Source organism: Ictidomys tridecemlineatus, chromosome 1, assembly GCF_052094955.1.
Source record: "Ictidomys tridecemlineatus isolate mIctTri1 chromosome 1, mIctTri1.hap1, whole genome shotgun sequence".
Lineage (NCBI taxonomy): Eukaryota > Metazoa > Chordata > Mammalia > Rodentia > Sciuridae > Ictidomys > Ictidomys tridecemlineatus.
Window position 1 is genome coordinate 68,906,615 of NC_135477.1, and position 509,851 is coordinate 69,416,465.

Sequence of the window (509,851 nt, forward strand, 5' to 3'; positions counted from 1 at the left end):
GCTCTGAACTAGGCATACCAACTCCAGAGTGACTACTTTGATGGACTATGCTTAATTGGGTATAAAAACTGGCATGCTAATTTTCTGTTTCTCTAATCGAGCTCATACACTTATGTAAGGTTACATAATATTTTTAAATGCAATTGGAGGAAAGGTCTTATAACCTTATTCTAATCTTAAATCGAAAAAAAAAATCTCATTTTTTTCCATCCATAAAAGGAAGGCTTAATCTAGAGGATTTTTGCAGAGTCTTCCAGAAAACTCTCACTAACATTTCAGAGGCTTTGTATCGAAGGGAACTGTCCCTTAAATAATCGCAAAGCCTTCAGGGAAATCATGCTTTAGGTTGTGAACTGCTAGGTGCTTGGCCACTGTAGTAAGATGATGGGACACACCTCTCTTTCCCTCCCTGCCCTCTCTCCTCTCTCCCTCTCCCTCCCTCCATCCCTCCCTCCCTCTCCCTCTCTCTCTCCCTTTCCCTCTCTCTCTCTCTCTCTCTCTCTCTCTCTCTCTCTCTCTCTCTCTCTCTCTCTCTCTCTCTCTCTCACACACACACACACACACACACACACACACACACACACACACGCCTCTGTCCCATTAGCAGTAAACTATCTGTCCCCAAACAGGGGCGATCATAGAAGTCCAAATGGTAGTTCACATTCATGTGCAGTCAGTACATACAGAGTAAAGCTGGTCTTTAAAATAAATAACAGCTTTTTCACTAAGTAGTTACAACTTCAAAAATGGAGGAAATGCCTTCAAATGGAAGTATGACCGCGGGCTTCAGGATCTCCATCTTGCGATTATGTCCAAAATATCTTATTCTGTAAATTCCTGGCTGGACTGTGTCTGGAATATGCCATTCTATGGTTGCATTGCTCCGACCCAGAAATCCCTTGTGCCAATAAAATCTGTTGGTAGAAAACAAATAAGCAAAACACCATTTTACTCTTTGACACATTTGACTGCACATATGGTACAGCACTATATTGTGTACAACCAGAGAAATGAAAAGTTGTGCTGCAATTGTGTACAATGAATCAAAATGCATTTTGCTGTCATATATACCTAATAAATAAATTAATTAATTTTAAAAAGTATGATTAGTAAAAGGGCTGGGAATGTAGTAACTCAGTGGTAAAGCACCCCTGAGTTAAGTCCCCAGTACCAAAAAAAAAATTTTGTGATTATTCATTCAATGAATATTCAAGCAGGGCCTACATTGAGCAAGGCTCTATTCTAGACATTGAGGATATAACACTGAACAGAATAGACATAAATGCCTATTTTCTAGAAGAGAACAGCTATTTGTAGAAATATCTTTACTTCTATCCTTCTAACTACCTAAACTCTGTCCACCCCAGGAAGCCTTCCATGATAGTCAGAACATAGATGTCCCCTGTTTTAAATTTCTATAGCATCCTTTTTGTCCTTATCAGACTCTGATACTTCTTTTCATATCAATTTAGTTGTTTAAAATGTATATTTTGAGACACAAGAGCTAAAGATACAGTGGTGAGCAAGATAAAGATGGTTTAAAGATTGTTTAAAGTTTCATGAACCTAACATTTTATTGGTGTAGGTATGGGAATAAAGGTAATAAACCCATACATTTTAGAATTTCGAGAGTAAGAAGTGCAACAAAGACAATAAGACTAAGACCCTTCTCTAAGGAGTCCTCATTTACACTGAGTCCACACATGCCTGGAGGAGGAAAAGCAAAGTGAATACAGAGAATACAAAGTGCCCAAAGAAGAAAATAATTTGCAGTGGCCAAGGAACAGAAAAGAGGTCAGCAGGAACAGTGAACTGGGCAAGAGTGGTGAGATGAGAGAAACATGGGCTCAGATCACACAGAGACCAGACCCTTTGTAAGAAACACAATGGCATAACTAGCCAATCCCTCAGCTGTGCAGAAAGTAAATACCTTGGGCAAAGAGGGTATGATCAACGTTCTGTGTGTCTCAGTGACTGCCTCAGTGCTCCCCATAAATATTTGACCAAACTACCCTGATGAACAAGACAGAGGTCTGAACATATCCTCAGTGCTGACAGGTATTCTGGTTTAGCTTTTGAAAATAAATCATCCTTTCTTGTTATCACTATAACCATTTTCTAACAATAAATATGTATTGTTTAAAAACTGCCTATATTTTAGATTCCTACACACCAAAGAAAACCCATGCCTGTATTTGTATGTCATGGTTTAGATACGAAGGGTCCCCCAAAAGCTCATTTTTGAGACCATGCAAGAAAGTTTAGAGGTAGAATGATTAGATTATGAGGTATGTAACCTAATCAGTGGATTAATCTACTGACGTAGATTAACTGGATGGTAATTGTAACAGGTAGGGTGTGGCTGGAGGAAGTATGTCTCTGGGGATATGCCTTTTGAATTAATATTCTGTCTCTGGTAAATGGAACTCTTTCTGCTTCTTCTCTCTGTTTCCTGGATGTTCTGAGCAGATTTCCTCCAAGCCCGTATTCCATGATGCTCTCCCTTACCTCAGGCCCAAAGCTATGCAGCTGGCCAACCATGAACTGAACATCTGAAACTATCAGCCAAAATAAATTTTTCCAACTCTAAGTTGCTCATATCAGGTCTTTCAGTCACGGGTGACACACAAAGCTAACTAAAACATTATATATAGCTATCAAAAATACCACAATATGATAAATCCTTATTTTTAGTTAACCATGTGAACCAAACCAGCATGCAGAGAATTACTTGGTTTAAAACAATCTGAATCAGACACAAATTGCCAAATGCCACATTTTATGGTGTGAGAGTTATAGACTTTAGAATAAAAATATTTTCTTATTTCAGACACATTGTCAAAATCTTAAAATTATCTATTCAGCTCAAGAATCTGGTAATAAAAGACACTGAGATGTATGTATTTCTCTGAAGGAATGCCATGAGCTTATTACCTCTTTTCTTGCATCTATAAGAATTAAATGTGATTAATTAAATTAAATGTAACTTCTTAAGTTTCAATAGTTCAAATAAAGAATCACTGGCCATATACAAACAAGCATTACAAGTTGAAAATAGACTTGTTCTTTACCCAATAGGAACATTGAGCTCTGTAGATACATCCCCGCTCCCTCAACCAAGATCCCTTTCAACCAATCTGCAAGAAGGTTAGTCAATTTTTTAAGGGTAATACCTATAATCATGGAAAGAAAAAAACTGCCAAGATGTCTATAAGACAGGAGCCATAACCTCATTAGCACCTAACATTGTAAAGGCACACACCACACCGTTTTGTCTAAAAAAAATCAATTAAATAAAGCCAGAGAATCCTGGGGACTTTGATACCATAAATACCATATAGAGTCAGTCTTCTCATTTTCCTTTCCTGCATTACTAACCAACTCTTTTCGAGGCTTTACACATATACAAAGACAAAATATTCCATAGTCATGCTCACCGAGTCTCCCAGGAGGCATCATTATACATTATCTGCCACGATGCTGTAGTGTTCTCATATTTCTCCACAGTGAGGAAGGTCTGGTGGGTCTGAAATGCAATTAACATAACTCATCAGGCACTGCACAGTCACAAAAAGGATCCTTTCTGTACTAAGACCTTTTGATGACCACGTGTCAACCTTGTATGAAAATGTATTTGAATTTCATCTGAATTCTTAGGCGTTCCGCTTAACCTATGCCATAGTCTCATAATGTTAACTTATCCAGTCTATTAAAAACCAAGACATTTTTAGAAATTTGAAGGAAGTGTAATTATGGAGCTCAAAGCAAATTTTGGAGGTTAGAGCTGAAAAGAAACTCGAAATAAAACTTGAGACTTTAAAAAAGGCATAAGTCAAGGCTTCTCATGATGTGTCTCTTGATCTATATTCTAAAGCTTTCTCTAGTTGCCTAGTGATTTAGGAGGGAAAATGGAAAAGTTTCTTCATCTCTCCATCTCCAAGTGAATGAATTATTAGTTACAGCACCTCCCTGAGTGAAAGCACTGAAAAGAATATATTAAACCTTCCCTGTCCTGTGGTGCTAAAGGCAGTCCCTCTATTTTGTCATAATGGATTCCCATAAACCATATCATAAGCAGATTTTATTTCCCTATTGGAAGATCACTGTAACACAGCAATTTGTTTCAGACCAAGAATTCAGCTTCAAATAAAGTACAGATTTGAATAATATGACAAGCTATTCAATGCAAAGGCCATAAATCTTCAATTTCCCTCAAAATCCTTTGGACTGTGACTCTTAAAGATAAGACTTGTGCTTAATTCAGCTTTATCCATCATAGTCTTTACACCTGTCATTTACCAGAGCTCAAATAACCCTTTATTGAATATACCGCTTACTTACACTGAGCCATGTAATTATATAAAATTCTTCTCTAATTATTCAACTGATGGATTGCATTCAATAAAGAAGTTTTCATAACCATAGTAATTTGTAAAGAGAACTGTTTCTGTCCAGTTAGGACCTGTTAACTATTTCTTTTTTTAATGTTTATTTTTTAGTTTTAGGTAGACACAATATCTTTATTTTACATTTATGTGGTTCTGAGAATCGAACTCAGTGCCTCATGCATGCTAGGCGAGCACGCTACTACTGAGCCACAACCCTAGCCCAGGACCTGTTCACTTTTTCTGTTAGTTGGGAAGGCCTTAGATGAAGAAGGAGATACCATGGATCCTAGTTACTACATCTAGAATACCAACTGGAAAACTAGTAGAAGCCACCAAACATTGGGGACAAAACATGGGTATCAGAAACTATTAACAGTTTCTGTTAGTTGGGAAGGCCTTAGATGGAGTAGGAGATACCATGGATCCTATATGAAAGTCTATATCCTATAAGAAAGTCTAAAATGCTATGTTATGACCTCTTAATAGTATACTTCCTCTGAAAAGCAGATTTATAAGAAGAAGGGTACTTTCACTTTCTATTTTATATACTTATAGTGTTCGTTTTTGCATTGTACAAGTGTTTCTGATGCCATTTTGCAAGATTAATAAATAAGCACCCTGTTAGTGCCAGCAGTCAAGAGTAGGGAATAGTCAATAAAAAGTAAAGTAAAGCCCGTGGGTCAGAACCCACACCCACAAGGCATCCACCCAGGGATCTGTAACCATCCCCCAGCAAAGGAGGTGGGACCAGGGGCAGCAATACTAGAGAAGAAGGAGGGGCCCACAGAGGAGGGAGACAGAACTAAGGACACAGTTCACTTGCTTGGCCCTTTAATTATTTTGACGAATTATTGGAGTTCTAAATATGAGTACATAAATGAGATTGTGTTCAAACATCATCTAAAAAGACAACACAGTCCTATATGAACTGTGCCATATGTGTCCTAAATAGAGCCAGGTTAGATATCTCCTGTGTACTATTTTTCCAGACTCCATTTCACATTAACTTTATCTCCTGCATATTTTCCCACATCAAAAAATAAGATGCAAAACAAGTTTGCACGTTTTTTCTTTATGTTGTGAACCTCTAAAAGAATTTAAATTTGCAAAGACAATTGATGCTTACCCGGTTTTCTGCTGAATTCTTTGGGTTAGCACCTACAAATGTAACTTCAGCAACTTCTCCCTAGAAATAAAAATTTCATTTAGTGAGCTCTAATAAAAGAATTTTTGCCGTACTCATATTCAAGTCATTATCTACTATATGTTCTGGATGCCTATATAGATTCTTTTCTGTTTAATCACATGATTACTTTCTAAGAAAAGGAGAAGAAGAAATACCCTTGCAACAATAAACATGGGGTCAATGAATTTTCTTCTGGTAGATTCAAATGTAGATGAAATTTTCTCATGCCTCCCTCCCACACACACACCCAGGAGATAGACTGAATCAAATAAGAGGCATTAAAACTCTCCATGGATGACTTATATTTCTATAAGATGGAGTCTCTGGTGTGCAGTACTCTACCACCTGAAATAATTTAAAAACTGAACAACAATCTCTGAGTGGTAGAAAACAAGGATTATAAGCTCTACAGTTATGTAGGGATTCTGACTGTGGAAATATATAGGAAAGCGTGCCCCTGGTGAGCAAACTCCTAGAGGGTAACAAGCACCCTGTTTCTTACCCTTCGAATGCCCTGCATTCTTTCTTAGGATCTAGTAATATAGCTAACATATGTGCAATGTCTATCTGGTATGTCAATGCCCTGAGATGCTTCTGTGTTAGAGCCTCATCAAGCCTCGACCTTGATTGCAGGCACATAGCTCCTGGGAATAGAAGAAATTATTTGCTAGATAATTGCAGCATTTCACCAAGCTCTGGACTCCGGGAGCTGCCCGCCTGACAGTAACTTCACACAATGGACTTTCTTGAGAACTGCACAAAGCTCCTAACATTGCATATTGTAACTGTGAAATGTAAGTGCCCAATAAGCAACCTTATTGATACTCTAAACAATAATGTGGTTATGGTACTAATGACCTAATGTAACCTATTGGTATAAATAAGTGTGGCCGCTTGGACACCACTCTGCCAACTTCCCTGCCTCTGTGCCTCATCTCTTCTTTATTATTATTATTCTTTAAACAATTGCTCCAAGTTAGTGCCTTCAGAGTTTAAAAGCCATGACACAAAAAGAAATTCAAGTCAAGCCAGGGAGTCTACCTATGTTGAAGGTATGGAGGAGGGAATTCAGGAAGGCTGAATAAGTTCACAGCATAGAGTACCAGAGAGCAGAGTACCATAGAAAGGAGAGTTAATGGGGCAGGGAAGGGTGACAACTCAAAATTTGCAGAAGACATAGTTTAAGTGCACAAGCATGCAAGGGAGCTACCTGAAGCCAGAAAAGATTCACCTGAAAGAATTAGGTGGAAGAATCCCCAGGTTCACATGGAGTTGTATGTAAAAAGTTCTGTTTCCATCAACCAGATTAGAAAACTTTATAATTAAGAAGAGTTTTACCTCAGTGGGATAGGGTGAGGGGTAGGGGAGAATGGATTTGCCCTAGACTAAAAGTTTTTCTGGCCCTTCCTAAAAAGCTTAGTAAAAAGTAAAACCATAGATAAAAGCAATACAACTAAAATCTAGTTCTTTGAAGACACAAATTACTGAAATCAGGAAGAAATAGGAGGCAACATTATCAACCCTAGAAAAATTAAAAGGATTATAAGGGAATATTATGAACAACAAATTTTATATTGTAGCAACAACTTAAACAACATAAACAAAGTGGGAAAGTTTCTAGACAAATGGAAATTGCTAGAAAGATAAAGATTACTAAAAAGAAAGTTAAATTCTAGGGAAGACCTATAATAGACTCAAAGGAAAAAACATAAAATATTTGAGTAGGCTTATAACAAGTAAAAAAATTAAATAAGTAATTAAAATTATTGCCATAAATAAAAGCCCAATTCCATAGACTCTTGCAGATAAATATAATCAAATATTCACACAAGAAATGATATAAATAATCTTCTTCATGCTTTTCCAGAAAATATAAGAGGACATGCTATCCAATTTGTTCTTTGCAACCTCTGCAGACAAAGACAATGCACAAAAGAAAACTACAAATATCCCTCATGGGTAAAGATATAAAACTCCTTAGCAAAATATCAGCAAGTTAGTATCAGCAACAGGAAAAAGCATGAATATGCCATATGAAAGAGTATTTAATATCTGAAAATCAGTTAGTGCAATATACCATTTTAATAGAGTAGGAAGCAAAAACAAAACAAAACATGATCACCACAGTAGCATCAGCAAAAATCCAAAACCCACCACAAGTAAAATTTGAACAAGTAAAGCATCAAAGAGAACTATCTCAACCTGATAAGGTCATCTACAAAAATCCTAAAGAAAGTGTCATATTAAATGAGGGAAACACTGAATATTTTTCACCTAAGATCAGAAACAAAGCAAGGATGTTCATTCTCACAACTTTATTCAACCTTGTATTTCAAGGTTTTAGACCATTCAACAACAACAACAAAAAAAAACAAACAAACAAAAAAAGTGAAGACATCCAGAAAACATACACAGAGCTATTTTTTAAAAAAATTGACATGTTACTATATGTTGAAATTCCTAAGGAATCCACACCAAAAACAAACAAACAAACAAGAAAACCCACCTATTAGAAATGATTTAGCAAGACTCTGTAGAGCACACAATCAACATAAAACGCACAGGCAAAGATCCTGCTTCATTTCCATACGCTTGATTTAAAAGACATATTCTCTCAGCGCCTGCGAATGGTTCTTTCACCATCCATTTAAGAAAAAAATAATATTTATAGTATAGAAATCTAATTTTACATAATTACCCCCAGAAAATAAAAACTTTCCCATTCTCTTTACTTACATTATTTACTTACAGAGTCTCTACAGAAAATAACTCTCAAAATGATCACTGGTAAAGCTGCCCTATGGTATGATTAGTAGCAGGTGGTAATATTAAACTATATCCTTCCCTTCACCTCCAAAAACATGTCTCTTAAATATTTTAAAACATCTCTCTGAGTCTTACCACTCTGTATTTAGGTTTCACTGGCTCTAGGACATCCCCAAAATTTCTGCCTATTGGTGGTTTATCCTCAATATTAGGAATCAGTGGGATCATCAGTTGTTTGAAAAATGGAGGCTCTGGGCCACTGCTCATGTTGGCGACTGTATCCTGAAACAGAGAGCATTTGCTTAAGGAACACAATGTGGAATCAAAGATCCTTTTAGACATCTATCTCCAGAAATAATGCTTTCATTAAAGGAAGTGCGTGCGTACACACACACACACACACACACACACACACACACACACACACACACACACCTAATGACCTTTAACAAAATGTGAGCCTGGATGACCATCATTTGTATTTTGCCATTAGAAGAAAGTTTTGGTCAGAGGTTTCTGTTTTATTCCCCTGAGAAGTGTAGTACAGGGATCAGAGAGGAAGCTTGTAAGCACAATACTCAAGTTTAGATTCTGGGGCAGCCATTTTTAAATTGTGTGGCCTTAGGACAAGAGCTTCACACATGATAAGCCTTCATAACATGACACTGGAATTGTTCTCTGAATCTACAAAACGTGTTGAAACTCTCCTAGAGTCAGTACCAATTTTCCTTCTGAATTTTTGTCTATAACAATTAAAGAAAATAATAAACACATTTTAATTTCAAAATTTAAGATCAGTTGACATCCTCACTGGTTTAACCTCTTTTCCACAAAATTTACCATTTCTAATAGTTTCCTCAGAATGTGAATCTCAAACTTAATAGCTCTTGGTATATATTTAATGTTATTTAACCTTCACAATGTGTATTTATCTTTACAACAGCAATATGGGACAGGTATGTATTACCATTCTCATTTTGAAAGTGAGAAAATAGACTTGCAGACAGTCATTTTTTCAAGATCACATAGGTATTCTTAAATGTGCTACTGTAAAGGAGATCAAATTTTCACAGACTGAACTAGTTTTCTTCACTAAATAATCTCCATAATTGAAGAATTTGTTTCTGTGAGAAGAACTAGAAATCTCTGGCTACAACCAAAGTTACCCAATAGTTCTTTCTAAGGATAGGTTATAGGTTTATATTTTTATATAATTTAAATACTCCACAAGTAGTTTCAGCTTTTATAATAAAAAGTGAAAGTACAAATAATTTTACATCAGTAACACAATTCAACTGAGAAACTATGATAAAATAAAAATCAAATAATTTTTTAGGGGTGGAGTACCAGGGATTGAACTCAGGGCACTCAACCACTGAGCCACATCCCCAGCCCTAATTTGCATTTTATTTAGAGACAAGGTCTCACTGAGTTGCTTATTGCCTCACCATTGCTGTGGCTGGCTTTGAACTTGCAACCCTCCTGTCTCAGCTTCCCAAGCTGCTGGGATTACAGATGTATGCCACTAAAGACATGCAAAGTAAACACAACATGCAGAAATTTTTATACACAATGAGAAACAAATGGCAGAGGCATATGAAAGTACCAATATTCGACCAATTGTACCTACAGGACAGCAATGTCATCTATTCCTATATCATATATCCAAGCTCTTTCTTTCAAAAGGCTTTATTGTCTGTGCTTCACCACAATCATTTCACAGCTTTTATAGAGGCTTGTATGTTATTATATAAGGGTCTAATGATCATTTAAAATCTTTACCCTACTTGTTGACTAATCTGGTATACCACAGGTGCAGCTTCACAATTAACTGTATCCCAAAAGAACAATTTCCACAATTAAAGTTTCTTTAAATTTAAGTAAACTTGCTCAGTTGTATGTATTTCAGGTAGATGCACTTCCAAGGTAGTGTGCATCCCAAGGTGATACTGTATTTCATAAAATCTAAGCATCCACTCACAATAATGACCTATATTATGTTTTTAATCACCAAGATAGTAAAAAACAAGTGCTATTAATTATAATGGTAAGATTTCTCTGATTGGAAGATACACCCCAGTTTTAGAGATGTTATAATGTGGAAAATTGGCATCCTACAATTGATGTACTACTCAACTCTTGAAGTGAGTCAGAGAATCTGGCAAGGATAACAGAGCACTGGTCCAACATCCAAATATAATTATAGTAGGCCTGAGACTTATGAGCCTTTTTGCTCATCTGAAAAATGAAAGCAAACAATATCTTCTTCTCATGATAATTGTGAGAATGAAAAAATTAAATATAAGAAAAAGCTGCCGCCACTAAAGATGTTAACTGAATTTGAATTTTACTATCAGTAAAATGTTGGGTTTTTTCTTAAGAAATATCACAAAGCTATGTTTCTTGTAGGGAACCCTGTATGTATTTCAGGTAGATGCACTTTTTGTTTAATATAAAGGTTGTCAAAGAAACTGAACATGTGAAGGTAATATTTTCTCTTTCCTCCCTCTATACCTCCTCCCCATGAGGCAAACATGCACACATACACACACACACACACACACACACACACACACACACACACACACGGAGGGGGGGCATTTAATTACAGTTGCAATGGCTTTGGCAAGGCCTCTGAAGAGCTGGATATAAGCAGACAGAGTATGTGGTCCATAAATTGTAGATGCTGCTTCATACCGCTGAGCCTGCAGAAGCAAGCAGAGGTGTAGACAGTTCTGCACATTTCAAACAAACCATTCACAGAGGTGTAACATTTTAGGTTGAATATCCACATTATTCAAAACCAGCCTCATCTTTAATATTATTTAGAAAAAAAAGAATGTGGGCATTTCCATTTACCAGCCCAAGTAAATGGGTCTCATAAACTACTCATTAAAGACCAAGGCAGAGGGGTAGGAGGGGAAGGGAGAGGTCAGGGGGTCATAAATGATGGTGGAATGTGTTGAACATCATTATCCAAAGTACATGTGTGAAAACACAAATTGGTGTGAATATACTTTGTATACAACCAGAGATATGAAAAATTGTGCTCTATATGGGTAATATGAATTGTAATCCATTCCACTGTCATATATAAAAAAATTAATTAAAAAGGCCATTAATGACCATTAATATCTCTGCTTATACCATTGATATTACCACTCCATTCAATCTGAAAGAGGGTGCCAGCTCTTGAGCTTGTGTCTGTGAAGTGATTTTCCCAAGGGCACACATCAGGAGAAAAAAAAATAGGGTTAAAATAGTTATAGTAACTCCTGGATCAATTAGGTATTAACAGTCCTCTCTGGAGAAGGAATTTTAACCCAAGCAGCACTAAGAATGAGAGTCAAAAGGCCCTCTCTCTACCTGAGCACCAGACCTTTGGTTGTTCCACAGACCCTCAATGTCATCAAATCCAAAAGGGCACACAGCGTTCCAGACCCACCAGTCTTCCTGGCAACATTCTGCATCCCAATGAATGCCATCCTTCCAGATTCTCACACAAGGATCCTCTGATAGTCAACTTACACTCTTCTTTCTCCTTCATCCTACATCCTCTAAGACTCCAAATCATGTCATTCTCCCTCTTTTAAAACTTCTTGAGTCTGTCCATTTTCCTGTGCCTTCAATTCTTGTACAAAACCCACATCTCTTTCCAGATCTTAGCTACAACTTCATAATCAGTTGTGTCTCTATACGTGGCCTTCACATTCATTCTCCATATTGTTATCCTGCGTCCTTTCTAAATCACAGAATAGACTGAAGCATTCCTTTGCTTGAATCCTACTGCATTTCCCCAGAACCTTCCTTACTGAGCCAAAGCTCTGTTGTGCTGCACTAACCAGATGACTCTCCATCAACTAACCCCTGCCCCCGTCCTAGCCCTTGTCTCACCACCACCCTCAACATACTTACTCCAAGACACTCACTAATTATGGTCCACTAATGTTCTAAGTCTGTCCCTCTGGTTCTCTGCGTGTTCACTACCTTCAATATAGAACACTTTCCTAATTTTATTTGTTTGGCGAACACTCACTTTTTCTCAATAATTCAGACAAAATGTTACATCTTCCAGTCTCTGTCCTCAAATACACACACTAGACTAGTGCTCTTTCTCCTTGTTTTCGTATCACCTGTGCAAACCTTTCACAGAAATGGGATCATCTGTTCTCTTTCTACTAGATATTAGTTTCCAGTGGTCTTGAAGGCAGGAACGGAGTCTTTTCATTGTTATATCCCAGAAAGTGACTAGTACAGCCTCTGTTACCAGTACTTATCTGTTTGATTATTTAATGACTTCATAGTAATCCTTGCAGGTCCACATCTCCTGGACCAGGAGACAAGCTAGTAGGGGTTCCCAACTTTGTGCCATAGACTCCTTTGGCAGACTGTTGGATCTATGGGCCACTCTTAGAATAGTGATTTTAAAATAAAATAACATGAGATTGACAAAGGAAATGAATTAGATTAAAATGCATTTATCTAACTATAATGACCAATTTTGTAACCCAGTATGCTTTGTTATGCTATTGAAACACAAGATCTAATAGCTACCACTCTGCTTTTACAATAGAGAAAGGAATAAAAGATATTTCCAGATCTGCAATCATTTTATGTCATATTAAAAGATCTGTGATTACTATTGGTAACAAAAACAGAGGTATTTGCTAATATTATTGTTGTTTATTATATGCAGTCTTAATAATGGTGAAAAAAAGAATGTAATCATCCCTCTCCTAGTTTGCCTAGTTAAGAACCCATATTCAACAATGCCATAGTTTGGATCTGGAATGTCCTCCAAAGCTCCATGTGGTTAAGCAATGGTCTCTATCAAGGTGCTCTTGGGAGATGGTAGAACCTTTCAGAGGCTAGACCTAGTAGGAGGTCTTGTGGTCATTGCAAGCATGCCCTGGAAGTGGACAGTGGGACCCCAGCTTTTCCTCTCTCATTTTTGCTTCCTGGCCATGAGGTGAATGACTTTGCTCCACCACACACTCTTGCCATTGCCCTTCAGCACCCCTACCAAAGATATAAAAGCAGGGGATCCACCCAGTCACAGGCTATGAGTTGTCATAAACCTTCCTCTTTAGAAGTTGATTATCTCAGGTGTTTTATAGTTTCAGAAAGGTGAAAGGCATAAACAGGATTTTTACAAGTCAGGGACCTTCAGCAAAGCCAACGGAGGGCCACAGAGTAGATTTCACTTCTGGTATCACCATGTGCATCTGTGTGGTTTACCATGATATAAGCAGCAGGTATGTATTAGAAATCATCGGTTGTAGAACTCTTGACTGTTTTAATGTGTTTACTATAACTAAAAAGTACTTGGGCTGCTTTCTGGACTATGTGTAAACCAAGAAGCAACACTAGAGACCAGCTCCCCTAAACTCTCTGGGACCTTGCTTCTTAATCTTCATTGCAGATATAATAATACCTTACTTTAGGACATACTGCACAGATTACTTAGATTACATTTGCAAAGTGCCTAACTAGTAACTAAATAGCTGTTGTCAGAGTTTTCCCAGGTTCTGCAGAGGCTTACAGCACAAAATGCACTATGGATAGCTATTTTTAAGCTTATTACCAGTACCCCTGACAAAGTCATTTTTTTTCTAGGTAAGGTGTAAGTCAGTGAGATTAGAATTCTGACCTGAACTTGAAAATGATGAACCTGAAACTCCAAAATACAACCTCTGGCTGATCATTAGCTTATATTCCCCACCTAAAACAAAATCATCCCTCAGAAACATGATAGCAGAAGTTTAGGAAGTGTACATAGGACACAACAGTCTTGGCCAGAATGTAATTCATGTAAATGATGAGAACTTTTTACTTTACCTGGTATTCTTCATAAGTGGTAATATAATGTGAATAAACATTGCACAGTCCCGAAATAATAATAGTCATATTCTTCATTCCATAAGATGCAAATTCCTAGGAGGAAAAAGTAGAGTCCAGTAAAATTATTCTCCATCTTAAAGTTATTATCATCTCAGACTAATGGCTCACAGAATGGTGATCATTATGGTGACAAGGGTAAGTGGTGCCAGTGTGGGTGCTGGTGTGGATGTGATTGATGATGGTAGTGGTATCATGGGTAAAGACTATTTTATATAGAACTGAATGTGAGATCACTTATGTGAATTTCTATCGTAAGGTGTGTCTCTTAACAACACTCTTCTCAGAAATGAGCAAAACTGCCAAGGAATGCAGATGTATCAGAGTCCTTGATGAAAAATTAGCAACATAACTCTGCACTACAGTTGGGTATGTCAGTGAACCTCTGGACATCTTAACGATCACATTTGCAGACGTAAAGTCTAGTTATTACTAAAATAAATCAATATCCTAAATTTTTTTTAAAAAAATCAATATCCTAAAAGATATAATGAATGGATGGGATGTATGGCTAACCTGATAGTTATTTAAAGTTCCAAGTAACAACACATCTGTTTCTATGTCATTTTATATGCTATTTATAATAGTTTCCAAATATAAAGGAAACCACAAATATAGATTAAAAACAAAATGCCCAAAATGTAATAAATTTTATTTATACCATTTATAAAGTTTAAAATAGTAAGTTTAGGGATTATTTACTATTTAACCCATATAACTATTATCAACGTTTACATTATTTAAACATAAATACATATAAAATATGTATTTAACTGGATAATAATTCCCTTATATTTTTAAAGTCTCGTTCTTATACCACCCATATTAATCTCTAGCCATTAATTTCAAGAAGTATAACATTCTAGCCATCAGAAAATAATATAATTTAAAAGACATAGGGAATTCTTTCCTCTTCACCAAATATGAACGTCTGGAATTTTATTTTATATTTAACTTACTGCTTGAACTGCCTCTCGAAATCTTCTTCCAGACATGGTCCTAAGTCAAGAAAACAGAATTATGTAAACGTTCTCCTATTCAGAATGTGTACAAAGTGTACAGAGAGACTTCTAGTAAAAATTTGAAAATGCCCTGGCTCAGATCATATAACAGTAAAGTATGCAGGAACTCAATGATGCTACGAAGCCAAATTTGAGGGAGTTTTCCTGTACTGTCCTATCTTCAACAGAAATTCAAACTGACAACAATCAGTTTGACACCAGGGGAGTACATAATCGGTGAATATCAACAGCAAAAGATCTTCATCATTTTCTACTCATTGATTCAACAAAATACACCAAATGTAATCCATGTAAATAAAAACAAAAGCAGGGAGAAAGGGTACTACTACTATTCCTGCCTACAAAGAACTTGCCATTTGATTCAGATGGTGAATTCTTCAATGAAACATTGAGTACCTACCACAAATACAGCCCACTTCTTGGTGCTAATATTTCAGGAGTACAATGTTTACATTCCCCGGAGGAGAGAAGGTCAATAAGTAAATAAAAATGTGAGGTGACATAAGTGCTCCAGATAATAAAGCAGGGTAAAAATGAAAAGGAAGCTTGGTGGTCATGTGGGGACAATGGCAGTGATGCTGGTGTTGATGCAGGAGTTGAGGTGACAGTGGTGGCAGTAACTGTGGATAAAGACTATTTCATGTAGTTTGACTGACATCCCTGTTAGAGATTTAAGCAAAGGCTTGAAAGAATAAAGGATCAGGCCATGAAGATAACTGGAGGGAATGTGCTGTAGGCAGAAGAAACCATAAGTTTAAAGGCTTGAATCAAGACCATCTTTAGTGAGTCAAGGAAGTGCTTGTATAGGACCCTCCATACAGAACACTTTGCCAATGCAGACACACAAGGTGGCTGAAGCAGGGGTGAGCAAGGAAACAGTGGTAAGAAATCCCATCAAAGAGCCTGCAGAGGAACTTGGGGAATATTATAAAGGTTTGATGATTTGTCTGGAATGAAACAGGAAGCTATTGGAAGGTTCTTATGTCCTGAAGAGAATATAGAGGAGTAAGGGAATTGAGCAGAACAAATAGGGGGTTATTGACATAGTCTGAGTGGGAGATAGTAGTAGCCCAGAGGGAAATGATAGAAAGGGTTGTATAGAATGCACAGAATTTATTGAAGGATTCAAAGAGAAAAAGAAAATTCAGAGATGGGCTCTGAGACATAAGGTCTGAGCAACTGGGTTTGCAAAAAGTGCCACTTACTGAGATAGGAAAGATTATATAGGAAGTAGGTCTAAAGCATTCTTACATGTTTTTAACACCTACATTGATTGTTTCAAGTACTGTATTTTCATATTATTTCAAGGTTACTTTACTTTAAAATGATAAGTTCATACATTTTTATGATTATTTCAGGTGAACCACCACTAATAGGCACAGATTTATTCTAAAGAGGCCCCACCAAAAGCAGGTAGAAATATTTGTCACTGTTGCCAAACACAGTCAAGAGTGACATCAAGAGATTAATACAGAACTGTCTTCCCATAGGAATTAATTCCAACAGAAACACACAATAAACACATTTCTAACTAAATGAAAACACTTACGTAAACTCCCCAGGGATAGCAGTTATAGCCAAGGACCCAAGAGTAATAATCTGAACATCAACAATATCTGGATGCCAAGGATGAGGTTTTGATAGCTGAGAATCCAAAACAAACAAACAACAAAAAAAACATGTTCGGTATATTATTCTTTCTATGGTCAAAAGATGGGTGGTCAGAAAATTTCCTTTACTATAGTGTTTCAAGTGAGTTTTGGATTTTTATCCCATCAAAGAATTATTTTCAATTTATGATGTAGTACCAGATATATTACATGGATATTTATGTCCTGATCATAATTCTTTGATGGGATAAAAATCCAAAACTCACTTAAAACATTGAAACACTATAGTAAAGGAAATTTTCTGACCACCCATCTTTTGACCATAGAAAGTAAGAATCTCAAATGCTAACGCTACAGTTACCTGGACTTAACAATGAAGTTTTTGGTAGATGTGTCATGAAATCATAGTGTCCCACAAATATACTAGGGTATTGTGAGTGACTGTCCTAAACCCATGAATGGAGAATGCCATTTGTTGGTAGTTGGATGTGACAATTTGTCTTCACTGTAACAGCACTTCAAGTTTACAGTTCCTAAGTCTTGCGTCTTATTTTCTAAGATTTTGACAAGAGAAGCTACCCTTTTTTCAAATACATATTAGCGTATAGTCTATCATTCCATTTCCACCTTTCCTCCCTCCTCTCTAAGAATTTTAATTGATTAGAAAAAAAATCTGTTTTAAAGAATATTTCCACCTTGATAATCCATGTTTCTATGAATACTAGAACAGTCTTTTCATATTTAGAATGTAAAAAATATATGTTCCAAAAGAGTGTTAAAAGATACTTGCTTTTAGTTAATAGTGTTGTCTGAAGTGTGAAATAACTGGGATGTGGACATGTCCTTTTGTTTGACCTAGATACTTTCCTCTACCGAGAATTCTGTGCAGACTGGCTTCCTGGAGCCAACATAAATGAATAAGATAAGTGTTAATCTTATTCTTCCTGTCCACTGTCTTTTTTCATTTATTTATCATGAGTGCAATAAGGTAACTCAGTATATTTAATATCATGACCTGAGGTCCTCAGACTTACAGCATTCATATTTTAATATCAAAATTTTATGTGTGAAATCTAAATGTTATCTCCTATGTCAGCAGATATTTGTTATTTGTTATCTGACAATTCATAAATCTAAAAATAACAAAATATGAATTTCACTATTATAATCAAAAAGTATTACCTCTCCAGTGTGAAGAAGGACTGGCTTTGGTTTATGGCATTCTTTAATTTCTTCCGATGGCTTGCCGAAGAGCTGGTCCCGAATGGTATCCCAAAACGGATCCCCTTCTGTTTTTCCTATTATAAATATTCTGATTAATATGATCCCTTAACTAACCCTCTGAAAAAAAAAGCCATTATATAGATTTGGTTATTCAATTATTTCTGGCAGTCTGAGTATCAGAAAAGTCAAACCCCCTGTCCATCATATAATGAGCCGTTAGTTAGATCCTGAATTTAAACTAGAGAATAAAGGAATATATTTTGTTAAAAACCCTCAAATTTTTGAGTATATTAACCTTGCTTATTTGTGTTGTAAATAAAAACAATTTGATACAATCAATGGTAGAGCAGTGAACTAAATCATCTCTTTCCTATTTTAAAAAATAAAAATGACTACCCAACTTACAATACCAGTTGTCTGATGTATGGTCTCTGAAAGAATCTCTCTTGAATCCCCAAACATCTAACACACATACACACACACACATACACACACACCATAAAACTTAAAAATGAGAAAAAAATTAATAAACATTTCTCCAAGGAAGATGTAAAAATGAGCAAGTACATGAGCAAGTACAAATCAAAAGCACAATGAGATAACATCCCATACCCACTAAACAAGGTGAAATCAGTAAGTCAGAAAACAAGTACTGGCCAAGATGTAGAAAAGTTAGAATTCTATACACTGCTAGAATAAATGTAAAACAATATACTGGCTCAAATAAAATCAGAAATAAATGTAAAACAATGCAACCAATTTAGATGTAATCTAGCAGCTTCTCATATATTAAATATAAAGTTATTGTATAATTCAGAAATTTCACTCCTACATATGTATCCAAGAAGGAAAAATGAAAACATATACCCACACAAAACTTGTATGTGAATTTTCATTGAAGCATTATTCATAATAGCCAAAAATTGGAACAACCCAATTTTCCATCAACTGATCAATGTACAAATATCTGGCACATTGACATAGTGGAGTATCATTTAGCCATAAAAAGGAATGAAGTACATGCTACAACATAGATGAAACTTGAAAACACAATGCTACATGAAAGAAGTCATGAAAAAGTGTTGTATTATGTAATCCCATTTATATGAAATAGGAAAATACAGAGACAGAAAGATCAGTGGTTGTTTAGGTATGGGGGAAGATGGGGGTGAGAGAGTAGGATCGCTGAAGTGTGCAGTTTGTTCTGAGGTGATGAAAATGTTCTAAAATTGGGTGAGGATGTGGCTTGGTGGGAGAAAGCTTATCTAGCAAATACAAGGCCCTGGTTTTAACCCCTAGTACCACAAACAAACTAAAGAAAATATTCTAAAATCGACTATGGTGATGGGTGTATATATTTGTGAATATATTAAAAATCATTGAATTGTATACTTTAAATGGATGAATTGTATGGCATGTGAATCACCTCTCAATAAGTCTGTTATTTAAAAACTAATTTTAGTAAAATATTAAATCAAACTGGATGAATGATTTCCAGGAAATAAGATGTCAAGAATGTCAAGTCTAAACTATATTAACTAATTTTTTTAAATTAATGGAGATATATGTATATATATATATATGATGTATGTGTGTCTGTGTATTAAGAGAAAAATGAAATAAGCCACAATGTTGTGTGTACGTAATACACTACAATATTTTCCATTTTATTGCCTTTACGATGCATATTATTATACTGATAGCCTAGATAAAATTGGAAGAGCTAAAATAATATTTCATAAATTTTTGGAACTCAAAGGTAGATCAGTAGAGTAGCAGAAAGAGACCAGAGGGAGGGAGGAAGATAAGGAGATGGGGAAACACTGGAGAATGATATTAACCAAATCATAATGTTATATTTTGTCCATTGTACAAATATGTAACAATGAATCCCACTATTATGTACAACCATAATGCACCAATAAAAATAGAGAATAAAAAAATAAAGACCTGAAAAAAACAAATTTAAATATTTTAATCTAGGAAGAGGACCTGAGACCATATGCTTTGGGCTTCTAAAAGGCCTCTGTTGTGAGGCATACTGGTTACAATAAAATCAGGGAAACACTAAAATAAAATATGGAAGAACCAATTCACATTGTGGAAAGTTCACATTGTTGAATGACAATTCCCCTCCAGACTCTCTTACTTCTTTCCCAGCCTCGCCCCAATTAAAAATTTTTCCTGTGCACTCACTCCCAGGTTTATTGCAGCACTATTCATAATAGCAAAGATACAGAATCAAACAAGAGTCCACCAAGAGACGAATGAATAAAGAATGTGATACATATACACAATGGAGTACTCTTCAGCAATACAAAAGAATGAAATCCTGTCATTTGCAGCAACATGGATAGACCTGGACATAATAATGTTAAGCCAGGCACAGAAAGATAAACACCACATGATTTCACTCATCTGTGGGATTTTAAAAAGCTGAGCTTAGAGGTTACTGGAGGTTGCAGTGGTTACTGGAGGCCATGGCAGGAGGGAGGTATGGAGATATGGAAAGACCGCCTCACAGGTCCAAGGTCACAGCCTGATAGGAGAAAATACTCCTAATGCACTATTACACAGAAGAGTGATCACAACATCGTAGTGTATAATTCAAATAACTAGAAAACCACAAGACTGGGATCCCAATTAGAATAAGATATGTTCCATGTTTGTATAAATATGTCAAAATATACTGACTCTACTGTCCTGTATATCTAAAAAGAACAAATAAAAAATAAAACTAAAAGAATAACTAAAAGATCTTGAATGTTGCCATCCCAAAGAAATGACATTTGTTTGAGATGGTGGATGACCTAAGTATCCTGAACTGATGAATATACAATATATCAATGTACTAAAACAAAAAAAGTAGCATATGTACTGGCTCCTATTAAACCTTATTAGCAAAGATACAGAATCAAACAAGATAGCAAAGCTGTGTGGTTTATCCCAAGCCCCACACAGAAGCTTCAGAACCTGGGACACAGATTTTTGTCCACCTTCACCTCACCCTGTGTAATATTGAGGCCTCCAACTCCATCAATTGTGCCGGCCGCAAAACTGTAGCCCAATGCTGGTTTACACGTTTTTGCCTAAAGGAAAGTTTTCAAAAAAGAAAGAAAGAAAGAAATTGAAGTTAAGCTGCAAGTAAATAATTAGATCACCCTAGCCTTTTGCCCTTGGGGCATCGTCAGTGTGAGTCAGCGATACTTACAGTGTGTGTGGAATTGAGCCAGACGGTCACATCTGTCATATTCACCCACTGGTGAGCCGAAGCCAGTGGCCCAGTCACCTCCTGGGAGGCAGAGGCATACAGTTCCTAGAAGAACCACATAGCTTACTGCCCCAAGCCAAACAGCAAAGGCGAATGGTTCCAACAGAACCCAGTAAGCACCAAATTGGAGAAGCAACTCTTACCCATGAGTTACTTTTGTTTAGCTGTATGCTTAGAAATAGCCACTACCCGGGTGGTTCTGTCAAACTGAATTGCTTCCTAGAAGCTTAAAAGCTCCAAGATGGTGGACCTGTGTGTACTCCTCACAAATACAAAATTCTAGTGATACAGGCCTGGGCACTAAGGGCCACATTTGAAAGACAGTCAAGAAAATTTAAGATTAGGACTAGATGGGCCTAAATACTTTCTTTGCTGGAATGAGAAATGTATCCTCCTCAGGCTGTATCCTTGTGGGTTCATCCTTCTCAGGATCCTCAGGTCCTCCAGGAGTTCAGGTGCCGAGTGGTGGCTTGAAAGACCCCCAAGTCCCACTTCATTTGCATCAATTCTGCCACCCACATTCTATCCTCTGGTGATTTTGTTTTGTTTTGTTTTGTTTTAATATGGTCAATGCAGCATGCTTTTACAGTCATGGGAAGTATAAGTCAAAATGTATTTGGAAATGCTTGTGTTTGTTCATTTGTATTATAAAATACAAGCAAATCCTGCTTCAGCACAAGTTCCCTGTTCTTGGACCTAGACATTTCCACTCTGTCCCACCCCTTTCCAACAGCCACAGGTGAACTTTCAGGTAAGTGCTTGGGAGCTCTGCTGCAGCCTGCCTCTCCTAATTAAGAGGCAAGTTGTGCCTTGCGGAGAAGAGAATCTGGAATGTGGGCCAAATCTCTATGGCTCCCAGGCCCAGGATGGTAACAAAATTTCTGACACCAAAGTGTGTCGGGGCACACCCCCTAAATAGAATATGTTAATTTAGAATAATCCACTGATAATTCCACAGTGATTAAAAAGAAACGGCAGCAATTAAGCTGGCTGCTGCTACCAATTTTGTGTGTGATGTTTTTTTAAAGATGCTTTTGTTCTTTCTTAATTGCTCCTGAAACTTTTTAGAACTCTGGGAATGAAAAATTTACACATACCAACATGTGCACCTGCAGGAGCATGCACACACCCAAAAGTATGAATAAGCTATAAAAACAAATGGCCTTCATTCTCTCTATTGGGTCCATGTCAGTTGAGGGGTTATCCTTTCTTCTTTCCTCAGAAAGCTGTCTCCATAGAAACTGATTCAAAACATGGGGACCAAAAGGACGATAAAATTCAGGAGAGGGAGGAGGATAAAATAATGCATAGTGATCTCACTTCAGACCAGATTCTGTTCTTCATCATGAAGCGTTTAAAATATAAAGAAAGAAAAAAAATAAAGATGGCATGCCTTTGCTCTATCAAGGAAAAGGAGGAACTAATTGGAATCCAAACTGTAAGAGCTGTGCCACTCAGCTTTGTCACCAAAGGACAAGTTCAGAAATGGTACGATGACTTTGGGCAGGCAAAGACTTGAAAGAATTCCGAGAATTTAAATGGGGCTGGTCCTAGGTGAATTCAGAGTAATTGAACAGCTTACAATCAATCTATCTCCTCTGTCTGAGGCAAGCACTCTGGCTTTCGAAATATTCTGAAATAAAATGTTTTCCTGATTAATTGGTTTTAGATGTACTTCCTATAAAACATCTGACCCAATCAGGCAGAGACAGTTCCTGTGTGGTGCACGAAGACAACCTTCCAAACTGACATCTTCCAGACTTCCTGGCGCAGCCAGAGTTCTTGCTGTCTTCCTTGTGATTATCGACCTCCTAATAAATAATGTCAGTGGACTTAAAAGAACAATTCTAAATGCAGACACAAGGAGCTGGGCCCATGGCTTACCTTTGCTCTCTGGTAAATAGTCCGCCCAATAATTTGTGTGCTGTCAATCATATCTCGTCCGGGTCCCTTAGCAATGCACATTCCGGGCTGGAACAACATGAGAAATGATGCATCCTTAATGAAATGAGTGATTATTCTAAGGAATGGAAAATTATCACTGAATCTAAGCAAAATAGATTGTTTAAGCTATATTCTAGCTTTTCTTTTTAGGTAGTCTCTCAAATTATAGACTTAGAAAAAAACAGAATCAAACATGGAATTGGAGCAGTGAATATTTTTAGGAAGTATCTATTCCAGCAACTTAGTTTTAAAAATTAGGAAATTGAGGTTTATGTGGATTGAAAGACTTGTTGCAGATTATTCAGATAGCTAATACTTAGGCTAAGGCGGGAAATCACATCTTTCCCTTTGTTGCACAAGTTTCTCTTTGTTCATTGTTTCCTAGGACTCTTGTCTATGATCATCTTAAACATCAGCTAAAATCATATTTTAGAAAACCTATTGGCCTTCTGGATAAAAAATAACTAAATCTAACTCTATACCCTATATTTTTAAAAATTTTCCTACATTTTTATTGGTGTATTATAATTGTACATAATAATGAGACTTGTTTTTACGTGTTTGTACACGCACAAAATGTAACAATATAATTTGGCCAATTTCATTCCCCAGCATTTACCCCTCCCTTCCCACCTCCCACCTCTTGGTTTCTTTCCTCTACTGATCTTTCTTTGATTTCCATGAGATCTGCCCCCAACTTTCTTTTCCTTTTTCCTCTGTAGTTCCCACAAATGAGAGAAAACGTACATCCCTAGACCTTCTGACTTTGACTCATTTTGCTTAACATAATGGTTTCTACTTCCATCCATTTTCCTGCAAATGGCATGTTTTTGTTTTTCTTTGTAGCTGAATAAAACTCCATTGTGTATATATACCATGTTTTCTTGTCCATTCATCTGTTGTTGGACACCGAGGTTGGTTTCATAGTTTGGCTACTGAGAACTATGGGTATGTATGTATCACTATAGTACAATGCTTTTAATTCTTCAGGAGAAATTCTGAGAAGTGGTATAGCTGCGTCATATAGTGGATCCATTCCTAGCCTTTGAGGAGCCTCCAGACTGATTACCCGTAGTGGTGGTACTAATTTGCAATCCCATCAATAGTGCAAAAGTGTTCCTTTGTCTCCACATCCTCTCCAGCATTTATTATTACTTGTCTTCTTGATGACTAACATTCTTACTGGCAGGAGATGAAATTTTAGTGTAGTTTTGATTTTCATTTCCCTAATTGCTAATGATGTTGAACATTTTTTCATATTTTTGTTAGCCATTTGTATTTCTTCTTTTAAGAAGTATTGTTTTAATTTATTTGTGCATTTATTAATTGGGTTATCTCATTTTTGGTGTAAAGTTTTTTGAGTTCTTTATATATTCTAACTATTAATCATCTGTCAGAAGAGTAGCTAGCCAAGATTTTCTCCCATTCTGTAGGTTCTCTCTTCATTTTCCTAATGGTTTCCTTTGCTGTGCAGAAAGTTTTAAATTTATTTCCATCTCTAAGAAACTCATTGCTTGTGCCTAAATACTGAAGCGTTGATCCTACGTTTTATTCTAGGAGTTGGGTAGTTTCTGATCTAATTCCTAAGTCTTTGATCCATTTTAAGTTGATTTTTCTTCAGGATGAGAGATAAAGTTTATACCCTATTTCTTATATCAGAAAATTTTGAGATTGAGCAGATACTTAAATAAAAATAAAATCTAGAAAATACTAAAATATATGTTATAAGGAAAATGTGGTATATATACAATGGAATATTAGTCAGAAAATAATCAAGTCATATATATATATATATATATATATATATATATATATATATATATTTGTGTATATACTCTGAGAATATGGAAGAACCTTCAAAAACTAATAAATAAAAGGTTTAGTAAATTTGATGACTTAAAAAATTATAAATGTTGTTTTGGAATGGGGGAATATAAGCAAAGCTAAAACACAACTGATAAACTGAAGAGAAAATTTATGCTGTTTGTGACAAATATATTAAGACTTTAGTATATTAGAAGCTTTAAAATATCAGTAAAAACAAAATGCTCCTCATAAATCTAAAGGGATAAAATCATCATACTAGATTCTTGCACTCCCATATTTACGCAGCACTATTCACAATAGGTAAGGTATGGAATCAACCACGATGTCCATCAATGGATGAATGGAAAAGGAAAATGTGGTATATACACAATGGAATATTAGTCATAAAATAATCAAATCCTATAATTTGCAGGAATGTGGAGGAAACTGGAGGTCATTCATTATGTTAAGTGAAATAATCCAACAAAGAAAGACAAAGACCACATGTTCTCACTCGTTTGTGGCAACTAAAAAGTCAGTCTCATAGAATGGAGACCAGGAAGGTTGGGGAGTAGGATAAGGGGCAGCAAAACACAGGTAGATTGAAGGAATTAGCTATTTTTTCCCAAACACAGAGGGGTAAGTATTGGTCTAAACAATTTATGATATATTTCAAGTAACTATAAGAATACAAAATTCCCAACACATAAAAACGATGAATGTTTGAGGAAATGGAAGTGCTTATTACCCTGATGGATTATTGCACATTTTATACATGTACTGACATTATAATATACCCTATGAAAATGTAAAAATATTATGTCTTGCTGGGCATGGTGATTCACACCTGTAATCCCAGCAGCTGGGGAGGCTGAGGCAGGAGGATTGCAAGTTCAAAGCCAGCCCCAGCAAAAGTAAGGTGCCAAGCAACTCAGTGAGACTCTGTCTCTAAATAAAATACAAAATAGGGCTGGAGATGTGGCTCAGTGGTCGAGTGCCCCTGAGTTTTATCCCCAGTTGAAAAAAAATATATGTCTCAATTTTTAGAAAAAGGAAAAGAAAATATACCCTTATAAATACCTTTTCATTCATCCATATTGAGTTGATTTCTCTTACTTGAAGTAAAAAAATATCCTAGTGAATACACCATGGAATACATATGAAATAAGTAATTCCCATACACACACAGAAATATGAATGGCCCTTAAATATTAAAATATGTTTAACCTCATAAATAATGAAATGGAAATGGAAACTACAAAGAGATAACTCTGCATACTATATTGCCAAAGATTACAAGACCTTTGGTGAGGGTTTGGGGACTCAGCACTCATACATGGTTGGTGGAAAATCATGGAGGGAGCAGTTGGACAATATGGAGCATGTGGTAGGTATACTGTTTCTTTGACAGCAAACTCACTTTTAAGAATTTGTCCTAAGCTGAGATTCATGTACCTGTGAAAACAAGTATGAAAAGGAGGGTGATGTTTATATGAAGAGAAAAAAAAAAGAAGAAAGCATCTGTGCAGGAAGGGAAGAGGGAAGGAAAAAACCCATCCGTAAAGGGAGAGTGAACTATATTCTAGAACTCAAAGCTATAAAGTCAGCCTAGCAGTGTTACTTAGAGCATATCATTTACAGAATATTTATTGAAAATAAAGAGGCTGGTCATAGAATATTATTAGAGCATGATTCCATGTATGTAAAAATCACACATGCATTTGTCATGGAGAGATAAAAGGCTGTCTAGAAATTATTCCTGGATGTGAGGGAAGCCAATCCAACACTTGATCAGACAGAAAAAGAATTCAAGGGCGGGAGTGAGGGGCATAAAAGGTCCTGTAAGTTTTTTAGATTACAGAAGTAAAATATGCTCCTTTTAGAAAAAAGTATAAACATGCATAAGTTGGAGAAGAACCACCCTAATAGTGCCAAAAAGAAAACCACTGTTAATGATTCAGAATGTTTCATTTTGTCTTTTTTCTACAACACATTCGTTTTGAAAAACTGCAATTATACTAAATATGCACTATTAAATCCTGATTTTCTTACTCAACATTGAGTAGTCTTTTCCCACATTATTCAATATTTCAACAGATGACATTAAATTGATGCACAATAGTCTATAGCAAGCAAGTAGAACTTATTTAACTATTTTACTTACAAATTTTGGAATTTAACAAGTAATCTTAAAACTTATTATAAATTAATAATGTGTGAAAATTTTGCAAATGAAGAGTAGCAAAAAAAAGTTTCTATATGAAAACAGTAGTACATAGTACAATTGCTAAAACGATATTGCTTATTGGGTATGGCTGACTAAAATAGAATAAATAGCCCCAAAATAGTGTATAAAACAAAGATAGTATCACAGGTGAAATGTTTTGCAACATAAAGAATAAGAACCCAGAAATGAGCAACTGATGCTCTTGTCAAACATACAAGCAGATCTAAATGAACTCTGGAGGGAAGCAGTTAAATAAATGATGATATATAACTTTGTGGTCTTTCAAATTTTTCACACAGATCAGGATGCAGATGTAAAAAAGATTTCTAAAGCAAATTATGTTAAAAATTCAAGTCCTAGATCAATAAAAAAAATCCATAAATAAGTGAAAAATCTTTGTTTATGAATGCTTAGATAAACACATAAGGGAGAGTTGTAAGAATAATAAATTCTCAGAAGGAAAGGGGGTAAATAGAGACTTTCAATTTTTACTACTCTCTGTGTGTTCACGTTATTTGAATTTTTATGGCAAGTTTTTTATTGTGATATTAAAAGAAATAGATACATTTTGATATTATATTTTTTAAAAACTATAGATTTATAATTAGTGAAAAATGTCACAGGAGGCAACTTTTGGTACAAACTTAAAACTTCAGAAATGCCAAAGCAAAACGTTTTAGACAGCCCAAATTTGAGGAAGGACACTTAATCTCTGACAGTTAACTTAACAGTCAATCAAATGGATTCTGTAACTTTATCCACTAAAACTTTAGTGAGTTTGGACAGGTGCTTTAAAAAAAAGAGTAAGCACTTGAGTTAAACAGGCCAGTGCACCCCTAAGAACAACATATTTGTAAATTAATGATGAATGTTTAAATATGAAGTGCACATGAAATGTAGAAACAAAGATTTCATGAGCCCTAATTACTTACCCCACCAATAGGACAGGTACTATAAGCATTTTCACAAGACTCTCCTGTATTGAGGCAATGCGGGCCAAGAATGTTGGAGGACACATCTCCTAGGTTTGATGAAGCAAAGGCTGCTACAAATGGTCCCTGCAGAAAAAATTACTCCATTATCTTTTATTCTTTCTTACTTCCTATAATGACTTCCATTAAAGATGCATTCAATCTACTCTAGTAAACTATTCAAAATCATTTGCTGACAATAAAAAGAGAATGTACAATATTGTGAGGTCATTTTTCACTTCTGAAAATATTCACATTGCAGTCAGTATACATATTGCTACTGAAAATATTCCAGTTATCACAGAGTCATTGCAAGGAGGATTGAGTTTCAAATTTATGCCTCAAATAGAAATATTGAGACAAGAAAACACAGTAACAACAATGAAATGTGGACCTATCAATCCAGTGTCTAGTGTTTCCTCTGGAGCTCAGGGATACATTTACCCTTTTTAAAAATGTTGTATTGGCAAAAAAGCAAAGAGCAACTGCAGATTTCTCTATTGTAAAACTGAACCAAAACATACCATCCAGCATCCAGACTTGCCCTCTGTGAATCCTGCCTCTAATCAGCCTTAACCCAACTGGTCTACCATTCCATGTCCTTAAATGTTAATTTTTTCTTAGAGAAAGTAATAACTAAGCATCGGAAATCACATGTCTTTTTTGATACTCAAAGGACAATTTATGTCCAAGTGCCTAACACTCAGGCAATGATTATAAATGGGAACCTCTTTTCGTTTCTCTAAAACGGATGCTAAAATAAGAAAAGAGTTTTCCAATAAATGAGATAAAACATCAGACTGAATGCTAGTGGGGTTACTATATTTATAACAGAACATTCATTCTACCTGAAGTCCCAGGAATCTATTCCATTCTATATTCCTCTACATTTGGTGTTTGTATGCCGTGGTAAGGTAGAACAGGGTCTCTCCTCCCACTTTGTAGTTACTAATTTGCCCACAGATGAAGAGTTCCTGTAGTACATGGATTGGCTTCATGGCGCCTCCAAGTCTGATCTGCTCACTCAGTGAGTTCCAAAGCTACCAAACAAGTCTGACGGATTACAGTTGTCTCTACCCTGTCTCTAGGCCTTCTTTTAGGAAAATGAAAGGAATACCATTCCGAGGAAAGTCTGGACCAGTGAAAAGGACTTATCACCTACCCTTTTTCAGGATTCTTTCACCATTAATAAGGTGCTTAATACTTTTATGGCTCTGAAAACAAAGTTAACATCAACATAGCTTATCATGTTTCCACCTAGGTCAAAAACTATTACGCAGGGGCTGGGGTTGTGGCTCAATGGTAGAGCACTCACCTAGCAAGGGTGAGGCACTGGGTTCAATCCTCAACACTCATAAAAAAATGAAGGTATTGTGTCCATCTGCAACTTTAAAAAAATTCTTTAAAAAAGCTATTATGTATTATAAAAATGACTTATTCTTCATTATGCAACTGATTGTAACTTTATAAGTAATATCTAGCCACAAAGACCAAATAGTTTATTCATCATTTTAAATTTTTCTTTCCCTCTTAAGGAGAACTGCAAATTCTTTCTATCCAATCTTATGTGTGATCCATGATGACACTTTATCCTAGAAATATGAATCAGCTATTCTAACCATTGCATGAATGACAACACCTGACAAATGTAGGAGAAATTTTCAATGACATAAATTCTCACCTGTCCAGGGAGATATCCTTTGTTCTTCTCTTGCTCAAAAAGGTAAGATGCATACCCCATATTGTCACTATTTACAAGATGGTTGCTGTTGTTCATGCTGACAGGGTGAATGGCAAACCAGCTGGAAGAGAACAAGAAGCCCCGAGTTAATCAAGAAAACCCAAGAACTGAAACCAAAACTGAGGACTGAGACCTTCAGTTTTCTCCAGAAAGAAAATGTATTTTAAATGTGAAGCTTTTCACGGTTAGATTGGACTGGGATTGTGGCTCAGTGGTAGGGCTCTTGCCTGGCATGTATGAGGCCCTGGGTTTGATCCTCACATCTAGATAAAGAATAAAGTAAAAATTCCATTGGCAAACTAAAAAATAATTTTAAAAAAAATAGATTGAAAATGAACCTAATTACAAATAATGTGCTTGATAAATCTGATCATTTACTTAAATTAAAAATACAGAATGTTATTTTTGTGCACTATCATCATCATCATCATCATTATCATCATCAACAACATCATCAGCTGTACCAGGGCTGGCCAGTTACCAGATGGCATTTCTAAACAATTATAGAGGTGTAGACTTTGTCCTTCAGGACAGGCACAAAGATGATAACTATTCAAATCAATCCTGTCCAATTCAATAGACTTGTCCTGAGGGACAGCTGTATGTCAAACACAGAATAAATGGTGGTGTGCTCTCAGAAGCTCACAGAAGACAGAGATGTGAATGAATGGCCTTAATACAGTGTGACAAATGGTAAAAATAAAATAGACATAAAGTATTCAGAGACCACAGATGACTAGCAATTAATTCTTAAGGGCATTACAGAGAGAAGAATCAGCAATGTAAATCCATGGAGGCGTGAAAGAGGATGTTATGCATAATTCAGCATATCCTTATGCATAGTAATAGCTTGAGTGCAGAGATATATAGTTTACAAATTAATTTCACATCTGTTAGTTTCTTTAAGCTCCCCAGCTACCCTGATAGGCTGTTTTACCTCCATCTGCATGGTTGACTCAGAGATACAAAATGATGATCCCCTTTTCATGGAGGGAATATGACTCAAATCAGGGTCTATAAGCCTTTGTCCAATAGCTTTTGTAAGATCAAACCACCACATAGGTGAAAAAAATATTTACAGAAGAGAAGACAATAAAACAGATGAACTAGAATGCTTAAGATGAGAAAGATTCCAAATCATGAAGTTTTGGGTTAATTTAGAATTTTTTTCTATATAAGGTCTCACTCTGTTGCCCTGTCTGACTTCAAATACCTGGGCTCAAGTGATCCTCCTGCCTCAGCCTCTTGAGTAGCCGAGACAAGATTTTAAATTTTTAAATTATTCAACAAGTAAACAGCATGGAAACAAGAAAAAAATTGAGAATTGCTGCGTATTAGAAAACTTAATATACATACCAAAAAAATGTAGGTTTGAATTCAGATTAAAAAAAAAAACACTTGATATAATCAGGAATAACTGAATGCAAACAGGGTATTAGATCCTTTTAAGAAGTTATTTTTAATTTTGTTGGTTGTGATAATGATTTGTAGTTATACATTTTTTTCTAAAAAATAAATCTTTATCTGAAAGAGATATTTACTAAAATATTTGAATGAAATAAATATATGATATTTGATATTTTTTAAATAGCAAAATGAACAAAAAGGGAGAGGAGGAATGGAACAGAATGGCAGAGCACTGTCAAGTTATATCCAAGCGTTGATAGCTACATGGAGAATCATTACCCTAATTCGATCTAAATTGGTACATATTGAAATTTTCCATAACAGTTTTTTATTTCATGTTGGCATCCATCCCAAAAGCACAATGTCAGGCCGAATCACCAGTCCATAAGCTGAATTAGGTCTCTGTATTGACTATTTGCCACTGTACAAAGAGAAGTTTAGGCTGGAGATCATCTAAGCTCATCCTCTAGAAGTTAATTGCAAGGTTTTTTTGTATTTCAGAAAACCCCTCTCTTTGTTTTCTTTGTGTGGGGGGAGGGTGTCTCTTTCTCTTAAAACTGTAATGTCAAAATAAAATTCTAATAAACTCTTTACCAGTTAGTGGACTTTGGTTTTTGTTGTTGTTTGTTTGTTTTTAATTTTGCTCTGTTTAGTTTGGAAAGAAAAATGTGGTAATGGCCTTGGCAGTTTAATGCTCCCTGACTGAAATATTTCAATCTGATCTGATCACATTGAAGTCAGCCAAATTCAGCCCATTACAATCAAAGGACACTGCAAAACAATTCTTCCAACATTGGCTATTATTTAGCGCATATTAGGCAAAGACTTTTAAATAAAAGTCTCATTTTATTCTCACAAGAAGCTTTTGAAGCAACTTAGGAGGAGAAGGCAGAAGAATCTCAAGTTCAAAGTCAGCCTTGGCAACTTGGTGAGACCCTGTCTCAAAATTTTAAAAAATGGCTGGGATGTGGCTTAGTGGTAGAGTATCACTGGGTTCAATGACCAGTACCACAAGGAAAAAAAGAACCTCTTGAATCAGGTACTTTCATTATTCTCATTTTATAATGAAGGAAACTTAGTCTCAGAGTAGGGAAGTAACCTGACCAAGGCCACAGGGTCATTAAGTTGAGAAACAGGGCTATGAATCCAGGTTTGTCAGACTATACATAAGGTCTTATTCACTATGGGATACTGGTTCTGTTCCTTCCCTTTATTCACTTGTTCATTCTATACAAGTTAACCTTGACTCTGTGCCAGGCACTAGGAATGTAAGGATGAATGAGACATCATCTTGCCTTTGAGAAATGCTTGACAAAGGATGTGACATTCCAGTCAGTCTGAAAGCATGAATAGGAACTTGTCAAAGGACTCATTACAGATGTATTCCTAACAAAGTAAATAAAGTCTGCAAAGGCACAGAGCTGGGAAAAGTGTGGTGTGTTCAGAGATTGAGTAGATAGGGTGGCCAGAGCAGAATGGATACCATCAAGGAACCGTGGCAGTTGTATTGTCATTCAGCCAGCATGAACTTATTGAAAGCCGGGAGTGGAACAGGCATTGTGTTAAACCCCAAGGAACTCAGAATCAGTGCTGTTCTCTATCAGCAAGAAAGTTAAAACTGTCCACGAAGTATCTGTGGAGGAAGCAAATGCTAAGTAAATTTTAGTCTAGTAGTTAGATTACAAATGACTTCCTATTTATTTCAGGACTGAGAAAGTCGACTGAAGGTTCTCTCTACAGAAATGCAAAAACATGTATCCCCTCCCCCCCAAAAAAAGTTATTCTTATTGCAGGAAAGGAAAATGTTGTATATTTTTCTCCTCTTTCTTTTGAAATATGTTGTTTAAATATCAGGCATGCCACTGCAATGAAGTACTATGGTAACTGATGAATATTTATTTGAAAAACACAAAGAGGGGGTCATTTAATTTTAAAAGGACACACTTACAATTTATTTTATCTGCTAAAAAAAATACTCTTCAAAGCAAAGTTCAAAGGAAAGGAAGAAAGGCTTAGTTAGTTTCAGAAGGTGTTTGAATACAGATCTAAGAGGATGAACATGTCCCAAATAATAAACATTTTTAAATTATGATGATGTCACACCTAGGTGGAAAATGGGATACAGGCCTCTATCTCAACCAACATAATACAATCAAGAGTACTGAGGAAAGTCAAAGGATTGGAGATTTTATCTTAGTTTGTAGCAAAATCAGTTAAAATTCTTGGATCTTTATTCTTAAGACTGAAAAATAACAAATTTCAACCATATTTTATGAATCAGTAAGCAGCCTATTAATATATGTTTTGGTTGTACATGCCCGCAATTTCAGCATCTCAGGAGGCTAAGGAAGAACAACCACAAGTTCAAGACCAGTCTCGGTAATTTAGTAAGGCCCTAAGAAACTTAATGAGACCCTGTTTAAAATTTGGGGCTGGGGCTGGGGCTGGGGCTCAGTGGTAGAGCATTTGCCTAACAATGAGGCACTAGGGTCAATCCTCAGCACCACATAAATAAATAAAATAAAGGTTAAAATATATATAATATGTATATGTAACATATATAAATATACACATATTTATATTATATATAATATATATTTTTCAATATATAAATATATTATGATCTGGCTCTGAAATGTGCCCAAAGCTCATAGGTTGAAGGCTTGGCCCACATTGCAGCAGTATTCAGAACTGGTGCCTTTGGGAGATGACTGAATTCTGAGGGCTCTGACCTTATCCTTGGACTCACTCATTGATAGATTCATAACTTAATGGGTTCTTGGGAGATGGTGGACATTTGAGGAGGTGGAGCCTGCTTGGAGGAAGTAGATCCTTGAGGGCATGTCCATGAGTATACCTTTCTCTTTTGCTTCCTAACCACCATGAGGTGAGCATCTTATTCCAGTACATGCGTCTTGCCAAGTTGTTCTGTCTTCCCACAGGCCCAGAAAAAAAAACAGAGCCAAGTGACCACAGACTAAACCCTCTGGAATCCTAAGTGAATCTTTTCTCCTTTAAGTTGATTTTCTGAGGCATTTTGACACAGCAATTAAACGCCAACTAGCACAATATAGAATAATGATGTTTTTCTCTTGTGTGAATGAGGCATTTAGAGAAAAAGATCTCTAGAACCTCTTTCAATTCAGACATTGTATGTTTTCTACTGTAGAACAGAAAATAAAAGTACCATAAAAATTCATAAACTGATAGAACCTCAGTGGAAGTCAAGTTTCAGTCTCTCAGACTTGGACCCCCAGGTCCAGTATGTAGGTTGCACTGTATAAAAAGGTGGTTGGCAGGAAGGCGGAGCAGGGGTTAAATCCAGCCCCTGCACAGCTCACCAAGCCAGGAACCTCTGTCAGCCCAGAAAAGAATATGACTGTAAGATGTACACCCAGGGGCCTAAGTGGTGTTATCTGTGACCTTCTGTAAACTAAATAGGAAAACAGAATTTTGTGCAACCATTCAAAGGTTGCGTTCATGACAATTCATGGTAATATACAAGCTCTTTGGGTAAATACAATATAGGAGGCCATAGTGGGTAGAACAGTTCCCCCCAAAATTTATATTTACTTAGAACTTCAGAGTGTGGCTTATTTTGGAAGATCTTTATAGATATAATCAAGGTCTTAGTCTTAGATTGACTAAGTCCATACTGACTTAGTACAGTCTCTAATCCGATGACTGATAGTCTTATAACAAGAAGGAAAAAACCCAGGCACCCAAAGAAGAAAGTGATATGACAATAAACGCAGAGATTGAAGTAATGTATCTATAAGGCGAGGAAGCCAAGAATTGATGGTAACCACTAGAAGTGGAGAGAGAGAGACAAGGGACAAGTTGTTCCTCAGAACCTCTGGAAGGAACCAACTCTGTGAATGCCTTAATTTTGGACTTTGGGCCTCCAGATCTGTGAGACAATACATTCCTGTTGTTTTGAGTCACCCAGTCTGTCATAACATGTGGCTTCCCTTGGAAACTGATACAGAGGTCATGTACTACAGTTCCCAGGCAGACCAGTTCTGGAGTCAGGTACAAACTACTTAACTTAATGGAATTTCCAATGTTCCTGTCTGTAACATAATGATAATAGTAGTAGCCACTTCACAATATTCGATACTTAAAAGAAGTAGCATAAGTAAAGCGCTTAGCACAAATACGGTCTTATACTAAGAATGAAATAAACGTTCATGATGATGATGTTGACAATGCTGATACTGCTACTGCTGTGCTACAAATGATGATGATGATAAGGAAGGGCACAAAACTCTGAGCATAAATACATACAGCATTCATAAGACTGAGAAAATCCTCCAATATATGGTATATGGGTGTGTGTGCATTTCACACATACTATAGAGCATGAACATGAATAATTATACGAGGACACTCTGCCCTCTTGTGGCAAATACTTGGGTGCTCATGAAACACCCATACGCTCTTCTAGGTCCCAGCCCCACTAGCAGGGTGGGAGCCTGTGAATAGTTCTGGCCAATCCCACATGTGCTGTGCAGAACTACCCCACCTACAGGAGACTTTGCAGGAGCAGAAAATAGGTCTTCATATGTGGGAGTCACTGGAATGAATGAAGACTAAACCTTCTATCTGTCCTGGTTGTTGGCATTCATTGCTTTGATGAACACGCCTCTCTGTCACCTCCCTCACAATCCTCCTCACCCCACCCCACTATAAACTGTTGTGAGGAAAGAGAGGAAAGGGTGTTTCATTGATAATGTTAAACTGTAAGGACTTTGTGGCCCAGCATTCTACCTAAGGGGTAACCTGAATTTTAAACCAGCAGAAGCGATGAATAAAGATTAAACTCTTAGAGAAAGGCAAAGGGGTTCTTCTGCAATTACAGGTAAACCTGGTGGCAGCATCCTGGGCAGATGTCTGCCAGTTCTGTGCCAGAGAAGTGATATACTTTCTCAATTCACACTATTCTTATCTTTCAGAAACACTGAATGAAAAGAGGCCCCTCAAAAATAAAAAATAAATTTTAAAAATGCCCTCTCCGATAAGGATTTTGGAGAAAGATCTTGTTTGGGTGGATTTCATTAAGTTATGTAAATCAAATTTCTTGAGCCCTAACTGGTATGATTAAGTGATCAACAAAACCAAACCAGGAAATAGCTGAGAAGATTTTTTTTTAATTCAAACCAACTAAGAACTGAGGAAATTCAAAGGAAAACATCCTAATTTGGCTTTGTTGAGTCTGTTGCTTGGCAATTATTATAATGTATGATAATACACATGATTGGCAAGAGCCCAGGACATTCTGCTCCTGTTTGCAGTAGGAGTGTAAACCAGAAAAACCTTTCCAGAGGGCTGTTTGGCAGTTTATAGGAAGAGTTTTACAATTTAAACATTCCGTTTGGCTCAGCAATCCCACTTCTAGGAATTTAGCTTAAGGAATCATTGGCAAATATTATTTATTTAAGAATTCTTATCACAATGTATTTTATGATGGAAAAACCTGTAAACAACCTAAATACCCAATGACTGTTGATTGGGCTGAGTATTTTCTAATATCTATGATGAACTACTATATAGAAATTTTTAAATGGTGATTTAAAAAAATACTAACTAGCACTTAAATATATTCATAAGGCGCTAATGAAAAAAATCATCAAACTATATATGCACTAAAATCTCATCTTTTAAATAAAAATTTTGTAAATGTTTAGAAAAAAGTCTAAGGCTATGTAAGAAAATATTAATAGAATAACAAAGAATGGGGAGATAAAGAAAAGTCCAGACATATAAAAATCACAATTTCTGAAAATAGACTCAACTCACTCATTGAAAGATAGCAGAATACAAAATGAATAAATAGAGCTATATGGTATTCATAATTGATAGTCTTAAAACATAAGAACAAAGAAAGGTTGAATGAAAATGACGGGAAAAAAAATAGACATGGCAAATCTAACCTACAAAAAGTTGAGTTAACGATATTTATCTTTCAAATTAAAAAAAATAATTTTTAGATATTCAGAGAGTCACTACAAAACTGAGCAAGCAACTTAAAAACCACACGATTGTCTTAATACATGAAAATAACATTGTTAATATTTTCATAGTATTTTGAAGTTCCAGTGCCCAAAGTGAGTAAAACCAAATAAGCTTCCAATTCTGCAGCAGGACCTTGCAGGCATGCTTAGTTCTTCTTATGAGCTCCACATAGGAAAGAGAACAGATGCAAATTACCTGAATATTAACCACGGATAGTTTGGGGTATAATTTTGGTGTATAATTTTGATTTAATTTTTTTTCCTTTCTACTTTCTATATTTTTTCAAGTTTTTTTTTCAAATGGTGAATACATCTTATTTAAATACCAATAATAATAATAATAATAATAATAATAATAATAATTGGAAAAAATATAACCTTAAAAAAAATAACCTTCAAAATTTCTTCAGGTTAAAACTTTCCAACAGTCAAGTCCAATGTCTTCTGCCAACTGGTTTTTATGGCTTTATTTTCTAAACTTGGGACAATCTAACAAGCCTGATTTATCTCTGTTGTCAGCCAACTGTCATCAACCTTGTCATGAAAAAAGTCCTGACCCAGTACCTCTCCTTACGTGAAAATAGATCAGACATGGGGTGAGAGCTCACTACACACCCGTGGCCTGTGCTCTCCCGGTGAAGCACGTGGGCATGCGGATAAGAGAGGCAGAGCAGGAAGAAGGCGTTAAGCTTCAGATCAACTTACAGGGAAAAAAATATATCAGCGATACAGTGGCAGACAGCAGGGCTTTATAAACCACATTTAATGCAAATAGAGGCATTTATGAAGACAAAGATCAGGTGAGACGGATTTTTAAAGAGGTCAAAAATAGTACTGTGAATGGCAGTCACTAAGTTTTTGACATCTGCAATTTGAATAGGATCAAGTGAACTAAGGGGAGAGTAGACAGGGTAGAGTGGAAGAAGCAGTATAGATGAACATTGTAATTCAAAAAGTCATAGTTATAAAGGGTAGAGGAGATTTAAACACACAGGCACGTCTGAGTTCTGTAAGTCAATATGATTCAAATAAATTAGTGTAATTCCACAAATTTGATTTTTCTGTTTGTACACAAATTATTCAAATAGCTTATACAAACCACTGCCCTGTTATTTTTTTAAATGTCTTGGAAGCGTGCCCTTACAGGATCCCTTTCTTTTTTTATTAATTAATATTTTTATTTATATGTGATGGTGGAATGCATTACAATTCTTATTACACATATAAAGCACAATTTTTCACATCTCTGTTTGAATATAAAGTATGTTCACACCAATTCATGTCCTCATGCATGTACTTTGAATAATGACGTCCATCACATTCCACCATCATTTCTAACCCCATGCCCCCTACCTTCCCTTCCCACCTGGCTGCACTATCTAGAGTTCATCTATTCTTCCTCCCATGCTCCCTCTCACTACTTCACTATAAATCAGCCTCTTTATATCAGAGAAAACATTTGGCATATGATTTTTGGGGATTGGATAACTTCACTTAGCATTATCTTCTCTAACGCCATCCATTTACCTGCAAATGCCATGATTTTATTCTATTTTTTTGCTGAGTGAATATTCCATTGTGTATATATGCCACATTTTCTTCTTCCATTCATCTATTGAAGGGCATCTAGGTTGGTTCCACAGTTTAGCTATTGTGAATTGTGCTGCTATAAACATTGATGTGGCTGTGTCCCTGTAGTATGCTATTTTTAAGTCCTTTGGGTATAGACCAAGGAGAGGGAGAGCTGGGTCAAATGGTGGTTCCCTTTCTGTAAGAATTCAAGGATTAGCAATAAATAAAATAGAAGGCAATTAAGCAATCATTCAAAGACCTGCTGAGACCTTCCCTCTGACTCCAATAAATAGGAACCACATCATACTGATTCTTAGAGAGCTGGCAGAAAGCAAAGAAAGGGAAGAAAAAGAGGAATTCATGCCACTCCCGCAAACTCAAGGGAAGTAAAGCAGGATGCTGGCTGTTCTGTTGCAGCCCAAGCCCATCTTCCCGGCCGCTCAGGCTATCCACTAACCAGAGCTGCCATTTGGGTTCCTTTCTTGGTGACTTCTCTTTCTTTCTTTCTTCCTTTTTTAAACCTCTGTTTTGTTCTCCTCCTTCATACTTTCTTCATACATGTGCTGACTTAATGTATCAGGATTTCTCAAGGCTCTGATTTGTCTCCTCTGGATGACAGACTCTGGGGTGCCTTCCAAAGTTTCCCAAAGTAGATTTTGTATATATTTTTTTCTTATATTTATATTTGGCTTATATTTTAATTCAGAATTCAGAACATTCTCAACATGTTCTCTATGTCCAAAAAGGTACAGATATTTTCCTGACATAGGTCAAGTCAGGGACTGACAATTGTAGAGGGTTTTGTGACCTATGAAAGAGATTTGCCCACATAGATTTATTTCATTCCTCAAGTCTCTGTTGTTCCTAACCTTTCAATAGTCCCTACCCCGATCCCAGCTTAAAATACTATAATGATTTTCCATTTCTCTTAGTATAAAAAACAAAGTCTTTATTGTGACATCTAATCTCTTTCTGTATCTCACAACACTCTGACCCTTTGTCCTTTATGCTCCAGACAAACAGACCTCCCATCAGTCAAAAGGATCCCAGAGCTTTTACACATCTTTCTCCCACTGTGCTAAGTGTTTTTTTCTATACCCCATTTTGCCATTCTTCCTTCAGCTTTGGTCTCTTCCTCAGGGAAACATTTTCAAATCTTCTGACATGATCAAAATCCTTCAAGATAATTCTACCTTCCTTCCTACTTAATCTCATTATAATTCAGTATATAACATAGTTATTATTATTATTATTATTATTATTATTATTATAAAATTTGTTAAATTAGCACTTAAGCCAACTGTAATTTTATTTGTATTTTGTGTCTATTTATATGCCTTCTGTCTCTATCAGTAGACTATAAAGGGCAGCAACTATGTCTGATTTTGCTCATGATTGTATTCCTAGGACTAACTCAGTTCATGACATACACACTCCACAGAGATTTAATAAATGAATGAGTGAACAAATAATAATCTCTTTGTAAAAAGAAGATAGGATACCCATATTGAGAAATGTGAGAAAAGTCTCAGAGAGTTTAAGGGATTCATTCAAGGAGCACAAACATAGGTATTTGATTGCAAGGTATTTGGTTCTGGATTCCAAGGCCAGGGAATGCATCATTCCAAGGACTAAAAGCATAGGTGGCACATATTAGGTGTCTCATGCAGACTTGTTGACTGAAGAAAGGAAAACAAAAATAAAAGTAGGAAGGAATTATGAACTTTGGTAGAGTTTCAGTGTGAAGAGGAGTCTTTGCTGTGACACTGGGCAGGCCACATGACTTTTGCTCCCCAGGTGAAGGTTGAACTAGATGATCTCTATGCTCTAGAATTCTGATTCTGTGTTTCCAAACTCCTTACACCTTGGGAATCTGTCTAACAGCAGATACCTACATGTTGTGGCTTAGTTACCTAACAGCCCAGATTTCACTTTATGTTTTAGATCATTTTTAATGTATTCAAAGAGTAATTATCACTATGAAACCAGAGGCAATTGCAGGAGCAATTACACCAAGGATAACATATGGCAGCTATAGAAACAATGGAAAATTACTGCAGGATGTTAAGCACAGCAGATGGAAAACCTTTACTATCACCTTGATCATTGACCCTGAGACTTCCAGATATGTAATACAGTCATATACAAAAGGGCGAAGAACATCTGGACAAAAAGCTAGCTTTTTAAAATTTTCTTTTCCCATTGATAAATGATTTAGAAACTAATAAGAGGGAATCATGATGCACCATAGGACCCAGCTATCTTCTTGGTATTTATCCAAAAGATAAATCAGAATATTATAGTGATATGGCCATTTTATAGCAGCAGAATTCACATTAGCCAAACTATGGAATCAACCAGATGCTAGTCAATAGATGAATGGATTAAAAATGTGGCATCTATTCACAATGGAGTTTCACTGAGTCATAAAGAAGAATGAAATAATGGCATTTTCTGGTGAATGGATGGAAATGGAGAAAATTATGCAAAGTGAAATAAGCCAGACTCAGAAAATCAAGGATTGAATGTTTTTTTCTCACATGTGGAAACTAGAGCAAAATAAGGGAAAGAAGACAGTTGGCGAAGATAAGGAAAATCCAGGGAAGATCAGTGGAGTAGAAGAAGGGGAACCAGAGTGAGGGAGGAAGGAACGGAAAGGGGAAGATAAATGGATGAATCAATAAAATCTTGTTAACTTCAGATATAAAGGTATCAAAAGGAATTTCACCTTTATATATGTGTAGAAGAGAGGATGTTTAGTAGAGAGGAGAGAGAATAGGGAAGAAGGAGGGGGAGAAAAGTGGGGAGAGAATGGGGATTGAAATCAAATTCCTTGCATGTATGATTCTGTCAAAATGAATCCAAGTACCATGTATAATTATAATACTCGAATTTACAAAAAGAGATTGAAGAAGATACACTCAATTCTTAACCCTCTTGGACTGCTGAGGGCCATTGTCAAGTAGGAATGACGCATCGAAATTTCCTTGCCAGTGTACCCCATGTTAAATGGACTTGCCTTGGAAATTCGCTGTGACATTGCATGTGTGTTTGAGAAAGGTGACCCTGCTCAAGGACAAGGGTGGATCCAGGTTTAGGGTGTATTCTGCAGGTTTTAGGAAGCATCCCGGTTTAGGATAATTTGGGTTTAAGGCATTCCCGGTTTAAGACAATCTGGGTTTGGGGGCAGTTCCAGGTTTAAGATTATTCCTGCTGGGAATAGGGCGTATCCTGCTGCCGGAGTTCCCGTTGAGTTCTCATGGAGTTCAGAAGGTATTTGGGATTAAAAGCCTGGTGGAGTATGTGTATTGCGGCAGAACTTGGATTTCCCGAGAACGTGTTTGTAGAGGGCCGGTGTGAGTTTGGGAATAAAGAATTGCTGTTTGAATCGACTGCGGCATTAATGACAAGCATTATATATAGAAGTGACATGCATTATATCAGCTCCTACTCTGTGACTGAGGTCTAGTCCCACTACCCCACAGAGATGTGAGGGAAGGAGGTTGGAGAAATGTAATGCCCAGTTGGGCAAGTACTTACAGTGCTGGCCCAATACATGGAAAGGCAAGCAAGTACAAATTGAATTTTGGTGTATAAATATTACCAAAAAAGAAAAAAAAAGGCTAAAATGTACCTGGTTTGGCCAGTGATCTCTAAATGAAGCTATATTTTTTGTTTGTGTGTGTGTGGTTCCCAGGGATTGAACCCAGGAGCACTGAACTACTGAGCCACATCATCCCCAGTCCTTTTATTTTTTATTTTGAGACGGAGTCTGCTAGTTTGCTTAGGTTCTTGCTAAATTGCCGAGGCTGGCTTTGAACTTGGGATCATCCTACCCCAACCTCCTGAGGAGTAGCTGGGATTAAAGCATGTGCCACCTTCCCTGTCTAGAAACTAATGCTCTTCTTTGTGGGTTCTACTTTCATTTAGGTTTTGATTTTCAGAATTAATCTCTTTCTAGCTTACCAATGTACTGTAAAAGGTATTTTAGTTCTATTTTATGAAGCATTTTTAGTGGGAGAGTCAGTTAGGGTAGTTAGTCCACCATACTGCTAGAAATGGGAGTTGTCTAAAACTTTAAAATCTAGATTTTAAGAACATGCATCTTTAAAAAATTATTTCAGTGGGTTAGAATCATCTTAGGTAGTACTGAATTTGCATTATTTTTTGGTCATATTTAGTTAAGTACTTGTTCACTACTGACTTCTAATCAATTAAAAGTTTTATGTAGGTACAAGTTAGTATCAAGTATATTGGAAGTTAAAGTATTATTTTCATTTTCAATGTAGTGATTAGTTGTAACTATTCCAAATATGCTCTCTAAATGTAAATATTTAATTTTAAGTTATAAATAATACCTGTATGTAATAGAAAATATTGAATTGTTAAGGGGGGTCAAATACAAAAACCAATGAAATGTCAGCATTTTTTATTTTTAAAAGTGGGCAAGAGTAGAGGGAGGATAGGACATGTTTTGTGGTGATGAAAATGTTGCATTTTGGTCACGTTAGTAGCTTCTGTGGGGGCACATATTTGTCAAAACTCATTGAGCTATATATACATTTTAAATGGACATGTTTCATTACATGTAATGGTACCTCAATAAAGTTGATCTTAAAAAATAGGGAATCATGAATAAAATCAACCATCAGTCCAAGAGGTTAAATAGAAACTATAAGGAAGTTATGGCTTAGAGATGAGGTATCCCCCAAAAGCTCATGTGTAAGACAATGCAAGAAAGCTTACAGGTGAAATGATTGAGTTACAACAGCCTTAACTTAATCAGTGCATTAATACTCTGATAGGGATTAACTGGATGATAACTGTAGGCAGTAAGGAGGTGAGTCATTGGGGGATATGTCTTTGGGGTATATATTTTGTCTGTGGTGAGGGGATTCTATCTCTCTCTGCTTCTTGCTAAGTCCTGAGATGCTTTCCTCCACCACACATCCTGCCATGATGTTCTGCCTCACCTCAGGTCCTGAAGAATGGAGTCAGCCATCTATGGACTGAGACCTCTGAAATCATGAGCCAAATAAACTTTCCTTTCTCTAAAATTGTTCTTGTCAGGTCTTTTGGTCACAGCAGTGAAAAAGCTGACAAAACAAAGCAAAAACCACCTTCTCCCAACAAACATGGCTTACTCAACATAACTTTTCAGAGATTTATGTCCTAATCAAATTCCATACCAACATGAACCACAATCTAGATCTTCCTTCCCTATTCAGTACACTTCCCACCCACTCTGACCTAGCATTCACTCTCGCCTCAGAACTCACTGTCTCCATGATGCCTTGAGAAATCCCATGACTCCTTCAAGGTCCAGCTCCAATGTCATTTTCTCTTGGAAATCTTTCACAGTGCACCCAAGTACTCATGGCTACATCATCCAAAGTCTTTTATTTATGCCTTCATAAATTTATGCCTGCATAACAGCACTTTTGGCCATCTGATTTATGTTATGATGACCTATCTATTTATCTTGTCACCCACCCCAGACACCCCACTAACCTGTAAGACTCGTGAAGAGAGGAACTGTGTCTTATTCATCATAACATACCCAAAGCAACACAGTTGCATGACTGACATTTAGAAATTCTGAGTTAAATGCTAGGCAGCAATTAATCAGTAGATGAATTTATTGTAATGGAAGAATAAATCTTACCATGTTAGCCCACCTAGCAAAGTTTATCAGGGAGTTTTTAGTCACCTCATTTTATACCCAAAAAAGTAATTCCAATGCTAAAAGTTTCAAGCACTTTTATATGCCAATAATGGAATTATTTAGCAGAGGTCAAATTATATTCTATTCCTTGTCTTTTAGCTAAAAGGATTTTGTTGCCTATGCCATTAGAATTTTGCATGCATTATCTCATTTAATCCCCAAACCATCCTATATGATATTATTATTCCCACTTTCAAATAGAATAACTGAAGTCTAAGTAGGTATTATTTTCCCCAGGCAATAAGGCCAGTAAGTGACCAGCAGGGCTTGGATGTAAACTCAAGTCAACTTTACCCTGAAACTTCAACTCTTTATCACCATGAAACTACTCCACCTAGTTTTAGAGCCAAACTGGGTATGTGCTAAGCTATGTATCATAGTCTATTTTTCTTCAGTACTTGGTTACTTTTAATTTACTTTAATTTTTAAAATTTGCTTTTAGTTTTTACTCACATAGAATCTTTCATTTAGATATTTCATGGTTCTACTTGGCCAACCCTTTGCCATCACTCTAATACTTAACCAATGTTTTAACAAAGCAAAAACCACCTTCCTCCCATAGAATGCTCAAAATGGTCTAGGGATAAGAAAACTGGGAGATAGAGTAGTCACATAACTTGTCTAAAGTCACACAGTTAATAAAAATGAGAGTCCAGAGTAAATCCAAGCCATTTGACTTTAGCACCCAAGCACTATTAAACATTTCTCTGAGGGCATTTTTGTATCTTTTGTAAGTCCACAGGTCAAGGTGTCTAGAACAACATTACCCACCCAGTCAATTCCTGAGTCGGTCCAATTTCAATGACCAAAATCACATAGGAATGTAAATTTCTACTTTTTGAAGAATCCGTTTTCCTATATACTGTCACTGCCATATAACAGTTAACATATGTTAAAACGTGTGCTGAGTTCTTCCTATTCCTAATTGGCACTGCCTTGCATTAGATTTGATCCTCTTAGGAAAATATAAAAAGTGCTAAACCCGTAGTCACTTGCCTGATTGGTCAGGTTATTTTCTTATTTTATCAAGAAATAACTGTCCACATCTTAGAAGCTTTCCATCTGAACACCAACATTTACTGAGTATTTATGTCATGTGCCAGAAGCTATGCTGAGCGCCTCACCAGGACTCCTCACTGGGTCATCCTTATATCAGCCCTAATTTACAGGCCACACACTAAGCCCTGAGAGACTGAGAACCTTGCCCAAAGCCCCATGACTGGGCCCCAGTTGTATATGACTCCAAGCCTGAACTCTTAGCCACATATTTTTTTTTTCGGCATTATGGGTACTACTCTAGTCTCTTTTTTCTCCCTGTAATTAATGAAAGATCTCCAGACACATTAAAAAAGAAGAAGAAGAAAAAGAAAATAGATTACCTGATAAGGCCCATGTCATCTCCATTCAAATCCACTATTTTCAAGAGTAGCATTTCCTTGTCTGTATTTGAAGAATACCTAGTCAGTGAAATAAAGATACTTAGTTCTATGTTAAAGACTGGCCCTCATGTATGGCAAATAATAAAAGCTGAAAAAAAAAATGCCTCCGTGAGATTCCTTGAAAAGCAACAGTTCTGTGAACCCCATCCAATACCTCATTCTTCAGTAAGGAGATGGTTCATAATCATGATTGACCTTAGGAGGACTAAGTAAACTGACGGGAGTTGAACTATATATTTTTATATAATCGATGTAATATTATATAACATATAGAAAATGATTTGTCTTTGACATTTCTACTTATATCAACTTTTAATGGAATCTCTTGGAATGTGCAGGAGTATACAAAACCCAAATCATTCAATACCTGCAACTTAAGTGTTCTTTTATGTCTTTTCAAGGAAAATCAGATTTTAGTTTCTAAAAATCAATACCTCTGAAAGCCATTGAAAAATATGCAGACAAATATAAAATGTCAAAGTCAAGTTGAAACAGATGTTGTACAATGCCATAGCAGCCAAGTACTTCTCTTCTGTTACAACCTTGTAACCAACTATTTAAAAAAAAAAAATCATCTCCTTTAAATGTTTGATTTAGTTATGTTGGTTTTATTTCTTGCTTTTCCTTCCAGATTCTCTTTTTTATTTTTATGTTTTAATCTTCTCTCCCTTGCCCCACTCTGATGCATTTAGATGATTCCTTCTACATAACACATAATAAAACAGCTATTTTTTAATTTAACAAAGATGTGTTATGCACATTTTCGTCTCCATTTTACAGATGACAAAGCTAAGAGTCAATAAATTAAGTAAATTCTTAAAGGTCACACAATTAGGAAGTGATAAAGCTAAGTTGAAACAATACTTGTGCCTGATTTCACAGCCCAGAGTACTTTAGACATCTACCATGGCTCCCTACGCCAACAAAGGACAGAAATATATGAAAAGAAAATATTGGGAGTTCATTATTATATTCACTCTTTGTTTCTGCTTGCCCTAGATGAACGTGTTCTAAAATTATTTTAGCTTTCATACTCTCCTAGGGTCGGTCCTACCATGGCCACCAATAACAATTTTTGGATTTTGTGGCTTTTCTCAAGGGAAATGCAATGATGCTGTTTTGATCATTTCCCTCACCTTGCTCTCTCTGACTGTGGATTCCTAAGGTAAGATGTAGGACTTCGATTGATCTGCACACCCTCGATATCTCCTTTATTGATGAAGATTTTGGCTGGTTTCATATTTTCATGTGCTATCTCGATGCTCTGAAAGTTAAAAGAAGGAAGAAGAGGGAGTTGTAAGCTTCGACATCCTGGTGGAGATGATGACTTAGTCCATGTAAAAGAAGAGCCCTATAAACAATTTCCTTTGTAAGATGTCCCCACTATAGGTTAAAAGCTGAAGAGCCACATGGCTGTTGTCATCTGTAGGTAAACAGATAGGACCTTCAAGGCTGAGACAGAGAAAGTGCTGTGCGTAGGTAAGAAGAGTATCCATTAGCTCCTGTGACCTCTGCCCTCAGGACTGCCATTTACCTGGCCAATATGGCAGACTTGACTCCCAAGACACTGGGGCAAGATTTGTTAACATACAAGTGTTCCACCCTCTCTGCCCTCTCCATCCCACCATCCTCTAAGGCAGTTTCTCAAAATTGTTTTTCCTTTTTTTTTTTTTTTAACTGAAACCACAGTGAGAGATACATTTTTCATCGGAACTTATTGCAAACCAACATATGCATTCTAAGGCAAAAGTACATAAGACAGACTCTACCCTCACTGTGGGTCATGTACTGCAATATTTTCCCATCTATTCTATTGAAGTGCTTCTGCATGTAACACCTATTGCCACCTACAATAAGCTTATTTTATAAGCTATGAACACACTGCTAGCCACAGTGTGAAAAACACTGTTGTAAAGAAAATTCTGCCTTTGCCAGATGAAACTTGGGGCAACTTTGCGAGGAAAAGTAGAGACTGAACCTGGAAGGCCGAGGGAGGAAGAACAACATACACAAGATCTCTGTGCAGAAACAGCCGGCGCACAGGGGAGAGGGGAGGACAGGCATTTGAGCTAGGAATGGTGAGGAACTTAAGGGTGTTGGTGAGAAGTCCCCAAGGGAGTTAGTTCTGCTGAAGAAGACTTGAGAATGAGGATGTGTTTTTACCAATTGTATCTTCTTCATTCTTTGAGACATATAAAGAAATATTAGAGTTATTTGCAATTGTAGTTCCTTGATAAGTTCCTCTTCCAGTGACTCTGTGCAGGGAACAGATCATGTGAGGCCTTATAATTTATAAGAGTCACCAACGAAGTATTTTCTGTCTTGGGGCTTACTGCCATAGAAGCCTCCTGTTCCTATCAATCAGTGCCTCTTGCCTAACAGTCTGTGGCTCAGAACCAGAAGCCAAAGAGAGTCAGGAAGGAGAAAGATAGAAAAGCCCTAACACTGTGTCAGACCTGGATCCTAGAGGGAGTCTCTGTGTCACGCCAAATCACTCCTAAAACCTAGGGAAGAAGGGTCAGGAACAGCTGCCTTGGGGACTCTTTGCCTACCTTCACGATACCAGTGACCATGTACTCAAAGGTTCGATTGCTAAATCCTTCACTGGCAATGACAAATATAGTGTACTGGAAATATCCTGCTGGACCCGAGTGTGTGTGAATGCCACTCAGGATAACATTGTCTCTTCTGTACAGGGAGCCGTATTTACTCTGCAGTCTGTTCAGGACCTTTAGGAAAAAAAGAAAAATGAACCAACAAAGGGAATAACATACAAACTAAGCATGAGAAAAGCGTCTCCTGAGTTTAATCACTGATCCATCCCTTTGCTACCCCTTTCATGTGGCCCTTCACTCTGTTTACTATTATAGTAACAATAACGAAAACAACAGTAACAGCTATAGCAATAGCTAACATTTTATAGATTGCTAAGTGCAAGCACAATCCTAGGTATTTTATATATATTTATATATATATTATGTCATTTGAAAATATTTATAACAATCCCAAGAAGTAGGTATTGTGAACCTCTTTTTTTTTTTTAACTCAGAACATTGAAGGGTACAGAAGTTAAATAATTTGTTGGTAGGAGAGTGGTGAGCAGAGGCACCTTCCAGAAATTAATTTGCTGACCCATCTAAAATGTAGCAGAATCAGACTCCAGATCTAAGTCTGGCTATTGAGCCAGTATTCTTAAACCATTCATCATTCAACACATAGCATTAACATTCAGGCACCTGCTCTGAGCACATGGAATGTGGCAAATTCCTACCTTGAAGATGTTTTTACTCTAATGAAGGAGAAAGATAATAAACAAGAAAATAAATACGTGACAGTATGCCATACAGTGACACATGCTATAAAAAGAAACATTGATGAATAAGAAAAAAGAAAGTGGCAGGAGTTAGTGAGGAAAGACCTTTCTGAGGAGAGGTGCTCTTTAGCAGAGGCTTACCTGGGGAGAGAAGCTAGCCATGTAGTATCTGGCATGAAGCCTTACAGGCACAGTGAAGAGACTTGGCTAGGCCTCTTAGCTACTTTACTGCATCACTTTGCAAGATGAAGAATTCACTATCCCTGAATTACATCTACTGGTCTAAGGTAAGTCATCCAGTGTGATGTTAAGGACACCCCAGTAATCTCATGAAAGGTCCACGTGAAGAAGAACCATCTTACCAGCATGACTTGCTAGAAGAAGATTTCCTCAACCTCAGGCAAGTCTCCAAACAACTGCAGCCCCAGTCAACATCTGTGTGCCACCCCACAACACAGAAAAAAATAATGTGTGACTTCTGATCTAACATAAGTCAGAGGTGCCCGACTCAGCCACTCTGGGATTTCCAACCCACAGAAACCTTCTGTGGTAATACATGACTATTACTGCTTTAAGCCACTATGGTTTTGGATGATCTGTTTTTTAGCAATAGACAATTAAAGTAAAGATGCTTGGTAAATGTTAACTGAATTAGTCAATTAATATGCAAGTGCATGACTCGTGTCTTTGTACGGTGCACATGCAACAAGAAAACAGAAAATTGATGATGTTGCTGAGTACCTACTTCTGACTGTGCTTTAATCAGCTGCAATCCGAAGTCTGGTGTTATTGTGGCTCCTTTGTGAAAAATATGAAAATGATCCAGCAAAAGTGTCAAACTCAAAGCAACCATTAGCAATATTTACCTTGAATATGGCATAGAGTATCTGATAAACCGTCTCTCTAGGGAAGTGGGGAAGCCCTCATACATGGTTGCCAATTTCTGTGGTGTCAATGCTCCCACCATGGTCAATTTTAAAACTGCCAAAAGTTTAACAACCAAACCACAACATTCCTTAACAATTAACAACAATCTCTCATGAGCTGGTGCAATCCACTTCCAGAACACCACTAGTCCACAGGGAAGTAGCAGCTTCTGCACTGCATAGTTAGCAGAGATGAAGGTAGCCATGCAACTACTTCTGTCTCAGCTGAAGAGTGATGCTACTCATTCTAGCCATGTGGTCATTAAAGCATAAAGAATATTTTGCACACCATCTTGCCTCATTAACTTCTCCATACCCCAAAGAACAATTGTTTGGTTACCATGTCCACATAAGCAACACTGAAGCATGAAGCAGCAATGATGGGAAGGAAATATGAAAGAGCGCAACTAACATCCCTCTCACCAAGCAGCCCTCATCCTCCATCCCAGTGAGTTTGTATTCCTTCTGTTTCACCCTAAGTCCAACCTCAACTCCTATTGCTTCCACAAATGCTTCTGCACAGTAACTACCACACCATGCAGAAGGAAAGAAAAATGTCTGGGAGAAGAGGAAATAATTGATGAAGGGACACCATCAAGCTGAACTAAAGTCAAAGGCTGAAATTCTTGAAATTCTGCACCAAGACAGGAAGGTAATAGAAAAGTAGAACTGCACGTCAACTTTAAAACTCCCTAACCCCACTCAATTTATTCCTAAGACTACAACATTGGGATTTTAGAATTAAATGTATTAATTCATTTCTGTTCAAGAATCAAGTTCTTAAAAAGATAGTAATAATGAGGTATGGGGATGTGGCTCAGTGGTGGCACACCTGCCTCGCATGTCTGAAGCCCAGGGTTCTATTCCCAGCTTCACACACACACACACACACACACACACACACACACACACACACACACAATCTTGAACAAAAAAAGCTACAAATAGCACACCCACAACTGCAGGTACCTTTTCCTAAACCATAATCTCTGGTAAGAAACCAGACCCATAGGACTTTGAGGGAAAATGAAATATATGAAATAATAATAGAATAATCATGCATGCAAATAACCATTATTACAAGCACATTTGCCCTTTCTTGAAAGAAAGGGTATTTTAACATAGAACAATGCAGTTATGTTAATGTATGTAGCTGACTTCTCTGTCTTCTATTCCCATTTCATTTCCTATCCCAGATACTCTTGAGAGAATGATATAGACTATTAGAAAGTCATTCCGTTTTCCTGCCTTGCCTCACTGCTCAGAGATCCTTTCTAATCTTCATTCCATGCTGGAAATGTCATTAGTCTTGAAGCTGAGATGGAGAACCTACCTCAAACCAGGTGTTAAAGACAAGCTTAATGGCACTTATATAGCTACTTTTATTTTTCACACCTCCCTTTGAGATAACATGGAATAACTAAGTTGGTTTATTTAAGGGCCTTCCCACTGGGTCTCAGATTGCATGGAAAAATAAAAATAGGAAGATATGTTGCATGGTACCCACTATGACATGACCTCATCTATAAACCAACACATTAAGCCCCTCTCCCCTCACCATTCCAGCCCCAAAGTCTACCTTTGACTCTTCTGTTTTCTTTAGTTCCTTAGAAAAGTAGTATATTATAATAAAAACTCTGGTACCAAAATGCCTAAAGATCAAATCCCAGCTCTGACAGTTCCTCACTGTGTAACTCTGGATAAGTTACTTGATGGTCTACAACTTAGCTTCACAGTCTGTCTAAAGACATAACATCAGTACTCTCTCATAGAGTTGCTTAGAGGATTAAGCAAGTTTATATATACAAACTTTGTATATATAAAATACAAAAATGTTTTATATATTGTTCTTCATATATATATACATACATATATATAATGCTCTTCATAAATATATATAATGCTATATATATATAATATCTATATATCACACACACATATATATGAATTCATATATAAAAATATAAGGCTGGCACTTAGAACAGTACCTGGCTCATTATGTGTTAGTTTTTATGTCTATTCATCCCCAAATCTCATAAGCATTTAATTTCATCCCTTACCCACATGAAATCTCACTGTCACCTCACTGGTTTAAGATCTTTGTGCCAACCTCAAATGACATAGGAAAAATTGTCAGGCAATGTTAAAAACCCTTCTGTCACCTTAATTTCTCTTTCTATCTCTTTCAATCCTCCAACACCTTGTAAAATTCCCCTGTATTAAATGTCCTCTGTTTTAAATAGCTAGTATGATACTGTTTTCCTAACTGGACTCTTACAAATAAAATCTCAATATCAAAAATCTGATGGGCTGGGGCTGAAGCTCAGTGGTGGAGTACTTGCCTAGCTGGGCAAGGCCTTGGGTTCAATCTTCAGCATCACATAAAAATAAATAGATAAAATAAAGGTATTGTGTCCATCTACAACTTTAAAAAGCACCTTAAAGTCTGCTGATTTATGTCTTTATCTCTAGCTCCACTTTATTCCAATCCATATCAAACATCACTGTCTGATTAATCATCTTAAACCAAAATAGTGTTTATATTACCATTCAAAAGTTTTATAAAATTCCACATCACTCCCAGAATTAAAAAAAAAACAACAACCTGGCATTCCAGGCCTTCCACATTAGAGCCAACACACCATCCAGATACATCTTAAGACCTGACTCCATGTGTCCTAACAGAATCCTTCTGCTCCCTCAGAAGAGAGTCTCTGTCTCTCCCTTTCGAATCTCCCTTCTATATGGTATATCATCTCCCATTGTAAACATTTAAAATTCTGCACACTCAAATGTCATTTCCACAATGAAAATGTCTTCATAATTACCATTTCCTGAATCCCTTTGTGCTGATCTTAAAATACTATATATATTCTAAAAATTCTTCAGTATTTCCTACAAGAGTTAAAGCTTAATTTTCCCACCTGTAAGTATGAACTAGATTTAGTGACTTGCTTAGTAGAATAGGGTGAAAGTAACAGTAACTTATAAGACATGGTTGTAGAAGGCACTGTGGATTCCTCCTCGTTCTTTCTCTTGGGATACTCCCTCCAAAGGAATCCATCAGAATATGGAGAGAGTAATCGAGGTTTGCTGCCAACAACCACAGGAGTGAACCATCTTGCAATGAGAATTCAAATCCCAAATTGATCCTGAAATTTAAGGTTTATTCTTTTTTTTTTTTTTTAGTTGTACACGATACCTTTATTTTGTTTATTTTTACGTAGTGCTGAGGATCGAACCCAGGACCCCGTGCATGCTAGGCATCCTTTACTACTAAGCCACAACTCCAGCCCAAGGCTCATTCTTAAATGTCTGCATTCTTTGCCCTCATCTTGATTGCAAGAAAACTGAGGCCAAAACCACAGAGCCAAGCCAGTTCGGAACTCCTAACCAACAGACCAAGTGAAATAATAATGTTTGTTGTTTTAAATCACTGTCCTTTGGGATAAGTTATTACACAGTAATCAATAAATAATATACCAGTATACTTTACTCCAGAGAATAATGTGTGTTACTGAAAATACTCTTCCTTTTATGCCCCAACTAGATGGTGAACACATAAGGGACATGGAGTATGACTCACTTAGCTGTGTGACCCCTGTAGTGGCCAGCAAAGTGCTTACAAAAAGCAGGTGGTCAGCATATTTCACCCTCTAAAATAATAATGTCTTTCAAGAACAAGGGTTCTTGGATGAATAGATGATGGATGAATGGGTGGATGGATCCATCAGTCTATCGATGGAATATGGTGGACGGATGGTAGATAAATGGATGGATGAGGGATGAATGGGTGGTTGGGTGGATAAATGGATGGATGGTGATTGAATGGATAGATGGAGAGGCTGGCAGTTGTTAGGTTGGTGAATGGGTGGATGTGAATGGGTTGGCACGGTCTGTAGGAGCTGTTGGCACTCAGGCAGGTAGCCTCTTACCTGAGAAACTGGGAGAGGGATCTCAGGCAAGAGCTCCTTGCCCCAGGTTCCCTGTTGAGTCACAAGCCAGACCTCTCTTGAAATCAGGATAGTCAATTCTCCAAGTCCCTCCTCTCTCCTAACTTAAATTGAGCTGATTTCTCTTTAGGAAAGACCCAGGTGATCAGCATCCCTTATCCCTCTTCCCCGAAGAGTTTCCACCTCCATTCAGGTACAGGAGGCAACTTCTCAGGTGGATTTGGGAGACACGGGCTCTGGGATGAGGCGCACAGGTGTTCAGAACCCAGATCCCACATTTGCTAACTGTCTGAATTTTGGAAAGTTACTTACCTCCTTTGAGACTCAGTTGCCTGATCCATGATATGGGGACAACAGCAGAGCCACCTCTGAGTTCTGTTGTTAAATATAGGAGGGAGGAAAACACTCAATGCCTCCTCCTGTTTCCAGAGATGGGAGAGGCTCCCACCCTCCACCCCGGGGAGGGAGGTATTGGAACAGTGCCTTTAGACCATCTCACCACCCCTTGTCTGGCCTCTTCACACAGCCAGAGCAGCACAGGGGAGACTCACAGAACATGGCACTGCATGCCCGGCACTTACAGTCATGGTTCTGGCCAGGGCTCCAGCCTCTCCTCTTTCTCACATTCATGACTATGTGAACAGACCTGAACAGAGCATTCACTCATTGTGACCTAATCTTATGAAGAAAAAACTTCACTGGGTCAAAAGCTTGAAAGTTTGCTTCAAGAGATAGAACTGGAATTCATCCATCATTTTATTCTGCCCCATTTTTCCTTCCTTCCCTATCTCCCTCTCTGCTCCCTCTCTCCTTTTCTTTCTCTAATCTTTATATGTTTCAGGCAGCCCAGGACACCATGTAACTTTTTGCTAAGCTCAATTATCCCCCACAGGCAGGTAACAAGTTCTAAATTGGGGAGGAAAAAAAAATCACAGAAAAGTCTGCCATATTCTTCAATACAGTTTAAAGATTAATAGAGCTGATGTTATATTCTTTTATAATGTTTGTCATATGAATTTTCAAACTCATACAAAAATGACCAGAATAATATAATGAACCCCCTGTGCCTATCACCCAGTTTCTACAGTTACCAACTCATAGCTAACCTCATTTCAATGTTGCCTTTTAATTCTCATTTGACTCCTTGCATCTCTTCTCAATTGTCTGAGAACTTGAGAGATGAGTGATGAATTGATGCTCTCAAACTTCTAACGAGGAATGATTTAGTGAAAGAATATATGTGAAGGTCACCTGGAATATAATAAGCTTTCAAAAATATTAACATTCTTAATGACAAGACATCTGCAGAACTGAGAGTGAGTTTTGATCAAGATTACTTAGACTCAATAATGGGGCTCATTCTTGTGCGATTGTCTGCTGGATGAGAGCTTCTATTGATGGTAGAGGCTCACTGTGAGAAACCAGGAGTGCTTAGGCCATCATGTTTTGTTCACTCAGACTTCCTTTAAATCACATCATTTCATCCGGACCTCAATTACCTACCTCCAGCCTGAGTCTCTGGGATATCATGCCTATGTCAACGCTGACAAACACTATTCGTCGGTTTGGCCCAGTGGGTTCCGCCATGATGAATGCACGACTGTACAGCCTTGTGAGGATGCCCCGAGCGTTCTGGCCAGATTTGCCATAGCCCATCTAAAGAGAAAGGGAGAATGAGAGCCATGCTAGCCCACTCACCTACTAATGGAAAGAAGGCACAAGCATAGGAGAATAAATTCTTTCAGAAAGACAAAAAATAAAAACCACATGAACCCATAGCTCTGAGTGAGATAACTAATATGTTTTCAAGAATAATTTATGTTAATAATAAAGCCAAATAATAAAAAAAGTTAAATAATAAAGCCAAGATCATAATAGTGACTTTAATCTTCTACTCCAATGTAAAGGCAATGTATTAATAAGGCAGAAAACATTCACTGGTGTATGTCAAGGAAAGAGCTAGTGTGGCTCAAGAATTCCATTTCTACACTGGAAACCCTTTGATAGCCATTCTGTTCTTGAAAATGAAAGCTTTTCGTCTGTCTGCTTAAGGTACTAAAGAAGGAAATATTTTCTGTACCTCTACCCGACATTGTTCAGGAACATCCTGAAGATTGGAGCCTGCCTGTCTCACAATCGTTGTTCGGTGTGTGATTTTTTTTTTCCTCTGAAGATAATGGTATCTTTATGATTAAGTTATCTTGACTGAGGTACTTCACCCTGGCTTTTACCATGTTATCTCTCCCTAAGCAAAGCCAAGTCAGATCACAGGCATCTATCCCAAGCTCCTTTTGTCACTATTCATAAAACCCACCTATAAAGACTACACCCATACCTTCAGAATGCCCCTTCTACCATTAACTTTATCTCTCATTAGAGTGTTCACTTAGGGTTCCCATTCTAAGTCACTTTTTAGAAGAGACAGCTGGGAATAATTCTTAGAATATAAAAATTACTTGGTAACAGGAAGCAAGTCCCATCTGGACATTCATGTTCCGGTTTCTTAGGCACAAGCATAGGAGAATAAATTCTTTCAGAAAAACAAAAAATAAAAACCATAAATAGGTACTTCCACCACCATAGCCAAGAAGTTGCATGCTAGCAGTCAATAGGCCCCTCCTGACCTATAGAAGTATTTTATTCGGCTTACCCTGGTGTTAGCTCCTACTAAGTTTACAGTTCCAACTACAGTTGCCTATGTTTTTCGAGTGAGAGACTGAAAGCCTCAAATCTTCAATTCAGAGATATTTTGGCTTCTTTTGACAAAATCACTAAATTAGATAGCTCTGAGCTCACAGTTACTTCGTAAAACTGGTAATTGACTTTACAAAGGCATTGTGACTGAACAAAAATTTCCCTCTTTCTTACAGGATCATCCTTCCAATGCTAAACAATACCAAAGGGGGTAGGGTCGTGGCTCAGTGGTAGAATGTTCGCCTCGCATGTGCACAATCCTGGGTTCAATCCTCAGCACCACATAAAGATAAATAAGTGAAATAAAGGTATAGTGTCCAACTACAACTAAAAAACAAATATTAAAAAAATACCAAAGTCAATAGGAAGACTAGAAGAAGATAATAATGACATAATAAACACAAATGAATGTAGAATGCAAAATAATAAAATTACTTGTTTCACAGCCTCCCTAAAAAGCCCATCATTAATTAACCTACCAAATTGATATCTGCTACTTGTCCTGTGCAGTCAGCTCGCCCAACACCAATATGGTAGCCACTGAAGTTCTGAAATAAAGGAGGCTCTGAGGTGCAAGTAACTGGAGAGGCTTGGGTGGCTATGGTATCCTGCGAAACCGGAGAGGTTTGGGTGGTAGGAAAACCATGGTTTCCTGAGTCTAAAATAGATAAAATATTTGAGAAACAACATTTCATCCACTTTTTTTTGTCTGTATCCATTAGAATACATAAGTTCAGGTATCCAAGGAAAAAAAAATATTTTTTTATATATATAAGATACACCATGAGAAAAAAACAGAAGAAATAGATATCATAATTCTAAGCAGCATCTCTTTTGGGGGATGGGGGAGGGGTTGGCAATGCTTCAGACTAACAAATAGAGCCTCTGTGAAATGTCCTTCAGATCCTCATTATGAGCTTTTCCTTGTCACAGTTGTCTGCTGCCCTCACTGTCCCTGCTTTTATGTTCCAGCCAAACAAAATAGGAACCAGGTTCCTCTCACATGATTCGCTAAATCCAACTTCTGGGGATTTTTTTTCTTCCATTCTCTCCATTCAGACCTCTCACTCCTTTCCTCTCTGCCAACTGGTCTCCATCACTTGCTTCAGCACAGATCCATTTCCATCACACCTAGATCTAGCTCAGCTCCTCCAGGATGCCACCCAGATGTCTCTACCCTGCCCTGGTCCTCCTTGGCCTTTCAAAGCCCAGATCCTGTATGCTTGTTGACATAGTTCCACCTTTTTGTAATTATGTCCACACCTATTTATCCACATGCATTAATATACCATATTAATGCATGCATGCATGTATTTCTAATACACAAACACATATGAATTATCAAAGGAGCCAGAATGACACAGAGATTAGATCAAAAACTAACTGCCTGGTTTTGAAACCTGACTCTACCTATTACTAATGCAACACCTTGCTTAACTTATTTCACTTCGATTTTCTCAACTACATAATGTAGACAATAATAGTATCCCCTTCCTACGGTTGTTTGGAACAACAACAGTATTATCACATTCTTAAAATTTAGAGCAATGGCTGGTAGATAGCTTTGGTCTTCCTTACATATTTAGACATTTTTATATACATTTTCTTTTTTGTTTCAACCCCCAGACAATAGCCAAGGAATAGACAAGGTGGCAAATATTGGTGTCACAAAGTATTAGTGGTCAGAAAGTTCTTGGGCTAGAGATTTATAGCTGACATCTTTTGGGATTCCAGAATTTTTGAACCAAAAACAGTCATAGATCACCAAGTTCAACCTCTTCAGGTTTACAGATAGGAAAACTGAACCTCAGAGCAGTGACTTCACCAAGATTTCACAGTGAACATGCGGTAGATTCCAGGTCCAATTTAGATTTTCAAACTCAGAATCAGATGCTCTTGTGGCCAAATCCTAGGTGGAGTTAGAATCTATGGTTTTAAATAAATCCCAAGGATCCTGTCATTTCTAGCAGAGCAAGACCCCACGCTGGCCACTGCTACAATAGAGGATATCTGTTTCTCTGAATCCACAGGGAACTCAAGGCCACAGGACATGATAGAGAAAACTCTAGAAAAGAGGCCACGAAAGGAAAAGTGGAAGTGAACCATGCATCTGCTTTTCCATTCTGCCAGGAGACAGACCTCTTAAAGACAGGGTCAAAGCATGGAATCGCTCCTCCCCACACTCTCTATCGCCTAACAGGCATGTTACCAAACATGGAAGCAGAGACTCCACCAAAACCTGGATGGAACACAGTGCTAAGATTGCTGATAAATGTAGCCTATATAGTTTTTTATAGTTTTCAAAAACTCAATTTGTTTCCAATATCAAATACAAAAAAACAAATCAGAGACACCTTAAAAAAAAAATCTCAATTTCCAGCTTTTCTTGAAAACTCTGGAGATCTGAGACCATGCCATATCATGACAAAGAGCACAACAAGCTATGGATCCCCTTCATCAGAATTGAGCCTGCCCCCACTCTGTTCTGTCTCTCCACTCAAACCTGGTGGAAGAATTTGATCGGCCTGTAGGATTTGAATTGGAGGCTCCCTTTCTTAAGGCTTTTCATAGACTGACATTCAGGGGTCTTTCTTTCTTTTTTTGTTTTGTCTCCAGGAGAAAACAGACACTGCCTACAAGGAGACAGAAAGATTAGAAGCTTGGGGTAAAAGCTGACATTACCAGGCTTTGAAGAATCTTGAACTGGGCATAGATTAATGGGAAAGCTAAAGGCAAATATGTGCACCTGTCTCTTAACTGTATCTTTAGGGACAAAGGTAAATTTGATAAAAACTGCTATCGATGCAGAAAGAATAATTAATGTAAATGAAAGGACCATCCCATCTCCCTGAAGCACACATTGAACTATCAGCAGATACAGTTTCTCACCTTGGTATCCCTCAATAATTAAGACTGAGGAAGAGCATCTAAGAGGGCCCATGACACTTGCCTTTGTGGTTTTCGATGGTCCCACTGGTAATGAACAAGAGGCTGAGAAGGGCCACTGTGATGGCAGTCATCATTACAAGGAGAAAAATCAGGAATGTCTCCAATGTGGAGAAAGTACGCTTGGCCATTTCTCTTGAGGCAAAGCAGAAATGGGAGAAGAAACATGGAGAGGAATAAAAAGACAGAATCATGGGTGAAAATTCATACACATTGAGCTTCTCAAGGCTAAAACATCTTAGCTTTCATCTTGACCATGGCAAGGATGGCAAACAGAACATATTTACCACGGCTTCCATATCCCAGACCGCAACAGACAAGACCAATTACAATAGTGTTTCTGAAAAGCTTAGATGTGTTATCCAAATGCTTCACAACACAATCTATTTGCTTTCCACTGTTGGTACCTATCTCATAGAATTTCTATGAAAATAAGATCACGCATACAAGGGATACTTCTTCTGAGTATTTATTGTTAGGTTGATAAAACAGAGACCACCATACTCCTCCCTGTCTTTAAAGGGGGTTTACAGAAGCTAGTGCTAAAGGTCTATTAGAATGCCAGGTGGGAACTTCAGAACCCATTTTCTTAACCCATGCTTGAAGAAACCTGATCAGTGATATGAGACTCCCAGGACTGGTCCTTAAAAGGAGCAATTTGTGGCTAAGATGCTGCCACTCTATGTATTGAGAAATGGCAAGAAATTAATGCATTCCGTGTGGCCCGGACAATGTTTGGTTTCAATTTGAGTGAGATGGCAAAAAAAAAAAAATGCATTTATAGTTTATCTGTAAAGATAGAGCTTACATTTATAAATCTGATATTTCACATTTTCTTTTAAAGTAGTTCATAAAATACAGCAGTTGCTGGTGTTCCTGCAGCTGGGACATGCACTCTCTAGCCTGCTAAACCTGTATAGGATACAGAATAAAAGGAAACAATTATGTAATCTGGAACCATTTAAGACGTAATCATGGGCTCTGCTCCTCAAGGTATATTTGCATTCTGAAGGCAGATGAGGCATCTGCCTTAATGTTCAAATTCAGATTTTAATCATCAATGAGAAATAAATAGTGCTCACTCAAATGTTAATTTCCCTAAAGATGGTGGTAAAGTCAGTTAAAGTGGTTTAGCAAGAATGTTAATGTGTTGGCAGTGATTCTGGCAGCTAAACAGAGTGGTGAAACACATGAGGTAGACAGGTCATTCAAGTCCAACTAAAAGGCGAAAATTAAAATGCAAAATCAAGTGCCATTGTTGTCTGATATACAAGGTCAGCAGTGGTAATCAGTTCAACAGAGCAAAAATGGCCAAACAAAACGTGTGTGTGTGTGTGTATGTGTGTGTGTGTGTGTGTGTGTGTGTGTGTGTGCGTGTGTGTGTGTATGATGTGTTAATGTGTTATGTAGCACCTCTGTTTGGTACACAGGCTCTTATCACATGACTACACTTAACATAGACAATCTGTGTGTTGTCAGTCATCTTGGCTTATAGAAGGCTCAGAGCCTGTGGTTCATTTAAAGTGATTATTTTAAAAATGGCATACAATAAGGGTTAAGATTTTTTTGTTTTAATTTGCTTTTTTCTTTCTTCTTAAAAATTGTTCTATCATATTAATATCTTGGGAACTTCGCTAAAAAAAAATCAATTTACCATATACATGGATACCTATTTCTGGACCCACTACCATATACATTTGTCTTTATTGCCTATTCCAGAGCTTTTTAATTGAAGTAGTGGTAAATAAGTTTTAAAATTAGGTAGTGAAATCATCTTTATTCCTTTAAAAATTGTTTGGCTGTTCTGTCTCCTGAGAATTTAGAAATAAATTTTTAGAATAAATAATAACTTCTCTTTAAAAAAAAAAAAGAAAGAAAACACAAAGCCTTGAACATGAACTAGGCATAATCAATCTTACTCAAATTGAAACCAAAGGTTGTATGGGCCACACTGAATGCATTAATTTCTTGCCATTTCTCACTGCATGGGGTGTCAGCATCTTAGTCACAAATTGCTCCTTTTGAGGATCAGTCCTGGGAGTCTCATACCACTGCTCAGGTTTCTTCAAGCATGGGTTAAGAAAATGGGTTCTGAAGTTCTCATATGGCTCTCTAACAGGTGTTCAGCACTAGCTTCCTATAAACTTCCTTTAAAGACAGGGAGGAGTACAGTGTTCTCTGTTTTGAAACCTAATGATAAATGCTACCATTCTGAACACTTCCTATACCCCAAGGATCAGAAAAAGTATCCCTGGTACATATGATCTTATTTTTATAGAAATTCTACGAGATAGGTACCAACATTGTCATCATATCCCTATTTGTAGAGTAGGAAACTGAGGCTCAGTAGTAGGAGAAGAATTTCCCAAGGTCTCAACCCAAGAAGAGGCAGAAATGAGATTTTTTTTCAACTCTGCAATCAGGCTTCAGAACCCAGTTTCTAGCCACCATATTGTATTTCTTCTCATTACATTCTCTAGGTTTTTAGGTTCTACAGTCACTCTGACTGATGATGGATTCTTCTAAACCATCTTAAGGAATCTGTGAAGAAATACTTTGATAGAACACAGGGTTTGCAAAATGTGTGGGATAGTTCTGATCACTGAAAGGGAAATTTTACTAATGCCTGTCTTGAGACCAGACATGCCAATCCCTTTTCAGTAAGAAGTAACAATTTGGCACAATGGGTTCTCAAAGTTATGAAAATGAGATACAAACTTTAGGATTTTTTCAAGATCTCTAAAACAATTAGACAATTCGTGATTCTTTTTCCCCCTCCCTCTCCAGGATGAAAGCAGTCATTCTTACCTGATTTTACTACTCAAAAGAGTGCTTGCATCTCAGTAGATCAAATGACCACTCAGAATCTTGATCCTCTTCCCCTTGTAGGTTGCTGGGCTTAGACGTCCCAAACCTGCTGAGGAAAGTTGTTCATCTGTGAAGAGCAGGAACGTAAAGCGCTCATTTGCATAACCTTGTGGACTTAGTACAAGGACCAGATTAACATAAATTGATAAAAAAAAATGCTCGTAGGCAAACTCTCCTAGGACAGCCTGTTATTGGAGGTAGAGTTTACAGAAGGCCCTGTTGCTAAGGTCATTTTGGCCTTTATACAACTCTTCTAGTGTGACAAGTTCTTCAGTATTCCTGCAACCACAATTCAATCATAAAAGACGGCACTTGCTCTATTTATCACTGAAGAGTCAACCATCAATCAGGAGTGGTTGTGAATATTGGACATTAGCATGAACTATGGGTATATTTACCTATAAATATATGACAATATTTATACCAATTTCAGAAGAGAAAAGTGATCTTAATTTTAGATGCTTCTAAAGAAAATGCAAAGTATTAACTAAGAATACAAATAATAAATAATAGGGTTAGAATAGTATGTAGCCGGTAAAATTATACTCAAAAAATTTAATGAAATAAAATACACAATGTTTAGTTAAATTTACAGTATGATCCCATTTTTGTGAATTGTGCTCGTAAAGACCACACATATATAAGAAAGCATAGCAAAATATTATAAAGTAATTATCTGGTGATTATGGTGGCTTTGTTTTCATCTTTTTGCATCTTCGTGTTTTCCACAAAGGAGAATGTGTTCTATAAAGCAACATGAAGTTAAACAATGGCCCACATGAGACGCAGAGAACAAGAAATAGGTAACACCACCATCCCATTTTGTTTGTTTGGGTTTAGTTTGAGGATTTTCCCCCTTAAGTCCACATTGTTCAGGAATTAGCTGGTAGGCCCCTTAATTCTTTGCAAAGTTAAAAGAAAAAATAGCCTGGCCTCCAAAGTTCCAAAGGAAATATTTGAGGTATAAATGCCTTCAGACAGGTCATTTAGTCCTGTATCTGAGATTTCTGCTCCTGTGGAAGGGAACAGTCTAAATCATGGTAGTAAACAAGGTTTGTTTGTTCTTTTTATTAGTGCATTTATGCTGGGATTTTTGGTTACAAACAACAGAAAACAAATCAAGCCATCTTAAGGTGAGTGCAGAGAAGGATCGAGAGAAGGACATCCACTTGAAGGCAGCAAGAAAAGCTGAAGAGTGGACTCAGTAAGGGCAAGAATGAGGCAGCTCTACAGTGGTAGAGAACAGGAGCTCTGTGACCCTCTCTCTGAATCTCCACCACTGAGATGGAGGCTTTCCAGCTAGTTGGGTCTCGGTTGCTCCCCTCAGGGTTTAATTCCTGAAAGATAACATCTGACTAGCCTAGCTCAGATCATATAGTGACCCCTTTTCTTTTGTGGAGACATTTAAATGGAAATCTTTTTTTTTTTTTTTTTGGAAGGGTGGGGGACTGGGGATGGAACTCAGGGGCACTCGACCACTGAGCTACATCCCCAGCCCTACCATTTTGTGTTTTATTTAGAGACAGACACTGAGTTGTTTAGTGCCTCACTTTTGCTGAGGCTAGCTTTAAACTCAAAATCCTCCTGAGCCACTGGGATTACAGGCGTATGCCATGAGGCTGGCCTTAGATGGAAATCTAAATAAGACCATGCTCAAAAAAGAGAAAGGTAGTTCTCAAAAACAGAAACAAAAAAATCTCATCGAGGTCAAATAGATGTTAGATAAAAATAACAGATAGCCCTGATGACCTGCCATTGGATTTCCTTCTCCTGCCCATCTCCATGGCAGTGGAAGATCTCCAGACTGGCCCCAGGGTCTCTTCCAGGCCCCTTCAGCCCTCCTCCTCTTCATAAAAAGGAGCCATGCTGTGGCCCACTCACAGAGTCACTTAGTGACCAACAATGAAGTCAGATAAGATCATTTTGACCAGGGTTCGGTAGATGATCATGGCCTAACATAACTTCTCTAGACAACATTTCAAGATCTATACCTGATCAATAAAGGAGTGAGAATCAAGGAGATTCCAACTATAACAGAGGAGGAAGATGCTGGGCCCAGAGAACTCATGGTGACCATCAAAATAGCTGGCTCCCATAGCCTGGAACAAGCTCCCACACCCTGGGATGAGATGAAGATGCAGTCACTGTAAATATTTTTAATTTGTGCATATATTTTATTTCTATCTGAGTGACTCTCACATTAACCTTGTTAGCAAAGATAAGTTAACTGTCTTTCTCTACCCTCTGCCTCAACACATTGATTCATGTACACAGGGTCTACCCATTTTACAGATGAGGAAGACAGAAAGATCAAGGAGTCTATAGAACAAAACAGTTAAAAATGAGCATGAATCAGGCATGTTTATTCTAGGATATGAGTCTAAATAGTCAGACTACTAGACAAGACCTAATACCCTTCACCAAACTCTCATTATCTGTATATCACCTTGACCCAGTCATGGCACCCAGCCTCTGGGGATATGAAAGTCCACATGTCCACTCCTCATTAGATAGGATGAAACGAGCTATGTTCTTGTTCTCTTAACACCCTAGCACGGAGGAAGGAACTATCTAATACAAAGTAAAGGCAACTGGGGAAAATCTGCATTCAAGCTAGAATAATATTTCTCCAAAACCTTAACTTCTAGACAATAATAATCACTAGCATCACAAATTTTCTTAGTATTCTTTTTATGCCTAGCAAATTGGAGTTTTAAACATGATGTTAATTTCATATACTCCACATTAATGTTCACATCCTTTCAATTTTTAACTCTTCTAATATTGAAAATTGAATTACTTCTAGTAAACACTATTTCATATAGAATCCAGATTGTCATCTCTAAATATCATTTCTTGCTCAAAGAACCAGAGATCCTTGGAGAAATAGCTGGTTTGGGGATCTAGAGCAGGAATTACATGAACTGAACCTGGAATATTTTGTTATACCGGAAATCTTTAAGACTATTAGAACTGTTTAAAGAGCTAAAGATATTTCTAACAACAGAAGACTGATTAAATACAGTATTTGTATAAAGAAATATTTGCAATGAGTTGAAGAAATTAGATATGTTTAAATCCATGATATCATGATGATACCTTTTATTATTATTAATTATATATATATATTAACTGTACACATTTATGACATAACACAGTGATAATTCAAAATATATGTACAATGTATAATGGTCTAATCAGTGTAGTTAGGATCTCTATCTCCTTAAATATTTTTTAGATGTTTGACTAACACATGATAATTGTATATACTTATGATACACAATGTGTTATTTCAATTCATGTATACAGTGTACACAAATGAAATCAGAATAATAAATATTTCCATCTCCTTATCATTAGTTTGTATTTGGAGCCTCAAAGCTCCTGTCTTCTAGTTACTTATAAAATATATAATAGACTATTGTGAGCTATCATCCCTTCACTATGATATAAATCCCTAGAACTTGTTCTTCCAAAAGTAATTCTTACTGTTCAAAACATTTCTACCAATTCTGAAAATTGGTAGAGAAAAAGCAAGAAAGGATTGAAATTAAGAAATCAAGACTATAGCTGGGTGCAGTGGCACACACCTGTAATCCCAGTAGCTCAGGAAGTAGGAGGATCACAAGTTCAAGGCCAGCCCCAGCAAATTACTGAGACCCTAAGCAATTTAGTGAGACCCCTTTCAAAATAAAAAATAAAAATATGTCTGGGGATGTGGTTCAATGGTTAAGTATCCCTGAGTTCAGTTCCTGGTACCAAAAAAGAAAAGAAGAGAAATCAAGAATGTACTCAGCTTTTCCTGTAAAAAAAAAAAAAATGTACTTTTGGAAAGCCAAACCATTGTTGAGGGACAGTTTCTTAACTACCAAAGTGTTCCAGCTATAAATGAGGAAGGAATGACAGACTTGACAAGGAGGTAAAGTGTTTGAATAAAGTACAAAACCTTACCTCTCAAGAATTCTTAGCAGGAAGCTAAACCTAGATCAGATCAGCCTCTACATATAAGTTCCTGTGTGTAGGAAATGTACAAGAAGAACTGACCATGTCAGAGGACAATATGGTGATACAGTAAGCCAAATTAAGATGATGAAACTCCCTAAGATAAATGACCTCATTTCGTTAATAAATTGGAAGTGGAAAGGAAGAGAAAGGAGGAGGAGTTGGAGCAGAAGAAAGTAGTGGGGGTATGAGAGAGGAGAACAGCAAGAATAAGAATGTGTAGTGAAAGGGAAAGGAGAGGGGAGGGGAGACTTAAGAGAAGGATCAACCAACTGAGTGTTGTAAGCCCCAAACCAACATTATTTGGAACCCAATTCAAAAGTAGCATTTTGTTTTGAGTTGTGAAGCAATTGGGGAAATTTTAATACTGTCTAGATATTTGACAGTATTAAGAGATTATTGTTAAAAATGTGAGCACAATAATGGAATTGTGATGATATTCTTTAAAGAGATTTTTATTGTTCAGAAAGGCATTCTAAAACAGATTTTTAGAAAAGAAACAGTATAAAAACTGCAAGGGTTGGATAGAAGGTGGGGGAGTGAATGGATGAATGGATGGATGAACGGACAAATGGTTAGAACAGATGAAAAGACAAATAGATAAGGAATAATGTGCTGCTTGACCGAAGAGAGGATGGTTAAAAGCACTATGGCTAATACCATGCAGTGCTTTACCCCCCACACATTTTGAATCCTAGTGTGCAGAAGGTGGGCTAGACTTCCTGACATGGTTTAGGTTCTGCCTTCCGGATGTACCGCATGAGTCTTCAAATCAGAACCGAAGCACTTGGAGAGAAAGGTAGGACATGGGACAGCCATCTCATTGGCTTGGATCTTGGCAGCATAGTTTTCTGCCAACTGCCTGCTGTCTGCCTCTGGACACTGCATTCAGCTTCTTTACTCCATACTGATGGAGGCAGCTATGCCTGAGCAGCTCAGTTCTGCAATTTAAAATAGGGAGCTGTTCCTGGGAGCTCAGCCTCAGTCCTGACTTCGGCATTCCCAATGATTCTGAGAGTTCTCTCTCTTACTAAATTATTTCCCAACCCCCCCCCCTCCCATTTCTACGGAATGGATTCTGTTATTTTTAACTGAGAACCTGTCTATACTAAATCTCACAAAAGTAAGCATTGGACCTCACTTTAGAAAATGAATGCATTCTAAGTATTGGACTATGTAATTGTTTCTGGAAACATTTTAAAGTAAAAAAATGATGAGCAGTATGGTGTAATAGATTTTTCATTAGGCCCAAGAAAAAAAAATAGTTTTAAGTATATAGGCTGGAATAGTAGTACACTATCATCTCATGGATTTTGCAGAGGATGGAAAGATCTTTTTGAATTCCTTAGCAGTCCCAAGACCAGCTAACTATAAGTTCACCTTTTAATTTGTCTCAGTTTAACTGTGATCTCAACCCACAAGCAAAAGATAGGTCCCTTCTGTGTCAAGCTGCAGCGTTTGATTCTTATTTTAGCCTTATGTGCCTATGATATGCTAAGACTGTAACTAGGAATGTGCCACAGTGAACTGAGGAGCCCAAGTCCCTGAAAGCAGTCCCAGCTCCAACCACAGCACCAGGACCCAGAAGAAGATGGAGCGTGATGGAAGAGCACACTGCTCTTCCTCTCCCAGGAAGCTCACAAAGCCCAGCAAAGGATACAAGTAGATGCTGACAATCTTTCTATGGTTTTATCAGAGCAAACTACACCAGGATTAAACCGTTTCTCTCCCCCCAATTTACCTCTGTCTTACCCTCGATGCAAAGTAAAATGGTAAGGAGAGACCCTGAGGGTACGGGAAGATTGGGATTTGAATCTAAAGATTGGGATTTATTTTCTTAGTCCCTCTGATTTTTATTTTCCTTATTAGAAAAATAGGGACTAGCAAGAGATTTGTCTTTGTTAAAAGATCCAATAGATAATAAAGGTCTTAAAAGTTCTTTGCTAATTCTACAACGAGATGCCAATTAGTTACATTAACAAGGCTGAAGGTAAATACCCAACAGTGTTAAATTCGTGCATTTAAAATCCTATACTGCAATTATATTTCCTTGGCGTGTTCCTTATGCTTGGTTCCAAAGATCTCCCTATCAGAGTTTGATAAGCTCTGCCTTGGGAGAGTAATGTCTTTTGTTATTTTCAACTCATCCAAAGGGTTTTAAATCTAGATAAAATTGGAATTGCGAAACCTCCCTATTTCTCCACTTTTAGACAAACAGTGCAGGGCTTTGTCAGAGCATTTGGAAATTATTCTCTGATGATTGATCTTTTTCCAGAACCATAGATAAAAAATTATTTCATTTGGCACTGACAAATTTGACCGGTTTGCCATACAAGATTAAAAAGGGAGATTGGGAGAAAGCAGGCTACAGCTGCATTTATCATCATTTCAGGGACAGGGTGACAATATCTTTTGATGTAACTCTTGCCCTCCACATAAATTTCAGATGCTTAGCATTTCCCACCTGTATTGTGCACCTGTTAGAAATGTACCACGTTATCCTTTGATAAAACTTGAAAAAAGAAAGACCAAGAGAAGCAGAAAGCAAACCGGTTGTATCAAAGTTCATCCTGACTTAATCCCTGTTCTTTCTGGGCAATACAGGGAAGGAGGAAAGAGGCTGAACTGAACTTGGAACAAAGGCATATAGTTTATTATGTGTTGGGAACCCGAGGGGGAAACCTGTCTGGTAAGAATTGCCCACTTCTTTGTATGGAAGAAATTCATTGGCAACCATGCACAGATTACATTAGTCAAGAAGCAAAAGGGGAAGGGAACCACAGATCCTATGCCAGAGAGCAAATGTACACCATTTCTCACATTCTCTTTCTGCTGCAATCCTCTAACTCCTCCCAAAGACAATTCACTTAAGATCCATGGGGTTAGGGGAGAATCCCGTAGGGTCTGGGGACGAAAATGTAATTTCTTATGTATCTGTCTATCTGGAAGGATAGTCCCTGCAGGAGAACTTAACATCCTAGATTTGTCATTGATTTGGGATAGTGATAAGGCCAGGTGACATCTGAAATAGCCAGGCTCAAAAAGTAGAGCTAATAAATTCAGGGTGTCTGTGTGATGTCCCCTCCACTTTGCGGAGGCCAAGACCAATCTGCAATTTGAACTGAAGGCAGAGGCAGAGCCAAGTCCTGAAGAGTTGAGGCTAGGGCTGGAAGTCCCCTCCTGAGGTAAGAAGGCTCCCCAGGAGACCAAGGGTCCAGCCAAGGAGTCTGTAAGGGAAAGACAGAGCTGGGAAATCAAGCAGACATACTGAGCTTGGAGGAGTCAAAGGCAGGATGCAACTCAGGTGTTAGAACCAAAATGGGTGCAGGCAAGGATGGTATCTAAGCTAAAGTTGATAAAACACAAGTGTGAAGGGGCTAAAGGTTTGGCCCCAGGTCACCTATAGGTGGTGTGAGCCCATTTTATAGGTCAGTAAATTAGAGAGATATGTGTGGGCTGGGCTGGCTTATCTAGCCAGGATAAGAACAATAATTAAAACAAGCACAACTTATTAAGCTCTTACGTGTAGATAATATCAAGCCAGGGCAAGAAGAACAGATTTTAAAAATGATTTTTGAAATAAAATGAAATAAACTTATTGAACTCTTAGTATGTTCTAGACACTATTCTAAGAATATGAAATGAATTGCTTCATTCAGTTGTCACAGTAACCCTGTGGGGATGGCACTATGCCTATCCTCAATTTACCTTTGAATTAGAAACAACAAAAGAAAAAAACTGAGTCATAGAGAAGTTAAACAAACAGCTGAAAGTCACGTAGCCAAGCTATATTCAAACCAGATCAGTTGCCCTCTGTGTCCTCTAGCTTAACTTGATACACTATGCAACATACTCAATCAAGGGCCTTTTACTAGTTTTTATATAACTGATGGCCTCTGATTAACGATAAGATAATGCATGCAAAGTGATCAAAACCAAAAATCTATGACAAGAAGAAGCCATTTAGATTCAAAGATTGTAAGAGAGGTAAGAATTCTGAAGTCATCTAGTCCAATCCCCTCATCATAGAGATAAAGTTAAGTTACTTGCCCAAGGTCACTGTGGGGAAAACTTGCAGCACTCATTCATATCAGCTTCTCCATTCCTCCATGGGCATATGGCAAAGTGGTGCCTTCCACTCTGGTTGTTACTGGCCAATGGGCTGTGGGTGGCAGGGACATGTGTCACGTCTGAATTGAAGTTATCATGCTAAGGTATGTGAGAGGAGGTGTAAGTTCCACATGGTCTCTCTTCTTCCACTGTGGTAACCCTAATTGCATGTGTCCCAGATGCCAGGTTACAAGATTCCTGAGTCACCACATGAAAGAAACTGATCTCTAGATCAGGAGTAGGCTTTGCACAATAAATGCAAAGAAATGAATGCTTACATGTTAAGCAACTAAGATTTGGTAGAAGGGGCTATATTTATTACCACAATAAACCTCCTGCCCTCCTAATATAATGCCAGTTAACAAAGTAGCCTCCGTAGTTGAATTATAAATCTTTTAAAATTTCTTTCAGTACAATAAATACCTCAAATCAAATGGTTTCATTTCTACTTTTCAAAAAATAATAAAATCTCTCTAAATCAATACCGCATTTCATGCAATCTCAACCCTAAGACATTGTCAAAAATGGGAAGCAAATATAAAAGGCCTCTTGGTTACAAGACATACATGGCATAATGTTCATGCATTTATATGATAGGAGAGACTCAGGCTCATTCAGATCACAGAGGCTTTTAATTTACATACAGCTCCAACCAATTGTTCTTTTCCTTCTGACCATAAAAAAATTAGAATTGGAAAAAAATCCAGGTTTTTAGAAACAAACACACAGGTAGCAAAAGTGAAAGCTAAGAGACTCACTTGAAAATTACTCATTCCAGGACAATAATCAGTGGTTAAAGGGACAATTTGGGTCATTTTAACAACCTCTAAGACAGTAGTGTGTATAACATATTTGAAAATACTTTCACCTAATAGGTTGGTTGGTTGATTGGTTGGTTGGTTGGTTGGTTGATTGGTTGGTTGGTTGGTTGGTTGATTGGTTGGTTGGTTGGTTGATTTCCACTTAGGGCTTTAAAAGAAAGAGCCATGAGTTTTAAAGCTACTGAAAATATAAAGAAGAAGAGAAAGTCAAAGAGATAACTAGAGCAATGTTATATGACATCCACTTCAAAAGGCTCAAGTGTTTTGTCAGTGCGAGCTGAGGAGCTTCTCTCATATTTCACTTAACCATATTTTTAAATTTTGAATTTTTCTGCAATGATCATGTATTACTTTCATAATACAAAGATAATATTTTTAAGGGATTAATTCAGGTGTGTGCAAAAATCAGAGAGAGTAAAGACTTTAATTCTTCAAGCAGATTATGCTTAGTGAAGCTAGTCAATCCCTAAAAAACAAATACCAAATGTCTTCTTTGATATAATGAGAACAACTATGAACAGAGCAAGGAGGAAGAGCAGGAAGAAAAGATTAACATTAAACAGAGACATGAGATGGGAGGGAAAGGGAGAGAAAAGGGAAATTGCATGGAAATGAAGGGAGACCCTCATTGCTATACAAAATTACATATAAGAGGTTGTGAGGGGAATGGGAAAATAACAAGGAGAGAAATGAATTATGGTAGATGAGGTAGAGAGAGAAGATGGGAGGGAAGGGGAGGGGGATAGTAGGGGATAGGAAAGGTAGCAGAATACAACAATTACTAATAGGGCATTATGTAAAATTGTGGATGTGTAACTGACGTGATTCTGCAATCTGCATTTGGGGTAAAATTGGGAGTTCAAAACCCACTTCAGTCTGATGTATGAAATATGATATGTCAAGAGCTTTGTAATGTTGTGAACAACCAATAAAAAAAAAAGAAAAAAATAGATCACTGGAAAAAAAAATTCTTCAACTTGGCCAAAAAAACAAAGATGTCAATTCTACTACCTTACCCTTTTAAAAAATTATTTATATATGACAACAGAATGCATTACAGTTCTTTTTACACCTATAAAGCATAATTCTTCATATCTCTGGTTGTATACAAAATATATTCATACCCATTCATGTATTCATACATGTACTTTGGATAATAATGATCATCACAATCTCTTATGCATCATCAAATTCAGAATAACCACCATCGAAAGCAGAGTTTTTCTTTCTTAAAGTATGAAGAGGACAGTCCTCACCTCAGACTCCATCTTGGTTGAACTCCTAAATCAGTGGTCTGAGTGCCTGGGGCTCTGGAAGTAATGAGGCATCAGCTAATTTAGCCAGGACTAATGGAAGAGAGCAAGTTCTACCTGTCTATTCACTCCACGAGCTTCTCAGGTGAGCTAATCCTTAGATACACCATGATAGATAAAGGTTTTTCTGAATTGGTTCATGATATTGGTATTTACATAGAGATTTGATAACACAGGTTGCTTAGAGCTGCGACCTATTGTCTTGCAAATGCATACAAGGAGCTGAGGACACAATTGGAAACTAGCATTTTTTTCATTCCTACGTGTGAGTACTAAGATGGCTATATTCAAAATATTCAACTACCGATTCAGCTTGGGCACTGTCCAATCAGAGCAGATGCCAAGGTAAATGACAGGTAGACCTGCATTCCTACTGAATATCAACCAGCCTGGGTGAGTTTCTTTTTCAAAAGAAATTATGAAATTTGCATGGGCTGAGCAGTTTATTCCTTCAAAGACCCCACCATTATGAGTAGAGGGAATAGTCAAAAAAACAACACAGAACAAAAACCCTTCCATACTCAAATTACGCTGCTGAAAAATCACTTTGATCCATCATGAGGGAGACAGACAACCAGTAGTAGTTTCAACCAAGAGTCTAAAGAGCACATTTAAAGGGGAAACATCAGGAAACTGGCATCATTTCCCTGTCTGGCCAGCCAACACTACTGGGTGAGGATGTCTCCAGCCAAACCACAGAAACTGCCAATGCAAAGTTAAATTATTCAATGAAAGAAAACATTTTGCTCCAGTTTAGGCAGATTTGTAAGTTGAATTACCCTTGAAAATCCTTTGGATGGAGAGAAAACAAACCCAGTGTGTGGAGGAGAAAAATGAGACCATAAGGAAAGTTCTGCTGCCCTTTAAGGAGAGGGCTGTGTACATCAACTCATATTTAAGGCACAGGTTAAAAAGTGGACATATTTATCCACAGCTCTCCTAAGAATTGAGTGCTTTAGAGAAGGTAAGTATGTGATGGAAACCTGTAGATTCTGTCTGCAGGGGTACAGCACTAAATAACAATGGGTGTTAAGGAAACAATGGGGATGAGAGACAAGTGTCACAGTCAAATGTGTGCCCTATCTAAAGGGTACAGCTACCTTACATTGATGGCATGAGGAAATTCAGGCCCAAAGCTAATGGATCTTCCCTTTTTTAATGAAAAGTCAGCATTAATGATGCTTATCTCAAATTTCTTAATTTTCAAATGTAGGCAAAGAATTTCAGGAGAAACAAAACGAAATAGTTTCATCACTCTTCAGTCAATGCAGGACAACCTGACCATCCGCAAGTCCAAAAGTAGGAAGATCCATTCCTTCCTTCATTCAAAAACATTTTCTGAGCATCTGTAGAGTACCAGATACTGTGGTAGGACTAAGAGATACAATTTGTAAGACAAAGTTCCTGCCCTCAAAAACCTTGCCATCTGAGCTGGGGATGTAGCTCAGGGATACAGTACTTATCTAACATACATGAAGCCCTGGGTTTGATCCCCCAGTGCTTCAAAAACCAAACAAAAATCTCATAATCTAACATATAGAGATGATGCCCAGGTAATTCTAATACTGGAATATTAGTACTCTTGAGGTAGATAAGAAGGAGCCTAGAAATAAAGTTCAGAAGAAGAAATGTCTAAGTGGAGATCTAAAAGGTGGCTGTGAACATAGTGTTATCAGTTATCTTTAGCTATATAAAAAAAAAAAAAAAACACCCCAAGAGCTTAAAATAACAGTTGGTTTAGCTTGTGATTCTGAGCAACTGGGGCTGGGCCCAGCTGAACAGCTCTGATCTGAGACTTGTTAATACATAAAATGACCCGAGAATGGGTTGGTTGGAGGGCTGACTGGGAGCAGTCAATCTAGGGTGGCCTCCCCTTGGTATCTTAGTATCTGCTCTAACCTGTAGCAGACTAGCCTGGCAGCTGGGCAAGCTTCCAAGAGAACAAACAGAACTTGCAAGCCTTCTGAAAGCTTAGGCTCAGCACTGGCGCAGTGGAACTTCCTCTGCACTGTGCTGACCAAAGCAAGTTCTCAGGTCAGCTCAGATTCCAGGGGAGGGGAAATAGTCTGCACCTCTGGGTGGGCAGTCACACAGCAAAAGGCGAGGCTACAGGGAGGACTAAAGAACTGTGGCCATTTTGACAATCTTTTTCACCTGGTAAGAAGGCATGGCTTGTGCACAGACCTAAAGATAACTGCAAGAGAAAATGGAGTTTGGGAAACTCAAGGGATTTGGTATGACAGGAGCAAAGCCATTCTGCAAGAAAGCATGGCAATATGACACCAAGAAGCCAGATCAAGGACCTCCCAGGAGGGCAGCCCAGTGAAATCAATTTTTTTTAAAAGGGACTTTCTCTCTTCCAATTATCTATATGTTAAATACAAACAGTCACAAAATGAATACTATGCAAGATTAAACATAAGTATCCTAAATAAAGTGCTCTGGGAATTTACATCTAGTCTGAAAACTTAGGGCAGGTGTCATGACAGAGGTAGAATTCAAGCTGAACTTGGGGGAAAAAAATGATTTTTCCAGCTAGAGATAAAGAAGTGAGCCAAAAGGTGAGCATGGCTCAAGTGGAGGAGCTGGAAAAAGTCAAAATATAGAATAGCAAACAGTGTGATTTGTCTAAGCAGAGGACAACGTTCCTTATTCTCTGTACACCGTAAGATCCAGAAAGACATTCTTCACATTCCAACCCTGATTATACTGCAGTAAGATGGGACATGGGGTTAGTGTAAAAGGCAGCCCTTTGACTGTAAATCCCACCCTCATCTTACCCATTAGTTCTTTTTTTATTATTATTATTGGTTGTTCAAAACATTACAAAGCTCTTGACATATCATATTTCATACATTAGATTCAAGTGGGTTATGAACTCCCATTTTTACCCCAAATACAGATTGCAGAATCACTTCGGTTACACATCCACATTTTTACATACTGCCATACTAGTGACTGTTGTATTCTGCTACCTTTCCTATCCTCTACTATCCCCCCTCCCCTCCTCTCCCATCTTCTCTCTCTATCCCATCTACTATAATTCATTTCTCTCCCTTGTTTTTTTTTCTTTTCCCTCACATCCTCTTATATGTAATTTTATGTAACAATGAGGGTCTCCTTCCATTTCCATGCAATTTCCCTTTTCTCTCCCTTTCCCTCCCACCTCTCATCCCTGTTTAATGTTAATCTTTTTCTCATGCTCTTCCTCCCTGCTCTGTTCTTGGTTGCTCTCCTTATATCAAAGAAGACATTTGGCATTTGTTTTTTAGGGATTGGCTAGCTTCACTTAGCATAATCTGCTCTAATGCCATCCATTTCCCTGCAAATGCCATGATTTTGTCATTTTTTTAGTGCTAAGTAATACTCTATTGTGTATAAATGCCACATTTTTTTATCCATTCATCTATTGAAGGGCATTTAGGTTGGTTCCACAGTCTAGCTATTGTTCACAGTCTAGCTATGAACATCGCGATGTAGCAGTATCCCTATAGTACACTCTTTTAGTTCTTCAGGGAATAATCTGAGAAGGGCAATAGCTGGGTCAAATGGTGGTTCCATTCCCAGCTTTCCCAGGAATCTCCATACTGATTTCCAAATTGGCCGCACCAATTTGCAGTCCCACCAGCAATGTACAAGTGTACCCTTTTCTCCACATCCTCGCCAGCATTTGTTGTTGTTTGACTTCATAATGGCTGCCAATCTTACTGGAGTGAGATGGTATCTTAGAGTGGTTTTGATTTGCATTTCTCTGACTGCTAGAGATGGTGAGCACTTTTTCATGTGCTTGTTGATTGATTGTCTGTCCTCCTGAGAAGTGTCTGTTCAGGTCCTTGGCCCATTTGTTGATTGGGCTATTTGTTTTCTTATTGTTTAATTTTTTGAGTTCTTTGTATACTCTGGATATTAGGGCTCTATCTGAAGTGTGAGGAGTAAAGATTTGTTCCCAGAATGTAGGCTTCCTATTTACCTCTCTTATTGTTTCTCTTGCTGAGAAAAAACTTTTTAGTTTGAGTAAGTCCCATTTGTTGATTCTTGTTTTTAACTCTTGTGCTATGGGTGTCCTATTGAGGAATTTGGAGCCGACCCCACAGTATGTAGGTCGTAGCCAACTTTTTCTTCTATCAGATGCCATATCTCTGATTCGATATCAAGCTCCTTGATCCATTTTGAGTTAACTTTTGTGCATGGCGTGAGAAAGGGATTCAGTTTCATTTTGTTGCATGTGGATTTCCAGTTTTCCCAGCACCATTTGTTGAAGATGCTATCCTTCCTCCATTGCATTAGTTGTTTGTGACACTCAATCTAAGATCCACTACTATGTGCTTCTTTAGAAGAGAAAGGAAAGATGTAGCTGAGAAAAGTTCCAGAAAGAGCTCGGAGATGCTCTAATGCCAGGCTCAGGAGTCGAAAGTTAGGGAGGGCTGTAAAAAGTGCCCATTTTTGTATAAGACTGACAAATAGAACTGCATTTTCTAAAAATTTGCCTGGCAGAAGTGGGTAAAATAAAGCAGGGAGGGGCTAAGAGAAGACACTTTTTCCCCATCTCCTTCTATGGTAGCATTACTAATCAATCAAGGGACTTTATCCTAAGAAGCCCAAACAGAGCCTCCAAATTCTTCCCATCATGGTGCTCTAATGGTACTGAAAGGCAGATTGAAACCTAGGCTTGTGCTGGAGAGTGGCAGCTATTTAAGAGGTAAGACACCATTTAGGAGGAAAAGAGAGCCAAGTTAGGATGTAGAAGTGGTAGTAGAAAAGGAAGAGAATATGTTAGGACATGTTTGTGATGTGTATCAGTAGGACTTGGAATTTGTTTAATGTGGAGAGATGGAACCAAAATGGCACTCCAACTTTTTGACGTTTTGAAAGAACTGTGGTGCCCTTAGCCAAAGCAAAAACACTCAAACAAGAACCAGCAGAAGCAGTGAGGGGGAGGAGGGAAAGAAAGAGAGGAAAGGGGAGAGGATTGAAGTGTGTGGGGGGGGTGGAACTTGGGCAAACAAACGGATTATAAAGGGGAGAAGAAAATGAAATCTGAATATTTGGTATAAATAGCAGGTCTAGAACAAGGGCTAAAGCTAAAGTTTGTAGGACCAACCATCCAAACAAGAATCTCAGGAATATAACATTTCTCCAAAGATTCTCAGCAGCATTAAAAGAATGCATATGGGAGAGAAGCCCATTTCTATCTCCCATAAAAATATGACATCGTTCAAGAGTCCTGGCAGAACTAAGAATAGGAAGAAAGGTAAAATTGAATGCAAAAGAGTTTTGTTTTTCAAAACCGCATGGTACTAGCATAAAAATAGATATATAGATCAGTGATACAGAATAGAAGACACAGAGACAAGCCCACACACATACAGTCATCTGATCTTTGACAAAGGTGCCAAAAACATACATCAGAGAGAAGATTTTTTTTTTTTTAACAAATGGTGCTGGGGAAACTGGTTATCTGTATGGAGAAAAATGAAACTAGCCTCAGAATTAGACCAGAAACTAAGCAATTCATAGGAGAAAATGGAGAGTCAACACTCTAGTTTTCAAGCACAGCAATGACTTTCTCAATAGGACCCCTAGATCTCAGAAAATAATGCCAAGAGTTAAGAAAAAGCTTCTGCACAACATAGGAAATGATTAGAAACATGAAAAAAAAATCTTTGCTAGCTACTCTTCTGACAGAGGATTAGTATCTAGAATACATAAAGACTTAAAAAACATTACACCAAAACCTCAAATAACCCAACTAATAATTAAGTGGACAAATAAATTAAATAGACACTTCTCAAAAGAAAAAAATACAAATGGCCAACAAATATATTAACAAGTTTACAACATCCATTAGCAACTAGGAAAATGCAAAACAAAACTACACTAAAATTTCATAAATTTTAAATGCATATGGGAGAGAAGCCCATTTCTATTTCCCATAAAAATATTACATTGTTCAAGAGTCACTAGTTAGAACGGCAGCCATCAAGAACACAAATGATAATAAATGCTGGAAGAGGATGTGAAGAAAAAGGAACACTTTTGGACTGTTGGTGGGATTGCAAATTAGTATCACCACTATGAAAATCAGTATGGAGGTTCCTTAAGACTAGGCATGGAACCACCATTTGTCCCAGTTATACCACTCCTAGGTATTTATCCTGAAGAATTAAAGTCATCTTACTACAGTGATATATGCATACCCATGTTTATAGCAGCAGAGTTCACAGTAGCCAAATTATAGAACTAGACTAGGTGTCCATCAGTGGATAAATGGATAAAGAAAATGTGTAATATGTACACAACATAGTTTTATTCAGCCATAAAGAAAAATGAAATTACATCATTTGCAGGAAAATGTATGGAACTTGAGACCATGTTAAGCAAAATAGGTCCAATTCAGGTTAGGAGTCACGTTTTCTCTCATGGAGAAGATAGAGATGAAAAAAAGAAAAGAAAGGTGGGGTGCCCCTCATGGAAATCAAAGGGAAATTAGTAGAGGAAAGGGCCAGGGGGTGAGAGGTGGAAAGGGAAGGGGCAAGGGCTGGAGAGTGATATTGGCCAAATTATATTGGTGTATTTTATACTGTGTGCATTTATGAATATGTAACAACAAATCCCACCAATATTTGCAACTATAATGTTCCAATAAAAATTATGGAAGAGAGAGTTATGTTTTGCTTTTCTTTCTTTCTTTCTTTCCTTCTTTCTTTCTTTCTTTCCTTCTTTCTTTCTTTCTTTCTTTCTTTCTTTCTTTCAACTTTTTAAAATTTGATGCTGAGGATTGAACCCAGGACTTGCACATGCTAAACATATACCCTATCTCTGAGCCATACCTTAGCCCCAATTAAATATTTCTTTTGTATGAGAAACAACGTGGGTGATGACCCCTGCATGCATGTTAGGCCATGACCGCAGGAGTGGAGACCAACATGTCCTGCTCCATCTTTCAATCTTCGCTCTCTCTGAAGTTCTGACTTCATGAATATGTGAAAGACTTGATCAAATGATAAAATTCATCATTATGTCACTTTTAGCTCAAGATAGTTTTTGTGCAATAAAAATGGGTGTTCATGTTCCCAGCTTCAGGGGAGCTAAATTTTAAGTCATTCCCGTCTTAGAAAGGCAACAAAGAATTGCAGTTTAGACTGTCTGGGTACTGAATTGAAATTTGGTGAGTTCAAATCCAATCACTGCTCTAATCTGAGGAAGCTGCTTAACTTCTCTGTATGTTTATTTCTACATCTGTAAAACAGGGATAATATTATCTACTTCTTAAGGTTGTTGTGAGGATTAAATGAGAAGCACATGTTGTATGAACTCAATTGTTAACTATGATTGCTTCACAATTATGCATTTTTCTAGAGATATTCTTACCAAGTGCTAATAAATAATTCTTCTTGGACACAAATATGATCCATAGGGAGTTCCCACATTCTCTAAGAAGAAAATTCCTTTTGGTTTAGAATGACTGACAAGCAACTTCAAGGGCCTGTAGATGAATGAATGCCTGCCAAAATGGAAATTATTAGTGGCTTCCCCAATCTCTAAAGTGATTCTGGCTACATAGCTAACCTGCTTTGGGTGCCAATCTTTCCATGTATATGAGGTTTAGAAGACGGACCTTAAAAAATGACCTTCCACATTAGACACCATTAGAGACTGATTCCCCGCCCCTCCCCAATCCTACACACACACACACACACACACACACACACACACACACACACACACACACTGGGGATGAGCCTGAAGCTAAGCCCTTGTCTCAGAGCTGCAAAGAGGTAGCCCAGCTGGGCTGGAGTGCAGGTGGCAAGCACAAGTCACAGGTGATGGAGATACCCACTCCACATAGCACTGCTGTCAGGAGCTCCCGGCAACTATGATTTGATGATTTCAACTTCCAAAGGGAAGAAAACAGAAATGGGGGCAGACCTGAATGGAAGTTCAGACTCAAGGATTAACCAATCACATTAGTGCTTTTCCAATCCCTGATTAGCATAAATTTGGACCAATAGCTTTGAGCCAAGTGCTATATAAACCCTAGACTAGCACAGTCAGATGGCAACCTGCTATAGGGTTCCCTTTTGCTTCTGCGAGGATTCTGTTTCTGTTCTTTACACTTTAATAAATTCTACCCCTTTTATTCTTGCCTTCTATTGTCCCATGAATTTCTTCTTCAGATTTGCTAGGCAAGAACCTGGAAAGAAATTGGCAATAAGCCACTGGCGTCTGCTCCAACACTGGAGGGCACAGCCCACCATTTAGAGCTTCAACATGCCACTCCATAGCAGTGAAGAAGAATCCACTTGCTAACTGTGACCCTTGGAGTTAACACCGCTAACACTGAAACAGGCTTTCTCAGCTGCAGAGGCCTGCAGCTTGCACAGGCCCTACCTACCAGAAGAAGCGAGCATCAAGTTTTGTCTCAAACCCAGGGCCTTGTTGTATTTGCAGAGCCCACTCTCCACCTCTGTACTGTATACCACCTGCCCAACTTGACAAATTTCTTGTTCCTACTTCTATTAACTCAGAACCGTAAAGGACCTAGAAAAGGATTAGAATGTTCTTTACTTTGACCTCAAAGATCTCTTTATAAGTTTCTTCCTCTTATTAATAACAGTATCATAAATATGAAGTAATATGAATCCATTAGCAGAATCCACAAGTCCGAGCATTTAGTAAAGTAGTACTCTGCCCTGGAAAGGTAGCCTGGCCAGAATATTCCCTGTCGGCAAACTCTTAGATATCCTCCAGGGCAAAAATGAATCTTGGGCTTATCATTATGTTCTAGCCACAATACAAAGGTCATTTTCCTCCTAATGTCTTAAAATAGCACTTCATTTCTTTATTGAAGAATTTCTTCAATAAGTACCGTCAGTGGAGTCCTGCTAAATGTCAAAAACTGACTCTCCAGGAATTAAAAGCCTTGGAGAGTAACATTTGCCAATTTCTGTGATATAAATAATCCTACCATTGCTGATTTCAAGCAACCAAGGATGATGCTTCTGAAAGTGAAGCTGGGAAGATCTGTGTACAATGGGCTCTGATGAGCCAGCCTGAGCTATCTCCAGCACACCAGTGTCACTGTGCAAAGCACCCCTTAAGCCACACATGGGGAATTTCCCAAGTATTGTTGGAGATAACCACACTGCCCTTAGAGCAAGAATGGAGACTGGATCCTTCAGGAGGCTATTGAAGCCACTGCTGTCTGATTTGTGTCATAAATATGCTTGGAGACTTTTCTTTATGTCAGCTATTCAATCTGGAAGCACAATTAGGAAATGTGGGTAACAATAAAAATAATATTGAAAACAGTTCTAGAAGATTCCCCCCCCCCCCCAGGCCCTCAGGGGCCTCATTTCTGGGCAGTCTCGACCAGTGGCATGATTTGCTCTGCCCCCTTGTGGCTTCAATGACTGCTTTAACCTGGTGATGACTCACCCCTGACCTATTCCTTCTTTGCTCTTCAAATGTCTTATTGTGACTGAAGCTGTTCTTAGTAAGGTGGGAGGAGAATCCTTGCTGAGTCATAGATACAACTGGCCTGGGGCCTCACCTTTCTGGAGGGATTTGGGACAAATTCCCTCATGCTGAGTGGGAAGAGAGCTGAGTAGCACTCTTAGAGGCAGACAAAAGTGTTCCTTGTGGCAGGGACCTAGCGTATCCCTTCTCTCTAGGATGATCCCTCACAGTCAAATCCAGTTTCAAAATCTTAATTCTAGGACTGGATAACCACTTGAGTCAGAGTTCTATATCATTTTTTTAAGGATGCACATTTTACTCTGATGCTAGTAAAACTCGATGCCTTCCCTGAGGGATGGCCCAGATTAGCTTGTTTCCCATTCTCCCTTTCTGCACGCATTTGCCCTAGAGATCTGACGCGTCCTCCACTTCTGTCACTTACTGTTGACTTGACCTTGTCTGTCAGCAAAGAAGTGGGTTGTTCTTTGAGAGGGAAACGAACTGACGAAGGCTCAATGCAGAAAGGCCTTGGAAAGGGGCTGTTTTTGAAGAACTTTCAGAACCAGCTCCTGGTATCTTTGCTTTAATCCAAGGGGTAAGGTTTCCAGGTGTCACTTAACATCTCAGCTGTTTTCCTTTGGCAGCAGGGATAGCATGGGCCATGCCTCTCTGCATCCTCCTACCAAGAAACTATTTCACAAAACTGTGAAAAGAAAATGGAGAGAAGTGCATAATACTGCCATGTGACCTACATAGGGTTTGAAATGTGTTATCTATTAGAATGGTGACCCCCCCTGAGAATGAATTGCTTAATCCATGTCTTCCTCTTCAATGTATACACTTTCCTAATCTGGTTCCCTTTGAGGAGTGTGTGTCTCTGTGAGACAATTTGGCATTTCAGTCTCATCATGTTCCTTTCTCTTCTAGCACTATCCCAGAGACTGGCACCCAGGATCCCAATGCTACAAATACAGCAACTGAAGCGCAAGGAGGTTCCAAGAGCTAATAATTTGTAGGCATAGGATTTGAATTTGCATCTTTTGACTCCAACTGCAGGGATCATGCCACACTGACCCAAATAGGGGCCCAAAATATTTCTGAGGAATACACTAGTAAATAAGCCAATTTCTGTGATGTAAATAATTCTACCATTGCTGATTTCATGCAACCAAGGATGATGCTTCTGAAAGTGAAGCTGGGAAGATCTGTGTACAATGGCCTCTGACGAACTCTTGTCTTAGGAGAGCCTGCTTCTGCATTGAACATCCTGTCTTCAAAGCACTGGACAACTACAACATGGATCAAAGAAATCAACCAGCAGATCCATGTAAGACGTGTATAGATTCTGAAAAGGAACTCTGGAGTTGTGGGGAATAAGAAAAGTACCTCAGAGGCAAAAGATTAGGAGCCAACTACAGCAGTCTGAGGTCAGAGGCACAGCCTATTGAACAAGGTTCATCTCACCTCAAGGATTATGTGCACCACTAGTCTTTTGCAAGCTTTTGCCCTTAAGAGAATATTTATATCATCTACTCCCTTGCAAATTCTAAAAGATGACACCTAAAACTTATTTATATTCTTTAGCCCCACTCACGGCTCTAAAAGCCATCTTTGCATTGTTCCAAGGTCCAGCTCCCTGATGCCAGTTGGCCACAAGCACCTCTGTCGGACTCTAGCAGCTTTATCACCAGAGCCCTGAACTCTAGTTTTCTTTTTAACCCACTGCATGGGATCACGGGTGTACCTACTTCACCACGTCAGATGCTGCCGTGGGCACTCACTCCAACATCACCACCAAGGATGTGAAGAAGGAAGTTGAGGAGGCAGAGAAAGGAAGGTCCCTGATAATGGGAGTGCTAATGAGGAAAATGGGGAGCAGGACAGGGAGGAAGAGGGAAAGGAGGAAGAGGAAGGGGAAGGAGAAGAGAGAGAGAGAGGGAGGAGGTGATGGTGAGGAAGAGGATGAAAATTAAACTTAAAATAAAAGTCCATCATGACCTGATCACCCTCCACATCCCATGTCAAAATCTACATGTGATCACCTTTATAGCAGACAGCCCCCCACCCCCACCCCATAGACAGTGCCACCCACAGATGACATGCTCACAACCCAACCAAAATCACATGTGCAATAGGGGAAGGGGGAAGAACTCAAATTTCCAAAGCCCTGTTGGTTTTCTGAAGAGCACTTTTTAAAAGGGAATCTTGTATTTTTTATTTACATTTTATGTTTTTGTACATGTTGTTAGGGGTCAGCCATTCTTAATGATCTCTGATAACCAAACCTGCCTTCAAAGTATTCTTGGTCCTACTTCTGACTTTACTTGTGGTGTATCATGTTTCTTATAATCTCAAAGGAGAAAAAAAAATTGTAAAAAAAAAAAAGCAAAAACAACAAAACTAATTTTATTCCCAGTAGTATAGTACTTTTGCTGTACTATAAGTAGTTGGTTTGTATGAGATGGTTAAAAATACCACAAACAGAAAGTTTTCTCTCTCTTTTTTCTTTCTTTCTTTTTTCTTTTGTCTATGAAGCTACTGTTAATTTTTTGGTCTGTCTGATGTTTTTGTGAAACAATGTCATCCAACAATAAACCAGAATTTGGGGCTGGGGCTGGGGCTCAGTGGTAGAGTGCTTGCTTAGCATATGTGAGGCAGTGGGTTTGATCCTCAGCACCACATAAAAAAAATAAACAAATAAAATAAAGTTATTTTAAAAATAATGTAAACACCCACAATTTTATGTTGCTTAGTTGTTCTAAGAAAAGTTAAAAATAAAACATATGTTTTAATAGTGGCAAAAGTTTTATCTTATTTTCTATATATTGGAAAAATGATTTATATGTTTGTTGTCCCAAACCTTGAATAGCAGAACCAACATTACATTTACAGAAATATCTGCCACAGAACCTAACCAACTTCATTATCAAATCAGGCAGCCAGATCAGCATGCTATTAGGAAATATCTGACTTCATTTTTTTATTTCCTGAACATGTGTCCATACATGCACCCTGTCCCCAGGACAATCTTTTTAATTGTATTTCTAAAACAGTGGGAAAAGTGAGTTCCAGAGCCTTTGGCCTGAACATGAGATGAGATCAGGTTTGCTTCTGGCCTGGCTTATAGTAGACTCTTCTTCAGGAGCAATCAATGTGTTCTGAAATTATTCCTTTGTGTGATGCAAAGAGAATTTTATATACCTGGTACTTTTTTTTTTTTAGGCTATTGGATAGAGCAAAGGGGAGGGAGGTGAAAGGAGGGGGCTTGGGGGTAGGAAAAATGGAGACTGAGATGGACATCATCACCCTAAGTAGGTGTATAAAGACATGAATGGTGTGACTCTACTTTGTGTATGACCAGAGCAAGTAAAAATTGTGCTCTATATGTGTACTATAAATTGAGATGCATTCTGCTGACATGTATAACAAATTAGAATAAATAAACACATTTTTAAAATAATAAATAAATGAAAAGAGATTTACCTGGATGCGAAGTTTGTCTTTATAAAAATTTTGTAAAGGAGTTTAAATGGAAATTGAGGACCTGGAAATTGATTCCCTGGGATGCTAACTGTTCCATGTGCCCCTGGAAGTCTTCAAGCACCTTCACCTTCACCACTGTGTGCCCTGTTCTACGGACTCTGTCCTCCCTTCCCAGTTGCCCTCTTCAGTATTCTTAAAATGGCTTCACTGGCCACTATCAAACTTTCATGTCCTCAGAGAGAGTGATTTTAAAGATGCATTCAATTAATTTATGTGAAGGTGTTCATGATTGATAGCCACTCAAGTTTCAAGGCAGTATTTGCATTTTTCAAAGAGAAATTTGCTTATCAAAAGACTCTCCCATCGGTTGGAAATCCAGACTAAAAATCTTTGGGTACTGATGAGGAAATATTTTGGATGATGCCAAAACATTTATTCCAGTTTAGATCTCTGCATTGGGAAACAGCAACTTGTTAAGTAGGGTCAAAGTCTGACAAGCAACATCCCATATCTTAAATCTGCAGAGTGGACCAACTGGGGAAAAAAGTCATCAATATCCTATAGATAGTCAGTAACTGATACTGTAATGCCAGAATGGAGGTAGGAAGAGATCAAAACCAACTTTACTTAAGTCCCTTTATCTTTGAAAATTCCAGCAAATCCAAATCTCTGAGTAGTTCTAGTCTATTCTGAGTCTCAGATATTTTCTTTTTAAATGACAAAATAGAGAAAGATATCCAACATGACAGGAAGGCCCAGGTGAGCCAATTTAGAAGACTCATTAGAAGAGCTAGTATTCTGAAGGTTATTTCAAGTCACACTGCATACACCCAAGACTAAAGTAGTCAGCTCCTAAGGGGGAAAAACAAAAGGCCATATCCAAGATGATGCTCTTCTCACTCAGGCATATGTTACATTTGGAGAAGTTTGCTTTCTAAGTCTAAGGATCTGAATCTCACTTTCCAAAATGGGGCAGGAAAATATAGATTTCTGCCACTTGGCTCCACCAATTCAACAAATAACTCTTCACACCAAATCCATATCTCTGAATGTAGATATGAAGACTTTTAGAAAGAATTGCAAAAGGTTATCTTTTTAATTCCACTATAACTGTGACATTCAAATGACCTGATTATACCCCACTAGAATCCAGATAGAATTAAAGAAAATCTGTCATTGCAATAAGAAACAGAAATGAGAATGAGGATCTGTTCCCCCCACTCCCCTGCTTCTCTATTACTTATTTTCATGATAAACAGCAGGCTAATAAACATCTGTTCTTTCTCAATGTCCAAGGGATCTTGTTTGCAAACATGAACAACCATCGCTTTGTTCTCTCTGGAGAAAACAAAACACTATCAATCAAAGCAAAGCTACATACCCAGACCTGCTGCGGCAGCTGCTTGTTCAAAACCGCATGTCATTCTCCTGCAAGCCAGAGCGCCAGGGATGCTTGTATATCCTCTGCCCCTGCTCTTCTGAGCAGTGCTGCAGGTTAACTCTTGGAGGCTGAATGCTCTAACCAGGAAAGCCAAGGCTCCCCAACTTAACCATTTGCATGCTGACTCATGCAGCAGTCAGGACGCACCCCTGCTGAGCCGGCTGAGGTAGAAACCCTTGCACCATCCTTGGAAGGTCACACCTAGAGTTTGACATTTTGCACCCTGCAAGAACACGGCCTGGGAAGCAGTTATTCTTTTTCTCAGACTGACCTGCTTGTCCTCTTGCATTTGGAAGACATTCAATTCACTACAAGGAGACTTGACAGAACAAATCAGCAGGGAGATGTAAGTTAAGATTTTGGATGAAGGAGTTAAGCTCTGGGAAAGGAGGAGCCCCCACTTTTCTACAGAGACTGCAACTAGACGGAGGAAACTCATGGCATGTAATCACCTTCTTAGTTTGGGAAAGCAAATAAAACGGTGTTTACGTGTCCCCTGGTGCCCTTCCCAGGCAAAACCAAAAATCAACTTCCTGCAGTTTTGCCTCAGTTTTAATCTATATCAACACTATAGGGTTCAAAAGCCTAGATAGAATTCCTAAAGAAAAGTGGTGCCTCTTCTGCAGTTATTGGTGGATCACTTTGAAAAGCAGCTTAAGAGGCCAAAACTTAATTCTAGGGCAAGTGCCTGGTTTTCTGCAGGCCATAACAGAGCCTGCCATGGGATTTGCAAGGAAGTCAAAGCAGGCAGGTGCAGCACAAATGTTAGGTAAAAATTGAACTCTCGAAGGCAGGAATGAAATAGACATGCAATCCTGTGGGAACTGGGTCTGGTTCTCTCTGCTTCCTGCTGACTAGAGCCACAGAGCCGCCTGCTGAAGTTATTAGCTACTAATTGGGCTCCTAGGCTCTGGAGTCTCCTTTGCCTTAAGTACATCTACCTAGGGGGCCGAAAAGCTCCAGAAAAGGGAGTGCAAATTCATCGACATGTAGAACAGCACACAGGCTGGGTGTATCATAGTAAAGGTGCTAAAAACAGCAGCAGCTACTATGCTGAAGGCTTACTGTATTCCAGTAAGTGTGCCGAGTGCTTTATATGTGTTCTATAACAAGGACCACTAGCTCTTCAATAAAAATCTGTGTTCCTTCTTCCTTCCCAGTCCCCTGCAGTCAGAGTAGCCAGGTAACTGAAATCTGGACAATGAAAAGTGAGCAGAAGTGATGTGCTACAGCTCTATTTCTGGCCTAAACAGCCTTTCCGGTGTATGATTCTCCAGGTTTTACGCACAGATGGAGGAAGAGATTCACAGTGACCTTGGAAGCACTGGGAGGAAGAAAGTGAAAAGTTTCCATCAAAGCAAAGGGCCGCATGGAGGAGAGCTGCTGAGCTTTGTAATCACTTTTAATTATGGGGGAGGAGGGAGGGATTGTACATCAACCTGAAAATGCGTTTTAGAAATTTTGTTTAAGGACCAGGCACGGTGGGGCTTGCCTGTAATCCCAGTGGCTCAGGAGGCTGAGGCAGAAGGATGGTGAGTTCAAAGCCAGCCTCAGTGAGACCCTGCCTCTAAATAAAATACAAAATAGGACTGGGGATATGGCTCAGTGGTCGAGTGCCTCTGAGTTCAATCCCCAGTAGCCCCCACCCCCCAAAAATAATTCCTTTAGGGATATGTAAACACGACAGCTTGAAGACCACTTGTCTACAGAACAAAGGTCAGACTCCTTAACCCGGTGTTCATACTTGTCCCAGCCTAAGCCCTTTCTCTGCCATCTCTCCCGGTCATTCTCTCACTCCAGGTACTTTGGACTCCTTACAATTCCTGAATTATCTTTCCTACCCCATTCCAATAGAGAATGAAAAGGTAACGTAACTCTATGTGACTTTTGAGACTGGATCACATGAGGCCTTGAAGCCTCCATCATGTATCTTGGGGAATTAGCTCTTAGAGTCCTGAGTTACCTCCTAAAAAGTCTGAGAATCCCAAAGTTCCCATACTGGAAATACCATATATAGATGGTTTGGTCATCATCTCAACTAAATACATCCTTCCACCCCTTCCACTCATCCCCACTAAAGTAGCAGACATGCAAATGAAACCATCTTAGATCATCCCAACCAACCCGTCCACCAGCTAAATACCACAAGTGCTCCCCATCAGTGCCCCATGGAACAAAAGTCTCACCCAGCCAAGCTCGCTGCTCAACCTGCTGGTCCACAAAGCCATAGACTGTAAAGAAAACAAAAATCATCGTTTTAAGCTACGGTGTTTGGGTAGTTTGTGACATAGCAAGAGATAAGAGGAACACCCTCCTTCAGGACCCAAGAGAGGGTCCATGTTTTGCAAGAAGCATCCTCTGACCACTCCACCTCATCTCTGAGTTTTCTGATCCTTTTACATTCTGGTCTTGACTTTTTTTTTTAAATAAGAAGTTGTCCTTTTCCACCTGGGCTCTTTATACGGACCTTATATAATAACTTTTGTTGAATGTTCATTGACTGAGACAAATCCGTAAAGTGGAAGGCAGTTATTGGGGTTTACTTTAGTGGTGCTGCTTTTTTTTTTTTTTTTTTTTTTTTTTTTTTTGTACACGAGGCTATTGACTGCAATGGTCAAGTAGTATGTAGTCAATCTAGTATTTATTCATGTATTTGCTAAATGCCGGCTACTTCGCAAGGCACTTTTTTAGACCCTGGTGATAGAGTAATGAATGAAACGGTCTTTTCACAATGCTTGCATTCCAAATGGAGGAAGACAAACAAAAAATGCAATTAATCATAATCTGTTAGGTTATGAGTGCTCAGAAGGAGAAGAATGCAAGATAAGAGGCAGGAAGTTTTTTATTATTTATTTTTTTATAGCATAACAGAGTGGTTCTCTCTAATAAGGAGATCTCAATACACACCTGAGGGGAGAGGGAAGAAAAATTGTCATATTTACACCTGGAGAGGAAGCATTTCAGGAAAAAGGAATAGGAAGCACAAGAGCCCCTAGACAAGACCATGCATGATGAGTTGAAGAAAAAGAAGGTGGCCAGGATGACTTGAGCAGAGAGAGCATGAAAAGTGGTCAAGATGGGCAAGGGGGGCTAGGGATGTGGCTCAAGCGGTAGCACGCTCGCCTGGCATGTGCTTGGCTCTGGGTTTGATCCTTAGCACCACATACAAATAAAATAAAGATGTTGTGTCTGCTGAAAACTAAAAAATAAATATTAAAAAAATTCTCTCTCTCTCTCAAAAAAAAAGATGGGCAAGGGCGGGTGCAAGGGATGGAGGCCAGGAAGTATTAAGTTCAAAGTAAGGACTTCAGATTTTTCTCCAAAGGTGATGGGAAGTCATTAGAGATTTTTAAGCTGAACAGTGGCATGATCGGGCTACTAGAAGGCTTTGTCTATTATCTACCTAGATTCTATGCAGAACTTGTACTATACAGAGGCGAGCTGCAAAGCAGCAAAACTAATCTTGAGCCTTTTGCAATATTCAAGAAAGAAACTTAAGACTGGAGGACTGGACATAAAGATGATGTGAAGTGATCACAGTGTTTGAAGGCATAGACAAGAGGATTTCCTGCTGGGCTTAGGGTAGGAAAGTGAAACAGGGGTCAATTTCTTTTTTTTTTTTTTTTTTTTTGCTTATTTCTAAGTAAAACTTAGTTCAATATTTTATTTTATTTTTTATTTTTTTTATTTTTTAAATTTTTTATTTTTTTATTGGTTGCTCACAACATTACAAAGCTCTTGACATATCATATTTCATACACTAGATTGAAGTGGATTATGAACTCCCAATTTTACCCCAAATGCAGATTGCAGAATCACGTCGGTTACACATCCACAATTTTACATAATGCCCAATTAGTAATTGTTGTATTCTGCTACCTTTCCTATCCCCTACTATCCCCCCTCCCCTCCCCTCCCATCTTCTCTCTCTACCCCATCTACTGTAATTCATTTCTCTCCTTGTTTATTTTCCCATTCCCCTCACAACCTCTTATATGTAATTTTGTATAGCAATGAGGGTCTCCCTTCATTTCCATGCAATTTCCCTTTACTCTTCCTTTCCCTCCCATCTCATGACTCTGTTTAATGTTAGTCTTTTCTTCCTGCTCTTCCTCCTTGCTCTGTTCATAGCTGCTCTCATTATATCAAAGAAGACATTTGGTATTTGTTTTTTAGGGATTGACTAGCTTCACTAAGCATAATCTGCTCTAGTGCCATCCATTTCCCTGCAAATTCTATGATTTTGTCATTTTTTATTGCTGCATAGTACTCCATTGTGTATAGATGCCACATTTTTTTTTATCCATTCATCTATTGAAGGGCATCTGGGTTGGTTCCACAGTTTAGCTATTGTGAATTGTGCTGCTATGAACATCAATATGGCAGCATCCCTGAAACAGGGGTCAATTTCAAAGCTTTTGGGACTCAAGAACTGACAGAATGAAGAGAAGTAGGTTTATATAAAGAAAATCAAAACTTGGGTAGCTCTGCAAACAGTCCTGGAGGGATTTTTAAACTCAAGATCTTAGAAAAATAGCTGAGTTTGGTTGAGAATGATCTATTATATTAAAGATAGAGGTATTTCCTGAAAGATGAAAACAATTTTAGATGGTACAGAGTAGACACCTTTGTTTGTTATACTTTTTTTTTTTTTTGGCAGGGGGTGTTACCAGAGATTGAAGCCAGAGGTGCTTAATCACTGAGCCACATCCCCAGCCCTTTTTATTTTTTATTTGGAGACAGGGTCTTGCTTAATTGCTTAGGGCCTTGCTAAGTTGCTGAGGCTGATTTTGAACTTGTGATCCTTCTTCTTCAGCCTCCCAAGCTGCTGGGATTATAGGTATGTGTCATTGTGCCCGGCTTGTTATTGATTTTGATGTGAATTAGAAATACAAAATATATAGAGGAATTTTTAATGTCATTTAAAAGATTAATTAAATCAATAAAAATGATAAATAATTATGGAGTAAAAATCATGTATGTATGTGAGACATGTGCTAAGGGATGAGCTTTGTTTGGGTAATAGTGCTACGCAATTTAATTTAGCTATCTTTAAATCTCTGCCAATGCATCTCTTCTGATCTACTGTTCATAAGTATGCTGGATGGCTTCTATAATGCCCATCACTCCATGTTTTTCCGCATGAGTTCAGCTCAGGGCCAGTTTCCTCTGTACCAAAACCCAAAAATGGCATTTGTAGACTATTCTCACTTTATATTCCCATATAATTGTTCAAAGTTTGAGCCCTTATGTGTTGATGGATTTATAAAGAATTTGCTTTCCTCCAATAAGCTCTGCATGAAACCAGTTAGTGCCTTAACTCCTCCATCCCCAGATAGCTAAAGGAGGCAGGCAGCTTGGCCTTCAAACCCCACAAAGTGGCCCATCTGCATCTGCATGTTGCTCCTGAACCACCGTGATTTTCATCATTCAGCCAACAGTGTTTGAGGAAAGAATATCTTCCCACTTTGACAGAAAAATGGAAAGAAGCTATTCCATGAACCCCAGAACATGCCTTACTACCTAGAACCTCTGTGATATGCATAAGCCCTTTTCATTCAGGAACCCCCCCCCAAAAAAAAAAACCTTATGCAGTAGCTCCAATTACTTTTCCCACTTTACAAATAAAATAATATTGGAGGATCAGCTAGCCAGTGTGCAAAGTCACCTGGCCCACAGGTGACATAACTTGTAACCCTGAGTTTTCCAACTAGTTTGATGAGGACACTATTAACATATCTCAGGGTGACTTCACTGTAGCTGTGTCTCCTCCCTCACTTCCTGCCTCCAGGACAATATGATGAAAATTCAGTGATGACTGTTTTGGCTAATTACAGGGCTTTTGTTCCCCTTGCTGAATGTGTGTGCAGACTGAGAGGATTTGGAAAGAAAAATGGAGAAAGAAATCTGTATCAAGAAGTGGCCACCAGAGGAGATCTGGAGAAGCCAGAGTGAGGCATGTTTAATTTAAGTTTTGTGAAGATTTGGTAAAATTTCTTCTTTAAATGCTTGGTAGAATTTACCAGTGAGCCTACCTGGATCTTTAGTTTCATTTTATTACTTTTATGTTTTGGTGTATAATACTGTCACATTTCCTCGGGGCCACCATAGGCAGATAGTGCTTTAAGCCTTGGGTCAGATACTCAGGTAAAATCAGCTTGTAAAAATAATCTGTATTACTTTTCTGTATATGTGTAAAACTTTAATAAAGTTATAAAAATATTTTACTCTGATAAATAAAAAGATAGTATCTCTCTGACTCAAATAACTATAAATAATAAAGAAAGTTACTAACTCACATTACAAAAAATCCAAGGGTGACAGGCCCAGAGTTGGTCATTTCAGCACTCAATGATGTTTCCCTCTGCCAGTCCTGTCTCCAAAGTTGTAGAAGCTCTTGCCCAGAGGAATAGAGTGTTTTTATTTATGGATCTCTTTTTAAGAGCAAGAAGAGTTTCCTAGAAGCAGGTCTGGTGATTTCTTATAAACCTAAACATACATCTGCCATCTGGCCCATCAATCCACCACCTGGGTATTAATCCATGAGAAATGAAAGCATATATACCTACAGATACACATGTGAGCACACACATGTACACATATACACAATGCATGCAAGAATGTTCTTTGCTTTATTCGTAACATGCAAACCTTGGAAAGGGTAGAGATATTGATCTGTAGAAAAATAAACTGTAGTACATTCTTTTAATGGAATACTGCTTCCTGACAAAAAAAGAATGAATTGGTAATATATGTGATATTGGCCAATCTAAAAATATTGTGCAGAGTGAAATAAGCCAGATACAAAGAGTATATATTTAATAGATGGTAGGAAAAAAAAAATCCATGGCAGACAGTTGGGGATGTAGCTCAGTAGGTGAGCACTTATCAAGGATGTGTAGGGCCTTGGGCTCAATCCCCAGGACTGGCAACAAAAAAAAAAAGAAAGAAAGAAAGAAAAGAAAAAAATCCATATGATTAGAAACAAAAAGTAGATACAGTGGTATTTATATCTCGGAGGAACAGAATGGAGTGTTGACCACGATTGACTGGGAAAAGCAGTAGGACACTTTCTCTGGACTTACTATTGTGGTGTATGTTGACAAATGTTTTGGTTACATAAATGCATGCATTTGTCAAACAATGTATGCTTAAAATTTGTGCATTTCATTGTTGATTAATTTTACCTTAAAAGAAAAAACCCTGTCTGCCAAAGGCCAATGTCTCGGCTTGGCACCAGAATCACGAGGCACTCACAGCTTTGTAGGTTCAAACAGCAATTCTTTATTCCAGCTCTCACACCGCCTCCACACAGGTCCAGGGGCAAACCCGTTCTGCCGTCTCCCGCACAATTCACCTACTCCACGAGGCTATCTCCAAATCCCCTTTTAATCTCACGAGAACTCAACGGGAACAAGCAGCAGGAACACCCTAATCCCAGCAATAATCTTCAATCTCCAACTTCCCTAAAACCCATTATCTTAAACTGGCAACGCCTTAAACTCAAGGAGCGGGTTACTTCCTCAAACCTGATCAGCTCTAAACCCGGATCCGCCTTGGTCCTTGAGCAAGGTCACCTTATTAAAGCATGCATGCAATGTCCCATCGAATGTCCTCTAAGCAGCATGGGGTACGCTTGGCAAGGAAATTTCGATGCGTCATTCCTACTTGGTAATGGCCCTCAGCACCTGTCAACAAATTTTGAATTTTAGCTCATGACATGTGTGCTGAAATATTGAGGGGGAAATGAATTGGTATCTTCAATTTACTTTGAAATGTAGGCAAAAATAAGACAATTGATAGATGGAGAGAGAGAGAGAGACAAAGGAATTAGTATGTGATAAAGCAAGTAAACGAGGTATAGTATAACTAAGTGGATTTTCATTTATGAAAAATTATGCATGAATGGTAGAGGGGCAGAGGATTTATACAGAAAGTTTCTTCAAAGTCAAATAAATGTAGTAAATAATAGGTGATCAAAGTGTAAGCAAGTTTCTTTAAGGAATGATTTATCAGTGTTAAATATACTGATATGCATGCTGATTTTATATGTGTGTGTATTCCTTAACAGATTTTTGTTTGCCATTAAAACCAAACTGCAAGGGGGGAAAAACAGAGAATTTCATGTTCTCTATGTCCCCAAATTCACAGATCACCCCCAGTGGCCACCATCCGATGATCCCTGGATTTCTGCTTCAATCCTTCTAGCTCTTTTCCCTGGGTCCTGGGCTATGAGTCAAGTTTCTCTAAATCAGAACAGAAACCAGCAGGTCTTACTAGCGAGCCTGGCTTCCTTCCCTGCTCTGACCTCCCTTGAGCAGTAGGAAGATTGCCATCAATTCCTCGTTATTTTTGTCAAAGGAGAAAGATCTGGATTTGGGCCTCCTTTGTTTCTAAAAAGAAAAATGGATTTCCTGAGCCCTGGGAAAATTCATTGTCGTTGCTGATTTTCATCGGTGATTCAGCCCTGAACATCTTGAGATTTTAAGCCAGTTTTGATAGCCCCGATCTACAGGAAGCCAAATTGTCACAGTTTTCTATACTTGCCATGTGTTAAAGTGACATTTCAGATACCTTCCCATCTAATTTTGGTGACTTTTTGTTTGAATTTGCACTTGGTGAATGTTAATAGTCTGTGGGGGTTACATGTGCTGAATACATTGACATTTTGTCTCCTGGAAGAAGATCATTTTCTCCCCTCCCCCACACCCCAACCACTTTGGCTGTGTTTTGGGTGCAATGGATTCAGAGCATCCTGGAACATGACCTTCTTGCTATATTCCTTCCTTTAATCTCTCTGTGAACAGGAGCCCCAGGGAAACCTCATTAGGCTGCCACTTGCGGGGGTGGGGAGGGGTGGGGAGAGGGGGTTAGGGGGTGTTTCAGAGCATCTACTGCAAACTGCTTTGGAAAGGAGATGGAGTTCTTTTGAGTCATCTGGTGTCAGCTCAGGAGCATAGGAATGTGCACCAGGACCCGGTGCCAGTGACGCCTTCAAAGGGGACATGTGCCAGCAGTACTAATTGGACACAATTCCTTTTCAAGTCATTTGCTGTGCATGTTCATCTCTGGAGCCTGTGGAGAAACAGAATTGGGAAACGCCTGCAAATTCATGTGCTGGCCTCTGGTTTGGAGCCTACTGGTGCATTTAAGCAGTTGCAATGTGGCCTACTAATGTTACCTGCTATGAAGAGGAGGTTTGTTTTGGGACACATAATATCCTCACTTCTAAGCCCCTGCCACAACTGAACACCAGCCAGAGGTCAGAAATCTGCCTTGGCCAATAAGGTCTGTAATGAACACACTTCTCATGGACCTGGCAATGATGGAATGGTGGTCTTTTGCAGCTCAATTTAACAGTCAGAATATGCTTGCTTGTTCCAAGTGATTTTTATTTTGTTTTTGTTAAAACATCCTAAAATATCAGAGGATACTGCTAAACACCTCTAAAGGGAAACCAGATACCCGCATAGCTGCGGTCAAAAGTTCTTTGTTTAAAACGAAAAATGCACAAGCAACTGCTTGGCTGAAACCTTTTTGGCTCCTCCCTCTTACCACTGATAAATACTGTCAGCAGAAACCAATTCAAACAATACAAGCTCCTTCATCCAATGCACACAGCTAGAGCAGACTCAAGATGCCAGGGAATCATGGTGGCCACATGAGTTTCTCCTTCATTGCTTCCCTGGCTCATTTCCAAGATTCTGCATCATGCTAGTTCAGAGTTCATCAGTACCCGGACAACCATTGCCATGCACACCAGATTTTCAGAATGCAAGAGTAATGATTCTACCAGAGGAGTTAAGATGTAAATATGTTTGGACAACTGATATATATACTTAGAAGTTTAAATAAAGGCAGAGTCCAGGCTTGTACTGGTTTCTCACTGAGTTCAGCCAGACTTCTTTCTCCGCTCCACAGGGGCCTCCTTTGCGTATCTCTCTCCCATTCTCCTCTTTTTAATAATAGTGGCCAATTACTGAGCACTTAACCCACTCACAGGCCATGTCTGGCCCACTTTACGCCATAAAACAGCTCAGTTGATCTTTATTTTCAAAGTTAGGACACTCAGGCTCAGAGAAGATTGTTATTTTCCAGGGAGCATGGTGCCTGTAAACGGCAGAGTTAGGAATTTGGATCCACAGCTGAGTTCCTAGCCCATGTTTTCATGGAAACATGGACTCAACTCCTTCAGGAGTTTCTCTTTCCCCCTGCAAAATTACTCTCATTCTTCATAAAACAATAAAGCCATTAATTCATTGATCCTTTCAACTATCAAAACTTTATTCAGTGCCTAATACACAAGTTAAACAGAAAGATTAGCTAACTTCCCAGACAAAAATTTTTTCCTTAGAAGCTGTTATTTCCCCCCGCCTTTAACTGCTCTCCCAAAGAGTTTTGGCTTCCACAAAGAATCATGTACCCACACAATCCACTATGAACTGCAGAGTTCAAAAACAGCACAATGCCAGATGGCAACAAAAATAATAGGAATTGAGCTATTTAAAGGAATAACAACCATTGCTATTGCTATTTTATATACTGGAAGAGTCACTGAAGCCAAGAAAAAGATGTGTGTGTGTGGAGTCATCAAAAAGAATAAGCAAAGCAATTGACTTTCTAAACAATTAGAAAAAACTATAGACTGACCAAGCACTCTACACCACAGCACAGGTCAAATGTTCTAGACAAAAGACACCTGGCATTTTCTCTTAGTCTTCTAAAATTCCTTCTAAGGTATTACATATGATACAAACCAAAGTCCCTGGCAATTCTTTCCCAGACAGCTTGGGATATACCACCCTATTTAATGGTAATCAGTGAGGGCCCCTATCTACCTGGAGTTCAGAATTGTTGGTGAGAAATCCCTGACCTCATTCCCTTCGTCTAAAATTTTCCAATATACTGGACGCCTTGAGAGTTATGAGGTTTCACAGAAGGAATTGTCCATCAAGATAGAGAGATGGCATTTTGGCTATTCTTAGAGTGACGGCACACACCTCAGTTATTGGTTTATACATCAAAAGAAAATGAAACTTCAAGAGCCCTAAGAAGAAGGATACCAAAAGATTGAAAAAGTGGACTAATTCATGGAGAAGGAGGCATCTGTAGAAAGTGAAAAGAAGGTGAATGGTAGCTTAAACTTCTAGGTATCAACACCTCCTTTCCAGGAAGACTTTTCTGCAGTCTGGTAAAGGAAAAGTAAGAACTTGCGACTGGTGCTCAAAGCTCTCCAAAAGCAAATTCATTCAACACACCAGAGTCTGCGCTTTGAGCACCACACCAGGCACTGCAGGGAAATAACTGGCCACTATCGCTTCCTTCTCCTGATAGGGCTTCATCAGAAGTTTCTCTCAGGTTATTTCATAAAGTTTCAATTAACAAATTGGATTATAGAACATTTTGGTTAATCTCAATTTTTATTTTAATTTAGGGCTTACTTGGAAATCTTTTTTAAACAGAAGTCTTTCTAAAATATATATTTTCTGCTTTTGAGAACAGAGAGAAAGTATTTCTGTGGTGATCAGAAGCTATTCTAATGTCTATCAGTTCTCTTTGTCCAAAGCAAAGGGTGAATGTATGGGTATAGAGGTTCAAGAGAGCGCCCAGACCACTCCTGGAAGAAACTGTGTTTTGGAGGAAGCAATATTTTCCATAAAAGTCAGATTTTTTCCTTGTTTATTTCTGTTCCTAAAATTGAAAGAATCTATTTCAGTAGAGTCCTCCTTGAGATCCACTTTACTGTCCTTTGCAGAACAGATTATAAATGTTCATGAGGACAGTCACCCTTATCTGCTTTGTTTACCTCCACCAAGTATCTGCTAACCCCCAAAACCCATCTGTTGAATGAATACAGGGTGGGAGCAGAAAGGGAGGAAACGTGAGGAGTGTATGAGGGCTTGAATGAACGAACGATTAGCCTTGAAATCATAGGGTCCCGTGGGCAACTTCAAACTTGGGCATTCTTTAATGTCACATCATTTTTATTCCTTTATTGTTCAAATTTAGGAATAGAGCTGATGATAATGTCGCAAAATTCTAAGGGCCTCTAAAACAAACTAACACAAGGGTTAAGATGCAAAAATCAAGGATTTTTTTCCACCCTCCAAAAGAATCCATAACACCAAAACCCAGCCAGCAGCTGTTCACAAGTGCTGAACGCAATTGGCAACAGAGGCTGTTGGTGAGTGCCGCAGTGGAGCTGGGCAGTACTCAGGGTTCCATTATGTCAATTCAAAGGATTTAAAAAAAAAATCCTAATAAGATTTTAAATTTATGACCCTAAAAGAAAACCCACAAACCACAAAATATATTCTACTTCTCATTATCAATCAACCTTGCAAGAAAAAGCTTAGTGTTCCCATCCATCTTCACAGGAGAGACCTTTATCACCCAAGCAGGGACAATCCATAGAGGCCCAGGGAGAGTGGATATCTGACCTACCAAAATGCTTGTCAGCTTCTGAGAAAGGAGTTATACATCAATTTAGAGTTGGCCTAAACTTATTTTCATGATAGCTTGTCACAAGCGGTTCATGGGTTACATGTGGGTCACGGAATGTGGAAGCCTTGTGGATAGAGACATCTGGTGTCTGGGAATAACCAGTGGACATTCTCTCTGGTCAATTGCCCGGGAACAATGTGACTCTCTTTCCCATTCTGCTGTGGCCCACACAGCTCCTGAGATGGGTGTGACCTGCCAAGGTGTCAATCAACCTGCCAACTGCAAAATATTGTGAAGCAAGACTCCACCCTTGAAACCCTATCCCTGCCTTTAATGTACCCCCTTAATAAACCACCGGAGCCATCTTGTCTTTTTCTAGTTCCAGACCCATGTGGACTAGCTCTATCAGGGGCTTCATTTCCTGTAAATGCATTTCTGAGTATCTATGCTTTGTTATTTGCTAATTATCTGTGAGTGTAAGTTTTAGAGTGGCTTGGATTCCTGGGCAGAAACAAGGACCCCTTATTGAGACACTGGCCATCAACATTGGCCATCGTTCCCCGCTAAAATAGCTTCTGTTAAACAAAGGCTAATAGGAAAAAATTAAATAAATAAACCGGGACAAAAGAAAAATAGGGAGATGGAGGTGCAAGAGAAGTGGTGTGGGGAGGAAATGAATCAAGGGTACAAATATATAACCTAAAATTGTGTATATTTGTTAGGGACATACAATAAATTAAAATCTTCCTAAAAGCAAAAAGAAAACTGACAGTATAAAAGTTTATGCCATGAGAGATCCAACTGCCCACAAATGTAATCTTCAGATAGAAATGACATTGCCAGAGGCAGCCCCTGATATCAGGGTATTTGCAGAGCTAATAGGACTGAATCCCATTATACAGGAGGCTCCCTCAGAGGATAAAACCCACCTTTGAAACACCATCATATGTAGACATATGATGGTGTACTTCAGCATATATTCATGACTCCCATCATGAGATTTTGGGGTTTCCATCATCCACTTGGGTTCTTGAGAGGAATTATTTTTTTTTTTCCTGATGAAGTTATTTCAGGAACATAAAAAAATTTTCATAGATCAGTACATCCCCGAGTGCAGATTTTCACTAGACACTTGGTCTTGCATACAACTGCATATAGGAGTAAAAGGCACATTAGCATATTAAAGGTTCTGACAGGTCTCACAGGAAACTTAGAGAGTGATCTCTAAGTTCCCAGAGCATGCAAGTTAAAAAGTACATGAATATGTCCCGTTTTCAACTCCAGTATTATTTTCTCATGTTCTTCTGGATACCTTCTCTGTTGAGAGTTCAAAGTCATTAAACAAGACTGTGAATGCCACTAGTTCTTCAACTGTTGTTAGGACACAAATGTGTAAACTCAATCTTTAAGAACATTCTATAGATAACTGTTTATTGTTTCCCACATTTGTTTAATTTATATGAAAACTATCACCAAGGGCTTCTGGCTTTGGCTTCTATATGCAGAGCTTGGGAGTCATTGTTCCTGACTGTAAGAAAAAGCTGGATCAACTGAAAAGCAACTTTCCTTCGATCTATTACAGAACGGAGGTCACAGGTGCAACTACCATCCCAAAATATGGAGACAAGTGCATCCAGAGTCAGGGCCAAGATCTGCTGACCTGGAACAGAAGCCAACAGAGCTGTAAGCTGGTAGGAAGAGCTACATGGTATCTGATGAGTTTTCTGGAGGCAGAATATGAATTAGTGTTGGAGTAAGAACTTCCTAGTGGCCCCTTCTCCTCATCCAGTTCCTTCCAGCTTTCCCATCTGACTTAAGGGAGAAAGTATAGTAGATAGGAATCAAGGCTCCAAGGAAATAGATTAGGGATTGCAGTCAGGAAATGGGTAGGGGATGGAAGAGGTGGGGTTAAAATACACTTGTGAAGGTCAAGCCTGAAAATGGCAAAGGTCATTGAAACATTGAGATTTCACTGGATTTGAGAACACTCCCTTACACAATATCTTTCCACCACTACCAACACAACAGTCCAGTATGAAAAGCAATGGAGTAACTACTCAGAGCTGGAAGATACAGACTTTCTCTGGGGAGGATGTCATAAAGAAGCCCAAAGTCAGGAGGGGAGGCCAAAATAGCACATTAAAGGAAGGTAGAGATACTGGTACTTAGAGCTACAGCAAGCATTAAATATCCGCTATTCCCAAACTGGATAATGAATATACCGAAGTCCTATTTACCTCAATAGTTATTTACCAATATGTCCATCTTTCAACAACAGCAACAACAAAATACAAGCCAAGACAAAAGGCATAAAAAAACACTCTTAAGATACAAAGAAAGAATGAAACTTAGATACGATACAGATGTTGGAAATATCAAAGAATTTAAAATAAATATAATTTATGTTAGGGATCTAAGGACAAAGTGGAGACCATACAAGAATACATGAGTAATTTAGGCAGAGAGAATAAAATTTTAAGAGCCAAAAGGAATGCTAGAGATTATAAATATTATAACAGAAATGAAGAATGCCCTGGATGGATCATCAGTAGTTTAGACATGGCTAAAGAGATAGATATGCCAGTAGAACCTCCCAAATTGAAATATAAAAAGAAAAAGAAGAATGGAAAAACAGAATACCCAAGAACTATAAGATGGAGGATCCAAGATGGCGGACTAGAGGGAGGCTGCATTCCTTGTCATTCTGTGACCTGGGATTCAAACAGTGGGAATACTGTTTCACTGTGAGTTATTAGAGGAGCCCTGGCATCAGTGCCTGCACAGGACACTCAGCCCTTGCTCCTGTGTGGACCTCCATCTACCAGCATGTGGCTACCCAGTTGCCTCCATCTTGGGACACTTCAGCCGCTGCCATAGTTGCCTGCATCTGGGGACACTAGACAGGGTTTGGAGATAGCCACCAGCCACAACACTGCAAGCCACAGAGCTGCATCTCTGAACACGTCATGCAATACCACTGCCCGGCCAGAACTGACACCCCATCCCTGAAAGCAGCTGCCTCCATATTGGGACACCTTTGTTGCCACCACCATTGCCATTTTTAGTTGGGGCAACTCCCAGCTTGGGACACTGGTTGGGGCCTAGAAGCAGTATCCAGGTACCTATAGTCTCCAAGTCCCTTCTTTCTCCCACAGTCACTAACCAGGCACAGTGCCTGCCTCCATGTGGCCAGTCCATAGTTCACAAAGCCTGATCATGATCTGCCTGAGACAAAACAGCTCTCTGCAACAGGTGCACAGGTCCCAAAGTGCAGCCCACATGACCTCTGGAGAGGTTCCTGCCTGGGAAGTAGAAAGGGAGGGGGTGAGTGAGATACAGTTAGAGACTAATTTATAGACCAGGAATTGTGAGGTCTACAGCTGATATAAGGAGATAAGACCCAGAGCCCACACCACACACACAGGCCCCAAAGGAGATCCTTGGGGTACAGTCTCCCCACTGACGGGGACCAGTAAGTGCTATGCCCACTTCCAGGAGCTCTTCCCCCAAGACCAACCTACTACCCTAGTGACTTTCACCCTGAGGGTGGAAATACCAGCAAACAACACCCCCCCCCCCACCTATTGGATGAGAAGGGAAGCAGGAAAGATACTGAACTCCAACAGAAACAATCCTTTAATTTTCCTCTGAAATTTTTGTTTCTTTTTTCTCTCTCTTCTCCCACCCTCCCATCCCCAACATTTGTGAAACCAAGCACTTTTCATGGATTAGTCTACTGGGGAGTGGGATGTCTGAATAGTATATTATAGTCGTCTTCTATATTCTCTTACCTCCTATTTTTACAATTTTCTTAATTTCTCTTTCAGAGGATTCATCACTGATGTATAGAAATGCATTTGACTTATAGGTATTGATTTTATATCCTGCTACTTTGTGTCAGATTAGGCCCTGACTTCTTTAACAAGACTTCTAAAGCGCAAGAAATAAAATCAAGAATTAATAAATGGGATGGACTCAAACTGAAAAGCTTCTTCTCAGCAAAAGAATCAATCAACAAGGTAAATAGAGAGCCTATAATTTTGGGAGCAAATTTTTGCCACACATATGCCAGAGAGAGCACTAATCCCCAGGATACATAAAGAATTCAAAGAACTACACACACACACACACACACACACACACACACACACACACACACACACAATCAATCAATAAATGGGCCAAGGAAATGAACAGATACTTTTCAGAAGATGATATATAATTGGTCAACAAAATGTTCATCCTAGAAATGCAAACCAAAACTACTCTTAAGATTTCATTTCACTCCAGTCAGAACGGCAGCTATTAAGAACACAAACAATAATAAGTGTTGGCAAGGATGTGGGGAGAGGCACATTTATACATTGCTGGTGGTACTTCAAATTGGTGCAGCCAATCTGGAAAGCAGTATGGAGGTTCCTTGGAAAACTTGGGATGGAACTATCATTTCACCCAGCTATCCCACTCCTCGGACTATACCCAAAGGACTTTAAAACAGCATACAGTGATGCAGCGACATCAATGCTTATAGCAGCACAATGCACAATAGCTAAATTGTGGAACCAACCTAGATGTCTTTCAACACATGAATGAATAAAGAAACTGGGGTATATATACACCATGAAATATTATTCAGCATTAAAAGAGAATAAAATCATGGAATTTGCAGGTAAATGGATGGAGTTGGAGAATATCATGCTAAGTGAAGTAAGCAAATCCCCCCAAACCAAAGGCCAAATGATTTCTCTGACATGTGGGTGCTGATCCATATGGGGGGTAGGGAGAGGAGCATGGGAGGAATGGAGGAATTTTGGATAGGGCAAAGGGGAGGGAGTGAGAGGGACATGGGGGTAGGAAATATGGACAGTGAGATGGACATTATTATCCTAGGTACATGTACAAAGAACAAATGGTATGACTCTATTTTGTGTACGACCAGAGAAATGAAAATTTGTGCTCCATATGTGTACTATGAATTGAAAAGCATTCTGTCATATATAACAAATCATAATAAATAAATTACAAAATAAAACTATAAGACAAATTTAAAAGGTGGAAGGAAACAGAAAACAAGAGAAATATTTAAAATAACAATGGCTGATAATTTCCCCAAATTAATAACACCAAACTATCAATTAAGGAAGCTCAGAGGACACCAAACACCAAAAACTAAATAAATAAACAAACAAACAAACAAATAAATTGACACATCATATTTGAACTGTAGAAAACAATAAGAAAAAATTTTTTTGAAAGAATGTAGTGAAAGAGCACTTATTATTTGCAGGGGTATAAGGATAAAATTTAAAAAAGATTTCTTAGGAGAAACCAGGTAAACAAAATGTGGAGTGAAACACTTACAGCACTGGGGCGGGGAATCCAGTAACCTAGATTCAGCAGTTATCCTTTAAAAGTGAAGGAGAAATTTTTCTTAAACAAAATCTGAAGGAATTCATCACCAGCAAACCTGCTCTGTGAGGAGTGGGAATTTCTTCAGGTAGAATGAAAATGACGTAGGTTAGAAGTTTGACTCTACATAAAGAAAGGCGTAAGAGAATAAACAAAGATCAACAGAATCTTTCATTTTCCTTAACTGACCCAAAAGACAACGGATTGTTAAAGTAGTGACATCAGCAATGTATTCGGTGCTGACGGCATTTGGTAAGGGAGGTGACATCAATGTTATGAATCAACATGATCACCTGCACCACACTCAAAGACAGGCTTTGGCTAGGTAAAAAATATCAACTCTAGAGCAACCATCATTTTCTGTTCATTTGCTTGTTTGCTTGTTTTTTGAGATTGGGTCTTGCTGTTGCCCAACTGGTCTTGAACCCTGTGGGCTCAAGTGATCCTCCCTCTTCAGCCTCCCAAGTAATGAACCTTAGGCAACGCAGGTAAGCAAGTCCACTTTACGCATTTTTTAAAAAGTATAACTGGTAAACTAAGACATAAAACGGAATCATATGATGTCCATAGAGGAAGGCAGGAAAAAAGAGAGGCGGAAATAGAACAAATGGAAAAGAATTATAATTGGTAGATATTCATTGAGTTATGTCAACTGTCATTTTAATTTGAAAGGTCCCTCTGATGAAGGGATCACTTAATTTCCTTCTAACTTATTCTTTTAGGAGATAGGAAAGTATTTGAAAGTACTGGTAAGCAGAATATCAAATCAACAGTTTTGATTTGATCAAAGTAAGGTTTCTGACCATAGGGAGAAAAAGATAAGGATATCAATACGAAATAATTTAAGAATCATGTTTCCTAGTTCATTCAAAATCTGGTTGACAGGGCTGGGGATGTAGTTCAATGATAGAGCTCTTGCCTAGTATGTGCTACTTGCCTGGATTTGCTACTTAGCACTGCAAAAAGAAAAAAAAAATATACACACACAACAAGAACAAACCTAGTTGACCTTTCATATAATGGTGATCAACTTAAGGATGGCATGTATTCTCATTTTATACATTTATGATGTTTTTAAAAAAAACTATCAAACATCAATTTTGGTATGTGCTTGGGAGAAAAAAAATTAGGAAACTGGCAAAATTTTCTCACATTATATAGTGTGGATTTTCCGCTACTCAGTCCATCAGTAAGTCATTCTGCTTCAATGTGCCACCACTGGCAGAAATTTCTCCTAAAGACTCCTATTGCAGAATTTATGAAAGCTCAAAAGTATTGGTAGGGGAGGATGGAAACCTGAACTCTAATTGGATTTTCACCACTTTATCAGCTGCATGTTCCCGGGCACAAATTATTTCATGTATCTGTGTCATTTTTGTGGGCTCATCTGTAAAATGGGGAAAACCTACACCTTGTGGTTGTATGATGCTAATATATGTTAAGTATCTAAATTGTAAAATTAATAAAATGATGGAAGCTATTGTCTAGGGCTTTAGCTTAGCAAATATAGGACAAAAGAGTACTTGTGCTTATTCAGGCAGTCATTATCAAGTGCACCACAATTTTCCAGAATATAAAGAAGTTTCTCCTAGTCTTTCCTGGGATTTGCAGAGTAGAAGAACCACATGGTACATCAACTCATGCATCAGAGCAATTAGGCAATCAGCAAATGAATGTCCTGGTAAATATATGATATGCAAAGTTATGAATTTTTAATATAATTATTTCAATAGTCTTTGGAAAAACATTCTCTTCTTAGCATGTGCCAATAGTTCATTTTTATTTACTCAACTTATTTTCCCTCTCAATATGGAGCACCTGGTCAGCAGAGTTAAACACAGTCCTATCTTAGAGTTTTGCTGTTTGCCGTGAGAGCACATCATATTTCCTCTGTCTGGCACACATGCTCAAAGTCCCATGCAAGAACCTTCTACTGGTTTCACATCTCTAGCTTCCCAGAACACATCCTTCAACCAAGATAATTTTCCACTGTTAACACCTTCCTCCTTCACATCAGAAATAATCATCATTGGCTTTTTCTCTTTTTAAAGAGTTCTTTTCTATTACCATGGTTATCAATACTATCGCTGTTTTTCACTTCAGATTTTCTTTTGCTTTCCATTTAAACTGGAAAAGCTGTATTAGTTCTAAGCTATAAGAAAAAATAAGTGAGTGGCTTAGTTGAGAATTAGAAAATTCAAAACTGTCAGAAAACAAAGGTGTACAGTGTGAATTCAACTTATCTGCAAGGTTTTTAAATATACTTTTTATAAACCAATCTGTAGTGTAACTAAAGAATACATTTTAAGGAATCACAAAGAAACCGATGATTACTAAAGGCCCTGGGTTAAACTCAGTAAAGAAACCCCACCTTAATATAATGACTTCGTTGTGATTTTGTGAAGAATGTGAAAACATTAGCAATAATAGACATTTATTTTAAGTATCAGTTTTTATTAAAAAGTGCATTTTGATTATGTACGATCTAGATAAGCTGTAAGATATCAGTATACTCTCTGGAATAATAACTTTACAAAAATTTAAAACAAACAAAATTTTAAAAGCCTTTTTATTTCCTTCACCATTATTGTTTTACAATACAAATATCACCTTGTGAATACACAAAAAAACCCTACAGAAGATAATTCTGTTGCACGTAAAATACAGAATGGATATAATATACTTCTTCATTCTTAAAAAACTATTTTGTTCTCCACATTGGCAAGTATAGAATAGAATACTTCCCCAAACATACATATGTTAGGAGTAAAACTTAGAGTTACATGCAGTTTCTGCACAAATATATTTTAAAGAAATAGATCTCTTTTTTGTTGTTCACCAACAAAATTGTCATGAGAGTATGGATAACTAATTTGTAGCTTTCAAGTTTTAGATAAGTGATCATTTTCAAAACTCTCTTTAAAAAAAGATATTCATGGCTGTTTTCATTGAATAGTTAAAATTGAACTACCAAAAAGACAATAAAATAATTTAAGTGGTACATGTCATTGTCACCTGCTCACAATGTGTGAACAGGCTTCGACTCTCTAATTAACACCCCCATTCTTTAATTCAAAGCAATTTTAAAACCATAAGCAGTCTTCTGATTTAATTTAGCTATAAATGCAAAATTTAGTAGTGTATACATACATTTATATTTTCATGGAATACTTTATTTTAAATAAAAACATTTAAGATCGCCTACTGACCATACAATCAAGACAAGAAAGGCACTAGAAACATAGACAAATTTCTCTCCCAAGAAGCATTAAATTTTAACTCTCTTCTCTCTGACATGTAAAAATCTTTAAATTTGGTTTTCATAACATCATTTTGAAAAATAAAGTTAGGAAATACTTAGAAAATCACTTATAACAGAATCTTTTTTTTTTTTTGCACTTTTTGACACACCGTCTCTGCTGATTTTACAAAACCCAAAGTTACCAAACCTCTCTGTGTCTGTCATTTTTATTTGAATATCGGTGCAACAGGTAGAAAGATTTCAGAATCGAACCCCATTCAGGTACTTAGAAACCTTCATAGAGACATTTGCTAGAAAATGGCTTACAGCCCAATCTTTGGGGCAAGAGATATGAAAAGTATGTTTTCCCAAGAAAATAATACACTTTATTTCCAGATGTGACTGGAAAGACCAGAACTTATGATATAAAAGCTTACATTTATGCTGTTGCATCATATACAAAGGAACGTGGTGGCTGCGGGTTATGTAAATCCCAAACTCATGAACAGGAAATGTGGACAGTGCATGATAGGTGAGATTTTCTTTATTGTTGTCCAACGCAGGTCCTTTGGAGAGAAAAAAAGATCACAGTGCTGACCAGGTAACTCAATAGGTTAAGTCAAGGTAACTCTTGAAAGATAACAGGGTCAGGGAGGTGTTTATTTTATGGCATCTTCTCTCATGGAGTTCTTAGCACTTCGGACAGTTCCTGTTTCCCCACTCAGCACAGCTGTTATGTGTCGTTCACCAACCGGCTGTATTTCACTTGCCTGCCGAGGTGCACTACTGGCCAGGGGAAGGGCCAATGGTAAGATCGAGGTACAATTCCTTGGACATTCTTTTCAAAGTACTGAAATGGCCTGTACCACCACACCCTGGCCAGGAGGTTCATCTGGGAAGCTTCCTTTAGCACCTAAGATAACAAAGAAACACATTTTCACAATCTTTTACTTTAAGTTCAAATGTTTCCTGTGTTCAAGTTCATGAAGAATCTTGGACCTGCCCATGGCCACTCACACAACCCAGCTTCATCCTCTGATCACCATCTTATACTCCTCACACACCTGCCCATGGGCCCCCAATACTAACAGGGCAAGGAAAACATGGGCTTGTTTGTTTCTTGGCCATTAATAAATACCTCAGTTAGCTTTTCTATGTTAAAAATGGAAAAACTTAATGAAATGTTAAGTATTAAACTGGTGATGGGCCCACAGTAATGAGAAGAGGGTAAGAGTGCAAATCTAGCAATGAGTGGACACAGACTTAGAAAATCTTTTTCATAGACAATGAGGGTATGATACTTGTTTTAGAAGACATATTCTCCTGTGTCCTTATATTAAATACTTTTTCATCTTGGTTCTCAAGAGAATCAATGTCACAAAAGACAGCACAATATTAGCTGACTACACTTTAAGAAACATTTTGCTGGCCTGGGGTTATAGCTCAACTGAGTAGAGCACTCGCCTAGTGTGTGAGGCACTAGGTTCGATCCTCAACACCCCATAAAAGTGAAATAAAGGTATTGTATCCATCTACTATAAAAAAATACTTTTTTTTAAAAAAAGAAACATTTTGCTGGGTATGGTGTCACACTATCCCCAGCTACTTGGTAGGCTGAGGCTGAGGCTTGAGCCCAGGAGTTCAAGACCAGCTTGGGCAACACAGCAAGACCCTGCCTAAAATAAAACCAAACCAGACCCAAACAAAAACAAAACAAGAAAAAAGGAAAGGATGCGTATACATCTGTGGATTCTTTGCATTTCCTGCCTAAGCCAGCAGCACCTATCCAGGAACAACAAGAGTTAACATCCAACAGGGGCAGGGAGGACTCACTTGCTGATTGGCCATAGTGTGATACCACCAGAAGAGTCTTGTGGTGATGTAATATGCTACCACCACGTCCACAGTGTAGTGGTCATGCGCTAAGAGAATACAGAAGATTCCAACGACGCTGAGAAGCCAGCAAATCCAGTGGTACCACCAGAGTCGTCGAGGGGAATCTGAAAAAAGGAGAAATGTACAATAGTCCCATCATCCAAATAACACTCAAGAAGATACCCACCATGCCTCTGCTACAGTGCTTCTGAGTCTAATTACCTTAGGTCTTCCCTTCTGAAAACAGATCTCTTAGGCTAGTAAATCTAAAGGCTTTCATTTTCATCTGTAACCAGGGTTAGAATGGAAATAACTTTTTACACAGTGATTTTACTACCAGCAATAGTAATTCAGATTTGATTATTACTTGACTGATATAATCAATGCAGTTTAAAAGAGTAGTTTAATCAAGGATGGGTTAATGCATTATGCTTCTCCATTTAAAATATTGCTCACTGACATTTTAGCCCAATTTACCTGTAGCTAATTTGGGGGTAATGCTCTTTACAAAAATCAGTATTTATTGATCCATACATCTCCATACATGAACTAAGCGATCATAACCAATACAACTGTCTTATTCCACCTATCTCCCTCAGATGGAAGTTCAAGTTCCACAATTGTACAACTCATCTGAAAGTCTCTGAGATTTCCATTTCTCAACACAAACAGAAGAAGAACTAAATGCCTGGGAACTCTCATCCAAAAGCCTCTGAAAGGTAGGAATGTGTCAGAAAAATGCTTTTCTCTACCTTCATTTGGGGAGTCACCTGAGGGAAACATTGAAGTCTCTACTAGTACAGGCCTACCTCTCTATCTTGCATTTTCAATGAGTAGGGATTCAGAGGCTCTGGAATTTTAGGCAAAAATTTCGAATGTAGCTTCCCCACACCAGAGGAGAAGTACAGGCTTTTATTGGATTCTTAAGAGGTCCAGGAAGTAGTCATTCATGTCATTAATTCAACCAATATACATGTGGCATCTGCCAGATGTCAGGGACAGGCACTGCTCTAGTTACCAGGATCAATGGGCAGAGACCGGAAAGGGCCTGCCCTCATGAGGAGACACTTCCTAGGAGGAAAGAGAGACCAGAGGCTATGATTATAATAACTAAATTCCATACTATATCAGAAGATATTAAAGGCTCTGGAGAAATTTAAAGGTGAGCAAGATAAGGGGTCAGAAGAAGGTGGAGTGAAGGGCAGATTACAACTTTAAAGTGGGAGTTATGGCAGGGATATATTTCAGTAATACTTGTACTTGGTACCTTAACAATACAACAACAAATAATAGCTATAATTTATTCTCTGTGTAACTCTATTAGTATTAGTATCCAAGTACATCATCTATTTAAATTTTAATAACCCGTTCCTCACCCATGAAGTAGATTTCAAAATCATTCTTGGATGAGGAAACTAAGACTCAGAGAAGTTGCAGATTTTTTACAGGGTCACAGAGCTGGCACATGGTAACACCAGGATTCAAAATCAAGAGGTCTATGACCCAAGGCCTCTGCACTTCCTAGAATGGCACAATGCTTTATTGCTGAAATAAGCCTTGACAGCATTAAAAGATTTCAGGATTAGCCAGCAGAGGGCAGGAATCCCTTCCCCAGGGCTGTCAGCATCTGGCCTCTAAGGTTCCCATTTTCCACACCTCGTTATTACCCAATACCAAAGGCTGCTTCACGTCCATTGAATTCTCGATAGAACTGCTAGAATTCACTATTTGTGATTGCATACTAAATACAAGTATAGGAACATCAATTCTCCCTTTCTTTCTCCAGTACTCCTTTACCTTAGTTTTCAAAACCAGAACAAAACTTTAACCAAGCTCACCACCTCTCTCCTCTGCACTCATAATCTATACTGTCATGTGTTATCTGTTGACTCTTTTTATTAATGTCTCTCAGTACCTTCTGCTTCTTACCATCCCAAAAGCCATCATGGTAGTTCAAGGTACTGCCATCTTTTTCCTTGATTCTAACAACAATCACCCAACTTTTCTCCTGGTCTCCATTCTAATCCCTCTCTAGTCCATCTTACAACCTGCTGCCAAGAGTGGTTTCTCCTTCTCTGAGGGACACAGGAGATGGTACTGCTCCATTGTTCCACCCCTTGATAGGCACCTATCTCCCTCAGATGGAAGTTCAGATTCCTTATTGTGGCTTAGGGCACCCTCCACAATCTGTTTACTACTTACCTATCCCTCCTCATTTCTCATTATTGCTCTCACTGAAAACTCCAGTCACATTAATTCCCAGAGAGGACAACAGTGCTCCCAATATACCTCCAGATCGCAGTGTACATCCCACCTCTGTGAAACCATGGCAGTTTGATTTTATTTTTTGCCTTTCATGGAAACGCCTGCATAATGCTCATTAGATTGCTTTTAACAGTAAAATTCTGAGTATCACTGAATTTCCCCCACACCCCCATTCTGTTACTAGGGATTAAACCCAGGGGCATGTACCACTGAACTGTATTTCCAGTCCTTTATTTAATTTTTTTTTAATTGTGCAACAGGGTTTTTGTAAGTTGCCGTGGTGGGCCTCAAAATAGTGATTTTTCTGCCTCGGCCTCCTGAGTCATGGAAATTACAGGCATGAGCCACTATGCCAAGCTAAGTACCACTAAATTTCCTCTAAGTAATAAAGGGTTCATTTATAGTACTGAAATACTAATAGCAATTAAAATGAATGAACCAAGTCTCATGTCTCAAAAACAAAATTTGAGAGTAAAAGATGGTAGAGGAATATATATATATATATATATATATATATATATATATAGCATGGAACCATTTATATAAAATTTTAAAACCATGAAACCCAATTCTCAAATACAAAAATAAGCTTAGAAATGATGCAGGAAAATGAGATAAGGAAAGGATTTAATCACATATTATCATTTTATTTCTTCTGAAAAAGGTAATCTGAAGCAAATAAGGCAAAATTCTAGATGCTAAATTTGAGCAGCATATGGGGTTATCTATAATGTTAATTTGTTAGTTTTACAAGTACTAATATTATTAATATTTATTTATGGCAGTACCGGGGATTGAATCCAGGGCTTTGCACATGCTAGGCAAGAGCTCTACCATTGAGCTATACCCAGCACTTTATATTTTATTTTGAAACAGAATCTTGCTTCTTGGCTGAGGCCAGCCTTGAACTTGTAATCTTCCTGCCTCTGCCCCTAAGTAACTGGGATTACATGTATGTGCCACCATGTCTGGCTTTGATTCACAATAGAAAATATTTTAAGTATGTTTCTTAAAGGAAATGTCCCATTTAGTGTCCCGCCTCATCCCTAAGCCCATGGCCTGAGGGCAGAGAATCCTCTTACCCATCACTGTACCCTCAGCACGTGGCACAGTGTCAAATGCTTAAAAACATAACTACAGAGTCAATACATGAGCTTCTATCATCTAACCAGGCCCGATGCTGGATTTCTGTGTCTTTATGAGATTTCCATCTGGTTCCTTTCAGAGCTGTACCACTGATCATAACACACCCTGTACACTGTGCTGGAAACTGCCTCTACCCCATAACTACACTGATATGCGGAAAACAAGACATCTTGCAAGAAGCACATTTATGTCCTTCCACATATTCCCTTTGGGTGCCAGCTGCATTCCAGGCATGGTGATGAGATGAAGCCACTACCCTCCTAAAGCCTCCAGTCTTCCTTCAGCAGCCCTTCCACACAACATGATTTTTCAAAGGACCAGAGACCTTGGAAAATGGCAGGTAAGGAAACTGTGATGGATGGTTGTGTTAGACTTACACTCTTTGATAAATAAGTAGGTGAGTGTTAGCATGACCGTGTGGCCGCTGTACAGATAGTCCCCACACATGTTGTGAGAGCCAGTGATGGACAAACCACCTCCAGCAATGAGCTTCATTATTCTCCGCAATTGGGCTTCCCAGTCTCCAAAAAGCTGGCAGGAGAGAAGAAAACAAAATTATTAGTCACATAAAAGTGTGCTATGTTTACTATCTATATCCAGAGTTAGGGTTTGGGCTGGGAATATAGCTCAGTTGGCAGGGTACTTGCCTCTCATGCACAAGGCCATGGGGTTCAAGCACCACCAAACAAACAAATCACAGAATTAGGGTTTATTAAGACACACAAAATCCACACCATGAAATTTAGCCTCTCAATATTCACCATTCCATAGGCAGCACCCGAAGAAAGTTCAGTTCTATAGATGAACCATTTGGCTTTGAAACTTTTGGATGTTTTACAGCACATTTCAATAAATGTTTACCAAATTTAAATAATTTTATCAGAGAAAAATCAGTGGACCTACTTACCAAAACTGCTGTTTTGGAAGAAGAAAATCTTAGAGATGTATTTTTGCCATGCATGGCCTGGGAGGACAACTATTCTACTAACTTAGAAAAAGGAGCAGGAGGCTGGAATAGTCAATGCATCAAACAAGAGACTCGTCAGAATGTGCCTTCAATCTTCTGAAAGTATGTGGGTAGCACTAGATGCCTTTACTTTTAATAGGAGTGAAAAAGTTTATAAATTAATCTACCTGCGTATGATGCAAGACTGGGCTGGATAGTAAAGTAATTAAACGGACTTAACAACTCACTTGTTGCAACTTGGATTTGTTCCTTCAAACAAGATGTTCAACTGTCTATTTAAGCTTGTCAGCACCTGTTTAAATTCTTGTTGGCCAATTTGATCACCAAGGTCTTTTTTCAACAATTAACTGATGATATTCCAGGCTTTGAGAGACACTTTTCATTATAATTTTCCTTTATAAAAAAAGTCTTCAATATTTCTAGTTAAAGATGGCAGGCTGCACAGATCACATGAAGGATAAGTGTTTCCCATTTCAGAGACCCTTGAAGGCTCCACACAACAGAAGACAGACCTGCATCACAAGATGGCATCACAGAACTTCAAGAACAGGGATGAAGAGAGATGCTAAAGTCTCCAGAGATTAAAAACAAGTCTTATATGAAGGATCACTAGAATCAGACTTTTAAAAGCAACAATGGAAAACAGAAGGCTTTTGAAAAAATGCCTTCAGATTCTTATGAAAAGTGATTTCTAACTTAGAATTCTACATCGGTACATATTACAATCAAGCATAAACCAAAGGATAAACAAAAGCCTTTTTTTATATACGTAAGACTTTAAAATATTGCCCACCTAAAAACTCTTTTCCAGGAATTACAGAGGGTATGCTCCACAAAGTGAGTAACATGGAGGAAAGGAAGAAACAGGTCTGGCCAGGTTGCCAGCAAAGGGAAAAGAGAACCTTGCTGTAGCTCCCTAGAAAGGGACCAGCCGAGGGGCTCTGGAGAGACAACTTCAAGGAGATGAGACTAACAGAACACTCCAATGCCTCTGACCAAACTAAGGAGAGTCAATTTCGAGATGAATAAACACAAGGAAAAACCATGAAAGCAGAACAGCAATTACTTACTCTACAGGGAAAAGAAAATTGTGCAGAAAAAGAAAACTATTGGAAACCACATGGCTTAGCTGTGAGTAGCACTTCCAGAACTCTGATAATAGAGGCCCTGAATATTGAGCTAAACAGACGATAGAGAACTGCAGAGGGAAGGCAGGACAAGAAGCTTGAAGGTGTGAGGTGGGTATGGGCAGAGATAGAGGAAGTAAGGACAAGGCACAGGACAGGAAGCTTGGCCTTCCACAGCAGGAAGTCAGTAAAAGGGAAAGTCTGCATCCAAAAGTCATAGAGCAGAATGTTCCCTCAACACTTAGAGACCCAGGAGTAGACATATTTAAAAATCTGTAAAAAGAGTTAAAGATGGGGCAGTAAATACCACAAAATTCAGACCAAAGAGCTAAAATGAAGGGGAAAAGTAGCCAGAATTGGGTTAGGGCCAAGTCATCATTGTGTCTCAGAACAAATTTGATAGAACATTTTTAAAATTGCATAATTATACAAACATGATACAGTTTTCTAAAATCTCAAATTAAAAGTTTGGTTTAGTTCTGTCATAACAATGGATAATATGTAGAAGAAAGTTACATCAAAAAAAAAATTGGACATATCTCCTCATTTTAGACTATTTCAAATGATCCTTCCTAACTCCATCTGTGTTATAAAACCTACAATCACATTACCAAGGTGGCTTCTCCTGATAATGTACCCCCTCATTTTAGCAAGCAAATCTTCACAGGAGACTGATGTGTTGGGGGAGAGGAAGAGAAGTAACGAAGTTAACGTGGCACGGAGGAAAACAGGAAAAATAAATAAATCAATGTTGTACTTCTTACAGGTGTCCTTAAAATCCCTAAGCCTTCTTTTTAAAATATTTTCCCATGTTAGCCAAACATGGAAAGCCTCTTCAAGTCTAGTGGGGAAAGGGAAAAGAGGACGGATGTTTATAATGATCTAAAATACTTAATTATGTTTAAAAAAGCAAAGTACAAGACAAATTACAAAACTGCAGCAGAGACAAGTTAATGTTTTTTATCATGTACACAGCACATAGAAATTAAGTAAAATAAGACCAACTCGGCAAACAGAATTTATTCAAGGACAAAAGGATGTGACCAGATAGAGGCACAAACTGTCAAACAAATAGAAATAAAAATTAACCTGACGGGAGCTCATGTCTTCCCAGGTCAAGTTAGCACAGCTTTAAGCTAAGGAACGTGCTGGTGTTGGGGAGGAGTTGAGAGAGCAGTCTTCACATGGCCAAGTATGCAAGAGCAGGCCAAATCACTCTGTGTTAACATCACGACTCTCCCAATGACCTACTCTGTGACCCTGGGTGGCTGAACCATCCTGAGCCTTAATGATATCATCTAGTTTATGACCACTGGCAAAAACCCTCTGTAAAGATCACCATAGTTTACCAGCAATTTCCATGGCCATAACCTCTGAGCCCATTTTGCTTCTGGGAGTCTACCTTAAAGAAATGACCCCAAATATGAAGAAAAGCTTTTTGGACAAACATCTCATTGTAACAAGCTGCAAAATGGAAATAACATTTGTGAGGACTGTCAAATAGCTCCCTTGCGGTCCAAGGTTTGGTTCAGGGGCAGTATTGGCCAAGATGGGGAGTCTAACTTGAGTAAGTAAACTGTTAGAGCTGGACCTACTGACCCAAAAGCTGAGGTGATGCAGATGTGCATGAAAGTATGAGAAGCACTGAACCAGGCTGACTGCTTAATAACTTATTAAAAAATAAGTTTCCAATAACTGTGTAGGACAGTAATGGTATAAGCATTGTCCTATATTAAGAGGGGAAAACATAATAAAATGGTAAAATTCTATGTGTTCAAATAACTATGTCCAGACAAAGTCTAGACATGCCACATTCTCAATGTTCACAGGTCACAAGGAAATGGGGAGGGTTTCTCCCAGTCTCTGTCCCAGAATGGCTTTCCTTCTTTTCCCTGGGCCAGAGAGAAAGGGATTCTCTTGAAGCTCTGCCTTCAGGGATTTGTGTTTGAAGTCCAGGCAGGACAGTACATGGAGAGACAAACAGGAAACAGGAAACCTGGATTCCCCATCCTTTACATTTTGGTTTCCCTCCCCAATCTGCCAGCTAACATTTACTTTTGAGTCTCAAGTAGCTGCTACAAACATTCCACAGTATTTTTTGACTGCATCCAGTGGGAAAGAGGATGGGATATGCTTATTATTCAACAGTAACTAGAACTGGAGCCTCCCTATCAGTGGGCTTCTGAATGTGTACTGTTGAAAGCAGAGATTATCTGGAGGATGCTCACATAAAAACCTACAGTGGACACTATAAAATTTTATCATGAAAGCCTCATATCTGTGAAATATGGTCTCTCAGGGTCATAGAAAATCAGTTTTCAGTAAAAATAAAGCCACTTTCTTCAAATTCTAATGAATAACCAAGAAATGAAATGAAGTGGGCAAATCACTTAATACCAAAATACAGAAACTGAGAGCAGGAGGAGGAGGGAAAGGTCTCCAAATGAGGCAAGGCATCAAGTACACTGAAGCCCAACAAGCCTTTGGTTATTAAAAAATGAGTCTCCCAGGCATTGTTTTCAATCGATGAAAAAAAAAAAATGGTGATCGTCTGTTCTCATTCAGTCTGCAGGTGGCACAGGGCAATGGCTTTTTCTGACTCATCTAAAGAGCAGGAGCAGTCACTGAGCTTCAGTGCCCTAAATGGGAGGAAGAGGAGAGCCTGCCACTAAAATCATCAAACGATGCTGCACGAATCTTCAGTTTTAACATAACTGACGAAGAGCTGGAAGTGAGGGCTAAAGAGCAGAAATGCTATTAAAATAATCCTTGACCTTTTACTAATGCTTCGTCTTGGAGCAGCCCAGAAGAGGCACTTAGAGATATATCTGGGACTGGAATCCAAGTTCTCTGACTCCTTATGTGCACGCCACATACATTATACTAATATTTCAGTCAACAACAGATTGAATAGACGACAGCGGTCCCATAAGACTACACTGGAGCTGAAGAGTTCCTATTGCCTAGTGACACTGCAGCCATTGTAATGTCAGGGTGCAGCTTGTTACTTCTTTACTGTTTGTGGTGATGCTTTTGAAAACCTACTGTCCACCAGCTATGTAACAGCACAGCACATACAATCATATACACCGTGTAACACTTGTTAACTATAAGTAACAACTGTTATCACTTTGTTATTTTAGAGTGCAATCCTTCTATTTTACAAAAAAAAAAATTTTTTTTTACTGTAAAACAGACTCAGGCAGGTCCTTCAGGGACAAAGGAACTATTATCACAGAAGATGACAGCTCCATGTGTGTTATTGGCCCTGAAGACCTTCTAATGGGACAAGATGTGGAGGTGGGAGACAGTGTTACTGATCCTGACCCTGTATAGCCACAGTTATGGCATGTTTTTGACTTAGTTTTCAACAAAAAAGTTCAAAAAGTTAACCAAATAAAAATTTAAAATAGAAAATGGCTTACAGAATAAGAATATGCAGAAAGAAAATATTTTTGTATAGCTGTATAGTGTTTGCATTTTAAGCTAAGTGTTATTACAAAGAGTTCCAAATGGTAAAAATAATTAAAAACTTTATAAAGTTAAAAGAGTTACATTAAGTTAAGGTTGATTTATTATTGAAGAAGAAAAAATGTTTTGGATAAGCCTGGTGTAGCCTTAGTGTCTCTAGTGAGTTCCAGGTCTGCTTGTCTACTTACCACTCGCTCACCCAGAGCCATGTGAGGTCTTGCAAGATCCACTTATGATAAGTGTCCTACACAGGTGTGCCATTTTTCTTTTATACCACACATTTTTACCTTTTTAATTTTACATATGCAAATACTCATAATTGTGTTATAGTTGCCCATATTATTTGGAAGTAACACAGTCTAGGAGCAACAAAAGGCTATACCATATAGCCCAGCTGTGTAGCAGGCTACCCCATTTAGGATTGTGTAACACACTTCATGATATTTGCACAATGATGGAATTGCCTAACCACTCATATTTCAGAACATATCCTGTCATTAAGTAACTACATTATTCACAAAATTGTATGTTACCGTGTGTATTTACAGTCTTTCACAAACTTAGATACACAGGAAATAGAAACACAGTGACTTTTCTTTTGCAGCCTAGATATAGTATAGAAATATGCTATCCATACCACAGTGCAATGGCCAGGAACTGCCAAGCCTTCCTCAAAGTATTCATTCATCCAATCATTTGCTCAAGGAATCTACCTATCAGGGGAAATTATTTTATACTATACCTGAAGGATAGTCTTCCCCACAAACAGAAAATGCATTATTATATATGAAACATACAAAAAAAGCTACTTCTTAGATACTCAGGCAAGGCATTAAAACAGCAGGTCCTGAAAGAGGATAGGTAAAATTCTTGCCAATCCATATCCACAGCAGCCTGCAACAGAGACTGGGCAAGATGTATTGCTGTCTCTTTCAGCACCAACTCCCAAAGAACTACCTAAAACAACCAAATACGCCCTTTCCAAATTTCAACTGGCATAAAGCCTTCCTAACCAGTGACAGGTACTTAAGAATCAATGTAAGTTATGGAAATGCCCTTGAACATGACCTTAAAGCTGTCACTGGGAAGACAGTGTGCTTGAAATTGTGATAAATATTTTAGATTTTACAGCAGCAGGGTGAGACTCAAAGCTGCCCCTCATTTCCCCTGCCTTGTTTTACTATTATCTAGTTGCACAGTTTAAAAAAAAAGATATATAGTAGGGTGTTTTTATAAAATAAAAATTTTATTTGTAGACAGATTCCAAATTTCTACCACAGTTTTCCTATCAATTATCTCACTAACCCCTCCCAGTCAGATGTTAGTGCAGATGTTATGATGTTCATCTTACAGATGAGAAAGTATATGGAGAGGCTTCTGATCAGTATGTGAGGACACAGTGTCTCACTTCTGATCAAACAATGTCATTTTTAGGTCCCTGGAAAGAGCTAGCTAGTGCTACAAACACCTTGAGAAATGACAAGGACAATGTCCAAGGCTGCACAGTGTTTCTCAGTTCACTTTTTTGTTGCTGCTGTTCAATAAAATTGAAGCATCTTACCTTTGTTTGCTTTCTTAAAAAAGGTGTTCTCAATTTGATTTAAACGTTCCTTGCTTTATTTATATCATGCTATATTGGTCTCCAAGTTCACTTTCATAGGAACACTACCAAGCATGAATGCAACTTCAAACTCTATTGTTAGGCTAACCACATAGGTGACTCTGGACAAAACATTTTCCTCATTCTGGCCTCAGTTTTCTCATTTGCAGAATGGCAAAACAACATATTCTCATCCTTAAGTCCTACCTGTCAAAGTAAGATTAATATCTGTCTGCAAAAATAATCTCTGAAATATTGCCATATAGATTGAAGGTAACATCACTATTACCAAGTTAGGTCAATCTTCTAGGGGGGTTCTTAAGTGAGAACCCAATGCCTGACAACCAGCAAGTCAAACTGGGATGAGTCTCCTTAAACATGCAGCCCTGCAGGATACCTCTCAGTTATCAGCTCTTGAACACTCAAGAGACTTTCCTGAATTCTTCTTTCCTATGGTAACTGTTCCATTTCCTGGAAAGATGTGGTTTCATCCACAAATGTTATGCCTGCCACAACTGTCGGGCAGTAGCGATTTCACTGTGTACTCCTCTTTCAACTCATGTACACATGACAACTTTTTAGAAGACTTCTTCCTCCACTCAGCTATGAAGAATTTGGCTCACTGTACTTTTCCATCCTGAAATGTACTCATCAATTCCTATTTTAGGCAGGCATTTTGGTGGGACAGGAATCTCTAAGTAATTATGAGCAAAAGAACACAAATACTCAACTAGTCTCTCTTTTATCAAAAATTCTTAAAATATTTTATGGCCTCTAATAAAGAAACTTATCAAAAGCTTTATAAAATCTTCAGTAAAAATCAACTATGAATTTCCATTACCTATTTACTATATTCTATTCCATTACCTATTTACTAATTTCTATTTCTTGTTTACTATAGGAAAGGTTCTCTATAAATGTTTGTTCAGGAAATAAGCAATTTGTTTGTTTATCAAAGGAAATCATACCAACCATCTGCTTGCCTTGCAATCTAGGAGAATGTTATCTTTCCTTCAGTCAAAAAACCATCATGTTGGGCTGGGGCTGTCGCTCAGTGGCAGAGCCCTTGCCTAGCACATGTGAGGCACTGGGTTCGATCCTTAGCACCACATAAAAATAAACAAATAAAATAAAGGCATGCTGTCTATCCATAACTACAAAAAATTTTAAAAAACCATAATGTAAAAATGCATATATTAAATGCTAAACACAAGGGGCAGAATTGTAAATATATAGACAGCATAGTCAGAATTATGAGAGAAAATATGCATATGCATAAATAAAAGACTAATGTACTGAAATTTTAATAGTCAATAAGGCTATGAATGCTTTTTTAGAAGTTCCCTATTTTTTGCATTGTTTCAATGTGTCTACAATGAAAGAACAACTTATTTAAGGTAATATAATTTTTACAAGAGAGAGAGATAGATATGATTTGGTACACTGCCATCTTTCTTATTTCTAAAAAAAGAACAGTAGCACCGAGAGAAAAGGGAGAGTAAAGAACATTTGGGGGATGGGACAGTTACTGAAAATTATATGCAAGAAACTGGGAAAAATGAGAACAAAAAGGAAAATTATACTGACAAGAAACTGGGAGGATAAGGAGACTATTAGATAAAATCCAATATAGTGTTTAAGTTCCACATAATTCAACAGGAAGTCAAAGTAATTTTGGTCATGAAACCAACCATATTCTGAAGTCCTGATTAAGATCTGCAGGCAGGGGCTGAGGTTGTAGCCCAGTGGTAGAGTGTTTGCCTGCTATGTGTGAGACACTGGGTTCAATCCTCAGTACCACATAAAAATACAAAAAAATAAAGGTATTGTGTTCACCTACAACTAAAAAATACATATTAAAAAAAAGATCAGCAGGAAGCTTATCAGATTATCAAAGTTGTCAGCATGAAGGGCACTCGGAATACTCTGCTATCTGAGAAAGCAAGAAAGACCTAAAGAAGGTCCTAAAATTCCAGAGAACAGAAGGTACTGGGGAACAAGAAACTGACCAAATTATGTTGTTCTATTGTGTGCATGAATAAATAAGTAATAACAAACCCTGCTATTATGTAAAAGTATAACATATCAATAAAAATAAAAATAAACTAAAAAATATATATATCTCAAACAGCAGAAAGTCTACTACTTTGTGAGACTAAACTGGTGCCAGATAAGGGTCCACTAGGCTAGTGATGACTTCTTTGCAGCTTAAGTCCCAGCTCAGCAGCAAGTTGAAGGAGGAGCTCTGATCTTTCTCATCTGTGCACCGAGACAAGCTGACAATGCAGAGAAAAAAACGAAGGTATTTTTGCTATTTCATTTGCTCCAGTTGGCAATCAGCCTCAGATGCCATCCAAACATGACCCTTGTCCAAAAGTGGGCTCTGTGCTGGGGACGGGACTAAAAAGCATGTCTTTCAAGTTTAAAAGAATCATTTCACTGAAAATTCCATGCCACATTAATGCATCAGCCAGCTAAGTGCCTTTGCTGTAATCTTTCTTTTCAAAGTTTTTCAAATCTAAGGCCACCACAGAAGTCACAAGACACACCTTACCTTAATTCTTAGACACTATTAGATTAGACACAACCCATACACACCTTACCTTAATGCTTAGACACTATTAAATTAGACACAACCCAAACACACCTTACCTTAATGCTTAGACACTATTGCATTAACTCATCTAATAACTAAACAAGAGTGGAAAGCGGTGTCAGTATTTCTTCTCTTCCATTAGCATTAGGTTGTCTCTGGATCTGGGGACCAAGGTACAGCTTTTTCTTTTAAGATTGCTAAACTGTGGGTTGTGATGGTGCATGCCTATAATCCCAGCAGCTTGGGAGGCCGAGGCAGGAGGATCACAAAGTTCAAAGCCAGTCTCAGCTATTCAGAGAGAACCTATCTCAAAATCAAACATTTTAAAAAGGGCTGGGGATGTGGCTCAATAGTTCAGTGCTCCTGGGTTCAATTCCTGGTGTGTGTGTGTGTGTGTGTGAATTTGATAAACTAGTATAAAAACTTACCTACAGGGAGTTTAGAAAATCAAAGAATTCTCAAATGTTTCTGCCTTTTAAAAACAATGAATCATGAATGATTACAAGGAGATGGAAAAAACCATGATGAGGTTAACATGGGGTCAAGGTCTCAAGCACTTGGTAGGCTCCAGCATAAGCCTATCCTGCATGTACTCCAGGATATGGGACAGGCGCTTCCCTCACACTCATAATCCCAGAACTGAACACACTATTTCCCTTTCCATGTTTCGTTGTGGTTTGCCCTTGCTGCAGCAGCATCTGATAGGAGGCCTGCTCTTCATCCTAATCTCCTGGTATCACGCAATGATTATTTCTCAAGCTGCTATGTTTTGTGAAGTGAGGAGTACACTGCTATCAAACGAAAAAAGAGATTAATTTCCTAGTGACTAGCACTGGTGCTAAGGAAGCACTGAGTGTGTTAACATGGGCGATGAGGGCAGAGCCTCATGCAAGTTTACAGGACTAGAGTAAATACAAAGTCATAATCTGTAGCTCAGCTCTCTCCTTAAAAATTTAGTGATTTAAAAATAAGAGTATCCACCCAATGGATCAGCCTGAAATGGTGTTTCAAATTATGGAATATCTAATTCTTAAAGCACTGTATTTTCTACATCCTGTCTCTGGGCCTTTTCATCCATACTCACAGCTTTAACCATCATCCAGAACAGGATAAATCATGAATATTTGTTTATAAGCCTTGATTTTTTTCTTAACTTCCCTATACAAATAAATGTCATAGTCATCACCACTTAGCTATCTCTCAAGTACCTCACACTCCGTGTTTCATCTGAAGTCATTAACTGCCTTTTCCTCCTGCTCTTATAATTATCCTAGTGGTAAAACCCAGTCTTTGAAATCTTTCCCTTTTATCTTCATTCCATATAATCAATCTATAAACATTTGACCTCTTAAATACTGCTCAAATCTGCCTCTTCTTTCCATCCTTAGGGCAAACGGCTTAACTTGAGGATTTTTTATAATATTTAAAAAATTTACTATATAAGGTACAAGTCTCAACCAGGTGAATTTTAAGGTTCTTTTCCACAAAGACTGTATCTGCTTTGCTCACCCCTTGTACTCCAGCACCTAAAGACACTTGAAGCAAGTTGTAGCACCACTTTTGACTGGATGAATGAGTCTAGAGTTGAAGCATGATAATACCAAGTCCTCCTCTTATTTCTGTATAATACCTTACAGTGACAGAGCCCCTATACACTATCTCCACTCACACCTACAACTTCCTAAGACAGATGCCAATAGCATCCTTAGGTCTGCTTTGTCACTAAGGAACTGAGACTCTAAGAAGTTAAATGACCTGCCACTCAGCTAACAAACTGATGTGCAAAACCACCTTTACCCCTGACCTCAGTGGTCCCTCTACTGCTGGGTAAACTTGTGCTACTGGGGTGAGAGGATCCCACTCTGGGCAGAGAGAGGCTGAGGAGAATTTGGCAGCGATGATGATGTTCTGACATCAAGAAGAACACTGGACCCAAGTGACTTCCTGTAAGTTTCTTTCAATTACAGAGCCTTTAGGCTTGGTATCACTCTAAAGTAGGCAAAGCTGGTCTCCTCTCCCTAATGACACTGGTCCCCAGAGCAGAACCCTGGCCTTTCAGTGACCATTGAATTTCTTAAGCTCAACCTGCCATCCAAGGGGCAGCATCAAGCCTTCAAGGACTTTTCTAACACTTCTGTCTAGTTTCAGAAATCTCTCTGTTGTACCCGTGAAGTGTTCTGAACAAAAAAGTTAAAACTGAATACATATAAGTCTCCCAAGTCAACTTTCTATTCAGAGGAAATATGGAGTTTGAAAACAAATTTCCCAACACCAGAAAGAAACAGATAGACTAATCCAGAACATGATTGTGGGCTGTTCTACAGAACCAATGATCTAATCTCGACAAGTCACTGGCAGGAGGAAAAAAAGAGAAAGAACTGCTAAAAGACAGAGCAAGAAAAGGTAAAGACTCTGGATCCTAATGGAAGCAGACCAACTAGGAAGAAAAGAAGGCCTTCAAGGCCATCAGGAAATTCCATAGACTTACAACTGCCAATACCAAATAATTAGCAGCAGCATTGTGGTTATGCAGTAAAATGTCCACAGATTTTAGATGCATCCTAAAATATGCAGTGATAAACTGACACTGTCTGAGTTTGCTTTAAAATGCTTCAAAAAGAAAAAAAAAGGAACAAAGTGATGAACCAAATACAGTACATCTTATTAACGAAACTGGGTGCTGGGTGTATGGAACTTTCTTAGACCAGTCTCTCTACTTTAGAGACATCTGAAAGTGTAAGTGTCTTATTCTATAGAAGTAGTAATTAGATTTAATTGTTTTAATTACTACTACTTTTTGCTGAGGGGTATGCTATTATTTCACCTTTCCTGTTTATTTTTGAATTCCAGTTTCCGGAAGACTGTCACAGAATCATGGCCCTGTTTGGGATTTCTGGCAACATGACAAATGAGTGACATATTTGAGTTTGGTGAGTGTGCAGCAGTTCCTGCTGTTATCTCTGTCTTTACCAGGAAAACCCACAAACTATTGTTGGCCACAGGACCGTGGTTAGATAGGCTGGGGACTCAACTGGCCTCTGAGTGGCCATACAACTCCCTAGTGTGGGTCTGCTAGCAACTGGGTAGAACTGCAGAGGTCCTGAAGACACAGGCTAGACCCAGAGGAGAGACATCACAGCCTCTTAGAGCTGAATCCACCTTCGATATGGGCTTACTCGGAATCTACCTACCCCTTTGCAGCAAACTGTTCCAATGCACAGACTCTCTTCAGGAGCTGGTCAATGGCCTAAATTGTTAGTTTATACTGAGAACATGCTGCTTATCCAGCCCCAGCAAGAGTCCATACCCTCTCACTGATAACAAGATACTTCCTGTACCCTGCCTGGACGTTGCAAGTCACTGCTTTCAGAGAGGATAAAAAAGGTGCAAGGCTGGCTTCCTGGGAAGGCTGAGGAAAGAGCACAAGGGGAGCACAGGGAGGAAGAGCTGCCCTATGGAGAAGAAGCAATGTTGACAACATTCATCTCCAGGACAGTGTCTCCAGAATTCAGGAAGTACTATGTAGCAAAAAAAGTGTAAAAAGAAAGAAACAGAGTGCTACCTCTATAGGCATATATGTGAGTCTAGAAATAAAGGTGGACCACAGGGCTCGAACTAACTAAAACACTCCAAAATTTCACACAACAAAGATGCCTCTTTAAAAAATCCAGAGTGAAACGGCTATCCCCCTTTCAAGACAAGGTCTCTTTTAGAAGGAACAGAAGTAGAAAGGGACCAAAAGCACCTGGCTGTTTCTCCAGACCAGGTGCAATGCAAAGAAATGACCTCAAACACAGTAGAGTAGCCCGTGGTTTCTTTCACCAAAAATCAAGAGAGAAATTAGCTTCTTCCTTTTCTCACTACAATAAAGAGCTTTAATGGAGGTAAACATTTTTAAAAATCAAATCTCTTTATCTCATAAAGTTCTAATGATCTCCCTAGTTAAAAATTCTTCCAAGACCAAATTGTATAAAGAGTATTACGTGCACCCAGCAGAAAGGCAGAGATGATATAAGTGGAGAAAAATTCTTAAAAACTTTTATGTTACCAGAGAGGTTGGAGATACAAGGCCATATGTACTTCCAGAGAACAGCGACCTTATGTGAAGCAGAAGGCTTCTAGGGGATAGGAATAATTCTCTTGCTTGCTCTGCGGTAGGGATTAATAGAAAGAAGCAGAAAAGAATATCATTTGGAACTGAGCTTTCAATCTAAGAGAGGGAGGAAGTATACAAAAGCCTCTGGATCTGTGTCAAAGGAGTGAATGATATTTTAAAAGTGTGGCAGGAAACCAAAGAGCTACACCCACACGCAAAGCTCAACTGCTTCCAGCGCACTAACTACACCACAAACTTCCCCAGCTGGGAGGCACTGGCGGGACTAGAAGTGCTGAGAAGGGTGTGGCTGCCTGGCCCTATGGCTTAGTGACTTTCCCAGATGAGGGTGGAGGGACTTGACTGTATTCTGAAGAAATGCTCACATTCAGCCTTAGGCAGAGGGGCCCCTGGCAAGACCAGAAACAAACAAAAAGGGAAATTACAGTGAGGAATAGTTTACCTTCGGAGAACAGTTGAAATGCATACCGGGTACTGGGAGTGTAGTTACATACATTGTAATACACCGATACAGGTACAGCGTGCCAACTATGCAGAAAAATCTTCTGCTAATTATAGACCTAGAAAAAGGGAAAAACAGGGCAGATTCTCAGTCAAGAAATTCTGCAGGTTCATTTAAAGTTTTTAATGACCCAATAAAACAAACCCAAAAAAAGTACTTGAGAACTTGATAACAGAATGTTGTAACTTGAGGATTTGGAGCGTAATGTGTTGTGTTAAAAAAAAAAAATTAACTGGTGCTAAGGGCACAGCTCAGTACTTGCCTAGCATGCATGAGGTTCCACCCCAATACACACACACACACACACACACACACACACACAAGTTGGTCAAAAAGAATTCAAACTGCGCTATGCTGCTATTAATTAGGATTCATGAAGCTTTAAACCTGAGTTGTCATTCAAATGATGGGTGAGCTGAGTCTACTCGGTACCTCTGGTTAAACATAAAGTATCTTCTCTGTCAAAAAAGGGATGATGCCCAGAAAATCAGAATGACATTAGAATGAGAATTTAAAACTTTTATGCCATTCAATGAGTTAAAAGACATTAAGCAATTATACATGTACATACAAGAAACCAATTTTCTTAGGCAACACAGTGTCAAGTTGAAGAACCCATGTGGAAGACAGAATCCAACCCCCACTCCACTTTCCAATCACTGTGGGGCCTCAGAATAGACTATTTACTTCTTTCAGTCTCAATTTTCTCATCAGTAAAGTAGGGATAATAGCCTTAAAAGTAAGGCATGGAAAATTCCTACTACTTAGTAAGTATAAATAGTAGCTACCAAACAAATAGCCATATTGATGAATAAAACTCTAAGCAAGAATTTGAAAAAGTTTTTATCAGTGGCTCTAATGAAATTATTTGATGTACACATGTGAACATGTATACTGAATGTGATAACTTCTCCTAATATCAAATTCCACTTAAGTTTGTACGACCTAACCTCAGCAGAATAATCTTAAGTGTCTCCTTGGACAAGAATATTCCTGCTCTACCTTCCTCCCATTCTACCACAGGTCAGAACCATGTCCTCTGAATCTCCTCTTCCTCAACCCTGGGGATTCAAGTTTTCCTTGGCCTAGAGCAACCTGAGTCAAATAACATGAAACACTTAGAAACAGTGGATAGGCTTTCCTCTTAGAACTGAACACTGAGTCATTCTATAGTTATGCAGTGTAGCGGTTTTTATGCAGGATGACATGACTACCAAAGTGTGGTAGCTACAGAATTATCTCATTCATACTTTTTGTTTTAACAAGAGGAATGAAATGATAAAGTTATTTGTATGGTTAAAAATTAATTTTAAAAAATATGCAACCGTGGTAGCATTTCATTTACACACACTGAGTCAATTGGGTTTTATCACTATAATCTGGATGTTTTGTCTCTTTATCTACATTTTATAAACTCGGTCAGAAACATCTGCCACAGAAGATGTCTTTGCTTATTTCTCTTGGTGAAGAAGACAAGAACTTATTCAGCATACAGTTGTCTTGGAAAGGCATGTGCTTCTAATTTCAAGTATAAAGAAAAGCACAAACATAATTGAATAGTGAGACAAAACTAAAGAAAAATGCCTGTCTATAAATGATGTCCAGAATACCATAGAAGAAAAACGAAAGTGAATTGTGCTGTGGTGAACTCTAACAGCTGTCTTTCTTAAAAAGAAAATGCTCTCTCAAACATAAATTATTTGCAATTTCACCTGATCTATATGAGAGAAAATATCAAAACTAGACCTGTTGGAAGTCTTTAGAGGAAGAGAAATAAAATTACTGCTTTTGGTAAACAACACTATCTTAAAATCATTTTGCCCGATTATTTCACTGCACACAAAAGATAACCGCACTCACTTCAACATCTATTTCCAAATCTCAAACTTGAGTCATATGAGTAGCCTGAAGTGATTTCAGTTATCTTGACAATGAGGCAAGTGATAAAAGTGAAAAAAGTGATAAAGGACTAGAAAAGGCAACTCATTTTAAAAAAAAAAAAAATTAACTAAAAACAATGCATGTTCAGTTACATTTACTATTTGACTCGAAGTTTAAGAAAATAGAATGAAGTTATTCATGTGAATTTATCAATGTTAATAATAAGGTGACAAGTTCAAAGTGGTTGTTAAGAATTTTTTGATCTTTGGTATTTACTTAATCTTTTTGAAATTAAGCTTAGAATGTCTTCAATTTGTAATGTTAAACAAGGATCTCCTACCACCAAACTTAAAAAGCAGAGCACAACAGTGTTTCAAAGAACTGTATACACTTCTGGGCATTTGCTTCCTTAATCAAAGAATTTCACACATTTGAATTTCTTAGTTACTTAAAGGTTTAAAAGCTCACAAGATGTTACAAAAAAGAAAAGAAAAAGAACCACAAAAGAAACGTTAATTAGATATTAAGAGATTAATGCAATACCAATAAGAAGATGCATGGTATCATCCTCAAAATCCCCTGGTTCTCTCTTCCCAGATGGGATGTACCTCTCCTGCCACGTGTCCTGTGTACTCACACTCAGCAATAATTAGCATCTCAAAAAGCTGTATTTGGACATAATTATCTATTTTTTCTTAAATATTTAAGCATAAGGTTCACTATTATTTTTTTCTGAGAAAAGAAAAACATACCTGTTAAATTTGATTATAAGGAAATATGAATGAAAGTTGTTCATATTCTGTAGATTATTTTTAAGACTTGCTAGAACAGTGGGTTATACAGGTGACTTATTATTAAACCTTTTTTTTTGAGGTGCTGGCAATTGAGCTCAGGGCCTACTGAATGCTTGGCAAGTGCTCTACTACTGAGCTTCACCCACTAGCTCCCTTTTATGCTTTTTAATACCCCTTATCTAGAAAAGAAAAACATGCTCAAAGTAGATTACATTTGCCAAACCTAGGCTTAAAACAGCATGACTATAACATTTTTGGCATTTGCTATGATAGTCTAAAATTTTTAAAAAATAGTTAATGAAAGAAATTAATAGACTATAAAGTACAATTAAAATACTGGAAAGTTCTTTTATTTCCCACAATGTCTCTTTCAACTAATCCACAATAGGAAGACATACACAACTCTGGGCGTATTGGAGAGATCTGACTATTTGTTAATAATATGACCCCTGAAGAAATACCTCAATTGAAAAAAGTTTTGATAGTGTCATAATTGACTTTAAATAAAATCATTTCATTTACTCAAATTCTTATATTTTCTAATAAGAAAAAAACCTTTTAAAGAAATTATAGGTAATGAGTATAATGGTACCATTCCTGGTCCTATTTCATAGACTTTCCATTATTTCTAATCCATTTCTCCAATTAGACATTTTTTTCTGGCTCTTTATGAAGTTATTGGCTTTCAGAAACAGGACCTGGCACACAGCAGTGGAGCTAAGAGGCAAATAAACAAGGGAGAGCACAGGAACCCTGATACAGAGTCAAGAAGACACCTGTCTGCGGTGCAGTCCTCAAGGCCAGTGTGTAACTCAGGTCCCTGCTGAGTGACTCCAGCTTGTGAAACACAACGGCACAAGCTGAGCAGTACCTTTCGTTGGAGGCTAGTTCATTTGGTGACCTTGACCATCTCAATGAAGTTCCTTGAAAACTAGTTTCCTCATCAGCAAAAGGAGAAAAAGGACACCGCAAGAGAAGTGGGTTAGAAATAAATGGAAAGGCTATGAAAAACAACCGAGAGTGGTCATCAGAGTACTCATCAACTGTGATTTCTTTAACATTTTTTCTTAAAAAGTTGGCTCTGAATAAAATAATTTCATTTTTCTAACTACCACACTACCAAATAAAATTAGTAAGATATCAGGGGTGATAGGAACAGTACCAACTGTTTTGCCAAATTGCTCTTACATGTCTAGCTCTGTGCCATTTACTTCCTACAACACCCAGCAACGTGTGGCTATGGCCCTTATTTTACAGATGGGAAAACTGAGGTTTAGAGTCTGAAGTGTACATAACACAATAACATTTAGACAAAATTGTTTCGTATTAGGTAACAAATCCTGGTGTTGAGTACTAACAGGCAAGTTAACATACTACCACATTTTGTTTACATTTCAAAAGTTACTTAACTCCGGTGAATGTTTTTGGTGTTTTTTTCTGGTATGAGATAACTGTACTTATGTGGGTTTGTTTCTGTGTCTTCTATTTTGTATCACTGGTCTACCAGAGTCTGTTTGGGTGACAATTACCATGTCTATGAGTCTGTTTTGGTGACAATTACCATGCTGTTTTTGTTACTATGGCTCTGTAGTATAGTTTAAAATCTGATATAGTGATGCTTCCTGCTTCCCTTTTCTTGCTAAGGATTGCTTTAGCTATTGGGGTCTCTTATTTTTCCAAATAAATTTTATGATTGCTTTTTCTACTTAAATGAAAAATGTCATTGGGATTTTAATTGGAATTGCATTAAATCTGTATAGTGCTTTTGACAGTATGGCCATTTTGACTATTAATTCTCCCTTTATAGGAGCATGAGAGGTCTTTCCATCTTCTAAGGTCTTCTTCAATTTCTTTCTTTAGTGTACTATAGTTTTAATTGTAGAGGTCTTTCACTTCTTTTGTTAAATTGATTCCCATGTATTTTTTTTTTTTGAAGCTACTGTGAATGGGGTTGTTTTCCTAATTTCTCTTTTAGTAGATTTGTCACTAATATATAGGAACATTTTTGATTTATAGGTGTTGATTTTATAACCTGCTATTTGGCTGAATTCATTTATGAGTTCTAGAAGTTTCTGGTAAAATTTTTTGGCTGTTCTAAATATAGAATCATGTCACTGGCAAATAGTGACAGTTTTGAGTTATTTTCCTATTCGTATCCCTTTAGTTTCTTTTTCCTGCCTAATTGTTCTGGCTAGAGTTTTAAATAGAAGTGGTGAAAGAGGGCATCCCTGTCTTGTTCCAGTTTTTAGAGGGAATGCTTCCAATTTTTCTCCATTTAGAATGATGTTGACCTTGGGCTTAGCATATATACCTTTTATGATATTGAGGTATGTTCCTACTATCCCTAGTTTTTCTAGTGTTTTGAACATGAAGGGGTGCTATGTTTTGTCAAGTACTTTTTCTGCATCTATTGAGATGATCAAAACATTCACTGGAGAACAGACAGCCTGTTCAACAAATGATGTTGGGAAAATTGGAAATCTACATGCAACAAAATGAAATTAAACCCCTATTTCTCACCCTACATAAAAATAACTCAAAGTAGATCAAAGATTTAGACACTAGAACAGAGACCTTGGGTGTACTAGAAGAAAAAGTAGGCCCAAATATTCACCAGGTCAGCCTAGGATCTGAATTATTTAAAGCACAAGACCCCTAAAGCACAAGAAGTAAAATCATCATTAAATGAAATGGATTCAAACTAAAAAGCTTCTTCTCAGAAAAGGAAACAATAATGTAAGAGAGAGCCTACAGAATGGGAGAAAATCTTTACCACATGCATCTCAGATATAGCATTAATCTCCAGGATATATAAAGATATCAAAAAACACAAACAAATAAACAAAAAATAACCCAATCAACAAATGGGCTAAGGAACTGAACAGACACTTCACAGAAGAAATACAATCTATCAACACATATATGAAAAAATGTTCAACATCTTTAACAATTAGAGAGATGCAACTCAACTCTAAACTACTCTTAGATTTCATCACACCCCAGGCAGAATGGCAATTATCAAGAATACAAAGAATAATAAATGTTGGCAAGGATGTGGGGGAAAAGGTACACTCATACACTGCTGGTAGAAATGCAAATTGGTGCAACCATTATGGAAAGTGATACAGAAATTCCTCAGAAAACTTGGAATGGAATCACCATTTGACCCAGCTGTCCCATTTCTTGGTTTATAACCAAAAGACTTAAAATCAGCATATTACAGTGATACAGCCACATCAATATTCATAGCAGCTCAACTGACAATAGCTAAACTATGACCAATCTAGGTGCCCTTGAACAGATGAATGGATTTAAAAAATGTGATATGTTTATATATATATACACACACACACACACACACTGGAATATTACTTAGCCTTAAAGAAGAATAAAATTATGGCATTTGCTAGTAAATAGATGGAGCTGGAGACTATCACGCTAAAATAAGCCAATCCCCCCAAACCAAAGGCCAATTGTTTTCTCTGATATGTGGATGTTAATTCACAATGGGGGTGGCTAGGGAAGAACAGAGTTACTTTAGATTAGGTAGAGGGAGATGGGGAGGGGAGGAGCAGGTATGTGGGTAGGAAAAATAGTTGAATGAATCAGACATTATTACCCTATGTACATATATAACTATATGACCAGTGGGATTCTACATCATGTATAATCAGAGGAATAAGAAATTATACTCCATTATATATGATGTATTGAAGTGCAGTCTACTTTCATGTATACTAATTAAAACAAATAATAAAAAATAAAAAAGTTCCTCAACTCAAATTTTTAATAAGTTTTATGTCATATTTCATACTGCCCAGAACTCTACAAAATAAATGTTTTCATAATAATTTAATAATATATTGGTTATTAAAGCACTGGAAAAATTCTAATAGGTCACACAGATATGCAAAATTTCAGGTGTCCACTTTTCATTACAGTTTACAGCCCGTGGCCACACCTCATGTGTTTAATCTGTCTTTCAGATGTCATCCGGTTTCCAACCTTCTATCTCACCAGAACTTCCACACATGGCACTTCTTTCCACCCATTGTCCTGAATGCCATTCTCACCTCCGGGCTATGGTCTGAATATCCATGGACCCCACAAATTCCTATATTAAAATCTGATCACCAAGGCAGAGCCTCAGAATGGGATTAGTGCCCTTATGAAGGACACTGCAGAGAGCTAGCTAATCCCCTTCCACTATGCATGGACACAGTGGGAAGGAGCCGTCAGTAGCCAGGAATGGGACTCTCCTCACACACTAAGCAGCCTATGCCTTGACCTTAGACTCCCACTCTCTAGAAGTGTGAGAAATAAACTGAAGTTGTATTTGCCACCCAGACTACTGTGTTTTGTTACAGCAGCCTGAACAGACACCTCCCCAAAGTCTACTTTGCATAGAGCATTCATAATCATCTTTTTAAAAATATTCTACAGAGTTTGTCCTCTAAGCTCCCCAAAGGTTATCAATGATACCTTGAATAAACTCCTAATCCTTCACAAGGCCCTGGATCTGCTTGGCCTCTCTCCACCTCTGCCTCCCTCTGCTCTTCCCATCATTCTCCAGACTTCTGCTTTCGCCCTTGATACCCTCTGATCACACCTTGCAAATTCCCTCTGCCTTGGAGAGGATCTCCGGCCTGGTAGTTCTCTGTCTGGACTCCATCTCTGCCTTCTTTCTGGAACACAGTCTCTCACTCTGCCTCGTGTGGACATTTCGTCCACAGACTGCCTACTCTCATGCAGTCCCCTGCTTCCTCTATCTCATTTTTCTGTTTTCATTTCTTCACAGTCCAAATTTAATAATCATATTGGTTATTAAATTTGGGTCACATATAGAATATAACAGAGTGTAGAGAAAAACCTTTCCCCACTCCTCAATTCCCACATTCTGAAACCTGAGCTAACTCCAAAGAGGTTTTTAAATCTGTTTTCTTCCCTTTAATTCTTTGCTACTAACCTCCTTGTTTCCCTGGATTATGACAACTGCTATCAACTCCCAGGTTTTAGCTCTCCCAAACTCCTCTCACAGTGCCCTTCAACTCCCTTCAACGACTCTTGAGCCACTTCCTCTGTCTTATCTTTCAGACAGAAATCCTCCTGCCTGGGCAAGAAAAGGCATGTCTCTTTCCCTGGCCTCTCCCACTAGTCTGTTTATTACTATCTGTTCACCTCAAGCATGCCAGAGTCCCCATCTGGACAGAGCCACACCACCTCTACCAACCACTTCAGAACTTCCTTTCTATTTTATGGTACAGCTGCCCTGTGGCACACCTGAGAGGAGGCCCCAGGATGCCCCTGGGATACCAAAACCCAGGATGCTCAAGTCCCTTACACACACACATCCTCTCCTCTATTTTAAATCATCTTGATGGCTTACACTACCCAATACAACGTAAATGCTATGTAAGTCGCTGCTCTGCCACATTGTTTAGGTAATAAGGACAAGAAAAAACAGGTCTCTGCTTGTTCAGTACAAATGTAATTTTTTTTCCCCAGAGTATTTTTTTGATCCAAGGTTGGCAGAATCCATGAATTTGGAGGGTTGGCTGTATTTTTAATAGTGAGACGGCCATCACCTCTCCTGACAGAGACCATGTCTCACTCCCCTATTAGAGGAAGGCCTCAGGGAGAGCTGGCCCTTACTCATCTTTTATTCCCAATGAGACTGTTACTGGAATCTGTGAAACCAGCACAACAGTATCCTTCTGTGCTTTGGAGTTACTTCTGACTCCCTCTGAAAGTCCTTTTTTTTCTACAAATGTTTGTCCTACGAAGTCTTCCAGTGAGCTGTCAGAATTCCTCGTCCTTGATGCTCACTATCCCTTTACCCCACATCCTTGACTTAATTTACAACATTTGTTAAGATGGCTCCATTCATCCAACGAGGCCGGTCAACCCCTGGGGACCATGCATCCTGCCATCTTTCTCCCTTACACTCCTGCATCCTGAATGCCCCATGTGGGCACTCCACCATCATAGCTTGGGCACTCCCCACAGCCCCAGAGGGAAGAGCATAGATCCCCAGTGCTTAGACCTCAGTACTTTGGCAGGGGAAAGGCTAGTCAAACAAATGAAAGGGCAAGGCTGAATGCTGAAGAACAAACAAGAAAAATAAATGCTCTCCTGGGAGATTTAGAACTCATTTAATATTTCTCAGGAACTTACAGGGCCATGACCATTTATGCCTAAGGAAAAGAGACACACCCAAGCTTCTAGACAAGAATGTGCCTGTACATGCACAGTGCTCTTTTGCCTTTAAAACACCCAACTCAAAGCAATTTTACATCTTTGATATTATCCTAATCATATTCCTGTTTAGCATGTATTATTATCCCATTTTACAGAAGAGGATATTAAAGTATTACGAGTTTAAGTACTAACCTGGCCATAGGCAGTCAATGAAAGAGTAACCAGAAAACCCAGGTCTCTAGACTTTCCATCAACTGCTCAAAAAGGAGGTTAGCAGCTAAGAGTTTTTGCTCCTATGCACTCTATACAATATCTGCAACATAATTCAAGGGCTAACTAAGCTCGGGTAATAATCCATACTGATGTGGGTAATTTGCAAAAAAAGGATCATATTATAAAATTGGCCCTGCTCTATCTGGCTTTACAAAAATATTATGTCCAGGGTCACATATAGAATATAAAAGAATGTAAAGAAAAATATTATAAGATGAAATAAAAGATCAAGATGATCTACTTGAGACAGGTGAGAAGTATCATCCAGAAACTCCTATATAAAACCATACGAAATGAAAAAGTCACATTCCTTTGTTGGTATTTTAGGTTATCAACAAAATATCTATGTACGCGTATATACATGTACGCATAAATGTAGGTATTATAAATTCAAAATGTAAATATGTAGATTCATATGTAAATGATGCAATGTATATGTATACTCAGATCTTTCCTCATTTCTTTCTTTCACCAAAACTTACTCACCCTGAATTGCTACCTTAGGGGCTTGTCCAGTCACAGCTAGTGGAACTGAACGATTACTGTTTGTTCTTGGTCTGGAGCAATGAGTAACATGCTATCATAACAAACTTCTAAAGATATAATAACTACAAACATCACCAGCAGTAGCTAACATTGATTGAATTCTAGGCACAGTTACTAGCATATGCAACATGTGATAAATGCTACCAGCTATCCCTATTTATTCATTCCTATGGTGAATATGCCTGTACTGGCTTGTGTTCTAGGCACTGGGAATCCAGCAGTAAACAGAGTGGAAAAACCTGCCTCACAGTGCTTTGTTACAGTAGCAGGGTAGACAATAAGCAAGTAAATATGTAAAATGCAGAGCATGTTAGATATGTGCTAAATGGTAAAAATAAGTGACAGGGTCACTGGAAAGGAAGGTAACAATTTGGGATTAAGTTAGTCAGAGAAGGTCTCCTTCTGTTGGAGTTAACCATGAAGATATCTGTGGGAAAAGATTCCAGAGTCTAGCAGATATAAGTGTTTGCTGACCAGCAAGAGGTTGGAGGGGCAAAGACCAAGAGGAGACAGAGTAGAGAAGAAACCACTGGGTCTGGTGGAACTGGACCCACTGGGTCACTATGAGGACAAAGGCTTTAAAACTATATGAGGTGGTAGAAAGCAGTATGGAGATTCCTTAGAAAACTTGGAATGGAACCACCATTTGACCCAGTTATCCCTCTCCTCGGTGTATACCCAAAGGACTTAAACACAGCATATTACAATGATGCAGCCACATCCATGTTTATAGCAGCTCAATTAACAATAAGCTAAGCTATGACAACAACTTAGCTGTCATTCAATAGATGAACGGAGAAATAAAATGTGGTATATATACACACAATGAACTATTACTCAGCCATAAAGAAGAATGAAACTATGGCATTTGCTAGTAAGTGGATGGAACTGGAGAATATCATGCTAAGTGAAATAAACCAATCCCAAAAAACCAAAGGCCGAATGGTCTCCCTGATTTGTGGATGCTAACCCACAACAAGGGAGGGTGGGGAAGAGAAGAATAGAAGTGGATTAGACAAAGAGAAACCAAGGGAAGGGTGTGGGAGGGGTCTAGGAAATTAATTGGTCATAACTTTCTTAGCTTTGTATTTGTATACACGACCAGGGTAACTCACATCATGTACGACCACAAGAGTGGCGACTTAAATAGAATAGGTTATACTCTATGTATGTATATTCTGCCAAAACACATTCCACTGTCATGTGTAACTAAAATAAAAAAAAATTACATGAGGTAAGAAAAGAGTCCCATGAGTTAGTCTTAGAGTAACACACTCTGTTGGCCAAGTTGCAAAGTGACTTAAGAGTAATAAAGACCAGTAAGAGGCTCCATGACAGACAAGGGTCAGAGAGATGGTTAGATCTACGGCAGGAACAGAACTGGTGAGACAGACCAGATGTGGTGGAAGAGATTATCCAGAAAAGAAGACAAAATAGGACACTGAACTGAGAACCAGGGAGAACAGCGAGGCTCTTTACCAAGAAGGGGATAGGGCAGGCCTGGGCACCAAGAGGACGCCAAGTACTTTGTGAAATGCTCTCTACATACTTTATATTCAGTCCTCATGAAAGGGTTGAGGCAGAAACCATTACTGTCATTTCCAGGTGGTAGGTGAGGAAACAATGCTACTACAGCAGGTAAGAAGCTTGACCAATGTCACCCAGCAGGTAGGTGACAGGATCTAAATCAAGGATGAGCCTCCATAACCACCCTGTCATGGTCTGAAGAGAGGGGTGGGAGACAGATGTAGTGATTTCTAAATCAGATCATCACCGGGCACAGTGGCACACACCTATAACCCCAGCTACTCAGGAGATCAAGGCAGAGGATCCTTAAGTTCAAGTCCAGCCTCTGCAACTTAGTGAGATCCCATTTCAAAATAAAAAATATAAAGGGCTGTGGATGTAGCTCAGTGGTAAAGTGTCCCTGGGGAGGGATAAAGAAAAAAAAAATCAGATTATGATTAGACATCGCTGATGGTAAAAGAGAACACTTAGGCATGGTATAAAACACAAGGCAAAAATAAAACCACTCAAAAATACACATTTAAGAGCACATAGAGAAAAAGATTAATAAAGAGGATATGAACCCCCAAATTAGCATTATTTATCTCTGGTAAGATTATGACTTTTTTCTATATATTTATTGTCTTAGTTCATTTTTTTTATTGTGGATATAAAACAAACAATATATACCTGAGATCAGGTAATTCGTAGGGAAATGAAGTTCATTGGCACATGGTTCTGGAGGCTGGGAATTTTGCAAGAGTAAGGTGCTGGCCTCGGGTGAGGGCTTTCTTGCTGCACCATAACATGGTGAAGGCACCACAGGGTGGAACAGCAAGTGTGCTAGCTTGTGCGTCTCTTCCTCTTCTTATGAAGATGCTAAAGATGATGGGGGCCTCCTGCTCATGATCGCATCGAATCCTAATTAATCCCCAAAGGCACCAACTCCCAATACCATTAACATGTATTTGGGCATTGAGCTCCCAACATGTGAGCTTTTGGAGGACACATTTGAACAGTACCATTTACCATTATCTTCTAACCTACCTACAAGCAAGATGCATTACTTCAGTTTTCTTTAGTACTATAAATAAAAATTAACTCATGAAAGCTGTCACTTCTTGTATCTCTCTCTCTCTACGTTGTTTTACTCTCCATTTTATCCTGTTAAAAAGCCTCTTAAAATGCTTAAGGTATCTTAAAAGCCAAATTGCTGGGATTAATAAACTTAGAGACTGTCCAGGATGAATCCAATTTCCCTCCAATTTCTAGGGCTTAGACTAGTATTTAGGTCATGTGACCTAAAATGGAAAAAAAAAAAAAAACCAGAAAAAGTGGCAGCGGATGAGACCACCAGTCACCCAAGGTGAGAGCGAGAAGCAAGGAACAACCTGGTACTAAATGGGCCATCCAGCCCCTAGGGAATTCCTCCCCCAAATGTCCCTCAGAAAAGAAGGGAGAAGAGAGGAGACTATGAAAGGCCTCCAGGAAAGGATCTTAGCCTAGACTCAGAACCCAGAGGGAGGATGGGCCAGAATAAAAGGAAGGAGAGAAAACTTGATAGAAAAAGAAAGAATGAATGGTACATAACACATAAACCTTATAACCAAGACACTGAGCTGCTCTGTTTTATTCTATTTGTCCTATGCACATAAAATCTGTGTCACTGTATCCGCTAAGAAAACACACTTTCAGAGGACAAAGATTGTTATGCCAGGATTATTATACATTAATATAACAGCTTACTATGCCAGGATTTCCAGACTGGGTTCAGACTGAGGTCTTCATTCTCCAATGTAGGCTGCTGTGAGATGGGGGCAAGCCAACAGCTTCTCCTTGGTTACTTTCTCTGAGAGGTGAGCGTAACACTACTAATTTTAAGGATTGACTGAACCAAATGTCACAATGAATGTAAAAAAAATATTGTTACTACAACATCAGCTACATTGGAACTTGTCTCTTGAATAGGATGAAAATGTTTTTTGACAACACAGATGAAAAGGAACAGAATAAAAGAGACTGAGTGAGCAGAGGAGGTACAGCAACACGTGTAGGGGCAGAGACAATGCTTGAGTTCCTCCTTGCTTTCTTGCTAGAGAAGAATATGACAGCCAATTAAATAATGGCAGTTATCCAAAAAAGCTACAGTAACATGAGAAAATTTTGTTCTCATCCGTTTTATACTTGGAGACAGCATGAACCACACACTTGGAAAAGCTGAGATGTTACTGTGAGAGCAAACAAAATTGCCCAGGACATAACCTTGATGCAAATATGCAAATGTTCTGCTTGATGCTGCCTCCCTAGCACATAGTGTCTAATAATTCTTGGTAACTAAATGTGAAGATGCCCCAAAGTTCCATTACAGACTAGCCTTCTGGTCAACAACAGCATAATTTATAAGAAAGTGAAATGACGTTAAGAAAAGGTTCTCCTGAAAGTTACAAAACAAACTATTGAACAGGAACCTGAAAAGACCTGCTTCACATCAAATGCTCTACATCAGTAAGTGCTTTTAAGAACTTTACTTAATCATAACCATCAAGATATAAAACAATGGAAAAATGTTGACAGTATCTGGGCTCATAAAGTTCCTTGGGGATTAGAAGAAGAATGAGTAAGTACTTTGATTCAATCAACTTAATGTGAAAAGAAGCACTGATGGAATTAAAATAGGGTAGAATGAAAGATAAATGTTAGTGGAGAGTCTAGTCTGTTAAATAAAACACAACCCAAAACAATCAAATTAGCATCTGACAGAAGCAGTTGCAATCAACTCAAAGATTCTGTCCTTGGGAATTAGATTCCAGTCACAGAAGAGAGGAAAATGCTATACGGTTTTTTATGTTGGCAGAAACCCACCTAACAGATAAGGCCCTCCAAACCAGATCCTTTATCAGAGGTTAAAATATGGTTTTATGTTGTCAGAAATCTACCTAACAGACAAGGCCTCTAAAACCAAGCCTTCACGGGAAATAAAAATATTAAATAAGGTTGGGGGTACAGCTCAGTGGTAAAGTACATGGTTAGCATATGCAAGGCCCTGGGCTCAATCCTTAGCACCAAATAAAAAAATTAATTAAATAAAACTTTAAAATGACAACAAAATGGGCTGGAGTTATGGCTCAGTGATAGAATACTTGCCTGGCATGTGTGAGGCCCTGTGTTCAATCCTCAGTATAATAAACAACCAACCAAATAAATAAAATACAAGATTAATTGACAATTAAAAAATTTCTTAAATGACAAAAAAAAAAATAAGTTCTTACCCAAGGAATCTCTGAACATAGAATATACAAGGCCAGTAAACATCTAAAAATCCATTCCAGTACTATCAGAATATAATCTCAGAAAAACCATACAGAAGACTATACTTGTTCCTTCCTGCCAGATCAGGAAGGAACAGTCCTAAATACAGACACATGGAAGGCCTTAAGCCGGATCTGCCCACCCTTCCCTTGTCTAGTCCCTTCCCTTTGGCATGGGCTCAGTTTTCAAAGAATCCACTCAGTGACCATTTCCACATCACCAGCCTCACTATGTCTCTGTCAAGTGTTTATAACAGAATGTTCTACCCTATCCTCCAAACAACTCTACCACCAAGCTCTTTCAACTCCACCCCACAACCCAACTGACCAAGGCTCCTTTTCTTTTTTCTAAAACAATTTCCACCACTAATGGACCAACATATCCTGCAATATTTAATGAATTTTATACAATCTGTTCCCCAATCCCCAAATGACTTACACTACTCCTTTCAGGAAAATGTTGTACCCCAACAAAAGATGGGCAGCTCTAAATGCAACAGAAGCCAGGGCTTCCCATCACCCACCCAAAATTCATTCACTGAACAAACATTACATGAATCAATTCAACCACCTGGACTTCCAAAGTGGCAACCCATTCAGTCCTCCTGCTTCAAATCCTGCTTCCCTGCTCTCTAGACTGCAGCCACAGTCATGAATCTTTCAAGATATAAATCTGCTCACATCCTCCACCTCAAATGACTTACCACACAGGAAACAAAATCCCAACTCTTCACCCACAAATGCCCTGCATGAGCCACCACCCACATCTCAACAGACCTCTTGAGTCCCTACTCCACCAGCTCAGGGGCCCCAGAGACCCTTGGGTGCTCCTCAGGAGTTCTGCACCTGCTGGGTCTCCTGCCTGCACTGCTCTTCCCCTGAAAGCCCCCATGCCACTCTCCTTCATGTGCTCAACTGTCACCTCATTACTAGCTCCATCCCTCCTCACCATCTCCAACACTCGCCCTTTATGCTGCTTTTTCTCCATTTCCCTTCAATTAGCTATTATCATCTATCCATTTGTTTACTGCCACCTTACCCCAGCCAGAAGATAAGCTTCATGAGAATCCCAGGTCCTCTGTTCAATGTAGCATCCCCAGGGTCTACAAGTACCCGACACATACTAAGTTGCTCAGAGAATACAGGTTGAATGAACGAATGCATTTTTAAAAGAGCATTTTCTGGGTATTTCTATGTGCTAGACTCTGTACCAGGCAGAAAGATATAAAGATGAATGATGAATGGGATCTAGTTTTTGAGAAACTTAAAATCTAGTAGTGAAGGAGACACACACACAAGTAATAGAATGAAATGTGCTACGAGCTAGTTCAAGGAGAAGCATGGAATGGAGTAGCTAGAGGTTAGGCAGGCTAGCCAGGGACTGGAATAGGAAGAACCCTGAGCATCAGGCTGAGGAACTGGTTCTCCATGTGAGTCTCGACTGAGAACTCCAACTTGGGGTGTAAAGAGGAGATGTATCTGAAATTAGAACTGACATAGCTGGAACTGACTCAACTCAGTGACAATGAAGGGAGGAGCCCTCTTAGGTTTCTGATAAATGCCACTGGTCAGAGAGGAAGGAAAAAAAATGGAAGTTTTCAAAGCTAGCATATTTGACGCCAGACAAGTTGAGTTTGATTACCACACTCAGTCATAATTATTCCTCTAGTGACTAGTAAACCTTTGACTTGGAAATTCTACAGTATGCTCCCTGGCCTGTCAGGGGGTTACAATGTCCTGACAGAGTGGAGGCACACACATCACACATCGGTGCCACCGTGTTAACTACGACTTAGCCATGCAAAGTCTTTAAGTCTTCAGGCTTTATCAAATCTGTATGTTTAATATATTTTTTATCATGCTTTCTTAAAACAAGGGATACCTGTTTTGCAGTGAAGTCTGACACAAATGCAGATTCCCAGGAATTTTTCCTAGTCAGTGGCTTGAAAGTCCAATTCTAAATGGGGAGACAACATTTATTTACAATTTTAAAAACCAAAGAATTTCTCAAGGACAGGTATTATTGTTGCTTTCCCCTTCTCAATGCCATGGAAATCCCACGAGGATATGTGCTTATGTAAACATATATACATCCAGACGTGACGGGAAGATGTGAAGAATGAAATGAGGGGAAGTGCAACAAAAGTGCAATAAAACAGAACCTATGTTCCACAGGAAAGAACAACTGTATACAACATAAGGAGAGAGCCAAATGTCACAATTTAAGCTCTAAGGTTTTCCAGCATCTCCAAGCTCAAGTTACAGGGTGTTCCACTGGGAGATGCTAGCTAAATTCCAGTGGTCTCACTCCTCAATTGTAAGTCATCCTCTACAGCTTCATCCTATTTCTTCTCTGAAAAGTAGAGGACAAAAAAGAAAGATGGAATATGCTATTTTTTTAAGGGCTCTAGGGCTCTTAAAATCAAAGTCAAGGGCCCTATTGGGAATTAATAGCCACACAGGTTTAATTCCAAGGAGCTGAATAAAGTGTGCTGTTAAAGTGATAAACTTCCTGGTGGATGGTGGGGAGACAGGTCGAAACTCAGGAGAGTCAAACACAAAAAGAGGGAGAGGTTAACACTCTGTTAAACAAAACATTCCATACCAGAAGGATCTATTTCCTGAAAATGCTGCATGAATAAAACTGCTATACTATAATATGTAATTTACTAGCAACAAGGAAACTATGACACTACAAAATTTAAAATTTTAATTAAGATCTTTTTAACCTTCTTTATGAGAGCCAGGGAAATGCAGTTCACTACCTACTGCGTGATATGTCAGTCTGTATCTTCTTACCTCTTATACGTCTGGTGGGCCACATACACTCACAAGAGATCACAAGGAAGGAGATGGACAGCAGTGGTGTGGCCCAGTAGAAGGACAGGGGCAGGGATGTTTAGGACAACATTCGCTTCCCACATCCCTATCTTTCCAGAGATGAAAACCAGAGGGAGGACTCCATCTCCCTGTCCCCCACTGGGGATTGAACCGAGGACCTCAAAAAGGCTAAGCTAGCATTTTGCCACTAAGTCCTCTTCTAAAATTTTTAGGTCTCACTAAGTTGCCAAGGCTGGCCTCTAACTTGTGACCCTCCTGCCTCAGCCTCCTCGAGCAGCTGGGATCACAGGCATGCACCACCACACATGGTTCAAAGAAGACTTTAAAGAATCCTTAGCTGGATGCATTCTAGACAGAAATACTCTGAACCTGAGTGGCATGTCCAGTAATGTTAAATTCAAAGAACACATGGTTGCCTAGGACAACAGAAGTTTATATTTGAGGGGACCTTATTATCTGAGAAAAATATTTAGGGATCCACCCAAACCACTCATCACATTAGGCCCTGGCTGGGCTGGAATACAGGCTGCCTGCATCCCAGTCCTGGATTAATTCTGTAAAAGAAACAAATTGGCTAGTTTATTGCTGAACAATTTAAATATATAAGTGTCAGCAGTACTGGCAATGAGTACCAGGAAAACATAAAATAAAAAAGTTTGCAGATTTCAGGAAAATCTCTTGCTGAGAAAAAAATAAACATTTTAAAGAAAATAGTCCTATATCAAAGACAGTTCCTTTGAACAAGAATAAACTCATTTAAAAGCCACAGTTCTGTGAGAATCATGTGTGATTTATTCCAAGCTAGATTCCAAAGTAGTAAATTATATGCCTGCATGGAAGAATTTTGATAAAAATTTAGGAAACAAACACACAAAAACAAAACACCAAACATCAGGGAAAAAAAAACAGGAAGCATAATTCAAGTTAAACTTTCCTTTGTAGAGAAGAACTAACATTTTTTTCCCCCATTGGGCTTTTAGGGAAAAAAGTTGAGAAGTCAAAAAGTTTATAATTCAAAAAGCAGGACTGAAGTTTGGCAACCAAAGGAATGCATTTAAGGAATTCTGAACATCCATATTTCTAAACATATCCTTCATCCTCTTAAAACTAAGCAACAGAAACAGCTCTTCAACCAAATCAAATGTAGCCCAGACCACTAGTTTTATTTCAGTTTCTGTTTAAACTTTAGGATTGCCAAACCAGCCCTAAATAAACACTGACTACTTCAATGACTTTTATCTAGATTAAGATAGTCCTTCCCTGGCCAAGAGTGAGCAACTGCTCTCATCATTTCCATTCACAGATATAATTTATAAGATAAAACAAGACTCAAATAATTTAATAAACTACCAGGAAAAAATCCCATCATTTCTGTCAGAGACAGTTCAGAATGAACTCTATTTCCACAATTTATTTTCTTGAGTTAAGGTGATTTCTTTGATACTTAGCTGCACTGTGGGTCATGAAACAGTTCACCAAGAGGAACTGAACTTACTCAATGAATGGCTGCCAGAACCCCACACAAGGGCGTCATAAAGATGTTTCACTCAGAGGAAAGTCAGACACCAAAGACAAGGGCATTAATTAACAAGAACAAGTCGTTACCCAGGTAAGTGGTTTTGGAAATCTATGTTTGAGTTTAGAGCTTGAGACCTGAAAACCACTTGCACCCACACAAAACTAAACGGAGGTGCCTATTTATAGCCCTGAGAGACTTGAATGGAATAGTCACAGTCTGCTTTAATTGCCACAAAACAAATAAGACAAAATCACCAAGGTTCCTCCACATTCCACCTACCCAAGTCGTATGCTAAGGATATCATTTTCCCAACAACCCAAGCCACTGTGGAATACTTATTCTGAACTCATCTTTCAATATGTATCTGTGAGGTTCCAGGTCTGACTATGTGGGGAAAATTATCCCCACCATACGCAATACTTAGGCCAGCTGCCAATCATTTACTTCCTGAGTTAATAACACCAAGACTAGGTGGTTTACCTGCTGTTTATCAGCCAGTACTTTCTGAAAGATGTCTGAGAGTTTTCCTTCTCATTAAGTGAAAACAGAACATCATCTCTCACAGTCCTAGTTGTCATGCTATATGAATATTGAACAAACCAGGGAACTAACAGCATTTTCTTAAAGCTCCCAGAATTTTAGTTAGCTCAACAGAGTATGCAGTTAAAAAAATGAAAGAAAAAGCAGTTAATATGCTTTGATTCCAACTGCTTGATGAATTTCACTTTCTGGAGTATAAACCCCTCTTTCACCGCATCTTAGAGCTTTGACTTTACTTACTTGTATTTTAAGAGCAGCCATTGAATTAACCAGAGTCCTACAAGGATCATGCCGTTAATTTCACAAATAGAAAAGGCCCACTGCACCCGGTTAAAATGGTCAAAAAACGTGTCCGGTAGTGGAGGCTGCACCTCCTTAGGAGGCACTCGTTCATGGACGACCGAGATCATCACTGTGGTGAGAACAAAACAGGAAAGTGCGTAAAGGAAGGCCAGAAACGTCTTGCCCCACTCCATGGGGTACTGGGAGCGCTCTAGTTCTGGCATGGGGATCTTTATCATCTCTTTCCTATACCCATTTGGCATCCCATTGGGCTTAATCTTGATGCTAAAGCTGCCGTCAGGGGTGGGGACATCTACGCCAATGTTGAGGTGTCCGTTGGCATGGCCATTCTTGTGTGCTTCCATGTGGTGCTCCATTTTCAGGGTCTCTATCATGTCCAAGAGCCGCTGCCCGTTGTCAGAGGAGACTCGGCACAAAGGGGGTTTTTTGAAATCCTCTCGGGTTAGGTTGATCAAATCCTGGCCTGTGAAATGTTCTAGAGGTTCACAGTATTCTGGCATAGCATTCTCCAACAGCCAGTCTGCCACCTTCTTGGGTGACCAATAAACCACTTCCTTCATTGTACTGGCAGACGACATGCAGTCCCCAGCTTGTTCTCAGAGGTCAGCAGTCACTGTTCCTACAGGGCAGGACACTGTCCCTCCTTGGCTGGTTCATCTTATTGGGCCTCATGAGTGGAGACTTGTTTGGCAAGATGGTCAGGGCAGTTGTTAAATACCTCATGAAGCTGTCCAGGGTTTCTGAGTGCATGAGCATTCATTCACCTCATTTTTGAACAGAATTCTTCCTTCTGTGGAAGCAAAAGAAAAGGTTAGGTTACTGGGACTTCCATATCAACTCCCCCAAAACACTTGCACACAAAAATGGAAAGTCAGTTGTGAACTCCATAGTTTTGAAACATGTAATAGTTTCAGGGAGCACCATTTCTCTGGTTATTTGTCTTCTCTGACAGCACTAAGTTGGATCTGAAAAAGAATAAGGTCAGAACACACATGTATTCTAGGATCTCCAGTGGTGTACCTACTAAGGATAATTCAATAGTGCTTTGAACACGGCTCTACACAAACCATTGATTCTCTTTGTACTTAATAATGTGAAAGAATATGGCAATTTTTAAAATCCATTATTCTTGATTCTCTTTGTACTTAATAATGTGAAAGAATATGGCAATTTTTAAAATCCATTATTCTATCTGGTGAAGAATGTTTAAAAATGCATATGCTGTATTCAACTTAAATAGACATCAGAGAAAACTACAGAAATGCAGATCATCTGGCCCAATAATTTTACAGTTTTACCAAAAAGTCAGTTAATTCCTTTTTCCAAATGTGCTTGAGCCCCATCAGAAGTTACCTATCTGGCTGCCTGGGCTGAAATGGAGGGGAGGGAGACAGCTCTGCCTGCTTTGTTGATCTTTCCACTCCCAGCCCCTGGGGGATTCTGTGGAATTCACCATGGTTTGAAAATGAAGGATTTGATCCAACTCCCTCATTTATAAATGAAAAATCTTACTTCTATAAATGTCAAGGAACTTGCCTTCAGTCAAGGGGTAGCCTGTCTAGAAGAGTTACAGGTTAAATTTAAATACACTAAACTAGTGTATTTATTCATTAAAAATACTTAACCAGCTAAGTCACAATAATCAAAAGGCATACCTGTAGAGAAAATTCAAAAGAAAGATTCAAAAATTTATAAATTTATATAACTATATAATCTGCCTTTAGCAGAAAAGAGACCACAGTTTGTCTCCCAGCATTTTCCTTCCACCCATTATGTGAGCTTCAGTTCATTCATCTGTAAAATGGGGATGAGGATAATCAAAAATATTTCCTTCACAGGATTTTATTGTCAATGATTAAAAAATGAAAATTGGTGAAACATAACCTAGCTCGAAAAGTAATGATTTTCAAAAGGGTCTGTTGGTATCCAGGCCCTCTTTTAACTTTTCCCATACTATCGATCATGTCCACCAGCCACTGTCCACTTTATATCACTATGAAAAAATTCTACCAGGGCTGGGGATGTGGCTCAGGGCCAGCACACAAGGGGTCTTGGGTTCAGCCCCGGCACTGAAACAAAACAAAACAAAACAAAACAACCTATAGGCTAACTGTTTCCTTATATGGTCAATGTGTCAACTGCAAAAAAGCTTGCACAGATCTGGAAGTTTAAGAGCTGAAAATTAATGATGACATCATTTCCTTAACATGTTTTTATGGAATGATAATCTGAAAAAAATTTTCTATGTTAAAAAAAAAATCCGTAACCAACAAACATAGGAATTGTGTACTATAATCTCTCCCAGGTATAACAGTATACATTAGGATGTTAAAAGCATGAGGAAATTCTCCAGATTAAAAAAATAATTAGCAGGACTTCTCAAATTGACTTCATCAAAGCTGTCCAATCTCTGCACCACTTTTTCTCTTCAATTCATCTCCAATGAACTCCCAATCTAATTCTGGCATGAGGATGGAGAGCATGTCTACTTTCAATTTCCCAGTCCAAATAACAACCAATCAATGACAATAAAAACCTTAAAAGATATTCTAGGCCCTGCAAGAATATCGGGTATTCCCTTTTCTAGGAATCTGCAGTGCTCTGCACCTTTCTTATCACACCCTCCCCTCATTAAGTGTCTGTCTAGACTCCCCCAGGAGGCTTAGAACAACTTAGAACACCTTCAGCAGCCATGTATCTCCCATGCCCAGGACTCAGTAAGTACTCAATCAACCACTGCTCATTATTCTTAAAAATAGCCCTCAGACCCTGCACCACATTGATGGTTAATGGAAAATGAATCTATTGAAAATGACACTGATAATGAAAACTGCTTTAAACCAATTTGGATGTTCCAGGAAAATAAGATAAGCATTTTCCAGAGAGAAACAAAACCAAAGTGGATCTCAGACTCCCTGTCACCACCACAGAACTTCCTCTGTGATGAGGACTGACCACAGAGTGGCAAGGAAACATGCACACCAGACAGAAGGTTGCACAGGCCAGGATCTCCTCAGCACAGGGCCCAAGGCCTTTCCTTAAATCCCCCTCAGCAGAATTTTCCTTAAATACTCCTCTGCAGAATTACAGGAACCATCAAGAGAGCCCTTCAATATCCTGAAGTGACTGTAAGACTCTAAAGAAAATCCTCAGTGGAGTGTCTTGGCCTAAGGGAAACAAACACAGGCTTCTCCCCCAAGTTCTTCATGCTTCTCCTTGCCCAACACAGGAAGTTGGCCAGGATGGGAAACCCCCTTAGAACCACGGAGACCACAGCCAGGCCAAGGTGCTGTTTCACTTCTCACTGAGGGAGAAGGAGGCACATATCTCTTAAGAGATAATCAACTTAAAAAAAAAATGGTGGGAGGTAATTCAATACAGGGCTATCAAACATTCATCTGGTATGGCCAGCACTGTAAAATCCATCCAAATGAAGAAACACTAATCTTGAAAAAGAAGACCTTCCAGCAGTTTCTGATAGCCAGAGAAACTCTTCAGAGATAGCAAGATAAATTAATGACTTCCATTCCATAGTTAACTAGGATAACAAAAACATTCCCAGAGAAAGCCCCTGTGGGTACTCAACCACTGCTCATTATCTTCAAAAATATCCCTCAGACCCTGCACCACATTGATGGTTAATGGAAAACAAATGTATTGAAAATGACACTGATAGTAAAGATTGTTTAAAACCAGTTTGGATGTTGGACGATATATGGTCAGCTGGGCTAGGAAAACAACTACCACTAACACCCAGAAGAGCCACCTTGAATCCATTATTGGGAGACCAACAAGGAATACCAAATTGGTAGACTTCCCTCAGAACTGGGAAAAATTAATATAAGAATAAAAACACTGTAAATAAACTCATCCTCCCAAAAATATCATAGAATTTGGGAGACAGAAGTAGTATAGCAACTCTTGTTCATATGTAATTTTTAGAGATAAATACCACAGCCCAGTGAGTTATGGTTTGTCTAAAATTTCATACATAACAAAGAGGTAGTCCTGGGGCTGAGACCCAAGATGCTCTTCAGCGCTGTCCCGCTGTGAGGTCTTCAACCATCTCCCAGATCTGAGCATGTGGGCAGAAAGTCTAGAAAGTTCTAAAAAGTGGTGGTGTCCCAGACAATAAAAGGTGAATGACAGCATATGGTTACCACAGGTCCTAAGCTCAGGAAGACCTTTTATCTGGTCTCAACTAAGTAAAAAATATGCTAAATTCAATTTGGCTCTAATTTTTAAAATAGATATTTTAGTCTTAGAAGCTATAAAAGCCTTTAGATAATATGCTATGCTGTGGTATAAACTATTTATAGTTAATTATCAAGGCCAGATTTCTAAAACAGTAAAATAAGTTAAAGCAATTACTCTAGTAATAGAAGAGAATTTAACCAAGAAAAATTACTAAATATCATTAATTACCCTGTGACCCCTCCTTTCCCCTCCAACCGCTCTGCCCTATCTAGAGTTGTCTATTCCTCCTATGTTCCAGCTCCCTATCCCACTATGAGCCAGTCTCCTTATATCAGAGAAAACATTTAGCATTTGGTTTTTTGGGATTGGCTAACTTCACTTGGCATTATCTTCTCTAACTCGATCCATTTACCTGCAAATGCCATGATTTTATTCTCTTTTATTGCTGAGTAATATCCCATTGTGTATATATGCCACATTTTTTTTTTATCCATTCATCTGTTGAAGGGCATCTAGGTTGGTTTCACAGTTTACCTATTATGAATTGTGCTGCATAAACATTGATGTGACTGTGTCCCTGTAGTATGCTATTTTTAAGTCCTTTGGGTATAGACTGAGGAGAGCTGGGTCAAATGGTGTGAATAAACTATGTTTACAACCAGAGATATGAAAAATTGTGCTCTATATATGTAATAAGAAATGGAATACATTCTGCTATCATATATAAATTTTAAAAATTTACATTAAAAAATCTGGAAATTACAAAATAAATAAATAAAGGGTAATGTTTTAGATTAAATAAAACAATTATATTTTAAAACTCTTTTTATACCTTAAGTTCATGCTATTTTGCCTAAAAGGCAGAAATTTTAATAAATAAAACTGAGGAAATTATATTGTTCTGTTGTGTGCATGTACAAAATATATAATAATGAATCCCACTGTTATATATAATTACAATGCACCAATAAAAACTCATCTGAAATGGGAAAAAAAAAGTTACTAAACAAATCACTTAGGAATGTCTGTTTACAGGTCCCCAAAAGAATTCATTATGTTATGGTTGGGCGTGGTGGCCTAGGCCTATAATCCCAGTTACTTGGGAGGCTGAGGTGGGAGGATTGAAGTTTGAAGCCTGCCTGGGCAATTTAGTAAGACCCTATCACAAAATAAAAATAAAGCAACAAATTATAAGATCAGGGGATATAGCTCAGTGGTAGAGCACTTGCCTAGCATACTAGGGTTTGAACTCATGGTAGGCCCTGAGTTCAAACCCTAGTACCACAAAAACAAAAATCAAACAAATATATTATATTGTGTTATTATTTGGCTTGTCTAGAAATTAAGCAGTGTTGTGCTAACAAAAACCTACCATCACAATTACAGACTGAACACATGGGTTTTTAAGAATGAAAATGTACAGTTATTGATGGAAAATCTCTAGTTCCAATGCTTGCTCTACCATTAACTTGTCCTCTAACTCCAGAACTTCAGTTTCCTGAAATGCAACAGTTTATTCCATCCACTTATTCCATTAGTAAAAGGAATTTACATACACCTGACAGTGCTTTGAAAAGTAAAGTAATACATAAAAATACAAGAAAATAATAAACTGAGTTCAATTTATTCTTTCCTTGAAGATTAAATGGCTTTGTAAAATAACTGCCCTGAAATTGAGAATTGAGTTTTCATGATTTTTTTAAGGCACAATGGACCCAAGATTGAACAAACACAGCTGGCAAGTCAATGAAGAAACTGCAGGGAAAAGAGGGTTCCCGAGGTTTCCAGATGCTGATAATGAAAAGTGATAGTAGGAAGTTGCACATAAAAATCTTACATAGAGTAAGTTAAACTTCCTGCGTCATGGATCAAAGCTCTAAAACAAAAACAAAAGCAACATGGAGACGACACATGATTTTATTTTAATAGCTTATCATCAAGTTCATCCAAGATCAAATTGTGGACGGGCATATGACACTTAGCTCACACTTTATTAAAAGAAAACAAAAACAAAAACTCCCTATGAGTACTTTGTTGAAAAAGCAATACAAATAAAGAATTTATACTGTTTTTCACAAAACACTTGACTTTTTGTAAAACTTCCTGTTCATGTAAAAGTCTTCATATCTACTAGAACTTTATCTAAAAAGTCACTTTTAAGGTGATGCAGCCCACTGGAACACTCTTAGGTTATTAAATTCTCAGGATAGCTTTCCAGTGCTCTTCTTCAAATCAGTCTACATAAAGCTGTACATTTTCCTATTCAGCACTTGAAGAGTTAATTCAAATAAGCAGAGCTCATAAAATGATACATATTTGAAGAACAAAAATTTTATTAAGAGTAACAACCACATTGGTTTACCTGAAAGACTTAAATATTTGTTTCACTCTACAGTTTTGGAAGTTTTAGATTATTTTTGATGCCTTAACCTTTAAACGGCTCTTTATTTTATTTTAAACAGCTATTACCTGCCGTGTTCACAGTTCCTCAGTCCAACTCTGGTTGGCAAATAAAAATCATCCCTTACAAAACAGATTCCTTAAACTAAGTGTCTGGTGACCTACTTTGCTTAGATGTGAGAAGGGCTTGCTGCAGCGTACTTATTTGCCTTTCAGTCCACTCAGGCTGTTAATACTGTGGGCTGTGAGAAGAGCCTTGTCTGAAGACATCTTTCTCTCCTCCAAACCTTGTCTATTTAATGTACTTAATACTTAGATTTCACAATATCTGAAATGCATTCCTTCTCAGTGGCTGCCCTGTAACTCACCCAAAGGTTAATCCCATTTCTTATGCCCCCTTCTCAAAATGTAGGAACTATATTGGAATGTGGTAGCCCTCAATGTGCCAGGGGAAAACAGATGATTTTTGGTTGCTTATAAATTAACAGTTATGATATATGAAAAGAAATCAGCCATACCAACTGTATACCATATATTATGGTTCTAGCTGTTTCCCTGAGGGTATGAAATATATAACTGTTCCATGCATATCACAGAGTCCTATCACCAGTGAATTCTATGTCCCAGACTCCAAGACCCCATTTGATTCATTTCTTGACAAGATGTATATATAAATATTTAGTAACCAGAAAATCCAAAGAATCATTACAGAAAAAATAAAATAAAAAACTAAAAATTCTACAATAGCAATTGATAATCATCATGCAGCAGAATACTAAGCCTCTACTACAGATTATACCACATTTCTATATTAAAGTGATATACACTTACACTTCTGTCAACTGAATAAACAGGTTACCAAACAGAATAACATTCTTGAAAGAACATGTACTGTAAATATCATAAGACGAAAGTCCAGAAGCTGTTTATCATTTTCTTAACTGTTAACTTGGGGTAGCAATTATGAAATAATTTTCAGGGTTTTTTTCAATATTTTAAAAATTTCTCTGATAAACTCATTACTTGTGTTTGGAAGGAGAAAATGACTGCTCTTCTTTCAAGCATATTCTGTTTTTAAACATGCAAGCTGCATTGTAAAACTAAAAATAGATGCTGCCTACACTAGCTTTCTTTAAAAATATGAAATGAGCTTGTAGGTTTCTCTAAAAACCCAGAACCTTTGCCCTCTGTATAATAGGTTCCAAAACCCTTCAAATTCCCAAAACGTAATGGTGCTGAGGTGAGCCAAACTACCAACAAAAAAAGTTGAAATGCAAACCTAAGGGCATGAAGAAATTCTAGTCTCAGGCATTTCCTATCATGCCAGAGAGAAAAACAACAAACCATCATCCTTCAATACCCAGGCTGCTACAAATGTTCGGAAAGGCCATTTGAAAACTCTGTTGTGATTATGATCAGGAAAACAGCATAGCTCTTTTGACAACTAATCACTATAGTTTTCTCATTGGATTTCCATCTTAGAACTCAATTACCACAACCTTTGAAGATGATCTATTCCCACTAAACTGATCAGCTGCCTCTCTGTCTGAAGCCAGCAGGGCTATTTTCATATGTGTCTGGTTAATCAGCAGTACGTGGACTTGGCTTCACTCCAGCAGCACTTGAGAATGTCAGGATACAAGCAGCATTTCCAGATCCCACCCCTCTCGCAGGGGCTGAAGTGCACAGTGCTGATTTCATCCACCCAGAGAAGCCTGGGAAAGACGAACACAGACTCTATTTCTATCACACAACACTCTGTTCCTTTCTCTTCTTCCCATTCTTCTCTTCAAAAATGAGAACTATATCCTTCTAATTCACTGCTGGTTTAGCTGGAATTAAAAAAGCTGTCTTCTGAATCCATCATAAATGCCAATCAAGAGTGTGACAAAAAATCAGATAACTTAGGAAAAGGATACAAGGCCAGGTTCCTCGTTTCTAAGAACTTCGATGCAGTACCCTAGGGAACCTGGCTCACTTAAACTGCCCTAGGTTTATCCATTTCTAAAGCAAAAATAATTCTGTTATCTTGTAGAACTGTAAAAAAAAAAAAAAAATCTGACATGGAGTTTAATAGATGCCTAAGAACAGGAGCTATTTGGAGACATCTAAGGGAGATAAAGGTTCAGATCCTTCCTTTTTTCCTCCTTTTTCTACAGAAAATCCAACAGTGGTCAGTTGGGCAGCTGGGGCTAGTGGCAAAGCCATTGTCAGAGCCAGTGTCAGAGGAGAGGAATGAAGTCACTCTGCCCACCATTCCTTTGTCCCTTCTTATCTCAGTCTCTTTTCAACTCAAGAGAAGCAGACATAAATTTAACAGGCTACCAGGAAACTCAATCTGCCAGGCTTTCAACTGTTTCAGAAATATCTCCAAGGACCAGGCACACTTGGTCAATGGGTCACAGAGAACAGGGAATGGCGAGGACTGTGGCAGGCAAGAGATTTTAACTGTACTGGTATGGCCTGCCCTATCTTCTGAACTGCAAAAATAAGCAAAACACCTGAATCTGTGCAAAGAGATTGCTCCTCCTCAACTTCACTTTCCCCTCACTCACTCTAGCTAATCAGCTGTGACTTCCTAGAGACCCTCCCTTGAAGGCTGTCCCCATCTGTTCCCCTTTCCTATTGCCATTTGCTGTGCTCTGGTTTCTACCTCCAGTGTGACTCAACAGCAACCCGATGCCATACTGCTCTCTGATGGGCCTTAGTTCTGCACATAATGTGAGCCCATCCTCATTTGCCTTGAAGTCTCTAGAGCTTAAAACACTTAAGAGAAGTGGGTTAAATTTAAGAATCCCAGAGCATGAACCCAGTGATATAAATCTCCTTTGTACACCAAACATATAAAAACCAACATAAAATATAACTGCTGAAATTTTCACACCATAATCAGTTTCAAATTAAAGAAAAGAAATTTCCCATGTACTAAAAAAAGAATAATCACATAGCCACAGTGGAAAAGTTACAGGCTAACACCTGTGGCTCAGGAGGAAACCAGACTTGAACCCGAGAAGCTAGAGGTAGGGACCTTTCAGATTCCAGCAACGCCCTTGATCAAAGAAAGGATCCTTTTAAGACAGAAAAATTGGACCTATGAAATTGGCATACAATAATATAGAGTCCAAACTGACTCCACCTACATGGTATGAGATTTCCAGGCCAAGAAATTAATGTAAACACTAAAGAGAAATAAATGAAAAAACAGCTCCTTAGAGACCTCTCAATAAGCAAGTGTTCACAACTCTCTCATGGGAAAAAAAAAGGCCTTACTGAGGATGATAAATAATTGAAAATTATGAATCACATGAGGAAATGATCCACCAGGAGGGAAATTTGGCAGGTACAAAAATAGGAAGTATGTCAAACCATGAATTTGAGAAAACAAGACAGGTTTTAAGAGACTGAGAAATGGATACAGTAAAGAGATAAAACAAAGAAATGAACCTTAAACCTTAAACTTGCCTAATGTGGGAGACCCTGGGTTCAATCAATCTCCAATAAAACACACACACACACACACACACACACACACACACACACACACACACACACATCACACACACATCATCTGACCAACTAAACATTTGGAAAAAACATGATACAATTTTTTTTAAAAGGTGTGTTTTGTGTTCAAAGAAGGTACAGGTCAACTGTAGGTTCTCTCCTCTGGCTTGTACCTTATACCTCAGGAGAAAAGACATGAGAACAAAAGGGCAAAGGGAGGTCAAAAGAGGAAGAGATATTAGCAAAAGTATATAATACAAACTATATCAATATAAAAGCCCAAAGATCTCAATTTAGCACCCATATCCCCTTTGGGGGATGGGGGAGGCAGGGGATAGAACCCCTTCTGATTGTCTGAACTCAATCAAAAATCACCACAAACAATTTAAAAAGGGTTTTAAGAAAATAAGAAAGGCAAAGAGAACAGAGGTGAAAATAGCAATACCATGTGACGTTGGGAAGCAGATGGCCTAGGGGTGGCAATCTGATTTATCAAACAGACAATTCAAAAGTATATGGTGACATCAGGTAACTGTGGAACAAGCAGTGAAGCTGGAGTTAATCATAGAGGACTGGCTGAAAGATCAGTTCTGAAGTGACCTTTCAACTCTCACTTTGCTCAATGGAGCAACCACTCCTTCCCCATATCAGGAAGACTGATGTCTATTCTCTTTCAAAAGAGGAGGAAACACCAAACAGGTGGGAGCTGGTACCTTACTAAAAACAAGAGAACAAGTAAAAGATGCAAACAGACGGTCATGAGTGGAATCTGCCCCTTACTTCACTAGACACCAACTTCCAAGTAAATGATCAGATAATTTTTTCTGTAAAGGTCTAAAAAATGTTTAAGAGAAAAGACCTAAGCTCATTGATCATCTTGCACTGACTTTCATAATAAACAAAGTAACCTCACACAAAAAGCTTCCAGATAGCTTTATTACTGACTACTTTAAAACAGAAAACTAAACGAAACAAAACCAAAAACACCCCAGGCCAAAAGACATTTGAAGAAACTCTTTAAATAAATATAAAAGCCAAAGAATGAAACAAGAATAAATAAATACATAAGTAAACAAAACAGCAAAAGAACTTAGACAAAGGAGAGATATAATAATGTTAAAAAAAACCCTTAACATTCTCAAAGAGAGAAGGTATAGAACAAGAACAAGATGGTACTTAAAAAGAAAAGGACAGATTATTTTAAAAGGAATCTCCCAGAAACTCATGGTATATATGAAATATTCAATAGAAACAAAAGAAAGTAAAGTTGAAAAATCTTTCAGAAAACAGAACAAAACAAAAGATGGAAAATCAAGAGAAAATACTAAAAAAGTAATCTAGGTAGTTCAATATTGGAATAGTGGGAACTGAAGGAAAAAGGGAAAGTGATTTTAAATCTTCTTAATTTAAACAATACCAAATAAATTATTAAAAAATATTTCTCAGAACTAGAGGGGACATAATTTGTCAGACTGAAAAACTTCATCCAGGTGTCCAAAAAAGTGCCTGAAAATTTTAAAAAAAGTTTCTATTATTATTATTCCATGTTGACAAATTATTCTCAAGGAAAAAAGGGAGAGAGAAAAAAGATCTTGACAAAAGCTCCATCCTGCTTTTTGTTATCTTGGCTTTGTTTCCTCCATTTCATCCAAGTCACAACTCTCAATCCTCACCCTGACCTTCCTCACTGAGGATCACTGGGGATGTAATGCAGGACAGTGCTCTTGATATCCAAAGGAAGAATTCTCATTGTACTTTCCACCATAGCCTTATAAAAGGCAATGGTGCCTTTTAAACGTTATATAATGACTGACAAGAAGAGTAACGAAATCTATCTGTATTTTATAACCATTAACCATTTCCTCCAGGTTTCTAAGGCTATTCAAATTTCAAATACATTTTCCCTTGTCTCATGCACCATCACAACATCCTTGAAGATTTACTATTTTAGTTTCTAAGTTACTTCTCTCTTACAATGATTTTGCTAACTTAGAAGCAGTCAGAAATTCTTAGATAATTTTTGATTATTTTAACTTAGGAGAATGGCCATGTTTAGTAACCTATGAACTTTGGAAGACTGATAATTGGAGCACCACTCCCTAAGCCTAACAGATAATAAAAAGCAACTCTTTTAAAGCACACTTTCAGTTTTTAAATTGGGGACTGCCTTGTGTTGGTAACATATAATCTGTTGATTAGTATAAAAAATTATTTTTAAAATTCCATCTAGGGCTAGGGATGTGGCTCAAGCGGTAGCGTGCTCGCCTGGCATGCGTGCGGCCCGGGTTTGATTCTCAGCACCACATACAAACAAAGATGTTGTGTCTGCCGATAAATAATAAATATTAAAAAAATTCTCTCTCTCTCTCTCCCTCTCTCACTTTCTCTTTAAAAAAAAATAAAAAATAAAATAAAATAAAATTCCATCTATACTTAAATAAATTTTTATTATAGTCAACTGGGGATTAGAAATACCCCTTAGCTGGGTAACCAAAGGTTTTCCATTTCCTTGGGAAAAGGCTTACTAAACTACATGTATAAATTTGACTCAATAGAGTAAAAAGGGAAAGCTGATTTGAGGAACATGACTCTGGGAACTAACACCATGTTTCAAAATTAGCAACAACTCACAGGTCCAAATAGAAGAAATCAAGTTCAAGTTTCTATCCCAAAATAAATTTCTAATCCCTATTTGATAACTAGGAAATTCAAACTATTTTTGGACCAGAGAATATTAAAAGGGTAAGCTCTAAATTGATGATGCTTCAAGATACATCTTGTGGACATTTCTGACCACAGAAGGTGTATGGCTTTGTTTCTTTATGTCCCTGTTCCTACTATGCTTTATTCTCCACCATCTCCTTCTCTTGCTCTCCTGGAAGCAAACAGGATCAAATATTTCAAGAAAAGCAAGAGTACGTCTCCTTGACCTTACCTCTACACTCAAATAAGCCCTCTGCCCCAGCAACTATACCAAATCTTAAAAGTAAACAATCATCAATTCACCAGCTTTGCTCCAGTCACCATTAACTGTGACTTCTTGGTTCTAACTGGAATCTGGCAAATCCCCAAACTTCTGGGACTCATCTTGACTGATCTTCTTTATCCCTGACCAACAGTTCAGAGCCCCAAAGCTCAGCTGACTAGAAAGGAACCTTAGCCAGGAAGTAGGCTTATGCACAGAATCAGTCCAACCACTACAGCTCTGGTTTGGACTAAGGTGTAACACCACCAGGGGGCAGCATAACGTCAATGAAATTATTACCCCAGCATCTTTCTCAAGTTATAAAAGGATCTGGAGAAACTCTCAACAAGGGAGGTCTGGGTAAAAGTGACATCTGAAGGTATTAGAATTGCAAGAACTACAAGTCGTCTTCTAAGCCATCAATTGATGCTATCTCCATGATACTCATGTAATTTTACTGTGCATGTGGAGAGTTCATAATTAGCAATATGGATATTTTTATATTTTTTATGCAAGCATACTGCATATCTGAGCTTTTCTATAATCTTACAAGACCATGACTAGGACCCCAAAGTAGTAAAAACAACAGTGAATGGCACAAAGTTTACCAGAAAGACTACACTTATTTGTGCTTTACACATTTTTATTGTTTTATTCTGTGGCTTCCATAATTCTAAGTACAACAAAATTAGAATTTTAAAACTAATCAGTGTCACCACTGAATTATAAATAAATTATATAAAACTATACAAGTTGTAAAATTAGTTAACAGAAAGCATGAAAAGATAATTTTCAAAATAGATACAAGATTTGAACAAGCACACTTAGGGCTATTCTGCATTAGGTCAAATAGTTCTTTACTCACAAAACAGTCTTAAATATATATCAGTGTAACATGTTACACTGGAAGAGCTAAAGTTCAAAATGAGTCATGCATAAAGTGTTCTCTCAAGTTCACAAGCATTTACAGTCTCTAACATTAATATATAAAGTATATAAACCATAGCTTTAACTAACCATTAAAAATGTACAGTCAAAATATTCCAAAAATAAAATTGAAAGATAAGCAACAACATAGGACAAAATATTTTTCAACCTATCATAGACTGTAACTATGAAAGGCTCTTGAAAATCTGATGAGAAGAATGATTGATTGATTGATTGATTGATTGATTGTAGTACTGGGGATTGAACCCAGGGGGCACTCTACAACTGAGCTACATTCCCATCTCCCCACATTTTACATTTTTTAAATTTTTAGACAGGTCTCACTAAGCTGCCAAGGCTTTCCTGGAACTTGTGATTTGCCTGCCTCAGCCTCCCTAGTCATTGGGATTACAGATGTGCACTATCACATCCAGTTTAAAAAAAAAAAAAGATTTTAATCAGAGATTAGAAATAGGGCAATCAATACACAAGCAAAAAAAAATTTAAAAATACTAGCATTCATGAAGTCCTGGGTGTGATCTTTAGCATTTCAATAGTAAAGTAAAAATTAAATAAAAGACCAACAAACATGGAGAATAAAATTCAATCTCACCAATTTTAAAAAAGAGAAGAAAATTAAAACAATAGCAAGATGCTACATTCTTTATTTAGCTACTGAGTTGGCAAAGATGAAGAACCACATTAAAAACAAAACAAAAAACAGTGTGCATGCCTATAATCCCAACACCTTGGGAGGCTGAGACAGGAGGATCTTGAGTTTAAAACCAGCCTCAGAAATTTAGCAAGGCCCTAAGCAACTCATCAAGACACTGTCTCTAAAATACAAAAAAAAAGGGGGGGGGGCTGGGGATGTGACTCAGTGGTCAAGGGCACCTGAGTTCAATCCCCAGTACCAAAAAAAAAAAAAAAAGCCAGTGTCACCAAAGTGTGAGTTCTGCCAAATCCGCCCCTCAAGCATACTGTGAATCCACCTACTTCACCTTCATTATAACCACTATGAGGGCAACACCACATTTCACTGGAATTACTGCCACGGCCTCTTCAGTGCTGCTCCTGTGCAAATGTCATCCCATCCAAACTTCAACTACAGAAGACAGCAAGAATCACAGTAAACTGTGATTTCCATCTTTAAAATTCTGCAATGACTTCTCACTGCTCTTAGAATAAAATCTGTTCTTAACTGTTACATGTCACATAAGCCCCTTCTTACCAATTATCCTACTCTATTTTTAATCTCTAACAGCATCAGGGCCTTTGAACATGTTCTTACCTATACTTGGAACATAATCACTCTTGTTATTCATATGAATGGCTTCCACTCAATTTTCAGGCCTTCAATCCTATGTTGTTTCTTCAAACAAGCCTTCTCAGGTCAACCTGTTTGTCTTAGTGTATTTTGTGCTGCTCTAACAAAACACTAGGGACTAGGTAATTAATAAAGAACAGAAGTTTATTTCCTCACAGTCCTAGAGGCTGGGAAATCCAAGATCAAAGTATCAACATCTGGTGGGGACCTTTTTGCTGCATCATCCCATGGTGAAAGGGAGAAGGGCAAATAAAGAGCAAGGGAAGAGAGAGTCAAACTTGGCCTTTTCTAAGGAACCCACTCCCATAATAACAAACAGCATTAATCATCTCTCAAAAGTCCCACCTCACAAAGCTCAGTGGTGTATGCCTGTAATCTCAGTGACTCAGGAGGCTGGAGCAAGAGGATTCCAAGTTTGAGGCCAGCTTCATCATCTTAGTGAGGCCCTTAGCATGACTGTTTCAAAATAAAAAGGGATGGGCATGTAGCTCAGTGGTTAAGTACTCTTGGGTTAAATCCACAGTACCATAAATAAATAAATAAACTAATTTAAAGGTAAGTCCCTCCTCTTGACTCTATTGTATTATGTTTCTAACACTTAATGTTTGTTGGTACACACTAACATAACTACCTTCTTATCTTGTTAAATGTGGTTAACAGAATAGAAGTTCCGTGAGGGAAGATCCCTTGGTTAGAATTTTCATATCTCTACAAGACAACCAGTGCTTGGCATACACTTGGCACTCATTACAAATGATCTGTTCCATGAATGAGAAAATGACTACTAGAGAAAGAAGGTGGTCAGATCTTAAGAACATACTTCTTAATTCCAAAGTCTTCTAGTATCAATTTGATCCAACCACCCTCTTTAGAATTCACTTTTCCACACCTACAAAAAAAGAGTAAACTCATAAATTAGTTCATCAGAAGAAAAGTAACTTTTTAAATAAATAATCTAAAAAATACTATTTTCAGATGGGACAGTATACTTCCTGTAATCATACCGCTTCTTCCTTTAAATGTGCTTTAGTAGAAGAGGAAAATAGCAGTGAGTTCTACAGACCTCTGATATAAACTTAGTTTCCTAAATATATAAAAGTAATCAGCCATCCAGTTGTTATGCCCAAAGAGGAGGTGCATGGAGGTTCCCCAATTTTTAACATAAAAACTAAAAATACTAAAACAAAATTTATAACTTATTCAGTGATGAATCAAAAAAAAAACTTGAATTTTTTTTCCAATTGTACACACAGTCATCTTCTGTCTAAATTTAGGGCCTCGTTCTTTTCAATGCTATCAAAATCCTCTTTTAGCAGTACAAATCAGCTTTTTAAGAGTTTCATAGCAGGAATACAGCCCCAATATAGGACCTTAAAGATGTTTTCCAACAGCTTCTGAAAGTATCAAGATGTCTATATCCTTTATTGAGTGAGTAGCTAATTAATATGCAGTAACAGAGAACTCTGGGAGAAAGAAGAGAATACAGGTATACAGAAACAAAAAGTATCAAGATGGCATGTTGCTACTTATTCCTTACTTAGTGGGGTCCTAGATATTAAAATAGAACTGCAGGCATCACTGTCCATAGTTGCATTTTAATGTCCAGATCATATAATGCTTGATTTTTCAAAACTCTGCATGCAATGATATATAAACCACTGGACAAAAAGTCAGCTTCATATGCAAGGGCATTATGCTATCATAACCTGAGAAGGGGCCTGGCACATTGAAAGCATTTCAGAATCTTGTCAAGTGATCTAAAGATGTACACTTGGAGATCAAACAGGTTAGCTTTCAAATGTCACAGGTTATTTCAGAATAAAAGAGAAACAAGCAGTAGGGGAAAATATGGATTCAATTTGTAAAAGAACAAAATGTCAGTTATGAAGATCAAAACTGGAAAAATGACTAAGAAGAGCAATTATGCACTATACCTGGAGAAAAAGAATTTCTTGGTAAGTGAAGGTAGAATTTAGCACTCAAATTATTTCTAGAAACTATTTGGTACCATAAAATAATAATGGCAATCTCATGGGTGTCATCTATCCATATCCAGTTCCATGACAGGAATCACACTATACACCTAATAAGAGTCGCATGGCCTCAAATAAGTTCTGTTTTTGTAGAGCTCAGTATATATTTTTTAAGGATTTTTTTTTTTTAGGGCGGCGGGAGGGGGGGTGTGATTCTGGAGATCAAATCTATCAGTGTATACATTACAGAGAGGTCCTATTCATTAAAGAAACTCAGCAATCATCATTCAGAGAGGAGATTATCAAACGTGCTATGGCAAGGCTGAAGCCACATCCATTTCACTAAAGACACAGCTCAAATTTATCTTCTATTTATAAACTTAATGAGCTTTTCTCCTTGGTATAAAGAGAGCCAACACTAAGGAGCTAAGGAATGAAAATTACATATATTTACAAAAGCCAAATCACTGGATCAAAATAAAACCAAACATTTATTAAGCAACAGTGTGCATGAAGCATTGTCCTGGGCATTCCGTGAGCCCAGGGAAGCACACACTATGGGTTTAGCCAAATAGCTTAAATGGCCAAAACCAAATTCCTGTTCTTAACCTCCAAACTTATTCCTCTGGCATGCCTTCAGCTTAGTAAACTGCAATTTCAGCCTGCCCTCTATTCCAGCCAAGACTCTAAGCTGATGAATATGTGTACACAATTATTCACCCCCACCCCCACCCCCGTCTCTGTACCTGCTTCTTCCCTCCCCCATCCCCCATTCCAGTCTCATGGGCCCTACCTTCTAAATACAACTACCTCTAATGCCCTTCCTGTCTGGGCTTCCTGCTGTCATCTTTAGACCCTAAAATCACTTCAATGAGCAAAGCCCTTTGTGTTGGATGTGACTCCAAGCAAAAAAAAAAAAAAAAAAATCAAAGCTCTTATTTTCTAGGCCCCACAAAGTCCCACATGATCTTGTTCCTGCTCCTACCTGACCTCATTCTCTTGCCTCTTCTCATCCTCTTTCCTCCCACTTGTCCCTTCCCACATCAATCACACTAGTCCCCTTGGTATTTCTCAAATATTCCAAGTACGCTCCTACCTCTAAAGGCCTTTGCACTTGGGGCCCTTTCTGGAATGTTCTTCCCCAGAAAGCCTCAGAACGCACTTCCTTATCTCCTTCAAAGTCTGTTTACATATATCCTTTATGTCAACTGAACCTCCCCAAACCACCACCTTTTGTACCATATAATTTATGTATTTTATTTGTTTAATGTCTTTGTAACCTGAGGCAGGTGACTGAGCTAACCTAGGGTTAAGGGTCCAGATAAGACAATTTGCAGAACTCAGATCCTAGGCTGTGATCGAGACAGTATTAAAAACCACAGCCAGGAGTGGTGGCACATGGCTGTAATACCAGTGGCTGGGAGGCTGAGGCAGGAAGATCAAAAGTTTAAGGTCAGCCTCAGTAACTAAGGACACCCTAAGCAACTTAGTGAGACCCTGTTTCAAAATTAAATAATAAAAGGTGGTGTGGCGGGGAGGGGGAGGGGAGGTGGTCAGTGGTTAAGCAGCTCTGGATTCAATCCCCAGTACAAACAAGACAACTCCATAATGGTACCCAGATACTATGCATGCCTATTGTCCCAGCCTACTTGGGAGGTGAAGTAGGAAGATCTTTGAGCCCAGGAATTTTGAGACCAGCCCAGGCAATACAGCAAGACCCCATCTCAAAACAACAACAAACTGTGACCACAGTGTGGGTTAGGAGACCAGAGCAACCGAGCAGGAAGAAATTAGTATTAGGTAACTAATATTAAGTGATTAGTATCAGGAAACTCCCTAAAGCTTAGAGAGAGAGCAGGTTGAGTGGTAGTCCTCAGGAAGTGGTACAGATAACTCTTATCAGAAGAGGAACAGAGATAAACCAAGGCACAGATTTCTAGTCTAGAACAATCTAAAAGAGAAAAAAGATTTTAGGGTGTAACTGGTGTTTATCAGCCTAGTCACAGAGCACCAAGCTCTAGGATTTATAAAATGGGTCACGGTTAAAGATACTAAGGGCATCAAAGATGATGTAAGACTAAGAGTCAGGCCCTACCTTGAGGCAATTGTGGCCCAAGATGATGCATCAGCTAGAACAGATTTAAATGAAATGCGGGGGAGGAGGGGTGAATTAATAGTTGGGCAAAATACAAAATTTGAGAAAGGAGCCCAGCTTCCTCCCAGTTATGGAGGAAAGAGTAAAGACGACATGGAAGAAATGAGCTGGGAACAAGATGCCTTGCTGAGCGGCACGGGTCTCAAGACAGAATGGAAGAAGGGGAAGTCAGGTGGTGTAAGATGGAGAAAGGCCCACTCCCATGCACAGCCACTGCCATGCTTAAGTGAGAGATAGATAGGACCTCCCCCACCCCTAACAAGGATACCTGTGATTGCATAAAGGACTTACCTGGATCATCCAGGAGAAACACCTGTTCTCAAAAGCTTTAATCACTTCTTTTGCCTGAAAATATTCACTCTTCTACCAAGATATCCAAATACCAGTTCTTGATTTTGCTTTTATATGTATTTTTTGGGGGGGGGCTACAATTTCAAGAACAATTTAACTACTTATAAAGCCTTAAATTTGTATTTATACATTTCATTTGCAGTTTTTACACTAGCCTCTTTTCTGGAAAAGTCTTTCGTGTGATTAATGGAATCATTTACTTCTTTCTATTGATTCCTCCTCATTCTTCTTCTTTAGGATAAAACAACCCAAACAAAACAACTCTTTTCAAAATAAGGGCACACCACAGAGAGCTGGGAGGAGGGAAAGAAATGAAAAGGCTATAATTCACTCATGTTTCATTAAATTTTAGAACATAAAAAAAGAATTTTAGCTTTAGTTATATTCCTTGAAGCATTTAGCTTGAAAAATGAACATTATTCCACACAAGCATGTAGATCATAAGCAAAGAGGGGCTTACAAAAATGTTGTCTGATAGTGTGACCTGGGCAGTTATTTCCTGAACAGCCAACCACAACAGTAGTATCTGAAATGTTTTAATAGCCACTCAAATGCATATTCATATACTAATCTGAAACTTTTATTCAGAAGTACTCTATCCTTGCATAAAATTACATACTGACCCAAAACTTTCCCAGACTAATATAGCACTTAGCCCAGAAAAGGCTCTTAGTAGATATCTGTTGAATGGATGAATATGTGAAATTATTATTAATAGTGTCTAGCAAATCTGAGCACTTCCTCTTAATGCCTTGGTTTCTACCTAATGGCTATTATGCCACTTAAAGATATATCAAACCAGCATCCACAAAAATGACAGAATAACAAATTGAACCAGGAGTTACTATATTATTCAATATTGTATTAAACATAACATTCGATCCCTATGTATCTCTAACAATGAGCAAATGCATGGTTCCAACAAGAAAGCCATGTGCTAATGGGTCAATCCAAGCACAGTAGCACATGCCTGTAATCCCAGTTACTTGGGAGGCTGAGACAGGAGGATCACAAGTTCTAGACAAGCCTTAGCAACTTAATAAGACCCAGTCTCAAAAAAGAGTGGGGAGCTGGGGATGTGGCTTATGGTAGAGCACTTACCACATGTGCTTGAGGCCCTCAGTTCAATCCCCAGCACCAAACAAAAGGTGCTAATGTTTGAAATAGAAGAGAAGTATATGTTAAGAATAAATAAAAGCAAAACTTTCGACTCTTATGTAAGGATGGAAATGTGACACTGTTAGCCAAAATCTTGAATGTACTTTAGGTTGCAGAAATTCCATTTCTTGCTTTCAGAAAATATCAAAAAGTGAGTCAAGATGCATGTTCAAAAATGTTCATGGCAGCCTTGTTTATATGGCAGAATTTTCAAAAGCACCTAAATATCCCTCACTGTGCTTTGGGTAAATAAATTTGGTGTCTCTTCACAACAATACCAGGCAGTCATTTCAAAGAACAAGGTATATCTGTACATAGCAACATGTCTGTGATGCAGAAGTAAATAGTTTTCATTTTAAAATTTATTTATCACAGATATGTGAACATGTGCATTTGTATGTATGTATATATGTATATGTGTATATGTGTGTATGTATACATAAGCATAAAGAGTCTAGAAACACACCTATACAAAGGCCGAGGGGGAATAGGAATAGAGAACTGGAGGCAGTAAGGAAATTTTACTTTTTTATGTATGATTTATATATCAGATTATCATTCTATTCTTGAGAGAGAGAGAGAGAGAGAGAGAGAGAGAGAGAGAGAGAGAGAGAGAAGGGTGGGGGAGGGAAAGAGAAGAGGGAGCTCACACACAGGAGGAAAAAAAAAGAAAGAAGAAAAGAAGAGTACCTAAGAACTCTTGGGTCCAGAGTGACATTCCTTCTTAAATATAATGACCACCTGGGAAAAGCTGCCAAGGTCAGGCAGTCATGTTTTCTTGCAGCCATGTCTTCTTGGAATTTCTATCCCCTCCCTATTTGGAAACATAGGTTACTTGGGATCTGCCCCATCCTTTCTTGGCAGTGGCAATCCTGGCAAGAGCAACAGGAAAAAAAAACCAAGAGAGGCAGGACCTGAAGAGTAACTCCCCCCTCTCTCCCTAAGGGCCCTGCAGGCATCCCAGTCCCAGGATTGAGCTCATCCACCCCTCCCTACCCATGATGGTTGCATAAGTGATAACACTCCCAGGAGAGTCTGAGCACTCAGAAAGGCCTACCATGACCTACCATGGCCAACTAAGACCTACCATGCCACCAAAACAGACCTGTATCCTTCTATCACATGCATTTTTTTAATCAAAAAAGAGACAGGCTTCTATAAGATAGACTTTCCTATCTTTTCTTCCTTCTAAAATGCAAACAATAAAACCATCACCGGTAGTAGAATGCAATAACAGAGATGAGCTTCCTGGGTAGGGAGCAAGTCCCTGAGAATGTAGACCAGAGAGACCTGGTGTTCTCAGTTTATACAAAGTCCTTGAGCTCCTCTGCAGCCTGGGACAATCAGCAGAGAGGCTGCAGTGGAAGGTGGGCTCAACGACCACTCAGACCTGGTTCCCCAAAAGTGTTTATTTGTATTCCAATGTGCCACCTCAGTAGCACCAATACTGTAATTTATCAATTAATGTTCCTTTAATTGAATCACATACTCTCTTTCTTAAACTAAGCCTTGTTCTAGGTGACAATATATATGAAAACAGGTGTTGCGTGTATTGGCTATTTTTTAAAAATTAAGAAACATTAGAACAAATACATAACTGAGAATTTTAAAAGTGGCTGAGTCCTGCAGTATATGAAACAGTGTCTGAGAATAGTGTCTCCCAGAAACTCTAGGAAAATGTTCTCAAGTGCAAATGAGAGTACTACAAATAAACTCGGGGAGCACTTCCTATGCCCAAGTGGGATGCTGCCCTCAGTAGTCACCAAATCTCTTTGTTTAACTGAGAGTAAACATAAATGGAGCAAAAAGGGGCAATGGGGGAAATCCCTTTCTAAGTGAAGGAGTAGGTTTTCAATTTACTGTAGATCAAACTGTTTTTGGCCTTGGGGACTCATTTTTGTTCTGAATCTAAACATTTCAAAGATGTTCAGTTTGAAATAATGGAAAATTCTGGAGATAGCAATGAACAACAATATAATTTGATTTAATGCCACTAAACTGTGCACTTAAAAATGGCTCAAGTGGTAAATTTTATGAATAGTTTGACACAACAAGAAAATGGTTTTTTTTAAGTTAATTACATTTATTAAATGAGCTGAAAGAATTTCATACAATTATAAATTATCTTCTTAAAAAATGTTCAAGGATATGGGGAAAAATGCATGTGATGATTTAATTTTAGCAAGTTTATATTAAGTAAATGTATGGCATGATCATGCTTTTGGAATAACTATCATACACACATACACACACACAAAATTAACAATTTAGATCTATGGTATCAAATTCATAAAAGTTACCCATGGTAAGTTCATTCTGCATATATTTTTATAGTTCAAAATATATTATAATCAATATATTACTTTTATAATCAATAAAAGTCTACAAAAATAGTTGTTTTAAAGGTGGATGCCCTCCTCCAACACACACATACATACGTACTCACACAGTCTCCCTTTCCATCCTCCCACCTCTATTATAAACAGAAACTGAGAGGAAAGACCTGGTGAGCTGACCAACTAAATTTAGCAGACAAGATCTAAGTTACAGTTCCTCTTGAAAACAGCCCCTGAAATAGTTCTGGTCTTATGAAACTAAACTTCATAGGCCTTGTCATTCTGGGCTTCATTTTATGAGCGTCTAGTTTTATCAACTGGTCACAGGAATTATGTATTATTAATCTAGCACCGTGGCATATTCTCTGATGTAATGTTTTGGTTACAGCAACTTGGTTTTTTGTACTTCTATGAAAAAATTACTACATATATCAATATAAAGGTCAAAGTCTTTAGGAGCAGGTTATAAGCTTCATGAATCATAAGCAAACATATAAGGATATTTTAAAAAGAATAAAAAAGTTTTCTTAAAGGAAAGAAATATATGTTGGAATCTTTATTTGAAAGCACTTTGTAGAATTATCCAATTCAGCAAAAATTCTGGGTAAATGTACTGTACCTATGATATAGAGGAGGGCTTCTGTGGTATATGAAAATTAGTGATTTAAAATTAGATCTTTGTACTAGAATTATCCAGAATTTATCACTAAATTGTTTAGAGATGAACAGAATCAAAAGATGCATTTCTCCTTTTTTGTTTAAAATTTAAAAGATTTCTGTTGTAATCAAATATTATCAGGATTTTTATGACTTTATTTATTTATTTTTTTAATGTGGTGCTTAGGGTTGAACCCAGCACCTCACATGTGCTAGGGAAGTGCTCTACTTCTGAGCCACAACTCCAGTCCTATAATCAGGATTTTATTACTTTTTTTCTTCCAAAACTTTCATTCTTCTTTTTAGCCTGAGTCTCAAAACATTTTCTTCATAATATGGATCCTTTAACAAAAGAAGTTTCTTCTTATATGTTTTTAATTAAACAGTGTGTTTCATTTGAATAACTTGTACCAACCATAACTGTAGGAAAAAATTGGGAAAAGTTGGGCAGCAAGAAGAGAAGTAAACACAACATTTATAACTGTGAGACTCAGGATGTAGGAACCATTTGAAGAAATTACAATTGTTCATAATGATTAGTTTTCACTTCCCTTGGTAAAAATATATGTAAATCTGATTTGCACAGCTTCATGAGGTTTTCAAAATTTCTCATGTACAAATTCTCTACTAATATATTACTTACAAACAAAAAATACAGTCTATATATTACATATGATTATGGAAATGTATTCATTACTTTTTTTTTCTAGGCACAAAAATACCATATGTTTTCAATATAAAATAAAAACTATTTAATGGGAATGGGGTTTGGATCAAGGCTCATGTTTTAAACATGCATATATCAGCATGAGGTAGCCTTAAAGCAGACTGGTCAACATGGTGCAATAGACCGAATACAGCAACATCTCCCATTTATATCTTACCCCATATAGATGGTATCAGGAGGCCAGGTCTTTGGGAAGTGATTATGCCATGATGGCAGAACCCTCACAAATGGGATTAGTGCCCTTATACAAGAGATCCCAGAGAATTCCCTTATCTCATCCATCATGAAAGCGTACAATAAGAAGATGACTAGGGGCAAGATATGAACTTTGCATTGATCTTGGACTTCCTTCCTATCCTCCAATCTATGAGAAAAAAATTTTCTGTTGTTAATAAGACATTGTGTCTATGATATTAAACAGATGAAGTTTTATGCATGGGCTTTGGAATCACCAAGACTAGATTAAAATTTTTCCTCCTTCCTTCACCAATGACCAACATTTGTATAATCTTTGGAAAACTGCCTAACATTTGAACCTCTTGTTTCCTTATCCTAAAGTGAGAATAACTAATATAAACCTCAGAACGTTTAAAACTTTTTAAAAACTTTTCATTTTGAAATAATTTTAGATTCACATAAGTTTTAAGAAGAGTACAGAAAACTAAAACATTCCCTTCACTCAGCTTCATCTGTATTAATCACAGTATATACCATCAAAACCAGGATATTAGCAGTTATAATATTAACTAAATGACGTATCTTCTTTCAATTTCACCAGTCCTCTCCCTCCATATATCCTTTTTTTTTTTCCACAATCAATTAGTTTTGGGTCTTCTTTAGTCCTCAAGTATGTGGCAGTTTCTCAGTCTTTCCTTGCCTTTCATGACCTTGACAGTGTTGAAGAGTACCAGTTATTCTGCAGAACCTTAGCTGGTTTTCTCATTATTAGATTGGGGTTGTTATGCATTTTGGGCAAGAATACCCCAGAAGTAATGTTCTGTCCTACTAGGCGATGCTATCAATCTGCTTCATCACCAGCAATGCTAACCCTGATCTCTTGTTTAAGATGGTAATTTGGAAGAGCTGTTTTTGTAAGCATGATCCTGGGACACAGTAAGTCTTCAACAAATGGCAATTATTGTTATGTAAAATTAGGAGTAATAATAGAAGTTTCAGAATCAGGTAGACTTGGGTTCCATATCTACTCTACCAGTTCCTGGCAACTTACCATGGTGAGGTTTTTAACTTCTGAGTCCTTTTTCCTTCGGAGTACAATAAAAGCAAAGCTGCCTGTGGAGTTGTTATAAAGACTAAATGAAAGAAGTAAAGCGCTCCAAGCCTTGAATTTATAAGTGTTCCATGAAATCAATCATCATTATTACATTTTAAGTAAAGCTATTATTTTTCTGCAAAATGATTACTACAAACTAAGATAAAGGAATGTAAGATCTGAGAAGAAAGGTAATTTAGGGACATTCTGGGGATAGGACAGAAGGAGGTGAGATGAGCAGGGAAAGTCTGGGAGAATCTGAGCTGTAGGACTGCCAATGGCACAACTCTTAACTTACCCCAACTCATCTTTCCCTTGGATAAACAGGTTTTGTAATTAGAGCCTGGGAACATGTAAGGCACTCATGCTTGATTTCTAGCACTGTGATCATGTGATACAGGAGCCAAACCCCTCCTACCTCGCGGAGGGCTCTGTCTCATTTATTATCTCTTGTAAAATCACTAATCTCTTCTGGACTCTCTTGCAAGGATTTATAAGTTTATAACATCAAACTTTTTTCTTCTGCAGCTGCCTCTGCTGTAATACTTGAGTTTAAATTATACAAGAGCGTATCTAATATAAGATCATTAAAACCTATTATGAAACAATCCTCCTTTAAAAATATAAATCATATGCTGAAGAAATCAGAAAGATGAACTTAAAACTAATCCTGAGGGTCTGCAGAGTCAGACTGAGATTTCAAACACTTCTCTATTTGACCACATGAAAAATTATACTACTAATTACTGTGCTATAGCCTTTGTGGATTTAACCTCAACTTTGGAAACCTACACCATTATTTATAAAACAACAGTGTAATAAGATTTACTGCACTGCAGGTTGGATCATATTACTTTATACAGCTTAGAGAGAAACGACAAAAGCATTATAGGATCATTATGAGTTAAAGTAATTAGAAAATCAATCTCATTATGGTAAAGTTAGGACACGAACAGAAGTTTCACAATCAGGCTGGCTTGGGCTCAATGTCCATTCTACAAGTTCCTGCCAAGTGTTCATAAACAAGTTTTTTGCTGTTGTTGTTTTTTAATCTCCCCAGTACCCTTTCCTTCAGTATTCCATAAAAACAAACTGTCATTACTAACCAAGCTTTGCATCCACACCTGAAAGACCAAGAAGGTTAATAGCCACCTATGTTTTCTCAACCCTAAACCTGGATGCTGCTAAGAAAAAATGCAGGTGTGGTCCTGCACAAACCAATGTGACAGGGATCCTGATGTCCCCAGCCAGGATGAGAACCACAGACCCTGGCAATTCAAAGTTACTTGGAAGAGTACTGAACTTTCAAAGCAGAGAACTGAGAGCAACCAAAGGTCCCAGAGCTTTTTTTCTGCACTTCTGGAAGATCCACCACTTGTTTGCTTTCCCAGCTCCTGTTCTTCCTCCTAGCAGAAAGAAGATGATAACATCTAACATACACTGAGAGCCTACTGTGACCTAAGTGTTTTATTAACCGAAGCTATCAAATGCAAGGCAATCCTACAAAAAGGGGTAAGAATTGACCTATGGAGGAACCTGGGCACTGACAAGTAAGATAGTAAAGTGAGATACTTAACGTCAACACTGGAGCAAAGCTCCTACAGGAGGCTTCAAAGTTTATGTTCTGTACCGCTGAGAGGGGTACCTCCAACTGTGGTGCACCTTCAAACCCTGAAGGGATGCAGATATGCTTTCATTTCCTCAAAGTGAGATGCACTGTAGCACTGATATGGTAGTTGTTATTGTTAACAGATTCTTCTCCCTCCCATTCTTCTGGAGGCTTTCAGATATACACACTGGTGGTCAAACATTACATCACCCAGAAGGCTCCCAACAAAGCCTCCCCTAGACTCTTTCTCTTTTCTGAAGCAAACTGTCTACTCTCCCCGCCCTCTTCCATTAGCTGGGAGATAAGAGCAGTTTTCCTGCAAAGCCAGAGCTGGGGCAGAGCCTTCCTCTGGGCTCTGGAGTGCTTTTCTCACCCTTGGGCCTCTTTCCACATCTATCACATGGAGCTTTTCTGAGTACAAGTCATATCTGGGAAGGTGTGGGCACATGTGGGACAAACCCTGCCCAGAGGAGAAAATTCTCTGTACTTTCACTTTCCTAAACCACTGAGGCCAAGGTGAAAAAGCATTACTAAGGGATTTCTTCAGAGGTTTCCCTTGACAGATGGGGGCAGTTAGCCCTCCACAAACACACCAGTGGGTCCTCAGCCTGGAGGGACCCCTTGGAAGAATGTGAATGTATAGTTTTTTTGTAAATTTGTTTATCTCACACACTTGAAGTCCTTCATTACCATAAAAGAAATATATATTCTTATAAAAAAGATTTAAACAATATAAAAATACATAGAGTTAAACAGTTGGGAAGACAGAAACACCAAGCTACCTCCTCAACCTTATCCTTCCGACATAACCAGTGCTAATGGACTGGTATACTGTCTTCAGGATGAATTCAATCCTTATAGTAAAAAAGAAGGAAGATGATTCTAATGCATGGTATACTAAAATCGGTGTAAGTGGGGGGGCAATCTACATTATTTGCTAATGTATAAATAAAATATAGCTTAAAGGCTTGAATTAGCCAACATTCAGTGCCTCCAGGGAGTGGACCTGGGTGGCAAGGAGGTAGGTATACTTGTTACTTTTTTTTTCCCATACAGTTTGAATTTTGAACCATGTAAATGTATTATCTATTCAAAATATTAACTACTTATGTTAAATTTAAAATAAAGAAAATGTGTTTGTCAAAAAGTTCAAAACAGTGCCTAACATATTGCAGGCACTGGATAAATACTGAAGAATAAATGAGGGGAAAATGAGTGTATATATTATACTATTCAGAAAGTACATAATGTTTTATATAAAAGAAAAACAAAACCAAAATACTTTAATATAGCTATGGGATGGTATCCATCATTAGTTCTCACAGAAGAATGATATAAACTAAAAGTGAAGGAAACTTTTAGATATCACCTAGCAACTGGCAAAAATATCAACTCTCATTCTGAACATTTTCTGTGAGGACGTTCATGGGCTGAGGGCCAATGCAGCCACCTGAAAGTCTAGGTGCACAGCCCTAAGAGGCTCTGCAATAAGAGGGGCAAGATTTTACATTGACAGTTCACCTTTAAACTACATGTAAATTTTATTTTTGCTCTATAACACAGACACTTTACTAAAACCAAAATCACTGCCTTTGCCCAAATCCTTAAATATATGCTGTGCTTGGCATGTTATTTGATACCTCCTACCTGGGGGAGTTCAAGTACCCTGATTTGAAAGTCACAAATGTGGTCAAATCCTCACATTTTATACCAACAGCGATCATCAGAACACAATGCTTTCCCCAAGGTCCTGAGGCCAACACTGGCAAAGCCAAGAGCAGCGAAATGGAAGAGATTCAATTTCTACTCTTTCTTCCCCACCCTCCCCTCTCAGCCACTACCACCCCCCCACCACCCCCACCCCCGCAAAATAAAAGCCCTCTGGTGTCCTGTCCAGTTCCAGAAGCCCATGCCCATGAGACATAAATTCCTGAATAAGCCCCACATCCCATTAGACTTCCTATGAAGCGTTTTGTTTTTTTTACAAACAATACTGTATCTAAGTATGTCAGTAATCATGTTGGCTGTACTATTTGCATATTATTAACGTACTAATTGCAGATCTGCTTTATCTATTTGTTAAAACCAGAACCTTAGTTTGACAATATTTGGTTAACCCACCATTTTGACTACTTTATGTGTTTGCAAATGACATTGTCTGTTTAAAACACCCCATGGTACATACTTCTGTTAATTTTATCTTTCCCTCACTTTTTCCAAAGCAACTTAATGTGAAAAACTGTATTAAACTATTTTATATGAGGAACTCCATGAATAATATGCAATGGTTAAGAGATCCATACTAAAATTATGTTCCATTCTTAAACCATTGGTGGTATAAATAATGAGTAATGCCCCTAAATCAAATGCATAAATCATATTTTATGAACTATACCTGCAGCAGGCAAGACACTTCAGCAGGAAACCAATTTTAACTAATAAAAGAAAATAAAGTATCTTTGGGAAAAATAAAGTGCACAGATTTTTAGATTATTACTATAGTAATTTCCTGAATAAAGCATAAACCCTGAAGAATCATTCTATTCCTTCAGGCAACTTAAGCCAATAGACTGTTCCTACCTAGGTATTTTAAAAATCTTTTCTGGAATTACTCATTTTGAAAGGAATTGGGCAATTTGGTGCTGGCAACAAAATTTCCAAGAGGGTAGAAAAATTTCAATACCACTTCTCTACTGAATCAAAATACTTCTGGTCCCCAGGGAAAATATCAGGCATTATAGACATTAATGAATTCCACTCTGTCACAACAATAATGAGTACACCCAGCTCAATGTCCCCAGAAGGGGTCACAGCCTGGATCTGGGGTAGCAGCAAAGTATAGCAGAAACCAATGTCATGGAGGAGAGAGTTGGTGGCATCAGCAATCAAAGGGCTCCCAGAGAGGTTGTGCTTGTTACCCTGGTCCTGCCACAGAACGAGTCTCAACAAGCGTGGAGCCTTCCCCAGGCAACTCTAGGACCTTTTTAGAAGGGCTGTGAATTTCCCAAACATCATACGCAAGCATAAAGAAACAAGAAAAAGGCATGTTCCGATTTCAAAACACATTCCAAAGCAACTCAAAACACATCCCAAAGAGACAGATTTCTAGGCTAGGGGACAGAGGACCCATAATGAGACGCTGACCTCTGTCCTCCCAGTTTTTTCTGTTCTCTCAACTCACCTGGGAGAAGCATGTTTTCTTCCTCACAATTCTGCTGTGAGACACATGTAACTTATATAGAAGCCTTTAGAAACTGAAATGTTGCCCAAATTATTACTGTACTCCAAGAATAGCAAATTTATAAATGGTTGATTTGTAAAGTCAACAATTTCTGGTCTAGGTAATTAGAAAACCAAAATGGGATCTAGCTACATCCCCATGGAGTCGTCTTATTTAAACCCATGCTTTATGAATTTAATAAGTAATACAAATCATTATGACTTAGATTTGAGCCTCCCGCTTCTAATCACAGTCATACAGTAAGTACCCTGCTTTTCTCCTAACTCTAAGGTAGGAAGGTAGCAGTGATACTGCCAAGTTCTACTAGTGACTGAGACACAGACACCATACCAGGAAGGTGGTCTTACTCAGGATCTCTGAGACCAGCCCATCCAACTTCATGCAAAGGACAAGGCCACCAAAAGGTGCATCTTTACCACATCACCAGGGCAGAGTCCAGGTGTGACTTCAGGAACAAGAGAAAGAAAAGTCAACAGACAAGAGTAAACAATCAAATAACAAACAAAGAACAAAGTAATGAAGTAAAAGGGTATGATGTCTGAGGTTTACTTAGAAATACTGGTCCTTTCTCCCCAGAAACAAACCAGGGGGAATGAATGGGAGGAAGAAAACAAAGAAAGTTGATAGTTAATACTGCAAGATAAGAATATGGAGTTCATTATCCTATTCACTTTAAATTTTTTAAACTACCACTCTAAAATATTTTTTAAACTGAAATTTAATTTGGTATGGAGTTGATTTGTTTAAAAAATAAGACATATTCACGAACATAAATCACCCAGAAAAAAATAAGAAAAATTGAACCATGGAACTTATGCTGAGTGGTGGGATGAAACCAAAGAATTAGTGAACTGACTTCACATGACCACTATGTAGAGGAGTCGCTACTCAAGCAAGCCAAAGCTCTTTCCTCCAAGCCTCTTGCACTCACTGATACTGTTTGGCCACCACCTTATTAATAACCTCCTCATTCACACAATATTCCTCAAGCCAAGTGGGATCTGATCCTGAAAGTATACCCAAATATTATCCTCTCATTATAGTTAGTAGGGCTTTTACCCTCTAGCCCACATCCAAACATCTAGTTCCTCAGACTGAAGAGACCAGATTAAGTCAACAGAGGGAAACAAATAAAGATCACACCCAGAGATGCCTCACATTAGATTGATGGAAAAAGTGAAGAAGTCTAAGCCACATTTAATGGGAAGATAATAGAAATACTTCCCTCAGTGTTATCTTATCCTGTGTTTCCTCATTCTGTATTTCCTTCCTAGCTCCAGATGCAAACCAGACAACAAGGAAATAGCTGAGCAACACCACTATGGCGGCTAAGGCGGCAGGTCAGGAAAGAGAAACTATTCTTAGAAATTCCATTTTTTTTAAGTCACTGATCTGTCACCCCACTGATTGCCAGGATTGATCATGGCACTCAATTCAGTTAGTAGGAATACCTACAGACAGTGGGTATCTGCACCTCTAAAAGGCAAAAGATTATCTTGGCAAATATCTTTGTATTGGCATGGACAACCAAGATTTAGCTAACAGCAGCTGAGGCCAACCAGAAGACCTTAAATGGTCTCAAAGGTGAGCTGACAAAGGTCCAGTTCTCAAAATCAAGGGGATGCCTTTGGTCTCATAGATCCTAGGGACACTGTGCTCAGTTCCTTGACTACAGCAAGATACGCATTACCCAAACATTTGGACTCCTGACCTCTGCCACCCGAGTCATACATCTTTGTGGATACTACAAAAGGAGAATAAAAAGTGCCACACAAGCCAATCTTCTGGGCTGAAGGAGAAGATAATGTGAATCTTTTGATGTTTTTCATTTTGCTTTGGAAAATCTCTGGGCCAAATTATCAGCCAAATCTAGCAAATGGATTGAACCTAAAGATTCAGTACTGATACCCGAAGAATCATTAGCTAATGTGTCTTACACCAAAACTTCCAGTACCAGCCACATGAATTCCTACTTTCAGAAACAGGGAACTCGGGGACAGCAACACAGGTATGGCATAAATAATGGCCTTCCCCTGAAACTACAGATGCATTCTTTACCATGAACACCATAAAGCAAATTTCTTCACATTGTTCAAAAATCACATCCAGTTGGAATCTCCAATTGCTAATTAATTTGGCCCACAACTGTCAAATTGTAGGTTTTCTCAGAAGCTACCATCTTTGAACAGGTCTGCACACATTCTGGTTCCAGGCACCAAAAATAAATCAAAATAAATTTGAGGTTATGTTAAGTAAATATCCAACAACAAAAACACTCTTTTTAACAGCTGCCTTTACATTTATGTTTTATCTCAGAATCTAACAATTTCAGGGACAGGAAAACAATTCAACTTTGACCCCAACTTTCAAACTGTTAGACCCACTCTTAATGGCGTTCCCCTCAACAGGTTTTTGCTTTTCATTCAACATCAAACTGTTTAGCAATTTATAATTGGTATGAATCTTTTCTGCCTAACAAAAATGTAAAAAACACTTAATGCTAATGACTGTGACTGCCTCATAATGTAAGTCAAATAATGAACCAAATTAATAAACAACTATACCATTTATGGTATATTATCACATATAGAATAACTCTGTAATTCATCTGCATAGGCTCCTGTTAACTTTTATATAACATGAAGAGCTTGGTAGAAGCTCTCTAGAGGCACTAAGTGAGCTCACAGCTAATAAACTTGTCCCTTTATCCGGAGATATCAAGCTCTGGGGTGAGGGCAATTTTTGAAAAACGGTTAGACCCCCCAACAAGCTATGGTTTGGATGTGGTCTGTCCCACAAGGTTCACGTGTCAAAAGCTTGCCCTGAGCACGGTCTTATTGGGAGAAGGTACAGAACTTGAAGACGGTGGCCTAGAGGGAGGGCTTAGGACACTGAGGACACTCCCCTCAAAAGGATTAAGACTAATTTCCTGGAGAACCCTGAGTTAGTCCTCGAGACATGAGTTTTTTATAAGTCTGGGCTTCACCCCTGAATCTTGCTCAGCTTCCTGTCTGGCCTTGTGATCTCTTCAGGGTGCACATGTTCCTGGCTTCCTGATGCCATTCAACACTACGCCCTTTCCTGGGCCAAAATGATGCGGCTGCCTGATCTTGAACTTTCAGTATCCAAAACTGTGAGCTAAATATACCTCTTTTCTTTATAAAGCAGCCTGTCCCAGTTATTTTAACACAGTAATAAAAACAGACTGATCAATGGGTTATTGTTATGATTGGCATATTGCACATTTATAATTCAAGATACAATTCACAGTAAGTTGTTGGAATACCTGAGACACTGTAATACACAGCTTCGTTAGACCACTAAGGAGTAGGTGTACAACTGCACTACAGCTAAAGTTTTCCTAATCAATTGATTCAAGTTAACCCTCGGACTAGATTATTCCTCCTTACTTGCTAAGTCATCCTGATGCATGCAGATGACTAAGCAACAATTCACCGTCCTTAGACACAGCTAAGCCTGGCAACTCCTTTGCCACTAGCCAACGTGTAATGTTTACAAAGACCTGGTTGTAATGATTTCTCAACCTGTTTATGCAGGCTGTACTTGTTTCTGTTATTACATAATTTAATTAAATATTAAGTACCCAATAAGATCCAAATCTGAAAAGAAAATGAGCTGTGATTTCATTAAAACTAAGTTGAATGCTTTAGAAGGACTTGAAAACACAAATAGCTAAAAAGAAAAAAAAAAGATGGCTACAAAATTAGTATTTGAGGCAACTTAAATATTATGAGCAGAAAAAGTGACAAAAATCCAGAAGGATCTGTAATGGGCTGCTTTAAAAGTGCTGATGTTCTGTTTAAAGAAATAAAGACTGGACACTGTAGATGACGAATGAATCACACATGTGTGGTTGTGTGGACACATAACAGCACAAATTAGAGGTTCTGTGTTCAAAAAAAAAATTCCTTGACTCTACCTAAAAGACAGAAAAATGCTAAATGTTTACATTTCTAAATTTAATAAAATATTCATGGTCAGTGTATAATTCTTTGTTATTTCCACCTTAAATGACTGAAAACCCAACTATGGATTCCAATTATACCAAAAAGAGGACCTAAACCAAGGTCTGCAGTTCCCACTGCATTTTCTCCAATTCCTTGATGAAAAGCTCTAATGAAAGTAGATGGGGCAAAGTTTGCCCTGGGTGAAACCTGTCTGTCAGTAGCCATCTCCACAGAAGTCTATGTGTCCCTGTGTCCCTTTGGGTGGTGCTCCCAGACCCAAATCCCTGACAGCCCAAGCTTAAATGGCCTCTGATCCTCTTTCCTTCCCAAACCCACAGCCTCCATTGAGTCTACTTCTTCTCAGCCAGGACCTGAGCAGAGCAAGGCAGAGGTCCATTCTCACTGCCAAGTGAGTTTCTCTTCCCTAGGATTTTGCATTTCAGAAGATCTATATCCCCATTTCTATGGGATAACAGTTTCAGAGTATACAAAGGGAAATGAAATTTCAGGACTGTGGAAGAGGACATTATTTTGGAAGTAGGGAAAGCAAAGATCAGGTTAGTCTTAAGGCAAGACACAAAGTAGAATGGAACCAGATTTAGACTCCACCTGTAACTTTGGGAAAGTCATAGCCTTTCCAAGTCAGTTTCCTTAGCTATAAAAATACAAAAACCTATCTACACCTCACTGGATTGAGAGAGACATAGTTTCAAAGCACCAGGTACAGAATAAGTACACAGCAGGTGCTCAACAAATTATGACTGCATATAGTACTCCACCTGCTCACAATCATGGCTATGTACTCTTTTACCTTCTACATCCAACAGCACCTAACACCCCAAATGGCTGTATTTACACAACTTCTTTCCTCCTCCAAGTTCAGTACCAAAAGATTTTCTTAAGAAAAGGATAACAGCAGCTTGTAAATAGCTTTCTTAGCTGGGTTCCCGCCCTTCAACAGCTCCCAGTACTCAAAGCAGTAGCCTCAAGGGCTGTTACAGAGAAAGTCATAGGGGACAATGGCATTACTTCCTGATGATTTGCACTCCACTCCTCAGCATGCTTTTGGGGGCTCAGAAAATATGAGGCACTCAAAATGTGAACATCAGTTATTGATTGATACTATCAAATTGAATGTAATTAAAATTAATGTAAGTAAAATCAAAAGCAGAAAGTTCATTTATTACATGAACACTACCAATCCTCACTGCACTGACTCATAATCCAACATCTCTGATGTGGTTACTAAATTGACACATCCAAGTTGTGCCTTCTTTGCAAATAGCACATCACTCTTGAGTAGATGGCCTGCTGCACCCCTAGACCGACAGAGAGCTCCATCAGTGCAGGCCTGCTGCAGATACCAAGGAGGACACATGCCTATACTGTCATTCAACAGGGTCTCACTAAGTTGCCCAGGCTGGCCTCAAACTTTTGAACCTCCTACATCAGCCTCCTGAGTAGCCACAGTTCCTGGCCCATTACTACATATTATTTTGCTTTTTTCTTTAGAAGACAAACCCAAGTTGAGGAGGCTACCTTCTCCACTTGCCAAAAATGATAAAATGCAATAGCTGTTACCTAAGTAACCATGCAGGTTCCAACAGCATTCAAGACAAATCTGTTATTTCTTCTAAAGAAAAGCTCTTTTCCCTAGGTGTTAATTACTGATTCACAAAGAAGCCACAATGAATTAGGGGGTCCATGAGAGGCTGATGGTGACACAATCTGCCTCAAAGGGGTGGAGTGGCACCTGAGAACTGCACTGATGTCTCCCTTCACTCCTTTTCAGAACATGACTTGGAGACGCCTTCTGCTTTCTAGATGCATTTCAAAGTGCTACCCACACAAACTTCAATCCTCAGACTTTGTACTCTGGTGTGCTAACATATTAGAATACAGTAACAGCATCCTTCATATTTTTCTCCTCTCAGTAATAAAAGAGGCAGGCAGATTTGTTTGGTTATTTTTCCAACTCTCCCTGAGCTTTTGAAAATGTAGAGGCATTGGAAAGTAGAAATTATCCACTTGAAATGGCAATTAATAATAATTATGTATGTATTTAATGTGGAAATCCCAAAGTAGAGCATCTAAATTCAGACTCTTAGCAGAACTACAAATGAATAGGCATCCAAATACTTTCAGGAGTCAGGGTGTAGCAGAGGATTGAAATCCCAGCTACTTGGAAGGCCAAATCAGGAGGAAGACAAGTGAGAGGATCACCTTGGGCAATTTAGAGAAATGCTGTTGCAAAATAAAATTAAAAAGGCTGGGGATCTAGCTTAATGGTAGAGTGCCCCTGGGTTCAATCCTCAGTACCATAAAGACTAAGGAAAGGAAAGGGGGAGCTATAAATACGGGAACTATCAGATGACAACCTGATCATATCATCTGATATTGAAATATTAAATATTGAAATAAAATTATCCACAATTTTTAAAAAATATTAGCTTTTAATTTTAAATGATTTATAATGGCAAAATAATTTTGAAAAATTAAGAGGAAGGGAAGAGGTGAGGGAAAGAGGAAGCACCAGGGACTGAAACAGAACAAATTATATTCCATGCATGTATGATTATGCCAAAATGAATCCTACTATATGCATAACTACAATGTACTAATAAGCATTATTAACTAAGAAAAAATTTAATTATTTTAACACTACAGTTCTTTAGTTCAATCAAGTTAATCAACTTTTCTAAGCAATCTGACGTTAACACTTAGTATCCAAAGGAGGAGGAAGAGGCAATGAAATTGACCGAATTATAAAAGTGAATCTCACTATTTTGTATAATTATAATTCACCAATGAAAAAAGAAAAAAAGAAAAACAGGTTTTGGATGTCATGATCAAGAATGCTTTAGTATTACTTTTCAAAGGGCAAGATTCTGCCAAGTTCTTGATGTTTTGGTAGCATGTCATCAGTGAAACCAACTCACATTCAGTTCTCAAACTAAGTCGAGCTAACAATTACCTTAAAGTCACCACATAAAGAAAGCAACTAACACTAAAAAATCATTCAAGAGTTCACTTCTGATATGGCAAGTATTATGAGAAAGCTTCCCAGTCTTAGAGGTAATTTGTCTCTGTGGAATGAAAGAAAAATTCTTCGTGGAATGGAAGAAATGTAAATATTAATATTCAAGACAGTCCTGAGCCCTAATATAATGAACAATTCTAGCCAGGAGTTTTATATGGGCCAAATTATTCAAAAAGAATAAGAAAAGAAATATTACTCATGGATATTAAATTTTTTAAGGTGACACAGGCTATATGAAATGTTGAGGAGAAGCAAATCTACAGAGACAGAAAGCACATGAGTGGTTGCCTGAGGCTGGAATGGGAGTGCGGATTAAATGTAAAAGAGTAAGAATAACCTTACTGGAGGGGGTGGAAATGTTCTCAAACTGGGTTATGGTGCTGGTGGTATAGTTCAGTAAATTTACTTAAAATAAATAAACAAATCACTGAATTGTGTACTTAATCATACACTTAATTAATGAAGTATGTGTGTGTGTGTGTGTGTGTGTGTGTGTTTAAACGGACAGGGTGATTATTTGGACTTAGCATTTTAAAAGAGACTGGAAAGTAAGTAAGGATGTGCTCAAATTCCAAGTTTTGAGAACGTACATCCTTGAACCTTTTAATATTCTGAATTTCAAGAGAGGGGATTAATTATAGTTCTTTCATGCAATAAAATATGTGCAGTTATGGGAAATGATGTAGGGAAAATGACTGTGTACCACTAGTAATGAAAGTGGTACAGTGAAAGAAATTATAGTACAGTCATCCTGCAAAAGTGTGATATAGTCCACACACAGTAGTCAATAAAAAAATAATAATAATGTTAGATTATATCCAATGATACACAAGAAGCTTGTCCAGGATATACTAAGTGAAAAAGAGCACCCAACGGGTCAATATAACATACATACAGTAGCAGAATATATGAAAAAAATGTGTATGGATCATCTATATCTGTATAATGTGCATAAATGCACAAACAGCTGGAAAGATAATTACCAAATTGTTCATTATGCTTAGTGCTTGGAAACAGAAGAGGGCAGAGAGATAGGATTTTCCCTCAGAGTTCAAGGAAGGAATCTAAAAGTGTATGCACCAAGGTGCTAAGATAATTATCACTAGTTCAATGGGATTTATATTGTTGTTGATATTGTTTTTACCGACATTCAGTATAACTGTGCATACTCTTCCTGGAAAGGACAGTTAGTATATAGGTCAAGGTTGTGCTGCAGCTTTTTGCCTTTACTAAGTGAAGTACATAATACAAGGCAACTAGAACAGCCGAACACGCAGTAAGTACTCTCTCAGTTTCCAGCCTGGACACTCTTACTAGTGAGAAGAAAATACAAAAAGAATCTAGAAAAAAAAAACAGAAGAAAAGAAATATGAAAACATGGCCCTCATCCCTCCATTACTGCAAATACATTCAGTATCAGTTTATGATACTGAATGCATTGGGCAATAACAAAAGTCCGGACAGTCCTCAGATCCCAATGGCCAACAGTGATGTCACCAAACTCCCTATGGGCCACACCAAGGCCAGGGGGGTACCTGGGCAGAAGGCCCCCAGGTGGAGCAGCTCAATGTGTTTTGACCAACTTCCCCTGGTGCTGCCCAGCAACTGCGCTGCCTCACAGTGGCAATAATTAATGTGTGACCAGACCAATGGCAGAGGGCTCCTGAAACATTAACACTCTGATATAAACACTTATGCCTAATAATTGACCTCAATGGGACTTGTGGCCTCATCTTGTGATACACAACATAAGCCAGGGTCAATTATCTGACATATGTGACAGCTGTAGGAAAAAAAAAATGTCACTAGTGATTACATACTAATAACAGAGAAACTCTCTGCCTCACTGAGAAATAGCACCTTCTACACTAGCCCCATTCCTCAGACTTTATATCTTAAGCAACACTTAACACTAGTGAGTGGAAATTCTTAGAACCTAAAGGGAAAGGTGTGTTTACAAAGACTCTGCTTTTCCTCTAAAGAGTCCCTTCACTTTGATTCTCAAATGGTTCATACTCTATTTCAACTGCAAAGCATTCCTCCAAAAGGTCTACATGCCACCAAAAATGTATACCACCTAACCAGAGATACCTCACAAAAGTGCCTGAAATCGTCTTAATACATGCATTTTATATTTGTCATAATTGCTATCAGAATTTATTTATTTATTATTTATACATACGTACATAATACATACATACCAGGGATTGAACTCAGGGTGCTTAACCACTGAACAATATCCCCAGCCCTTTTTATTTTTTATGTTGAGACGGGGTATTGCTAAATTGCTTATGACCTCAATTAGTTGCTGAGGCTGATCTTGGACTCACAATCCTCCTGCGTTAGCCTCCCAATTCATGAGGATTACAGGTGTGCACCACCATGCCTGGCACAGAATTTTTATTTTCATTTGCTCTGTTTCTCCAAAGCCAACTGGTTTTCAACAAAGCACCATGGTCTCACCCAAAGTTCTGTCCTCACCGAAACTACTTTCAGAAACTCATTTTTCAAAATAGATTCCATTATCATATTCATTTATCCTCCTGTACAAAATGTCAATGACAAATACACAAATGAATTTCCATCAGCCTTATTCCGTCAACTTGATTTATAAGCAAAAACTCAAGATGCAAGTTGAACCACAGTGGTATAAAACTGTGGGGCCCAAGAAATCATTCATGAGCTTCCCTTTGACAATTAAAACATCTCCATTTAGCTTTCATTTCAATATTCTGTTTAGAAAAGAAAACTGCCATTACCAAACTACAATAAACTTGTCTCATCGATGGTGTCATCATTCATCAATTACTTCATCAGTCTGCACTGGAACGGATGCCTGATAAGCACCAGGATCATTCAGAACAACAGGGTTTGGTTTTCTCATGTTCTGGCGCCCAATTATCTTTACACTGAATGCTGCTGAACAGCAACAGAAGTCAAAGTTTAGCATTAGCTTTCTCAAAAGTAAATCTATTTTTCCTATTGTAGGCTTTTATTTCAGTAAATTCAAGTTAATTGAGTCAATTGCCTTCATAAAACTCCAGAGAGTAAACAAAGCCATTATGCATCCCATCTCAGGCCAAATGGAAAGAAAGAGGCCATAATCCTACTAGAAATTAAGATTTATTGACATTTTCAAGGAGTAATACTATATGCCAAACCAACTAAATACTGTAACACAATATTGTTACCCTTTATAGGATACTATAAAAAGGATTCCCATATATATGAATAAGTATATAAATATAGATTATTTGAATTGTTAGGAAATCCTTAAAATCTTCTCTGGAGATATTTCATTAAATAAGTAATTAGCCCACTGTTTTTCTGGGATTTAGGCTGAGCCTTCGTTTACACAGTATGTAACAAGTATGGACATTTATATAATCAATTTTTGTCTCTTAAATGTTCAAATAAGTTTGCTCTTTGAAGAAATTTGAAGAGAAATCTACTCTTGGTCTATTATTTTAACATCAGATTTTTTTTTTTAAATGGGAGATACACATTGTTTCTCTAACACCATTTGCAAGAGAACAGTCGTTGATTCTCTCTCACTGTCCAGTCTAGACAGATAATTATGTGAGCACAAAGAGAGAAGAGGTTCAAACAAACAACATTTGGCACAAGTGCACTGTTTGCATGTTCAATGTCCTAGAAAATTTATGAGATAAATATACTACTATCTTAGAACCCATACCAATTGTTTAGAAGCTAACTGAGTGGGAATTACAAAGCTGGGAAACAGAAATGTTGCAGACTCCAAAAGGATATCTGTCAGGCACGCACAGATCTGGTTGACTTAAGTGTTCCACACAGTCAACTTTTGATTCTTGCTCCTTCTCCCCCAGCGCCTCTTGTTCTTCCTGCTCTTCATTCATTCAACACAGTGTGTTTCATGATCTAGGTAACTATTCTAGGTGCTCAGGATAGAGGGGAACATTACTTACACTTCTGGCTACCAGGAATGAACTCTCCAGATGGCTCAGTTCTGATACTAATAGACAAGGCTGTTCATAAACTCAACTGTCCTTAAAGGGAAGATGGACTGATGAGGACCTATGCAGCAGAGGGCAAGGACATCCATGCCTAGGCCTCTTGAAGAGTGTCTTCATGACAGAGGGTCTACGGAGCTGGGACACATTAGGATCAATGGGGATAACCTGTAGCCCCCAACTACACAAAACAGCAGAAAGTAAGCCAACTTTTCCCAGTCTATACCCTTCTTTCCTTTCTTTTTCAAAGGATAATGTTCAATATTAAAAAACAATGTTTTTAATGACAATCAAAAGCCCCCATGATGACATGGGGGAAACACTTACATGCATATGAAATATACTACTTTTGCACACTTAAATAAGCTCATACAAGTCAATAAGACAAAAATAAGAACTTACAGGGAAACAAAGAAGGCAAAAGAGGGAAAGAGGAAGGCAAAAGCAAATAGCCAAGCGAAAAACAGAGAGAAATTCCAACACATAAGAGCCTAGGAGAAGATCCTGAACTTTACCCACAATTAAAATAAGAAAACAAAGACATAACATTTTTAACTTATCAGATAGGGGGGTATGGAAAAGATACCACTTTAATTAACAATGTCATTCTGAATAATTCAAAATAACTACAAAAGAGGATTTTGAATGTTTTTATACAAAGAAAAAATAAATGCATGATGACTATGTTAAATCCCATGATTAGATTATTACAAATACATGATGTATGCAGGTATCAACCTCACTGTTCCACATAAATGTGTACAAATATGTGCAAACTCTAAACAAAATCTTTTACATGATATAACTTTGGTCCAAAATAAAAATTGGTCACCTTTATGGAGTATAATTTGGCAATATTCATCTAGAAAGTTCAAAAGTCCTGTGACCTAGCAATTCCAAAATTAGAAATTTAACCTCTATTTATATGAGCAAAATTCATACAAAGGTATTAATTTAAGGCAGAAGGTAATTAGTCCAACAGCATAAACATATAACCTAGCAACAACTAAAATATCTAGAAACAAGCCAAGGTAACTGTTATTGTAGATTCATTTAATGAAATACTGCATCATCATTAAAGTGAAGATTTATTACATGCGAATGAAAAAGACCTCTAAATTATATTAGGAAAAGTTACAAAATAATGCATATAATTTAATCTTTTCATTAAAAATAAAAAAGTAGAGAGTCAAGTAGATATGGCAATGTGCCCAAAACATTTTTTTTTCCCGGAAGAAATCACAAGAAATTAACAGTTACATATGAGGTGCGAGGTCTTTACATGGTCCTGTATCTTTTGATACCATCTATATGCTAATCACACACATGTATGGTTTTTATTTATTATTGATGTTATTCTGGTTACCTGAATGCATGATTTACAGATAATTCTTTATCTTCATACCATTTTCCAACAAAATCTAATTAAAAAATAAAACCAAAATCTTTAAAAGATTTATACTCCTTAACATCTGAATCTTCCAAAATATGCTTAATGACTATAAGGCTTTTGGGGGAGAGTTCTGAGGAAGGTAAACACAAAAACAAAACATAAATGAAGAAATGAAGTGGAGAAAAAGAAGTGGTGCCGACAAGAGGCAGACTGATTGTCAACTTGGGTTCAAGGACAAGGCTAAGAATTTCTCCCTTTCTAATGTTTTAAACAAAATGATAAATTATGCATTACACTGTGTTATAAAGCAAGAAGCCACACAGAAATCTATCAGCTCAAAGTCATGGAATGTGGAAAACTACCCGGGAGAAAAAAATCTTTAAAAACTCTCCTGGAAGAACTATTATCTCATTCATGAGGAAGCCATAAAGAAATATACTCACCAAGTAAATTAGAAACCTACCTTATACAAACAAAATCATAACCTTAGCATGTATTATAAAATCCTTTGACAAATATTTGTAAAATCTAAGAGATAAATTCCCAAGTTGAACTATTTCACAGGCAATTCTTAACTTTCAGTTGTGTTATATACCTTCAGAGGCATTAAACCAGAAGCCCAGAATGTCATCTAGCTACACAGAAATTCATAAATGTTGCTCCAATTCCTGATTACCCATGGTTTTGCTTAGGCCTTGACTATAACTATATATATATATATATATATATATATATATATATATATATATATCCTTAACTATAACTCCATTATATTAGAATGGTTACATATGTGGGTGCTGAGATTCACTGTGTCTATTTTGAAAAACCATCATGTCCTGCCAAGATCCAAAGTATAAACCTGAGAAATGCTATGAACAGTAGCACATGCCTGTAATCCCAGTGGCTCAAGAGGCTGAGGTGGGAGGCTGAGGCTGAGGAAGGAGGATTGTGAGTTCAAAGCTAGCCTCAGCAAATCAGCAAGGCCATAAACAACTCAGCAAGCAACTCTAAATAAAATATTTTTAAACAGCACTGGGGATGTGGCTCAGTGATTAAGTGCCCCTGGGTTCAATTCAAAAAATAAAACAAAAACAAATAAAAACCCAGAGGAACCATAAAATAATATACCTTTGTGTAGTCTAAAAATGCCACAGCTAAGAAGTGTTTTAAGTCATGTAGGAACTTCTTGAAAATGGATCTTCTACCTGATACCTATTTTCTTTAAGGATGAACTTTTGGCTGAATCATCTTTGCCCAATTCTTAACTACATATGAAAAAGTCATTTAAAAAAGGAAGCTCCTGTTGGGTGTGGTGGTACACATCTGGAATCTCAGCAACTTGGGAAGGCTAAAGCAGGAGGATCGCAAGTTCAAGGCCATCCTAGGCAACTTAGCAAGACCTTGTCTCAAAATAAAAAATAAAATGGGCAGAATAGTAGAAAGCCCCTGGTTTCATCCCAGTACCATATTTTAAAAAAGAAGAAGAAAAAGAAATTGTCCAAAAGTTCAAAAATCATTTAGGATTAACAAGAGAAAATTGCAAAAAAATTCCCACTGCAAGAGACCCAGCAGTGGGAATATAAGATGAATTTTAAAAGTATGACAGCTTCTGGGACTAAAATGCCCAAGAAACTTCTTGCTATATGAGAATCAAATAAAAGTATAGTTTATAAATCTAATATCAGCATTATGAGATTTAAATTGTAGCATTATAAAACTATAATGAAAAATTCTGTGACGTTTTGGCTATGAACTGCTTTGATTGGGGATTTCTTTAGTTGTTTGGTAATTTGTGCAATTTAGCTAAGTAGGAATTAGTGTACCTTGTAATTGTAACTATAACAATGTACTCTAGTTTGCTTTACTCATGTTTACATGAGTCACTCACAGAACACCACATTTCCAGCATGCATAAGCACTCGGTAATATTCATTTTTTTCCCCAACATTTTCTAAACTGACAAAAAAGATAATAGTGTTTCAATGGTCATCACACTCCTGTGTCACAAGTCAGACAGAAAAGAAACTCACAGGGGGACAAGCAGCCCTAGGCAAGCCGGCTGGTCCCTGGGGTGCCATACTATCTTGGTGGGCTCACCACAAGCCAAGGCTGGCCCCTAATCTTGCCAATTCATAAATATAATAATTAGGAGAGGGTTTGTGTTAACCACACTCTAGGTGAAATTAAAGTAAAAATGCTAATTGAATACCTTTTTGTGGAAAATATAAACCATAATTTGGATTGAATGTTGATATATGCTGATCAGTGTGTCTCCTAAAAAATCACTATATGAGGAAATCAAGTTGCAGTCAAAAGGATGCACAGTGACTACTGAACAGAAATATGCCTTATGGCTTCCTGTGTGGCGTGACACTGCACTGTGAGGCTAAGGTAAGCTCAGGGTATTCACTGGTTAGAGCAAGACCATACTCTAAGCCAAGTTTAGATCTTAGGCAGTCTGACTGCAAAAGCCCAAACAGCAGGCTAAAGATCTGTACACAGACGTGTTAACACTGCACTCTGGCAAAATCCCTTCTCTGTAGAAAGCCTCAGCCTCTCAAACGTGGTATAACCCACCCCAGACTCCAAGCACTACTTCTCTAAATTCCTTCTTCATACAAATTCCCTTTCAGAGGAACACATTGGTACCTTCAGCTAAGTTATAACACTACCCTAGAAGCCATTCCATCTCTTTATTTGCTTTGAATATCTTTACTATAACCCATTCACTACAGGTATGTTCTACAGTTTCTTTCGAGTCTAATCTTTTTTTCCAAGGTAGAGAGGCAGAGATCTGCCTGCTTGTGCTCATGGATGGCACACATACCACACCTGTAGTAGAAGCCATCATTTCAAAGTGAAATGAAGGCTTTTAGAGTTTCAGAGAAGACGGAGCTCTTTTTAAAAAGAGAAAACTTCACACACACACACACACACCCTGAAAAATTCATAAAATGCCAAGCTGAAACTCTCAAAAATGAAAAGAAATCTTTACATCTGTTGACTTAGGACACTTGAACCTGCGGGTTTGGAACCAAATATTGTAGAAGTTGATGACTAGGTGCCCTGAAATACATGAGCAGTCTTCAAGCACTTTCGGCAGCACGTGGTACTCCATCCACATCTGAAAAATTAAAGTGACGGAAAATACCTGACATGGAAAAAATCATCTTACCATGTCTCAAGAATTGTGGTCATTGGTACTATCTAAAATTATAACTAATCTAGTCTTTCCTTTAGCTTATTTATTATTAACCCATTTTCAGCTTGGCTTGAATATCAAACTCTTGGCTTCTGAGCCCACAAAGGTAGGCAATATTGTGTAACCAGTTCAGGATTCTCTATTAAAATCACTAAGTTTTTTTGCAAATACTGCTTACCTAACAACTCCAGGGTGGCTCAAGGCCACGGGAGAGGAACATCACCCTCTATTTCTGTGCAATCAGGAGTTAAGTGAGCTTGAAGGTTACCTTCAGAAAGCCTCCATGGACTCACAGGGCTCTGTCAGTATTATAAATGTCTCAGAAGTGTGTTCCAATCCCCAACCCTTCCCATTCTGCAAGCCACTCACGCTGCGGCTGCTATGCTTCCCCCCGGGCTGCCACCACTCCAGAGGGGTGAGCCAGCCCTCACTGATCCAAGAGGTAAAGATGTCCAGATGCAAGCTGCTGAGGGGAGTGGGTGCTAACACTTGCTCCATTTGAGGGTTCAAGTTATGTGAGGGTCACACCATTTAGTTCAAATGCAGCAGGGATCTGCAGAAAGAAAATTTAAAATCAAACCCTTTTTTTCAAAATCACTAACTTCAATTCTCCAACATGAATTAAGAGCCATTTCCTAAGCCACAGAATGTGTGCATCCTCACTGGGTCTCCTATTGCCACCTCCTGAGAAAATGACCAGAACCAAAGATGTTTACAAGGCAGACTGCGGGTGGACTGTGATCACTTTGAAAGTTTTTCACCCAACTCCATCACACACACAAAAATCAAACTGAGCCAGGCTCAGTGGCTCACACCTGTAATCCCAGAAGCTCTGGAAGCTGAGGCAGGAGGATCACAAGTTCAAAGCCAGCCTCAGCAATGGCAAGGCGCTAAGCAATTCAGTGAGACCCTGCCTCTAAATAAAATACCAAAAAGGGCTGGGGATGTGGCTCAGTCATTGAGTGCCCCTGAGCTCAATCTTTGGGTGGGTGTGGGTGTGGGTGTGTGTGGGGGTGTGTGTGTGTGTGTGTGTGTGTGTGTGTGTGTGCGCGCCTCACAATGAGTCAAACACACACACTGCTGCCAACTGGTCTTCCACATAAATGACATGGTGCTACAGATTGCTAAAGAGGGGAAAAACAATGGGGCTCATGAAGTGACAGTTTAGGTGCCTAAACCCATGTGTGATACAAAAGTGGAGGTGGAAGGAAGAGTGACCACAGGAAATCTCTGCTCTCCTGTAACAGAGAGACTGAGGAGAAGGAAATGACTAAGACAAAACTGACACATTTGTACATACACTGACTGGGTACATTGCTTACATCACTGGGTCTCCTATTGTACTGCAAAATATATTAAGAAACCATAATATCAAGAGTAGGATGAAAAACAACACAAGTACACTGCTTGCAGACAAATATTACAAGTTTTTATAGTGCAGCAATTCCCAAGCACAAAAATTACCTTCTTGATGAATTTCAGACTAATTTATAGTAGAGATGATGCTTGGTCTTTGGTACAACTTAATCCCCTCCCTTTCTCCCTGTCACAGGTACTTCCCTTAGTGCTTATTCTTTCCCTTCTCCAGAAGACCAAAGCAACATCTCCTATGCCATTTACCTCTCTAAAATTACATTCCCTTCTGAAAGACAATTCATTTTTCATCTTTTAACTATCAAAAAGCCAATTTCCTCATTCATCCTTTTTTCAAATCTTACATTTTAATGAGCACAACTCAATTTCATTACCCTTTCCCATACATGTAAAAAACAACAAATAGTTATTACCACTGTGCCCAAGGATACGCTACATAATTTAGGTACATATCCTGTTCATTCCTCTAAACCTGATGAAAACAGGGATCTACTTTTCAAAGATAAAGAAACTGGCCTCGAATCATGCAGTAGGTTAAGATGGGAAGGCAGACGGTGGAACACAGGTTCATCTGACTCCCAAACCAGCTTGGCACAGTCCTCCAGGGAATGGAGCAAATGTACTTTATCACGCTACCAATGATAAAACACACATGCTATACACTGCTACAGATTTCAGAAAACATTCACTCTCAGAGCCTCTTTCATAAACATAACTCTTAAAGCTACTCGGTGATGCACATTTCACAAACACAAATGCAGACACTGAATGGGGAAGCCAGGGGTTTTCAGTCTTAACATGACTGACACAACGGGTAATTCTTCCTTGTGGAGGCTGTCCTGCACACTGTAGGATGGGTAGCAGCATCCCTGGTCTGCACCCACTAAATGCCAGCAGCACACCTTCCCGTCCCAATTATAACAATCAAAAAATATGTCCAGATATTGCCAAATGTCCCCTCGAGGGTAAAACTGCACTCTGCGGAGGACCATTGAATTAAGCTAACTGTATAAGACCACACAAGTGAAAAACATACTAATTCCAGGAAGGAACTCTCTTAAATTCTGACTTAGTGGAAATTTCTCTCACACCACAGCTCCTTAAGAGAAATCACTTATTAAACTGGACAAAATGTACAGGACACAGAATGAGAACATCTATTTTACTGAATCGGTAGTGCTAATACTGCCTCAGCTTTTACGCTAAGGTGAACATGCCCAGTGTCTTTGAACCACCCTTCAAAGAGTTCCAGATGCTCTCCAGAATCTCATTACCCAGTTCTGGGCCTAAGTTAAAACATAAACTCAAAAATGTGTACAGCACTGCCTCAAGTAATAATAGGAATAGTAAAAGCCATAGCAACAATAAAAGACACAGAGCTAAGATACTCAACGCACTATCTGACTCTGTTTTAAGCATTTCATATGGATTATTTAACTTAAACCTGCAACACCTTCAACAGCTCTATGAGGTAGGTATTCTTATTCTTATCTACATTTTATGAATGAAGAAACTGAGACAAACAGAACTCCAATAAATTGTACAAGATCTGGCTCTAGAATCCTCGTTCTTAATCCCTACTTACGTGCTTCAAAAAACTGTTGGACTATCACCTCCTTGGTTCTAACTACTGCCCAATCCACGTTTTCCATCTCGAGGAAAGAATACACATAGGCTGTTAAATGTCTCATGGAAGCTGATGTGTCGTAACTATGGCAATGCCCTCATACACTTGTCTAAAGAGGTTATGGACACGAGTGATCCTTAGCAAACATATGCTGGATATTGATCCTCATACCTTTTTTTCTAAGTGATCCTGAGCCATCTGTTCAAAAATGAGTTTTACAATTCTGCTAGACAACAATATAAGCTTTAAAGCTTAGAATTTTCGAATTTACCATCTCCCCATTTTTGAAAATTGAATCTTCTGGCATATGTGTCTCCCCACCAGGATTTTTCCAAGATTACTTACTCCCAAGTTCGAGCATCACCATGGCATGTTCTTTCAGTATCCTCAAGAAATGAACTCATCTGAAGCAGTTGGGATTTAGAGAAACCTAAGGAGGTGGCCAGGGTACCACTGACTAAACTGGAAAAGTGGAAGGTAAGAAGACGGTAAGGGTGAAGAGGTGGAAGAGATACTGGAGTTCATGGTCGCTATGGAGGCCGCACTATTCTCTTATACCAGGACATGCTAACAAATGCTCCAACAGAGACTCTCAGAATTGACACACCGACTTTCCACCTCCTTCTAATAAGTTTCAGCACTTGCATAGCGCCTTTCATGACCTCATGATTCTCAACTAACAGGTTGAACACTAACCTCAATGCTAACATGAATTTAAAAACATTTTTCATAACACATAAAATACTGCAGGTATGCTTCACAGAGGTCGCAAGTGTAGGACGGTCCGGATCCAGCTCCTGGTTTTACACTGAGAGAAAGCCTCAGTTATACTTTGTGAGGAGCAGAAAGGATGCATTCAAAACTGAAAGGGCTTCAGAAATAAAAGAGAAAGTCAACAAGGATCAGCAACTTCAAGGCAGCCATGTGTATGACTGGCCCGTCAAGAGCAGGGCTTGCTCAATTAATATTTGAAAATCACATGCTTCCAGAGTAAATACATCATTCCTTGAACTTTGAGATTTTTGGCATTGGGGCAATACGGACATTTTAAATAACTCAATAATCTGCTTTGGACCAAGAAACTCCTTTGGATCATCTTACACAGAAAAATCAACACTATTTTAAGAGCAATTGGAGCCACATGGGAAAAATAACAAATGCTGCCTTCTAACATAAGCTAACTTAACTTGCTGTGAAATTTGAAGCAGGTTATATAACCTTGCTTGGGCTATTTCTTCAACTATAAAGCAAGGCTAATACCACCTCCACCTGTTGGCACTACTGTGAAAATTAAATGAAGTCATGTATGCAAAATATCTCAGCACCTGATGAAAGAGATCCATACACGTTCAGTCTTGTTAATAACCATTAAGGGCCCAATACAAATCTAAATTTAATTATTCCTTTAAGGGATTAGACATTTGAGATATAATAAAATATTTTCTCATTCTCACAACCCGAGGGGGCTTTTCTAACTGCCCCACAGGTCTTAAAGCCATTTTCCTCCAAACATCATTGGCAGTTTCCTTAAAAAAAAAAAAAAAAAAAAAAGGAATCCAAGTTGTTACCTTTCACAGAGGCACTTGCAGTTAAAAATCAAAACAACTGAGTTTAACAATTAACCTACTAGCTTAAAAGAGTATAAGGAGGAGCTCAGCTCATAGGGTAACTAAAGTTTCCCAAGTTTTAATTGAGCAATTTAGAAGTGACTTCTTTTTAGAGAAGTTTCTCTGATGGACCTAAATAAAAGTCAACTGCAAAGAATTTTCTTCCACACTTCCATTTCTCTTGTCTACTGAGTGAATTAGTCCAGATTTTCATAAATGCAGAAATGTAATGGTACTATTCATAACTTAATTCATATTCATAACAATTCAGTTAAAATTTTCCTATTATACTTTATGCTACCAAAACATCTTCAGCCTGGCTCTCTATCTAGTACAGTGTTTCTGATTACAAGATCAGAAGTAATCACAAGATTCTACTTTCCCTGTCCTCCACCTCTCCCACCTCTTGCAACTGTATGTGCTCCATACAAATGCACTTGCTGACTAATATCTTTCATAGAAAAGCAGATTTTAAGAAGCACGTCAAGTTTATCTCTATGTACACTTAAAAGCTGTAATAAACGCATCTGGGTTAAAAACGGAATGCTAAACATTTGTACCATTCAGGAAAACAGAACTGAGATCCCCAAATTCCTATTTTGGCACAACATAAGTAAAAACTACACACATCAAAAACAAATTTAAAAATAAAGGTAAATGGTCTTTCTTTTCTATGTATTTATTTCTACAAATTCTGCAAGAGCATTACCTGGCCACACTAAATAGCATAACTACAGAGTAAACAGGCTCACTCCAAAACACAGAGAGCACATGCTTTCTTCTGGCACCTGGCACAGAGCTCCCTGACCAGCAAGCTTCTAACAGCCAAGGGAGTTGGCTGAAAGATCATTTTGTACAGGGGCTGGAGTCTGAGAAGGCCAATACTTGAAGAAAACTTAGTAACCAAAATGCAAATGCATTCCCGCTCTTTGGAAAACCTCTGTTAGGAAAACTTGATAACCGCACACTGAAACCACGCTGGATCCTGGGCTCTAAAACTACAGCGGTTGGCATCACACAATGACACATTTGTTGATTCTGCCTACCTCTATCCTGACCATGGGTTCCGCCACTAAAGTGAGCGTTCTCAGGTGTAACTGGCTAATGCCAGGTTTAGCATCAAAGCTAGATCCGGTAAAAATGATAACTCCCTTTATAGTGCAGAAAACTGCACGTTAATTGCCAAACTATATGTTTTCTGGAATGCAAGAAGGGTTTGTTTCTTCCTTACTTTGATCAGGTCACAGTCTGCGACCGCTAACCTCCCCAGAGAGCATTTTCACGAACCACAGCATCCTAGAAGGGACAACACTTACGCTCTCCTCCCTGAGGCAGAATCCGCTGGAAAGTTCCTGGAGCGCCAAGTTTGCGCGGTACCGGCGCGCTCGAGTGCGCGCTGCCCGCCCGGGCGCAGGCGGGAAGGCGAAGGCGAAGGCGAAGGCTGCGCGCGGACCCGGCCGGGCGGGTCCACACCACCGCTCTCCCGGTCCTGACGGGCTTAGCGGGAGGACCACGGTGGCGCCCCAGCTCCGGGCGGGAGACGCACGGATCCTCTCCTGGAAGGCAGCTGCGAGCCTGGACGCCGAGCCCAGCACAGAGGCTCCAGCAGCCAGGCCAGCGGGTGTGGCCGGCCGGCAGAGGGGTTTTGGAATGCCGGGTGTGGCCCTCTGCCACGGCAAAAAAGAAATGAGTCAGCCCGTTCAATCCTAACCAATAAGCATGTTCACAGTCAGTTAAGGCGGAACTTTCCTTTCTTGATTTATATCAGGCTTAGCAGCCTTTCACAGTCTTTTTACTTTAAGCCTTTAACAACTTCGGCACAACTTCTAAAAAGTGACAGGTTGCCCTTTAAAAACTCTTATGAAACAAGGATTAATGTTTTTATGATACTTAATCAGTGGATGTCCGTTCGTTTCTATAGTAAAAGTTCTTGAGTTAGGCAGGACGTTGGACCAGGTGTCAAAGCAGGTTAGGATGGTACCACTGGCACTGCATGACCTTGAGCAAGTTAATTATCTGCAATGAGGGGGATAAAATGCCAACCTAATAGTTTGCCAAGCGATCCATCGGCAATAACACATGCAAAGCATTTGGTATCTAATTGACAGAATAGACACTCAAAAAACGCTATGTCTTGTCACTCTACGTCCTGAATGAAATTCCAAAATTTTGTAGTCATACTGACCCATGATTTTAAACACTTTTTTAAAAATCTAAAATAGCCAAAGAATTTTATAGCTGAAATAAGTTTTTGGGGGGATTTCCTGGTCTGATTTGCTTATTTAAGTGGTGAGAAACTTAAGGCACTTTTGGTTTAGGATGGACTTGGTATTCTTATTATACAAGAGAAGTTTTATTAGTAGCAAAAAAAAAAAAAAGAAAAGAAAAGAAGGCGGGCATGCTTAGGTTGGAACAACTTCATTTAGGCCATTATTAAATTAACTTTTAAAAATGCAAGAATAATTTTGGGAATATTTTATCTTGGTCACTTGTCCCTAAATATTGTTTTGGAATCAAAATATTTAAAAGAAACTTTTAGTACTTGGAAATAGGCAAAGTATAAGAGACTACAGAACTACTAATTCTGAGGACCTGTTAAGAAGTGAGTTGATTGCTAATGCTAGTAAAGAGTTTCTACGGGGGAAGAAAAGATTTTTTAAGCTACAAATTAAACTTCTGGGCTTTGGAGATCTCTTTGAGTTTACCTTCCTCATATCTGTTTAGACCTAGTCATTTCCACAGGCAGCGGTTTCTTCAAAATAGTCTTTAGCCAAAGATAAGCCAAAGATAAGATCTACAGTGAGATCAAGAGACTTCCTAAAATGCTATTCTTCTCTCCAAAGCAAACCAGAGAGTGGAAAGAAAACTGCACCAGGAACTATGAGCTAGCTCCCTTCCTAGTCCCAGCCCTGCCAGTTAGTGTCCAGAGAATTCCTTCATCTCTCTTCAAAGATCAAACTGTAGCCTAAAGAGGCGGAAGCAAGGTAGGTCTACAGCCTAACACTGATCTTTAGCTAGAGACACCCAATATACAAAATGGTGCCTTTCTCCTCCATGATGAAGTTGATCTACCTCTAACCGCCCCCCACCCCCCTCATATTCCTCATAATGGTACTCTTAGTTTCCTAGACATTTTAAGTTTAATTCTGGAATCATCTGAGCTCCCTCCCTCTCTCTTGCCAATTCATTATCAGCAGGTGTAATATAAAGGCTTCATTCACATTTTTTCCATTCCTGCTTGAGACGTTTGTGCCTTCATGCCAGGGTCACTGAAGTTGAATGTCTGTCTCCTAATTGCTCTTCCAGCTGGCAAGTCCCTCCCTCTGTGCTTCCTGATACTTCATCACCATCACACCATAAATGTTAAAGTTCAGAGTGTCATAAACCTTTCCTTTTTCAATCTAATAACTATAATTTTATAGTAAAGATCAGAATTTATTTTATAGGCAACTTTTCTCAAATGTTCACACAAGTTAATGTGTGTATTTCTAAGCACTGATTTCCTATTTATAAAACTATTGTAATTAATCATGCTAGGTGAGCTGTAGTGTGTTGGGTGTTACTGCCTGAACAGCAGCTCTTTTATATAAGAAGACAACATAAAACCCATGTGTTTATGAACACAGTAAGTTTCAATAACATTACTGTCTGAAAAATAACAAGCATTGTTTGTATATGTAGAAAAGTGTAGATACTTATAGATACATGATGGAGGAGAGAAGGCAGCACATATAAGAAAGAGAATTGATCTATGTAGTTCATTTCTATTGTTTCGAATCCAGTCAAGCTTGAAATTCAGAGTAGGTGCTCCAATCAGGAAGAAGGAGGCTTAAAAAACAATACAAGCAGCTGCAACCCGAACTCAAAACACTTACAAGATGTTTCCATACTCCTTACACTTTAGAAACAAGGAGACCATTAACAATGTAGTTAAAACAATCTCACAAGAGAAAAGGGATAATTATTTCTAGGATGCCTTTGGTGCCTAACATTAAAACACAAAGCACAAGGGTTTTCAATAAAGAGTTATGGGGGGCGGTGGGGGGGCGGGGGAGAGTGACAATTAACCCAAAGGACCAATGCCATATGTTCAGGTCTTTCAGAAGCAGGTTTCTATCTCGGCCACCCCTTTTAAAAACTCTCACCAAATGGCCCACTGATCTATTCGTGGCACACTTACCTAGGTGGGCACCATACCTTGGTGTGGTGACCTCAACTCTCTCCATTACTTATTCCATTCTGGACCTACTCAAGCGCTCCTTCTCCTGGAACTCCCTCCCTGGGCCAATCCTTGGGGATCTCTCCTCTTCTCCAAGTGCCTACAGACCTTTTCTTTTTCTTTTCTTTTTTTTTTTAAGTTTTTTTTTTAAGTTATTACATGACAATAGAATGGATTTTGACCAGGCCTTTTTCTTTATAACACTCTTTCACAATCAATATATAGAATCTCAGCACCAAAAGGAAATCCCTGATATTTATCGCTGCCAGATAATAAGACTCCATCAGAGGTAGAGTGCCTTTCAGAGGCTTTGTATCCCCCAAGGACTTAGCAGATTCTGAATAAATAGTCATTGTTGATCTAATAATGTTTAAGTTATATAACAACCACAATGGAGAAAGGAAAACTTTGACTGCTGACACATCAAGAATAAACAAACATTATAGTTGTTCAAACCAGCTGGCAAGCAGAACCCAAGCAGCAGATGCATCTCTTTGCTCTTTAGACATGTTCCAACAATACAGAATGCTATTGAGAAAGCAAATCCAATACTTCCTAAAAGGAAGGGGCGTTTACAAAACAGTGTTGTCACATGGAATCTCAGTTCCCCAAATACTAGTCCACTGACGAGAACAGAGGCAATACGTCATTCTATCTTCCTTTCAAGTATGGAACATCTATATACAAATTTGACAGTGCCAGAGTACCAATTCCTCCTTCCATATAAACATCTCTCTCAATGTATGTGTTATTGCCACAAAAATCTGTTTATCTTCTATGGTTAGTTCTCCTAACTATAAAAGGAAGCAAAGGTCAGCTAGTTCTTCAAGACTAAATATAACTACTAGAACTATCATAGTTCTATATTTGTTTAAATGGCCTAAAGTCAAAAGTCAGGTGATGTGTGCATTAGAGGAAACTTGATTATCAAGAGTCATTACCACACACATACCTAGACCTACCTACCCACCCCCACATCACCAGTATTCTTTGATTAATGTTAATCAAATATTCTCCTCTTACGACAGGTGGGAATAAACACTACCATTGTTCTCTAAAAGCTGTGTCATAAATCAGCTGCCCTATTATACAATTAAATACTTTATTATAATTGCTCACAACAAAGCCACTAATAAATATGCCATGTATAAACAACCAAATGAATTAGTCAGTATTCTTTAATATGCAAGTAATAGAAATGGCACTTGAAGCAGCACCAGCTAAAGCAAGGTAAGATGTAATGACTCAAGGTAACCCAGCAACAGAAGACCAACAGAGGAAGCTTAGCTGACTTGAAGATCAGCTCAAAATGAACTCCACCAGGACAAGTCAGCATCTTTGCTTATACAAACTGCCTTTGTCCTCCCTTCCTGAAGGCTGCCTTTTCCACTTAACTCTGCCGCTTAGCTCTGCCACTAAGAGGGACTATTCTTCTACTCATAGTTGCAATTTTTTAAATTGTCAAGAAAGTCTCACACTGGTTCAGCTTAAGGCCATGCACCCACGACAGGCTCATCTATACCAGGATCACTTAGTTGACTTGGTGGGAACAGTTAAGTTTTAGAAGGTGAGTTTAATTCCCGTAAGCTAAAGGAAGGGTTGGTTCCTTTGTTTACCAAAAAAACACAACTGCCTATCAAGAAGTTCCATTACATGCCCAATATGAAAGCTTAGTCAAGCAGTCCTTGACCTGGTGAGACATGACATTCTAACAGGTGACTTCTATATCTCAAGTCAATGAACTCTTATAAGGCACTTGGAGACACCACACTGGAGACAGTATGTCTCTAGTATAAAGGCAGCTCCCTCGCCAGTCTGTAAAAGCCTACTTAACTCATAATTGATATAAAATTTAACATCAACGATGTTTTTAAAACTGTACTCAAAACGCCATTCATAACATTGTTCCTAAAGAAAAATTTAGTTGAAATTCTACCTAGAACAAGGAAAACAAGCTCATTTTAATTCATTTACTGTGTAGTTAGTAATGACAGTGGCTTCAGCTTTACACACATTATTTTACATTTAAGCCACATACAATATTGCAAGAAACTGGAGTCAAGACACTATTTATGTCCAAGCTCAATGGCCTGCTTCAAAGCAATTCATGTCTAGCTGGGCACAGTAGTATGCACACCTGTAATCCCAGTGACTTGGGAGGTTGAGGCAAGAGGATGGAAAGTTTGAGGCCAGCCTCAGCCACTTAGTAAAATCCTGTCTTAAAATAAAATGTAAAGGGCTGGGTAGTAAAGCACCCCTGGGTCTATTCCACAATACCAAGAAAAGAAAGAAAAAAGTCATCTATATATGATCCCAAAGCTGAAAATACTATGTCTAACACTCAGAGGAGCCTGACAGAGTGAGCTTACAGAGGAGTTGACCAAAACTGAATGTCTCACAATCTGTAAATACCCAAAGAGAGAAAAGTGTTTCTGAGCAGTCACAGTCACTAGCTAGACTTTTACTTTCTATTTACTAAAAGAAGGTACTTCTCTACAGCTTAATAAAATACTTCTTTTAGTAAGCTTTAAACTATTCTGACCTGTACTTAAATAAAGATCATCCAAAAATCAAGAATCTATCAACAGCACATCCATAAAAACATTCTTTTGCCATTTCTTTAAAAAGGTACTCCATACATTAAAATCCCTGTCTAAACTGTTTTTAAGAGAAAATTTAAATTAGGGGGAAAAAAGGCCCTTGTTATTGGTAGATTATCAGGTCTACTAAAATAAATGCAAAGGATGCAGTTAGCAGTATTAACTATGTTTCAAACTTTAAAAAAATCAGTCATATAACATTTAATGCATAACATAATATTAAAATCAATACCCAGGAAGCCACTGTCATAATCAAGAAGCAGGCCATTACCAATAAATCTGGCAATCTCAAGGTGCACCTTCTCTGCCAAAGGCAGATAACCATTTGTTTCCATGAGTGTTGGACAAAAAGCTTAAAAGATCCTGGTTTAAGAGGTGGTTTTAAGAATAAATTACTCTGTGCCTTCTGAAATCAAAGTAGAAGGTGGTCAGAAGCAATGAGATGGAAAATAGCCAAATTCAGTCATGAAGGAAGGAGAACGGAGGGAGGGGGGAAAGAAGGAGGGGAAGGAGGAAGAGAGGAAAAGAAAGTTAGAGCTCCTGAATGGACACACTCCAGGTCATCTGACATGTGACCTGAAATCGTAAGAGGTCAAGTCCAAAGTATCCACATCAAGATAAGATTTGATCACTAAGCCAAGACACACTGACTCTCCCATAACTGAGTTTTAAACACATTAGACCCCTAAAAAGACAAAGGAAAGGAGCACCCCAATTAACAACAATGAACTCAAGTTCATACATCATGGAAAAGAGAACCAGGAACTTGAGGAGGGAAAAACAAAACAATCAGTTGTCTAAGGGTTTAATTTTGTTGTAACAATGTGTTAAGCAATTTATAGGATGGAAAACAAAATTTAGCACATCATCTGTGAAATTAAACAACTCATGATATGTCAAAGAAAGGACATACAAAACCAGCTAGTGAGTGAGTCAGTACAAATTGTCTCACTGAAAACTACAAATTGAGAACAGGGCAGTTTAACATGCAGTACAAATTAAATGCTCCAGTAAACATGCTAAGCAAGACAGGGAAAGGAAAGTGAAGCTGAACTATCAAAAAGCATGACACAAAGAATACGGCAGGCAGGCACACACACGACAAAGTGGCACCTGCACGAGGGCAGTTGGTGGCTCATCAGTGAGCTCCCCTCATGCCACCCTCCCACCACCTGCCTTGTTTCATAGCTACTTAGATGCACAGCACCCCAACATGCTCCAATTCTTCAAGGCTGGGTCCAGGGCTTGGATTACCCCAACCTTTCGGAAGTCCAAACCTCAACATGAAATAATACGTCCAATAAATAGTTGAAGAAGAAAAAAGGGTTACCTTAGTCAAATCTAAATACCTTATTTGCATGCCTTAACTGAAATGGTGACCTCTGACAAGGTCCAGTGCAAGGAAAGATCACAGCATGACAGTTGACAAAGCATACTATTTCTCAAGATAAAGAGGAAGGAAGCTCTTCATAGTACAAATGTGTAGGGTGGGGGAACCTGAAAGAAAGAAGGCACTCCTTAGGCTAAATTTATGCTGCAGGAACTAACTGCTCCAACAATTGCAGACTCATATCCTCTTCACTCTGGCCCCAAAGCAGAAGGAGCACCCTAACTGGGACACGCAAACATGAGGCAGAGATGGCAGAACCAGGCCATGTCCATTAAAGTCTCTGCTCAGAAATGGCACATATTCTTGTCACTCACATTTCATCAGCCAAAATAGATCTTATGGCCAAGCCAGCCATGAGGAGTCTGCCTTCGGTAGGTTAGAAATGTTTATTCCTTTCACAGAACAAAGGGAGGGGAGAAAGAAGAACAAATGTTTGCACAATGGCTCAAGCTACCACAAAGGGAATGGAAAAGGACTGGAACACAGTTTTCGTCCTTCCAGTCATGATGAAGATGTCCTGTTCTAAAAAGCAGTCCCTCCGTAATTTTTTCTACCCACGCATATACTTTTCCCATGACTTCTATTTCTTGCTGATTCTCTGATTGGTGAGTTTCTTAAGACCCTCAAGTTTTAAAGGCCTAGTCTTTCTTGAACATTTGAAATGCAGAACAATTAATAAATATATCTTCCCCAAATAAGGGAAATCAAGAACAAATGAAGATATTAAGTCATTCACTTAAATGTGACAGAGAATCCAGCCAGGTGCAGTGGCACATGCTCATAATTTCAGCAGCCCAGGAGTCTGAGACAGGAGGATCCTAAGTTCGAGTCTAGTCTTAGTAATTTAGCAAGGCCCTAAGCAATGTAGTGAGACCCCATCTTAAAATAAAAAACAAAAAGGGCTGGGGATGTGGTTAGTGGTAAAGTGTCCCAGGTTAAATCCCAGGACAGAAGGACAGACAGGTGAAAAAAAGAAGGAAGAGAAGGAGGGAGGGAAAGAATCCTAAATGGCTTTTAATGAGAACAAAAGAAGGGTTTCACATCAAATCTTTCCTCTATCTTCCATCTCCAGTCCTAATTAGCACTATTCCCCTTCTCTTTTTCCATCTACTAAGTCATAATTCCAGCCTTTCCCCCAGAAGGGGATCTTCCTATAATTTCTGCCTTTCCCTGTTTCTTCTAGGAAGAAGCTCTGGTCCATCTCTGTTCAAGTATCCTATCCAGACAGTACGGTGAGTGGGCCATGATGGGTGTACAGAGATGTTCATTATGGTGTGTGATAGTAAAGGCAAAAGTGACTCCATTTTGTTTTGTGACTCCATTTTGTAAAACAACCATGCCAAGTAGAAGGGTCATGACTGGGGCAAGATGTTCTTTCCCTTTTGCTATAGAAACCTTTAAGAACAGGGAACTACCTAATGGGGCATTATTTCTGTAACTAGGGTAACGCGGGCTCTGTATCTGTAACTGGGGTGATGGGATAACTGTGATTGGCTAAGCGTCCCACCGCTTGATTGCACTATCCTGCTTCTGTAACCTGGCTTGCTTGCATTGGCTAGACCCTCCAAATACCTCTTTTGTGGTTTTCAGGCTCATAGGGAGCACCCTTGCAATTGTTCGGGGCTGATCAGGGGGACAGCTTAATGTTCTGGTAAGCCAATACCGGTGTACTTCAATAAAGGCTTGATTTGATTATACGTGAGTGGTCTGGAAGTCAGTTTATGAAACCCCAGGACGTTGCTTTAACTATAACAGGTGTACTCTACACAAATGAAAAGTGGAAAACAACCAAAATGTCCAGTATTAAGGAATACACCACAGACTCAAGAAATGCTACATGAGGTTTATATATATATATATCATAGATATTAACTGATGGCATCATCTCAATAACTATCAATAGAAACAAATTTCAAAATAATAGTTATAACTTGACCCACACTGGGCAGGAAAAGACAGTGTTTCTAACACAGGCCTAGAAAGTATGGCAGAATACAAAAACACAATGTTAATAATGGTTATCTCTTGGTAATGATAAATTGATTTTTGATCTAATAATTTCCACATTTTTATAGTTCTTTCCAATCAGCAATATTAACTTTTATAATTTAATAAAAAGACATTAGTTGTGGACTAGGGTTATGGCTCAGTAGTAGAGTGCTCACCTAGCACGTGCGAGGCCCTGGGTTCAATCCTTAGTGCCACATAAAAATAAATAAAAATAAAGGTATTGTGTTCAACTATAACTAAAAATATTTTTTTAAAAAAAAAGACATTAGTTGTCAAACATCCAATCCAAACATCTTCTGCTCCTAGAACCCTATCTGATCTGGCCCATTCCTCTTGCCACCCCTTAATAGCAGCTACCAAATTCAGTCTGAGATTGCATTTTTTTTTAAGGCTTGATTACTGATTCTGGAAGTAGAATAAGCCTGTTTGATTTATACTGGAATCCATCCCCAACCCATGACTCCCAAGTCTCCATAAACTACTGACTGTAGGTCTCAAGATATTGCAAGTATGCCAAAAGGTATACATACGAAGAGTGTACACCTAACAGTCTCTGATCAAAAATTCAGTTCTGTCTGGGATGTTCAGAAACTACACAAAATGAGAGATGACAATGTAAATCAGAATGTTTTATCTGTGGTAAAATTTTTCTATTAATTCCTATTGCCATGTTTGCTTTCAAAGTAAGGTAGCCACAGCCGATCTGATTAAGCTACAGGGAAGTATTTCCTAATTCAGGCCATTCTCTCAGATTTTAACTATGAGCTTCTGCATGAAATGAACAAGGATTAGTTTTGCAATAATCCAATAATCCTTTGGCTTAGTGGGAACTATAAATAACCTTTTAAGAGGAAATAAGAGAAATGAATATTTTAAGATTATGTAAGCTTGATTCAGGGAATTGACACAATGAATGTTTTGAAATAGCCAAGGCATTTTTTTTTAAGGTTTAATAAAGAAAGTGTTTTTGAGAACTAGGTGGGTGAGATTTAAAATAAAAACAACCACCACATTCTTAGCTGTTACTTAGCAATTTCAGGCTTCAATTATTTCCTTCTAAAGGGCAAGTTAGAAAAACTGAAGAAGAAAATGCTTCTTGATGAAACACTGAGCTATCTGATCCAGTTTCCTTTCTTTCCTTCAGTTTACTCCCTAAGATTTCAATCAAGCCAAGGTTTACGCTGCCCAGGTTTTGTTTTGTTTTTCTCTCTGGAGGCAAATTACTTTTCATTAAACTTAATTTTTGAGTCAAAAGCACAGCTACATGGAGTGCCTGGTCTGGAGGAACCCTGGCCACTTGTCCCTGCAATGGCACTACTTGAAGGAATTTAGATTTGAGAGAATATGGGGAAGGGAGAGAAGGCAGCTCAACAGGTAGTGGGCATTGTGACCAGTCTCCAGGTCTTATCACTCAGCAGCCAGAATGGGGAAGGCAGTGCCAGGGGTCAACGACAATGCTGAGTCCACAACTCAAGAACTCCACTCATACTCTTTACAAGGAGGCTGAAACTTCTAAATTGCCTTTACCTACAATCCCAGAAGCTGTTGTGAGCATAACTTGGGTTACACCAAGCACTGATTCAAAAACCAAACCTTGCTTTTATCAACCAAACCAAACTCTTTCCGCCAGGGCTGAAACAGATAACTCAGAGAACTGTGGCTTCACAGAGAGTCCATAGAGCCCAGTGTGAATTTCTCAAGATTATCGGCAAGTTGGTTGTTAAACACAGCCACTGTTAAAAGTTAAATTATTTTTACTCAAATTTGTAAAAAAAAAAAAAAAAAAAATACTAAAGACAATTGTAATAAGTGTCCTCCAAACTTTATTATTTCCTAATTGTTTTACTATTACCATGCTATTGATGCTATTTACAGCTACAAATACCTGTTCAGTAGGAACTATCCCATGGTGTGCTACTGCACATCCCTCCCAGCCCTGCTTTCAGTGACTTTCGCTGGGAATGTGAAATCAGCTGCTGCAGTGGGCAGGGGTACACCAGAAATCTCCAACCCAGTGAACCCTCCTGGAAGGGCCATTTTCCTCACACTTTTTACCTGTATACAATACCTACAGTGTTAACCAGCACTACTTCACAATAGCTATGGAATTTGAGCTGGCCGATATTTTTAGTCAAAATAAAGGCTTGTAGATTATAAATCTTGATATGACTACAAGGACAGAAAGTAACTCCATTTATGGTAGCCCTGTGATGTACCATTTATGACACAATGTACTCTAACAATCCTTCATGCCAAGAGAGACAATATCAAGTCCAATATATAGATGAGTCAAGAGAGGTTTTAAGAGGTGAAGTAACCACTAAAAGGCGAAAGAGTAAGTCAGACATCTGGAGATGACTGAGTCAAAAATATATGGTTTTTCCCCTAAGCTACCACACGTACTACCATAATCATTTTCATAATGAAACCAAAATCAACCACATGTAACTGTAGATAATTAACAACCATTAATGCAGATAGGGAGAAGGTACAAAGAACAAATTTTATTCATATTCAACAAGTTTGTTTATATTTATTATAATGAACCCACAAAAGCTATCTGAGTAAGAAACAGGCCACAAGGAACCAATGGAACCAAGAACATCTACATTCAGATGGGACATTCAAAGTTTAATTTAAATGTTGACCTGGTGCAAGAAATTCTCATTTAATTCTTCAAATACGTTTGTTCTGTTCACTAAATCTATATACCCAATAAAAAATGGCATACCATACCAAGACAGAATTTTACAAAAATAAAATTCTTCAAATGTTAGCATTAATATTCTGAAGTGTTTGATAATGACTATTTAAGACATTTTCTCCTTTACACTTGTAAGTTATTTGATTGTGCATCCTTTTAACAGTATGTCTTAAAAACAATTCACCTGTTAGTTAAAAGAATTTCAAATTGCTCATAAAAATTTACTCACGGATTATTTGAAAAAATTCTTGTCATCTTGGCTTCCTATATGCTACCAGTTTCTCGCACTGTTCCAGTACATTTCCATCACCTGTTACAAGAAGAAAGAATCTGATTGGTTATGTCGTACAATGGTCACTATTCAGTTTCCACTGCATTAGTCTTTTCTTTCTGTTACAGGCAGAATACATTTTAAAACGTAGTCATCTCTTCCCTTTTTTTCCTAAAAAAAAAAAAAGAAAAAAGAAAAAAGAAGAAGAAGAAAAAGAAGAAGAGCAAGACTAATAACAAAATTACCCCACGAGGGGAAAAAAAATAAAAAGCACATGTAGGGGTTGGGGTGGAAAAATTTTAGGATACCCTCCACTGTATTTTCAGGAAGAGGTCTGCAGTCCATCTCCTAGGAAGGAGAAGCATCTTCTCTTCCTTTCCCCACCCCACCCACTTCTAAGTTCTCCAAGTGAGTGACTAATTGCCTGGGAGCACAGCAGAGGGCTTCGCCTCTGCTCTGAGACAGAGCAAGTTGGTTGTTAAACACAGCCACTGTTCTCTATGGCATATGCCAAGCAAAGTGCCTTCCTTTTCCTAATCGAAATCATTCAGAACAATATTTTACTTTTTTTTATTGTTGTAACATTTTAGGGTCAACAAACTAAGGATAGGACTTTCTGCTTTCTTTTCTTCAAAAAAGGGCTCCAAGTAAAAACACCCTCCTGGTACCCAGAACCATTGCTCATTTTACGTGAAGAACTCACGGCTCCAAGTAGACAACACTGATAAAATCGGAACCTAAGTTAATTTTCATCTTTTCAAGCCCTAATGGTGATTCAGAGAGAAGAGATCAATTGTAACATGGCTCCGTCTATACACAGGGGTACCACAGTGTCACCTCAGGTACCCAAAGAAAAGGCAGAAACTTTGAGTTACTTAAACCATAATAGGATAAGGGGACAGGGAGTGGATTAAGAAGGGAGGGAACAGAACAAACACCACATAAATCCAGAGCACTTCCCTAGTAACAAAGGAAAAACTTGCCAGAATCAATAAAAATACCAGGGAAGGACCAAAGAGTTACAGACTTGTAGATTACACCCAACACTGAGGGGGGTGTGCTCATTGGCTAGCTATGGCTTTATAAGCCTGGTTACTTTATATGGAAGCCTTTTAAATTATGAAAAATGCAGTAAAGTTTGATACAGGTTCAAATAAATAGGACTGAACCACACCTGTGCTATTTAACAACAGTGTGATCTTTGCAGAAAAATCTCTTCCATCTAAAACTCAGTTTTCAGGCCTTTAAAATAAGAACAATGATACCTACCTTGATGAATGGTTATACAATTTAGAGATAATGTATGTACAGAGCCCATCATACAATATGTTCTCAAAATAAAACTACAATTATAGTGCTCACTAATGTGATTATGGTAGAGTCTATTAACATGGCTACAACTGCAATTATGGTATGCAGTCCATTAAGGTCTTATATTCCTCATATGAACTCTTTGAATAGAGGTTCCAATCACAGTTTTGACAACAACTTAAAACTTTTCTAAGTCAATTGAGAAGGAGTGTTAGATAAAAATGCTCACCTTAGCGGACAGTCTTTAATAACATGAGCAAACAGAAAGTTCTAGCTATGCATTTGTTGGCATTCCTCATGTGAGGGAGCTGGGTTGTAACTCAATGGTGGAGCACTTGCCTACCCTGCGGGAGGCCCTGGGTTTAACCCCCAGTATTGCAAAACAAAGTAAGAGGAAACAATGGCCAAAGAGGACTGAGTTTCTTTCTTTCTTTCTTTCTTTTTTTTTTTTTTTTTGAATGACAAATTCTCTAAAGGAAGAAATGAATCATCTCCACCAGTGCTATTCCTCCTGGTGCACAATGTAATACTGTGCACTCCATGGGCATCTCTGCAAGATAAAAGCCATCCTGGCAGCCTATCATGAAGGTTATCTTCACACTACATTACTGCTGCACTGGTGACAGCATGGTTCTGTAAGCTTTGCTTAAAAAAACAAAAAATCTTCTAGGTGAGGTCATATCAACTTTTAAACATAAGTGTTGGAACTGTACATCTAAAAAAGGTTCTCCTGGACCCCTTCCAAGTAATCCTCTTTGGGACTCACTATAATGGTGCTGGCTCCTCGAGATCAGTTGAATACTCCTTTTTACCTTCAGTCAGCGCACTATATTCACAAGAAAATCTGTCTCATTGAGTACAGTTTTCTCCTGATATTTGAAAAAGACGACTTTATATGCTATCATGGAAAATATTTTAACACATTAGTTCAAAGAGTCAAAATCATCACCAAATGGTAATCTGTCACCACTGTGGTTGATTATTCAAAAGAATTATCAGTGACTTCAACACACAACTTCGATGAACTCTCCATTCACAGCAGAAGACTCTGTGCTAAGCACTGGGGCTGGGGATGATTAAAATAAAATTCATTTGAAAGAATACAGAGCAATGGCAGTAGTGATGGTAGAGAAGCAATTAACTCAGTTGATGGAATTAGAAAGAATATTGTGGCCATATAAATCCTATCTGTGATTTTTTTTTTTAAAACCCAGTACTTCCTAATCATTCTTCATATAAAACTGCATGAGATCCGGCATGTGAAAACAAACTAGTTTTGGAATCTAGTGCTTGCAGGAGGATAAGTTCCAGGCCAGCTTCAGCAACTTATTTTTATTTCTCAAAATAAAAATAAAAAGGAATGGGGATGTAGCTCAGCATCACTGGGCTCAATCTCCAGTACCACATACACACATACACACACACACACACACACACACACACACACACACACACACACAAGCAAGTGATCAGAAACACAAAAGCTGAGAAGAGCTCACTTGGGGCCTTTTTCTATATAAGCCACACTATGACTTAGAAACACCTGGTAGAGAACATGTCACATACCCAAAGGGAGCACCCCCAAGAGTACAAGAATTATTTCCTCAGGCAGTTTCCTGTTATCTTTTCATTGCATTTTTATATCAGGAAAGAGGAGAAAAAAATTACTCAAGGTTGCTAAATTCTCTGTAGATCAGAATAAAGGATTAAAACAGAAGGGATAAGAAACATGTTCCTGGTCACATAGGAGAATGCATAGAGGAAAGAATAAAGAGAATCCATACTCTCTGCCAGCCTCAGATATGGCAGACTCTGAAGTGGCCCCTTGATCTCAGTCTCTTATCCATGCATTGGGTAATCCCCTCTCATGACATTCTTATAACCGATAAATTAATGCAAAAATGACAGCACATACGTAGTTATATTACATAAGATTACAATGTCTATAATAATACTATAATTCTGCGGCAACTCTTTCTCCCTTGCTGGCTTTGAAAAGCACATTGCATGTTTTGAGCTGCCTTATGAGAGAGCCACATGAGGGCAACCTCCAGCTGACAGCAAGAAACTGAAATGTTCAGTCCAAGAACCCACAAAGAGGGCTGGGGATATAGCTCAGTTGATAGAGTGCTTGCCTTGCATGCTCAAGGCCCTAGGTTCAATTCCAGAAAAAAAAAAAAAAAAAAGAACCCACAAGAAACTGACATCTGACAACCACCTAAACACAGAAGCAAATTCTTCCTCAACCAAGCCTCAAAAAAACAGAATGGCGACCACAGCTGACACATTGACCACAGTCTTGCCTAGGCCCCAGCTGTCATGCCCAGGCTCCTAACTCAGAGGCATGGTGGGGTAACCACTGAATTGATCATGCTTCCAAGTGTGTGCCACTTTTGACTGTTTGGTAGCTACAGATAACTAGTACAGAAGGGAAGTGCATGTCCCTGATGCCTTCCCATGTCCTTCTGACAGAGGACAGGAAAAGATTGGGCAGGACCCTGCCTTGGCATCAGCATGCGTCCCCCTTTCCCATGGTCTCTGGCTGCCCTACACAGGCTCTCTAGACTGAGTCTTGCCATTGGGAGGATATCATCCCTAATATTTAACAACAAAGTAACAATCTTCTATTGGTGATCAGGCTGTAGCCAGCTTCAAAAGCCAAACCCTGACACATTTAGAAGAGCAAGAGAATTTTGAACATTACATGAACTATATACCCTACCCATCATAAAATAATTTCAACAAGAATATGTACATGTGATATGTCAGACTTGAACAGTACTTAAAACACATGTTTGAAAGGATAAGTGAGAGTCAGGCACAGGGGTACACTCCTCTAACCCCAGCAACCTAGGAATGTCAGGCAAGTGATCACAAGTTTGAGGTCAAAACAGGCCATTTAATGAAACCTTGTCATAAAATTAGAAGAGCTGGAGATACAGCTCAGTGGGAGAGTGACTAGTACACATACACACAAAAAGATAACTTGGATATTTTATCTATTAGTCATTCTGAGACTTTATAAAAATTAAAACACACTAAATTTTCTTAATATGGGCTCTTTAAAAACCAAACATATAGGGGCTGGGGTTGTGGCTCAGTGGTAGAGCACTTGCCTAGCATGTGTGAGGCACTGGGTTCAATTCTCAGCACCACATATAAATAAATGAATAAAATAAAGGTCCATCAACATCTAATATATATATATATGTAAACTTTCTGAACAAGAACCTATAGCTTCTACAAATCACCTTAATTAATACCAATTCCTGGCCAGCGTGTACAGGTAAGACTACCTCACTGACCCAGAGACTTCTTATCATAGGCAGACACTACTGGGGAAATCCTCCGTTCACCCTCTGAAAGCCGGGAAAACCTCCTCCACCCTCTAGTCCCGGTCTCTATTGGACAGATGATGACACATAGACCCAGACTTCAAGTGGCCCATCCAGGGCCCATCAACAGCAGCATATTTTAGGTCTTCTGTTTCCCAGGCCTCTCAATACTGAGCTCTACTAGACTTGAGGTTTCTTTTTTTTTAGACAGAGAATTTTTTTAATATTTATTTATTTTTTTTAGTTTTTCGGTGGACACAACATCTTTATTTTTTTTTTTTAATTTTTATGTGGTGCTGAGGATCGAACCCAGGGCCCCGCGCCTGCCAAGCAAGTGCACTACCGCTTGAGCCACATCCCCAGCCCTAGACTTGAGTTTTAATGCTAGAAATAATGATATCAGCAGTATCAAATATTCTGAGGGGCAAAAATAGGAACTAACTTTTTATGACACTACAAAGCTCCTACTTCTAAAATCTAAGCTTGGTGACAAGAGGAAAAATAACACTGCATAAAACATTCATATTAAATGTTCAATCCATTTTCAAAAGCAATGCACAGTACTTTCTAAGTAAGCTGAGATGTTCCTAAAATAGGTTGCCTTTTCTTATGAATGATTTGCTTCTTTTTTTTTTTTTTAAATGAAATGTTAAGCAGGGAAGAAGAAGGGCTGGCACAGAAACTTGTACAAGCAGGTCTCTCCCGCTGCTTTATATCTATTCCTAATTCATCAATCCATTCAACAGACATATAAGGGTATCTATATTCCAAAGTGATGTGGTAGGTGCTGTATAGAGGAAACACATCTGGATATAAACAAACTATTCTTTCTAGTGTTTTCAGCCAGAGTAACCACAGCTAAACAAGCAACCAAGGCAGACAGAACTATTCCCAGTTTAAACTGGAATAGTTTTGGTAGGCTATTAAGGATGTAGACCAGAACTCTCTTTTCTCCTAGAAAATTCTATATTTAAAATAAATAGCAACCTGTTTTTCTGTGTAATGTTTCCAGTAAGGTAGCATCCAAAGTTTTCCAAACAAAGGCTTAAAACACCCCCAGGTCCTGTTATGAACTCTCCCAGCCTAAAAGAAAATTTAATAATAATAATAATAATAATAGCCTTCCACTCCTTCCTAACAGTTTCCTTCCTAATCCTTTCCTCAGTACCATGAATAAATGAATATGTTTGAAACAAACAAAAAAATGAATAATGGATTATCTTCTCTCAGGTAGACAGCAGTTTTCTCTCAATATAAACTTGGACCTCTACATGTACTATATGACCATCACTTAGACATCATTAACTCTTCCATGTTTTAAATGCATTTGAATGTTTTGACATAATATTGCTATATAACATTAATATTACTAAAGGTAAAAATAGCACAAACTTCTTAGTGCATGCTACATTTCCTTCTACATGCTTCACATGTGCGAATTCACTTAATCTTGATAACAGCACTATGAGGTATCTTACTATCACTATGCTAGTTTTATAGATGAGGAAGCTGAGAAAGTTGCTGAGAAAGCAGCACAAACTCTTCAGAAAACAAATCGTGTGAAGAGCATGCAATGCGTCCATTCAGCAAAGTGTAAGTGAGAAACCTCCATTTCCCCAGCTTCCTGTTTTCATTTGGAGGACTTTCCAGGAGTCTACTGTTTCATCTTCTCCCACACCTCACCCTAAGGAATGGGGGGATTTGGGTGCCTGCCCACAGTTGGGGTGGATTGCAGGTTGCTCCCTCCATCCTGTGAGGGGGAAATTGGCCTTACTCAAGCATGAAACACCTGAAAACCCACTGGGCCACAGTCCTCCAATCAGCTTTACTCCTAAATCTCCTTTATCGCTAACTCTCATTGGTCTACCCATTGGTCTGAAAATAAGGTGAAAAAGAAGGGTGTGTAACTTCCACCCGTCCAAACTATAACCCAATAACACTTAAGTTTCAATTGTAACTCTGGAATTAGAGGTATTAGAGTTACTACCTAAATGGGTGAAAGATCTTTGTGAAAGAAAGATTTAAAAATATAGATATTTAAAATATTTTAAATGTTTTTATATGTTAAAAACTATATATATTTATATGTAAATTTTTTAAAGAAAAAAGGGAAACCAAAACTCAAAGGGATATGACAGCATAACTAACCCAGACCAGCAAGGTGCTGCCTCTAACTAGCAAGTGGCATCTAAAACACAAGAGATTCCTCTATTTCTTCATCTTGTGTGACCTGAAAACACTATCTCCTTTCCAATGAAATAAAATGGACACAGGCAATCTTTTCTGTTGTACTCAATTTAAAGTAGTGGGATTTCCCTAAGATGCATTCTGTTTTCACAACAGGCAAATGCCTTTAGTAGAGAAAAGACTGTTTTTGTTTTGAGAAAGGGTCTCCCAAAGTTGCTCAGGCTGGCCTCGAACTGGTCATCCTTCTACTTTAGCCTCCCAAGTAGCTGCGATTCCAAGTGTATGGCATGGCACCCAGAATGCAAAGTCTGTACTTTTACCTTCTACCATAGAAACTGTAGTAACAAAAATATTACTCATAAACTCAGTCATTTAGGAATCCAAATGTCTGTAATTTGTAAATTTAGCACTACATCCATCCCATCTACCTTAAAATGCACTGTTTCTAGCTTAAAAATACATTTAAAGGGGCTTTCATTCAATAATATTGATGTTTTTAATTCAGAAAATTTGAGATTTATGATTTCCTAAACTAATGGTATATAATAAAAATAGTTTCCTTATTGTTATCTGAGCAGAATTTTCAAAATAAAACATAAGCCATATTTTTTGAAATAAATTTAGAAGTAAAATTTTCACAAACATATAGATAAAAGAAATCTCATCTAGCACCATTAGCTGCACAGAAAAGAACAAATGAAGATACATTAACATTTAGATGTTTTAATCCCTGCAACAATCCTGAAGCAGACAGGCATCCGCATTTTTTGAAGAAGAACTTGAAATTCAGAAAAGCAAAACGATATGCCTGACATACATACTTCCTGATGACAGAATTCAACATTAAACACAATTCTTCTATTGGAGCCTAAGTTTGTCCTTTTTCTCTTCCAGGCCACAGTGAACCAAGAAATAATGGGAAAATCCTCTGAGAGTGAGCAAGGATCAAAATTTAAGTGAAGGAGAGTCAATACCAAGACTGACAGAGATGCAATGTGATATACGGATCCCTTCTACTTATTAGCACAACCTGTAATAAGAAAGGAGAGAAGAAAGAAAAAAATGAGACCAATGAGATGACAAACTACAGACTGGCTCTGGAGAAAACAAGAGAAAACAGCAATGAAAGAAAGAAGAAGCACCAAACAGAACAAAGAAATTATGTGGGGCAGTTGGTTATGGATTATGCCTAGACCAAAGGTCAGCAAATGTTTTCTGTAAAGGACCAGAGAGCAAATATTTTAAGCTTTGCTAGGCGTATAGTATCTTTGCAAATGCTCAACTCTGCCACCAACAAGTGAAAATTGCCAGAGATAATGCTCAAGTGAATGGATACGCCGGTGTTGCAGTAAAATGGCACTGACAAAAACAGATCCAGGCCAGACACAGCCTGCGGGCTATAGTTTTCTGACCTTTGGTATCCACAGGAAACACATGACATACCAAAAAGATAAAGAGAAAGATGATAGCATCTAAATAAAAAAGTCTGCCCACAGCACAGCCATTCCGCTGGCAAGGGCTCCAGGCGTACTGCCACAGACATCTATGTGTGGTGCTCAGCACTGCCCTGTGACTAGGAGGTGAAGTGATACATGGGCTCAGTACTAATGTATCCAAAGTCATCTCCAAGTGGAGCCAATCTGTAAAATATTTTTTTTTTTAAAGATAGAGTGAGAGAGAGGAGAGAGAGATAGAGAGAATTTTTAATATTTATTTTTTAGTTCTCGGTGGACACAACATCTTTGTTGGTATGTGGTGCTGAGGATCGAACCCGGGCCGCACGCATGCCAGGCGAGCGCGCTACCGCTTGAGCCACATCCCCAGGCCCTCTGTAAAATATTTTGTCGACTATGATTCACAGAACCGTTAAACCCCGTCTTAGCACATTTTACATGGATGGTTATGGGGGGCAAATTACTAATGTTCCAAAAGGAATGAACAAAAGAAAACTGTCACGAACAGAGACAATTCAACAGATCCTCATATCTGTTTCTGACAGATCCTCTGCCTTGAAGACTCTCCTTGGCTTTTCCTGTCCCCCTTTTCTTTTGTAACCTAACTCCTCACTTTGGTACCAAGTTTTTTCTCCAAGAAACTACTCCAAAATATCCTGGATAAGGTCCATGCTCCTACCATACATTTCTAGGACAATGAACTTCTCCTTGACTCTTGGTATCCATGTTATTCTTGTTCAATATCTGCTTTCCTGCTAGATGACAGACTTCTAGAACACTGCCCTGTCCAACAGGAACAAACTAGCAGGGAATGAAGAAATAAATGGAAGGCTTTGGTGTTTCCAAATGGCACTGTGTAGTGACCACATAGGTGGTAGAAACTGGCAAAGTATGATCTTACATAGATTTTTACTGATGCCACGATGGGCAAGGAACTAAAGCCATCGGAAGAAGTGAAGTCCAGTTGCCAGGAAGCAGCAAACTACTCCTGGACTTGGACAGTAGGATCAAGCCACCCATTCTCAGGGGGATCCAAATAGAAGCCCTTGGGGAAAAAATGCAGTTCTAGTTAATGATGAAACTTATACTTTCCCAGGCCCTAGAATATTCAAAAATATTTGGCTACAGAGACTTCAAACAAGATCTGCACAATTTCTTGGCGGGGGGCGGGGGAGTACCAGGGATTGAACTCAGGGGCATTTGACCACTGAGCCACATCCCCAGCCCTATTTTGTATTTTATTTAGAGACAGGGTCTCACTGAGTTGCTTAGCACCTCGCTTTTGCTGAGGCTGGCTTTGGACTCAGATTCTCTTGCCTCAGCCTCTTGAGCCGCTGGGATTGTAGGTATGCACCATTATGCCTAGCTAAGATCTGCACAATTTCTTATTGCTAAAAAAGGACACTTTTTTCCTAGCCTTAATCAAATTCCAAAATTATGCAGTGCTTAAATAAATATACACAGTATATACAAATGCACAATCATTCACACACATAAACTATTTGAACAAGAAAGGAAAATGGGCTTATAAAATATACTGTGGACCAGTTTTGCACATTAAAACAGAAAAGAGCTAAAAAAGATACATTCTCCCCACTGGTAGTTGTCCCTGGAAGAGAGATTAAGGTTGCAGTAATTTAGCTTCCTTCCTTTTTATTTATCAATATTTTCTTCATTTTATGTAATAAATACATTTTGATAACAGTTTTAAGTTATTTTAAACAAAAAACTGCTGTTTAGACAATACTTCAAAGGTATTTAAAAGAAACATCACATACAGAGAAAATAAAATAAGGCAATTCTGTTACTATTCAACATAGCTTTGCTGACAGATTGAAAAAAAAACATGTTTCAACATCCTTAAATGTTTATTTAAATAAATAAATAAAATAAATGTATAGGGAAAAAAAGAAGAAATTCTTTAGGGAAAAAAAAGAACCTATAACTAATCATAATAGCTAAAACTATAAAACATTTACACGAAGATGTAGGAATGTGTGTTTGTGACCATGAAGTAGGCAACACACTACAGATAAAAGAATAACTGATAAGTTAGACATCATCAAATTTAAAACTTCTGTTTTTTGGAAAGACACAGAAAAGAAAATGAAAGTTAACCATCAACTGCAAAATATTCACCAATTTTGCAAAGGCCTTGTATATATAAAGAGCTATTATGATTTAATAAGAAAGTCACACAACTCAATTTTTAAAATAGCAAAAGATTTGACTTGATGCTCCATACAGAATGACTGGCACATGAATGCATTTTCAACATCATTAGTTGAGGAAATCACAGGACAGAAGATACCATTTTACACCCACTAGAATGCAAATATTAAAAACAATGACAAAAGCAAGAGTGAGCGAAAATTTGGATTATATTGGAGCATCTCACAAATTGCTAATGGGCATGTAAATTTTATAACCCCTTTGGGGGAAAGCCTTGGCAATTTATGAGGAAATTAAATATACATTTCCTCACTGATATACTCCCAATTATTTTTACAAAAGAAATGAAAACATGTTCACAAGACTTATATAAAAAATGTTTACAATAAATACCATATTCATAATGACAAAAAAAACGATAGCCTACCCAAATGTTCATCAACAGGGGAATAAATAAATTCATACAATGGAATACTACTCAGAAACATCAAGGAACAACTTATTTGTACATGCAACAGCCAGTATGAATCTCAAAAACACGAGGTGGAGCAGAAGTAGCCAGACATTTAAGAGTACACTCAGTAGAAGGCTATACATCTGATGTGCTCCAAGAGGCAACATCTGTGATAGAATCACATTAATTAGCATTTGTGTCTGGGAGGGACAACTGGCTGGAAATGAGCATATAAAAACTTTCTGAGGCCACAGACACGTTCTATCTTGAGAGAGAAGTGTTCAGTTCCAATTGGTACAATGTTTAGCATATAAATGAAACCAAGATTTAAAATCAGATCACAGAAAAAGGTCTTTGAATTCTGGAAAAGATGTAGCCTCTCACAGGTCAAATTTGGTTTTCTTGTCACCTTGGGGTAGAATTTCTAAAACCTCAAACAGAGAGGGTATGTGCTTAATTGGCTCATTTTATTGGTGAAATACACATACAATCAAAGCAAATGAAAAAAGTATCATCTGATTTCTGTCAAAATTCTCTTTAAACAGAGAAATTAAGAGATCTGTCCTGTAGATTTTAATTTTGCTTATCCCATTAACAAAAGGTCATTTTTTACAATACAATAGCAAAGAAACTCAAGAAGAAGAAAAAGTATAAAATGTAAATCCAAATGTTTAGTATTATTTTCATTCTACAATATTTATAAATTTCTATTGCATGCCAGATAACACAATGATCACTAGAGAAATAAAAAAGAGAAAGTTAGAAATGGCTGTTGAGGAGCTCATAGTCTAGTAAGAGACACACACACACGTATATACATACATGCATACACATATACATATATACTTACGTATACATACATACACACAATTACCTTAAGGTGTAAATAAGGACTGGGGGTGTAGCTCAGTGGTAAAGTACTTACTCAGCATGCAAAGGCCCTGAGTTCTATTCCCAGCACCACACACACACACACACACACAAAAAAAAAGTCTAAACAAATGTTCTTGAAAATAAATTTAAGACCTCACTAGGAAAAACGTATCACTTTTCTTCTCTCCAAAATCACACATTCAATATTGATGAATAACAGGTAAAAAGCAAACATAATGAATTTAGCTATTCTTTTTCTAAAGGCACAAACATTTTAAAAAAGAAAAATTTATTTTAGTAATTATTTCCATATTCCCATGCTCTCAGCTTCAGGGAGAAGAACTTATATTCCTTTTTCTTCTTCTTAATTATTTTTCATTGACAACTAAAAAGTACACATAATTATCATGCACAAAGCCTTGTTTTGACATACCTAGCTGAGCACCATGGAACGGGTGCATTGAGCTAATAAACATATGCATTATTCACACAATTATTTTGTTGTAAGAATACTTAAAATCTATTCTCTTAGCAGTTTTCAGGAAACTGTATATTATTAACTACAGTCGCCATGCTGTACTGCCCATAATACTTTTTAAAGAACATCATTCTTCCCACAGAAAAGGATCTCAGGCAACTGTGTCTTATACCACTTTTCCACACCTTGCACACCATCCCAGAGCTGGTTCCGTAGGCTCCTGTGCACAGTTAATCTGAAGGCTGCTCAGGGAACTGTAGTGTGGGGCTCAAAATGAAGAAAGAAGATGGGTTGATTCTCACTCAGGGAATCTCAACTGTACTTTCCTCTTCCATCCTTTCCTGAGTCCACTTTTGCCCCACTATTCTACTTAAAAACCACTCATTTGAATATCAACAATGACCTTCAAATCTGCTGGAGCTGATGGTCAGTTCTCACTCAACATCCCTGACGAGCAACACTTCTCTTGGCTTTCAGAACACCACATACTTTGTCCTTTCTTTTTCAGCACTTCCTTCTTACTTTCTTGGGGGTCTTTCTTATCTCCACAATTGCCCCCCAATCTCAGCTATGTATAATATCATTATAAATTCATAGAATGCTCAACACCAAGAGTGAACTCTAACATAAACAAAAGATTTTTGGAGATACAGATGAATCAGTGTAAGTTCATCAGTTCTAACAAATGTACCACCATAGTAGGGGATAGTAAGAAATATCTGGGGGCAAGGGTAGATGAAAATCTCTGAGCTTTCTATTCATTTTTGCATGAACATAAAACTGCTCTAAAGAATGGAGTCTATTTAAAAATACACCTCCTCTCCAAATAAAGGCTGTGAAAGAAAGGACCCAAACAACTGCTGTTTTACAGTACCACTACAAAAGTCAGGGAACTAAATGATTACCAAATATTTATTTCTAATGTCAGTATTTAAACCTCATTCAAAATATACAAACATTGTTGGGAGTGATTCTCATGAAGGTCACCTCAGTAAGTTTAGTACAATCTGACACTGTTACTGAAATCATTTTTCACACGTACACAACAACAACAACAAGAAGAAACAAACCATTCAAAGGAAATGGTTTCATCTAGGATGAACTTTCAGCCTTCACACTAACTTTTCAGTCATTCTCAGAAACTAGTTCCTAGAGATACTCTCTAGGAACTGAGATTTATATTTAACCAGATTCTTACTCCTGCTGAAATTCAGTGAGCATGCCTAGAAAACCCACACAGCACAATGTACTTTGGTCAGGATTATTAGTATGAACATCAGGGTCAGTTAATGGTGATCAAGATCAAAATCACAACACCAAGAACAGCAAATTCAATAGCAATTATTTTATCTAAAAATAATTTAAAATCATTTTTTCTTCATTCTGGCTGAGAAAGAAAAGAGGCATACATGGACTCAATTCACCAGAAACACCCACATTCAGCCAATGGTCATTAGTCACAGGTCAAGCACTGTCCCACCTGGAGGGAATGTGAGAAGTGAGGAAGAGACACTCAGTACAAGGCCCTAACCAGGAAGTACTGGGTTCATAGCCCATGTGAAACCTTCACTCAATACATTACTAATTTACTGTTTCATTATTCAGACTTTAAAGTGACCCGCTGTCACGACCCTAGTGAGTCACCCTCTTGTAGGCTCCACCTGCGCAACAATAACAAAGAGGCCCTTGCCTCTAGAGGGGAAATACCCCATCTTTTGCTGTCATATACTGTTCCTTCTACTACTGTAGTAGTTCCTGCAAAGTTGAGTTTTTTAAAGTCATATAAATAAAACAAGAACAGAGTTTGTGTGTGACACAATAACACCCACTGTTCTGTATGATTAACATGCCCCAATTAAAAAAAAAAAAGTTTCATATATAAAACAAGAACACAGGAATTTTTTAAGTAAAACATTATAATTTTAAGAGAGAAAAAAGAAAAGCAGGAAGGGTAGTTCCTATAAGTTACTTTTTAACTTCGAGTCTTGGAGAAGTGGTCATAATTTTGAGGTTTCAGTATCTGAGCAGAGAAAACCAATCTACCTACCTACCTACCTACCCATCTACCATTTTTCTTGAGAGAAGACACAGTTAAATCTGCAGTGCCCATGATGATGGGCATGACACATTTTGCTAGGAGCTCGAAAGCTTCCCAGATGAACAAAAGTTTCCTTCCAGAGTAGCCAAGGTAGTAAAGAGAGTGCAGGCTTTGTCTGTGACAGATCTAGTTTTGAAATAGCTCATCCAAAGTGTAGCTTGTACAAATAGCTTGGAGTAGGCTGAGCTCAGATTTCTTGCAAAGTAACAAAAGCAACAAGGCCTCGGTACTTAACTGTCCTCCTGCCTAGGATGCTCCAACCTGATATAGCAGCCTCATCTCTCCAACTCTGCCATACCCTCACTTAGATAATCGCTTCTCTCTGAGGCCTTCCCTAGCCTCCCTACTTTGCATCAAAGTGTCTGTGAGCATGTGTGTAATGTGTATGTGTGTGTATGTATGCAACATTCATACTCACATACTGTCCATCTACTTCCCCCACACACACCTCCGCCCCACAGAATCCTGATCAGGACATTTAGTACATAGGTATGACCTGTCTAGTTTACCATCTTTCTCCCACTAGACTGGTAAGCTCCACAGTGCATGATGTAGTTGGTCTTTATTTTTCTTGTCAATTTTGTTCACTGCCTAGTGTCTAAAGGAGGCCTAGGAGTATAAATGTCACCAAAAAGTTCTTGAATAAAGGAATATGATCTTTCAGGGTTTTCACTAGAGACCTTGTAAGTAAAGACCTCAGGAAGCAAAAAAGGCACTTAGTTAATGGTGAAGAAGAGACTGTACAAAGGCTTTAAAAGCATTTTTAAAAATAATAACAATGTCAAAGGTGACACAACACAGCTGATTAAATACTAAAAAATTGAAAGAAGAAAAAATTGCTATAAATCCTCAGAAATGAGATTATACTGGGTTATTCTACATGATAAGACATAGAAAAGTGCATTTTTTGATTTAAATTTTTGTAATTTTTATTATGATGGTTTCTTTGTTGACTCATAAGTTATTTTTTTTTACATTTATTTTATTTATTTATTTTATGTGGTGCTGAGGATCGAACCCAGCGCCTCACGTATGCTAGGCAAGCACTCTACCACTAAGCCACAGCTCCAGCCCCTGCACTTCTCTTTTACAGGTCAAAGTTTGGGAGTAGAGTGAGTTTGAAAACAGATTATGGGCTACAAGTGTAAATTCTTATGTGCTTCACCACTTGCTACATCCCTGATCAGGCCAATAACTAAAACAGACAACAAAACTGAACAAGGTAACCCAGTTTTATTTTACTTTGATTCATTTACTTTTGACAGAAGGGAAAAACAATAGAATGTATTGTTTATCAGAGCAATAATCATGTCATCAAAATTTTTCTTAATTACTATTTTTCTGACTGGAAGTTTATAAATGAATGCACTAATAATTAACACTTTTACAACAAACATTTTGGAAGACTAAGATTGCAAAAAATAAGCTACTCAATCTTTGTTTCTATTATCGTTTCTTTCCCAAACAAATACAGGAAAAAATACATATATAAAGTCAAAGCAAATATCTGATCCATTTTTCATGTAATATAAAAATTATGAGGAGTATCCCCAAGATTTTAAATCCATGAATAAAAAATAAAGACTTATCCACATCTCCTTTGAATAAGTGAACTTTCCTTATCAACTAAAATTTATTAAATATAATCAATATATTAAAGACATAATTGATATAATTTTCAGAAATATGCTCATTGTATAAAAATACAAGTAATTGCATAAGAAAAAGAAAACTCTGGAAAAAGATATGTTCTCAAATTTTGAGCAAAAATTATTAGTAATGCTTTGAGCAAAATAATTTTAAAACTTAGAGATATTTATAACAATGGATACAAACAGTTTTTCTCCAGAGTCAAAGTAAACATGACAATTATTTTTAAAGTAATCATTTTTTCCTGATTAAACTAGAGTGCTCAGAAGACCCTGAGCAAGACCCTGTCTCAAAATAAAAAAATAAAAAGGAGTGGGAATGTGGCTCGGTGGGTAAGCGCCCCCGAGTTCAATTTTCTGGGTACCAAAAAATTAAAAAATAAAAAACAAAACACTAGAGAGCTGTTGTGCTGACATATTTTACAAAATTAAAACTTCTAAATACAGCTACTCAAAAAACATGATAACAAATAAAACTTCCCTAAGCCTTTCAAATATTACTTTAAAATTTCCATTCATAATTTGGCCTTATGTAAGTGTACAGCTGACAATTCATTCTTTTTGTCCAGTTGATGTGTTACCCTGTTATGTTTCTGTTTCCCTTCATGGTGAATACTGAAAAGAGACTACTCATTTTCAGAATCTCAAAACACATAACTGTGCTAGGCAACTATTCTCATTATTCTGATTACCTTAATTCCACCAATTTAAATCAACATTTAGTCCATTTAATATTTGCTTAATATTGAATATTTTAAAACACAAAATATTATACAATATAATTCCAAGAAGGTGTGTTCTAATGCAGTAATGCTGACTGAGGGGCAGGCCAGGGAGCTACTTGCAGTGGATTAGTAACAGGTAGAAGATCCCTCTGCAAAATAAATCTAGTGAGATTTTGAGAAAAATAAAATTAAAATTCAAAACAGCATGTATGATCCTTTGGGTTAGTGAGACTCGCAGGTATGTGTTACATATTTCTGTCAAATATCAATGTTTCTCACTTTATTTAGTGCTCAATTTTCAAATTGTTAAACTTATTCTGCAGATCTGCACAATATGCATTTAAACTAAGACTTTAAAAGTTATGTTCTCAAAAATGATTTTGCTTTGTTTGTAATTATAGTCTACTAATCGCAACTATTTTCACTTACAAACAATATTCCTCTAATTCAGAATCAAATGAAATAACAACATGGAATGAGTAGACAGAGGTACATCAGTGTCTCTCTCAGGACATCATTATATGGAGGCATGGCAGAAGTGATGGAAAAAATAATTTTCTCTTATATTGGGTATCACTCAAGAATCTATTTCAACTTATAAGAATAAAACTATATGACACAGTAAAATATCAGATAATCAATCAATTAATCAAATAAATCTCATTTCAATAAATAATATCCCCAAGGCATCAAGATCTCAGTTGACTCAGCAAACAATGATAAAGGATTAGTATCTACTTCATAATATACTGTATGTATGTGTGTGTGTATATATATATATATATATTATAGAAGACCATCAATTCAAAAGAAGAGGCTGGGTTGTATCCAAGTTTTTAATAAACCTCTCTAGCTCTGCCCTAAATGTCTTTCTACTTCATCTCTGAGAAACACCTATGGAAAGCACAGTATAAAAAATCAGGTCTTCCATTTTTACAGAACACCATGTAGATATATGATTGCTCTCTTAATGAAAATAAAAAAAGGAATATAATATAAAATCTTTTTAATGTACCAGCAAGGCAACAATGAAGTAAGGAACGTCAAAACAAAGTAAAAATGAGAATGCTGGAGGTAGGAACGCATGGAAACCAGACCTTGATCGACTCGAACATGCATTATAACAATCTCTCAGGGGCCTAGAGATTGAACCAGGGCTACCCAAGTAGAAGCATCAACAAACCCTTGCACAGAATCAGTCCCCCCAGCACCACACCTTCAGTATAGGAGTGCATTAGAAATACTCCTGCTGCATCAAAAGAGGCACTACTGTTTAACACCAGCATTCTTCAGGAGTGGAAAATCTCCCCTGAGAATTCATGCCAACCACTGGTAACTCATGTAGTTTTGTGGGCCAAATTTACACTGTGTGCTTCAGATACCTCAAGCAGAGAATTTAAAGATGTCCCAGATTGTCAATGGCTATCAGAACCCAGAAGAAGCAAATATAAATACTCTCTGGGAAAATCTACTGTCATAAACTCTTCAAAGTACTCATACAGATAAAACTTACAAGGAGTGTAAGCTCATGGTAAAAAAAAAAAGTCATAAAAACATAAGGAAATAAGACACCATGAGCGAGAGTTTCTTTCTCGTGAGAAAAGGGCAGATGAGTCAGATCAAAAAGACTTTAAATACTGGAATTATCAGCATAAAATAAGCATATTTAATATGTCTCAAAAATAAGAGGTTTGGAAAGGAATAAAATGCCATCTAAAAAAACACCATACTAATATGAAGAAGGATCCAAAAATAATGGTGAAAAATTAAAAATAAAAAAACTTCACACTAATTCTTTTTACTTATTGAGCAACACGTACTAGGTATTAGACCTTCACAGGGGCTCTGGGGATAAAACAGTAGGATAAAAAAAATTTTTTTAATATAAAAATCCTATGGCATACACTATAATCCTAGAGGCTTGGGAGGCTGAGGCAGGAGGATCAAGAGTTCAAAGCCACTCTCAGCAATCAAGTCAGTGAGACCCTGTCTCTAAATAAAATACAAAATAGGGTTGGGGGTGTGGCTCAGTGGTTGAATGCCCCTAAGTTTAATCCCTGGTACCCTGCCCCCCCCAAAAAAAAATCCCCTTCAACAAGGGCAATTTTTAAAAGCAAAATATATTGTGTATTATGTGCATGTACAAATATTTAGCAGCAAATCCCATCAGTATGTACAACTATAATGTACCAATAAAAAATGTGGGGAAAAAATAAATAAATAGCAAGCAGAATATATAAGTAACTGAACAAAGAAAAAGTGAACCTAAAGACAAATAAAAAAAAAACTGTCCAGAATTGTTTACAAATACAGACAGATATCAAAAATATGAAAGAGAAGAAAAAGGAAGGAAGAAATCTAACATACATTTTATTCAATTTTCAGAAGGAAATAAGATGTGGAAGAGGCATTATTTTAAGAAATTAAAATAGCTGGGTGCTTTGACATACACCTGTAATCCCAACAGCTTGGGAGGCTGAGGCAGGAGGATCACAAATTCAAGGTCAGCTTCAGCAACTTAGCAAGGCCTAAGTAACTTAGACCCTGTCACAAAATAAAAAGGGGTAGCGACAAGGCTCACTGGTTAAGTGCCCCCTGGGTTCAATACCTGGTACACACATAACACAAGAGAGCAAGAGCAAGGGAGAAAGAAAGAAAGAAAATTTTACTAACATCAGTTCACACTTATTATTATTTTAAAATTCTATTTGTCAACAAACTACTTAAGAAAACAAGTTCTCTCTGTGTTCACCACTGAATGCCAAATCTTGAGAAATTTCTCTTAGTTTCTACAGGAAACATTTTTTAATAGAGGAAATCTCATCTCTTCCTAGAACTATTTTATAGAGTTGATGAATATAAAAATGTATGCAATGCAAGAAGGAAACAGTCAAACCAAAATACAAGTTGTACGATTTAGACACAATCTAAAATAATGTCTGGTACCACCAAAACATTGTTTCCCCAATTTATTTTCTTTTTAGCATCATATGTGAAATGTTGTTTGCCTCTTTTCTACTCATCCCTTGCACCATCCTGCCCTACACCCATTGAGTATAAGTTCCACCAGATTAGGGATCTTGTTTGCCTTCCTCAGTATTGTAGTCTAGCACCTAGAATAGTGCCCAAAGTAGAGATGCTCAATGGACATGTGACAGATGAATGAATGACAGAGTGAATGAGCAGTCTTGGGGTTGAAGCACTGTGCCATTCCAGGGCTGTCATTCTTCACATCTTGTTCAAGGTGAATGTCACTCTGGCAGTTGTGCCAGTCCACATAGTATGGCAAGAAATAGGCCAGAAACCATATGCAGCCAGCATATACACACAGCTCAGGCCTTATGTGTCTCTAACACATCCTGTTATATTTGTGAGCTGGCCATAATTTGCCTCTCTCCTAATATAGAAAACAGGGGAAAATTGTTTACACCTCATGATTAAGCTCATTCTTCGAATAACTGAGTATATATTCACATTAAGAACTTCATATATTGATACTACTGTGTCAAGTATTCTATAAATAAAGTTTATATTTTTAACAATGATTAAGGATTCGGATTTCCAACTATAAATTAGTCCACTGTAAATTCTTTGGTCATTCCTCAGTCTTTGCTAGTTAAAAATATCTCTAGAGAAATTCTTTAGTCAGTCAACTGAACTATAAAACAAATAACTCAAGTTGCTGACTCGGGAGTGGTCAGTTCTGTGATTTGCCAATTTCAATCTGCAGTTTAATAGAGCCAAAGTATTTTAAGAGTCTGGATGTAGACTTCAGTAAGATTGCATAGAATGCTACACTGACCTTCATACATATCACTCTGATGAAAAGTACACCTTCCCATTTGGTAATCCCCATCAACTGGAATACAGAAACCCAACTCTTTGGAACAGGTTATACTTCCACCATTAACTGACATGAACATTAAAAGCCTATTTTATATTTCTGATTTATTCTATGGTAATCACCATCAGCAGGGCAACCAATGAAATTCTAACTGAAGGCCTATGGTGAACACCAAACCCAAGAAGCAACTGTGCCACTGCGGAGAATTACAGGGATAATGGAAACCTGAAGTAAAACCACGCCAATATCCATCTTCCATCTTGTTTTCATCCTCCCTAAGCATCTACATGCCACAGTGATTGTCAGACTTCACTTGCTTAAGCAGCAGACTGCCTCCATTCAACAAAAATTTGTAAGAACTAAATAAATAAAATATATAAAAGCTGAACTGTTGACTGGCAGAAGGAGTAAGAACAGTAAGTACCTCTTCTGTGGTACTCGGGAATTTCAAGGTTTCAATAAGAAATCAACTCTGAAAAGCAATGGTCTAAGTGAGGAAGAAGATGATTTAATAATGAAGAAAAAATAACAATATATCATGGAGCAAGCTTCATAAGACTTTTCTAAGTAAAACATTTCTGATAAATGTTTACCTGTCTCATTTGGCTTAACCACTGAGCCCACCCTCAGCTCTTTTTATTTTTATTTGCGATATCTCTCAAAAGTTGCTCAGGACCTCAATAAATTGCTAAGGCTGGTGGCCTCACTAAATTGCTGAGGCTGGCTTTGAACTTGTGATCCCCCTGCCTCAGCCTCCTAAATAGCTGGGATTACAGGTGTGTGCTATGGCACTCAATGAGGCTTATTTGTTGAAGCCTCAATGTTCAGAGCAGGGCTTAAGGAACATGAATGGGTCATGAGGGCTCTAACTTCATGAGTGGATTAATCTATTGATGGATTCATAGCTGAATAGACTATTGGAAAGATATAGAAACTCTAGGAGGTGGAACCTAGTACCTAGTTAAAGGAAGTTGAATTGGGGATTATATTCTGTGCGCACCTTTATGTAGCCAAGAAAGAGGAGGGAAAAAAGTTTAACTAACTTGTATAGTGAACTAGGAGGGTAAATCACCTGCAAATAAGGATTTGAAAGACTATATCTAACTACATAAAAGCTTAAGTTACTTGTCACAGATGGGCCACCTTGAAGAAAGAGAAAGGAGGTCCCAAGATTACCCATTCAAAACAGAATTTCCAATGCATCATGCACAGTCATGCACAGTATTTGGATTGGAAAATTTACAAGCCAAGTTCATCATTTGATATAATACAGAAAGTGAATGAAACTGGATTTTCTCATCCATCAATGATAACCATCATTTGTTATTTTATAAGATACATGAAAGTGGCAATTACAGAGTTCTTGTTTATTTGAATATATCTATCCTACTGTTGATTACTCTGGTGAGATTGCAATGGAGCTAAATAAGGATTAGGCCCACCTAACAGCAGGATGGACTCACTTATGCTATTGCCTATATGGAATATTTTGTAGCCACTGAAAGTACATAATAATATTTAAGACCTGGGAGAAAAACTGTATTTATACTAAGTAAAAATGAATATAGAAGACTATGATTTTAATTTTGTTATTTTATTTTAAATGAAATACATATTCATAGGAATAAAACTGGAAATATCTATCCCAAAATATTACCCGTGGCTGAGTGGTGGTTGGTTCTATTATGTTTACACTTTTCAACATTTGTCAAATTTTCTATGTAAAATCAGAAAAAAAAATTAACACAAAATAAAATCTTACACAGAGAAAAGATGCGATATACCTAAAATTCTGTGATTTGTATGTAAATGTCAGAGCTGTTCTTAACTGTATGACTGTGTGGCCAAATTCCAGTCCCAACTTGTGGATGGAACAGCTGCTCAATGCAACTGCTAAGGTGAGTCAGCCTAATTGCTACAAGCATCTGGGAAAGCCCCATGTGGGAAATGACACAGCCACACCTTCCAGTTCTCAAGAGCCACTCAGTCTCTCATAAACCAGAATTACTACTTCTATGATGAAGCCTCACCAGTGCACAGCTCCAGTCCCATCTAGAAGCCTCCACTTAAGCAGATGAGGCTTATTCAACTGTTTAAGACTGCTTTCATAAGAATGCAAAATATAAGAAAATTTAGACGGTTTGCCACCTAAATGTCACAGCTGTGTACTGTCAATGAGGCTCTGGAATCATCAGAGACACAGCCTATGAAATCAACAGATCCAGGTTCAAGCTGGCTCCCCCATTTTTTAACTGTGTGAATGTGACACAAGCCTCAGTTTATTCAGCTTTCAATGAAATTGACCACACCAATTTCCAGAATTTTAGTGAATATTTAAAATATAACAGTAAGTACGGCATCTGCTAACCTAATAATGCTTCAGAAGTCTAAACACATAGAATTTTAAAATCATGTAGCCCCTTATCAGGGAGAAAAATGGATGCCATACAGTCTTTTTAAAAAATTTTTATATTTTTTATAGTAGATGGGCATAATACCTTTATTTTATTTTTATGTGGTGCTGAGGATCAAACCCAATGCCTCACACATGCTAGGCGAGGCACTCTACCAACTGAGATATAACTCCAGCCCTGGATGCCATATATTCTTAAAATCTAAATCATCCAGGACAACTTGTCAGCCCTATACACTTAAAGTGGTCAATGAGCCAATGCAAAGCACTTGAACAGGAGGTCCATTTTTTATTCTACTAATTTATTTATTTTTTCAGTGCTGGAGATGAAACCCAGGACTTTACACATGCTAGGCAAGTGCTCTACCACTAAGCCTCATCCCATCTCTGGGTGGTCTATATTTTAAAGGATATAAGCTCTGAAACAAGTTTGTGAACTGGATAGATTTCTGGAAAAATCATATCATTCTTCTCTGTATCATCTTCTCTAAGCCTACACTGAATAAAACAGGGCAATGGTGAAAATGGCACCACAAACCCATAGGAAATGTAGAAGCTGGAAATGTAGAAGCACTGCCTTCTATGCGATCAAACAGGATCAGTAAAGACAGCAGAGCCTACGTTAGAAAGAGGATATATTTCAATAATACCTCATAATACTAATATATCCTCACAGAAATTATGAAAATAATAAATACTGAAAATATTTAATCCTAATATCCTAAACAGAATATTGTAACTATAATTATAAACCAAATAAGATACCATGAAATGGAAGGCAAAGAAACAATGATAAAAAACTAGAGTCAATGATTAAAAATTCTAAATGATTGAAATATTCTAAAGAATTAGAATATTTTTAAAACACTGCTTCAAAAAAGGAGACAGCACAGTGTATTACTTTCATAGTACATAATTTGAGACAGACTTAGTGCTGAATCCTATTTCTGCCAATTACTCTATGAGAAATAGTAGGTCAGTTATTTAACCACTTAGAACATCCATTTCTTTATCCACAAAAAGGGACTTTCTAATGCTTCCACAATGGCATAACAACCAAAGATATGTAAACTTCTTGGCACAGGATACATTTCTAATGTTCTACATTGGCAGAAAAGAAAAATAAAAAAAAACTCTATAGGACCAAGGTAACATACAGCCTGACAGGCTACACCAAAAGAAAAGAGATAATGCATCAAAAGCTGGATGTCCACTGAAAGATATAGGACATAAAATAATGGTGACCTGACCTAGGTGATAAACACTGTTGAAGAGATAAAAATTGAAGGCTGTTTAAGCCAGAAAATGAAGTGGGCACTTATCACTGTAACCTGAAGGAGTCAAGGAGACAAGCAGGTTAAAGTAAATGACTATAGGAAACAAGTCAATCTGATGCAATCCTTGCCCAATCAGAAATGGCTTTCATGACGCTCAGGATAAGAGAAAAGCCAATAATGAAAGCCAGTTCAAGGGGCACACATTTGCTCCTAGGAAAGAAGGCAATGAGACCTAGGCTAGAAATTTCCTATCACTTTCATTTGGACAGAGTCAAAGGTTATCACTACCTTCTTCACTGTCCTTCAGACAACAGGAAGGACCCTGAAGGTGCTGAGAAAGAGCTGTGAAGAATGACATCCCAGTACACCATCAAGGGTAAGAAACAACAGACACTGGTGACTAAGCAGTCTCCATTCCCAGAGAACAGCTCACCTTGACTCAGTACAGCACAGTGGGCCACACTGAGTTCAGTCCACGCTCTCCATTACTACATACCTTGGACAGCTATTGTTTTGCATCTACCAAAAGGTTCCTTTAAAATTATTCTCATGTACGCTTCCTGAGGCAGGGTCTTGTCTTGTATATCATAAGTTTCTCAACCGGACACTTTTGTGCATCCCCAAGAACTCACTGGTGTGCCTAGAACAGAGGAACATTCAAGCTTAACAACTCCAAAGTGGAATCATAAAATTCATAAACTAAAAGAACCTTAGAATTCAGTATAGTTCACTGTAAATAAAAGCATTAAAGTATTCATTAGCTTGGAAACAAAAAATTCACAATGAGCCCTCTCCACCTCTCATCCTCCATTTTTCTTATTTTCTATTTTTAGCCTTTTATTTTTTATTCGCATAAAATATATAAAACATAAAAGACAGCACTTCAAACTGAAAACAAAGGTAAACTACTGAGTTAACCTCTTTATAAGTTGACTTATAAAAAGATGGTCATCTCTCTGAGGCCAAAATGTTACCCTCACAAATGATATCTTTTATATTCACGTGTATATGAAAGGCTATGTGCAAAAACCAGGAAGCTGGCACCTAATAAAGAACAAAGACCATTGTTCATTTAGTCCCTCATTCATAATTTGTATTTACATGTAAAAGAATATGAAATGTGATTCTAACTAGGAAGTAGTGTTTTTATTTTGATCATGTCAGTAACACCTCTTTTTACGCTGTGTTAATCTATATAAACGTGGATTTTTAATCCTTTCAGGTTCACAAAAGTGCTATATCATTGAGTGTCTGAGGAAAAGACTGTCCCATTCTCCCCACTTAAATTTCAAGACACTAATAAGCTCCTTTGAAGTTATCTTGGTGGGGAGGGGATCATAGGGGGTCCCCTGTAAAAACTGAAATAAGTGATATCTTGAGCAAAGTAAGAGGTTTAATTCTAAAAAACAATTCTTAGAGCCAAAAAAATACCATTCTCCCCTCACCCCTTCTGCCTCACCCCCAGGGCTGAAGGCCAAACTCAGGGCCTTGCACGTGGTAGGCAGGCACTCTCTCTGCCACTGAGCTAAAATCTCCAACCCCTAAACCGCTCTCTTGATAGTTCTTCAGAACCTCGTTATACTTGGCAATCTCCCACATTTAATCATTCTGTAAAAAATCAGGCTACACCTGCAAATAATTAAGTACAATCACAAAAAGCAGGTGCCACAACTAATATAAAACAAAACTAGGATACTCCTGCCATTAACTTAAAAGTATTCGATTAAATCTTCAAAGTAATATATAATGTATTCACATCACACAAAGATCATGCTCTCCTGAGGACACCAAAATATAGTGTAAAAGCACAAAGAAAAGCCAAGAGTTTTATCTCTTTAAAAAAAAAAAAAAAAAGGAGACAGATGTTGCCTGAAATTTGAAACCTTATCAAGTCTCATATTGTTTCACGTGACAATAATCTCAGTTTATTTTGAATAAGAAAATAATATTGGAAAGTAAAAATGTCATTTGGGGATGCTTGTGGGTCACTTAACAAACTATCAAAAAGAAAGCAAAGAAATAGATTTAAAAAATTATTTTGAGAGGTTGAACCTAACAGAAGGAAATATGAGATAACTTTTTTAAAAAGTCTCTAAAATATAATTTTCAAAAGCAATATAAATTTTAGGGTTATAGATAGCCAATAGAATAGGCCTGTTTATCTCTGCTTCTCTCCTAATCCCCATTATAATGATAGTAAAGAGAAAAAGACAGAATCCACAAAGACAAAAGGATAGGACAGACAACAGACATCAAAGGGACAGCAGACACCTCTGGGACAGCAGAGGTGACTACAGAGTCTGAAGAGCAAAGAAAAGCCAGCTAACTGCCCCTGAAAGGCCAAGGAAGGCAGCTTCCTATTCCTCAGAAGAAAAGAGTCGGAAGGGGACTGAAAAGAGCAGGCTGTCTATATAAAACACACACGTACCCTTCTATCATATTTTAAAATTAACTCAAAATGGCTTAAAGCTCTAGAATTAAGATCTGAAACAACTTTCTGAAGAGTGACCATGAAAATAGCACAAACACACACACAAAAAGATCTGAAACAATAAAATCCATAGAAGAAAACCCAGGGAAAGCTTTATAAGACATGGGGCCATTGGATTTGGCAATGGATTTCTTGTACATAGCACCCAAAGTATAGGCAGTAAAACAAAATAAACAATGGGACTACATAAAATGTGAAGATTTTCATACAACAAAGGGACTAATAAACAGAGTGAAGAGGCAACCTACGGAATGGGAAAAAAGATCTTTTGTGTTGGTAAATCTTACAGGATGTTAAAAAAAAAAAAAAAGAACTCCTACAACTGAACAACAAAAACTCCAATAAACCTATTAAGAAATGGACAGAGGACTTGGAACAGACATTTCTCAAAACATGATGTACAATGGTCAACAAGCACATAAAAAGTTGCTTAGCAGCACTAATCATGGGGAAACTGGAAATTAAAACCACATTGAGATATTACTTCCCACCCATTCGAATGGAATACAGAAAACAGTGTTGGCAAGGATGTGGAGAAACTGGAATCCTTGTATACTCTTGGAGAAATGTAAAGTGGTATAGTCACCAGGGAAAACAAACAGGCAGTTCCTCAAAATATTAAAAATGAAATTGCTGATTCAGCAATTCTACTGCTGGTATTCATATGAAAGAATGGAAAGCACTGACTTGAAGACATATTTACACACCCATGTTCACTGCAGCACTGTTCAAGAACAGTGCACCATTTAGGTGGTAAATGGACATTGACAGATGAATACATGAATAAAATATTATATATGCACACAATGGAAATAGTATTCACCTACAAAAAAAGAAGAAACTTCCATCATTTGCTATAACATGGATGAGCTTTGAAGTCATTATGCTAAGCGAAACAGCCAGTCACAAAAAGACAAATACTGCCTTCATTCCACTTTTATAACTTAAAGAAACAAAAAGTAGATGATGATTGCCCAGAGTAGAGGAAGGAGAGAAACAGTAGCCATTTAGTGGGTAGGGAGCTTTAGTTTTACAAGATGAAAAAAAAAATTCTAGAGCTATTTTGCACAATAATGTGCATGTGGTTAACACTACTGCACTATACAAATTTTATATTGTGCTTTTTTACCACAATGAAGAAAAATTGGGGACATTTTCCTGGACTATCTGAATAGGTCCAGTGTAATCACAGGGTTCTTAGAAGTAGAAAGGATAGGTAGAAAATCAATTAGAAAAATGCAATGTGAGCTATATTTGGCCTACTATTGCTGACTTTAGTGATGGAAGAGGGTCATGGGACAAGGCAACTTCCAAAAGCTGGGAAAGTAAGAAACTGAGTTTTCTCCTGAGCCTCCAGAAAGGCAAGAGGATCTCCAAGTTCAAAGCCAGTTGCAGCAATTTAGCAAGGCCCTAAGCAACTTAGTGGGGCCTAGTTTCAAAATGAAAAATAACAAACAACTGGGGGTATGGCTCAGTGGTTAAGCACCCCTGGGTGCAGGGAGGGAGGGAAGGAGGAAGGGAGGGAGGGAGGAAGGGAGGGAGGGAGGGAGGGAGGGAAGGAGGAAGGGAGGGAGGGAGGGAGGGAGGGAAGGAAGGAGGAAGGGAGGGAGGAAGGAAGGAAGGAAAGGGGAGGGAGGGGGGAGGGGAGGGAGGGGGGGAGGGGAGGGAGGGGGGAGGGGAGGGGGGGAGGGGAGGGAGGGGGGAGGGGAGGGGGGGAGGGGAGGGAGGGGGGAGGGGAGGGAGGGGGGGAGGGGAGGGAGGGGAGGGAGGGGGGGAAGGGAGGGAGGGGAGGGAAGGGGGGAAGGAAGGGAGGGAGAGAAGGAAAAGAAAAAGAAAGGAATGCAGCCCATGCACACTTTCATTCCAGCCTAGAGACACCTGCATGAGCTGAGCTTCCTGAATTACCAAACTGTTATAACAAAGTTGTGCTGCTTTAAGCAAAAAGAAGAAGGAAAAGCAGTCAGAACCCAATATCCTCTCTCCCATCAGTTAGAGCCACATAACCCATCCTAATCCTGTAACAGATGGAAGTTTACTTTGGAAAAAAGGGCACAGAAAGACTTCAGATTCAGGGACTCCAGAAAAAGCTGAACAGGCATTTAGATCTAACCATTACAGGTGTGGATGGTGAGACCGTGGCTTTCCCTGCTTGGTTCCCCCAAATCCTCTCAGGCAGGCTTAACCCTTACAAAAAGGTAAATAGAGGAACGTTTTTTGGAGAAAGTAAAATATCCAAGGGGAAAAAAAATGTCCAGATTCTGATGAATAGGAGTCACCCACTGATATAAACAAGTCCCTGCCCAAGAACTACAGGGAAGCCCTCCAGGTAACGAAGTTTCCAGTCTATTTTCTATTGTCTCCTTAAATATGAACAGAAAACTCAATTCTCACCATTTATTTCAGAAAAAAATCTTTGACATTAAAGGCAGGGATCAAACAATCAGATAAAAAAGGGGGACATACAGAAAAATGTGTAAAGAGCAGAGAAAACCAGCAAAATAATACAATTCATATTCTCAAAGGAAAGGAGGAAACATGTAAACTATAAAACAAAAACTCTATTCTACTTTTAAAAAGGAAATATTCAGAGGCCCTCAAAAATTAAATTCAAAATTACAAGCATGCTAGCTGAAATTAAAAACTCAATAGATACCAAGAAAACCTCTCAGAAAATAGAATAACACAGAGAGATGGAAAATAACAAAGAAAAAGACAAAAGAAAATTAAAGGATCAATCAATACATTAGTCTAAAATTTAACAGAAATCAATAAATGACAATTAAAACATGCTACGTTGTTTAGAAATAGGTAAGTGACTATCAGAAAATACTAAACTCTAACTCTAATAATGAAGATTCCAATGTCAAATATGTATATCAAAAAATTGAAAGAAAATTATTCTAGGGTAGGAAAGCATTAGTTACAATATTTTGTTTTTTTAAAAAAAACACATGATTGTTTAATATACATATATAATTAATTAAATGGCAGAAATATATGCTTGACCATTTCAGTTTTATCCCCCAACTATTTCTCATATTTTCAAATTGGTCACAAACAACTGTTTGTTTAGATCTTCTCAATGTAAATATACAGAGAATATTAAACTATGCATAAAGATACATAAAGAAATCTAAAACTCTATTTACCTGAATCACGTTGTTACTTTTCTTCATCAGTCTTCCTTATGATCTAGGAGGAAATTAAGTATATTAAAGTTCATTCTTCAGATAATGAACTGCTCATAAGAAAAAAAACCCAGTCAAGATAATTATTATTCACTTCTTATTATCCATCCGTAGGGGGAAAATGTCCTTTCCCACTTCCCAGCTTACTTTTGGTTGCATTGAAATTCAAAGTAACCTGCAATTAGGCAAAACCAAGCAGAAGAGGAATGTAAATCCAACACCAATAAAACATCATACACCAATAGGACAGTGTGAATTTTTAAATCATGTGCCTTCATAAATTAACCCTTCTCTATTTAGGCAAATGAGCACTAATATACTATAAGGAGAACAATAAACTAGGAAGCATATTATTCAAACTATAAGAATTACAACTCTGGGGGCTGGGGTTGTGGCTCAGTGGTAGAGTGCTCGCCTAGCATGCATGAGGCACTGAGTTCAATCCTCAGCACCACATAAAAAAATTAAATAAAGATACTGTATCCACCTAAAATTAAAAAATAAATACTTAAATTAAAAAAAAAAAAAAAGAATTACAACTCTGGCCAAGAGCAGTGGCACATGCTTGTAATCCCAGCAGCTCTGGAGGCTGAAGGAAGAGGATTACAAATTCAAGGCCAGGCTCAGCAATTTAGTGAGCCCTAAGCAATGTAGCAAACCCTGTCTCAAAAAATAAAAAGGGCTAGGGATGTAGCTGAGTGGTAAAGCGCATCTGGGTTCAATTCCAAATACCCAAAAAAGAACTACAACTCTGAAATAGAAAGGGGTAACAAAATGTCTAAATTTTCATTTCTACAAAAATGCAATCAATAGCAAGCTAAGTGGAACGACTCAGACTGTGTCCATAGGTGTATGGTCGAAAAATTTATACACAGACTTCAGTCCTTCAATCACACTAAAGGATTAAAACTGCCTCTTCATTTCATTTCATGAAAGACTTTCACATGTGAATTACAGTACTATATAAAAGGGGAAAGATACCTTTTTAATAAACATTTTTATTAGACTACATTCATAAAGAAAATCCAAAATTCTGCTAAAGTGAACTGTTGTGGTTTGGATGTGAGGTCTCCCCCAAAAGCTCCCATGTGAGACAATGCAAGAAGGTTCAGAGGAGAAATCATTGGGTTGTGAGAGTCTTAACCTAATCAGTGAATTAATCTCTTGATAGGGATTAACTGGGTGGTAACTGAAGTCGCAGGGTGTGGTTGGAGGAAGTGGTTCTTTGGGGGCGTATATTTCCATCTGGCAAGTATCGACCTTTCCCTCTGCTTGCTGATCATCACATGGGCTGCTTCCCTCTGCCACACTTTCACCATGATGTTCTGCCTCACCCCAAGTAAGAGCCTGCTGTCTGTGGACTGAGACCTCTGAAATTATGAGTCCTTAAATAAACTTTTCCTCCTCTACAATTGTTCTGGTTGGATCCTTTTAGTCACAGCAGCAAAAAAAAAAAAAAAGCTGACTAAAATATGAACATACAATAGCCACTACTCTTCCAAAAGGTCAATACTGCCCTGACTTCAAACACCACACAGTAGTCTTGCCTGCTGTTGAGGTTATTAGGGATCATTATTATTCAGGGATCTATCTAGCAATCTAAGAATCTCTGTACCTGGATCAAAATAAAATGCTTTAGGGAGAGAAAAGTAGGATAGCTCCAAGGTGATATTATTTCAGAAAAATGCTCCCATGTCTAAGGAAGGTGTTTTGGCAGGTCGGTTGCTTGTTTGAGGTCAACCTGCAAGTTCTCCAGAGACTGCTTTTATGGGAGAAATAGAAGGAAAAGGGTCTTCCTGATGTCCAGAATGAATGTTCTGCTGTGCCCAAGACTTGATAAGGCAAGGATGGAGGGGATAAAGGAAAGGGCCAGAAGGGGTTTGGCATTCTTTCTACAGATGCAAAAACAACTATCAAGTAGAGATAATAACCTATCTTGTATGTGTCAGAAGCTAGACCAAGATACTAATGTAGCAACCTGCTTGACCTTCCAATTCCTTTGAAAACTGTTTCACTCCCTGATGGGTGTGTGGGAGACCTTGCCTTTTGGTTTTATTTCCCCCATCAGGTTTCTCCCCACGGAAGTACATCACATAATCCCTTACCCCTCCCCCTCCTCTCTGAAGGGCGTCAAAGTCAAAAGTTTTCTCTCAACTAATCCCAAGGGACACAGTGTGTGTTCGATTGCCAGTCACCCTGCCAATCAGCACCCGCCACATGGCCAAAGCAACCCTTCTTAAACTGAAGCTTACAGGCTCACACTGCTGCTCTCTTCCTCTCTTTTCTTCCCTTTCAGGCAGCCCCCCAATAAAATCTCTTGGTTGAATTTCCGTCTCAGGTGAGTCACTCACCTTTCAGTCCCCCAGTCTACAGGTAACAACAGTCTCAAAACTGCAGTACAAGGGCTGGGGTTGTGGCTCAAGTGGTAGAGTGTTCGCCTAGCACGTATGAGGCACTGGGTTTGATCCCCGGCACCACATAAAAATAAAATAAAGATATTGCGTCCACCTAACAGTAAAAAATAAACTTTTTTAAAAAGCAGGACTGTGTATGAACTAAAAATGTCAGTAGGTAAGGCAAAGCTATTCCTCTTTCAAGATTTTATGCAGGGCTAGAGTCTACATAAACAGAAAGGGAAGTGTTCTCAGAAACAAAGCCACATGATTAGATACAGAACATGTTGTCTTGGTCTTGCCCATGAATCATTTAAAGAAAAAGAATCAGTTATGCAGGATCCAAAACTTCATCTGAATTCCAAAAACCAAATGGTTTTTGTCACCCATAGAGTAAGTCCAGTTATCTTTCTGTACCTCCAAGAAGGGTTTCCACAGGAACCCATACACTCCCAAGGTGTAATCTTCTGAAACATTAACTGGTTTTATTGCACTATACATTTTCCCTCTGCAACAGGAGACACCAAAAGAACATGATGGCCCTCAGAGACAGTCACAAATGCAGAGAGGCAAATTTCCACCAACATGCCAAACCCACAGGGCTATTTAATTTCCATCATAAGTACTTTCAAAAAGCAGGGCCAAAATGGGAACGCAATTCAAAAAGGGAACTTTCCATTCTTCCACTTGACAGACAGAGAGAGAGAGAGAGAGAGAGAGAGAGAGAGAGAGAGAGTAAAATAAGACAAATATATCATATTTTAAGACAACAGGACACATCAAAGACATTTAGCTGTCAATAAGGTCTTCCTGTATCCTCACTGGTAAATACAAAATAGTATCTCAGTGACAACAATTATGATTGTCAGAAGTCATCAAATGCCTCTACATGTAGTCCTACAAGAACACTGGGGGAGGGAGTGAAAAGGTGAAACCCCAACTCAATCAGACATACACACAAGGCTCAAACATGATATAACATGTCTAAGATCAAAAACCAAGGTTGCACGTTGAGAAGGTGGGACAGGAGTTCCAAATCAAGTCTGACAAACTCCTTCAGGGTACAGTGTTGTGCAAGTAAGTCAGTTCTGACTTAATGATGAATGAACTGGAATATTCTCCTCAATTTCAAAGCATTTAGTGGTCCTTTCACTATTTTCTAGTTCCAAATTGTTTTTTTTTTTTTTTGATCATCACAAGTAAAGGATATTGACATCCCTTCCTTCTGTGAAATGGGAGAAGTATCTTCTTAGCAAGTGGCTTGAGGACAGGGAACAAAAATAGGCCTTATAGATTAGATAACTGCTAAAGCAGCTGAGAGCACTCTGGTGATCTTCCTTATATGGGATCTAGCACAGGGAATGCATAGTGAAAGCTGTGGGCTTGCTTTTCAATGGATACATTTCTTGAAGATAAAAGAAGTTTTTTTAAGGTCTGTATGAATGAGCAAGTTAACTATGCATACCATGCATGATAGAGCTTCTGGGGAAAAAACATCCTAAATTAGAAGGCCATAGCTCTAAAGTTTCAATCAGGACTGAGTAAAAAGTGAGGTGAAAATCTTTGTAGACATAAATGCAATGACATTCAGAAGAATACTGATGGAGGGACAGGACACAATCTGGTGCCCTTCTCCTAATCTGAAAAAATCTGGTGTAGCAATATTTAAACTTCTATGTGTTTATTACTGGTGACTTGCTTTCAAGAAAAACACACTGAAATAGAAGTTTGCAAGGGTAAAAATGAATGGGCTTAAGCACCAAGGCTGAGGAGAGAAAAGATTAAAGTTCCCAACATTCTATAAAGCACTGGCAAATTCCCATTTTACAAGTTTGCATCTGGAGGACCAGCCCTTTCTATGCTGATTCTGTCCTCTTAAATGATGGAGGGCAAAAGTTTCATCTTAGAGGTCAACATGACTGACTGATGGATTGACTGATTGATTGAGACTGATTGATTGGCGGTGGCTGCCCAGAAGCAACACTGAAAGTGCTCAAATCAGCTGCCATTGTGTTGCCACTGTGTGCCATGGATGTGTGACATGGAAATCGCAGCAGGCATGCTTCATTTTGGCAGCCATGTCCTGACCTAGTTATTATTATAGTTCAGTTACTTCTTCTCAGGGGAAGATGGCATGTAATTAGACATGAATAATGCCGAGAGACCAGTAACAGCACAAGATCAATTTAATAATATTTTTCCATTAAAATTGTACTTTATTGGAATAATAAAACACACTGAAAACCTTCGTTCTTACTTATAAACAGAGTGTTATGGAAATTAGAGCCTGGCTAAAAAGAATATAAAATCCAAGGTACAAAGCTGGTGTTTTCTTCTTTTATACAAAGCTTGCATTTTCTTCCTTTAATGTCTAACTCTCAATAAAGACAGTTTCATTGATTCCCTCCCTTCCTTTCCTCTGCTTGGAGAAGAACATTGACTATCTCGCGAGTCACTGGAAAGCCTTGGGCATGGTCTCAGCTTTGGGGACTGAGTCACCCAGGAGGCTTCCTCTTGCTGGCAGCTGGTTCCAACTCTCCTCACAAGGGAGAATGACTTTCCATTACCCTCAAGGAAAGCCTAAATCTGTCCATCACTCTGCTGCATTCTTACTTTTTCCAGATTAAAAGAATCATACAAGGAAAAAGTTGAATGTCTTCTCCCAGCCCTTCCTCAAGCAACTTAAGAGCCAATCAGGATTCTGTTAGGTGACTCACAGAGCTCTTTTCTCTGAGGGGCTTGGCCAAAACATAAAACAAAATACAAAACATAAAAGGTCATCTATTAACTACCCTGGGAGCTTATCAAGTTCTCAGCTGGCCTCTGAAGCAGCTTTTCCTTTTCCTTTTCCTCTGTAAGGGTATTTGAGTAGAGGAGTTTGGGACAGGCTGCCCAGCAGGAAAGGACAGATTTTACAAATTGCCATCTACTAAATGTGGGGGATGAATGAGAGAATCTGGGAGAATTAATTCCAGAGAAAGACGCCACACACTTAAGGAGGTAGTTACTCTAAATACTGTCAACTATGCTTCAGGAAATGGGAAATTGAAATTTATGGGAACAAAGTAGAACTGGTAAAAGGGTGGAAATAAATCCAGTTTTGACTGTGACCTCAAAGCAAACAATGGGTCCTCTCTCTTCCCACCCAAAGTGACCAAGTGCTGAGGAAAGATAAGGGACTTTATGCCCTCATTCCACCAACATTTATTGGGCATCAAGGTAGAAGTGCAGCTTTCCTGAAGGAACTCAAGGTTTAGCACAGAAAAAAAAAAACAGCACACCCAGTATTCACATTTCCATTCGCTGTGGAATAACAACATCAACTAACACATCCCCTCCATGTTAGGGGACAGAAAAAATCTCTACATATTTTGTGCATCTCATTTGAACCCATCACACGAGCCTGTGAGACTGCCAAATACCTTTCCCAGTTGGTTCACTGGTGATAACTGAAGCATATGGGACACAGAACAGAATACTTCAAACAAAAAGTGTTTTTTAAATTCAAACTAATTTTCAAATTACACCTTCCCCTCCAGAGACAAATCTCAAACCCTATTTTACCTTTCACAAGCTGCCCCACAAGCGACTGAGGTTCCTAGAACTTTTACTGAGAAATTTACAAGTTGAAGAAGTAGTTTTCTTCAAACATCACAGGCCTTGTTAATGAGGGCCACTCGGGCAATGCCCTGCCTCCAATTTAATGACAGCATTTTGGGCTGTTTTTAAATCCCTACCATAGTTGTGCCAAAATGATCTTCCTCATGTTATCAACCATAGCTTCTTAAGGGAAAAAGCACCTAGTAAAAACATATGCATTTGTCCATTACCGGTTATATCAAATCAAGATTCTCAGTTAACCACAAAACCATCTTTACTTGCCACATTCAGTTATTCTTTTCAACACTTCATTACTACCCATCTCAAGAGACAAATTGTGTTACTAGATGTTTGCTCCTACAGTTCCTTGTAATGTCCTCCCACGATTTGTCCCCACACTGTTAATCCATGCCCATCACCTGGCCTACAGCAAGCCATAGAAATATGTTTGCAATAATGGAGAAATTGTCCACACAATCTTTTCTGACATAATAAAACTTTATTCTCAAAATATTACATGTGCACCAATAAACTTTGGATCGGTAATTAAGTAATTAGTTTCATATTACATTTGAAAATGTACCGTCCATTTTACAGTATTTGTTTGTTTGTTTTAATAAAAGATTGAACTCAGGGGTGCTTAACCACTGAGCCAATCTCCAGCCCTTTTGTTTTATATTTTATTTTGAGACAGGGTCTTGCCAATTTGCTTAGGAACTCACTAAATTACTGAGGCTGGCTTTGAACTGGTGATTCTCCTGCCTCAGCCTCTCAAGCCTTTGGGATTACAGGCATGTGCCACCATGCCCAGCCCATTTTACAATCTTATTCCTCTACCAAAAATAATTTTTTAACCTAAGAAGGATTAATCACCATTAATTTTTTAAAAATAATTCTCTACACTGTGTTTAATCTACCATAATCTAAGTAGCCTCACAAGCACAAGTCACAACACATCCCAAACATACCGCATATAGTGCAGCGATTTAATAACTTGAAAGCTAAGTACCTTGCCTTTTGAGTCTGGATTATTTTTAAATATGGAGAAGAATAGGTATTTACTGGAAATTAACGGAACTCATTGAACAATGAGAACTTTGCAATTTCAAATACTTGTACAATACTTTGAAGTAACCTTACAACTTCAAAAGAAAATTCAAAACAAGTCACCATAATAAACTTTGAAAGTCACAAAAACTGCCTTTTGTATTTCTAAAAGAGGCAAAATTTAGCAAGCAAATAATAAGATGGACCCATAAGAAATTCCAAGTATAGCCCAATATAAAAACAAACTAAAATACAAAATCTGAGGGCTGGGGAAGTAGTTCAGAGGTAGAACCCATGTTTAGCATGTACAAGGTCCTGAGTTCAATTCCTAGCACCGGCAAAAAATAAAGTTCTATGGGTGTGCATAAACATAATTCCAAGGTAGATTAATGAAAATGTTTTTAAGCAAGAATCAACTAACTTATTCAAACTGGATTTGTACCAGACACACATTTCAGGTATCTCTTCAACTACTCCCTTTTCTGGGGATTCTGCCACAACCTCCAGTCAAGTTATCTTTTAACTGCCATTTCTGTATCACTTGACACACACACACACACACACACACACACACACACACACACACACACACACACACAGTTGATTGGATGTGAAGGAAAGTCCAACCCAAAGAAAGTTATTGAAACTGGCCAGGAGCCTATGGCTAAAATGATAGACTCAGCCAATTTAATTATTTGCCTCAAGAATGGAAATCAAGAAACTCTAAAGGAAGTCACCAGTCAGATGTCTCTGCCACAGACAGCAGGATCTAGAATTGGAGCCCAGTGGGTTCCTAACCAGGGAGTTTTTGGACATCCTTACCTCCTACCTTTTCTCAAGTGAAACTCAGCTGACTTGTAACAATAACAACCACCACCGAAGTTTATGACAGTAACCTACGTTAAATTTTTATAGAAAGACATGTTTACTTAGTTAAGAAATAATTACCTTCTTTTAGACAAACGGGAGGAAATCCCTTATTTCACTTAGTAAGACATCAGAGGCATAGCTTTTAAAGAAATGCATTTATCACTTTTCAATTTCTTTCCTCAGGGTTCTCACTGATAGTAAGAAGTCAATTTTTGAGAAGGTCTCTAAATTCTCATTTCTGGTTTATAATCCCAGTATAGACAGCATCCGATGTATCAATTCCTTCACAAAGTAAATGACAGTTTGAGGGGCAGTACTAGAAAATATTTGTTACTATATGGGCTGTCATATGACAAGAAACAATATTTCATCCTATTAAATATTAAATTCATAATTAAAACTAACAAATTTTCCCACTAAAAATTTTTTGGTGTGGGGGGAGGTGTGCATGTGTGGTACTGGCTATTAAACCAGTAGCACTATCCCACTGAGCTATATCCCCAACCCCCTTGTTTTTCATTCTGAGACAGCATGTTGCTATGTCACCCAGTCTATCCTGTAACTTGGGATCAAGCCACTCAAGTTGCTGGGATTTTTACAATGGGCATTGCACATAAATATTCTTAAATAAATTAGTTCCCAGGCTGTCTCATTTCAGTTATATGTACACAGAATGTTAGAATTTCTCATACTGTTTTATTTCTACATTTTTTTCATTAAAAATACATACTTATACTGAATGCCCTGCCTCTCCCTTAGTTTAAAGAAACTAAACAGCAGAGAGTGTTATTCAATTAGTCATTAGAGGAAATATTTAGAGGAGAAGAAATAGTGCCTACAATCTTAACTATAATATTTTCAGTACTCCACTTTGGGGGTGAAGGCCATGGTAGCAATACAAGACACCAGAACTCCAAATACCTATCTGGAATATTCTTGATATTTTTAACATAAATAAAAAGATCATTTATGTCAGAGTCTAAAACTGTAACCATTCAGTGAATAAAACTGCTCAAGAAATAGTTTTTAAAGAATATCAGGAAAAACTGTCCGGGACTTGGAAATGAGCAAGAGACTCCAAAGTGTCCTTTCAGTGGTGTGCTAGACATTATCTGGAGGGGCCTGTGGGGATCATCTGAGTCACTAAGGCTCTGCACCTCTAACTGACTCTGTCACTGACAGAAGTTCAAAGCAATTGTCCACAGCACTGGAAATAAACGTTGTCCAGTAGAGATGCCTGGAATAAAAGATAACCCCAAACACTACATTTTATTATTCTCTGGACTTCAATTAATTTTGTTATCTACTGATAATTTCAGGGTTCTTGGATTTTCTTTGCCCAGTTCCTCAAATTCTCCTTTAATTTCCTCCAGACCTTTAAACTTCTCAAAATAAGGGCTTATGATTTTCTACTCAGACCTTGATAAGATTTCTTTGAAAGGAAATAGTACAAACATTAAAAAGAAATAGATTTCTCTTTACAGAAACAAATAGTAGGAGGTTAATTATATCATTAGTTTTTTCTAAATAAGAAAACCCATCAACTAAAAATTCAACAGAGGAGTTTCTTGATATAAGTAAACATAATACATGAAATACATTTACACAACGGATTTACACAGTTGAAATCACAAATATTCTTGCAAGTAACAATCTCCTACTGAGACTTGAAAGAGATCTATTTGTGTAATTTAGAAAAAGTGTGATTTTAAACACAACTTTTCAAAGTTACAAAAATTCATCCCAACAGAAGCAATGTCAACCTTCATGAATATGTAAAACTGACCCTGTTGCAACCACATAGTTAGTTTGGAGAAGTGAAGGTTTCACAAACTCTTAGAACTGGCTGGGAGTCACCTTGGTCACTCCTTCCCCCTCTTCAATTGCCATTCTCTCCTCCCTGCCCATCCCTTCCTAGATGTCAGTCATATCCCATTGAAACCCCTCCTTTGGCTGTAATTACTTTTTTTTCTTTGTCCAAAAATGTCTCAAAGCCTTGAATATGCTAATGGCTACTATGAATCTCCAACAACTCACAAGCCCTTATTTCTCAGAACTTAAGCAAATTAATGTCCTAAAGAAACTGATGCACTTAACTAGGCTCTTGGGTTCCCTCCACTGCATGTATTTCTCCGCTAAAAAATAAGTGTCCATATAGGTCAGCCAGGGACCAAAAAAAAGGCTTCACCTGACTCTCTGAATCTGCACAAGAATCATTCTTACATTCACTCACTGCCATGATGAACTAAATCCATATGGTTAAAGCAGCAGCGCCAAGGTTTACAAAGCATTGTGCCCCTCAGGAGGCCCGGGTTAAGACAGAAATCCTCAAGTGGTTCAGTTATTTAACAATATATTGGACTTATATAAGTGAAAAAAAAGGTAACTTTCTGGCCTGGATATTTTATTTTCTCTTTTGGTAAGTGAAAATCTTTCTAGAACATATTATATATACATTCCCCACCTTACTTCACCCCTGTTTGCAAAACTAAAAGTTCTTGGAACAATATTTAGAAATAAAAACATTCCTGGGAAAAAAAATTACTAATAACCTTATCCTTGGTAAGAAACACCTACCATTTTGAATAATTTCTCTCTAGTCTTTGAGACTAGCACCAGAAGTGGCTCTTTGATTCCCTAATGTGTATCTTAAAGAACTGTACCCAACACATATTGTTAAATAAATGCTTGATTACATTCTGTATAATTTCTATTTATTTGCTTGCATACTTTGCTATATTCTATATACTAATCTTCTATATCCTTCAGGACTATATTTACTGTTTTATATTGTCCATGTCACAACATTTGAACATATTTCTAGGGTATAAAACTATTAACTATTATTCTACATTTTGGGGTGAGGAGTACTGGGGATTGAATTCAGGGGCACTTGACCACTGAGCCACATCCCCAGTCCTGTTTTGTATTCAAAGACAGGGTCTCACCGAGTTGTTTTATGCTGAAACTGGCTTTGAACTCTCGATCCTCCTATCTCAAACCCCCCCAGCCACTGGGATTACAGGTGTGCGCCACTGTGCCCAGCCCTATTCTACATTTTTGTCACTGTCTTTATCTCCCTCCCCCCCCCCTTTTTTTTTGGTGGGGGGAAGATGGCCGATTTACTGTTTTATGGAGTGATTTTTCTGAAAAATTCTGGGAAACATATTTGGGTTTTACTAAATTAAGTGCACATATGTATAAAATTTCACAAGTTATTTACACTAATGGTGTATCCTAAAAGTTTTCCCATCTCCTTAAATATATTTTGCCATACATTCTGATTTTTTAAACAAGAACCCCTGAACCCAATTTACATATGGTCTTCATGAATCAAGATTATCATTAAAATTATCAATTACTCAGTGATGGAGTACTTGCCTGGGATGCACAAGACCCTGGGTTCAATACCTAATATCACACATACAAAAAAAAGTTTTTATGATTACAAATTACTGTAATGGACTACAGTTATGAGTAAAGATGATATATACAGAAATCAGAATGAACAACCCCAGGAGATATCCTAAATCTATTATTTGCTTTATTTAAGAAATTCCCAACATCAGGACTTTAAATCAGTGTCTCTCCCTCATGAACTTAAAAGAGAGATAAGATAACTCTTGATCTAGATGTTTACAAAGTGAGTTAACTATTCAAACAATTCTCCCAAGTTACATTTCCATCCCCTATACAAGAATAAAAAAGACAATTATTTTGAATTAGGTGGTTTCAAAACATCTCTGATTTTTGATCACTTCTGAAAATGTATTACAGTTTTAGTGAACTAGTCTTTCCCACTGTCAGTAAGAAACACATATCCCGCCAACACCCCCAAATCTGTATTTGGGGGCTTGGAGGTGGTTTACTCCAAAGCCTGCAAAATGCTCTCCTATTGTTCATCACAAGACATTTCTTCATTGGTCACAGTTTCCCTATACTGCAGTTTAACTGATTCACTACTACCCAATTTCATGCCCCACCAACTCCATGAGATTAAAGATCCTTCTTAGAAAGATTATAATTGTTTGGTGACCTTCCCTCAATAATGATTCAACTTCTTCATTAATCTGTTACAAAATACATTTCATATTTGATAGGCACACTATTAAACAAGTAGGACTGATGTTGTGAGGAAGAGGGTATTTTACCAGAACTAGCCAATAACCCTGAAAGTGGACAAAGAGTGTTCTAGTTACCTAAGTGGATGTAAGAAAGTCATCTTTTATAATTATCTTTCACTGACAATCAGAAAGGGTATGAAAACCAACAACACCAGAAACAACTGGCAAATATCTACATCCATTCATCCACAACTTGTAAGTCTATCTTCCACACAGCAAAAACATTCAACAAATTCTCTAGAACAAGTGGGTGCTCTTATAAATAATAACATTTTTTCATTCACCAAAAATTCTTTCTTCTATGGGAACCTTCAGAATTTGGATATATAAGATTATTCAATATATTTCCATCTACTAAATTCTGGGGAAGCCTGCTTCCCAAATACATGCTAAGGTACCAGTGACAAGTCCTATGTAGGCAATCAGGTTTGTCAGTATGATAGAACTGCTTAAGGAAAAGACCATGTTTGAAATACCTTTTCCAAAATAGCCACAAACAGGTTCTGAAGTTTCATGGTGTGCTGTTTCAACTCAATTACATCAATCCTTCAAACTTCTCCCTCTGAAAGGCCAAAATCACTCATCAGAAAACAAATATGGCACCAGGCCCAATGGTGCACACCTATAAATCCCAGTGATTCAGAAGGCTGAGTGAGGCAGAGGATAGCCAAGTTGGAGACCAACCTGGGCAACTTAGAAAGATCCTTTCTCAGGGAGTGGGGTTGCAGCTCAGTGGTAGAGCACTTGCCTAGTATGTGTGAGGCACTGGGTTCAATTCTCAGCACCACATATAAATAAATTAATTAAATAAAAGTCCATCAACAACTAAAAAAAAAAAAAAGAAGAAGAAGAAGAAGGAAAGATCCTGTCTCAAAATTGTTTAAGCAGGGTACCTTTTTAATAAAGGTAGGTCAGTGGTACAGTGCCCCTGGGTTAGATACCCAGTCCGCAAAAGAGAGAGTGAGGAAGAGATGGGGAGAGAGAAGGAAAGAAACAAACAAACATGGCTCAGTCAAACACATTAAACTGAAGTCAACCAGTAATTTAAAAAAAAAAAAAAAAAAAAGGGCCCCAATCTTGAGTTCAGGGATGTGGGCTGAATCCAGTCAGTTAACAATCTGCCTTCTACTTTGAGAATGTCTTTGTTTTCTCAGGGACTTGGAGAGAGAACAAAGGAGTTGGTTAAATCTGTAAATCAGGGAATCCGGTGAGATGCTATCTCTCATCTCTGATTCTGGATTAAAATGATTTACAATTATTCCACTTATTCTAAGTATTTCAAATTATGATCAAGAGTTGAGTTTGATTACTGTTGATTTAAAAATTGCTATGGGAGGCAATATAGTGTAATGTTAAGAAATAAGCTTTGAAATTAAGAAATGTAAATATGACACCTCGTAAAAGACATTCAAACTAAGAGAGGGCATTTCTAGGTGGTACAATCATTGAGGTCCCTACTGACATTTAGAGGGTAAAGTCCAGGGAAGTTAAATATCCTCAAATGTGTGGGACAAGCCCACCCACGGGTCTGCCTCAAGTAACACCTGTGAGGAATCTAAGCTTCAGACCACATGGTTTTTAATTTGCTGTGAAACCTATCATTTAATTCTGAGCCTTGAGTTCCTGAAAGGTAAAATGGGAATAAAATTACTGACCTCAAAGAATTCTTGTGGAGACTAAGGTACGAGGACATGGTTTGGGCTTTGGAGCAAGTCCTGGTTCGACTTCCTAATAACTGTGGGCCCTTATGTACTCTGTTTAACCTCTCCAGCTTCCTCATCCAGGAAGAACTCAGGCAAGCTGCAGCAATTTGATAAACAGTGGCTCAGTACAACTTAGATGATGTTAATATTGGTGCAGGCCTAATTATTAATGAATGATTCCGCTCCATGGCCTCTCCAGACTGAGTTATGAAACCCAGGCATGCATTTTCAAAAGCCTAGTAACTACACCCATATCAGATCACTTTGACAAAAATAATTAGTTAAAAGAAGTAGGTTTCATTTATTAGTGATATTAATTGACATTTTAACAAACTGTCTTTCAAGATAATCTGAAAACTGATGTTAAAAAAAATATTAATAGCAATATACATAGAGGTTTCCAGATGTTTCCCACAGGTGTTTCCTACATTATGTTTTCCATAATGGATCAATACAATATGCCAATAGTCCAGAGGATTAAGTGGCAAAAAAGCCCAGGTTCCAAACTCCAGGTGATATGCTGGAATATCTAAGCCGGAAACAACAACAAAATCCAGTACCAGTTTTTCAAATACCCTCACACGTTCCCCACTAAGATAAACTTTGGAAAGACAGTCAAAACTAGCAAACAACGTTTGCATAAATCTATTGAAACTAGTAATAAGTTTAAGACCTCAATAGCAGATTGGTAAACATGCATGAAGCTGAAACAAAAATGTCTCATGAACTGATGACCCACTGTGCAGGTGAAAAATAGAGCAATGTGCACACGCCTGTAACCCCAGGGCTTAAGAGGCTGAGATAGGAAGATCAGGAAATCAAAGCCAGCTTCAGCAACAGCGAGGCGCTAAGCAACTCAGTGAGACCCTGTCTCTAAATAAAATACAAAATAGGGTGGGGCTGGGGCTCAGTGATTGAGTGCTCCTGAGTTCAATCCCCAGTACCCACCACTAGATTTCCATAGGCTGATATAGAATTATCTCCAAGAAGAATTATGAAAGAATTACACAAAAAAAATAAATAGATAGATAGATAAAAAGAAATAATAGAGCAATGCAATCCTTTACCCACAATCAGCTGCAGGTCCTCCGAAGCTCAGAACTTTCCACTAACAGATACTCAGCACAGTTCTCAAGAATTACAAAGCTCCTCATCCAGCAAAGTGAATGGTCCCCATGCTCACTGTGGTTAGCTAGTAGTTCTTAGATTGTAATGGGGTATTCAGGGGTCAGAATCAAGACTGTGAAGTCTCTGTGAGGGGGTGACTTATCAATGATTAAATTGTACTGCCCTGAAATAAAATTGGGTTAAAATACCTTGATTTTGTGGGAAAATGTTGTCAATAGAATGTGATATATTTAATCAGCATATTTTCACAAATGTAAGAGGAATGGAAACCACATTAATCAAGCTAACTTCTAAAAGATGACTGGTGGTTCACACAGTATATGTTTAAAATCTAGTTTTACAAAGCCCAAGAGTAAACCTCTCTAAATATATGTCTACCTAGACATAGAAGTTATTCTGCAGATATATGGAGGCAGATGGAAAATAAGGCACATAAATATATTCCCCTCACTGTTGTTTATTATAAAAGCTTTAAGGTCCAAATAGGGACCTGTCAAATAAATTCTGGTCTTTCCATAGATTGAAATTATATAGCTATTAAGACAATTAGATTTCCATGGGCTGAAGTAGAATTATTTCCAAGAAGAATTATGAAAGGAAAAGAGCAAAATTTAGAACAGTATGCATTTTACACACAGAAGATACTTAGATCTGCACAGAACATTCACGGAAAAATACAAATCAGAAAATTGAAACTTTCATGCTGGGCCTGGTGGCACATGCCTGTAATCTCAAGCAGCTCTAAAGGCTTAGGTAGGAGGATTGCAAGTTCAAAATCAGCCTAAGCAACTTAGCAATGCCATAAGCAATTTAGTGAGACCCTGTCTCAAAATAAAAAATGAAAACAAGAGCTGGAGATATGGCTCAGTGGTTAAGCACCCGTGGGTTCAATCCCCAGTGAAGGGGGGCAGGGAACAGAAAGAAAGAAAAAAAGAAAATTGAAACTTTCTCTAGGAAAGAAGGAAGAATTGGGGCAAAAAGGAAGATTTTCACTTTCCTTATACTTCTATGTTGCTTTGCCAACTTTTTAAAGTTATATTATATATTTCATTTTTTTTAAATTTAGAAACAAGAAGCAATTTCTCTTTAATAAAAGAGCCAGTGTTCCTTACCTGTCAGTTTTCCTTTATTTTGATCCCAACGTATGAAACGACAAGAGGACCAAGGCAGGCAGATGTTGCAGCTGCGTACTCCTCTACATAACTGCCAACCACCTTTCCTAACTGTGAGTGCATCAGGCAAATGTTTGGCAGCAGCCTGCAGGAAACAGGCCCACAACGCATCCAAAAAGTCCATTTTTGTACTCTGGCATAAACGATTCTCTAATGGCTCTAAATGTCTTATTGCCTTTATTGTCAAACTGGTTGTAGTGCCAAGCACATTCACTGCACATGATATAAAAAGCACTCTGCTGGTTGCGGGCTGTTCTTTATACCCCAGCCAAATGCCTGAGGAATTGCCTAAACCTGTTCACATCAGTAAATATCCACACACAGCTATTCTAAACAGAGTCACATGATGTACTCTATCACCACCCCATCCCATGCCACCACACCCCACTATCACCCACCCAGAAAAGCAATGACACACACAGCACTTGTAAATGTCCCCAAATGACCCATTCCTCAACAAAACTTAGGCCAGCACAGATAGATGATAATGTGCAGTGGCTGTCATATATCCCAAGTAGGGATAGCCAGCCAGGCATAGCTGCCACGTGCCCCCATCCCCATTTAAAGAGCATTTTTCAACCTTCCTACACCATATTCCAGGAGATAATATGATACTGGGAGAATAAAAACCCTTCCTACTTACCAGCACCTAGTCCCGGACCATTCCAGATCCATTCAGCATGAGCTATGCAAACGTAGACAAACTGTTTAGCCTGATCCTGGAGGTCCCCATTTACAAAATGGCACCAGGAACACCACTCAACTCCAGCTCATAGAGCTACAGTGAGGATAAGGCACATAAAGCTGTTGGTATGCAGGTAGCCCTCCACAGGCAGGTCAACTAGAATAGTTGCCATCATTGTCGGGCATGAACCTGGGATGGCCTCTCTTTTGTCTTCCAAATTCCACTCTAGTTTCCACCCATTAGTAAAAGTGACCTTAAAGGGGCAATAAGGAGAAGTGATTCTAGTTCCCTCCCCACCTCCCACAGAAAAGTTACAAATCCCCACTATCATTAGAACTAGGTCCAGAGTCCTCCAAGCAGACCTCTCCAAGTCTCTCTTTAATCATCATCACTAGAAGAACTCTGGATCCGCTCCTGACTTCCCCCAAAATGAGGGCAGTCTCTGCCACATGCTCCCAGTGCTCCTCTGCTGAACTTCCAGCACTTACAAGTAGCAAGCTCTGAAAAAGGACCCTTCCACACTGGATGTGTGGGCTTCATCACCACCACACTGCTGGTACCTCACCCACTGACAACTCAAACAGCTGTGGACTAACGGGTCCATCTTCACAAGTACAACACCAACGAACCATAGCAGTGGTAAAGCTGGGAGACAGGACAACGGGCTCCCGGGCTATCACACTGAGTATTTCCCTGTGGAAAGGAATGGACCCCGTGAGCTTCTATAAGGTAGGTTAAGAGCCAAGTGGGCACTGGCTAGATTCCACATCCTTCAGCTGACCCACACAGACCAGATGATCCACCCACCTACCCCTAACAATGCACGTACCTGAAGCACAGGACTCCTGGTTACAGGTTTCACTCTGGAAATATCCACTTAACCTATCTGCATGTGAGCCCCAAGTTATTTCTGGTTTTGCTTTTCCTCTCAGGCTGCTAAAAACACTCAGAGTGAAAGTATGCTGATATCACCCTCCAGAGAATTCAGTTCCTAAGAAAAGTGTACTTGTTTTGAATTGGACATGATAAAGAAAATTCAGACTTGGAGCAAGTTGAGGGTTAGCAAAATCAAACCCAAGGTCTGGATCTCTTCCTACCCCTTGCTTCTCCAACCAATCTGTGAGGGTGTTGGAATATCTTCATTTGTGAAATATGTCACAGGAGGGAATTCTTCAGAAGGAAAAGTTCACAGCCAATCAATTCAAGTTTTTCCTCCTTTTTAAATGTATTTTTTAATGGCAACATATACATAACATGGTTAAGATGATAGATTTTATTAAGTATATTATTCTGGGCATTAAGAACATTCACATTGCTGTGCAGCCATCACCACCAGTTGTCTCCAGAACTTTTTCATCATCCCATCTGAAATTCTGTACCCATTAAACAACAGCACCTCATTCCCCCTTCTTCCAGCCCCTGAAAACTATCATGACTAGCCTATGTACCTCCTGTAGGTATTTGTCCTTTTGTAACAGGCTTATTTTACTTAGCATAATGTCTTCAAGTTCACCTGTGTTGTAACATGTGTCAAATTTTTCTTCCTTTTTAAGGCTGCATAATATTCCATTGTGCGTCTATAGCATATTTCATGTAGCCATTCATTTGTCAATTAACTTGGGGGTTGCTTCCACCTCTTAGCTATTATGAATAATGCTGGTATGAATACAGATGTGCAAATATCTCTCTTTAAGACCCTGCTTTCAATTCTTTGGAGGTTAATATACCCAGAAGTGACACTGTGGGATTAATTCTACTTTTAATTTTTTTGAGGAACTGTCACACTGTTTTCCATAACAGCTATAGCATTTTACAGACCCACCAACTGCATATAGGGTTCCAATTTCTCCACTTCCCCATCAACTCTTGCTATTTTCTGGTTTTACAATAATAGCCGTCCTAATGCCAATTCTCTATTTTTTTAAACCTTAGAACTGGTTAATTGAATTAAGCTTTCATATCTATGCACCTGGATAAGAATGTCAGAAAACCCGATTTTCATAAACCTCAGTTTCTTTACTTGTGAAATGAGACTTTAAATACCTAGATCTTAAAGGTTTGGAAAATTATATTTCAAAATGGTAGAAAGCACTGAGCTGGGGTGCCCAGCAACAAAAAAGCACTAAAAGAATGACAGAAGATGAGAGGAGGAGGAAGTTTCATCATTACTGACAACCACTAAAGTTTAAGTCATAGCAAACCTAATATACAGGACTTAAACCAATCAATCTCCACCCCACCACCACCGAATAGGCAGGATGTCAGCAAATAAGCAGTGGTAGCAAAGCACAAAATTACACCTTTTTTCACAGTCTGAAAAAGTGGTAACAAGAGCTTGTCACATATTTTAAATTATCCTAAAACTAGTTGTAGAGCAAAAGGGTAGAGGCCATTTGTAAGACACAATTGTTTTTCCCTCTTGGTTAATTAATTTAAAAGTTAGGGCCAAATGGAGAGCTTTTAAACGTATGGCTTGGGCTAAATTCATATAGTCTATTAAAAAAATAACTTGATCTGTTGAAAACCATCTACATGTCTTTTACTTTATCTGTTTCTCACTTAAATTCACAGTATTTGTGGGAAAGTCTAACAATCATGTGTCTCAAACTCTCCAAATAACTTCTATTAGTTCTGTGTCTAGAAATTTACTAATAAATTATAAGAAAATATAAAATATTTTGGAAGCCAAAGCAATTATAAAAGAAGATGTATAAACACTTCACATTTTAAACAAATTAAATAAATAGAAATAGATTTTAAAATAAAAGCCAAATCAAAAGGACGCTAATTCATCATCAAAACACTTCAAGCCTCTTGGCATGTATGTCCGGGTCCTCTCCTGCCATCAGACATTTTTCTAAACATTTTACATTTATTAACACTTTTAATCTACATAAGGCTTCTGGTTTGGGTTCCATTAATATTATAATGCATTTTAAACTACCCTTTAAAATTCTGACACATTATTTATATACTCCACTGAGAAACAGTCAAGTAAAATAACACTTTATTAGCTCAGGTTTCTAATCTTCATCTTTCCACCTCACCTACAGAAGTACTTCCAGCCAAACAAAGAAATGGTTCAAAAATCGGGATACCCTGATAATGACGTTAGTTCAGGTTTATTAGTTTGGGTTTAATCAGGAAACTCTTTTTTCTTCAGTAAATGTTCTTTGAAAATGCTTCAAAATTACTTTCCAATTTCCATAAAATTAAGGTATATGGGTATGTAATTCTAAAGCTTCCTCTAGTGGTTCAAGATTTAATGAGGCATCTCAGCTGGTTTTTCTTTTTTTTTTTTTTTTTAAAGAGAGAGTGAGAGAGGAGAGAGAGAGAGAGAGAGAGAGAGAGAGAGAGAGAGAATTTTTAATATTTATTTTTTAGTTCTCGGCAGACACAACATCTTTGTTGGTATGTGGTGCTGAGGATCGAACCCGGGCCGCACACAAGCCAGGCGAGCACGCTACCAATTGAGCCACATCCCCAGCCCTCAGCTGGTTTTTCAAAGAATTGTTTAGCCAGTCCCAGGAAGGCTCAGAGTCCCTTCATGAGTGTCCATCATCACTGAATCTCCTTGATTACCAGGGTCAGCCCAAAGAACCGGGCTGAAGTTCCACCAACAACACAACAGACCCTCTCTGATTCCAGAAACTGACCTGTTCATCTGTTTGGTGAGTAAATATTAGCTGAGCACCTGCTACTTGCCAACTATTATGATGGCACTGGAGATGCTACAGTGGAAAAATAGAAAGCTAAAATAGAAAGCCTGCACTCCCTCCCTGAAACTATCCTTTGAGTACTTGGTATTTTATTCTTCCTCCTTTCCATCTGAGTTTTCACTATAATTTGACCACCAAGAAGAAACCATCAATAATGTCAATTCAAGAAACAAGGTACCTGCCAGGCATGGAGGTGCGCAAGATGCCTATAATCCCAGAGGCTCTGGAGGCTGAGGCAGGCAGATCACAATTTCAAATCCAGCCTCAGCAATTTAGGGAGGCCCTAAGCAACTTAGCAAGACCCTATCTCTAAATAAAATATTAAAAAGGGCTGGGGATATGCCTCAGTATTTAAGTGCCCCTTCATTGAATTCCCAGTACAGAGAGAAAGAGATCACCTTACCAGTCAGTCTTTACCTTGTCCCCTTTATTAGTTTTTTTGAAATATGAATCCCACCCCCAGAGGCAACCTAAGTATATCCTTCTCCCTAGTATTGACATTCAGACTAGGGTGCTCTTCAGAGTTACATAACAGCCAGAGAGTCTCTGGCAAGAGACCATGGCCACACAGCTTTGGTCACCTCTTGACTCCCACTGTTTTCACCCTTGTAGACTGTTCTGTGCTGCCTTGTGTTACAAGACATGGTTCAAGCCACCATGACAGGCTTGTGAGTTCTGACAACTTACCCAGAGCCGCTACGTTAGACACCCTCACCCTCTGTCTCCTCCTTGGCTTTCTAACTTTATCAATTGTCTCAATGTCCTTTAGAGAATCAGCTTCTTCCCTGCACAGGAAAACGGACTACACTTAGCTCCTTTCATGACTCTTTGCCTCCTTCAGACTGAAACAGCTCTTGGGCATTTCTTTCATACTATTAATATTTTTGAAGAAGACATGCCAGTTGTTTTGGAGGATATCTTTCAATTTGGACATTAATTATATCTACTTCAATCTGTTTTCTCATAATTAGATTTAGGTGACTCAGATGCAGGGTGACATAAGAGCATCCAGAAGCACAGGATGCCTGCTGTCCCTTATTGGTGATGTTAATTTCGATTCTTATTTAGGGTGTTTTCAGTTTCCCCACTAAACTGTTACTTTTTTTTTTAACCATTACTGTTACATTTGTATGGAGAACAATGACTCTCTCTGATTCCAGGAACTGACCTGTTCATCTGTTTGGTGAGTAAATATTAGCTGAGCACCTGCTACTTGCCAACTAATATGATGGTACTGGAGATGCTACAGTGGAAAAAAAGAAAATCCTTGCCCGGAGGGAGTTTACAGCCTAGCTGGGAAAGGCAGGTGTAGAGCTAGTAAAACATAAAGCATATACTGTGTGCTCTGGTGACAAGGGCTTCCGAGAGGATAATGCAGGAGCAGATGGCACAAGGAGGGTGAGGGAGGAGAAATCACATCAGCAACTGCCGTTGTGCCCTTCAGTCGACTGCCCAAAACAGTGCAAACGAGGTCTTCCTACAGTGGGAATCCTGTCTCCTCACTTCCTGTTTCAAATCCAAGGCTAGACTCCTCTGTGAATGTTCAGGACCCCCACAGAGTGCCCCAGCCGCCTTGTGCTTGAGTCTCATAATTTATACCATGGCAATAACACCTATTCTTCCTCTAAATGTGTGCTGCTGTGGCCCCCACACCTTGAGGCAGGAGGATAGAGTCAAGTTTAAGTTGGTGACTGCTGAGAGATAAGGATAACACATTCCAGGCATAAGAAAAATGTCAGGAGGACATTCCTCAGTCAAATTCACTGTTCAGGACAAACAATGGGAGAGCACTGAACTGGGGCAGGCAGATCTGACCTCTGGTGCTTTCTGGAAAGTAACTGAGACCCTCATTTGCCTGGTAAGGCAGAGGCACAATGCTAAGGATAGTTTAAACTATGTGCAAACAGTTTTGGCTGAGTGCAAAAGGGTGTACTTCAACCTATGAATGTAGTAATTTCTAGCCCCAGAACATATATATACTGTCCCCCCACCCCCGCCCGCTTGATTTCTTTGCTACTCCACCTATGGAGTAGCCACCTTGATACGTGAATGGATATAATAAATAATTCTTACTAACCTCCTCTTTGCTAGCTGTGTTTGATTTCTATCCTGTATGAGTTAAAGGACCCACTGAGCTGATGATTCATGTTCCCTCATCCCACACAAGGGACTTCTTTCTCTTGTCATTCATAGCACCTCCTCCAGGAGATCCTTCAAGGCCGAGAAATGCAGAGATTGTGGGAATGTCTAGCTCACAAACTTTATCATTCAAACAGTAAATAAAAGGGGCTCATAGTTATCTAAATTTAAGAAGCAAGTATTTATATTATCAATGTGATGGGTTGTATACAAAATTTTGTATTATATGAAAACCACATCTATCACATTTTTTAATTAGGTAGGGTACTTGGTGAAGTATGTTATTTTTCCTTTATCCAAAGTTCATTAAGGACATTAATTTGCAGAGATAATTCTATATGGTTAATGCACAGACCAAGAAAAATCAGCAGATAATTCTTGAGCTAAAATAACTTATAAACAAATCACAAGTATGGACAAAACATGAACACCCCCAAGGCAAGTAGTGCAGAATTCCCACCTACATCCACCTACTGAGTCACACTTCAATTTGATTCAACAAGTCATTTCTACGTCCTTATAAGGCACTCTGCACTGCCCCAGTGCCGGTGCCACAGGAATTTCCAAAAAGTGTGAGACAGGAGCTCCACTTTCAAGGAGGTCAGAAAACGTGGTGAGATGTTAAAACGCACGGTATCATTAAAACCCTCAAGAAAAAAAAAATCTTCGGATTACTTTCTGGATAATTAGACATAATTATATAAACAATTACAGTTTTAAGTATGGGTATTTAACAAAATTGCCCCTCTTGCTTCACAGTCCATTTTTGTTGTGTACATGCATGTTTGGGGGGAAGGGAGGTGTTGGGGGTTTTATGTTTATTTCTTTAACAGAGGCCTTGATGTGTCTTTACTGCCTAAGATAACTGCAATTTAGAAATGTCTGCAGTGGGCCTTGCTTCCTCTCTGCCAAGAGAATCTGAGTGCCCAGGCCCCTGTCTGTTCTTCCATGAATTCCCTCCTACTCAGACAAGCTATCAGTCTGTAGCTAAGAGTGGTCAAAACCACTTACCTGCTAATCCTCAATACTGTCTGTAAAGTGATGACTTGAATTATCATTTCTATCTAGTATCTCCCCACACAAAGAAGATTTACAAATGAAGAAAGAAAAACAGCAAGAGATGTTAGTAGAGAAAGCTGCAGACCTGGGCTCATCCCACAGCTGAGCTTCTGAGGGACACCAAGGGAGAAGGGGGCACAATCCCATTGAGCACCTAGTTCCTCCCATCTGTGCACATGAGAGAAGAACCACACTGCAGGCTCATGTGCCCTTCCTTCTCCCTACCTTGGAAGTTTTATCTTTCAGGATTGCCCACTAAGTAACAATTATCTGTCCACTTTTCACATTTTCCTAATCAGCTATTCTAAAATTTGCCACAATTTTAGAAGTTCCCTATTTAAACTGTGCAGATATAGCCAAGAGTAGTGGCATACACCTGTTACCCCAGCAGCTTGGGAGGCTGAGGCAGGAGGATCATGAATTCAAAGCCAGCCTCAGCAATGGTGAGGCACTAATCAACTCATTGAGACCCTGTCTCTAAATAAAATACAAGATAAGGCTGGGGATGTGGTTCAATGGTTGATTGCCCCTGAGTTCATTCCCTGGTACTCTCCCCTCACTGCCAAAAAAAAACAACAACAGCAACCAAAAAAAACTATGCAGATACAAAATTCTGTCACAGTAAAGTATTATCAGGGGGAAAGGGAAGAAATACCTTCCCTTTCAGTTTCCAGATTCTTAATTTCAAGTGTTTTAAAATGAATGTCCTCAAGACCTCACAGACTTTTTCTAAATGGTGTAAAAATGTGCAATTTAGAAAAACACATCAACTTTTGATTTTAAAAATAGCACCAAAAAGTGGACTGATGTGTCATGGGTTGGAAAATGAACTCAAAGCTCAAATAAGATTCTCAACACAAACCATCTTCTCCTAGGATAATGCAAAGAGAAAGATAGTCAAGCTCCACCTGAAATACAGCTAAGTAACATACCAACAAGAAACCATGATCTACACTAAACACAGCTGCTAGAGAAAACGCAACTTTCACAGAACCATGGGAGAGAACAACTGATGAGCTCCACCTGGTACACAGAGTACCAACTTACCGAAAATGAGAATCCCACATCCCACAAGGAGCTATGAGCACCATGTGTAATGTCTCCACAAAGCTCCGCCCTGGGAGTAAAATTTTATATGTTCATCTTTCTTTTGCTACAGGAAATGATTAGTTACTGCCTGGGCAGGAGAGGGGAAATGAACTTGCTGGCCGTGTGAAAACAACAAAATGCTGTTTTTCTAGAACAGCTGACTAAGAACACACTGTCCTAAGTGCAGAGCAGTGGAGCATAGCTTCCTGGTTCCCAGCTCCCAGCCGCGGGAAGAACAGTGCTGCAGGCCTGGCCTGGTCACCCACATGCAGGCACGACTTCCACAGTCACTGACTGTCACTCCGACAGCCTCAGGGACTGAGTCCTCAGAGACATGGCAGGACTGAGGGCCTGTTTGCCATGTTGCCATGTATATCTAACAGACCATAGAGGTTTTATCAAGGGAAAGAAAGAAGGCCAGGCCAGCTGAGTAACTTGTCTTTGCACTGTGCTACCCTGAAGCTCCAAATCCTGCCATGTCCCTGGGAGCCCAGGAACATGCTACACCTGCCCTGAGAGGAGAGAAGATTCTGAATGAGAGGGCTACAAGAACAATGACCATACTTCCTTGCCTGAAAACTGGGACTCAATCTGACAAATACAGTCACATTTCTGGAATTCATCCTGTAAAATATCTGAAACCAGGACCAGTTACAAACCTTATTGAAGTAGGGTGTGTCTGTCATTCCCCACCTACCTAGCAGGGTTCCCAGGCCCCTCCCCAGCAGATCTGATTCAGTGAGTCTCTGGGTGGTGCCTGAGAACCTTGGTTTCTAACAAGCAGCCAAAGAGATCTTTAAGCTCAGACAAGTCTGGGGAACACGGGACTGGACAATTGTGCCGTAATAACATCAGTATGTTAGCTTGTAAATGATAACACTAATGAATATCAGTCTTCTTTTAATCCTCCAGATAAAACCACTGTTTTGATAATATCCATTTTAAAGACAGAGGAAATGTGTACAAGGTTACACAACTAGTAAGGACAGAGAGGGAACTCAAATAGAGACCCAACTCCAACAGCTGTACTCTCTCCACTATCTGTATAGTGGGTTAGGTATATTAAATGCATTTTCAACTTATGACATCTTCAATATATGATGGACTTAGGAGGATGTAACTCTATCATAAGTCAAGGAGCATACTCAAACATTATTCTAGCTTCTTTTTTCTATCATATCTAACTTGATTTAAAAAAAAAAGAAGAAAAAAAATCAATGTTTTCTATTTGTTCTGCTTTTAAAAAAAAAAAAAAAAGATTTGATCTGCCATATGAATTGTACCCCTATACCCACTCCCTTCCCAACTTCAGGTTAACTTAAAAACTCACTGTGGCTTAAAAGAACACAAAACCCAGAACCCAATATGCTTCATCCAACAAGTTCTTACTGAGCCCCTCCCTGTGAATACAGCAGGGAAGAGACCAGACCCCTGCCCTCCAGGAGCTCACACTTTACTAAGAGGACACACACTATTGGCCAGGAAGAAAAGAAGGCCAAAGGTCTATCAGCTGATGCTGGAAAGTAAGAGGAGAGAAATGGGGGCTGGGATTCAAGTTGCCAGGGAGTCTCCCTAATAAGGGGCCACTTGAACAGAGGTCTAAGGGTGCTGGGAAGCAAGGCTATCTTGGGGGAGAGCATCCCACAGAGAAAGAAGAGGGCCCAGCTCATTCACTGGCCCAAACCACAATCCTCCAAAACTCTCTGTCAGCATAGATAACTCCACACTTGCTCAGGTTTGGGATCCTCCTCCACTCCCCATCTCTGCTGGGCTGAGACACTCTTCCTCTCCTCCTGCAGACCTCAAGCTAAAAACCATGTCCTCAGGTAACTTTTCTGATCTCCCCATCACATGCAGAGCCGACACTGTACACATCATACACTGCTCTTCTCCCAGCACTAATCACAGCCATAATTAAACCATTATTTCTGTAATTTAATGTCTGCCTCATCCCAATAAGCTAATCTCCATGAGGGCAAGGACTGTATAGGTTGCATTCTTTGACCTAGTGCCTGAGAAATGGTCAAGTTCACCATTGGGAAAGATGTGAAGAAATGCTTCTGAGTTTTCTCAGGATAATACAGAGTTACAGTTTTCCACTGTATTGTGCACAACACACTGATTTCCTTCCTGATAAGAAAAGTTAGGAACAAGGAAACAGCTGTACTCAAAAAATAAAGTCCCAAAGTGGGCCCTTCAGACTGTGTTTGGGTTCAGTGTCACTTCATCTTACTATAACCTAAAAGGAAACAATCAAAGCCAGAAGACTGTCCCTCCTAAGACCACATGAGGTCAATCATAAACACCCATTCAGAAGCAAATTAAAGTAATGTGCTGCATGTCCACAATAATTAGAATTTTTTAAATATATGAAAATAACACCTATTCTGTGACAGGAAGTAAAAGGGCAGCACTGCTAGAATCTCACATACCACAGGATTTAAATGTTAGCAGCCACCATTAGATACTCACCCCTCGCTAGATACACTGCTAAGTGTTATCCACACATTGATCTCACATAACTGAGCTGCTCTAAGTGAAGCAATTCTGCAGAGCTCCAAACCTTTGCAAAGCATGCCAGTTAGGACCCAATGTCCCAGTACCAAACGTACCAGCATCCAAAGTGCTGATACCAACCAAGTATGGGGCATTTAGCTGCTCTAGTTCAAGCTGCCCCAGCTCATAGAAACAGGCAGGGGAAGTGACTGGCACAAGATGGCACAGCCTGTTAGTAGCTAAGTCCAGCCAACAACTTGATCGCTGACAGGTCATCCATCCTTCTGAAAGTCTAAACCACCACTTTTTGAGGTCTCAACCCTCAGAGAAAGTGATCAAGTCAAGCTTCCTAAGGAACATTGCAATATTACCAAAATGCTACAGTGCTGCTCAGAGCAGAGCAAAAACAAAACAGGACTCTTTCTTTCTTCTTTGCAGCTGCCACTAATCTGAGTCGCACAACAAGCCTCTTGTCTCTCCACTCCCAAGCAGCTCTTCTGAGCAACAGAAGCCCAGGAACACCGAGGCCCTGGGTGTAGGCCAGAGCTAAACAGGCTAAAAAGCAGGCTGCTGTGACACTACTTTATCAAACACTCTGCAGGGCCAAAACCACAATTTTGCATGCATGATCACACTTCTGTAGAAGAGCAGAATGCATGAAAGAAGGCTGAGCTGTGTGATTCATCCTGCACCCTGATAAGCACCCTGATTTTGATGATTTTCTGCATCTCATTTATACTGAAATGAAGTTTCTGTGGAATCCAGTCACCTCACCCCTTCCCCCAAATTAGCCAGCTAAAAGCAACAGCCTGTTATAACATACCGCCAACCAGCTACCGTGGGGCCTACCAGGCCAGACCAAGCCAGCAATTATATGTTCTTGGTGACATGAAGTTCTTCTGAAAAATTAATCCTAAATGGTCTTACGCCATCCTTCAGGGACTTTAAGCCCCAACATGCTAATGCCCTGGAGCAGCAACACTCAAGAGAACTTCAGCTTTGACCCAGGGCTCCAAAACATTGCTCCTCTGCTTACCATAAACCCAGTTCAGCCTGCAGCAGGTGGAGGCCTACTTAATCCCCCACCACAGAACACCTCAAGGACGACTCACAGAGAGCGACTGCTGAAGGTGGACTCCCACTGGCCCCAGCCACTCAGCCAGAGCTCCCAGCCACCTCAGGTTTAGGCAATGCCTGGATCCTCCAACGGTGGTGTGTGACAACTCCAATGGTGGTGTGTGACACTAATGCTCTATTTAATATGATAGAGACTCATTTTGAGAGGGTTGCTTTTTGTTTTTGTAAGTAAAAATCAAATGAGAAGGTACCCAAGAGCACCTTAAAAACTTGAGGAGCTAAATATTCTAAGGGTATCATTTTGGGATACTGTCCACTCTGAGCACTGAGATGTAGGAATATAATTTTACATTCCAGCACCCTTGCAGTAGGACTCAAGATACAGTAGAAAAGAAGCTAGTCTGACCTGCACTGAGTCCTAGAGCTGTGACCTGGGCAAGTGGCTCAAGCATCTACTGCTCTCATTCATGCACATTCTGAGGTAAACATCCTTCATGGCATCAAAAGTAATGTGAGAAAATGAAGTCACTCCTCTAGCGTAATGGATAACACAGAATCAATAAAGAACTTCCTTTCTTCAGTTTCAAGCACGCCTTTTCTCTTCCCTGTTTATTTATTTATTTATTTATTTATTTATTTATTTATTTATTTTTAGTCATACATGACAGCAGAATGAATTTTGACATATAATACATACATGGAATGTACATACATCAATCATATTGTCAATTCTATTCTGCTGCCCTTCCTATCCTCCTTATTCTCTTCCCTTTTATTAATTTTCCAAATTCTTCTTCTGAAATCAACAATCCACATATCCTCTTACTCTAGGAATTCAGTCTGTTCCCCCTAAGGACCTGTCAGGGAAATTATGCCAAGATATTGTTGGCCCTATGCATGCATGGGTTCCACATGCATAGATTTAATCAAACTCAGAAAATACCCAAGGGGAAAAAAAACCTGTGTCTGTACTAAACACACAGATTTTTTTCTTATCATTACTCTCTAAACAACACAGTGCAATAACTCTTCACATAGCATTGACACTGCATTAATTGTTATAAGTGGTCTAGAGATGGCAAAGTACACAGGGGTATGTGCATGGGTTCTACTTTTATAACAAGGGATTTTAACATCCTCACAACTTGTTATTCATGGGGATTCTACACCAATTTTCCAGGCACACTAAAGAGACAATTGTATGGTCAATCATGGTTACTCCAGCATTGTTTGTGACCTTCAGTGCAAAAATAACACCCACTAATAACAATACTATTATGGCACTTAAAATGAGAAAGTTTGGGAGCTGGAGGTGTAGCTCCTTAGTAGGAAGCTTCCCTAGCACATATGAGGCCCTGGGGTTCGATCCCCATCACTGCAAGGAAAATAATAATAATAAATAATGTCCTAAAACTTTTTATAGTATGATCAAATACAGATTAAGTTTTGTTTTGTTTTGTTTTGTTTTCCAAAAAAACATGTGCTAGACTAGTTGTCCAAGTAGTTTATCAGTGATGAGAAAAAAAGGGGATCAAGGGCACAAGAATGTGATAGACAAAATAATCACCCCATGTCCACATCCTAACCCAGAATCTGTGAATACAGGACCTTAGGCAAAGGGGGCTTTGCAGATATAATAAGGATGTTGAGACAGGAGACTATCCCAGGTCCAGCTGGACCCAATCCAATCATGTAGGTCCTTAAAAGTCAAAAATCTTTTCTGGGTTTGACTATAGAAAGATGGTCAGAAAGAAGATAAAGATGGAAAAGAGGGCCATCAACCAATAAATACTGGAAGCCTCTAGAAGCTGGAAAGCACAAGAAAACAGACTCTCCCTTAAAACTTGTGACTCATTGATTTTAACCCAGTGTGACCCATGTTGGGCTTCTGACCTACAGAAGCATGAGAGAATAAACTTGTGTTGTTTTGTGCTGCTAACTCTGTGGTAGTTATAGCAGCAATAGAAATGATTACAGAAGAGAGGATGGATGAATTACACAGAATCAATAAAGAACTTATAATTCTTTATAATTTTATTTATAATTTTATATATTAGATCCTTTACTTACAATTTTAAATAATTTTAAATAAATCTTTAACATATATATGTTAGCCAGAGCTCCCAGCCATATATATATATATATATATATATATATATAACTTATTTTAATTGGGAAAAGAAATAAATTCTTTGTCATTCCTTATATGTCATGACTCCCCAACCACAAGAGCTTTCACATAACACTCTGACTTCTTCTGCCTGAAATACCTACGATTCTCTCTTCCATACCAGAAACCCACTTACATCTCTGGTCCAACTCAGTGGTCCTCTCCTGCATGAGGGCTCCCTCCTCGGTGTTCTCTCCTGTACTGAATTTAAGTGGTGTCCTGTGGTTGGGTCCACCTTGTTGGACGAATACTTTAAAAACAGGTCTTGAGGCTCATTTTTCAATGTGAACCCAACACCTCCTAATGGGCATGGCATATAGTTAATGATTAGTAAGTGTTCACTCAACTGGGTTGACTTCTGGATGTCACTAAACCCAAACCAATTTAGTAAATCCTAGTTGTAAATCAATAAGGCAGCTCCTATCGGAGAAAAACTCTGTAATTTTGTTTTTATTTTATAATCCATTCTAAGGGGGAGTATCACTGCAGAGTTGTCATATCTGAGTGTTGAAACTATTGAAAATTCAACTCCACTTTCAATAGCAAAGAAACCAGGAGAGGGGACAGAGTGAAATTTGAGTCCATGTTTACATACAAAAGGCTGCATCCACCAAGACTTGAGCCAGCAGCTTGTTTTAATCTCCTAGCAGCACTCTGCTTAGCCATGATCATTAGCACAGCCACCTCTACAGAAATAGTTATTTCCACGGCTCAGAGGTCAGAGTACTAAAGGAGCTACACCCCTTGTTTGAGTGGCATCTTGAATAACTAAAGACTTAACAAATCCCTAATCCAACCATAGACAAGTGGCAAAGTGGCAGACACAATGAATGTTTCACGGTTACTTAAACCAGCCACAGCAAACATTATATTTTGTTGGTGGTGTTGATTCTCATTTTAAAGTCTTATTTATTGAGGTATAGTTTGTATACAATAACCCATCCTATCTAGTGTTCAGTTCTATGAGTTCTGACAAACATGAAGTAATCACCAGAATTGAGATATAGAACACTTCATTCGCCCCCAATGTTCTCTACCTCCTTTATAATCAACCTTCTCACCCATCACCTGTTCCTTATAGGCATGATCTGTTTTCTGAACCTACACTTTTTCCTTTTCCAGAATGTTATTTAAATGGAAGCTTAATCTTCCTACTCTAAGTTCAGCTTTTACATATAACACGTTTGTTGTTCTCTGTTGTACTCTGGTGAGTAGTATTCCATTGATAGACATGTTAGCTTATCCATTTACTAATTGATGGACATTTGGGGGGTTTTACTGTTTGGAAAAAAGCTGTTAGAAATATTAGCCTAGAGGCTTTTGTGGAACTTATTGTTTCTCTTGTATAAGTATTTAGGAGTGGAATTGCTGCTGGCTATGTGCTAAGTGTATGTTTAACTATCTAAGAAACTACCTAACTCTTCCCCAAAATGGCTGTGCTAGTGAAAGTTTCCACCAGACCTGCTTGCCTGCATATTTGCCAATACTTGGTATTAACCATTTTTTTTTCTGTTTTTCTGAGTTTTAGCCATTTTAGTGGATATACAGTGGTACCTCATTGTGTTTCTTTTTTTAACTTTTGATTCTGAAATAATTCTAGACTCACAAAGAAGTTACAAAAATTATAAAGAAAGATGAGATGCAGCCTAATAAGACTAGGAGAAAGGTTCCTGTAAGTGAGCCCCTTTCTCAGACTCATATCCAAAGCCCTCCACAGAAACAAGGCACTAGAGTATCTGAACCACTGAGTAGTAAACATGTAAGCAACATGTTCTCAAAGCAGATTCAAGGAAGACCTTTAAGGGTTATGAATTTCACCAAAAACCACTCATCTTTTCCTTAAGTCAAAGCTTGACCCAAAAGAAGCACAGATTTGACAATTACCCCTGTGATGTTACCTCCAGAACACACCTAGGCTCAAAAGTTCTTTCCAACAACCTGCTGTGAAAAGCTAAACTTCACCACTAGAGATCCCTTAGGAATAGGGGTCTCCCTGTGCTGTAGACTAGTCACAAGGAAATCCCAACACAAGGCAGGGACATAGGAACCATTTCTGGCTTTTGGCTAATGTCTGGCATGACCCTCTCTGCTTGTCTGAGGATCCATATCTACAAGTTGTTTGAAGGCAGAATTGCTCTCTCTCCCCTTTCAGCTAATCATATTTCTTACTAATATCTACTGTTATTTATTCTGATGCCTCTCCCCATTCTATATCAATAGCCCCAATAGTCGGATTCATTTCTGCACCTCAAGTTCCCATGCATACAGCTGTAACAAATGTTCTGTGAATATACAAGGTGTGACGATCAGATTATTATAGTGTCCCCGGTAGGGCATTAAGGGAGTGAACACTGAGACAGATAAATCTTAGAAGGAAAGATATCCATCAGTATGGTGTGGGAGGCCTAGTTTAAGAAGCACACCATAGTAGCTAAATTTAACAGGAGGACGCTTGGTAATGAGAGAGGACAGGGGCAGGACCAAAGAAGATGGTATGAGGAAGCAGGAAAGAAGACCTGCCCACACTCAGATGAAGCTCAGGACCAGACCAGCTTGGCACCTGCTGGGGGGAAGACAGATTCTGATGGTAAGAGGAAGGAGGGAGGGAAAGGGCAGCTTTGTCAATATGACTCTGTTTCCAAGAGCATGTGCCAAGAGCTGGGGTGGGGAGACCAGGGGCTCAAGAAGCAATGAGTGTTTCCAACAGCTGCTATGGGAGTACCTGGGAATCAGTACGAACTGAGGGGGGGGAAGGACCTGTAGAAAACAGCTCGTCTCTTTCCAGAGAGACATTAGACTTTCCTAAATCACTTCCAAACCCTTCTGGAAGCCCTCTGTGCACAAGATGGTGACACAGGCTTGCCCACCTACAAGGCTAGCTCCCACCCTGCAATACCTGCAAGGCCAGCTATGGGAGATCTCACAGGCCACCATGGAACTGCTGGGAAAACCACTGTTTCCAGCCCTGCGCTCTAGTTGAGCCTCTATACATAGACACCATTTACAATTAATGATTCATTAAACACAAGAGTTCCCAGAGATGCTAACTGTTCTACAATATAAACTTTGAAGTATCAGAAAACTTTCTAACCCATGTTTCGTTGGAAAACGAAAACTTGCTCGTGCAATTAATCACATGGCTTTTCAGGCAGGACTTCTTCTGAACAGACATTGGGCCCCTTCATCTTTGCCACTCTGCAGCAGCCCAGGGTGATATGTGGCTATCTGGAAAGAAGAGGGGAAGGCACTACAGCCAGCCACACTTCTCCCCTACTGGAACACTTAGCAGATCTCATGGACAGAGAGCGCTAAGGGAGCTCCCAGGTAATAATCTGAAATGTACCCCAAAATGAAATAGGGACACTCACCAGCTCTGTATTTTGACCATATATGGTAATAAATGCTACCATTATGATCCTATTTGCAAAAACCCTAGCTGCTCAGATGCAAAGTGTTATGTAGTACAGGATAGCAGTCAGACAAGTTCAAGTTACACCAGTTGCTTCCTGTCGGTAGTAACTAAGATTTTAACTGAGAAAGATTTCGCTTTCTGGTTACACAATGAATGCACCACAAGGTAAAACAGAAACTGGCAACTGCTGATAGATATCAGGCCTTTGGGAAAGTCACCAAAGCTAGCCAATCTGCCTGCTCAGCTCCGGTTTTAAAAGTTCATTGACACTGATGTGGCCCTCTGTCCACCCAAAGACCCCAACTGGGCCTCCTAAAGCTTTCTATTAAGCTCAAAATTAAGCCACATAGGCCAAACTGTTTTATTATATTTACATGCTTTTCTAAAAAAGATACTTTGGCACAAATATTCCTAAGTGATTTTTTTCACATCAGAAATTGGAATTGGGTTATTCTTCAATGACAGGATGCTGCCAAAGAGCAGCAGGGGCTATTTACAAAATGATCCCAGAAGAAGGTCACACTCTATCTATTTCCAAACCCATGATGAATAACTAAGAATCAAAGCTGAATCTAAAAATCTCATTTTAACTTTCCTCCTACCCAAAGAAAGGAAGCTTATTGTTAAGTTCAAAAGACCCAAACAAGTTATCAAAAAGCTGCCTGTGAACACCAAACAAAAGATATTTTATATAATTTATCAACAAATGCTAAAAATGCAATTCACTGCAATTATGCCTCTGCCTACATGCCACTGTGTTTTGTCATAGGTATTTCAAAATAATGCAGTCTAAGCAAAATGTTTACTTTCCCCCAGCTAATACAAGGTCAAGGAGAAGGGAAACTAACATTTTAGTGATCCTCTACTGCTATGACTTGAATGTGCCCCCTCAAAAAATTTCAGGTGCTGAAAACAGTCTCCAAATTCATATGTTCATAGATTTTGAAGGTAAACCTTTGGGGGGTAATTAGGATTAGAAAAGGTGATAAAGATGAGACCCACATGATGCATTAGTGGCTTAATAAGGAAGAGAGACATGAGCTACTACTACACATGCTGTATTGCCATGTGATACTCTCAACCATGTGATGGTGTAGCAAGAAGGCCCTCACCAATGCAGTACCATGCTCTTGGGCTTCTCAGCCTCCAAAACTGTGAGCCAAACATTTATTTGTTTGTTTGTTTGTTTGTTTACTGGCAGTCGTGGAGAGTGAACCTTATGTATGCTCAGCAAGCGTTCTACCACTGAGCTTCATCCTCGACCCTTTTTATTTTGAGACAAGGTCTACTAAGTTGCCTAGGCTGGCCTCGAACTTGCAATCCTCCTGCCTTGGCCTCCCAAGGAGCAGGGATTACAGGCATATGCCACCTTACCTGGCCAAAGTTTTATTATTTCTAAATCACTTAGTCTCAGGTATTTTGTTATAGCATCAGAAAATAGACTAAGACATCTACTTACCATGTACATCAAATCTTGATATAACATATCTTTGAGTTTGCTGTCCCCTAATATTCATTCTTCCTTTCTTCCTTAACAACAGAACCCCATGCAATCTGCTGTTGTTATTGTTTTGGTTTTCTGTTTTGCAGTATTGGTTGAACTTAGTTCAACCCAGACTGAACTCCACCACTTAGCTACATCCCCAACCCTATTTACTCATTTGTTTATTTATTTTTGAGACAGGACAATGTTAAGTTGCCCAAGCTGGCCAACTTGCAATCCTCTTGCCTCACCCTCCCAAACTATGCCAGGCTGAAACCCCGAGTCTTTTTAACTGATACCCAGAATAAGAATGGCAGACTCCTATATTCTTTTACAGCCAGGTGTTTGGCTATGTGACTGTACTCTAACCTAGTCATTCTCTAAGTGTGGTCTAGGGATCGCTGGAGTTCCCAAAACACTTTTAGGGAGTCCATGAGACCAAAACTATTTTCACAATCATACTAAAGCATTACTTGTCTTTTTAATGCTCAATGTCTCATAAGTCTATCATGGGGAGTTTGGGAAGTGACATGCCACATGATACCACAACAAACGGAATGCATAGCAGATCCGAGAACCCAGCTATTTTCAATCCAGTCAGACATGAGATTGATTTACAAAATTATAAAGCAGTGGCTGTCTTCTCAATAGTCATTGAAAAATAGTTCTTTTTCACATAAAAAAGTAATTTGTGCTAACCTATAATGTTTATTATTTTTAACTAAATCAATAAACATCTTTTATATTCTCATTTTCAATTTTTTTCTCATATTTATTTTTTAGTTATAGGTGAACACAATGATTTTATTTTACTTTATATGGTGCCGAGGATTGAACACAGTGCCTCACGCATACTAGGTGAGTGCTCTATCTCTGAGCCACAACCCCAGCCCCTCATTTTAAATTTCTAATGCCCAAAATATCTGAAATAGTTGCCAAGTACTGCTGTGAGAATTACTAAAAATTTAGTGATTTTTAAAATAAAACATTTATTATAGTTGTGGAGGCCAAAAGTCCAAAATTAGAGTCTTATAAGGCTAATAAACTTAAGATGCTGGTAAGGCTGGATACTTCCTAGAGGCTCTATGAGAACATGCCCCTCATAGGGCTCCTTGGCTGTAGTCCACCTACTAGTAACAGCGTCACTTCAACCTTTGCTTCACCTGCCTTCCTCTTATAAGAGCTTACATGACTTTACTTTACTTGCTTCTAAACTCTTATTTAGAAATATACCAAATATTTCAAAATACTCTCCCCATCTCAAGATCCTTAACTTAATCACATCTGTAATGTCTTTTGCTATGTAAGGTACCATATGAACAGGTTCCAGGGACTGGCTCATGGATAGCAGCTTTAGGGGCCATGATTCTGCTATCATGATATGCTAGACATAACCCAGATAAGCCAAGCTCTTTGGGATCCTCAATAACTTTTAAGAATGTAAAAATGTCTTAAAAACTAAAATATTTGTGAGCCACTACTGTAGCTTATGAACAGATTAAGTCATTAGTAGGCAGGAAAAGTAAAACTCAGAAAAGCTAAGTGGTTAACCAGAGTCACACAGACTAAAGAGACCTTCAACTTGAAACCCAGTGGTCTGCTACCAATGAACTTAACATGGCTCCCTCTGCACGATGCTGCCAACCCCTGAACACCCTGACTATACCAGAGGAAAATGGAAATCAATTCATGGGCATTTTTGCACACATCAAATAAAGAGTACAACAATAAGCATTCAGAGGTGAATTTGCTGGGCAGGAAGGAGGACAAGGTGGAGAGGTAGGTGTTTAAAATTTACCAATTTATTACCATGTGAGAGAGATGAGGACAATGTTACAAATGGTGACGTGTTCCAGAACCAAGGCAGAGAGATAAGAACCCCATCTCACTCTACAGCAACGTGACAAGGACTGAAGCTCTGACACACAGGAAGCACACACAGCAAAGTACTGCTCTGGGTAGATGACAGGGCCTGGTGGCCAAAGGTAGATTCATGACCACTCATTTTAACAAGGATATCTGAAAGAACGCATTCCTGGGCTGTCTCTCTGACCAGAATCACAACTTCATGGTAGCAAAGAAATTGCACTCAGGTGAACTCCATTAAAATCAGGCATCTAAGGATCCAAATCACAATCTTCAAAGAGACACATTGAAAAAAAGAGGAGAATGGGAAGATTCTCAGAGGGCCAGCTCCTACTCTGCCTAATAAACTGCCTGGCCAAGGCCGAAAAAACCAGAGCAGAGGTGATCAGACTCTCCCCTCCTATCCAAGCAGTGCACACTAGTGAATGATGGCTCCCCCGGCACAGGGGCTGACCCGGCTCCCTGGAAAAGCTGCTCCAGTTCTGTGCCTTGCTTTCCCAGCTCCCTGCTTGGAGCCTCTGGAGTGCTCAGCTAACACAACCATTTTGAAAGCAAAACCCAGCAGGAATGCCTGATCTGACAGCCAACAAAAACCCAGGAATAAAAGGACACAGATGCAAGGAACCACCATCAGTAGAATTTGCTCTCTAAAAGAGGAAAAGTCACAGAACTTTCTGGTATTTTATTTTTTTCAATGTGAAAGCCTAGGGCCAATACCAGACCATCTTCAGAACACCTCTAGTCACAGAGCTCAGCATTTCCTAGAAATGTTTATAGCACTTGCTTTCCTAATATTACACTAGTATTATAAACTTCATACCTATAACCTACAAAGCATAAAGACTTTGCAAATTAGAGACATGACTAATGTATCTCTTTCATCAAGGAATCCACACACACCTGTGTGGTTGCCTTTATGTGATTATTCTGCTGCGGAATAAATTTTAAAACTACTAAATCAGCAATCTCACCTGTCAATCATTTTGAAATTTTTCTTTCATATGCCAGAGCCCAGGGCAATTTAACATTCTATAGACCAAAACTTTCACACTGTGCCTATTAAAGGGATACATAATGTGAAAACATGTTGCTCGGAGATAATGCCTAATTCACAAAAGTAAACTTCTATTTTCTACATTCCATGTGAAGAAGAAAAGATCCACAGGCAGAGAGCCACAACTGAATCTTTTATATCTAGGATTTTGGAGAGAACAAAAAATGACACTTTGACAGAAAATAGATTGGGAGACATAATAAATTTGTGCTGAATAAGTACTCTGTTATAATGAGTTATTCCAAGTTATTCCAAGAGTGGTAATTCCAATTTCCAAGGGAGTAAATATTAAATAGAGTAACTAGAAAAAAAAAACCTGAGCAAAAGTTTAAGGACACAGTGTATGAATACAAATGTTGTTTAGGAAGCTTTCAAAGAGATTGCTATTTCAATATTTTCTTATACTTGGGTGACATAAAGGAAAATAATTTATTATTAAAAGTATAAAATGTTTAAAGTAAACTAACAAAAAGCATGTAGAAAATACTGATTTTTTTAAAATCACTTGGACACTCCTAATTCAGTAATTATGGTAGATTAGATATTTGCAGGTCTTTCTGCTATCCTATAATTAGATTCTGGATAAATTAATTTTAGAAACTTTCGATGCAATCATTAGTTCCAGGCAGAGAAACAAATCCCACAAGAATATGGCAAGAGCAGTGCACTAAAACCTGAGCAAAGAGCACTCAGGAGTGAGCACAGAAGCTGTAGCTGCTCTAGAGGCCACTCTGAACACACCAATGACAGGGACATCTAGATCTCTAGCATTTAGCAAGGTGAGAAAAGTCCAACCTGAAACCAGGATTCCATAGGAAACAAAAGTGGTCCTCAGTCCATAGCATCCTCCTGGTCCTGGTACAAATCAATACATAGCCCAAGTAATACCTCAAGATTCTCAAAATATTAGCAATTAATCTAAACTCAACATGCACAGTAGAAAAGAAGCACAGACACAGATTTAGACCACCAGGGATTTAGATACCAGTATTATAAAAATTTAGGATATGGGGGCTGGGGTTGTGGCTCAGTGGTAGAGCACTTGCCTAGCATATGTGAAGCACTGGGTTCGATTCTCAGCACCACATATAAATAAATAAAATAAAGGTCCATTGACGATTAAAAAAAATTTAGGATATGATACAATTCCAACTCTATTGTTATTCAAATATATGAAACATGGAATAAAAAAATGGACCAAGAGAGACCACCATCAAAAATAAAGATTTAAAAAAGAAATAGAGCCTTTAGAAATGAGATAACATAATCATTAAAATTTAAAATTTAATATATGGGCCAAATAGAAAATCCAATACAGTTGAAGAGAGAATTCTTGAATTAGAAGCCAAATCTTAAATATTACCCAGAACAAAGCAGAAATAAAACATCAAATAGGAAGACATGAAGAGTAAAAAGTTCTAACATCCATTTAATCAAAACCAGAAGGAGGAAATTGAGAGAGAATGGAGAAAATATAGAATACTCAAAGACTAATAGCATGAGAAATTTTCAGAACTGATAAATGATACGAATCTGCAGATACACAAAACAGAGCAAATATAAAACAGGATGAAAAACAGAAAACTATACATAAACATAATGTAATAAAACCACAAACTACCAAGACAAATAAACAATATTAGAATAAGATAAATCATCTACTAAAGAATGACAAAAAGAAAACTAACAGATGCCCTAAGAGTAAAAATAAAAACCTTATTAACACAATGGAACAGGATGTTCGAAATGCCAGGAAGAAGTAACTGTCAACTAGAAACTGTAAGAGTGAAATAAAGACATTACAGAAACCAAAACTGAGAAATATTACCACCAAGAGATTCCCAGGAAAAGAAATTCTGAAAAAGGCATATCTAATCAGAATAAAGGTACAGATAGGAAAAGGGAAAAGAAGCAATAAATGATAAACACATAAACAAATACCAACTTGAAACAATACCACTGTCTAATTTGCATGGTGAACAATAGATCTGAAGTACTGAAGGAGTGAGTCTTTGTTAGTTGTCCTATGAGTTCTGTATTATCCTAGAAAGGAAACAGAATACCACATACTGAGGGACTTCTAAACTGTCAAATGTGCACACAGTACTTTCAGGATAACCATTAGAAGAACAGAAATAAAATGTATCATTTCAAAGCCAGAAGAGAAAAAAGAAAATTGAATGAGAATGCAAATACACAAATCATCAAAAACCTCAATCCAAAAAAGATTAGCAATAAAAAACAGACCATATGCATGTAATTAAAACAAATTGTTAAACTATATTTTTTAAAAAAAGCAAAACAAACTGCATTCATTGTACATACAAGAAAAAATTTATCTACCTTAAAAATCCTGAACTTTGTTCTTCAAAAGAATACTTAAGAAAGATGCTCAGTCTATTAATCAAGAAAAGCAAATTAAGAGACAATGATATACTGTCTACACCCACCAGGCTGGCAACAAAATATCAAATGTTGCAGGGAAGTGGGACATCAGATAAACTGTGATAGAGTCTCTCCAAACCAAACTTTAACAAAAAAAAAAATTTAATTAATTTATTACTATTGCAGGCAACAAGTAAATCTCACAACACAACTGAATGAAAAATGCAAGTTGCAAAACATATATGCAAAAGATCAGTCTCACATTAAAAAAATATATAAGAAATAGATTTTTTGGAGATACACACACACACACACACACACACACACACACACACACACAGTAATCATGCTAGTATGGAAATCGGCGATGACACTATAAACACTACTTAGTTCAGCTGGCTCTTACATTCTAGGTCAAGCTCTTTATCTAATTCCAATTGGCACCCTGAGCAGCACCAGACTAGAATGGCCTTAGACTGCTCAGGCGCAAAGAAGGCAGCAGACTTGGTAAGTGCAAGCTTCCAGGTAAAACCTCAATCAAAAGCAATTCCATATAAAGGAATAGGACTTGCCCCAAATGATTAAAGGAACAGAACCAGCCTTTCAGTAACCTTTCCTTGGGGACTGAAACAGTCTCCTCTGCCCTTTGTTTATGTGTTCCTCCCACTCTAGCTGCATTTCTCCTGTCCTCCAATGGGAGAGCTAGCTTCTGTATTTCTTTTCCCTACCTTCCCACAAATACTGCCATTCCCTAGGCAGACTCTGCCCTAGGGCACCACAAAGGTCTAGAAGTTCCCTCTGTCCCTTCAGAGCCTTACATACAATCTCAGAAAAAAAAAAAAAAGAGAGAGAGAGAGAGAGAAGCGATTACAGACCCATGAGTATTTCTAGAATGAGTGAAATGCAGAATATAACTTACCTGCATCGTCTTTCATACATCCTCTGGTAGCTACAACTTCACTGTTCTTGATACTCAAAATCCACAACCTCCTCAGGCACTGAAGCTTTGCCTAGAAAAATAAAGGCAGGAAATGAGAAAGGAGGCAACCAACAGGAACCAAAGTATCCATGGGGAAAAGAAACTCATTTAATCAACCAAGTAAAAACTTGACCTTTAAGAGGAGAGAAATCCACCCAAATTAAGGAAAATCTCTAGCTTAGTCTAAGACATTTTCCATCTTTAACCAAAAATATTCACAGTAAATTAATATTTATAGAAGTCATGATTATTTACAAAGGGCCTTCACGTGCATTTTCTTATTGGAGGCTGAAGATCTTGAGAATACACAAGTATTATCTTCAAATGCAGAAGCTAAAGTTCCCAAAGGTCAAGGAATTGTCCCCCCACTACTCAGCTAATAAGTTAACAAAGAGGAAATCTAAGCTCAGCTCATGATTCATCCTTCTCAAATTCTTCCACTACATGAATGGCATGACGGTTTCAACCTTCTTGCACTAGATATTCTTTCTTAGCCAACAGATACAGAAATGGTTTCACTTGCTAAGTGACAGAGACACTACCATAAAACTATTTATTTGCCATAGGCAAGGTCTTGTGACCACACAAGAAAAGTCACACTGAGGTAGTAAAGCAACCCTTGTATCATTTCTACATACCTTCTTTTTTCCTCTTTAAGTCATAGTTACATTTTTTAATTTGGAAATAATTTTAAGCTCAGAAAAACTGTAAAATAATAATAGGACAAAGAATATCCATGTACTTTTTATCTGGATTCACCTACGAATCATTGAACCCATTTACTTAATCATTCACTTCTCTCTCCACACCCATGTGAGTTTCTCCCCTGAGCCATATGACCATTAGTTTCAAACTTCATGGCCCTTTACCTCTACATACTTCAGAAATGATTTCCTAAGAATAATTATGCTCTTACATAACCACAAGGTAGTGATCAACCTTGGTAAATTTAATATCGGTTAATATTTTAATCTACTGCCATGTTCAATTAACCTAAGAATGACCTTTATAATATTTACTTCCCTCCAATCCAGGACCCAGTCCAGAGTCAGATATTGCACTATTTGCCATTTTTCTTTATCTTCCTTAAGTCTATAACACACAATGTTCCTGTGTCTTTTATAACATTGACACTTTAGAAGAATATAGTCTCTCTGCCTTTTATATTAATAGAACATTTCCATTTTGACTTGTCTGATGTTTCCTCAGGTGATTCCTGATGATTCAGTTCAGGTTATACTTTCTCAGCCAGAAAAACTAAAGAAGTGATATAATTCTCTGAATATCTCATCTGAATACAAAAAAAAAAGTCTACTTTGATCCCAAAGTATAGTCCAATTTCTCCAATTAAAAATTGTGGGAGATCAACCTTGCACATGACTGAGTCACACTCCCCAGCTGGATGCTGAGGTGTTCAGTCACAGAAATGTGGCAGAGCTTTCCCCACCCTTCTTGGGTTCGAGGGTTGGTGTCTCGTGCATGGGTGTGTCTTGCTACAGCCCCATAAGCGGAGCTATGCTCACCTGTTCCTTTGTAATATAACCCCTGACCCTCTTTAGGATAGAATCTTCCATGGAAGTGCCTTGTGTGTGTCCCCTTCTCTTACTGTGTCCTTGGGTGTGGTCTACTCAGGTGTCAGTCAACCTGCTGACAGGGGACATCATGAAGATAGACTCAGCCCCCTGAAACCTGACCCCTTGCCTCATTTGAATAGCTTCTCCTCAATAAAAGGGGTCAGCATGTGTTCCCTCCCTCCCTCCCTCCCCCCCCCCTCTCTCTCTCTCTCTCTCTCTCTCTCTCTCTCTCTCTCTCTTTCTTCCTGCGGACCCTTAAGGTCAGAGGAGCCAGCACAGCAACCCCAAAGAAAAAGGCATTTGTGTCTCTTGTGTGGTTATTTCATGCAGCCCAGTCAGCCCAGATCAACTGGAGTGACCCCTGAGCCTTTTAGTCGCGAGAACAGAAACCCGGCAAAAAAATTACTACATTTTCTCTTGCAACTAATAAGTAATCTGTAGGGAAACACTTCAAGATCATGCAAATACTTGGTCCCAAATCAAAATCTCCCCCTAGATTAGCATCCATTGGTGATGTTTGCCTGACTTAAACTTTATAGTGTGATGGCTCCAACATGCTAATTCCAACATCCCCAATGTCCTTAGTTATTTGGGAACTCAAACTGTCTCAGATTTAGCCAGTGGGAGCCCCTGCAAGCTGGCTTCTGTATATTTGTGAGATGTTCCACTTTTTTTTTTCTCTTACTCTTAAATTTTCTTACTTTCTCACATTTAAAAATAAAAGTTTTGCATTCACCTTTTACCTATCCTGTCTCTGCCCTGCATGTAGTCACTTCTCCAAAAAGCCCTGGGAACTTTCAGGGAAGAATGGTGCAAGAGACCAAGATCTGCTTTAACACTGTCCTACAGTCACTATTTCTACTGATTACATTTTGAATATGAATCATGTTTCTCTGCTTCTTTTCAATTTTAAGACAGTCAATTAAGAGGATTTCCATTTGAATCTGGCAGCAGTTCAATTATTGGTGGATCCTCTGAATGCTGTCAGGCTTGGTTCTCTACTTGGTTAGATGGATCTGTTCCAGGGACGTCCTTGGTCCTTGCATACGGCCTTCCTCTAAGGTATGGTCCTTACTCCTAGGTTGTGGACTTTCTGATGTCTCAACAGAATGGGTAAGGTACTCAGCAAGACCTCTCCACATTGGGTTAACCAAAACGCCAATCTCTCCCAGTTAACACAAGACCTCTTGCATCACCCATCTGTTTTCTACCTTGTACCAGCTGCTCTGTGCCAGGCACCACTCTGTGTAGGTCTCACCCCTCAGGTAGCTCCCTTCTTTCCACTACCCCGCTATACAAATTCCAGCCTCAACAGCACAGCTGAACTCTGAGATCCACCTTCTCAATTCCAGGAGACCACATGTTCTGCTAGGTCTCACCTCCCTGTATCTTGGCAGGGAACATGCACAAGTAGAAACCCTGGGCAGGCTTGAGTCCCGTCATGGGGTGCTCTTCTTTCAAAGATCACAGTCCTGGCTGCCTGTTGTCTACTGCCAGTGGCCTCCTAGATGGATGGCCTGTCTTTGAGGTGTTTAGGGCAGGAAGGCAGGACCAACACCAGTTACCTTCTTTCTTCTCTTCAAGTCTTCAACATCAAGGCTATATTTGGGAAGGGTGAAGAATCAAACCCTTTCAGCATATAATAAACGCTCTCTGCTTAAGCATTTCAGAGAAACTCACTTTCTAACAATCTGTTCTTAGAAACATACAAGTTTCCTTTTACTACAGCACTGCAACATCAAAAACTCTCTCTAGCAGTGAGGCAGTGCCAGACAAGGTGACCAGGAAATGTCTCTTCCTTCCAGAAAGCCAACACTCACTTCGGACAGTTGGCTATCACCAGGACATGCATTTACACTTCCAAACAGCACAGCAAAACACTCTATCCCAAGCACAGCAAGTTCATTACTCTTCTTCATTTTTCTTGTTTATATGCATGTATTCAAGATGAGGAGAAGACTCCTTTTCATGTATATCGTTTTCTGGTATATTTCCATTTCTATTGCTAACCACCATTGAGAAAAATGATCAGAAAACAATAGTCAAAAAGAAAACGTGCAATTCCAGACACAAAGTTAATCAAAAGAAAACTGCTCAAAAAAGAATCATAGTTGTATCATATGCTATGAGAAAAGAAGATTTTCGATCACAGGGTGCTGGGGAACAGGTCTTTCCCTGCACAGGCCAGCAGATCTGCACCACGGAGGGCATACAGGTTCCCACAGGGAATACTTCTTCAGCAGATTTTTCTCCATATTAGAAATTTACACAGCAGACTATCTACTTCACCTTCTCAAAAGGAGTCACTGCACAACAGACCTTTCTTTAGTTTTATTTCATGTGCCCTTGAACTTAAAAGAAAGCATCCAATAGAAACACAGAGCTGGCCTGTCCTTTTGCCCTCCTCTGTCCACCCTAACTTTCTCTATCCTCTGGGAACTCTTGGGACATGGACTCATAGGTGTCCATGTCTCTTGTGGACCCTGTAGAATTCATTTCCACAAGTCAGTATGTGTCCAGTGACATAATTTCTGATTCTTTTGTGGGTCGCCATTTCCCCAGAATTCAATGGGAGTCCCTGAGCCTGGTAAAACAAGACTTCTCTGATCTGTGCCCCACCCCCTCTTCCATCTTGTCTCCCATATTTCATGTCCTACGACTTGTGATAGGCCACAGCCTTCCTCGAGAAGCAACCTCTTCCCTTTTTCCTCTTAGCTAACTCCTGGCCTGGTAACCACTTGGGAGTTTTTTGTGATCTGAGCAGTTAGTCCTGACCTTAACATTCTCATAGCCTGTGCTCACCTTTATTATAACAAACTGTACTGAGGACTTGCAGTGTGCTAAGCATGAATTATCTCATTTAGTCTCCCATGAACTCTGTAAAGTAGGTGCCATGATTCCACTTTTCAGATAAGCTCAGGCAGGAAGTTTCCCAATGTCACACATCTGGGAAGTGGTACAGCCAAAGAGCTGATAGGCTTTTGATGATCAACAGCATGAAATATATTTAGATGAAAAATACCAGAGAAATAGAGGAGTCAGGAAAAAGACTCAGAACTTCAGTGATAACCCCATGACAACACTAAAGGGTAAAAATAAAATGTTGCTCTCCAGAATCCTTTAGAAACAGATACCAAGAAGATACCTATAAACTAACATCAACTATAATGCTCACAATAAAGTATCAGCAAATTCTAAGAATCCGCTAATATACACATGGTTCAAACAAACAAAAAAAAAGTGTTTAGAAATAGGGAAGGATGTTCTTATTAGAACATGTGAGCATGCACATACACCAATGTACCAAAGATGAAGAAGAGTTCTTAGAGGAAAGAAACTGAAAAATGTATGTAACTAAAATCAATTCCACTCTCAATAAGTTCTTATATGACACATAAGGGTAACATGTCAACTCCTACACAAATTGGAAGTGTTAGTGAACAAGCAAAATCCTGTTGCAGCCCCTCAGAGCCCTGTAGGTGACTAGATCAGAAAGCCCATTCCTGTCTCCAAACTGTGGAACTTAGGAGCTAAAGAAGGGGGTGTACAGGAATGAAAATGGCCAGGTCCCTCCCAAACATCACCCTGATTAGTCTCATGAAGAATAAGATAGAGAGGATGATTTTCCTCAAATGGGCATCCTCACAAGGATTACTTTTCCTCATGTTGCAGACCCTGACCATGAAGGAGGACAGACAGTCTCACTCCATAATAAGTATCAATCAGGGTCAAAGACACCAATGCTAGGCTCTATACTTCTGGAGAAAACCAGAGAAAAAATAGAAAAGCATCAAAAGCAGTAAATGCAAAGATCATTGATACATAACCCTAGATATGAAATTCACAAGAGAAGTTTAACCTGGGCGGGGTGGGGGGACAAGGAAAACACTATCATTTAACATTTAAAGCACTGCTCTGCTCTCTTCTTAGCAACGGATAGCATTTTTCTACTTACGTCAAAGGTAGAACAAAGAGGGGAAAAAAGTTTTAACCTCATGCATGAGGATTTTAGCTCTAATGTAAAGACTTTCCCAAAGCAAGAATTTTTAACTCAGGAATGTGTTGTTTGTATATCCATGCCAAGATTGCTATGTTAATTACTAATTGTAAAACTCCCATATCAATATTCAAATCAGCACATGATTCTGCCTCACAGAAGTTACAGAAATAACAGATGATACCACCAAGTATTGAGAGCTTTACCATGGGCCACTAGAAAGAGACCTGAGGGGAAGCCCAGTTCTGCGACTGCTATGGTATAAAATTCATTAACCATGAAACAGGAAAAAATCTGCCTTTTGAGATTTAGTAAGCTAAACACAAAATATTTAGTCTGTGCCTATCATATTGCAAGTACTTAAAAAAATGTTAGCCATTATTGTTGACAAATAATTTTAGCATTGCTTGGTCAACTTCTTCCAGTTATTCAATCCCTGATCCAATTAAAATTGAGAGAATCGAGGTCACTGAAACCAATGTGACTGCACAATGAAAAAGAACTGGCCACATGTTCAACTGTGCAACTTGTCTATACTCATCCACTCCCTCATCAAACTTCCACAAAGGATCCATCATCTGTAGAGCCCTGGGGTAGGGAAAGTGAAGACAGAAGTGTACAGCCCATGCCTATGCTCAAAGAACAAAACAGTTTTTATTAACCATAAACGTTATTCCAGCTTGTGACTGGCAGTGCTGGGATTCAACTCAGGGCTGTCTGGTTCCAGAGTCAGAGATCTTAGCCCCTTGACACAGTGTCTCTCCCCAGACTTGCCTACTAAGAACTTCTGTGAGGCCACACTACAGTAAGGGCCAGCCCAGCAGGAACATAAATAAAGGGCAGTGCTCATGGGGGATCCATGCTAGCTTGACACATAACAGGAAAAGCACAAGTCCTTGAACTGCAATGTATGATTAAGACATCACAGTAACCCAGATTGAAACTCATCCAAAATACACTCGTTTCTGTCACTCTGAAGGGCCATCTTCTGGGTTACTTAACACATGCTGAGAGGGGAAAAGGTAGACTAAGAAGCTGGTCTTGGAGTCAGATGTGCCTGAGTTGCAGTGGCAGGTTCTCCAATGTCAGGCAGCTCTACGGCCTTGAGCAAGACTTGACCTTTCTCTGTGCTTCAGGATCCTCACTATAAGGATTACAAGAGCTATAACTTACACGCTGTGCTTATGTATAATACCTGGCACTAGGCATCACATGACTAAAATAGAAATAATAAGCAAATAGCTGCTACTACTATTTTGCTTCAAGACTTATCCTAAGTCATATGGGAAAACAGCAAGTAGAGAGCATTAGTCTATAAACCAAGAGAAAGATGATCTGTAGCATTTGAAATATAACATGGATTCATTGAAATTTCAACATGGACTATTATAACTCAAAAAGTATGATAAACCTGTCTTTCAAGATGCTGGAGAATAAGAAGTCCTTCATTTCAAGAGATACGAGCAGCCATATATGGAGGGCCTCTGTCCTCAGTCCTGTAATAGGCACTTAACAGATGTCACTCACTCTTCAAAACCACTCAGGGGAGCATCAAGTGATCTTGATTTTTCAGATGAGGATTCCGAGCCTCTCAAGGTGTAAGAAACTGGCTCCAGGTCACGCCACCAACAAACATCAGAGACTGCTACTTAAAACTGAAAGACTCATACCTGAGGCCCCCAGGGACATGATCCCAGGGGCAGACACGGCCACTCCACAGGCATTTTTTTGGCACCAATCAGAATTCCACTGGACAACATTTGACATCATCCACCTCTACATTCCCACGAAGTATACTGTGCTTTGAAGTCCAAATCACTGAGAGGTCTTAATATGTCACCAAAGTGATATTCGACTGTAGACCTCATTCTACCATCATTTGATCATAATGTTCTGCAGAAGATCCTTAACACAAGTGGCCAAACTAATGACTCCCACCCTTGTTAGCTATGGTTTTCTATGTGCCACCCAGTCCTCAAGAAAAAAGACAGCTGGAAGGTTCACTGTGCAAATTCTAGGACTTGTGTCTACTTCTAGAACTTCCAGGATATAAATGTCATCACTGAGGGAAGAGTCCGTGTTTTGGTCACCACTGTGTCCTTGGCACAATACACTGCCAGGAATACTGTAGGCCTTCAATGAATGTGGGTGGATGCACATGCCCAGCCACAGTGCCAAGAGGCAGAGAGAAAGGGCTCCCAAGCAAGTGTTATTACTTGTCCCATTCAGAGAGGCCTCAGCACCTAATTGCTCTTTGAAATTTAACAGTCATAGAAACACAGGAGGTTAGATTTTCTGAATTATGATTATTTTGTAGAATGTGCATATATTACATTCTGGGGTAAAATGTAGTTTTTATCAGTCCTCTTCGACAAAATATTTGCCAATATTTTAAAATACATACTGTCCTTAAAAATTCCTTCTAATCTATTCCAGAAACAGGAATCATACATGTAAAAATCTTATTACTAGCGTTGTTCTTGATACAGCAGGCCCAAGAAGAACAAAGTTGGGCCCACTACAGTTTAATAGAGAAACCATAAACAAATAATTACAATACCTTACAATTAGTGTTCTGGGCAAAGCTGAACCAAGTGGGGGAGGGCACACTGCAGAGAGTGACTAATCCTGCCCACATTTCAACTCTGCTTAGAGAGAAAGGAGTTTTCTTTTCCTCTGCAATTTCCTTGTCTAATCCTTATATTCTTTAAAACAAAAAAGCATCACAGTTTATCTCTAAACTAAATACTCATGTTCCTTCATCATCATCACAAACTGCATGCTGTCTTAACAAAAAGTTTCTAAATCAATGATAGTCCATGCTGTAACACATAACTTGAATATTTAGCTAAGATTTATCAGAATTTCTTGACCCTATTGTTTCCTCTAAAATTCCTGGTCTTCTAACAGCAAGTTGAAAACTGTGTGTGATTTTCTACCCCAAAATCCTAAAGATACAGCCAAATGGTTGGTTTATCCAAAATCATGATATCATTAAAGAGTTCATGCTATCACACTATTTTAAACTATAGTTAGCTTTTTCACTGCTGTGACCAAAAAACTTGATAAGAACAATTTTAGCCAAGTGAAAGTTTATTTGGCACTCAGGTTTCAGAAGTCTCAGTCCATAGAAGGCCAACTCCATCTGAGCCCGAGGTAAGGCAGAGCATCATGGCAGAGGAAAGCAGCTCAGGACACCACAATCAGGAAGCAGAGAAACTCTACTCACCAGGAACAAAATATATACCCCAAAGGCTCGTCCCCCAATGACCCACCTCCTCCAGCCACATCCTACCTACCTACAGTTACCACCCAGTTAATCCATTCAAGCGGATTAATGTACTGATTAGGTTAAGGCTTTCATAACCCAATCGTTTCACATCTAAACTTCTTTGTATTGTCTCACACATGAGCTTTTGAGAGACACCTCAAATCTAAACCATGATGTAGATTAATAATAATTTTCATTTCCAAGAAAGATTTAAGATAACATGCAAAATAGAATACATATATACTTGGAACAGTCAAAATAAACTAATCACAAAGTGAAGAAAAAAAAAAACTAATTTTCCAACCACGAGAGAATACTGTTGGTACGATTTTAACATTACTACTAAATTTCTGATTAGGACAGAGAGGGAAATGAGGCAGGCCACATAATTATTATCAAAGAGAGAATATAAAAGGGCTTAAGTAGTAAGAAATTTTAAAAAGGAAATCCTTTCTATATGCAATAGTTTCTAAAATACATGTGAAAGCAATTGTCATGCAGTTCTTCATACTTTTACTAAAAGGCTAGAGGCATAATACTAAGCCCATCTCTGGGAAAGGAATACTAGAAGGATGGTGAAAGTAATTTTAGAAAGCTTTCTAAAATTTCCACACCACTCAGAAAACATCACCTCACTTGGCGAGGAGCAGGCACTATTTACAAGTCAACTATAGATTGAGCTTTCACCCACTCAACCAGCAAGGTAAGAGCCACCCTAAAATGTGCTCATGGGTTCATTTCATATTTTTAAAGGAACACACAGAGACTATCTTTTTGTATCTCTTTCTCTTTGCTCAATTTTTAATTTTTCTTAATAGTTATTCTTTTGTTTGGGGAAGAACCATACTTTGTATATTTGTTTTTCATTCTAAATTCCCTTATCCTCGTATTTCAAGTGGATCCTATTCATTTCAAGGTGACTTAGAGCTTACTGCTCAAAACAAAAAAACAAAAAACAGTGCCAACTATAGACAAACATCCCCAAGTGGGGGTACTCCATAGGTCTGTTATCATGGTTAATGCTGACCCACTCTAAGAGCCAGCCACTCACTAATGTGACAAATGTCATTCAAATTGGGGCTTGCCTAATTCCCAAGCTCTTCACCTCACTACAAAGAGGCTGCTGGGATTACCCTTCCTACCCAATGGTCTTCCTTCTTTCTCAAGTCTCTGGCTGCCAAGAACTTCCATAGTTACCTACTGCTTAAAGGTATATTTTGGGGTTGTCTTACCTATAATAACTTCATCATCTCCAACTATTGAGTTCTTGGGATATTCCAGATAGGTTAATCTTAACAAGAGCATGATACTAGGGTTGTGTTCTCCTCCTCTCACAAATTAACACAGCGAAGCTCAGTAACCACTTTCCAAGTGAAAAGGTAGGAATGTAACCCAAATTCTGAGACAAAATTTGGGCTTAGGACTAAATTAATGACTTCACATATATAGTTAAACCTTGCACCAACTCAAAATTATTTTTTAAAACTGTAAAAATGCCAAAGGACTTTTATTTTGGTTTTGGTTTTTGAGTCTACAGTCTTCCCCAAATTTAAGGCTTGGAAGCAGTCTTTCTGTGTTTGCCCCTAGGTAAGGCAGTCCACGTAGTCTACTACTACACGGATCTGGTTTGCACTTCTTGGACTTATTATGACAGTAGGGTATACCATGACTGATTTCTTGAATGTGTGAGTCACTGATTATTTTGATTAAGCACTGAGTGTGGTTGGTTACTAGGCACCAAGCACTGAATTGGGTAGTGAGAATACATTTGGTAAACGGCTGAAACTCCACATCCGGGGCAATACATAACCCACCCACAAGTAAAAGGAGGGAACTCAGAAAGCCAAAAGATGAGACTCTGATCTTCATGAAAGGAGATACTAAGCTGATGTATAGGGGAAAAAGGATATTTGTACATACTCTTCTGGTTTGAGAGGACTCCTTCCATATGAGTTTCCTTTCTTTTAAAATGTTTTTTTTTTTTAGTTATTGATGGAATATTCTTTTAATTATTTATATGCAGTGCTGAGAATCGAACCCAGTGCCTCACACATCCTAGGCAAGTGCTCTACCACTGAGCTACACCCCCAGCCCATATAAGTTCTCTAAAAACAGAAACACTATAAAGGAGGTCTTAGACATAGATGGTTTATCCAAGAAATTCCTTCATTTATATCTACTTTTTAAAAAACTTTGATAGAACTAATACAAGTCAGGATTAGTTTTTTCCTCTTAATTCAAATTTTTTTGTGTAGTTGGTATAGCTCAGTAGTAGATTATTTACCTAGCATATCTGAGGTCCTATGTATATATTTCACCACACACACACACACACACACACACACACACACACACACACATACACACACGAAAATTTTTTTTTCTTTTTTTTACTGTAATAAATAACAGTGCTTCCTTTGCTTTGGTTTTCAGCCAGTGACTGAAAGGTACTTGTGAATATCATGAATATTAGTCAGTTGAAAAGCACAGTTTTTCAAAACTCTCTGAAAGGTCAGTAAACAAATGTTTATAATTTTATCAGTTTTAACATACAAATTTTAAAATTAAAAAATAGAAATCCTCAGACTTTTGTTCTTATTTGAATCAATTGTTAACATAATATTTTGTGCTCTCTTCATAACCTTTTTAAAGTTTATTATTTATAAATATATACACACATTTCCACTATTTTAATTATGTATAAATAATAATAAATATTAATTCATTATTATGAAAGAATATAAATCTAAAGAAAATATGAAGCTTGAATAGAGAAAAGATAACATATATGACATATAAAACATATACACATATATGTACATATGTATAAATTAAATAAAAAATAGAAATGGCTAACAAATGCCTGAATAAATGAGCCATGCTATATATAATATGATATCCTATGCACATGGTAAAAACAACATAGAAGGACTGGGGGTATAGCTCAAGAGTCCAGTGCTTGCCTAGCAAGTGTGAGGCCCTGGATTCACTCTCTCAAACAACATATACACAAAAGAAAAAAAATTAAAATGAGAGTTATATGTATTAAAGACTTCCGTTATAAATTTTTAAAAAATTAAGCCACAAGTTTGGTTTATGCATACATTTGTATATATGTGCATATATTAAGTGTATTTTTTAAACCCCATAAGTCTATGTATATATCGCCACATGTACAAACATAAGTACGGTAAAAAGGTCTACAAAGACATACCACTGATAAAAGTGGTACCTGTAAGGATGGAAAGAGAATGAAGAAAAAGAGAACCAGAATTAATTTTATCTGCCATGTTTAAATCATTTATAAGAGGTACTCATCTATCATTTGCATAAATACAAAGAAGTTGAAATACAGTACTTGACATATTAAAATGGCCTGATAAATGAACATGGAGTCAATGTCACCTAGTGTTCAAAGAAATGTAAATTGAGTCAATGCAATTTTTCCTATTAAACAGCACTTAAAATTATATTCAATGCTAATGACAATGAAAAGAGACAAATACTTCTCTACAAGGGTAAGGTATTTGTCATTTGTACCAATAACCTTAAAAATGTCCATGCTTTTTGACCCAGTTTCAGTTTGAATCTATCTTAAGGAAATAACCAGAAATGAGGCCAAAATTTTATACATCAATGTTTATCACTATTGCACCACTAAAATACAAAATTACCTAATTGTTCAAAAACACAGAAATGGCTTAAGAAATTGTGAGATATTCACATGGTAAAATAATATGTAGCCATTAAAATGATTAAGATATAATAATATATAATATAATATTAAAGTGAAAAAAGATATAATATTAAAGTGAAGAAAGTCAGATACAAAAATATTCTTAGAAGTATAAAATATACAAATATGTACAGAGGGGGGAAAACAGGCAAAAGATACCAAGCAAGTTGGCAAAATGACAGTCATGTTTTCCTGTCTGTCTTGTTCACTTTTGTATCCACGGCAACTAGTATAGTTTCCAGCTCTTTGCAGGCAAGCAGACATTGCTGAATGAATAATGTTCTCCATCAAAAACAACAAATGTCATCTTAAAAAGAGTCTAGTCTTTTTATTTGTGGCCTGGCTATTCATAAACAATAGTCAAACATTTGTGCAACATAGGTTGAAGACAACTGTTAGGAAGAAAAGGTTTTGTCCTGTTTGTTGTTGTTTTTTTTTTTTTTTAAAGGTCACTTGGCAGAATAAGATTCATGCTCTTTCTATTTCTTCATCATTGTGAGTGTGGATATGACTGAAAAGTTAGCTTCTTTTAAATTATGAGTGTTCTTGGTATCTATAATCTTTGCTCAGACGTTCAACAAAAAGATTTGGAGCCTTGTATTCTGTGGATAATCATGTGTGGGCTCTAAAGGTATTTTCCCTTGCTAAGCCATGATTGCTGCATCTGCAAAAGGAGATGTTTAGACAACTTGATCGCAAAGGTTCATCCTGGCTGTAAAATTAAATGAGCCTACAGCTTCATCAAACAGAAAATGGAAGGGTGCTAATCACCTGTGTTTCATTTATCTTATAGACTCACTCTTGTGATGGGAACCAAACCAGTATATAATTATTAAAGGCCTGAAACAACATCTTTTAAGGTTTAATTTCTTATCTGGAATTACCTTGTGAGTGATATATTAAGGTTTGTTTTATTGGATCTTTGGATGGGGTGGGAAGTGTTTGTTAAAACTTTACTTTTCATGTATATTTTTCTTTTAATTCCTTTTCTAGATGGGTCTCATTTCATGAAAACAGAACAACTATTTTGCTCCTACTGAACTCAATATTAAGTTTAATTTTTTACCCTTGGGTAAAAGCCTGTTCTTGGTCTACTTCCTTTGACTAAGTGCCAAGGAGGACTAGACTGAGCTTTTAGGCATGAAGGTGGCAGAGCAGGGAGAAGGGAGCCTACAGTTTCAGGATGAGCCTCAGAGGTGGCCGGGCCTCCTGTCCCCCTCTCAGAGCCTAGTTGTGCTTGAGCTGTGTTGCCAATGCTATTGTTTAAGTCAACAAAAGATGCTGTGTCTTCAGAGTTATCCTCATGCCACATTTCTGTGGATTTTTCACATTTATCATAGGCTGGCCATGAGATAAAAGTTTAAGGATTCAGGAAAAATAATGCTGAGTCCCAAAAGGGAAAATCCATGAACCACTGGTATGCAGAATAAGAACTGGTGAACAGCCCACCTATGTCCTTGCACCCAAGTCCTTGTCCACCGCTTGCTGACTGGCTAACTAAGCAACAAAACCACAAGATAATCATTAAGAATCTGAGGGAATCGCTCCTTTGGGGAATATATGCATTTAAGAGTTTTGTGACTGAAAATGACCTTAGCCTCATTACAATAGTAAAATGCACACTCACGGGGAGACCCCTCAGTAGAGATATAAGAAGCTAATAAGACATAAGCTGTAGAAGTAGCATGATCAGAACATTCCCTGTGCGGCGCTAGGAAAACTGGCATGAAACTGCACATCCTGTTCTGACTCCACCTCAGGTTCAGCCCCCTGCTACTATAAATATTGGAACCACAGACTGAGACAGGGACTATGTGATCATGTGCACTCCCATCCTCTAGTGTGTACTTTCCCTTTATAATAAATCTCCTTCTCTGCTTCTCTTACCTGACCTGTCCTTAAATTCTTTTTTGCAACAAGTCAAGAACTGGGAAAGCGTTGTAGAGGTCTCCTCTGCTTCTGGAGATCTCCTCAGACCCTGTGCAGTGATAATTAGCAAACTCTTTAAAGGATTGGTTTGTTAGTTGGTTGGTTTAAATCAGAAGCCCAAAGTATTTTTACTGAAAACATCTCTTTTGAACATTATCTTTCTCCATGTGTAATCTCCAAGTTTGGGGCCCTGAAATGGAGTTTAAAAAATCAAAAGCCTTATCTTATCTCAGAATTATCTCCCCCCAACTTAAAAAAAAAAAGTCACTTCTGTGTGGCAACCACAAAGCGGGCTGCTACAGGCATCAACTCCAGGCCTGAACCCGCTTCTCTCACCTTTGGAGCAGGTCCAGGTGCACTCATAATGCAATGTGTCTAGGCCCAGAGGTGGTGAGGAATCATGGCTGGCTCACAAGCCACACTGTCCTTCATTCTCCTCCCTCTGGCATGTGAAAACAGAGAGCCAACTGCCAGAGGTCACGGCAGGAGCCCTTCAGGTACAGAGTGTGAAGCTGGCTGCCCTGCCTTGTTCTTTCAAGAGGAAATGGGTTGGAAATCCTGTACACTCATTGTTTTATTAATAAAACTTTTGGAGGAGGAACACTTTATACAGCAATATATAGGAAGAGGGAGGATAAGACACTGACATTTTTATATATTTCTTGCCAAATTTTATAATTCAAGATTTTTTTAACAATGAAAAAAAAAAAGGAATCCTAGAACATACCAGTTTTCATAGGATGCTGATTGCCAAGCCAGACAGGCATGTCTTATTATATATACACCGAGGCCTACTTTATAGCATTGCCAGTGAATATATACCATAGTGAGTATATTCTGTAAGGGCAGAGAAGATATGGTATCTCGTATTTCCTTGAGGGCCCCACCCTTACAGGGTGCCTCCCCTATCCTCACATGGTTTGAAAGTGCCATTATCACCTAAAGAGTAAAAATCCTTTTTTTTTTTTTTTTTTCCCCATAGCTGACTACATTTAGTAGACTTAAGAGTTAACCAAAATTCAAAAGAGACTTCTGGAGCCTTAGTGTACTGTGGGATGCAAGTGGGGGCATGGAAGCAGGTACACATGCCTACCTTCTTAGTCCACAAATCTATTGTTCCTCCTACCCACCCCCAACTGATTTTCCCCCTGAAGCTGTCTCTTAAGAACAATGTCCCACAGTGTAAATTCTGAGCAAAGTAGTTGAGCAAGACCTGCATTCTTAATGGGCTGATTCACTGATGCAGCTCTGTGGCTTCATGGAGCAGGCCTTGGATTGGAAACCCAACTTTTGTTGGTTCTAGCACCTGTGACATTCTCACACCTCTGATTCAGCCTCTTTTTGGATCAGGAAGCCAAGCCTCAGATAAGTAGCTGTTTCCCAGTCACACAGACATGAGTGAGTGATGTTTCAATAGGAATTTCCTGAACAGGGTTTCAAACTAACAAATGTAGTTAGTATTACTGTGTTAGACACAGTTGACTACACTGAGATCTCTTTTAATTCAACCAAGTTGTCCTCACACCTACACTCATCCTAGTAAATAAAGCCCTCATTTCCCTATGCTAATGATCAACTAATTCAGATTAGGATGTGGGGAACTACTAGAACTGCTTAAATTTAAAATGATTGACTGTTTCATTGTTTTGATTTAAAAGGATTAGATTAAGCAGGAATATTTGGAATAAAAGGTTGACAAGGAACCTTTTACTACATTGAATTATGTTTTTATTTACTGCATTGAACTGTTTGTTATAGTTACAAAAATAATTACGTATGACCATGGAAACCACTGTAAGTACTAAATCCCTAAGGAGGAAAACACTACCTGGAATTCTACCACTCAAAGATAATCCAAGTAACCATTTTGATTAATGCCCTAAAAGCCCCTTCTCATGTTTACATAGTTTCTTTATTGAAATATTAATCCTAAATGTTTTATTATAACTTACTTTTCATATATCTTGTCCCATACCAATACTTTTGTGCAACATCATTTTCATAGTTACATAATATTCCATTACATAGCTGATGTATAGCATATTTGGAGAGCCATCTGGGTTGCTTTCAGTATTCAACTCAAAACAATGCTCACCACGTGTCCTTAAAGGTAAACCACTGAAAACATCTCTAATCATTTCTTTAGAATTACTCCTAGAAGCTGGGCACAGTGGCTCAAGCCAATAATCCCAGTGATGTAGAAGGCTGAGAAAGGAGGATAGTAAGTTTGGAGTCAGCCTGAGCAGCTTAGCAAGACCCTGTCTCAAAATAAAAAGGGGCCAGGGGGATGTAGCTGAGTAATAGAGCACTCCCAGAGCCAAAGGAGGAGGTGGAGGAGGAGAAGACAGACAGGAAGAAAGGAAAATAGGAGAGAGCAAAGGAAAAGAACTTACTCCTAGAAATATGCCACAAAGCTTACATAACATCTAAGCCCTGTGAAATAAAATCCAAAGTCATCTGTTTGTCCTTTTCTTGTTTCTCAATTTTTTATCCAACTGTGAGATATCTAACTGAATGACTGATAAGAATCAATACACAACCCAGAACCCTCTACCGATCTTGTTGAATCAATCTTGTTAGTAAAACCTCGTTTTCCCCTACAGTCGTTTCCAGTCCATGGGAAAAGTTACCTTTCCTCCAGAAGGTCTGGGAGTTAGGAAGATGTGTCTCAAATTGCGAACCCTTCTTCTGCTAAGAGTAATCACCTTGGGTAGTGACAAAGACAAAAACGTTGGGATTCCCCCAGTCCCCACCCCTTTCTTGAAGCTAAGACTTAAATTACTAAGCATCAACCTGTTTATTTTTATAGAATCATATCAGTGGAACAACATGCAGCATTTTTTAAAATTTTTTAAACAGTAATATTTTCTGTGTGAAATACCAAGAACTCAGGATTAGTCCCTGGGATGTAACTCTGTGTACATTCTACTACCAGGAAGGTGGAAACTGCAAAGCAGAATCCAAGAGGAGTCACACCATCACTATCAGAGCACAGAAGCCATCCAGGAAGGTGACTGCAACCATCTGTTTATTTTCCCTGCACATAGTTAAGACCACATTGTATCTAACAAGCCACACAGAGTCATTATACAGTAAATACCCGGTCTGTTATAAAGGAGGCACTGGACAAGACACAGACAAACCCAAAAAGCTCCAGAGTTTCTCAATGGGGGTGCCATAAACATACTGGACAAGACAACGCTCGACTGTGTGGGACTTTCCCAAGTACTAGGCTGCATCTAGTATCCCACACCCTTAAGACCCTGAATGCTGCACACCCTGTCCTCGTCAGGATCACCCACATATTTCCAAACACCCAAGGAGAGGGGTGACAGCACCCCCACACTCATTGAGAACCTCTGTTTCTATTTGGTGATATGAAATTAACCTCCAGGAATGACAGAAAACACTATGAATCTAGAGAAGCGATAGTGAGGTGCAAGCTTTAAGAACCATGAAGAAGTCAAAGGAGATCTGAAGAAACAGAGCAAGCTTTGATATGAATGGAAGACAGAGCGATCTCTAAGCTCCCTCAGGAGTCCAGTCCAGAGTTAAAGTCGCTAGTGAAATGCTTTCTCACCAACACTCTGCATCTCCCCTGCTTTGAACTGATTTCATAAGCTAAGATAAGCAATCGACTGAACTTGGCCCTCTGTGAACACTGTTATTGGTCCTGCTCTCCTGGTCAGGGTGAGTTTTCTCCTTGAGTCCTGGGCATCCAGGGAGGGCAGGAGAACAGGGAGAGTCCTGGTAGATGAAGGTGAAAGGCACCACCAGCCTGCCCAGTAGGGCTCCTCCAGACCCCTACACCCAGCACGCCCAGTGGCGGCCAGCCATGCAGATCAGACCTTGCCTAGTTCCTTTCTGCCCCATCAGCCATAGTCAAAAGGCTATTGTTAACAGAGGGTCAGTGTGCTTAGGCCCTCTGGGAACAATGCTCTTTTTTGATCTCTACTCTAGTTGAAAAGGTCATTGACTGTTTTCAACCTTAGCCAATCAATGTCATCACCTTTTATTGTACAATGTTGGCAGTGATATGTTTTCTGATGACATCTGTATACTCAAGTGAAGACTGAAATGATCAGTGAATGAAGCAACTTTTCTGGTCCAGCTCAAAATTTATTAATGATGCACCATACTAGGTAGTATATTGGCCCTGGTTCTCAAAGTTTTGGAGCCCATTTAAAATAAAAAGCATTAATTATACAATGTGAATTTCCAGGCCTCAGAAAGTCTAATTTCAGTAAGTTGTAGAGAGAGGAATCTACCATTTAACTGGTGCCGCCTGTTTCTGATACAGGTAATCAAAGAATGATAGGAAACTGAATTTTTTTAAAAAAAAACTGGCATCATGTTCTTGACATTGTATATTTCATCATCTTCAAATGAATTTCTCATTAGAAAAATACAGATGAGATAGGTAAAAGTCAAATAGAAAAAAGAAATCAAAACTTAATCCTGATACAAAATGAGAGCCCCTATTTTAAGACTCAGATATAGATATGGAAAGCCTACACAATTAAAATTTACTTTTCAGCCTCCATAAAAAAAGAATGGCTGAACACAAGATGGTTATTTATGTCAAAGCAGGTCATATAATACAACCTTATGTTTGGATAACCTTTACTTATTTTTCCATTTATCCTCATGAAAGATTATGTTACCTTACCACCTTAGCATCTGATGACTTGCATAAGATTGGCATAAAAACGAAGGCATGAAGAGTTTATAAAGCATGTCTAAAGGGCAAGAATTAAACATCCAGAAGTCCATGCCTTTTTCTGCTATATTTGGAAGGGCAAATATAGTTCATGCCCCATGCCAATTCAGACAATTCAGTAGACCAGAAAGCCCAGGGAAGGGTGTGGTGGTAGATGAACTGTGCTATCTATCTGTGCCACACATATGATAGATATGCCATTTCTCAAGGTATTTAGCAGCATTCAAAAAGTATGATTATATGCCCACTACACACCAGGCACTAGGAACACACCCGTCGACTGCAAGTGCTATGCAGAGGGTGGGTATGATGCAACAGGGTGGTTTCTCACCTAAAGCCTTACTTGACAAAATGAGATTTAAAGGGGTATTGAAGAAAGAACATTAGTCAACAAAATCTGAAAAAGGAGGGAGAAAGGAGAAGTGAATACTTTTTTGAAGGAACTGAAACCAATTCACTGTGGCTAGATCAAAGAGAGGGAGAAGGGGCTCAGGGAGGGAAGAGTGAGTGGGCAACCACCAGGCCATACGAGACTCTTGAGGCTGTGAAATTATGATTTCAATTTAAGATGGTAGGAAGCTGGATTTCAGCCAGAAAAGATTAGATATTAGAGGTTTATTTGTTTTCTATGTGGGATTTTAGGGGAAATAAGAGGAAATTACCAGATTTGCATTTCATAAAGAGGGTAGGAAAATTCATAGGGAACGTAAGAGCAAGTGACTACAGTCACCTAGGTGACCAGACCAGAAGGGTGGCAAGGGGCTAGTGAGAACTAGGAAAATACTTTTTTGGAGGCAGAATCGGCAAAGACTAGATTCAGGAAAGAATGAAGGAGATGATGCAATTGGAGGAGACCAAGATGCAGGTCAGATTTAAATGTTTAAAACATATTCAACTGGAAACTACAAGGCAATCAGTGTCGGGGACCTTAGCAAAGAACTGATTTGAAAATCTGGGAATTTCAGGCACAGAAAAGGATAAGAACAAAACCCCCAATTCTTTCAGTTTTATAATAGCTACATAACAGTGGCCATTTCTTTGTGACTTGTTCTTTGCAAAGTTACTTCCCCACCCTTTACCTAGCATTCTACATCTAAAGAAAAACACAACTCAATGATTAAGATATTAACCGCTAAATATTTTTTCTTTAGACTTACAGAACCCAGAACATCTGCCAACCTTCAGATAATATCACAACATGTGAAGCCTTATTTTTCAATCCTATGCATCAAATAATACAAGGCATATAAATTGCTGTGAGGTTTAAATTGCAAAAGAGTTTAAATTTAAAGTTTAAAATTGCCTAAAAGAATTATTTTTTTAAAAAACCTATATTTCAATTAAGGTCAATATTTCAATTGACCTTCACCTAACTCCAGTAGGTTAATGTCAATTGAAATATTCCTGGCAGAGAAAAAATAATAAAAGAGACACACGCCCTCCATACAAGAGCTCTTTCACATCCCTGAGTTTCCTAAGATGGTCTTTTGGAAGGGTAAAATAGCCAGCATTTCTCAGGATACCAGCTCTTGAATAAACCTGATCTCCTTTCTACTGATTCTTATTTCTTAAATATTGGCTTTCCAGCAGCAAGCAGACTCACTCAGTTCCAGCAACAGTATGCCACACACATGGGAAGACTCAAACCAGCAATCTCTGATTTCCTAAATTTCACTACTTATTGCAATTGTTTACCTCTCACAATAACTTAATTTAGGCAACCATAAAACTCCTACTATTGAAAATATTTCTGAAAGACTACTACAGCTTCCTGCCTTGTGAAGTATGGCATACCATCATAACTTCATCTTTCTTTGAAGGATGTTAAGTATATAAAATATAAATTAAGTATATTTTATAGACTTGACATCCTCATGGCAGGCAATCTGGCTAAATGATGACCTTGAGCCCCTCCCAACAGGGGCTTTGATTGCCTGAAGGCCTTGCTCACCTTGCTGTGTTATTTTGCCATCCCCTAGTACACAGACAGGTGTCATTGAAGACAAGACCAGAAATAGGGCCAAGATCCTAAAAACTGAAATAAAGATGCTGACCCTTGGCTAAGCCACTCATTGTGGGAGATGCTTGAGGGAAGAAAAGGGCTGTTTCAAACTCAATCAGGAGAACAAGGGTTGAGTCTTCAGAACTCATGACTAGAACTTTTTTTTTTTTTTTTTTTTAAAAAAAAAGGACTTTTACTCGTGGAGCTGAAATTTTCTTTAGTGATAAAACACAAATCTCCTAGAAATCAGGCAGGTACTTCTACTTGGATGAGAGTGTCTGTTTGTTTCCTGACAATAGGTTTTAGTGGGAAAAGAGCAAGATCCTGAAATCCAGTGGTAAAGAGGCTGAGTGTCCCAAACTTTGTTTAATATTACCCAGGTGGAACCTACCTTTTCTTCTAAAAATTCCCCCACCATTACTACCATCACCCCTGACATCAGATTCTCAACACACAGCTTTGAAGTTTCAGCAACCAAATTAGACCTTCTTGTGAGAAAGAAAACTGACTTCCACTTTTCATTCTTCAAAGACTCATATGGCATAAAAGGGAAGTTTATAAACAAAAACTTCCAGATTCTATGTTTCTTAAAATGGCCGGAAACAAGTTTATTATTCTCCTTATTATAATTTTTAAGAATTCAAAAAAGATCTGACGCACGTGTATATTTACAAGTCACTGTTTTGAAGTGTTGCCACTCATGTAATTCTAGACATGTGTTTAAGAATAGATTATAAGATACCTGAAAAATACAAACAAAGAAGAAAAACTAATATCTATGATGCCACCAATCTTGGGATAGAGCAGAAAATATGCATACTTGCCCATAAAAGAAACAGCAATTAAGAATGATATGAGCCAGAATAAAATCAATAAAAACAAAAAGCAGAACTTTTCTGTCTCTTCCCAGCTTGTGTTGTCTTTCACATGCACCACCCTGCTTCTCAGACCCACAGCACGCTATCACTGTTTAGCTTGAATCTTCCTCCCACTCACACTGTGTCGATGTGATTGCTCTTAGGTCAGTTTTAACAAGTGACATTAGGCAGCCACATCTGAGCTTTTCAAATCCAGTTAGTGCATGGAGATAAAGTTAGCACCCAAATTATCTGTAGACCAAGTGTTGACTTTTCGCAGAGCAGTGAATGTGTCAAGACAAACTTAGATTTTCCATTACAATGTGCTCAACTGGAAAAAATGAGTCTGCAGCTGGCAACTGCTCTTATGAATGACTCTGAAACATGTGGCTGCTTTTCCCATGGCTTGGAATTGGGGAAGGGGAAGAGGCTGGAAGGATGAGAGGCAGGGCGCCTCGACAAGTGTACACTGCAGGTCTGAAGGCTGGCTCTTAATCAAATTATTTCCAAAGTCAAGGTGAATAGATAATATGCTTAGATTATCTCTACCATGTAAAAATATATCCATAATAATCACAGGTTAGTATATGCACATATTTAGTTGTAAAACATTATTAACCACCAGAATAAGGGTTTAGGGTTAAAAAAAAAATCCATGAGACAGAAAATAATCATATGAATCCTATGGCAAAGGGTTTTCTGCAGAAATTGTGGTCTGCTCACTAAGGGAACCTCTGAAGCAAAGTGTAGTTCATGTCCCACTTATAGAGAAGAGGGTTTAGAGGCCAAAATAGCCAGTTTGAGAGCAAGTGCTTCAAGACCTCAAATAATCTATTTGTTATTTTTTTAAAAAATCAGCACCATTTGGCCTCTGACCATGCTTATGAATAAACTTTAAACTCTAAGTCTTTTTTGTGTGTGTATGTATGGTGCTGGGAATTGAACCCAGGGCCTTGTGCATGAAAGGCAAGCCATTCTACCAAATGAGCTATATCCCCAGTCCCTAAGAGTAACTTTTTAAACTAAAATACGTTTTCACTTACATTCATGCCAAGTGTCAGGGGGAAAAAAGAAAGAAAGGAAAAGTTCAAATTCACATTCTCTCACAAGACAAAAAAAAAAAAAAAAGAGCCATTTAAAGGTGTAATGTATTCAATGGAATAATACTTAGCCATTAAAAAAAGGACTTTGACATTTGCCATTAAATGGAGACTATCATGCTAAGCAAAATAAGCCAATCCCCCCAAAAAAGCAAAGAGCAAATGTCTACATCCAAATGTTGCTGCAAACACACTATTGGGGGGGGGATAGAAGTTCAGTGGATTAGGCAAAGGGGAATGAGGAGAAAGGAGGAGGGATAGGAATAGGAAAGGCAGTGAAATGAGTCTGACACACTTTCCTATGTTCATATATGAATACATGACCAGTGAAACTCCACATCACGTACAACAAGAAAACTGGAATCATAATTAGAATAAGGTAGATTCAATGTTTATATAAATATACTCTTCAGTCATAGTTATCTTCAAAGAACATATAAAATTTTTTAAAAAGAGAGAGAAAATGCAGTATATAACACCTCTAAAGTCATTCCTAGGAGAAGTATTCCCAAAACATCCTATATGGGCAGCATTACAAAAATCAGAACTTTATTTTCCAAGAGATCATTCTTAGGAAGAAAAACTCCCTAGGCTGTGTAGATTCTGATATATTTTTTCTTAAATGTTGTTCTACTCACATGTGCTGACACAGCTGGCAGAAATGTGGTAACAACATCAGGGAACAGTTATCGACTGCCTGAACTGCCTGAATTAATGAATCATGAATTAACCCATTTTAATCTTCCCAATAACTCTGAAGTAGTTATTTTTATTGTCTCCATTTCACACATGAGAAAACTGAGGCCCAGAAAGGAAAGGAAAGCACCCAAGTCACAGAAGGAGGCGAGGATGCTATGAATCAGTCAGAGAGCTGTAAAGGTATTTCTACACACTTATATCTAAATGCTATAGTTAACCACAAACCAATCTTGCCTCAATGAAGGCCAACATATTTAAGACCCTTTCTGCTGCAGATACATGTGTTTCCCTAAGAGAGAGATTTTTCAGCTATAGCTAAGAGTTTACTTTTTGCTCACATTCCATTTTTTTCCTTAACAGAAAATTTAAATCAAAAGCTTTTACCAAAAGCAAATCAGACAATATATCAACTCTAACTACAAATATCAAGAAAGGTAAACTGAAATAGACTTGTTGTAGAAGAGTAACCTAAAATACAACCTTGAAGCCAAGTGCAGTGGCTTAAGCCTATAACTGCAGCTACTCAGGAGGCTGAGGGAAAAGGATCCCAAGTTTGAGGCCAGCTTGGACAACTTAAGGAGAATCTACCTAAAAAAAAACCTTAAGGGATAGGGTATAACTCTGCAGTAGAGCACTTGCTTCATATGTGCTAGGCCCTAGGTTCTATTCTCAGTACTGCTAAATAAGTAAATAAAACTTTTTTAAAAGGGCTAGAGATGTGGCTCAGTGATAGAGCACTTGCATAGCATGTGTGAAGTCCTGGGTTCAATCTTCAGTACTGCCTTCCACCAAAAAAAAAAAAAAAAAAATTATAAATAAAATGCCGCCCTGGAAGATTTTTTGTTGTTGTTATTGTTGAGGGTTTTGCTGTTGTTGTTTTGGTACCAGGGACTGAACACACTGAACCACATCCCTAGCCCTTTTTCATTGTTTTATTTTGAGACAGGGTCTGGCTAAGTTGCTTAAGGCCTCGCTAAGTTGCTAAGACTAGCTTTGAACTTGCTATCCTCCAGCCTCAGCCTCCCAAGACACTAGGATTACAGGCATGTGCCACTGTGCCCAGCTAAGTCTTACAGTTTTAAGAGACAAAATAATTTGAAGATATAAAGTAAGGGAAATGCAAAGAATATAAATAGGGGTGAGTCAGTGATAGGAAGTACTTGCAACACATAGCACCTGTGCTACAAACTCAGTCCCAGCATTCCACCAGGATCAATACAATGACTATAACCATCCCTTTTCCTTTGCCCCAAGAAGGAACACATTCATTTGACATTCATTTCCATTTATGTATTCCATCGATGGACACTATTTCTCCTTTAACTTCAGCAGGTTTATTATTTGGTTAAGTATTATTTGGTCACGGCTTCTCTTTGAAAGAACAAGAGAAACAAAATGAATACAGCCCTGGTGATCCTCATGGCTCCAAGGAGAAAACAGCAGCAATATGAATAAAAGCAAGAGAGATGGTGTTGAGGGTGACAAGGTGGCTGTTTCACAGAAGTACACGAAGAACACCAGTGACCCACCTCACCAAGAAAAGCTTCAAGGTGAATAGAGATGGAATGGCAGGGTCCCTCCACCGTGGCATACTTGACACAGCACCCCCAAGGAACCCAATCATCCTCCAGAGTCAAATGTCTTCTCCTCCCAGGTTTCCACATTTAGTGAATTCAAAAAGAGCTGCTGGAGGGTCCCCTGGCTGGAGATTCTGTTGGATGGACCACGGGGGAAAAGCCCAAATGATCTCCTTTCTCTTGGTTCTGCTTCAGAAAGTTCTCCAGCTGGGCTGGGGTCGTGGCTCAGTGGTAGAGCACTTGCCTACTCTATGAGGCACTGGGTTCAATTCTCAACACGGCATTTAAATAAATAAAATAAAGGTCCATTGACTACCAAAAAAAAAAAAAGAAAGTTCTCCTGCTAAATAAAGCAGTACCCCACAGCATCAAGCACAAGGCACACAGCTACTGCAGGGAAATCTATAGAAATGGGTAAGTAGAGACTATGCTTAAAATACATGACACTTTTATCCTTTCTACCTATTAGGAAACCTCTTGAAGTACGTATTTTTATCTTCATTTTACATATTTAAAAAAAATAACTTGAAATTTCTCTTAATTTAATGAAATATTGTTTTCACTTCAAAATGGATACTGCTGTTAAGAAATAAGCCAAACAAAGATTCCTGGCTTACAGGAGTGTGCCAGCACACACACAAAAGAAGCTGCCCCATTTTACTAAAATTCATTCATTCTCACTTAAAGAACAAATGAAGGTATGAAAAACAGAATTAATGTGGAAACCAGGTCCAGGCAAGTTATGAACTCCAAGAACAAAATGGGAATCTATGTTAGAATCAGTGGTTTGGTCCAAAATAGCTTTAAGAGTAAAAGGGTGATTTTATTTTATTTTTCATATATTTATTGGTGCATTAGAGTTGTACATAATGGTAGGATGTGTTGTTACATAGTCATATGCACATGATATAACAACATAATTTGGCGAATATCATTCCCTAATATTTCCCTTTTCCCTACCCTCCTCCCACCCTCTCAAGTTCCGTTCATTTTCTTGCAAATGACACAATTTCATTCTTCTTTATGGCTGAATAAAACTCCATTATGTATATATACATTTTCTTTACCCATTCATCCATCAATAGACACCTAGACTGGTTCCATGGTTTGGCTATTGTGACCTGTACTGCTATGTGTATGCACGTATCACTGTAGTATGCTACTTTAATTCTTTAGGATAAATACGAGGAGTGGTAAAGCTGGATCATATGGTGGTTTCATGCCTAGTCTAAAAGGATAATTATAAAACTTCCCTTCATACCACTAATTTGGCAACTATCCTTCCATTTTTACAAAATGTAGATTAAAGTAGTGTCTTTCCAGTTATATGCAAAACAAATGATAAGTTTAAAACATTTTCAACCAACCAAAAACAAATAAGAATTCCCAAGATAATTCATTCCACACAATCAAGGCTCAGTTAGAAGTACCACAACTGTTAAGTCACATACACACACACACACACACACACACACACACACACACACACCTAAAAGGGAAAAAGCAATAAGTTTGATAGAAAATAATTGTAAAATTGATTGGAGAGACCCTACAAAAATCAAATTAAAAACTCAGACTTCATGTATTTAGACTGTGTAACTTTCCCAGCTCTGCAAAGTTCAAGCACACCTTTCAATCTTCTTCAAGAAAAGGAGACCATGCAAATTAGTAATTACAATAAGTCAGTGTGGATATTTTAAGACAAGCTACTTTGTTAAATTTGTTTGTAAGCAAACAGATTGCTTAGTCACTAATTCCTCTCTTTTGTTCCCTATGAAAGAACCTAATATATGCAGAAATCCTTGGTGGGCAAATAATGGTGCCTTATGTTCTGCCTTTCTTTCATTCTTCCAGGCATTCATGTCTAAATCTCCCAGGGAAGCAACTGCAAGTTCTGCTTCCATTTAATAGTGATATATAGATACAACTGAATAAATAAATAAATGGAAATCCCTCTTCTAATCAGTGCAAAACTAACCATCCTAAAGTACTGCATTCATCAGCCCTACACATACCTCTCCTGCCAAACAGTCGGAATGCCTTGGCCTGGTTCTGAAAGCCAACATGTCTGACCCCCTCCTCATCTCCTAGTCCCCTTTCCCATTCCTCTGTTCAAGACTGTATCCGACCTCCCTGAACATTGACTTTAAAAGGCACAATTGCCATCCTCCCACCTTGAAATGCATATCACCCTGGGATGTCAGAATACTGAACTACTTGGGTTGGCTACCTGCTTCTCTGACTCCTCCTCAATTTTCTTTGACAACTTTCACCTCTGCCCAACCCCTTGGAGCTCCCTAGAGAATGGGTGATTTAAGGGCTGAAGCATGCAATAGAAAAGTTGAGCCTGAAGCTTCCTGTGATGCCAGAAAGTAAGGAAGTGCTGAAACACACAGGCACAAACTTAACAGTGGGGTTTGTCAAAGGGCACAGGTATATAAATGAACTTTCAATGGCCAAAATTGGAACAATTTGAGCAATACAGTAAATGATGTACTGGATTATAACAAAGCATAAGTTAAATATCTATGCATCCGTACTGATACATATATATGACTGAATAAATAAGAAAATGGGAGAGAATATACAAAATTCCTATGCAGAAAATTTCAACATAAGTAGACACTCCCAGTCCTTAGTGTGGGCTGCAATAGTGACTCCGTCCAAGAGGAAAGAGAAAATGATATCACTCACTATCTTAACTTGATCAGGTGATCCAGTCACTATCAACAGTGTCAAGTCATGTTGCTACTATGCCTCTAGCTATAATAAGATGAAACTGGCATTCCATTTCTGTGATCTTGGCAATAATCCTAACCTCAATCTAATCAGGAGAAAAACATTGGGCCAATTCCAACTTAGAGACATTCTACAAAATATCTGGCTAGTTACTCAAAATTGTCAAGGTGATCAAAAACTAAGAGTGTCTAGATCACAGTCTAGAAATCTAGAGAGACAAGGCACCTAGTTGTAATCTGACATACTCAATGGAGTACAGGAGCAGAAAGGGGACATTCGGTAAAAACTAGGAAAATATGAATAAAACATTTGAGACAATAATAATATATTAATATTGGATCACTGGAATGACGAATGTTCCATATATACATAAGATGATAACAATAGGAGAACGAGATGTGGGGAATATAGGAACTCTGTACTATTCAGAACATTTCTATTATAATCTATAACTATTCCAACATTAAAAGCTTATGTTTTAAAAATCACCTTTGGTTTCTCCTTCTCCTTTACCCCATACCCAAGCATAGCAGAGTCTATATCCAAAAAACCTCTTTGTTCCCTTCCCTCTCATTCCTGCTTCCAGTGCCCTAATCTTTGTAGTCTCTAATCTACTCTCCACACAGTTGCCATAATAAGCTTTCTAACACACAAACTCAAGGATAACACCACTCTGATAATAAAAACCCTTTGAAAGGTCCCAATACCTAGACCAGAGTTAGTTAACCTCTTTATAAAGTCCCAGAGCAAATATATAAAGCTCTGTAAGACAACCCCCCTTTGTCATTATGGTACCAGAGAAGTCACATGTAATATGCAAATAAACTGATGTAGCTATATTCCAATAAAATTTTATAAAAACAGATGAAGAACTGCTTTTGGCCTACAGCCATGGTATGCCAATCTCTGGCCTAGAGAATGAAGCCCAAACTCCTTGGAGTGACATTCAAGGCATGATCCACATCATCAGGAACCTTCTCTTGAAATGAGCCCTCCTTTCTCTGGCCAATTCATTTGCTCTCACATGGATGCTCTACACTTAGAGGAGGACCCCGTCTCCATGAAGTTCCTTTAGCTTATTCCATGTCAGAATAATTTCAACCCTATGGTAACTCATAATATATTTTAACCAGGACAACTCATCTGGTACAACATCCATTCTTAAAAATCATCATATATTATCATTTAATTTTGCATACTTGTCTATTTTTAAGTTATTAAATAACACAGTCAATTAACATATTCCATGCCTTCAAAATACTGAGGGTGACAACTCAACTAGTGCTTCCTAAAATATGTTTGTAGCAGTTTAAGAGATGTAAATAAGTGTACCCTTTAACACAAATCATTCTGTAATCCAAGTCTAAGGAACTCTGGGCTCCACAAGCTTAAGCAGCTTTCTCTGTCACAGGAATTCTCAGTCTTCATTGTGCATTGTCAATCTCCGTAAGAATGGATACATTACACAATAATTCTCAGATCTGTTTGACCATGGAATTTTTTCACATTTTTACCATCTGTGACCCACAAAACAGTCAGAGAATTGTTGAAATTAAGCATACTCCTACACGGCAGATCAAAAGTTCTAATTCTATTTGCCACTGCAGGAGGATGAATAATGGCCTCTGAAAAGATATCCACATCCCAGTCCCTGGAATCTATGAACGTTAATTTATATGGCAAAAAGGATTTATAGTGTGATTAGGTTAAAGAACTTGAGCCTGGGACAGACTATCATGGTAGATACTAAATGCAATCAAAGGTATCTTTATAAAAGGTTGGCAGAGAGTGGCCTGACACCAAACAGACGAGGGGGAGACACCAAACAGACAAGGGGGAGACAATGTGGGCAGCCAAAATAACTGAAGAGGAAAGAACATTCTCTTCTCCAACCTGCAGAGGGAGTCTTAATCTGGCAACACCTTGATTTTGGCTCAATGAAACTGATCTCCTGGACTCCAGAATTGTCAGAAAATAAATTTTTGTAGCTAAAGTCACCAAGTTTGTGGTAATGTGTTACAAAAGCCACAGAAACAAATATAACCACAGTGCCAATCAGAGCCACAGTGATATGATTTATGCCAACATTAAATTATTCATAAATGAAGTTAAACTGGCCTTGTCCACAATAGGTTCACAATTACCCTGGTTAGTGAGGTTTCATCCTCCACTTAAGAGAAACGTGTAAGTGATGATCAACACTTGACTAGATGGAACCACTTGCACTCAAATCGCATACCTTTAACATGCACAGATTAATTACATGGTCTTGGTCAAGGTATTCATTCTCTTGTGATTCACTTAACTCATCCATAAGATGGAATGGTATTTATAAAGTTGCTTTGAGTATTAGATGAAATTGAGTACAAAAAAAGCACTTAGTACAGCTCCTGACACATTATAAATGAAAATTCAACGAGCGCAAACTACTAATACATTTTTGTATTACTGATATGGTGGGGGGTGGGGGTATACTTTTACCCCGAGCTAAATCTCAAGTTCTTTCATTTGCAGTTTGATAGACGGCAAATCTTTACCCATAAATTTCTAGTTTATGCTATTTAAAATGACATCAGCAAGGTAAGGCAGGTAGAAACTTCATGCTTGCCTCTCTGGACCACTGCTTCTGGATATATGACTTGATAAATTATGACATAAATTATGTCTTAAGCTCCAAGACATGTGCTTAATGTTACATGTTAAATTCTTGTCACTCATTAAAAAGCCTAAGGTTACTCTTCTCGTGTTGTCTGTATTAGTTAAAACAAAATGCCAACAAAGTCACATTTTCTTAATTATTAGCTGCTGATTCTGCACTGGATAGTCCTTATCTTAATGTTTAGCTGTGCTCAGAGCAACAAATGAAATTATTCTGATATTCCCCAATAAAGGAACAGCACAAGGCACCAGAATGTGGGAAGAGAGACAATGGTCGTGCATGGACAAAAGTCTCCCAGCATGTCACCCATCTCTTGGTCTCTCTTCATGCCTACCACCATCTGCATCAACACCTACATATCACCTGCTGCCACAACTGGCAGCATCATCAGCCTACACAGGTGATTTAGAAGCCATCACACACATGCCTAATCAAAACTATTGGGTCACTATTGGTCAAGAAGCACTGGGGACCCAGGTTTGATGCCTAAAGCCTTTAATAATTTTACATTAAAATGGAAGTATCCCTAGCAAAATTAGCAATTTTTTTCTTTATTAGTACATATTTCAGTACTCATTAGTGTAAAGGAACCAAAAGTAGGTTTAAGAAAGCAGTTTTTGGCCAGGCATGGTGGGTACATGCCTGAAATCCAGCAGCTCAGGAAGCTGGGCAAAAGGAGGATTGCGATTTCAAAGCCAGCCTCAGCAAAAAAGCGAGGCACTAAGCACTCAGTAAGACCCTGTCTCTAAACTAAATAAAATACAAAATAGGGCTGGGGATGTGGCTCGGTGGCCGAGTGTCCCCAAATTCAATCCCTAGTACCTACACACACAAAAAAAATTGTCAGATTCTGGACACAGGGGGAAAAAAATCATACCATCTTCTGGGAGCCATGATCAAGAATTCTTAAGAAAATTATGGGAGCTCCCCTATAGCTCCAGTGACCAAATCCATATTTTCTCTAGAATTCTGGTAAAGCAGGATGGGCCATGAAGTCTTGTATTTGCAAGAGATAACAATAGATATCACAAGAAAGTAAATACTACACAGAACACTGGAACTAAGAACTTCCAACAAATGGGAGCCAAAATAAAGGAAAGAGGAGAAAAAGATATCAAAAAGATACTGGGAAGATCAGTAGTATACAAGAAGGAGATCAGAGTGGAGGGATGGGCAAGGGGAGGTAACGCAGAATGAATTCTTTAAAAATCATGTCATGTGCATATATAAATATACCACAGGGAATTTCACCTTTATGTATAAGTAAAAAGAACTAATCAAATATAAATAAATAGATGCGTGAAAGAAAGTCTAGCAGAGTATAAGAACAGGAGAGGATAGGGAGAACAGGAGATGTTATAATTTAGATGTGAGGTGTCCCCCAAAACTCACGTGTGAGACAATGCAAGAAGGTTTGGAGGAGAAATGATTAGGTTATAGCCTCAACCTAATAAGTGAATTGATCCCTGATGGGATTAGCTGGATGGTGACTGGAGGCAGGAGGGGTGTGGCTGGAGGCAGTGGTTCATTGGGGCGTGGCTATGTGGTATATATTTGGTATGTGGAGAGTGGACTCTCTCTGCTTTCTGATCGCCATGTCAGCTTCTTCCCTCCCCTATACTCTTCTGCCTTGATGTTCAGCCTTACCTTGAGCCCCAAGAAATGGACTATGCCGTCTACAGACTGAGATTTCTGAAACCATGAGCCCCCAAATAAACTTTTCCTCCTCTACAAATATTCTGGTTGAGTCTTTGAGTCATAGCAGTGAAAAAGCTGACTAAAACAGGAAAGAAAAGCAGTTGGGATCATGAACTGAAATTAAATTCTATGTATGATTTGTCAGGATCAACCCAACTACTATATGTATAACTATAAAGCTCTAATAAAAATATAGAAAAAAAAGTTGAGTGAAGGCCACCCCAATTCCTTGGGGGTCTCCGAGTAAACAGGGCACCCACTAACAGAACATAAGAGAACAGATGGACAGTCATCTCCCTCACTTCTATAACAGTCCCTCTACAAGCATGGCCAGGTCACAAAAGATGAGAATAAAAAAGGGACATCAATGTAACTGACAAATTTCCCACGTCATTCCACCCTTAAATGCTGGTCAAAGTGAGACTGTACTAACAGGAGTGACACAGAAACAAAGGCCAAGGCCAAGAGGAGGCCAGGCAGCTCTAGGCCTGAAAGAACTTGAAAGGTTTTAAGTCATCCCTGCAGTCTGCAGAGAAAACCAGAGACTCAGCAAGAAGCACTGAGAGCAGGGGTCCCAGATGATAGCTGGTAAGAACTTATATTCTCTACACTGATGGCTACACCCCCAGCTGTCCTCTCTCCCAGGCAACTAAGGAGGCAGAGACACAAGCCACTCTAATAAGTTATGGTAGAAACAAGTTCAATTAAGGGGCCGTGGAAGAGAACAAAAATAAGTTACACCTGTGGCCACATTCAAGAACTAGATAACAACACTCCCTTAGCAGTGACAAACAGATGGAAATGCATACGGCATGCCCGTCACTAAACACACACAGAAAGCCATTCCACAGCTGACTAGAGTTACCTCAGCCTAATCTCTGTACCAGAAAGCTCCATCAGATACATACTAGAATGAAACCCATTTTACTGTCAAGGAAATTGAAGTTCAATAACTTAGTCAAGGTCACATAGTCTGAATGTAAACTGCTACTCCTGTACTCACTGTCTATTGTCAGTCAGAGAAAGGACATCCTGAGACACACCAAATTTTCATTAAGGCTTCCTAATGCAGAAAATTCTCAATCCCAAGATTAAAAAAAAAAAAGTTAAAATGTTAAAGATTTTTAAGAAACACCTTCCTTTGATTTTCTTTTATTATTATTTTTAAATCGAGGTAGCAAATCCAAATGCGAACAGAGATTCAGGCATGGAGAGCCAATGGCTGCAGCTGGTAGGTATGCGAAACTGGAAGGGAATACAGTCAGTCCAAGGACCTAGCCATCTCTGAGCCAACTTCTGCCATGGGGAATGCTGGGTACAGAAACAGCCTGCAGCTGCCCTATGTGGCATCTGAGATAGGATCACAGAATCCTTGACTATCTGGCTTTTCTCTTAAAAATTATAAACGTCATATGACTAAATAAAATTTAGTTCCAAGGAATGTAAGTCTTTCCCTTCTACTCCCCCAATTGCTAACAGATTAGATCCTACATATTCTTCTTTTTGTAGATACACAAAATGTTCTACAAGTTGCTTTTTTCATTCAACAATATGTCATGGACATCCTTCCACATCAGTACATTCAGATCTACTGCATTCTCTTTTACTAAACACAGAGTTAGAACACAGAATTTCAATGCTGGAAGATAACCAAGAGTCTCTAGGCCAACTCCTTCCACTTAACAGATGGGGTCCCCAGAGGTCCTGGACACCTCTAACTACACAGAAAAGAAGCCAGAGCCTCCCAACATGGGGCCAGGCCAGCAGGTATTACCAACATCATGCCATCATCTTTACCTTCCAAAAGAGCCTAAGCCACCCACATGGCAGGCAAGAGCAAGAAGAGAGAGAAAATTATCTTAGAGCAAAGTAAAGAATTGTAATTAGCAAGGAACCTCACATACATCAACTTTGGTTTTTTTTTAATTAGAGTGATCGTAGATATTTGCTAAATTCATCCAAGTTACTAAATTAGAATTCACTGAGTCATATTCTACCTATTTGTAAAACACATTTGAAATGAAGTCAACTCAGAATCTAAGGAAGTTCATCATCTTCCTATTTCCAGTCCTTAAAGATACAGAGCAGGACCTGGCTCATAAATAAGCAGCTTATCCAAGGTAGCAAGAGGATGCCAATTACAGGACCTCGTGAGTAAATTCAGACAGCAGTAGCGGAATACGAGACATGATTAAGGCCTTTGCTTCAAAGACCTTCCTTATATAAGGAAATATTTATTAAAAGAAAGAACTGTAAACTTCATGCTTAAAATATTAATTCTATGAGTGATTCAAGGTCCTGAAAAGCTAATTAAGTATTCAGACCTTCAGTAACTCCAGTTTAGTTCCCAGATATAGAAAAATCTCTCTATCTAAAGATATAAACTCCCTGGAGGCCAAAGCCTGCCTGCATGGCTAGCTTTTAAAACATTTTAGGAAACTTGACCTCAAACTAAAATCAGAACTTCAGCCAAGTGTTACTTAGAGCCTTTGAGAAACTATATTTCAGATAAACACAAATTTCAGAAATAAGCTATTCTCTTACTAATACACAAATAAGCTTTATAAAACAAATGCTTAATCTTTTTCCAGAATTCTTTCTTAGCTGAATGTAAAGACCATCTATCTCACTGACAATCTAGAGCCAAGGAATATTCCAGACTGCTTTCTTCTCCATTCCCAAATGAAATCTGTCACCATACCTAGACACCTCCTGTCTTGATTCCCTCTCTCTTCTTCAAACCCTTGGTTCAGACTTTCACCAAATCCAAGGGGGTACATGGCAACAGCCTCCTAACATATCTCTCAGTCACCAAACTGGACCCCTCCCATCTATTCTTGCAAACCTGCCTTGGTAGCCTGGATTCGTTATTCAACAAATACTTACAGAGTTCCTACTTTGCAATAGGCACTTTTCTAGGCAAGAAGATAGAGCAGTGTGCATAATCTCTTCCTCAAAGCACCCCACAGTGTTACCAGGATGCCATGAGGAAAAAGAGAGCCGGGAGAGGCCAGGGAGTGCCTAGGACCTGGGTTACTTTATCTAGAACAGTCAGCAAAGGTCTCATTCCAGAGGGTGCATGTGAGCAAGTCCTGAAGGAGGGCAGAAGACAAATATGGCAGGGGAAGAGTGTACCCAGGCAGAGAGGACTCATGTGCCCACAGAAGCACCTGCCTGGAGTTTCTCAGAATAACCAAGAAGCCTGTGTGGCTAGAGCACAGGGGGCCAGGAGACAGCCACCAGAGACATGAACAGAGAGACCACGTGGTGCTGCACAGACAAGGCCACCATGGGAGGCTCCCTGCAGTGAACAGAACAGTGTTTCTATGTAGTAAATTATTTCAGAAATTTCCCGGGAAATGTATGGGTTTTTCAGAATGCTGAGAAAAATCAAAAAAATAGTGGGAAAGTATTACAACTCCCCTGTTGGCTTGGCAATCAACACAGAATCCATTGACTTCAAGTTCAAATCAAGAGTGGGAAAGGCTGGCATGCAGAGTGATGGTTGAGGCCAACATTTCCAAGAACTGGGACAAGAGCACAAAGAAGAGAAGCAGCCTCGATTCAGTTCAATACCCTAGTCTTGCCTGCAGCTGTTACCATGTTCTAAGTGTGTGTTCTTGGTCCCATCAGCTGCCAATGGTGAGTCAGTGCTGCAAATAAAGTTAATAACTATGTATGGTATGCTTCATATAAACACTGATTCTACGCAACGCTGTTAGTCTTGCTACAAGATTCAAATGTGAGCATTATTCAAACACTACCACATAATGTCCGGAGCATTTTCCAGTGTTTCAATATTCACTATAGGGTATTGCTCTTTGTAAATACTTTTGAATTTAATATTCCTTATTTATTAAACAAGTTTAGATGTGTAATATATGTTATATATAATAATGAGTATATGTAAATATATATTACATATTAATAAATAAGAGGAATGTTAGAAGTATTTTAGGAAAGATAAAATTAACTTTTTGGTAGATATGTTTTAAATCACAAAATTATAAAGCATTGTTATTAGTTATTTAGAAAACAGAATTATTGAGCAATATGCTTTTATAAGATTTCAGCAATAAATTGCTTTAAAACAGGAAAAAAGATCTAGTAACCTTCATTAAATATTTAAGCAATATTCGTTGCTTATATGAGGTAGTAAAAACCAACCATTTTGCTTTGGTAAACAAGAATAGTGTGACTACTAAATTTTTTAAAAAACAGATTTTTAAAAGAAAAATGTGCTTTAACAGAAGAGATGCAAGAAAATATGTATATTTCATCATAGAAATAGGGAACCTGATCTGAAGTCTGAACTGGCAATACAAAAAAAAAAATCAACAGCAAAACCAATTCTCAGAAACCAGAAAAAATATATATTTTTATTACAGAAAAAGGAAATGTGTTTATATGGGCTGAGGGAACCCAAATCTTTTATAATAAGCACTAAGAATGCCTGCCCTTTGATCCAGAGAAGACTCTACTTTCTGTCTCTATCTTCCAAGTCTATTCACCATGCAACAAGAGAAATACCTGGGGACTCATTTCCCAAAAGTGGGTGGACTGACAACAGGGAAAGACAGAGGAGGGGACCCTTGGTAGATTTCAAAGTGGCAGAGGTAATTTACAAAGGCATGGAGTACTATGCCTAATCCAGACAGTTTATATTTATGTATAAGTCTATCCACAGGGCTCACCCTAAGAGACAGGTACTATTATTACCACCTCTCATATTAAAAATGAAGAGAGTGAGGTACAGGGAAGTTAAGCCACTTGTCACACAGCTTTCCAGAGGAAAACCGGATTGTAGCTCCAGCTCCATGCTAGTAATCATGATGCTTCCTGCCCCTATGCTTCTTCAACTGGACCTGAGGATTTCAGAGTATGACTGGCAGTTAGATACAGGCTAATGAATTCTCACTAACCTAATTATTATTATTACTTTTAATCTGCTGATATTTTTAAATTACAAAGGTATTTCATTTAAAAGTGCCATATGAGCTTTCACCCCATGTTCTGAATTGAATCCATCCCTTTCATAAAAATGAACTAGTTACTCCTGATTGCTTAAATTTCATGCCTGAAATACCCCTGAAAGGCAACTTGGAATGAGCCAAGCACTGTATTCCAAAAATGGTATGTGACATCTTTTCCTGATTAATGGGGAGCTGGATTCTGTCAGCATATGATGATGTGAAATTTAAAGGCTTTGGATTTGAAATTCACTCTTTTTCTATAAGTACATATTGGTCTGGAAGGTATGCAAGACTGTCCCCCAGAGACCATTCAGACAACACCTGGAAAGGAGAAAACAATGCTAAGGGAAACTGGTAAACACCCAGTCAGGTACACAGCACGTATCAAGACTTGTTACTAACTACACAGGCTGAGCAAGGAAGACCTCTAGAATGTTTTACTTGCCATAATGTTTAACTTAAACTTACTTTTGTTGTCACTGTTTTAAGCAACATCACTATCCCAGTCACCAACCATACAACCACCCAGCCCACCTCTGGTTGTCGGAACCACATCTGAGCTGTCATTTCAAGTCACTGTCCATCACTTACCTGTGTGCACTTTCACATTTCTTCTGATAGCCATGAAAGTAGTCCCATATAGCAGATACCCAGGCCACTTAGGAACTGACTACAAGAAAGAATTAATTATAGCTATCTTGGTGTGACCTCTGAACTGGGAAGATCCAACAGATAGATACTAGAATTAAACCCATTTTACTGGTAAGGAATCTGAACTCTAAATTTAAATAACTTCACTAAGGTCATACAGGTCTAAATGTGAGCTGCTAACCTGTACTCACTGCCTGTTATGAGGAGGGTTTTTAGTAGGTTTTCTTTTTTGCTGATCCTGTCCACAGGGCTCAGGAAATATTTTTACCAACAGAGAGAAATTAACAGTTTCACATGGTGAGCTCCAAGGAGATGCCCACCACTTGGAGTGGGTGTTTATTAGGCATGCAGGGACAAAAATGTATACAGTCTACACCCCATCACAAGATTTAAAAACAAAATCCATTCCTTCCTATGTAAAACTTTAAGGAATTTCAATTCAATTATGTAAGCAGGAGGAAACATCTGACACCTCCTCCTTAAACACAGGAAAGGAAAGTTTGTTAGACAGGAGAAAGGAAACAAAGCAGGTATAAACAGTCCAGGAGGAATGTGGTTCTTAATAGACACTTTCACTATTTTCCCTTCAACTTGTTATATACACACAAATTCTTACCTGCAAATACATACAAATGTGTGCACATGTATTATGGGGGGTTTGCTTACTGATTCTAACAATACCCAAGTGCCAGGTGTGAATGACAGGCACTGAGGAAAGAATATTACCAAGTCAAATCAATGAAATGAAAGAAGACTTCTCCAGGGGTTACTGGTGGCCCACCTTGTTGATAAAAAAACTGATGCAACAATCCCAACAGTACCCCCTCGTGCCCTAGTAACCCCACTCCCCTAGTACACTATGATCACTCTAGTGAATCCTCTTCCATTCTTCACATTGCATTTTCATTCAGCTATGGTCATGGTCACCTAGGGTTTCAGCATCCTGCTACAGTTTCTCTAATAGTCATCGTTAAAGGTTGCACTACTGGGCAAAAAAAACACAATCAATAGAAGAGTCCTACTGTGCGTGTAAATCTTTTTATGTTCAAGTCATACTTTGTTGTTCAAAAATAGAGTCTGAGCACTGAGGTTACGCAGAACTTCAAAATAGATGTTCATATTGGACAGATATAAATTTTTAAGTCCATAGTTTAGAAGAAGCTAAACTGGTACAGTTGATAGAAACAAAATAAGACCAAGAGTTAAATGGCCTGACTTCTAAACCTTGAACTAGTTGTAAGACCACAGGGATATCAAAATTCCTTCAGGTCTGTTTTTTCCATTACATAGCACATGAAGGTTTACTATGTTTGGGGCACTCGTCCAAGATTCTGCATATATCAACTCATCATGGTTCTGTAACAATATTATGTGATAGGCAAACCACATTCATTTGAAAACTGAGGAGGCTGAGGCACAGGTGGCACATCTGGTATCAACTGCAGAGCCTGAATGGAACACAGGCCATCTGGGTCCAGAGCCCAATCTCTTAGCCATTGGCACTACATGGTTAGAGGGTTTCTGGGATTTTTTCCAGCTCAAACCTTCTACAATTCTGAAATTCTAAGAATGAGCTGTGCTTAGTTGATCACATTTATGATGACATCTTCAAATTGCTCAATGCCCTTCACAGTAACAAATTTTTAACCTTTAAGTACTGAAAAAAATTAAAGCAGCTACAAAAGACACTGACTAGAGACGCACACTTTAATGAAAGGTCAATCTAAAACAAATTAGAAATCCATATGGTACTTCAAATGCTGCTTGTTTATTCAACTCTCATTAAGAAAGAACTAAGTTAACTGAAATGAAAGCTAGAAGGATTGCTTTTGCAATAACAGAGAGTAGAAATGAACCACAACCCACTTCACAGCTCACAAATATTTCAGGTAGACCTCTCCCTATCAAGGACTCCAGGAGTTTGCCCACCACCCCACTCCCAGACCAGGGAAAGGCTGCAGTGACATCTCCAAGCCACCAGAGAGCACATCTTCATCTGGGTTCAGAATGTTTACAAAAAAGGCGAGTTAAAATTTGAGACTCTTCCAAGACAATGGGAAAACTCCACCCCAGTTCACATGTACTACATTTTTTCCCCAAAATCAACAAATAAGTATGAGACCCATCCTTTATTACTCTTCTCTTTTCAAAGTTCCGGCCTCTGCAGTCCAATTCATTCCTCACACAAATGAATGAAGGAAACTGTTACTTTCTAGATTGGGGATTCTAGGACTCTGCTATGCCAAAAATCAAGCTTCTGATTAAAATACAGATTCCCAGTCTCTACACTCAGAAATAATGCTTTGATGCATCTGGCATGAGGCTTAGGGATCTATATTTCTGGATAACATTCTCTGTATTTGTATGCACCCAGAACATGAGCCCCCCCCACACACACACACACACACAAGTACATGCACACGCCAACTACCACCACCTTTCCCCCGGGCCATCCTACTGGTTGAAACAAGGGTTGGTAGACTGTACTTTGAAAAAAAATAAATTGTTGCAGCAAAGCAAGAGTAAAGTTGTGTGTAACTTAAATCATAGTCTAAACACTGTCTCCAAGCTCTTTAGGAAGGGGAAGGTTTTCTGTATCTCCTGATACCAAAGGTGCCATCTTCGAAACAGACTCCCCTGCTCTGATCTGCTCACTGCTTTGGCCCTTACCAGGTGAGCCCCTCCTATAAAAAGAAAACCTTAGGAGTGAAGTTCCTGGCAACCTAGCAACTCATTCCCAGCATCAATCGTCTGCTTTGAGAGCCACAGAGCAATCATTCCCCTCATAAACTAGTAAGCAGCTCCCAGGGGCTGGCTTTCTGTTAGGCACCCGAGCACCTAGAACATGTAGTTGTAGATGGTGGGCCACCTGGGCTTTGTGGTCAGCCCTTGATTTTCACTGCCTTTGAACCCTTCATTTTCAATCCAGACAGAAGCATGGACTTGCAATACTCCGAGATCACATTGTACAGGAAAGGCATTCTGTGCACACAGGGCAAGCAGTTTTGCGTTACTGAAATCAAACAATGTTGATGAGTTGCTGCTACTTCAGTTAAACAGGTGTATTACACCATAGTGAAAAATGAACCTCTCTACAACCCTATGATACTGAAAACCATGTGAAATATTCTTACATAAGAACCTCTTCTTATGGAACCTATTTCCTATGCAATCAGTCCAACAGTGACTAGGGTTTAAGTTACAGGAATCCACAGCCCCGGAGTTTCTTATTACACTTGTGTCTGCTTTGGAATGAAGTTACTGACAACCTATCTCAAGTGACACAGGCAGTCTGGTTGCCTGCTCCCAGGGCTCCCATGCCAGTCCTCACACCAGAACCTGCCAGGGGAAGTACTATAGGAGGCTAGAGGGCCTCAACCTGAAAGAAAAGCAGGCACCACCCAGGAACTGAAGGACTCAGGGCCAAATGCAATAACAGGTCATCCAACATGATGTTAAAATACAGACTCAATAGCCTTGCACCCAAACATATTCCTAGTCCAGCCACCTAAACAAGAATTTTAACCACAACTAAAACTCAGGAGACCAAATGTCAGAACACTAGCTTTCCTGAATCCACTACATCTGACACACAGGTAGAAAGGATTTGAGATAGAAAAGATTTGCTGAAGGAAGGGACTTGAACAAATAGGACTGTGCTTACCTTTGTGGGGTAGGTCATGATTGGGAAGAGTGGAGATGGGGAGTTTTTAGACAAGCAAGCCCTTCTAGTAGGGGGCAAATGTCTGTCTCAGCCTGGGTGTTAGTAACTTATTTTCACTTTGTGATCATGAGCTTTTGTTTTATACACTTTTTTTTCTTTAGTTGTAGATGGACACAATGACTTTATTTTATCTGTTTATTTTTATGGGTGCTAATGATCGAACCTGTTGTCTCACACACACCAGGTGAGCACTCCACCACTAAGCCACAACCCCAGCCCATTGTTTTATAATAAAAGTACAACATTTATAAAAGGTACTTGCAATAAGATTTCATCATGAGACCAGTACACTAGCTTTTACACTGGGGATCACATGTCCCTGATGGCCACTGGGCCAACCAGACCAAAAACACATGGAACAATCAGAACTCAGCAATGTACCCACTGGAAGTGACTTACCCCATAGCAGAGTCATTTGTTTAGAGAACTCTCCAAATTCTACAACTCAAATGTAAAGTAGCCAACATGGCACTTCATAGCAAGAGAGAACATATGAGAATTAGAATTACTAAATGTTAATTGATTGCAATAAAATAATGTTTCACCCATTGTAAAAAAAAAATGTCATAAAGTGCTGAGAATGAGACAAGGGCAAATAAGTAGAGTATTTTAAAAAGCTAGGTTCATGTAGGTTGGACTAGTCCTTAGTGCCTCTGGGCCTCTCCTCATGCTTAGCAGGCTGTACTTTTTGCCCCCTTCCTGACACTCCCTTTTCCACCCCTTATCACAGTAATATGCAAATTGGGGAAAGGGTTAGCATAAGTTATTTCCTTCTTTTCCGACATGGACTTTAACAATCTTTTACCCTCCAAAACTTTTCACTTGTCAGTTTTTTACTGAATAAACAAGTTGCATATATATATATGTTACCTATTCTTTCCTTCTCTCTAAGTAAGTACTGAAGGGGCAGAAACTGACTTGAGAACATAGTACCCAGCACCTAGCAGGCACACGCTAGGTATTCAGAGGATGGACCCTGAAAGAAGTCATTTCCAAAAACTATGCTGTCAAAAGGTGCTTACACAGAACCACTGTGTCAAAACCATCTGTATTGACCCTGAGGAATTTCCTGCTGTGCAAGGCAGATGACAATGTAATGCACGTCAGGGCAGCACTGAGTTGGAACATCTCTTGGAATAGAAAGTAAACAGCAACCTTCAGGTCAGGGAAAGGATTTGTGATGCTGCCATTCATGTTACAAGGAAGATCAGCTGAATGGGAAATGGGTAAGGGCATAGATTTGGGAGCCAGGCAGTAAGGAATTAAAATTTCAACTCCAGCAGGTCTTGGGAATGGCACAGCCTCTGACTTCTTTGCCTCTAATAGGCTTTGAACGTCTCCATTCTCTTACTTGAGGAGTGATTTAAAATTTAACAGAATGGGGTCCAGCATCTGAGTCGTCTGTGTTAGAGATGATCACTAGTGAGAGAATGGCCTCCCACTAGTGGGAGTGGTTCATTCAGAGATGCTGACAAGCCCATTCCTTCTATCCCTGCCAGCCGGTGTGTGCCCACGACAATCACATGCTCCCTCCCAGGACTCCCAGTCTGAAGTAAGCAACACAAAGAGACAAGACAGAGAAGGCACTGGCATGGCATGAAAAAAACTATACATGCAGCATCTGACAGTGCCATCAGGGGTGTCCAGGGCACAGTGGTGGCTCAGTTTTCCTGTGGTACGATTTTTGCAAAGGTTCTGGCAACCTAGGCTCCTCTGGTAACTGCTGGATATTCCTGCAATGAATGCTTTTTCTGCCTATATTCTTATCTGCAACCAAGAACACATGGACAGGGTGGGAAAATTTTGTCAACCTTTGGCTCTCAGAAGTGCAAGAGGTTGACAAAAATAAAATATAAAAAGAAGTCAAGCTAGAAAAATGATAGCTTAGAAAATGAGACTGAGCAAAGATTTTTACTATAAAAATAGTATTCACAGAGCCTACTTCTCTCTGTTTTCACTTTAACCCTATGATTAGTTCCTTTGTCTTTGAAAGCAGATGCTTTCTCTATTTACTTGACAAAGTGGACGACTCTACAACCAGAAAACATATTGTTTTTCTTTGTTTTATTCTGTCAACAGCTTCTGTGTTCAAATTTCTCTATGATTCTTAAACACTGGAATGCTATGGATTATTAAACCCCTTAGCATCAAATACAGTTTAACAAATGTTTATTAAAGGGCCAAGTCTCTGTGGTATATATTTATAGCTAAACTCACAACAAATGGGGAGATGTCAATCCAAATGCAACTGAAAAATTTGTAATTAATGTTTAGAAATTTTTATTTTTAAATAAAAAACTGTAATAATTTTGTGAGTACTCCAAATCATATTAATACATTCTAATGGTATAAAACAAAAGGTTCTAAATGGTGACCCATGAGTGAAATGCAGAGCACAAACAAGGTTTCTCTGTCCCATACAGCGTCAGTGTTAAAGATTTAAATCACTTACTTAAAAATTTGGATTTCCATGAAAGTTGGAAGATCTCCCCTCACACACACCTCCACCTGGGCTGCCACCTGGCAACCAGGAAAAGGTTCCAAGCAGCAGCTGCTCCTATTACAAGGGGCAAGGGGCTCCCTAGTGTGTCACAGTGCCCAACCTCCGCTTATCTAACATCCAACCCACTTGGGCAATTCACATGACCCAGCTGGCCCTGAGAGACATTTCCTTTGGGATTCTTGTCTTAGATACATAATAAAGTGGACTGAAGAAAATATACAAAGATACACACATATTTCAAATGCTTCAACATTTCCTTTTCACAGGGAAAAATTAGAGAAAATATCCTTTCCTACTTCAATTAAATGTTCCCTGGACTTCCCAGAAATAATAAATTTCCAAATCACTACGTAAACAAATTAAACACTACTTTTCTTATTTAAATGTTTTTAAGATCTGAAAAAAAAATGTTATTATGCTTCCTCACTTTATTCATATCACCTCCTTTTTTTTTTCTGCGGGAAAGAGTTTGAGGACAATGTGTAGTGCGTTAGGGGAAAAAAAAACAGTTGGGATAAGAATCTCAAAGTTTTTCAAACACATTGGCCTTGACCATCACATTTCTCAAATATACAAACATCCCAATTTTAGTTACATGCATATATGCTTATTCTTTAAAATTTTCTTTTCCTCCTATCCAAAGATGGCAAATAAATGTTCTCACTCTTTTTGTTCTTACATAGCACTGAATTAGAGCTTGAAGAGAGGAGCCACTCACTGATGCTTGGTAACTGTATGGATGCTTGAAGGAAGAAAGGAGGGAGAGAAGGAATAAACACTCAAAAAGCACAGAATAACATTATTTCCCAGCCAAAGGGAGCCGGCGGGATCCCTTGCTACCTCCTCTCCAGTTCCTCCAGCTGTGTGAACTGCTCTCCTTTACTGTATGGAGACCACACCATGGTAATCCCCATCACTCCCATTCAGTTCGACTTCCTAAAACCCTACTAAAAAAAATTTTAAATAGCACTTACAAACACATGTTTATAGTCCTTCGATCACTTTTCCCCCAAGAGAGAACAGGCTACACACTGAGGTGGTGTTTCTTTGTCCAAAAGAGGTGAGGGCTTTAAGTGCTGGATGGGTCTCCTGCAGACACAGTAAATGGTATGCACTGAAGTTTGTTTTTTCAAAAGGGATGAACAGTAAGGATGAATTGAGGAGCCTGATATAACACAGAGAACACAGATTCAGAGCCAGTAAAAGGTTTTTTTCTACCAGGGAGGGAAGCAACAGCACATGCTCATAAAAAGCATGGAATCAGTGCTTCGGCCACTCCTATGCACCCTGGACTGGTGGCTCTCCCTCCCAGACTCTTCATGTTCCCTCCTAAGGGCCCCAAAGTGGGATCCAGCACCCAGTGTGCCACAGTGGCAGCAACGGTGCTTCCTCTTCTGCCTGGCTCTTTTACATGGCTGCCTGGTGACCTTCTAGGAATATATGGTTACATTTATTAAAACAAGTTTCATCAACAAAGCACTGCTAAGTGTGGGCTCTCCAGGGAAAAGAGACCATGAAAGCTAATGAAAAGCTCTTCTAGGATTCCTGGGTTCTTACTCCCAGGGGGAAGCTCTAGAACAAGAAAAATATTAGCCTCATAGTCATTTATATTGGAAACAGCTTTCCTCACTTGCAAAAAAAATTCACACAACAAACATCGCACAGTCTTGGTCCCTCAATACTGAAGGTGGTAAAGGACTGGGGCTCAATTATGTCAAATCACTTAGCACAGCAGAAACTCTTTTCCAATACATCTATTATTAAGCCTCAGGCCTATCCTTACATTGTCAATGTTTCAAAGAAATGAATTGTGTGGACTTCAGCTATTCTGGACACTTTTTTTAATTATCCTGAAAAATAATCCGTCGGCCTTTGTTTTGGTAGTACTGGGGAGTGAACCCAGGGTTTCACACATGGAAGGCAAATGCTCTACCACTAAAGTATGTACCCAGGCCTCTTTTAATTTGAGACATGGTCTCACTAAATTGCCCAAGATGGCCTCAAACTTGCAATCCTCCTGCCTTCACCTCCTAAGGAGCTACAATTACAGGCATGCACCACTGTGCCCAGCTACACATGGAATTCTTTTAAAAAGTGAAAATAAAAACCCAGTGAGGAAAGGAGAAACACCATCAAGGTTCTGCATGCTACTGCTCCAAGTTCATGGTTCCAAGTTAGGCTCCTCATAGTTGGATCCTTTAATTCTCTGCTATTTTAAATGAAGGGTAGGGGAAACTGATTCTACCTGTGATCCTTCTGGACAAGCTCAGTGCCAAGACAGCTGACAGTATTTGCCACTGGCCAGATTTTAACTAAGTCTAACATCAAACACCAGTTGTCCCTTGTGGACCAATGCTATGGTCAAGTTACTAACAAAAAGAAAAACTAATGACTGCCTAATAAATTCAGTTTGTTTTACAAATATTTTCTCCCTGAGTGTCCATGAGGGAAAGTAAACCTGAAAAAGTAAAAATATTAAGACATGTGTCTTGGTGAAATGACTTTGCCAATGCCAGGCCCATCACAGTCCCTGTCCCAGAAAAGCATCATGAACAAGTCAGTAGCAATTTTAATAGGTAAGATTTTAGGAGAACAGAGTGGACCTTAAGTAAAGCCAAAGGCTTAAAAGCCAAAAGAACTAAGAGAAGCAATTGAAACCTGGATGCAATTCAAACAGCCTGGCAGCTTTTCCACTTCCCTGCAAGGAGCACTATGGCATAAGGGAGGGTGGCACAAGGAGAGCAGCACCAGTACCCAGCACATCCCAGAACCGGGGCACAATTATAGCATAACATACAAGAGAACAATAATAACATCTGCTATTTAGCACTACCATGTGTGCAACCCTGTACTACCCACTACATTTATATATATATATATATATATATATATATATATACATATATATATATATATATATATACGCACACACACACACACATATATAGTGTATGTGCGTGCATATATGTACATACATAACAGATAGATAGATAGATAGATATAGATATAGATATAGATATATGCACCATATTTACATAAAGTCTTACAAATAAATAAACACACACATACAATGTCTTTTAATCCTTAAAATAACCAAGGCAAATGATATAAACCACTCTACAGATGAGTTAAGAAGGTTAAGTAACCTACCTGCAGTCACAGTCAAGAAGCTTCAATTTGCACCCAGATCTGTCTGTCTGTGCTTTTATATACCAAGTCACTCTTCAACTAGAAAAGAATTAAGAATTCCCTAGCCAACCAATCACACTACCTCCCCTGTTCAATTCAGGTTTCAGGGCAAAGACCTCCAAAGCTTGGGATGCTGTTCCTGGGAAAAAATGAAGGAGTTCCTGAGACCACCACCATGGAATAACTTTATAAGAAAGCATACTGGGTTGCTACAGTATGCAAGATAACTCACCCACCCACCACAGGTTTCCCAAACAATTTGAGCCCAAGTCTATGCAGCGCTGGAGGCGAAAGGGGACTCATCTGTGGTTTGTTCCTCAACATTCTCATTGTCAACAGTATGAAACCCCCAATTCCCTGCTGGTGAAGTGACATCATTGACCCTGTCACATGAGGTCTGAAGTGTTCAAAAGGTCTCTTCAGGCTTGGGGAGGGGGCCTCCCACCAGATGCTACTCAATCATGTCTAAAGAAAAGGTTCTGAATGATAGTATGTTTGAGGAACAGTTTCTACTGTTGAAAATAGGACTCTACACCTTGCCATAATTAATAGGAAACACAGGACTGCAAAGAAGCCTGGTTGGTTGTTTCTTGCCCTATACTTCCACTCTCTTTTACTGTTATTATATGTAATAGTAAAATAAACTTAGGACCCATCTCCATTATTTAAAACAGAACACAGACCAGGGTTTTCAACTCGAAGAGAGACCCCTCCAGAAGACCCAGACCAGGCTAGCTCTCCTCTGCGAACTCTGCCTGCCATCACAGCTGCAAGTAGCACCATGTTGGGGGTCCCAGGGAACACCTTCTACTGGGAAGCTTGGACCCTAACCACATGATCATCTCAGTGGACACAGAAAAGGTACCTGACAAACTTCAACACCCTTTTATGATGAAAATAGCCAACAAATTAAGTACAAAAGGAACTTACCTCAACACAGTGTCAGCCATGATCAAAAAGCCCACAGATAACCTCACACTCAATGGGAACACCGGAAAGCTTCTCTAAGATCCAGAATGGATAAAAATGCCCACTCATACCACTTGCAGTCAATATAGTACAGGAAGTCCTAGCCTACACAGGTAGAAAGGAAGAAGAAATAAAAGCCATCCAAATTGGAAAGAAAGAAGAAAAATCACCTGCTTATATGTAGAAAATGTTGAAGATTCCACCAAAAAACTATAGAAGTAATAAGCAAATTGATTAAAGCTTCAGGATACAAAGAATTAACATCCCAAAAAATAAGTTGTGTTTCTATAAACCAACAGTGAATGATCCAAAAAGAAAATTAAGAAAACAATCCCATTTACAATAGCACCAAACAATGAAATTCACAGAAATAAACCTAACCAGCTAGGCATGGTGGTACATGTCTGTAATCCCAGAAACTCGGGAGGTTGAGGCAGGAGAATTACAATTGAAGCCAGCCTCAGCAACTTAGCAAGATCCTTTATCAAAATGAAAAATGAAAATGTTAGGGATATAGCTCAATAGTACAGTGCCTCTTGGTTCAATCCCAGGGAAAGAAGGAAGGAAGGAAGGAAGGAAGGGTGGGAAGGAGAGAGTGAAGAAGGAAGGGAAGAACTTAACCAAGGAATGAGTCTTAGACACAGAAAACTAAAAACATTGTTGAAAAAAAAAATCAAAGACACAAATAAAGACACCCTATTAAGGGATAGGGTTGTGGCTCAGTAGTAAAGTGCTTACCTCGCACATGCAAGACCCTAGGTTCGATCCTCAGCACCACATAAAAATAAACAAGTGAAATAAAAGTATTGTGTCCAACTACAGCTAAAAAATAAATATTAAAAAGGTACACCCCATTAATGGATTAGAAGAATTGATATTGTTAAAATGTCCATTCTACCCCAAGCAACCTATAGACTCAATGCAATCCCTACCAAAATCCCAAAGATATTTTTCATAGCAATAGGAAAAAAAATTCTAAAATTAGTATAAAACCACAAAAGACCCCACATAGTGAAAGCAATCTTGAGCAAGAAAAACAAAGAACAAAGCTGGAAGCATCACATTTACTGATTTCAGAATATACTACAAAACTACAAAAATCAAAACAGAATAGTACAGGCATAAACACAGACATATAGAGCAACTGAGCAAAACAGAGAGCCCAGGAAACAAACCCATACACACAGTCAGCTTATTTTTAACAAGGGTGCCAAGAATACAAAAGGGAGAGAAGTTAGTCTCTTCAATAAGTGGTTCTGGGAAAACTGAATATCCACATCTCAAAGAACAAAATTGGACTCGTATCTTACACCATACACAAAAATTTTCTTAAAGTGGGTTAGAGATTTGAACACAAGATCTGAAACCTACAATTCCTAGGGGGAAAAAAAATAGGGAAATGCTCTTGACCTTGGATTTGATTATGATTACTTTGGTATGACATCAAAAGCACAGGCAAGAAAACAAACATAAGTGAGATTCCATCATATTAAAAAACTTCTGCGCAGCAAGCTGGGCATGGTGATGCACACCTCTTATCCCAGCAACTCAGAAGGATGAGACTGGAGGATCACAAGTTCAAGGCCAGCCTGAGCAATTTAGCAAGACCCTGTCACAAAACAAAAAATAAAAAGGGCTGAACTCAGTGATAAAGTTCCCCCTGGTTCATTTTCAGTAGTGAAAAAAAAAAGAAAGGAAGAAAGAAAAGAAAACACAGCTTTTACCCAGCAAAGGAAACAATCAACAGAGTACCTAAAAAATAGGAGAAAATCTTTACATCCCGTGTAAGAGATAAGGAGTTAATATCCAGAATACATAGAGAACTCCTAAAGCTCAATATCAAAAATAAATAACCAAATTTTAAAACAGACATTTCTCCAAAAAAGACCTACAAATGAACAATAGGTATATGAAAAAATGCTTAACATCAGGGAAATGAAAATTAAAACCAAGAGAAATCACTTCACATCTGTTAAAATTACTATCATTAACAAATGTTTGTGGGGTTCTTGGGAAGGCACAGCCCTTTGCTCACTGCTGATGGAGATGTCCAATGGTGCAGCAGCTCTGGAAAGCAGTTCAGAGGTTCCTCAAAAATTAAAACCATAACCGCCATATGATAACACAGCAATCTCACTTCTGGGTATAGATCTCTCCAGAAGAACTGAAAGTAGTATCTCAAAGACATAGCTGCATTCTGTGTTTACAACAGCATTATTCACAATAGCCAAGATATAAAAAGAACCCAAATGCCCACCAACTATGAATAATGAAAATGTGATACATACACACATTGGAACATTATTCGGCCCTAAAAAAGAAAATTCTACCACTTATGACAACATGAATGGACCTAGGAAACATTATGCTAGTGAAAAAAGTCACAGAGGGACAAATACTACACGATTCCTCTTATGAGGCACTAAAAATAGTAAACAAAGGAGTGGTGGCTACCCAGAGATGAGAGGAGGGTGATACGGAGAGCTGCACAAAGGGACATTGAAACAAATGAGTAGGCTCTACACACCTGCTGTACAACAGGGCCTAAAGTCAACAACATGGTATTGTGCACCTAAAATTTAAACACTAACTTCATGGTTAGTGTTCTCAGTCCCCATCTTGCCCAAAAAAGGGGGTTGGCAGATGGACCCAAGGAAACGTTTTAAAGTGGTAGATTACCTGGGTTGTGGTGATGATGCTAATACAAGTGTATACATGTGTCCAAACTCAACAAATTGTAGGCAATAATTTTCTGTGTTTTTGTACACAAATTAAACCTCAATAAGGCTTGGGGAGGGGAGGACAAGAAAGCTATGGCCCAAGTTTAAACAAAAAGCATTTGTAATCCCTCCTAAATTCAACAGAAAATCAAAAGAAATCTAAAGCACATTAGTATAACTGTTCATCTCAAGTTTCTGGTCCTCCCAGAGCTGTTCTATTCCAGGGCCCCAGCCCCAGTCTACATCCCGAGGAGCACCACCTTCACAGGCCTGGCTTACCCCTGCCTTTCCTTCTGGAACTCCATTTCCATGTTAGTGAAGTGTAACTTTCTCCTTTCCTTTCCCAACAAAAGCCACGTGAAAGACGAAAACTTCACCAGCCACCTAACTAAGGCTCATTCAGTCCAAGAGATGCCCCACTGTGAAGGTGGGTGATGGGCTCACCTTGGAGGTGAGACCCAACTTCTTTAAATATGTTGACCTGCATCATGAACCAACAGGAAATCTCCCCAGGGTGTTGTAACTGTGGCCCCCACACAAGGCACGACCTGCTGGGGGGGGGGCAGGGGGTCTCCTGTGAAATGTCAGCAACCTCTGAAACCCCTCACCAAGTGCGCTGACCTCAGAGCCTCTACAGAGTCACCTTTGTCCCTGCTGTGCTCCCACCTGCCACCCCAGCTGCAGCTGGAAGAGCACACCCCTTTTGGCAGAATGGCCAAATTCCATAAATGCCACTCCTTCTTCTCATCCCCCTCCAGAAGCTGAAGGAGTTCTACAATAGATAGAATATTTCATTCACACTGCTGAAGAACAATTTTTCCCATACAGAAACTGAGTGGGTAAATTCTCAACCAGATGAGGGGCCTTATTCATGACAATCTCAAATGACAACTCTGTTATCTGTCTCATAATAGTTCACATATTTTTTGAATCACAAGTTCATCTATACCACAAATTTAACACTTCATTTCTTGACAGCATTTCTGACATCAGCCCTTTTCACTATCATGTATATAAACGATAAGCTTCTGCTAATATAAATTCACTAAAGAATAATTATCACACAGCAAGTGCCAACACCATGTTGGCAACAGAATTTTATACCATTGTTGTCTGGGGGCATATAATCTGAACCCACTTGGAAACTCTTGAGTGTTTGGTTCTTTTTTGGCTCCTCTACCCAGGAATCCATAAAGACTGCACAGAGCTGAGACAAGCTCTGGGAGTGAACTAGTTCTAACAAGCTCAGAAACTGGTGGCTTCTGCAAATAGTACTTTCCCTTTGCTGGTTCTCAGGATTTAAAAGAGTCTTCTGAAAGACTCGGGCTGCTTCAGTTAAGCTGAGGGGAACCAAGGAGATACTGTGCTCATGCTTGGGCTACCGCTTTCAAAGTGGAAGTGTGGCACAGGCAGCAACTGTGATAATCAACAGGGATGACAAAATGCAGGAAACCCAAGCTGAGCATTGGTCAGCTAACCTATCATCATCTGTAGGGTTCCCTCTTAGCAATAAAAACCCTAGCCCATGTCTGCTAAGGAAAGGACACAGCTCCTGCAGTTCAGGGCACTAACATCTAAGGAAGCAAGGAGACAGGAGGCTGGAGATATAGCTCAATGGTAGAATGCCTGACTTGCATGCATGAGGCCCTGGGTTTGATCCCCAGCACACCTCCCTCCTCCCCTCACCTCAAAAAAGAGCAAGGAGACAGGTTTGGAGTGCATGAGGAAGAGACTGAAGAAGTATAAACAAAAGGAGGAGCTAGTTGCTAATTAAACAAACAAAAACAGGTCCCTTTCTTAACATGCAGCAATTCATAACTTTACAACCAGGCATTTTTGTAGCATTGTGCTTCCTCTCAATTATAATTCAACCTCAAGACAATAACTAAACTATAGCTAGATGGTTGATGGCTTCAATAAACAAGAGTAAGTGACTTCCTAAAAGTAGGAAACCTATGAGTCTGATTTCCACCAATGTTCAGAGTAGGAATAGGCCAATGTGTGTAAGTGGAAAGACGTTTCTCCGCACACAGCCCTGTAATCCCTGTGTCCAAGAAGCACCTTGGGCAAGCTTCCATGGCCATCAGCATAAAAACAGAGGTTTTCCTTTCCAGGTGGTAAAGTCAGAGCTATTAAAGAGCCGCTCCTGTGCAGAGCTGCAAGGGGTTGAACAGGACTTCTGTTATGTAATCATTGCCAAGGCCAGGAACGACCATCTTGGTTACTACACAGTGGCTAAAGCATTCCTCCAACAAGCTGCGCTCTGGTGAGCTGGAAGGAAGCAAGGATATTTGAGAGGATCTTCCAACATACGGTGAGAAAGGGAAGCAACGGAACTCAGCACTACAAGGGACAGATGATGAAATAATCCAAGGTCAGTAAGCCTACACTAAAAAGAACCACTTTGCCCTCCTAATGCTGCTTAATTTTTCCAGTGACCTGCTATCAGAATTAAGGCTAATAATAGTTTTTTTTTTTTTTACCTACTCTCTGCTGGTCTGAGTTTCAATGCTTTATTAGAGCATTTACTAAGGATCAAACTCACAAATTCAGCCCCGCTGCCTATGCCTTGTTTATGTCCAATCTCTCTGGCTTGCAGGAATGCCCTTTTTGTGGGTGGTCAAGGACAAACGGCATTAAAGCCTATTGTTTGGCTTTTTATGTAAGAAGGCTTAATGTGTCAGCTGCATTTTAATCTAAGGATTATATGCTTAACTGTCAGAAAATACCTTTTAGAAACATCAATAACGATTGTTTTTACTATTTGCTACCACAAGGCCCAATTATTATTTATAAATTTATTGGTACTTTAGCACCTGAAATAAAAACCTTCAGCTGAGAAAAAGAGGCAGCTGCTGCAGAGTTAACAAGAAAGCCAAGATCTCTGCTGAGACCATCTAAATATATATCAGGCCTTAAAATAAAAGAACACAAGCTAATGCTCACCACTGCAGGTATGCGTTTGATCAAATGCTGCTGCTACAAATCCTGACCTGGATTTTGTGTGTCTGCAGTTGGTCTATTTTGCTTGTTTTAGACTTTCATATTAACTGCAAGTCCCATGAACACACATTTAGTTCCTCTTCAAACCTCAACACAACAATTTTCTTTTTTTTATACCTTTTTTTTTTATTTATTTTTATGTGGTGCTGAGGATTGAACCCAGTGCCTCACACATGCAAGGCAAGCGCTCTACCATTGAGCTACAACCCCAGCCCCCAGTTATTTCTTTTTAAAGGCATATAAGCCCACAAGGACAAAGATAACAGGAGCAGATATTAAAACGTTCACACACAGGATGGCAACTGATGACAGACCCAAACAAGCCAAATCTTCCAGCTTGAAAGCCTCATTCTTCATCATGAACAGACACTTCAGGATCTTCAGACACAGAAAGAAAAATGTCTAGCATGAAAGACATAAGGGGTGGAAGCAACCTGACAGAAATTGAAACTATGCAGAAAAGAAAATTTCAAAAAGAAAAATATTAATCTGCTTATCAAGCTAAGAAACTATACTGGCAAAATAAAAGCATTCGGCAAACAATAACAGAAAAGTGTCAGAAATTAAAAACATGGTATCAAACATGAAAAAACTTAATAGAAGGATTGTTAGATAAACTCCAAAAAATACCCTAAGAAAGTAGCTTATAAGGAGAGATGGACAAACAAAAGGAAAGATGTATAGTCACGGGATAACTCAACACTTAACAGGAATTCCAGAAAATAAAGGGAGGGAATGAATAATAAAATACTGTACTTCCAGAAATTTTCTAAAAATTAAGGATGAGTTTTCAGATTGAAAATACCCATTTGGATCTCAGCACAAGAAATGAAAGTGTACCCTTACCAAGGAATATTATTGTGAAATTTTAGAACTGATGATAAAAAGAATTATGAACACCAGAAAAAGATAAGAAAAAGAAGACACCTACAAAGGACCAAGAATCAGTAGGCTTGGGCCTTCCTACTGTCAACATTAGATGGACAAATGGTAGAAAAATGTGCAGTGCCTTCATTATTCCACAGCTTGGTGATTTCCAACCTGGAATGACATTCTCAGGTAATATAACAACTAAAAAGTCTTACCTCCCATTTGTAATTTGTTAGGAAGTTTCAGAAGGTGTGCTCTGTCAAAGTAAGTGAATAAAATAAGAAAAATGAGAATATGGGATGAGGGAAAGATGGAAGCCAATACAAAAGCAGATTTCTTTTAGAAATCCTCAGCATGGTACCAAAGGCGATTCTTGAGATGTGCCACGCAGCAAGCCTACAGAGCAAGGCTCTAGGTGAGAATTCTCCAAGATGAAATTGAAAACATCTATGTGTGTCAAGGCACTGAGAGGAAATCCACATGGAAGGCTGCTCGAGGTTCAATTAGTGATCCGTGCAAGGAAAACTTATTTTTTAAAAAACAAAATAATTATTAAATCCAAGGAGAACTAAATGTGTATACAGGACAGTTAAGATATATAGAACATCTGTGCATCCTATTTACACAGTAAGGTAAACACTAGATAAGAAATGGGCTAGTGGGGCTGGGGTTGTGGCTCAGCAGTAGCGTGCTTGCCTAGCATGCATGAGGCACTGGGTTCAATTCTCAGCACCACATACAAATAAATAAAATAAAGATCCATCAATAACTAAAAAAATTTAAAAAAAAAAGAAATGGGCTGGTGAACAGCAGAAACAGATAAGATTTTTCCTAAGCAGCCTTGTAGAACTGCATAACCTTTTTTAAAAATCTAAATTTTAAAAAGAAATGAATATTGCAATCCACACTTTTTTTATTTCAGTGCTTAGAAATCAAACCTAGAATCTCATTGTTATGCTTTAGAAATGAATGTCCCCCAAATGTTCCTGTTCATGCAGGAATAGTCAGAGGTGAGATGATTAGATTATGAGAGAGTTGTAACCTGATCACTCCATTCTAGTTACTTGGTGGTAACTGAAGGCAGGTGGGCATACATAGCAGGAGGAGATGGGTCACTGAGGGCATGCACACGTTTCTTTCTTTCTCCCTCTCTCTCTCTCTCCCTCTACCAGGCAACCCCTCCCCCCTCTCTCCTGACACTGTTATGAGATGAGTAGCCTTCCTCTGCAATGTCCTTCCACCATGATGCTCTGCTTTACCTTGGACCCAGAAAGTACAGTAAGCCATCTATGGATTGATACCTCCAAAACCATGAGCCTCAAATAAATTTTCCCCCTCTAAGTCCTCTAAATTGTCCTTGTCAGGTATTTTGGCCACAGTACTACAATGCTAACTAAAATCCTTATGCATGCTAGAAAAGAATCCTATCACTGAACTATATCCTTGGCCCTAAAATTGTTCTCTGCTACACAACCTGACAACTTAACAAAATACATCCACATGTCCAGTCATTCAAACTCAGCACAACTCTACAAGTCATGTTATACACTTTACACAGAAGAGAAAACCATCTCAGGGAAGTTAAGCAACCTCCCAACATGACATAGAAAAACAATGGGGCAGAGAAAGGACTAGAAAGAGCACAGCATGCACAAAGGTTAAGTCTGAGGCTTACAATGGCTGATATTAATATTGTGGGTAGGAATCTAGAGAGAAATGAGCTGAATCAAGTTTGGAGTTCAGTGGTTCTCAATCTTGAGAGTACATACAAATCACATGATCTTCTATTTAGAAGAGTTATCTAAAGTAGTCAAATTCATGAAAACGAAGTAGAATGGTGGTCACCAGAGGTTAGGGGGAGGGAGGACAGAGGAGTTTTCAATGAGTTTAGAGTTTCAGATTAACAAAATAAAAAAATTCTAAGATCTGCTGCACTATCCTTTGAATAGACTTAGGACTACTAATGATAAACTTTAAGTTGTTTTTCAGTTCCACTCCCAGTTTCAACTTGGGCCATCTGGATAGAGCCTAAGAATTTTCTCTTGTTAACAAGTTTCCAATTGATACAATGCTACCATTCCAGGGACCAAATTTTCAAAACCATGGCTGTCCAAAGGTTCTAAATACTGAATGCACAGGAACTTTACCTGAGACCCTAGATCAAGTAAAAAATGTACAGGGTGGGGATTGGGGCATATGAATGGATGTGGAATGCTTTTAAATACCTAGGGTGATTCTAGTGTTCAGCCAGTCTGAGCTCTGCCCAGTTGGCAGCACAGGGCATGTCACTGCTAAGACCTGTCACTACTTAGCCACATTCTGGCCGTGCCTCCATTTCCTCATCTGTAGAATAAGGACCACAGAGTTATTGAGAATATTAGATAGGATAACCAACAAAAAAAACATAAGTTGGTGTCCATCACATAAGTAATAGTAACTTCATTACTCTTATTGCTGACATTACAGAAAATAAGGTTGACCCTGTTTTCTCCACGATAAAATGGGGTCAGGTTAAAGGCAATGAAGAAACTATTTATGTTCAATCACAGACTACTCAGCAAGGCAAAAGGCCCCAGAAGGGCTAAGAACAAAGTAAGCAGAATTAAATCTGAGAATCTGTTATGATTCCCACCTGCATTTGGCAAATTTAGGGTCTTACTACAGAATTAGTAGCTAATCCCTTCACTCTCTGTTATTTGGAATGTAAATATCATTGTAAAAACAGCTGCTACAATCAATACTCAAACACTGCCACCTTCATCTAAAGAGTGAATAAAAACAATGTGGTGTGTTCAGCAAAAGTTAGCCGAAATTCTCAGACATCCACGTGGTAAACAAGTCTTTGTCAAAAGAAACTGAAAAGGAAGGAAAAGACATAGTTCAGATAGGTTTATTCATTCAAGAAATATCTGAGCAGCCCCCAGAGCCCGAGCACAGTCACACTGGAGAAGAAAACTGCATCTGCAGGGCAGTTTGTCAGGCCATGAAGCGGGTGGGTCTGGACAAGAAGCAAGCTTTGTGAATACTGAATAGCCCCATTTTTCCTCAAAAGCACAGTAGGGAGAGCCAAATTTGTGTTTTCTGCTAAATTTTTCCTTGCTTTATAGCTGCATATTTCCGAGGTGCATCATGGATTACTCACACTGATACTTCGAGCCACCAATATCTTAAGTCCACAGTAAATACAAAGAAATTATTGTCATAGTCCTCAGAAAGCAACATGACCCTCCCTAGATGTCTGGGTCATATCAACATCTGAGTCCCAAGCCTCCTTCATTAAGCTTTTCTGTTTCGTTTGGGGGGGGGGGGGGTGTTGGGGAGAGGGTACCAGGAATTCAACTCAGAAGAGTTCTACCACTGAGCTACTCCCCAAGCCTGAGACAGAGTCTCACTAAGTTATCCAACTGAAACTCAAACTTGTGATTCTCCTGCCTTAGCCCTCCAAGTCAGTGGGATTCCAGGAGTGCAGCATCATCTCCAGTAGGAAAATACTCTTAAAAGGGATGGTAGTATCTACTTCTAGACAGAACTGGCTAAAGGCCTTGGAAACAGAATTGTGCAACAATACAAACTTCTGAGTCAGTGATTACATCCTCTCACCACACTGACAGGTTCAAATCACCTCCCACCACAAAAATCTTTGTGTTTTTTAAAGCTCGGAATACTGAATGTGATTAAACCAGCAAACACTTCCCAAGTGAGTGAGTGCCAACCAAGATATGCCTGAATGTCCCACCCAGGCATATTTCCACCAGGGTAGAACAATGGCAGTGTGAATTTTGGCCTAATAATGTTCCCCTAAATATACCAGGGGGCATTCTTCACATGGGAAGCCAAAGATCAACTTACTGATAGAATGTAGGTGTGTTCAGGTACTTTTATGAAGCAGGTCTACTTTCTGTGGGTCTTTTCATCTCTGGTTCCTTGACATTATTAACCCATATGCCCTACTGTCATAACACAGAGGGGTCGGGGCAGAAGTCAGGACCTAACAGTGTTGACCCTTACAGCCCACATGACCCAGCTGTCAATGCAGAGGTCAGTACACTCACTCCTCTGCTGGCAAAGCTGTTTTAAAGGTCAAACACAATAACAAGGGAGAGTGAGATTAGTATGTATGAGGCACGATCTGAAGTGCCTCACAAATATCCATTAAGTTGATCTTTCCCAGAACCTATAAGATAAATGTGTTTGTCCCCATAGCACAGTTGAGGAAACTGGGGCACAGAAAGGTTAAGCAATTAGTCAAAAGTTCATACCACTAATAGTGGAACCCAGTCTGATTCCAGAATCCATGTTCCTTATCATTTCTTTATTCTTCCTACCTAATAAATCTTTCAGGTTAAATAAAGAAGATATCTGAAAGTGCTTACAGATCATAAAAAGATACATTAACGATAACTGTTACAATTACTATTTCACCTTTCAGGACCCACTGGCCTTCCTGCTAACTACCTGGATTTACCTCTGGAGGGAACCATTCCACAGGCTTCCTCTCCTGCTGACCTCAGGCTCTAGGGGTAAACAATATAAACCAGGCAATCCAAATCAGAACAAGCCAAAGGCACAATGACTGATCCAGCATTAGGTGCATGACAAATTATGTCCAGGAATGTGGTATCTTGGATGAGCACTTGATGTGGACCTGAAGCTGGTGGAGGTTTTCATTTGCCGCCCATGAACACACAGTCAAGTCAGATTCTCATGACATCAATTAGAGCCCCAGGCAAGCCCCACCTGAAGGCAGTTCCATCCCTAGACTTTCAATATGCTGGTAAGTTTTTTCACTAAAGATGGTAAGAACGGAGTTTTCTGTCACTTGCAACCAAGCAAATCATCCTGATCTCTTTCTAAAACATATTTTTTCTATTAAGCTATATGTATCAGTGCTTCAGTACTTTTCCCTTCCTGAAAATAAAACTTGAAAGACTGATAAATTTCAATCAGATGCCTTTGACAAATCAAGACTTCTGAGTTCTTGACAAGATAACTGCATATTATGGACAACAAAAGATCCACATTTTCTAATAACACAGGACAAGTGATCTGGTTTGTCATCAAATTTGTTTCAGAAAACTTTATTTTTAACCAATGGGTAAAGTTTGCAGTTTCCAGCTTGGTAAAGTAACTGTAATTCTTATTTTCTTTTGGTCTTTTCAATTATTATCTCTTTTCTTTTTTTTAAGAGAGAGAAAATTTTTTAATATTTATTTTTTATATTTTAATATTTATTTAATATTTATTTTTTTAGTTCTCGGCAGACACAACATCTTTATTTGTATGTGGTACGGAAAATCGAACCCAGGGGGGTGCGCATGCCAGGCAAACACACTACGGCTTGAGCCACATCCCCAGCCCTATTATCTCTTTTTTAAACCTAAACCATTATAAAGAAGAATTACTCAAAAAGGTCTAGATGTAGTTTGCAGTGAAATGCTTGTCTAACATGTATAAGGACCCGCGTTTGATCTCCAACACAACAAACAAAAAAAAAGAAAAAAAATTTAAAATAGGATCAAATTTTATAAAATAAAAGAATATGTAAATGGATACTGTATTAGTCCATTTGTCATTACTATAACAAAATACCTGATACTGGATGGTTGGTAAAGAAAAAGAGTCTGAAGGATCAAAAGCATGAAACTGATATCTGCCCATCTGTGGCAATGGCCTCATAGAAGATGGCATCACAATGTCAAGAGCACATGCAAGAGAGATGAGGAGCGCATCCAGGAGAGGGATCCAGCAAAGGTGCCAGGCTCCCTTTCAACAACCCATTCTCAAAGGAACCAACCACTGCATCAATTCTTTCCGAGAATTGATGACCTTAAAAGTCCCAACATTGTCCTTCACACTAAGGACCAAGTTTCTGTCACATGAATCTTTCAGGAACAAACCTTATCCAAACCATAGAAAATATAAATAATTTCTTCTTCTTCAAGCAAATCAACCATATCTAAACTTCATTTATCAAAATTCAGCCACAAAACAAACCAGTTTGGAGTCTGAATCATTGATTGACTGCACTAGCTAATAATCCCTCTCTGTGGTTCCTTCAGGAGTCTGAGACTTCAGAGGAAAGCACCCTCATACAGATCACTGCCTCAAATGGTGGCAAAGAGCATTCCATTTGACGTCTGACAGCCGGGGATGCATTTTACACCTTTGAATTATTACACACAGCTAAGTAACTGCAACTACAACTTCCAAATAAATGTCCAACCTCATTTCCTATAAGACCTCTTGAGCTAAAAGGTCATGCAGCCTTCATGGCTTATGATGGCTCATCGGTATGATTTGACTATTTCCTTTGGGCTGGTCTGAAGACAATCTTGGGGTGAAGAACAGGCAAGTCACCCAAAGCTTAGTGTCTACCCATGAACACATATGAGCACATATGAAAATGCTAAATGGGTTAAAAAGATGCTAAAAGCACATTTCTGCAGGGCATGGTGGCATACCTCTGTAATCCCAGTGGCTCAGGAGGCTGAGGCAGGAGGAAAGCAAAGTGCTAAACAACTCAGTGAGACCCTGTCTCTAAATAAAATACAAACTAGGGCTGGGGATGTGGCTCAGTGGTTGAGTGCCCCTGAATTCAGTCCCCAGTAACCCCCTCCAAAAAAAGCACATTACTTAGAAAAATGTAATAAATGTTTCTGTATTTTCTGTGTTCATTACAATGCCTCCTATAGACTTCTCTGAAGCAGAAATAATCTTTTATGACCTTGAGTACACAAACAGATAAGCATTCCAATAGAGATAAATTTGTTACAGTACATTCCAAACTTTCTTTTCTTGGTTTACTGTTCTTTCTGATGAGGTTATTATTTATTATTAAAGTAGCATACAATTAGAGGTCTATTTGGCCTGCTTTGGATAAGCACTTCAAATGCTCTTCAGCCCTTCTCATACAAGGCTGCTCTCAGGCAGGTCAGAGTTACCACATGTAAATAATCAGGACCCTCAGAACTGTAGTAGTTGGTATGTATGTAACACTATGTAACTCATCACTGAAGTACCCATTAAATTATAGGGAATAAGTGTTTAATCAAATTTATAAAACTAATGAAGACAATGGACATATCAGTTTAAAATTGAGGATCTGGTATTTCTATTTCCATATTATTCTTTCATTTCAATTAATAGAAAACACAATCCTAGAATGGAACTTCAAATTCATAAGTCAAAATTTTTACATAAATTTCATAAGGTAAGAAATTTATCTAGTTATCACCATTTTATACATATAATTTAATGGGCACTCTAAATATCTGTTGAATATATGGATGGATAGATAAATGGATAAATGAATGAATAAAGACATTAACATAAATTTAATGGGCTCAATCTATTACGTGACCACAGAGGTTATGATTACTATGTTCTTCTTTTATGAAGTAAAGCAGGAGCTGGCAAAGTTTTTTGTAAAGGGCCATATGGTAAATATTTTAGGCTTTGTGGGCCATATGGTCACTGTTCCAACAACTCAATCCTGGTCTCTTTCGCAACTATTCAACTCTACTGTTATAGCACAATACGTAAACAAATGAGCACAATTGTATTTGAATAAGACCTTATTTATAAAAACAGAATTTGACCACAGAAACATCCAAATCTCATGAGGAACACTTTCTATAATAACCCTTTATTTCCTAAAGATTAGAAATTGCTAAAGTCTCCTGAGAATATACTTTGTATACGACCAGAGATATGAAAAATTGTGCTCTATATTAGTGTAATATGAATTGTAATGCATTCTGCTGTCACATATAACAAAATAGAATAAAAAAATAAAAAGAGAAAGAAATTGGTAAACTCACTAAATTCTGCCCAACATGCTTTGTTGGGTCAAAATTTGGCTGAGGAATATATATCCAGATTCCACAGCTAACATCACTCCCTACTAATCTCAGTCCTGTTATCAGACAGGTCCAGTTAAGTCTGTGCATTTACATCCCTGAATTCTACAGCACAGCTGGTTTCCAGGAGTGTGGCCCACGTCCATAACTATGAAGCCACAACCACAAAATGGGCTCCTCAAGTGCAAGCCCACAACCTTCTACTCTTTGCCCTCCTCTAGCACGTAAAATTGAGCTTTAAATATTCCTTGATGGCACAGTCTCCCCAGAAGAGCTACAGAGAGTAAGAATGGCAGATGAGAATACAGAAGACTAGTGCCTGCAGGGAATAAAGTGAAAGGGACATGGTGAGTCATAGCAAGAGCAGCAGAAATCATGACAGGACTGAAGAAACCATACACATCTCTTGCACATGTGTCTTGCTCTCTTATCAGAAGTTAGAACCTCTCCTTCTTATCCAGCAGAAGCTGGGCAGGGGTTGGAAACCTAAGATCACCTCCACTGTAACTACAATGAGGACAAAATCTTGTTTAATCTCCATTTCTGGTAGAGGGTGCCCCATATACTTACCAGATATCTAGCAGAATAAATAAACTATACTATTCTCTTACAATAGAACACTCTACAGCAATGAAAATCAACAATCCAAAACTATATGCAACAATAGGGAGTAACCTTTTTAATACATTATTGATTTAAAAAAAACAGATGCAAAAAAGTACAATTTGCATTATGTATTACTTACACACTTACACACACACACACACACACACACACACACACGTGGGCAAAAGAAACGCAAGCAAAACTAATGTATACTCTCAAAGTCAAAGCAGTGGTTTTCCTTGGAGGAAGCAGGGTAGTGTCTAGAAGGAGGAATGAGGTTGTGTTGGTAATGTTCTTAACCTGGGTGCTGGTCTGGTCACACAGGTGTGTTCAATTTGTGCAATGAGATTGAGCTACATACTTGTGTGTATTTTCTGTAGGTATGTTATACTTCAAAAAAAAGTTGTTGTTTTTTTTAAATATCCCCTACCTAAATGACCCAGGCAATACTGGACTCCATAAACCCTCATTCATCCATCATTTTTCCGGCTCACTCATCTTTTCAAAGCATAACCATAAAGAGGCCAAAGAATGAGAAAGCAACCTAGATCATTCCAAGCTACCTATGATTCATTCTAAGCATAACCATATAGAGGCCAAAGAATGAGAAAGCAACCTAGATCATTCCAAGCTCCTTCTGAATGTTTCCTTTGAATAACCTTTATTGATATCACTAACCTTTTTTTTTAAAGAGAGAGAATTTTTTAATATTTATTTTTTAGTTTATCGGTGGACACAACATCTTTATTTTATTTTTATGTGGTGCTGAGGATCGAACCCAGCACCCCATGCATGCCAGGCGAGCGCACTACTGCTTGAGCCACATCCCCAGCCCCATCATTAACCTTTTAGTCAAATTGAAAAAGGACAGTAGAAGAAGCCACTGTTGCCCTAAATGGTTTGTTTAGACTTCTTTTAAAATATGCTAAAGATGGGCAACTTCAGTTCATAAATGTCTATAAAGAATGCTTGAAAATATAGAAAGAAACAAAACAATGTTTCAACACACAGGGAACACTTGAGAGAGGTATCATAAATAAACTATCACGGGAACACTTGAGAGAGGTATCATAAATAAACTATCACTGAGATTGGAATGTACAGCCGTCAACAGCCACCCTGCAAGAATCGCAGCTAACTGGTCATGTAATTGGCCGTAATGTGTAATGATTGGGAACTGCAATCATTGCAGAACACATCTTTTAGATTCTATATAAAATTTCAATTCAGGTAGTCAAATTGGGAATCATTTTTACTCTCTCTAATGTTTTAATTTTTATTCTCTCTAATTTTGCTCTAATTTTACTCTCTCTAATGTTGGTTTAAATATATAAATCTCAATTTCATATTATCACTCATAATTTTCCCACATTCTCCTACAAGTTTAGATTTTTTTTAAAAAATCATTTAAGACCTTTGTTCACATTAGATCACAGGCACTGGTGTACTTAAGAATGCTGATCAGAATGGGGTAAAGGCAGTGATCGAATCCACTGACGCAACCATAAAACATCATCCATAGGGGGCGGATAGGCAGATTTCAGGGAATGAAAAAAGTATGGAATCCTTCTCTCTCAGGAAAATTTCACACCTTCATGTTCATGTTTCTTATATCAAACAAATTCATACTGCTTTATCTGTCCATTAATTAAAGCTGTTTAAATTTTTTAGTCTGACTTTATTTTTATCAACTATGAAGGGAACATAAAGTTAGACCCTTTACTAGAAGCTATTTAAATAATTCTGTACCACAGAGTTTATGAATATCCTAAAATATCTCTCAAGGGAGAACATTATTATTTTTAGGAATTATGGCCCCAAGCATTTAGGAGAAATTCATATGTCTGTAAATTACTTTCACACATTTCAGCCAAAAAAAAAAAAAGTATAAAACATACACACACACACACAGAAAAGGTAGCAAAAATACTAATAGCTATTAAATCTAATGGTAGTAGGTACATAGGAGTTTGCTGTACATTTTTTTAACTCTTTAGTATGTTTGAAAGTTCTAATAGTAAAAAGCTGCTACAAATTTTTTTTTTTTTTACCTTTCACAGGGATGGCCGTCTTCTTTCTCCTACTCAAAACCAAATGGTTAAATATGCCCAAATGCACATTCAGGGGTCGCTCATGCTGCCTTCTTCGCCCTGCAAGAAGAAGCAAAACAACATGCTATCACCAAGGATTTTTATTGTTAGTGCTATTTCAGTTGATAAAACGTACTTAATATATGGCAAGCATCTAGATTAAAATACTGCTGTAACGTTTTTTAAAATAGAGAGAGAAGTGAAAAGAAAAAAAACTGACCATATATTGAATGTGATAAATCAGCCCCACCTAATCAGGATATTCTAGAACAAAAGAATATCTCAGGAACTTTATTTTTAATATTTATTAAAATATGATTGATAAATAAAAGTTGCATGTATTTAGGGTACAGAATGTGATGTTTATATATATTTTTTCACTGTGAAATGATTGCCATAATAAAGCTAATTAACACATCCATTTTTTTGTGGAAAGTACATTCTACAAATGTGTAATGAAATCTACTCTCAGCAAATTTCAAACATGTGATACATTGCTATTGGCTTTAGTTATTGTGCCACATTTCAGGTCTTCTATGCGTTAGAGCTGCAAGTTTGTTGCAGAGAATTTCTTTTAATTCACATAACTTCAGGGCAGTGACACAGCCCAAATATTCCCTCAAACAAAAACTGGCACAGTAAGAACCTGAGCTTCCCTCTGATTTTGGATATGAGACCATACTTAGAAGGCATCCACTTGACCCTCTTAGAACCATATTGAAATGGCTAAACCACCCCAAATCCTTTCAGGCAAAAGTGTTTAGATCTAGCACGCTGTACACTCAAGCACATGCTCTAGAGCAAGGAGGCATCATGGCCTGAAATTTGTAATCAGACTGCTACCACCATAGCTCCTGCTTTGGTACCGTCTAGTACATTCGATCCTCCCCACAGCCCTAAGCAGAGTTTACTGATCCTATGATACAGAAAAGGGAGCCCAGTGTCAAAGATAATGTATGAGCAGAAAGGAAACTCCTGCTTACCCAGGCTCAGGATCTGACTCACTATATGGAATGTCTCCACCCCACCAATGTGAAAACCAACCCCAGCACCAAATAGCCAAACAACACATTCACATAAGAGAAATGGGGGTATGGGCTACAGTTTATTTTCTGAGAGTATATATTCATAATCATCTTAATAGTACCACTAATTCTATCATCATTGCCAATTACAATACTTATTACCAGTGAGTATACTTCCTTTGTAGATCACAATAACCTTAATGTAATTTTGGCATTGTATATATATACATATGCACTTCATTTTTCTCCCTTCTTTCTCATAAAAGCACCATTGCCCAACTGAAGTGAAAAGCAAGCATCACATCATACGCCTATTGATTTTTATCTTTGCCATAACCACAGGCAGTTCTCTCTTGCTATTGAGGACTTTCATTTTTTATAATGCAAAATACAGTACAATTTAAAAAGCAGAGAAACATCACCACAAATAAAGACAAAAACAGCACCAGCACTGTAGGGGAGGATGCAGTGTCACTACACGATGGCCTGAAGAGGCACTTTGCTAATCACCAAAAGTCTGCACTCACAAGGTCTGGGAGATATCTGTATCTCTATGTTTAACATGTTCGAGGGAGGGGGGGACAAAAGCCTGAGGAAAGCCAGTCAGGGAGCCCCTGCACCGGGTTTTTGGTCCTGTTATCTCAGCTTGTTAGCATGATTAAAAAGCCAGAGACCCTCATCAGGCTGCTCCCTCACCTGAAGGTTGGAACACCTGTTCCAAGGACATGGAGATCTACAAAGGAGAGACAATGTGACTTACCACCTCACAAACTGGGCACACTGGACCCCCCAGGAATACCTTACCATGCAGCTAATGCCTTCAGCTGCACAAAATAAAGGGGAAATGCATGAAGTACTTTCCAGAAACATCACTCTTACTCAAGATTTTGGTGGGGGAAGTTTAAACAAATAAAGAATTTAAAGTTTGTTACTATTAAAACAAATTTATGTTGTGGAGTAAAATGCAATAGCTGCATGAATTAAGCTAAACACCTATCCTCAGGTGCCTAGATCATTTCCAGCTTGGCTGTAGAAGTGGGGAAAGAAGATGGATTCTCCATTCTTATGAAAGAAGGTCTTGGGAGAAAGCAGGGATCTGAATATCACAATGGCCCCTGTTCTGGAGAATTCTCTTCAAAATTAGTTGTCCCAGACTCACCAGATGTAGGCACAGGCAAAATGAAGTCTAGGCACACAGAATCCCATTTCTATATCACATTTCCTGGTACAAGTATTACTGAGGTTTGTTTCCTGATGTCCCGCAACAGGTATATTTCTGTCACACAGACTCATGCCACTCTGGTTTTATATCACTGACATTTCTTCTACCCCATTCACTTCTGGCACATTCACTATTAGCAGTAACTCTCATCTAACTGAACGTCTATAACATAACTATCAAAAAAATGAACTTGGGCTGCAGATGTGGCTCAAGCAGTAGCGTGCGGCCCGGGTTCGATCCTCAGTACCACATATATATAAAGATGTTGTTTCCGCCGAAAACTGAAAAATAAATATTGAAATTCTCTCTCTCTCTCTCTCTCTCTCTCTCTCTCTCTCTCTCTCTCTCTCTCTCTCTCTCTTTCTCTTTCTCTCTCTCTCTCTCTCTTAAAAAAAAATGAACTTGGGGATGTGGTTGTAGCTCAGCAGCAGAGCCTAGCAGGTACGAGGCACTGGATTTGATCCTCAGCACCACATAAAAATAAATAAATAAAGGTATTATGTCCAACTACAACTAAAAAAAATTTTTAATAAAGAAATAAACTTACCAATTTAGTTTATCTATAAGATGGCCCCCAGTGATCCCCACCTCCAGTATTCCTGTATTCACCTAGCCAGTCCCCTTCCACACTGAATAGCTCTGGCATGTGTAAAAACCATCATATTTTGAAATGGTGAAGTGAGACCTCAAAGGCTAGGTTGAAAGACTCTGCAGTGTCCATCTTATTCTGTCTTGGGAGGGAAGCTGACTGTGGTGACATGAGGACAGGTAAGCTGGTATCTCAGGCATCTTCCCAAGAACCAGCAAGGAACCCAGCCCTCTGAAGCAGCCTTATAAATCATCTTGGAGGCAGAGCCCCACTCATTGCTGACCACAGCCTCATGAGAGACCCTAAATCAGACTACCTGACCAAACTGCTCCCGGACTCCTGACCTACACACAGACATGCATGAAGTGTGTACAAAGACTCCAGATAATCTGTTATGCAAGGATAACTAATATAATAATATGTTAGCTTAAAGAACAATAGAATAAATCCTCAAAATCCAGTTGGCATTTGATTTTGGTTTGTTTTTGGAAGCCCTGTGTGTGTCCTACCTGACTGCATTTCCCCCACTCATTCTTCACCACCACCCCACCACTAAGATTCACCATTGATCTGAATTTTGAGGCAATTATTCTTTTGCTCCTCATTAGGTTTTACCACATATGTGTTCTCAGTATGTTGTTATGTTTTGCCTAATTTAAATCTAATAAAAATAATCCTATACTGGAAATAAGCTTAGAAGCCCATACTCTTCCCTTGCAATGTTGATCTTGAGATTCACTCCTATTGACTCATGTGGCTGTAGTTCACTCATTTTTTTCACCACCACCTAGCTCTCCTTGTGTAAACATACCTGCAATCTCCAGCTCTTTTCTACCACTGAGGATCCTCTGGAGATTTTTCCATTTTTTACTATTCTGAATAATACTGCTATTTATATTCTAGTGCTTATTCCCTGGTGCACACAGGCAAGAGTTTCTGCAGGGTATATACCTAGGAGAGGAAAGCAGGGCTTGGGATTATACATGTTCAACTCTACCAAGTATTGCCAAATTGTTTTTCAAAGTGGTTGTGTACAATTGACTCTTTAGCCGCCTTTCCAGTCTCTCTCCAAATAAGAGGCATGCTTGTTTTACTAATTACAAGGAAAGCTTTCAACCAACAAAAGGGAAAGCCTTTCCTCTCTGCAGCATCACTACTACAAATAAACAGTACTCCAAAGCAGTGACCCAGACAACTGGAACATATTAGTCACAGAACATCAGTACAAACTTCAGAACAATGATACAGACCCAGCCGACACCACACACTGCCCACGGGTATAAGTCAGATTTGATTTCGAGACCTAGGGTAAATTCAGAGACTATTTTCTTCCTGTGGATTAACATACGATCATTTCACCTTATTGCTATCATATTGAAGGGAAAGAAAATAAACTCACATGCAGCCCAGGCAAATTCAAGACTCAAGCAGGAGAATAAATCATCTCCAGGAAATAATTGTTGCTTCTTTTTTACAGAGAGCTAGTTCTGGTTTGGTGTTTTTTTTTTTTAACTATAAGATGAAATTGTTATTTACTTATACATAGTAAGTTATACTATTTATATACAGTAAATTGTTATTTACTATAACTGGTTTTATTTGTAGTAATTCTATAAAAAATTCTTCTGTATTTTCTTTACAAAACGATGTCCTTTGTAGATTTAAAGTTAATCCAATTTCTTAGGTATCAATAGTAATCTTTATAATTTAATCAGGATTTCTAGTAAAAAGATGATAGCAAATGTCATTAAATACAAATAATGAGAAATTCTGTCATTTAGGGCAAAAAGGAAAGAGAACATTATAAATTTCAAGGTAGCTCATGTATCAAAAAAAGAACAGTGGCACAAAAAGGCACCTAATGAGGCCATTTCAACTCAACTGCTCAACAATTATTTGTCTCTTCAAAATCATTTAGCCTTTTGAGGTAGGAACTATTATTATGCCCATTTTGCAGACAGAGGCAGAGGAAGCAATGAAATTGTGCATAATCACATAGCTGATAGGCCACCCCAGGATTTGAACCCAAGCAGTTTATTCCAGAGTCCACATTCCTATTTTTTTTCTTAATACTTCTTTAGTTGTAGACGGACACAATATCTTTATTTTGTTTATTTGGTTTTATGTGGTGCTGAGGATCCAACCCTTACCCGTGCGAGACCAGCTCTCTACCACTGAACCACAACCCCAGCCCAGAGTCCACATTCTTAACCATTATTCAGGGAAACTTCTCAGTTCCCCCAAAAGTCCTGCTATGGTGACAACAATAGCAGCCTTCAATTACTAACCATCTACAATATGCTAAGCATTTGTCAAGTGTTCTATTACAGTATTTCTAATTCTCCCCATATCTATATCAGGAATGTAGTATTCCCATTTTTCAGCTGAAGAAACTTAGACTCTAAGAGTTACAGAAATTTGGCCAAAATCACATAGGCAGTAAAAATTAAGTGGTGGAGACCACTTGAAACACATCCCTAAAGTTCATATTCTTTCTACAATGGGCCTTTTGGGGGTATCTAGGCTACATACTAGTACCTAATCTCAGGGCATGTGGCACTTAAGTGTTGACCTTAGGCCCTGGAAACAGACTCCTGTGGGAAGCAGAGGCTACACTTGGGGAAGGTGTACTGGCCACTGAGCAGCAGCAGTAGCCACCAGGTCTCCATCCTAAGCCCAAAGAAATGGAGTGGGAGCTGAAAAGTGCACAGGACTCCCAAGACGTGGGCTTGACAGCACGGCCTTCTGGAGTTACAATGGGCAGATCCCTAGAGCACAAGATTTCCTTCTATCAAATGGGGATATCCTTCGTTTCCAAGGGGTGCTGTGAGGATTAAAAAGACAAAACACATAAAAACACCTGGCACACAGAAGGCATCAGATACCTGCTTCACAATGGAAACATTAAGTGAAGCTACCAAGCAGGAATAAGCAGAGAGTTGATTTTAAGAACTTGTTTCCAAATATAAAGTCTCACATATTTAATAATGAATAATTTCACAAATTTTAAAGGACCATACTTGTATCATGTTTTTTTTACTAATATTATGACTTCCTCATTCCACCCTCCCCTAAATGAAATAACCATGCCAACTAGATCAACCCTTTATGATATTAGTAAAAGTCAGACATTTTTTTTTCATGTAAACATTGGAGCTGGAATGAACTCAAAATAAAACATTTGGCTCATTTAACTTTTCTATTATTGAATTTAAAAAATCTTAAGCATTTATTCCAAATAGCAGCATCTTTTCAAAGTATTTCTAGTTTCCTGGAAATCATCTCAAGTTCTCTGGCCAATAAAAAAATTGATTAAATGACTAATATATGAAAAAAGAATTCCAGCAACACTACATATACTACTGCTGTGAGAGAAAAGGTTCCTCAATAGTAGCCCTTTACCATACCTAGAATTAGGTATGATGTGCATTTAGGAACAGAACACCCAGGTTAGAACCAGAAATCACAGTAACCCATCCTTTTGCATTTAGGGAGAAATGAGAGAGCAGCAACAACTGCTGCATTTTAAGTCTGCTTTGCAAATCTGGTTCAATCCCATCTTTATTGATCAACTGATGTAAGCCATTAGTGAGCTACACAGGAAAAGAGAAAGGCTGGATCCCATGTCTCTGGTACTTGATCCAGAGTAGAACAAAAGCCCATCAGGGACAATTTTTCAGAGAGAAAAAACTACAAGGAGCAGAAACCACCTCAGAACAGTTATTAAGAACCCAGTGGTATACACTCAGAGCTAGACCTTTTGCTCAGCACACTTTCTGAACTCTACCGTTGAACTATAACCTTAAAAACCCTCACTCAACCTTAAAAACCCTTCCTTAAAAACCCTCATTCAACCCCCTTAGGTATATATTTATTACAGATCCCCATTTAGAAGATAAGGAAACTGACTCTCTGAGATTAAATGACTCGCCCAAAGTCACAGAACTAGTACCTGGCCCATAGAACATGGCAGGCACTTAAGTAACTTTTGAACATGGGATCTTTATTTCTCTACCATGAAAAGAAAAAAATGACTAATCCCCCTAGGATTTTGTAGGGATAAAAAAAAAAAAAAGTGTCTAGATCGGTGCCTTGACCTTTGGAATATGCTGTGGTAGGTAGACAACAATGTTGATAAAAAAAAAAATGCCAAGATGGGTCAAAATAATAACAACAAGCATAACAAATATAATGAACAGAGGATACACAAATGGCAAACAAGCATGTTAATCGTTGGGAAAATGCAAATCAAAACCACAGTGAGATTCCAGAACATACCTATCAGAACAGTTAAACTTTAAAAACCAGTGACATCAAATGCTGACAAAGTTGCAGATCAAGTAGGACTCTCACACTTTGCAGGTGTGAATGCAGTGTGTGAGAGGGTAAGCAAACTGTGGTAGGTCCACACGATGGAATACCACTTCGTAATAATAAAGAACAAATCACTGATAACACACAGCACCATGGTTGAATCTCAAGTGTGTTACACTAAGAAGCCTAATCTAAGAAAGAGTCTCTATGATCCCATTTATATGCTATAAAGTCAGAGAACAGATCAGTGTTTCTAGGAATTCAGGGAAAAAGAGAGTTTGCCTACACATAGAAAATATGGAAGATGACAGGACTATCCCATATGCTGTTTATGGTGATGGTAACATGAATCAATGCACGTACTGAAATTCACAAAACTTGCTATGGACTGAATGTCCAAAATGTGTTATGTTGAAACCCTAATCTTCAATGTAATGATATTTGGAAATCAGGCCTTTAGGTCATAATGGGATTAGTACCCTTTAAGAAAACACAGGACAAGAGAGATGATATCTATCTCTCTCTCTCTCTCTCTCTCTCTCTCTCTCTCTCTCTCTCTCTCTCTTTCTGTGTGTGTGTGAGTGTGTGCGCACACACCGTGTAAGCAGAAAATTAGACATCAGTCTGTGAACCAGAAAGAAAACCCTCCCCTAAAATCAACCATGCTGGCCAGCACCTTGATCTCAGACTTCTAGCCTACAGAACTGTGGGAAATAAATGACTGGTTTTTCAGCCAACCAGTCTCTGGTATTCTTATTACAGCTAATACATAAATGTGAAATTTGCTATGGCATATTAGTTTACATACACAGCGTATTAGCATATGCCCAAACTGAGAACTATATACCCTCCAAAAATTCATTTTACTGTTGGTAATTTTTTTTAATTACTAAAAAATAGCATTTAAAACTTATAAAGAATGGTTTGCCTTGATGAAATGACTAGATATCTGACATATGTGGAGAAGGGTAGAAAGGTGAGGGCAAATAGCTTGGAAGCTCCTTGCAGAGGGAACAATGATGGGAGAGGAGACCCTCAGGAGTCAGTGGAAGGAGCAGCCACAGAGACCTTGACAGCTGCTCACCAAGTGCAAGACTCTGGAATAATGCAAGTCACATCATCTCCCTGAGCCTTAGTTTATTTATCTCTAAAATGAGGCAGCAAAGAAAATGATTCTGAAGGTCTTTTCCTGCCTTAGGTCAATTTTGTTTTAAGATACTGAATCTAAAAATACAACAGGACGAATAAGTAGAAATACCCAGTGATGGACAAAATAAAATACATCTTCACAAATGCCCAGGAAGACAAAATAAAGTGAAAAGTACCCACATATATGAATGGTAAGGTGATGGTGACAGAAGTAGCCAAGACAGAGAAAAGATAGGCAACCAAGAACACCCCTCTATTGTACATTGGTAGCCAAGAGAGATTTCACAGAGGTACAGGCAAGGTCCTCAAAATAACTCAAGGACTCAAATGCTAAAAGAGCCAAGAAAAATGAGAACCAATAAAACAAAATTTTCAAGACTATTCAAGAGACTGACTGAGTGACTGCCAAAAAAATGTAACAAAAAGGCTACCATCCAAAATGTGCATGCATCCCAATATCTTGGCTGTGTCCTGATTGGTTTTTTCCTGGCATTTTCAACCTCACTCTGCCTTCATCTTCACTGGTAGGAGCACAGAATTTAATAAAACATGCAGGAATAGTTTCCCTGCAATAGCCCACTTCAAAAGTTGCAATTTTCAAAATTTAGAAATTCCTGGAAATTACCATCATTGGATGCTGGTGAGCCATTTTCTTGTCCTATATAAGTTTAGACTGAATTCTAGAATGGAAGAAACCATGTCATTTTTAAAATAGTTAACAAAATAAAACTATACAGTCACACAATGTCAGAAGTACTGAGATTTTTTTTTCTTATCACTTTATTAGTTTGTGAAGCAGGAAAATAGCTTGAAGTTAGTAATATTCCCAGGTTAACCAATTGAAATGTGATAAATCCTTCCCCTCTCTCCAGAGTGGGTCTCAAAACACTGTTTAATGGGCACAGCTATTCCAGCCAAATGAACCCAGGAGGACAGACCACTTAATCAGAACAGAGGAAGGATTAGGGAAATTAACAGTTGAAAAGGAATATCCAAAAGCAAAGCTAACACACTAAAAGAAAACTCTTGCAACACAACTGCTTTTACAAATTTTCACCTGGATGATGAAATGTGAAAACATCAATTTGGTGTAACCTGGTTCTGTAGGTTAAGAAAGAAGAAAAAAGGCTGGTGACTTCACCTAGAATCTAGCCTCTTCCACCACTAAACAACTCACTAACTTCAGGCAGATTTCTTTACCTTATTTGTATCTCCCTTTCTGCATCTATAAAATGGGGATAATCTTGTCCTTCATCTACTACTCAGGGTAGATGGTGACATGAGCCAGGTGAGATCATGTCTGCAGAAGCACTTCAAGAGAATACAAATATAAATAGAAGGTGTTATTTATGCTATTCTGCATGGGGAGAAAGGGGAGGCTGAATACAGTTTAATCACGTCCCAACTGCCCCTTTCAAGCCAAATATACTTCTCTTCCATTACAGCTGTACTTTGGAGCAGGTGCTGGAATTGATGGAGATAGAAGGTGGTGAGGGAGGATGAATCTGTTACCCAGCTTCAGTCCTCCTAACTGCAAGAAGAGAAAAGGGTTGTTTCTTACCCATTAATATTCTACTCATCTTTTCAAGAACTTTCTATATGTCAGACACCAAGCTAGGCACAAAGAGAGGGGCTTTTTTTTGTTTTGTTTTGTTTTGTTTTTCATTTTTTTATTAGTGCATTATAGTTATGCATAATATTGGGGTTCATTTGGATATAATCATACAAGTAGGAAATACAATTTGCTCTATTTCAGTCCCCATTACTTCCTTTCCCTTTCCTTCCCCTTCTCCCTTCCACTCTGCCCCTCCTCTACTCCACTGTCTTCCTTCTATTTATATGTATTTTTAAATTAGTGCTTTATAGATATACATAAATGTGAAATTTGCTGTGGCATATTAGTATATGTACATTGGTCAATTTCAATCTATCCTTTTGCTGTCCCTCCTCCCTTTCCTCAATTAAGAGAGAGACTTTTTTTTTTTTAACAGAAGCAAGTTCACTCTGGAAACAGCTAAGCATCCAAACAGCTAAGTAGAAACAGCAAAGAGCAAAGTCTAGAGAAAGAGAAGCAACTACAACAGTGAAGGGGGGCATCCTAAGTGACTGTAAGACAGGCAGCAAGACATCCACAAGGACAGGAAGGGTGGATGAGAGGGCACAACAAGGGACAGTAGAGACTCTAAGATGCCCAGGATTTCCCCTACGGGCCACAGGAACCACAAACACATTTAAGTGAGGACTACCATGTTCACCCACACAGCTAGCTCAGAAAGAGGACTATGACAGCAGATGGGTGGACAGAATGAAGAGAGAGCAGCAGGCAGATGGCTACAGTAGAAATCCAGGCAGGAGGTGATAAGGCTTGAGAGCATGAGAGAACAATGGAGATAAGGGGTAAATGGACTTGACTTGCTGACAGGAAGGATACAGGGGCAAGAGGAATGGTGGGTGACTCCCTGGTTCTGCCCAGATGACTGAGAGGATGGTGGGCTTTTTCACAAGACACTGGAAGAAGTAGAGTTGGTGGGCAGGGTGGGTTTGCTGTGTACTAGTGGCACTTTATTTATATACAACCTGATGGGATTAACTGAAGTGATAGTTAACTGAAGTGACAGGGTGTAGCTGGAGGATTTGGGAATTGGGGCACAGCTTTGGGTATATATTTGTATTTGGAGAATGGAGTCTCTTTCGCTGTCTCTTGGTCACCATGTGAACTGCTTTCCTCTACCACCCTCATCCGCCATGATGTTAAGCCTCACCTTGAGACCTGAGGAATGATGCCAGCCCTTTATGGACTAAAACCTCTGAAACTGTGACCCTCACATAAACTTTTCCTCCCCTCTGTTTTGTGTTGGTCAGATTCTTTAGTCACAGCAGCAAAAAAAAAAAAAACTGACTAAAACAGGTGCTTAGGGTAAGGCATGAGGGTAAGGCACGGAGTTTCCATGCCTCTATGGGGACACCACCCTCCATTCAGCCATCTGGAAGCTCTCCAAACCCTGTCATTTCAAGTCTTTATGGCAGCTTCCATACATAGGTGTGATTGATTACATCACTGGCCATTAGTGATCAAGATGAACTTTCAACCCCTTTCCCTCTCTGGAAGTTGGTGTAGAGGTGGACATGCTGAAAACCCTAATGTTTAATCCTGTGTTTTTCTTTCTGGTGACCAGCTTCCCTCCTGAAACTACCCAGGGACCCCAGTCACCAATTACCTCATTAGCATACAAAAGGTATTCATCACTAGAGATTCCAAGGGTTTTAGGAGCTACAACAAGGAGCAGAGGCCAAATATATATTTCTTACTGTATCACAATATCACAGTCTCCTTCCAGAAGGGAAGTTTTTCATGTTGTATTTTATTCTACATCATTAATTAAGAGCCTGTGTTTCCCTTGAAATGTAGTAAAAGTTCCTGTTTCTGGCCACTGTGTTCTTCTTTTGATTCTCCCCTCTGAAGAGTCTTCAGGAGGCCCTAAACTGGGGGAAGAAAGCTGTTTGGCAAGGCTGGAGATGGAACCCAGGGCCTTCCACATGCTAGTAAAGTGCTCTAACCACTGAGTTACATCCCTGCCCCATTAACTATCTAGTTTTAATCAAACTCTATTTAGTTTTAATCAAACTCCACTACTGAGCTGTTCAACTGTCCTGTCAGCCTAGAAAGTCCCGCACCAACTCTGCTCCTTAAATTTCATTCCAATTAGTACTTCAGATAACCAGCCACTCTGTGGCTCTACAATTGCAAAGAGAATGCTCTGGTCTCTGTAGGAGTTATTTCTGAATTCAATTGTCCTACCTTGTGTCAGGTACTAAAAGTTCCTTGCAAGCCTAGTACTTACTAAGTGACATTTGCATCACTAGTTGAACCTAGCCTGAAACTTTTCCCTGCTCCATAGCTGTCTCTCTGCTACATCTGGGCAAAGAGTGAGACGGCAGCTGAAGGAGATGCCTGACAGTCCAGGCACTGTCCTAGGCAAGAGAGTAGTGACCAGACAGCAAGGTTTCTTGAGCTTAGTCACACAAAAAAAATGTGAAAAAAAAAAATATATATATATATATAAATGTACATATATGTATATAAAGCAAACACATCAAAATGTTAATATCTGATAAAACTAATATTCTCCATATTTTTCTGGACATTTAAAATAGTTAATGAGAAAAAGAAATCTCTCATAAGAAACAAAGTAAAGCCTATGCTCTCTGGGGGAGAAAACTGACTTTTCAAACTAACTCACTTCCAAAGATTTTTTTTATCCAAAGATTTTGGATTCAAAAAAAATTACTATAATCTATTTTGTTTTTAACATCATGTTTCAGTAGCTGAAAAAGTAATCAGGAAGAAAATGGAAATGAACGAGTTCAGAAATTTAGATTCAACTAAACAATAAAAAGAGGTTCTCAGTCTAGACTGTCCATATTTCTACTTTCATATGCCCTGGAACAGCAAATGATAAACGAAAATAACAGAAAATCTTAACCGCTTCCTAATACATTTGTAACCCAGGAGAGGAAGCCCTGGTAAGATCACATTTACTTTTCACCTACAATGTGCTGGGGATTCACAGATATGATCCCCTAATGAACCTGCAAGATGATCATTATTATCCCCATTTAACAGATGGGGAAATTAGCACTCAAACAACACAAGTATTTTGCTCAACATCTGCTGGCCCCATTGCTGGTGATTGGTGGAACTTGCATCCAGCTCTGACAAGTCAGGAACCTTGGTTTTGTTTTCATTACACCATGACACATGCTTCTCACTGTTTGATACTCCTTCTCTCATTTCTCCTATGCTTCAGGGCTCCACAACTGCATGAATCTTATAAAGAAATCTCTAACAGGCAGTTCAGGAAATATTTTCTAAAATTTAAGAAATCACAATGTTGAGATATACAGTATCATAAACATTATCTTCGAGTGTTAACTCAAGGCAATAAAAAAGTTGATGGGTAAAGAAAACTAAACAATATAATACCTTGAAGGCAAAGAAAACACTACTTTTCTTCTTGGCAATATCAGGGATCAAACCCAGGACCTCAAGCACGCTAAGTCCCGAGTCCATAATTTTTTTTTTTAATTGAAAAGCCATAACACTTGAAGGGAACTTAAAGACACAATTAGCAACAAATGTGTGAGAGGAAAAAAAATGGATTCTTAAAGTCATTTTCTAATGATATATATCTTTAAACACTTGTCACTATGAAAGTGCACATCATTTGTCTTCTACATGTAGACAGGCAGGACAAACTAGAGTATGTATCAGCAAATTGAGATTTTAGTATTACTACATTTTCAAAAATTAAGAGCATAAAGTTTAAAATATATGCTATCATTTATTCCAGTAGGAGTTGCATTTGGGAACTTAAATACAGAACCAAAAAAATGAGAAGTCAGATTTAATCTACACATTGACATTTCTAAATGCTGGAGTTTATTCCTAAAAAATAGGCCTATGCACAAAAAGGTGTGTGTGTGTGTGTGTGTGTGTGTGTGTGTGTGTGTGTGTGTGTACTTTTTCCTAAACTTTCCCATATAGTCTTAAGTTTTAAGAGCATTATTGCTCAAAACATACACTGGTGGACAGGAAGGAAACTTTTTAATCAAAACCACATAATAAGGGGCTGGTATTGTGGCTCAGTGGTAGAGTGCTCGCACAGCATGCATGAGGCACTGGGTTTGATCCTCAGCACCACACAAATGTAAAATAAAGATATTGTGTCCACCTAAAAATTTAAAAAAAAACTTAAGAATAAATATTTTTTAAAACACACACATAATCAGAACCTTCTACCAGTTGGATCTTCATAATCCTGCCACCCCAACTATGTGAGCCTGTACACCACCCCCTACACATACCAGCCCTGCATATACCAGGGCTGAGAGCCAAACCATGGGGAACATTACAGGTGCAATTCAGGCAGAAGTGCCAGGGAGATAGTTCCTTTTAAGGAACTATCTGGAAGACCAGAAAACTGGAAATGCAGAGAGTCACAAAGGGAACAAGAAACAAAAGGAGGGTGTTTGTCCCATGATAGTCAGAAAGGGATGAAGTGCCAACACAGGCTGAAAAGTAATGTCAAATGGCACTCTCAATGGAGGGGTCAGGAGAGAGTCAGATGAAAACAGGCTCAGGAAAGGTTGGAAGAGAGGCCTGTAAACACAAATGTTCTCAAGACATTTGCTCATATTCCACTTTGGATCATAAGCTCAAGAATGGAGCCTACTTCCCCTCCCACAGTCATGAGCAGTGAAAATACAGGTCACTTAATGTCAGTCCACAAGAAGCACATTGCCACTTCAACAGCCCAAGGAGACCCAACTATGACTTACCTAAGTCCCACAAGGTTTGATTCCACATACCCAAAATCACACCTCTAGTCTGTCACCAAAAGCATAACATAAAACAGACTTCAACCATAAGCAGGCAATTATTTGCCTAGATATCTGATGTGGTGCAAGGTTAGTTCACTACAATTGATGTTTCAGTAAGTTCACTACAATCAATATTACAAAAAGGCCCCAATTATCTTTTTTCCCAGAAACACATTTCTCCAATTACGTACTGCATGCCGAAACAAAAAAATTATTCAGATCGTAATTACAATTATCCTTTGAAATAAAATATTTGACTGATTGCCAAAAGTAACTTAATGTATAAATGCATGACTGCATATTAAACATACATGTCATTTTGCTCCAGAGATAATCTATTTAAGTCAAGACTTTTTAAAATCCAGTCCACAAAAAAGAAGAAAGATCATTTAGCTCTACGAATCTAAACAAACAGCAATCAGTCAAGAGCCAAACCCAGGGGTGAGTGTGTAGCTTATTAGTTGAAAGTACAAGCTTGGAATGTATGAGGACCCTGGATACAATGCCCAGCACCAAAAAAAAAAAAAGATCAAACAACTAGAAAATAAAGGTTTATTATAATAATACAATCCACAATGCTGTCAGTACACTCATGGATAAACTCCCCCACCTTCAGATGTGCCTTTAGAAAATGTGGAGAGCCTAGGCAAACAGACTTGACTGGTATTGCTTAAAACCACAATCATATTTGATTTTTATCAGGCTATCAAAGTACAAAACATTTCACTTCGATTTCTACAAAATAGGCAGCCAACCTCAATGTCCTACATCTCCACAAAAAAGTAGCTATGAACATGTCGCTGCAGGATGGCAGGCACCACAAAGCCACTGGTCCCTACATGGAGCCAGGAGAGAATCTGCTGCTCTATATTCTCGACCAGGCCTCCCCGACCACACAAGTTTGGGGGGAAAAAATACAAATTAAAGTCAAGAGTGCTTGCTGTGCAAACACAGCTTGTAGCTCAGAACCTTGGCCCCTGTCCCAAACTGATTATCATCCCTTAACAGAAAGTCCGGAGCTGCCACAGCCGGACGGGCTCCCAGAAAAGCAAGCCACTTAAATTCATATCTGCATACTCAGAAAGGGCTGATGAGAATTTAACCAGCTAAGACTGCACTGAGGACCAAACACTACTGCCAGGTTTTTCTCTCTTGAGGTACTGACAGGCAAGAGCTATCAGAGCAGAAGATTTGAAAACACCAGGCTGTTTTCCAAGAACCCTGACTGGCCTCACTCAAGGCTGCTGCCAAGTTTGCTGGTGAGTCTGCCCTGAAATACTGTAAAACTGCTCTCTTGACCTCAGACAATACTAAAGCCTTCAGCTAAAAACTGTGGGAAGTATTCATGTGTTTTGATGTTTGTGAGGCAGGCACAGCCTTGACCAAACCTGACTAATCACAACAAGGCACATATTTTTTAAAGCACCTTACCTTTAAAAAATATATTTTTAAGACTATTGAAAGATGTTTGACTCAAACAGCTATTTGTACACTTAAGTTCATAGCAGCATTCTTCACAACAGCCAAAAGGTACAAACAACCCAAGTGTCCATCATTAACAATGAATGAATACATAATGTGATATATACATAAAATAAACATACATGTATGTACATATAGAAACAAAATGTGATATATACAAAGTGGTATATGCATATAATGGAATATTATTCAACCTTAAAAAGGAAATTCTGATACAAGCTATAATGTGTAATGACCTTGAAAACTAAGTGAAACAAGCTAAGTGAAACAAGTCAGACACAAAAGGCCAAATACTGTATAATTAATTTATATGAGTACACAGAGTAGCCAAATTCACAAAGAGGATGGACTAGTAGTTGCCAGGAACTGTAGGAAAAAAAATGGGAATTACTGTTTAATAGGTTGGAGTTTCAGCTTAGAATGACATGAAAGTTCTAGATAGTGGTAATAGTTGCATAACAAATAAATGTACTAAATACCACTGAATTGCACACTTAAAAATGGTTAAAATTTTATGTTTGTGTATTTTACTGTAATTTTTAAAAATAAAAGATATTGTCCTTTTAAAAACAAATTATAGATTAGGAATTTTCTTAGTCACGTCTTAGAAATATTTTACAATTATACATACGTTCCTGTGTACAGTATATTTAAGAATCCACCCAAATTGTCTTCAGTTTCCATACTTGGCCAAAATCTGTATCCAGTTTCAGTGTGGCATGCTGAACAGCTGAAAGTTTCCTTCAAATGTCACTTCTGGCATCCTTCAGTTGGTATATAATCAACGACTGCATTCACATGTAGTAAACACCATATTCGCATGACATCAGTGATATGTACAAGGTGCGTCATTAGGATATGGACTGTTAATGTCCCAAAGACTCATTTTATAATGAGTGAACATTCCAGAAATACCCTAGAATAAAAATCTCCTGTTTCTAGGGCTAGGCATGTGGCTCAGCAGTACAGTGCAAGCCTAGCATGGGCAAGGCCCTGGGTTCAATCCCCAGTACCACCAAAAAAAAAAAAAAAATCATGGCAAACAACATGAGCTCATCCCAAGGAATTTTGTCATATACTGTTCGCATGCAATGTTCAAAGATGGAATGGCTGGTTACTATGCATTTTAAAAGACTGCTTAAATAAAGGAAGCTCTAACTCTGTACTTCATAGATAACAGCACTGAGGTAGCATGCACCCTAACAATATCAAAGAGCATGCTTATTAACAACCAACAGCTTCTTGCAGGGAAAGTAGTCCATCATGGGAACCACAGATGCCTTGAGAGAGCAAACATTTCTCACATATTACCTCTGTAAAGATTCTCTGTCATTCTTCGCCGGGAAAGATGCTGAAATTAGTGTGCAGACACTGAAAGCCGAGATGCAGATGGAGATTCAGGAAACAGCTCTGTTATCTTGAAAGCCATTATATCGCTCCACTGTCACACTTCTAGAGCCAAGGCTGAAGGACGCATTTTTTCTCCCAACTGGTTGTGTAAAGCAGCAAGTAGGAGCAAAAATATCAGGGAAAAATTTGTGCAGAGCAACAATCTCACTTCTGCTTCTGCGATTATCTAGATATATTCTCTTCTAAGCAGTACACAAAGCCAGGGAGCAGGATTACTAAAATGAAACTGCATCATCATCACAAGGAAATCTTCAGGTCCAGGAGCTGGACAAAAGACAGGTATTTGACAAAATTCTAATAAGCTGGAGACAAATTACCACTCACAGTGTATTATATTGACAGAGCTAGCCAAAATAATAACACAAAAATAAACCAAACATAGTCAAGAGTGGTGGCATGTGCCTGTAGTCCCAGCAGGAGGATTACTTGAACCCTGGAGTTCTAGACCAGCCTGGGCAAGATTGTGAGATGCCATCTCAAAAAAAAAAATTAATTATAAAAGCTTTGCCTGTCTCCTCCAGCTCTACTCAAAGTCAACATCTGTCCAATGTCATGAACATTCCCCACACTGATCACAGGTGCTGTGAAGTAAGTTCTATTACCACAACACCAAACTTTCACTATAATTTTAATAATATACTATAAAACTGCTAGAAAAACTTCAGACTTGTAGCCCAGAAGTCCATCTGAAGACAAGAAGATTTAACTTTGGCAGTAATATTTCTTTTAGCATTTCGTTTGCAACACTTGGTCAAAATGTTCATTTGGTGCATATCCAACATTTACAGAAAAAAAGATCAGAGGGATTTGTATACACTAAAATGATAATAGTGGTTATCTATGGGTGATAGGATTACAAATAATTGTTATTCTTTCTACTTATACAGTCTTTAAATGAGCAGGAGAAAGAAAAAGAATGGGGGGGGGAGAGTAAAAAGAAGGTCAGAAGGAAAGAAGTTTAAACTTAGATTAAAAGGTAACTGCAGAGCAGCCTTGAACAGTCCACACAGGCTGCAGGGCTCCAGGGGGTACCATTCACACAAGACCCTAAAACAGGCCCTGCCACCACCCGCTTACACAGAGCTTGCTGGTGCTGGCGGAGAAAAGATCACTGCAAGGAAGACAGCCTAGCAGTAGAGCACTGATCTACAAGCAGGGTATGACATCTTAACCACTTAAAGCTCTCTAGAAAATCAAGAATTTCAGAACAGACAAATAGTTCCAAACAAGTACAGAGACACACCTGACATGAATGCACAGAAAACAGAAATATCTGTTAGGGAGTAGCTCTTCAGTAGTCCTTCTATGAGTATTTTCAAACATTGTTTATGACAAAGTCAAGATGGCCTCTTTTCCTAGTATACCAAAGCTCCCCGAGGACAGGAACTGTACCTGCCTAGTTCATCACTGTGTCACCACAGCCAAGTTGGGTTTCTGGATCATATGATCATATAAGCAGCCAGCCAGTACTTTCTCAGTAGGTTTTGTTTTGTTTTGTTTTTTGTTTTTTACAGATACAGTACATAACTAGCCATGATGACACAGGCCTACAGGAGGCTGAGGCAGGAAGATTACAAGTTGAGCTGGGCATCTTAGGTGTCTCAAAACACAAATAAGGGGGAGGGGCAGGTGGGGGTGAGGATATAGCTCATCAGTAGAGCATCCCTGAGTTCAATGCCCAGTACTACAAAAGAAAAAGAAACAAATACAGCACATACTTCTTTGCCCATAATAATGTTTTTAGAACACTTTTATGATTATTCTTATAGATATTATTTTAAGGGCTGCCCAGCATTCCAGTGTGTGGATGTACATAATTTGCTTTACCAGTCCCCTATCATTGGGTATTTAAGTTTCCAACTTTTCACTATGATAAAGTGCTCTAGGATAAATAATGTGCTTGATTATTTTTTAATCTCAACCCCTAAAGGTAGACTATGGGGTCGAAGAGTGTGTAAGTATCTAGCCATCACTCTTAAATGCTACCCTCCACAGCCCTGTCTTGTGAGCAGTGGTCATGACCTTTCCAATTTAAGTCAGCTACTGTGGACTGCTCAAGCAGAAGAATCTCCTAAAACAGGTGCCTTGGACATCAGCAGCCAAAACTCTAAACTGTCCTCTCCAGTCCTGTTTTTGGTGCCATCAGACTCAGCAATGTGAGAAGCAGTATCTGCTCCAAGAGGTCCTCTGTTTCTCCTCCTAGTCACTCCACCTCTCTTCTTGCTAGTGGAGGACAAAACTACACGAGCACAGTCAACATGCCATGAGTCAGGTCAGCTATGTCATTTTGCTTCTTCTGTTTCCACAGAGGAAAACCTGACCCTGTTCCATCTGCACAACACAGAAATGTCAAGTCTCAGATCACTGCCATGAGGCTCTCGGCAGGGGCTGGCCTCCCTCCTTTTTAGGTAGGCCCTTCCTAATAGTTCCTCTGAAAACTGGGGAAAGAGTCACAAGAAGAAATTCTCAATGGTACAATTTAAACTCCCTATCCACTTTCATAAAAATGGACCTTTCAGACACCTTCCCAAAAATTTAGTGAGAGCTTTAGATGCCCCGCCCCAAAAGATACTCTTAAATATGCACACCACACAGAACCAATGTCATCTCAGTGGCTTCCTGAAACCCATCCATGGACCCCAATAACAATCTCTTGGTTCAGAATAGGACCTTCAAACAAATGGCCAAAATGAGGCTTGCGATCCTGAGTGCTCTGATGATCCTGTCTTTCCTTTTACAAATCAAAGGGCAGGGTCGGGGAAGAGATGCCATGTTTAGGGCCCTGTGGAAACTCGAAGCACTGTCCAGCCAGCTGCTGGTAACTCTGTAGGGCCTGCCTCTCAAAGTAACTCAAGAATCCCACACAGATGGCAACAGTAAAGCAAACATGAATGGCTGGCAGAGCTGTTCCCAGGCACAGGAGAGTCTTTGCCTCCTCTCCACCTACATGCCTCATATTTATTTACTTGATTATTGTCTGCTGGCCCCATTACCAAGAAAACTCCATGTGACTCAGACTCTGCCTTATCTACACCCATAGCCTTATCTGGAAAGCCCAATAGTTCTGAAGGCCTAGGCTGGAGACTGAAGCCATTCAGATTCCACAGAGAACGAGGACATTGAACTGCATGTGCCTCCATGCACAGAGGATCACAGGGTGAGGAGAGTAAACTGAAAGGCCCAGGGAACCGCAGTGACAGGCTCTAGGACAAGATCAGGTAGAAACACAGGGAAGGGACGACGCAGTCCACAAGGTGAATGTCTTGACTATTAGGGCCAAAAAGCTAGAACAGAAGGACAATACTTGTGTGATGGCTACAAGTGTCTCTCACAGCCCATCTGATCCAGTGAATGGTCAACATGACACTCCAAGAGAGGAAAGGGAACTGGCTCACCCTCCCTCTCACTCTTTGCTACCTGAACAGCTGTGGAATGCCACCTGGCACCCTGCAGCACCACCAAGGATCTTCCTACAACAATATTTATAACACAGTGTTATTATTTCCATTTCACAGAAGAAAAAGCCAGTGCCCCAGAAGGGCTTAAACCCAAGTGCACGGCTCTTTCTGAAGCTCCCAGGTGGCTTTCAGAATCAGAGACTTGAGCCCTCACCTTTTCAGCTCCTGCTACCCAGAGGAACCTTGCTGTCCCACCACCTCACAAATGGCAAAATGTATTACAACTTCACAGGTGTACCCAGGCAGCCAGGCATGCCTGTCCCCACTACCCTTACCCTATCTCAGGAGACCAGGACAGCCTACCTTTGGCTGACAGCCATGGATCCTCCCTCACAGAGTGTTTCTTTTACCATCCTCTCTTGGTCCAATGGCCTTCTCCAGCAAGCCAGGCAAGCCCGCTCTGCCTTCTCCACCTGCCTGTGCACCTTCACCCCAGCTGGGGGCTCCACCTCTCCTCATCCTCTCTCCTCTTTGCTCCCAGTTTCCTAAGATAATAATCTTCTCTTTTGGCCTCTGACATTCTCGTACCCACCCCTTTTCAGACCTAGGCTCAAGTTGGAGCAGAACCTCCCTGCCGATCCAGACATTATCTTCTCAGAGATCTGCTGCTGTCTAACTGTCCCTTTGGCTGACCCTTCCTACTGCTTTAGGGGACACTTTTCTAGAGGTCTGATTACCATCACTCTGTCCCCAGGGCTTTTTTTTTACAAACCCAACATTTAATCTGTGGTTCTTGGGAATTCCATTCCTAACTTATCCATCATCCAACCCCCAAACTTAGGTCAGTAACAACGGCCCTGGATCTCTGTGCATTTAGACAGTGTATCTGAACAAACATAACCTGCTAGGAGAGGCATCAATCACAACCTTCAAAATACAAACATCTGAAGAATCAGCCACTTATTGCAATTTCTATAAAGTGGTTTGGAATGAAAGAAACTAAATAGGACTGAAGAAGGCAGTACTGACATAAGCTTTTCTTTCTTTTGCTTTTTTTTTAAATATTTTTAGTTATAGATGGACACAATACCTCCATTTTATTTATTTAATGTGATGTGGAGGATCAAACCCAGTGCCTCACACATGCAAGGAAAGCATTCCAACACTGAGCCATAAAACCAGTCCTTCTTTCTTTTTCAGGACTTAGTAGGGAACCCTGGGCCTCACACATGCTAGGCAAGTGCTCTACCACTGAGCTATCTCCCCCGTCCTTTTCATTTTATTTTGAGACATGGTCTCACTAAGTTGCTGAGGCTGATCCCAAACTTGAGATCCTCTTGCCTCAGCCTCCCAAGTGGCTAGGATGACATGGTGCCCTGCTTAAGCTTCTTTTTGTTTTTAATCGACAACTGAAGTTGTGGAGTCCATGAGCCAGGCTTTTCAGAAGTGTCCCCTAATCACAGGAGTTCTGGAATCTGGGGAGTAGATGACAAGGGATCACTAACTCCAACTCTCCATTAGTGGATACGGAAAGGAGGCCCACTTGTGCCCAGGTCACTAGGTTAGTTCACGTACCTCAGGCTGCACATTATTTGTAAGGGTTACTAGAGAGAAGACAGGAGAGAGGGAAAAGAAAACAAGAAAATGGAACCACTAAAGGAAGCAGAATTTAGTACTTAGCCCAAAATTGGGAAATAAAACAAAACTTTTTCATAAAATTTTTTGAACTTTTTTATTTGTTTTAATTAGTTATACATAACAGTAGAATACACTTTGATATATCATATATAATGGAGTATAATTTCTCATTCTTCTGGTTGTACCTGATGTAAAATCCCACAGGTCCTATAGTCATATATGTACACATATATAGTCATATATGTACAATAATGTCTGATTCATTCTACTGTCCTTCCTATTCCCATGCCCCCTCCCCTCCCTTCACTCCCCTATTCCTAATCCAAAGTACCTCTATTCTTCTCTAGCCACCCCGTTCATTGTGAATTAGCACCCGCATATCAGAGAAAACATTCAGCCTTTGGTTTGGGGGGACTGGCTTATTTCACTCGCAATGTATTCTCCAGCTCCATCCATTTACCTGCAAATGCCAAAAAAGCTGTTTTATAGGATAGAAAGTCACTAACCTTCTCCAGGTTTCACATTCCTAGGAAATGGATACAATTTAGCCACACTTTAAAAGACAAACTTTTAAGAGACAGAACATGCACATTTTATGATTAGGATGCTCCCATGACTGATTTCCAGGGTGATTTTGGTGCAGCCCCCGATTCCCCCTTACTGTGGGTCCACCCCTGATAGCACCCATCTTCCTAGACTCCTCTCTGTCCTCCTAGTTAGCTCATTAAAAATGGAAACCCCATGTGACTTTCACACCTAAAGCAAGAACAACTAATAATTTAAAAAAAAAAAAGAAAAGAAAAAAGAAAACCCCCAAAAGAGCCCTTCTGGATCCATCAGCATTATCCGATGTCACCAGTTACCTTCTGTGCACTCTGCTGACGTGGGGAGCCTGCGCTCCCTCCTGCAGGGGACATTGCCTGTAGATACATATATCTGTCTCCCTCGAGCCCCCGTTATGGCTTGGATCTGAAATGTTACACAAAAGCTCATACACTGAAAGCTGGGTCCCCGATGCAGAGGTATTCAGAGGTGGGGGATCGTGATGAGTGGATCGTGAGAGCTCTGACTTCATGGGTGGATTAATCACTGATGAATTCATAGCTAAAGGGCTACTGGGAGGTGGTGGGAACTTAGGAGTTGGGGCCTAATCTAAGGAAGGTGGTCACTGGGAACACACTTTTGAAGGGTATATGCTTGCCCCTGGCCCCTTCCTCTCTCTGCTTTCTGACCACCATAAGATCAGCAGTTTTGATCCACCACATGCTCCCCACCATGATGTTCTGCCTCACCACAGGTCCAGAAACAATGGAGCCAAGTGATTATGAACTGAAATCTCAGTGAGCCATAATAGATCTTTCCTCCTTTAAGTTGATTTTCTCAGTTATTTCGTCACAGTGACAGAACGCTAACTAATAGTCCTCAAGGACCCAGACCCCATCTCACCATCTCAAAGCTCGCCAGGGAGCCCAAGCCATAGCCGACTTTCATATCATAGTGATGATAACCCAGGATAGAGAGGAACCCAGAAATGCTAAATCAAGACTCATCCGCAGTATGAGGTAGCATAGAGTGCTTCCCATTTTAGGAAGATTTATTTTCATTTTGCTATTTGTCATCCTCCCTGCCATAGACTAAAAGCAGGGGAACTTTCTGTACACACCACTTACCCCCTTAAGAGACAACAGCATGTTCACTACTGTTGTAAGCCCCACATTATAAAAAAGACCAGACTCAAGAGTATCTCCCACTCCTGCACAGGCCTCTGCAGCCTTCTGTCTTCCCTGGCAATCTCCTCCTCCTCTTCATTCGGCCACATCCCCTCACCAAGCAAGTAAGTTATGTAAGCTGTCAGGGTCCCAGGAGAGCCCGGACAACAAGCTCAGAAAAAAACCTAGACCAGTGATTCTTCCCAGATACAAGTGACTTATACTGTTCTCCTCTGAGTTAATCCTAAATGCAGAAGTCCTACATTCTTCAATTCTCAAAGCTCCTCATTCCACAGCTGGGTTTGTTGGTTGGCTGGCTGAGTGGTAGTAGGGATGAAACCCACTGAGCCACATCCTCAGCCCTTCTTATTTTTATTTTGAGACACAGTCTCTCTGAGTTGCTGAGGGCCTCACTAAGTTGCTGAGGCTGGCCTCAAACTTGTAATCCTCCTGCTTCAGCCTTCCAAGTCACTGGGATTACAGGCACAAGGCATTGCACCTGGCTAATTCCAGTTTTATATTTAACAACTATTCAGATAGGAAAAAAATACAGTCTGAAGGACAAAACAGCAAACCTGCTGCAATAGTCACAACTGCACATATTTCTGGGGCACTTGTACGTCTGGGGGACATACCAAGCTTCATACCCATGGCATCTATCTTAAATCACAGTAGGTAGGAGAGAGGTACCAAGCTCATTTTTCCTTCAAACACAGTGTTCTACTATCCTTAAATCAAATAATATTATCTTCTGCCACTCCACTGTCAGGCTATGTATCTAAATACAATTTAAATTTTCCTGTACCTAAATGGATAAATACTGGACAGAAAGACTTTCTCCCCACTTTGACCAATGGGACAGGGGATAATGAAATGAAAATAAATCAGGCCATCTTGCTAAAATGGTATGCACCAGCTGGCACTTGATACTGATGAGTCTTGACTTACATTTCTAGGTTTTCTTTCCACCCTGGATGATCAACACTCCTAAACCATGTCACAAACACTGTTGAGCAGGGACAGAAAGTTTCTGCTCTGCACTGGTTCAGACACCACTCTGCCGTCCTAGATGTACAGGAACCCATGGGTTCAGTTTTTATTTCATGAGCTGGAAAGCACTTCCAATTTCTAACTCTGAATTCATCCACCTGACTAGAACTAGGAGCAGCTGGCCCTTAGCTGATATAAGTATTGCTTATGGCAGGGGTTCTCAAAGCATGACCCCAGACCACCAGCAGCAGCACCTGAGGACTTGCTAATATGTGACCTATTGGCTGCCATCTGCCAAAGCAACTTGCTTCAGAAACTGTGGGTGTTGGAGCCCAGCACTGGGTGTTATAACCAGTCTTCCAGGTGATTCTGATACAGGTGAAATCTAAGAACCACTGACTTAGGCTGATAAACATCCAAGGTCACAGGAACACCCAACTGGGCTAACCTGTGTAGCATGGTTCTTTTATGTAACTCTGCTGGCTCCTCACCAACAGTCCTACTCAGTTTTGCCAACTGGCAAAGGCCCCAAACACTAACCTCCTTCAGAACATTCCTTCTCCTATTTTCTCAGGCAAATTACTTGTGTTTCACGCTCCTGTCTCCAAAAACAGAGATGGTAACATCCATCTCACAGGGTCAAGGACTCAGAAAGTGTCAGGGATGTGGTTAGCCTTCAGTAAAGTAAATTCCTAAGATTAATACACCTCTACCGGAAGATCTAATCAGAACTAGGAAGAGAGCAAAACAAAACTTGTTCCTTGTACACTCTCCACCTCACTTTTTACACCCACTCCATTCCAGAGCTCTGAATGAGGACATCCAGAATGGCAAAGATTTCATCTGGCTCCACTGTCTTTCAAGTATTTACTCCTTCCGTATGCACTCTGAGTATCTAATGTTTGAAAAAGCCCAGAACATAGGACCAAACAGCCTCCAACCAGGTCTTTCTGGACAAAATTCAACCGATCTGGTTGCATAAAGCCCCACACACCTCAAGAGAGGTACAGGAACATGGTGAATATTATCAACAGGTCATAATAACAGCTCACATTTACATTGTGTTTACCTTATGCTATAGTTTCCATCTTAAATGTCCCCAGAAGGCCCAAGTGTTAAAGACTTAGTCCCTAGACTGCGGCCCTATTGAAAAGTGGTACAATCTTTAAGAGGCATAACAGTAGTAGTAGAAAGAAGTTAGGTCACTGGGGATGTTTCCTTGGAGTGGATTTGGGGACTCCAGCCCCTTTCTGTCTCTCTTTCCCCTCCTGGCTGCCCTGGGGTAAGAAGCTTCCTCTGTTAGGCACTCCTCCCATGATTTACTGCCTCACCACCATCAAGCAACCCAAGAGCCAAAATTTTCCACCTTAAAAATTGATTATTGGGGCTGGTTTGTGGCTCAGCAGTAGAGCATTTGCCTAGCATGTGGAAGGTACTGTGTTCAATTCTCAGCACTGCATATAAATAAATAAAGATCCATAAACAACCAAAAAAATTATTAAAATGTTGATTATTTTAGGTATTTTGTCACAGTGATGGAAAGATTGTAAAGGTAAAATTTCTAAGCTGATTCTAAGCTGCAAAAGCCTGAGTTAAAAGTGTAAAAGACTGGGCATTGTAAAGTTTCTAAATTGCAAGGCCTGGGCTAAAAAGTAAAAGACCAGGTATTGTTAAAATTCCTCTGCTACCCGCGGAACCTGTAATCTTTGTAGCTGTTAGGACAATACTGGAACTGCCCAGTAAATATTTCCATTGATTCCCTGGTTGTTTAATAGCTAAGGGCTCCAAGTAGCTCGGCACCTAAGCATCCAGGCCACAAAACCAATCAGTTTAAATGTGTACCCCGCTTAGGAGTGACCAATCACCCCTGCCCAGACTGTTCCCGCCAATGAATGTACTAATCATGTCTCAGAGTTATGCTCAATTTTCCCGCGCCTCATGATGATTTGTTCTGATGTATGCAAAGCCCCCCGCCCTCTCCAAAAAGTGTACTTAAGCTCTGCTTGACCTCTGCTCTGGGCTCTGGGCTGCTCTATCTTCCTGAGTGAGTCTGGAACCTCAGTGCGCTGAATTAATAAATCCCCTTTGCCAATTGCATGGAGCCAGTCTCTTGTGTGGTCTCTTCCTCCGACGTTTCGCCGGACCCTTACAAGATAACTGACATACCTTATTAACTATATCCTCATAATAACCCCCTAAAGATCTGGGGAAACTGAGGCACGGAGGGTCTATATAATCTACTGAATGGCACAGCTCCTACATAGTGAGACCAAGATCCAAACCCAGGCATTTTAGCTCCATAGTCAGTGCTCTTAACCATCATACTAGAAGAAAGAAAGCTTTTACCTAGGTATCAACTAGCCACTTATCACTGAACCCAAAACATTGATTTTCAAGACACTTAAGTCTGGGCACAATATCCAGTGCCATGGAGTTCAATATTGGGCCCTCAGGGCCCCTAACAGAAATGCTAATTATACTTGGCTTCTTCCCCTTCTCTCCTCCCTAATCTAATTCCATGCAAGTCAAATGAAAACTCACAAAGCAGGATTCCTCTCCTCTCATAACTCCCCTGGCACCGCACCACTTAACCCTAATTATATACCATCTGTCACATAGAGTTCTCTAATTGCTTCCTGTATATTAACAGTATATTCCTCCCCACTCGACTGCAAAATTCCTTGGAAGTATCCATTCTTTCTGCGAAACCCAACAAAACCAGGCAAAAGTACGGGTTTGCATATGTAGACTTGGAGAGTGTTAGTTAACTGGCTGGCTCATTCACTTTGCTTTCCTGACACTTCTTTGTTATCAATCCTCAAAAGCAGATAAATGTAGGCATGACATCAAAAATCACTGAGTAACAGATCTGTTTTAAGATCTGAACTCCAAGCATCCCCTACATTATCTCTGCAAACCCCTCAGCAGCCTCAGAGGGCAGGTGCTATTATCCCAGACTGAGGAGGGAAGAAAGAACTTGAGACAGGGTACAGTAACTTGACCAATGTCACTCAAGGTTGGTGAATGAAGAAAGGAGATTTTTAGAGTCAGGTGCACTGGTGCACACTTGTAATCCCAGCACTCAAAAGGCTGAAGCAGGAGGATCATTTGAGCTAAGCAGTTTAAGACCAGTTTGGGCAAATACAGTGAAATCTTGTCTCAAAAAAGAAAAAAAAAAGAGGAAAGGTGATTTTAAAAGACCCGCCCCAAAGCCCCTACTCTGCGTACCTCCAGGGCAGAGAATAAGGTGCCCAGACTCATTCTCCTCAAAACAACGCATACCTTTGTGTTTAAAGAAAAAAAATTATCAAAAGTGTATAAGCTTGAGGTATAACTCAGTGACATAGTACAAGCTTAATATGCATGAGATCCATCCCTCCCCACAAAAAAAAAAATTATCATGACAGAGAAAATCTCTGACTTTGTTTAGAAGTTGTTTTAAAAAAATGTGATGATGACTATGTTCATGGATAAAATTACAATATCAAGACAGAAAAGGTATCAGTTCTGCCCACAAAGAAAGGCTCATCCTGACATATTAACATGGTGCAAAGCCTCAAAAAAGAAATAAGAATTTGGCCTAGAAACAGAGGACTAGAATAGAAGAAAGGGAGTGGGGGACAGGGCACAACACAATCACAGATCCCTTCGAGGAATCTCAAAATCAGTAGGCTGAGTTTACTGGAAACAATTTCCAGAGTTGGGTAATAAAAAAATGTTCTGGAGATGGATAATGGAATGATGGCACACAATGTTAATGTACATAATGCCACTGAATTCTACGCTTTAAAATGGCTAAATGATAAGTTTGTTTTATTTATGTGTATATAAATATATATAAATAGATATACTTATTTTATATAAATATATGTATGTATTTTATATAAATATATGTAAATAAATATACTTACATATTTACATATATTTATATAAAATTCTAGAAATGCAAACCACAGTGGTTGCCAGAGTCTAGGGACAAGGAGGCCCAAGGAAAGTTCTGGGTTTATGGAATGCTCTGCATCTTCACTGTAGTGGTTTCACAGGTATAAACATCTGTCAAAATATAATCAAATCAAACACTTCAAATGGATTCAGTTTGCATATATAAATTATAATTCTTAAAAATATTGAAAAAATAGACTTGTATGTATGTGGGAACCTAGTATAGGATAAAAGTTGCTCACCAAAAACAATTAAGGAAAAAATACACTGTTTAATTGATGATTTGGGAAAATTGTCCCACAAAATAGAAAGGGAAAAATAAAGCTGATTCTTTCCTTATGCTATATACAATAAACCTTCAACAGATCAAAATCCTCAACGTTAAAGACGAAACGGGAAAGCTGATAAAATACAGAACATCTTCATACAGAACATCTTCTTACTATATGAAAAGTACTTCATACTTTTCATATAGTAAGAAAAACTATACTAAGACTCCTAAAGTACAGTAATGGTTTGGAGCTATATGAAAACTAAAAATTTCTAAAAGTTATCACTGATAAAGTTAATAGACAGGTGACAGGATGGGGTTAACATCTATAATACACAAGAAATATCTGCAAATCATCTGCATTAGAAAATAAGACAATGGTTGGTCAAAGAAATTGTCAGACCTAAAAAATATATTAAAATATCCCCGGGGCTGAAGATATAAGCTCAGTTGGTAGAATACTTGCCTAGCATGCAAAAGGCCTTGGGTTCAATTCCCAGCACCACCAAAAAAAAAAAAAGAAGAAGAAAATTAATAAAATTAGAAAGATGGCTGATATCAAACACTAACAAAGATGTGTGAAGTCATTCCTCCTGCACTGATATGGGACTGTAAACCAGCTCAGCAACTCTGGAGAATAATTTTGGAGCATTTAGTAAAAACAGGTTTGCTGGTACTCTGTTACCCAGCCATCCCTTCCTGGGTACTGTGTACCTTAAAACAGTGGTTCTCAAATTTTCCCGTGCATAAGAATCTCCAAGTTGGGGCATGTCAGAACACAGATGAGTGGGGTCTGCCCGGAGTTTCCTACTAGAATCTACATTTCTAACATATCCCCAGGTGATGCTGATGCAGCTGGGTGTGGTCCACACTTTCAGAACCATCTCCTTAGAGATATTCTCATACAGATCATTAAGAGAATGCACACAGGATGCTTATTACAGTTTTGCTAGTGGCAGCAGGAGTGGTGGTGAGTTAGGCATCCATCACTAGGGAAATGGGTAAAGTAAAAGCAAAGGACACACATCAGACCACCCCTACAGACCAGCAACCATGGCAATGCACTGGAGAAATCTATCCTAATACAGATCTCACAAATAAAATGCTGAAAAATTCTTTCCACTTTCAAGAATGTCTGAAAACTTCCACATTAAAAAGTTCTAATGTTGAACGAAAAAGAAACAGAATGAAATCTATGGCACAGTACCACTTAAGCAAATAAAAAACACACAAAATAACCTAACATCTTTAACAGAACACATGCATACCAAAGAACCTAACACAGAGAGAAAGCTCCTATGGCAGACAGAAGAATGGAGTGGGAATGAATGGGGAAAAGATGAAACAGGCACTGGGTTTTACATAGTGAGAAGATCTGGTGCCAAGAACTGGGAATGGTAACTCAACTCTCAGCAACCAAGTTCTCTAAATCCTCTCTCACCTGCCTTCACACACAACAGCTGCTTCAGCTCAAGCCCCAATAGCTTTGTATCATTCAGGGGAAGATCAGCTGACCCCTGAAAGTGGGGGCAAATCTTTTCCAAACCACAAGCATGGGCTCATTTCCAGCCCCTGAATCCAACCTGCTACTAAACACTAATGTTCCCTCTTTGACACACTAGTTTTAAAAGAAGCTGGGGTTCTTGGGTTTTGGAAAAGGGTGTGTGTATCTACATCTGTCTGTGTCTCCTTTTACCTGTGTGTGACTCTGTATCTTTGGATCTATGTATGTCTCAGTATTTGCATGTCTATTTGGCTATCTGCTATATCTGCTATCTCTGCAGCTAGACATAAAGAAGACTCCGCAGGGGACAAAGCATTCCAGTGGAGTCATTCAATTAGGTTTTAAAGAAAGTCACAAATCACAAAACCAAGCCATCTTTCTGCCCAACCCTCCTGCCCTCTCTTCTTTATTCTCCCCTCCCTTATATCCAGTCCTGTTCTCCCCACTCCCACATCCAACTGGACTGATCCAAAATAAGGTCCTCATGTGATTAGGTAGTTTAATGTACAAACTTTACAGCAGAACTCTTGGAATATAGTAGCTGTGAGTAAATAAGCATTTATTTATAACCAAGAGGCTTTCACAGAAAAGTCAGAATCCTTAAGACCAGCATATCATGAATATAGCAGTTTAGAAGGCTAAGGCTTAAGGATCTCAAGTTCAAAGCCAGCCTCAGCAACTTAGTGAGACCCTGTCTCAAAATTTAAAAAAAAAAAAAAAAAAAAGGCTGGGGATACGGATCAGTGGTAAACTGGGTATGGCTCTGGATTCAATTCCTGGGACCAAAAAAAAAAAGAAAGAAAATCACTACCAAACTTATGTGACAAAAGGCAACAGATCATTCTGACAGCAACTTTCAATAAGCAAGCCCAAGTCAGAAAAATATGTATTTATAATAGCTAAACAAATTGAAGGAGAAAAAAGGCAAAGATAGTGGGCAGAAGAGTCATCCCATGCCTCCCCCTAAAGACTGAGGCATGTAACCCCAGGTACAAACAACTCAGAATTTTTATTCTCAAAAAACTGCATCATTTCTACAGCAACACTTTACATTGGAAGGTAAAGTGTTAGGAATTCTACAGAGCTTCCCAGAAATACTTTGTAGAAAACGAAGTTTCATAAATTAAAGTATATTTGATATGCACTAGTGTTATGGGGCATGGGATCTTTCTCAAAACTGAGGCCTCGCTTCAAATCCCAACTCTTGTAGTAAGGCCAGAAAGACTTCAGACATGCTGCTCAGAGTAACAGGTATGAGTTTATTAGAAGGCATAGGAAAGGGGAAAGGGGGACACTCAAGGGAAAGAGTGGATCCTCTCAGAATATGGTATGCTCTTCCTGCTCTCCAGTTTTACAAGGGTTCCAGGGAAGTTTCCAAGGCGTACCCCCACGTCTGCCATTTGATATTAAGTGACAACAGGATGACATCAGACTTTCAAGTCCACAATGAGCATGAAACTCTAGGTCACTTTGGCCCATGCAGATGGGTTCCAATTGGAACCTATTCTTGGAGATTTTATGGTTAAGAGGAATTATCCTTATCTCCCCAAGTTATGGGATCTGGTCTGTGTAAGAGTCTCAAAAGTCCCACCCTTCGGGGTAACTTGTGTTCTTTTTATCAGCATTTTAGACCTGCATTCCTCCTACAGGTAGTTTGCTGAGGAATGTAACATATCTGTCAATGTAAGCCAAGCAGACTGCAGGCAAATTGTTTTTTTTTTTTTTTTTTAAAGGAAAGCATATGGAGTTTAGCACAATGGCCTCAGTTTATAGAATTATTCCTTCTACATCATGTTCCCACCAATCACATCTGTCTATTCTCCTATTCTCTATCACCAGGAGCACTTTTAGTTAAAAAAAAAAAAAAATTACTGACAGCTAGTATACAAAAAGAGTTCTTTGGATTTTCATAGAATAATTAGCAAAGTACACCCATTTTTCTAGCCAAAGTGCAGGATCTTCCACAAGTTGAGAGAGATTTAACAAGAAAAATTAAAGAATTGCATTTTCAAGTAAAATTGAATGTCAACACAGGGAATTAGATTTTATGAAAACATAGGTTTTTTAAAGTATTTATTTTTTAACTTCTTTTAGTTGCAGATGGACAGTATGCCTTTATTTTATTTATTTATATTTATGTGGTGCTGAAGATCGAACCCAGAGCCTCACTATGCTAGGCAAGTACTCTACCAATAAGCCATCAACCCCAGCCCAAAAAAGTCTTCATTTTAATCTCAAGTGTGCTTTACCACTGAGCTACATCTGCAGACCTTTTTATTTTATTTTGAGACAGGGTCTCATAAATTGCTAAAGCTGGCCTCATGCTTGTCATTCTCCTGCCCCTGCCTCTGGAGGCGCTGGGATTATAGGAGTATGCCACTATGTCCTCTCCCCACCCCCACCCCCACCCCCGTTTTGTTGGGGTTTTTTTTGGGGGGGGGTTTGTATTTTTTGCATTGCTGGGGATTGAACAGAAGGCCACATGCATATTAAGCAAATGCTCTACTACTGAGTACATCTCCAGTTCCTAAACATACTTCTTTAAGTTTCAACATATAGATATTGTCATATATTCTTTACTCTATAAATGCTGAAGAGAGAACCCCATTTGTAAATGTAAAAACACGAGGAATATGAATATTAATAAGCTCTTCTATTAGAAATTTTTTTAAATTTCAGCTGAATAAACATTTATTGAGTATACAAGTCAGATACTGTGCAAAATGCTAGGGATTCTCCAATGAATAAGACACTATCTTAATGCTTCCCTTTAATACCAATTTAATGCATGCCTTGAATTAATTTTGTTCAAAAAAGTTTCTGTGTATTTGAAACAGCTATCAACACTGAAAAGTTACAGAACTATATTTTACTAAAAACAAAGTTTTATTTTCTGAAGCAGAAAAAGGGGAAAAAGGAAAGGCTATCACAGCTTAAACTGTATGATAGTAGCTGTCACCTCCTGCTACATAGTTCTCACAGTTGAAGAGACTCAAAAATATACTATATAATTTAAGAGAAGCAATAAGGAAGCTCAAAGGCCCAAGGCATGCATACCTAAACAGGAAACAAGATAAGGAAAGTAAGCCGCTACAGGCAGAAGGCAGCTCCTAGAGTCTCCCCCACAGCTAACACCTCCAACAGCAGGCTCAGGCTCTGCTGCCCTGCTTGCTTGCCTGCCTGCTTGCTGGGCCAAGGCAAGGCAGAGCTGGAAGGCTGCCACCTGCTGAATCACCAAACATCCCTGGGCTTCCCTTGAAGCACTGACCAGACAGGCACCCAACCCCCGCCTGGTTTCTCCCATGGACATCTTACACCCCGACCAATGAAACGCCCAATTCTCTCCCATTCTGTTCAGGCCAAAACAGTAGGCAACCCCATTACTTTAGGACTGCCCCAGGCAACTCCCATTGCATTCCTACGTCACCAATCCCACTCCTCTCTTTCTGCCCACTCAGTCCCTCTGAAAACCCCAGCGCCAGAAGGTATAGGGAGTTCACAGCACACCGTGACGAACATTGACCACTTTCACAGGCAGCCAACCAGAAACACCCCCGAAGCTGACAGCAAAATAACCTGTCCAAACAGCTTAAAGGTCCAGAAAGGTAAATGTCAGAAGAGCTAAAATAGAAGGCTGGCTCCGTACGTAGAAAATAAACTTCCCTTTCAGGACCACTTTTTTTCCTTTTGGTTTCATAAACGTGTGTCACTTAAGTCTGTACTGTCTGAAGGTGAAAAGAAATATCTGAGAAGCACCTGCCTGGATTCTCTTCGCTCCCTCCGTCCACAGCAACCCCCATCCCGATTTTTACTAGCGACACCCAAGAGGGAACAAGCCTTAACCACAACGCGCTAGGCTGAATCCGTTAGCAGGACCAAGGCACCGCACCCGGCCCACCAGAGGAAACCACAAGCCCGAGTTTGGGTTAACACGGTCGAGAGGCAGCTGGTGCTGCTGCTTTGCCCTTGACAAGTCGCCTGGGAATCTCAGGAACCCTTTCATTCACTGGGCAAGCAGCCTCCGGGAGAGATTGTCCAGTTCTGAGCTGCACCAATGGCCCCTCCAGGCCTCACCCCTTAACGCCCTGACTCAATGGGGGCAACCCTGCAGAGTTTCAGAGCCGCCCGCAAGCCTGGGCGGTGTTTCGCGGCGTGGGGAGAAGGGACTCGTTCCTTGGGGGTCCCACCTGTTATGTCGTCGGGGGGGACATCGAGGTGGAGATACCCAGAACCGTGGCGCCTAGCCGGCTGCGATCTGGCTAGAAGTACCAACTGTCACGCCGCCGCTTGGGCTGTGGGGGTGGGGCTGTGATTTGGGGTCGGGCCCAGAGCTGCTCCGGACCCCGGCGGGCCACTACCCGGAGGATCCTCGCCTCCCAGTTCTCGGGCCCCGCCACTGTCCGCTTGCCCAGATATGACATCAAGCAGCCTTTCCAGCACGCAGCACCTCTGAAAAGGTGCCCACTGACGCCTCCACCTTCTTCCCCACCCCAGCCGGGCTGGGGAGCCCCGCCGGCGGCCCGCCCCCTCCGAGCCGGGATCCTAGCCGCCGGACCGCCCTCTGCGCCCACCCCCCGGGAGCGGCAGCGCTGGGGGAGTGCCCGCCAGGTACGCGCGCGGCACAGTGCAGGCTGCGCTCACGCCCCCTCGCCCCAAGGCTGCCCAACTGCCGCTCCCCAGGGTCAGGCCCACCCGCGAGACCGGTGTCCGATCGGCCCCCGCGACCTGGAGGCCGGCTCTCTGCCCCCACCCCACGACTCACTTGCAACGGAGTCGCTGCAGCCGCCCGGAATTCCGCTCGCCGATCCCCCAGCCGCGGAACGAAATCCGGGGCAAGGCAGCGTCCGGGCTCTGCACGGGATCGCGCTCTTGGGTCGGCCTGCCAAGAGCAAGGGACTAGCAACCTGACCGGACCGGCCCTTCCCACTCGCGTCCTGACCGCCGCCGCTGCCCCGGCCGCTGCCTCGCTGGTGCGAACGCTTCCGACTTGCCACCGCGAGCCTCCCGGGCTGACGAGCATGCCCAGTCCGCGGCCCGAGCCGGCCCGGTTTCCCGCGCGACCCGAGTCCGCTCCTCCGGGTGTTCACGGCGGCCGGGGGGCGGGCCTGGCCGGCCAGGCGGAGTCCGCGGGGGGCTCTTCCGGGGACCCGGGGGGACCCGCACCGGACTGCACGCCACCGGGTGATCGGGGTTTGGGCTTCATTTATTTTACTTTCAAGCAGTGGGAAACTGAGGAGGCGGGTGCTTCCCCCAAAGACGAGCAAGGCCCAGCTGGACAGGAAGCCTCTAAGGGAGGATGGACGGAAGCCGGGGTTTATGATCTGGGATGATAAACCGTTTAGAGCACAGCAGGAAAGTTGAGCCGCTGGAGCCGGTCAGAATGCGGAGAACGGGAACCCAGGATCCGGGCCCCAACTACGCTTGGAGTCTCTTTCCCAGCGTGCTCAAGAGCTTCGACACTCGTGATTAACTCCTGGTTGACCGTGTATTTAGAAAGACTTCAAACTCTGGTGCATTTTAAAACCTCTATCCATAGACTTCCATCTTCCTACCCCCTCCCCCAAAATAACAGAGCTGCCTGAGCCAAAAGGCCCGCGAAGCCGAGGAACCTGGAGTATCCTGGAGAAGCTCCTATCCGTGCTAAAAGGACTAGGAGCGCGTCGGGGTGGTCCCGCCCTGGCCCCACCTCTCGTCGCCCCTGCGAGCTGCGGAGAAAACCTGGAGATCGGTGTGCCCGGGCGGGAGCCCCGCGCATGCCCAGTAGAGTCCAACCCGGTGTGGGTCGCCCTAAGGAAGGTTTTCCTCTGCTCCCGGAGCGGAACCCCTGCGCCCGGGTTAGGGCGGGCGGCGGGGAAAGCTGACCTTAGGCTGCGGTGCCCTGCTTCCCGGAACGGCACGCGCGGCACCTTCTGTGGCTTCGAGGCTGCTCGGGGCTATACCTCCCGCCTGGTCGGGGACTCTGCGGGCGGGGAGGGGGCGTGCGGGCGGTGTCGGTGTGACACGTGACTGTCCGCGGCGCTTCGGGCAGCCATCTTCCGCCCGGTCACCGGGCCGGCCGCGGGCGGTCGGGATTGATCCCAGCGCCAGTGGGACAGAAGAGAGCCTCCTCATCCACCACATCCTCCCTCCCTCCAGGCTAGGGCCTCGGCTCCACACCTGCCTCCACCCGAACCTGGGGTGTCGGACTCGCCGCGCCGGCCCTCTGCTGGCCCAGAGGACATGCTCTCGCTCTGACCAGACGCTAACGGCTGCGATACCGAGAGCTCAGAACTCCAGCAGTGGATGGCCTCTGCTTTCTTCCCAGAGGAAGAAGTTGGAAGTGGGGTGCCCTTGCGTAAGGCAGCCGCCCCCCTGTTCTAACCTGTTCCCCGGGGCAGAGGCCTGATGTGTTGGCAGGGATGTCTGAACCGAGACTTTCGCTCCTCCCTGTGGTGCACTACCCACGAACCCTGCTGGTGGACAGCTTGGATGGTGATGATGTGAATAATGAACGTTTATTGCTCTCCTCCCCTGAATCACTTGGGGTCTCCGTTATCTCGGGGCCTACCGCATCGCCATCACCCAACAGTTTGTTAGAAATGCAAATTCTGGACTGAATCAGAAATGCTAGGGAGGGGGGTCCTAAGATCTGGTTAATGTGCCCACCTTGTGGGTGGTTGTGATAGATGCTTTACATCTTCGTTTCAACTAAGCCCTAAACCCGTTTTCATGTGAGACCTTGAAAACTTAGGTACTTTGTTCCAAAACACAGAAAAGTAAGGGATTCAAAATGAGGCAGTCTGTCCCAATGCGGACTTTTTATTGAGCGCTCCACTCCAGCTTCTCTGACTTCACCCCGAGGCCACTGTTAGAGCTCTTCTCCAAGACATTAAGAAAGAGTGCACTTGTCATGCATGGCTGTAAAATAACAATTGAAATAAAGTTCAACTACGTGTGATTCATAGGAGCTCTACTGGGTATTTTCATCAGTTTGCACGTAAAAGGTGAAGGAAGGTTTGCTTTCTTGTGATTTGTTTTTTCCAGATTAAAAAAAATGCCAGAAAACTAAACTGCTGGCTGTTTTCTCTTCAGTATTACTATGCAGAGTGTACTGTAATCTTTACACTCTCTGGAAAATAAAGTCCAAGTAAGTATCTGCTGTAGACTTTTTTCTTTAAAATGCACCTCTCTGATATAAAGTTGAATTAAATTTTGCAAAATATTAACAGTTCTGAAATGTAAGTGATGTGTCTAGGAGGCTATGAGTTTTTTTTCCCTAATCTTCTGTATGTTTAAAATGATTCATAATAAAAAGCTTTATAAATGACTTTCCATGAGTAATTTTAGGATGATATGTAACACAGGGAAAAAAGCCAGGCATAAAAGTATTTTCACTCTAGTCCACTGAACCGTAAATAATTTTGCCAGAGCATTTATTTACCAGTATTTTAAGAACATGTTGCTTGATTGTAAAATTTTAGGATTCTCAAAAACATAGAAAATCATGAATTACGTTGTCATCGAGATGACTAGAAAACAATAAAAATGAATTTTTGCCAAGTATCATTAAAATATCACATTAAAAATACTAAGGCAAACACTTCATTTGCCAAAACAGCTATTGAGAAGTTGGTGATTTGGTTCCAAATGAATGACTTTTTCTACTTTTAGAAAGTAATCTACCTGATTTAAAATGTGGTTTTATCCAGTTTTCCTGTAAGCATCAGCCATTACTCACCAAACTGAGTCAAAATTCAGAGAGCAAGGAGACTTCTTTGTATCCATGGAAATGTGTCTCAATGAAAAAATCCAGAGCCTCATAGCCTGAGTAGCAGGAACAAGACCTTATGAGCCCCCTTCAGCAGGTTAAACCCCTGACAGACCCACAACCTGGATTCCAAACCAAAGCTGCCCACAGACATGTTTCCAAGTGTTTGCCCTGAAGCTTAGATATACTGATAAATAGTCAACCTTCTGTGTTCATTCCTGTGTCCCTGGCTAGGATTCCTGGCTTTGCCAATTACCTGGCTGTTATTGGTTGACAAAAAAAAAAAAAAAAAAAACAGATTTACTTGATGATACTGGAGGAGATAGGGATGTAGCTGAGGCTCAGAAGAGATCAGAACCAGGAACTAGGCAGGAACCCAGGTAGTCTCTATCTCCTGTGTACTTCTGTTCCTTCTCTTTGCAGTCCAGTTTTTTTCTGCCTTCAGTTCACATAGTGAACTATGTCTTGAGAGCTCTCTGGAACAGTTTCTCTTTTCCAGAAAAGTAGCAAGAAGGACTCTACTCATATTCATTAATACTGTCTAGTTGAGGGCTGGGGATGTGGCTCAAGCGGTAGTGCGCTCGCCTGGCATGCGTGTGGCCCGGGTTCGATCCTCAGCACCACATGCAAAACAAAGATGTTGTGTCCGCCGATAACTATAAAATAAATATATTTAAAAAAAAAAAAAAAAATACTGTCTAGTTGAATCCCATTCCCAGATTCTCCCTGTCTATTTGAACCAATACTACTGACCCATCTCCAGTTTCTCCTTTTATCACTATTAAATGCCAGTAGCAACCTCCTCTCTGTTGTAACAGGTAAAAATTCTCCCTTCCAGGTCACGGAGGCTTCCTTATACACACATTTTGGTATATATGTCGTACTCTGTCTTTTACAGTTTTGTATGTTTCTCTCAGGAAAGTTTTCATTCCCCAACTATAAATTAAATGCCATATGAAGAATATATATCTTTCATCTCTCATAGCACAGAACTTTGCACCAGGTGGCCCATAGTAAATAGCTATTGAACTATAATTTGTGATTTTGCTTTCTACTCCTCTATTCTGTGTTTTTTTAAAAAAAAACACTAAAACACTAGGAATTTAAATATCCTTGCCATGTTGTCCTTCATGAATTAGTAACCATCATTCAAAATCTGCAGTGTACGTTTTTAAAGGATTTTCAAATTAGACATTTACAACTGGTTCCTAACCAAGGTCTGATAAATCGATACCAACAAGCAGAACCCTGCACTGGCTGACAGAAATGTCACCATTGTCAAAATCTACCATTTAATCTTGTCTGTTCAGATAATCAGTGTGTAACTCCAGGCAAGTGTAATTATTTTCAGAGGACATAAAATAGGAGTAATATAACCCACCCCCTCTTTGCTTCCTATGGGTATTATGAGAATTCATTAGATCTTTAATGTATGTTTATAAAATGCTGCATAAACAATTAGAGGTAAGCCTAATATAACAGCATCAAGTATCACTCTGCGTATTATAAATATTTATTTTATTTTGCCATCAGCTTCCTTCTAAATACAAGTATTACAGCAATAGCAACAGTATACAAAATAATGAATACATGTTGTCTCCTTGGGGTTATCATTTACAATCTTGGATCTGGAACTAATTGTAAGGTTGAGACAAAAATTAATATCTCCCTTTCTAAAAAAAGAAAAATTACATGGTGCAGTCACCTGGATTTTATAGTTCCAACATAACCTCTTCAAAGGCTTCAAATCTAGGCCATGCTGCAGGGACAACCACTAAGGACTGGCCCTCTTGTGACAACTCCCTTGTTTTGTGAGATTTTGAACAGACATATCAAAATTCTTCCACCAATTCTTTTACAGTGTAGTAGATAGGTCATTTTCTCCTACATTGACACTTAACAAAATGAGATACCAGCTAATAAAAGCTGATGGAAGATTTGCCCTACAATCTAGACCAAGATTTCTCAACATGAGCTCTATGGATGTTTGGACCAGATAATTCTTTATTGTAAGAGGCTCTTCTGTGCATCATAGAATAGCAGCATCTGTAGCTGCTATTAAATGCCAGTAGCAACCTCCTCTCAGTTGTAACAGATAAAAATATCTCCAGATGTTGCTACCTGTCCCCTAGAAAGGGGTAACAGCCTCAGTTGAGAAACCTGATTCAGACTGTGGCTAAAGTGGGGTAACTGAACCAAAAGACACTGGGATCTTTGGTTGGTCGATCATCCTTCTACCACTGAGCAACATCTCCAGTCTTCTTTAATTTTTTTTTTTACTTTTGAGATAGCATCTTGCTGAGTTGCCCAGATTGGCCTCAAACTTGAGATCCTCCTGCCTAAGACTCCACCTTGAATTCTGGCTCCATGAACTTTATGACTTGACTCCATTAAAAAATAATGAAGAGGGGCTGGGGTGTGTGAAGCGCTGGGTTCAATCCTCAGCACCACTTAAAAAATAAGTAAATAAAATTAAAAGGTATGGTGTCCATACACAACTAAAAAAAATAATTAATAATAACAGTTATTACCCCTCTGCTTCTACCCCAACAATGCTTTACAATTGCAAGGTGATCTTGAAAACACTCCCTACAACCAAAAATAAGACAAAATAAAAAGAATAAATTTTCCACAAGATAGGTGAAATAAGTAGAGGTAGTGATGTAGAAATAGAAATTAAGTGAAGTTGCTGAAAATCAAGTTATCTTTTTCCATGCACTGGGGTTTGTGGAATTGTGGATTAATATTATGAAATTTCTTAACATAATATCTCAAGATAATCGTTTGCTTAAAACATTAGTTATTGTACTCATACCATAAACATCACTATAGTACATGGGTGAATAGAGAGATAACAAGGGAGGAAGCTATAAGGCAGAATCAGTATAAGCCTTAAGAGTATTTTGGAATTTGCTGAATTCAGTGTCTATTGGCATAATTTTACTTCCTTACTAACATTAAGTCAGCCACTCTCCCAAAAGAGACTTTCTACAAATGTGATTATTAGGTCAAAGGCTGGGAGTTCCCTTTCCCTAGCTTTTCTCCTTCCCTAAAATCTTTCTTTCGTTTCTCCGTCAGTCCCTTTAATATTCTTTAGCTGCATTTAAAACATTTTCTATTATTTCTGCATGAGTAAGAGTATGTGTCATTTCAGCCTCCTTGTCAGCTTCTGTTTCACTTTCATTAAATTTGTTGATTGAGTGTGTGAAGAAGGAGGCACTGTCTTCATTTCCAGCTTTTCTACTTACCAGTTAGATCTCTCATGGTGCAATACTGTGATCTCTGCAGTTTTGTTACGGAGCCCTCAGAGGATGGGGATGAGACCAGGGAGGGCACCTCTTCCCTTTCGTAAGTTTCAGGAAGGAAACAAGAAAGGGAAGGGAGACACTCCTCTCTTCCCTCTATTCATTTATTTGTTTCATAAATTCTTATTGAGCACCCCCTGGTGAGCAGGGATTTGGGTGCTGAAGTTACAATAAAAAGCAAAAGCAGGTTGGTTTCTGCCCTCATGCAGCCTAGGATCTGTCAGTAGGTGGACTTTAATAAAATGAGTGACACTAATGAGTGACCCCAGAGATCCTGACTGAATTGAGTTGGAGTAGGGTCCATGCATCAGCAATTTTTGGAAAATAAAATTTAAAAAGTTTGCAGATGTAGCTCAAGGCTCAAAGAGCTTGCTTAGCATGAGCAAGGCCCTGGGTTCAATCTCTAGCACCACACACACCAAAAAAAAAAAGTGAGTCTTGACACCTTTTCTGATCTCGGGAAAAAAGCATCAGTCTTTCACCATTAAAGATAATGTTAACAACAGGAACTTTATTTTCTTCAATGTTCTTTATTGAGTGACTTCTCCTCTATTCCTATTTTTCTGGTAGTTTTTTAAACATATATAGGTGTTAAACTTTGCCAAGGTTTTTCCGTACCCATTGATTGATACGATCATAAATTTTTTGTTTAGTCCGCTAATAGGTTAGATTACAAGCTTGATTTTCAAACACTAAACCAATCTTGTATCCCTTGAAAAAAAAAAAAGTCAATTAGTAATGGTGCATAATTATTGCATATTTTGCTAAATTTTGATTGATTCTTTTTTGGTCTTTTAGTACAGAATATGCTTGTCTTATCTGTATCCATTGTTACTTCTGGTTTGCCAGCTTCTTCATTTCCAGTGAGATATATGAAGCAGAGAAATAAGTCATAGAACCCACCACCTTGTTGTGCCTCGGGTCCCACAGTCCCTGGAAGGTCCCTGACTTCTTCTTTCCACCTTTCGGAATCTTCTAATGTTTATTTCATATATAGTGTCCAAGGATTTTCATTATTCTTAGTGGAAAGGGAAAAGCAAGTCTACTCTATCTCTCCCCAAACTGAAGTTAAGATTTGTACTTTGAAAAAGCACTGGGGGAGCGGGGCACGGTGGCATATACCTGTAATTCCAACAGCTCAGGAGGCTGAGGCAGGAGGATCTCAAGTTTAAAGCCAGCCATAGCAATGGTGAGACAGTAAGAAACTCAGTGAGACCCTGTCTCTAAATAAAATACAAAATAGGGCTGGGGATGTGGCTCAGTGGTTGAGTGCCCCTAAAAAGCATTGGGGGAGTCAAAGGAAAGCAGAGGCCAGATAAAAGGCTATTGCAGTGGTTGCAGGTAGTAGGTAGGAAATTAATCTGTTGGGAGACAGTCTCATCCCTCATCTTCCCCTCACATTTCACCACCCCTTTTACATGAAGCTGGTGTGCCAGGGCACTACAACCCCACTAGAGCCACAAGAGAGGGGAGCAGGCATCTCCTATAGTATTACACTATGATTAAGAGGTACAATACCCTCCAGAGAAGAGCTGTTTCTTTCTAGAGCTTTAGACATTTTTCTTCAGAAAAAGAAAAAAAATCACACACTTTATGTTTAGCCTGATATATGCAACATTTTGTTCAGTAGTGGAATGAACTACCATTGAACCCAGAGGTGATCTACCACTGGACTGCATCCTCAGCTCTTTTTATTTTTTGTTATGAGACAGGGTCTTACTAAGTTACCCAGGCTGACCTCAAACTTTGGAGACTTCTGTGGCTTGGCGATGGTTTGAGGGCACTTTCCAAGGTTTTGCTTGAGGTTTCAAGGAAATGCTGATGGTAAGGTTCTGCTATAGTTGGATCTGAAATGTCCCCCCATGGCCCATGTGTTAAAGGCTTGGTTCCTAGCTTGGTGGCATGGGAACCTTTAAGAGGCAGAGTCTAGAGGAGGTTTTAGGTCATTGGGTTGTGTCCTTGAATGAGGGATGGTGGAATTTGGTCTTTTCTTCTCTTTTTATTTACTCGTTACCATGAAGTGAAAACTTCCTCCACCATGTGTTCCTGCCAAGATTTACTGCTTGCCACAGGCTTAAAAGTGATGGGGCCAATTGACCATGGAGTGAAACCTCTAAAACTGTGAGCCAAAATAAACCTTTCCTCTTTTTAAATTGATTATCTTAGGTATTGGGTTACAGTAACACAAAGCTGCCTTCCACAGGCTTTAACAGTATAGAAACCTAGTCTGTCTATGATGCTTAGAAATAAGACATTTAGGAGTAGATAGATAAAATTTTTAGGATGCAGCCCCCATGATTGAACATGGGTAAAAGCTTTATATGAAGAAAAAGAGAGAGCAGAAGAGAAATACACATAATGCATGCTCCCTATCTCTTACCATGTGATGCCCTGTACCGCCTTGGTACTCTTCCAGCAGGAAGACCATCAACAGATATGACCCCTTGGCCTTGGACCTCCAGAATAAACTTTGCTTTTGTGTGTGTGTGTGTGTGTGTGTGTGTGTGTGTGTGTGTGTAATGTGTGTGGTACTGAGGATTGAACCCTAGGGCCTCTCACAAATTAAGCAAGTGTCCTACGACTGACCTACATCCCCTACCCTTTTCTTATTTTATTTTGAAACAGACATCACTGAGTTGCCCAGGCTGCCTTCAATCCTGTGATCCTCCTGCTTCAGCCTTCCCACTAGCTGAGACTCAAGGTGTGCACCACTATGCTGGGATAATCCTCATTTTTTTATAACTCATCCAGTCTCTCATATTGTGTCATTGCAACAGGAAATAGACTAAAATACATCTATTTTGAAACAGTGTCATGTGGCTGGGTCTAAATAACTATAAAGCAAGGGTTCAAATCCTGGCTGCCCTTGTACATCAGAACCAACAGGGGAGATTTTTTTTAAAAAAAGGAGCTATGCCAAGAGTCTTCTCTTAGAAATTTTCATTCCATTGGTCTGAGGAAGATCCAGATTGGGGTATTTATTTTCTACAGATATATCACTATCCATTGGCTACCTAAAATGGAATCTTTCCTCTTAAAGAAAGGAAATTAAGCTGTGGGGTGGCCACCAAAACTATAAAGCTACAAAGTTTTAAAATTCACAACCTTAGCTGGTTCTTGCAATCATTTGGAAACTTGTAAAAACCCCAAGACCCAGGCTGTACCCCAGACCAATAAATCAAAAACAGCAGGTGGAAGGGGATGAGGGGGGGTTAGACATCAGCTCTAACATCTTTGAAGGTTGAGAAGCTTGGCTTCAAATATATGACTTTACTATTAGAAGTGTCCCACAAGAGTTTATATGTATATATCTTTGGTTCTATGGAAACCAATCAATCAAAATATTTCTTTAAACTGAGCATAGAGGAGCATGCCTATAATCTCAGCTACTTGTGAGGCTGAGGCAGGAGGATCACACATTTGAGGCCAGCCCGAGCAATTTAACAAAACCCTGTCTCAAAATAAAAAAGATTGGGGATGCAGCCCAGTGGTAGAGTGATCCTAGGGCAGGATGATAGGGGGACTGACATCAGAGCTAGTATTCCATATGTAAGAAGTCTCTGTTACAAATTTGTCAAATTTTGTGGCTAAATTGTAAAACACACTCATCTTGGCTTTGACCTAAATTAGACATTTGGAAAGGAATTTCAAGATTATAATTTACTGCATGCTTGTGCAATTAAAGGGCAGAACTGTCTACCTTATGAAATAGGCTGTAATAATGGAAGAAGGTCTCATTTTAAACAAATCTATATTGCTATATACATAAATTAATGAACTTGCAAACTGTTTTTAGGAACAATTACCTGTGAATAGCACTAAATCTGAATTTGCATTTTTAAAAAGAAACATTTCTTGGTAAATGAGTAATTTTAATAGCACAAAGCAATTTTCCATGACTATTGTTCTGAGTTGCTTTTGTTCTTTTCAAAGCAGTCAACACATTTTATAATAACCCTGAACATCATTTTAAACCAATTTATTCCAATTCATTAGCTGACCATAAATATAGCTTTGTCTGCATACAGTAATTAATAAAAACAAAAGAATGAAGCATTCAGTGGAGATATCCAGCAGTAATTTGGGTCTCAAACTTTGACAAAGGAAAATAGAGAGAGGGGTTTACTCCATTCGAGTGTCTACCTGAACTTGGATAACAAAACTGGGAAGTAAATCTAGATGAGTCCATGATTTCCTTGCTCTCTGGGAGCCTACCCAGATGTTTTAGCCTCTTTCAACTTCTTCCTAAAACCTTTTCTCCTTTCTCTAATTGTACTCTTAGAAAAAGATTGATTAGGTCTTTCATCATCCTAGGCAAACTCTCTATCATTGAGCTACAACCCTAGTCCTTTTATTTTATTTTGTGATAGGGTCTGCCTAATTTGTCATGGCTGCTCTTGAAGTTGCAATCTTCCTGCCAGCCTCCTGAGTAGCTGAGATTATAGGCCTGCTTCAACTGTGACAATCTAAAACTGATCTTTACTACTGTGTGTGTGTTGGGGATGGGGGCAGCGGGTGGTTCTGGGGACTGAACCTGGGATACTCTACCTCTAAACTACATCCCTAACCTTTTTATATTATTTTTGAGATAGATTCTCACTACATTGCTGAGGTTGGCCTTGACCTAACTTGCTGGGGCTAACCTTGACCTCCTCACTGGGACTGGTGTGTACTATCATACCTAACTCTATACTACTCTTATAATAATGATTATTTTGTTTAGAAAAAAAGTCATGCCCTAAGCAAGTGAGTTATAGTAACCTTGAATCTATGGATTGGTCTGAACTCCCAGACAGAGTGGTCTGGGGGGAGAAAAAAAATATATATATATATATGTGTGTGTGTGTGTGTGTGTGTGTGTGTGTACACACATATATATTATATATGTTTACATCTTAAAGAATAATAAGGAACTATTATTATTATGTGTGTGTGTGTGTGTGTGTGTGTGTGTGTGTGTGTGTGTGGTGCTGAGTATTGAACCCAGGGCCTTGTGCATGTGAAGCAAGCACTCTACAACTGAGCTATTATTTTTAAAATCCTTTGATATTATTTTTAAAATCCAGTGAATGTGCCAATAAAAGAAAAGCCAATTTTAAAAAAATTTAAAAGGAATTGCCTACATATTAAAAAGAAAAAAAATACTGCCCAGGCCTATTGTCCAAAATGAGCAACTCAGAAATAAGAGATTTGGAAACTATGAGAGGCAGTGATTATTATTTATTCACAAGGAGGGCATTGTTACCATGGGGAATGGTAAGACACAAATTATTCAGTCTATCAGTACATTTGCTTTCACACAGACTGAAAGTCTAGATGATTGACTTATTAAACCTAAGACAAAATGGATTTCCAATTGCCATTGTTTCTGCTTTTAAGAAGATGCAGTCTTCAATCCCCAATATAACAAGGAGAAAAAGGAGAAAGAGAAGGAGTAGCAGCAGTCTTAGAAGGAACTGATCCTTTCCAAAAAGTCTCAGAGGCAGATACTTTCTGTAATGAAGATATAAAAGGTGTTAATTAATTTTGAATAGCTTCAATCTGCTTAGCCATGGTTACCCTTTTAACGTGAGAATTTAGTACATGTCAATACTGTCTTCTCCCTAACTTTGTACATGAGTTACTGTGGTACCCCATACTTCAACTTCAGGTTTCCCTCCTCCCAACGTGGCTTCCTCCTAGACAGTGGGCGCCAGGAATGAAAGGTCTGCCTTTTCCTCTGCTCCCTTCATTGATAGTCACTTCCTCTACGTCAGACTCCTCCTCTTGTCACACTCCGTAATCCTGATAATCCTGATAACACTGTTCTTTGGGGAAGAATGTGGAGGGCCAGAGCCTCAGGAAAGTTAGCTGAAAACCAAGGATGAAGACACACAGTCAAAAACAATAATAATGAAGGGTTGGGGGCAGGGGCAGGGGGCAGCACTGGGCAAGACAAGGAAGATAAGACACAGCTCTGGTGGACAGTGGAGGCTTACCAAGCGGAGGAATCTGCAAAACACCTGGGAGAGGACACCAGAAGGCAGGATGCAACATGGATTGACATCCAGGGCAGGAGGGGGTGAGATTCTCCTAAAGGTTCACAATTTAAAGCTCACAAATTATTTCTTTCTGGAATTTTCCAATTAATATTTTCAGACTGTGATTGACTGCAGGTAACTAAAACCATAGAAAATGAAACCGCAGATAAGGAGGAACTACTTGTACTGGTATAACAGCCAGAGAAGAAACAGATATAAAGAAGTTCTTTCTATTGCACCAAGTTCAGCGCTTCACTGATCCTCCTAAGGTTGCTGTGGTTCACCCTGAAGTCTAGTCCTGTGGTTCACCCTGAAGTCTGATCCAGTTCTCATTTTACACAATACCATCCTACTCTACACTTCTGGCTTGATCTCTCTCTCTCTCTTTCCTCTTTCTGAAATGCTGACTGAAGGTAACTATCCCCAAGCCCTAAACATGCACCATATTTTCCCATCTTTAGGTCTCTGTTCACTAATGACTACTTCCAACATCCAGCCCTATCAAATCATACTCATAAAAATAGAAAAAAGAAAACCGCTCCTACCCATTTTTTAAGTCCAGCCCAACTCCTTGAATGATGATCTGAACCAAGGCTGCTGAATCATCTCAATCATAGTCCAAAAGCCTAGATTCCCAGCATGGCCCTTGAACAGATTGGCACTGCATGTTTTTCATTGATATCTACATAAATTCACATAATTTAGATTCTCAAATATGTAAGGAAAAGTTATGCTCTCATTTCCTACACGTGCATATAGCAGTTACTTAAAAGTGCCCAACTTCCCCCTGAGCTACAAGGTAACAGAACCCTACCTGCCCTTCTGCCCTTAGGTCCATATTTTCAACTCTCTCTCCCTCCCATTCATCGATTTTTAGCACTTTTCTTGCTCTGTTTTATGTGACATAATCCTGTAGGGAACCAAGTCTATTCTTCCAATTAGATTCATTACAAGTTCCCTTAAGAAGTGATTAGGAAGGTGGAATCCCAAGAGACTGATTATCTCAGCAATATTAACAGCATTTTTGGGGTGCTTGCCAACACCAGACCAGATTTTAAAAGCCACGTTTACTCATTTATCGCTAAAGTATCCTTGGAAGCTTGCAAAACTGTGGGTTTGCAACTGAGCATCAGGTTATATTTTACTGAATGTCTTTATATGGTAATAATGAGAAAAGCAGAAATATGAATGCCTCACTGAAAGACAGTTTAGGGTGGTGGTTAATTAGTGCTTGGATTCTGAAGTTAGATGGTACTGGCTTTAAATTCCAATGCCAGCTATAGGACTTTGGGGAAATTATTTAACTTCTCTGGGCCTCAGTTTTCTCATGTGTAAAATAAGGTAATAGTTTTTTTTTTCTTTTTTCAGAACTAGGAATTAAACAGGGATACTTTACCTCTGAGCTACATCCCCAGACCTTTATTTTTTTATTTTTTGAGAGGGTCTTCCCAAGTTGCTGAGGTTTCCCTCAAACTTACAATCTTCCTGCCTCAGCCTTCTGAGTAGCTGGGTATGATTTTGAGCGACCATACCTGGAAAACAAGTGAAATCAGCACAGTATTTGATACAGTCTTTGAATAAATGGTTACTATTAACAGTTATCATTGAAATTGACATTCCAGTGAATCATGAACTGCCTCTCAATTCCAAAATCATGAACTTATTGTTGCTAACCAAATACCACAGACTGTAGGAAAGATGTAAAGAGGGGTAAGAGGAGAGAGAGGGTTTTCCTATTTTCGGTGGGCTTTCATTATTGCTGAATTTGTTATACAAGTATAATAGAAATAATATTTTGAAAATAGTTTTCTTTCTTTTTCTTTATAAACCTAACTACCTGGAGCCCTTCAGCCTAGCACAGCCTGGGGAATCTTTAATCAAGATAGAGGAAAAGCTGATGTAGATGAAGTCTTTCTTTGTTGTCCAGCATAACAGAAGCTGAATGGTTTGGGTAGACACCTATGTCCTGATGATAGGTAACAGACAGACATGAGTGGCAGGAACATAAGGTTAACGGGATAATTCTATAAACTGAGCCTACTGTGCTGACCCCACATGCTTTCTTTTAAAAAGCAATTTACCTGTAGCCCTACCTGACTTAAGTCAATAAGATATGTTACATTTCTCAGCAAACTGCCTATTACCTGAAGGAGACATGCAGCCTGCCAATAAGTTACCTGGAAAGGGGTGAATTTTGTGACCTTTACACAGACCAAATTCCAAAACTCAGGGAGATATAATAATTAGGAGCCAAGTGCCCTAACCGTAAAATCTGTAAGAACAAGTTCCAATTAGAAAGATCAGCATGGGCCAAGGGGACCCAGAGTTGCCTTGGATCTTTACCCTGTACCATGGGAACTTGGAAATCCGATGCAATCCTGCTGTGAGTCAAAAGTCAAGGGGTGGACCTGGGCAGAACTTTTTGGAAACTTCCCTGGGACCCGCCCCCCCCCCAAAAAAAAACTGGAGGGCATGAGTAGCATACCATCTTTCTCTCTGAGAGGATCCACTCTCCTTTGTGAGCATTCTTTTTCCCTTTTCTTATCACTCTTAATAAACTGATGCCTGTTACTCTGAGCAACATGTCCGAAATTTTTTCCATGTGATCATAAGAACTGGTAACCAGGGACCACTGTGGCTGCCTCAGTTCCATGGTGGGCCCTAACTCTGTAGCAGTGGTTTGCCCCATCCCAGTCACAATCTGGAATAGGGTGAAAGGGCAAATGGAACATAAACTAGGGCAAAGCCAGATGCAGAAGATAAGGGGCCTTATGCCCCGTCCTTGTTCAGAACTTGGAGAAGAGATTATCATTTAAAATAGCTTACACCAACCTGGTTCTATTATAAAATTTTGAAGTTTGTGGGGAGGCACAGTTCAGCAGAGGGAGGGCCTGTGTGCTCCATGCTTGCTTGCCTTGTCTCTTAAGGCACATGGAAGGGCCCCAGAAATTCCTAGACTTGCTCCCCTGTTGGGGACAAAGTAGGCAACAAAATTGGCAGCTTCAGGACCTGCTATGATAAGGCCTCTGTAGCAATGACTAAGATAATCTCAACACTGTGGCTGGAGTTTGTGTGCCCATGCCAGGGGCTGGAGGTCCTGGCTGAGACTCCTGACAGATAAAAAGTGGGATAGGTCTAACTGAGCCAAGGAATATCACCATCCTTAGGGAAGCACCATTGCCAGATTCCAGGAACCTGAGTGGGTCAACCACCCCATAGCAGGGGTGCACAAGACAGGACAAGGCCCATCCTCCCTGCCACAGGAGGTTTACATGCCCAGGCATCATCTGGTAGAGATGTGGGAAATGAATAGGGAGGAAAGGAAAGATGACTCATCTACCCTGCATGGGAAAGTATTAACGTTGCTTAAAAAAGGTCTGGACTTTGTTTTTACTTTCTGAGAAGTAATCTTTAAGCTGTTGGAATGTCCTTCCTGATACAATTATCTGTTACCTGGAGACCCGAAGTTATGTCACAGTCTGTGCTAACAAGGAGATGAGAGTGGGGCTTTGCTCTATCAGTGACCTCTGGAGGGGCTGGAAGCCAAGCATACCTCCTGGTAGTCACTTCTATCTATTTGAATGAGTCCCAGTAAAAACCCTGGACATCAAGACTCAATTGGGGCTTCCCTAGCTTGCAATTTCCTGCATGTATTGTCATACATCCTTACCAGAAGGGGTTAGCACTGTCCACAGCAACACCAGGAGTGGACAACCTGAAGCCTGCCACTTGGAACTCCCCTGGACTCTGTCCCATGTGCCTCTTCCCTTAGCCAATATTAATCTGTATTCTTTCCCTTTTCTGTAAAAGACAAATTTTGAGATGTCCTAATTTAATCACAAAGGGCTGGAGGATAGACGGGAGGAGATTTAAGAGAAGTTAGCCTGGGTGCGGTGGCAAACACCTGTAATCCCAGAGGCTTGGGAGATTGAGACAGGAGGATCACAAGTTCAAAGCCAGCATCAGCAAAAGCAAGGTGCTAAGCAACCTAGTGAGACCCTGTCTCTAAAGAAAATATAAAATAGGGCTGGAGATGTGGTTCAATGGTTGAGTACTCCTGAGTTCAATCTCTGGTACCTCCCCTGCCACAAAAAAAAAGAGAAGTTAGAACATTAACAGTTATGGGCTAAACCAACAAAACACTGCATGTTCCTGAATGTATGTCACTTATAACCCCAGGCAGTTGACCACCAGGTTCCACTAAGTCTGCTGGGCTTACTAACAAACCTTCTGGACTAGTAACCCCAACCAATCCAGAAACTACAAGTAACTTCTCTTTAGGGACTGTCCTCTTATTCCAAACTTTCCCTGCTTCCCATTACCCTACTTATCTACAGTCAGTTTAAGCTCAATATAAACAACTAACACTTTTCTTTTTGGAATTTTTGTTATAAAAATGCTTTGGGCTCTTTGGTCCAGCAAAAACATTTCCAATTGCTCTCTAGCCTTGCTACTGCTGGTTTCAGAACTTGTTTCCGATCCAGTCCTTTTCTGAGTAGCATCTGTAACAGTTCAAGAGACCCTTCTATTTCAGAAGAACCTGACTTAATAAATCATAACTACAAGTATTCCAGCTTTCCAGTGAGCTCCATGAATCTTCTGGGAGCTCTGAGACCTGTGTACTCTAGTTGGAGTGAATGGTGGGGAAGATTGCATCCATTCAAGCAAATCAAGGAGACTCATTGTTTCACTCAATTTGAGTGGCAGTTTATAAACATGTATGCCTACTACGCCAGTAAGAACTCCTTACCACTCCAAATAAGGGGAATCAAGCTTGGTAAAGCTTCTGGTCTCAAAGGAAAGAAGGGGATGTGAGCACTACTGTGAGCACTTTATTTTTTTATTTTTTATTTTTTTTTAAAGAGAGAGGGGATAGAGAGAGGAGAGAGAGAGTGAGAGAGGGAGAGAGAGAGAGAGAGTGTGTGTGTGTGTGTGTGTGTGTGTGTGTGTGTGTGTGAGAGAGAGAGAGAGAGAGAATTTTTAATATTTCAGTGGACACAACATCTTTGTTTGTATGTGGTGCTGAGGATCGAACCCGGGCCGCACGCATGCCAGGCGAGCGTGCTACCGCTTGAGCCACATCCCCAGCCCCTGTAAGCACTTTAAAGCCATCATGTGAAAAAGAAACAGGAATTGGTTGTGGTCTCACTGGAGGGTTACATAAAGCCCAACTGGTGGCATGTATAGAGTGCTATTTCTGCTTATTGTAAGCACAAACTTAGCAGCAACCAGAGCCCTCCAAAATGCTGACTCAAAGATAATTGAGTTCTTTGTCACCAGAGATCTTGATGTAGAGATTGGTGACCTCTTGTACTGAGTGACAGGGTGAGAGCTGACACTCAAGCTGCGTTTCAGGCTGAGAGACTGTGCCTAGAACGTAAGAGAATGTGACAAAAATGTCAATAATCAATGATGAGTCAGCATACACATATATTATTCTTTCTGTAAGTTTGATTTTTTTTTTGAAAAAAATTGGAAAACAAAAAGGAAAGAACTGGATGGCTGGAAATCTTCAATCATTCTAGAAAGAAACAAAAATTTTTAACATCAGGATTAGAGTCAAGGAAAATGGGTATTCTGTTTTTTGAAAATATGTAATATTTTCTGTGTTTTTTTTTATTACTAGTCTCTAGTAATTTTGTATCGTGATTGCTCTGGACTGAATTATGTATTATGTCCCCCCACAAATTCATATGTCAAAGCTCTAATTCCCAGTGTGAATATGTTTGGAGATTGGGCCTTTAGGAGTTAGTTCAGATTAAATGGGGCCTTTAGGAGTTAGTTCAGATTAAATGAGGTTAGAAGGGTAGTGTCCTAATTGGATAGGAGTGGTGGCCTTATGAGAGGGAGGGAGGGAGAAAGAGGGGGGCGAGGGGAGATTGATTTTCATTGATCTTACTCTCTGCTATGTGATCTTACTCTATGTGAGAACAGAACAGGATGGCAGCCACCTGCAAGCAAGGAAGTAGAGAGGCCTCCCAGAAACCACTCTCAGACTTTGTTTTTGACTTTCCAGCTTCTAGAACTGTGAAAAAATAAATCTCTATTGTTTAAGATAACCCAATATGTTATTTTGTTATGGAACCCTGGCAGACTAAACTCATGATCTTTTAGTAATTTACTGACTTAATTCCTATCTAAGTAATATTACTCATATACAATAAGGTATATTCATATACCTTAGTATATTTACAGAGGCAGACAAAACAGTAACAGTGGCATTTCTGAACATAATTTTCAATTGTGCTACCCTGCAAGCATACAGGGCAAAATGGGGAATGGTGATAGCGATAAGCTCAGGGTTGACCAAAAGCTTTTTGTCTTATGAGGAACAGAAAATCAAGGGACTTGTAGACAACAAACCACAGTATGAAATCAAAACCACCAGGTTGGTGACTCTTGATGAAACCAAGATTAGGATTGCTGTAAACTAGCTTCTGAACACATTAAAATCTGAACAGATAGGGTTGAAATCTCACTATGGAGAAAATCCTATCAGTTCAGAATTGTAAACAAGATAGATGGCATCAGAGGAAATGAAATGATTTTCCTGCCGTCTCCTAGAGCAGCGCCATCTACTGGAGGAACCCTCAAAGATGCAAGTCTGAGCAGAATCACCAGATCCTCTGCTTGCTTCCTGACATTGGCGGGTGCTTCCTTCGGATGCTTATAGATGATCTATTTATATTTCTGTATCCATTATGTTTGCTGGAGGTTTGTTGTCCATATATAATGTATGTTAGGAAAACGAGTGCAAAGATCTATCAGGCTGAGTTTTTTTGGTGGGCTTTTTGTTTGTTTGTTTTTTGGTGCTGGTGCTTGAAACCAGAGACACTCAACCACTGAGCCACATCCCCAGTCCTTTTTATTTTTTATTTTGAGACAGGGTCTTGGTAAGTTGCTTAGAGCCTCACTAAATTGCTGGAGCTGGCTTTGAACTCACTCTTCTGGAGCAGCTGAGATTATAGGCATGTGCCATGACTAGATTACAGGCTTGTACCACCACACTGGGCTATTCGGGTGTTTTTAATAAAAAAGGTAATGGGGTTTTTTTTGTTGTTGTTGTTTTGTATTGTTTTTATTTTATTTTTTCTTTCTTTCTTTTCTTTTTTTTTTTTTTGTATTGGAGATTGAACTCAGACTCATTTTAACACTGAACTATGTCCTCAACCATTTTTATTTTTTATTTTGTGACAGGTTCTTGCTAAGTTTCCGAGGTAGCCTTGAATTTATGGCCTTCCTGCCTCAGCCTCTTGAGTCCCTGAGATAATAGATGTGAGCCACCATGCCTGACTTTGTTTTTGTTTTTTGTGTGTGTGCTGAATATTGAACCTAAGGTTTACACATGCTGGGCAAGTGCTCTACAGCTAAGCTATATCCCCAACCCCAAATGTTAGTTCTTTGATTTTTCAGAGTAGAATATAGTGCTCCTTATTTAAGCTCAAAATTTTCCCCAAAAAGTGTGTGTGTATGTGTGTGTCTGACTTGCCTAATTTTTTGTCTCTGTATCTAACCCATTGATCAGACCTCTAGACTCCAAATCTTCCCTCCTCCTTGTGTCTAATCCTCACTTCCATATCACTCCCCAGGTTAATCCTTGCCCTGAGTCAGAGCTTGTTTAACAAGCTCTACACTGAATTCTGAATCTCTGTTTCAGCTCTTGCCTCTACCCCAGTTCTAGCAGAGGAAGTTCTGCCTTATCTCCAAGCCCACGTCCCATAGTTCTATCTCCAGTTCCCAAAGTGAACGTTGCCTCTTTCCCCTAATGCCTGTACCCTTTCTTGACTTTCAATCCACATCCTCCATTTTCTGGGGCACTCATGGGGACAGTTTTCAGGGAAAATATCTAAATAAAAGAACGTGTCAGGTTCACTGGGAGATGGTTAAAGAGTAAAATCAGGGAGGATGTCTAACAGCATACCACAGCTGGGCAGCCAGCTGCTCAGATGGAGATCAATGGGTAGGAGATTCATTGGGGTGCTCCTTTGCAGTCAACACCTATGGAAGGGAAGGGAGGGAGCAGGATGGAGCACAGTGAAGTTCAACTTCAATTGAGTCTCAAATAAAGCCTCTGCTGATTCTGTGGGGAGTTCTCAAAACTGGATGAACCTTTAGAGGTAACTTGACTTTGGGCAAGGGGTCCCAACCTTCATACCCCTTGCCTATCAGCCATTGGCAGTGGGCTTGCAGTGGGGGCTATAATTTCAGTCCAGGAAGCTGTTTTTGGTTGAGACAATGCCCCAAGGGGGCTTATCTGAAGTCTGTCAGGCATCAGCAAGAATAAGTTCTAAGGATACTTAATCTTTCCTAAAGGAGAACAAGTTTTTCCTGAAGAGACATCTGGGTGGTGCATCCCAGTTTTCCCCTAATCCCACACTTTTGCTAGGAAGACCTCCTTAGAAGATTCTGCTTAGCACAGAATTTGTTTTTCATCTCACTCCCAATCTGGAAGTTACTCCCAAGCCCAATCCTAAACATCAGAGGGATTAACCTCTGTTATGACTAGCATCGCTGGAAGAAGGTAGGCATATAGTGCTGAGCAGCCAAGGGAGAGCTAGGAGAGAAGTAGAAGGAGGGTAGAGCCAGCACTAGCACCAAGCAGAGAAGAAATAGCCTCAGGCATTCTAGAGAGCAAGGGCAAAGCCTGGAAAGAGCCATCTTGGAACAGGTAGAGGTGGAGACCACTCTGCACATGGGAAACAATTATCCCAAGAGACAGCAGCCTGGGACACAGATATCATAAAAATCAAGAAGAATGACAAAAGAGAAAACCAGACCAGTAAATATGTGAACAGAAACCATCCTCCTCGCCCCACAGACTTACTGGGTTTCCCCAGTTCCCTTAAGAAAAAGGAAGAAAATTCCATTACTTCCTTTTTACCCATACTATTTGCTGTGTTTTATCCTTAGTGAAAAGAGAGAAAACTTATACCAGAATCGCTCGTTTATTCCATATAAATCCTGGTAAATTGGACATACATCTCTTTCCTTAGATCATGGGAAATCTGATAATTCCTTGGGTCACCTTTGTAAAGTCCAGAGTTAAAGGCCTGCAGTGGTTTGGATCTGGAGAGCTCACTCACTAGTTCTTTCTGATAAGTAGAGAAGATCTATTTTGTGGCATCCCCATTACAGCAGAACATACTAACCGGACTCTCCTCCTGGAATAGACTACATAGAACACAAGCAGAAGATGAAAGGCCCAGGAATTTAAAAAAATGAAGGATAATTTTTTAAAAAATGAATTAAGTAATTATAAAGTTCAACACTGGCCAGCACATGCAGCTGTAAACAAGCTTGCTCAACATAAATGAATGAGAAAACAATTCAAATGCTCGGCCTTTTGTGGTTATCCTATATAAAGGAAAAGATTTTAAAAATATTAAATTATTTTAATTCTTTAAGATATCTATTATAGGGACTTTGGGTGTTGTTCAGTGATAGACTGTGGGCTTAGCACACATGAGGCATTGGGTTCAATCCCTAGCACCAAAAGGAAAAAAAAAAAAAGTGAGAGATGGGAGAATTATGTGCCAAGTACTATGTGCTAGGTTCCAGGGAGAGATAAGGGAATAAGACAGATGAGATGACTGTTGCCTGCAGTCTAATGGAGGGAGAAAGGTGATGAATTGAAAAGAGGAATTTCAAGTATGTTGATGGAGGTGATTGCAACAGAGAAAAAACAAAGTAAGAAAACGGGAACATTGGGGGAGAAGTAGAAGAATATTTGCAGATGAAAATATTGAGGTCAGTGGGAGTGAGGAGCTTAAGACAAGTGCCACAGGCCTTCCTGGGCCACACACACATCAAGATGGACACAGCACTGTGGTCTTCACACCCTGCTGATTACAACCCACTACAAAAATTATGTCCCTGAAACATTGGGGGAGAAGAATAGAAGGTGACACTGGAGCAAACACCTGCAGGAGCTAGGGTACTGAGCCATTCAGGTCACTCAATGAGGAGCGTTCTGGCAGAAGGGACATGACATGGAGACAGGGGAAGGAGCACACCTATGTGTCGAGAGAAGCAGAAGGAGCAGAAAAACTGGAGTGAAAAAGAGTGTGTGAAGAGTGTGAGGCGCTCTAGAGGCAACCAGGTGGGGAGTGTGGATCAGAGGCCCAGTGAGCTCTTCAGGTGACTCAGAGCACAGCTCTGTAGCCCTGCTGCCCAGAGAGTGGCCGTGCACCAGAGCATAGGCATTACCTGCACGCTGGTCAGAAATGCAGTCCTGGGCTCTGCCTATGAATCACAAATGGGACTTTGACAAGATCCTTGGATGATTACAATAAAATTTTAAAAGCACCAATTTGGAAACTGGCAGACCAACTAGGACTAGGTTCCCTTTCAGAGAGACATAGGAAGCCAGTAGAGGGTTTTGAGCAGAGACATATCAAAGAGAAAAAAAAGAAAGAAGACAGAATATGTCAACCAAGAGATGGAGAGGGAGACCCCTTCAGCATTCAGGAAAAGGAAACTGTACCCCACCCGGCTCATTAGACTAGTTTGAGTACCAGAGACTAAACTGGGCTGAGTGTATAGAGATCAGAAAAACTTCACTTACTTTGGAAGCCTTCTATAGGAAGTAGTTGTGGGGGCGATGAGAGGGTGTGGGTGTGAAATTTCTTTTGCTGTGGTAAAATATCCATAACATAAAACTTGCCGTTTTAAAGTGCACAATTCAGTGACATTAAGTACATTCACAATCTGGTGTAACCATCATCACTGTCTTTTTTTCAGAATATTTTCATTTCTTCAAACAGATTCTGCACCCATTAAACAATATGTCCATCACCCAAATCCCTGGTAACCACTGTACTACTTTTGTCTATATGAATTTGTCTATTCCAGGCATCCTGTATCAGCAGAATGAGACATTTTTGTCCTTTTGGGTCTGACTTATTCCAATTAGTAGTGTTTTAGCAAGACTTTTCGGGTTTAATCTACCTTCTCTCACTTTGCAGATAAAGATATTGAGGTTCAGTGGAAGTGAGGGACTTAACACAAGTGCCACAGGCTGTCCTGGGCCACACATCAAGATAGACATAGCACTGTGGCCTTCACACCTTGCTGATTGCAACCCACTACAAAAATTATGTCCCTGGACATACAAATACACACAACAAAACTAAAGTTCCACAGAACAATTTATGCTACTATGTGTGATGTGATTAACTTTTCTTTTTCCTATTTCGTTATTTTTTTAAATGCTGATTTAAATCCTCTAAACTGATTTTATAAACCAGCAATCTGAAAAACGCTGTGGGAGAAGATGCTTTAGAAAATGATGGCTTTGGGATCCAGGCATGGTGGGTGACATATGTCTATAATCCCAGCAACTCCAGAGGCTGAGGCAAGAGGATCACTGGTTGGAGGCCAACCTCAGCAATTTAGTGAGGTCCTGTCTGAAAACAAAATAAAGGGGGCAAAGGGGTAGGGGGTATGGCTCAGTGGTAGAAATGCTCTAGGTTCAAACCCCAGTAACCCCCAACACACACACACACACACACACACACACACACACACACACACACACAAAGAGAGAGAGAATAATATCTTCAAGTTGGACGTGGCAGCACATGTCTATAATCCCAGCTACTCAGGAGACTAAGGCAGGAAGATTGCAAGTTTGAGCTTATCCTAAATAACTTAGCAAGGCACTTAGAGAGACACTGCCTCAAAATACAATAATAAAAAAGGTCTGAGGATATAGCTCAGTTGTAGCTTGCTAGTTTGCCTAGAATGTGTAAGGCCCTGGGTTCAAACCCAAGTACCACAGACACACACACACACACACACACACACACACAAATCCCAAAAAGAAGTGGGGTGGGGGGAAAAAAGAAAATAATGTTCTTTCAACCGAGAAAGAGTGAAGACTTTTGACATGAGCATTAACAGTGCCTCTGCAACGATGACAGTACCCACTATGTGAACTGAAAGGGATGTGGTACCCAAAAGGCAGTTCAACATTATCTTCAAGAGTTGATGAAAACATTCACATAAGGTACCCAGAGACTTAAACTAATATGAACATTTAAATATATCTTAAATTGTATTTCTAAAGTTAAATACATATGAAACACAGTAATAATAATTGTTAACACTAGCCAGATGTGGTGGCACATACCTGTAATCCCAATAGCTAGGAGGCTGAAGCAGAAGGATCACAAGTTCAAAGCCAGCCTCAGCAAATGAGCGTGGCCCTAAGCAACTTAGCGAGACTCTTGTCTCAGAACAAAAAAAGAAAAAGAAAAAAGGGCTGGGGATATGACTTAAATATTAAGCACACCTGGATTCAATCCCTGATACCAAATATAGATAAATATTTGTTTATTATAGTTAACACACAGTTATGTCTATTCTGTGTATTCAACTCTGAGGAAGATACTAGTATTTATCCCTATTTCATGGATGAGAAAATAAGTAAACAATATAGTATATGCACAATATAAAATTTCTAGAATGTTATAGTCAGCCTGGCAGGAGTACTTCCATCTCTCTGACTAAAGTTCCAGCAGAGGCAAGAATTATAAAAGTCCTAGTTTCTCCAACTCTTATGTCCCCCAAGACACTGAGGAAATCAATCATCTACAAACACATTTTGATTGACCTCAAAGAGTAAGGGGTTGTTGCTCTCTCCATAGGAAAGAGTACAAACGGGGAGTTGGACCACCCATCTTTGCCTTACCTCTGTCTTCCTTTTTCACCAATTACATCCCTCTGGGGTTCTGCACAACCAGCTCTCCAATTCCTCTGGCCACTTGTCGTTTAAGAGGGTCTCTTAAGCAGAGAATGGGTTGGCGGTGAAATTTTTTTTAGGAATCTGCTTCCCTTTACAAGATATTGTATCATAAATATACAATCAAATCATACAATCAAATCCAAGGATATTTGTTTGGTACATTTGCTCTTCACTTCTTACTGGGAGTTGGAGGGGAAGATCCGGAGTGGGGTAAATGCCTTTGATTTCTCCTCTGTAACAATGGTATAATTTAAAATCTATAAACCACCACACAATTCTATTGGTTATTTTCCACCAATTCTACCCTACCAAGAGACAAAATAAATAACTTTTGAAACTTCATTCTTCAGTCCTGGGAGTTGTTACAAATAAATTGGCACATGTGTTGAGACAAATTACATGCTTTAAAATCTGTCACTAGGATCAGTTTTGCATAAAAAAAGTACTCAACAACTGTTAGAGTGGTGTTTCTTTTGTTGGTGGTGGAAATAATTTGTGTCAAACTATGCTAATTTAGAGGCAATTTTCAAGTTTCATGACTACATGAGAAAGTTATGAATAGTTCAATAGGTAATGTTTGGAGGAGACAATTGTTAGTAGACCTTTTCTTGCTGACTTATTATGTCTTGACAAACTGGTGTGATTGAAATGAATTCAGTGTTAGACATGTTTAATATTTTGTATGCTATATGTCATCATAACGGCAAAGTGTACAGATTACTTTATTGACTCCCTTTGGATTTTAAAATAAGGGTTGCTATTCAGAAAACTACCATTTCATGATTACCTGACTGCCCTGTAAAATAAAAAATATATATAATAGCTATATTTATTCCCATTTTATGCCATGATAGTCATCAAAATGTTGGTCGCAGAATATTAAAAAGAAGTAATTTTTGTAAGTAAGATATAAAACACAGCAAGGACTTCCGAGGAGAAAGTAAATACTTTCATAGAGTTCTTGGGGCCTTATTTGACACACCTCAGCATCAATGCATGGAGCATTCCCAGTTCCATGTTTATTGCTACATGCACCTCATTTAATCTTTTGCAGATTTCAATATTTTATGTGTGTGGGAAGAAAGATGTTAAAAGTATCACTTGTCTTCAAAAAGGTACTTTAGCTTGTAAGCATCAGAAATCTACTTAAACTAGTCACCTCCTGTTCTTTGCATTTATCTCATTCTAACAAAATTTTGCATTTACTTTCATATCTGTCTCTGCTATTGGACTTTAAGAGACTTATAAGTTTTGCTCACTAACCTATATCTAGTCCTAACATAGAACCTGACACACAGTAAGTACTCACTAAAAAACATACACAGTTGTCCTTCAGTATTCTGGGGGATTGGTTCCAGGATCCCTTCAAAATCTGTTGATGCTCAAGTTCCTTATATAAAATGACATGGCATTTGCATATAACTTGTTCATATGTTTCCATATACTTTAAGTCATCTCTAGATTACTTAAAATAGCTAATACATTGTAAATGCTATGTAAATAGTTATTATGCTATGTAAATAACTATGTAAATAGTTATGTATTGTTGAACGAAAAATGATAAAAGTCTGCATATGTTCAGTACAAATATAATTATTTTTATGATAATTATGTAATTATTTTTTATGGTACTAGGGATTGACCTCAGTTTTGCTCTACCACTGAGCTACATCCCCAGCCATGTCTAATTTTTAGTTTGAGACAGGGTTTCACCAAGCTTCTGATGCTGGACTCCAACTTGTGATTCTTCTGCCTCAGCCTCCAGAGTTGCTGGGATTATAGGTGTGAGACATCATGCCCCGTGAATATAATATTGCTAATTTTTTTAATCTATGGTTGATTAAACCGATGATTGTAGAGCCCACAAATAAGAAGGGCTGTTTATGCATATATAATATAGCTATATATACACACACACATAAGCACATACATCTAAGTGAGTATATTCTCACATATTTATGAGACTACACTTTTGATTCTGTAAATTATTGTATATGTAGACATATGTAAATATATATTTTTCTCTACACATATTTATATATATCTATATATACAATTCCAAAATTTAATATGACTGTTTCTTTTACACTTACACTTTTGATTCTATAAATTATCGTACATATAGACATATACAAAGATATAGATAGAAATATATATATATTTTATGTCTTCATATACGATAATTTACAGAATCAAAAGTGTGTTAAAGAAGCAGTCATATTAAATTTTGGAAACAATAACCTATTTTCTTTAAATATTCAATTTTTCATTGTTCCTGGCTATATAAACAGATATGACTGTCAACCCCAACTGCTAAAGAATTGATCAAAAGTCTGCACATGTTCAGTACAAATGTAATTATTTTTATGATAATTATGTAATTATTTTTTATGGTACTACGGATTGACCTCAGTTTTGCTCTACCACTGAGCTACATCCCCAGTATGGATCATCCATAAAAACGATACACTTTCAAGCACATAAAATATCTCACCATTATTCCAAGAGATAGAATTTTTTAGCATACTTCTCTCTTGGTTCAAAAAATATAACCTCAAAGATGTTTTGCAAGGAGTTGAGATCATCAATGAGAAATTTGTGGAGCTTTCTTGGAAACGTTAAGAGTCAGGTGCTAGAAAACTGTCTCTAAGGCAGTCAGTATAAAAGTCATTTTCCATTACCACAAGCCACTGAAAGTCTGGTATTTATTTTATCTGAACCAACCCCCTGCTTTAGACTGCTATCTTGAAATACCACTCTAGGCTGAGTGGATCTATTGCAGTATGTATAAAATAGAATCAAGAGTCCATGGCTGCATTTGTGGTAGTTACTGGCATGAGGGATTACAGGTACTCAGGATGTATTTAACATCATGAGTTAGTAAAGTGACTGAAAGAGAAACATGTGTTTTCTTTTTGTTTTATAATAATGTTTTAGTAGGAAACTAATATATGTACATTGTTGAAAATTGTAAAATGAAAAAAATATAAGGAAGAGAATAAGAATTGTTGGTAATCCTACCACCAAGAGAAAAATCACCGGTAATTTATTGGCTTATTTGTTTTCAGATTTTTGCATCATAAAAGGTAATTTCATAATTTCAATTTTGATTACTTTGACCTATAAATGTCAATTTCATATGGTTTACCCAAATATATATAAATAATTCACATCTGTATTATTTTATGTTTGAAGAGCATACTAAACATTGTTTTACAGTTAGCCTTTCTCATTGAACATTATGGTGTAAATATTTGCTCATAATATAAAAACTTTTAAACATTATTATGAATGACTATTACATTCCAATGTAATGATATACCAAATTTTAGCTAATGATTTCTCTAATACTGGACATAACAGTTGTTTCCAATTTGTCACCATTATAAATAATACTCTGATAAACTGGGAGGGTGGTTCACACCTGTGATCTCAGTGACTTGGTAGGCTGAGGCAGGAGGATCATGAATTTGAAGCCAGCCTGGATAACTTAGAGAGATCCTGTCTCAAAGTGGAAAGTAGAAAGGGCTGGGGATGTAACTCAGTGAGTGAGGCCCTAGGTTCAATCCCTAGTACTGGGGGGTAAAAAAAGCAAGTGATTTTATAACCACTAAAATTTCTTGTTCTTGTGGAAAAGAGAAACAATGAGGAAGCACAGGCCGAGAAAGAGCTTGTAGACCAGCTCATGGCATGGTGTGTGGCCAGGTTTGTCACAGGGGTGTTTGGATGCTGATTAGGAAGTGAGAACCAAGCTGGTACTACAGTCAAGAGCAGACAGTGTTACACTAAGGATCAACCTGAAGCAGGCTGGCAGTGCTAGGAGAAGGCTGGTCCAGGGGGAGGGCATACTGGTGTTGAGAGCTGGGACAACATTCAGTCTTAGTTTTCTAAGTAATCTACAACTATTATTGAGGATCTACCATGTGACAGGACTGTTGTTGGCCCAAGGGAATCTGTAGAAAACAAATAAGGCCAACATCCCATACTGAGGGGTTTTATTCTAGTGGGAGGAATAAATAATAAATAATAAATATAATACGTGTGTGAGTGATATTATATACTAGAAGGTGGTAAATGCTTTGAAAAAAAAGAGCTGTCTTATGATATTGGCAAATGTGGTGACAAAGGGGAGGTTTACAATATTAAATGGAGTTAGTAAGGGTACGCCATCTTCAAAAAGTGACATTGGAATCAGGACTTGATGGAGGTAAGGGAGAGAGTATTCTAGGAAGACAACCTGCAAATGTGAAGCTCCCATTAGGAAAAACAGGGAAGCTAGAGCAGAGCGAGGGGTAGGACATTGAGGGGAGGGAGCTACATAGAGGGCAGTTTGTGGAGAGCCCAAGAAGCTATGGTAATGGTGAATATTGATAGATCAATATCTCAAAACATGTTCTACAATTGTGCGCTAATGTATTTTTCTGCAAGAAGGCACTCCTTGACTCATGCCTAGGCTTAAATGGAATGTAGGTGCAAAGATTGTGATCCTGAATTCTGCCACTCAGTCACTCCTGGAGGTCCTCTTTCCCTGTGATGGGCAAAGGGATTTGAGGGAATAAGCAGGAGGTGAGAGGGATGCTCTGGTCCTTCCTGGGTGTTTGTTTTGGAGGATTTGGGACAGTATTGTAAGATTTTGAATGCTGGGTTCAGGTCTCCTGGTCCTACTGCCTCCACCCTTTCAAGGACATAACTGGGGCTCCCTCCCATTCTTTGAGGGGGCGAGGGAATGTGCTCTCCTGCAGACCCCAACACAGAAAGACTTGGCAAAGGAGAGAAGGCCTGATTATTCAAAACATAACTGAAACCAAAGCTGTGGCAGCCTTTCCCCCAGAGGAGCCACTGAATGATTGCAAAAGCACTCACAATATAAAAAGAGGGAGTGGGTAGGATTGACGACTGTGATTACTCAGGACCTCTGTGTGAGTAAATGTCTGACTTCAAAATTCTCCAGCTTTGAATGCAAAAGCAAAAGCATATATTTACATTTTAAGATCTGGGGGACTGAAAATATGCTTTTAAGAGCTGTTTGGAGCTTTATCATTTTTAAACCTGCATCTCCGGCTTCTTATTTTTAAACATAGCTACTCTCTTTATGAAAACCCAAAGCTTCCTTTATTTACATTTCTGGAATGTTGAAACATTAAAATAGGTATTTGGAACTGTCCTTGTGTACCTGCTTTCAATTCATGGGAATATACACAATGTATAATAAAGTATAACTCTAACTAGTTCAAAAAAATATCAGAAAACCCTGCCAAGAGGTCAGAGTCAAATGAATCAGAGAAACCTAGCTAGAATTAAGCCACTTATTTTGATCCCCAATGCTGGGGATCAAATCCAGGGCCCCCACACCTGCCAGTCAAATACTCTACCACTGGGCTATATCCCCACCGAGAATTAAGCCACTTTGAAGAGCTACTCTTTCTGAATGTTTTCATATCAGTCACCTGAACAGCTATTCTTGTGCTACTGTGACCAACTGGCTTTAGACCCTAAGTCCCAGAGTTCCTCTCTCAGATAAGACTCTGAATTGGACCAAGTCATTCACGGACAATAGTGACTGTCCTGACCACATTCTTGTGATCAGCGGCTGCAGAGAGCCAAGCCTGAAGTCACCTGAATGCTCTTCTAATAGGCTTGCCTGTTGAAGATCTAAGATTACCCCCTGGAATATGATTTCCTCAGTCTTCTCATCTCATGCTTTTAATTGCTGAAACTGAAAATGCTAGGGGTGGTCCTTTGATTTGTTCCCACCATGACCATGTACAGTCAATAAATGCCAGAAGCTTCACTTCCAAAAGATGCCATGACTGTCCTCCTTGTTCTCCCTACTCCATCTTGCTTCAGTCCTCACCAAATCTGGCCTGTTGCTATAATAGCTCCTAAACGATCTCTAGGCTCCCATGTTTGTGCACTCAAAATGGTTTTAAAAGCCACTTTAAAAAACATTTTCACGCCTTCGTGTGAGATCCTCTGCCTCTCTCATTGCACCAAAATAAAATCCAAATTCCTTTCCTTGGTCTAGGAAACTGTGACTTGATAAGGCTCTTACCCACGTTTTTTCACTTCATCACCCCTGGCTGCTACACTTCAGTCACTAGGTCTTCCCCATTGTTTTCTCAAGCCACTCAATTGGTTCCAATCTTGGTATTAGGGATCTCCTTTCCCTGAAACTCTCCCTGCACCCCTCATCCTCTCAGGGCTAGCTCCTTATCCTTCAGATCTCAGTTTGAATTCTTCCTCCTCACAGAGTCCTTCTCTGACCCTTGCAATCTGAAGTAGCCCCCATCCATCATTCTCCATTCTATTTCAACTTGCAAGAGGATACTCTTCCTGTTTATTTATATATTTTTTAACATAGCTGTCTCTCACCATGCCTAGTTTGTGAACTCCATGGGAGCAGGACTTTTGACCATGTAATTTTCTACTACATCCTTAGCATCTGAACTGTGTTTGCAAGTAAAGGGTACACCATAAGTATTTGGTGGATGAATACAATTTTCTCCTGGTAGGACTGTTTTCTAGCTGAGAGTTTGGCATGAGTTGGTAATTTTTCTATCCAGCCTATACCTTTGGACAGCCTGTCTCTTCCTGGCTGCTCACCTGGTATATCAACATTCTGCATCATCTCCAAGGATCTAGTTACAGGAGGGGACTAGAAGAACTAGTACATATGGAATATGTACTAAATGAAAAGCCTCTCAAATCTTGTGCCCTGCTGCATCCATTATCTTTTCACTTATTAGAACAGTTTACATTTATATGTTCTTCCAAGAGTATGTCCATGCCTTTAGTGATGCTGTTTCTGTACAATAGAGGGAAGAAGGATTTTTTTTTCTTTCTCATTAAGAAACTTAAAGCGTATCACTGAAATGGTTTTAGAAATAGTTAGTCAATGCTATTTTAAACATGGAAAATTAAAATCCAGGGGTATATAATCAAGCTACCTAACAAAACTTTGGACTTTAGAACAGTTAATAGATGAAGGGAAGTTCTTAAAACTCAACTACAAACAGAGGCTACATTTACATTATAGACACTGTCTTCCAGGAGCATTTTGTTATTAATATACCCCCACACTTTGTTTATGATTATTAGTAACTTAGTATCTTTTTGTTATAATAGTAGTACATATTTAGTGTAAAATATTTGGAAACTATAGATGCAGTCTTGATTCAGCTGGTTTACAGCTGAACGTTAAAATACTACTGACCAATATGTGAATATGTGATATGAGACAATATTGCCCCCTACAGGTTCTTTGTGAGTTTTTTTTGTTTTTGTTTTTGGTTTTTTTTTTTTTTTTTTTTTTTTTGGTTGTTTTTGTTTTTGATAAAAGGTATTGAACCCAGGGACACTTAACCACTGAGATACATCCCTGGCCCTTTTAAAAAATATTTTATTTAGAGACAGGATTTTACTGAATTGCTAAGTGCCTCGCTAAATTGCTGAGTGTGGCTTTGAACTCTTGATCTTCCTGTCTTGGTTTCCTGAGCCACTGGGATTACAGGCACACGCCACCGAGACCAGGCCCCTACAGATTCTTTATGTGCTGCAGGCAGACTGACCACTCAAAAGCCAGAGAATGTCCCACAGCTTCTTGAAGGCTTGTGAACACTAAAGCCTGCTCTATGGTTTTAAGAGGAGTTGGGAGCCCTGTGAACGGAACTTGGTCCTGCTCCACAGTGAGCTTCATTCGGGAACAGACCTGCCTGAGTGTCTCAAGTTCCTCCAGTAGGCTGACAGCTCCTGAAAGAAACACCCTGGGTGAGGCTCCAGTCTGCAGTCAGCAAGACAATAGTCTAAGGCAGTAGTGTTAGACCATCTCCCACCCAACCACAGCTGACCCTGTTGTTCCTCACCTTGTTCTGTAAAAGACTGAAGGAAAGATGGCATCAGAACCACCAGAGAAGCAATGGGAGCTCTTCTGGTGAGCAGGGTGGAAAAGAACATCAGAGGTCAGTGGTTCTAAGAAGGCTCCAGAAACACAAGCTGCACGTTGGGAACAGCACACACAATGGCCAACAGAGGGGCAGGAAGATCATAGGAAGGTATGATCACAGGAGACTTCGGGGATATAAGAAGGAACTCTCATTGGCGGCTCTACTCCTTCAAGGAAAAAACTAGGGAAGGGGCTGTCTGGACAAGACTAGACATTTACAATAAAAGAGATAGTGGGGCCTCTGAGCACTAGTATTTATGGGATTACTGTAAGTTTGATGGTGCAACTCATTCCTTGGTGAGAGCAAGAGATACTTCACACAGAAAGGTAGAAGAAAGAAAAGCCTACCTATAATCTAACCATGGCAAGACACCACTTTTTGTCATTTTGACATATTTCCTTGCAATCTTCTTCATATGCATGTTTTATACTATATATACAATTTTATTTCTTTTCTCATTTTTAAGCTCTTCCTGATATTAAAAATAACTTTAGCCAGGCATGATTGAACATGCCAGTAATCCCAGCAGCTTGGGAGGCTGAGACAGGAGAATCTCGAGTTCAAAGCCAGCCTCAGCAATAATGAGGCTCTAAGCAACTCAGTGAGACCCTGTCTCTAAATAAAATACAAAATAGGGCTGGGGACATGGTTCAGTGGATGAGTATCCCTGAGTTCAATTCCTGGTACCAAAAAATTAAATAAATAAATAAGTAAAAATATTTTTTGAAAAAGAGTTAGATGGATTTTTAAAGTAAAGTTAACACTTACCATATAACCCAGAAATCATTACCACATATTCCCTCTAGTGAAATAAATACTTTTTTTGCACAAATTCTTGAATATGAATGTTTATAGCAACTCTGTACATCATTAAATGTTGGAAACAACCCAAATATTCTTTAATGAGTGAAAGAATAAACATTGGTACCTTCATACAATACTACTCAACAATAAAAAGGAATGGATTATGGAGGTTAAAAGAAGCCAGTCTTAAAAGATTAAATACTGATGACTACATTTATTTGACATTCCTGAAAAGTCAAAAACGTAGGTATGGAAAACAGAACAATAATCATCAGGACTTGGCAGTAGGGTGTGACTATCAAGGTATAGCATGGGAAAGTATTTTATGTGATAGAACTGTTCTTTCTTTATTTATTTATTTTTATTTATTTTTTTTAGTTTTCGGCCGACACAACATCTTTGTTTTTATGTGGTGCTGAGGATCGAACCTGGGCTGCATGCATGCCAGGCAAGCACGCTACCGCTTGAGCCACATCCCCAGCCCTGTTCTTTATTTTTGTATTCTTGGTGGATATGCAAAATCTATAGAAGCACCTTAAAATTTATAGAACTGTATAAATAAAATATATATTTTTAAAATATTTATTTTTTAGTTGTAGTTGGACACAATACCTTTATGTTTATATTTATTTTTAATGTGGTGCTGAGATTGAACCCAGGGCCTCACAAGTGCTAGATGAGCGCTCTCTACTGTTAAGCCACAATCCCAGCCCCATACATAAAATATTTTTATCACATTTAATTTAAAAATAAAATTTAAAATAGGCTTAAGATTCCCCTAAAACATAATTTAAAAAAAACTTTTTAGGATTGGGGATGTAGCGCAGTGGTAGGGGTTCACCCAGACACGCACAAGGCCCTGGCTTTGATCCACAGCACTGCAAATAATAATCATAACTCTTTAAATAAACATTCCAGTAAGGGACTCATCCCATAATTTATTCACACCTTCCCCTGACACCGGACTGTTGGATTGCTCCTAACTCTGTATAAATAAAGCCATATTGAAAACTTTTAGGGTGTACATCTGTTCACATTGAAGATTTCATAGTTCCGGTTGAATCCCAGAAGTGGAATTACTAAGATGATGGGTCTGAATATTTTTAGAACTCTTGATATCTGCTGCCAAATGGCTTTCCATTCAGGATTATGACAACTGCCCATCCCACCAGCAGTGTCTGAGGTTAAGTGATTTGGGTATTTTTAAGAATGTGCAATTAGAAGAGATATTCAGGTTTGGTTGGGAAATCATCAGAGGGAAGAAAGAGGAGCAGAGGTAGAAGGGTATCTAGGCCAGGAGTGAAACTCGAGCTTCAGACCTGAGGATTATCTGCCTCAAGTTTTTGCATTTTTCTACTAACTCCAACTTTGGTCCTTACCTCTTTCTTTTAGAATTTTTTATTTCTTCTTCCCTCTTTCTTTTATCCCTAATGCAAGAACCTAAAACTAGGCTACCAAAATAGCAAGGCTACAGTATGGAATTAACCATGAAATCTTGTCAAAACCATTGGTCATGTGAAAGACACTCTGCTAGCCTCTGAGTATGATGTCATAGACCTAAAAGCAGTGTCTTGGCCCTCGGGGAACTTACGATGCAATAGGCACAGGCAAAGTTGATATTACTTCTCTGCTCAACACCTTTCTCCCCCTAGCTTACTAATAATGAAAATGGAAATAATAACACCAACAGGTGCTGCTTAGCTGCTTGAAGAATGAGCTACCATTCCAAATTCAATTAAAAATTGCACCCAAATTCTATCTGAATGCAATTAATCAAGGAATACAAGATATGAAATGAAGCCATGCCTTGCAGGATGGGTGTATCCAATTGGAATGCATGCCAGGTAGGAAAATGGCATGTGCACAGGAGAGAGACTTTGCTAAGGAGTACAGGACTGTGACTGTTTCCCCTAGATGACCTTGTGTGAAAATAAACAAACAGCATTTGAAAACTTGTCTGTGATGAACTAAAGCTGACTCAACAGCCCATTTCTATGCATCAACTTGCTGGGGGAAATGGAATGGCCTATTCCCCAAAGCAGCGTTCCTCTCGCAGAGATAGAGATATTATGTATAATAAATTGGGAAAACTTGTGAAATGAAACATCTGTTCTGCCTGCTTAAGCACCAAGGCACTCTCAAGATACGAATTTCCATTCCACATTGTAGGTGATACCATGACGAGTTGAGAATGAGTTTGGAAGGTTTATCTCTTTCAAATAAAATGGTTCATCGTGTCTCTCCAACTTTTATAATAATGATTTGGGAACATTTTAGATAGAAAATTAAAAGAGACAGGAGGGAAGAATGATGACAGAACCAAAGAAGAATCCAGAAGAGTTGATACAGCTTGAAAAGGGGATTTTAATGTGGAGTCAACAATGCTTTCAGCTAATTTAAGCAAATAAACAAAGCCATTATACTATATGTATGGTGTTTATTTTGCTACAAATCTATGTAGAATGAAAGGTACATTGTGAAATGCAAAACTCATCTGTATTTAGGATCTGAGCAATTGCCTAGATGTTTGAGAAAACAAAAATGTGGATATTATTTTATTGAATGTTTTTAGAACAGAATGCTACTTTTTCCCCCTCTGCCAATAATCATTTGATTCTTTCTGTTTGCTCTCCATTTACCTACTAGGTAGCAGCCATGTACCACTTTCTAATGTGCTTTTGTTTTTTAATCTAGATTGCTCTCCACATTTACTCTTGTCTAGACAATATATACCACCAACTCATTGTTTCCCCCAGGTGGCCAGGTGTGAAATATGTTGAAATCAGTTTTAGGAAGAGACTTTTTTTCTTACTATAATATTATATAATATTAGAACTAATGCTACATCTTACAGATTTCAATACTCCCTTCAAAGTATTATCTTATTTGAACTTGACCAGAACTTGGAGATAGACGTGCAAATATTTTTGCCCACCATTCTATACTGGGATAAATTAAAGAGTCTGAAAATTATTTTCCAAAGATTATTCAAAAAACTAAGACAAGACAAAGACACCTTTTATCCTGCTGTTACTTTGTTTTTCAATTATACTATATAGTCAATGCTTGGAGATAATCAGGCAGGTTTTTTTCCTGAAAAACTCTCAGGAGAAATGTTCTCTAGTCCCAAACCTTTTAGACCTTGTGTAATTTCTGCTTGATCCTCTTCCATTTCTTCTTCTTGGCAGGCATGTGGAATTGGCAGGGTGGAGAGGGCTTGTGATGTTGAGGATGGGCTTCCCCAAAGTCACTTCTTGTGGTGGCTCAGAGGATGGTACTGGTGTATGCAACACACCAGCAACCTTGGCATCAACAAGTGAACCATAAGTGAGAAGAGGTATGTAATCCAGGTACCACAATGTGGGTAGTGACCTTATGGAGTCCCACGTGGCAAGAGAAAACAGCAAGAGTCACAATCTGGGTCCAGGGTAGACCAGTCCAACCATGTGTGCAGTGGTCAGAGGGGAGCGTTTAGCCAGCAGTGCATCAGAGTGGGCCATGTCGGCAAGGTCAGTGCTGGAGCCAAGTGGCCACTGGAACAATGGTGGGACAGTGATGCCTATGTCCCAGGTGGAGGGGTGGAAGAGTACGCACATGAGGGCTCAGTCATTTCTCCTGATCCTGGTCCTGCTCTTACTTGACTCTTCTTAGAATACTCAGGTAAGAGAGGCATGTGTGTAAATTAGAAGGGATTAGAAAGGACAAAACACAGGCAGAGTTTACATTAAAAAGCAATTCAGGTTGGGATTATAGCTCAGTTGGTAAAGTGTTTGCCTTGCAAGCACAAGGCCATGGGTTCAATTCCCAGCCATAAAAAAAAAAAAAAAAAAAAAACACATTCAATGAGGAATTGCCAGAGAGAAAAGAACTAGACCTCCCCTTTCCTTGACATAATTTAAAATATTCACCATTATTAAAGACCATTTTTCCCCTTGGAAATGTTAAGGCAGGAAGAAAACACAGTAACCGAGTCTACACTTATTGATATAAGGATGTTACCTTTGAGACTCTAGCTATGTGGATAGAGGGGTATTAAGGCCTTGCATTAGGTAGAGTGGCTGCTAATGAGCAAATGAGCTTTGGTCCAAATTGGTATGAACTGATGCAGTTCTGCAAAGTTGATAAGTCTTGGGTGATGCTTCTGAGACTAACATGCCTGAGAATCACCTGCAGATTCTGATTCAGAGGGTTTGAAGTGGAACCTAAGAATTTCTAAGAAGTTCTAGGTAATGTTATGGTGCTACACCATTGTAGACTACTGAATAAGCAGGGAGCTTAGAGCTCTTCAGATTACATTATATACGTATTTTTGTATTCTGATGTTTTCCCTCTTAACCTTTTAGAAAAAAAAATTTATATATTAATTATTCTTTGGATTCATGGTTTTAATAACTGTAAAATTTCAGTTACTTGAACATGTAGAGATTTATTTTGTTTTAAAAAAAAAAAAGATTTTTTGTACTGAAGATTGAACCCAGTGGTGCTTAACCACTAATCCACACCCCAGTCCTTTTGTATTGTTTATTTTGAGAAAGAGTTTCTCTTAGGGCCTTGCTAAATTGCCACAGCTGGCCTCAAGTATGAAATCCTCCTGCCTCAGCCTCCTGAGTCACTGGGATTACAGGTGTATGCTACCACGCCTGGCTGAAAGCTTAAATGCTTCCTGTTTTTAACTATCACAAATTATGCTACCATCCCTGTTCATAAATTTTTGTTTTCTCTTTACCAAACTTTCGTCTCATCAGGGCTAGGAAACTTAAGAAGAAAAAGATACATGAAAGAAGTTGAAAATATAAAAACAAATATTGATTGAGCCTGTAATGTCTACATCCAAGGCATCGAGTGACGGGAATTATGGAATACACAGAGAAGAAAGTTTTTCTTTCATTTGCTATAATGTGTACTCATTAACTGTGCCATAAAATCTAAAGTTTGAATGTGGCTGGAATTTCCCCATAAAAAGTATTATAATTAGGGATTATGTTCCAAGATTCATAATGAACTTTATGATGGGAAAAACACAAGTTACACAATAATACTGAACATTAAAAATTATAGGCCATGTTCTATGCAATGGAATAAGTTTGCCATATACACTGAATATAAAAACTACCATATTATAACTTGGCACAAAAACAAATAAACTGCATCAAATTGGAAATAGTCAATAATTCAGCTTCTCTGGTTCACTGTGTCCTTAGATCCTGGCTTTAATTAAGGTGACATCAACCCAAACAGTATTTTTGAATTAAAAAAGCACTTTAAGATACTCTTTCCATTGGACTAAAGCTTATGTATATTGATTTTGTTCCAGTAAGACACTGTACTCCCATATGTTAGAAAATTGTAGCAATACAAAATCAATGATAAAATGTCTACAATGTGAGTGGTTCTTCCTCAGATGTCAACCTGTGCAGTGAAGTCTGCACAGCCATCGGCATTGCCTCCATATCTCAGGAGACATTTTTGGGATGAATAGTGTATTCCATTGTGCTGTGAGGCTGTAATCTGCCAGTTTCTTCTTTTGCCATTCAACAGGATGCTCAAAAACATGCAAAGCAGTAAAAAGAAGGGTAATGGGAAGATCCAGCAAGTCTCAGATTTTAATGACATATCATCACAAAATCTTATTAAAATACAGATTATAATCCAGAGGTAAGACTGAGGATTCTGCATTGTTATATGTATAACAATGCAGAATATATATAAAAGTTATTGATGGATGAACCTTTAATTAATTAATTAATTAATAGTGCTGAGAATTGAACCCAGCACCTCACCCAAGTGCTAGGCAGACATTTTAGCTCTGAGCTACAACCCCGGCCCCTGCATTATGTTTTATTTGTTTGGGGTTCTGGGAATTGAATGCAGGGTCTCTAGCATGTTAATCAAGCACATTACCATGAGCTATCCCTCCAGCTACATTCTGCATCTCTTACAGTCTCCAAGGTGACTTCACAGGCCCAGTTTCATTTGTTTCTCTGGTCAAAATAGTTACTTCTAGTTTGTTGAAACTGATTTAGTGTTTTCTTTTGATTCCTGTGTTGAATCTTGGGATGGAAAGGAATTTCTAGATGATTCTAATGTACAGCCAAGACTAAGAACTAATGATGTGGGCTGGGGTTGTGGCTCAGTGGTAGAGTGCTCACCTAGCCTGTGTGAGGCCCTGGGTTTTTCAGCACCACATAAAGATAAATAAATAAAGGTATTGTGTCCATCTACAACTAAAAAATATTAATTAAAAAAAAAAAGAAAATGAAAAGAACCAGTGATGTAGTGAAAAGTCATGAGTTCAAGGCACTGTCTCTAAAAGGCATTCCACAAATGAAAATGTAACTTTAAAATCTTTTAAAAAGAATTGTTAATCAGACTGCATGCAGTTTATCACAAATGAATGATATAGTTGGGCATGATAACACATGCCTATAATCCGTGTAACTCAGGAAACTGGGACAGGAGGATTTCAGGTTTGAAGTCAACCTGAGAAATTTGACTAGACTCTGTCTCAAAATAAAAAGGACCGGAGATGTAGGATGTAACTCAGTGGCATAAATATCCTGGGATCAATCCCCAGTACAGAAAAAAAAAAAAAGGTAAAGAAGCCCCAAAACAAATGAAATGATACACATTTCTAAGTGTCCAAGGAGTTTAAAGGCAGGGAAGAGTTCCATGGGTAGGGATACTTAAGGAATGGAAGAATGCCCACCCAGAGTTCCAGATGTGGCATTAGCATAGGTGATGGTGGCAGTGAGACTCTGACCTGAGGACAGATCTTCTCCTCCTCTGGAATTGTGCTCTGTATAAAGTTGAGAGTTTGGCCAAATGATAGTAGTTGCAACTCAAATCAGTCCACATGCACGAAGATTGTTACAATCTTGCCATTTTCCCACCTATGTAATCGGACTGTATTTGATTTCTATTTACTGATTGTATTACTAGGAACTTTCTAATTCTTATTTTAGAAGTTCAAAGCCCATAGCCATTTTCTTACTTAGAACTGGTAAAGTCAGCTTTGAGTATGTCAAATAATGTGTGTGGTTAACACATTCCTCCTCTGCCTAGAATAACTTTCTTCCTCACTCTCTCTCTTCCCTCACTCACCCTCTATTTCATCAAAGGCCTTCTCAGTCTAATTTTTGGCAATTTGAGTTTAGAACAAATTCAAATTCTCTTTGGGAAAGTCAGTATCTCTAATGTGTGTGGTATTTATAAAGCTATGTTCATAATTTTTTTAAAATTTCTTCAGTGCTGGAAATTGAACCCAGGGCCTTGTGCCTGCTGAGCTACAACTGCTAGGCCTTTATTTTGTTTTGAGACAGGGTTTCGCTAAGTTGCCGTAGCTGCCCTCAAATTTGAAATCCTCCTGCGTCAGCCTCCTGAATAGGTGTGATTATAGGTGTGCACCACCTATGCACAGAAATTCCTAGCTCAGATATTCTTTGATATTCCTCTACTAAAGAGATGAAGCTTATGTTCCAATAAAAAAATGTGAAAAGAGGAGGAGAAAAGAGAGAGATGAAGTTTATTCTCCTTTTCTTAGTGTGGGCTGAACTTAGTGGCTCATTTTCAACTAGTAGAACTCACAAAAGTGATGGAATGCTACTTATAAGATTAGGTTGTTAAAAGACTAAGGCTTTCATCTTAGGGATGCATTCTCATTTTGGGACAAAACTTTTTTTCACATTTTTATCAGTGCATTACAGTTGTACATATCGATAGGGTTTATCGTTACTTGTTCATACATGCACACAATATAACAATATAATTTGGTCAATATCACTTCCCAGGACCTCTCTGTCCCTCTGAACCTCCTATCCCTTGAACTCTTTCTTCTGCTGATTTCCTTTTGATTTTCATAACGTCCACCCCTTTCTTTTCCTTTTTTCTCTCTAGCTTCTGCATATGAGACAAAACATATGTCCCTTGACCTTCTGAGTTTGACTAATTTTGCTTAATTTAACAGTCTCTAGTTCTATCCATTTTCCTGCATTAAATGACATAACTTCATTTTTCATTATGGCTGAATAAAACTCCATTGTGTACAATATGCCACATTTTCTTTATCCATTCATCCACTGATGGACTTCTAGGCTAATTCCATAATTTGGCTATTGTGAATTGTGCTGTAATATACATGGATATGCATGTATCACTGTAGTATGACGACTAATTCTTCAGGATAAATACCAAGGAGCTGGGTCATATGGTATTTCCATGCCCAGTCTTTTGAGGAGACTCCATACGGATTTCCATAGTTGTACTAATTTACAGTCCCAAACACAGTGTAAAAGTGTTCCTTTTTCTCCACATCCTCTCCAGCATCTGTTATTGCTTACAGTCTTGATGAGTGGTGTGAGATGAAATCTCAGTGTAGTTTTGATTTGCATTTCCCTAATTGCTAGTGATATTGAATATTTTTTCATATACTTGTTGAATGTTTGTATTTTTTCTTCTGAGAAGTGCTTGTTCAGTTCATTTGCCCATTTATCAATTGGGTTATTTGATTTTTTGGTGTAAAGTTTTTTGAGCTCTTCATGTATTCTAGATATTAATCCTCTGTCAGAAGAGTAAGTAGCAAAAATTTTCTCCCATTCTTTATCTTCTCTCTTAACATTCCTAATTGTTTTCTTTGCCGTGCAGAAGCCTTATAATTTGATGCCATCCATTTATTATTTCTTGGTATTATTTCCTGAGCTCTAGGGATTCTATTGAGAAAGTTGTCTGTGCCTAAAAGCTGGAGTGTTGACCCTATGTTTTCTTCTAGGAGTTGCATAGTTTCAATTCTAATTCCTAGGACCCATTTTGAGTTGATTTTTGTGCAGGATGAAAGGTAAGAGTCTAGTTTCATTTTTTCACATATGGATAACCAGTTTTCCCAGAACCATTTGTTAAAAAGTTTATAATTTCTCTAACGAATTTTTTGGCACCTTTGTCAAGTACTAGCTTCTACTTTAAAATAAGGCAACACGATATTTTTTTCCTAATTTATCTAATTTAAAAAATCCCAACAAGCATTGTTAATAATATTACAATCTATCATTGTCTTTATTTTTCCATTCTTCAGATTGAGCTATAAAGTCAAATACTGATTACATAAACATTATTCTGTGTTAATAAATATTTTGAGCAGTTCTGTCACCTCAGATAAACTCAAAGAAAAATATTAATACAAGTTGGCAATTCAAATAAACAAGGAAAATATTAATTACTTAAAAAACAGTACATGGACACTTGGTTAACTATTGGGGAAAAACAAAGCTAGATGCTTACTTCACAAATTAAATTCCAGACTTATTAAGTATTTATATATAATCAAATTGAAGATAAGTCATTAAGCTGGGGGTGTAGCTCAGTGGTAGAGTTCTTTCCTAGCATGTGTAAGGCCTGGGTTCACTCCCCAGAACCACCGCTCAGAAAACAGCAAACAATAAGAAGATAGGTCTTTAAAATTAGATAAAATAAATTAATCATAAAATAACTGTGAAAATATAATTGGATGTTTATTATTTTATGGGATTGGAAGTCTTTTTGCTTTTTACAATTTAAAAATTTTAATTCATAAAACAGAGATAGAAATCACAGGGTATGGTGGCATAGGCCCATAATCCCAAATTCTGGGAGGCTGAGGCAGGATGACTGCAAATATTAGGCTAGCCCTGGACAATTTAGCAAGACCCTACCTCAAAATAAAAAATAAAAAGTAGATCAGTGATCCTGTACCCCTGGGTTCAATCCCCAGTAACTGCAAAGAGAGAGGTGAATTTACACAAAAACTTAAAACTTTGCATACATATTAAAAACAGTACAATAACATGGAAAAAGGAAACACATATACTGCACATGATAGACAATATGTTTATATTCTACATATGAAAACACTTACAAGCTGGGTGAGGTGGCACACACTGGTAGTCCCAGTGACTAGGGAGGCTGAGGCAGGAGGATCATAAGTTTGAGGCCAGCCTCAGCAACTTAGTGAGACCCTGTGTCAAAAAATAAAAAGGGCCAGAAGTGGCCTACACCTGTAATCCTAGCAACTTGGGAGCCTGAAGCAGGAAGATTGCAAGTTCAAAGCCAGCCTTAGCAATTTAGCAAAGTCCTAAGCAATTTAGCAAGACCCTGTCTCAAAATAAAAAAAAACTAAAAAGGGTTGGAGATGTGGCTCAGTGGTTACGCACCCTGGGCTCAATCCCTGCTACCAAACAAATAAAATTAAAAGTGAAAATTAATAAATAAAAAGGACTGGGGATGTAGCTCATTGGTAACACATCCCTGAGTTCAATCCCTAGTATCAAAGAAAGAAAGAAAGAAAGAAAGAAAGAAAGAAAGAAAGAAAGAAAGAAAGAAAGAAAGAAAGAAAGAAAGAAAGAAAAGAAAAAGGAAAGAAAGAAAAGAAAGAAAAAACCTTATAATTTGCTAACAAATTGTGGAAAAATTACAAAGAATTTCAAAAGGCAATTCACAAGAGAAATACAAATAGCCATACATATTAAAAGATTCAATCTTCTCTTAAAAGGAAAAAGAATCTTTAAGGACTCTTTCAATTCTAACACAATGTAACTGAAAGCATCAGAATTAGTTGGGATATTTTTGCATAGATTTGCTCTTGAACTGAATTCCTAGTGCAAAATATTTTAATTCCTAATATAAAGTTTAATAAAATCACTCTAATTTCACTTATATATATATATATATATATATATATATATATATATATATATATATTGGTTTGGTACTGGAGATTGAATTTGAGGCCTCACACATGCTACTTAAGTGCTATATCACTGAGCTACTTTCCATGCCATTTAAAAATTTTTATTATTGAGACAAGATCTCACTTGGTTGCCCAAGCTGGCTTCAAATTTGCAGTCTTCCTGTCTCAACATCCCAAGTAGCTATGACTAGAGGCATGTGTCACTATGCTAGGCCTAAAAATCCAGATCTTTTTAAAAGCAATTTTATTAGGATTTTTTGGTTGCATATACCAGAATCCCAACTCAAGCATTCCTAAGGAAAAAAATCAGCAGATGTCTACCCCTCCTCATTTTATACCCTTAACCTCCCTTGAAACTCTCAATGGGCTCTCTTGGAAACGTAAGGACAAATTGACCTCATTCTTCTCCCCTGCTGGGTAGAGAAAGTTAACTTCTGATACTTAGAAGTAGAGCAGCTCTAAGTAAAATAGAACCAGCATGTTCTCCAGAGACTTCCTAGTAATTTAAACTTCCAGCTGCAAAAGTTCCTAGAATATATTCCAGGTTATTACTTTAGCCTCTGGTCACATGTCCCTGAAGCACAGCAATCAGGTCCCTTGAATGGCTTATTGCTGTCAAGCCTCCAGGCTGTAGGGAATTTGGCACTTATGATTGGTTTACTCAGATCTCTTATCCATCATCCCTTTGGACAATCACCCTCTCACTGTTCTTGTGGTCTAGTCAAGCCAGTCAATCTCAGCATCTTCACCACTATGCCCTTGCATAAGGATTATGTTTCAAGTTGGTCAATGTATTCTCTGGAGGTAGGGGGTGGATTGATTCATTGATGTCAGAAGAAATGTGCTCTTCTTCCTGGAGTAGATAAAGTCAAGATCAGTAGCTGGGCTAGCAATGGTCAAAGAAAGTCATTTTCTCAGAAAAAGATAAGGCAAGAAACAGGGAGATGGGGTAGGGATGATGAGGGCAACAGAGACCTATGTAATGAGTCATCCTAGAGCTTGTTCTACCCTCAGAATTCCCAGATAAGTAAACCAAGCAGTCATGAAATTCATCTGTAAAAATAAGAGACCCAGAATAGCTAAAGCAATCCTTAGCAAGAAGAGCGAAACAGCTGGCATCACTATACCATACCTTAGACTATACTACAGAGCAATAGTAACAAAAATGGCATGGTATTGGCACCAAAATAGACTGGCAGACCAATGGTACAGAATAGAGGACGCAGAGACAAACCCACGTAATTACAGTTATCTTATATTAGACAAAGGTGCCAAAAACATATACTAGAGGAAAGATAGACTCTTCAACAAATGGTGCTGGGAAAACTGGAAATCCATGTGCAACAAAATGAAATTAAGCCACTATCTCTCACCATGCACAAAACTCAACTCAAAGTGGATCAAGGACCTAGGAATTAAACCAGAGACCCTTCCACCTAATAGAAGAAAAAGTAGGCCCAAATCTTTATCATGTGGAATTAGGTCCCACCTTCCTTAATAAGACTCCTATGGCACAAGAAATAAAACCAAGAACCATTAAATGGGATGGATTCAAATTCAAAAGCTTCTTTTCAGCAAAAGAAACAATCAGTGAGATGAATAGAGAGCCTACAGAATGGGAAAAAATTTTTACCACAAGTACATCAGACAGAGCACTAATCTCTAGGGTATATAATGAACTCAAAACTCTTAACACCAAAAAAACAAATAGCCCAATTATTAAATGGGCCAACAAACTGAACAGACACTTCTTAGAAGAGGATATACAATCAATCAACAAATATATGAAAAAATGTTCACCATCTCTAACAATTTCAAACAACAATAAGTGTTGGTGAGGATGTCGAGAGGAAAGGTACACTCATACATTGCTGGTGGGACTGCAAATTGATGCAGCCAATATGGAAAGCAGTATGGCGATTCCTTGGAAAATTGGGAATGGTACCACCATTTTGCCCAGCTATCCCACTCCTCGGTCTATACCCAAAGGACTTAAAAACAGCATACTACAGTGATGCAATCACATCAATATTTAGAGCAGCACAATTCACAATAGCTAAACTGTGGAATCAACTTAGATGACCTTCAGTAGATGAGTGGATAAAGAAACTCTGGTATACATACACAATGGAATATTATTCATCATTAAAAGAGAATAAAATCATGGCATTTTCAGGTAAATGGATGGAGTTGGAGAATATAATGGTAAGTGAAATTAGCCAATCCCCCCAAAACAAATGCCGAACGTTTTCTCTGATATAAGGATGCCGATCCATAATGGGGATGGGGGGAGCATGGGAGGAATGGAGGAACTTTAGATAGGGTAAAGGAGAGGGAGGGGAAGGGAAGGGGTATGGGGGTAGGAAAGATGATGGAATGAGATGGACATCATTACCCTAAGTACATGCATGAAGACATGAATGGTTTGACTCTACTTTGTGTACAACCAGAGACATGAAAAATTGTGCTCTGTATGTGTAATATGAATTGATTGCATTCTGCTGTCATGTATAACAAATCAGAATAAATTTTTTTAAAACTATGAGAAATTTTTTAAAAATCAAATGGCTTAAAGCCAGGCATGGTGGCACATGCCTATAATCTCAGAGACCCAGGGGTATGATTCAGGAGGATCTCAAGCTTGAGACCAGCCTCAGCAACTTAGTGAAACCCTGTGTTGAAATAAAAAATAATGGGGATAGAGGATGTACCTCAGTGGTAAAGCATTCCTGGGTTCAATTTCCTGTAACTAAAACACACACACACACACACACATACACACACACACACACACACACACACAAAATCAAATGGCCCTAACTTACCAATACTTCTCACAGAGCAGTTCCCACAGGCCTCAGTAGCACAACCAGTCTTCTTGTCTTCTGAGCTACTAGCATCAACTCTTTTGGAAGTGTATGAATGTATGAGAGGGGCACTTAAGATTATCCAATGGTTCACTAACACATTATCCAGATCTTATCATTATACATTGTATATGTGCATTGAAATACCACATTAGCCAGATATGGTGGTGCATGCCTGTAGTCCCAGTAACTTGGGAGGCTGAGGCAGAAGGATCACAAGTTCAAAGTCAGTCACAGAAACTTAGCAAGGCCCTAAGCAACTTAATGAGACTCTGTCTCAAAGTTAAAAAACAAAAAGGGCTGGGGATGTGGCTCAGTGATTCAATTCCTGGTTTAAAAAAAAAAAAAAGGTAAACAAAAAATAAGAGAGATACCACATGTTCCGTGAGTATAGACAATTGTTATGTGTCAACTTAAAAATTATTTAAATGGAAAAAAATCATTTCAATCAATCTATTTTTTCCAAAGGTTTATCTTTTACTTTCCAAGATGTATTTGAAACTCTCTCTCTCTCTCTCTCTCTCTCTCTCTCTCTCTCTCTCTCTCTCTCTCTCTCACACACACACACACACACACACACACACACACACACACTTCATATCTGTTGGGTCTACTGATCCATGGATTCTCCTGACAGTAAACATTTCTTTCCATTCTGGCACATGTACTTAATACAGAATCAATTTCTGTTAACTTAGAGAAGCAGATTCTTTGCTTAAAAATATTTTGTCCACAAATTATCACTGTTTGCAGATAATATAGTCCTATATCTAGAATATTATAAAATCTCCACCAAAAGACCATTGAAGCTACTAAACACATTTAGCAAAGTAGCAGGTAACAAAATCAGCAAACAAAAATCAATAGCTTTTCTATAAACCAACAAGGAATTGGCTGAGAAATAAATCAGGAAAACAACTGCTTTCACAACAGCCTAAAAAACAACCAAACAAACAAAAAACAAGGAATAAATCTAAGGAGATGAACGATCTCTACAATGAAAACTATACAACATTGAAGAAAGAAATTGAAGAAGACCTCAGAAGATGAAAAGACCTCTCATGTTAATGGATAGGCAGAATTAATATTATTAAAATGGCCATACAACCAAAAACAATGTACATTTTCAATATAATCCCTGTGAAAATACCAATGACATTCTTCTCAGAACTAAAAAACAGTCCTAAAATTTATTTGGAAAAGTACAAGACATAGAATAGACAAAATAATTTTAAGCCAAAAAAAGCAATACTAGAGGCATCAAAATAATTGACTTTAAATCATCCTACAGAGCTATAATTACAAAAACTGCATGATACTGGCATAAAAACAGACACATAGACCAATGGTACAGAATACAAGACACAGAGACAAACCCACTTAGATACAGTCATCTGATCCTCAACAAAGGTGCCAAAAATATACACTGGAGAACAGACAGCCTTTTTAACAAATGGTTGTGGGAAAACTGGTTATTCATATGTAAAAGAATGAAACTAGACTCTCACCTCTCACCCTGTACAAAAATCAACTCAAAATGGGTCCTAGGAATTAGAATTGAAACTATGCAACTCCTAGAAGAAAACATAGGGTCAACACTCCAGCTTTTAGGCACAGGCAACAACTTTCTCAATAGGATCCCTAGAGCTCAGGAAATAATACCAAGAAATAATAAATGGATGGCATCAAATTATAAGGCTTCTGCACGGCAAAGAAAACAATTAGGAGTGTTAAGAGAGGAGATACAGAATGGGAGAAAATTTTTGCTACTTACTCTTCTGACAGAGGATTAATATCTAGAATATATGAAGAGCTCAAAAAACTTTACAGCAAAAAATCAAATAACCCAATTGATAAATGGGCAAATGAACTGAACAAGCACTTCTCAGAAGAAAAAATACAAACATTCAACAAGTATATGAAAAAATATTCAATATCACTAGCAATTAGGGAAATGCAAATCAAAACTACACTGAGATTTCATCTCACACCACTCATCAAGACTGTAAGCAATAACAGATGCTGGAGAGGATGTGGAGAAAAAGGAACACTTTTACACTGTGTTTGGGACTGTAAATTAGTACAACTATGGAAATCCGTATGGAGTCTCCTCAAAAGACTGGGCATGGAAATACCATATGACCCAGCTCCTTGGTATTTATCCTGAAGAATTAGTCGTCATACTACAGTGATACATGCATATCCATGTATATTACAGCACAATTCACAATAGCCAAATTATGGAATTAGCCTAGGAGTCCATCAGTGGATGAGTGGATAAAGAAAATGTGGCATATTGTACACAATGGAGTTTTATTCAGCCATAATGAAAAATGAAGTTATGTCATTTAATGCAGGAAAATGGATAGAACTAGAGACTGTTAAATTAAGCAAAATAAATCAAACTCAGAAGGTCAAGGGACATATGTTTTGTCTCATATGCAGAAGCTAGAGAGGAAAAAGGAAAAGAAAATGTAGGAGTGAACTTCATGAAAATCAAAGGGAGATCCAAAGAGGAATAGGACTAAGTGGTAGTGGGAGTGGGAGATGGGGAGGTAGGGGGAAGTTTAAAAAAAAAGATGATTCTTTGTTAAATACATAAATAAATGAAAACTAGCTTTTTTAAAGCTTCATTTGGTGGCTTTATTTTCACTTGGCATTTTCCCCTCTGCCACCTAAAGATTTTCTAGCAGATTTAACATCTGACATTGGGAATTCTTAGACCTGAGAAAGGAACTGCTGACAGGAGATTTTTCTATGAATAGTAGGACTGATAAAAGGGGGGATTGTGCTTTCAAGATTTGAGGGTGGATGCTCATCCTGAGGATTTAAAACTCTATCTGCAAAGCCCCTGGCTGGAATACCCGATCAAATTGTATACTCCCAGCTTCACACACAAAAAAATATGTTTTAGTCAGAATGAATTCTCAGAATGTGACCTCATTTGTAAATAGGACCATTGCAGTTCTAATTAGTTAATACTGGAGGAGGCTAGCCCCTCATCCAATGTGATTGGTGTCTCGTTGGAACACAGCCTTGTGAAAACAGAGGCAGAAGAGCACCATGCAACCATGCAGGCAGAGTTTGGAGTTATGCAGCTGCACATAAAGGATCAATTCTGTGTGTCAAAGATTGTTGGCAAACTTCCAGATGCCAAGAAGATAGGAATGATTCTTCCACATTTTTCAGAGGGAACATGGCTCTGCTGATACCTTAATTTGGCAAGCCTAGCCACTCAGTTTGTGCTGCTTTGTTATAGCAGTCCTGGGAAACAAATATAGGCCCCAGCACTTAATAGTCTCAGGGTTTCTGACACCAAAAATGCCCCAAAACATCTTTGATCTGATTTTTGCCAAATTTTGAACACTTTTAAGAGATGATATCTCCTTTTCCTTCTATTTTTACAAGTTAAGCTGTTCCTATTTTACAGTAACAAATTTGAAATGACAATTCATTACACAGTTACAATCTGCTAGACATTCATGTAAAGTTCCATTGTAATATGGTCATTTTGTATTGGCCATATGACAAGACTGTGCGCCCGTTATCCTAAGTTATCATGATGTCCCCTTGCTGGTTACTATGCACCAACTTATGCTCTCCCCACCCCACCAAATTCATATGTTGAAACCTTAAAACCCAATGTGACTGTTTGGAGACAGTATCTTTAGGAGAAAATTCAGGTTGAAGAAATCATAAGAGCAGGGCCCTATATTCTTTAGTTCTATGACCTTATAAGAAGAGGAGGAGAGAGAGATCTCTTCATGTCATGCCCCAAGGAAAGGCCACATAGGGTGTTTTGTTAAGGTAATCTGAGATGAACAATACACAGGTTCAATACTCAAAGGGTTAAATATATATATACCTTTTGGGAAATGGCTATGTGATTTTCCCTTATTGGCTGTTTCCTTCCCTACCAGACCTCTACATTTGGAGTACTGCAGGATCAGACTTGTTGCTATAGATACTCCCTTTCCCTGGATCTTCTATCTCAATGGGGCCCACAGCTTTAAATTCTGTGCTATTATTTGAATGTGTCCCCTCCAAAATTCATGTTAAACTTAATCTGCAACACTACAGTACCAAGAAGGGGGGCCTTTAGAAGGTGATGAGACAAGGAGGCCTCTGTCCTTATGAATAGGATCAGTGCCTTGGTAAAGAGCTAGAGAGAACTCGCCAGGCCCTTGTTGCCCTCTATCTACTGCCATATGAGGATTCCCACAGAGAGGAGATGCCATGGACAGAACTGGCTTTCACCAGACACTGAATCTGCTGGTTCCCTGATCTTAGACTTCCCAGCCTCTAGAATTGTGAGAAATGAATTTGTAAATTACCTAGTATTGGTATTTTGTTACAGCAGCATCAACTAAGACATCATGTATATGCTGATGACACGTGCATCTAGTCCTTATCTCTTTCCTCAGCTACAGACTGGTGTGTTGTTAACTGCGTTTTTGACTCCTCCACTTGGATAAATAAAGTAGGCATCTCAAATATTAAAGAGTATAAAACAACTTAATTGAACTGTTTGTTCTTTCTGGCCAGCCATGCCTGATCCATGGTGACCCTCCACCCCAAAAATCATCCTTGGTTTCTTTTCCCTTACCTCCTCTAACTACATCCAGTCCATCAGCAAGAGTTTTGAGTCCTGTTTACAAATTAAATGTTATCCCTCTCCGCTTTGTGCTGTCGTCACCCTCTACCATCATTTCTTGTCATAGTCTCCCAAATGATCTCCCTGTCTCTAATCTTGATGTCATATAAACTTTCCTGCAGAATTATCTTTTTAAGATATAATTTTAATTTTACCAAAAAAAAAAAACCCACACAGAACTTAAGTAGGCAAAGATTTAAGCAACTGGTCCCACCAAAAGGTATATATATTTAACATTGAACATTGTTCATCTCAGATTACCATAACAAAACACCATGTGTAGCTTTTCCTTGTGCATGTCATGGAGAGAGCTCTCTCTCCTCCTCTTCTTTAAGGTCATAGAACTAATATATATATATATATATATATATATATATATATATATATATATATATATATATATATGAAATCATTTTCACTGCTTTAGCTTAAAGTATCTTTTTGCTTATTTTTGTTTAGGTTTATTAAGGAATAATTTAGAGAGAGTAAAATATTCCAATTTGACCTTTAAAAAAAAACAAAGATATATAGTTCAGTGACTTTTGACAAACATAGTGATATAACCACTAGAATCAAGATACAAAATATTTCCTTTACCCATAAAGTCACATTTTGAAGTTTAAACAGAAACACATCAACTCTGGGCAAAATGTTTTCAGTGATTTTCTTCTGCATTAGAATAAAATCTGGACTCCTTTTCAGGATCTTTGAGGCATTGCAAATCTTAGTTCTTTGTACAATGTCAGTTATTTGAAATTACCAAAATGTGACCATATTTGACTTACAAAAATGACAATTTCATGTGGTTCATATGATTCATGAATGACTTGTTAAATGAATATATGAGAGCTGGGGTTGTGGCTCAGTGGTGGAGTGCTTACCTATCACATGTGAGGCACTGGGTTCAATCCTCAGCACCACATTAAAAAATAAATAAATAAAATGAAGTTATGCCCATCTACAACTAAAAAAAATTAAAAAAAAAATGAATGCATGAACTGAAAGTTTGAGTTGCTACCACCAGGAGGCAATAGACAAGTATACATTTGTGTGTACCACCAGGAGGCAGTAGATGACTATATATGTCCATACATTTTCTTTTGAATCTCCATTATTTACTGTGCTCTACATGCACACAGACATACACACATACAAATTTCAGGCAATTTATTCTCCAACACATGAAATCTTGAAAAATAGCTTTCCCCATAGTTGAAAATGTCTTCACTATATCATTGTTTTTAAAAAAAGGTCATATGTGTTAGGCATGGTGGTATATGCCTATAATCCCAGTAACTGGGGAGGTCGAGGCAGGAGGATTGCAAGTTCGAGGCCAGCCTCAGCACTTAGAGAGACCCTAAGCAACTTAGTGAGACCTTGTATCAAAAGAAAAAAATTCAAAAAAGTGGGGGAGCTGGGGATGTGGTAAAACACCTCTATTGCATAAGTCAAAGTCATTTGCAATCGAGTTGGGCTCCCAATATAATAACAATGACAAATAGTCTCAGAGAAAATAAAAATAAAGACCTTTTGTTCTATCAGACTCAGATCTAAATGAAAGTTTAAGCACAATCATTTTCAAAAGATTTACCCTAGTGCTTAGAGTTTAAGAAAGTTCAATGTTGACCAGCAATATGGGGACATCTGTTCTTAAATTTTAAAGTTTTAGAGCAAGTAGTTTCTAGGCTCTGAGTGCAGTGAAACAGGATCTCTAAGGGTAAAAGGTAAGGATAAATTCCCTACTATGTGCAGCATGGAGCTAAAAAGGGAGAGGGATAACGTGTGGGAGAAACCCAGGTAAAATTAGTTTTTCATGTAATACCAAGAACAGTGACACCCCTATTGGAATCTGAAAAACAGACCATTGCTATTAATAAGTGACATAGCTTTTAATTCCATATATACTCTCTTTTCATACAGATCTGGAAAGTCACAAAAAGCTACATTCATTCCCTAATATCTAATAATAACTTATTAGAAAAGTCTGATGTTTTCTTTTAGTTTTGTCCTGCTCCAGAATGTATTTTCCAAATTAGATAAATTATCTGAATGAAGAGTTCATGGGAAAATGTCACACTTTTCTCCATTCAGCTAATTTTACTTTCTGCTTTAGATTAGAATAGATTGATTTTCCTATTCTGCTAATAAATTATATGATAGCAAGATGCCTTTAATATTTTTATACTAAGAAAAGATGCCTTAGCATTTTAAAGTATTGGGAAGCTACTTGAGATAAATCATTATGTGCATGAAGTCATACAAAATGCTCAACAACCAGAAAAAAAAATCTGATTTAAATAAAACTATTTCACATTAAATTATTATTATTTTGGTTATGGACAGCAATTTTTCTAAGAAGTAAAGTTCTTAGCTACATGAAGACTAAAATAATGGTATACAAATATCGATTGGGTATATCCAGCTAAGGGTATATCTAGCATCATTGGTTTTATGGATATGGTGACTTTGAGCTGTATTCAAGTGCTCATAAAGAAGCCTTGCAATTGGAATAATAGTTTTGTTCCTGAGTCTCAGAAGTATTTTCTAGCTCCTTTGTTCTAATTCCTTGTCTAATAATCACCTTTTTCAAAGAAAAAAAAATAGCATAGTAAATCTGTACTAAAAAACATTTCTCTCAAAAGTTCACATGCCGGGCTGGGGATGTGTCTCAAGTGGTAGCGTGCTCGCCTGGCATGCGTGCGGCCCAGGTTCAATCCTCAGCACCACATGCAAACAAAGGTGTTGTGTCTGCCGAAAACTAAAAAATAAATAAATAAATTTAAAAATTCTCTCTCTCTCTCTCTTAAAAAAAAAGTTCACATGCCATCCATTTCTATTAAACTCAGAAACTACAGAGAAAGCAAGAGGCAATAAAATCTGTAAGGAAATCAGTAACAACATATTGAGGATGGTGTTACTTTCCCCTCACACACATTTTTTGTTGGTGCATTGTAGTTGTATGGAATGGCAGAATTTGTTGTTACGTGTTCGAACATGCATACCACATAGCAATATAATTTAGCCAATATCACTCCCCTGTTCTTCTGCTCTCCCTCCCCTCCTCCCACCCTCTGATAGATAGTGTTACGTTTTTATAGATTTTCTTTCACAGCACTGTCTCTCTTTTTTTCTTTTCTCTCTCCTGTCCTCCTTCCTTTCCTCTCCTCCCCCACCTCTCTTCTTCTGTTTCTCACAAATGAGCTAATCATTTGTGGGAATATTGGATATCTCTCATCCCATCTAGACCATGAGCCCCATGAAGTCAGGGACTAAATTTAGTTCAACTTTAGTTGTCACATAGTCTGCACTAAGTAAATCTGTATTTCTAGGATGCAATACTCCTGGCAGTAGGAAGGAGTTTCTTAAAATGTATTGGTTTTCCATCAAGAACAAATAATAATAAATGCTGGAGAGAATGTGGAGAAAAAGGGACACTTTTACACTGTTGGCGGGATGTAAATTAGTACAACCATTATGGAAATCAGTATGGAGTTTCCTCAAAAGACTGTTCATGAAACCACCATATGACCCACCTATACCACTCCTCAGTATTTATCCTAAAGAAGTTAAAGTCATCATATTACAGTGCTGCATGCAGCCCCATTTTTATAGCATCACAATTCATAATATCCCAACTATGGAACCAGCCTAGGAGTTCATCAAGGGATATATGGATAAAGAAAGAAAAATGTGTGTGTGTGTGTGTGGGTATGTGTGTGTGTGTGTGTGTGTGTGTGTGTGTGTGTGTGTGTGTGTACACGTATGAGTTTTATTCAGCCTTAAAGTAAAATGAACTTATGTCATTGGCAGGAAAATGAATGAAACCTGAGACCATTGTGTTAAGTAAAAGAAGCCAAATCAGAAGATCATTGGTCACATGTTTCTCCCATATGTGGAAATTAGTGGGGAAAAATGGTGGCAGGGGGCATTCATGAAAATCGAAGAGAAATCCATACAGTGAGGGAAAGGAACCAGGGGGAGGCAGGAGGGAAGAGAAAGGGAAAGTACTGGGAAATGACATTGCCTGAATTATTTTGCTATATTCTGTGCATACTTTAATATGTAACAATATATCCCACCATTATGGTACAACTATAACTCTCTCTCTCTCTCTCTCTCTCTCTCTCTCTCTCTCTCTCTCTCTCTCTCTCTCTCTTTCATTCCACTCTCCTTTAAGATCTGCTTTGATAAATGATTCCTGTAAGTTCAGAAAGAAAGCTGTACATTGGTGTTGGGGGGAGTGGGAGGTACTGGGGACTGAACCCAGTGGTTCTCTACTACTAATTTAGAAAACATTCGGGGAAAAAAAGCTTGTATCCCAAATAAAATATACTTCTTTCATTTTACTTATTAAAAAAAAATGGTCCTTAGGGTGGCCTTTCATCTCACCATTCTATAATTCGGTGAGCACAGTTTATGTTCCCCTGCCTAGACTATTCCAGGTTGCCTAGGTTTTGATAGTACCCTCAGATCTCTACTTTCCACCCTGATGAGTCCCAATGTATGGGCTCTCCTCCAAAGTTGGTTCCTACTGCCCTCATCAGTTTCCTGGGTTGAGAGATGGTGGCCTTTCTGTTGTTTCCAGGATATTTGGGTATACAATATTATGATGGTAATATTAACCCCCCAACTGTAGTTGTTCACAGTTCTCTGACCACTTCAGTAATTTTTTTCCCACTGGAATCAAGGTGGTGTTATTGGGTGGTATGGGGTTAGGAAAAGATTTTGGCTTGTAGTTTTTTCTCCAACCCTGAAATATGTCTTCCTTCCTTCCATCCCCTGCCCCCTTTGCTCGATTTTTTCTTTCTTTCTTTCTTTCTTTCTTTCTTTCTTTCTTTCTTTCTTTCTTTCTTTCTTTCTTTCTTTCTTTCTTTCTTTCTTTCTTTCTTCTCTCCTTTAAGATCTGCTTTGATAAATGATTCCTGTAAGTTCAGAAAGAAAGCTGTACATTTGTGCTGTGGGGAGTGGGAGGTACTGGGGACTGAACCCAGTGGTTCTCTACTACTGATTTACATCCCCATTCCTTTTTATTTTATTTTGAGACAGGGTCTCCCTAAGTTACTCAGGTTGGCCTCAAACTTCCAGTCCTCAGCCTCTGGAGTAGGTGGGATGCCAGACAAAAAGCTATTTTGAATGAGAAAAATATTTTCTTACAATTATCTCAGGGAGGAAACTTGCAAGCTCCTAGCTGATTAGCATCCAGTGCCCACTCTGAATGACTTTCTTATCACTTTTCCTTTTTCTCAGAACCAAGGCCTTACAGCACTTAAATCATTCTTACCTTTCGTAGATGGGAATCTATTTGTTTGAAGACAGAACACATATCTACACATTTTAAAAAATCTCTTTCTTTCAATACCTCTCTTCTAAGGCTTTCTTGGTCATATGGTTCTTTAGAAGATTCTAATGCATAGTATGGATTAGGAATCACTGAGTTAAAGGAACCCAGGGACTGCAGGAGGAAGGGTACAAAGTGAGCAAGTGGCTTTGAGAGATTAAAGGAGCCACACCTCTAGCAGGGCTTGGGAGACTGGTTGAAGAGAAGGTAGAAAACATTATATTCCACCAATTCCTTATGAACTCTGTATGGTTTGGAAGATATGATTAAAACTTCAGTTAAAGAACCACGGATACTTCTGAGTTGTTCTTGTTTGGCAGAGATAATATGGGGTTTGAGATGGAACCACCTCTCTCTTTTACTTTTAAGTACAATGAGGTTACATTGTTTTCCAAGGTTGTTGCATTTTTTTGTTTTTGTTTGGTACTAGGGATTGAACCCAGGGGTGCTTTACCACTGAGTCACATTTGCAGCCCTTTTATTTTTCATTTTGAGACAGGGTCTTACTAAGTTGCTCAGGGCCTCACTAAATTGCTGAAGCTGGTTTTGAAATTGTGAGCCTCCTGTCTCAGCCTCCTGAGTTGCTGGGATTACAGGCATGTGCTCACATGCCCAGCTCCAAAGTTGTTCTTACTTAACATGGAAATTGGAAAGTTCAGAAATGGATTCACTTTCTTTGTCACCCAATATATATTGTTTGTCACCAGCAAAATTATTTCAGTTTGAGCTGACACCTGAAAATGATTGGTTTTGGGTATTAAATGTCTGTTATAACCAAGACTTACATAGACTTACTTTGGAGTATTTACATTAGAATATTTATATATTGGCTTATATAAGGCTTATAAGAACAGATTATGCAGATTTAATCAATGCTACTTGTGCCCATAAAAATAAAATCTGAGGAAACAGAAATGAGGTTCTTTTTCACACCTTGAGTTCATGCAAATTCAGACAAGGCCAGTCTAAAGAGTAGACTAGGATCATTATATAATATTTACATGTATCAACTATTAGATGAGAATTAATTAAATTGTTTAATTAAAATTTAAATTATTTAAAATTATTTAATTAATTTATTTAATTGAAAAATAAAAATCAAATTTAAAGCAAAAAAAAAAAAAAAGGGAGAAAGAAGAGCAGACTGGCAGCTGCAATTTTAAGGATCCGCAGAAAGCTTTCTTCCTTTCTTTTTTTTTCTTTATACTCCCACTCCTTGATGATATTGATATGTTCCTCATTAGTCATTTAGTGCATTTAGTCAGTCCTAATGCAAATATCACCTCAATGAATATCAGCTTTAGTTCAATCTATCACATTAACCAATTAGCTAGCAGAAACCTGGAAGGACTGCAAACACCAATAAGTTCTAAGAAGTGAAAAGAAAAATTTAGGTTTGGGATACCACTTTGGGCTGCTAAGACTGTGACAGTAGAAGATTCCAGAGTTAAGCAAGGCTCCTGGGCTTTAGTATTTGTGCAAACCAAAGAAAGGGAACATTGAAAAAGGAACAAAGAAATCTGAGTACATGTTTTGGTTGCTTTAAACTTTTTAATCCAGAGTCTGCTTGAACATGATGTAGCCTGCTCAACTAAGAGGCAAGCATTAACAGGATTAGATGAAGTCTCAAGTTCTATTCCCTAGAGTCTCATATTAAATCTGAATTTGTTCCAGGAAGGTTGTTAGTTACTCATTTTGGATTAGTCTCTGAATTGTTCTTTGTGAATCATATTGCACTGAAGACTTGGCTAATGGATACAAGGATGATTATACTGTCTTTCTCTTCTGACAGACATGGGTACATTTTGGTTTGCCACTCACAACATTAAAATATTTGAACAATCTCTGTGCTAAGGAGGAAGTTTCAAGGTTAAACAATGCTAAGGACCAATCTTTTAGATCTAACTCAATGGGGAAATAGACTCTTGGTGTAGAAATAAAATCACGAAATGCCTAAAATTCCATTTATTAAAAATCTATGCTTTTTTCCTTTAAAAAAAAATACTGTAAGTTTTAGCATTCTCAAGCCTGCACTTCTCTAATCAAATGGTTTTGGGAATGTATCTGACAACACTCTCAGAAAGATGAACTTAAAATCTTTCTTCTTCTCTTAGAACTGCAGAAGAGCAGACATTCTCTCATATCCTAAGACTGCTCTGATTAACTACATTAAGTACAGAATTCAGGACATTTGTAAAGAGATCATTCTTATTCTCTTATTCAATATGACAACTTAGAAAAAACACATAATTCTATTGTAATCTTCTATTTTCTGTTTAACAAAAAAAATTAAGACAACTGAGCTTCTGTATATTTTGCTACATCTTGTAGAAAAACCTTATAATTACTAGAAGCCTATAATTATGATTGGCAGACTTATATAGTAATTTCTTGTTCCAGTAATAATATTCAAATTGCCTCACTTTTCCAAAAAGTATAAATGCTTACATAGTTTCTTCACTAAGTTTTTTCATACTGTCCTATGCCTTTAGGCATAAAAAGTAATAACCCATGATTCTGTTGCATTGCTTACTTAAATAATGAGTTTCAGTCTTTGTCTCATTTAAATTCATACTTTTAAGTGCTCTGATGAGGAAAGCTAAGAATCCTAGGGCAAATGGCAGTTCCTTTTAAAGACAGAATCTCAGAAAGCTTCACACAGGAGATGATGCTTAAGCCACTGTGATGAATGAAGAAGTAAAGTTTATAAAAGCAAAGAGACCATTTTTGGCATATGAAATTGTAATGTATTGAACATAGAATGTATCGTATGTTTAAAGAATAGTGACTGTTTCAATGTGGTAAAGATTGAGAATTGGTTACTGAATGATCCTGGAAAAATGATTAGTCAGAAAAAATGCTGTATTAAGCATTCAGAGACTTAAAATAAAAGCAGTGGTGTGCCATCAAGTGTTTGTGAGTAAAGGAATCTCGTGATTAGCTATTTGCTTAGAAATAGCAGTCGTATGGAGAATATATTGAAAAGGGGAAGGCCTGAACACAGAAATATCAGTTAGGAAGTTACCTGAATAGTCTCCATGAAAAATGACAAAGGTAGTGCCAATGTAAGGGTAAAGAGATCAGAAATTCAGAGAATGAAGAAGTATGAGAAGGAGAAAGAGGAGAAAGAAGGTGAATACAGCTACAGGTTACTAAAGGGGTTGTAGATTTTTCTCTTTTGAAATTTATACTTATATTTACTATTTACCTATGGATTGTTTCAGAGATGAAAGATTGGGGAATGAGTTAAATGATAATTTGAAGCTTTTCACAACTCTATTTCTGTGATTAAAAACCGAGGATCATAAATATAACCTATTTTCAAGGGAGTCATCAATGTCAAAATATCCCATATTCTATATATTCTCTATGAGACCCTCTCGGCATTTCAACTCTGGAGGATTCTAACATGCTTACCCTGCAATGCCCATCTCCCTCCAAAGTGCCTTCCTACTTTGCTTATATCCAAAAATAATGAAACCACTTCTTTACACACACAGAATAAGTTTTGGTTTTACAAAGATTTAACCACTCTACATTATAAGATGCTTTTGTAACTCCTTCATTTGTTCTTCCTGAGTCAAAGGCTCCCATTCTCTGACACAGTTCTCTTTTATTTTAGTTTTACTATTTTTTCTTTGTCTTTAAGTTTCCCTCATTTTTATGGTACATGTGTTTGGTAATTATTTTCACAAAGGATGAATTATGAAAATAAATGATACAAAGCAAGCCATTGATGTATTAGATCATTGGGGTAAAGAATGGTACATAATTTTAGAGCTCTAATTTGACAAAAGGGACTCAGCCAAGTGATAAGCATTAAGGTATTCCAAATTATTATATATTCAGATTTAACTTTAGAAAATTTATGATTATATGTCAGAAGCGGTGACTGAATAAAGGATTTTGAAACTGTCCTGTAACAGAAGCAATGCCCCTTTTGGGAATACTGTTGGTGCAAAGACCCTGACTGAGATGGCCCACTTGCATGGTGATGCACTGTTCAAAAGGAGATTCTGTGCTAGCTACAGAGTCACTCAGTTCTTGATAGAGACCTCAGACACCATCTCCCAGGGATAGAGGATTCTGAACATAGCAAGTTAGCTACAATGTTTTACCAGTGCTACAACCTTCAAGCCTGCCCACAATGGACAATGGGTTCCCTGAGTGCCACAGGAAGCTCCTAGCATTGCAACAGTAAAATAGCTACAAGAATGTTTCTAGCCCTGTAACTTCTAATGCACAAAGAACAATGCCTCTATGGTTTTTAACTTCCTGATTATGAGACCCTATATTAATAACTTACTGGGCCAGCTCTCTGTCACTGTTTCTCCATCAGGGTGAGAGGTTTTTAAAGAAAGCCAAGGCAGACAAGTAAGAAAACTCAAGGTGTTTTGTCGCAACACACAACTAAGCCCGTCAAGGTAACTCCAAGTGAATTTGGGGACTAAATAAAGACACAGACATAGAAAGTACCTTTTCTTGGGTTAGTGACTGCTCCTTAGCCACAGCTCCCACAAGGGGGACAAGGCAGGCAAGAAAGAGAGGGAGCACCTTTTGAACCTGGGTTTTATTGAGGAGAAGCCATTCAAATGAGGCAAGGTGTAGGGTTACAACAAACAAGCATGTGTAAGCCAACCCCATTGGGTGATGCCCACTCCTGGAGCTGCACCTCTTTATCAGTATGGAGGTAAAGTCCAAATTGTATTGCAAGGTGCAATACCTGTTCAGTATCTCTTTACTCGGGACTTAAAGGTGTGTATATAGCTCCTATTTAGAGAGGTTCCCGACAGTGTGTGCTTAAGGTGGGACAGTGCCCAAGTGCATGGAATCATCCTCCATGCTGCGCTCAAATCTGATGGTGAGGAATGTGGCATGAGGCATCAAACACAGGAGGCATCAAATCCCTGTTTCTATATTTTGAAACCTGAGCACAATGACTCTTTTTAATGGAACACAGAACATGGAATGTCTTGTATAACTGATAGAGCATTTGATGGTACACTTAGGAGAAAGAGAATGACATTTAGCATAGTGACGACGTATAGATAATGTGCTAAGAGGACCATTTGGATGGTGTAATGTTTTGATAGTCTTGTAGATTATCTTAGAAGTTTACCCTTGAGAAAACTGGGACAAAGAGCTAATAAGTTTTATAGTAGTGAGAAATTTATTGAGCGTTTACTCTGTCAGGCACTGTTCTGAACTCTTTATGTATCGTAGTACAGGCATGGGGCAACTGTGCTGAGAATATCCTTTTCTAAGGGTAGCTTTGTGTATCTCTGGTCAAGCTTGGGCTGAGATCACATTACTTTTTGAGGCAGAAGGGCAATTAGTTGAATTGAGTTGATCACAGAAACTCAGAAGAACACATTCTGCTTCCTGTCTATAGGCCTGGGAGAGATGGTCTAATCTCACTAATGTTCCCTCATTGAACTTGTCCTAGAGAAGTGCCAGAACAGAGTCTGCTCGCCTCACACCTCACCAAGAGAGCTCTCGAACCAACTTGTTTCTAGATCCAAAGGGGAAAAGGGCCTTCATTATTTTTCACTGATGATTCTAGTGTTAAAGAAATATGTTCATTTAAGAGGGCATAACATTTGAAAAGTGGTTATGAACTAAATAACTAAAACAGGTGACTCATACTGATATAGAAATTATAGAAACAGAAGAAGTCTTTAATTGAAAAGTAATGAGAACTCTCAGGTAGATAGGATTATAGAGCATAAAACAATTCCAGGAACTTAAAATATGATTTCAAAATTCAGTCGAAAACCTGAAGAAAAGACATTATAGGATAAAAATTATTATTCACCAGATCAATGGAGGAAATGTTTAACAACACAGGCTAAATACAAGAAATATAGACAATAAATGAAAAGCTAACAAAAATGAAGGATAGATTTAGGAGAACTTATGGCTTGAAACTACATAAACAGAAAAGAACAGATAAAGATCTTTGATTATAAGAGACAATATATTTTTTTTCTGAACTGAAGAAAGACTTGAAGTTTTTAAATGAAAGTGATCCCTGTGAGCCAAAGACTATAGCCTGTGAGATTTCTGAATTCCAAAGATAAGAAGTATATTTTATAAGCTTTTCAAATGGAAACAATAAATTATTATAGACTTGCTTCCAAGTCTTTATAAGTGGAGTGTGTCCTATGTTAATGTTTTACTGGCAACTGTACATGTTAACAGTTAAAAATATAAGAATTGCCATCAGAGACTTTCCAGAAGAATATGGAGAAAAATTAAAATTTGTACAGGAGGAAGCCCATAGACAAATTATAATTAGCATGAGAACAGAACTTGTGGCTACATCTTTAAAAAAAGAAAAAGAAAATCACATTAGCATAAGATTTCCAAGCTACAAGATGGTGCAACAATGCTTATAAACATTTGAGAGAAAAGTTCTAGATTCCAAGAATCCTAAGTGAAATTCAGAATATCATTTATATGCAAGGGCACATGAAAAAATTTGAATATTCAAGTATTCAAAAATATATCCTCCATGTTCTCTGTTACAGGAAACTAATGTTAAAAGAACATAGAACTAGGACTTGCATATCAAAATAGAAAAGGATGACTTGAAAGTAAAAGAGGTGAGATGAATCTTACAGAGGATATGAGAACTGATGCTGTCTACCTAAAGCCCCACAGTCTGACTTTACCATTCCGAGAAATTTTTGCCCAAGAAGGTAAAATAGTTTTATTATTATTTCTGATTTTAGGAACTTCCTAAAGATCTATGCTTGGATGAAAAAAACTATTCATATAGTCTTCATCAGAATAAACAGCCCCCTTTTAAAAACAATTGATCACTCAACTAGGTTTTTTCCAAATGCCTATCCAGAAAGTCTGGTTCCCTAGTTCTAACAATCCTACATTTTAAACAATTCTAGAGTTTGTTCAATCCCAATCAGAACCCCATACTGCACACTGAAAAATGCAACTTTAAAAAAAATAGTATCTTTTTTAAATTTTATTTTTTAGTTATAGGTGGACACAATATCTTAATTTATTTTTATGTGGTGCTGAGGATTGAACCCAGTGCCTCACACATGCTAGGCAAGTGCTCTACCTCTGAGCCACTGAAAATGCATCTTAAAACTAAACCCCCTAAACCTTAGAAATAATCTGCTCTTGATTCACTATTTTGAGATGTTTCTAAGATCCTGTGAAGACAGCAGTTTGCTACTGCAGAGAGCAATAAATGAACTTGGCTTTGCTTAATTAGGTTATTTTGATGGTCTTTTGAAGGAGTCAACAGTTGGCAAAGATTATAAATGTAAATCCAAAGCAATTAAAAGACTCATAAAAATTTTTTTAAAATTTCTTATGCTAGGACACAGTGTTGCACACCTGTAATCTCAGCAATTTGGGAGGCTAAGGTAGGAGGATCACAAGTTTGGGGCCTGCCTCAGCAATTTAGTGAGACCCTTTCTCAAAAAAAAGAAATTAAAAAGGTGGAAAGTATTTTCAGTATATATTACAGAAAGAGGCCTAATATTTCTAATACATAAAGAGCTCTTAAAAACAGAGAGATAAAGTAAAAATGCTCAATGGAAAAATAGATAATTTGCATACCCACACATGTGCATACACATATGTAAAAATGTTTTTAACAAATTTAAAGTGATAGAAAGTTGGTCAGCAGTCAACAGAAAGTAAGTTAGTAGTTAACTTGGACTAGAAGAAGAAACAAGGAGTAATTACCAATGTCATAAAAGATCTTTTGGAGTGTTAGAAATGTTTTAAAAGTGGATTGTGGTAATAGCTGCACAATTCTGTAGTATACTAAGAATCATTGAATTTTGCACATAAATGGGAGAATTTTAGAGTATTTCAAGTTATAACTCAATAGGCTATTTAAAAAGTGAACCTTAAATAGATACATATAGCTGGACATGGTGACACATGCCTGTAATCCCAACTACTCAGGGAGGTTTAGGCAGAAGGGTTGTTACTTCAAGGCCAGTCTGGGCAATTTAGCAACTCCCTGACTCAAAATAAAAAATAAAAATGACTGGGCATGTGTTTAGTGGTAAGGTCCTGGGTTCAATCCCTAGTATGCAAAAAGTAATAAATGGATTAACTTAAAAATATGTATAAATTTTAAACACACTCATAATTAGAAAAATGTAAATTAAAATGACACTGAGATACTATTTTCTCGCCTTTCATATTGATGAAAAGTAAAACAAAATTTTAATTCATAAAATGTAATAATAAATTAAAATATGACTAACACATTTTGTTGGCAAGACTGTGGGAAAATAGTCATTTTTATAATTGCTAGTGAGAATACAAATTGGTACAACCCTTCTAGAAGGAAAGTTGAGAATACTAAACAAAACTACATCTCCACTTAAATTTTAACCCAGTAATCCCACTTCTGTAATTTCCATGAAATTGACACGAATGCATTAAAATAGGTTGAAAATCATAGCCTAGAGTTTATATATATTATTATATTAATATTAATTAGTGTTATAATTTAATTATATTACTCAAATATATATACCATATTTAAGTTTTATAGATGTTCTACATCTGGGAGGATTGAACAAAATGGGTTTTAAGTAATCTGGAAAACTGCACACAAATATTGTACTTTATTTAGTGAAATTGTTTTTCATAGGATCTGGGTAATAATTCAGAAATTACTTCATGTATATACAAAGATTAAGCAATTCAGTAATAGATTGTAGATAATGAGAGGCAGTTTTCTCTCAGAGTTAAAAATAGGGAAATGAAGTATAACACAAACCCTGGTTGAAATCAGAGCAGAAATATCAGTATGCACTCATGGATATGTATGTAGTGGCATACCAGTGGCAATGAGAACAACTAGCTACCAGGTCTTGGTTTCTAAATACCATTCTTCGACAAAGGGAACCAGGCAGTACATCATACAGGAAGACTGGGACAGAGAGAATGCAAGATGAACTTGTGATGTTTAATGGTACTACATGGTAAAGAAATGTTTACAAAAGGATTGGGGTTATGTCTTAACAATATGGGAACTAACTTAAAGGGAGCTCCCAGTGCCTCCATCTGGGACAATCAGAACGACTAAATAAATTATAGTGACAAGATATATAATTCACTGACTAATGTAAATAAGTGAATGAATAAATATATGGGGGGAAAGGGACAGCTCTTATGCAGGATAGAATTTCAATTAATAAATATAGAGAAAATTTATGCAAATTAAAAAATCATCATTAGGAAAAAAACATGATAATATTTGTTGTCGTCAAAATTAATAAGCAAAAATGTAAAGAGAAACAGTATTTGTGTAGTTGTAAGTATCTCCCCACAAAGTACTCACGAATTACAGTAACTTTTTATATCCTATTTAAGAAATCCTTACTTAACTCAAGGGCCCCAAGTGTCTCTCCTTTATTTTTTGAAAATTTTATAGTTCTTGCTTTTATATTAAGCTCAATGATATCTTTAGAATTTACTTTTGTAGATAGTGTGTAGATGGAAGAATGATGGCTTCCCCAAAGATGACCATGTCTCAACCCCTAGAATTTGCAAATATGTTTCTTTGCATAGAAAAATGGATTTTTTCAGATGTAATTAAGGGTAAAGATCTGAAATGGGATAAATTATCCTGAATTATTTTGGTTGGCCAATCTAATTACATGAACTCTTAAAAGCGGAGGACTTAAAACTTAAAAGTAGAGCCTCTCCTATCCAGGTTATACCTTGTACCTGCTAAAACTGCACACACAGCTCAGCTTGTCTTTCATGGCCACAGTAAGCTACAGGGAAAAGTTTGATGGTGAAGAGGAGAGACTCCTGGGAAGCACACTATCCTGAATTTTCTATCATTCCCATGCATTTCTTTTTACTTTACAAATTTACTTATCCCCATGATAAAATAGCATTTTTTGTTTACTTTTAATCCTTAAATAGATAGCATTATATTGCTAAAAGAAAAAAAAAAGCAGGGAACACTTCTTGTTTGTAGGCAGAGAGAGATGTGATATTTGAAACAAGGTCAGAGAGATGTGACCTTGTAACGTTAAAGAATGAGGAAGGAGTCACTGAGCCAAGGAATGTGGGAAGACTCTAGACCCTAAGTTTGGAGCAGCTTAGATGTTCATTACCTCATACTATACCTTATAATATTAGTGTAGTGCTAAGTGTTTTAGAAGTCTGTAGTAGGGCAGTAATGTAGACATTACCTTTGACCAATTTGCAAAAGTTTTAAAGAACACTTGCAAACAATCAAAGCAGGGGGGGGCTGGGGATGTGGCTCAAGCGGTAGTGCGCTTGCCTGGCATGAGTGCAGCCCAGGTTTGATCCTCAGCACCACATAAAAACAAAGATGTTGTGTCCGCCGAAAACTAAAAAATAAATATTAAAACATTCTCTCTCTCTCTTTAAAAACAAACAAACAAAAACAATCAAAGCAGGCCTGGTTGATTGAAAAGAATTTAGAAAGAAAAAAATTTAACACATTCTTTTCATGGTTTATTTTCTTATGTATACTTTGTTCTATTATTTTTTTTAACTACAAAAGCAAGGTATATCATTACAATAGGCAAGCAAAAAGAACAGAGGATATCATTATCCCACCTATCTGCAGGTTATAGATCTTAACAGCTTGTTGCTGTTTCTTTCCTCAACACTTTGTCTCCCTCTGAACATGACCGTCTCTTGTCCTAAATGGCTTTGTCACTCCTATGATGGAAAACTTTATGTTAATAGTTTCTAAGTTCCAAAGTCTGAGGGAGGAAAGGAAAAGCTGAAGCCTCCAGAAAGAGCACAGAGGCAAGATGACTGAAATGAAATTCTCATCTCAAAAGTTTACCTTGGATTAATTATTAGGCCACCACCCCCCTCCAAAAAGTAGCCACTTAGTAAATGGTTGTTGAATAAATGAATGAAGACGGGTCAGTAAATAAAATTGTTTTAATATTTGCCTATTTAGTGTTCAATTTCTCATAAAGATGTTATTCCCATGTTCAGGATAACGATTCAAAATAGTATTTTAAGCTCCTGACATTGGATAATGTGGGCATATATTTTTCTTCTGCCTGGTATCTTTCCTTTCTGACAAGCTGCTTCTACTCTACTGTACTGACACCGTATAAAAGAGCCACTCTGAGCTGACTAGCCCTTATCAACTTATACTTTCCTCCCCTCCTCTGTCCTATCAAATCTAATATTTGTTTAACTCTGCATATTCCAGTTACTGCTCCTGTCAAGAAGAGATACTTTATCACTGGGGATTGATCTGAGGGCAGAAACTCAACTGTAGGTACCAGTGCAAACATTAAGAATCAAACAGCCTGGCCTGCCTTCCTACATTCTTTCCTTCCTTCCTTCCTTTCTTTCCTCTTGCCTTTCACCACGACCTTTTCTGCTTGGCTTTTTGGGGATAAGTGACCAGACTTGGTTAGTTGGGACCCCCTGGAGTCAGAGCTCTGGCCTAGGACACAGACAAGTCTCATTAGTCACACACAGCTAGTTGACCCTGCCAAGGGAAAGGAAGAGACAATCTCAGGCAGCTCCTGCAAGTACCTTTATTGCAGGAATTTCTTTTTCTTTTTCTTTCCCTTTTCCAATCTACGGCACTTTCCCCTTCCACTGTGGGCTCCCATTGACTGCTTTGTACCACCATTGGATGAAAAAAATAAACTCTTGGAGTCTATGGGTCCTGAAGTCACATAGTTCTTACGGACAGTGCAAGCTGGGCCTCACCCTTTTTTTTCCTTGTTGCTTATGAGCTCCTTTGAGCCATTTTGGGACTTTGCTACCACTTTGGGTTTCTACCACTTTGTCTGAAAGGGAAGTTTACATTCTGCAAGGCTATGAAGCTAGTTAACCCTTTGTTCCTTCCTTCCTTTCTTTCTTTTTTTTTTTTTTGAATACTAGCTATCCCTTATTTGTACCCATTCCCCTACCCTCCCAGTGTCTGCTAATCTACTTTCTGTCTCCATGAGTTTGCCTATTCTAGGTATATATTTTTTATTTTTTTGATACCAGGGATTGAACCCAGGAGTACTTAACAACTGAACCACCCCAGCTCTTTTTATATTTTTTATTTAGAGACAGGGTCTCACTAAATTAATGAGGCTAACTTTTATCTCAGGTCCACCTACTTCAGCCTCCTGAACCACTGGGATTACAGGTGTGTACCATCACACCTGGCTTACATTAGGTATTTCATACAGGTGTATCATATAGTATTTATCCTTTGGTTTATTTCACTCAGCATAATATTTTCAAGTTTTATCTGTGTTATAGTATGATTCAGCATTTCATTTTTTTAATGCATGGATAGTATCACTATAAACAATATTAAACAGAAATTTGGAACCAGCACTTATTGGTATGTGGTATGTGTACAGACCACATTTTGTTTATCCATTTATCTATTGATGAACAGTTGGGTGGTTTCTACTTTTTGCCTATTGTAAATAATGCTACTATAAACATCAGTGTACAAGTACCTGTTTCAGCTATTTTCGATTCTTTAGGGCTATATATTTAGGAATAAAATTCTGAATGATAAGGTAATCCTATATTTAACATCTGGAGGAACTGTCAAACTATATTTCATAGTGACTGTACAATTTTATATTCCCACCAATGATGTACACATCCTGATCTGATCATCTCCATCACCAGCCATCTTATCCACCCACATACCTCATAAGTTTCCTAGTGCTTCCCATGCTTCATAACCATGACTATGAGAGCCCCAAGATCATAGATAGCAAAGGAGATGGGATCAAAAAAACCACCATCTGTGATTTCCCATTAATAGATAACTTCAGCAAGATCAAGAAAGGGATGAAAGGACATCCTACAATATTAGGAGGTATTACAGGTAGTTAATGAGTTAACAGGCACTACGAGGATTACGAGGATTTCTACAGAAAGTAAAAAACAAGTTTAAACAGTAAAAATGTGTATTATCTTACAGAAAGCCCATAGTGGTTATGCCCTAGGCTTAATTCACTGGCTCATGAGTACCATCAGGGGTTCAGGTTCTTTCTACTTTCTGCCATGTTATCATATTGTGCTGGTTTACTTTCAAGCTAGCTCCTGCCTGGTAGCAAGGAGGCTGCAGTAGATCTAGTCACTAGACACTATCTAGTCACTAGACACTATCTAGTCACTAGGACACTATCATGTCCTAGTCTGGACATGATAATGTTCAGGAAAGTTGTTTCTTCCTTGTGTATATTGCTTTGTCTGAAGAATGAATGATTTTTAAAGATTATATTCAAATTTATTTGCATCTTTGTGATGTCAACCTCTTCTTTCTAAATCATTAAGAACATTTATTAAAAACAAAATATCTATTCAAAATAATTTATTTCAATAAAATTCATGGGGAAATTGTTGAGTTATTTGGAATTTGGGGGGTTGGGGAGGACAGATGCATAGACTAGGAGAACATATGAAGCTGATGGAATTTAAGTCCAGGAACAGAAATTTGGAACCAGCACTTATTGGCCTCTCAGATTTTATTTTATTTTTTAACCTCCTGATTTCTAAATTGTTTGTAATCCATAACTTTCATTGACTAAAATGTCTTCATTTCATATCCTAAAACATTTCATTTAATCAATAGTAACTACTGTACCACCTTTGAAATATCAATTTTAAGCATTTTATTCACTGAATACTATCTCCTTTCCTTTCAGATTATTTTCTGTGCCAACCTCAATATTCTTTCAACTCATTATATTTTCCAATGCCAACACCCTATTAAGTGTTGACTGCTTATTGTCCTATTATTTTTCTCTTCCTTTGAACCAAAACACAACTTTCTCAGAAACTCCTCAGTAGACTGTCCTGCATATTTCATTACTTAGAACTGAGTCACAGGCTCTTTTCTAAGCCAAAATTGGTAAGGAAAATAGAATTATCAAGACTAGTTTAAACCAGTAAATATTTCCTTCTCAGAGGGGGATAGAATGAACTTCCTGAGAGATAAATACCTACAAATGGTTTCTAAATAGAAAAGAATGTTGGTGATTACTCAATAGTATTTGAAAATTTATCCTTTTAGCCTCATCTGGAAGTGATATCTTTTTTTTAAGTCATTGTTCATTTGTCAGAAATATGGTAGATAAGAGGAAAAGAAACACAAGGATGACTGTTTCCATTGCTCACATTCTAGAACTGGTGTAACTAAATAATTGTTGGATGACTTTAGGTAAGGCATCTAAATTCTCTTCATTTCTATTTCTACATCTACAACATGACATGTTCTGCAACTTCATGAGATAGCTGAGAAGATATAATTAGATAATTATAAGCCAAACAATATTATTTCCATATTTTAGCTTCCACATTACCCGTTTGTTTCTATTTTCATTTGCTCATTCATCTATACACCCACTCAATAAATAATTTACATGCCCTTTTAACAAAAAATTCTGAGAGGCTATTTAATGTAATGTATTTATTTTCACCATGGCCCTTGAATCTATGGAATTAACCAGCGAATTATTTAATTGAACATGCTTTATCTCTTAGAGTACAAAATCAGGCAGGGTAGTATAGGAAAGTCAGGAAAGATGAAGTGGGGTAATCAAGAGTGTGACTTGTGGAACCATTGTGTTTGCTTCATTGGAGTGTGAGCTGTACTGTTTACTAAAGTGGCTGCAACCAAGTATGTTAAGTTCACAGGTGCCTACATTGCTTTTCTGGCTTAGTATTATTTGGATTTTAATTCTTACTGATATGTACAGACAAAGCAACTCCATCTCAAAAAGATGTATTTACGCTGCAACAAAACAAAAGTGAACAAAAACTGAGAAGACCAGTTCATGCATGAACCAATGAGGCAACAGAAATTGATGGGCTAAGTAAAAAACTGCCTTCCTGTTGAAGAATTTAAAAAATTTAAAAAACTGTTGTTCTGAAGGGTCTCTATTTTTTGAATGATAAAGAGATGTTATTGATTTTAAAAATCAGCTAACCACTAGTCCTAGAGATCCTATGGCTCAAAGAGATGTTTTCAGTTTTAGAAAACTAACATTTCAGAGAAAAAAAAGCTAAAAACAACTGTAGTCATCTATGACTCTTTTTGAAAAACATACAATAAAAGGGATTTTTTGAAAACTAGGGTTTGGAAATTCATAATTTGTCTTTGTGATGGGATAAAAACATATTTTGGATTAAGGGAACTTCTGCAGGAAATTCTATTATGAGTAACAATGCTAATTTGTGCAGGAAAATCATTTCATAACATGACTAGAAAATGTTATAGTTAACTGTTTCCTTTTATTAAATACAAGTAGTAAAGCATATTAAGACTATTAGTAACTTAAACCTACCATAAATTTACATCTGGTTTCTCAAACAGTTCTTTGGACTATTTAGAATCAACTTTTTTTTTTTTTTAAAACCAGAGATTAAACCCAAGGGAGTTAAACACTGAGCCACATTTCCAGTCCTTTTTAAACATTTTATTTAGAGACAGGGTCTCGCTGAGTTGCTGAGGCTGGCTTTGAACTCACAATCCTCCTACCTCAGAGCTGCTGGAATTACAGGCATATGCCACAGCACCTGGCTAGAATCAACTTTTGATCATCAGTGCCTGAGGATGGGTCAGAATATCAGAAGAGAAATTTTATCAATGCAAAATAACTCATTTGGCAGGACATAAATGAAGAATGTAAAACAGCAGATCTCCTCCATAGCTGTGTGTGGTTCAGTAAAGTTCTCTACATCAACTGAATGCAACTTTAAGCAATTCAATTTCGTGCTGATATTCTGGGAAACACTGTAGTAGTTAACTATTGTCAATAGTGTGGTTATTTTTGAGCAAAGCTGTCTTACAGTCTTCAGATCTTGTGACCTAAGCCGCCTCCACATTCAAGCAAGTTGAAAGGATTGCTATTGACACATGATCACTTGAGCCCCATCCAAACATATGGATCCTCTTCTGTTGGCTTCTGCAACAAAAAGGCAAATAAGCACTAAATAAACCAGAAAATGCAGAAAGAGTAATGATGCAATAGAAGAGGGTAAGATAGTAGAGCTACAACTTTCTTGGCATAGATACAAAGCTAGTTGCCTAATGTAGTTCTGAGATAGTAGCTATCTATGAAAACCTCTACCATTTGTCAGTTTACTTAAGGGAGGAACGAGAAATAAGAAATTTTTAAAATTCTGCTTCATAAAAGTAACTCATGTTTACTTGGGGCAGGAGACAACCAAAATTTCTATGTAAGCTGTCTCATTTGATTCTTCAATAATCCCATGGTATGAGTGTTATATCCTCACTTTATAGGTTTTAAAAAAAGAGAGGCAAAAAGAGTTTAACTTACTTAAGATCTTGCAAATGGTAAATGATGAAAATGGAATTTGAAAACCAGAAAATCTAATTTCAGAGACTTAGTTCTTAAGCAATACTCCACAAGATTCCAAAGTCTTATCCCCTTTTTATTTCCTCATCAGAAAGCCATTTTATTTAGTAATTTTGTTAAAATTCTAACAGATGACTTTAACTATTCTTTAGTATAATGGTTCATTGGAAAAATTGTACTTTAGAGATAGTAAAATAACGTAAAATATTGAGTTAAACTCTTTTTTTTTCCTCGCTGAAAACAAACAGTAATGTTCACTTCCAGATAAAACTGCACAACTAGCAATTCAAGCCTTCCAATCTCAGTTGGATCCTCCAAAATGGCCATTCTACCTTTTTATTTGTTTTCTCCATTCTTCTTAGTTACAAGACCTTTCAAACATTACTTTCTCATTTTTCAGTTGCAAAATGAAGACATTTCCACATTCCAGGATTTAACTCCCATATCCATCTCTTCATATAATATTGTCTGCAATGTCACTAAGGAAATTGAGGCCATCATGAACTCCCTCCTGCCATACCTACAAATTTCTCCATATGTTCACCCATCCTTTTAGTGTTTCTTAAGAACATATGTTCTCCTCTTTTAATGGTCCAAATTCCCTTGAGCTGTTGGCTCAAACTTCTCCCAGTTTTTCTAGAAACTTAAATTATTAATTTTCTAGTCTGTCTCTTGTGTTGTGATACATTGTTGTGGTGGCCACAACCTTTAATAAGGGAGAGTAATTCACCCATGATCTCTGTAAAGTGCAGCCATATATTGTACCATGTAAACTCCACCTGCTTGGACTAGAAGGGACCCTCTCTCAAAAGGCAGTTAATTTACAGATTAACCAGAGAGTTAAGACATAGCCTGACAAGAAAAGACAAGCAGGGCACCTCACTTTTTTTTGGCGGTGGTACTGGGGATTGAATTGTGGACACTTTACCACTGAGCTACATCCCCATCATTTTTGTTTATTTTTTTTTTTTGAGAAAGGATCTTGCTAAATTTCTGAGGCTGGCCTTGAATTTGTAATCCTCCTGCTTCAGCTTCCTGAGTAACTGGGTTTATAGGTGTGTGTCACCACATCTGGTTTAGTGCTTCTCATTTAATTAAAACTTTTCAAAGGCTCACTACTCTAAGATCTAAAGATGTTTTATAAAGTGAAATGAGTGAATTTTTATTACTAGAAAAGATAAATGATCTTTGTGGCCTGTCTTGTCTGTGAAGTCATTTATTAAACATTCAGTAGAATTAAGTTCATACCACATGTTTAATTGCTGATGAACTAAGTATTTGAGTCCAGGAATAATAAACCAAACATTATTAATGATAAAAATAGAATCTGTTATAAATGGTTTTTAAGTACATCATCTGGTTCTCATGATAATCCCACAATGTATGTTCTGATACTCCTAATTATCAGATTAAAAAAAAACTAAGAGAATTTAGTTAATCAATATCGCTCAGTTAATGACTGGCAGAGTTTAGAGTCTAGATTCAAAGCTTATGGACTCTTTGTCTTCCTTATACTCTTTATTTTTTAAAAAAACATTTTTAGTTGTAGTTGGACACAATACCTTTATTTAATTTTTATGTGGTGCTGACGATCGAACCCAGCATCCCACACATGCTAGGCAAGCGCTGTACTGCTAAGCCACAACCCTGGCCCCTGTCCTCCTTATACTCTTAATCTGGCTTTTAACTAGTCAAAAACAAAGGCATAGCTTATTTTATTTTATCATCTTAGCATGACATCAAGAAGATTGAAGTTGGTTTATATAAGTATATAAAATATCAAAAACAGGACTGGAGATATAGTTCAGTTGGTAGAGTGCTTGCCTTGCCCTGGGTTTACTCCTCAACACGGAAAAATAAAAGAAAAAGAAAAATAGTAAAAACAGATGAGAAATTAGAAAGGAAATAAAATCAAGCTAGGAGCAAATTTAATGTATAAGGATGTATGTTACAGGGATTTTGTTTGTTTGTCTTTTTTTATTTCTTAGTTTTGTTTCTCTATACTGCAGGTTTATAGGAACATAAAGCAGGGTCTCTAAACATTGCTTCATTAGGAAGAAGTAAATGATGCCTTTGGGAAGACCTATTAAATCCTAAGGGCTCAAGGGGTTGGGCATGAAAGGTGATCATTATTAAGCATCTACATTAAACAAAATATAGTGAAATGTACTTATCACAAATGCTTGTAGAATAAACTTAGAAATATCAGGTACCACTGCTTATACAGAGTAAAAATTAGGCAATCTATAAGAAAGAGGTGGATGTTCACTAAATACTAAATTGAGCAAAGTTCTGTGAAAATTTTACTGACCAAGAATATTCAGGCATTGACAGTGTACAAAATAGCACATCAAAAAGCACACTCGTTTCTGTAAACATGGTTTCTTACACAGAATGCCTTAAAAATTTCAGCATTCAAATTGGAATCTATTCTTTATTTTACCCATTTTCTTCCAGGTTAACATTTAGAGACACCTTTCTGAAACCAGTAAGTAGATGGTGATTGGCTTACCAAGAACAATATAGTAGTATCTTCGAAGGGAAAACTACAATTATGGAAATATGATACAATTTTTTTTGAGTTTGTATCACCATGTGACTTAATACTCATTCTTTTCCCAACTGACATGTATCCTGAGGTTCAGGTGGAGAAACCAAGTTATTGATTAAATTTATGATTTTTGTGTAAAAACTTGAGAGCAATAACCTACTAAAATCAGCAGTTGATTTGAGTATGTAACCACATGGGAAGTGAGGATGGATGTGGAGTGGTGGTAAATATCATGTTTGCTTCACACAGCAGATGAGCTCACACTTAATAACGAGGTAAATCTTATGGGCCATGACTCAATGACCCAAATTATCATGATTGCTGTCTCTCTGCTTTGGGGATCAACAAGTGCAGAATTTTTTGGGTGCTGTGTTCGCTCTGCTAGTTCAGGTCAAAATAATAGAAAAGATTCAGGACTGAAATTTCTTAAGAACTAAGCCCCTTTCTAAGCCCTGTGTTCTATCCGACTTATTTTCGAACTCTAAAGGGAGAAAAACTTTGGTCTCCAAGAAGCAACCTGCAGCAAGGACCAGATATTTGCATAATCAAGTGTATTTTATACGTCTGCTTCAGAGTGGAAAAACACAGTAGAATGGGGTAAGGATGGTGAGACAGAGTCACCTATTAAAAGATGGCAGCATTGGAGACTAACGCTTGGCTTGGGCTTCATTCGCATCACAGAAAACCAAAGAGCCGGGAAGCCTTTGAAGACAGTCTCGGAGCCACAGACCAAGAGGAAGCTCGCCCACGCCCCGGGTCAGCCCACGCCGGCTCCACATAAGCCGCAGGTGCCCCAGTCTTCCCAGGGCAGCTCCACCTGCGCCACAGGTCGGCATCTCTCCGGGAGCGAAGCGCTCAGTACCAGTCGCCACAGCCCGAGTTACTGCAGCGCAACCAGAGCCGCCCAGGCCGGAAGAGCTCTCCGGGCCCGCCCCCGCCCGCCCGCCGGAGCCGGAAATCGGGGGGTCAGCTGCGGGTGTTTGCCTTCCGCGGGCTGCTTGGCACGATGCTTTGTGGTCCCTGCCGCCTCCTCAGGGCCTCCGTAGCGCCTACCGCGGCCCTGGCTGCCGCGCTGCTTTCGTCGCTCGCGCGCTGCTCTCTCCAGGAGCCGAAGGACCAGGTGGCTTCGGCGCTCAGCCCCTACTTCGGCACCAAGACTCGCTACGAAGATGTCAACCCCGGACTACTGTCGGATCCCGAGGCGCCGCAGCGGGACCCAGAGCTGCTGGAGGGGAGCTGCACCCCGGTGCAGCTGGTGGCCCTCATCCGCCATGGCACCCGCTACCCCACGGCCAAGCAGATCCGCAAGCTGAGGCAGCTGCACGGGCTGCTGCAGGCCCGCGGGCCCGGGGATGATAGGCCGGGCAATGCCAGCGATCGCGGCCTGGGCGCCGCGCTGGCTGACTGGCCGCTGTGGTACGCGGACTGGATGGATGGGCAGCTGGTGGAGAAGGGGCGGCAGGACATGCGACAGCTGGCGCTGCGTCTGGCCTCCCTCTTCCCAGCTCTCTTCAGCCGGGAGAACTACAGCCGCCTGCGACTGATCACCAGCTCCAAGCACCGCTGCGTGGACAGCGGCGCCGCCTTCTTGCGCGGGCTGTGGGAGCACTACCATCCTGGGTTGTCCCCGCCCGACGTCTCAGGTGACCGCGCGCCGCGGGGCAGATGCTCTGCCGCGTTCCCGAATCTTCCCTGGACTTCCCCACCCCCAGTCTCATCTCACTTTGCTCTGTATCCTAACTTCTACCCCTCGGGCTGTGCTTTCTCTGGGTACAGCATGTTGTGAACTTGATTATCTCTCCTTTCATGTGTACGTTCATTTATTTATTCATTCATCAGATATGAATTTTAGCACCTTTTACGTGCCGAACGCTGTAGTAGACTCTGGGATCCAGAGCAGGAAAGGAAATGATCTTTCCCAAAATTTTTGGTCTCCCTTTTTTTGAATTAACCACTTTTGAGTGCCAGCCTGTCCCTTCTTACCTCCCTGGCAGTTAGTTTTATGGTTGAAAACACTCTTTAAAAATGATATTTAGAACCTTCTTCCTCAGGCATTGCTTGTAATACAAGTTGGGGTTTTTACTCATCACCTTTTTCAGGTGTCTGGTCTAGACTTAACACCTGATTTAGGAAGCTGTTAACAAGCCTTATTTATGCCCTGCTTTTTCCTTTTGTTTGGTTCTTGTATTTACTGTTATAGAGTTCCCTTATTGTAGTTGAGGTTCATTGTCAAAAGCAATACCAGGTTACCAATTGATTTCATACTTTTTCAAAATTTGAAAAATGAAATAGTGGTATCTTTTTATTTATCAGGCAAAGAAGTTAAGCCCAAGATTGTCCTCTAATTTGAGGACTAGTCAGGCCTGGAGTCCAGGTCTTCTGTTTTTCCAGAATGATACTTTTCTCATCAAAATGTTTTTATAGTCAATTATATTGTAGCAAACACCCAATGCCTCATATATACCACACATGTCTCACATTTGTTTTACTTAATCTTCACAACTTTTCTCTGAAGCTGATGGTACCCCCACATTGAACCCAAGGGTACTTAACTGCTGAGCCACATCCCCAGCTCTTTTTTTTTTTTTTTTTTTTTCCAGTTTGAGACAAGGTTTTGCTAAGCTGTTGAGGCTAACTTTGAATTTAAAATCCTTTTGCCTTCCCAGTTGCAGCAGCGATTGCAGGCATGGGCATCTGCACCTGGCTCATAACTTGCTTTTTAAAATATTACACTATACAGCTTCCTTTTATCTTATAATATCTGATGAGAATAAAAACATAACATATTTGTGACAGAGAGATGAACAATTGTTAATAACTGCTTCTAGGTTTTAAGGTAAGAATTAAAATGAGGAACTTCATTTAGCTTTACAGCCCAAATTTAAAAAACAAAACAAAACTGGTTTATCATTTCTTCTATAGCAGTTCAGCAGTCTGCAAGGGATTTTTCCCCTAACTGTGTATCATGTTATTGCTTTGTGGGTAACTCAGTAAACTAACTTGTTAGTTACTGAGTCGTGCTTTTAAACTATAACTAGGTTTTTCCTATTAGTTTGGGTGAAAGTTCCCTGTAGGTTGCCTAAATTAGCTGAATTTTAATGTAGCACAACATATACTGGACCTCCTGCCATGAATGATGGCACTCAGATTGCATTGAGAAGATTGTCATTTGCCTCTGGGGGAAAAGCCAGGGATCAGAGTAGTTCAGGATAAACCCCCCTCTCACCATTTTTCAGTCTCAGAGATTAAATCCTTTGCCTAGCCACTTCATTATCCTACACAGACAATTGTTTTGCCTGTTGTGTAAATCTGGGCTTTTGAGGGAGACCACTGAATTAGATTTTGTGTTTTTATAGAAATAGAACAATGCATTTGTTTCTGTTTAAAGAGCAGCAGTAATTAGATAATAACAAGGGTGAACCATCCAGACCTACATGAGAAATCATATTTTGAGGGCACAGAAAAGATGACAAAGTTCTCTTATTTTCCTAGTGAAGTCGGTCTTTTTTGGGTTATGGTAGTGGGAACTGAACTGAGGGACACTCTACTTCCACTGAGCAATATCCATCTCTAGCTCTTTTTATTTTATTTTGAGACAAGGTCTCCCTAAGATGCCGAAGCCAGTGGCGTACTTGTGATCCTCTTCCCTCAGCCTTTTGAGTCACTAGGATGACATATACTGGCTCCTGAAGATACTTTAAGAACTATAATCCAATTAACAACTAAAGTGGGAGAAATGATCTATTTCAGGGATTATGCCTTCACATATATGTATATTTTTGCGTTGTGTATCTAAAACAATGGTATAACTGTATTTGAATTTCTTATATTTTGTGTTCAGAAATAATACCTGGTGTTATTTTCATGGTGAATTATTGGAGGAATGATAATTGAGATGTTTTGAATATGGTTGAAAAACTTAAAAGACACCCCAATAGTTGAAGCAATGTTATGAATGCTTATCCAGTACATGTTTGCCAAGTTGGGGGAATAGCATACTGTTAATTGGAGTTACTTAGGATCTTCAGTTAAAAAATAAACCAAATCAGAAGCACTTAGCACAATAAAGCCCAGTAGACTTCAAACTTTGTGCTGCTGTCAGTAGTTTTTGTCTAAAGTAGAATCTTTTGTAAAGTAACACAGGGTTAGGAAAATTAATTAAGAAAATAAAACAGTCTATTTAGATTTTGGTTGAGTGGAGAAACAGGTCTAATCTGTTAAATTCTCTCTCACCTTGTACCCAGAGACTGCTGGTTTTTATTTAGTTTGCTTTCTGAAGTTTTCTGTGCCTGACAGAAACAGAACTTTCATAACACAGTTTTGCACTTCTTATGATTTTCTTGCCTAATTATTTTTTTGTCTATGAGAAAACATTCATTTTGGTTACCTTTATTTCATTGTATGTAGTATTGCTTCAACACATTTTATTTTGGGTGTTGATTGTATTTTAGTATTTCCAGCATATTCTCTTTAAGAATTGCCATCATTATAAATGGGTAATAAAATTTTATACTTTGTCTTTCTTGACTGATAAGTTATTTCAGATATGCAGATTAATGTCATTATGTTCCTTTTTCACACTTGAAGCAAAATTTTTAGTAATTTAAAAGTATCATTTATTGCCAACTGTAGTGGTGCACACCTATAATCCTAGTTACTGGGGAGGCTGAGACAGGAGGATCACAAGTTCAAAGCCAGCCTCAACAACTTAGCATGGCCCTAAGCAACTTAGTGAGACCCTGTCTTGAAATAAAAAGGGCTGGGGATGTGGCTCAGAGGTTAAATGCCCCTGGGTTCAATCCCTGGTACCCATCATTTATGTCAATAATTTACATGTATATAACTTTTTTTTTTTCTTTCAGATATGGAGTGTGGACCTCCAAGCATAAATGACAAACTAATGAGGTTCTTTGATCATTGTAAGAAGTTCTTAACTGAAGTGGAAAGGAATGCTACAGCTCTTTATCATGTAGAAGCCTTCAAAACTGGACCAGAAATGCAGAACATTTTAAAAAAAGTTGCAGCTGTTTTGCAAGTGCCGGTAAACAATTTAAATGCAGGTAATATATCTGCTGCATTCATTTGAACTGTGGCTTAAATAATTTTGAACTGTGAAAATGAAAAAATTAGGAAATTCAGTGTTATTTCTTTTAAAGCCCAAATTGAATTTACATTCAATTTAAGAAACACCTCATGTTTACTATTTAGATTCATATTCTTCCAACATTATGTAAATTGAGGTATAAAATTCTCTGTATTCTGAATTTTTTTTTTTTTTTTTGTACTAGGGATTGAACCCAAGGGTATTTAATCACTGAACTAAATTCTCAGACCCTTTTTTAATTTTATATTTTGAGACAGGGTCTTGCTAAGTTGCTGTGTGCCTTGCTAAGTTGCTGTAACTGGCCTCAAACTTGGCAGTTCTCCTGCTTTAGCTTCCCAAGTCACTGGGAAGTCATGCGCCACCATACCCGGCTTGTATTCTGAAATTTTTTGAGAACCTAAACTCTGAGCATTACTTGTAAAAACAAAAAATTTTTTGTTTTCTGAATTTGCTTTATAAAGTTATTCAAAGAGACTCATAAATTTTTTAGTTTTTGAAACAGTTCAAAAGTACATGTATGAGAGTTTTTGAAAGTGAAAAGCGAAGTGGTATGTTTTTTGATGCTTTTATATGTAGAGATGTTGAAAAGATAAGTAGTCATGTCTCTCATAAGATACTTCAGTGTAAGGGCTGACTGCAGTTTATCATCCAAACTGGGACACTTTTTGAGAGTAAAAGATAATACTATTATTAATTATTCTGGGAAAACAGGGCACATGGTGACCTAAGCAATGGAAAATTAAGAATATAAATTTTTTTCCAATTTTTTATAAATTTGTAATCTGTAAAGCAGATATTGACAAAAATAAATTTTTTTATAAAAATAAATTTTTATACATGTATGTTCATGGACATACACACACAAAGATTATAGATTTTATTATATTGTGAATCAACTTCCAAGAGATTGGAAGTAGGAAATGTGGAGGAGTGAAACTATTTTTCTGTTTTGGAGACCAGATGCTTTATAAGGATTAAAAAAAATGATGATGCCTAAACTATTATTTGAAATTGAGTTTTTTTTTCCTTTCCGCAAACCAGCTGTACATTGGGGTCACCTGTGGAACTTTAAAATGTTCTTATTGGGAAATAATTAAAACATGTAGGTAAGAATAAAGGCTGACATAATGAATACTGTACACTCGAAACTTAGTTTTATGCTTCACTTAGTTGCTCTAAATAGCACCAAGGACCTTGGATTTCTCTCCTGGATCTCTTTCTTTTCTCTCCAGAGACATTGTCATCAATTCATCACTTAATCATCCTCCTGTGCCAGTATATATGTTTTTGTACATAACTGGGATATTGTTTTGTGGATTTTTAAACTTTTAGAATGGTATCAAAGTGCATTTGAGTCTGAAATTTGATTTTATGCAACTTTGTGTTTTTTAAATGTAATTTTAATCCTTTCTATTTTTATTTATTTATTTATAGTGCTGGGGATTGAACACAGGGCCTTGAATATGCTAGGCAAATGTTCTACCACTGAGCTATAACTTTAGCCTAGTCCTACCTTTTAAACTTATACACAGAATTTCCCATGATATAAGTATACTAGTCTCTAGTCATTATTCTGTAGTAGAAGGTTTTTAAAAACTACTTTTAGGACTAGGGATGTAGCTCAGTGGTAGAGTGCTTGCTTATCATGAGCAAGGCCTTGGGTTTAATTCACAGGACTGTGTGTACCCCTTACCCTCCAAGTACATTAAAAACTACTTTTAGTCTCTGAATAGGTAAGGATTATTTGTGTTTTCCTGATGGAATAACCAAGAGCAACTTTTTTTTTTTTTTTTTTTTTTTTTGGTACTAGGGATTGAACCTGGGGTACTTATTAACCACTGAGCCACATCTCAGCCCTTTTTATTTTTATTTTGAGACAAGGTCTCACTAAATTGCTTAGGGCCTCACTAATTTGCTGAGGCTGACTTGTAATCTTGCCTCAGGCTTCTTTGGGATGATAGGCATGTACTACTGTGCCCAGCAAGAGCAACTTATTTTAGAGGCACTATAAGCATAGTAGTTGAAATAGTTGATCCTGGGATTGCACCATTTGTATTTGAATTTTAATCTAACCGTAAATTGTGATTTTTGCCAAGTTCCTTAATATCTCTATGCCACAGTTTCCTTCTGTATAAAATGGATATAGGAATTATATTTTCCCCAAAGGATTATTGCAAGGATTATCTGAGATTAATTTATGTAAGACATTTAGCACAGTGCCTGGCATAGTAACTGCTCCATAAATATTTTTGCCATTCAAATACCTACTTTTTTTAACATAAAGGGATGGTCCTTTATGTACTATCTGTAATTTATTTTTACTTAATAATACATCTGTCTGTACATATAGTTCTGTCTCATTCCTTTATAAATTATGTTATTTCATAGAATATATGGTTTGATTTCTGGGTCAATGCTGGTTAAAAGTTACTCAACCCATCAAATTTTACTGCTATAAAAGAGTCTGGAGCTAATATACAGTCTAAATTCTTTTACATAGAAAACCATTTTTTCTACTGAAAACTTTTCTAGTTTTTAACTATCTAGTGATATTACAGAGAGCATTCTTATGGTTTATAAGGATTATATTTCACAGTGGAGAGTTTATAAGAAAAGTAATACGGGTGACGTTGCTGGGTTAACAAGTATGAATATTTGACACAATATACTTCCAAATTGTTCTCTGAAGGTGTAGAAAAATTTGTATCAATATATAAGAATGCTCTACTATCTCATCTAGCACTTAATACTATTAATCATTTTAACTTAGGCTCTTTGATTAGTGAAAAATAATGTCTAGCTTTAATTTACATTTATTTAATTTCTTCTGAAATCCAAAATCTTTTTATATGTTTATTAGCCAGATGTTTAGTTGCCTCTTCATAATCTTGTTTTCTCCCCCCTTCTCTTCTCCTCCCTCTCTCATCCTCCTTCTTTCCCTCTCTTCATTTTGGTACTCAGGATCAAACCCAGGGCTTGGCACATGCTGGATAAACACTTTGCCACTGAGCTTTACCTCCAGCCCTATTGTCTGTTTGCTATTGAGTATTTTTACATTTTTCTTATTGGTCATAGATATCCTTTCTATATTGGAGATGTATTGACCAAACCTTTTAATTCTGTCTAGCAAAGAATTAGTTGTTGGCTTATTGTTGCTAATATTTTCTCTTAATTTGTTGCCTATCTTTTAGGCTCGCTTTTGGTACCTTAAGTTTACGTCTTTTGTGAAGCCATATCTGTCTCTTTATTATGGCATCTGATCATTATATTTTGCTTAAGAATATTCTTGAAACTCAAGATTAGTTTATTTTCCTATTTTCTTCTATTTACTTATTTTTTAATACTTAAATTTCTAATGCATCTGAAATATTTTTGAAGCTCCAAAAGATTGACCAAGAAGTTGGAAGTGGTCATAATACATGAATTAGCCATAACTCATCAAGTAAGATCATTTGTTTTAACTTCATTGTTTTGTAGGTGAGCAAGTTGAGATCCAGAGAGCCTAGAATGACTTTGCTCAGAATAATTCATGTTAGAATTAGATATATAATAGCATTAGTTTTCATTTCTCTGTACTTCAAAGACTTTTGGTAAACAAAACACAACAAAACAAACAAAAATCAGGTGTTTTTGGTCACCTCTCTCTGGTTAAAGGGTACACACGGGCTGACTTTCATAGTTTCAAGTCTAAATGAGCCAGTTCCTTTCATCAGACATGAATAGTAGTTAAAAGTCACTCTATTGTGTTAGGTATTGGGATTATAAGCCCTTCCCTTTATTTTTTTAAATAACTTTATTTATATATGGTGCTGAGGATCGAACCCAGGGCCTTGCATATGTGAGGCAAGTGCTCTACTGCTGAGCCATAACCCCAGCCCCATAAACCCTTCCTTTTATATGAGCAGAAGTTTTGAATGGCTTTTAGGTATATTCCCACTGAAATTTATTTTTTACAACTATATACTACCTCAGGAATTGTGTAAGCTCAGAACTATTGCAGAAAGCATGTAACAATTAAATTTGGTCCCATTTTTCCTTTGGGAAAGAGAAAAGACAGTATTTTAAAGAAAAATTGAAATAATAAAGGTAATCCCTGTAGTTGACTTTTTTTCCTCTCTCTAGGATTAGATGCCAGCTACTTCTTGATTAGAGAGCAGCAATGTTTTTATTTCTATTGATAAAGGCTACCTTTTTATAGCCCAAGCACTCATTCCCTTATCCCTTTTTTTGATACATACATACATATACACACATGTGTGTATACATATGAAAGTGATGTTATCAGTGATTTAGCAATATATAAATCTCAGCTTATTATGAAATTGCTTGAGCAGCTAAATTTGAAAAACTGATGCTATAATACCAACTTTTCACTCCCTCATTAGTGTGTAATTTTCCCTTGTTCTTCTGTGGACTCTCTTTCACCTTTCTTCTGCCCCTTCACTTTGCTCTTTTTTCCCTATTTTCTGTAGTCCTCTCTCCTTTTATACCTTTCTTTCTTTATATGACTTTTCCTAATAGTTATGAATTATTGAATAGTTCCCATACTCCCCAGTACTGAGAATTGAACCTAGGGGTGTTCTACCTCTGAACTATAGCTTCAGCCCTTTTTATTTTTAAAATTTTGAGTTAGGATTTTGCTAATTGCTAAGGCTGCCCTTGAACTTGGCCAACCTCCTGCCTCAGCCTGTGGAGTTGCTGGAATTATAGGCATGTGCCTATAATGCCTGACACTATTCTGTAGCTTAAAAAATTGTTCAATAAGCTGGATGTGGTGGTGCAAACCTGTAATCCCAGTGACTGGGGAGGCTGAGGCAGGAGGATTGCAAATTCAAATCCAGCCTCAGCAAAAGCAAGGTGCTAAGCAACTCAGTGAGACCCTCTCTCTAAAGAAAATACAAAATAGGGCTAGAGAAGTGGCTTATTAGCCTAGTGCCCCTGAGTTCAATCCCTCGTTCCCAGAACCCCCTAAAAAATTGTTCAATAAATACACCTTGTTATTCCTAATTTTCAAGTTTGGGACTAAAATCTTTATAATTTTAGTTTCCCTTTACCAGCCCTCTAATATTAACAAAATAAAAGTCTGTTTAATGTAGTAGGTCTTTGGGTTAACCTTTTTGTTGGATTTGCCAGGCAAACATGCTCTTAATAAATAGTTTTAAAAACTGAAAAAAGTTACAGAAAGTTTCTTGGTTTTATTGGACTGAAATGTACACATCCTTGTGATTTATTCCTGATAGTTGTAGTCCTTCCCTTGCACAGAGCAAGTATTAATTCTTTGATAACCAAGAAAAAAAAAAAAAAAACTAGGCTCTTGTCCAAACCAAACATATCCAGTTTTTCAATTTTGCTGCAAATAGCATTCTAGCAATATTCAGCTTTTGAAAAATTGCAGAAACTAATAACTCATAAAATTTTACCTGTTTTCCCCCCAGATTTAATTCAGGTAGCTTTTTTCACCTGTTCATTTGACCTGGCAATTAGAGGTGTCAAATCTCCTTGGTGTGATATTTTTGACATAGATGATGCAAAGGTGAGTATTACTTTTGCAGTTACTTCATGGTTTAATGGGGCTTTTTTTTTTTTTTGTTACTTAAAGCAGCTTTTCTGAAAATAAGCAAAGTTAGAGAACATAAATTGTCTTGTGACTATTTTCTTTATAAATAGAAATTAACGTTCAAGTACGTTTCACTTGTAAAAAGTTCATAAAACTTGGGAAAACATTTTTTTCATGATTTGATTTCTAGGGCTCCTCAGTTTAAAACCTATTCAACCTTCATCAAATTTTACTACTGTAAGGGTATATAATCCAAATTATTATTTTTATAGAAAGCCAAACTTCAGAACAAGTGATTTTCCAAAGACCTAACTGTTCTTACATAGAAATATTCATGGGAAATTGAGTTCTTAGTTCCACCTGGTGGTGGCAGTAATTCACTTACAATTCCTGTCTGCTTACCTCATTTCCCTCTTTTGCTCTTCATTTTCTGACTGATTTTTTAAGGTCAGATTCAGATTAAACATTTTTGACAAGAATTCCACATAAGTGATATATCTTTTCAGTGCAGCACATCAGAAAGAATGTCGTCTGTTACAGTTTTGATAATGATATGTTTGATCATTTGATTAAAGTATTGCCTGCAGATTTTTCCATTGTGGAAGTATCTTTTTCCCTCTGTAAATAAAAGGCGTATTTAAAGAATCATGACTTGAAAACTCAAAATACATGTATATTAAATTAATTGAATGAGTTTCCTTTTTATATGTAAGAATAAATTTAAAATTTTTATTTAAAAATATGAAATTATCTTTTGATTTAGGAATTTCCTATGATTCTTTTCTTATTAATTTAATATAAAATAATTTATCTCTGCTTAGCACTTGCACTGTGTAATAATAGGTTTACATAGTAAAGTATTTACAGATGAAATAAAATGGTGTTTGAAATTTGTTTGAATTCAGTGGTGGTGGAGACAGGAACATAGCTGAAACAGGATTGGTCAAATGTTGATTATTGTTGAAGTTGGATGATGGGTACACTTGGGTACTACTTGTACTACTATTATACTTTTATATGTTTGAGATTCTCCATTAATATATTTTAAAATTAAAAATAAGTAGGTACTTATGAAATTCTGAGAATTATACAAATTATTTAGGACCTTGTGAAATGCTGGACCATATCTGCTTTCTTTTAGCCAACATTTCTCGAATTCCTGTTCTATGCCAGATACTTGCTTGGAACTGAAGATGACTGACATTAAGGTAGCATTATCTTCAAAGAATGGCAGAAGGAGTGAAATAAAGCCATTTATAATAGAAGTATATATAAGATATAGTGGTGCACAAAAGGAAGTTAATTTAATGGTTGTCAGGCAAATCTTTACAAAAGAAATGACACATGTTTTTCTGGGGGATAGCCTATTTTGCAACTTTGTACATACCTTCTAAGGTAATGAGTGTATCTAGATTATCTATCATTTCTAGGTCAATTTTGGTATCTAATATTTTTCTATAAGATATCCATGGCTGGGCATGGTGGTGCAGGGTAGTCCATGCCTGTAACCACAGGGACCTGGGAGGTCAAGGCAGGAGGGTTGCAAATCAGAGGCCAGTCTGGAAAAGTTAATAAGACCCTGTTTCCAAATAAAAAATAAAAGGGCCGGGGATGTAGCTCATTGGTAAAATGCTGTAGGTACAATCCCCTATACTAGAAGGAAACAAAGAAAGGAAGCAAGGAAAAGTCCATGTCATTCAGGTTTGCAGGATTATTTACAAAGTTTGGCAAATTTATCTCTTGAAATTTGAAAAACTCATTTTCTGTTTGGACCTTTGACTCTGTAGTTACGTTGTATATTTATATTTTTCTGATTCAGTTTGGGTAACATACTTTGTCAGAAAAATTATCTTCTATTTATATTTTTAGTTTTTATATAAAGTTTTAATAATGTACAAATGAAATTTTAAATCTCTTTTATTAAATATCATTCTGAGCTACATCCCCAGCCCATGATAGTTTGTATTTTAGTGCAACCATCTTGCTAAGTTGCCCAGGTTGGCTTCAAATTTGTTTCCTGAGTAGCTGGGGTTATGGGTGTGTACCATTGGACCTGGCTTATTTTAAATCTTTTTTTTTTAACTTTATGTTTACTTTGTCCCTTTTGCTAACTTCTAGAATTAATTGTCTCTTTATTATATTTTGGTTTTGGTATATGGCACTGGCCTACCCCTGGGCTTAAACTTATTATGACTGTACTTCGTTTTTGTAGAAGCTTATCATCTTTAAATGCTTAAAATTCTGATCCAGCCATGCATAGTGGCACATACCTGTAGTCCCCAATAACTCCAGAGGCTAAGGCAGGAGACTGCAAGTTCAGTTCGAGGCTAGCCTGAGCAACTTAGCAAGACCCTGTCTCAAAAACTAAAAGGGGCTGGAGGTATACCACAGCAGTAGAATGCTTGCCTAGCATGTGTGAGACACTGAGTTCAATACACATACCCTACATACACCCAAAGTTAATTTCTTAATCTTCTGTTAATGTCTTTCTATGCTATATAATGAATACTCTTCCAGGTACTTTTTTTCCCCCTGTATCTGTCTTTGCTATCATCTTAATGTAATTTTAGAAGAAAGAGGAGCTAACTGTGTATTCTTAATCCATTCTCCTAACCTGTCATGGATGATGGTTTATTAGATTTGAAGATTTACTAACTTGTTTTGGCCCACAAGCCTTGACATTTTCCTGATTCAAATTTGTGATGTAGCAAAAGTTATTGTGTGTCCTATACCTTCAGCGCTAACTCTTTAATGCATGATATTAAAATCTAAATGCTAAGATTCTACTGTATTTTGTACAGAATGATAATATAACTGTTTCTGGGGAAATATTATTAAATTAGAAAATCTCTAACATTTGTGAAAATGTATTAGACGTAATATTTGAAATTTTTATTTTTAGGTATTAGAATATCTAAATGATCTGAAACAATATTGGAAAAGAGGATATGGATATACCATTAATAGTCGATCCAGCTGCACCCTCTTTCAGGATATCTTTCAGCACCTGGACAAAGCAGTTGAAGAGAAGCAAAGGTAAAAGCTATAAAATTTTGAAGTAAATTCTGAGATTGCTATATTAAACTTATGGAAAATATTTTATAATTGATTTTTTTGTCTTTAAAATTCTGATTTGTTATATGTCACAGCAGAGTGCATTATAATTCATATTACATATATAGAGCACAATTTTTCATATCTCTGGTTGTATACAAAGTATATTCACACCGTTCGTGTCTTCATACATATACTTGGGGTAATGATGTCCATCTCATTTCACCATCTTTCCCACCCACATACGCTGCTTCTTCTCCCTCCCCTTTGCCTTATCTAGAGTTCATCTAATCCTCCCATGCTCCCCCTCCCAACCCCATTATGAATCAGCCTCATTATATCAGAGAAAACATTTGGCATTTGGTTTTTTGGGATTGGCTAATGTCACTTAGCATTATCTTCTGTAACTCCATTCATTTACCTGCAAATGCATGGTATTTTTCTCTTTTATTGCTGACTAATATTCCGTTGTGTATATATACCACATTTTCTTTATCCATTTATCTGCTGAAGAGCATCTACGTTGGTTCCACAGTTTAGCTATTGTGAATTGCCCTTCTATAAACACTTATGTGGCTGTAGTATGCTGTTTTTAAGTCCTTTGGGTATAGACTGAGGAGAGGGATAGCTGGGTCAAATGGTAATTCCATTCCCAATTTTCCAAGGAATCTGCATACTGCTTTCCATATTGAGTGCACCAATTTGCAGTCCACCAGCAATGTACAAGTGTACCTTTTTCCCCAGTTCCTCGTCAGCACTTGTTGTTTGTGTTCTTAATAGCCACCATTCTGACTGGAGTGAGAAGAAATCTTAGAGAAATGCAAATCAAAACTACTCTAATTGTTAGGGATGTTGAACATTTTTTCATATATTTGTTGATTGACTCTTTATCCTCTTCTGAGAACTGTTTGTTCAGTTCTTTGGCCTATTTATTGATTGGGTTATTTGTTTTTTTGGTTTTTAGCTTTTTGAGTTCTTTATATACTCTAGAGATTAGTGCTCAACTGATGAGCGAGTAGTAAAAATTTTCTCCCATTCTGTAGGCTCTCTATTTGCCTCACAAAAGATTGTTTCTTTTGCTGTGAAGAAAGTTTTCAGTTTGAATCCATCCCATTTATTGATTCTGATTTTAATTCTTGTGCTATAGGAGTCTTAGTAAGAAAGTTGGGGCCTAATCCAACATGATGGAGTTTGGGCCTACTTTTTGTTCTAATAGATGCAGTATCTCTGGTTTAATTCCTAGATCCTTGATCCACTTTGAATTGAATTTTGTGCATGGTGAGAGAGAGGGATTTAATTTCATTTTGTTGCATGTGGATTTCCAGTTTTCCTAGCACCATTTGTTGAAGAGGCTATCTTTTCTTCAATGTATATTTTTTGTGCCTTTGTCTAAGATAACTGAAATTATGTGGGTTAGTCTCTGTGTCCTTTATTTTGTACCATTGGCTACCAGTCTGTTTTGGTGCCAATACCATGCTGTTTTTGTTACTATTGCTCTGTAGTATAGTTTAAGGTCTGGTGTAGTGATGTATAGTGAGTATAACAGGTGGCTGTTATACTCTTCTTGCTAAGGATTGCTTTAGCTTTTCTGGGTCTCTTATATTTCCAGATGAATCTCATGACTGCTTTTTTCTATTTTTATGAGGAATGTCATTGGGATTTTGATTGGAATTCCATTAAATCTGTATAGTGCTTTTTGGTACTATGGTCATTTTGACAATATTAATTCTGCCTATCCAAGAACAAGGGAGATCTTTCCATCTTCTAAGGTTTTCTTTAATTTCTTTCTTTATCGTTCTGTAGTTTTCATTGTAGAGGTCTTTCACCTGTTTCATTAGGTTGGTTTCCAAGGGTTTTTTTTTTGAGGCTATTGTAAATGGGGTAGTCTTCCTCATTTCCCTTTCAGAGGATTTGTCACTGATATACAGAAATGCCTTTTTTTTATGGGTATTGATATTGTATCTTGCTAATTTGCTGAATTCATTAACTAGTTCTAGAAGTTTTCTTGTGGAATTTTTGGGGTCTTCTAGGTATAGAATCATATTTGTCAGCAAATAGTGCTAATTTGAGTTCTTCTTTTTCTAATGAATTTCTTCTGTCTAATTGCTCTGGCCAGTGTTTTAAGAGCTATGTTAAATAGAAGTGGTGAAATAGGGCATCCCTGTCTTGTTCCAGTTTTTAGAGGGAATGCTTTCAATTATTTTCCCTTTAGAATGATGTTGGCTGGGGCTTAGCATAGATAGCTTTTACAATGTTGAGATATGTTCTTGTTATCCCTAGTTTTTCTAGTGTTTTGAACATGAAGGGGCGCTATATTTTGTTAAATGCTTTTTCTGCATCTATTGGGATGATCATATGATTCTTATCTTTAAGTCTATTGATGTGATAAATTATAGTTATTGATTTCCTTATGTTCAACCAACATTGCATCCCTAGGATGAACCCCACTTGATCATGGTACACAATCTTTTTGATATGTTTTTGTATTCGATTTGCCAGAATTTTATTGAGAATTTTTGCATCTATGTTCATTAGAGATATTGGTCTGAAGTTTTCTTTCTTTGATTGTGTCTTTGCCTGATTTTTGGAATCAGGATGATATTGGCCTCATAGAATGAGTTTGGAAGTGCTTCAACTTTATCTATTTCACAAAATAATTTGAAGAGTATAGGTATTAGTTCTTCTTTATAGGTCTTGTAGAACTCAGCTGTGTATCCATCTGGTCCTGGGCTCTTCTTGGTTGGTAGGCTTCTGATGACGTCTTCTATTTCATTGCTTGAAATTGATCTGTTTAAATGTGTATATCATCCTGATTCAATTTGGGCAAATCATATGACTCTAGAAATTTGTCAATGCCTTCAGTATTCTCTGTTTTATTGGAATACAAGTTTTCAAAATAATTTCTAATTATCTTCTGTATTTCTGTAGTGTCTGTTGTGATATTTCCTTTTTCATCATGTATGTTAGTAATTTGAGTTTTTTCTTTCTCTTTGTTAGCATGGCTAAGCAATTTTATTTACCTTTTCAAAGAACCAACTTTTTGTTTTGTCAGTTTTTTCAATTGTTTCTTTTGTTTCAGTTTCATTGATTTGAGCTCTGATTTTAGTTATTTCCTGTCTTCTACTACTTTTGGTGTTGATTTGTTCTTCTTTTTCTAGGGCTTTGAAATGTAATGTTAGGTCATTTATTTGATGACTTTTTTTTTTTAAGGAATGAACTCTATGCAATGAACTTTCCTCTTAGCACTGCCTTCATAGTGTCCCAGAGATTTCAATATGTTGTATCAGTGTTCTCATTCACCTCTAAGAATTTTTTAATCTCCTCCTTGATGTCTTTTGCAACCCCTTGTTCATTCAGTAGCATATTATTTAGTCTCCATGTGTTGGAGTAGATAATTGATGATTTTTATAAAATGCTTATTTAGTTTTGTTTTTTCAAAATTTTAACATAATTATTGATACCATTCAAATAATATATATTAGTTTTACATGGAATCATACTGCTTATTGTCTTCTGGACTTGCTTTTTTCCTTCAACATTGTGTTTAAAATATTTAGTATACTATTGCATATTGCTATGGTTCATTTTTACTAGAGTACAATATTCAGTATTGTGAATGTGCTACAGTTTATACCATCTACTCTTGCCAATGGGCATGTAGATTTTTTATTATAAATAGTATAATCATGAAATTTTATTATACATGTCTTCTTTTAAGAATACAAAATATTTTTATTTTAAAATAGTTTCTCATCAAATTGCCTTTGTTAGCTAGGCACAGAGGCACTTGTCTATAATCCTAGTGGCTCAGGAGGCTGATGCAGGAGGATCACAGGTTCAAAGCCAGCCTCAACAATTAATCGAGACAATAAGCAACCTAGTGAGACCCTGTCTCAAAACTTTAAAAAAAAAAAAAAAAGGCAAAAGAAAACGGGGCCAGGGATGTGGCCCCATGGTTAAGTGCCCCTGGGTTAAATTCCTGCCACCAAAATAAATAAATAAATAAACAAGTGAAACCCTTTGTTAACATTTATATATATTTTTTTCTTGTCAGTACTAGATACCAAACCCAGAATCTTGAGCATACTAAGTAAGTACTGTACCACTGAGTACATCCCAAGTTCTTTTTAGTTTTGAGACAGGGGCTTACTAAGTTGGCTAGGCTGGCCTCTAACTTGTGATCCTCCTGCCTTGTTTTCCAGAGTAGCTGTAATTGCAAGCATGTGCCACCTCACCCAGCCCCAAGTGTTTTTAAAAATAATTGTTCATAGGGTTGGAGATGTAGCTCAGTAGCAAGTATATGCTTAGCATGAGTTAGGTAGGCCCACTCAAAAAAAATTTTCTTTTTATCACATGAACATTTGGTAGGTTTTTATTTTTTAGTTTTATTGATTTTTTTTAAATATACAACAGCCGAATGCATTATAATTCTTATTACACACATAGAGTACAATTTTTCATCTTTGTATATAGAGTATGTTCACGCCAATTCATGCCTTTATACATATACTTTGCTTTTTTTTGCATTACAATTCTTACTACACATATATATCACAATTTTTCATATCTCTGTTTATATATAAAGTATGTTGACACCCAGTTGAGTCTTCATACATGTACTTTGTACCATCACATTCCACTACCCTTGCTAATCCCCTGCCCCTCCTTTCCCTCCCATCCCTCTTCCCTATATAGAATTTATCTAATCCTCCCATGCGCCCCTCCCCACCCCACTATGAGTCACCCTCCTTATATCAGAGAACACATTTGGCATTTGGTTTTTTGGGATTGGCTAACTTCACTTAGCATTATCATCTCCAGCGCCATCCATTTACCTGCAAATGCCATGATTTTATTCTCTTTTAATGCTGAGTAAAATTCTAATGTGTATATATGCCTCATTTTTTAATCTATTCATCTACCGAAGGGCATCTAGGTTGGCTCCACAGTTTAGCTAATGTGAATTGTGCTGTTATAAACATTGATGTGGCTGTGTCCCTTTAGTATGCTGTTTTTAAGTCCTTTGGGTATAGTCCTAGGCGAGGGATAGCTGGGTCAAATGGTGGTTCCATTCCCAGATTTCCAAGGAATCTCCATACTGCTTCATTTGATAGATCTTTAACCCCATTTTATTTGACAAGCTTACATTAATAAATGTATAAGCCTTTTCCAAATATTTTGATCATGCAATAAATTTTTTTTAAAGAGAGAGTGAGAGAGGAGAGAGAGAGAGAGAGAATTTTTAATATTTATTTTTTAGTTCTCGGCGGACACAACATCTTTTTGTTGGAATGTGGTGCTGAGGATCGAACCCGGGCCGCACGCATGCCAGGCGAGCGTGCTACCGCTTGAGCCACATCCCCAGCCCATGCAATAAAAATTGAGACAGGAAAGACTTGGAGGCGATTTATATCATTGTGTTTCCGGTACTTTTATTTATGTAAATATATTTTGTTTATGGATATGACACTAATTTGTAGAATTTTCTTGGGTTTGATAGGAATTAGGCAAGAAAACTCAGATTATTTAGTTTTTACTACCAAAAACAGGATTTTAGTGATGACCAATAAGCTGCTTTGAGATAGGAATTAACTTTTTTCCTATTTGATTTTTTGAATGGTTTATAACCCTTAGACTTTACAAGATAACAGATCTTTCCTTTCATTGTTCATTGTTTGCCCCAGTGTTGAATGTGAGGCATGATAAAATTATGTCAGGAAGTTTTTAAAGTAACTTGTAAGGCTTGTTTTAAAAGTTGATTTTAGATTTAAAGCTTAAGTTAAAAAAAATCACTGATGCTTTAAAATAAATGAATATTTCTGCATACCAAAACCATAAAAAATGAAACAGAGAAATTACAGATCATCCTCAGTTCAAAGATAAAGCACTTACGAATTGAAAGACCTAATTTGATAATCTGTGGATTGAATGTAATTCCTATTAAAATACCAGTAAGTTTCTTATCAAAATTGAGAAGCTAATTTCAAAATTTATACAGAAATTTAAATGATATGGAAGAGATAAAGCAATTTTGAAAAGAAAGGGACTTACAATTCCTAATTTCAATACTTATTGTAAAGCTTTAGTCATGGTCAAGTAGATCAGTAAAGCCATGGAATTGAATAAAGCTGTGAAACAAACTTAGATGTACAGTTAGTTGGCCATCTATATCTTTGGATGCCCTATTTGTGAATTCAACTAATTGTGACTATAAAATTTCTGGGAGAGAAAATTTTATCTGTACTGAATATGGATAGACCTTTTTCTTATTATTTCCTAAATAGTACAGTATTCTATTTACATAGAATTCATATGCAAAGTATACCATTTTATGTATGGGACTTGACCATCCATAGATATTGGTATCCATGGTGAATTCTGGAACCAGTCCCCCATAGATACTGCAATTGATTTTCTACAGAAGATACAAATCAGTGCAGTGGGGAAAAGAATAATCTTTATAACAGTGGTGCTGGAACAATTGGATATACATGTTAAAGGAAAGAAAAAATGATGTACAGATCCTTATGTAACACTATGCACTAAGATTTAAACATAAATGTAAAACAAAATTTTGGGGCTGGAGTTGTGGCTCAGTGGTAGAGTGCTCACCTAGCATGTGTGAGTCAATTCTCAGCACCACATATTAATTAATTTTTTAAAAGTTTCATCAACAACTAAAAAAAGAAAATGTGAAACTTCTGAAATATAAGAACAGTGTCCTAATTATAATAGCTAAATGTATAAAACTCTTAGAAGAAAAAAATAGGAATAAATACATGACCCTGGATTAGGTAAGGATTTCTTAGATATAATGCCAGAGTATGGTCCTTTAACAAAGATTGATAAAATGATTTCATAAAAATTAAAATCTCCTAGCATTGTTGGTTAAAAAAAGGAAAATAAGTGTGAAGATCCCAAAATAAATGCTAAGGATCCTGAATTAAGAGATCTGATTATATTTGATTAAAACATTGATGTGTCACTATTATTTGCAGTCTTCAATTTTCTACTAGGTAAAAACTTTCACTTCAGAATACAGTATTTGGAAAATAGAAAGACAGTTGTAGACTTGGAAAAAATATTTGCAAAACAAATAAGTATGCAAATAAGGATTTGAATCCAAAATATACAGAGAATACAACTCAGTAATAAGAAAAACAACCCAGTTTTTTCAAAAAGCAGAAAAGAGTTATGGACATATAGCTCAGTGGTGGAACATGTGCTTAGCATACCCATGACCCTGGGTTCATTCACCATTACCAAAAAAATACCACAAACAAACAAAAAGATTTGTTTGAACAGACTTCATTAAAGAAGATAGATGGATGGCAAATAAGCACTTGAAAAAATACACACCATCATTAGATATTAAAATAGTGAAATACCACTAATATACTCCCTAAATTGGATAAAATTTAAAAAGAATTGTCCTAAGTGTTGATGAAATACAAGGAAACTGGGAATCTCATGCATGCTGGTATGAATGTAAAATTATATATAGCCTCTTTGGAAAAGGTTGGCAATTTCTTTACACATAAATCTGTATTACTGATTTCTTAATATCTACCTAATAGAGATGAATATGTGTCTACACAAAGACTTTTATGTGGATGATTACAGATTATTCATGATAACAAAAACCTGAAAACAGTTCAGATATTCATCAAGTAATGAGTAGACACACAGAATGTACTATATGGTACATCCATATGGTAAAAGAAGAATAAGCTGCTAATAGATTCAACTAATTGGATAACCTTAGATATTATGCTGACTGAAAGAAGCCATTCACATAAGACTATATGTTGATTGATTTTATTGATCAATAAAATCCTAGCACTGTTGGTTAAAAAAGGAAGTGTTAAGATCCCAAAATAATCCCTAAGGACTCTGAATTTAGAGAGCTGATTATATTTGATTGCAAATAATAGTGACACGTCTGTTTCAATCTTCCATTTTCCACCAGGTAAAATCATACTATTAAAACTATGTTGAAAAATATTCAGTGATATTGAAGAATGCTGGGGATTAAACCCAGCAGCACTCTGCTATTAAGCTATTTCCCCAACCATTTTTTTTCCTTTTTCAATTTTTCATTTTGAAACAGTGTTTTGCTAACTTGCCTAGTTTGTCCTTTTACTTACCATTCTCCTATCTTAGCCTCCCAAATACCTAGGATTATAGGTGTGTACTTACTATGTCCAGCAAGAATAATGTTTTAATAGAGTATTTTAATCTTTGTGTTTTTCTTATCCATGTTATCAGTTCATTAACCTTTTTTTCTTATGTGACTTTTAAAATCCTTGATTTTGGATTTAAGAGTTTATAAATGAAAGTATGGGAGGGAGAGTTTAGAAAGAGTTTGTATGTCTGTGTGTGTGTGTGTGTGTGTGTGTGTGTGTGTGTGTGTATGTATATGTAGGAAATAATCTGTCAGGTTATATGAGGAAATGACTCAGTTCTAGAGTTTCTAGGCTCCTTTTGGCTTTCTTTCCCCCCTCACTCCACTTTAGGATGGTATTTTTTTATATTTTTATTTATATTTTTATATATTTTATATATACACATATATGTATGTTTTCTTATGTTAACAATAACTCGAAGACATTCTTCAATGTCACTGAATATTTTTCAATATAGTTTTAATAGCATGATTTTACCTGGTAGAAAACTTGAAGATTGCAAATAATAGTGACACGTCAATGTTTCAGTTAAATATAACCAACTCTCTAAATTCAGGGTCCTTGACACTTATTTTCCTTTTTTAACCAATAGTACTAGGATTAAACTTTGAACCAGTAATTATGTTATTTAAGCTAATTTAACCAGCTATTACTTTTTGAGCTTTGATTAGAAAAGCAGATTGAATTTACTGAAGAAATGTGATCTCTCTGGATTTTTTTTTCCTTTCTCTTCCTCCATTATGTTTATTAACATATTTTTATCTTTTTAGATTGGGGAAATTCAACCAGTCACTTCCTGTTTTGCCTTAAGATTTTTAACATGAACTGTAATTACTTGCTTCCTGAGACCTTCTATTTTGTCAGGAATATTCCCAGATAGCTGCTGTTCTGTCACTAAATAACTCTCAATGTTAATCCTTTCTCTTTTTCATTCTTTTTTTTTTTTTTTAACTTTCTTTTTGATGTTGTTAATTTGAACTCAGGGGTACTCCACCACTGAGCTACATCTTCAGCTCTTTAAAAAATTTTTTTTGTTTTGAGACAGGGTCTTGTTAAATTATCCTGACTGGCATTGAACTAGAATCCTCCTGCTTCAGCCTTTGGAGTAGCTAAGATTACAGGCATGTATGTGCCATCATACCTAGTCCTTTTTCATCTTTTTATGGACTCTGAAGTCTTTGCTATTTTCAGATTTCATAGTTGAATGGTGGTGTTGGTTTTTTAGTTGTGTAATTCCACATTTTAGTGTAAGATGGCAGCATTGAAATCAGTATGTAACTATAATAAATGTATAGCTATGTTGGTCACTTAGCCCCTTGTAAAAGAAGGAACTTGGTGTTTTAAGGTTTTCTAAAAATATATGCAGATTCTAGGTAATTTTTAAAAAAATATTTATTTTTTAGTTGTAGTTGGACACAACTGAGTCACAACCCCAGCTCCTCTAGGTCATTTTGATAACTTTCTGAAGTCAATGTTCCATGGAATCTAACCAGGTGTACAGGTATCTCTTTTAGTTCTAGTTTTCAAAAGATACTGAAAATAAGGTAAAAGATAATTTAGCTATCTTGGCTGTACTCTAATAAATTTAGACTCAAGGTCCTACTGCCTTTTGGATAAACACTTTAACTGTCAGTAAATTGTGGATAAATAGGGTCTGGGACTTTAATTCATTGCCCTCTCTTCAGTACCTAGAAAAGTCCCTGAGAATGGTTAGTGCCATTCCCAATGTCTAGCACATTATATGTGTAGGGGTTAGTGCTAGACATTGGGAATGGTATGCAAATATGGATAAAGTTACATTCTACTTTTAAGGTACTTATTATCTAATAAGGATGAGACTTAAAAAGTGATTTAGACAAAAGGATATGTGTGCTTAGGAAAAGGAGTAATATCAGAGTCAAGGTAGTTTGAAAAGGGTAATATGAGGGTGGGAAAAAGGTAATAAAGTTGGTGCTCCCAATATTTAGTGATGGAATAGCTTCAATCCTTTTTCTTCTGTGCTACCTATTTTAGTCAGTACCATCATTATCCTCCCAGACATGCAAGCCATAAACCTGTATGTCATTCTTAACTCCATTTCTCCCTTATCTTCTATATCTATTCACTGAGTTGTGTGGTTTTTTAGTTTTTTTTTTTTTTTTTTCTGGTTAATATTGATTCCTTCCACTTTTCTCCATCTTCACTGCTCCCCTTCCAATTCAGGCTAATATGTATTCTCTCTAGATTTGAGCAGCTGACTCTTAAAGTCTTTCCTGATTTAAGTGTTATTCTCACTCTATTCCAAGACAATCTTCTAAGAGGCAATTCTGATTATAATCTAACTCCAGTTTAAATCATTCAGTGTCTACCTATTGATCTTTAGGGCAGAGTGCTTACAAAGGTTTTATTATTACTTCTTTTTAAAAATTTAATTTTTGCCAGGAGCACATTTCAAAATAATTTTATTGACAGATCAAGATCTATATAAGTTAAATATAAAAGACTATATAAAACATATGTACAGTTTAAAGAACAGTTAATTATAAAGTCAGCAGTTTTGTACACATCAACTGAAATAAAGAAATAGAACATTACCAGTACACCTTCTAATACAACTTGCTAATGTATTTTTAAAGAATATCTTATAGTTTTGTCTTTGTATTAATGAAACCCTACCATATAATTTCTTTTTATCATCTTTCACTCAGTGTTACATATGTCTGTTAAGTTCATGTTATTTTAGATAGCCAAAGAACTCCTTGAATTTTATCCAGATTTTAAAAAAATAACTCTCAAATTTATTGTCATACCTTTCTTGCCATATTTCTAGAGTATATCTATTGTGCATTGATCCCAAGAGCAGAATTAGGAGACAAATCTTATTCTAGTTATTATTTTTAAAATCCCATTACTTTTTAGTAATTACTGTTAATCATAGAATAGGCTCTTATGAAGCAGTAAGATGGAACATAAGTGTTCTAGTTCAATCTGAATAAATATGTCAGAGATTCTATAGAAGGAATCCTTCCATCAACTAAGAGGTTAGTAAATGATTTCAGGATTACATAATGAAAGACTTAGTTCATTTCAATTTAGCTAGCATTTTGGGACATATATAATGTGTAGGGGTTAGTGCTAGACATTGGAAATGGTATACAAATATGGATAAAGTTACATTCTACTTCTAAGGTACTTATTATCTAATAAGGATGAGACTTAAAAAGTGATTTAGACAAAAGGATATGTGTGCTTAGGAAAAGGAGTAATTTCAGAGTCAAGTTAGTTGGAAAAGGGTAATATGTGGATGTAAGACGTAAGTAGGACTTAATCAAGAAAATATAGTGTGTTGGAATTATTTGCATTGGTTTTAGAATCAGATTAAATTCAAATACTTGTTCAGTCTTTCTAAACCAAGTTGAAATACAGGTGGTACTCTTCTCATAAGTTGTTGAGAATGTTGTATACAATTATATATTCATATGTGTGTGTGTCACACAAATATACATAAATATATGCATGTTTATGTTTTATGACTATTTTATGAATAAGTACTTAATAAATAGTTACTTTAATTAATTATCAACACCATCATGATTATCTTTTAGGTAGAATTGGGGTAGAGAGGAATGATGAGCATTGTAACAAGGAAGAAAAATACCAAGCTAAGGCCTGTGTGGAACTGAAAATAGAGCATTTGGCATGTGCTCTGATGTAGGGATTCTGACCATGGAAATGTACAGGGAAGCATTCCCCTGGTGAGCAATCTCCTGGCGGGTAACAGGCACCCTGTTTCCCACCCTTAGAATGCCCTGCAATTTCTCTTAGGTTCTAGTAATATATCTAATACATGTGCAGTGTCTAGCTGGTATGGCAATGCCCTGAGAAGCCTCTATGTTAGAGCCTTATCAAGCCTCAACCTTGATTGATTGCTAGCACATAGTTCCTGGGAATAAAGGAACTTGTTAGATAACTACAATGTTTCATCAAGCTCTGGATACCCACCTAACAGTATCTTTAGACAGTGGACTTTCTTGAGAGCTTCACAAAGCTCCTGACATTTCATATTGTAACTGAAATGTAACTGCAAAATAAGCAAACTTACTGATACTATAATCAAGAATGTAGTTATGGTACTAATAACTTAATGTAACCTATTGGTATAAATAAACACAGCCACTTGACAAGGAGCCACTCTGCCACTTTCCTGCCTCTGCACCTTGTCTCTGTGTCACCCTTTATTTATTTCTTTACACTTTACCACTAAGCTACATCCCCAGCCCTAGTTTGCCTTTTCTTAATAACTAGAATTAGTGAGCATCTTTTCTCATGCTTATTTACCATTCATCTATCCACTGTGGTGAAGTCTGTTCAAATCTCTTTTTTTGGGGGGACTGGGGGTTGAGCAGAGGGGCACTTAACTACTCAGCCTTATCCCCAAGCCCCTTTTTAAGGTTTTATTTAGAGACAAGGTCTTGCTAAGTTGCTTAGGGCCTCACTAAATTGCCGAGACTGGCTTTGAACTTGAGATCCTCCTTCCTCAAACCTCCTGAGCTGCTGGGATACAGGCATGTGACACAGTGCCCGGCTTATTAGTCATTTTTAAATTAGGTTATGCATCTTTATTATTGCTATAGGAGTTGTTTATATATATTCTAGATATGTTCTTTGTCAGATTTATACTTTAAAAAAATACTTTCCTAGTCTGTTTTTCTTTTTTCCTTTCTTTTTTAATTTAATGATATCTTTTGCTGGGCCAATTTTGTCCTATCATTGAGTCATTTCTTCCTATTTTATATTCCATATATTTTAATATTTTCCTAGTTTGGCTTTTGTGAACACATACTACTCCTTTGCCTTGTATTAGCTTTGGGAATTTATTCACTTTTCTTTCCAGTGCCACCCCCATCCCCATTTGCATTGTTTTCTCCCATGCTTGTTCTGTCAATAGCAGCTGACATCTTAAGGAAACCCCGCTGAAAACTCCAGACCTCTCTTTACTACATCTTGGTACTGTATCCTGTGAATTCTAGCCAATGTGGCCTGCCTAAATTCTTTCTCCCATCTCATGATTGTCTTGCTTTTGGGTTCCTCCTTCCTGCACTACAGCCTGCAAACTCTAGGCAGTAAGGTGGGGTAGTGGTTGGGTTTACGTAATTGGCCTTTCTTCTAACTTACTCTGACTATAACTGAGTATCTAAAAACCATTTGTCTTATGTTTGGTCCAACTTTCTAGTGGTTTAAGACAGGATGTAAACCTATTACTCAATTTTGGCTAGCAGGTGGAACCTCTTTTTATGTATTTTTGCTTGAGGAAAACTATACTTGAGTCATTATAGTTCTAGTTGTGTTAAGCTGTCAGATCTGTATTTATTTCTCCGTATATGCACTGGAGCTAATGTCCCCATCAAATGTATAAAAAGTCTTAAATTTTTTTTTCTTGGTAATTTTCTTCCCCAAACATCTCATATCTCTGGCACTTCATGTTGCTTGTTTGTTATATAAGCATGGGAATTATATGACTTGTCTAAAGCTCTATCTGATACTCCCAGATCAAGTTTATAAACATACTCTGCATAATATTAGTTGAATGTGAACCATGAATTAAGAGCTTAGATCTGGCTGAGTACATTTGAGGAAAAACATGCAATTATTAGTTGTTTTTCTGGTTGAGCTCTTTAAATTACTTAAAGTATTCATTTTAGATGTTTTACCTACTTGAACACATGCATTATTGTCCTCATTTAGTGATATAATTTTCAACTGCAAAATAAATTTTGATTGCCTTGGCAGCTTCTTCTTTAAAAAACATTTCTGCCAAAAGACTGCATTCTTTTGTTAAAGAAAAAACTTGGTCTTCTCTGTCAGTGCATCCTGAGTGAGCCTCATAACTCTGTTTAATTTTGAATGTTAAGGTCAAAGAAAGCTACATGGGATCACAGATCAAGGCAATCATGAGATGGGAGAAAGAATTTAGGCAGGCCACATTGGCTAGAATTCACAGGATAGAGTACTAAAAAAAGTAGGATATAGCAGTCTTTTTTTTTTTTTTTTTAATTTTGGTACCTAGGATTGAACTCGGGGCACTCAACCACTGAGCCACATTCCCTCTGAGTTGCTTAGCGCCTCACCGTTGCTTGAGGCTGGCTTTGAACTCAGAATCTTTCTGTCTCAGTCTCCAGAGCCAGTGGGATTACAGGTGTGTGCCACTATGCCAAGCAGAATATTAGCAATCTTTATGCTCTCAGTAATCATCTGACAAAATGATATGCAGAGGCCTATGTATAAGTGTAATTGATTATTTCCTTTTAATATTTTTTATATTGCTGACATAACTTTTATCTACATATATTGTGATGTGTGTGTGAGAGGGAGGGAGGGAGGGAGGGAGAGAGAGAGAGAGAGTATGTGTGTGTGTGTGTGTGTAGACGGGAGAGTTCTTACTCTTTTGTTTAGACATAGACTAATTCCCATTTGTTGTTGCCAGGATTTTGGACTTAATCATAGACCAACTCTGGATTGGAGAAGGTTGAATATTTTTGTGATTTGGATAAAAAATGTTCCCCATGGCTCACATGTGGAAGGCTTTGTCCCCAGAGCATCTGTGCTCTGAGATGGGGCTTTTGAATAATGAAGGCTCTGATCTTACCAGTAGAATCACCAATTGATGAATTCATAGCTAATTGGATTACTGGGAGGTGATGGAAACTTAGGAGGTGGGGCCTAATTAAAGAAAATAGGACACACGGGGCATGCCCTTGAAGGGTATATTTTGTCCCTGGCCCCTTTTTCTGTCTCTCTACTTCCTGGCTGCTATGAGGTGAACAGCTTTCCTTTACTATGTGCTACCCGCCGTATGTTCCGTCTTACCACAGGCCCACAAACAAGCTAAGTGTCCATGGACTAGAACTGCTGAAACTGTGAAACAAAATAATTCTTTCCTCCCTTTGATTTTCTCAGGTATTTTGTCACAGTGAAGGAAAGCTGAATAACTTAGAAATGAAACCAGAAAAATCCTCACGTCACCCTTGGAATGTGTTTAAGAAGAAACCAGGATTTGGCACTTCCAAATGGTGATTGGGCCTATACTAACTGGAGTAAACTATTTCCTAGGAGATAGGATAGAACCAGATTGAACTCTTCTAAGACTTACCCTGAGTTAGAACACTTAAAGCAAAAAGCATCGTGTTCCTAGAGATGGAATCAAATTACTTCTTCATAAAAGTTACTGATTTACTTTATTTACTTTGACATAACTTGAATGGTTTCTATTAATTTGAAGTATTTAGAATTTTACTGACTAAGAAAAACTTTGTTGTATGTGTACACACACAAACCCTACAACATTTTTAGCCTTCCGTAGTTGAAGATGCTCAAGTCCCTGTTTTGGTTGTTCATATATAATTTAGAAAAGAAACATGATATGTTTTTCCATTTGACACTTACGTTACTTAACTTTGTTCAAAAACAAATAGAAATTTGAGTAAGTCTTATAAAAGGGCAAACAGTATAAGTAGGAGCACCTGCTTAAGAAGGATTGTTAACCCTTTGGAAGAAAAATACGTTCATTTTGGACATAGGTATTGCCATGGGAATAGTTGGTATTTTATATACTAGAGTTTGACATTTTGCCAGTTGAATTTCACATAAGTAGAAGGCAGTTTGTATTTTGTCTCATGGAAGCATGGTGTCTGTAGCAATTAGTCATGTGGTGTGTTCCTGAAGGACAATTTTTTAACTGTCTTTATTCATCCTCTTGCAGACTTACATCTTTGACCAGTTTTTTGTAGGACTGCATATTTTTTCTTATTGCACATTATTCCAGATTAAATGCCTGAGAATTTTGTTCTTTTACTTTTGTACATTCTTAGAGAAGAATCGATGCTTTATTTAACAAATAAGCCATTGTCTTCATCTGTGGAATTTTCCTGTGCTTGTATCAAATCGCATGTCACTAAAAGAGTGTTTTAAAGTGGCCAGTTCAGATTTATATTCTATGAGCCTGTTACCAAGCACTGATAATGTGCTCTTCCTTAGCTAGGATCTCAAAATACCTTGAAATAGGACTCCCCCCATCAAACAAAATAAAAAATCTGATTTGATTTGAAATTATTCTAAATTAGCAATGGTTTAAAAGTAAACAAGTGTCTAGATTCCTAAATTATTTATTCTACTTCAGATATGCAAGTATTTTATTTTACATAAGATTAAGATTTTTCCAACTGATTTTTTTTTTTTTTTATAAAGAGTATCCATGAAACTTGATTTATGGTGTGCCTATAGTTTTGCTTTTGCATTTGAATCTTGATACTTTGGATTATCTGGGTTTTGAAATGTTATTAAATCAAATAAGTTTATCATTATATTATGATTTCCTGTAGTACAAAGTGTTATATATTGCTATTTTAGAAAGAGATCTGAACCTGAACTCCTGGAATCTAAACTACCAATCTGTATGACCTGGGGCATTTCAGTGTTGTAACTACTTTGACTCTTGCCATGGCTATTTGCTATATCACACATTGATTGAATACACTATGCCAAGCACTGATTTATTGCTATATTTCAAATCCAACAACTCTACAAGGGAAGTGGCTTATCTTTGTTTTGCAGAAATCAGGGCTGAGATAGGAGCAGAAACTTGCCTGAGTAGGTTATGCCTTCTTGTTTTCAAGCTGCAGGACTGTGCCCCTCACTTCTACTATGTTCACTTATTCTATCTGATGCTCTCTGCTTTCTGAAGGTTTGGACCAACAGAGTTAAGAGATCAAATTATAAATTTATTTTGGATGATGTAAGGAAGTTAATCTTTTGAAAAATTGAGCTTATAAATCAGACTGAGAGGAATAAATATTTTTGGAAAGGTTATTCATTTTCATTAAACCACTTCTTTAAATTTAATGGATGGTATTTTTCTAGTGAGTTTAGTTAATTCATGGTTCAAAAATGACAGGCAAGTAAATTAACTTCAATTTTTTCATCTCTAAAAGCATATAATAGCTACATCGTAGTGTTAACCAGCTGCTGCACTTTATTAGGGCTACAGTAGTCAGCATTTCTATTTTAAGTTTTACTAGGAATGTATTTACAATGCATCTCCAATAACACCTCCTAAGTAAAACCCACCCAGTTTTTCCTCAGAAGAATTTGTTCTCCTTCTGAGTTCTCCTAACATTGGACAAATGCTAATCTGTAAGAACCAGGAATGTTTTATTTGTGTTTTAGTTCTTTTACCTCAGAGCTCTTTCTCCCCATTTCCCCAAACCCCATCTCCACACTCTGATAAAAGAAATTAGTGTGGTATCTGGGACTTGGCATGAAATGGTAGCGTTTGTCACATCTAACAAATTAACCAAATGGATCTTTGAAAAGTCTCTTCTTTATTATATCCTGGAAATTTGAGTACAGCCATTTTATCTAGGTCCTTTTGTATGAATACAAACAACATTAGCCACCTCTTTTCTCTTAAGTTCCAAGAGTATCTACTACATGCAAGATACTTCAAAGCAAAAAAGGTAAAGACAGAAAACTAACAAATAACCACAGATGAAATTGCTCATTTCTCCTTTATACTTTGCATAATCTCATAAACTTAAAATTATTTTTACTTGGTTATTGTAGAAAGTTATAAACTATAAAAACAGTTTTAAATTGCTTATTATTTCCCATAGGCCCATTTGTATTTCTAACCAAAATCTTATAAATTTATGGCTTTCTAGTTTTCAGACTTTAATTTTGACCCTACAATCTTAGTCATCTTTGTCTTACTGTATTAGCACGTTTAACCAGACATTTAAAATACTTTTTAAAAAAATTTTTTTTTGGGGGGGGGAGACCAGGAATTGAACCTAGGGGCGCTTTATCACTGAGCTACATCCCCAGCCCTTTTTATTTTTTATTTTGAGATAGGATCTTGCTGAGTTGCAGCTGGTCTTGAACTTGTGGTCTTCCTGCCTCAGCATCTTGAACTACTGGGATTATAGGCATGCATCACTGCATCCAGCTGGGTGGCTTTTTTTTGTTTTTTGTTTGTTTTTGTTTTTAATGTTACAAGTTTCTACTAGAAATTGTTCTATCTAAAAAGACTATAACTATGGCATTTATAAAAAATTCATACTTTTGAAAATAGTCTAAAATTTTTTAAAAATACATATACACATTTAAATTTAGATTCAAAAGACAGTAATTTATTTTGATTATATGACTTTCTTTGTGAATCTAATGTATAAACTTATTTGATTTTCCATAAAACTCCCAATAAGCATGTTAAAGCATCTTTTTTCCTCAACTGGTTCTAACGTGATTGACAGCAAAGCAGATAAAAGAGAGGTTGCAGCCTAGATTTAATTTCTTCTATCACATGAATGTATTTAGTAGTGTTTGAACTCTGATAATTTATATATAACCCTTTCATTTGACTCTTTTTAAAAATTTTTTTTAGTTTTCAATGGACCTTTATTTACTTAATTTACTTTAATATTTATTTACTTTAATTACTTAATTTATTTATATGTGGTTCTGAGAATTGAACCCAGTGTCTCACACATGCTAGGCAAGCACTTTACCACTGAACTACAACCCCAGCCTTCCTTTTGATCTTTTAATTCCTCAAAACACGTTTTTCACATATGTGTATATTATTTATATTATATTATATTATATATTTTTTGTTTCTATTTCCTCTTCATTTGATTTATATTTGATACTTATGTCTATCCTATGTTGTTCAACACATTAGCCACTGAAAAGGGGCTGGTCTGAATTGAGATGTCTATACAGAGTCTTTCTTGGTGGAAAAAGGATATCAGTTCATAAAGCATTTTTATATAAATTACATGTTGAAATGATAATACTTTGGATATAATGTCATATATCTTGTTCTAAGTGCCCTGGAGTTCTTCAGTGGAGGAAAGAGGAGTTCCAGTGAATTCTTTTCATGAGAAAATGGAGGAGTTGCTGTTCTCCTCCCCTGTGTCCTAATCTTATGGAGAACAATAATGGCGCATTGGATTTAGGGTTGTTCCTGGCTTTGAGATTTCTGCCTAATAGTTAAAGAACTTATAATATACACTAGTGTATTTCTATTACTTTTCCTTTTTCTTTTGTCTAAAAGGAAAGTAGAAGAGGAATTAATTTATCCTTAATAGACAATGAAGAATGATGAATGCATCAGATATGTACGCTCTCTAAAGGGTACATTTTTTTCCTGTTCAGCTGATTGTTACCATATAGGAATACATGGACTTGTATTGTCAAGTCTTTCAGGTTTCCAAGAGGAACCAAAAATCTGGATTTTTATGAATTTTTATATCTCCCAGTTCTTAAATCTCATAAGTAACACAAAATTTAATAATAGTTTTACAGCTTAAACTAATTACAGTTGAGGCCTGAATGCTACTGCTCTGTGACTTTTAACCCAAAAGGATGTTTCTTGGAAATAAATATAGATTTTAGGTACTTCAGATGATCCAGTTAAAGTATACAGAGAGAAGCTTGGAATCTCCAATTGGTGAATGGCTTTTAAATTTTATACTTTTATTTTTTTAAAGAAAATATTAACCTCTAAGTAGTGAATAATTGTCTAAAATGTCTGTTTTGAAATACTGTTGCAGTTTCAATTTTTAAAAAATCTGTTTGCTTGGGTTTATTTAATTTTGTTGTTGTTGGTGATGGTTGTTTTTGTTTTTTGTTTTTGCTTTTGTGGTGCTTGGGGATAGAACCCAGGACCTCAAGTGGTAGGCAAGTAGTCTCCACTGAACCACATCCCTGGTCCTTGATAAATTTTTTGAGTATGTATTTCTAGCATACTTTTAGTTTCTGTGAATGTTATTCTGTTATTTACTTTTCTGTAGTTTTTTTGTATTATTTATTTATTTATTTTTAAATTTTTATTGTTGGTTGTTCAAAACATTACATAGTTCTTGATATATCATATTTCACACTTTGATTCAAGTGGGTTATGAACTCCCATTTTTACCCCGTATACAGATTGCAAAATCACATCAGTTACACATCCCTTGATTTACATATTGCCATACTAGTGTCTGTTGTATTCTGCTGCCTTTCCTATCCTCTACTATCCCCCTCTCCTTCCCTCCCCTCCCCTCCCCTCTTCTCTCTCTACCCCCTCTACTGTAATTCATTTCTCCCCCTTGTATTTTTTTTCCCTTTCACCTCACTTCCTCTTGTATGTAATTTTGTATACCCCTGAGGGTCTCCTTCCATTTCCATGCAATTTCCCTTCTCTCTCCCTTTCCCACCCACCTCTCATCCCTGTTTAATGTTAATCTTATTCTCATGCTCTTCATCCCTACTCTGTTCTTAGTTACTCTCCTTATATCAAAGAAGACATTTGGCATTTGTTTTTTAGGGATTGGCTAGCTTCACTTAGCATAAGCTGCTCTAATGCCATCCATTTCCCTGCAAATTCTATGATTTTATCATTTTTAAATGCAGAGTAATACTCCATTGTGTATAAATGCCACATTTTTTTTATCCATTCGTCTATTGAAGGGCATCTAGGTTGGTTCCACAGTCTTGCTATTGTGAATTGTGCTGCTATGAACATCGAAATAGCAGTGTCCCTGTAGTACGCTCTTTGTAGGTCTTTAGGGAATAGACCGAGAGGGGAATAGCTGGGTCAAATGGTGGTTCCATTCCCAGCTTTCCAAGAAATCTCCATACTGCTTTCCAAATTGGCTGCACCAATTTGCAGTCCCACCAACAATGAACAAGTGTACCCTTTTCCCCTCATCCTCTCCAGCACTTGTTGTTGTTGGACTTCATGATGGCTGCCAATCATACTGGAGTGAGATGGTGTCTTAGGGTGGTTTTGATTGGCATTTCTCTGACTGCTAGAGATGGTGAGCATTTTTTCATGTGCTTATTGATTGATTGTATGTCCTCCTCTGAGAAGTGCCTGTTCAGGTCCTTGGCCCATTTGTTGATTGGGTTATTTGTTATCTTATTGTCTAATTTTTTGAGTTCTTTGTATACTCTGGATATTAGGGCTCTATCTGAAGTGTGAGGAGTAAAGATTTGTTCCCAGGATGTAGGCTCCCTATCTACCTCTCTTATTGTTTCTTTTGCTGAGAAAAAACTTTTTAGTTTGAGTAAGTCCCATTTGTTGATTCTAGTTATTAACTCTTGTGCTATGGGTGTCCTATTGAGGAATTTGGAGCCCGACCCCACAGTATGTAGATCGTAGCCAACTTTTTCTTCTATCAGACACTGTGTCTCTGATTTGATATCAAGCTCCTTGATCCATTTTGAGTTAACTTTTGTGCATGGCAAGAGAAAGGGATTCAGTTTCATTTTGTTGCATATGGATTTCCAGTTTTCCCAGCACCATTTGTTGAAGATGCTATCCTTCCTCCATTGCATGCTTTTAGCCCCTTTATCAAATATAAGATAGTTGTAGTTTTGTGGATTGGTCTCTGTGTCCTCTATTCTGTACCATTGGTCCACCTGCCTGTTTTGGTACCATGCTGTTTTTGTCACTATTGCTCTGTAGTATAGTTTGAAGTCTGGTATCGCTATACCCCCTGATTCACACTTCCTGCTTAGCATTGTTTTTGCTATCCTGGGTCTTTTATTTTTCCATATGAATTTCATGATTGCTTTCTCTGTTTCTACAAGAAATGCCGTTGGGATTTTGATTGGCATTGCATTAAACCTATAGAGAATTCTTGGTAATGTCGCCATTTTGATGATGTTAGTTCTGCCTATCCATGAACAGGGTATATTTTTCCATCTTCTAAGATCTTCTATTTCTCTCTTTAGGGTTCTGTAGTTTTCATTGTGTAAGTCTTTCATCTCTTTTGTTAGGTTGATTCCCAAGTTTTTTATTCTTTATTTTTTGAGGATATTGTGAATGGAGTGGTTGTCCTCATTTCCATTTCAGAGGATTTGTCGCTGATATACAGGAATGCCTTTGATTTATGCTTGTTTATTTTATATCCTGCCACTTTGCTGAATTCATTTATTAGCTCTAATAGTTTCTTTGTAGACCCTTTTGGGTCTGCTAGGTATAGAATCATGTCATCTGCAAATAGTGATAATTTGAGTTCTTCTTTTCCTATTTTTATGCCTTTAATTTCTTTTGTCTGTCTAATTGCTCTGGCCAGTGTTTCGAGAACTATGTTGAACAGAAGTGGTGAGAGAGGGCATCCCTGTCTTGTTCCAGATTTTAGAGGGAATGCCTTCAATTTTTCTCCATTCAGAATGATGCTAGCCTGAGGCTTAGCATAGATTGCTTTTACAATATTGAGGTATGTTCCTCTTATCCCTAGTTTTTCTAGAGTTTTGAACATAAAGGGATGCTGTACTTTGTCAAATGCTTTTTCTGCATCTATCGAGATGATCATATGGTTCTTATTTTTAAATCTATTGATGTGAATAACATTTATTGATTTCCGTATATTGAACCATCCTTGCATCCCAGAGATGAATCCTACTTGATCATGGTGCACAATTTTTTTGATATGTTTTTGTATCCAATTTGCCAGAATTTTATTGAGGATTTTTGCATCTAGGTTCATTAGAGATATTGGTCTGTAGTTTTCTTTCTTTGAAGTGTCTTTGTCTGGTTTAGGAATCAGGGTGTTGTTGGCCTCGTAGAATGAATTTGGAAGTTGTCCCTCTTTTTCTATTTCCTGAAATAGCTTGAAAAGTATTGGTATTAGTTCCTCTTTAAAGGTTTTGTAAAACTCTGCTGTATATCCATCCGGTCCTGGGCTTTTCTTAGTTGGTAGTCTTTTGATGGTTTCTTCTATTTCCTCAATTGATATTGGTCTGTTTAGGTTGTCTATATCCTCCTGACTCAATCTGGGCAGATCATATGACTTAAGAAATTTCTCGATGCTTTCACTATCTTCTATTTTATTGGAGTAAAAGGATTCAAAATAATTTCTGATTATCTTCTGTATTTCTGAAGTGTCTGTTGTGATATTGCCTTTTTCATCCCGTATGCTAGTAATTTGAGTTCTCTCTCTTCTTCTCTTCGTTAGCATGGCTAAGGGTCTGTCGATTTTATTTATTTTTTCAAAGAACCAACTTTTCGTTTTGTCAATTTTTTCAATTGTTTCTTTTGTTTCGATTTCATTAATTTCAGCCCTGATTTTAATTATTTCTTGCCTTTTACTTCTTTTGCTGTTGTTTTGCTCTTCTTTTTCTAGGATTTTGAGATGAAGTATGAGGTCATTTATTTGTAATTTTTTTCTTTTTTTAAGGAATGAACTCCAAGCAATGAATTTTCCTCTTAGAACTGCTTTCAGTGTGTCCCATAGATTCCGATATGTTGTGTCCGTGTTTTCATTTATCTCTAAGAATTTTTTAATTTCCTCCTTGATGTCTTCTATAACCCATTAATCATCCAGCAACCTATTGTTCATTCTCCAAGTGATGCTTGATTTTTCCTTCCTTCTTTTATCATTGATTTTCAGTTTCATTCCATTATGATCAGATAAGATGCATGGTATTATCTCTACTCCTTTATATTGTCTAAGAGTTGCCCTGTTACATAATATATGATCTGTTTTTGAGAAGGATCCATGTGCTGCTGAGAAAAAAGTGTAACTGCTTGATGTTGGGTGGTATATTGTATATATGTCAATTAAGTCTAGGTTATTAATTGTGTTATTGAGTTCTATACTTTCCTTATTCAACTTTTGTTTGGAAGATCTGTCCAGTGGTGAGAGAGGTGTGTTGAAGTCTCCCATGATAATTGTATGGTGGTCTGTTAGACTCTTGAACTTGAGAAGAGTTTGTTTGATGAACATAGCTGCACCATTGTTTGGGGCATATATATTTATGATTGTTATATCTTGTTGGTGTATGGTTCCCTTGAGCAGTATGTAATGTCCCTCTTTATCCCTTTTGATTAACTTTGGCTTGAAATCTATTTTATTTGATATGAGTATGGACACTCCTGCTTGTTTCTGAAGTCCATATGAGTGATATGATTTTTCCCAACCTTTCACCTTCAGTCTATGTATGTCTTTTCCTATCAAATGCGTCTGTTGTAAGCAGCATATTGTTGGGTCTTGTTTTGTGATCCATTCTACTAGCCTGTGTCTCTTAATTGGTGAGTTTAAGCCATTAACATTTAGGGTTATTATTGAGATATGGGTTGTTCTTCCAGCCATATTTGTTTATTTATGTTACTAAACATGGTTTGTTTTCCTCTTTGATTATTTTTCCCCCCTTTACTACCTCCCGCTGTTGGTTTTCATTGTTATTTTCCATTTCCTCTTCCTGTAATATTTTGCCAAGGATGTTTTGAAGAGATGGTTTTCTAGCTGCAAATTCTTTTAACTTTTGTTTATTGTGGAAGGTTTTAATTTCATCTTTCATCCTGAAGCTTAATTTCACTGGATACACAATTCTTGGTTTGAACCCATTTTCTTTCAGTGTTTGAAATATGTTATTCCAGGATCTTCTAGCTTTCAGAGTTTGTATTGAAAAATCAGCTGTTATCCTGATTGTTTTACCCCTAAATGTAATCTACTTCCTTTCTCTTGTAGCTTTTAAAATTCTCTCCTTATTCTGTATATTGGGCATCTTCATTATAAGTTTTCTAGGTTTGGATCTCTCATGATTTTGCACATTCGGCGTCCTGTAGGCTTCTAGGATTTGGGATTCTGGCTCATTCTTCAAGTCTGGGAAGTTTTCTTGTATTATTTCATTGAATAGATTGCTCATTCCTTTGGTTTGGACCTCTATACCTTCCTGTATCCCAATGACTCTTAAGTTTGGTCTCTTTATGTTGTCCCATATTTCTTGGATGTTCTGCTCATGGTTTCTTAACAGTCTTGCTGAGCTGTCTATGTTCTTTTCAAGTTGAAATACTTTGTCTTCATTGTCTGATGTTCTATCTTCTAAGTGTTCTACTCTTCTGGTAGTATTCTCAATTGAGTTTTTAAGTTGGTTTATTGCTTCCTGCATTTCTAGGATTTCTGTTTGTTTGTTTTTTATAATCTCTTATCTCCCTGTATAGTTGATCTTTTGCTTCTTGGATTTGTTTATGTAATTCATTGTCGAAGTGATCTTTCATTGTCTGATTTTGCTGTCTAATGTCTTCCTTGAGACTCCAGATCATCTGAAGCATGTATATCCTGAATTCTTTATCTGACATTCCATCTGCTGCAGCTATTACCTCTTCTAAAGTTGAGTTGACCTGCATTGCTTGTGGTCCTTTCTTTCCTTGTCTTTTCATACTGCTCGCATTTCTTTCTGCTTGGTGAAACTGTTGTGTTATTGAATTTTCCCCCTATATATTTATATTGCTCTTGTATAGTTGAAAAGTCTCCCTTGAAGGGCGGGCGGTGGCTGTGCTCCTCCTCCAATTGGGGTGATCTGTCTACCATGCTGTCGGGCTGCTGGGTCTGTTCTGCCGATTGGTCGCAGGTCTGCCTACCTTGCAGGCGCGGGCGGCGGCTCTGCTCTGCCCCTCCTCCAATTGTTGTGACATGTCTACCATGCCCGCGGACCCCTGGGCCTGTTCTGCTGGTCGGTCGCAGGTCTGCCTACCTTCCAGGCGCGGGCAGCGGCTCTGCTCTGCCCTTACTCCAATTGGGGTGACGTGTCTACCACGCCAGCGGTCGCTGGGCCTCTTCCGGGTGCGGGAAGCGGCTCTGCTCTGCCCCTACTCCAATTGGGGTGATGTGACTACCACGCAGGCGGGTCGCTGGGCCTGTTCCAGGCGCGGGCGGCGGCTCTGCTCTGCCCCTACTCCAGTTGGGGTAATGTGCCTACCTTGCGGGCATGGGCAGCGGCTCTGCTCTGCCCCTACACCAATTGGGGTGACGTGACTACCACGCCAGCGGGTCTCTGGGCCTGTTCCAGGTGCGGGCGGCAGCTCTGCTCTGCCCCTATTCCAATTGGGGTGATGTGACTACCACGCCGGCAGGCCGCTTATTTACTTTTCTGTAGTTCATTTTAATGTGAATTTAGTTTTCCAGAATGTTTAAAAGGCTCATGTCAGCCTCTCTTTTCTAAGCTTACATATCTCCCTGCTCAGAAATACAGTCTGTTGCTTTCTGAAAAATTTCTGGCTTGCTTCCCACTCCCCACCCCTCGCATACACATACACTCATCTGGGGCTGATCTTTGTCCCTGTTGTCTCTCTCTGATTAGTCTAGATTCCACTTACAACAGTTTCTCTTTATTGTGGGCTTTGTGTTTAAAGAAATCACAGGGATTAGTTTTCTCCAGCCCAGGCCCAGTAGCCCATCTGCCTCACAGAAGAACTAATGTGAGTTAACTCTTCCCTGTTTCAGTTGCTGACTCAAATTGCACCACGTAACTTCCCAATGACTACCAGGTTTCTTCTCAGTTTGCTCAGATGCTCTGTGGCTTTCTTTCTTCAACAGATACTGGTGATAGGCAGTTCTTGATGTTATTGGTGGTTCATAGATAATATTTGTCCACATAATTGTGTTGTAAATGTTTTTCATAAGTTTTTAAAAATTTGTTGACTAGTTGCTCCATCTGTTTTTTCGTTCGTTTGTTTTGTTTTTTGGTCCTGGGGATTGAACCCAGGGGCATTTAAACGCTGAGCAATATCCCCAACCTTTTTATATTTTATTTAGAGACGGGGTTTTGCCAAATTGCTTAGGGCCTTGCTAAGTTGCTAAGGCTGGCTTTGAACTTACTAACCTCCTGCCTGAGCCTGCCAAGCCACTGGGATTACATGTGGTGTCACCATGCCCAGCTGTTCATCTGTTTTTAAGTTGGGGAGTCAAGAAATCCCAAACTTCTGCTTCTGTCCTTTCAAAATCCAGATGCACTAGATTTATTACCTGATATGTGGGGTGGTGGCAAGAAGCTGATCATATTTTAATAGGCTTAAAATTAAGAACAGTTGTCATATTCTTTCCAAAAAGTTTGGGGAAAGCTAAACAGTCATTCACTGCTTCTTATAAAAGGCTTTTAACAGAAAACAAAATCATAAAACTTGAAGGCAATGAAAAAATGACAGTTTTGCTCATGGTGTTGAAAGTGGTTTGTTTATCATTGTGTAAATCCCACTCTCAACGAGAGACACATCATATTAGCTAGCATAGATTGGTTGCCACTTTTTTTTTTTTTTTGCTTTATTCAGAATTTAATGGCCAACTTAGGTTTTGTAAACCATTGAAGGATTACTGTTCACTGTTGAGACATCATTGATCTTAACCAAGAAATTTACTGATTAGCACTTGTCCTTATTGTCTAGATGTAGAAAAAAATAAATACACTTTAAACTTGTTCAGAAGAGCTCCATGGAGTAATCTATTTACTAAGGGCCAATTTGCTAATATTCATTCACATGAAGGCAATAAAGTGTTGAAATGCACATGTATTTCAAGTTCCTTTATGTATAAAAAGGGCAATGTGTATGTGATCCAATTAGAATCTTAGAACTTAACTTTCAATGTAAAAAGACCAGTTCTCTGCTACACAAAAGTTCAGCCATATGCTTGATGTCTATAAAGTTAACTCTTTCTCCTTCTCTTCTTCTGCAGAGTCTCACTAAACTGCCAAGCCTGACCTTGAACCCACTACCCTCCAATTGCAGCCTCTCAAGTAGCTGGGATTACAGGCACATGCTATTATGCCCAGCCATGTATATAAAGATTTTTCTAAAAATCTACATGTCACTGGTGGCAAGCTTGTAATTCCAGTGACTTAGGAGACTCTGAGCTGGAAGTATCACAACTTAGGGACACCCTGTCTTAAAATAAAAAAATAAGAAGTACTAGGGATGTAGCTTAGTAGTAGACCACTCCTGAGTTCAGTTTTCAGTACTACTAAATAAATATTTTTTTAAAGGTTTAATTAAAAATTTTTAAAAGGGTGGGCAAGTTATATTACTACTGTGTAAATATTATGTTTGATGATATGAATATGTATATTTTGCCCTTCAATTTCTCTTTTAAGGTCTCAGCCAGTTTCTTCTCCAATCGTCCTTCAGTTTGGTCATGCAGAGACCCTTCTTCCACTACTTTCTCTCATGGGCTACTTCAAAGACAAGGAGCCCCTAACAGCTTATAATTACGAGGAACAAATTCATCGAAAGTTCCGAAGTGGTCATATTGTACCTTATGCCTCCAATCTAATATTTGTGCTCTACCATTGTGAAAATGCCAAGACTCCTCAGGAAGAATTTCAAGTGCAGATATTATTGAATGAAAAGGTGTTGCCCTTGGCTCACTCACAAGAAACTGTTTCTTTGTATGAGGATCTGAAGAACCACTACAAAGACATCCTCCAGAGTTGTCAAACCAGCGAAGAATGTGAATTACCAAAGGTGAACAGCACATCTGATGAGCTATGAGTAATTGAAGAACGTTTTTAGTTCATCAGTGCTTCCCCATAGGGAGTGATTACATGTTTATAATAAGTAGACAATATCTTGGTTACAGAAGCTTTCATATTACTTGGCTATTTCTGTCTTTTCACAGAAAAACTAAGTTTTTTGAGGAGGGTCTGGACCTGATACATAGATAAGAAATGATTTTCACTGGAGCAGCTCTCTTAAGGAAATAAAAAAATCTTTTCAGAGAGACAACTAACATGGCAAGTGTTTACAGAAATGAAATTTTTCCAACTTCTATGAGAAACCTCACACTGAAGTAGAGTATGATTTGAAAATGATACTTGCAAAGTCCTAGATTATCAAAACATATCAATTGGATGATCCATAATTTGATTTAACTGGTCTAATTGTGCTATAGATCTGTTTTTTCCCAGGTGGAACAGTTCTAGTATTAATTGTGTCTCTTAATCAGAAATGTTGTTATTAACTAAGAGTATCATTTTAGAAGAAAGCTAACATTTAAGACTTTGAAACTGTGTTAAGAAACAGACTGATTTAAAAGGGCATCTTCACCGAATGAAGCAAGAAAAAAGTAAGATAGTTATTTTTGTTTATAGTATTTTATAAAGTATTTAAACTCTTTCAACAATTACTTTTACTTTTAATAAGTCTTGCAAAACTATTTCAATTATCATCAGACCTGTTTTAAGTATACAACAATGGAAAGACAAAAGAGGACCATTAGCAACAAGTCAGATGGATAAATCAGAGTTTCTTAAATTCATTGTTTAGGTATCTTTTTCATTTTGTCCCTTGGCTCCCATTTTTAAATTTTATTATGTGAAGTGTATCCTTTTTTTTCTTTTTATATTTGTTCTTAGATATACATGACAGTAGAGTATATTTTGGCATATTATATATACATGGAGTGTAACTTCCCATTCTTGTGGTTGTGAAATGCATCTTTTGGTTGTTTGACTTCTTTTTCATTAAAAAAAAGAATATCATCCTAGCTGACTTAGTTTCATACATCTGAACTCATTTCATAGAAATACTTCTGAGTTCTATCAAATGCCATGAAAATATTTTCTACAATAAAAAAATTCTTCTTTTCCTGATCTTTTTTGCTCTCCTTGTTGAAATTCAGTCAGTTATTGATGTTGGAATTTCATACAGCCTTGACTCAGGCAACATAAGGCAATTTTCCAGTAGAAGTTTCTTCAAATGAACAGATTATTGTTAATGCATTTTATTTTAATCTATCTTCTCTTTAAAGATTATATCTTTCAGAGGAAAATGTAGGATTTTTGTCAAAAATGTATAGCTACTTTTGGGGTTGGAGTTGTGGTTCAGTGGTAGAGCACTTGCCTGGCATGTGTGAGGCCCTGGGTTCGATCCTCAGCCCGCAAATAAATAAATAAATAAAATGAAAGATTCATTTACAACTAAAAAAGAAATTTAAAAACAATGTATAGCTACTCTTACAAAATAACATGAAGTAAAATCTCAATTTACTAGAATCCATTGCACTAATTTTTTGATAGTTTATTTTTGAGGGGATACATATACATAAACAAACACATATTAAAAATATGCATGTGTCTGTGTATAAATTGTCAGGTGTGATTTGGATTAGGACTCTTTTAATCAGATTTCAGTAGTTAAAAATGGAAAATCCACTTCAGGCTTAAAGAAAAAAAAACTAAAATAGGATCTTTCTTAGTACTATTTTCTAGTTAATGTTTAATTTTTCAGTCAATGAAGTTGTACACTGATTTAGGGATATGATTAAAAAAATTTAAACATTTTTTGTGTACAAGAAAACCTCTTGCTCCTTTCATTTTTGCAAAATATCATTGGGACACCTTTAAAATCATATTTATTGTTGTATTATGGGATTTTGCCAGTACCTTTTGAATGAATTTTCTAAGTTTAAAAAAAAGTAGTACTAATAATTAAGTAAAAAAATACGAGTCAACACTTGAGGACTTTAAATATGGTGTTTGTGCTATGAAAAGTTTCATTTCTTTATGGCATTTTGAGAAATGGAATTACCTACAATGGCAAATATTCAGAAATGGACATGGAACATATTAATTCAGATATTGTCCCTAGCACACAAATCTTAAAAGGAAAATATAGATATTACAAGAAAAGAATCCCGAGTTCAGATGAACTTGGAATTCTGTTTCCTGTGGATGCCCCATTCTTAACATGCTGCCTTGTTTGACCTGAGAATTCTTTTTAAAGAAGAATCTTCTAAAGAAGAATCCTCTTGTAAATGATAATGTATTTGAAAATTTTTGTATTTAACAATGTCACTTGGTACTGGGAATTTAGCTCTGTAGTAGCTAAGCATGCTCAAGGCCCAGGGTTTGATCCTCGGCACCATTAAAGAAACAAACAGACCAGGTCATTTAGGTTTCTTTCAGATAAGAGAATAGTGAATAATGGAATTAAATACAAGTCGAAAAAGGCTGTACTCAGTTGTACATTAGAGTAAATAGGTGGTATTATTAAAATTTTTATCTTAAAATACTGTTTTATAATTTAATTTTCACTTAAAAAATGGAAACCCATTCAATTAAAAATCTGAACAAGAAAGTATCAAAATAGTGTATTGAAATTAGAAGATTCATAGATTGTTGATCTTACAATGAATGATGTTCCTGAAGTTGATGATTAGCTGGTAAATGCTGATGCATTAGTATACTCATTATGATTATTTCTGCAAAATTCTGCTGTTTCTTTTCTTTTTAATTTGTAAATATGCAGATAAGAGAATAAAATAATAAGCACTCATGCCCATCCAAAATGCCAAAATTAACATTGTAATATTTGTTTTAGAATGTTACAAGAACAGCTTGGAGTACTTTTGTAGACCTCCCCTTTTTTCTCTCACTCCTTTCCTAGAGGTAGCCATCAACATAAAATCTGTATTCACTGTTCCATGGCATGCTTGACTCTGGAAACTTGTACTTTTGTTGTGGTATTTAAATTTTTTTCTATAAAAGTTCTTATACATTGTGTATTATTCTTGAATGAGTGATTGAACAGCATTTTTTTCAAGACTTCTTGATTCTGATCATTTTTTGCAAATTAATTATTTGTCTTCATCAATACCTATTGAGCACTTTTCATGTAGAAGCACTAGACTTCGTCAATAGGCATGTGAAGATGAATGAACACTTAAAGGGTTGTCTTAATAGAACTTGAAAACAAATTTATCTGGTGTCTCGCACTAACTAAACGACTTGATTCTTTTAATGTAAAATATCAAAGACTATGAAAGTTTTATAAGAATTGCTTATTTTTATTGTTAAATAGGACCACACAGCCATCTTTATAAAGATGTATGGTAAGTATTTCAGAATGGAGGGGAAATAGGATGCATTTTTTATAATATTAAGGAGGCTGTGATACTATTCTGGTGCTATAATTCTCATTTAGGAAATGCCTGAAACTGAGGAGTCTCATAATAAAAAAGTTTTTATCTAGGACATATGAAGAGTTGAACATAGTAAAACTGTCTTAATTAACAAGGGTTCATTTATAATAAGTGACCAAATTACTCAGGTAAGTTAAAATCCAGTCCCTATTGTTTCTGCCATTTGGGTTGATGAATTATGCCTGTTGACATTAGCCAATTTTTGGTCTGATCTACAACTTGATGTGTGTATTGCATTGTATTTAGTTTTTTCTGGTTATATTATTGCTTTTCAGATTCTGCTAATACACAGTCACTCACTTGAAATTATTTTTGTGGATAATTCTGCTCTTTTAACACCATAAGCAAAAAGAAAAAAATGCTTTTTTTTTTTCCAGGCATAATCAACTTTCATGATTTGAGTGCTTTCCTTTTGTAAACTGCAGAATTGATGCATGCCCTTAAAGATTTCAGAGTTTAATACAACTGAACCAGAACATAAAAGTGCAAAAGTTTGGCACATTTCTCTAAGATGATGTTTCATGTGGTTCTCTAATAATATTTAGAATTTGACTGCCTTTTGCCAAATGTAAATGAAATAAATATTTGCAATATTATATAATCTAGCAGTTAACTCTGAATTTATGTCACAGATCCTTATTTCTGTCCACTCCATTCTTTTCTCCAGTATTTCCTTCCAGTCATCTGGTGGTCTATTCTACTCTTAAGCATCCTCACATAAACCTATTCAAGTGTTTTTTACTTGTTTTATGAGACAATTTCATGGCAGGAAAAGATTTGTCATGTTCTCTCTGCTTCTGGGCTCCCATGAGCTGAGCAGCTCTATTCCACCAGGTCCTTCTGCCATGATTCTGCCTCATCTTATGTCTAGAGCAATGGAGTTGGCTGACCATGGGCTGAGATCTCTGAAACCACAGTCCTCAGTGTAGGCACAGTGGTTTGCAGACCATTGACAGGCAGCAACTGGTAATAAAGCAGCTTCCTAGTAATAAAGAAATGAGACCAGAATGTGAAACTAATTAATATAAAGAGAACTCACAATACCTTGAGAAGTTCTCTGGCACCCATAAAATCATTAAACAAACCACAGTGGGCTGAATCCCCAGACACTAAATAGAGATTTCAGAAAGTCTTAACAGGTTTTTACATTGTGGTTAACTGCCAAGGCACTTAACACAAAAAGTGAGACAGGTTTATCCCTGATTTATTTTTGTGAAAGGACAGACAAAACGAATTCAGCAAAACAGAAATCCACTGGAAAGTAGTATCAGAGACAATATGTCACCTGAAGCATAAAAATCAAATAAAACAAAAAGGATTATGTAGACCCTTTAGTTATGAGGTCCTTCTGCTACTCAGCTCATGTAGACCCTTTAGTTATGAGGGAAAGGGTTTTTAAAAAATAATAATAGGTGCAGTGACACACACTTCTCTAATCCCAGTTGTTGAGGCAGGAGTATCTCGAGTTCAAGGCTAGCCTGGGCAATTTAGCGAGACCCTTATCAACAAGACTTTCTAGAAAATTAAAAAGGACTGGGGGTGTAGCTTAGTGGTAAAGCACCCCTGGTTCAGTCCACAGTTTAAAAACAAAAGATTTGGGGTTTTTTTCCAATTGAAGTAGTTAGTTAATTTGTAGTTTGAGCGTCATTCCTGACACATTTAGGACAAAGTTAACTTCTAAAACATTATTTTATCATATTAAAGCAACACATTTTAAAATAGAAGGATTCTTTTCCTGTTTTTTGAAATGGAGTCTCACTGTGTTGCCTAGGCTTGCCTTAAATTTGTGAGCTCTGGCAGTACTTACATTGCAGCCTCCCCAGTACCTGGGAGTAAAAGTGTGTGCTATCACACACAGCTAGAAGGATTCTACTCTAAAACTAGTCTCAGTGTAACATCTTTCATTTAATATAATCCTGGGTTTTAAGCAATTCTGTAGACCCAAGTAATTCATATTTACACTTTTGTTTGTTGTACTGGGAAAACAGATGTTTGTTCATTGAAATGATAGCTTTCTGAATTAGCGAATATAACAGTCTTAATTAGAATATTTACATTTCTAAAATAGTTAATATGGAAAATTGGGATGAAAATCTAGAGATTTTCTGTTTTTTTTCTTAAGAGTTCATCCTACCAAGCTCAGTTCCGATGATTTTAAAAAATTTATTTATTTTAATTAGGTATACATGACAGCATAGTGTATTTTGATTAATTGTACACAACTGCAGCACAACTTTACACTTCTATGGTTGTACACGATGTAGTATTACTCCAAATTCTGATGATCTTGATTAAACATTAAAATGTTGTTGCTTTCAATTTGAAATAGCTAAATTATGAATGGATTAAGAAATTGTGATATATATGTATGTATTTGTGTGTGTGTGTGTGTGTATATATACACACACACACACACACACACATACCTACACAATGGAGTTCTACTTAGATATAAAGAAGAATGGAATTATGGCATTTGTTGGTAAATGGATGAAAATGGAGAATATCTTGCCAAGTGAAATAAGCCAAACTCAGAAATTCAAAGGTCGAATATTTTCTCATATGCGGAAGCTAGAATAAAATAAACCAAAGGGGCTGGAAAGAATAGGATATCATAAAGATAAAGGACTATTAGTAGTATAGAAA

The 509,851-nt window shown here is 38.2% G+C and overlaps 3 protein-coding genes and 1 long non-coding RNA gene across 10 annotated transcripts; 2 read left to right on the forward strand and 2 right to left on the reverse strand.

Moving 5' to 3' along the window:
* Positions 1-484: 484 nt before the first annotated feature.
* Asah2 (N-acylsphingosine amidohydrolase 2) lies at positions 485-87,722 on the reverse strand. 3 transcript variants are annotated; one of them, XM_078042051.1, is made up of 22 exons: positions 87,481-87,722; positions 62,852-62,957; positions 60,048-60,176; positions 57,577-57,755; positions 55,907-56,059; positions 48,764-48,940; positions 47,348-47,475; positions 46,152-46,229; positions 29,995-30,115; positions 28,275-28,400; positions 23,250-23,336; positions 21,306-21,410; positions 21,102-21,183; positions 18,053-18,168; positions 16,810-16,904; positions 15,198-15,237; positions 14,179-14,274; positions 10,950-11,045; positions 8,476-8,622; positions 5,515-5,574; positions 3,438-3,526; positions 485-914 (listed from the first exon to the last, which is right to left on the reverse strand). In XM_078042051.1, exons 3-22 carry the CDS (start codon positions 60,172-60,174, stop codon positions 725-727), a joined length of 2,292 nt encoding a protein of 763 aa, XP_077898177.1. In that variant the 5' UTR covers positions 60,175-60,176; positions 62,852-62,957; positions 87,481-87,722; the 3' UTR covers positions 485-724. The 3 variants fall into 3 exon arrangements, with proteins under 3 accessions (XP_077898177.1, XP_077898175.1, XP_077898179.1); XM_078042049.1 differs by having other exon boundaries at positions 62,852-62,960; XM_078042053.1 differs by lacking the exons at positions 14,179-14,274; positions 15,198-15,237; positions 16,810-16,904; ... (12 more) ...; positions 62,852-62,957; positions 87,481-87,722 and having other exon boundaries at positions 8,476-8,564; positions 10,966-11,035.
* Positions 87,723-107,945: 20,223 nt separating this feature from the next.
* Positions 107,946-349,574, reverse strand: Sgms1 (sphingomyelin synthase 1). Of its 5 annotated transcripts, none has more exons than XM_021735877.3 (10): positions 349,476-349,574; positions 283,740-283,830; positions 242,111-242,153; positions 236,967-237,110; positions 212,159-212,239; positions 147,944-148,796; positions 128,238-128,355; positions 114,298-114,451; positions 110,468-110,634; positions 107,946-109,547 (listed from the first exon to the last, which is right to left on the reverse strand). In XM_021735877.3, the coding sequence occupies exons 6-10, from the start codon at positions 148,582-148,584 to the stop codon at positions 109,368-109,370; spliced, it is 1,260 nt and encodes a 419-aa protein (XP_021591552.1). In that variant the 5' UTR covers positions 148,585-148,796; positions 212,159-212,239; positions 236,967-237,110; positions 242,111-242,153; positions 283,740-283,830; positions 349,476-349,574; the 3' UTR covers positions 107,946-109,367. The 5 variants fall into 5 exon arrangements, with proteins under 5 accessions (XP_021591552.1, XP_040129750.1, XP_040129751.1 ...); XM_040273816.2 differs by lacking the exon at positions 349,476-349,574 and adding an exon at positions 329,183-329,297; XM_040273817.2 differs by lacking the exon at positions 236,967-237,110.
* Positions 337,265-349,931, forward strand: LOC144376039 (uncharacterized). Its single transcript, XR_013436041.1, has 2 exons — positions 337,265-337,460; positions 349,485-349,931. It is a non-coding gene; the product is annotated as an uncharacterized LOC144376039 (long non-coding RNA).
* A 112,592-nt stretch (positions 349,932-462,523) lies between these two features.
* On the forward strand, positions 462,524-506,799 carry Minpp1 (multiple inositol-polyphosphate phosphatase 1). Its single transcript, XM_005339194.5, has 5 exons — positions 462,524-463,224; positions 466,444-466,641; positions 472,121-472,218; positions 475,145-475,278; positions 503,379-506,799. The coding sequence occupies exons 1-5, from the start codon at positions 462,588-462,590 to the stop codon at positions 503,773-503,775; spliced, it is 1,464 nt and encodes a 487-aa protein (XP_005339251.1). The 5' UTR covers positions 462,524-462,587; the 3' UTR covers positions 503,776-506,799.
* The last annotated feature ends 3,052 nt before the right edge of the window (positions 506,800-509,851 follow it).

What these genes read in the sequence shown, in the direction of transcription:
- Minpp1 (XM_005339194.5), top strand. Translation starts at nt 462,588, where the DNA reads ATGCTTTGTGGTCCCTGCCGCCTCCTCAGGGCCTCCGTAGCGCCTACC. An exon ending in GGTAAACAATTTAAATGCAG is followed by an intron (nt 466,642 to 472,120) that starts GTAATATATCTG and finishes TTTTCCCCCCAG; the next exon opens with ATTTAATTCAGGTAGCTTTT. An exon ending in GCAGTTGAAGAGAAGCAAAG is followed by an intron (nt 475,279 to 503,378) that starts GTAAAAGCTATA and finishes TTCTCTTTTAAG; the next exon opens with GTCTCAGCCAGTTTCTTCTC.
- Sgms1 (XM_040273817.2), bottom strand. Translation starts at nt 148,584, where the DNA reads ATGTCGTCTGCCAGTACAATGAAGGAAGTGGTTTATTGGTCACCCAAG. An exon ending in TGGCTGCTCTTAAAATACAA is followed by an intron (nt 128,356 to 147,943) that starts GTAAGTAAAGTC and finishes CCCTTTTTCTAG; the next exon opens with GTCTATAATTAGCAGAAGAT. An exon ending in ATTTCAACTGTTCTCCGAAG is followed by an intron (nt 114,452 to 128,237) that starts GTAAACTATTCC and finishes CTCTCCTGCCAG; the next exon opens with CTTTTTGGAGACTGGGAAGC.
- Asah2 (XM_078042051.1), bottom strand. Translation starts at nt 60,174, where the DNA reads ATGGCCAAGCGTACTTTCTCCACATTGGAGACATTCCTGATTTTTCTC. An exon ending in GACCATCGAAAACCACAAAG is followed by an intron (nt 57,756 to 60,047) that starts GCAAGTGTCATG and finishes TATCTATTTTAG; the next exon opens with ACTCAGGAAACCATGGTTTT. An exon ending in AAGGATATCTCCCTGGACAG is followed by an intron (nt 28,401 to 29,994) that starts GTGAGAATTTAT and finishes TTTTTTCTGCAG; the next exon opens with GGACCATTTGTAGCAGCCTT.